The 576,716-nt window shown below is 38.2% G+C and overlaps 4 protein-coding genes and 1 long non-coding RNA gene across 10 annotated transcripts in view; 2 read left to right on the top strand and 3 right to left on the bottom strand.

The window, feature by feature from the left end:
* Window positions 1–162,623, top strand: part of b4galt2 (UDP-Gal:betaGlcNAc beta 1,4- galactosyltransferase, polypeptide 2) — a 623,387-nt gene extending 460,764 nt beyond the window's left edge. Inside the window, exons 4-7 of one of the 2 annotated variants that reach the window (XM_051933145.1) lie at window positions 21,505–21,692; window positions 66,818–66,940; window positions 136,425–136,529; window positions 161,799–162,623. In XM_051933145.1, coding sequence (XP_051789105.1) covers window positions 21,505–21,692; window positions 66,818–66,940; window positions 136,425–136,529; window positions 161,799–161,949 — 567 coding nt within the window. In that variant the 3' untranslated portion in view covers window positions 161,950–162,623. The remainder of the gene's footprint in view (window positions 1–21,504; window positions 21,693–66,817; window positions 66,941–136,424; window positions 136,530–161,798) is intronic. The other variant, XM_028811284.2, reaches the window with a different exon arrangement.
* A 1,270-nt stretch (window positions 162,624–163,893) lies between these two features.
* Window positions 163,894–166,828, bottom strand: LOC127529465 (uncharacterized). Its single transcript, XR_007936134.1, has 2 exons — window positions 165,652–166,828; window positions 163,894–165,614 (listed from the first exon to the last, which is right to left on the bottom strand). It is a non-coding gene; the product is annotated as an uncharacterized LOC127529465 (long non-coding RNA).
* Window positions 166,829–185,496: 18,668 nt separating this feature from the next.
* Window positions 185,497–238,547, bottom strand: zgc:113531 (uncharacterized protein LOC541359 homolog). Its single transcript, XM_051933149.1, has 4 exons — window positions 237,824–238,547; window positions 190,801–190,930; window positions 187,424–188,304; window positions 185,497–187,374 (listed from the first exon to the last, which is right to left on the bottom strand). Exons 1-3 carry the CDS (start codon window positions 238,154–238,156, stop codon window positions 188,117–188,119), a joined length of 651 nt encoding a protein of 216 aa, XP_051789109.1. The 5' UTR covers window positions 238,157–238,547; the 3' UTR covers window positions 185,497–187,374; window positions 187,424–188,116.
* A 38-nt stretch (window positions 238,548–238,585) lies between these two features.
* ccdc24 (coiled-coil domain containing 24) lies at window positions 238,586–351,063 on the top strand. Of its 3 annotated transcripts, none has more exons than XM_028811281.2 (9): window positions 238,586–238,716; window positions 241,775–241,958; window positions 261,856–262,028; window positions 295,790–295,957; window positions 312,047–312,151; window positions 315,998–316,052; window positions 344,928–344,997; window positions 349,087–349,201; window positions 350,112–351,063. In XM_028811281.2, exons 2-9 carry the CDS (start codon window positions 241,791–241,793, stop codon window positions 350,725–350,727), a joined length of 1,470 nt encoding a protein of 489 aa, XP_028667114.2. In that variant the 5' UTR covers window positions 238,586–238,716; window positions 241,775–241,790; the 3' UTR covers window positions 350,728–351,063. The 3 variants fall into 3 exon arrangements, with proteins under 3 accessions (XP_028667114.2, XP_028667113.2, XP_028667112.2); XM_028811280.2 differs by lacking the exon at window positions 238,586–238,716 and adding an exon at window positions 239,905–240,103 and having other exon boundaries at window positions 241,779–241,958; XM_028811279.2 differs by lacking the exon at window positions 238,586–238,716 and adding an exon at window positions 239,906–240,103.
* A 13,413-nt stretch (window positions 351,064–364,476) lies between these two features.
* slc6a9 (solute carrier family 6 member 9) lies at window positions 364,477–528,101 on the bottom strand. Of its 3 annotated transcripts, XM_028811277.2 has the most exons (14): window positions 527,937–528,101; window positions 477,401–477,591; window positions 392,589–392,745; window positions 391,439–391,570; window positions 390,543–390,810; window positions 390,215–390,347; window positions 389,638–389,772; window positions 382,105–382,208; window positions 380,687–380,924; window positions 377,927–378,061; window positions 375,665–375,764; window positions 375,320–375,420; window positions 373,115–373,285; window positions 364,477–371,719 (listed from the first exon to the last, which is right to left on the bottom strand). In XM_028811277.2, exons 2-14 carry the CDS (start codon window positions 477,428–477,430, stop codon window positions 371,513–371,515), a joined length of 1,911 nt encoding a protein of 636 aa, XP_028667110.2. In that variant the 5' UTR covers window positions 477,431–477,591; window positions 527,937–528,101; the 3' UTR covers window positions 364,477–371,512. The 3 variants fall into 3 exon arrangements, with proteins under 3 accessions (XP_028667110.2, XP_051789102.1, XP_051789103.1); XM_051933142.1 differs by lacking the exons at window positions 477,401–477,591; window positions 527,937–528,101 and adding an exon at window positions 427,034–427,411; XM_051933143.1 differs by lacking the exons at window positions 477,401–477,591; window positions 527,937–528,101 and adding an exon at window positions 426,177–426,479.
* Between the last annotated feature and the right edge of the window lie 48,615 nt (window positions 528,102–576,716).

The raw sequence follows: 576,716 nt of genomic DNA, 5'->3' as shown, positions 1-576,716 counted from the left end.
GTGATCTGCATCTCGTGTGGTGCTTCAAACATTGAAAAGCCTGTACAGCAGCTGTCCTACTCTATGTCTTTTATTTCCAGCCCCTGGCGTGGTTAAATCTGTTGGCACAAAGTTCTGTCTCGTGGGACGTGAGTTCTTGATATTTTTTAGCTTATAATATTATAAAAGGAATAAAAATCTGAAAATCTAACAACACATTAAAGTTCGACAAATTCTGAAAAGAATGATACCAAACATATATATGTAGGTTTTAAAATAAGCCTGATTTAAAGCGTGACAAAAAAACGCAACATAACAACGTCACATAAAATCGTTGCACAAAATCGTTGCACTTATAGACTTAGGATTTTATATATATAGAATAGATTAAACAAAAGTGGAAAAAGCATTCGAGAGATACTTATCTTACTAAGTGGTGCTTTGTGGGTTCTACCACACTTCTCCTTGAAAGTCAGCTGATACAATGAAATGGTCTGCTCTATGTGCACTTTTTGTTGACTCTTTCTTTGTCTCTTTATCTGTCTATTTTCCTATAATGACAATAAATGCTCTTTATGAGTTGTACTTGGCATAAGTTATTCCTGCAAGGTTGGGTTTCCACTGGAGGGTGTAGAATATCAGGTCAGCGGCTTAACATTTTAATGGCCTGTCTTTAAATAAGCAAATAATTGAATGGCCATCTACGGTGGCTGTGCGTGCTTGCGCAGCTGCGGGGGGTTAGTGAGGTAACTGAAGCAAAACGCACCTGCACATGAGGGTGCAGTCTGTCCCAATTGCTTTATCGGCTTTCACCGGTGCGCGATTGTGGCACAGGTTCCATGGAGACATATAAGGGGGAGCCAGTAGAAAGAAAAGGGGATCAAAAAGGAGAATGGAAAAGTAAAACAAATTATGGAAGTTAATGGACAGACAGAAGGAGGGCAGGAGTGCTAGAGGAAAGGAAGCAGGTGATTGGAGATGGAGCCCTGCGAGAGAAGCATTTGGCTGATGCTTGTGGGGAATTTGGGCTGCTTCTGCTGACTTACTCCAGAGGGCTCACTGAGTAAATCCGGGAAGGCAACAATATTCATGGAGCACCATGGGATTAGCGGCAGGGGCACAAGCATTACAAAAGGGTGTCTGCAACTGTTGATTTGACATCTCTCTGAGCTGCAACACCCAAGCTGGGTAAGCCGGGGAGACGTCCATTTTAAAGGGAAAGCACTGGGGAGTTGAGTTTAAAGGATAGACTCCTGCTTATGAGATTTTAACCTTGTTTTAATGGATTATTTAATTGTTTTAACCTCCACCTTCACTTCTTTTTATTGGATTATTTATTTATTATGGAACACTTACACTGCACTGTTGGACACTTTCTTTGGATTGTTTTAATAAATGTACTAAGGCACTAATGCACATGTCTGTGAGTTGTGCCCTCATCTGCTGGTTCATCCCTCGGGTATGTTATTGGCGATAATGGGTTCAAGAGGCTCCGCGGAAGGTAACACCGTCACAGAGGGAGAGAAAGACGAGAGTGAAAAGACATGGCAGTAGTATTTCTAGCAGGTGACTCCTCTCACTTTCATGTCTTAGCTACATGTGCCCCCATACCAAACCCATATGAGCACAAGCACATCGTCCATAGTACATGGGTCATTTGAATCCTTGGTAACTGACTTTCACAATTCTCTTGTATCAACTCTCTCCAGCTGTCTGGCTCTCCAGTCACTATATCACATCCTTATTGACTCCATCTTCCCACTTAATAAATCATCTGCAAGTTTTTCTGTTTCCTTCTGCAGTTCCTCAAAGTATTTAAATGCTGCTGCATGTCCATTTGTCAGGTACGCAGTGCCCAATCACACCATTAGACGTGCGTTCCCCATTAACATGTCCCTTCTCCTTCAGTCTCCTAGATGAAGAAGTGACAGTGTGAGGACAGTGAGAAAGTTGCCACCCTGTCAAGCTGGCAACCTTTAAGACCTGTTTTGAAAGGAGCCGTAATGAATTAGTAAAACAAAGCTTTAAAATGTTTAAGCTTTAAGCATCCTTATATATAATACGCTACCGTGGCTGTCCATTTGTCTGTCCAGGATTTTAAATCATCTGTATCTTGCAAACCGTTTGACCTATTGACCTGAAATTTGTTACACATATACTGCGTGATGTCTACTATCCACTTTCGGGGTGATGATTGACCTCCAAGGTTATTCCTCTTTTTATTTTTATTTTATTTTATTGTAGAACCAACTCTCGGCAGCAGCCAGCAGGGCAGCTGTGTGGTGCATGCGTACGGGCGCCGTTCTCATTCCCTACCACCTTCGCCGTCACTTCCTCTACCTCTCCATATCTTAAATCATTCTTGAGGCAGATTAAGTGAATAATTAAAGAAAACGTACTAAGAAATTGCAACACAAACACTAACTTAATCAGTTTTAACATGAAAAGGTGCCGATGAAAGAAGAGAAGAAGCGGGCCGCTAGGGTGGAGAAAAGAAGAGCTGCTCAGAAAGCAGCAAGCGCATCAAACTCTGAGCAAATGAATACTAAACATATAGAGAAGAGGATGAAAACTACAAATGCTCAAGTCAAGTGTATTCACTGCACGTTATTGTGCAGTGCGCCATTACTGGTTTTTAAACGAAAGTGATTTTACACATCCACAGTGAAGCAACTGAAAAAGCATATAATGTAAATATTTGCCTACACTGGGCATGTGTGCATCTGCAGAAAAATCCCTTAAAGGGGTGGTAACACAACCAGTAAGGGGTTTATCACAAAACTGTAGCGGCTGGCAAATTATTTTGCTTTTGTGCATGTATGCAGCATTTCAAACTATACAATATGTAATTTGGATGCATACAGGTAAGCAACACAACAAATGCCAAGGAAAGCAACTTTTCCATGTCTTCTATGGAGGAACGTGATTTTCTTCTGTGAAGAATGACCAATCAGGGAATGAGACAGAATCCAGTAAGAGAAGAGCTACAAAATAAGCACAAGCAAATCAGAGCACTATTAGAGTCTGTGTTTTTTTAAAGTCACCTATCCACATTGCAACACTAGGTTGGCGTTTTAAGATGTATATAGGGCTCTGGAGAACGTTTTCAAAATGTTGGGAAAGTGTGGACAAAAGGTGACAACAGAGACCAACGTACTAGTCTGAACATAGCCTAACGCATTTCAAAGACATGCATGCTAGGATAATATGTGGCACTGTTTAACTGAGTGTGGGTGTGAGTTCTTTAATGGACTTAAGGAACCCCGTGCTGCAAACCGGAATTGCACTAAGTAAGTTTAGAAATTCTAGTATCTAGCTGCAGATTAATTTATAAAAGACCCAGGTTTAAAAGCTATATGGTATCACTCTGATTCCTGTAAATCAAAACGTGAAATACTTGTACATGCATTCCTTAAAGAAACTTGTATTGCATAGTGTTATAGAATATTCAGTATTAGTGACACCACCCTTTCAGTATGATGCAAAATAATGAATCTGTAAGGCAGATCTGTAAGCACTACTTCTTCACAACCTCAGAATCGTTGGTTTGACTCCCACCCCGGTCCTTATCTGTGTGGCGTTTAGATGTTCTTCCAGTATCTTTATGGATTTTTTGCCAGGCATGCTGGCTTTCCTGAATTTTATAGAATTAGGTGTTAGGTTGGCAAGTCTCTGTTGGCCCAGTATAAGTGACTTTGATTGTGCATGTTGAGTGTTATTGTGATGGACTGGCACCCCTTCAAGGGCTGGAGCCCAGTTTTTCTGGGATAAGCACCAGATTACTGCCACCCCTAACTGGATAAGCGAGTTTGAAAATAAATGGAAGGATTTTAAAAGGCAAACCTTTAGTCCAAAGATGTAAAAATTTGAAATGCGTCAAATATCAGAAATGATTTTCTATTCTGTAACTCTAAAAATGGTAAACAAAAATTAAACAACCCTTTCAGAGTGAAAGGTTTCTGCTATTTTCTCTTTTCAACCAACTGGCATGGACTCAGTAGCCTTCTTTAAATTTTCATATCTAATTTCTAACCTTTTCAGAGTTATTTCAAAATTCAGGGACCATTCAACTTTAATGAACATCTCTTCTGATGGAGGGGAAAAAAGCTATTTCAGATATTTCTTCCCATATTACTGTATCGTTTTCTTGATAACACAGCCTATTAAAGCTGCTAAGAGCCAAATTTATTTCAGCTGAAAAATTCCTGCTTTATATAAGAAGCCAGAGAAAGAAGGCTCGTTTACCATCTTATTACTTTATTGCAGTGATAAAATATTCTGATCTAACTATGAAGAAGAGCTGAAAATAGGCTGAGTAATGCACGTTAGAGTTGTTACCAAGTTAATCATTTATATTTAATAAGGAAATTAAATAAAGCAAGATTAGATATACAGAAAGTTTGCCTGCTTTCAAGAATGGGGAGTCATCGCACCAGTTTTTTGATACCATACATTTCAATAGTATAATGGAAAAAGTCACTGCATTAATTGAGCACTTACATACAATTTAGTTGTTCCGTCTTTAATATATTGAGAGAATGTGAGGGAAGTTTATTTTGTTGTCAATGTATTTTCTTTCTTTATTGACTTTGATAATGAAATTCATTCTAAATTTGCATTGCAGGAAGACTATATTTTAAATAAAGCATAATCACCACATAACAGCAAACAAGTTATGTTGTTAAATTATATTTTATCTGAGATGCTGCTGTATTCATTTGAACATAAATATTTCTTATTTAAAGTGAATATAACTTATTTGGCGCAGTAAATTGCAAAAATGGAGAAGGAAATGTTGGTCAGACACGCAAATAAGAATTTCACTCTACTCTGTACATATGACACTTCTACTGCCATTGCTACTAAATACACAGATTGAAAAAAAGTGTGGTATTTTTAAATATATGTAAATATATTCAAATGTGATCATGACTTGAGTATATAGTTGAATATACCCTAATCTAAACTCAGAGTTATGCAGGTGGATAAGCCCATGGTGCCCTCGATAATGAACTATCTGTCGGGCAGACTGTAGTTTGCGAGACTCAAGGACAGCATTTCTGATACGGATGAGTAACACTGGAGCACCACAATGAACAGTCCTTTCCCCTTTTCTCTTCACTCTGTACACCTCTGACTGTAAATAAAACACCAGGGGCCTCAGGGATAACAGCGTGCGTAGAATTCACACTAAAACATGGCGTACGAACAAAAGTGGAAATGTTCGTACACACAAAAAAATCCAGATGCATAAATCTGTGCGTTCGCCAACTTTCACGTTCTTCTGCTCCATAAATCTCGGTCAGAGTGAAAAGTAACGCACATGCATGCGCCTGCTGCCACTCCCAAACTCCTCCCAGAATTACGCCTCTTTGAATGTGCAAATCAATATAAATATCCCTTAAGCTCAGCATTCTGTGAAAAGGCAATGGCAAAAGCACGGGGGGGAAACAGAAGAATTTCAGTGAATGCCAAGTGGAGGCAAGGAAAAACCTACTATTTGTTGGTTTAAACAGTGGTATAAACAACAAAAGGAAGCTGATCGAGTGACATAGAGTGTCAGAGAAGCTTGAAAGCTCAAGTTCACAAAGTCGCACAGTGCCCGAAATAAAAAAGAAGTTGTCAGATATGAAAGTCGGCGTGAAAAGGTGAGTCGTAGCCCACCGTCCAAGTGTCATAGGAAAGCTTATTAGGGTACAGAGAAAAGAAAAAAAAATAGGGACCCAGTGGGAAAAAGCACGAAGTGTCAACTTTAATCTCAAAATTTCCACTTTAATCACGTAGTTTATTTTGTCATTAAAGTAGAACATCATAAACTTCATCTTAAAATCATTTAATTTACTAGTTTCTCAAATCCCATCATAACTAAAGTAGCACGTTAAATGCTTTGTTTTTTTATGTGTTCTTCTATGTGCTCTATGTGTGTGAATCACTACGTGCTTCTTAAACGGGCTTTCTCTAACTCCGACAGGACACAGAATCCATTGCATTCATGATAGTGCAGCTTCCTGAATAATTTAAATACTGAGATGTATACTTGATATCATTTTCATGATGATAGGAATTAAAGCATGTATTAAACATGGGAACATGGTGGCGCAGTGATAGTGACGAGCTGGCACCCGGTCCAGAGATTGTTCCTGCCTCACGCAAAATGCTTGCTGTACTGTGTGCGACCTTCAATGAAATAATTTATTGCAGCAGTACTGTCTCTTTCCTGTCCTTCCTTTTCTTTCTCCAAATACCCAATCGCCACACAATCAGCTCTATAATAGACGTTAAGCCATCTGTAAGCTTAGAACGCTGATTCTTCAAAACGTTTAAGGAACATTGAAATATCTTCGTAGTATATGTTTAATTATTCTATCCATCTATCCTTCCAGTGTCGCACCAGCCCCAGCAAGAATACAGGTCGAGGCAGGAATAATCCCTGAATGGAGCGCCAGCTCCTTGCTAGCACTGCAACACCGTGTCCTCACATGTTTAATTATTAACCATATAGATTATTTAAATGAATTTAAAATTTTATCTGTATGATGTAATAAACATAATTTGCTGCATTTCATCTTAAAAATGATATTGTCATCATATGTAAATACGAGCTTTATAAAGTGGCTCAGGTTGTGCAATATTATAACTGTATCGCAAGTTAACAGTGAGGTAATTGTACTTATAAGTACAAACAGTTCTACAAGGAGCACTTGATGGACTGATTGAGTGTGTTTATAGTTCTTGGGATGAAACTGTTTTTGAACCACGATGTCCGTACAGGAAAGGCTCTGAAGCGTTCGTCGCATTATAGCAATTCAATAGACAGCATGACTGAGGTAGCGTGTGCTTGATGCTGTATACTGATAATTTTCTTTCCGATCAGCTGCTGTAGAGCTGTGATTCCACACTCAGACATAGTGATAAAAATACTCTGAGTGGTGCAGTGATATGGAAAAAGATGATATGCTGTGACAACCCCTAACAGGAGCAGCTGAAAGAAGAAGAAGAAGGTGCAGTGAGAGTAACAACGCTAAAGCAGCTATGGTATTTGGAAGTATATGTACTTGTATATGTAGTTATAGGACCCCCTTGAGGTAATAGAGAGGGAGAAAATGAAAACAAAACTGAGTGCCAGTATGAAAAATGCTGCAAGTCCTCTCTCTGGCACACTGACACTGAGGACTTTAGCCAATGAATTATTCAGAAAAACTTTGTCAAGAAACACTGCAGGGGCTCCTTTATACCAACAGCAATACATCTACATAATGCCTGACTGTGGTTGTGACAGTGAAGTTTTCTTTCTTTTTAATTTTCTTGTTTTATAGGGGTGTTGGTGGCAGGATTTGCACTCCAGCTACTCTAAAAAAAAACTCACATTGTTCCAGTGTGGTGCTGAGGTGTCACTCGCTGCACTTGGGTCCCGATCCAGGTGGAAGGTGCAGCAACACATTATCAGCATATGCTCACACGCTTAAAGAGTATAAGGATCCTTTGGACACACATGTACCTCCACCAAACTGTGGTCGCAGTTTTAGATATGGTCTGGTCTCAACTGTCACGCTTATTTACCATACTGACTTAAGATAAATGCATTAAAAGTGGTGTTGCTAAGTACCAGTAGATGCTGCTGGCTAATATGGTCAAGGTTAAAGAAATGAGCGAACATCAGTCATGATATTTTGCAATCTGAAGTCATTTATAGGCTTATTTGTTTGTAGGATCATTACGTTGACATATACAGAGTACAGTGAAATTCCTAGGTCACCACTCTCTAGCACCATGGATAGTAAGTAAAACTACCTTACTTTGAGACTTCCGTCTTCCATTCCTTCATCATGTGTTGGGTGTGGAAATTTGCCATAATCGGCGTATGCTTCCAATCCCATCATAGTCATTTTGGTGTTTGTTAAGACCAAAGTGTGTGTGTGTATATTTATTCATTTACCTGTCTATTTATGCATTTATTTATTAAGACAGCTTCTGTAAATAAAGTTCAAGACAAATAAAGTTCTATCTATCTATCTCTGTAACAAGTAACTCTTTAAAAAATTACACAAGTACTGGTTCAACAGAAATGTAGGTGCCCTGAGCTAAAACAAGCCTACCCCTGTCGGCCATTCCTAATGTCTCCTTAAGCAGAACTAACTTCATTTAGGCATTTCTATTAACTGTATGCCTTTTAAATTGACACTCAGAATTTTTTTCCACTTTACCAAACAGAACTTCTTCTGTGTGATTTTGATTGCATTCAAATCCCATTTTGAGTCACCCCAGCGCATTTCTATGGAATTTAGATGTGAATTTTGACCCAGTGATTCTAAAACACTCCATTTCTTCTTTTTTGAAGATTTCTACCGCTGATTTCATGTCTTCTTCTGTTGCTAGCCTATTTTCAGTTTGGATAACACAGTGTGAAAACAGTGGGCTGCTGAAATAAAGCTGCTGACTTACAGACAGTGTCTGGAGTTCAGATCCTACACTTGGAAGTTGTTTCTGTGGACATTCTCCCCATGTCTGTGTCGATTACCTCTTGATAATCCAGATTTCCACTCTAACACCTTTAGCACAACAAAAATATATTTTCTCAAGCAGTAGAGATGTCAAAAACCTTTCTTTTCAAAACTGGCAAAATATTCAACAATATCCTTTCCCATTGTTGGTACATTGTAATTGTTCTTTATCTTTCTCCGCTTATAGGGGCAAGTCCAAGCTTTTAGTGAAGAAATAAAGAAAATTCTTTATTTATCGGTTTATTTTTTGATGTCTCACACATAAATCTACTAGTTTAATTGAAGTTCAGTGCAGTTATGCTGATGTTACATGCCACACACATGAATATCATAAGCTTGCCTCATGTTGAGTCCATGGCCACAAAATGGTGGCACTCCTGGTATTTACCATAGAAAAAGCAGACTGCCATAGGATAGCCCAGACACAAAATGTCAATACAGTAACATCAGCAGGAAATACATAACAATCAAAACAATAAGAAAAAAATAACGGATCAAAACAAAAAGGTTTTAAAATCAATTTGTATGCATTCCTGATATGTCTAGATTCTCAAAGATGTTCAGGTCAAGGTAATTACTAAACTGGCTGTGGATTGGGGATTCTCCTTCGTTATGCTCTGGCCCCCAATGACCCTGAATTACATTAGGCAGGTTTGAGAATATCATGTTAAAAAACATTTTTGACAATGACTGCCCATTCTTTTCAAGTACTAACTAGTGCATTGCAGATTTCATTTTGTGAGTCATTGGCAACAAGCTATTCAAACCCCGATGCTTCAAATTGTAGGTTATAGTAAAATGCATTTTCATTTTTTTTTGTTCTTTATTTTGCCTTATACAATTTCTTGTATTAGGAATTTGTTAGTTTTCACATACCCCTTAGCGCCCCTGGAGCAATTACAGGTTAAGGGCCTTGCTCAAGGGCCCAGCAGATTAGGATCTCTTTTGGCAGTGATGGGGATTTGAACCGGCAACCTTTGGGATACCAGCGCAGATCCTTAGCCTCAGAGCCACCACTCTGCCCCCTTTTGGAGGATGCCTCTCTCTTCTTTTTTGTATTTTTTTTATTAATTGATAAAATTAAATCAATCCTTGATATTAATGTTAAAGTCTCAGCATAAATGGCAAATGTCAGGTGCTGCAGTAAAATTATATGTGTAAGCAATAAAAATGTAATTTCTAAATGACAAGATATATAAATATCATGTCTAAATGACATATATCTAGTGTAATTTGCAGATATTAAGGTTATATACTAATTTACCATTTATACTGAAATTTTAACATCAATATTATATTAACATTAACATTTTAGGGATGCTTATACTCCATGTGTTTCAAGAAGGTATGCCATCTTTCCTGAATTACATACGAGATACTGGTAAGCTAATTTAAAGTACTGAATGTTTAGTTATGGTATTGACACACGTGGAGAGTACAGTGAAATCTTATTTGTGTGTACTAGCAAATGCAACATGCCGCCACTCTCAGACACCATACTAAACTCATTTTATTTCAATGAAAACATGAATCACCTATCCTGATGTTCATTTATGTGAGCAGTTCCTAGTGTAAACTCTGTTTTATAGACAAAAGAGGAAAAACATATGGAATCACTGCTCAGGAAGTGTGATCTTCAATTAATGACACCCATATTTGGACCCCTTCTGCCATTCTGTAGTTAACCTCTTCTGGTAGCGTTAGATACAAGGCAGGAAAAAACGCTGTTTGCAGCGCTACGTCTCTGCAGTTTCTACATACTGAATGTGGTACACACGAATCCCTCATACCAAGTTGTTTTAGAGCCGCACCTGCTTTTTCACTATAGGAGCAGCGAGTGTTATAGACAGCTACAAGACGTTCTGCAGTCAAGTGATGAATAAAATTATATAGTGTGAGATTTGCCCGGACACCACCAGTCGGAAACCACATCTTTATAAATTGCACGCGTTTATTAATCATAAATAAACACAGTCCCAACACTACACACAATGCACTCAGCAATAATCACCCCAATAAGTCTGTTTCTCAGTCCTTGGCCGCCTCTATTCTCCTCCTGGGAGCTTTGTCCTGCTCCAACTCCCGACTCTGGCTCCCAGACTGTAGGAAGGCGGCGCCTTTTATCCCTTCCCTGATGTGCTCCAGGTGTCTGATGACGTTCATCTGGCAACACTTCCTGGTGTGGCGGAAGTGCTGCCCTTTGCACCAGAAGCACTCCGGGCATCCCTGGCAGGTTCCTCCGCCATCTTGCTGAGTGTGGCGGAAGTAACTACAGTAATCCCTCCTCCATCGCGGGGGTTGCGTTCCAGAGCCACCCGCGAAATAAGAAAATCCGCGAAGTAGAAACCATATATTTATATGGTTATTTTTATATTGTCATGCTTGGGTCACAGATTTGCGCAGAAACACAGGAGGTTGTAGAGAGATAGGAACGTTATTCAAACATTGCAAACAAACATTTGTCTCTTTTTCAAAAGTTTAAACTGTGCTCCATGACAAGACAGAGATGACAGTTCAGTCTCACAATTAAAAGAATGCAAACATATCTTCCTCTTCAAAGGAGCAAATAAATCAATAGGGCTGTTTGCTTTTAAGTATGCGAAGCACCGCGGCACAAAGCTGTTGAAGGCGGCAGCTCACACCCCCTCCGTCAGGAGCAGAGAGAGACAGATAAAAAAATCAATACGTGCCCTTTGAGCTTTTAAGTATGCGAAGCACCGTGCAGCATACTTAAAAGCTGCACACAGAAGGTAGCAACGTGAAGATAATCTTTCAACATTTTTAGACGAGCGTCCGTATCGTCTAGGTGTGCGAACAGCCCCCCTGCTCACACCCCCTACGTCAGGATCACAGATAGTCAGCGCAAGAGAGAGAGAAAGAAAAGTAAGCTGGGTAGCTACTCAGCCATCTGCCAATAGCGTCCCTTGTATGAAATCAACTGGGCAAACCAACTGAGGAAGCATGTACCAGAAATTAAAAGACCCATTGTCCTCAGAAACCCGCGAAGCAGCGAAAAATCCGCGATATATATTTAAATATGCTTACATATAAAATCCGCGATGGAGTGAAGCCGCGAAGGGCGAAGCGCGATATAGCGAGGGATTACTGTATTTCCACGTCCTACGAGGCTTGAGGCGCCCCCTGGCGGTGGCCACGGGTCCCAACAGGCCAGAAGCTCTTTGTTCTTCTCCCGTGATCCTCTCCTGCTCCTGGGTGGTTGCCCCCTCATGGCCCGGAAGCTATTCCTGCCACCTTCTGGTCCTTTCAGGCATCCCGGCCAGGTAATGACCCCGGCAATCTGCCACAATAGACAAATAGAAAGGAGTTCATCCTGAGTTAGTAAGCACTGACTTTATTAGTGAGATATCCAGTTTTGCCATGAAGGTAAATATAGTTTAACATTGGATTCCCTTAACATATTACAGTCATCTTCTGTTCATGTTGCTTTCCTTTTTAATTTTTTTTTATCTTTTCCCTTTTTTTAGTTTCAGGATTTCAATAAATGTATCTTAGAGTGTTTTCCTTTAAAACAGTGTCATTCATGTATATGATGTGTCTATCCACATCAATTTCTTGAATAGAAAATAATCCAAAAGGAAAATTTTTATATTTTGTGGATAAACACACACACACACAGGGAGCTAATTTAAATTTTTCTTTGAAAAATGCTTGTTTCCATTATGTTAACCATAACATTTTGAAATTCATTTCTATAAATAGATGGCAACTAGTACTTGATCTTCAGAGTGCAAAGAACTGATGGTGTTTTGTCTCTGAGTTTATGTAAAAGTAGATTGCCCTGGAAATCTATAGGTTAATTTTACTTGCTCTCAATTTTTTACATCTTGCTTTGATGAGTACAGGATAAAGGCAAGTCAGATAAGTAACTGACCAAGCCGTTTCAGGGCACACACATTTTCATTTATTTAAATTTCTCACTTTTAAACAACACTTTTAAAGCTATCACCTCACCTCTCAGCCTCTCGGTTTGGGTATATTTTCTGTCGCTCCTTTCTTTCTAATGTCATCATTTATAGCTGGGTGTACAAAATACACCTTAGGCTAAGAAAGAAAGAAAGAAAGAAAGAAAGAAAGAAAGAAAGAAAGAAAGAAAGAAAGAAAGAAAGAAAGAAAGAAAGAAAGAAAGAAAGAAAGAAAGAAAGAAAGAAAGAAAGAAAGAAAGAAAGAAAGAAAGAAAGAAAGAAAGAAAGAAAGAAAGAAAGAAAGAAAGAAAGAAAGAAAGAAAGAATGGTACAGCTTTTGGTTTGCTTTTCCTTGAAAAATGTGCATCTTGTTGTAAAAACAAAAACAAAAGTAAACTTGCACATGACATTTTCATTGAGATATTTAGTAAAAATCATATTCTGTATCCCAAGTTGATGTTAAGATTGCTGCACAGTTAATTTTTTTTCAGTGTGCTCTGTGCTCATTAATGAAGTGAGAGCCCTATGACTTTATTATGGTGTGCCAATTGGTTATGAAGGTGCAGATTAGAAATAAACAAGAAGTACTAAAGCAATATGTAAAAGTTTACACTGCTGATTTTGCCCGCCCATGGAGAATCAGTGGTGAGGTGGGTGACTAAAAGGATTTCTATTCATTTTCATCTATGTGTGCAACACACGGCTAATGTAAAGCTTTCCTGCTGGTACTGAAATAAAGTTAGTCTGGAGCCATCTGACTATTTATCTGAAGAAATCTGTAATTGTCGTTGCCACTCCATTTATGTCTCCACATGGGACATGTCCTCATTCGTTCCAGAACTCCTGCTACTTTTAATGGTAGAAGGTTATCTTGCACTATAATTTAGACAATTGGAATACAAATTGTATGCTTTCTGTTCACAATCTAAATGTCCTCTTTTGGCATTAGGCATTTTACGGTTTAGCATTGCAGCATTTGGTTTCATTAAATAAAAGACAGAAGGGACCACAAACTGCCATTATATATTTCTTCTTTACTCTGAAGAAAAAGCTGACTTTAGACTGTTTGCACATTAGCCTAAAAATGGAAATGTTTTTCTGTTTCTTTTTCAAATACTATAGTTAATAAAAACAGATTATTATATACTGTATCTGGATAATTTTTGCCATCCTGTGCACAGAAGTGCTGCTATTGAAAGAAAGTATCTTTGATGTGACATTCTTAAGGAAGCATTCATTTGAAAAAAACAGTTTGTACAATGCACATATATCTGGATGTTTGCAAGTGGATTTTTTTTAAATGCTGCTGAGTCTAAAAGGGACAGAGAGTTGGCTACATTGTTGTTTTCTTTGAATTATATTAAATACTATATATATTGTATCACCTTAGATTTTTCAGAAAGTATGGACTGGTGTGACTTCTGACTTCTTCAATATCTCTCTCTCTATCTCTCTCTTTCTATATATATATATATATATATATATATTTTCATGGCATTCGTAGTCTGAGTCCCGACCTGAATTGTGTGGGTGGTTACCTACCAGGTAACACATGTGGTTGGTCTGCCATTCGGCAGATCATGGAATGTTGCATAGTTTACTTTCAAATAATGCAGAGTATGCGACACGTGTTTCGCCCTTATTTTGGCTCATCAGGCGTACACACTCCACTGCTCCCCATGCGGGAATCGAACCTCGGACGTCAGCGTCAGAGACAAAGTCCCTTTACGCATATACATATATATATATATATATATATATATATATATATATATATATATATTTTCACGGCATTCGTAGTCTGAATCACAATCTGATTGTATGGGTGGTTACCTACCAGGTAACGCTTGTGGCTTGTCAGCAAGTCGGCTAACATCTGCCACGTGCCCTCTTTCAGTTGCGAGAAGCAGATCATAGAATGGTTGAAATAGTTTACTGTCAAATAATGCAAAGAGTACGCGACACGTGTTTCGCCCTAATTCTGGGCTCATCAGGCGTACACACTCACTGCACTCCCTTACGGGAATCGATCTACATTCTGTCAAATGAACGAACCACATGCCGTGGCGCAACGTTAGGGGCTTCGCCTCTAGCACTGCCGTCCGAGGTTCGATTCCCGTAAGGGAGTGCAGTGAGTGTGTACGCCTGATGAGCCCAGAATTAGGGCGAAACACGTGTCGCGTACTCTTTGCATTATTTGACAGTAAACTATTTCAATCATATATATATATATATATATATATATATATATATATATATATATATATAGTTGCCTGTATAGTGTGAAGACCTGTGTGTGCGCGCATGCCACTGTGCTGCGTCGTGTGTGCGAGCCTCGCGCTGCTGTGTCGGGTCACCACAAGAATTAAAATGCAGATATCCTGCCAACTATGCTACTTGTGGTCTGCAGGGGGTGCACCGCCTACCCAACCTGACACAGACTGACATGGGACACAAGTTCAAGGCACACAAGTTTTTTTTATTTTCTTTTTCCTCATGGGAAACACCTTCCCCCATTTCCCACAAACACAACACAGTCCAGCACAGACACAGCACAAAGCACAATATCAATCTCTTCTACTGTTTCTCTTTTTCCTCCTCCACTCCTCCATTCAAGCTTTGTCTTCTCCCACCCAACTCTGACTCCTGGAGTAGTGGTTGCTGGCTCCTTTAAGGCACCCAGGTGAGGCAGAAGAGCTGCCCATAAGGGCTCAACAGCTGCTTCAGCACCCCCTGGCAGTGCCCACTGATCCCAACAGGGCTGTATCCAACCAAGTCCCATGGAGCCCTACAGGAGTCTGAGGCACCAATGAAACCCAGGAGGGCTGCCACCTACCACTCTGGGGGAAGTAATGCTCTGGATATGCTCCCTCCCCCGGTTCTTTCAGCATGGAGGCGTCCCGGCCAGGCAAGGGCCCTGGTCTTCCACCACAATATGTATAAATACATATATATGTATATTTTTTTTAAAGTGTGCTTCAGAAATTTTTGTCTTAAATGAGCTGTAAATTATGTAGCCTTCTGCCATTCAATACAGTGTAGTTAAGAAAAGAGTGGGTTAAAAAAAAAGTAGAGAGTTAATATAGAAGCTAGCTATGGCCTGGAGACAGATGCCATGAGACAGAGGAAGAGACAGACAGAGCCTGAGATCTAAAAAAAGAGAAAAACAGCAAAAATTGAGAAAACAGAGGTGGAATTTCAGTCCTCTTTTGCCACCTACACAGCTTTCTGTAGTTTTGCCAATGCCAGCATTTTCACAAAATGTGAAATGAGCCTGACTTACTTTTTGTTGTGTAATGTACCATTATGTACTTAAAGTGCATTTGCCTCTTACACTTCACTCTGTCAAAATCTACTTTACTTTGCTTTCAGTAGGGAAGGTGCTATATATATTTTGGGAAGATAAAAGTTAGCAATAATAATTTTCAGATTGTCTAATTTACAACATAGACCAAGTTGCTCATGCCCAACTAATACTTTTAGTTGTTGTCTGTCAGAATGTATTGATTACTAAACATCTGTAAATTCAGCAACATGCATAAATGGTACTGAAAGCAAGAGGCCCAATGTTTACTTTCAGAAGTGCCGTATGTTTTTATTAGCCTTGTTGTCAGTGTGGCTAGAAATAGACCACACTGTCATGGAATTGAGAAGGATGTCAGCTGATGTCAGTTTTGGATATGAGATGAAAGTGTAATATGATGTGTTGCAAACCTTGTCATCCCAGTGGCAGCATTACTTGAATGCCTTGAGGAGAAATGTTCTGCGCTCCAGTGAATGCCTTAGATTCTTTCAGTAACACAGCTCAGTATTTATTTTTGCATTTACTGTACTGCCACCTTAAGTGACCTACATTCACTATCTTTACCCTCATATGCCTTAAATTTCAAGATACTCTGTTTTTAACTCCTGATGTTTTTGTCTGTACTGTATTTGAGTCCATCAGTTCAATCCTTTACCTTAGAACTCAAATTGCAAAAATTCAAAGAAGGTACAAAAGACAGTATTCTCAACGTTCAGTTTTTAAATTCTGGTTATTATTTAGAATTGTATAATTTACTCGTATAAATGACACACTAAAAAGAAAAGTTAAAGAAAAAATCGCTGGTCACTCTTACCATAAAGGATAAGAGGAAAACGTTTAAATTCAGTGATAACAGCAAAATGCCACCTGTGTAATATATTTCGGTAACATTTTAATTTAGGTACTGCAAAAATGCATCTATTACAATTTTACTATTATGTAACAAGACCTTAACAAACACTTCTTTCGAACCTCATAACACTTGCAAAGTATCAGTAAAGAAGCTGTCCGTCTCTGCAATGTGACTTACAAACAAAAACTTCACTTTGGAGTGGTCTAAGGTGGCTTATTTTAGACGCATTTCTCTTGATGTTACGTATTTATCGTATATACTAACGTATAAGTCGGGTCTTGAAACCTGAAAAATCGATCATAAAATCAGACCCTGACTTATACGCCCATTCAAAAATGCGACAATTAATTTTTTTTGTTTTTTTACATCTTCTTGCCTCCTCCAATCTCGCTGCAGTTTTCTCAGATGCATCGAATTGCAGCAGCGCAGTTACCAATTTCTTTCACTACTTCAAAGACATTTACAACAAGCTTCATATTTTCTTCTGATCGAACACTCTTTCATAGATAAGGGATGCTCTTACAATAAAGGTGTATGAGGGTGTGAGATACAAAAAATAGAAATCAGAGCAAACATTGCTTCAGAATAGTTCAGGTATTACTGTGTGGTCACGTAGGCACAAGACATAGAAAAAAAAGGCAGCGTGCTCCGTGGTTACTTTCTCAGGTGGGCATTAACATATCATAATGTCTTCAACCAATAGTGTAAGTTTTCCGCAAACAACTTATACGACCGACATTATAAAATACCAGAAATTATACAGTAAAATCACTTCCCCACTTATCCGTAAGAGAACTTAAACGCAGGTATATACGGTAATATAAGACCTATGAATCTATTATAAGAACAAATCATTTTACCATTATACCACACTGCACAGAGATGAATAACCAATGTACTGATATTTTACAAGTGTTATGAAGACCAAAAGAAGTCTTTGTTAAGGTCATGTTACATAAGAGTAAATGAGTTGTGTTTTTGGAGTCAGTCAGTCAGTCAGTCATCATCCAACCCACTATATCCTAACACAGGGTCACAGGGTTTTCTGGATCCAATCCCAGCCAGCACAGGGTGCAAAGCAAGAACAAATCCTGGGTGGGGTGCCAGCCCACCGCAGGGTACTCACACACACACACAAACCAAGCACACACACTAGGGACAATTTAGGATCGCCAATGCACTCTAACCTGCACGTCTTTGGGCCATGGGAGGAAACCGGAGCACCTGGAAGAAACCCATGCAGACATGGGGAGAACATGCAAACTCCACGCAGGGAAGACCCGGGAAGCAAACCCAGGTCTCCTTACTGCGAGGCAGCGGCGTTACCACTGCGCCACGGTGCCACCCCCTAAACTAAACTGCTGCCTGTATTTCTTGTTTCTGCTCATTACTACTGCAAATATATTGTATCAAGCCATCCATTGTATATATAGTTTATTAGAAGGTAGAGCAGCATATTTACATAAACTGCATGTCTTTAAGTTATATTTTATGACATTGTTTTTTTTTGTTTTTTTTTATAAGGGTGTTTCCTCAGTGTTACGTGTTAATTAACAAATGAAAAATACTTAATTGTTTTTGAGAATTTACTAAAGCAATTTCAGAACAGTTAAGAATTGGGAACTCCATATACTCAGTGTCCACAGTTCTACAGTATACATTCATTTGCCAGTGTCTACACATGGGGAATTGGGTGTCAAGCAGGCAGAGGGACAGTCCTTTGGAGGGCATATTCACACCCAAATATACTGCGTGAATTTAGATTTATCAGTTCCGTCAAGCCTTTAAATGTGTTCGTTTGATCTGTTTTGTTTAGACCGTCTATTAGATGAGTAAATCAAATTGAGTAAGTACATTTGTGTGTCTTATGATAGTGCCCCATCCCAGTTTGAAATCAGCCTATCTTCCTGTGACCCTCTGTGACAAGTAGACACCCCAAACCCCAGACACCACCACACAGACACAGGTCTCAGGTGCAAATACCAGGTTTACTGCAACCAAATAACTTACAAAAGGCTTCTTTCCCCAAAGTTCCAAAACACAATTCTTCATTCTTTCTTTCTCTCTCTCTCTCTCTGTCTCTCTCCTTCTTCTTCTTCTTCTTCCTCCTCCTCCTCCTTCTAGGCGAGTTTTGTCCATCTCCCACTCCCAACTCTAACTCGTCTGGATGAGGCAGAGCGGCTTCTTTTATCTAAGAACCAGGAGTTATTCTGATGCTAGGACATTGTCTGTCTGTAGGAAGCACTCCAGGTCATGTAGGATTCCCACAAAGTAAGGACTGCTAATCCCTGCAGCACCCATGGAACCCAGCAGGGCTGATCACGGAACTACAGTTCCAACCTTGTCTGTTGTTATTCATACAGGTACCAGTGACCAGGGATGCTGCCATTTTGCATCTTGGGGGAGTACTAGGTACAGAAAGGTTTGCTCTCCAATTTCTTCATTATACTGGTTTCCTGATTGGATAAGGATCTATTCCCATTGAGACACCAGTGCACCAGTTTTATATTGGAATCATCTGCCAACTTCTGGATAAAGCAAGGAGCATCCTGCCTTTCTTCCTGCCCTCACATTACTATGTCCTCCATGGCCAGAAAACGGACTGGAACCCATACCAACATGGACACCAATTCAAGTGTGCCGTCGATCACACCTGCTATAGAAAACACATGAATAGAGGAAGGACAAAATAAAAAAAAAACCAGAATGATTGTGAAATGGTTAGCACTGCTTCTTCACAGCATCATAAGGCTAGATTTAATCCCTGGTCTGGTTGCTCTCTGCCTTGGTTTTACACAGTCTCACCGTGTTCACATTCCATTCTATGGGCACTCTTGATCCTCACAGATCTCATAGTCCTGCATGTTTGATTAAATAAGAATACTAAATTGGAGTGGAACTGAGTGTGCCTGCGTGTGTGTGTGTGTGTGTGTGTGCGTGTGTGTGTGTGTGCGTGCGCGTGCACCCTGAGGGGTCTGATATCCCACCTCATGGTTTGTCCCTTCCGTGTGCTTAATGCTGCTGAGATAGGCTGTCTTAATGATAGTTTTGTGGCCAACATGCCAAGAAGCCTCAGAAAATACTGTTATTTTCTCAACTAATTTTTAAGTTAATAATATTATAATTATGTTATTAAACTTTATTGGCAAAGTTGTGAAAGTTTTGTTTTTTTTGTCCTAATTTATAATGTCATGTGGCCAGATATTGAAAGGTTGAGCAGTTTGTGTGAATGAGAATGAGAAAAAGCAACCTTTTATGTAATTTTACAAACAGTCATTCCACACTGAAAATATTTCAATGTCTTTGCACAGATTTTTACTTTAAATATGGAGGGTCAGAGACGAGGAACAAAACATTAAAACTACTTTTAAATAAAATTGAATTTAGCAGGATGAAAAGCAGATAACCATGTTAAATCTATCTATCTATCTATCTATCTATCTATCTATCTATCTATCTATCTATCTATCTATCTATCTATCTATCTATTTATCTAAATCTGACATTTGCAATTTTTACAAATTCAAAAATTCACTTTTTTTACTGAATAGCATTGTATATCGGTGTTAATTTATTTCTTTTCTTCATTATAACTGTTGTTGTGAGCTTAAATTAGATCCTAGTAATTAACTAAAAAAATGCAACTTTTACACTTAAATACAGTACTGGATCATATTTCCTCACATCAATATTTTCATTAAATAGAAATCCCTCTTGATTTAAGAATGACATTTTTTGAGAAAAAGCGAATACAGAAAATGGTAATATTCAATTTAAAAATATCATTAATTATACTTAAGAGTTGCAATAATTGTAAATTCTCTAAAATCAGCTTTTGTGTCTATTCAATGTCTTCTGCATCCAGCATTACAATTTGAGTGAATGAGTTCGTTTGAGTGTTGCTTGATGCCATATTGTACTTTCTTGGTTTTATTAAGCTTTGCATGCCTTTGTGTGTGTTCCATGGACAACTCAGCAGAAAGTGCGCATGATCTTTGTTCAGCACCAGTGATTATATTTTTTACATTTTGAAAACTGGAGATTGGAATTGCATTCTATGTTATACTTCAGTGGGCTGTTCTACTTGGTTGGTATTTAAACTGCTTATTACAGAATGACCTGTCTATGTAGTGGGGTCTGGTTAATTTTGAGATTAAAATAAAATGGGGTCATACATCAAGTTAGAAATGGGATACACTGTCAGTACCCCAGTATCCGGCCTAAGGAATCAGTTATATTAAAAGTATTAATGGGTCTGGAAATTGAAGACTTTAGGGAATTTGAAGTTATAGGATTCAAAATTGCACTAATACATCTACTGCATTTGATTATCAGGTAACCATTATCTTTGTCTTCATTGTTTACATCAAGGCAGCTGATTTGGTGTTTTTTTGCATCTACTGGCCATGTGGGGTAATGACGTGATGTAGGGCACTTGAATTTTTATGTTTTTGGGGTTGCGCTGGTGGGAATGTCTTAATTGTACTTGGATGGCACATGACACAGTAGACACCACTGCTGCCCAATACTCTTTCTTATCATCACAAGACTGGTCTGAATTGTGAGCTGGGCACTGGCCTTTGTAGAGTTGATACAGTCTTCCCATATCTGTATTAGTTTTTCTACATAAACTTTGAGTTTCCTCTCACTTTCCAGTGATGTGTATGTTAAGTTAAATTAAATTTGCCTGATGTGAACAAGTGTGGGTGTCTGAATGTACCCTCTAATGGTTTCTTTTCCTGTCCTCAGAGTCCATTTTTGCTAAACGAAATTTTATTCCCCAACAAATATAAGGGAAGCAGGTTTTAAAACATATGGATAGCTCTGTCCTATCAAACTTGGCAAAAGATACCTGATATCATAGAACTGAACTTTACTACAGCACTCCCTGCTATTAAGATCCTTAATTTTTAAAGTCAAATAACTTCTTTTTTTCTTTTTTAGCATGGGGAAGACACATTTAATCGAGCTAAACTTTTGAATATTGGATACAAAGAAGCATTGAAAGATGCAGAATATGACTGTTTCATATTCAGCGATGTGGATCTGATTCCTATGGATGACAGAAACCTGTATCACTGCTACGACCAGCCAAGGCATTTTGCCATTGCGATGGATAAATTTGGTTTCAGGTAGGCACCTTCTTGTAGAATGTTCTAGGTTTGGGTGAGTTGAATTTTTATTGGGTATATGTATAATGTTAACAATTATCCAAGCAGGTTTTTCTGAAAATAAAAACTTTGAGAATATTCTGGAACGGGTATCCATTGTGAAGGTTGGAATAGCAATGCTGTGGTAAACATTTTAAATAAAGTAGTAGGTGTATTCTATTGATGATTTCACTCATTACGGTTATTCTTGATTTAGCAGACCTCCTTACATTTGGCAACTAAAATATATCAATGTGCTTTTTGTATTTGATAATATTTATGAAACCTTAACTTTTTTAGATGTATAAAATAGTTATCATAACACACATTGAGGTGGGAGTAGGTCAGTCTGTGATTTTTTGAAATGTGGATTAGTGGCAAAGAAGATACACTGTAAAATGATAAATATTGATTTCAACTATCACTGCTGGCAGTACTCTAAAAATATATAACTAATTTTAGCTTTGGCATTTGTCAGTCTATTGATTGAAATGTCAGTTAAAATGTAAAATGTTCTAAACATTAGAAGAGCTGAAATCCTGCATGTGAGTGTTGACATGTCCTGCTCTTGGTTACATGATTAGCTGTGCCCACAAGTGTAGAAAGTCGGTGACAAGTGCTGTTGCACCTGCATAGGCAGTGAAGTGGAATGATGAAGGTGCTCCGTCCCTTTTTTCTGGGCATGATCACAGACTAGCAGTTAAGATTGTGGCTACTTTTTCTGCCTCCAAACTGGCCCAGTAGGACCATCACTAACATTTAAAATCAGCCCCTGAAATCATAAAGGAGGGTCTCGATGCTTGACAATAGAAAACCAACAATATCAGATTGATTGAACAGTCTTTTCATTCTATCAAGACACCATATAACCTGTATTCTAAGCTGTACCTCCAATTCTCATTAAAAGATGTACTCCTGTTTTTGAATGATGCCGGAACGAGTATACTGTAAATACCATAGAGGACAAACAGGCATCCCGACTAGGATGGAGGGTGATGTCTTGCCTGGCTGAGAGGCCGTAACAGAAGTTCTGTGGAGTTGTAGATACAACCTGGCCAGGACACCTAGCAATCATCATCACAGTAGGAATAATAGAACAATGAATGGACTTGACGAAGCTAGAAACCAGGAGTGGTTCATCCCCTGTATGACAGGTGGCAATGTATCTCTCAACCCCCATGTGGTTGCAATACACAGATACTACAAACAGACGCCGTGTCAGTATTTATTTAGATGTAGCTATATTTCCTAGAATTACACAGGTATTACTTCAAAAGTCCACATTTTTTTGAGATCATAACTACTGGTTATCAGGCTATAGCTTTGGATATGACAGAGAAGGAGTGTCAGTCAAGTTGTGATGGTGATTTAATAATAAGAGATTGTGCTTTTAATTATAAATTAAAATAAATACCTTTGGAGACCACATGGCCCAACCCAACGAAGCCTGCAGCTATGACAACAAAAGTGAGGGAAATACCTGATTAAAGAAAAAGCTCAGTGTAATGGGTGAAAATGAAACTTGGATTCTCTCATTGAAATGCACACTACAATTGTAATTTGCATGGCTTTCTTTTTCTGTTGATACGTCACACTGTAGTATTTCATGCCACACTGTCCCTCAGAAGGCAAGGCCAAGATTATTTTTCAAAGACTTGACTTACAGTATTTTGGAAGTATCTGTGTGCCAAACTTCAAGTCTGTGGCTTGAAAATCGAGGCTGTGCATTATAAACAAACAGAAACAGAATTGTGCTTTACAGATATAAAGATACATATCTTCCAATATTTAGACATTTCCCCGGTTTGCAGTGATTTCTGGAAAATTAGCTATTAAGGATAATACATGCAATCTCTACCTTTATTCCGGGATTTAATAAATTTTACTCAGTTTTGGTAGTTTGCTTGATTTCAACTTTTTTAATCCTAGTAGTATTTCCTTCCAAATCACTGAGAACCTCCTTAACACTAGAATCCCTGAAGTCTACGAAAAAACTTGTAATCCCGGCCCACCTTAAATCCCTTTGCACCTCTCCGTCAGTGTCTTTTGTGTTGTAAATGCATCGATCAGCACAAGCAACAAGCAGCCTACTGTCCCATCCCCCCTGCCCACCACAACAGCTCAATTCACAAAGAAGGTTCTCAGTGCTCAGTGTTTATTTTGTAGTGAAATTCCAGGAGTTGTAGAGGGTAAATAATATATTGTAATTTGGAATGCATACATTTCATGTGTGTTCCGTGTCTGCAACAATGTATGTAAACACATCGTTCAAACAGAAACATTTTTCATGTTTTAGTAATAAATGACAAAATGTAGACATGAAGTGTATAATGTGTGAAGCCTGAAGTCCAAATTTCAAATAAACACTTTCACAAAAGGTACAAGTACTGTATTACAAAACAAGTATCTGTTGCTACAGTACCTAGAGGTTATTAACTTCATCAGTTACATTTAGAAAACATTTAGAAAAATATCAATTTAGAGCATTTACAGTTTCTGTGTATTTTGTTTCAATCTTATTATTCGTAATACACTTGATCTCCTCCTTGACAATTTGTTTAATGCTAAATTACTGAAAAACCTTTGTTGGGTCAGCTTTTTCATTTTCTGCAGTATTTCTCTGTAACAGCCATTTAGTATTCCTAACAAATTTTTCACCACTGCCCTCATATCCTCAAACACCTTACAGTTAATGCTACAGTTAATTACGTTGTACAGCTGCTTTTTCTTTTGCAGTTTATTTCTTGGTTCCTTATTTATCCATTGTGGATTGATTTTAAATTTTGTAACATTTTCTAAATATGCGTCTCGACTGCTTCCATATTTTAATGTTTGTTCAGTTATCTATGACAGAGTTAGACATATTTGCCGGAAAATGGCCTTACTAAAATTAAAGCTTTGTTTTTACTATACATGCTCGGCATAAACACTGTGAAACTTTCATATTATTGTCATTGAATCCTAATACTTAACTTACCTATACTCCCCAAATCCCCAAATTCTATCCTTATTTTTACAGAGTAATAAAACTAGACAGGTTTCTCCTCTCATTGGTATTTTAACATACAGAGTTAAAAACAGTGATTATATATGAATTCCAGACTCCCTTTTTGTAAAGTGTTTCCAATTAATATCTTGGTAATAAAAAACCCTCATTTCTATAAACCTGCTTTTTTAAGAATACAAAACTGATGTCTCTTTTGAGGAGTGTATAACACAGTCTTCATTGTCATGCCTTTAACCTTGCTGCTTTCTAACTGAATCCACATGCCCTTACTATGACTTGGCTCATCTCCTGTTTGAAACATTTATCTGTTCATGTCATAATCATCCCCATCTCTAAGATTTAGTGCCATGTTTATGAGCAGTAACATATAAGTTAACTCTTATTGATTTAGTTTATTGAAAATACTTTTGACATTAGAATAAGCATAGATTTTTTAAATTTCACAGTTACTTCTTATATATTTTTGTTTAATCACACAGGGCCTGACCTAAAGTAATCCATTTCCTATCTTAAATAGTTTTCAGCTAATCAAAAACTCTTATGCCTTCCAAGTATATCATTGCCCCTCTGGTTTAAGTGTAGTTCCACCTATCCTGCTATCCTACACCATTATTGTAATCTTATCTGGACTGTTGTATGGCATTGGTAGAATTTCAGAAAAGAAAACCATTTCATTTGTATTATTCAGTTTACCACGTAGCTCTTCAAATTTGTCTCACAGAATTGGCAGACTATCCTTAGTTAGTGTAGTGACTTGATTTGTGAGGGAATAAGCAGATGAGACTCCACTGGAACAGGTGAAACTCCACAGGGGTGAGGGTAGAGCTGTGCTGGCTGAAGGAGCTTAAATGGAGGTGCGATGAACACCACAGCAAGTCAGACCTGGCAAAAGAAAAAATATGATCCGTGTGGCATGAAGGCAGCGATCCTCCCTGAAGATAAAGAGAGGAGTCTCACACAGCTAACAGCCTTAAAGAGAGAAGAAATGGTTCTTTCAAGAACCATTAGACAACTGCTTGTGTCAAAGTCCTTCCTCCAGCACACCTCAGGTTGTTACACTGGACGCAGATGTTGGGAGAAGAACCAACTAATGACCACGAGACAGAGGACTAGTTTAGCATTAGCACTGGTGGACCCCTCGATCATACTCACGCTTCAGTTAGGGTAGATCAGATAACCTCACATCCCTCTTAATGTCATGGTAGATGGACTTTGTGTTACCCTCGAGGTGAGGGTTCTGAGAAGAAAGCAGTGTAGCATCTCTGGCTCCAGACCTGAGTGTAACATGCTCCTCTGATCGCTGAGTCCTATCCGAATCGGCGATACTACCTGGAGGAGCTGTCATAAAAGCAGCACTGCTAGTGGTGTTTTAGGGGTGGGACATCTCCCAGATACTAAAGCTCACTGGTTCAGATGCATGGCCACCAGTGAGCCTCAAATGTGGACCAAGGTCTTTGACTGGCTCACTGAGCCGGGGGATAGTATGGCATATAGGTTGCCTCTGACCCCAGATAAGCAGAATGTTTTTTAGGAGTCAAATGCTGCAAATACCATAAAACTTTCACACAGATTACAAGAAGCAGAAGCATACTTAATCACCAGTAGAAGGATGGCTATACATACTGTATACATATTTTGTACAATAAAAATAGGTTCCAGTTAGGCAATATAGATGGCAACAGGTCATAAAAAAGATGAACTTGTATGTGAGCTACACTAGTGTACCTCAGCCACTCCCTGGTCCAGCTAGACAGCATTTTGGCTTTTCTTCTTCTAGAGACAGGAAGGAGTGGAATTTCAGGAAGGTCAGAGGCAGGTTTAACGGTATTGCTTTGGGTTTGTTTAGAATTGAGAGACCTTGTGAGAAATGTTTTGTTGCTTTACATACATTTTTTCTTTTCATTTGTTATATATATTTTGAGAAAAATCAATACTTAAAGAAATATATACATATTTTTTGTCTTAATTTAAGTACATCACACCTTCATTTTGTAGGTTGCTGCCTCCAAGGAAACACTACCTGACATGTCACAAAGGCTCCCCTATAAAACCCAGTGCATCGCTCAATCTCTTTGTCTGAGATTATGGATTGAATTATTAAACAACTTTAGTCTTGTGCTCTTATTGTCTGGGTTTCTGGTTATAGATTCAATGCATTCCATTCTCGGTTTGTTTCGGTATTACTGTTATGGCTGTAGTGTTAATTGTGTTCTTTTATTAACAACTCCTGGCAATTCTTGCATAGAATTCTTTCATGGTTTTACCCTCAGCCTATGATAATTGTGTTTCTTAACTTTCAGATACTGATTCTCATTGCAGTTTCTCAAAAATATGTATCTCCCAGTCCTATTAACACACCCGTGTGATTGTTCACATTTGCCAGCAGGCAATTCAGAGAGGCCAGCTAGAATTAAAAAAGCACGTGGTCCTAGTCTATGATGTGGTCCAGCTGAGCCATTTTGGATGCTTGCAACTGGCATAACAGGGTCAGAGTTGCAACTTTCAGTCTTCTTTCTTATCTCCCTTTATATCACCCACTGTAAACATCAGCAATATGCTCATTCTTTTGTCAGTGTATATACATTACTGTGGAGGTCTGAGGCCACTCAGGTATATAATTTTTAAAGTTAGATAGATAGATAGATAGATAGATAGATAGATAGATAGATAGATAGATAGATAGATAGATAGATAGATAGATAGATAGATAGATAGATAGATAGATAGATAGATAGATAGATAGATAGATAGATAGATAGATAGATAGATAGATAGATAGATAGATACTTCATTAATCCCAAGGGGAAATTCACATACTCCAGCAGCAGCATACTGATACAAAAACAATATTAAATTAAAGAGTAATAAAAATGCAGGTATAACAGACAATAACTTTGAATAATGTTAACGTTTACCCCCCCAGGTGGAATTAAAGAGTCGCATAGTGTGGGGGAGGAACGATCTCCTCAGTCTGACAGTGGAGCAGGACAGTGACAGCAGTCTGTCGCTGAAGCTGCTCCTCTGTCTAGAGATGACACTGTTTAGTGGATGCAGTGGATTCTCCATAATTGATAGGAGCCTTTTGAGCACCCGTCGCTCTGCCACGGATGTCAAACTATCCAGCTCCATGCCTACAATAGAGCCTGCTTTCCTCACCAGTTTGTCCAGGCATGAAATGTCCTTCCTCTTAATGCTGCCTCCCCAGCACACCACGGCGTAGAAGAGGGCACTCGCCAGAACCGTCTGATAGAACATCTGCAACATCTTATTGCAGATGTTGAAGGACGCCAGTCTTATGAGGAAGTATAGCCGGCTCTGTCCTCTCTTGCACAGAGAATCAGTATTGGCAGTCCAGTCCAATTTATCATCCAGCTGCACTCCCAGGTATTTATAGGTCTGTACCCTCTGCACACAGTCACTTCAATGTTTATTTCTATTTATTCTGATGTCTTATAGCTTTTTCAGGAGCAAATAAACACAAAATCACTCAGTGTATATGGGTACATGCGATCATTACTGCAATATATACCATGTAGATATATAGGTTTAGTTCTTGTTTGACCAAACATTACAATGTACAAGGTATGTGTATCTAAGCGCCTTTGACTATGGCATTGCTGCTCATGTCAGATATTGTGGTTCCAGCATCTCAGAGGCAGCTGAACGCATTATGTAGAGTTTACAGAGAAATGGTAAAGCAAACAAAATACATTCTCTGAGCGGCCATTCTCTGGGTGTAATGAGAGAACATTACTAAGACAGATCAGAGGATGACCAGATTCTTTCAAGCTAAGTGAAAGGCCACACATAATCATATAACAGCTGTTTATCACAGTGGTTTGGACTAACTGCACAAATTATTGCCAGCTAACAAATTGAAAATGAGGCTACAGTGCATGAATCAAGATGGGAAAAATGTCACCTGGTCTGATGAATCTCAGTTTTTGGTATGAAATGCCGTTGGTAGGAATGGAATTTGGCATAGAAAGCTTGAATTCATGGATTCATCCTGCCTTCTGTTAATGGTACAGTCTGGTTACAGTAGTGTAAAAATGTGGAGAATGTTTTCTTGATATTCATGAGGCCTATTGAAACCACATACCGTATATACTTATGGATAAGTTCTCCCACAGATAAGTCAGGACTTGGCCTTATCGTATAATTTCTGGTATTTTATAATGTCGGTCGTATAAGTCGAATGCGGTAAAAGAGATTATGATATGCTAACGCCCACCTGAGAGAGTAACCAAGGAGTACCATGCCTTTTTTTTCTATGTGGGTGCAGTAATGTGCTGTATCAGCACATGCTCCTAACCTCTCTTTCTCTCTATTGTGCCTACATGACCACACGGTAATACCCGATCTATTCCGAAGCAACGTTTGCACTGAGTTATGTTTTTTGTATCTCACACCCTCATACACCTTTATCGTAAGAGCATCCCTTATCTACGATAGAGTGTTCGATTAGAATAAAATATGAAGCTGGTTTTAAATTAAACATCGTTGAAGTAGTGAAAGAAATTGGTAGCTACACTGCTGCAACAAAATTTGATGTGTCTGAGAAACTGATGCGAGATCAGAGGAGGCAAGAAGATGTTAAAAAAAAAAAAATGTTTGAACGGGCGTATAAGTCGGGGTCTGATTTTATGATCGATTTTTCCGGTTTCAACTACCTGACTTACTGTATATGTGAGTATATACGGTAAGCATAATTTGACTGCCACAGCATCCCTAAGCATTTAGAGCTGGCTATGTGTATCCCTTTGTGGCCACACAGTCTACTCTTTTTGAAACTGATACTTCCAGCAGGGTAATGTACCATAACACAAAGCATGCATTATCTCAGGCTGGGTTGCAGCATTAAGGCAGTGACTTCAGTTTACTCCAGTGGCCTGCACAGCCCCAAGATTGTAATCCAGAATATCAGCTAATTTGGAAAGGAAAGTCTGCAACAAGTGCTTAGCTGTAAAATTTGCAGAAGAAATGTTATTAGCATCTTGGTGAATTCATGCCATGTGGAATCCAGGAAGATCTGGAAACAAAGTAAGATTTCTACCCATAACTGAATGCATATGCTCATTGGCCAATTTATTAGTTGTGCCCATCCAGATGTTGGTCCATGGGTCATTATTAGAATAATACCGTTCTTGAGAGTGCCTGCTTGGCGTATGTTTGGAGTTGAAGCTTTGGAGGAGCAGGATATTTGCATTTCCAAACAGTGTATTGTACAAACTGTTGTGTAAGTGCACCATCTTTACTTGTATTGTTTTTTAACAGCTTGTAGATTTTTAATCTTCTTGTGGTAACAGTGACTAGTCTCTCTTGTCGAACACAAACTTAGTTACATGTCTAGTTTTTTCTTTATTCCACTGTTTGTATAGAAGATAAACTCTATTTATTATGCAGAAAAAGAGTTCATTATTTTGCTTGTCATCCATGTGAGTGTGCTCCCATTTTTTCTTGATCCTAATTATTTTGCTAAAATTTCTTCTTAATGGCTGGCAATTACCAATGAAAAGGTTCAGGTGTACACAACAGTGTATTAGTTGCTCCTCCGCAGGACATGCATTGTTGTACTCACTTGTGCTTATTCATCATGGCTGGCCACCATTTAAGAGCCACTAAGCAAACAGACTGTGGTGTTAAAAGCTAAAAAATCTCTTTAACACTGCTCAGGTTATATGCAATTCTCCGCAGAGCACAAAGCACAGTAGGGTCATTTTAAATTCTCACTGGGAGTGCAGAAACAGGAAAATGAGAAGTGTAATTAAGCAAGAAGTTCAATAAAAGGAAGGAATTGAACTGTAATTGAAAATAAAATGGGAGAAATTAAAGCTGGCAAAGATGCAGCCATCCAGAACGAAGGCTGCCCACCCCTGGTTTTGGGTGGGTCTTTAATGCTGAATGCCTGATTGCCCAGTATTCTTTAGGCTACTTATTAATCATTAAGTGTTTTTTTTTTCTTTTATGGTTTGTTTGTTTGTTTTTGTTTAAGAGAAGTAGCTTAACAGGCTTTCGATTATGTATATATGCTTGTGTTTGTTATTATTTCATCTGGTTTATGCTTTCCGCTTAATTAGTTGGTCTTTTCTTTGGTATTCTCAACATTAATTGTGTTAAGTCTATAATTATACTTCTATTTATTTCTGGTATCTGTTATTTCTTACTTTATAATCTAAAATAATGTTATATATTTGCCGGTGTGATAAAGGTTTCCACTTGTCACATGAAATAATTAGATAACCCCTGAATTTTACAGGATATTTAATTTAGTCTTATAATTTGGTGTATTTAATAAATGAGATTCAAAATAAATTATCATCAGCTTCTTGGTTTCAGTATATTGTTGACAGCAGGGTGACCAAATTATGTTAACACTCTTGTGGTGCGTAAGCCATACCTCTATAAAATGCAGGATTATACCTGCATCATTAGGTACCTTGCATACATCATTTCTTTATTCTGTTCACTTCAGTGAAATAAGAGGGGGGAAAATGAAATATCCCAAGTCATGTATTGAATTTCACATTAATAGCATTTAACTTCTAGAGGAAAATAAATAAACTTTTAGAGTTTTGAGGTTTTCAGTCTGCACACTATTGTTGTGATGTGAAAGTTTTGCATACAAGTTGATAAATATTTTGTATATTTTGTCTTTTTTTGTAACTTAGACAAAGCAATGTAATATTAGTGTTATATTATTGATAATAACAGCAATGGTTTGATGGTTTAAGAACCCCTTCCCCCTTTTAGGACTGAGTCTCTTTGTAATTTTACGACAGGGTTGGGGGAAGTGCCTCAAACAAGTTTGGCTAATATTTCTTTGCAGGACTTCCAGTCAACCCCCACAGGACAGCCAGGCTGCCTAACTGCTAAGCGTTACCTTAACACATGGTTTGGAGGGCAGGTGTGAAGATGTTCTATTCCCCCATTGGTCTGAAGTATGGCTGTTTGGAATTAGCTTGTATCAGAAGCCTTTAAGTACCATGATGCCCTATTGGCTCTAGGGGTTGGACAGAAAACCTATAAATTTGCTTGCTTTACCTCGCTCTCTCTCTCTTACCCAACTGATGAAAGACCATCTCACACGCCATGAACTGAAAAGGACAACACAACACAATGAAGAGCACAGCTTGACAGCCAAATTGAGACAGGCATATGGCCTGTTCTGAAGAAAGCTGACCACAAATGATGCCTTAACTAGATACATTTTAAGTAATTAACAAGTCTGTGTGCCGCCTGAAACTATACATCAACATTTATCAGGTTGTATGGTTGCCATTATTTAAATGTGCTTTGCATATTGTTATTATTTATGATTATTATTATCAATAATACATTATTTAAAGTGTAACTTAACTCCTGCTTGTCTTTTACTACACCTAATTGCCTGAGGTTATAAATGTAGAAGGGAAGGTGGGGAGAAGTTATAAAGTACCACACCTTATAAACAGTGGTAAGTCTGTGAGATTTGAGGCATTTTCACAAAGGCTACATATAATAATACAAAAGGGGAAAGTAGAGTACTATATTACTCTACAAAGACAAAACAACTACGATATGCTTTGCTGTTTAAAATCAATACTTCAACTGTTATTCATTTTAAAGCTGATTAAATTGGTACAATTTTTTGCTTCTGGTTAGGTAGTACAGTTTTTTTCCTTTATGCTTCAGTGAATGTCATCAAAAACATGTTACCATTGTATGTTTGTCTCATCATGTGGATAAACAGAATAATAATACTGAATATAGTCTTGATCATTGAAGCAATAATTTTTTCAGCACATACCCCTTTGCTCATCACATTCAGTCCTACAGTATTTGCCCTTACATTGTCACTTGTGTGGCATTGTGGTTTTGTGCTGCTTTAGCTTATCTATTCATTTTATGAACCTGGTTAATCTAACCCCTCCTTTAACCGTCACCTTATCGTGGTGGAGGGGTTTGCGTGTCCCAATGATCCTAGGAGCTCTGTTGTCCGGGGCTTTATGCCCCTGGTAGGGCCACCCAAGGCAAACTGGTCCTAGGTGAGGGATGAGACAAAGAGCGGTTTAAACAAACCTCCTATGAAGAAAAACAATTTTGGACAGCGTTTTCCCTTGCCCGGACGCGGGTCACCGGGGCCCCACTCTGGAGCCAGGCCTGGAGGTGGGGCTCGATGGCGAGCGCCTGGTGGCCGGGCCTGCACCCATGGGGCTCGGCCGGGCACAGCCCGAAGAGGCAACGTGGGTCCCCCTTCCCATGGGCTCACCACCTATGGGAGGGGCCAAGGAGGTCGGGTACAGTGTGAGTTGGGTGGTAGCCGAAGGCGGGGACCTTGGCGGTCCGATCCTCGGCTACAGAAACTGGCTCTTGGGACGTGGAATGTCACCTCTCTGAAGGGGAAGGAGCCTGAGCTAGTGCGCGAAGTTGAGAGGTTCCGGCTAGATATAGTCGGACTCACCTCGACGCACAGCTTGGACTCTGGAACCAATCTCCTTGAGAGGGGCTGGACTCTCTACCACTCTGGAGTTGCCCCCGGTGAGAGGCGCCGAGCAGGTGTGGGTATACTTATTGCCCCCCAACTTGGAGCCTGTACATTGGGGTTTACCCCGGTGGACGAGAGGGTAGCCTCCCTTCGCCTTCGGGTGGGGGGGACGGGTCCTAACTGTTGCTTGTGCATATGCACCGAACAGCAGTTCGGAGTACCCACCCTTTTTGGAGTCCCTGGAGGGGATGCTAGAGGGCATACCTTCTGGGGACTCCCTCGTTCTGCTGGGAGACTTCAATGCTCACGTGGGCAATGACAGTGAGACCTGGAAGGGCGTGATTGGGAGGAATGGCCCCCCTGATCTGAACCCGAGCGGTGTTTTGTTATTGGACTTATGTGCTCGTCACGGATTGTCCACAACGAACACCATGTTCAAGCATAGGGGTGTTCATATGTGCACTTGGCACCAGGACACCCTAGGCCTCAGTTCGATGATCGACTTTGTGGTCGTGTCGTCGGACTTGCGGCCACATGTCTTGGACACTCGGGTGAAGAGAGGGGCGGAGCTGTCAACTGATCACCACCTGGTGGTGAGTTGGCTTCGATGGTGGGGGAGGATGCCGGTCAGGCGTGGTAGGCCCAAACGTGTTGTGAGGGTCTGCTGGGAACGTCTGGCAGAGCCCCCTGTCAGAAGTAGCTTCAACTCCCACCTCCGGCAGAACTTCGACCACATCCCGAGGGAGGTGGGGGACATTGAGTCCGAATGGGCCATGTTCCGTGCCTCTATTGTTGAGGCAGCTGACCGGAGCTGTGTCCGTAAGGTGGTCGGTGCCTGTCGTGGCGGCAATCCCCGAACCCGCTGGTGGACACCGGCGGTGAAGGATGCCGTCAAGCTGAAGAAGGAGTCCTACAGGACCCTTTTGTCCTGTGGGACCCCGGAGGCAGCTGATAGGTACCGGCAGGCCAAGCGGAATGCGGCTTTGGTGGTTGCTGAGGCAAAAACTCAGGCGTGGGAGGAGTTTGGGGAGGCCATGGAGAATGACTTTCGGACGGCTTCGAGGAGATTCTGGTCCACCATCCGGCGTCTCAGGAAGGGGAAGCAGTGCAGTGTCAACACTGTATATGGTGGGGATGGTGCGCTGCTGACCTCGACTCGGAATGTTGTGGGTCGGTGGGGGGAATACTTCGAAGACCTCCTCAATCCCATTAACATGCCTTCCAATGAGGAAGCAGAGCCTGGGGACTCAGAGGTGGGCTCCCCCATCTCTGGGACTGAGGTCACCGAGGTGGTCAAAAAACTCCTTGGTGGTAGGGCCCCGGGGGGTGGATGAGATACGCCCGGAGTTCCTCAAGGCTCTGGATGTTGTAGGACTGTCTTGGCTGACACGCCCTCTGCAACATCGCATGGACATCAGGGACAGTGCCTCTGGATTGGCAGACCGGGGTGGTGGTCCCCCTCTTTAAGAAGGGGGATCGGAGGGTGTGTTCCAACTACAGAGGGATCACACTCCTCAGCCTCCCTGGAAAAGTCTATTCAGGGGTCCTGGAGAGGAGGGTCCGTCGGATAGTCGAGCCTCGGATTCAGGAGGAACAGTGTGGTTTTCGTCCTGGTCGCGGAACAGTGGACCAGCTCTATACCCTTAGCAGGGTCCTGGAGGGTGCATGGGAGTTTGCCCAACCAGTCTACATGTGTTTTGTGGACTTGGAAAAGGCATTCGACCGTGTCCCTCGGGGAATCCTGTGGGGGGTACTCCGAGAGTATGGGGTACCGGCCCCCCTGATAAGGGCTGTTCAGTCCCTGTACGATCGGTGCCAGAGCTTGGTCCGCATTGCCGGCAGTAAGTCGAACCCATTTCCAGTGAGAGTTGGACTCCGCCAGGGCTGCCCTTTGTCACCGATTCTGTTCATAACTTTTATGGACAGAATTTCTAGGCGCAGCCAGGGCGTTGAGAGGGTCCGGTTTGGTGGGCTCAGGATTGGGTCACTGCTTTTTGCAGATGATGTTGTCCTGTTTGCTTCATCAGGCCGTGATCTTCAGCTCTCTCTGGATCGGTTCGCAGCCGAGTGTGAAGCGGCTGGGATGAGAATCAGCACCTCCAAATCCGAGACCATGGTCCTCAGCCGGAAAAGGGTGGAGTGCCCTCTCAGGGTTGGTAGCGAGATCCTGCCCCAAGTGGAGGAGTTCAAGTATCTCGGGGTCTTGTTCACGAGTGAGGGAAGAATGGAGCGTGAGATCGACAGGCGGATCGGCGCGGCATCCGCAGTAATGCGGGCGCTGCATCGGTCTGTCGTGGTGAAAAAGGAGCTGAGCCGCAAGGCGAAGCTCTCAATTTACCAGTCGATCTATGTTCCTACCCTCACCTATGGTCATGAGCTATGGGTAGTGACCGAAAGAACGAGATCGCGAATACAAGCGGCTGAAATGAGTTTCCTCCGCAGGGTGTCTGGGCTCTCCCTTAAAGATAGGGTGAGAAGCTCAGTCATCCGGGAGGGGCTCAGAGTAGAGCCGCTGCTCCTCCGCATCGAGAGGAGTCAGATGAGGTGGCTCGGGCATCTGATCAGGATGCCTCCTGGACGCCTCCCTGGTGAGGTGTTCCGGGCACGTCCAACCGGGAGGAGGCCCCGGGGAAGACCCAGGACACGCTGGAGGGACTATGTCTCTCGACTGGCCTGGGAACGCCTTGGGATTCTCCCGGAAGAGCTAGAAGAAGTGGCCGGGGAGAGGGAAGTCTGGGCATCTCTGCTCAAGCTGCTGCCCCCGCGACCCGACCTCGGATAAGCGGGAGACAATGGATGGATGGATGGATGGTTAATCTAAATTTAGGGATATAGCAGTGTTATCTCCATAAATGGACCAGGTTTGTTGTTGAGAAATGCACAGTTGCACTACTGGTTCTGCTTACAGTACCACCACAAAGTCATAATGGCGATAAAATAACAACAGCAAACAATATGACACAAATAAGAACGTCATACTTAGCTTGTATGACATAATCATTCAGCATACAGCCCATATCAGGTTCAGTTAGCAATACCTCGTATGGAATTCAGCAGGATCCATGCAGTCTCTTTCTGTCTCTTTGTGATAGCTGAGGTGCTATCAGTGCCCCTGCCATTATTATCTCCTTGCACTATTGGAGTATGCAGAATTTTGGAGAGTGGAAATTTACAGCGGAATGAAATACAAAATTCAGATGGCTTTGCAGGTGAGCATTTGAGGTTGTCCAGTTATTATGGGATTTGTATGTATCAGGGCAACTGTGTCAATCATAGCAGTTGATGATGGCATGGCAGCCTTGCAACTTTGAATAATTGAAAACAAAAATAAATACAAAGTGTAAAACACTGCAAAAAATAAAGTATTCTCCTCCATCTATCAAATCTTACAATATTATGCATTTTGTCCAGAACACCTCTGTATGCTACCTCAATACCGACAAAGAGCATGAAACAGCGCACTCTTTATCAAAAATGAATGAGTTATTCAAACAAAAAGTTGTGCAAAGGAGGGATGAGTATAGGGGAAGCAGTCGTCAAGGGGGGTTCTTTCTCAGTTATCCACTCTCTCAAAACACAGTGCCACAAACACAAGATGCTCTCCATTTTTCTTTTAAAGCACTGTCCTACTCTTACCTCAGACTGGCTATGCTTCTTCCCTGCCAGGTCAAATCTTTTCTCTCGTACTTCTGAATCCAAACTTGCAAGGCCACTGACAATAAGGTAGCTTAATATCTCACCCTGAGGCTATTTCTGAGGAAATCCCTGGTACTTCAGGGGTAAACAATCCCAGACAGACCTGATCTCTAGGGTCTATATCTGCATAACTGGGCTGACATACTTGTTTAAAGTGTCAGGTATATTTAATGTCTCAAGTACCTCCACTCCATGATAACAAGGCAGAATACTATGATTATTGCCCAAAGGAACCTTCTCTCACCTTGCAGTCTGAAGAGACTCTCTGTGTCTGTTTTCCTCGATCGATTAGTGCCTTCAGAGTAATCACTTCTTATGCACTTCATGAAGTTTTGCATCCCACAGCCCGCTAATGCCTCTCTGCCCTTAGTCCTCTCCCTCTGCCATTAAACCTCTCAGAGTAGAGAAACATCCTCCTAGTGGCTACCGACCCGCTTCACCATAACTATTTATCCTTCTTTCTGTGCATGTATGGAGAAATCCACTCCCTGGCTCCATTGCCATAACTGTGGCATCTCTAATGAAGTAAAGGATCATCCCTGGACCATCTTCACTTGACTCCTTGTATTCTGAAACCCTTCTCAGCAGGATCCACTAGAATCCACTAACACTTCACAGAAGGACCCTTCTACACTACATCCTGTCTCCTCTGATATTCTCTCTCTTCACTAATGACACTACAACTAAAATATCAAAATCAAAAAGTACACTGAAGATGCTATCTCCTCAAGCATGAAAGTAAAGTCAGTTAGTGTAAGAAAAATGATTTAATTCAAAATGATAAGAAGACCCAAGAGATCATTACAGTCTTCAGACAGAAAATGATAAACCAAGTTACTGCTTTGATATTGTTTCATTATTTCTTTTTTTTCCTGGGGGCATTTTCCTTATTTAACACAATGTCGCCATTTTCTTTTTGGTTTACATTAATTTTGTGATGGCTTTATTTATTTTTGCATTGTTTTTTACGACACCATCTTGGTTATTAAGGATGCCACCATTTTGTTACTTGGTTGACAATTGTTGTTAAGCAATTTCCATTAAGCGAGTGTCATCAATTAGACAAATTTATTTTCTGGGTCACCCGCAGTTTGTATAAACTCTGTTCCTCTACATGAACTATGTTCACTTTTGTGGCATTCCTGTTCTCAGATATCTTTGCTTGTTCTACTGACTTTGATTTAGGATTTTTGTATTGGTTTTGACAAAGAATTGGTTAGACCCTTTTGTTACAAACTCAGATTTTTCACACACATGATATCTTATGTTTTTTTCTCTCATTTTCTCCCAGCGGGTTAGAAAATGGATGGATGGATGGATATTCTCCTCTGCAAAACAGTTACCAGTCATAACCATTCCTGAAAATTTTTTTAACTTTTGTATCATGAATGATTTGTAGTGGGACACAGAGTATAAAGAACTCATAAAAAATGTTAAAAGATTATTTTTCATAAGAAGATAAAAATGAAGTGAAATTTGCTTCTTCAGTTCTATATAGTGTTAACAGTGATATTCATGTATATACAAACATGAGAACAGTAACAGGAAATATTATCCTAAAAGTGTTATGGTTTACTGACTACATCCTTTCTTCATTTCTCAGCTTCTTATATCACAAATAATGTATGTTATCACTAGAAAATGACATTAATTCTAGAGCCCTTCAGTTCATTCCCTTTTATAGCATTTTGCCTATCAGTTAATGCAAGGTTGTAGAGCTAACCATCTCTATTTGAGTCTTTACTCACAAGCTGTACAACTATAATTGCAACATAATCATAACTGTCACTGTTAGTTAATGTGTTTTTATGACTTTTTTCATTTTTATTTATGCATAATCCCATTATTAAACTGTACTGAATCAAACATGCCTAGCTGCCTTCTCTTATTCTTCTTTTTGGTGAGGGCTTAAAATGCCTTACAGTAATCCCTCGCTATATCGCGCTTCGACTTTCGCGGCTTCACTCTATCGCGGATTTTATATGTAAGCATATTTAAATATATATCGCAGATTTTTTGCTGGTTTGCGGATTTCTGCGGACAATGGGCCTTTTAATTTCTGGTACATGCTTCCTCAGTTGGTTTGCCCAGTTGATTTCATACAAGGAACGCTATTGGCAGATGGCTGAGAAGCTACCTAACCAGAGTGCATATTAAGTATTAAATAAAACTCCTCAAATATATTGTGAGCATGGGGGCTCTTCACACCCCTAGAGGATACGGCCGCTCCTCAAAAAACGCTGAAAGATTACCTTCACATTGCTGTCTTCTTTGCTGGACTTACATATGGCTGCTTTATCAAGCGATATGCTTCCTGCACGGTGCTTCGCATACTTAAAAGATCAAACAGCACGTATTGATTTTTGATTTTTACTTTTCTGTCTCTCTCTCTTGCTCTGACATTCTTTGCTGCTGACGGAGGGGGTGTGAGCAGGGAGGCTGTTCGCACACCTAGACGATACGGACGCTCGTCTAAAAATGCTGAAAGATTACCTTCACGTTGCTCCCTTCTGTGCAGCTGCTTCGTGAAGCGACATGCTGCACGGTGCTTCGCATACTTAAAAGCTCGAAAGGCACGTATTGATTTTTGATTGTTTGTTTTTATCTGTCTCTCTCTCTCTCTCTGACATTCTCTGCTCCTGACGGAGGGGGGTGTGAGCTGCTGCCTTCCTTGCAACTGCTTTGTGCAGCGGTGCTTCGCATACTTAAAAGCCAAACAGCCCTATTGATTTGTTTGCTTTTCTCTCTCTCTCTCTGACATTCTCTGCTCCTGACGCGCACTCCTTTGAAGAGGAAGATATGTTTGCATTCTTTTAATTGTGAGACGGAACTGTCATCTCTGTCTTGTCATGGAGCACAGTTTAAACTTTTGAAAAAGAGACAAATGTTTGTTTGCAGTGTTTAAATAAAGTTCCTGTCTCTCTACAACCTTCTGTGTTTCTGTGCAAATCTGTGACCCAAGCATGACAATATAAAAATAACCATATAAACATATGGTTTCTACTTCGCGGATTTTCACCTTTCGCGGGGGTTCTGGAACGCAACCCCCGCGATCGAGGAGGGATTACTGTACTTTCCCTCCCTTGCCCCATGACTTCCCTATCTCATGGTCTTCCATTTTTTTCTTCCCTCCACTTACAGCCTGTTTCTGCTTCACTTAGTACTCATTATCCTAACTGATACAATGATAGAGTCTGAAACATAACATAATGTGTGTGAGAACTCCTAAACAAACCATAAACACAGGGCAACAACCTAACCAGTCCACCCAAGGAGGCTCTTCCCAAATCCAGCTAGTCTCTCAAAAATGGGGAGCTTACAAAATAGCACAAACTGTCACAAGATATAGTAAAAAGCACCACAAAAGGGAGGATGACCATAAACCACAGGCTTCTGCATGAAAGAGTAAATAAAGAATCTTTATAAATAAAAGTTACATTGACAAAAAAAGAACGATATAAGGAAAAGCTCAAAGAACAAAAATAGGCAAAATGAGTTACCTAAAAGACAGTTTTACACTAAACAAGTCCCAGTACACAATCCTTAATCATAATCATTTATGCAGAAGCGAAAAAGACAGCAAAACCAGTAAAATACAAAGATAAACAGCAATATTTGCAGATTTCCAGCTAATACAATGATTTCCTGATCTGAACGTACTCTACTCTGGCCTTAAATAGCTAGAGAGGGGGTTCAGAAGTGGTGACATTAGAGTGGTCCTGTCTCTTGTGGCTCCACCCAAAAAACACAATGAATGGTGACACATATAAAAGAACAGTACTTAATAATTGACAAAATAGAAAATACACAAAACATGCAATAAATATTAACTCAAAAACAACAAAAATAGCAATTAAATACACAAATTTAGACTGATACACAACACTAAGGTATCAGGAAGTTATTTAAATCATGCTATGATGTTACTGGTTTATGGTTGCTATTAAGGTTTGTTCCTTGCCAGTCAAAACTGATGATGCATCTTTGTATCACCAGGTACAGTTAAATGTCCAGGTAGGCAGTGATGTTTCTCAGCATCTCCAATACAGGTTACTACAACTGCTCAGCAAGAACAATGAACATTTCCCATGGGTATCCATGCTGCACGCATGCTCATATCAAATAGTGAGATTAACGTCTTCGACAACTGTAGATTTTAGAAAGCTTACTTTTACAATTAAATTAACTTCAGGGTACTTGCTACAACAATGCATCCAGGCATCAGTTTTCCCTATCACCCGTGTTTTTCTAACCAGACACCTGAGCTTTTTCTTTTCTGAACTCTGAGCTACCAAACTGGAGAAGAGGAGCTCCCCCTAGTGGCTGCCCTACTCTTAGACAAGATCCTAGTGACATTCCTTCCCTATTTTGAGGTGTCTTTATGTAGATGCATTTAAATCTGAAAAGAATGCACCAGCATTGAAGTGCAAATGTGAAATTAGCACAAATTAAAGGACACCCTCATCTATGACTGAAACTGAAAGTGGGCCAAAAGATAGGCCTCATTTATTTCAGTTAATCTATGCACAAATTTAGAGGCACCTTTAGTATGTTATACTTACTGTAAATTGAGAGAGGACTAATAAAACATTTTGTCAGTGCATACATTTTTTAGCTTGTAAAAAGTGTAGCATTCATGCATTTAGTAGACAGAAAACTTTGCAAGTTTGTAAATACATTTGTTCATGTTATTTTTAGACACATGAAAAGAAATTTAAAAATATTTCATTTAATTGCAGCAATATATTAATACAGTTACTATCTTTTTAAAGAACATTTAGTTTCGACTACATTTTTGAACAGCCTCCAAATTAATAATATAATATTATGAGAAATATGTTCTGAGGTTTTTCAGGTAACAAAGACAGAAGCTTCCAGGTTAGGTGTTTATATTCATTAATCACAGTGCCAGAGAGTGTCCGTGTTGATTACTACATGTAAATAAGAATTTAGCTGTTATATGTTACATGTTATACATGTAACAATAATGACCCAATAAACCTGTACAGTTAGTGAGTGAAGGAAGTTTCAGCATGTTTATACTAATATATTACAAGCAAAAAAAATGACAAATCCCAATTATGTGTTATATAGAGATATCTATCTATCTATCTATCTATCTATCTATCTATCTATCTATCTATCTATCTATCTATCTATCTATCTATCTATCTATCTATCTATCTATCTATCTATCTATCTATCTATCTAGACTTGCAATAACCTTTTTGGCAATTCTCATCATACCATACTATACCATTTTCTAGCCCTGCTCAATCCTAATCAGGGCCCAAAACTGGAACAATCCTGGACAGGGTGCCAGACCGTAACAGGGTGCACATACACTCACCCACACAATACAAGCACGCTAAGGCCAATTTACCTTTACCTCTTTAAAATCATTTTTAGGTTATGTGTTACGTGTGTTAAACATGAGGAGGATGCTTTAAAAATACAGCATATGATAAGAGTATTTCAAAGAATATAAATCATACTAGTTGTGTAAGCCCGTGCTGTAAAAAGCCCGGGTCCTGGAAACTATTGAAATCGTCAGGAAAAAAATTGAAATGTAGAGATATCAGGTAATTGAAAGGAACTACTCTGGGCATCTCTGGGGTGGTTTCGTTTTGCTGACGTGCTGGCCTCGCTTGTGTTATTGGCGGCTAAGCGAGTTTTCTGTTTCCTTGGAGGCTGAGCCCTTACCCCGACTCCACCTCTCACTTCCGGGCTGGACAGACACACACACACTTCCACGCATAGACATTTACATATAAGATATAAACTTAGTTTTACCAGTGCTATAAATATGATTATTTCCAAATTAACTGCCACAAATGTCACAAAATTAATTGTTTTTTTCAAATGGTAAATGCAATGTAAAAAAAATGAGAGCATACAGTAGGAAACTCACAATCACACCTCCATTGCCAGGGTGTATTTACAGTATGTCAAATATTTTATAAACCATTTTAAAATGTACAAATACAGATGTGAAGAAGACTGTAGACAACAAAGAAAATAACTGCATGATATTTAACAGATATGATTACTTAAAGAAGGAGCACTTCAGTAATGCAATGTATTAATAGGATATAACAGCCAAACTGTGGTAACCCTTTTGATTCAGAATGCCAGTCACTCTGTATAAGTCACCAACTCAGCCTCAAGCAAAAGAACCCCAGACCATCACACTTCCTCCTCCATGTCTGACAGTTGGTGTCACACACTGACAAACCATCCGTTACCAACTTGATGGCGTACAAACACCCTGCGTGATGAACCAAAGATTTCATATTTTGATTCATCGGTCCATTTGAGTTTTATCCTGTCTGCAGTAGTCCACTGCCGGTATTTCAAGGCCCTATTTTGTCCTTTAAGGAATGGCTTTCTTACTGCAGCACAAAGTCTCCTCTTCAAAGTAAAAACTAAGAATTGCTTTTTTCGACCACTGCTAAGCTGTGTTTAAAGCTGTCGTGCTTTGAGGTGCCTATCACACAAGGTGGTGACCTTCAGATACTTGTCTTCTCATTGGGTTGTTTTTAACATCCATTCCTTCAGTGTCCTAATGGTAAGCTCCCTTAGCATACTTTAATTAGTCATGTATAAATGCTAATTGGATATTAGAGAAACCTTTGTAATGAAACCTGTCATTCTGTTCTTGGGTTACAAGGTACTGGCATTCCTAAAGTTCAGTTCTGGAAAGATGATTCCAGGATGCTGACTATAATACACTTCTCTAGTCATCTTCACTGTTCATTTTAACCTTTACTTTTTAGTTGCAGATGCAGTTTTTTCTTTTAAACTCTACCTCTTAGGCCAGGATCTCAGAGTTGTCTTTTCAGTGTGACAGATGACACTGGCATTTGGCGTGTATTGCAGGAAGCAGCCAAGTGAGAAACTTTAAGGCATGTGTTTCTCAATCTATACCCTCTGATGTTCTTATCTTGTGATGCAGTTCTGCATGTGGGCCTTCTTCTTCTTTTGTATCCTGGTAAGATTCCGCTTGCCCTTTTCTTTGAAAATAGTATCTTTAAATCCAAGTGATTAGCATAACACGTTTCATTGGTGCTAATGCAGTTGCATCATTTCTCAAATAGCCAATTAGCATTTAAAATGACTAATTAAGGATAAGCTAAGTGTCAGTGAAGGAATGGCTGCAGAAAATGGGGCTTTGCATTAAATTAATTAAATTAATAAACTAAAATCAGTCATTTCAAGCAGTGATATTGATAGAAATACTAGTAGTGTGTTGGCTGTATTTGTAAATTATTTAATGGAATAATTATAAAAAAGGGATACATTTTTATCAAAAACCTGATGGTTTCTTGGTGTGTTCAGACTTTTGAATGGTTATGTTTTGACTTATTTGACTTATTATTTTGATTGTTTCTTTTTTATTTTGAATGGGCTGTGTGGAGGAAAGTAGCCCTAAAGTAAGTGTAGTCTGTGAACAGATGAATTACATTTCGCACTTAAGTTTGAAAGGCCCCTTTCCCATGCTTGCTAAAGATTGTCCAGAGATGCACGTCCGTATTTTTTTTTTGTTTGTTTATTTAAAATAAGGAATCTGGTGATACTGTGATAGAGTCCTTAGTGTTGGTACCTAAGGTCCAGGTCCAGTGTCTCTCTCGGTGGAGTTTGTGCATCCTCCTTGCATTTTGTTATGGGTACTCCCAGATTCCAAAGATGTCTGTTTTAGGTTACTTTATCACTTTACATTGGCCCTGAGTGAGTGTGGGTGTGCATATGAGTGTGTCCTTTAATGGATTGGTGCCCAGATTTTGATAATTAATGATAGGAAAGTAAAGAGGTCTTCAGACACACACCACATTGTCATCTCACTGGTTACAGTTTCAGACACAGCCTCTTTACATTATACACATGAAAATATACACTTCTGTATTAATTCTCCAGTCAGATTATCTAAATTCCTTTCCATTTTGTATGCCTATTTTGTCCAATTCAGATAGGAACCAACTTTGGACAGGGGCCAGTTTATCACTAAACATCAATATGATGTATTTATTATGTTTATGGATTAGATAAGGATGAAATCACATTAAGATCAAATGTAAAGTGCCTACAAAATGTATTATGCATGTGTCCTAAATCAGATAGGGGAGCGCTGGATAATGTCTTTTTGACATGCATAATCAAGATTTGTAAATAACTGTAAATAATTTCCTCAAACAGTTACCCACATTCTTCTGATTTCTAGCCATTTTTAATTACTGTGCATTGTTCCCTTACAGTATTACGTAGGGATGAGTAATGTTAGTGATTTGATCAAATATTCATGGCCTCCTCACTTCTGAGTAGTAAAGGCAGATTCTTAACCACCATGCAGTGCCATAAGGGAGGCAATCCCTACTTCATTCTGCAACATGATGACCCCACACACATTGCCAATATCATAAAAAAACTATCTGCTGCAAAAAAAAAAAGAAAAGGGAGTCCTGCAACAGATGGAATGGGCCCTGCAGAATCCCAATCTCAACATCACAGTCTGAGAGAGAAACAAGTAAGTTAGCCAAAGTCTACAATGGAACTGTGCAAGTTCTCCAAGAGACTTGAAATAAGTACCATGCAAGTACCTTCAGAAAGTGCATGAAAGTTTCCTCTAAGAGACAATCTGCTGTTTTTAAGGCAAAGGGTGGTCACACCAAGAATTGATTTTATTTATTATGTTTTATTCTGCTTACTGCAATTTCTAAGACGTTCACTGATTAATAAAAAAAGCTTTTCATGGAATTATTTTTGAAAGCATTTTTACTTTCCCTCCTAAGGCTTTTGCACAGTACTGTTTATGTGTGTGTGATTTACTGACCTGCTAAAAGCTTGGGTTTGTTCCATTTCTTAAGGATTACCCTCACTTGGCCTGCACTAAAATCTCATTATGCTGTGCCCCTTGTATAAATGCCACTATATTCTTTAGTTATTCCAGGAAATCCTTGGGGTTTGCAGTACATTATAGCAATTGTTGTATAGGCATGAACATATGGACTGCATGCACACTTGTTTCATTAAAAACGTTCCATCCAGGGTTGGTTTCTGCCTTTTGCTTTAGGATAAAAATTGGACCCCCCACCACCCTAAACTAAGTTAGCAGTTTTAGTAACAGATGGATGGATATTAAACTGGTGTGCTGAATATATCCATTGATCCATTTACTGTAGGTGCTTCATTTAGTTAAGGTCAGAACAAAAACAGGACTCATCTCTGAACAAGATGCATGCCAAGGCCTACGGAGTACATTGTGTGCCTAATCTGCTTACAGAACATGGTTAAGCAGCTAAGTGTATAATGCTTTAAAAATCGCTCCTGTCTATGCAATATACTTAAGTGCTACCAGAATGAATTTTTATGAATAACTTGCCATGCTTCTAAGAATGATTCACAGTCACTCAGAGACCTGTGAAATGTGCAGAAATTTTATCACTAACTCTGTACACTTACCCTGGCATGAAGAAGACAGACATGTTTGGTGCTTCCAAAGTGCCTCACTAATTTTCAATTGATTTCACATAAAACACCATTCAGAATTCTTCCTAAAATGTATGCTGGGGTAGCATGAGGTGGAAAGATTGGTCTGATTCAGGCAATGCTTTTACTTGGCTTTTGCTGGCATACAGTATACAGTATATATTGCACAGTACAGTGGATAGCAGTCAAAGAGATATGGATTCATTTGTAAAAAGACAAGATGGAGAAAATTAAACCTAGGAACAATTAGTGGTATTGCATACAGTATAATTAGCATGCAGCCAAATGAGCAGTGGTTAACACTGTAGATTCACAGCTATGGAGATGTGTGTTCAAGTACCAGTTTAGAGAGGACCAGTTTTTGTCTGGCCAAGTCTCTGTGGATGTTGTAGTACTCTCATATCAAAAAGATGTGGAGGTTAGATTGAATGGTGGCTGTGAACTGGTCTGCTATGTAAAGTGAAACACCTTAGAAGGGAAAGGTGTCTATAAATTGGAAAGAGGCTGATAAAGACCAGGAGATGAGGATAAAAAAGGAAAAGACTCAAATGAATTCAAACCAAACAGGAGTCAGTGACCATGAAGACAAGAAAATAGTGTCAGAGCCAAACCAGAACTATAAAGGGAAGTCAAAAACATTGCCAAATGTCAATAATCTGAATTAAACTGACCTAACGAAAGCTATTTTTAAAAGTGCAAGAAGCATTCAAAAATTACCTCAAAGCTAGAATGTCTTTCTTAACTGTGCCAGTAGTACTAGGGTGTTGTACCGTGTTAGCCATTATGGATGTAGTGAGAAGAGAAGCAAGTCAAACAAATCAACAGCGTGCCTGTAGAAGTAGCCTGAGTTGCCTCGAAAACTTGCATATTGTAATCTTTCTAGTTAGCCAATAAAAGGTGTCATTTTGCTTGATGTTTCACTTAACTGTGCCACCAACTTAAGAAGGAACCATGTGAAGATGCCACAGTTGGCAGTTGTGTGATTTGCTAGCAACCATGCACAAATAAAACAAAATGGCAACACTCATAAGAAAAATCAACAGCAAAAATAGTGACACAATGACATCAGTGAAATATTGTAAAAAATATTAAGTAAGTGGCATTTCAAAGTCTTTGCTGGTGACATGTTCAAAAATGTATCATAAGATGTCAAAGCTGAAATTATTTCTCATTTTTGCCTTATAGCCAGTGCTGTCAGGACAGGCTCCAGTCCTCATGTCCATGAACTGGATTAATTGGATTTGATAATGTATAGATGAACATTCTGTTTAATGCCTAAAGAGTCCATGACCCTGCACTGGAAAATGGAGTTCAAAAAGGATAAATAGGCATTAGCTCAATCAGCTGGGTCTCAAGAGAGGAATATCCCGAGTTTGATAATCAATGATGGACAGACATACGCCTGTGTGACCACAGGGGGGCACCACTGAGGCCCTGACCCCAGACACTACTGGACCAAAGACAGTTCCAGTTTCAAGTACTGTTCTTTTTATTAATCACCATACATTTGCAAGCAGACACAGCTGCAACAACACAAGTGAAGATAATGTTCAGTCCTTTCCTTCTCCTTCTGTCCTCTCAGGTGAATGTTGTCCTCTGCCTCCTGACTCTGACTCCTGGAGTAAAGTGAGGGGCCTTCTTTTATGTTGGATCCAGGAGTACTACTTTTGCTACGGCTTTATGTGTCGAATGTGCTTCTGGGTCATGCGATAAACAGGTACATCCTCCCCCAGAAGCGTACTGTGGTGACACCCAAGGACCCTGACAGGGCTGCGCTTACAAACTTCAAGTCCCATGCAACCCTGCGGGTGTTCAATCTTGGACTAATCTAGAGGGGCACTGCCACCTCTTATATGGAATAATGAACTGCTCTACGTTTCCAACCTCGCCCTGTCCATCCAATATTTTTTACCCCTTACTGGGATAAAGACCACAAAACATCCAGGCCGGGTTGTCCCTCCATCCACGTTGTCCTTTCATTATGATGTCCCAGCAAGGTTAAGGCATCTCTCTCCATCCCAGTCGAGATTCCAGTCTGGTCATTAGGGTATTTACAGCCTTGACAATGCAGAATTTGTTTTTAGCGTCATCATTTTTGTTCAGGTAGTTATTTGCTACTCATAGTTGTTGGATGCTTTAATTTCTTTATTCATTACAGAGGTCTTTCAAGGCTTACCACATAACTTTATAAGAAAAGGCACAGGAGCTATTTCATTTTCACAATCAAGACAGGTACAGAGTTTAGTTGAACATTTTCTATAATGTTGAAGCTAGGAAAGTCAGAGCTTTTGTCAAGGACAAAGTCTTTTTTGTCCATTCTTTGTTATGCAGCTTAGCAGCACTTATACCCAAATACAATGAGTATTGTATTAAGGTTCTGCATTTTCACTGTGACAGTACTTCATACAATACACTTGAATAGATTCCATTTCTATCCACCATCCTTCCTTCTGCTGTGCCTTCTTCTTCCTTTTCAGATTCAAGGTAGAAACTAGCCCCAAATTGGCTGGCAGACCATTACATAGCACATTTATTCACCAGCCCACAGCCACTCACACTGAGTGAATTAACCCAGCATACATGTCTTTAGATTACATATATAGTAAGGCAAAACATATTTGCTTTTTTGAATACTGAATATTCAGTGGCCACAATAATGCACACTTTTTTCTTCTAATTAGAAGTAATAAACATGCTGTGAGGGACAGTCAGCATTCTTACCTAGCCAGGACACCTTCATGAAGGAGACCGCATCTACGGGGCATTGTCTCCTCTCAACTGCCAGATGGGAGTTGGAGTTCTTTTACTCAGCCCCTTTGGGTTCCGTGGATGCTGCCAGGGGGTGCTGCAGGGACTAGGAAGCCCTTCTTTTGTACCCAAAGAGCTCCTGGGCTAAGCCTGCAAAAACACTGGAAGTATTTCCAGAGACAATATAAAAGGAACAGCCTGCCTCAACATAGGGAGCCAGAGTCGGGAGGAAGGAGACAAAGTTTGCCGCGAGGAATGGAGGAGGTAGTGACCAGTGATGGAGAGAGAGAGAGAGAGAAGAAAACAGAAGACAAGTATTGCTGTGTGCTATAGCGGTTCTGTACCATGCATTTGGTACTGTGGGAAATGCTTATGAGAAGTGTTTTACACCAATGAATCATCTTGTTATTTTTCACATGTGTCTAAGTCTGTCTGTGTTGGGTACTAGGGGAGCTGGAGCTCCCCCTGCAGTCCACAATGCCTAATATAAAATAGTTTTGAAGCTAAACCTTTGCATTTTAGTCCTGTTTTATATTTTTCGATTCACAATATTTAAATTCACTGTACTGTATGACTGTTATTGATGCAGATTATTCAAAGGCTGATAGCACATAATTAATAATCAAATAACAGATTACAGTGAACCCTTGTTTATCACGGTTAATCCGTTCCAGACTCTACCACGATAAATGAATTTTCGCGAAGTAGGATTCTTTATTTATAAATCGAATATTTTCGCAGTTAGAGTATAGAAAACCTGTTTATGACCTTCTAAATACATTTTTTAACATTATTAGAGCCCTCTAGGCATGAAATAACACCCTTTAGTCACCATTACACTCGTATTACCCAATATATTAGACAAAATAAGAGAAAATAAGACATATTAGACGTTACAAATATCATATTATTATTATTGTACTGTACATTTAATTACACACACACACAGTTCTTACACACAACCACTAACCTATGAAGGCACGAGCTCAGTAGGAGAGTCTTCAGGTTGTAAGCTGGAGCGCTGATCGCACCCTCAGAGGACACAGACGCCCCTGGGAAAACCCCTGAAACAGCTGACAGTCTACCTTCACATTGCTCCTTACCCTTCTTACTTGCGCTATAACACGCGATAAACCTCTCACACGGTACTCCGCTTACTTGAAAGTATTGTGCAGCGCCTCTCAGCTTTGGAATTGGTTGTTTTGTTTCTCTCTCTCTCTTTCTCAGACATTTTCTGTTCCTGGCGGAACTGTCATCTCTGACTTGTCATGGAGCACGTTTAAACTTTTGAAAAGGGACAAATGTTTGTTTGCAGTGCTTTGAATAAAGTTCTTTTTTTCTACAACCTCCTGTGTCTCTGTGCAAATCTGTGACCCAAGCGTGACAAGGTGGTGCAGTATCTTCAGCAGGTGCGTCGTTGTTTTCTTCCGCTGAAGGAGTACTAGGAGTAGGCAGTGGGTGTCTGGGTGCGTGGCTGAAGAACATCTTGATAGGCAGTTGTTGGCGCTGTCTTTTCATATGTGTGAGGAGGCTTTTGTAGGGTATTGCCATCTTTGATCATATCCAAGAGTTTCACCTTCTCCTGGATGGTAAGCATCTTCCTCCGGCGCTTAGTTTCATTGTCAGAAGGCTTAGAAAAAGCAGCATGTTTAGGAGCCATCGTGGGGCTTAGATAAAAGTTCTCAGAAAGCGCATGCATAGTGACGTAAGCATGTATGAGAAAAAATCGCGATAGAGTGAAGCCGCGAAAGTCTAGCGTGATATAGCGAGGGATCACTGTAATGTATTTTTCCAGAAGTCCTTTCGAAACGTGCTCACTGGTAATATTTCATCTCTTTCCTAGAACTTGAACCTGACATTAGCTTTTAAAGCTCACTTTGGCATTTGACCTGGCCACAGGCACACAAGAAACTACCTACAGAAACCTTCAGTGCCTAAGAAATATTGGCTACATGTTAAGCTTTTAAGGAACTAGGGGGCTCCACCCCCTGCTCGCTTCGCTCACCAACCCCTGTGTTTGGTTAATCCATCCATCTATCATCCAATCTGCTATATCCTAACTCAGGGGTGGGCAAATTCATTCCTGGAGGGCCTCAGTGGCTGCGGGTTTTTGTTCCAACTCAGTTGCTTAATTAGAAAACAATCCTTTCCAATAATTACATTTCATGGCTTGCTAGTGCTTTAACTCTGCTATGTCAAGTCATTCTCATATCCCAGATTTTTTTTTCCATTCTAAGGATATCATCCAAAGACTTTGAAGTATAAAACGGATGGGTAATTCTCAGTCCTTCACTTTTTTCTCTTCTCTTTCCTTCCAAGTATTTAATTAAACCAAATATTGCACGATAAATACACACAGGTGTAAAGGGTAACAAGCAAAATGGATAACTGCTGGTTTCATTTGTCATTTGCATCTTATTGCTAATAAGGAGCAATTAAAAACCAAGAATGCAGCTGTTTAAGACTAAAATAAGCAATAAGGGTTCATAATCTTGACGAGGGAGATAACTAAAATGAAGCAGAAGTGTTTCTAGAGCAATAAGTGCTTCTTATTAAGCAATTGGGTTGGAACAAAAACCTGCAGCCACTGCGGCCCTCCAGGAATGAATTTGCCCACCCCTGTCCTAACTACATGGTCACTGGGGTCTACTGGAGCCAATCCCAGCCAATACAGGGCGCAAGGCAGGAAACAACCCCCGGGCAGGGCACTAGCCAATCGCAGGGCTTGCACACACACCAAGCACACACTAGGGACAATTTAGAATCGTCAGTCCACCCAACCTGCATGTTTTTGGACTGTGGGAAGAAGCACCTGGAGGAAAGCCACACAGACACGGGGAGAACATGCACACCCCACGCAGGGAGAACCAGGGAAGCAAACCCAGGACTCCTAACTGCGAGGCAGCAGCGCTACCCACTGCACCACCGTGCCGCTGTTTGGTTAATCAGATATACAATTTTAAAAGCTTTTTTTTTCTTTGGAATTGTTTCAATTTCATTAGTTGCACTTTTTACTTTAAGGGTTTATCAAAAACAATATATGGAATTACCTTTTCATCAAGATCGCATACATTGTGACAACGCAATGTATAATCGCCCATGAGTGAATATTGTTTCTGTTTCTCTAATAAATAATCCGATGTTTTCTAATGGTTGTCCCTTTGATTTGTTAATTGATTTGTTAACCCAATCCAGGTGGTTCATTGTGTGGTGGGTGTGGTAACATGCTATCAGCGCATGCTCCCAACCTCATATCTCCTTTACCCTTAACACTAGAATCCCTGAAGTCTATGAAAAAATTTGTAATACCAGGCCACCTTAAATTCATTTGCACATCTCCAGTAGTGTCTTTTGTTTTGTAACTGTGTCGATCAGCACAAGCAGCAAGCAGCCTGCTATCCCAACCCCCCACCGCTGCAGGCTCAACTCGGGCAAAAATTCCTTCCAGCTCAAGTCTTGTTTATCTAGGTGTGAGGTGCTTGGAGTTGTATAGGTAAATAATATGTTGTAATTTGGAACACATGCATTTCATGTATGTTCTGTGTCTACAGCGATCTGTGTAACTGTTGGATGACAGGAAATGCAAGAAATGTTGAACACATACCTAAAACAATCTTTTTTCATGTTATTGTACTAATGACAAAATTTTGACATGAAGTGTATAATGTGTGAAGACTGAAGTCCAAATATCAAATAAACACTTTCACAAAAGGTACACGTATGAAAAAAACAAGTGCGTTTTTACTCAAGAATATAACCAAAGAAAAAGAAATTGGGTTAGGGTACGACACTGACACGCTTGGGTGGTGCAACAGTAAAAACTGCTGACTCATAATCAAGAGGTTGCGTGTTCGATCCAGGCGCTTCTCAGAATTAGCATTTTGAATAGTGAGCTGCTCTTAAATGTTACTATTATACAATAAAAACATACATTTGATTTGAGTCTGTAACAGCTGGTGTAAATTTATGGTACTTCTAAAGGTTAGCGTTTTTTTTTTTATTCAGTTTCATTCTCTCAGTCACGATCACACTCCCCCCGATCTGACACTGCTGTTTTCAAATAAAGACATGCTATAACAGAGGTGAACTCAGATAAGGATGACGGTTCTACATCGGGGAATGAGAACAGAAGCCCTCCCCACAAGAAATGTCCACTCATACATAAGAACAACGCAGCTTCACCAGGCGTAAAGGTGAAAGATGCCACTGTTTGGATGCAACAAGAGGCCAGGTACCATCCTGCTAGTCAATCTGCCACATGCATGTCTTTCAACGAAACAGCAAGGCATGTCGAGCTCGCGATTATGTTTTGTGATGGACTTTATATGAAAAACATTTATATGTCACATCGAATATTATTTACCTATTTACTTTGATTTATTTACTTATTTTCTTACAGCCTAAAGTCACAAGTAGACTGCAGAGCTTCCTGTATTTGATTTGACACTTTGTCAGCATGTCCAAACATAAGACGCTAATGGAGAGGTGCGAAGGAATTTAAGGTGGCCCGGGATTACGAGTTTTTTCAAAGGCTTCAAGGATTCTAGTGCTAATTGTGTTCTGAGATTGCAGAGGAAGAGGGATTGAGGCTGTAGTTACTTGAGAAGTCTGTGTAGGACTCTTGCCTGTCACGGTAATTTGTTGTGGCATTAAATTGTTCAGTCTGCCTTGCTTTCGACTGCTCTTTTGTTCTTTTGTGATATTAAGGTTTTTCCTCAGTGCTTCAGACTTGCAAGACTTTTCATAATAGTTTATTCTGCTCTGTTTAGGAGACTTTTATATTTGATTTATTGTTGTCTTGATTAATAGCTTTTGCCATTTGGATAACATAATGTGATTTTACTCTTTTTTTTTCTTTTTTATTATGTTTTGTCATAGTGTTCTTTGTTTGTTTTTTGTGTTTATATGAATTACTCATGAACACTTTGAAATCACTTCAGTTTTTTATTTGTCAGACACCTCCTGACTCACCTGGTTGAAAAAGTCCCTACATACGATATACTGTTCAACTCATCATGATGTTTATTTGTACAAGATTTTGATATTTGGGGTTCCCTCTTATTTTTGGCTATCCTGGCATTACCCATTTCTCAGGACATTGATAGTCATGTGCCGTTGCACTAGTGTAATGAAGGCTCAAAACAACGAGAATAGTATGAAACAGTGATTTGTGCAGTTTATCATACAGGCAATGTCCAAATAAATAGTGCAGTGCAGTTAATATATCATCCAATAAATTATCCATAAAAACAAATGCTTTTAGTGGAAGTTAAATGCAGCCAGTAAATAAATAGATCCAAAATTAACATTAAAATGAAGAATAAAAACACAGAGTTAACATCAGTTCCTTTGCCTTCTCTCCTACAAGCATCAGTGCTTGTCTCACTCTCTCTGTATCTTGTCTCCCCCACTGCCCCATTGTGTCTTCTCAGTGAGGCTGTGGCACTGGTAAGTGTGGTCATCCATTAACTGGCTTTCATCCTAAGGACCTTAGCCAGTAACCCACTGGGACACCCAAACCGTGACTCCATCCTCCCACCACCATCCTTTGGCATCTTTAAGTTTTGTTTGCTCCCTCAGTGTTTAACAGGGGAAACCCACCCCTTGGAGTGCCCTTCTTCTCTCTCACTACAGGGCCACCAGACTGCCTTGCCTCCCATCCACTGCTTCGTCTCACTCTCCTGACACTCCTCTCAGTTCTTTTCAAACTCTCTGCCTTGATCTCCTCTTCCATTTCTCTTTGTCTTTATTATTTTTCTTTACTAATTCTTAGTCTTTTTTTTCCCTCAAAGATTATAATTAATTTCTTTTCCTGTTCTCTCATTCTTGATCATTTCTTTCTCTCTCTGTCCTACTCAAGACGTTTTATACCTTTGTGGGCGCAGGTGCTTTGCTCAACAATCCATGGAGAAAAACTGCAGAATGGCTATGCTGATTGTACTTGCATGTTAACTAGCAATCAACCAGTTTCCCGATTACACACTCCAGGGCTGTACAGTTCCTTGCCAGCAAGCCCCCACACCCACCAAGTCTGAGTCACCCTCTTTTTATTAGAAACCTTACACCACCATGGACCCATAACTCGCTTCATCACACATCACTTCCTTGGCTGATTTGCTTCAATACTTAACTTATGGGGCTGTAATATCAAAGTGTGTCACACTCTTTTGATGGTCCTAGGTTTGAAACATTTGACCCAATGACTCATGGGCAGTATTCACAGGGCACTGAAATCTCTTCAAGAGTTGGTATTGCTCTTTGAGTCTTTGTCAAGATGAATGGGAATTTTCACATAAGCTTCACCTTTTTGGTGATCTCACGCAATATTCTTGCAATGTGCTATTTTGTCTACCTTTCTGTCACAGCTATTAAGTTGTCCATTCTCTGCTGAAGACACATTTGTATAGGGTAAAACTGGCAGCACTTTGCTTATTGTAGGAATTGTATTAGTCATTTGTGCCATACACAACACTTTTCTTTGTGCCCCTAAAATTCTGCTTTGGACACATCTTACCACAAAACAGTTTTCTGTACCATTGCCTTTGAGTGATTTTGATCGCCTTTCTTGATATTATTCTTATACTAGGGGGCTTTGCCCCCTGCCAGTGTCCACCTTTCCGAAACCCCTATTAAACGGTGATACAATGGGAAACAAATACATTTTTTTTAACTTGCATCTAAAGGTTGTAAGTATGACGTGACTTGTCCATCTAGCGGGAAGTGAACATGTCTCTGTCTCTCTGTCTCTCTTCAAAAGATATCTCTTGAAAAGATAACTTCTTGTCCCTGGGAAAAAGTCTTGTCTCGTCGCAAGTTTTTTGTTTACAATAGAAAGACAATGTTCATGATACCATTAACCAGGCTCTGTTTCGTTAATGCATGCCATAGTTGTAATTGTTGATGCCATGTATGATAAGTGGCCCATGGCACTGTGCATGTTTTAAATAAGTAATCGCACCCTGCATGAGTGCAGGCTCTAATCAGACATGAGCGCGCTTTGCTTCAAGGACGGCAGGGAGTGTCTGGCTGATCACAAAGTCACATGTGAGTGAGAGTGTCAGGCAGTTGCCTTATTAATTCCTCAGAGGGTGTGGCACATTTGAATCTGTGCCCAGTTAGGAGCATTGGTATAAGAGGAGGAAAGGAAAACGAGACAGAGAGAGAGAGAGCCATGAGAATAGTATCGTGGAGAAAGGTAGGATGAGCCAGGCAGTGTGGGCACACTGCAGCGTGTTCGTAGGCTCACGAGAGAGCGATAGGCCTGAAATGGGAATGATCGAGGTAGTGTCCTATCCCAGGAATCCAAGGCATGCCAGGGATGCAAGAAGGAAGATGGGAAGACAACCATCCCTGAGCAGTCTGGCTGGCGCTGCTTGAAGGCAGCTAAGATGTGGGTCAGATGGTGAGGACTGCTTGTGTTTCCACCGGCTAAGCGAGCAATGAGCCGGGGAGACAAATTGGAGAGGTGCTGGGCTTGTCCAACAGAATTATGAAGGACCCAGTGGCTGTTGGTTTTATTCTCATTTTAATCTGGATTTTAAACTCATGGACCATCAATGTTTTATGGATTATTTATTTAAAGAAGAGAACACTGCTCTTTTGACCACAGATTGTTTTGATTGACCGTTTTAATTAAAAGCACCAAGTCACTCTTCCACCTACCCCTTGCTATGTTTGTGTGTTCGGTCCTCATACACTAGCTCATCCCTTGGGTACTTTATCAGCGGTAGGGAGTTTAAGAGGCTCCTTGGAAGGACCCGGTAGCATGATGCTGACCCACACCATCACACCATGTTGGCTTCACTCATTTAGTTGTTCATTCATTGGGTATGGAAAGTTGTTTTTTAATGGCATGACTTGGCTGATATGGTGCAGCTTCCCTTATTAGTAAACCAACAGTGCACACTTGGATGTGCAAACTGGATCAAGATGTTTGCTACCTTCTCCATAACTTGGGCAATTTCACCTCTAAATTTATTCACTAACCTTTTGTCTTAATTTTCTGTTTTTCCTTCAGTTTTTATTTGCACAGAGGAGATATGTCATCACTGTTAATAATCTGAACTCACTATGTGCTTTGGAAAGCCTTTGGTCTCACCTGCATTAGTGTAAATGTCTTTCATATCAACATATTTATATTTTGATTCTATTATGTATCTGTGCATGATTTCATTATTTCTATTTTGAAATATGAGAAGTATTTATGAGAAACATTTATTCCCAATTTAAATTTGTCATAAATGTGTCACATTTGCGACATGCAACAAATATACCACTGGCTCATCAATGGGATTCTCTGAACTAAGGGAGGTGCCGTACATTTCAGGACATGGATATGCAGCAAGGCTAGGGGATAAAAACATTACAAAATTATAAGACTGCATCTCTCCTTTCATCTACCCAACCCGCCTAATCCAGTATTAATGTAACATATACATGGTGTATTGGTGTCTATCCCAGCAGCATTGGACGCACCTCTTTATAGTATTAATAAATAGCAGGGTCCGCCACAAGAAATTAATAATTTAAAAAAAAAAAGATTGGCACTCAAGAATACAAACAGCTGATGTAAAAGGAGCAAATAAATACCCACAACTCCACATAAACGGGACCTGAGGTTTGTCCAGCTTTAATATGCACTTCAAATAAATCGAGGACAAGATTGTTAGCAAGGCTTGATTAGAGGAGTTGAAGGGCAGGGCCAAGAGGCAAACACTGACAAAATCCATTAATTTGCTGATCCCACTTAATCTAATTTTATGGTCACAGGAAGTCAGATTTAATTTAGGCAGCATTAATAACAAGGCAAGGGCCAATATTTCAATGGGGTGTCAATCCAACACAATGCACTCTCTCTCACTTTGGCATATTTAGAGCTGCTAATTCTGATTTGAGCAATGGTAGTTATTTCAGATAATGAAGAAAAGAAGTTCTGAGTTAAGTTAGCTATACTCACTAATCATGGCGCTGCAGAGTGGGGACTTTGCTTGTTGATTAGCACATGTAGGTAAGAATGTCCCGGTAGTCTGTAAATTGGACAATAATGACCCAATAGACCTTTAATTTAATGTCATTGTCTTTGTGATGTAAGAGAAAAGCTAGAATACTCCATTAGACAGACAGACAGACAGAATAGACATGGAGAGAATGTTTTAACTAAATACAAAGTGTGACTGACACAGGATTCGACCCTGAAGCTGTGAGGCTATAGCATTAAAATCTGTGCCACAGTGCTGCTCAATGCTGTCAAGGTAAAAACTTCAAAGGAGCAAAATCAAACAGCCTCTGTTCAATAAAGTGCTTTTCAAAAGTCAACACCATTCCAAGATCTTTTACAAGTACAGTATGATTGTCACTGGCAATTTAACTGAGGGTTTCACAGTTGAAGAAAGACATTGAAACTGACAACAATTAAAACATGATAGGCACAGAAGGTGAAAATTACGAGTGGGTCTGAACACTTTTTAAGAAACTCCCATCAATCCATCACCTCAGTTTATTTACTTAATGTATCTCATTTGGGGTGACAGATATAAGTGATATAAATTTGCTGTACCTATACAATAATGGAATAAATACTCTTAATATTTATAGTATTACTGTAATATGCCAGCAGCCATACCAAATGCACTTCAGAACAGGTAATCCACCTAAAGCTAAGCATGTTCAGGCCGGGCCAGTACTTGAATGCCAGACCATCTAGGAAAAGCTAGGGCTGCTGCTGGAAGAGGTCCTGGTGAGGCCATCAGGGGGTGCTTACCATGTGGTCTGTGTGTTGATCCCAATGCCCATCCTTCAAGTGAGACATAAAACCAAGGTCCTGACTCTCCATGGCCATTAAAAATCTCTGGAAATCCTTCGTAAATAGCAGGCTATAACCCGGTGTCCAGGCTAAATTGCCTTCCACGGCCTGGTCATTCTGGCACGCTAATCATCCCCTGTCTCTAACTGGCTATCTCTCTCATTCCTTGACCATCTAACTGCTAATGTGTAGTGAGTATACTGGCACAAAATGGCTGCCATTGCATCATCCAGGTGGATGCTGCACATTGGAGGTGGTTGAAGTGGCTCCCCACTCTCTATGTAAAGGCCTTTGAGTATTGAGTAAAGTGCTATATAAATGTACAGAATTATTATTATTATAATAAATATCAGGCAGATAACTTGCTTTATAGAGTTTGCCCATTGATTTTATTAGCCCTCTATACCAGACATATCCAGTCCTACTACTACAGGGCCATAACAACCAACTGATTTCCTAATTAGACATCAATTCTTGTTGCTAATGAGCCATATCATTTATTTAAACTTTATGCTCCTTGTTCCTATTGTCATATTGAGAGGTGAGAGAAAAAAATATGTGTGTATTTTAATGTCTGGGAAAATAATCAAAATGTGTTGTGGACTCAGTCTTTTATTAAAGGATGTTTTAAATGGTAAAACTGTTTGGGAGCAAAATAATACCAAGTCAGCTGCTGGCACCCTTATTTCTGTCTCATGATTATTAATATTTAAAAAAACAACTTAAAATTAATAAGACACAAGTGAATTAGATTAAGCAAAATGTGGAAACTGGGCAAACTCCAGTGCACCAAATGCCATGGCAGCATCTTTCTGAAAATGAATGTGAACCTCAAGTCCCAGTGTTGTTTTGTTCTAATACTGTAAGAGACAGGGCTGGGGCAAGATATCTGATTTAATGAGGAGCTGACTTAATAGAAAGGATGGATATCAAATTAGGCAGATGGTTGAAGCAAAAGCCCGTAGCCGCTTTTGCCCTCCAGCACTAAACTTTGGTCTGTGCCAAGGATGGCAAACTCCAGTCCCGCTTGCTAGATTTCATTAAAATTTGTTAATAAGAGGCTAGATTTTTTTACTTTGAGTTGAGCTCTTTGCTTTATTATTCCTCTACACAGATTTAATGAATATGTCGAAGTGTGTTTTTGCTAAATTGGCTGCTTGGAAATGATTACTGTTGTCCTTTTAGTATATTTGTTGTTGATGTTTTACTTGTATGAATGTCACAAATTCAAATTAAATTCAAATTCAATGCAGCTGAACTTGTCCTGACAATAAAGGAAAGGTTACTTTTCAATATATGCCATCAAAATATGGATTGACAAATTATTCACCCATTTCTTTATTTGTCATCTATCCTGCTTGTTTACTTCTAACTTATAAGTTGGTGCTAATGTGTTTCATCAAAGCAAACATGGAGGTAGTTTGACAATTAGGCTTTAGGGGGACAGACAAGCCATAAAAGATAATTGCATTTTTTAGAGTTACAGCTATACTGCTACATATAGTATTTACGAGGTGTGACAAATAATTCCCAGAACGGCTGTTTAGGGTCACCCATGCTACAAAGTGCTACTAAAACTTTGGAGCTTTTGAAAGTGGAATATGGTGAGGACTCAATGAAAAAATCAAGTGTCTTTGAGTGGCAAAAGAGGTTCAAGGAGGGGGCAAGAAGATGTGAATAACAATGTCATAAGTGGATCATCCATCAAGATAATGCCCCAAGCCATGATGTGCTCAGTGTTTGTGACTTCCTGGTGGAGAAATCAATTACCAACTTGGATCATCCACCCTATTCACCTGACTTAGCTCCTTATGATTTATGACTCTTCCCAAAAATAAAAACTGCCATGAAAGGAAAAAAGATTTTTAGACATTTCTGACATCCAACGTAAAAGACAAAGGAACTCAAGGGTGTTTCAGAAACTAAGTTCCAGGTACATTTCCAGTAATGGCAAAGTCATCTAACTAAACGCATAGCTACAGAAGGAGTTTACTTGGAAGATGAAAGCAGCTGCTAGTGTGCACATTCACACATTTAATCTATAGGTTCACTCCGAGAATTAAATTGTCACATTTCGTACTTCACATCCCATACCAAATATTGAAGTCTCTCTTAACATTAATACTTTAAAAACTTTAAAAATACAAATACTGTTAATGATATTTAAATGACAGAAAAAGCTGCATATTTAAGTTTGTTTGTCAACTCATTGTAACTGTGAAAATATGAGCACTCTCTTATTTTACCAAGTTAGAAAATGTATGTATGAAGTAATATTCCAATGTGTTTGATGACTCAGTTAACTTTTTTGTTTTTTAAATATTTTGTCACAATGGTATGTGTGACATGTGATAGAGGTTTTTTAGACCACGGGCCACTGTTTATACAGGTAGCTATAAGTACTCAGCATACACTTGCAACCATTTCAATTTCTTATGTTGATTGCTCAGGATATGTATTGCAGACAATAGCGGCTCTCAGATATATAAAAGAGAAAAATGCTGTATATAAAATATACAAGTTGAAATAACCTCTCTGAAGCTAAATCTGGTAACTAAGCTGTAATTTAAAGAATGTTTCCCTTACTGCTTTTAGGATAGGCAATATGTAAGAGAGTGAGTTGTTTAGAGCAAGATGGATGATAGCACTCATTGATCTATCCATTTTATAAACCCAATTACTAGGGCAGGGTCGTGAGACAGCTGGAATCTATCACAGCAAGCAATGGGTTTCAAGCAAGAACAACAATTGGAGAGGGTGCCTTACCATCACAGGGTGAACACAAACACATACGCAAACACAGACACATGGGCCAATTTAGAACCATTAATTCAACCTAACACTCATGTATTGGGACCATGAGAGGAAACCAAAGCAAACCTACATGGACCCACATGCAAACTCCACGCAAATAGCATTTGGGACACAATCCCCGGACTGCCAGGCAACTGCGCAAACTCAGCACTGCTGTGCTGTGTACTGGTTGATGATTAGCCTATTTACATTAACTGTGGCCTTTAAAAACATGATGTAAAAAACTGTATTTTAGACTTATTTTAGTAACATTGTGTATTTGTTTTCCGACCACCCTTTAAACTCCATCTTTGAAAGCAGGTAGTTTCAGTATACAAGCAAAGTTGGTCCCAAAACGAATGCTCCTCAGGGCAAACTCTTTTTGCACCTGGACTTATTCTTCAGAACAAATTCTCATTTTATAAATAATTTAGAGTGAGAGGGTACTTGCTTACCAAGCATATAGCAGATTCACAATTAGTTCTATTATTAATAAATATTTTAACTCGTACTCAAATATTAATAAGAGAGCAAAACTGTGGGGGAAGTCAGTGAGAGGTTAAGTAGGAAGATCAGCCTTCTACTGACAAATTGGGTTCTGATTAGCTTTTGGTCTCTGTGGCCCTCCAAGACCAGAGTTTGACATCCTTGCACCAAACAGTCAGAAATGGGAATAAGACAGGAACCCTCTTCCAGAATTCAGTGGTTGTAACAGTACACAGTACATGCTTTTACTATGAAATAAATCCTACATGTGGCACTATAGGAAATGTGAGACATTTATGCAGTTTACGAGGTGAGACACAAAAATAACCAGATTGGCAAAAAAAAAAAAATACTTATTGATGAATTACAGCATTCTAAACATTGCCACCTTCTATATACTCCCCCTCCTGGTCTCTACACCGCTCCATACGCATCTTCCATTGGTTGAAACAGTGTGGGAAGCCTTCTTGCTTGAGGCTCTTCAACAGGCTTGCCATTTTTGTCTTCACTTCATCCATTGAAGAAAAATGTGTTCCCTTCAGGTCACTTTTGATTTTCGGGAACAAGTAAAAATCATAGGGAGCTAAATCGGGCGAATAATGAGGATGATCGAGGACAGGAATGTTTTTGTCAGTCAAAAACTGCTTTACAGAAAAAGAGAAAATTCACGAGAAATTTGATGTTGATTTGCTGTTCGATTTTTTCACTCGACATTATCGCTGCAACTCGTGTAGCGATTGTTGTGCAAATACTGACTGGGCTATTCACAGGATATACCTAGCCAGTCAGCGGTTTGAGAGGGCATGTAGGAGGGGATATAGTTCTATGGTTCATGTCCGGCTGACCTCCAGACGGTTTTCCAGGAAAGCCCCAAGCCCAGTCCGGTTATTTTTGTGTCTCACCTCATATGAACAAGGTTCATAAGTCATCATTAAATTCCTTCTCTGATGTAGGTCGGAGGAGGTGATAGACTTACTTTTAACAAATATATATATACTATAGATGTATAAACTAAGGGCAATAACAAAAATACAAAATACAAAATTATGACAGCTTAGTTAAAATTCTTTCTGTTATAGAAAAAGGCACATAAACTATAAAGGCACATAAACTATGAATTCTGATCTTCAATCCATGTAGTCGAGATGGATATGTTCTTTAGCTAGTTGTTAAACGTTTAGTGCTTGTACCACGGTGCTCATTTGCTCACAGCTAGTCCATGCTGGATTAGCCCTCCGCGCCCCATAAATACAATTTCTGTGTGTGTGTGTGAGATGCTGTTGTGACTTTTCTATTGGATTTAGGAAGAAAAAACACATCCTTCACAAAGGTTATAATACATTACCTGGCTTTATTCTAACTATTACATTACAATTAATTGTACTTGTGATTTGGTGTTGGCAATGCTTTGTTCCTTTCCTTGTCAGGTTTCTCCATCATGTGGAAAGAACTTCATTGCTTTTTTCTTTCTTTGTTCAGGAGCTCTTTTCTTCAGTCAGCCTTGGTCACACCTTCTGGTTGCTGCCAGTGCTGCAGTTTTCTCTCTGAGGGTTTTACATGCAATGTCCTCAGTTGCTAGCAAAGTTACGCCTGTTATGCAACTGATGATCAGTCAGCTCCCATCATTAACAAAATGGGACTCTGAATTGGGTTGTCATGTTAATAATGAATGGATGAAACTGAACTCTCTGCAGTATTGCTATTCTGTAGGTTGCTCATCAAATAAAGTCCTATAAAATACTTGTGACCTTTTCAAGCTTGCTTCTTCACTGTTCCGAAGCATGTGGAATCTTTGACTCATATTTTTCTATGAAGCTCACTTTCAGTTCTATAGTAAAGACCCAACTCATTTTAAATGATTTCTGAAATTAACTTTTTTATATTCTGTTTTCTACTTATCCTTGGCTACTCGATCAATATTATTTTCTCTTTACGCTATTTTCTGTATTGGATGTTATGAAAAGCATATCTTTATTGGCCAATTTTGTCACTAATTACTCAAAATTGCTATGTATGATTTTTGCAAGAAATTAAATTCAGACCTGAAAATATTTAAAAATGAAAGTCAGATTCCAATTTTACTGTTATTTTCTGAAGTTTTTTTTCTAGCAACTCCAGGCTGTCTTAAATCTAAAACAAAAAAAATACTGCTTTCCAGAAGAAAAACAGTCTCATTCAGTGTTATATCTATCTATCTATCTATCTATCTATCTATCTATCTATCTATCTATCTATCTATCTATCTATCTATCTATCTATCTATCTATCTATTTTACTGTTTTGTTGACATACTGTAGAGTACTTTTCAGTTGTACTCCATCATCATTTTTCCTCATAGGAAAGATTACAGTATATAATATTAGTCCTTATTATACATGAAAGGATTAAGAAATGCATTACTGTTCAGAAATTTTTGAGAAAGGACTTAATGAATAATGTGAATTTGCCAAGAACATATGGAACAGAAAATGAGCAGTAAAGAGTGTTTGTACCAAAATAAATGATAGAACTCAGAAATGTTATTGTTACATGAGTGACTGAGTCTGCATGTTAATTGTTCCAGGCTAAAGAAGCGGAAGAGATTAAACTGGCATTAGTCATGGCTTCTTGCACAGATCTGCAATAGATGATAAAACAATGTGTCTGGTGCGAAGAGCAGTGACATCAGTCAGCAGAAGCTCTGAGTGTGGCTTATTTTAATGATGTCACTCATTAGTTTGTATTCTAAACAGGTATCTCCAGTATCAGGTTGCTTAAGGTAAATGTAAATGAAAAGTTAGGAGTCCAAAATGAAAATCTAGGCAGCATACATTTGGTAAGGGTGTCAAACTCAAATCCTGGAGGGCTGCAGTGGCTGCACATTTTCATTCCAGCCACTTTCTTCATTACTGAAGGGGTTCAGTAAGAATTCACTGAAATAAGAGTAAATCACAGACACTGTTATAATCAGTTGTCCAAAGCTAGGATTTAATTTGACACACACACAATGACCCTAGTTGTAATATTTGTGTGCATGTGAGACAGAACCCTTTCATTAGTTAGTACTAATGTTAATGGAAAGTACTAAGTTGCCTTGATTTTAATTATCTTCCATTTTAATTTTTTCATTTTTCTTTAACCAGCACCCAAACAACAACAAGATGGATAGCAAACCAACAGATGAGCATACTATCTTGATCTCATTTCCCGCTGTGTCCATTGTACAATATCTGTCTCAATTAAATATTTGAAAAACAAAAATGTGACGGTATGAGAAATATTGATCTGCTCCAGTCCACAGAATACTTGATGGTGCTCTCAGAAAAAAAGAAAATCAACAGTTTTGGAAAAGTCAGTTGTGACAGAATGAGAGTGATAACAAGCCATAGAAATAAATAAGCAAGTGTCATTAACAGCTTAGGAAGTTGGTTGGAGAGAAAATGGGGGCCCTCCAGTACTGTAGTTGCTTCTCATCTTTTGGCCTGCTTTGCATCAGTACCATTATTGATCTGTTACTGGTTAAAGAAAAAATAAACAATTAGGGGAGAAGCAAGTCAGTTAAAAACAAACGAAAAAGAAAGGATATTATATTCCATTAGCAGCAGTAACTGGTTGGCTCATTAAGGTGAGTTTATACTCCCAAATGGAACAGTCACAGACAGCTGTGAATGTGATCACAGACAAAGGATGTTTGCCTTTTCATGTATATAGTTGATCTGTGAGTGTGTGGCACTGTGCTCAGCTTCTCTTCAGACGTGTCCTTGTTTTATTGTCTAGCACATATACTGGTGAGGCACACAGTCGCGCTATGGGACTGCACAGACACAGTTAGGCACACAGTTATGGACCCGCATGTTTGCACAATATCACACAGACCCTCGTGACTGCACTTTAGGAAAGTGGCTGTAATGAAAACCTGCAGCAGGTGTGGTTTTCCGGGATCTGAGTTTGACAACTATGCCATTATGATCTCTGATTTTCAAAAATTTATTGTGCAAATTCTAGCAGAGTTTGGGACTAATTATATATCGAATATAGAGTTTTGACGCACGAAGATTGCAACTGTAAGGTTTGTTTTGGTGTTCTTTGCTCCTTAACAAAGTTTAAAATTTATTTATTTTTTACTGTGAAGCCATTTGGTCTTTTCACTCAGGTGCTGCCATTTTGTGGATCCCATTGCCATGATGTGACCTCCAGTTGCTTGGGGTGTGTTCACAGAGGTCATGACCATGAGAGGGTTTAAACGTTGGCTCGAGCAGCCATGTTTTATCTGAATTTTACAGATAAGCCTTGAATGACTGTGTGAAAGACTGCTGCTTTTGATGTTTTCTGGTTAGGAAATTCTTGCATTTTCCTTTCTGACTTTGAATTTTTGATCTCTTTTTAGTTTTGACGAAAGAAACTTTTTTATCTTCCTGGTTTCTGATCTCTTTTGATTTGTTCAAATTGTTCCCAGTTTGTTTGAAAGTCAGGATTGACTTTCATATTCCAACCTTGGATTGATTTAGACTTTGTGCTTCTCCTGGTTCTTACATAAAACATTTTACTATGTTCCTGTGGGGCAGTACAGATGCATTAGGATATTTGAAGTAATCCTTTATGATAAGTTTTATGTTTGCATAATTTTTGTTTTTATTTTTTTCTAGGTTGCCATATACTGGTTACTTTGGTGGAGTTTCTGGTCTCAGCAAGGTTCAGTTTCTCAAAATAAATGGCTTTCCAAATGAATACTGGGGCTGGGGTGGTGAAGATGATGATATCTATAACAGGTAAGTGTTTCCTTATTATTGGAAATGAGTTGTCCTACATTTTGGTATAACGTTTCATTTAGCTGGAGGTGGCTGTGACATACCTTTAAGGATAGCAGTCTGATTATAGTTTTGTGTTTTATTTTTTTCTGGTGAACGTATTACTTTTGCTCATTCTCCATTCATTTTTAATCTTTGCCTGGGTAATAAATCAAATAAAAGCAAGTCAAATAGCCTTTTATTGTTAATTCACTATCTGTAGAGAACATACAGAAGAATCAAAATGCTGTTTCTCTCTTATCTTCGGATAAATAAAATTAGAACTTGTAAAGTAACCTAAGTACAATGTACAATAATCAGTAGTGCAAAAGCCACTTACAGTAAAAAGTGTGAAGGTACATTATAGAGTAGCTTATGAGATGTACAAAAAGAGTCTTTATATAATACCAGCTGAGGTAGGGTACTTGGTAGATAGTGACTCTTGTTACGGTCCAGGGGCAGGGGGCAAGGGGGGAAGATAGTGGACAGAGTTCAACATCCTGACAGCTTGGTGGATGAAGCTGTTTGACAGTCTTGTGGAGCGGGCCAAGAGGCTCCGGTACCTTTTCCCTGAGGGGAGGAGGCTGAAGAGGGAATGTAAGGGGTGGGAAAGAGTCCCCAGCAATGCTAATGGCTCTACGGGTGAGGCAGGTGTGGAAAATGTCCTTGAAGGAGGGCTTTGGGGCACCAATGATCTTACTGGCCGCATCCACTATGCGTTGCAGGGACTTCCTACAGGAGGCAGTGCAGCCTCCATACCATACAGGAATGCAGCTAGTGAGGATGTTCTTGATTGTGCCCCAGTAGAAAGAGAACATGATGAGGGGAGGAACTTGTGCTCTCCTCAGTTTGCATAGGAAGTAGAGGCGGGTTTGAGCTTTCTTGCCCAGTGATGTGGTGTCATCTGACCAGGAGAGGTCCCCAGGAACATGGTGCTACTCACCCTTTCCATGGTTACACCATCGACGGTCAGTGAGGGGTGCTGTGGATGACCTCTCCTGAAATCGACCACAATTTCTTTGGTCTTACCCACGTTCAGAAAGAGATTGTTGTTGCCACTGGACCAACTGGCTCACCTCGTTTCAATAGATGGCTTCGTCATTATTGGTGATGAGGCCAACCATGGTTGTATTGTCCGCAAACTTGACAATGTGATTGGAACTGTAGATTGGTACACAGTTGTGGGTCTGCAGGGTAAAGAGCAACGGGCTGAGCACACACCATTGTGAGGCCCCTGTGCTCAACGTGATGGTCTTAGAGGTGTTATTGCCGACCTGCACATTTCGTGGCCTCCCTGTAAGAAAATACTTTAAGTTCTGTTTCACTTCCTGCATTTCATTGCAAATATGTTGTGCTTTTATGATGTTCAAATTTTCTTTTGTTTAGTCTTCCAAAATATATCTTCATATCTAAGGGTGATACTTTCTTTTTTCTGGTAAACTGCTTGGACAAATAACTGCATACAATGACTTATTGAGCACCAAAATATGCAGTGAGGAAGTGGGCATCAGGGTTAGATCACGACAGAGACTTTAACATCCAAAGTGGGTTTGCCTGCGGGGAATTAAACAATAGAAATGGAGTTCCGTTTGTATATTATCTTTCAAATGATTCTCAATGCTCTTCACTTTCACATCACAGGAAAATTAATCAGATTGTTAAGGATTTGAAAACTTGCAACAGACTACATAGCACTCAGCTATTTCTTTAATAAATATAATTGAAATACTTTAACTTTTATTTTTCTGTACAATTTCATTTTTTAAACAACTGTTAGAAAATGCGCAGTTGTTGTAAATTATATTTATATCAGGTTTAACTAACTGAAACCATTTTTGACATACAGTTTATGATATTATTTATACTTATTTTGTCTTACACTTTGGATATCACACACTACTAATGGAGATTTTCATAGTTTGATCTGGACTAGGAATTTGCTTGCATGGTTAAAACGGTAATGATAAAGTTGAGCTTAGCTTTCAGCATATTTTATAAATGTAAATATGAGTTCACCTGCTGCCAACCAAGGGCTTATATAGTGACTTTACAGAGTTAAATTATGGTTGACCGGAGAGAAAAATAAAAATGTACAGGAGGAAAAAAATACCAGCCAAGGAAGCACACAGTTTAAAAAAATCAATCCATCCATTTTCAGATGTTTTCAATCCAATCAGGCACAAGTCAGAAAAGAAGTGTGGATGAGTGGACAGTCTGTTGCCAACATTAAGAATAATATTCAGGTGTGTTTAGGGACTTAGCTAATTGTTTTGAAGGTTGTAGGATTTTGTAGTTTTGTTTATTTACTTCATCAAGAAGACATATATCACATTCCTGCTTATTAAATAAAGCAGTTATAGTAGATTATAATTACATGTGGTTAGTAGTGAGCGCCACTAAGCCCCAGAACCTCAGACACAATACAGCAATACAGTCACGGGTTCAAATAAAATTAATTTCTTTGTAAACAGTACCCTCACAGGTTTCATCTTCAAAATAGTTGGACACAATCCAACACAACTATATTCTTGATATTCCTGTCCTTCCACTCCTCCCAGGCAAGGAGGTCCACCTCCTCCCAAGTCTGACTCCTCTAGTGAGGTGAAACAGCTCCTTTTATGTTGGACCCGGAACTATTTCTGGTGCCATAGCATAGCATGCTGGGAGACATTGACAGTCATACGGAAGCTGAACAAAACAGGGAAGTCCTCTCCAGGCAGTGTCCTCTGGCAGCACCCAAGGAACCTGACAGGGCCATCTCGCAACTGTTTACGTGCCCCTAACTCTGACCAAGCCAGATGAGCACTGCCACCTCTTGCACTGGGGGATGAATTGCTCTTGATAAAGTATCTCATTCAGTCCATCCATTATCTTTTCATCCCAACAGGGATAAGAACTGAAAACCATTCATGGCGGGTTTGCATCTCCATCCATGTTGTCCTTCCATTACGGTCTCCCAGCCAAGCAATGAATTGCCATTCATCCCAGTCACGATGCCAATCCATATATTATGGGACCTACCAATGTATTAATAGAGTACATAAAATATGTTTGCTAATACAGTAATATCATGTAGGTAAAACAGCTTGTTATTGCTAAAGTAGCTTTCCTAGACACCAGATTCCAACTCTAGATTTGGAAGGTGTATGGCTAGTAGTGCTTCATATTTCTTAAACATAACATTTTGAAAGAAGGACCTGATTGAGACTTACAAATCTATGTTGAAGTCTCAAGCTAAAAATGCTGGCAGTGACGAACGATAATGAACAGCAGGACATTGAGGCACTTTGCTGCTAACTTTTAGTCAGTCAGTCATTGTCCAACCTGCTATATCCTAACACAGGGTCACGGGGGTCTGCTGGAGCCAATCCCAGGCAGCACAGGACGCAAGGCAGGAACTAATCCCGGGCAGGGTGTCAGCTCACCGCAGGGCACACACACACACACGCCAAGCACACACTAGGGACAATTTAGGATTGGACCGTGGGAGAAAACCAGAGCACTCGGAGGAAACCCATGCAGACACAGGGAGAACATGCAAACTCCACGCAGGGAGGACCCGGGAAGTGAACCCAAGTCTCCTTACTGCGAGGCAGCAGCGCTACCACTGCACCACCGTGTCTTCAGTAACTTTTATTGTTATAGAAATATTGAACCATTACAGTGTACAGATAATTTAGCAGTAATGTTGTTTTCAGTGTAACGCAAATGCTGAGAACACTTTTATTCACTGTGTATATAATTGCATATACAGCCATGCTTAGAGTGCTTCTTCTCTCTTCAAGTCATTTGTAGGTAAGTTAATTAACTTTTTTGCTTTCCTTGTTTTCATTTTTTACTTTTTGTTTATAAAGATCATTTAACTTACCTGATGCGGCTTCAATCAGTAGAAGTGGGTTGGTGTGGCAGAGGTTCACGCTACCGGTGACAAGGACATAACCACAATTATTGCAACCAGCTGAAGTCACAGCATATTCCTTGTCATGGGTGTCACTGTACTGATGCTTCAATTATAACTTGTGTTGGGGAATCTGTCTATAGAGGAAAAAATACAAAATAGCCATGCTGAAATTACCTCCATCAAGGCAAAATTAAAACTAAATTAATCAGTAATTGGGTTTGCACAGAATGTTGCTCTGTTTTAAGATGATTTTCAGAATTCACCAATGCTTTAAAATGGACATTTTTCAAAATTCTGAAATTTGTGGAACAAAATCTATTAAAAAAATCTCAGAAAAAAAATGTAACTTTTCTGATAATTTTCCTTGAAGAATAAGTGTACCATAATTCAACGAAATCCGACAGACATGACAATGTTAGTAGGTGATTTTCTAAGTTTATACAAACATGTCTGAGATATCACCTTTACTGATATCAATGTTAAATTTTAACTCTTTACTGAAAAGCCATTTTTAAATCACTGGGCTATCATTTAAGCTGATTCTCATCACTGACAATTTTAACTCCTTGCCACGCTTTCTGGCAATGTTTTCATAATAGCAACTTGAAACCAGTTCAATAAGCAAATCTGAAAACACTCCACGGAATTCAGTGGGCAGATTTAAAATGCCATTTGGATATTGTAATTTCTTTAGCATTATTTGATAATGAAAGTGTCAGTTTACTTTTATTTCACTTGTACTTTATTGACCCATGGGGTCTCTGACTTTTGTAATGTTCTTGCAAGCCAATGCACAGCAGAAAAGTTCCCATTTTTTAAGTAATTAAATCTTAAACTGATGTACTAAATGGGTATCTCTATCTAGCCTTATCACATGCTTATGGAGATTTTATTATCATCATAGGTTTTAATGTGAAAAATTGAACTATTTCATAGCCAGTGTTCTTTGCGGGACTTAGTGCTGTGTTGCATGTTGTTTGGTATAAATAATCGTGGCAAATATTAAGGCACTGTGTTCCACACAGTTCTAACAACTGATGAATACAATCGTCTCAGTAGTTAGGTTTTTTTTTTTTTTTTTTGCACCTAATTGCTCTGGAAGATAACTAATATTCACTCATATGCAGATCCCTGCGGAAAATATCATTAGCCTGCCATTAGCAGCCTGATGTAATGTTTCCAGTGGACATCCCTTGCATAAAGTATTCAGCAGGTTATTAATTAAATATCAGAGGAGCATGTATTCTACTGTGGATCTCTATTTTATAACTACCCTTTAACAATTATTGTATTATTTTCTTGAAGCATCCCACAGTCATTTCTTTTGGTTTAATCCATTGAGACTAGACAGCTACTATACTCATACTCTGTCTAATCAGTAGCAAGCTATTTTTAAATGACATTAATTACACTCTTGCGTAATGAACTGTTGGTATAATTGTATAGTTTTCAGTACAATTATTGGCTTATGAAAACTTCAATTTTGAAATTAGGGAATTATATTAAATAATTGCTTAACCACAGGTATCCAAAATGTGTGCAGATTCATCATTGCTAAACATGCATTTGGGTTTTCTAAAAATTACCTAGAAAATCCCTATACAGGTTTTAACTGCAGTGAAATTATATTAAGTGCTTAAAATACAAAAAGGGTGAAGTGGTCACAAAGTACTTTACAACCATCGAGGGGATAATACAGTCCTAAAATATTATGGCATCCAGTGTAAATTAGAAACAACAGGACTCACGGCTGATGGGGCTTACCATAATTTATTATTTTTTTCTGTACTAAAGGAAACCATTCATTAGCTTCACTATGTTGGAGTATGGAGCACACCTCCAAAATAAAAAAAATATTCACCCTCTATATACCTTTTGGCTTGTCTATAACAGCAACTACAAGTTCAGATGATTAGTTTTCACTATTGTTATCAGCACTGTCCATGCCCTTTTGTCTTCTCTTTTCTAACAACCCACACTCCATTCTTCTTTTATCACTTAATCCTTTTTCCTGTCAGTCATGCCCCTTTGTGGGTTTGTTTACCCCTTAAAGTCAGAATGCCTCCTCCCAGCCCTTTTCATTCCTTCACAGTTCACCAAGTGAATGCTTGTGCATCACAGTACTCTACATGTATTAAAGGAAGATATATAGTAGGCTGAAGCAGAGGAAAACCAGCTGAAGTTCACCCACTGCATTGAAACCCTACAGCACATTGCTGATTTAGAAGAACAATGGGAGCCATTCCAGATGACAGTGAATGAGATGGCAGAAGAAAAGGCAGGCTGATTAATCCAATGATACAAGACAGAACATTAAGGGTGATGGATGAGCATAAGGCAGTGAAGGCCATGTGAGAACAGCTCTTGTGAAATACAACTGTAGGAGAGGTGAAAGAGCATGAGTGTAGAAGCAGATAAAGTGTCCAAGAACAATGACCCCAGGTCACTGTATCAAATCATTAAAGACCTCACTGGTATAAGGACTACAGGGGAAAAATGCTGTTAACGGCAGAAGAGAAAGGGGCAAGCTGGATGTGAAGACTTCAAAGTATCTCTGAATCATCCAGCACCTACAGGGGCTTACAGGTTTGAGGATCTGATGCTACCATTACATAATGTTAGCGCAAGCAACATATCAATGGAGGAGATGATCAGAACAATCAAGGCTATGCACAAAACAGGAGTCCAGGTAGAGATGAGATCACAGCTGAATTGGTAAGGAACAGCATTCCAGAAATAGTATAATACTTTACCCGACTGTTTAATGCATGTAGGGAAAAAGACCAGTGAAAGACTGGGTGCTAAAGGGTGTGATTGTCAAGCTTCCTAGAAAGCAATCTGTCCGACTATAACAACTAGCAAGGCTTCACACTTCACTTGCTACTCATGCTGAAAGACATCGATTCACCTTCACAGTGAGCAAACAGTTAAAATGAAACTTTATTGACCAATTCTTTGTGCAGTGGAGTGTCCTTGACAAGACACTGGAATGTTGGAATGACCTGGCACTGAACTCATCTATTGCTTCCAAGGCCTTCAACAGCATCCATTGGGAGTCCCTCTGGAAGATGTGTGCAAACTGCAGTATAGAATAGAACTTTACCAGTATTATCAGGAGCCTATACAAGAACTCAAGGTGGTGTGTCAAGATGGAGAATGGCAAAACAGAGTACTTCAGCTTCATACAGGAGTGAAGTAGGAATGCGCCCTTAGTCTGTTCCTGTTATTCTTTGTTATGGCCTTTGTGATAAGAAAAGTGAGGACAGATAGTACTGTTGGAACCTCCAAGGATTGCAGACCTCTAAAGTTAACAGACCTGGACTACGTAAATGATGTAGTCTTTTTGGGAGAGTTCGTGAACAGACTAAGTCTCAGAACTATTCTAGAGACATAGTCAATGAAGATCATACTTAAGTAGAGACAAGACCATATGAATCAAAGGTGGGGTAGGTAATCAATGAGGAAAAGGACAATGAAAAAACACAGACTAATTTACTTACCTGGGAAGTATCATGGCCTCAGATAGTAACATCCAGTATGACATTGCTGTATGTTGATGCAAATCAGTAATCACTAGAAAGAGAGTGAGAAGGATACAAGGTGAATACTATATATACTAGTGTGGGGAATAGGGATTGCTAGGAGGTATTAGATGCTGTAAAGTATTGTGCCCCAAAAAGGCTACAAGAAGGACCAAATTCCATGATCCTTAGTCTTATTGCAAAATAAGTAATGTTCCTCCATGATACTTGAGGTCTTTCAAACCAGCAAATGGTATGGTTGCATGAACGTCTTCATTGAGAGGCTGTAGCATCTTGGCAGTTTGGTTGGTAGCAGAGAACACATGGATCTAAGTGGGAATGAATGAAATTATGGTAGTCCTTTAAGAGAGAGGGCAGCTGAGCAGTTGCTGTCAAGATCTTTAATCTTTGGGTTATTGAAAAGTTAGGTGTGCAGGAACACCAAAGTCCATTAGAGGGAGATGTAGACTTCCATCTCTGAAGGATAATTAGAGACATCGCAAAAGAAATTTTCAAAATTGATTCAAGAGCCACAGACAAGGTTGATTGAAGAGTTTAAAGGCAAGTAGAAGATAAAGGCTCAATGGTAAGAAGAATAGGCCAGTATTATGTCAGAAAGTGAGGAAAGATGAGAAATAGCAGTGCTTTGGAGGTGAATATGCAGGTGGCCCACCTGTTTGGGTTGACATAGGTTTAATGAGTTTAAACAGGCTCAGGGAGGTGGCAGCATTGTAGTTTAGTTTTGTTGTCTGTTTTGTGTATTTCTTATTTCCATATTTTACCAAATAAATGCACAATTGTGATTGATTTGACTTACATGGAATTATTCTGTGTGGGAAAAGTTGTAACCATGTATAAGGTGAAAAAATAATACCCATCTAATAGTAATTATTATAAATGTTACTTCTCAAATATCTATCTCTCTCTCTATCTCTATCTAGCCAACCAGCCTTTAGAGATATCTAAAAATACTATTTGTATATGTCTGCCTGTCTGTATCATGATTTGTAAATTATTAAGGCCAGTTATACATTATTTCAGCTGCCTTACTGTCTGAAAGAAAATCCAATTTTAAAAACATAAGCTTTTGAATGGGTGTTCATTTTTGGCAATATATGGGCCTGTCAGCCTGATTATTTATAGTCTGCATCCCTAAAGATAACTAATAGCCCTCAGCACCAAATCAGTTATTTGGTGCAAATATTTCTTTTTGTTTCATTGTTCATTTTAATTACTTCATTTCAGGGAATTTACTACACTTAGAACAAATCTTAAGAGAAAGCAACATCCAATTTATAATAATAAATAAGCTATCCCAAATACCTTCATTATTTTTAATAGGCAGCAAAATGGGAGTCTGTTTTTATTGAAGTTAACATATTGTGTAAACATACAAATCAAACAAAGGGCAAAAATTGTTTTTTCATTATTTACTGTATATCATGTTTTTTCCTTGTTTTTGCTAAGAAAAAAAAATTGGATTCCCCAGAGCATCCAAAAAATGGAATAATGTATGTAGTTGTCAATATTTTTCATTGTTACTGAAGTAACTTTTGATCGGGTGTTTAAAAAAAGATGTATTTATACCCTGGCAAGCAAAGAATACAAATTACTCTTAAAACATCAGAAAATATTGTTTTTTGTACAGAAGCATACACTTCTAGCCTATGGTGAACAGGGCCTGCTGTTCAGATTTCTGGGTAGCAGCAGCAGCAGTGGGCGGAATGGTGGCTCTAAGACTAGAGATCTGCACCAGCGATCAGAAGGTTGCTGGTTCGAACCCAATAAATGCCAGAAGTGAATTCACTCCGTTGGGCCTTTGAGTACGGCCCTTAACCTTCAATTGCTTTTTCCTTGGTATGACATTAACCTGCATCCAGTCCTGCAAGGAGGTCCTCCAACTTGTAGGGAAAACTTGGGGGTGTTGATGGCAGGATTGGCACTCCAACAACTGTAAAAACCCTCAAACAGTTTCATTCCATTTGAAATAGTGTGGTGCTGAGGTGTCACCTGCTGTACTTGATCCTAATTTGGGATCATGAGGTGGTTCATCATCTGGTGGGTGCGGCAGCGTAGTGTATCAGTGCATGTTCCCAGTCTATCTCTCCCTTAGCAGCAGTGGCCCACTAACTGAGAAACACCTTTGTATTTTGGATGTCATTTTGGTTTTGTTATACTAAATAATGTTCTATGAGACATTATGAATATGTAGTTCTGCATTAATGAATTGAAAATGTTACATTTTAGAAATTATTTTTTAATCAGTTTTATTTAGAAATTCTCTCTGTTCCTTTAGAGGAGCTATTGTCTCAATAGAAAATCAAATCCGAAAATGTGATTCAACCCAAGTGCACAAGTAGCACCCAGATGTATATTTTTCCTTCTTAAAATGTGGATGAGGTGTCGAAGATCAGCAAATCATTAGAGTGATACTTCAAGTGTCTACCTTTACATGAAAATGTCATCTAGTTTGGTCTTAACCATACAGGTAACACTCCCAGCAAAGATCTGTAGAGCTTCATAGGCCAAAGAAGAAAAACCTTCATTGCTCTTGTCTCTAGAGGAGGTTGCAAATGCTGTTTTTCCACTGATACTAGGAATCGGCACAAAAGGATCTATCTTTTGAATTAATTATATCAAATATAAGGGGTTAGTTTCGAAGGAAATTATTATGGGGTTCCTGCCTTGTGCCCTGTGTTGGCTGGGATTGGCTCCAGCAGACCCCCGTGACCCTGTGTTCGGATTCAGCGGGTTGGAAAATGGATGGATGGATTATTATGGGGCTTTTTTTTTTGTTTACTTTTTTTTGCTACTTATTTTGTGTGTGCTTGGCATAAAACTAAAACTGATGCTTTGCCTATATGAGCAGACCTCTATAGTGCAGAAGTTTATTATCAGAATGAGCTGCACCCCAAGATCTAGAAGCAGGCTTAGGCTTGCACATGGCCAACAAAAAGTGGGTAGGCTTTGCAAATTCCAGAAAAATCTTAAAGGAAGAAGTGAACTGTAATCCAGTGTTCCTTTGTTTAAGATTTTATTAAAAAAATCTTCAACGGCAAATACACAAACAAAAAGGAGGAAAAAAGGCTATATTATAAATAAAGACTGTTTAAACTTTTTTGTGACCATTCTGATGTTTTCCTTATACTTTTAATAACCATTTTGCATTATAAGTTATTTATGGAATTCAAATTTAGTATCATTTTTAATAAAATACTTAATGCAGGAAAAATATGTGTCTTTTCTTGATGCCATTTATTTTTTATTGGAGCCTCCATGGTTAGAAAGGTTGCTTGGACACTGCTAGGGAAACTCACCATAAATGAAGGTGAGACGGGCTAAAGGTCAGGGCTGGCATGTCTTTATCATCCAAGATTACAGGTAAATCCTTGATAGTGTGTAAGAAAAAAATTTTTCTGGGAATGAATTTAGGCTACTGTTTTAAAACTTTGAATTAGGGTTTTCATTTTGGGATTATCAGATGATTATTTTGAATCGCTGGTTTCAAACTTAGCTTTGTTTTAATGGTTAATGTTTCATCTTCTGGTCTTTTTTCCTTTCTCCTCTGCTAGTTGCATCTATCTAGCATAATAGGTTATGGCTAAAAGGCAAACCTGATCAAACAATCCAGACCATAATGAAAGAATGGAACACTGGCTGAAATATAACAAACACAGTACTCTAAAATCACGGTCCACACAAGAGTTGAAAGGCAGAGGTAGAAGTAATGTTGCAGCAGCCATCTTGTCTATTGGGCTCTTAAATTAACACTGTGGGTGATCTCTCAGCTGCAGCATCAGGTGGCCATGCCCCCCCCCCCCCCCCTTTTTTTTTTGTTCTTTATTTCGCCTTATACAATTTCTTGTATTAGGAATTTGTTAGTTTTCGCATACCCCTTGGGGTCAGAGTGCAGGGTCAGCCATTGTACAGCGCCCCTGGAGCAATTACAGGTTAAGGGTCTTGCTCAAGGGCCCAGCAGAGTAGGATCTCTTTTAGCAGTGACGGGGATTCGAACCGGCAACTTTTGGGATACCAGCACAGATCCTTAGCCTCAGAGCCACCACTTTTGTTTTGTTCCAGATTGAAACTTTTCAGGTTGCATCCAACAGTGGCTCTTCATCATTAGTTCAGTGTGTTTGGCAAATATTTGCCTAAACCAAAGAAAAACAAAAACTAAAGGAAGTCTTTTTTTATCTTATTAAAATCAAATAGCATTCCATAGAAATAACTCAATTTTAACAAAAAAAAGGTTAGAAACAAATCAACCCCCACCTCTGAGAAGGAAAGGTAGGCCAGCAGATTAAAACTTATAGCTAGTAAAAATAAGTAAATAGATTAATTAATACTGTAAGTGAATAAAGATAAGTGGAGTAAAAGAGGGGAGAGAACCTGCTTCCTCAGTTTAAATGCTTATTCTAAAATGATATTGATTAGATCCTGCCAGGTTTTGAAAAAGTTTTGTACAGATCCTCTAAGTGTGAATTTTATTTTTTCCAGTTTCAAATAGTATATAACATCCGTTATCCACTGACTTAGAATTAAAGGAAGTCTTTAAAAAAAAAAGCAACATGTAAAGGTGTTACATAGGGTAAAGTTTTCATCTGCACAATTACACACAAGATGAAATCATTCAGTGACTGCAGCAACAAAACACCAGTCACTGAGGCATTCCCAGGTCAGTATCTTCAGAGGGGAAACCACATTTGCTATGAAACCTGTTTGCTTCCAGGAACATATAAGAGAACATAGTTGAAACAAAGCCGGAATTGGCACTGGTTCCACTGACAATATCAATTTCAGAGGAATTTAAAATCAGTCATTACACAGAATGGTGGGTTACCTTCAAGTGGACTAAATGAACTCTTTCAGGGCGAATGTCGACTTTTGTCACAAGGAGGGGTTGACAGTGGTAACCAACTGTAAACGGTGACAGAACCCTCCATTATGTTTTAGTTGGACACTCTTTGCTAGAAGGAAAGTTAGTTTATTTGGTTTGACCAAGATTCCTTCTCTTGCATGAGTAGCGAGGAACAAAGAATGGCAAAAATGGCATCGCCATCAGATGAAAGATTGAAGCAAATGCATGAAGCAAAATACTCTGTGAACGATGTTTTGCATATTATCGTTGAATTGGACTCTGATTTTCATAGAAGTGATTGAAAATGAATGTTGGGTACCAGCATCAGCTGATCAGCCCCCAGCTGATCACGGTGTTGAACAGGTTCTTGTAGCTGAAGATCGCCTTGGAGTACCACCACTTGCAATGACAAAAGGTGCAAACCAGATTGCAATGCACTGCCACTGCAACTTCCGCCCACTACACAAAGACAGCCTGGCAGCCAGCCTGCTGCACATTCCTGGCAAACTGGCAGCCACAGAACACAGCAACAGACATTTTATGTTGATTTCTGTGTGAAACCATTGCATTGTGTGCTTTTGAGAGCTAAATATTTTTTCTGAAAGAGTGCAAAAACTGGCAGTCTGTACCAAGGGAAAGTTGTCCCGCCCTAGTCAGCTTACCTATTGACTGAAGGGTGCTCAAAGAAGTCTCTAAAAACCTTGGATTAAAATCCAAGCCTTTGACAGCATCATTCACCAATGATCAGGGTCAAATTACATCAGCATAATATTGGAAGGAGACCAAACAAACATGGCCTACGTGATGTCTAGGACTATAAGTAAATACTGTGGCTTCACTTTTGTTACGATTGGTATTTGTAATTAATTTCTGTGCTTTATCCTGAATTGATTCTGACTATCTGTGTCTTTTATGGGTTTTTGAAACTCGGGTATTTTGATTTTGAAGTCAAATTTGATGTTCAATGCATTTTTGAAGGGCAAATAATTTATTAGCATTTTGCTGTGAAGTCATTTTGTTTTTTGTAAATCCTGTCCTGGAGCATGGGTACAAAAGTCATCGCATCAAGAGGTCAGTTAGCTGAGGGGTTAAAAGGACATCTCGGCGGCCATTTTATTTCTGAGTTTGCGGATAAACCTTACATTGAAGATCTTCCTAAGCCTTTTGTTTTTGCCTTCCTGGTTTTTCATCTCTTGTTCCCGGTTTTGACATCTGGTTTTTGATTTTGTGTTCAGTTTGTTTGAAAGATAGGATTGAGTCTTGGATCTGACCTCAGCTTGCTTTTTTGGCTACATGTTTCTCCCTGTTCTTTACATAAAAATGTTACTGTCTCCATGCAGGGCAGTACAACTTTTGAGCTGTCTGCCCTGAGCCTGCTTTACTAGGTTTGTCAGTCTACATGAAGGTGATCTCTAGTGACCTTTAGCCATGTTGTTTTCGAGATCTCCTTTGTTGGGTATCGGTAATGTCTGGATAGTTTATATCATGCAATTCCTAGCACATTAAGCAGATTAATTCATGAAGGTATAGTTGTAGAGGAATTAAGATGTACTACTCAATTCTTAAAAAAATAACATTTTGACGGAACCTTTCATGTAGAGAACAGCCAAGAGAGGTTTCTCTGTCACAGAGCTACATGGTTGTACACTTTCTTACATGTTTTTTTTTTAAATTGGAATTCATGATAATGAAGGTAATTGGTGTAAGTATGCATGTAGGGAATGAACAAGCACTTCAGCCAATAGGCTACACTGCCTTCTGCCTTTAAATAAATTTGGATGACCCTGTTTTACCATTTTGTCTCGTAATGTGGAACAGCACAGTACATCCTATGTTGTGCAATCAGACATATTTAACACTGAATAATCTACTGTAACCCCACTTAGTATAATTTTCCATTTCATAGACCTAGACCACTGCTGTTAAAGCCTTCAAGTTAGGTCACCAGTCAGGAAAAGAAATAAGTGACATTTTTTCAGCAGTTTTTAACTGACTTCAAAGAATATTTTGTGCTGCTAACCTATAATCAAAATTTTGTCCTTGTACAGACATAAAGTAAAATGTTGGAGATGTGGCATCTTCATGGTGTGCAGCACAGCTCGATTCTCTGAAACAGAATAAAGTATGTTAAAAAATATACAGGAGGTGTCAGCTGTATGAAAATGTATTTTAATATCAAAACAACTCAAGGTCAGAATTTCAGCTGTGAGTTTAATCAGCCTTTTCACTTGTTGTAGGACAGTGTTCAGTAATTTGGGCCGCCATCTGTTGAACAGCTGTACAGCTGTAACACTGGGGGGCCTGGATCTCAAAACAGTGAGTCAGTAAGTTGTATGTCCCAAATCCTCGGAACTGCATGGTGGGCTCATCTGCTGCAGTTTGGGGAGAAGAGAACAATGCTCATTGAGATTTTTGACTAGTATGTCGCTATGCCTTTCAATGTTAAATGCCATACATGTATAAAAGACAACATTACTCACATTTCATTTGGTCAGTATCTTATTTGGTCCTCTAGCATCTTCCATACAGCATTTGTTATGGATGTCTCTATATTCTTTTTTTCACAAGGACACCAGTACAGCTCTCATCTATATACAATTATAGAAAGTACTAAAACATTTTCGCAGAGACTATGAACAACAAAGGAGAATGAGAAGGAATTCTTTTAGTAATTATTCCATTCCATGCTATTGGAATATGTTAAACAAGTTTGATTTTTTTTTTTTTTATCAACAGAGGCAAATAACAGCGTTGCTCAGGAGCAAAATTTGCAGTTGTATGCTAACCCACTTATCAGAGATAGATTCTGAATGTTGTGCTCAGTTCTCAAGCTTTTGCCCTAGTTATCATGCTAGTGGTATGCCTTTAGCCAAACTCAGACAGAGTCCTTTTGTTTTGCTAGCCAGACGTGAATCGGTTCACTTGAACCTTCTCTCTCTTTTCTAGTAAACCTTCTTTACGTAACCAGAAGTAGCATGTCAATCACTAACAGTGACCTCAAAAGGATGGCTTCTTCTCCTACAGTTTTCACCCGACTCCTACCTCATGTCTCAAGGGAAAACAAGGCCATCTGTGACAACATCTACAAGCATGTCATCTTTTCAGTATTTGATATATTTGTCTGCTTTTTGTTTTGCTGCTAGGTTAACAAATGTGTTTTGAGATTTTCAGGTAAGAAAGGCCAAAGTTTTGCAGTAAGATAGTTACACCAGAGAATGGTGATGTGTTGCATATTGATAAAGTTCTATCTATCTTTATCTCTGTCTCTCTCTGGTAGAATCTGCAAGTAAGAATTTCACTGTGCTCTGTACACATGGCAATAAAGTATGTAGGAATATTTTGGACTTAATTAAATGAATGTATATGCAAATAAATAAAATTACTGTGAAATGTTGCAATAAACAAATAACAACAATATGAAATATGAGTATAAGTAATTAAAGCTGTCTTGATTTTTTGTTGCTTATTTCCTCATGTATTTTATTCATTTCAATCATACACACTGTGGTGGACGATCGGCACCCTTACCCTGGAAGGACCAGGGGAGAGAGCATGCATGGGATCCCCTGGATCACTAGATGGCAGTCCTCCTGGTTTCCAGAGGTGCCTCAGATTCCCACAGAGCACCATGAGGTATGGAGTTCTGCAGCTCAACCCTGTTGGGCTCTGAGGGTACTGCTAGGGGGTGCTGCAGGGATTGCAAAGTCCTACTTTGGCAGGCTTCCACTTTACCCAGAAGTGCTTCTGGAACATGGTAACGGGCCACTGAAGTATTCCCGGGAGCAGCATAAAAGGAGCCAGCTGCCACAGCTCCAGGAGCCAGAGTTGGGAGGGAGAGGGACAAAGCTTTCTGAAGTAAGAGTGGAGGCAGACAGAAAGAGAGAGAGAGAAAGAAAGAAGACAAAGTGTTGCATTGGGCTGCTTTGTGCTCACTTTATTTTACTTATTTGTACTGTGTGCTTGTTAGTGGGAAACTCTTTGGGAAGAGTTTCACACGAATAAACCTGTGTGTTATACTGGGTTTGGGGATCTGGTGCGCCACCTGAAGGCCACAGCACCAAACCTAAAAAAGCCATGAATGAAAACTGTAATTTTCACTGGTTAAAGTTGAAAGGGCAGGTCCCAGCAAGTACTATTTTTTTTGATTGATGAGTTGTCAGTAGAGTGAACGTAAACAGGAATGCCAGGTCACTAAAAAAAGGTTTAGCCCAAGTGCAGCTAAAAAATAGTGAGTTTACCCCAAAAAATAGCCCAATGCTTGAGGTAGACAACATGACACACCAGGAAGAGGGGGGCAGTGTCAGAGTGAGAGGGTTAGTTACAGACCATCAAAGCCCTCGACAGGGATCAAAAATAATCCAACTGGGTGGGAAAACTGTGGACCTGACAATATTGAACGTATAACCACAATTACAATTGAGACTTCAGATGCAAACTCCTAAGGGTGAATTCAGAGTTTCTTGTTCAGGGCAACTTTTTCTTGCACTCGTTTCCAATGCACACAGTCACAGCTTTGTGCATACACAGAAACCATAGGATTCCCAGGTCAAGAAAAGCACATATCTCCACTCGGTGGACAATCCACCTATCAAAAAACAGTACTTGGTAGGTCCCACCCTCTCGACTTTAATGTTTTTATTTCAGGGCTTATTTCATGTTGCATGTGTGTTACTGAAATAAATAAATGAAAAGATTACTAAATACATAAAGAAATAAGTAACAAAAATATATATTTTGTGGCACATTTAATTGTTTCTACTCACATTTTATGCTATTTATTTATTGTCACATTTCACAGTACTTTTTTAGTGTAGATATTTATTTATTTATTTAATTTGAAGCATTCTTCCATAATAAAGACCTCATAAAATAATAAAATCTCACCACTACTTTTTTGGTAATGCTGTAGATGTATTATTGACCCCTAGAGGGCGATCTACACTTGATCATTTCCATGGCATTATTTCAAGCCAGAAGTAGCACAGCAGTGAATGTAGTGTTTAGAGTTGTTTGTCTCACAGCTCCAGGAGACAGCGTTTGAGTGCCTGTTTGTGTTAAGTCTGCACATCCTCCTTGTGCTTTTGTGTTGCTTTACAGCAGATACTCCATGTTTCCTCCTACATTCACAAAGATGTACGACTGAGGTTGATTGCAGACAATTAACAGCTTTTTCATGAATAGTTAAGAGTACAGGTGTGCTCATGAATGTCATCTACAGTGGATGGACATACCATCATCATCATTCCTGCTTTGTGGGCAGTGGTGCATGGATATGCTTTGGCGTGGCAGTTACACCAACCTAGACAAAAATTAGATGAATCCAAAAGATGCGTGTCTTAGATTAATCAAAGACTGATGTGAGGGTGGATATGTGTGTGATGCGATGGGCTATGTCTCAATGCAGGACTGATGCCTTTTACTATAGGTTGATTGCTGGTTATGGAGCCATAGTTCCTGATTATTCTTTTTCTGTGATCAGTTTTTATTATAAGTAAATTAAAATACAAATAGAGATCCTGTACAAAAATATTGTATTACTAAACAGCTTATCAAAAAGATTTTAACCCAACCCACTATGACCACCCAACCTGGAGTACCGTGGGTTATGAAAAAAAGAGGAAGGTTTAACGATAAATGGAATCAATCTTTGCTTTCAGAAGGATTTGCAAAGAATTCTACCTGTCAAGATGCCTCATGGAAGCATCATTAATTCTGGTGAGGTTAACTCTAAACCGGGGTGTCCTGGAGGTTGCTGCAGTGGCTGCAGGCTTTCGTTCCCACCAGTTTCTTAATTAGTAACCAATTACTGTTGCTAATTTAACATAACGCTGATACCTTAATTATGACTGGCTTGCTTAATTGTCTTTTTTTAATTGAACTTAATCAAGGACTTTGTTAAATGGTGCGACTCAAAACACCTACAGCTGAACACCAGCAAAACCAAGGAGCTGGTGGTGGATTTTAGGAGGACCAGGCCCCTGATGGACCCCGTGATCATCAGAGGTGACTGTGTGCAGAGGGTGCAGACCTATAAATACCTGGGAGTGCAGCTGGATGATAAACTGGACTGGACTGCCAACACTGATGCTCTGTGTAAGAAAGGACAGAGCCGACTATACTTCCTTAGAAGGCTGGCATCCTCCAACATCTGCAATAAGATGCTGCAGATGTTCTATCAGACGGTTGTGGCGAGCGCCCTCTTCTACGCAGTGGTGTGCTGGGGAAGCAGCATAAAGAAGAGGGACGCCTCACGCCTGGACAAACTGATGAGGAAGGCAGGCTCTATTGTAGGCATGGAGCTGGACAGTTTGACATCTGTGGCAGAGCGACGGGCGCTCAGCAGGCTCCTGTCAATAATGGAGAATCCACTGCATCCACTAAACAGTATCATCTCCAGACAGAGGAGCAGCTTCAGTGACAGACTGCTGTTAATGTCCTGCTCCACTGACAGACTGAGGAGATCGTTCCTCCCCCACACAATGCAACTCTTCAATTTCACCCGGGGGTGTAAATGTTAAAATTATACAAAGTTATTGTCTGTCTGTATACCTGCATTGTTATCACTCTTTAATTTAATATTGTTCTTTATCAGTATGCTGCTGCTGGAGTATGTGAATTTCCCCTTGGGATTAATAAAGTATCTGTCTATCTGTCTACCTAATAAACAGCCAAACAATAAAGAGCTGCCAAGTGAGCCAGCAAATCACCAGCTCGTTCAGCGGTGTCATACAGTCTTGAAGGATCACAATTTTCACTCCAACCAACCTCCTATTTAGCTGTTAATGAAGCACATATTTTCTTGTTCTGCCACAATACTCATTTCTAAATCTGATTTGTTTTTTCTGAGATCACTACCCAAATATTTTCTGGACCAGAACAGATTGGCATTTCTCTGACTTTTAATTGTTTTTTCTTTGTACATATTTTATTGAGACATATTGTATAAAAGACTTATACTAAGTAAGCAGATTTAAGTATATGGCTTAATTCATTAAAATTTCTATACAGAGTCTGCATGCTCCCCTCAAATGTCTTCTCGTTTTCTTCAGGCACTTCTGATTCTTTCCTCCATCCATCCATCCTCTTCCGCTTATCCGAGATCGGGTCGCGGGGGCAGCAGCTTGAGCAGAGATTCCCAGACTTCCCTCTCCCCGGCCACTTCTTCTAGCTCTTCCGGGAGAATCCCAAGGCGTTCCCAGGCCCGCCGAGAGACATAGTCCCTCCAGTGTGTCCTGGGTCTTCCCCGGGGCCTCCTCCCGATTAGATGTGCCCGGAACACCTCACCAGGGAGGCGTCCAGGAGGCATCCTGATCAGATGCCCAAGCCACCTCATCTGACTCCTCTCGATGCGGAGGAGCAGCGGCTCTACTCTGAGTCCCTCCCGGATGACTGAGCTTCTCACCCTTTCTTTAAGGGAAAGCCCAGACACCCGGCGGAGGAAACTCATTTCAGCCGCTTGTATTCACGATCTCGTTCTTTCGGTCACTACCCATAGCTCATGACCATAGGTGAGGGTAGGAACATAGATCGACTGGTAAATTGAGAGCTTCGCCTTGCGGCTCAACTCCTTTTTCACCACGACACACCGATGCAGAGTCCGCATTACTGCGGATGGACATACCACCATCATCATCATTCCTGCTTTGTGGGCAGTGGTGCATTCTTTCCTCCCATGCTTGTAAAACACAGAGGTTAGGCTGACCAATACCATCCTCCGACACTGTACCCAACCAAGGATGCTCAGAAAATGACCAAGCAAAGTAACATCTTGATAGTACACATTATTATATATTATTTTTTTGTGAATAAACTGACATTTTACCCAAATATTCCATTAATGATAAATTTTAGCACATGAGAGTCAACAATAGAAATGTCAGAATCAGAGGAGTATCACCCACAGGTAGTGGCCATGACCAGTCTGCAGCTTAAGCCTCAGTCTTGACACTTTGTGTGGTTTACATATATCCATGCACCCAATTCCCAGCTATTCATATTTCTTTCCATGTTCTTAAGATATGCAGGAGAGTTGATTTGTAACTCCTATTTCAGTGTCGCTTGAGTGCACCTTGCGATAGACTGGAATATATCCAGGGTGGACTTCTGCCATCAGTCTGAGGCTGCTAGAATAAGCCGTAATGCCTATTTTGGTGCAATGGAATGAGTAGGATCAGAAAATAAATAAATAAATAAATCTACATAATTTCATTGCATGAACATTTATCTATCTTAGAAATGAATTATGAATTAAAAGTTTCATAACTTCGTAAAACTATAACTGCTTGAATTTCTACCTTTACCATATTTGCTATTTTTATTCCTTAGGACAAACAGGAAGCATTTTCTATATGTTCTGGCTTTGGTAACCCCAAAGCTGTACTCTCCTTTTGGAACCTTATATCCCAGGCTCTCTTAATATAATTAACCAGAACCTTCCTTCTTCTCATCACATATTTTTACCTTGCTGGATAGCTCCTGACACACTCAAAACGCAAATATTTTTACTGGGCAAAGTTTATTGACAAGCTTCTCTTACTGTTTCTTTATGGAAGTCCCTGAATTTTCTGGTCAGCAGGCTGTGGTATGGCCAGATTTAAGAACTAGCTCATTTAGAACAGAAGTTTCCAACTCAGTTGCACTTTCTCCATTATTAAGCAATTCCTCATGCTAATAGTGCATACATACATTGGTGCCTTGATCTTAACAGACATCTATTTTAATCATTTCCTTTCATCTTTATCAAGCAGCCAAACGATAAAGAGATGCAAAGCAAGCCAAACAATAACCAGGCTAACTTAGATCATCCGGGAGGGGCTCAGAGTAGAGCCGCTGCTCCTCCGCATCGAGAGGAGTCAGATGAGGTGGCTTGGGCATCTGATCAGGATGCCTCCTGGACGCCTCCCTGGTGAGGTGTTTCGGGCACATCTAACTGGGAGGAGGCCCCGGGGAAGACCCAGGACACGCTGGAGGGACTATGTCTCTCGACTGGCCTGGGAACGCCTTGGGATTCTCCCGGAAGAGCTAGAAGAAGTGGCCGGGGAGAGGGGAAGTCTGGGTATCTCTGCTCAAGCTGCTGCCCCCCGCGACCCGATCTCGGATAAGCGGAAGAGGATGGATGGATGGAGGAAAGAATCAGAAGTGCCTGAAGAAAACAAGAAGACATTTGAGGGGAGCATGCAGACTCTGTATAGAAATGTTAATGAATTAAGCCATATACTTAAATCTGCTTACTTAGTATACCCTGTATCTTACAGTGTCCTGGTTATGTATTATTTATTTCCACTTTGCATTTTGAATGCAACAAGAAACTTCGGCAAGTTACCATTCTACATCACCTACTTTGAGCCCACAGCCAAGTCTCCTTGAGCTGCTGTTTAATTGAAGTTGTATATCAGAAATTAAGAGCAGGGGGACAAAAAACATTAGTAATAGCGCCGCACCTTTAAGATAATATATTCCAGAGACACCTTAATTAAGCGAGAAGCTGTTCATTTTGATTCTTTGCTGCAGGCTAAAGGTCTTTTCTCGTCTGCCTTATCTCACCAAATGAATGAGTGACAGACTAAGCTTGATTACTGGCAAATGCTAAAATTTGTATGTATAAAGGTGTCAGACTTTAGCTGAAATATAAAAAAAAATCTACTGTTGTTTGTCCTTTCCTCTGACAGTATTTTATCTTATTATCGTGTATTAAAAATTCAGTCATATATTCTACAGTATAGCTGGCACTGTAGGCGCCTTCGGTGATTATAATAACTTAGCTTCATGAAGTGTCCAATTATATTTGTATAATGTCCTCCAAAACAAGCTGAAGTTTATCATATAAAGACAACAGTTGAATGATAGACTACACTGTTTCTGAGCCAAGCAAATGGACAGATAAAATGAACCTGCATTTTTCAAAGAATACTTTTAATTTAAGCTCCAAAATAGCTGTTGCTTTCTTTTGGACCCAGTCTCACTAACTGCACACCTTAACACTCACACGTTTTAAATAAAGGGGTCTGCTTGACCTAGATGTTGTCGAGTAACCAATATTTCAACAAATGTATTATTTTCCAAAAGCATTTTTTTTACTACCAGGTAGTAGGAAACCGAGGGACCTCCAGTCCTCAAATAAAAGTGGCTTCTATAGAGCAAGCTGAACTTTTCCATTTTGGCAAGACAGTGCTTTGTGTTCACTTTAAAGCTTCACAGTGATCACATTGGTGATATAACTTTCCAAAGTAGTACTCGTTTGTCGACATACATGTTTGTTGTCCTCACTCTTCCATTCTGCATCCTGTGTTAAGCACCTTCCTTGATGCGTATGACACTCAGCAAATGTCGCTGCTCTTCTTTTTCCTCCTTCCTATTATGGAATTCTTTGTCATGGTCGATGATCAATAAATACAATGCTTACACTTGATTATGAAGTCAGAAGACGTATGTAGCGTATAATGGGGGGAATATCAACAGATTCGGTTGTGAGGATTGAGCTTTTATTACAATACATTTTTTTGCCCAACAGTAAGATGCTCAGCAAATGGCATCTCCTTTCTTTCTGCAATGTCATTTTCTTTATCACTTTACCTTTATGGAGTTTTCCATGGCCTCAAATGTTTTGACTTTCAACTTTATTAAAAGGCCAATCAATCCTCTGGAGACTTGTCCATAATAGAGGTTAGGAAAACAGCTATCGACGTGGGGGTCTCCTCTATCCATGTCTAACTTCTGGACACCACCTATTACACTGAGGAGTAGATGTCTCTGGTGATGGCCTTGTGTCACTGGCAATGTTTTTACTACCAGCACACTTACCATCTATTGGGGTCCATTGGGCCCTCTATCACAAAGAAAGGTTGAGTGCCACCGCATTATTGCTTGGGATTCATTTTATGGATTGTGCCATCATCACTTTTTTTTACCTGATTAGTAAGAATAATAGTTGGCTGGAACGAAAGAATACATTTGCACTCCTGGTCCAACATTTGTTGAATTCCAGTATCAGATGATATACATCAGTCTCCTGGGCATGTTCGTTTATTTCTGGGTGGTGCTGAACAAATACTGTTAGAGATTTTTCACAGCAGGTTAATCCCACCCAGAATGTCTTTAAATCTATTCCCACTTTAATTTATGGTAATCTTTTAAACTATTAATTGACTTGTACTATGAAAGTTATGCCATTCACTCTTGAGGAGTGCTTAATACAGAATATATCTCTAATAATTATGTTATCAGACTTGCTACAAACCTCCTCAGCAGACTTCTCATACACTACATAAAAAGATAAAAATATTTTTTTTGTTTCTTTTGAAAAAAGTTATTTAATGGTGTCCCTGCAAAGAACACGTTATGGTACAGTGGTAACAATTGTAGCTTCACAGTCTGATTCCTGATCCAGTCACTTTGTGTGACACAGTCTTGTTGTTTTCTCCGCCTACTCTGGTTTTCTTCCAATATCACAAAGAGTCTGAATTTTAGTTAGTTATACATTAATTTGAAATTGCTGTGTTTTGAACGAACATGTACTTGAGTTTGCCCTACTAAGCAATGGCGTCTTTTTAAGGAATGGTTCCAGCTTTGTACTTTACAAGATGGAAAGTTAAGCTCTGGCACTGTGCAAGCAAGTAATGGGAACAGTTTGTGCAGGAACGTGGTTGTAGATGCATGGATGTACAGTAGATGCTGGCAATATGACATGCATTGGAATTCATACATCTGGAAGTCATCTACTGTACATGCTGCTCTGACAGAAATGGGATCATGTGCAGAATTCACCATCAGGGAGTCCTGTACAACATGCTGATTGGTAAATTGCAGCTGGTCATTGCAGGCATGTTAAATTAAGGATAGGGGTGAACCAACAAAGAGGGAGACATAATGGTCGATAATAGGAGCCAGAGAGTGATGATGTGTTGCATGTTGGCATGCAAGTATGAAGTTCAATGCAAATTGTGCACATGACAATGCTAATACAGCAACTACTGCTTGTAAAAATGTTCTTTTAAACAAGTCCAAAATTCACAAACCGATCCACTAGGTAGGCAGGAGGTCATACACAGAAAGGACAATAAAAATGGCCAAACAGAAAAAGAGCTTAGTCAGAAAACAGGAAAGAGGTCATTCACCGGAAAGAGACCTAAGTTCTTCATTCATGTCCCCTTCATCATGTGACTGCTGTTTATTAATCCTTTCTTAGCAACTGGCAAGGATGGGAGGAGCCAGGAGCTTAAGACGAGCATGAGAAAGGACTAGGGGCGGAGCCTCAGCCTATTCCTTACAGGATTACTGCAGTAAAAGCAATGAGGAGAAGAAAGGACATGCAATAAAGACATCCGCAGATACCTCAGTACAATGCATGGATTAATTAACAGACTGGCAACAAAAGCAATTAAATTTCAGCTTAATTGAAGGTGTGACTATCTACTTTAAAAAACATTTGGCCTGTAGCATTTTGTTAATAAGCATTTCAGCGATAATCATTTCTTGAAAATAACGAGGCTGTAATAAAAATGCCATAGCAAGAAAAAAAGAATTGTAAAGAATCCTTGCTAGTACTGAGGCTTAGGAAAGAGAATTTATGCTGGGTTGTCACTTTAGGTTCCCTGTCACTGAAATATACCAAATTAAAAAACTATGCATTTTGCACCTGTACACTTTTTTTAAGTCTAATTTTATTTTTGTTAATGAACTGAAACTTAAAAAGGTGTATTCCGGTCAGGCTCTTGTGTGTTAATTCTATCATGTGCTAATTGAAAGAGTATTTTTTCACATTTGGTTTGTGTCACAGTGTGAAGAATGTTGGCATTTTAGTGTGGAAGTAACGTCAACTTCACTTTAAAATATGTTGTTGGTTGTGACAGGTGGGCTCCCTGGGCTCAGTTTTAATCAGTTTTAGACAGAGATAGTTAATTGTGTTAAAAAAAGAATTAAATGCTACATGTTCAGATGCTACAGAAAATGCGTACTTAAAAAAAAAAAAAGGTTCTAAACTCAGATTGGCAGCGTTTTGGTTTGTGTTTAAAATTTTAATTTACATTATTCTCTTTGTGGCACAGCAGTTGGTGTAGACTTTAGGTTTCCTGTCTGGACTTTGCGCCTCTTACCCTATGTCCAAATTGCATTGTTTTTTTTGATACATCAGTTTCCTCCTACCTCTTTAAGACATATGTGTTAGATTGATTGTGTGGTGACTCTGCATTCTCATGGTATGCGTGATTGTGCCCTGTAGTGGTCTGCTGCCTCACTCAGTGTGGCTTCCCCACTGTGACTTGTAATTTCTTTAAGCAGGTCCAGTGATAAATGGATGAATTCATTTCATTGTAGCACCTTGCTAGGATTAATATGAAAAAGAGCCATTTTTAAAAGCTGTAAAATTATTTTAGAATTAAAATAAGGTTTACATTCCCATGACCATAACCTGTATTAAATTTAAAAGGTACAGGAATGTACAGATGGAATGATAAGCTACTTTTTAATTGCTTTAGTTAGAAGAATGTATGACTGGCAAGATATTTCAAGGGGCAAGAGCACCACCTGTAATGATTACTGGGCTTTTTTTTTATACCCTTAACTTTTTCCACTATTATTTTGTTTTTCAATGTATTATTTTTTTACTTTATTTTAATGACATCACCATGCCTTCATTTCTTTTCAGACTCTTGCACTTCTGTTTTAGACTTTGCCATTTGGCTGCAGCTTTATGGTTTTTAATAATGGCATCCATATTCTTCAACATGTTTGTGGGATGAGTGATGTGATTGCCACAGATACGACACATCACATTATTGGGACACTATTTAAACCGCCATCATGCTGATCCTGGTATCTAAGCTTTTGGTTAAACAATAAAAGACAGATCATGGGTGTGTTGTTAGTGGTACTTAATGACATCAGGGCTTAGACTTTTGTGTGTTAAAGGAATACTCCAACCAAAAATTCTATATTTTCTTTACCATCTTAAATGCCTTCTCTATACTTCTCCATCAACACCCTCAGAGCAAACATCGTATCTGTAGTGCTCTGATGTTCTCAATCATATTCTTTAAGTTCCTCCTTTATTTTGTAGTTTATTTATAATATAATAGAGCTTGATTTGAATTGTATATTTCGATACCTGCTCCTTGTGGTATCTGCATTGTTATTATGTTCATTCTGTAAAAGGCATTATGGCACTATGTGAAATAAACATTGGGCAATTACAAAAGCAGTATTTCCTTCAGCAGAATTTGTGGTAGACTTTCTGTAAGAGTAAGAGTAATGCTTTCTGATGCCCTCTTCGGTTTCCTCCATGGCCTTTGATGTGCGTTTCTCTGGTGTGCTGAAAGAAATCTGTTGGATTCATCGTGTCACTGCCTTTTAAGATTTCTGTAAGACTTTATACACATGGATTCACACCTTTGGTCAGACCCTGGAGACCTGTAGATAATAGAATTTCTCATGTGCACCTAAATATGCCCATATGGATTGATCACTCCTAACAGGCTGTCATTATAAAGTATAGTGTACAAAACAGTCATCATAAAGTGCAATTCTTTAATGTTGTAACTCTAAATAAAACTTGAATCCAGATTAACATTTCTGAGTTGTGTGTGTGCTTCAGGTTACATGACTTTAATACAGTCAATGGCTTCTTGTGATGGATCAGCTCAGACGTTCCAGTTATTCACTGATGTTATGGGATGCCCCCAGTGCCATGTTGAATTAGAGTAAACATGCTGAAACAGGATTCTCTCTTTCATCTGAGCTTTATATTGAATTTTGACCAACATATGCAAACATTCTGAAATTTTTAACTCTGAGCCACTTGCCCCCATGCTCTTTCATTTCATTGCCTATAGTTAACTGATTGCACTTTTTAATTTTAGTGTTTTTGCATTTCTTCTTGAGATTGCTGTTTCTTTCCACATCCCAAAGGTATGTTGTAATAATGTGGATTGTTTTGCGTGATTAGGTATTAGTCTCCTAGCCAGGGTTCATTGCTCAGCACAGTGCTGTCAGCAACAGAAAGTGTAACAATTATAAAAACCCCTCACAAATCATCTATTTCTTTCTAACTTTGGTGAAAATGACCTTGTATTTCTGATTATAAACCTCATCATGTCTTCTCCCCAAAGCCAGCATACAGTATTAGGTTACTAAGTAAAGAAAACATTTCTACTATTAATAAACTGCTGTGAATAAAGTATGTGGTTCATCTAAACGAGATGGCTAATGCAGTGCCAAAATGTAATCAAGTCTAATCTCGGTTTTGGCAAAAGACATTTTCCAAGAAGCATCCATTTTTCAGTTTTTGTTTTATTTTTTTTTGGCCAGTATAACATTTAGGAATACATTTAGGAATGCTTCAGGGCTTTATCAGACTTGCCTGAATTATAATGAATTTCATAAACTTTTGTTTTTATCAGTTATTATTTTTAAAGTGTTTTTAGTTTGTCATGACATTTATTTTGTTACTTTTACCATTTCTTTGGACATTTGTCGATAACTTCTTCACCTGCACAATTTTACAATAGGTTGCTATGATGACACATTTGCACTAAATGTGTGTGCGCACATCATAGTGACAACCATTTTATATAAGAACAAGCTGCATACTCCATACTGCCTGCACTTTATTCCAAATAAAGCAATTTCTACGCTAATTTCATTTTTGGTTTTAAGTTTTGACTTTATTCCTACTTATTGATGTCAAGTTAAATTTGCCCTTTTGTTTTAGTTGCTGATTGTCTGTTCTGTGCTGAGCACCTTGCTAAATTTGACTTTTGTCTTTCCAATTATTTTAAAAATAAACCTCAGGCCTTGATCAACTTTTCTGTTTCTCTCCCCTTCTATTTATGAAAAGATGGAAACAATTCTCACACTAGTCAGCTTGACATAAAACATTTTGGTTAAATCTATGTAATCCAGTTTAAGGCTGAGCATGCTGAAGCCCCTCCTGGCAGGAACAGACAAAATGCAGGAACCAGCTCTAGACATGATGCCAGTCTATCACTGGACTTAAGTGTATATTAGAACATTAGAACAGTCATGACAAGAACAGACCATTCAGCCCAACAAAGCTCGCCAGTCCTAGCCATTTAAATCTTACAAAATAACATCAAAGTGAGTTTTGAAAGTCCCTAAAGTCCTTCTGTCTACCACACTACTTGGTAGCTTATTCCAGGTGTCTGTTGGTCTCATTGTAAAGAAACGCTGCCTAATGTTTATGCGAAATTTACTCTTAACACATTTCCTTGTGTTCTTGTTGAACTCATTTTAAAGTAACAGTCTCGATCCATTGGACTAATTCCCTCTATAACTTTAAACACTTTAATCGTGTCACCTCTTAATCTTCTTTCGCTTAAACTGAAAAGGCTCAGCTCTTTTAATCTTTCCTCATAACTCATCTCCCGCAGCCCCAAAGCCAGCCTAGTTCCTCTTCTCTGGACTTTTTCTAGCGCTGCTATGTCCATTTTGTAGGTCTGGAGACCAAAATGACATTCAGATAAGGTCTAACAATTACGTTATAATGCTTGATCATAACCACCTTGGACTTGTACTCTACACATCAGGACACAATATATTTTACTAATACGATGTACGACATAATTTAGAAAAACTGTCTGCCAGTGGATCATGGAGAAGATGCTAGTTGTGCAAGAACATTGTTAACAGTTGTTGTTACTGGACAACACACACAGTTCCCTTTTATTTTGAAATCATATTGTTTGTGTATTCACTAATTCATTTAGTTTCACCTGCGTTGCACACCAGGTAGGAACTGAAGAACAGCACTGGACTGAATGCCATTCCAAGTCAAAATGTACAATGGAACATATTCTAACACATACAATTGATGGCAATTTGGAAATGTCTTTGTGTGAATGTGCAAATTTATTTACATATGTGTGTTTATATTTATATGTAAGTGTGTGTGGAGAGGGTCCATACCATCCGGTTTCTCTGCGTCCTTATCTCTGCTGACATCTCCTGGACAGACAACATCACAGCAGTCATCAAGAAGGCACAGCAGTGGTTACACTTCCTGAGGGTCCTGTTACTGACCTTCTACCGCTTGTCCATCGAGAGTCTGCTGACGTACTATATCACAGTATGGTACGGCAGCTGCACCATGGCAGACAGGGAGAGGCTTCAGAGACTAGTAAAGGCAGCACAGAAGATCATCGGCTGCCCTCTCCCCTCCGTGATGGACATTTACACCTCCCGCTGCCTCAGCAGAGCAAAAAAAAAATCATCAAGGACAGCTCCCACCCTGGCTGTGATCTGTTTGACCTGTTGCCTTCAGGGAGGTGCTACAGATGCATCACAACAAGGACAAACAGACTGAACAGTTTTTTCCCAAAAGCCATAACCATTCTAAACTCACACGTGCACTAACTACACAGTCTAACCCCCCAACCCCTGGACTTCCTTCTATCCATCAACTGTGCAATATCCAATATCTAAATGGTACTGTGCAATATCTGTATACTGTACAATATCATTACTCTCGGTCCAACATCCACTACTCACTGCCATGATCATCATTATTGTGCAATATTCTTTTATATTATTTAAATAATTTGCAATTACTCAATAGTGCAATAGTTATTTATTCTTTCCATATGTAAATAGTGTTGCAGAACATTTTTTTGCAACTTTTTGCACCATATGTTTATTTGTTTGTTGTGTTCTACATATATGTCTAAACTGGAGGAGCTGCTTTTAATCTCATTGTACATGTATATAGTGACAATAAAAGGCATTCTATAAGTGTGTGTATAAAGCGCAATTTATTTTTGTTTGTTCTTTATACATATCTCTAAAATATGGCAAATAGGTATTTCTCAGTATATGTCAGAATTTTTACATAGTGTAATCTTTCACCATTACACCAACATTGTAACCGGCTCCACACTGTTATTCTGTTGTATTTATAGATGCAGTCAGGTTTTGAATTTAACTTTTAACCTGTCCGTCTAGATTCTTAGAGGCAGTGTGGTCGGTTCAGGCTTGGAGTGAGTGGTCATAACCCCACAGCTGACTCATAACAAATCGGCTGAAATAATTGTATTTAGCCTAAACAAAATATATTTTCCCACTTTAAATTTACAACAAAGTTTGGAATTAATACTACAACTGTCATAAGTATTGTAATGTGTCAGAAGACTCAGAATGCAGTGGTACGTCTGGTATTCGACCAACCAAGCCAGGCACGTCAGACCATTTTTTTTTTTTTTTAGATCATTACATTGGTTCCATATAGCAGACCACATTAAGTTCATATCCTTGATGCTACAGAGTATTTAGTGGTTCAGCACCTATATTTATGGAAAAAGAGCTCATTCTTGGTAACTCTGGTCAGCTGACACTTTTCACATTTAGCTCCTAGCTGGCAGAACAAGCTGCCCATTTCCATTTGAAATTCTCACTCCCTCAATGTGCCTAAGAAGTGTGAAGACTCTCTGGTTTTGTGAACTTCTGCCTAACTGATATCAGCTATTAGATTTTGAACCTAGGGCATTCACTTGTGATGATTACTTTTGTAATCTATCCTGTTCCTAAACAGTCCCCCCTGACTGATGTTTACTCGATTATCTTGGCCTCTTTTGTAAGTCACTTTGGATAAAACCATTTGCTGAGCAAAAAAATGTAATACCTGAGTAAAGCTGTCAGCTACTCTACACTTTGAAAATAGTGAGTGGTACAACAGAGAAAAACAGCATTGTGCAGATTATATAAAAGTGGTGTGATGGTTAATGTGCTTTTCTTTCAACCAATAAATCTGGGCTCGTTTCTGTCCTTTACTTTTAACTTTTTCTTTAGTGACATATTTGTCATGGCCCCAAGGTGCCCTGGTTTTTCAAATGGGCAGTGCATTTTTACTCAGCTGATTCATTCATTGTTTCTATGTATTATTATGTATGTGTGGGTGGGTGTATATCTAATAAATAAGCAAGAACGTTTGTCTATCCCAATGTTTGTCACAATACAATCACCAAGTGAGAGGAAGCGTAAATATCCAAAAGCTACAGTTTCGGTTATTAATAAAAAAAATTTAAATGCATGAACACAATTCCAAAAATTAAGGAAAACCCTCGAATAAATTATAATTTAATTCAGAAAAAATTATATATCAAGGTTGTGAGAAGTGTGGCAACACTGTCATTTCATCCACATGTAATTGAAGCTACTATTTTTAACAGGAATAAAAAAGGAAGAGGATTTTTTTTCATTTCACATATACCTATGATTTCTAATGTACTCCCTTTTGAATTTAAACGACTTCAGTTTCCAGGATGTCTTAGGTACATCTGGCTGCCTCCTCCTGGTAGTGCACCTCCTCCATCACCTGATGCTGCCGTTCCTTTGGTGTAGCCTTTTGCCACGTAGCTGTTGTTGGTCCCAAACCAAGTCCCCCTCTTCCATGTTGGCCTTGCCTTACAATGTTTCAGTGTCTGAGGGCGGCCTTTGCTTCCGCCACTTGCACAGCTGCATCCCATTTCCTCTCTGATGCTAAGATTGGTGCAGAATTTCTTATGAAGGGGTCATGGATCTCTTTGAGTGTCATATCCAGTCTTGCTTAGGCGCATTTATACTCCTCCACAAGGCTTGATATAGGCAGCAAGAGGGCTCCATTGTCATACAGGCCTATGCTGCTGAGGCATCTTTCTAGTCCAAGCCACGTCCTCACTTGTGAGCTCACCAGTCCCTCCAGCCATTTGGTTTTGGATAGTGTGATCTCATAGATCATAATTTGCCACATAAGACGGGGAAGAAAAGCAAACTGGAAGCACCACAGTTTCAAGTTTCCAAGGAGAGCAGTGTTGTTCATTTTCTTAAGGCTACTGACCTTCCAAGTGCGCTGTGTACCAACATCCAAGACTTTGGATGGGCTTCTCCTGGATCACTGGTTTTGGCTCATCAAAATTGTGTCACTGTCAAAATACATATGGACCTAATTGTGTGTGTGTGTGTGTGTGTGTGTATACAGTATATATATATATATATATATATATATATATATATATATATATATATATATATATATATATATATTACTAGCCATCCCCTACAGCTCCGCCTGTGTTTTAGTGAAAAATAACAGTGAAGAGGGCCCCGCCCAGCTCTCCACTCCTGATGTCAAGCTTCCCCTTCCCCTCGGCCCGCAACCTCTGTCTCGGATTAGCATGAATGTATCACTCCTGCAAGCAAACTGTGATTCTTAGCGTGATGAGAGAAGCCACAAGATCAACCAGAGTGCTCAAACAAATTATAGAAAAAACCTGATCTAAATCCATTAAGTAGTTCTCTCGTGAAAGCGGACAGACAGACAGAAAGATGTTGGATTTTATATATATATAGATTATGATAATAAATCACCTTGACACAGTTAAAGGTTTGGGAATTGGTAGTACAGTAGTGTACAGTTTGAGTTCAAAACAGAAACTGAGAACTGAAAGTGGATGTCTGGCTCTTAAAGCAGGTCGGTGGAAGTGATGTCTTCAGGGCCCGGAACCAGAAATGGTGTCTTCTGGGATGGAACCGGAAACGGCATCATTGGGCCCAGGTGGACTTTCCTGTATTTGGTCCGTAGGATAACAGAGAAAGGGTTACTGCACCCTCTTTCGGTCCTTCTATAACGTGTGTGACTATATACAGTACTGTGCAAAAGTTTTAGGCAGGTGTGAAAAGATGCTGTAAACAAAGAATGCTTTCAAAAATGGAAGTGTTAATCATTTATTTTCATCAATCAACAAAATGCAGTGAATGAACAAGAGAAATCTAAATCAAATCAATATTTGGTGTGACCACCCTTTGCCTTCAAAACAGCATCAATTCTTCTAGGTACACGTGCACACAGTTGTTGAAGGAACTCGGCTGGTAGGTTGTTCCAAACATCTTGGAGAACTAACCACAGATCTTCTGTGGATGTAGGCTTCCTCACATCCTTCTGTCTCTTCATGTAATCCCAGACACACTTGATGATGTTGAGATCAGGGCTCTGTGGGGGCCATACCATCACTTCCAGGACTTTTTGTTCTTCTTTACGCTGAAGATAGTTCTTAATGACTTTGGCAGTATGTTTGGGGTTGTTGTCCTGCTGCAGAATAAATTTGGGGTCAGTTATACGCCTCCCTGATGGTATTGCATGATGGATAAGTATCTGCCTGTATTTCTCAGCATTGAGACCACCACTAATCCTGACCAAATCTCCAACTCCATTTGCAGAAATGCAGCCCCAAACGTTCAAGGAACCTCCACCATGCTTCACTGTTGCCTGCAGACACTCATTATTGTACCGCTCTCCAGCCCTTCGACAAACAAACTGCCTTCTGCTACAGCCAAATATTTCAGATTTTGACTCATCAGTCCAGAGCACCTGCTGCCATTTTTCTGCACCCCAGTTCCTATGTTTTCGTGTATACTTGAGTCGCTTGGCCTTGTTTCCACGTTGGAGGTATGGCTTTTTGGCTGCAAGTCTTCCATGAAGACCACTTCTGGCCAGACTTCTCCGGACAGTAGATGGGTGTACCTGGGTCCCACTGGTTTCTACCAGTTCTGAGCTGATGGCACTGCTGGACATCTTCCGATTTCGAAGTGTAATAAGCTTGATGTGTCTTTCATCTGCTGCACTAAGTTTCCTTGGCTGACCACTGCGTCTACGATCCTCAATGTTGCCCGTTTCTTTGTGCTTCTTCAAAAGAGCTTGAACAGCACATCTTGAAACCCCAGTCTGCTTTGAAATCTTTGTCTGGGAGAGACCTTGCTGATGCAGTATAACTACCTTGTGTCTTGTTGCTGTGCTCAATCTTGCCATGACATGAAACTGTCTTCCACAACCTCACCTTGGTAGCAGAGTTTGGCTGTCCCTCACCAAGTTTTAAGCCTCCTACACAGCTGTTTCTGTTTCAGTTAATGACTGTTTTTCAACCTACGTGTGACATTGATGATCATTAGCACCTGTTTGGTATAAATGGTTGATCATACACCTGACTAGAATCCTACAAAATCCCTGACTTTGTGCAAGTGTACCTATAAGAATTGATGCTGGCAAAAGGTAGTAACACCAAATATTGATTTGATTTAGATTTTTCTTTTGTTCGCTCACTTTGCATTTTGTAAATTGATAACAATAAACAATCATTATTTATATTTCTGAAGCATTCTTTGTTTAAAGCATTTTTTCACACCTGCCTAAAACTTTTGCATAGTACTATATATATATATATATATATGGTTGAAATAGTTTACTGTCAAATAAATGCAAAGAGTACACGACACGTGTTTCGCCCTCATTCTGGGCTCATCAGGTGTACACACTCCACTGCACTCCCTCTCGGGAATCGAACCTCGGACGTCAGCGCCAGAGGCGATGCCCCTAACGTTGCGCCACGGCGTGTGGTTTGTTTATTTGACAGCATGTAGATCTGGGTAATTACATTCACGGCATTCGAAGTCTGTGTCACAATCTGATTGTATGGGTGGTTACCTACCAGGTAACGCTTGTGGTTCGCCAGGGCGAAACACGTGTCGTGTACTCTTTGCATTTATTTGACAGTAAACTATTTCAACCATTCTATGATCTGCTCTTCACAAACTGAGGGCACCATGGCGGATGTTAGCAGATTGCTGGCCAACCACAAGCGTTACCTGGTAGGTAACCACCCATACAATCAGATTGTGCCACAGACTTCAAATGCCGTGAATATATATATATATATATATATATATATATATATATATATATTGTATACACAGGGGGCGGCCCGGTGGTGCAGTGGTAGCGCTGCTGCCTCACAGTAAGGAGACCTGGGTTTGCTTCCTGGGCTTCCTCCAGGTGCTCCGGTTAGGTGCATTGGCAATCCTAAATTGTCCCTAGTGTGTGGATGTGTGTGTTTGTGCCCTGCGGTGGGCTGGCGCCCTGCCTGGGGTTTGTTTCCTGCCTTGCGCCCTTTGTTGGGATTGGCTCCAGCAGACCCTCGTGACCCTGTGTTAGGATATAGCGGGTTGGATGATGGATGGATGTATAAACAGTTTGTGCATATGTGTGTATAAAATTCTTCCTAGTCTATGTACAATGGATATCAAAAATCCTCTTGGACTCCCTGATAATCATTTGGCTTTGTCTTTTCTGTCATAACACAATTCAGTTCATGGGGTTGTTCAGAGTGTCCCATCTGATTTATAGTTTAATTTTTACAAAATAAGCATATGGGGATATGGCACTAATATAAAACATAATGTGAGGCAATGGGGTGTATGCATCATAATTTGATACAATGAGTAGGACATATGAAAGATTTATAAATTATTAAGTTCTATTTTCATGTGCTGCTGAGTGTGCTGCTCAAAATTGTGGTCATTTATCTTGAGAGGCCATATTATACTGAGATGTTTCCTACACTAGCTGAAGAAATATTTCTGGTGTTTTCATTATGCATTGCTAAGTACAAGTACAGTGTGTACCAGAACTGACAAGAGTTCACTTACGTGTTACCATCAGCTGTCTGACACCCACAAAACTATGGTGCATACTCTTTAAATATATAATTTAAACTGTCAACATCAGTCATCTATTGATAAGAATTAGATGTGAAATCCATATTCATATTTTGAGGTCTTTTTTACCAGTGTTGTAATTATTATATATTTTCACATTGTTCTCACAGTTTTAAAGGTGTTGCCTTTTCAAGGGATTTTTTTTTGTTTTTGTCATTTATGTGCTGAATTCATTAATTTTATTGAGTGTTGTCTTTTCAAATTTTCTGAAACTATGTGAATCTGAATACAATGGTTGCCCACTTCTTTTGAGTCAGCAGATTTGCTGCTGTTTTTGTCTCGAAGCTCACCAGTGAATTGGCAGCAAACTTTTGTTTGTGATTCTTCAGTCGAGCTCTTTGTCGACTGTTATTTTGTGTTGCGTGAACATAAGCAGCCATCTGATCCTCCTTCTTTGTCTTCTCTGCCCAGTCAGCCTGGTTCCCTGCCAATGGGCAGATGTCGCAGTCTGTCTGTTGTTTTTCCATTTCTCTGTGCAGTTGGCCTCTTCCCATTAACCTTTGCCTGCTCATTCTTGTTTGTCTTAACAGCTGGCCTGCCCAGTCAGGTGTCATTTGCTCAGGTGACAATCTCTTTTTGCTTACTATAAGCCTGGGCTAACACAATATCACCACAATTAAATTGGTCAAGAAAGGAATAAAAAAAACACGGAACAACGTGTCAAAGTAGGAAACCAGCATTTACAACACACACACGGAAGCAGGAGGTGGATGGATGTTTCAAGTAAAGGAGAATAACAATTCATTAGCAAACTAAAATGAAAGTTAGAAGATTCTAAATAAGTTAACTTGAAGAAAAGTGGCAGCAGCAAAATAATACCTTCCAGGTGCTAACTAAGCTTCATAAATTCTGTAAGTTCATTCATTAATTTGTTCTCTCAACTGGATTTCACCAACACAGACTAGGACTGAAATGTGTCACCTCAGAGTATATGTCATAAAAAGGCTTGAGCTCCAGCCCTAGTCTTTCCTTTACGTTTAGGATTGTTTGACACTCAGCCTTCAACTCTTCCCTTTATGCATTATTTGTCTTTGATCAGTCCTATCTGAGTCTGTTGTTTTTCCACTTTTATTACATGTTTCAAAAGATGTGGCCACAGGAGAACATAAATGGTGGAGCTTGAAAGGTACTGGGCTCAGGCATTGCACATAATGCACTTTACAAAAGCACATCCGTTGCACCCTCTTTCTTCAGTTTTTTTGCCAAGTTTTCCAGAGTCTAGAATGTTTGACCCTTGTCTCGCTCTTTTGATCTTTTCGAGTTTTGCTTAGTGATTATTGTGTTTCTGGACTCTCCTTCTATTTGGTTCCTTTGAATTTGGCTGCTCTACTTTTGCTATTCCATGCTAGTTTTTTGTATTGACCTGTTTGGATGACTGACTTGCTTAAATAAATACGTTTTTCTTTTAACCTTTTGGCCTTGTCTTCTTCATTTCTGGCTCACCCCCATCAGCTCAGTTTCTTTAGTACAAGTTGCCAGTTGTTCTCTGCAGATCAGTCTATCATCCTATAGACCTTCATGTCAGTTTTGTTTGCCAGAGAGCTGACGCCAGGGGGCTGTGCTGCACGCACTTCCATCTGTTGAGGTTCCTGTGTGCCAACAGATGAGGTACGCTCTTCAAAGAAAATGGGCATGACTTTCTGCTCAATAGACTCTGAACCTGTGCAATTTGTCATATAAAGATCCGACTCCTGAATTGGAAGAGTAAGTTTGAAAAGAGAAATGAGCTACAAGAGCTGAATGTTGTGAGATTAGAATAGTATGAGGTCAAAACAGAATGTGCCAGGTGTCTAAAAGGTTCAATGCCCAGAACCTCTCCTGTTTGTTCGCATTATTGACTGTCATGTTAAGTGTATGAAAGACTTCTGTAGATGTTGTATCGTTCATCGGATTTCTTAGCAACAGAACTTAGTTGTGCTCCTAATTCTCTAAGCACTTTTTAAAATAAAAACCTCAATCCTAGTGGATGTTCTGGGGTTGAAAAATCTAAATACCCCTGATTGACTGGTGTTCAACAAACACATCCATCCATTATTCAACCCGCTATATCCTAACTACAGGGTCACGGGGGTCTGCTGGAGCCAATCCCAGCCAACACAGGGCGCAAGGCAGGAAACAAACCCCAGGCAGAGTGCCAGCCCACCGCAGGGCACATCCACACATAAAGCACACACTAGGGACAATTTAGGATCGCCAATTCACCTAACCTGCATGTCATTGGACCGTGGGAGGAAACCCACGCAGACACGGGGAGAACATACAAACTCCATGCAGGGAGGACCCGGGAAGCGAACCTGGGTCTCCTAACTGCAAGGCAGCAGCGCTACCACTGCGCCACCATGCCAACAAACACCCTCAACAAACACAACCAAACTATAATATTGTGCTGCTTCAGTGTGGTTCACTTACATTACTGTTGGAATGTTATTAGACGGGAAGGATTCTTGTGTATTAGTAATGCATAACAAAAAGAGATATTTAAGAATGACTAAAGAGGTTTTACGGACAATAGGGCATCATTTAGTCCATCAAGCATGTTTGGTGAGCTAATAGCTAACCTGTCCCAGTATGCTCTTTCAGTAGTTTTCAATAGATGTCATGGGTCCCTGTTCAAATGTATTTCTGTTGAATGTTATTTCAAAATGTTTTTTCAGGCTAAGCCTTTTTTGTCGCATATAAGAACATAAAAGATACAAGAAGTTTTGCAAATGAGGGGAAACCATTTAGTCAATCTGATGTGACTGGGTAGCTAATAGCTGAGCAGTAATAATGTCTTTTACAGGTTATTTTTCCCCCAAAATGTTAGCATCTTTGTATTGAGATGGCAGGCCTGTCTCAATGTATGGGCACAATGGGCACTGGCGGGGGACGCAGTGTGTTTCTGATGCCTATGTATGTTTCTGTTTGCTATCAAAACAGGAGCCCCAGCACACTACTTTGTCTGGGGTCCTATGATGCTGGTAAGACAGCCCTGCTGAAAGAGACACCATAGCTATTAGCAAAACAAAGAAGCTTGATGGACTGAATGGTCTCCTCTCATTTGTGAAATTTCTAAGGCACTATACTAAAACAAAATACCTGCAGAACCACCACAGTGGACATGTAGAACAACCAGAAGAGCATGGAGAATACACAAACTCCGTGCAAACAGCAATTCAAACAGGAACTGAACACCAGTACCTGGAGCTATGAGGAAGATGTGCTAAGTGAACAATAACCCCAATATGTTTATATCTCTGCATCCGTCCGCTTTCCATGCCCACTGTTTCTATTATACGGAGCAGCAGTTAACCGTGAACAGAAGGAAGTCTGTTATTGGGTAAACTTGCCCTCACATCCACGCTGACTGATATATTTCTTTCCATATGTGCTGGATATACACAGAAATAAAGTTAGCTGAAAGAAATGGCAGTTAGGAGTACATCTGGTAAGCTGATGTGTGTTATCTATTAAATAAAATGGGGTCCTGTATTTTAATATGTTCATGGCACTAGAGACTGGTGACATATTGCACGTTAGTTAAACATGTTACTCTGAACACCTGACAATAGTACTACTAATGCTGCTACTACTGCTGCATGGCTTGCTACAAGTAAAGAAGTGCTTAATAACAAGAATGTTTTTGCTCTTAATTTCCACTTCAGTATGTTTATTTTTTACTTAATTGAAAGCATTCTGCTGAATCAACTTCAATGTTTTTTTGGAGAATTTTAAAGACCTTCATTAAGTCTAAATGTAGCCATTTTTGTTGCAGATTTCATTTCCTCAGACTTTAGTCCCAGGATTCTCTGCACAGCTTGTAGTAAGGTGAACAAAACTGCACACAGTTACCACTGTCTCACTAGCACATTATAAAGTGGCAGCATAACATCCCTTGATTTCTATTTATTTTCCATTTAATTGCTTCTGCACAAATGCGTGATTTATACCCCCTAATGTTAAGATTGCATTGAGATCTTTCTCTTGAGAGATCTAATAAATGAAAACAGTTATGATGGTAATAACCACAAAGACGACAACAGTTCAGGTGTCAGGCAGACAATATTAAGGTGATACACACACTGAATGTGCTACTATAAACAGCAAGCGGAATGGAAAAAGCAAGCATTCTATGTTTAAATACATACAGTAATCGGCGAGTGAAAAAACAGTTCAGTTTGTCAGGCAGGCTTTGCATTTTGTTTTTGTTCCCCGAGGACAGTGAGCCTCAGGTTTATTTTCTTAGGTATCCGTTTTGTCTGGAGTTTTCTGCTGTGAAATTGCCTTAGCTTAACTTATTTTATGTTGTTTTACATTACTTGAGTATTTTTGTTTTAATTCCGAATAATGATTGCCTAAAGGAAAAAAGTTCTATTTAATTAGCCTGATTTAGCTAATGAGGTCAGCAACACTTGCAAAGATAGACACAAAAGAGAAGTGAAGACAGTGTACTGAGGATCAGAATGGAAGTCCTGGGTGTAAAGTGTGTGAGGATACGGCAGTGAACACTGGATGAAGAGTGAGGTCTCTCTTTCATTAGCAACTTTTGGAATGGTCCTTTCTAAAAGTCCATGAGAGAAGGCAGTTCTACAAGAAACTGTCAGAGCTGTCTGTGCGCCACTGGGCTGACTCCATATTGGTGACTTCAGTGCTAAAAGGGAAGATGACAAATATGGAACCTGTCTGGCGTGTTCTGAAATTTTACATGTGCTCTTATTTAGTCAGTCCTATTGAGCTCAGTCGTGCTCTTGACACAATTTTTACATTTACAGTGAGCTTGTTATCTTTTTTATATATAGACTTACTGTTGCTATCAATCACATCATCAGTAAATTTAATAGTAGTAGCTGACAGTCTGTGCTTAGCATACTGGTGTGTAGAACACCCATGTTTAAAACCAGCATGGTGGAATTCTTTCAGTTAGTTTGTAATAAGGTATCCTGTTGTCAAAAATCTTTTTATATTCCACCATGTTTTCCTCCGTTTGCATTAGGTGTGCTTTTACGACACTGTATTATTTAAGAACCATTCATTGAAGGGTTTGAGTTAATGGTCTACACTCTTAAAAATAAAGGTGCCATAGTGGTTCTTCAGTGCGATGCCATAGGGGAACCATTTTTGGTTCCCAAAAGACCTGAGAATCTTTATTCATGTAGATTTGTAGCAGGCTGCATACAGTAAATAACCATGAATAGAATAGCTGGTAATAGTTTTGTGAAATGCCATTGGCTCATGATTTTAAAAGGATTCTTGCTGCAGACAATAACACAGACTAAGTTCACATTTTCTTAATCTGTGGATTCTAGGTAGCGTCCCATACATTGTCACAAACTCGCACAAGAACCTGTGACAATCAAGAGTTTAAGACATCATAAAGGTTTGGGGCAGCCACCCATATATTGTTTTTCCCAGCTGCAAAAGGGTTTGAAATGAGTAGCACGATGTGCATATCACAGAGTCCAAAACAGAACTGACTATAGGAGCCCAAGATGGAGGCTTTAAAGGCCTGTAGAGGAAGTGATGTCAACAAAATGGCTGGAACCAGAAGTGACGTCAGCAAAGGGGCCGGCTTCGGGAGTGACGTCAGCAAAGGGGCCGGCTCCGGAAGTGATGTCTTCTGAGGCACCGGAACCTTGCAGGATTTCCCGGGAAAGGTCTGTAGGAAACTGAGAAAGGCAGTCGGCCACTCCGCCGCCCCCTGGTCGGATGTTTTATTACACTTATTCAGACCCTTTAGCTGCCTCCTACTCGCACGTGTGTGACAAACCATAGCAAGGTTTGGGGCAGCCACCTGTATATTGTTTTCCTGGCTGCTAAATTGCAAAACAAATGATAGCACTGATGTACAAAAACCAGAGTCCAAAACAGAGCTGAGGGAACAGGGAAAAGGTGGAGGCTTTTAAAGGTCAGTATAGGGAGTGACGTCAAAGGGGCCGGGACCAGAAATGTCTTCAGCCATAGGCTCGGGCCCAGAGATGACATCAAGGGGGCCAGAACCGGAAAGGTTTTATCCACAGGTTCGGATCCAGAAGTGACGTCAACAGGGTCAGGCGGAATTTCCTGTGAATGGTCTGCAGGAAAGGGAGAAATACAGTCAGTGCACTGTGCCACATCCCGGTCTGATTCTGAATTCAAGCCCTTTAGCTGCCTCCCAAGCGCACGTGTGTGACAACATTAAAGATTTTGGGTTTATTTCTTCATATTAGGAAGTTTTTCAAGGGAAAAGAAACCTTCTCAGAATGAAATGGTGCTTTGTCAAGCAATAGTTCTATGAGGAACTACACAACCATAAAGTTCCATTAAAGAGCCATTATTTTTTAAGAGTGTAGTCATCAAAAAAATGGATAGGTATATGTTAATTAGGGTTCTTCCTCTGGCTTAAGTTTTAATCTCTTTTTCTGTTATTTTTGATTCATATATTACAATAATTCATTTTGTTATTTATTTTCATTATTTGTATAATGTATTTTTTTTATAATTTTGGTTACTTTTTTGGTTTCTATGTCTGAATGCTTGTTCTGCCATATCTTTTGCTTTTTGTGAATGATTCCCCAAGAGGCGACCTGTCAATCTTCATGAAGTCTCCATAAAGGTTCATGGGAATTGCAATCTTTCTGTTGTATATTGTATGCACTTGGGCGTTGGTGAGTTCTCATCTCCTCTTCTTGTTTATTGTTGGTCTCTGGATTTTTGAAATTTATTTTTGGCCTTTTTAAGTATTTTGACATTTATTTTATGTAGTGGAACTCAGTTACTATTACCCTTTACTCAACTCTTTTTTTGGATTTTTTGAGCATCTTGCTGTATTTGAGTCTTTTGTTTATAAAATCTTAATTTTACAAAGATTCCTGGTGAGATGTTTTTAAGCGTTTGAGACTATTTGTTGTTTTTGTTAATTTAAAATTAGTCAGGCCTTAAGTCTCCCATCAAGTCTGGATCATGCTTACCTTGGGTAAGATCTGTTCTGTGGGCCTTTTTGAAGTCCTCACTCCTTCGCTGTTCTTTAGAACCAGAGATTCATGACACAGTCACAGCTAAATGATAATTGATTACACTTGGTAGGAGGTGTTTTATAGTCATTTGTAGTTGTGTTTTTTTTAAATCAAATACTTTCTTTTTGTTTTTAATATCTAAAATTACTCAGGCAAAGGAATCTTCTGTAAATCCTTATTTTCTATAGTGTTTCACCCGTTTGTAACTAGTTATGGTGCACACAAAATTTCAAAAAGGGTGAGATGGCTTCCTAACGGCCCCACAAAGCAGCTCAGACGTAGGCTCAGCTGCAACCTACAAGGCTCAGAAAGGGGGCTTTAAAAGTTCAAAAATAGCTCAAATATTCAAGAAGTTTACAAAAATGTTCTTCAGGAGAGAGGAAATGTAAAACCTCTGACTTGTTAAGACCATCTTTATTAATAAAGAATTTATTGGAAATAATTTTAAAAAATGAAGAAAAAAATATCAAAAACCAAAACAGAAGCCAAAAGGATGTGCCTGAAAAGATAATCCAAGATGAAATCCAAATAGCAAAATTCAAAAACAGAAATGGAGAATCCAATAAACCAGAAATCAAAAGTAAAACCAGTTTTTTGATATTACCTCTGAGAATACTGTTGAGTCAACTACGCAGCCACATCTGTAAAGGTAAGAGGGAGTTCCTCAGCAGATGTTGTCAAGGTGGCCCCACTTCTTGGGATTCCACCCACAAAAACCAAGGAAGGAATGTAAGAACACTTAAAGACACAATACATAAATATTAAGTAATAAACAGAAATGAAATAATCACATGAAAAATAGTAATTCAAAAACAACAGTAAAAGGGAAATTACTCACAGGCCAGGGAATAACATTGGTTTGTAACAGTGCCGGTCAGACCATTAGGCAACACAGGTGGCTACCTAGGATGCCATTTTCTGGGGGTTTGGTGTTAGTTTAGCAAGCCAGTGTTGCTTTATCTCAGGCAGTGTGTGCTACACTTGATGTGCTTCTTGTGCCCTTAAAAATTCACAACTTTTTTAACCAAGATGTATGAAAAAATATTTGTTGTTTGTTTTTCAGAGAAATGTTCATACAGCTAGACTGGCAGATTCAGTCCTCTTGAACCCTTTCCCATTATCTCTGATATAACTTGTCCACTGCTAGTCATACACCATCATCCCAGAGTCTGTGTCTCCAGTGAACTGCAGATAGTGACAGAGAGAGGCTGTTGGGCAGCATTTGTGGCAGCAGGAGTGCTGATAATGAGCTGACAGAGTATCTATAAAAAAGCAGTCTGTCATGTTCTAAGAATGACAGCATTGTGGATTATCGTTCTAGTGAGTGCAAGCTTATGAAGGTGACGGTATTTTATAAAAACTAAACTCAATACATTTCTCATGAATGTGCATGGAGTGCAAAGAGCTTTGGGCAACTTTCAGACTCTCTTTGTTTTTGATATTTGACATGGCCTACTGTGCTCTTATGCCTATCAAGTAGAATTCAGAGCTTTGACATTGTATAGGCTGTCCTTTTCTCTATCACTCATAATCTCAGATGCTGTTTTTGTGGTTTTTGCTGCTATCCATAGACCTCTTACATATTCACATACTGCTTCCATTTGTAGTGTAGTGCCTATTCAAGTCTAGGTGACTCTTAAGCTTTGATATTACATAATCATTTTTCTGTAGTTCCCTCAGAACATGTATGGGGGACTTGAGTAATGGCTCAAACCCAGGGTGCCAATCTCTCCTTAGTCCACTTCTGTGCATAATGGTGCAATCTGGACGTTATAGACATCACCAGGTTTTGTAGTGGACAGAAAGGTTTTAAGGAAAAGATTGCAGATTCAGCTTGAATTTACTGTAAAATCATAAGAATTAACATGCAGGCTGTAATGAGGGTCAACCATGAGGGTGCTGGTCACATTTCATATGATGATTTCATTGACGACTTTGCAGAAAGAAAGGTAAAACTGAAAACACAAAAGTTCTGAATGTCAAGTCAATGTCAGCCCTTAAATTTTGTGAAATGTCAGTTGTGAATGCTGTGCAATGGTGTCAGGTTTAAGTGATAAAATGTGTAATTTACATAGTTCCAGAGATAAATGTGTTCTTTAATTTATTCTTACATTTACTGTATATACTTTGAGGCAACTGCACAATTTAAAGACTTTGTTTAAAGCAAGTATAATTTTTATTATTGCTTAAAATTAACTAAACACTTGGCACATGTTTAATTTACTTTGGTCTACTGTAGCATGACAACTGTTTTTATATACAGTATTTGCACATTCATTTACGCAGAATGTTTTTTTTTTGGAATGGGGGGTTGCAATGGAAACCTTTCTAAGGGCTTTACATGGACTTCTACCAGCAATGGGCAGTAATAAAACAGTATCAAGTTCATATTGTTGTCTAATTCTGAATATACAAACAGAAACACCATACCAAGTAGGATTTGTCATTATTTTTGGAAAGTGAGGTCAGCACACTACAATAATAATAATAATTCTTTAAATTTACATAGTGTCTTTCTCAGTACTCAAAGCACTTCAGTAAGTGGGGAACCACTTCAACCACCACTAATGACAGCCATTTTTTATTATTATTATTTTTTTTTTTTTCTGCCAGTACGCTTACCACACATTAGCTGTTAAGTGGTGAAGGTGTGAGAGAGATTGCCAATTAGAGACAGGGGATGAAATGGAGACCAGAATGACTAGGCCATGGTGGGCAATTTAGCCTGGATGTCAGGATACACCCTACTCTTTTCAAGGGATGCCCTCAGATCTTTTATGACCACAGAGAGTCAGGACCTCGGTTTTACGTCTCATCTGAAGGATGGTGCCATTTTTACAGCATCAGTTCATTGGGTCATTGGGGTCCACATTCAGACCACAAGGTAAGCACCCCCTGCTGTCCTCGCCAACACCTCTTCCAGCAGCAAACCCATGCTTTTCCTAGATGGTTTCCCATCCAAGTGCTGGACGGGCCTGAACATGCTTACCTTCAGGTGGAAGGATTATACGGAAGGACTGCAGTAAGCAGACCATTCATGTCTACTGCTGAGCAGGTGTTGATCATGGAAATCAGTCCTGATGAACAGTAGTTTCCCAGCTAGCGGGACAGAATCCTATTTATAAAAATATATCACACAGTATTGGCTCTCTTTATTTTCAGAAAATCTGATCAAAATGTGCTGGTGCTGAGACCAGAATCTCAGATTTGTATGGAAATGGTTTAATGTGAAACTGGACTAAGGTGAGAGTCAGCTGCAGAGCTGCCTCATGTTTATTGCTCTCTTGCCTGGCAGTAATATTTACCAGGAGCATTTCAGCATTTTTTTGCCCGATGTTATCTATCAAACAGGTTTCATTTTTACAGAATAGAGGAATTGGGAAGCAGATTTCATAAAAGTATATTGGTTTTCTAAATGTGTCAATGCTTAAATAAAAAATGAGTAATATTTCAACTGACAGGTGATAAAGGAATCTTATGTTATGCATAGCCTCACTTATATCTCTGTGCTGTCAAGTCAGTGAACAGCAGTAAGGCAGCAGGGTGATGATTTCATTTATTTCATCAAATCTATTCAATATAGATTTGATCACCACCTCTAATTTTAGCTGACACCAGTCAGCAAGGGTCTACATAGTTAGGATTTTGCCCCCATTGTCTTTCAACTTCACAAAACGTTTGCCTTTAAAGAATAAGTTGTACTATGGCGAAGTACTTGCTTAAGTGTAAAATAAAGTAAAACTCCAATGATAAGAAGTTAGAAGTTCAAACAAATCAATAACACGGAGTGGGATAATAAGCACTAGCTAACTTGGAACCTGTGTGACACTGAGCTGTGGGGTTATGAATAAGGCGACAAATCATATTTTTTATTAGCAAGTTTCTCTTCTGTCTGGTATGAGGTTTTGTACTACCAGATTTTAACTGAGCAGCTTCAGAAGGAAGGATGGCAGTAAGCAAGGCGTACGTGCCTACTGCTACGTGCATGCTGATCATGGACATACCCGTTCTGACGGACAGATCATGGCTGAATGCAAATTTTGCCGAGATTAAAATGTAATTGCCTATGTAGTAGATTGAAAGAGCCTTAGGCATTTCTAGGAAACTCGTTGGAAGATGTTATTCTTAACACTTCTGAGTGTTGAATAATGCACACTATCAAAAGATGATTTAAGTGGATGCTTTAGTCTCTGCTAGTACTGGGGCATAGAGGTGATTTTAAATAAAGTGCATTGACAGTCTGGATAATGTGAGAAATAGAAAGGAAGAATGAGTCCATCAAGAAATTAATGGAGTGCTTCAAGCTTCTTTGGTACACTATGTTTAATATGCAGTATCGCAGTCTTTCGATCATCTTTCTTCCAGTTTAACTATATGTTGTTGTAATCAAGTCATTCGGCCATTTTCAAACCCATTTTTTTTTCTTTTCCGTTATTTCAAGAACCAATTCTGGCAACTTCTGACAGAAGAAGTCGACCCCAGTTAGGCTCACTCATGCCAGGTCAATTTGGAGTCTGTATTTAATGTAACATGTACTTCTTAGGGGTTTAGGAGCACAACAGAGTAACTGGAGAAAACCGATGTGAAGACTTTTTAAACCCCATAGTATGCATCAGATTTAGATTTAGATTATTTTTTTTATAAAAGCACATTTAAAACAACAGAGGTTGCGCCAAAGTGCTGTACAAAAAAGCATTAAAATAAACACAATACAAACAATCATGCAAAAGCAGATTAATAAAACAACCAATTATATCATCCACCTCAATCCCATCATACACAGTGAAAGACAGAAGAAAACAAGTAGGTCTTGAGCCGACTGTTAAAAACCTCGATAGAGGATGAAGACCTGATGTGCAGAGGCAAGTCATTCCAAAGCCTAGGAGCAACAACTGAAAAAGCTCTGTCTCTCATCAACTTCAGCCGAGATCTTGGCACTACAAGGAGCAGTCGTCCAGATGACCTCAGTGCTCTTGGTGGCACATGGGGTGAAGGAGGTCACATATATATTTTGGAGCGAGACCATGCAAGGCTTTAAAAACAAACATCAGTGTAAAATCTAATATAATGTGTTTAAAATTAAATTGTATACTTGAAAGGGTGCTTGCTTTTATTTTTTAATGTCAGGAGACAATTCATTACTTTAATGGTACTCTTATTAATAGCTTTGATTATAACCTTTGATTAAATCTAAAACTTAAATAATAGCTAAATGGCTAAAAGGTATTTTAGTTATTTAGTTAGTGTGGCCAGTTGGATAAGGCTTTGATCTGCAAACCACTTGTCCCTAATTCTAGTCGTACCACCAACTCATTATCTGACCCTCAGCAAGTTTCTTGGCAAGGTCAAAACATGAAAGGCAATGATATAATCAACTAAAAATTTTAGTTGAATTATATTTTCTTAATCGACTAATAATCTCTGCTTCTCTGCTACATTACATACTGGAATCCTCTCTACTGTTTATTCAGTTTACTAATCTTGGCAGCAGTTTCACCACAATTAGCAGAAGAAGTTTTCTCCAAATATCAGGCAAAATTCTCCTCTGTGTGGGAGTATTTCGCCTGAAAATGAGAGAAAATGGCTGTTCATTGTGCGTAAAGAAACACATGATGTTATACAACAGCACTAGCTCAATGCACCTGAAGAGGAAGCACGCTGGAAGTATAGTACAGTATAGTACAGAACAAGCCAACAATACCGTACATAACCCACTTACGCTTGCTTACTTAGCTGTTTGATAATCGTTCTTTTAGTCTTGTGAAGCTAGTTAACTTTACAAATTCATGCTAGCCACTTGTGTCGGGATGAACGTTAGAGCCATGGTATTTCTTCAGACAGAACAGATAAATTATCTTCTAAATACATTTGTCAGTTGTCACCATTATTACTAACGAGTGCACTGAGGTAAAATAAATATTTCAGTACACAGGTCTGCTAAATACAGTAGACTAGTTTGTTAATTGCACTTGCCAGCTTTATTTTGGGAAGAGCCACATTTTCAAACTCTGCCAGACATTTATGCTGAGTCTGGCAACTTGTAACCCTTTAACTGTCATCTCAAGGATCTGAAAGAAGACTACAGGCAGTCCCCGGGTTGCATACGAGATAGGGACTGTAGGTTTGTACTTAAGTTGAATTTGTATGCAAGTCGGAACAGGTACATTATTTTACCAAATGCTATTGTTGACCGACTGTAACCAAGTGCTCTGCCAATAAATGATGGAGTTTCACCTCTCTCTGACCTTTTTATTATTTCTACATTATTTTCAATGGTGATGGTTTTTCTCTTCTTTTCTATGTCACCAGCACTTGCATCAGATTTGTGTTTCAGAGACATTGTTGAAGGGTGAAGACAAAAGGTTAACATGAGCTCTTCTGCACAGCTCTGTACAGCTATCACAGCAGGAAGGCACCAGTCATCAACACGTCTGATGTATAGGGTGGTCTAGATCTAATTATGCAATTTTCATTACGCTATAACTTATTAATTTTATTACATAGAAAATCACCCGAAAAATCCCAGACCATCGAGAAGTGTGCGAACTGACGACATGAAGAATCGTCTTTGCACTAAACTGGAATTGTCCCTGCATAAATCAAAGTCATCCAGACGATCTGGATCTGCATAATTAGATCTGGACCGCCCTGTACTAACAAGAGACAACTTCCTGCTATGTGCGTAATAGTACAAGCAGGCTTGCTATTGAGAATGAGTGGGGGCAGCGAGAGGCGGTTCATCACCAGCCCACCTCACAGTCACCTCCACTACAGTATGCTGCCTGCAGTGTCCGCAACACCACTGCCCCCATTCAACACGCAGCCACCCGAGGCACAGTACAGTGCTACCCCCCATTCAGCCACAACCGGATCACCACTTGCAGCATTACCAGCCGCGCACCTAGAATGAACGGGGCAGCCATGTGTGGTGGGTGGGCAATGAAACCGCTTGCCGCCAGGAGCCACCCGAGGGACACTACACTGCGCAAGCAGCAAAATCGCCCCCTCCAGCCTCCGTCCAGCCACCACTTGCAGTGTCCACAGGCCGAAGATGACGGAGCGGCAGTTACTGAGGCGTGTGCGTCGCAGCTGCGGCCCCGTTCGTATGTCGTAGGTCGGATGCCGTAACCTGGGGACTACCTGTACTTATCAGTTTCTACTTGAGTAGCAAAAACATTCTATAGAAACATACAGTAGGTCGGATTTATAATTATTTTAAGTATGTCCTTCAATCAATAAATTCTAAATAGATAGATAGATAGATAGATAGATAGATAGATAGATAGATAGATAGATAGATAGATAGATAGATAGATACTTTATTAATCCCAATGGGAAATTCACAAATAAGTCACGTTCAATAAATGATCAGGCTGATTTAGGAAGATGTATTTTTTTAATCTAATGCAGTTGACACAGTTTTTCAAGCTGAAAGAGAGTTTGCAGCATAGTAACCTGCAACTGTCCACTGGCACAGGAGATGGCTGCTGAGATGTTGGCTTTTTTGTAACAAAACACAGTTTCTACTGCAGTTTAGATTGGCAAACTTGCTCAGCAGAATCCTGGTTTTGACATTAACAGGTTACGCATGCCTGTAAGTAAAGTGGTTCTGAGCTCTTTCCATGTTCTCTCTTAAGTCGCTACAGCCAGACTGATAACCGTCATGCCGTCTTTGTGTCACTGGAAAGAAGTGCCATGAAAGAGCAATGTGTGCATTGTACTCAGTGCCACCGATGACGTGTTCTGTGGTGTAAAGGTTTTCTCCCACTTCTTCACTTTGCCTCCTACAGTATGTATGAAACAAAGAGTATTTTTTAACAGAACTGTTTTGAGTGAACTTATTTGTATGCTGTGCAGATTTTTGATGGATGGATTTTCTTTTTCATTAAGAAAAAATGTTATTACATGGAACAGAAACACATGAATACCTAGATGTCAACATACGTACTATATCTAGTGTCCACTTCTGTACTGATGCAGATTTAGTATACATCCTTCATATGTTAGGTTATGGGACAGTCACCAATGCACAGACTGATGTTGCAATTGGGACAGTAGAAGCAGATTTCATTGCAACTTGTCTTATATTTTTTGGGTTGCTTCATCCACTAGATGGCAGAAGAATACTGGCCAGAGAGTTATTCAGGCCTAACCCTATAAGGTGTGTGACAAGAAGAGACCCGAGACATTGTAAAGGTTTGGGGCAGCCACCCGTATAATGTGTTTCAGGCTGCAAAAAGTAAAAAGGATGGTAGCAAATAAAGTTTACAAGACAGAGTCCAAAACAGAACTGAATTCTAGAGGAAGGGAGTGAATCTTTATAGGAAATCTGGGGGAAGTGATGTCATCCTCGGGGCCAGGACCGGAAGTGATGTCGTCCTTGGGGCCGGGACCGGAAGTGGCGTATCCCAAGTTGAGGCAGTGGCTCCTGGTGGGATTTCCCAGGAAAGGTCTTCAGGGAACTTAGAAAGAGCGTTAGTGCACCCCGCCACCCCCGGGGCAGATGTGTAACCATTATTCTCCAAGCCCTTCAGCTGCCTTCTATTCACACGTGTGTGACAGGTATAATATTACATGTCACTCCAAACCTGACTAGGGTTTAACTCTAATTGCATACAATTCAAAATCTGAGTCACGCTTGGTGTTAACACCAAGGGAATTAAGATACGTAGTAGGTTGCTTTTGAAAAGTGTAAAATTGGTGATGAACATCAAAAATTTTAAATGAACAACTGTCTTTATGAGCATATTGTTAGCCTTGCTCATCATTTTTATAAATAAACGTTTAACTGTGATGATGGCAATAAAAACCAATGGGAATTAAAAAAAATATTCACTGTGCAGTTTTTGCCTCTTCGTAACCAACAATGAAGCTGCGCCAATGTCGTCAGTGCAAACATTAACTGTTACTGAACAGTTTAGTTTATAATTTAATGTTCTGCAGATGCAAAAGTGTATTGGTATTACCTCAGTCTCCTCTTCAAGAGATATGAGTTGCCCATCTCCTGCAATATGATTTTAGTTTGTACCATTTATATTTTACAAACATTATTAAGCCACTGTGTGCCAAATATGCCAAGCAGCTATATTCATGATGTCTATGAATAACATGTATTTCAATTTAAGATGGATTTTTTTTTAAATACATGTGAAATGAGGCTTAGAGTGGATGCATTGTAACATTGAGGTTTAAAACAGCTCAGAGGCCAAATTGTTACGTCTTGTTTCAAGTTGGACTGCTGACATCAAGTTACTGTTGTTGTTCTACCCTTTTATACAGCAGAGAGCTCAGGTGTGTTGCTCAAATAATGTTTAACAGAGGACATTCTGAATATTTATATCCCATCTGTGATCCCAGGACTAATTATAGAGAGAAGCTAAAAGTACCTTAAGAGTAGTTTAAGGACTACTCCATGCCAGAACCATTTGGAGTTAGAAGTTGATTGCCAATCCGGGGTGAGGTTCAGGGTCAAGGAGAAATAGTGAGAGAAGGAAAGGGAGGATCTCAGGAAAGTACTTTGGCAGTGTTGGCAGTTGGAGAAGCAAAGGTGGAGCAATGGAGTAATGGTTAATTCTGCGGATTCACTAATGTGTTTAAGAGTATATGCCTGGTAGTTGGTTTTATGATGTATTAATGTTCACCCCAGATTTAACTGAGTTTTTCTCCAAGTGCTCAGATTTTTCTGCCATGTCTCAAAGATTTGTAGTTTAGGTTAGTTGTTGATTCTAAGTGAGTACAGTACAGTACGGTACTTGCAAGACTGGGCTCAGCGAGAGTAAAGGGCTCTTCTTTGAGATGGTTGCTTCTAGAATAGGCTCCAGTCTCCTGCAACACTGAATTGGGATGTAAGTGAATTTCAGAATGTTTTGTGACTTTTTTGTTATTTTTTGGCTTGCTTATTCCAGAGTAGAGCAACCTCTGATGATGTAATCTTGTAGTAGACGTTTTGTGTTTACACTCAAAATACATTTTTGGGATAAAATTGGTTTATTTACTGCATCCTGACTGTATTGTCTTTCTCTGTAAAGTTCTTAGCTGTCTTGATGAAGCTTACTCTCCCATCCTCAGTATGACATTTGAAGTAAGATTATCTAGAGTTGCTTGTCAGTTATTCTGTGTGTTGAATCAATGCATGGACATCTTGGTCAAGGAGTTGTTTTTTGCCCTTACCAAGATCACCATAGCCGTTATTTGTCATGAAGCATAAGCAGCTTGAACAGCATTCACCACTGAAACTCCTGTGCAATGTGCACCAACAATCCGCTCACACACAATGTCATTGACATCTGTTTTTCTGAATTGTGAGAATCAGTGTATTGAGTAACCAGCATTTTTTATACATATGATAGGATATTAACTACATAATTATCTCAATTACCATATCTATGCTGAAGCACCTTCTCTCAATATCATTAACATGACTCATTTACTAAACTCAGAACATCCATCCATCCATCCATCCATTGTCTCCCGCTTATCCGAGGTCGGGTCGCAGGGGCAGCAGCTTGAGCAGAGATGCCCAGACTTCCCTCTCCCCGGCCACTTCTTCTAGCTCTTCCGGGAGAATCCCAAGGCGTTCCCAGGCCAGTCGAGAGACATAGTCCCTCCAGCGTGTCCTGGGTCTTCCCCGGGGCCTCCTCCCGGTTAGACGTGCCCGGAACACCTCACCAGGGAGGCGTCCAGGAGGCATCCTGATCAGATGCCCGAGCCACCTCATCTGACTCCTCTCGATGCGGAGGAGCAGCGGCTCTACTCTGAGCCCCTCCCGGATGACTGAGCTTTTCCCCCCTATCTTTAAGGGAAAGCCCAGACACCCTGCGGAGGAAACTCATTTCAGCCGCTTGTATTCGCGATCTCGTTCTTTCGGTCACTACCCATAGCTCATGACCATAGGTGAGGGTAGGAACATAGATCGACTGGTAAATTGAGAGCTTCGCCTTGCGGCTCAGCTCCTTTTTCACCACGACAGACCGATGCAGCGCCCGCATTACTGCGGATGCCGCACCGATCCGCCTGTCGATCTCACACTCCATTCTTCCCTCACTCATGAACAAGACCCCCGAGATACTTGAACTCCTCCACTTGGGGCAGGATCTCGCTACCAACCCTGAGAGGGCACTCCACCCTTTTCCAGCTGAGGACCATGGTCTCGGATTTGGAGGTGCTGATTCTCATCCCAGCCGCTTCACACTCGGCTGCGAACCGATCCAGAGAGAGCTGAAGATCACGGCCTGATGAAGCAAACAGGACAACATCATCTGCAAAAAGCAGTGACCCAATCCTGAGCCCACCAAACCGGACCCTCTCAACGCCCTGGCTGCGCCTAGAAATTCTGTCCATAAAAGTTATGAACAGAATCGGTGACAAAGGGCAGCCCTGGCGGAGTCCAACTCTCACTGGAAATGGGTTCGACTTACTGCCGGCAATGCGGACCAAGCTCTGGCACCGATCGTACAGGGACCGAACTGCCCTTATCAGGGGGGCCGGTACCCCATACTCTCGGAGTACCCCCCACAGGATTCCCCGAGGGACACGGTCGAATGCCTTTTCCAAGTCCACAAAACACATGTAGACTGGTTGGGCAAACTCCCATGCACCCTCCAGGACCCTGCTGAGGGTATAGAGCTGGTCACTGTTCCGCGACCAGGACGAAAACCACACTGTTCCTCCTGAATCCGAGGCTCGACTATCCGACGGACCCTCCTCTCCAGGACCCCTGAATAGACTTTTCCAGGGAGGCTGAGGAGTGTGATCCCTCTGTAGTTGGAACACACCCTTCGATCCCCCTTCTTAAAGAGGGGACCACCACCCCGGTCTGCCAATCCAGAGGCACTGTCCCCAATGTCCATGCGATGTTGCAGAGGCGTGTCAGCCAAGACAGTCCTACAACATCCAGAGCCTTGAGGAACTCCGGGCGTATCTCATCCACCCCTGGGGCCCTGCCACCAAGGAGTTTTTTGACCACCTCGGTGACCTCAGTCCCAGAGATGGGGGAGCCCACCTCTGAGTCCCCAGGCTCTGCTTCCTCATTGGAAGGCATGTTAATGGGATTGAGGAGGTCTTCGAAGTATTCCCCCCCACCGACCCACAACGTCCCGAGTCGAGGTCAGCAGCGCACCATCCCCACCATATACAGTGTTGACACTGCACTGCTTCCCCTTCCTGAGACGCCGGATGGTGGACCAGAATCTCCTCGAAGCCGTCCGAAAGTCGTTCTCCATGGCCTCCCCAAACTCCTCCCACGCCCGAGTTTTTGCCTCAGCAACCACCAAAGCCGCATTCCGCTTGGCCTGCCGGTACCTATCAGCTGCCTCCGGGGTCCCACAGGACAAAAGGGTCCTGTAGGACTCCTTCTTCAGCTTGACGGCATCCTTCACCGCCGGTGTCCACCAACGGGTTCGGGGATTGCCGCCACGACAGGCACCGACCCACCTTACGGCCACAGCTCCGGTCAGCTGCCTCAACAATAGAGGCACAGAACATGGCCCATTCGGACTCAATGTCCCCCACCTCCCTCGGGATGTGTCGAAGTTCTGCCGGAGGTGGGAGTTGAAGCTACTTCTGACAGGGGGCTCTGCCAGACGTTCCCAGCAGACCCTCACAACACGTTTGGGCCTACCACGCCTGACCGGCATCCTCCCCCACCATCGAAGCCAACTCACCACCAGGTGGTGATCAGTTGACAGCTCCGCCCCCTCTCTTCACCCGAGTGTCCAAGACATGTGGCCGCAAGTCCGACGACACGAGCACAAAGTCGATCATCGAACTGAGGCTTAGGGTGTCCTGGTGCCAAGTGCACATATGAACACCCCTATGCTTGAACATGGTGTTCGTTATGGACAATCCGTGACGAGCACAGAAGTCCAATAACAAAAACACCGCTCGGGTTCAGATTGGGGGGGGTCATTCCTCCCAATCACGCCCCTTCCAGGTCTCACTGTCATTGCCCAACGTGAGCATTGAAGTCTCCCAGCAGAACGAGGGAGTCCCCAGAAGGTATGCCCCTCTAGCACCCCCTCCCAGGGACTCCAAAAAGGGTGGGTACTCTGAACTGCTGTTCGGTGCATACGCACAAACAACAGTTAGGACCCGTCCCCCCCCACCCGAAGGCGAAGGGAGGCTATCCTCTCGTCCACCGGGGTAAACCCCAATGTACAGGCTCCAAGTTGGGGGGCAATAAGTATACCCACACCTGCTCGGCGCCTCTCACCGGGGCAACTCCAGAGTGGTACAGAGTCAGCCCCTCTCAAGGAGATTGGTTCCAGAGTCCAAGCTGTGCGTCGAGGTGAGTCCGACTATATCTAGCCGGAACCTCTCAACTTCGCGCACTAGCTCAGGCTCCTCCCCTTCAGAGAGGTGACATTCCACGTCCCAAGAGCCAGTTTCTATAGCCGAGGATCGGACCGCCAAGGTCCCCGCCTTCGGCCACCACCCAACTCACACTACACCCGACCTCCTTGGCCCCCTCCCATAGGTGGTGAGCCCATGGGAAGGGGGACCCACGTTGCCTCTTCGGGCTGTGCCCGGCCGAGCCCCATGGGTGCAGGCCCGGGCCACCAGGCGCTCGCCATCCGAGCCCCACCTCCAGAACATGGGAGTGAAAGTTTCTTTTATTTTGTCACTTAGTGGTATTTCCTTATAAAGAACTACCATGTCTTGTTTGATAGTGTAGATGAAAAGCTTAGTGTTATAATTAGGAGTCCCAAAGCATGCAAGTCCCAAAAATGCCCACTAAGTGGGATTTCCCATCAAACCTTGGGTAGACTTAAGACAAATGAAGGATCTTTATGAAATTTTATTCTCATAAAATGCCCGGTTACACTCAGAAGCTCTGAAGAGCACAAAAGGCAGAAAGGAGCTTCCAGAAAGGGCAAAGTCCCAATACAGTAATCCAAGGCAAGGTAAAAAAAAAAATGGGCAAAAGGTCAAAAATCCAGAAATAACAATAAGCATAAAGCACAGCAAAAAAACCTCACCACTCCATAGCGCATCCAAAATTAACTGGCAGAAAACTGCGGGAGACCCTCCAGTTTTATAAGGCGGAGGGCAGTTTCAAGCAGTGGTTGGCAGGTAGTCGCATTTCTTGGGGGACCACCAACAAAAAAACCTGGAACATAACAAAGGCAGTTTACATATATAGATAAAAAATCATAAATAAAGAATGATGAACATAATCAACATAAAGAATCGAGATATGAACAAAAGAGAATATAAAACATGAATCTTGAATGTGAATGAGGGGAGAAATCCTGGTTGAAACATAACACTTAGATCCAAATCAAATAAACCAGAGGCAAAGTCAAGGGTAACAATTCAACACCTGTCTATTAACCTTTCCTTAGCCTAAATCGTATATGAAAAGTCTTGTTTTTAATAGGTTTTTTCTATGAACGTGGAAGTACCTGCATCCCTTTTGTGCTTTAGAAACACTAAAATGGCATAAGGCCTTAATAGAAAAACAGAGCCCCAAAATCACTCCCAAAATATCCAATAGAGGGAGGGGAATACCATGAAACCCCAACTAGCCAATGAAAAGGGAAAATGTAGAATCCTTTATAAGTAAAAAGATTTATTTTTCAGAGAGCTCTATATAATCAAAGGGGTGTTTGGATTAGCACTAATGGCAAAGAAGGAGTTGCCGAAAACAGTGTCCCAAATCCAAAAAGAGTAGTTGAAAAAACAGAGCAAAAGGTTGAAATCCAGAAAAGTAAATCATAAACAAAGCAATAAACACTAGAACTCACTCAACCACCATGAGCGCATTCAAATGAACCACAAAGGACTCTGGGCTTTCCTCCGCCTTTAAGGGCAGAGAGCAGTCCCTTGACAATGATAGGCAGGTGACCTCACCTCTTGGGAAACCACCCAGAGAAATACAAGTAATGAAACCTCATATGATAAAAATAGAAGTATACACAACATTAAAGGAATAATGCACATAATTAATAAAAAGAACATTAACATAAACCATTGAACAAAGAAGACATAAAAGGACTTTGAATCCCCAGGTACACCCTATTTGAAATATGTGAGCCACTGTCATAAACTAGGAGGACCATGACTGACGAAATACATCACTGATTTGCATGTCACATGACCAGCAATGAGCATAATAGTACTTAAAGAAATGGCCATGGCTATCAAAACAATCGTAAAACTGACAAGAGACAGCAGAAAATAATTCTATAAACAAAATTATGTCACGATGATAAACAATACAATGTATTAAACATTAGAAAATACAAAAGTAAAAATAAACCTAGAATAAATCAGAATTAAATTATATGCCATCACAATTTAAATACATAAACATAAACACATAAAAAGTAAGTTGACATGATTCCAACAATGCAGTTTCTGATTTCATTTCATCTTGGACACTCATCAGTAAAGATGGAATCATGAAGCGAGGAATCTGCAGAAATTTTAATTGAAACGAATCTTTCAGTTTGTAGCCCTGCTCATTTATGAAGCTTAAACTTCAGGTGCTGTACAGAATGAAATCTGGTTTGTTCTCTCTTCCCATAGTTGCTACAATTTGTCACACTATTCATTTAGAGCATTTCACTTTTCCTTCATTCATCAAGTGGCTTGAAGCCTAACATAATGGTGTGTGTGGGTGTGTGTAGGGTTGTCTCCCCACCACACAACACTAAGAAACAACACCGAGGTCTAGTTGTCTTAATTCTGTACAAAATAAAACAAATGAATTGAGACATCAATAAATATTTTGGTGGTTTACAAATATTACTTTGATCTAAATAGAATTTACTTGCAGAAAGTCATCTTGTTATTTCAACAATATCAATTCTAAAGTGCCATATACCCTTTTTAAATTGAGGCAATGAATCCTGTATTTTCTGTGTATTGTATGCTAATCCTTCCCATGGGAAAACATTCTCACAGCTCTGTAAGTTTGGACTGATCCATAATAAGCAAACAGAAGTGAGTATGTACTTGGTAAAGAGCGTACAGAGGGGCTGGCATCAAGTCTGGTGTGGCAGCCCACAAGGCAATGCAGAAGGTTGGTAAGACATGAGCCCCAGTTCATCACTAGTGCATGCTGTAAGCCAGACAAACATACACACTTACAGCAACAGACTTTCCATCCATCCATTGTCCAACCCGCTGAATCCGAACACAGGGTCACGGGGGGTCTGCTGGAGCCAATCCAGCCAACACAGGGCACAAAGGCAGGAACCAATCCCGGGGCAGGGTGCCAACCCACCGCAGGACACCAACAGACTTTCCAAAATAATGATATCAGTAAGCAATATCAGAGTATCCTGGTGTGAAACCAGCAGACTCACAAGCAATTTTACTCCCTAGGCCATTGCTCTGCTAGTGCATACTTGTATTTCCTCATTTGCTTGACATAACTCAAAGACCCTTACTTTGAGGAGCATTTGGGTTGGCAATTTGTTTGCACCTCTAACTTAATCACACTTATATCACGTAGGTCCGCTGTTGTTTTCTTTTATTGACAATAATGCAAGCTAATTTTCTATCAGATGGTCCTTTACTGTTGGGAACTTTTGTAGTTTAGTATCTTAATTGTCATTGTTATCTTGAGTCATGTCTGCTACCCTGTGTTTTGACCCCTTGTACTACAACTCCAATTCCAAAAATGTTTGGACCAGTAAGGGAAATGCTATTATTATTAATAAAAAATTCTTTTAATGTTGTACTATATTGAAATGCTACAACAACACATTATTTGAAGTTTTACCTTGTGGAATGTAATTGTTTATTTTAAAACACTCATGTAAAATCTGATGACTGCAAACACACTCACAAAAACAGTTGAGAAACAGGACCATTTTTCTTTTAGTAACACTATCTAGGCATTTGGAAACTGAAGACGCGAGTTGGTTAAGTTAGCAAGCAGAATATTCCCCATTCATCAATTGTACAGTTCTTCAGCTGCACAATTCTATGGAGCCTCTGCTCTTCATAAAAGTGCCACACATTCTCAATCAAGGGACAGGTCGGGACTGACAGGCAGGCCATTCCAGTGTCTGGGCAGAATATCTTTTGGCGTTGTCCTGTTGGAATATGCAGTGACATTCTAAGAGAAGATAGCATCTGGGTGGCAGCATATGCTCCTCCAAAATTTGGACATATTTTTCTGCCTTGCTGGTGCCCTCACAAATGCCTTGGGCAATGTCACACCTCCATAACATTAGAGATGCTGGCTTTTGGACCTGATGTTGATATGGTAACTGCCTGGATGACCCTTTTCTCTTTGGCCCAGTGAATACAATGGTGGTCTTTCCCAAAAACGTTTTGAAATGTTGACTTGACAGTTCCACTGTGCTACTTTCCATCTCAGATGAGACCAAGCCCAGAGAAGTTGGTGGTACTTCTGGACCGTGTTGATATGTGCCTTGTGTTTTGCATACTAAAGGCTCAATTTGCATCTGTGGATGCCACAGTAAGTAATGTTCCATGAGTCCATTTCTTCATATCCATTACAAATGCATGGTAGTTTTTAAGACAATGATTTCTATGGCATTGGAGATCACACACATATAGGAGGAGTTTTGGGTTTTTCCCTTAATGCACCAAGAACTGACCAGATTCCTTGAATCATTTAATTATATTGTGCACTGTAGAGGGTGAACTGCCCAAATTCTACCACTTTGAATTTGGGAAATATTGTTCTTAAGTGTTGGATTATTCACTGATGCATGTAAGGGCAAATTGGCAAACCTTGATCCATCCTTCATCTTGAAGGACTAGGCCTGTTTATGGAGGTTCTTTAAACATTAGAATATGATTGCTTTACCTGTTGTTATTTCAACGTGTCACATCACTATTAGTCGTAGGCTACCCTGTCCCAACTTTTTTTGGAACATGTTGCAGGCATCAATTTCAGAATAAATGTACAGTATATCAAAAACACATTACAGTTGATTAGGTAAAACTTGAAGTACCTTGCCCTTATACTGTTGTAGTTTGAAGTTCGAGTTTTTCTACACAGGCAGACTAGCAACGAATTCTTCCATTTTACTGTTTTGTGTCGGGTAGTAGTAGGGTGTTTTACGATGTTAGCTATGATGGATGCAGCAAGAAGTCAAGCAAAATGACATTACAACCTAGGCCTCAGTTGCCTTGAAAGCTTGCATATTGTAATCTGTTCAGTTAGCCAATAAAAAGTGTCATTTTGCTTCACTTCTCACTGGATTGAGTCTTAATGATAATATATTTAATTGAACAATTATTGAAATATTTAAAATATAATATCATCAAGTCCCCTTTTTACAAATGTGTTTAATGATCCGACCAGATTTTCTTCCATCCTTTGCAATCAGTACGTCTCAGATTGGCAAGACCACCCACAACTCATCCCATGGCCCCTGTCTAATTAGAAAATGGATCAATGAATGTGAACCACTGTATAGTGCAGATTTCATTTCTTCTTGTCAGAAAAGCTCAAGTACTGTAATACTTGACCAAAATTTTAAATAAACAAGTGAATGAGGCTTCCAAAGGATGCTGTAGACATTAAAATGTGTACCATGTCGTTTTAGAAGCAAAAATGCCATTTCAGTCAGCATAAAAACAGTGCTTGTAAGGTGCTTCTTCCTTTCATCCATTCATACATTTTCCAAACCCACTAATTTTGTAGCTCATAGTGTTATGATTATAGTTCTGTGCTTTGAATGGTTTCTGAATGAGCTGTTTACAATGATGTTCAGTTTTACTTTATCAAACTGCTGAAAATATTGTAAATACATTTCTTTTGATAATATATTTTACTGTTTATTTTATAAGCTTATGTAAGTCAAATACATAACTCTGAAAATTACTACCCTGGTGCTTTGTTGGTATCAATTCATTGTACAAGTATTGTATCTAGTCTTCTTTTAAGAAAAAATATTTTTTTACAGAAATTAAAGAGCACATGTTAACAAAAATATCAATGTCACACATTAGACAGTGGCTCTGTCTCATAGCGTCAGAGTACTGATTTGATTCACAGCCACTGTCCATGCACTTTCTGTCTCCATTGGCGCATGCTCTTTCTAGGTCTATAGGTTCAATGCCAGGTGCATGATGGTCCTGTATAAGTAAACGATTATGTTATTATTTATTAATTATTAATTATTGATAAATTGTAATTAGGTTGCTCTCGAGAACAAGCTTAATTTCAGCCTGCCAGCATTATGGTTCAGCCAGGGTTTTTGCCTTGGCTTAAGTTCATTTTTGGTGTAGGTAATGTTTTTTTTTTTTGTATTTTTTTAATTTAACAATTTTTCTTGTTTCATTATTTCTGCTTTCTGTTTTCTTTCAGTATTTTTCTTTAATTATGTAATTTGTGAATATGTGTTCATGTGTGCATGTTCTCAAATGTTCTTTGTGCTTTGTCAATGGGCCACCCTAATATCTCCCTCCAATGCTGACACCCATCTGCCCCCTACCTCCTTCTAGCTATTTAAGCCCAGAGAAAGGGAGCTTGGGAGTTGTGCTCAAAAGTCTGCTGAAGTCACTGTGGGTGCTGTTTTTCTTGTTGGATTCACTGGTTTTGATCTTCCTTTTTTTTTGTGTCTTGGAAATCTAATTTAGAATACATTTTGGGACCTGTTCACTTAGGATTGCCTTTTGCGCAACTCCTTTTTCTTTCTTAATAAATATTAGCATTTACAAAGATTATTTGGTAAACTGTTTTCTATGTTTTTTTCTTTCCCTTTAAAGGCACTTTGAGGTTTTGGGACTTTTAAGTATCTTTGAAGCTAAAACATTTTTCAGACAAGTGTAGGCCGAAGCAGGTCAGTAGATTTCAGTGGTTTGCATTGAGGCTTCTTCTAGGCAGGTAGAGAAGGCCTGGACTGGCTCATGGAGAATGTTCACCCTCTTTACATTTCATGACAGCCAGGACCTCAGTAACAAAGCGGAAAAATAAAGTCCAAACCAAATAATAAGGGTTAAAGTCAAAATAAAAAGCCAGATGTCCCAGTAAAATGTCTAATACCCTTTCCATACCTAAACTGTTTACTAGAAGAGTTTTGTAAAGTTTTATCCATAGTACTTTTATAGGGGCTTAACAATGATGTCACAGGTCACACATTGTGTGGCTAACAATGGAGCCAGCTCCACAAACAACACCTTAGTGCTCAGATATAAGAAGTTCTCACAAATTGGAAGGATGCTGATGTCACTGTCATTACAATACAATTACAACAATCAAAAATAAACAATAATTATGAGGAACAATAGTTCAGAATAACTCTGAAGCCTAAAAACTGGATTCATGACACTTGACTAGGACTGGCTGTTAAGGTTTAAACAAGCCTTCATCCTGGTCTCCTACCTTCTACTTATGTTGTTCCACTCCCATGTTCTGAATTACCTTTAGATTATTTGTATATTTTCTTGGATTATTAGTTTGCAGAACTTTGTTCTTGTGTTTGGTTTTGAATATACAGTAGTCTGTCCTGGGAGATTTTTGGCATTGTTAGCTTTTTAGAATCATGGGGACACACCATTTTATTTTTTGCCAGTTTGAATCTTACCAAACATTTTTTAATAATATCAGTATGGCATCATTAATATGAAAACAAGCATATTTGTAGTGATTCCTACATTATATTGAAAGGATGTATACAGAGCCCTAATAACAGGTCTCGAGTAAAGTGAAGTCAAGGAACTCTGTATTTCTGTAGGGATTTCATCATTTGTTTCTTATTATTCCATCTTCCTTAAAAATGAACACTTTCAAGCCATTTGGACCATTTTCAAAATTGGTAATTAATTTGAGCCTCTAAAAGGGTATGAAGTTGTCAACCCTTTCTTATTGTTCCAGGCTACATTTATCATCTTGGCCTACTCTAGGGAGTGAACCACTACTTCTTGACTCTTAACTATTTAAAAACATAATGCAGCTGTATACTTAGTTATCTTCTGTTGGTTTGTGTGTCTTCAGTATATCCCCGTTATTTTTAAATAATGACACATTTTTCAACCCTGAAAGTTGATTGTATTTGGCTCGATTTATTTTTCCTGCTATCGTGACGATCATCCTAGTCTTTGCTGAAATGCGGCCTCATAACAGAAGACTCCACCATTAGTGCATAGGAGGTAAGCTGGGTCAGATTTACCTGGGCATTCAGGGTCGGTTTTATTATATGAAAGCAATGTTTACCATATGGCTTCATTGTCAGATGTGTGCCCCTCTTGCACAATCTCTGCATGTTTTACAGTATTTGAAGTTTTCTGAGAAGTGACTTTTGCCTAGACAATTGCCCTTGAAGGCTTACTTTGGTCTCTGCACTGGATCTGTAATTCTGTCTGTTATTCCAGGGTGGTATTTAGGTTTTTTTTATCATTTCTATTCACCTCCTGACTAATTTTAATTTTCTTATTTTCTTCTGTTTGTTGTAGAAGAATGATTATTTTTGCTTGATTATTTATATCATGTTTATCTCCTAATTGAAACAGTTTTACTGTGCTATCAGATCACCTGTGACATACACCTAACATGAAAAGTATTAACTAACCTCTGGAGCTCCTTTCTTCATGGAAGATAAGAAGTAATGTCAAAATCAGCTATGTTAGTGTTAACTGTAAACTCTTATTTGTCTCACTGTCCTTATTGAACCTGTATATTCTACTCTAGAGACCTTTATGACAGACTGCTTGCTGTCTGGGACTACCGTTTATCTTTATTCCTTTACTTCAACCCAGTTTACCACCAATAGAAGATTTCACAAAGCATCCCTTGCACCCTCAAGGGACTGCAGCTAGACCAACAATGAGTAGTCTACCACTCAACAGTTATAGTAATCAATAATCAAAGATAGACATTGACTGTATGCTTTTACTTATACATTATATTTATTTGCATAATAACCAGTAGCAGCACATATAAGCAATACAAACAATTATACAAATTGGGTGGATTTATGCAGTTTGCTTGCAGTCCAAGATGACATTTCCCAGATGGTTCAGTTTCTTAGTTACTTATTGCATCGTAAAGCGGAGAGAGAGTGGAGTGGAGACAGAGCTTCTTGGAAAGTGTCCAGAAGCTAAGCAGATAGCAAGTTCCATTTAAAAACTTTTGGCTCCCCTCAAAGTGTCAGAAAGGCAGCAACTGAATCAAATACTCTTTTTTACAACAAAGCACCATCTGAACTAAAAAGTAAATCAAAACTGAAATGAAAAGCTAACCTCTTTTTGGAAAACACCCTAATAAGCATCAAACAACCCCTCAAATTAAAACACACATGATGGCTTACTGTCCACTAGCAAAGGAACTAACATTTTTACAGTTTCCCAAAGCATAGGAAAGTTATTGCAAATGACAAGGTTGATTCCATTGAGAATCAAAAGATGTGCAGTAAGCAGACTTACTGCACTGACAGACTGGCTATTTGAAACATTCTAAGGTCCTGCTTTGCCTTTCAGCTTTCCCACAATACATTTCACTCCTGTCCAGCTTAACAAGCCTTTCAGGCCTCAGCCGTTTACTTGAAATCTGTCAGCTGAAAAGGTCACAGCATCCCCAACTTTGAGTACTTGTGAGAAAATTCCAACTATTTTATATTTTTAATGTTGCCTATCTGTTTGTTGGTAATGTTCCTATCCTGAAATTCACTACCAACTGTGGAAACACAGTTCTCTGAAATCATGTCTGCAAATGAAGTAGTCACAAATGAAGTTATTTCAGCTCTTTCAATGACTACAGAATGAAACCGGACACAAACGAACTATGATCTTAGGTATAATCCAAAAAAACTGAACAATTTGCAACAAATTAATTGTAAACTTATATGTAGCTTTCATTGCAGCTATGTTGTGAGAGTCTTGCATAAAACTACTTTAATCAGTGTGTATCACTCCAAACAATCGGAAAAATCCTGCTGTTCAGACAGCAAGAACTTTCTAAAGGCATTTTATATTGTATAAACATTCCTGTTTACTATAAACATATAACTGGATTTGTCTACAGTAACCTTCACTGTTCAAGGAAAAAACAGAAAGCATGATCCGAATCAAAGTTGTTGGATAATTAGATAGTAAATATGTGTAACAGAACATAGTGCAAATCCTAGCTCCCACTGGGAGTGCTAAACAGGCAGCAATCAAGTTAATGGAATGGGATTACTGTCTTTATACTGTATTTCTGTTTACGACCTGACACTTGTTTCCTTTTGTGGGCTTCTGTATTGTCTTAAAATTATCTCTCACTCTGCACTCATCCTCTGTAACTATGGATAAAACACATCCTTCTGAACTTTAATGAGACAGTTTTCCGGTCAGTGTATTTTTCCAGTTTTAGCACTGAATGATTAATTAAACAAGTCAAATACGAAATTCCTATGTGGTCATTTGAGTTCAAAAGTTTGTTTTTTTTCAAAAGTGTCTCCTCAAGTGTCTCATAAGTGTGTCCAATTGGAGTCATTTGAGAAAGAAAAAGGGGTACTTCAAAAATATTGAATTTAACCTTGAAATAAAAAATAATTTAACATAATGGGAAACAAGTACAGAAATTCAATTCCTATGTGGTCACTTGAGTGTAATTGTTTTCTTTTCCTTGTTTGTTTCTTCCCAGACATCATTTAACCTTGAAATTTATAACAAACAGAAGCCCAAAGTAGTGTTTGTGATTTCTAACAGGTCCCTTTTTCAATTTGTCAATGACAGTTTTAATTAATGCATTATTTATATTTCTTTAAAGCGTACTAGTTTCTGGAAGGTCACCAGGGATCAACTAATTCAGTATATATTAACTGAGCCCCTTGACCTTGAGCTGGATTAAGCTGGCTTGACAGTCGATGATTGGTTAAAAGAAACCTGGCTGTGATGAAACACTGACACACAGGACATTCTTGTCGACAAGCATTCTTCTGAACACAGTGGTATCATGGCGGTTAAATTGCATTACCAGCAACACACTGCAGATTTTAAATGTGTTATTTTGAATAAAAATTATAAAATACTGTCCACATTACTATTTTAGTGCATGAAATGAACACATCAGGTCAGGTCAGGCCACAGGGCACGACATGCAGTCCAGTCCCACCCCCTGGAAATTACCTTCTATCTGCTGCAGCCAGGTGTTACATGGGCGTCCTTTGGCCTGGTCCAGCCGCTCAGGTCCTCAGGAAAGAGGATCCTGCGAGCCAGATCACCCTCAGGGAATCGCGCCACATGACCGTAGTGCCATAACTGACACTCCCCTCACAATGCAGGTAATGTGTCATTTGGGACTCCATGATCAACCGCTCATTTGACACAAAGTCAAACCAGTGGTACCCAAGGATTCTCCAAAGAGACACAGTATTGAAGGAGTCAAGTCTTTGTCACCAGGTCAATGGATGATGTCCTTGTCTCGTAGTCATATAGCAAAACAAGAAGTACCGGGGACTCTAAAGAGTTGGACCTTCGTCTTTTTGCAAAGTTATTGGGAGCACCACATACTCATTTCGAGCAATGTCATGACCCCCAATGCTTTCCCAATCCATGTACTGACTTCATAGAAAGAGTCACCAGAGACATGAGCACTGCTGCGAGGTAAATAAACCTCTCAACAAGGTTGACATTCTCTCTGCAGACAGACACAATGCCAATGGCTGTGTCCAGGAGGTCATTAAAGTCCTGGATTTTGCTTTTTATCCAGGAAACTCACAAGCCCAGACACTCAGAATCCTCTCTTAGTCTCTCGAGAGTCCCGATCAGAACCCTCCATTGACTCTGCGAACATCATAGCATCATCAGCAAAGTCAAGAGCAGTGAATCTTTTTTCATCAACAGATACCCCACAGCCACTGGGCCCCATGACCCTGCCCAACACCTAATCCATGCAAGCATTGAACAGAGTAGGAGTAAGAACACAACCCTGACGAACCCCTTAATCAACTGGGAAAAACACCGAGGTTCTGACTTCACTCTGCACAGCACTCACGGTACCAAGTGTACAGGCCGGCCATGATATCCAGAATCTTCAGGGGGATCCCATGAAGTTTTAGGATGTCCCACAGGGCTGCTTGATCAAATTAGTCTAGTGTTTTATGAAAATCAACAAAAGCTGCAAAGAAACTCTGCTGATATTCGCATTTGTGCTCCCATAAGTGGCTGTCTGGCTGTCTGTCAATAGCTGCCCTGACTCACAATAAATTGATTTAGTAAAAAAGCAATTATCCATCTATGCATCCATGATTGTTTCATAAATCATCATTTAATAGTATACTTCAGTATGAACATAATATATAATTAATAATGTATCTACTTAGGGTTGCAGTAAAATAAATTTGGATAATATTATGAAACAGCAATCTTCCTTTACATAATAAATGTCATGGCTGAACACACCCCCACTGTTTCAAAATACATACAGACAGCCCTGTCTGTCTGTCTGTCTGTCTGTCTATGCTCCTTTTTTCAGTATAGAAAGAGCTTCTATCTGACTTTTTCCTAACAGTATCAATATCTATCAGTAGTAGTTTGGTGTTTGCATGTAGGAACAGGCATATTTATTTCCTAAATATTAAAATGTGCAATATGTTGCAACCTTCCTTTAAAAGTGGCACTAATTGTATTTCTAAACTCGTAAGTCCTTCTGCACTTTTTTTGCTCCATTTGAGTTGGACTTTCTGTCTTGATGATCTTTAAAGAGCATTATTTTTTAGTGGTTTACTTGCTTTTCAGGCTCCCCCAGAACATAAAGATTCTTGTCTCATACTCCTGTGCACCCAGCCATGCTGAGAGGAAATTCCTAATTGTAAGCCGGTTGTAAGTGAAACAATGCACTTTTGAGCAACACTGGCTATTGTCTTTTAACCTGGCAGACATACAACATCATTGTGTTGCTTCTCTACACTGAATAAAATTCAGCTAATACTGTGGTTTGATAAGTGTGTGAACAATAAAAACATCATTGGACATATGCCAACAGTCTCAACTGGATCACACATTATTTTTCCCACTGCACATTCTTCATTCTAAATTACAAACTGAAATGCTTAACCATTGTGCACACTGGCATGAGAAATATTCCTGTTTTGTCAATAGAAAGTGAGCACAGTATCTTTCTGGTATGCCATATTGACAATGTCTTTATTATTCTCCAAATACTCCAGACATGAAACTTTTTGATTACAAGCTGTCCTTGATTTTTAAAGCCCAGGATGCAGTTCAGACTGCCACGAGGGACATAACTGTTTAGGTTCTAAGTTATATAACTTCAGAAGAAGAAGTCATGTAGAGACAGTGTTAAATGGTGTGCCATTGCAAGTCAAACAAGTCTTAAAACAAAAACCAACTAGATTTGGTCACTTTAGCCAATTTCACCCTTCAGTGCTGATATAAAGGCAGCTGATGTACTGTATATTGTAGGTTAAGAGCACAAGATGTGAGATAAGGCCATTGCAGACTCCATCACTTTAGACCTGATTTGTTTTTTGGCAGAGAATCTACAGTAAGCTCCCATGACTAACTGGTAGTGTCCCCATTAAACTGCAAATAATGAAAATCCTAGGTTGCAGTTTCACAATGTATTATCAACATACATTCCTCCAAAAATAAGGGTGAAGAAGCATGGACAGTTGATCTGGTACTCTTCTACTTTTTCAGTGTTCAGTTTGTTTAAGCCAATTTCCATGTCATTTGAAATGCAATGTGATGATCAGCCTGCTCTGAAATTATTAAGTTGTATGCTTATGGATTTGATGTTTGATTTTAACAGAATTACACTAAATGGTATGAAGGTCTCACGTCCTGATGTGCGCATTGGTCGATACCGAATGATCAAGCATGAGCGAGACAAGCACAATGAACCCAACCCGCAGAGGTAAGCAGTGTGACGTCTCTTATATTATACAATGAAAATGAAGACCTTCTTTTCTAGATTTGTCTTTTTCATTTTTATGAACCTGAATTTCATTTAAAGCTTCATCTAATAAACCTGATCCACATGCACCATTAATTCCTTCCTTGCTCAATTAATGCTGGCTAAGGCTTTAGATGTAGTTGTCTCTGAATTAGATGGTCAGATGTAGTGGATGGAGGCTTCCAAGTGCTTAATCTGTAATCTGTTATCTTGACAACTGGTGTAAGACAAATATTTTCTTTATATATTAAGAGTGCTTCATGTGATCCAGAATTGGATTAAGCAAGCTTAAACATTTTATATTATGTTTTATTATTAGAGTTTATTGTGCAGGTTATACATGACATGGTTACAGAATAGTACTCACATTCTAACGTAGACCCCAGTTGTCTGGTATCAGAGTCAAGAGTAGGACTGTAGGGATCTTCAGATCTTGACTTGATGATATTTTAGAGGATCTAGGTGAATAGGGTGGATGAGTTTTAGGCTGAATATCCTGTTCTCTGCACAACCTTTCTAATGTACTCCTGCTCCCACTTGGGACCTTTTGCCTTTTTACCTGTTGCAGAAAACTTTAGATATCATTAAAACACTAAAGCTTTGTGGGCATCTAATCCAGGTATTCAAAATTCACAAAAACATAAAGTGAATCCAGCAGAATTTGTTTAAATAGCAAGTCATGTTGTTGAGAACAGTGGTGAACGTTAAAGGGAAGTGGATTTAAGACCGAAGCTTGGAAGCACTTCTTCACACAAAGAGTCATGAAAGTCTGAACAAACTACCAAGTCGTATAGTTGAAGTGGACACCTTAGAAACTTTTAAAAATGATGTTGATGAGACGTTATAATAATTTAGCTATTTGCTAACCAAATGAACTTAATGGGCTAAATCGTCTCCACTTGTCTTGTCCAATGTGTTACACACTTATTACTGTTTCAGGTAGGTTTGATTTTGTGTGACTTTTTTTTCTTAAACATATTAATCAGTATCCCTTCACTCTGTTTCAGGCAATCAGTTTTATTTTACATAATGCTATCATATGCTTCTGCATTATTATAACATCATAGAGCAAAATAAATGGATAGGTGCACTTTGAGCACTTTTTTGAAAATGTGCTATATAAATAAATGTTGTTGTTGTCGTCCTTGTCCTTAACAATGACAGTAGACCAGCACACTCTGAGATGTACCATTCCTTTCAAAAAGGGTTCATCCACTTAAACAGCAAACTTTCCAGTTCATTCTTTTCATCCTATGGCCTGTTAACCCAAACAAAATAAGAGACAAAGTCCGCTGAACAGCTCAAATACCCCCTAAGCAAATCACCCTGCCAATCTACTCCTTAGTTAGGCCAGTTTCTGCCTAGACATGAAGTGTGCCATCGTGTGGTAATCTGGCAGCCCATTTCCTCATGGTATCTGCTGTCTGGTGTTAGACACATCTAGGATGTCACTTGTGTTGGAACAGATGTTTAGAGATTTACATCTCAATGATATGATAGCCTATTGTAAAGCAGCTAGGATTCCACATTTTTTCCCAAGTTGTTACAGTTTTCTTATCACTATTTTTACAATTTCCCATTACAGAATTTTGGCATCATCCCAACCAATACTTCTCAGTGTTTAAGAAAAGGTCGCTCCATAAACAAACTAAAATACCCATTAGTCAGGTGGGCTGTCAAGTATGGCAGGTTCAGACCCTGCTTCTTTTGCGTGCTTTCGACTTGCCAGCTTCAGACCTTGATGTCTCTCCATCTTTGTTAGCACTAATTTGTGTCATTGTGATTTTATGGTGTCGTAAACATTGCAGGTTTGATTAATATTCTGCACAGCTCAGTGAGATACCAATGGGCAATGGAAATTGTCTAGCTGACAATGATTTATACTGAAACAGCACAACCTTGTGCAGCTCAAGAATAGCACAGATTTCTGAGCAAATACAGAAGTTTTTCTTGGTTGTTCCTGTATTTCTTTCCAATTACATTGTGTTATTAGATTACTAAATTCATTTAAAGCTGCAGGCAGTTGAATCTGTGGATTGATGGAATAATTTTGCATATTCAGGTCTATGAAGGTCTGTTTATGCTTTAGAAAACGTTGGCAGTTTTATTTATTTCTCACAAGTTTATCTTCTGATAGCTTGACAGTTTCCAGTTTAATTACATGTTTGCTTTTTTATTTCTTTATCAGATAAGTGTATTTTGAAAAGGTGTTGTGCTGGCAAGAAAATGCAGAGAAATAGAAAATATAAAGAGTCAGAACCGGAGTTTGGCCGAACCCATCAGGGAAAAGAACCCACATTGGCAAGCGATGTGAGTGATTTGTCCTGGTAGGACAGTAGACGGGGACACCATCAAAAACTAGTGACAGATGTGGCCCAGATGTAATATATACAGTAGTGTAACATCAGCAGTAGAATGCGAATAATAAAATATAAAAGAAAAACCCCCGCTTCACCTTTACTTGCCTATCATGTAACAGCTAATATTTATTTCAGAATTTCAAATGCACTAGGTCAATGTTTAATGTTTCCCTACTCACCTTTGCTTTCATTTAATTTTATTGAAATTGTGTGGAACAAAGCTGAGTTTAAAGTCATATTTCTTTGGTTAAACATGATACTGATGAACAAACTCCTTTCTTTGAAAAGATTCGAGACAGTTAATTGAGAAGCGAGTGCTAAAGATTTTACTTCTATGATACATCTGGAGTCATAGTCAAGTATTTTTTTTCTAGTGAATGATTTAAAAAATATAAAGAGGATATGAATTTTGTTGGACCTTCCTTTGCTACACTAATATTATTCAGCAAAATAAGCTTAAAAATGGGTCCAGAAAATTTCCCGATATCACTCTCTATTTTGTACTTTGAGTTGACTCAATAAAAGTAGTCTTCACACTAAGACAAATTATTTTAGTGGCAAATATGTCACTTTCTGAATTGAGACCTATAGAACCCACTCAGAGAACCACTTTCCTTTTAGAGAAAACTGCTGGGGCCTCAGGTATAATGCGTGGAATTCACACTAAAACATGGTGTATGGACAAAGCTAGAAATGCGCGTAGGCACATAAAAATTCAGATGCATAAAATTGCATGTAAGCAATGTTCTATGCACTTTCCCTTTATAAATCCCAATCAAAGTGAATTTTAACGTACATGCACACGTCTACATCACCACCCTGACTCCTCCCCAAATTTTACCTATTTGAATATGAAAATCAATATAAATAGCCCCTTCCATTCAGTGTTTTGGAGGCCTTTCTCAATGAAGTGGGGTCAACAAAAAATGTCACATTTGGTGGCTTAAGCAGTGCTATAAGCAACAAAAGGAAATTGATGGAGTGGCACAGTGTGGTATAGACATTCAAAGGTTCAAGTTCAGAAAATCGCACAGAGCCCGAAATAAAAAAGAACTGGTCAGATATCACAGTCGATGTGAAAAGATGAGTTGCAGTCCACTGGAGGAGGGGCCAGAATTCTGGGGCTCACACCGTTTAAGCAGTGAGCTGCTGCAATTAGTGGCAAGACAGTTATAACTGGCATTTAACTCATCACCAGCATTTTACATTCTGCTAATTACATTCAAATTAAGTTGTAACGCTGTCCGATTTGGCTAATCATTTGGTGGTTCAGGCCAGGTCAAGTTCATCTTATCACATCTCTTCAGGTACGGGTAATCCACGATTGTGTGCCACATTATGTGACACACTTTTTGTGGACTACAGAGCAGCACTCCACCATTCTTATCCAGACTGTGCCAGTGACCCTTAAGATGCCCTATAGCACATTCCATCAAATCCCAAGCCCAAGTGTGGAGGTCATTATAACGTCACTCTAGTTCAGTCAGTGGGTTGGTGAGCGGGATGAGAAACCACATCCTCAGTGGATACCCGCTGTCACCTAAGTAATCGTGTTATGTGGTTACATCATACAGATCACTTACAATTTTGACTAAAAGGGTTATATTAAATGTCTTATCTTACCAAGAAGCCAACCATCACACACAATACCATTTTCAAGTTCGTTCCCAACACTTCTATAGTATTTCTCAGTATGAATGAATCATGAGTTGAGCCAGGCCATTTTGCTATAGCACAACATTAATGAGATGCATTTTCACATCACAGATAATTTGCACATTAATAGAGTAGAAATGCTTTCTATTTATATAAGCAACTTCATTCTCTGAAGGCACTTTTATAGCAACGTGTGTGCAGTCAACCGCACTTTGATGTTTGCCTGTTCAATCACAACGTAAGGAAATCTTATATTTCTGGATGACAAGTGGGTAATACCTTCCCCATACAGCTGGCATGATGCGACTTAGTAATGACTGAGAAATACCTGATTGGTCAGCCAGTTCACACTGAAAAGCTTGTGTGGCTAAAAACTCCAGAGTGGACAAAACTTGCAAAGGAACAGGTAGAACACAATTCCTCAAAGTCTGACTTTGTAAAGTTGTCCCTATTTCAGCACACAGCTCCAAGTGGATAGTTATTGGAAGTCCAAATTGACTTAGAAGCCAGCCACCATTATGGGAGAAGAAATACCTATGACGTCTAAATATGCTCTCTCTTCTATTTGCGATGTCTTCTAACAATGCTGCAACACTCATGGTAGTTGGAATAGTTTGGCCATTTCTATGCACCATTATATTATTAAAGATATATCGTTATTTAGCATAAATCTCAAAAGACCTTTCATCTTCATAACCAATTTGTTATATTTAACATAATCTGCCTAAAGTATATGCAAAAAAAACATAATGAATTACATGCAATAAAAACACTGAATAAACTGCTAATCTGTCCTGAGAGTGCCATCACCTGAACTATAATGTACTTGGATAAAGTTGGAGGATATTACACTCTGTTATTTTCTAATGTACTTGCTAATACTTTGGTTTTGCTGGATAGTCAATGTACACTAAGTCCCAAATTTCTTTTTTTTTTTTTGTTATGTGAACAATATAAACTTAATCCTCACAGGTGGCACAGTGGTAGTGCTGCTGCTTTGCAGTAAGGAGATTGTGGGTTCGCTTCCCGGGTCCTCCCTGTGTGGAGAGTGCTTTGAGTAGTGAGAAAAGCACTATATAAATGTAAAGAATTATTATTATTAAGCCAAGCCATTATTTTTGTGCAGTTATTATTTTTAATGTATTTAGTCCTTTTGTTTTTTTATTACATAATGTGTGATGAAGAGTTTGACAAAGATCTCTGCTTAAAATGAGTGAAAAAGGTTTGGAAGGCAAAGCTAGTGCTGAAAATGGATGGATGGGTTAACTAAAATGGCAAAGCTGGCTGATGTTTTAATCAGTTTCACTAGACATAGTGGTGATAGTGTTAGGTTAAACGAGCTTCACTTATGGTTTTTGATTATATCAAAAAATAAATGTTACATTATAAAGTAGTAATTGAAAAATAATCTCTGGAAAGTTATAATGATTTTTAGTAATGGGCTTATATTTGAGGAGGTTATACAGATAAATATGTGAATCCACAGGGTGGCTATTAAAAAATCTTTAATGACATCCATTTACATCCCTTTTTTATATCCTGCCATTAACATTTAACATTTAGAAGATTAAAGTCACTGAGCAATGTCATTTTCTTCATGAATACATTATACAATAATAACTATGAATATATTTAGAATAAAAATACATAAGTGTAATGTTTGTAGTTGTATAATGATTCTTAAAGTATTTTGAAACATAATAGATTTAACACATTTTTCATAAAACAGCCTAATAGTAAAGGCAACTTAAGGAAGTGAGCTTCCATTTAGACAAATAGCAACTAAGTATTACCAAGGTAAATTATTAAAGTAGTAATTTGTAAAATTATTAAAGCATAAAACTGTAGCATGACGGATTATAACATTCTGTCTAAATTTACTCTTGAATTATTTATACTATATCTAGCCCTCAGATTGTATAGCCTCATACAAGAATTGCACAATATCTCTGGTTTAATCTGTTAGTACTTTAAAGTAAAAACTTGCTTGTCAGAAACTGAGTTCATTAAACAGGATAGATAGATAGATAGATAGATAGATAGATAGATAGATAGATAGATAGATAGATAGATAGATAGATAGATAGATAGATAGATAGATAGATAGATAGATAGATAGATAATGTGGCAGGCGGCCAAGTCTCATGCCCGGCCGGGAAACCCCTTCTACATATGTTCCGGGGGAGCAACCATAGGCATCTCAGTACCTCAGCATCTCAGTACCTCCCCCGGGACGCTTGGTGGCAGCCTCCCTGGCTGACGATGGTGCTTCAGTTTCCCGCAGGGTTCCATGGGAGATGGAGTTCTCCACAGCCCTGTTGGGATCTGGGGTGGCCACCAGAGGGTGCTGCATGGGTCCCTGAGCCGGCCTGGACAACTCTACAGCCCCGCATGGAATTGCAATCAGAAACTGGTGATCAACCACCTGGAGCACTTCCGGGTGGGCTATAAAAAGGTCCAGCAACCACCACTCAAGAGCCAGAATCAGGAGGAAGAGAATGAGGTTGTCAGGGAGGAGTGGTGGTTCAATAAGGGAGTGTGTGATGTGAGTGCTTTTTGGACTGTGTTGTTCCTGTTGGGTTCACGGGGAAGACGTGCCCCACGTATGAAAAAAATAAAAGTCTTTGTGTTTTTACACGTGCCTTCAAGTGAGTCTATATAGCGTCTTCTCACAATAGATAGATAGATAGACAGACAGAAGAGGTGCCAAAAGCAACCATTACAGAGGATGCATGCACTGGTACAGTGTGTTGCCACACCCACTTTCATGAAAGACCTCAGGATCCTGGTTGGCAGCCCCCCAGGCAGACATGCGGTCCAGTCCCAGCCTTTGGAAATGACCCTATATCTGCTGCAGCCAGGTGTTACATGGGCGTCCCCTTGCCCTGGTTCAGGCGCTCCGGTCCTCAACAATGATGATCCTGAAAGCTAGATCACCCTCGGGGGAATTGCGCCACATGGCCGTAGTGCTGTAACTGACGCTTCCTCACAATGCAGGTTATGTGCCTCATTTGGGACTCCATGATCAACTGCTCATTCGACACAAAGTCAAACCAGCGGTACCCAAGGATTCTCTGAAGAGACACTGTACCAAAGGAGTCCAGTCTTTGTCTCAGGTCACTGGATGGCATTCACAACCATATAGCAAGACAAGAAGGTCCAGGATTCTATATACTTGGTCCTTTGTCCTTTTGTCCAATCCATCTACTGACTTCATAGGAATGAATGTCACTGCTGAGGTAAGTAAACCTCTCAACAAGGTCAACACTCTCTCCACAGACAGACACACTGCTGATGGTTGTGCCTAAGCGGTCATTAAAGGCCTAGATCTTGGTTTTTATAAGGACACTCGCAAGCCCAGACACTCATACTCCTTGCTCAGTCTCTTGAGAGTCCCGATCAGAGCTTCCATTGACTCTGTGAAGATCACAGCATTGTCAACAAAGTCAAGATCAGTGAATCTTTCTTCACCAACAGATGCCCCACAGCCAGTGGACCCCATTACCCTGTCCAACACCCAGTCCATTCAAGTATTGAACAGAGTAGGTGCAAGAACACACCCCTGATGAACCCCAGAATCAATTGGGAAAAACACAGAGGTTTTGCCTCCACTCTGCACAGCACTCACAGTACCAGTGTACAGACCGGCCATGATTTTCAGCAACCTTGAGGGGATCTCACAAAGTCTCAGGAAGTCCAACATGGCAGCTCGATTTGAATGCTTTACGAAAATTGACAAAGGCTACAAAGAAACTCTGCCAATACTCATGTTTTCGCTTCATGAGAACCCTCAATGCCAGGATGCAGTTGATGGTAGACTTCTTAGGCGTAAAACCAGACTGTTCCGATTGCTGGTAGGTGAGCAAGTGATCACGGATCCTATTAAGGATGACCCTAGCAAGGACCTTACCCAGCACCGAGAGTGTTATTCCCCTGTAGTTGCCACAATCCAGGTGATCATCCTTTCTTTTCCAGATAGGAACAACAAGTCCCATTTTCCAGTCAGCTGGGATGACGCCCATCTCCTAAATGGAAGCAAAGATTGCTTGCAACGCCAGGAGGACAGCCTTACCACCAGCCTGGAGAAGTTCACCCCAGATACCACAGATACTTTAACCTTCCCTACCCTAAGCTGGTTCACCACCTGTGCAATCTCAGTGAGACTGAGTGGTTCACAGCTAATTGGAGGATCAGCTTCAAGAACCGTGTTCTCAGAGATATCCAGGGTCCTAGCCAGATAATCAGCTGTAAACTGCTGCTCAAAGTAGCCAGCCCAGCAGGTCAAAACTGCAGTGTCATCCGTATGGAGTGTTCCATCAGCCGCCCTGCTGTACAGGTCAAGTACAAAGGGTATGAGAAAAAAAAAACAGCCAAGTACCCAGCCATTGCAGAAGTTAACATAGCTAGGTACAATCCCAGTGCTCATTTTGACACCACTGACCTGATAATAAAAGGTACTGTGGTTAAGAACTAATTCTGCCAGTCTGATGATGATGTGTGTTGGGGGTCCTGGATTGGACATCTGTTAAATACTATCGGCAGTGAGGCTTTCATTATTGGGAATGACTGTGTAAAGTTGGTGATGTCGTTGATAACAATAAAGCAGGTAAGACTCTGAAACTGAAGGATGTCAAACAACTGGAGAACATTTTAAATGTGAAGAAAGAACTTTGACCTGTGCTCTCATTATGCTGTCAAGAAAAGCTGAAAGAACAGTTGTAATCTGCCAGAGCCATCTTTTTTCAGAAATGTAGGAAGACAAAAAAACTCAAAAAGAACAACAGCATCAAATTGTCCATTAAAAAGTTATTTTCTTTAGTCTGAACAGAAATCAGCATCATTTGATTCTAAGCACATAGGGCCAACTTGGCGACACTGCTCATTGTTCTTCTTCTGATTTTAGCACCTTACCTTTTCTTGTTTGTTTTTAATTTATATTTGTCACTTTATCTGCCATTTTCCAGTGCTAGGGGGTCCCATCTGTCAAACATGAATCAAAGACTACAAGACTTGAAGCTCCCTTTATAAATAAATCTCATTTCACATCAGAATCATTTTACATGAACAAACAGTGAATGGTAGCATTTCTCTGAATATCACAACTGTGTTTAATAAACAAATAATTAAATTTTTGAATTAACCTGAGGCAGATAAAAGGCAATTTTTGGTCTCCCTGTTTATTGCATGATTTAGAATAACATCCATTGTGCTTCACTCTGACAGGGAAAAGGAGGTCAGATTCAGAGAAGGATGTTGCAGTCCTTTTTGTCTCTCACCCCTCTGTTGATCTGTCTCATGTTTCAGAAAGTTTAATCATATCCCAGGTCATTTGCAGCACTTGTAATGTCCAAGGACCCCATTTCTCAAGGTTCACTAAATCTTGTATTCTCTAAAGAGAGATCAGTCAGTCAGTGGCTCCACTCGTGTTTGTGCCTTATTCAAATGTGTCCATCACAAAACCCTTTTCATCACTTACTACACAATATCAAGCAAACTGTTACCACCCTTGAACTTTTGAAGCACTTCTTCTCTGCCCTGAAAGTGCTTGCTCTGTAGGATGCTGCCTGTTATGGCTGCCTGATGTGCCCTGTGCCTACCTACTTAAGACTACATCCTCAACCTTACCCTAAAATGCATGTGTCATGTGTCAGCTCCTCGCTTTACTTCATCAGTCACAGTTAAACGCATGTTGTGTATTTTAAGCAGTCTTTCTTTGAGTCATATGTCTGCATTTTCTTGTAATTTCTTCTCATCGTGTCCTCCCATATTTCATGTGGACTTCTTAACTCAGTCCTAACAACCTCCTCAGCTGCACCCTGGCTTTTGTGTCTTAATAGGTTTAGTTGCTGACCCTTTCTTTCCAAAGTATGTCTTTCCAAGTTGTGCAATCCACATAAAAACAATGAAACCCAGTATTCTTGTCTCTCTTCACTGAATTTTTGCCACTTGGACCTGATCACTCAAAGAGAAGACAAAAATCAATGTGTAAGAGAAGTTAAAATCAGACACTCCTTGATGACAGGAATATAGCCATTGCAAGACTAGGACTTCCTTCAGAACCTGAGAGCAATCTTCAAGTTTAAAAGCAGTGAAGTTATGGAGCTTTTGCATGTGGGCATTATACCAGCATTAAAATGTTGTTCTTCTGTATTTCAAAGATTAGTTTTCAATGGAAGAGTTTTAGTTCATAGTCACCAATTGTTTCAGTGTACATTTTTTGGAACATTATATCATTTTAAATATAATCCTGAAGTGTAACCTTTGGAAAGATTTTTTTAATAGTTTTATTAGAAGAGAGTGACAACAAGTAATTTGTGAAAGGCTGCTAGCCTGCAAACAGTGTGAATGATTTTTGAAAGAGGTGGATTTTCTTTCATGTAGGTAGAGGTACTAGAGAGTCCATTTGCTCTACATTGCTGCGTTTCGAATGTTGAATTTATTCACTTATCTCATTGTTTTGAATACCTGTTATGTTCTTTTTGTTTTCAGAACATCATAAAGGTTATACCTTTTTGTTTGCATCTTGGGTTTTGGCTTGTGGGTCTATTGGAAGGGAATGAGCCTTCTGGGAAGACCACCAAGCTAAGAAAGGTTTACAAAAGAAAGCAGGTGAAATGTGAGGTTAGCTTCAGAATTAACAACCTTTGTCCTGTAAAATTTTTGTTATATTTCACCATGTTAACAGGACATAACTAAACAGAGAGTCACAGAGAAATGCTGTTTAAAGCCAGTAACTCAATGCATTAAAGGGCAAGCCAAACTCAAGAATTAAATAATATTCAAAGCGATTGATCTAACTCTGAATGAAGTTAAATTTTTTTTCCCCTTGAGTGCAAAGTCTCATGCTAAAGTCTTACTGCATAGTGTAGTCTAAGTTCAGACACTTCAGTGTGGACTGCCTTATTTTATAGTGGAACCGTGTTGAGGCTACACACCATACACAAGCCACATGATATTAATGCCCACTTTGGCTGGCATCCTTAGCTACAAGATTTGAATGTAGCATAATCATAGATAGGGTAAAACATTATAAGAATAACACAACAAGAATAATACAACATTGCGTGTTAATGTAATATTTTCACTACTATATTACTATGCTTGGTAAATACCACCATCCTTCCATTAGTAACCACTGCACTACAAAGTTTTTGCTTCTTGAACACTGTTGGGTGTTTCTTATAGATTTTTGGGTGCTGACCACGAATATCACATCAAAATTTACCCATCATGTACCATTTCAGTTTTGTCATGATTTTTTCATAAATTTGTATCCAAACATTTTCACTCCCGTAAGTGACTTATCAACAACGGTTTGTGCAGCCTGGGCATGTCCAGGCATGGAATCAGGCCAGGTTGGAAGCTGTTCTGTGGAAGTTGACATCCTGGGCGGGTCTGAACGAGCTTGACGCTGTCTCAGCATGCTATAAAGGTGGCTTGCATACACCGATCCTGCTCATTTGGTTAATATAGATAGTCAGTGTGTATGTATAGTATCAGTATAGTATGTGTAGCAATATAACAATAAGTAAGCTTGATGCTATAGATATTTTAGTGTCGGGAGATAAGTCTCGTCAATGTTGTAACAGCCGCGATACTTTCTGCTATATCTGTGGCGAATATATACTTGCGCCTCAGAGACGTTGGATGACTGCTCCTCTGAAGAAAGCTTATCATCTGTATTTCGGCTGCAAAATTGGTGATCAAGACAAGCGATGGGCACCTCACATTTGCTGTGGCACATGTGCTGTCAGTCTGAGAGCCTGGCTCAGAGGCACTCAAAAGACGATGCTGTTTGCTGTTCCGATGATATGGCGAGAACAGAAAGACCATGTGACGGACTGTTACTTCTTTTTGACTAATGTGTCTGGTTTCTCTGCCAAAAACAAGAAGTCAATTGAATAACCTAATCTGCCTTCAGCAATGAGACCTGTGCCACATGATGACAGTCTTCCAATTCCAAAACCACCAGAGGATTGGACCTTAGACGAACCAGATGAAGAAACTGCAATGCAGGTTACTGACAGTGACATTGACCTGGATTTTGAACCGTACTTATCAGCCGATCCACATCTGATAACAGTCTGAATTGAATGATTTGGTCAAAGATTTGGGTCTGTCAAAAGCAAAAGCCGAGTTGCTAGTTTTCGAGACTGCAGGAATGGTGTTTGCTGTCACCAGGTATGAAAATTTCTGTGTTTTGAGGCCAACATCATGGTATAACCAAATTTCTTGCACAAGTCGACAGTCTCTGTTTCTGTTGTGACATTGAAGGATTGTTCTCAGCCTTGGGTTGTGATCACAACCTGGAAGAGTGGCGTCTCTTCATTGATTTGTCAATGTTAAGCTTGAAAGCTGTTCTGCTACACAATGGCAACGTTTATCCTTCAGTACCTGTTGGCTATGCAGCACACATGAAAGAAACGTAAGAGAATATGGAACTGTGGCTGAAGCACGTCCAGTATAGCAGGTACAACTGGAAGATCTTAAAGTCGTTGCTCTATTACTAGGACTGCAGCTCAGCTATACAAAGTACTGTTGTTTCATCTGTGAATAGGACAGCCGTGTCAAAGAGTCGCACTATTCTCGACAGAACTGGCCACTCCGTAAAAAGTTAGTTCCAGGACAGAAAAATGTGGCACATGAATCGCTTGTCAACCCGGCAAAGATATTTTTGCCTCCTCTTCACATAAAACTGGGACTCATGAAGAATTTCGTGAAAGCACTGAACAAGGAAGGTGAAGGTTTTCGTTATTTAAGACAGATGTTCACAAGAATAACAGATGCCAAGATCAAAGAAGGCATTTTTGTTGGCCCCCAGATCAGACATGTTATAAGGGACAAGCGGTTTGAAGATCTGTTAGTTTGGCCGGAAAAAGTTGCCTGGAAAGCCTTCAAAGAAGTTGCTGACAATTTTCTGGGCAATTACAGAGCCCCAAACTACATTCAGCTGGTAGACAAACTTCTCAAACCATATAAGACAATGAAGTGCAACATGTCACTCAAGATTAATTTCTTCCACTCACACTTGGACTTCTTCCCCGCAAATCTCGGTGCTGTCAGTGACGAACACGGGGAAAGGTTTCACCAGGAAATTTGTAGCAACCGCAAAATACGGGAACGCAATTCCTACACTTCATAACCCGACAGGGGAGTGGATGATATATGAAGGTTATAATAGCATTACCATATTCGGTCCTCTGCCCCTTTTGTCCCTATGCACGCCCTTAAATAATTGGCAAAAAATAAAGCATAACAAAAAGTGGGACTGATAAATATATTGACATTTGCTGTTTACATTTACTTGCCCGGTGCCTGAGTGCTCATTAGTGAACCCCTTCCCCAGCACCCAAATCTTAACCCCTGGTTTGACACAGACAATAAAAAAAGTAAATAATAAAAAAAAAACTGTTCTTTGAGAACGCAAAAAGAAAGATTTAACTTAGTCCACATATAGGAAAACAATAAACCCTGCAGTTCAGTTCCTCCCGTATGGCAGGAGGAAACACAACAGTCCTCTGGCGAAACGGCTTCTCCGCAGACTATCACGAAGAAATGCAAACTCAGAGATCCGACTCACCAGACGGGAGCACCCAGAGAACACCAGTACTTGGCCTCTTCTCGGGGATTCGTCACCTGATTATTTCTTTGGGGTGGCTACCCACAAATAGCAGACGTCCCTGGGTGAAGTAAGATCCTAGATAGTCGCCGCGTTGCCATCAGCCTTTTCCTTCCTTTTCTTCTCTCCCTTTCCTTTAAAAAGAAAAAGTTTCCTGCCGAAACATCCTTGCCCCTCTCGATTGTTATGGAAACCTCACGCTGGCAACAGGCAGCTGGAATATTTACCGGGCGGGATCCTCCTAGCACTGGGATGTCACCAAAGATGCCTGAAGGGCTATTTACAAACACCCTCCCAGCCAACATTATAAAGTGACGGACAGTCCAGAAGGCCAACCCGACAGTCAAGTTATGTAGCCTTGCTACACGTTGCTATGATGGAGAAACGATACCAGGGCAACTGGAATCCGTCAGTGCTTGCTCACTACTGTTGGACACTGCAACGTGATGCTCCAGACATTGAATACAAAAGAAAATCAGGAGACAAACACTTTTACTTCTGTTGAATTTAATAGCTTATGCAAACATAAATTTGACTAAATACATTATTTCAGTAAATATATAAATGTCTATTTCTCAGAGTTCCTATGTGATGCAGTAAAACCAAAACTATTTTTGTGCATACCCAGTAGGTACCTGTCACAGTCAGCAAAACCTTTTCAGGAAGCAAGACTTTTCAAACTGCAAACTGCAACCACTGCTATTTCAAATTCTGCTGAAATTAAGCCCATACCGTTACAAATGATTTAGAGCTTCCCAAGCAAAAGGTCTTCTTGATTTTACACTTTGGAAGACAATACCAAAGCATCAAAGGTCAGACATGCTGGTTTTATCCCCAGGCTGCGTGAGTAGCAATTAACAATATGATTGCTATCCATTATACGGAAGAAGAGTCAATTGTGCCATAATACATGCTGCATTTATATTTGTTGTTTATTATCTTGTTCTTCTTCACTTTTTTCTCTTAATTTTTTTATTACTTTGAGACCTAAGCTGAAGTAAGAATTGCAATGATCTCGTTGCATTTGGGAATTTAACTGAAAAGCGATATGGAGTTGTCTTCTCGTATCTGTTTAGAATCACTAAGCTCATTTGTGTTTAGAAATAAGAAATGCCTACAAATGATTCGGTCATCTTTTTTTACTTTATTTGCCATTTTGAAATAATGCTGTGTTATGTGGGTGTCTCCTTTGTTAACTCTGTGCATCAGTGCCGTCTAAGGTTTACAAAAATCACATTGTTTGCATCAATCATCAGTTTATGTCAAAACCGGTTGTTTTTTGTAAGTCAGTTTCAAAAGTAAACTCATAATGGGCTTTTATTGTTAAACTGCTGAAGTGAGTGAGCAGAGCCAGCAGGCTGTCTAACAGGCTATGACTGATATCTCTGTTTCAGGTTTTTTGTTTTTATACTTTTTGGTTTTCTTTCTGAAATTAGCAGGTGAATTTTTGAAGTGAAACTTAAATGAATTCCTTTCAACAGGAGATCAGCTGTGACATTTTTTAACAAAAATGTGTTGTTATTGCTGGTAGCCATTGTCACACACGTGTGAATAGGAGGTAGCTGAAGGGCTTAGAGATGAATGGTAATACATCTGCCCAGGGGGTGGCGGGATGCACTGACGCTCTTTCTAAGTTCCCTGCAGGCCTCTCCCGGGAAATCCCACCAGGAGCCACCACCTCGACTCGGGACACCCCACTTCCGGTCCCGGCCCCAAGGATGACATCACTTCCCCCAGACTTCCTATAAAGCCTCACACCTTTTCCCTGGAACTCAGTTTTGTTTTGCACTCTGTCTTGTAAACTTGACTAAAACTAAGAAGCATTTACTTTTGCAGCCAGGATACTGAATTATACAGGTGGCTGTCCAAAACCTTGCCATGTCTCTTGTCCCTTCTTATCACACCATATAAATGTGCTAGGGATCCAAAGTCTTGCATTCATCCATCCATGTCCCTAACCTGCTTATCCAGGGCAGGGTCGTGAGGCAGCTACAGCCCATAACAGCAATCATAGACCGCAAGAGAGGAAGAGCACTTGGACAGGGTGCCAGTCTATCGCAGGGCAAACACACACACAATGCACAAAAGCTCACACTAGGGTTAATTTAGCAATGGCAATTCACCTAACCTGCATGTCGTTGGATTGTGGGAGGAAACCAGAGGACCTAGAACAAACCAAACTGGGATAACATTCACACTCCACAAAGGGACACACACCTCAATCTCTTTTCCTCAAGGTTGCAGTACTACCACAGTATGATTTAGCACCTGGCCCACTGAACAAAAAATCGCAATTTTATGAATATTCATTTGTGTTTCAGCTTCTGGTGTTGAGTAGTTGAAGTTGATATTGAGATATTTTAATACTGTCCCTTGGTAGTGTTACTGCACACCAAAATAACATGTAGATGGATGTTCATCTTGTGTGAATTTTATTTACCCTGGTTAAGGAGTCAACAGTCTCGGCAGAGATGCCCAGATGTCCTTTTTCCCTGCCACATCCTCCGTTCGTTGTGTATATTAGTCAGTAGTCTCATTTCCAATGGCTGCAGTCAGTGTGTATGTGAGTTTGTTGCTTTCCCATCAATTCTAAGATTTATGTCTGAACCAGAGAGCAGTTTATATTTCCACAAGTGAAGCTGTGATAGGCCATGAAAGGCAAGAGATGGTGGTAAAATAAAGGGCATAACATATTTAACTAGAAATTTAATTGGTGGAACCATTAATAATCTAAAGTAGTATTGACAAAGAAATAAAGAGCCTGAAAGAGGAACAGAAGACCATTTTTGAAGGCCATAATGTCAATATGGAAAAATCATTTAGAATTCAGCTATAGTGAAAAGTACTAGAAAGCAGGTGGGAGCACAGGTTTGTTTAGTCAACAGCCAGGTTGTCCCAATATCTCATCCAGCTATTTATGAAAAGTTGTCAGACGCTTTTCTTTAAATGCATAATTTGGTAGTTTACTTCAAATTACTGTGAACAAAGCTTCCCAATTTCCACTGTAAGCACAAGGAGAGAGAGAGAGAGTGCCAGAGAGTCCCAAACTACAGACCCAGCAATGCACCGCACATTAATAGAATAAAGTAAAGGATATTTATTCCTCAATGCACATTAACAGACTTCCTTCCAGCAGTGTGCCTCAGTTATACAATAAATACATACAATCAACAGCCAATTCTTCCTCCTTCTCTATCTCTGTTGAGTGTGGCCCGCTGCCTCCCAACTCTGACTCCACTACATATAGCAGTCGGCTTCTCTTTATGTCGGAACCAGGAGTGCTTCTGGTACCATGCCGTGTCTTCTGGGGAGCACTCCTGGGACATAAGTAAAGTAGGGAGTCCACCCCACCCACCGAGAGCACCCTCTCTCTACTCCCAGAGACTCCAATGAGTCTGCACTTCTGCACTCCCATCTCCCAAGCATCCCTGTGGGTGTCCCAACTGGGTTCCCATATGAGGATCACTTCAACCTGGCATATGGGGGATGGAATTACTCCTGACTCTCGGCTTCTTATGGTCTCGCTATTAACTTATACCAGCTGGGTACAAAGTTATTTATTTTTTCTGCTGGCCTATCCGTCTGCGTGATCATACTAGCCTTCCATCCGGGTAATGGCTTCTTCCCCATCTCATCACACCATTTTGAACGCATCTGCCCTTTACCTTCTACCAGTGTCTGTGATTCGGTGATTCATTATTTAATGAACAGATTTTTGCTGAATCAACTTTATCAGTGCCTTCAGAGTGAGAATTTTTCACACTTGGATTAGGACTCCATGTTGAAGACTAAGGAGGTTCAGTGCCTTTAGCCTGGCACGGTAGTACAGGCCCTTTACTCCAGAGATGTACTTGGTTGTGCTCTTCTCCACAAATTCTAGAGTCACTGTGCTTTTATTAATGTGAGCTTCAGACTTGCTTTCCTTTCTTAGAGTTTCAGAGTAACATTTATATTTAAAAGTTTTTATGAAATTACCTAATATTTAATTTGCCCGTTTAAATATTTTTATTTGGTGCCAGGAAAATAAGAGAACAGTGTCAATGTATTCCTGTAAATCCCCTTCAGATTTCAGTGATGCCAGTCTTGTACTTATAATTAATATTCATTTTGCCTGCTTGTTAATCTCCCAGGTGTTTTTTCCAGCTTTCAAGACAGTTGAAGGCTTTTTGAAAGGTTTTTGCTGACTCCCTTGCAAAAATATAGCCTACGATTCAGCTTTAGGAATTCTCAAGAAGTTTCTGTGATAGGCATATTTTGCTTTATTATTTTGAAAAATACATTGTGACATTTTCATGTTTTAATTTCTTTTGGCTTTTTCTTAGTGTGATGGATGGCACAGCACAGCCCTGCAGGGTACCGTGGGTGCCACCAGGGGACGCTGTGGGAAGTTGGTGGGAAAATAAATTCTCACCTTGCCCGGAAGGACTAATGAACTACGACAACGGAAACCCCAAAGTACATCCAGGCCGATTGGAAACTTGAATTCTCCAGCTTCTTTTCTTCCTCCCACATGACTCATTAGTGTGCTGCCGAACTCCAAGTACCATAGTGCCCTGCGGGCAACCGGGGCACTGCTGCAGTCCAGGGAAGCTGCCATCTATCGTCTTGGGGGAAGCAGTGTCCACAAGTCGCTGCCTTCCCCCATCCTTTTATTGCAGGGGCATCCCAGCCAGGTCGAGCGGCTGGCTGTCCATCACATTAGTTTATATATATTTTTTCTTGCTTTTATTTGTATCAGTATACGTCAAAGTATCTGCAATTTATTTATAAAAACAAATACAGGAAGAACACTGAGCTTACTTGACACCAGCTTCTAGGCTATTAACACAAGTCAGTCCAGAGCTTACAAGCCTGTTGGTCAGACGATGTCACAGGCACATTCAGTGTTGTCAGCAGTAGTGAATGTGGATGGGCAACCTGATTGTTCTTACTCTATAATGCTCATACAGTCATTCATGATTTTTTAAGTCCACTTCCTTGAGACAAAACATTGTTTCCATACTGCGCTGAATATTAATAATGAATCTATGCTCCTGATACACCTTCAACTCACAAAAAACAACAGAAAACTGCTCTTCTTTAGTGCATGCAGAAAGAGATCAGCCCTATTAACATAACCAAAAGATGCACAATGCCTGAACAAACTCATCTGGAAAACCTGCTGCATCACAGAGCTAACCCTGAACACATTGGAAGCTGCTGCAGAAAACAGCATGGTGACAAAATTGGATGCCATTATGAAATATCCCCTCTAGGAGGCGCAGTCTTGGAGCACTTCCAGCCACAGGCTCATTCCACTACAGTGTGCTAAGAAGCACTTCTCGGTTGTTTTTTTCTGCCAGCTGCTATCAAGCAATTCAGTTCTTCCTCCCGATGTTCCAAACTAAATACTGATACTCTTTAAGTTCATTTTGCAGTTTCTGCACAGGAATTATTATTTATTTAAATATTTGATTTATTGATTGATTGATTAGTTGATTGTATTATTTGTCCTGTGAGTCTGTATCCATCCATCCATTCTCCAACCCGCTGAATCCAAACACAGGGTCACGGGGGTCTGCTGGAGCCAATCTTTGTTTTTATTTCTCTGCTGTTGTATGCATCTAAATGTTCCCTTGGGTATAATAAAGTTGCTCTAATCTAATATCATCTAATCTAATCTAATCTAGCCAGATCTAATCTAATGTAAAAATTAACCGGAAAGTCTGAACCTGTGCGACAATAACTAAGACAGACTTAGCTCAAATACAGTACGCCTGAGTATCTATTGTCACTTCTAATAGTATAAAATGAGTTTAAACATTATTAAACCCTTTATCCCCATTAAATACTTTATATATACAGTATGGAATATAAATAGTCATGTGAACAATTTAAGTACACCTTTTAAGCAGGCAAACTGTAGATCAAGGTGATATATTTGAATAAAAACACAAGGACAATTTGACTATTCAATCATTTATTTACTCAAAAGAAATATTAATAGATGTAATGTCTTTTTGGGGAGAAAGTAAGCCCACCCTTGGTCTTGGAAGCTGGTATTGCCTCCTTTAGCAGAAGTGACTTCTTGTAGGCGTTTTGCATAAGTGCCCACCAATCTCTGTCATCAACTCAGTAAAGTTTTTGACCACTCCTCAATGAAAAGTTCCTTCAGTTGCAAGATGTCTGTGGGGTTTCTTGCATGTATTGCCTGTTTTTCCATTTCAATATGATTCAAATCAGGACTATGACTAGACCAATCCATAATTCTCAGTTTCTTCTTTTTTTTTAACCATTCCTTGGTAGATTTGCTATTTTGGTTCAGTACATTATCATATTGAAAGGTCCATTTCTGATTCAACTTCAGCTTTTGGACAGATGTCCTCATGTTCTTATCAGTCACACTTTCATATGATGTGGAATTCGTAGTTGATTTGCAGACTACAAGCTGTTCTGGCCCTGTAGGAGCAAAGCAACATCAAACCATAACATCTCCAAGACCATGCTTCACATTTAGCAAGAGGTTTTTCTCCTGAAATGTTATCTTTAGTTTATGTCAAGCAAGTCTATTGTTACTGGGGCCAAACAACTCTGTCTTTGATTTATCTGTCCAGAATTGTTCCAAACGCCCTGGTCTTTGCCTGTACGTTCAATGACAAACTGTAGTCTTACTCTAATGTTCTTTTTAGATGGCAATAGCTATTTTCTGAAAGACCTTGCATGCAATCTCTTATTGATTGTAGATGCATGTACTTTGGACACCATGCCACTATAATTTTATAGGGTTCTTGGGGACTTCCTTTAGTATCAGACAGCCAGCTTTTGAGCTGAATTTGCTGGGCTGGCCACTCCTAGACATATTACCAGTCATTTAAAATCTATGCCACTTATAGATGATTTTCCTTACAGTGGAATGATTGATTTTGAATAAGTTGATAATCTTTTTTAATCCCTTGCCAGATTCATAGGTATCTATATTTCTGAGGTCTTAGAGAGTTCTGATTTTGGCATGATGACACCACAAACGTCAATAGCAAAGAGAACCCCAGATTTTCGATATTTGTGGTTTAAGTAGGACAGGTTACACTTGTATACTCCCAAAGGAGCTTACTAATTAGTGTCACCTAGTGCGAAACACTTTTTTTTAATCTGGTGAATTTAGTGGTGAATGTTGAATTGTACTTTTCCACATGACATTTCAGCATTTTCACTGATTTAGATTATAAGAATGAAAACACCATGTCAGTTTAAGTGTCATTTGTATATCACCTTTATCTGTAAGCACTGTTTTCATGAAGGTGTAATGTTTCCCTGTTCAAATATGTTTGAAAAGTCTACAATATTCATGAGTTGAACTTATTTTTTCACATGACAGGACAATTAGGTATAGAAGGTCTAGGGCTCCAACCAGGAGTTCCCCAATCATTACAACATTTTGGCACCCTCCAGTGGTATCAGGCTGTAAATTATGAAGTGTAGCAAGAGAGTCCTTCTCACTCTCCTTCTTCTCGTCGAGTAACATCCTGTTGCGTGTTACATGGCTTATCCCAGCATAGCAGAAGTTGTAGAGATGGAGGCCAGATATCAACACTGTCTGATATGCTTACCTAAGTAGTCTCAAAAGGTGGGACTAACTGAGGAAGGGAGTGTGCTGGCTTTATATGTAGAGAGGAGGAAGAGGGGAGTGCACAGGAATAGAGCCAGAAGTGAGGTCAGGATCAGGGCGGGAACCGGAAGTAGCAACTGATTTGGGGTTGCCTTTATGTATGCTTTCCTTGTGGTGATCAGCAGAACAGTGAGAACAGACGTCAGTGTACTTAGTCAACTCTTGCTCCTACTCACTTTTAATTAAGCCCCTTGACTGTATACTCCCAAAGGAGCTTACTAATTAGTGTCACCTAGTGTGAAACACTTTTTTTTAATCTGGTGAATTTAGTGGTGAATGTTGAATTGTACTTTTCCACATGGAAAAGTACAACAATATATACAGTATATTACACACACACACACACTATTGGTCAAAAGTTATAGAACAAAGAATTTCAAATTTTGGTTCTTCGGACCACAACACATTCTTCTACTCTGCAGTAGTCCACAGCTGTTATTACAAGCCCCTAGTAGCCGCCGAAGTATAAGGCGAGGTCAAGCATGGGTAAAAAGCGTGTCAAATAAAATCTCTAAGTCCAAAGGTTCGTTTTAAAATTATTTAGTGAAAGTTAAAAGCAAATAATCCACGTTACACATATAGAATAAAAGGCAAAAATAAAGGAAAAAATGTATCTTCTCTAAACTTAGCTTTTCTTGAGAAACTTTAGTTATTTCTGTACTTAAAAGTTCTTAAATTCTTCTTCTGTACGCTTTAAGTGTACGGCTTTGTGCTTATATAAGCGCGTTATCTTTACGAGTTACTTCACACACTCAAAGATTCCATAGGCGTGGGCACAAGCACGGTTTAAAACCATATGCCCTCTATACCTTACACATGGCAAGGCTGTCACTAACTGAAGAATAATATTTAGTCAGAGCTATTAGAAATGGCAAGAATATGCCAATTCAATTCTACTTATGGGGGTTTTAGGAACCATCTATCCATCCTCTTCCGCTTATCCGAAGTCGGGTCACGGGGGCAGCAGCTTGAGCAGAGATGCCCAGACTTCCCTCTCCCTGGCCACTTCTTCTAGCTCTTCGGGGAGAATCACAAGGCGTTCCCAGGCCAGCCGAGAGACATAGTCCCTCCAGCGTGTCCTGGGTCTTCCCCGGGGCCTCCTCCCGGTTAGACGTGCCCAGAACAATTCACCAGGGAGGCATCCAGGAGGCATCCTGATCAGATGCCCGAGCCACCTCATCTGGCAGAGGAGCAGCGGCTCTACTCTGAGCCCCTCCCGGATGACTGAGCTTCTCACCCTATGGTTAAAAAAAAACTATAAAATATAATAATTTATAATATATAATATTATAATAATATATAATATTATATATAATATATAATAATTTATAAAATATAATAATTTATATATATAAAACTATGGTTTTAGGAACCTCCCATAGATTATGCTTTGTCATATAGTAAAATATTTATGAATCTTAAATAACTATGAAAATGGCTCTTACACCCCTTGTGGTGTAGCGGGTCCACAGCTCAAGTCAAAAAGGCCACTTTCTAAATAAGTAGTCGCCACACTCGCGGCTGAGAGAGGGGGCGTGGTAGTGTGGCAGGAGCGGTTCCTGGGTGAATTTGTGATGTGTGCGCATCCATAATTGATGCCGGGAGCTGCTAATTGCCACACCTGATCCACGTCCCTGTGATAAATATTAGAAGCGCGAGGTGGCTGGGGGAGAGAGAAAAAGGAGAATGAACGGAGGTTATAGGAGAAGAAGAAAAAGAAGAAGGCAGGAAGCAGGGAGGAGAAAGCCGGTGTATGAGCAAGCAAATGTGCTCTCTGTTGAGTGAGAAAGGCAGCTGGACAGTGAGCCCTTGTGGGGTGTTTGGCTGGCACCGCAGGAGCAGTCGGTAGTGGTCGCTCCCACTGAGCATTAGTGAGGAGCGGGAGTGACCGGAAGGAGGATGGCTTGCCACATAAGGCCGAGAAGGCAGCGGGAGTCGGGACTTGGGTAGTGAAGCCCCAGCATGAAAGACCTGGTTGCTGGGGAGCCCAAGTCACAGACTGGTGAAGCCCACCGGAGCCAGGGGTCGGCGAAGCGAACAGACCAGCAGAAGAAGACAGAAAGAAGGTCAGCTGCAGGTAGGGTGGCTCTCCTGGTGCATAGCCTGGACGGGAGAATCAGGGGAGTCACCAGTAGAAAGGCACCGGGATTTGTTTTAAAAGACTGCTTCTAGCCATTATTTTAACCTCGGGTTTTGAAAAGGATTTTTTTCAATTGTGTTTTTAACCTCCACTGTTAACTCGTTTTTATTTTACTAACTCTGAAGCACTGCAGTATTTATTTGGACACTTTGATTTTTGTTGTTTTTAATAAAAGCACTTTTTGCACCATCCCTTTTGCTTCATTGTTGTGCCTCACAGTCCAACTCATCGGTGACATTACCGACAGTGTTGGGTTCAAGAGTCTCCCAGAAGGAAGATGGGAGCATGGAGCGGAACCCACATCGTCACACCCCTATTTTGTCCTTTAAGGAATGGCTTTTTAACTACCTCTCGCCTTGTCTCCTCTTCATATTAGAAACCAAGACTTGAGCCAATCATGCAAGCTGGTGACCCTCAGAAACTTGTGTTCTGTTTAGATTGTAACTTTGGGTCTGCCAGATCTCTTCCTATCAAAGTTTATTCCAATTTCCAGTTGCCTTTGGATTGTGTTATACACCATACTCACTGACACTTTTGATATTTTTTGCAATTTCTCTAATCAAAAGGCCTGCACTTCTAAGGGTAATAATGCTCCATTTCATTTCATTTGTTAATTGCCATTTTCTTGCCATTATCACTGGAATATTGTCCATGTAGTACTTCAGAGGATGTAGCAACACAGTCTGTTCTCACTCTGCCTTAAGACACAGTGTTTCTAAGTAATCAACAGAAATTGGGACACCTGTTCAAATTGTTTGCTTCAGCCTGCAAGGCTTAATTTATTTTAATTGCGGTAAAACATCTGTAGGTTGTAACATAGGAGTTGTTCCGTGTAGAAGGCCCATTTGTAATATTCTTAAATTTCCTTTTTTTCAGTTTTTGCTAACCTAAAGTTTAAATTTTAACCTCTTGCAGTTTACTGCTCACCTTTTCGCCATTTAAGGCCATTTATTGCATTTCAGCTGATTAAATTTGAAGAAAAACTGGAAAAAGTGAAGTGTTTTAAAACTTTTGACTGGTAGTGCATATATGTGTGTATATATAATGCATAGTTATAACATTTAAAAGATGACTATTGTAATTGGATCAGGTTAGTTTTACAGAAGAATGGCTGGTTTATTGTTACAGTATGTGTATATATTTAACATCTATAGTTGTGTCCCACATCTTTGAATGATGTTATAACAGTGGATCTCCCATCATACCCGACTGCATACCTGGACAGCCAGCCTTAAATCCTAATTAATGTATTCAGTTTTGGGAGAGAGATGTTCTATCTACAGCACACATAATAATGAAAGATGTTAGTTTTGACTTCATGTGCATGCAATTTAACACAGTACAATGGAAAATTCTTAAAAGTGATGCCAAAAGAGTCAGTAAATGACAGAAAATTAAGTATAATTGAAATAAAGTGGCTGAATGCTGCCGGTAAGCGGCACAACTGAAAGCATTCAATGGAGACTTATCTAAATGGCAGGGTATTGTGCCATTCATGTTTAAAAAAGAAACTGAACACTGTTACACATTCAATAAAAAAAGGGAATAGAATAATTTTATTTCTTACAAAAAAAAAAAATGAAAACTAGACAACCAGTCTGTCAAGTGAAAAGAAAATAATTGGCGGCAGACAATTTGTTCTTCCAATGTTTCTTATACTAAATGTATTTATTTAAAATACTGCCTGCATTCTTAAAATTAAAGCAGTTGCTAAAGTACATAAAATTGAAATCTTTTTCTTGGACTTGAAAATATTACTTTGCTGCATTAGAGTCATTATTATAAGTGTGTCCTTTTTTTTCCTTTTCAGGTTTAACAAAATACAGAATACAAAGACAACAATGAAGCGGGATGGAATAAATTCACTTCAGTACCGCTTGCTACAGGTCACAAAGTACCCTTTGTACACAAATGTCACTGTGGACATCGGCAAACCTCCTCCAAGGTCACCCAGAGGATAGGACTACCCTCTGAAATCCAGGGACTAACTCCTCTGATTCTTCAATGGCAAGCAAACCAAGTACCCACTCCTGCAGTATTCCTCTCTTCCTGTCAATCAGGGGAGCAGTCGAAACAGGAAAGCCTTAACCAATGCCTGAAGTTCTGAGGTTTGATGCAGGAAGAGGGGGAACTATAGGCCCCAAGGGGACAGCACAAACCACGTGTTTTGTGCAGCGTATCAGAAGGCCATTTGCTTATCGACCTAGAGCTACTGTCCACCAGGAGCTAACTCTCATTGTAACTGCTATTTCTCGAGCTAATGTTCTTTGCAGTGATCACCACCCTGAAAACTGGAAGCATCTCGAAAAGCATATCTTACTACAAGTGCTTTACTTTTTTTCTGTTCTTTTTCTTATTTTACTGTGAAGTCTCTGCTGTACAGTAACTCCAAATAATATCACAGCAGGGTGTTCCACCTGAATTGTAACAAGTTCAATCTGTACAGATCTATTTTTTTTATTATTATTATTATTAAAGCCAGAACCTGTTATAATACAAAAAAATTCATTTCTATTCATTTGAAGAAAATGTTAGAATTTTTTTTTTGGTGTAACAGTTGAGCAGATTTTTTTTTATTGTTATAGATGAAAACTAAAATCTCATAACCACGGCCAGCCTATATTTCTTAATGGATCTGTTTAAAAATATTTTGTTTGCTTGGTTTCTTTTTATTAGTTTGCTTTATTATTATTATTATTATTATTATTATTATTATTATTATTATTATGACTGTATTCTTAATACTAAAATGAATGTGCATCAGTGGTTGATCTTTTTGATATTAGTATTATTTTCAGTATGTGAAGACAATGCTGACCATAATGAGGCGGAAAATAACTTTCAGCTAGTAAGGTATAGATAATTAAAAAGCAGTCCAGCATTTTCTGTCAAAAATGTACAGGTCACTAAGAACCGATGGGAGCAGCTGGCCAGCATTTAATGTACAGTAGATTACAATGAAGAAATTGGCACAATCGGCAGGAAGGGTGGCCAGAAAGAGATCACTTTTGACAGGTACCATTTCTCCTTTATTATTTTTTTCTTCAAAATGTACAGTAGATGAATTATCAGAGTAAAATATAATTGTCTCTTTTCACATTTAATACAGAGACTTTTATGTGAAAAATGATTGTGCTTCATTTAAAGTACTAGTTCTCGGTGGAATAACAATACAGTGTGGGTGTCTGGAATGATACAGTCAGTAAATTCTGGATTCTTTTCTTTTCCTTTGTCCACCTTTTTTTTTATCTTACTATGTTATTGATAATTGCTGACAAAAATATTTGTGCAGAATAATACATAGCATTTTTATAAATGAATCGACACTAAATAGGACAGAATTGCTTGAACATCTAAAATCCGCTTTTTCAGACTAATTCTTTTTCATTTTTTTTGGTTTTAATTTGTACTGCCTAAACACCAAACTGATGCCTTTGGAATTTTTACAAGGGGCATACAAGACTGGCAATGCTGCATTGTGGGAGATTTTTTCTAACTGTGTTCTTCTGTACAGTGATATGTTGTAAGACCTGTTTTTTTTTTGTATTGGCAAAACAACACTGTCTAAAATTCAAATAGTTGCAGCGTTTGACAGTTTATATTAAAACTGCTTTGGTTTTGAAGAATTTTTACCTGTAGATGGTTAATACTTCTTTTTCTTCTGTAATATTTCTGTATCTTTATTTCGGGACAGCTTCAGTAAATATATCAGAAATTCTGAACCAAATAACATTTATCCATACTTTAGAACACTGTTGTCATTCTGTTCAAATAATTTGGGTGTGGGCAAACTGTGCCATAATATGGAAGTCTAAAGTGGCTCGAACACTACAGTCTGGAGGTGATACTTTTATTATCTTCCGTGTAATGAGTTCTTTTGCAAGTACTCCTGTCTTTAATGTTTCTTTTCTGTGTTTTCTAGTGTGAGGCCTAAACTTATACAATCGCCTTTTGTGGTCAAAAGTAACCCAGCTTCAGTGGTGACTGCATTACAGTTACAGCAGCCCTATTTACACTACTGTAACCTTTTAAAAGAAACTGTAGCATTTAACTAACATTCCGTGCACCAGACAAGCGAAATACATTTTTTAGACCGTGTTTAATAATTCAGATATGAACTTAAAAAAATCTTAATAACAATTATAATATTTTAATACATAAAAGTACATTTTTTTTTGTTAGAAAGAAGAAAAGAGTGTAGTGCCTCATAACGTGTAAGGATTATGTAGCTCACTTGAAGTGTCGCAGTGAAGACAGGAGAGACAGTTCTTTGATTTGAGATCTGTTATATTTTAATTCTCAGTGGATCTGCTGACAAAAATAAACTACTTAGGGTTACCAAAGATTTCTTTGGACATGTCCTCTTTTTTTTTTTAAACAAAATTTCCAGATTGCCTGTGCTTTTCACACTGCGGCCCATCATTCCCAACCTAGTTTACTTTTTTCACTTTACTTCACTTCCTTTTTTTTATTTTAAATTTTATTCTTAACAAATATTAGATGACCCCACAAAGGTGATACAATAGATCAGTGGTTCTCAAACGATAAGCAGCAGCACCAAGTGCGCATTAGGGGAGTTAATAAGTAAATATCCTCGCCGGGGCATCCACACCCCCCTGTCCCCAGGCCTACATGGACATAAACTTCAAAATTATATGGAGAAAGACTTTTTTTTATTTCTGTATCCTCTTTTTTTGGCTCAGGAAATATGGTAATCCTATTAACCTTAACTTAAGCTGTATATAGCATCTTAAAATGATGGTAGCCTCATTTGAAATATGTGTGGCCATTTATTAGTGGAATAAGCAAAATAATTATAATTTTTTGTGTAATGGTGATATTTTCGTGTACCAGACTGGTGCATATAACCATTATTTATTTGTTTCAGATTTTTTATTTAAAAAAAAAATTCAGATATCAATTTTTGCTGCAGTTTGTTGGCACTTTATATGGCAGCTACTGGAAGGAGGTAACTAGAGGTGCTCAGAATGTAATCAGCTCTGTGCATGAGCATAAGCGGTTCAGGAATTTCTGAAGATGCAAACTTTCAGATAGACATGATTTTTTTTTCTCTGGCAGAATAGTGATGAGGAAAAAGTGGAAAAGTGTAAGAAGGATGGATAAACTTTTGAACCTTCTTTCGTGATTATAAGACTTTGGTCTTTCTTCAGCTGAAAAATGAAACAAGCAACATTAATATGATGCATACAGCATACTACCTGTGACTTTAGCCTCATTTGAATTATAGTTCGCCATTATATTTTATTCATGCAAAATAATGAACTTTAATTTTGTCAGATTGTGAGGGTATTTTCCATTTTGATGCATCAGACTGACTTACATTATGTGTACACTAGAGGGTGCTGCAGCTCCTCAAGCCCAAAACACAAGTGCAGTCACACAGTCAAGGCTTCAGTAAATGTGATGTTTTATTAATTCCGATACTTTATACAGGCTTCGGTCCTCCTCAGACAGACTTTTCTCAACAATAACTCCTCTGTCACTTCTCCAGGCGAGCTTTGTCCACGTCCTCCTGACTCAGCTCACCTGGATGAGGCTGGGTTGCTCCTTTCATCCCAGGACCCGGGAGTACTTCTGGGGCCAAATGACTACAGCCTGGAAGCATCTCCGGGTCAGATGGAGCATTCTTCCCAGGTATGCACCTTTCTTACAGTATCCCTCTACCGGCACCCACACACCCTGACAGGGTTGTTCCCTAACACTAAATGTCCCATGGTGCCCTGCAGGAGTATGAAGGGAGCTCTGCCCAAGGGAAGTTGCCACCTGGCATACTGGGTGAATTAACAGCCTACATAGACTCTCCTTCCCTGTCTTTCCATTTTATCCCGGCCAGGAAAGGCACTGTAAGCAATTTGGACAGTATGCCTGTCCACCCACCTGGGATCTTCTGTCCAGGTAAGAAACCCTCCTTTCTCATGGACGGGATGCCCTCCCATTTGGCATTCGCAGTTGTCATTTTGTCCGCTCCTGGACACTGGCTGAGGCCAAAGTCAATGACCCTTTCAGCAACGTAACAACAGAACTCGGTTTCTAAATGTTGTACTGAGTCATTCCCATCCTTACACACAGTATCTTGTGGTTTTAAATGTTATCTGTATCCTGTGGAGAACTTTGAAGGAGAGAAATGTGAAGTATTCTTTAGGTCAGTTAGTTCAATAAATGGTTTTGAACTTGTAATCCTTAAGTGTATAAAAATTTAGGATGTGTGCAGAAATGTTGTATTTACAAAATTATTTCAGCAGCTTCAATGCATTTTGTTAGGTTTGCGTAAAGGAATGCATTGTGCCGGCTTTTAGTGATATGTTACCAAGATATTTATATCCAAGGTACTTGTACGATGCTTTTGTGAAAATAAAATTAATCACTGTGCAATTTATTGCAACAATCCAGGTAAACCTCTCTGTTAACTATAAATATTTAAAATATGGTTATCTATTATATTAAAGTGGTATACTAGATCATAAACAAGTACTATAAATGCTCAACTAAATTAATTGCTATTATAAAAATCACATTTGCTCCTTTTTGCTTATTTTAACATTCTAGTTGCAGTGAAGTTTGCTGTTTTATAAACCCTCCAACTCAGACTCCCCATACATTTGTATGCCGCCTTCTTTGCTGTGTCACCCAGGTTAAACACCTGGAGTATTGCTTGCTGGATCTCCTGATACACCCTGGACATTGAGAGTTAGAAGAAATAAAACTTGATTTGTGGTTTTCACACTTTTTAACCTCCTTGGCATTAACATCATACATGGTTCGGGCTTGGAATTCTGTGTAAATTCAGTTAAGCCCGAGTCAGACCGAGTCAGAGTGTAGCAATCCACTTTACACAGTTATGCCCAAATAACTCTTGGTACAGTATTCTGCTGCCATCTACTTCTAAGAGTTATGCCACTTTATGATAACTCTATGGTACCTCCTCAATATTCATGAGTGTGTTGAAGCCTTCAACCAAAAATAAAATTAAAAACATAAAGCCAGTTTTAGAATAAGCCGATTCATTGCCCAAATGAAGCAATAGTGATGGCGATGTGAACCCGGTCATCAGACCTTGACACAGATTGTGAGACTGATGCATATGGCACTGTACGACTAAACCGCCATGATATACCTGTTGACTTCAGTAGTGCGAAGCTTCACAGTGGTGTGACAGTGGCAAAATGACTGCAATCAGGTACAAGGACAACAAAGATGTTAGCCCCCTAAGTACTGTTCACAATGTTGCAACCGTCAATGTTCATGTCAGGAAATTTTGAAGTCATTAAGCCTTGCACTGTGGTAGCCTACAGTAACACAAGGGGTATGTTGATTGTGCAGTTCAGGCACTGAAATTCTACCCTCTCATCTGCAAGCAACAGAAAAAATATTATTAGAAAAGTGCACAAAGGAGACACGGCTCTACTGTCCCTATTGCAACTTTGGGCCGTGCGTTGGTTACTGTTTCAATACAGAAGTGGACACTAGACTTAGCTTTCTACTGTATTTATTTTGACATTTTGGTCTTTATATTTTTCTGTTATACTTAATAACAATTTTTCTTGTTTAAAAAAATTTAACATTTTTGGCTTGTTTTTCTGGGGGTAAACATAAACAAGGTTTTTTTTGCTGTGGTAGAAGAAGTAGAAAACCTTTAAGTAGAACTCTGTGGATTGGAACTGGACTGTCACAGCGATATGGAAAGTTTAGATAATTGTGATTTTTGACATTGTAGAATCGTATTCTTGTTGAAAAATATTATTAGTCATCTTTTTTTCACTCAAAACCAGAACAGGGACTGATTTTTTTTACTTTTTATCCTTCTTATCTACTCTTTCCTTTGGTTCCTGCTTGTCTTATCTCAAGAGCAGGTCACCAGCCTGTGCCAGGTCTTTGTCTCTTCTTTGTTGTGATTTGAAACTACTTTTTAAAAAATATTCTTTGCGTTGGCTGAATGTACCTTCCTAATTTTTCCTTCGCTTTTTGGATTTTAGAATATGTAGAATTTGGCAATGTAGAGTTTGTCAATTTAAGGCCTTTTGAAAGTACCTTGTGGTAACACTGCTGTTATGCAATAATTTATTGCTTATTGGCACAATCATGGAAGTTGTGCCAGATAACGTCACTGACGCAAAGGTTTATAAGAATGTATTCACATTATCCGAGATTGTGGATTTTAATTTCACAAAACTTTTGTTGTGTTTGGAACTGATTTAGCAATTCAGGGCAAAGAATCTCTTTTTGACTACAAGTTAGGTTGTTATGCATTTAATCTGGTTAATAGGCATATAGCCACTTTTGGTGTTGACCTCAACTTATCTGATTATTAAAAACATTTTTCTTTCTATTGCCTTTTTTCACCTTGGCACTACATTCTTATGTTCACACTGTAGTTGTCCAGAGGAATATCTGGGATTTACTAGATAATCATAGTGAGGTGGCACCACAGTCAGCACTGTTGTCTTTATACCTGCAGAATCCTTTGTTCAGCTTCTAGGGTTTCACTGTCTGTGACTGTAATACACAGGGGTGACCTGCATCCTGATCTTGAAGTTGCTGTGGAAGAGGAATATGAGTTAGGCCTGTAAAGGCACCCATTCTAAATTACTGATCGAGAATATAACACAAAAGGATACTCAATCAGCAGGTTTTCAATCGTCATTTCTCCTTCCAGGGATAATAATCCATTGTGGAAGCCCCATGGTAACATTGATGGTCCTCGCTCATCTGGCTTTCAAAATTGTCCTGCACAAATTTTGCAAAGTGGGGAGGGTCTTGTCCCTGTCATGATTCAGGTTGCATGTGTGACTCACTTCAGTTTACATGTAGGGAAGCTTCAGAATTGCTGCTTAACTCGCATGCATCTGCCATTTACTAACATTATAATGTTGTTTACAACATGTGACTGGTTACTAGGTTGTTTTGAAAAATTCTCCTTGGGTAAATCATTGTTTGGCTAAACGTCTGTTGGTTCAGTCTTGTCGACCTTCAGGTGTACACAGGCACAATCAAGCAGCTCAGGCTATGACATGTTCTTTTAGCTTATCAGACCTTCCAAGGTTGAGATGGATGGCACTGTATCAAGGTGAACATTTTAGATGGAAAGTTACAAAGTCTTATGACCTCACACACAAGGCTTACCTGAATCAGCAATGCATGTATTGCCTTTATAGTTGCAACACTCATGTTAAAGTGAGCTTGCATTTTCTTTGTGTGTTTGTATCAGGTTTCTCCAGGTACTTTAAAGTCCTCTTTTCCCCAAAGGTTTGAGGTGTGTCCTATGAATTACTGGTAGCCCAGAGGCTGACTTTTCTGCCTGATGTTCTCAATGACTGATTTTAGCACAGTGTGCAAGGTAATACTTTATCGAGGGAGTGTTGGTGTTGTGCTTTTCAGTAACCATCTCATTTTTTTGTACTAAGGAGGTGTCTTTCAGTGGCATTGCTTATGGTTGTATAGTTTTTGAGAGCTGGTCATTCCAGAAGATCTCGGGCATCTTCCCTAGTATTGCTATTTGGATATTTATCTGGCTGTAGTGCAGGTATGGCATCACTGTGTCTCCCAACAGGAGAATGGGTTGAAAAGTCTTCAATGCCTTCTAAATAAGACTGATCTCAGTAGCCCCAAACCCCCACCAAAAAAGGGGGACATTCCCATTGGAAAGGAAACTATTATTGAAATGATGATTTCATGTTTTGGAAAGCAAGGGGAGGCTTATCCAAAAAAAAGGAAAGTATCAGCAGATATTTTAAACAAAATCCTTTTAAATAAGTATGTCCATGGAAATATGTCAAATGCATTGTCTATAGATTTGTGGTCATTTTCTTCTTTGTACTCCCCTGGAGAAGTCATTTCTGCTGAATTACAGTGTGCTGTACTGCAGCCCAGTGTTCGCTTGATTCACTTCTGTGAAGGTGTCTAAGTGGTGTCAGCTACTGGATTAGAGCTGATCAGTCCTTAGGCTCTGATTCTCTTTTTTCAGTTTAATACATTTATTTTTAACATGTTAATCCATAGTTTGCTTACAGTGCCTTGAAGTAGCATTCAGACCTGTTTTTTTCCACCTTTACAGCTTGGGTAGGATTTTGATGGATTAGACCGATAAATTCAATTTATGAGACACATGTTCTTTTTCATGACGCCTCTCCCAAAACATTTCTCTGACCTTGTTCATCGCAGTGAAGCAACATTTATGTGTTCCTTCTTACAAAATTGCTCCACCTGTGTCAGTTTATTTGGAACAGGTGGCAATTTTTAGATCTTCTATAGAGTCCTAACCATTAACCTCCTTAGCGTTAGGCCCAAGCATCACTCAGGCTGTAAAATCAGTGCTAAAAGTGTTAGTCTTGAGTGTCACTCGAGCAACGGCATAGACGCATCTCACCTAACACGTGAGGGTTACTTGGGCAGTAAAAATGCCAACAGCGTTAGTGGCGAACACGGGCAGCAGCGTAGATGTGTCTTCTCCTAGCTTCATAATGGTGTTTGGTAAGAAATGCCTCTCATCAGCAGTGATGACAAAGTGAACTTGTCTTCAGGGCACTGAAATTGAAATGGTTACTGTATCCGAAAGTGACACTCGCGTCACTTCGCACATGTGCAGTGTGTTCATGTTATTATTATATTATTATTATTCATTATTAGTATTTGTATCATTATATTTTCTACACTTCTGACTTTGTACTTTTAGTGTTTTGCATATTTTATGGTAGAAAGATGAGATTTAATAAAACTGCCAAAAAAATGCAATGCTTTTTACATGTTTTTTTGAGAAAAACTGTAACACTAAAGAGGTTATTCCATTCAAAATCGAACCTGATATTACCAGCAAGAAATCGCTTAAGGGTCCGGTTCACATCCTGACATGGCAAAGCTGGCTTTGAACGCAAGGGCCTCTGAGGTAATAACCCACAACTTATGTAATTGAGCTGAATAAAAACTCCTTCCACCCAAGTTCTAATGTAACTTGGGTGGAAATCATATTTAACAGTGGCAGGTTCTATTCCTCTCATCCTCACTATAAAAAAAAAACAAAACAACCCCCCAATCTTGGGAACTCAAATACTGTATATTTATTTTCTAAGTTTTTAATCTACTGAAGTTTTGCCATGGCAGCATGCTTTGAATCAGTTTCCTTTTGAAACACAGATTTGTCCTGCATTCACTGTCTTTTCATCCTGTTCATCCTTCTTTCAGTCCTGACAAGATAGCTAGTTGTTACTGCTGACCTGTATGGCAAATCTACCAACATCACCATACCATTTAATTTGCACCACAAATATTATACATTTTCTCCTGTGTGATATTTTAGAAAATGCAGCTCTCCCTGATAAGTTTAGAATTATAGGCCGATCTACGCGGTGTTTTCTTCATTTCTCCACATCTTTACAGTGGGCTGCACTGAGTGTCGAGAGACCTTGAATGTCTTTGAATTGTTCTTTATAGGGATGCTCTGATCAGACCTTTGTAGGGGTGATACTGATTTGTTTTCTTTATCCCCTAATTTTTTTTTTACACTAAGCTCCTACATAGCTAGCCATGTAGAAGCTTTATGTTTTATATTAAAGTGGTATTTTTATAATTAAATTGCAGACTGTCAGTGTTATCTTTTTATTTTTATTAACAAAATGAAATGCTGTTTGCTTATTGTTCAGTGACCATAAAAATACTAACCATAATACAGTGACCATAAATAAAATCCCATTAAAGCATATGTTTTTAAATTAATAAAACATGCACACAAAATATGTATCCATAATATAAGAAAATAAAATGCTTGTCATAAGTAGAAGCCCCAGTTCTAATAAAATGTTCATGTTTATAAAGAAGATGCAAAGCTAACATGCTTAACCAGTTTGCACATAAGATCCGCACATTTGCCTCTTAAGCTAACAGAGCAATTGTTTACTAAGCAGTGAGGGCAAATTCTTCTTTATTTTTTCTTTTTCTAATTAAAAATGTGAGCTGCAGTACTAAACACAAGCACACTCACCATCCATAGTCAGACAGTGAGTGTCCATTAACCAAAATGTCTGAACCCATTAAACAAAGTTCTCTTTTCATTTCTGCATGGGGCCTGAGTTGCCTCGAAAGCTTGCATATTGTAGTTTTTTTAATTATCCAATAAAAGGTGTCATTTTGCTTGACTTTTCACTACATTTCTGCAGAAGACGCACTTCTCTTTCCTTACAGTCTAAGTTCAGATGGGCAACGTGTACACGAATCAGCCAAACCATTAGAACCACAGAGAGCTGAAGTGAGTAACATTGATCATTTTGTTTCAGTGGGACCTGTCAAGGAGTTGGCAACAAGTGAACAGTCAGTTCTTGATGGTGATTTGTTGGGGTCAGGAAAAATGGGCAAGTGTAAGGATCTGAGCGACTTTGACAAGGGCCAAATTGTAATGACTAGACAATTAGGTCTGAGCATCTCCAAAACGGCAGGTCTTTTGTGGTGTTCCTAGTATGCAGTGCTTTGCACCTACTAAAAGTGGGCCAAGGAAGGACCACCAGCAAACCAGTGACAGGATCATGGGTGCCCAAGGCTCATTGATGCATATGCGGAGTGAAGGCTAGCTTGTCTGGTTCAATCGCACAGAATGGCTATTGTTGCACAAACTGCTAAAAAATGTAATGCTGGCCATGAGAGAAAAGAGTTGGAACACACAGTTTAATGTATATGGGTCGGCGCAGCCACAGACCAGTCAGAGCGCCCATGCTGACCCCTGTCCACTTCTGAAAGTACCTACAATGGGGACCTGAGTATCAGAACTACACCATGGAGCAATATAAGAAGGTGGTCTGTTCTGATAAATCTTGTTTTCTTCTAGATTGTGTGGTGGACAGCTGAGGGCGTGCACTTCATTAACCTGGGGAAGAGATGGCAGCAGGATGCTACATGGGGAGAAGGCAAGCTCTGGACAGTGTTCTGCTGTTAAACCTTAAGGTCATGCCATTAATGTGGATGGTACTTTGACATGTACCACCTACTTAAAGATTGTTACAGACCACATACACCCTTCATGTCATCAGTATTTCCTGATGGCAGTGGTCTCTTAATGAGCCATGTCACACTGGAAAAATTGTTTGGGAATGGTTTGACATACCTGACAAAGAGTTCAAAGCGTTGACTGGGCCACCATATCCCAATCCAATCGAGCATCTGTGGGATGTGCTGGAAAACAAGTCTAATTCATGGAAACCCTTTTCTTGACTTACAGAAGTTGAAGGATCTGCTGCTAATGTCTTGGTGCTGGGTACTACAAGACACCTTCAGAGGACTTGTGGAGTTAGAGCTGTTTTGGAGGCACGAGGGGGACCTACACAATATTAGGCAGGTAGTTTTAATGTTGTGGCTGATTGGTGTTATGTCTGCCATTCCAGTTTATGCACATTACGACTCTTCAGATTCAGTACTTTACTGTAAAAGCCAAAATTCCTGTCTTCACTCTCTCTTAAAGTCTGACTGGCTGTTCTCTGTTCACAGCACGTTCCAACAGCAAAATGACGCTGTTACCCCGTAATACTTCACGAAAAGACACACTACAACTAAATTGCCATAAAGCTTAGAAAAGTAGGTTCTGACAAAATCGTTTTTTGAGACTAGCTAATTTACTGGTCACTGATTGAGTCATTTGGGGTGAAATTTGGCTGAACGGCAGACAGTCATTTGGAGCATCAATAGTTTTCTACCCTTCCCCAGACTTGTGCTCCTCTTCAGTCAGAACTCTTGCGTGATTAGAAGACCCCTGAAGGTTTCTTTTCAAAGTTGGTACCGTACTGGATAAGGAAACTCTGAATTCAGCCTCGCCGACAGCTTTATGTGTATAGGCCCGTGATTCACTAGTTTCCCACATAGCTGGAGTACAGCTATAAATTTTGAAATTTGTTTAGGCAGTATATTGTATTTAAGCAAATTTGGGATTACTGTTACTGTTTTTTTAATCTGATACTGATATCATTCATTTTGTGTAGAGTATTGAAATTTCAATATTCTACGTTTTGTTAGAGACGGTGCACAAACGTGTGTTGATCACTGAGGAAAGAAGTGCAAATTTTATTTCATATTAAAAATAGAGAAAAGCGTGGTGGAAGAAACCTTTTTGAAGGCACTGTATGGGTGCTCTCTATGCAAAAGACAAGCGGCACTCAAGAAATAAAAATCACCACAACTTACAGTAAATACAGCATGTCTTGGAACAAAAATCTCCTGTTGTACTTCTGAACGGATAGAAAACATTTTGATTTCAGTTGGAGGGGTAGCTAGTGCCGTAAAAGCAGGGACTCCATATTTCTTCGGTAAATGAAAACAATCAACTGTCGAATAATCAGAGATATGTGGACAACAGGTTAGCATGAATGTTGGCTCGCAATTAGAAGTGGATTCTTCTTTTTTTTTTTATTATTATTGTTAAAAGCTTTATTGCAAATAAATCTCATAATAGATGATGTTAAGAAATAAATGGCCCACGTTGGTGTGACACTTCAAGGAACAAGTAAGCGCACCACAAGCTAAATAAACCTGTAGTAAAAATTGGTTGGTGCAAAGTATAACTAGTGATTTCAACCTGATTTTATTTCATTTTATTTTGTATGCTACATTATATACATGTTTTGGTGGTTGCTATGTTATCGTTATACGTATATCACAAAATATATTAGCAAAAAGAGCATTTGTAACATTATGTTGACCACTAATTATCTCAAGATGCTTTTTAATGACACATATAGTATGAGAGTGGAAATTGGTAGTTCAATACGTATATTTCTTTCTTTAAAAAAAACAAAACAATGCTAAAGCAGTATTTAGGATTCATACATTTTGCATCTCTAATCTAAAGACAAGTTTTAATTTCCAATTTCAATTTCTTATTTTTTCTGATAGCATAGCCCCTCCTAGTGGTACAATAGAATAACAAAATCTAAAAAATTTGTATTTATGTTTTCACTGACTGCACTGCAGTAAAGGCCTCCTCAATATCAACTGTTCAGACAGCATTTCTAACTTTTCAATGTTTTAAGAGCAAGAACATTTTGTAGTCTAACAAACTCTTCATTTTCAACTCAGTTATTCGACTAAATTAAAAAAATGGAAATCAAATAACCCCGTACACCAATACTGCTTTGCTATTTGCTATCATGTGAGTACGTTATTGGCTAGCAATGGTAGGTTTTGGTTTAACAAGATGACGCCGTTTTCGTTGCCTTGGACTGTTGTTGCACAAACATTTATGCTTTCATTTACGAGGCCGGCTGAATTTTGAAATGAACCTACAATAGTCTACTACACCACAAGTAAGTCGCTGTGAAAGTGAAGTCTACTAAAAGCCGTTTAATTTCATATTTTTTATATTGTGATTTTTCTCACAATAGGCATGGTGGGGATGAGTATACAAGTTCTAAGTGGTGTACATTCTGCACTGGATGTCCAAGCAAAACCCCTTACGTGTATTTATTACTTAAGAGAAAATAGCATGTCGTCACCCTCTAGGCATCACAGGGTGGATTGGAAAGGTAAATGTACTACTAACTGCCTTGGGCTTCAGAGTTTCTGAGCTTTCTGAAGAAGTTACCCTAATGTATCTTATTCGACATTTTGTACATTGAATGCATAAAAATGTAAACTCTTGTATAGAATGCATACTGTCATATCAAACCAACTTTTTGTATTTAATAAACAAATCAATAAATAAAGTGAAGGCTGTCTATGTCTTTTTGTATTTAAGAGCAATGTAGCCTGTTGTCTTAGAACATACAAACATAAGAAAGGACACACGAGAGGAGACCATTCAGGCCATCAAGCTTATGTGTTTAGCTAATAGCTAAGCTGTCCCAATATCTCATCCAGACACTTCTTAAAGGTTCTCAGGGTTTCTGCTTCAACTCCCATGTCTCTGTAGTTTGTTCCAGAGTCCCACAACTCTTTGAGTAAAGAAGTGCTTCCTGACTTCAGTTCCAAATGCACTTCCCCTTCATTTCCATTGATGTATGTGATTCACCATAACGTTCAAAGAATTCTGCTGCATCTGCTTTTGAGGATTTTGTAGACTTTGTTACTTTTCTGACAATATAAAGGTGAACATGTTATCACACTGCACACATTTCACTTACTTATTTTTCCAGGCGCTAAATCAAATGTTCTTCAAACAGAGAAGTACAGATATGTGGAATAAGCTACCAGGTAATGTGGCTAGCAGTACCAGTTTGGTGACCGTCAGATCTCAGAACAGGGATTGACAGGCTATGTTGGGGTGAAAGGCCTTCTTATACTGTATGGAATACACCATAACCTGTACTAATGTAAATCACCTGTAAATCAGGGGTGTCCCACTCCAGTCCTGGAGGGCTACAGTGGCTGCAGGTTTTCCTTCCTGCCACTTTCTTCATCGGTGACCAACGTCTGCTGTTATTTGACTCCTTTTTCTTCTTAAATGGCAGCCAAACAAAACTGAGATGTGAAAGGAGAAAAGAGATTACCAGCTAAGTCAGTTTCTTAATTAGAAGCCAATTCTTGTTGTTAATTAAACCTGTTATTTAATTCTGTTGCTTGTTGGTGCTCTCATTCTGCCACCTCAGACATTTCCAAAGCTGTCAATTTTCTTTGTTCCAAGAGTACCATCAAAACGTTTTGTGGACTTCAGCAAATTAACATTACTGGGACCTTCACCTCCCTTTATTATCAGATGGTGTATGTTGGGCACAGGTTAGCTGGTCATATGTTGCCTCTTTTTGTATCTCATTTGTGTTTGGCTGCTAATTAAAGAAAAACAAACCCTTGAGGGGGTCTTAGTCTTACATAGCAAGTCAATTAAAATTAAGGCAACAGACGTTCGGTAGCAGCAAAAACTGATCATCATGTATGAAAATGGTTAGAAAAAAAATCTGCAGCTACTGCAGCCATCCAGGATTGGAGATGGACACCCCACAAAATCCACTCCCCATAATGTTCAATATTACAAGTCTGATGCTCCCTGTTAATGTATCTTCTTTATCATGGCACTCTTTGGTGTAGAATATTATGTAGTGCGGTGGAGATTTGCTAAGTGATTTAGTGGTCGGTCAACAAGCAGTAAGGAGAAACACAGGAAACTGAGCTCCAGTAGCACTGCCTCCTGTGTAACTAGTATGTCGCTACTTTTATACTACACATTGCTCCACAGCCACAGATCTCTCTGGGATGGTGCAGATGTAGCTCTGCTGCCTCGCCCTAGAGGAGACCACATCCCAAATCCTCCCTGCATGGAGTTTGCTCCCATTTCCTCTTACAGTCCAAAGAAGTGTAGCTTAGGTGAGCTGGGGATGTTAAATTGTCCCCTGATGTATGTGTGTGTGTGTGTGTGTGTGTGTGTGTGTGTGTGTGTGTGTGTGCGTGTGTGTGTGTGTGTGTGTTCACGGTGCGATGGTGTTGTTCCATCCTGTCTACGGGTTATTCCTGCCTGCACCCATTGCTTGCTGGGATAGGCTCCAGCTGCCATCCTGCCGTGGATAAGTGAATTTGCAGGATTGCTGGATCAACAAATACTATAATCTGTCCTGCCTAAAGCAACTCTCACTTGCTTTAAAACGGATTGAGCAAAGCTCCATACAATTTCAATTACAGGTGAGTTCACTGCCTTACATTTAGATTGAGAGAGGTTAATTCAACTTGCATGAGCTGTATTAAGTATTTTCCTCATTTAGATGCCAGAAAGATGCAAAACAGCTAGTCAGTAGGCAGCCTGTGTGATTGGAACAGTACAGCATGTGGCCGAGGCTTACGCCTGCCTGTACAAACAATGGCGTGGTGGTCCAAACCATCGCACAGTGCACATAACCCCCAATAATCGCACATCACACGTAACCCTGTTTGCAATGTGATATCTGCCTCTTTCATGAAGCAAATAAATAACAGAAAATGCTCCAACTTTCAAATCAGTTACTATGTTGTACCCATAAGTTATGCTATACATACAATTTCTGACTTCTTAAAATAAGAAAGTGCTTATTTCACCACAACTAAAATAACATAAATAAACTGGACGACACAATGTTTTCTATGATTTAAACACCGTTAATGGCATTTGTGTCCTTTTTCGTGATGAGGACTGGCTTAGAAGTCAATTTAGCAATTTTGTGTGCTGAACTGCAGCCTTCATTACTGAAGCGGCCAAACGTTTTGGCCATGACACAAATGTGTTTTGCAAACTTTGCTGCTTTAGCATTTTCAGATTATTTTTTGTACATTTCTATGGTATACTGAAGAACAATTGTAAACATTTCATAAGTTTCAAAGGCTTTTATTGGCAAATACGTCAAATTTATGTAAAGAGTCTATATTTACAGTGTTGACCCTTCTACTTCATAACTTCTGCAATTCAATCTGGCATACTGGATATCAGCTTCTGAGTCAAACCCTGACTGATGATGATCCATTGTTGCCTTTGTAGTGTTTGGAGTTGATCACAATTTGTGGGCTTCTGCTTGTCCACCCGCTTTTGAGAATTGACCACAGGTTCTCAAATAGATTAAGATATGGGGAGTTTCCTGGCCACAGGTCCAAACTTTCAATGTTTTGATCTCTGGAAAACACACAGATCGTCACCAAATTTTGCCTGGATTGTTAGGATAAGTTGCTCTTGGAGGACGTTTTGATGCCATTTTTTTATTTATGGGAGTGTTGTTGAGCAGAATTGTGAATGGGCCCACTCCCTTGGATGAGAAGCAACCCACACAAAGATTATTTCAGGATGTTTCACTGTTGGCACAACACAGGACTCATGATAGTGTTCACCGTTTCCTCCTCCGGACGAATGATTTTCCAGATGTCCCAAACAGCTGGAAGGAGGATTCATCTGAAAAAATAACTTTACTACTCTACTGTTGTCCAGTCCTTGTACTTCCTGTAGAATTTCAGTCTGTTCCTGATGTTTTTCTTGGAAAGAATTGGCTTCTTTGCTGCCCTTCTTGACACAACGCCATTGGCCAAAAGTCTTCACCTTACTGTGTGTGCAGATGCACTCACACTCACCTGCTGCCAGTACTCAGCAAGCTCCCCACTGGTGGCAACACAAATCTGGAGCTGACTACTCAGAAGGAGACGGTCCTGATGCTTGCTGGACACTTTAAGCTGATCATTTTCTGCCAGGGCCAAAATGAGTGAAAATGGTAATAACACTCTTTGCAATGAATTAATATGCATCTGATCACTCTGCACAATAATAAAAAACAAAGTGAATTGCAACCACAAAAACTGAAACCGCATATTTTGCAAAACACAACATTTGTGCCAAAACTTTTGGCCACTACTGGACAGAGACCACCACGCAAAAATCAGCCAGTTTCTGTTCTGGTAAACGTTTAGTACAATTGGGCTTAGAAAATGGATGGATGGACCTCAGAATGTGACTGACATGTCATTGAAGTGTGTAACAAAGTGATTTTCTGTTCACTTTTTTGTCCTGTCACCTGGAGTCATTAAAACGCTAACTTACTAATGATTGAAACTTTCAGTAACTTTAAACCAATTTCCAGCCTATGTTTGTGTTTTATAAATCGGGACTTTTGCCTAAGAAGTGGCTTGGGCACATTTCCAAGTTTAAGCACACTTTATACATGAGGCCTCTGGTACTTACTGTATACCACCGAAACAGTGGAAATGATAATTGACTTTCATAGTTACAACCTCTCCCTCTAGACATGAACAATTGTTCGGTCAATATGGGGGAATCCTTCAAACTCTTGGGCACAGCTATCACAGGAACTCTGAGCTTGAACATTAACACCACTAAGAAAGCTCAACTGCACATTTATTTTCTATGCCAACTAAAGAAACGAAAATATTTCCTGGCACATCCTAGTACAGTTGTACAAAGAATGTGTGATCATATTCTCCACTTTTGTTTGGTCAGCAATGGTCCACTCCAGAAATAAATTACAGCATATCAAGAGGTCTGTCTTGAAAATAATTGGCTGTGCTCTTCCATCTATTGCAGACCAGTATGGATCTAGTGTCATAAATCGTGTGTATTATTGAGGGATGAGTGAGACTCGACACATTAGTTACTAGGTTGGTCTCCTCTCGCACCTCATGATGAACACACACACAGACCCTATCTACACAATTACGCATGAGTGATGCCTGACTGCCAGTCACTCTGTAATATTCCACATAGGGTCCCATCCACATAAGTACATAGGAGTGATGTCCAAAATGCCTGTCACTCCTTGGTGCTCATCGTAGGGACTCACCATCTCCGGCACTAAGAAACACTGAATCACAAGAAGGCTCATACACATTTTGTTTAAATGCCAATTACCAGTCAACAAAGCTCATTTTTCTAAGAATGGTGAACATAATGTAACGTATTTGCAAGTGAAGAACTTAAACGTGACCTAGTTCAGTTTTATGTGACATTCCAGATCTGGTTTATGTCCAGATTAAACGTTTTGCCTTACCCTGTAATGTAGGGGTGGAGACGAATCTGAATACTGTACGGTATTCGGATAAGCACAAACTGTGAATTTTTACGAATATTTATTTCGTACGAATTTTTAGTCATTTATTTGTTTTCGGAAAAAATAACATAAAATCAAATAGGCACTGTCTGTGTCCGCCTGCTTGTACTTAAGCTGCACCCCTACTGACATGAGCATGCGGTGAAGCTCCGCTTTCACTTTTAGGGAAACATTGTACTTCATGAGGTCACTTTATACCCTGTTGGACATGCAATATGTGTCACAAATTTTGACCGGCAGCGTAATAGGTTAGTTCACCTACACGCTGGTTCCACAGTCACCTTTTGTGTCACATGGTTGGAAATATTTATGTTAAAGCCACAAGTGGTACTTTGAAACATGTGACATTTCACACATTTGATGGGCTAGCTGTCCTGGTAATGGATGGCTCTACACAAAAGCTTTGATCCTGTATGTACCTGTACAGTCTCTTTTGCTGTGTCCATTTTCTTTTACCATTAACTTGCAAACTGACTGGCTGTCTTAAATTCCATGGATAACAAAACAAAGTTATAAATTGCTGGTACATTACAGAAATAATGTACAGATGTATTTATGTCATAAATTATTAGTCCACAAAAAATTATGTTTCCAGTGTGAATTGCCTCCATACATTAGTTAGTTCAGTTGAATTAAGGGCCGTGTAAATTCCTTTGTGAATGAATTCGTTTACAGTTCACCATGGTTTGTTTGAGCAAAATTAAAACTAGACAAAAGCAGTCTGCAGTTTCAAAAAAATGATTTTTATTCTCCAGGACACCATGTGTCACCACTGGCTTGTCTCGCCCAGGTCATGACTAGTTCCAAAAACTTCCCTGTGGTAAACGCTTCATGTCAATGAAAACTAATACTACTATGACACCTAAACAGTCACAGCCCTCAAAAAAACAGTAATGTAGTCTGTCCTCTCCACTTCTTCATGTGTTCTTTTATATATACGAACTAGCTGTGTAAGCCTGTGATTTAAAAAGCCTGGGCTCCTAGAAATCGTCAAAATGCAGAGTCGGCAGTTTCGTTTTGCAGACGTGCTCGCCCCCCTTGTCTATCAGCAGCTAAGTGAGTTCCACTCTCCTCTGAGGTTTCGTTTTGCCAATGTGCTTGTCCCGCTTGTGTATTAGCGGTTAAGCGAGTTTGTCTTTTGCCAGCAGTTTCACTTTGGCGATGGAGTCGCTTTCTTTCAGCTTCATGCTGTAGCCTTGTACTTCTTTCTTCTTCTGACTCGTTAACTTGGGGCCGCCTTGCCAGCTCTTTGAACTTCATGCTGTAGCCTCGAGCTTCTGGGCCAGACAGACACGTACACTTCCACATGGACACATTTTTATATAAGATGATGTGCTTATGTTTGAATGTGTACTCTGTAGACACACACATTCGTTTGCAAATCTTCTTTATAACTACACTATTCTGCAGTTGTTTATAATGTGAGTTGTTTATTTTTATGTTATTTGAATGTCATGTCATGTTATGTTATATAGTAAGCAGCTCCAAAGCTACCAAGTTAAATTCCTGTACATTAACTACTGGTGAATGAACATGACTCCGATTCTGATTCTGGCAGGGCGCTAGCCCATCACGGTTAAGTAGCTGATAAATGTTACCAAATGTATCTGCACTGCTGTATTGCAGAGCCCCCTTAGCAGAATTATGGCAGTAGATTAAGGAACACATGTATCCATCAAATATAAACACAAAGGCATGTGCACCTGGAGACATTATTTTTTGTGTTTTTTCTTGTAACTTTCATATCATAATATGTGCATATGAGGAATATATGTAGAAAGTTTTAGGTCAGACTATTAGACTATAAAATGTAATAAAAAAGTTAGTGCATAATCAATAAGGAGCACTTACTGTACACTTTACAGTCATAACCACATCTGCATGGAACTTGATTTGCTGAAGCTCATACAAATAAAACACCACTATAAATCCAGAGCATAAGGCCAGCATAATCATCATGCCCCCACAGCCCCCAACCAAACAGCAGTACAGTCAGACATGCTCATCAGAGTGAACAGAGAACATCAAGATATTAAGTTGTTTTGTGTCACACAGCTTGTGGGTAGATCACCAGTAGGAAATCACTCAGGACTAGACCCCTCTGCATTTCACGTCCTCACGCGAGCAGAACACACACAAAGTGGGCCTTGGAATCTGAAGTCAGCAACCTACCCAGATGAGCTAAAGGCAGCTGCCCCTTCAGGGGTTTCTGAGGGTGACACATTATGCAGCAGCTCTCACTCTCACTCTTTTTAGCTTTGCTTACTGTAAAGGGTACTAAGTACAGGGGGGCCATCCTGTCGAGGCTCTCCATGCAGTTCCATAGTTTGGAGGTTTCTGTTGCAGCAAGAACTGAAAAATTCATTATTTTGTTCTGACAAATAGGCATGTAGTTGAGACTACAATAAAATCCATTTTTAACACTATACACCTGCTTTTTCAAATTAACCTACTATTAGGAATGCAGCAGATGAATACTCTCCATCCTACTGCATCCAGTTCACAGTTGCAGGGTGCTGAAGCAGCATAAGATGCAAGGCAAGAACCACCCGTTAACAAGGTGCCAGGGTTTGCAAAGCCCACCCACTTGCATGAAGCCAGTGTAGAGTCACCACGTGTCCTTACACATGGCTTTGAGAATGAAGAAGGAAGACTCGAGTACCTGCAGAAATATAAAACACACCCAACACAAGCAGGCACCATGCAGACAGTGACTGGCTGTGAGATCCTGAAGGCAACCTGCCACCATGTTGTGCCAGTGATGACCGTTAGCGCATTCTGTAATTTAGTTTTGAAGAATGTGATGAATTCACTAGCATTCATCTGCTCACATGAGAAAACCTCAGTCATGCATCTGTTTTACCCAAGACTGGACTGAGATACTGCTAATCTAGTAAATGTAAAGTCTGTGCAATCACCGGCCTGAATTACTGGGGTTAAGGTGGGGTAACTTTACCATTTAGAGTCTCCAACCAAAATATTTTCAGAAAAGAAATCCACTCCAATCCAGACAGTCAGTCTTGTACAGTGTGGAAGATCAGCCCGGATCACAGACAGACACAGGACACACAGAAGTCTAAAAGCACACCCGTTTATTTTCTTCCTCCTTTTACAGCATGCAGTGAACAAATGACCAATAATAATGCCCACAGTGCTTTTCTTTTCTCTTGCTCGTCTCTCTTTCCTGCCGCCTTCACTGCTCTCCCTCAAGCTCTGTCCTCTGCCTCCCGATTCTGGCTCCTCGAATCGGGTGAGGTGGCCCCTTTTATGTTGCACCCGGATGTGCTCCAGGTGCACCCTGATGAACTTCCTGGTGTGGCGGAAGTGCTACATGGGCACCCGGAAACACTCCAGGTGCATTCAGTTTCTCTTCTGGCAGCACCTCCTGGTGTGGCAGAAGTGCTGCAGCCCAGGGCTCCAGGGTTGTCCAGGTGCCCCTTGGCAGCGGCCACAGACCCCAACAGGGTTGAGCTTCCAAGCTCCAAATCCGTGGCCCCGATGCAATCTAGGGGGGCTGCCCTCTTGTGCCCTGGGGAAGACACTGCCCATCTCCTGGTCCTTCCCTTTTCCAGGAGTCCTGGTGGGGCAAGGTCCCCGGTCATCTACCACACTAGTAAATACTAGGCACATGTCTTGTTCTACTTACTTATTTGAATCTTAAAATATGAATATTTCCTTTTAGAATTTACTTTTTTTTTTTTTATTTACGAAGTGGGCAGAGTAAGACAAGATACATTTTTTTATGAATATTATCTACTCTATATATATAAAATCCTAAGCCTAAAAGTACAATGATTTTATGCAACGATTTTATGTGACTTATTATGTCATGCTTTAAATCTGGCTTATTTTAAAACCTACATATATATGTGTGGTATTCTTTTCAAAATTTACCAAACTTCAATGTGATGATGTTAGATTTTCAGATTCTTATTCCATTTTAATATTATAACTAAAATATCAAGAACTCACGTCCCGCAAGACCAGACTTTGTGGAAACAGATTTCACCACGCCCGGGGCCAGAAATAAAAGACAAAGATTAGGACAGCTGCTGTACAGGCTTTTAAATGTTCGAAGCACCACGCAAGATGCAGATCACGTGGTACGGCAGCAGCAGCAAGCCAGCAGCTGATCGAGCGAAGAGGAGGTAAAAGAAAAAAACTGTATTTGTTTTCCATTGTATCACCATTTAAGAGGGGGTTTCAGAGTAGCGACTGCGTCTCCTTGGGGTGCGTTCAGTCCCCCTCTTCACAACACGAGTGGCAGAGACAATAAGTGGCTGATGCGTAGCGCAGGCCACGGGGGTTGGTGAGCGAAGCGAGCAGGGGGTAAGCCCCCTAGTCAGTATATAATTTTGAGAATTTAGTTTACTATTAAGGGTATGTAAAATATATATTTTTAAATTTTACTTACCCCATATAGTTTGTAGTGGTGGCCGAGAAAAATATTTAATGTCATGTTTTCATGCAGAATGGAGAAAGTATACGATATAATACAAGCGATTAGTGACTGTAAAATGGAAAATGATATGAAAAATGTCCCAGGAAAAAGGATAAAAAACAAATCTCATGTTATTCGTGTCACATAATCCATGTGTCATGTCATTTATCCAGTCATATACTGAAAACATATACTTTTTTTTTGCTGACATAAATACTTTCAGAAAAACAGGAAACTAAAGCCTTATGGTTGGCACGTGGATTATGTAACACGAATAAAGTGGGGTTTTTGTTGTCTTTTTTTCTTACATTTGCCCTTGTACAGCACGGGACATGATTGGCTTGTATTACATCATAAACATTTTTCTCTCCATTCTGCATGAAAACAAGTGACATGGGGCGAGAAACATATAAAAAAAATAATTTTCTGCCCCACGGTATTCCTTTATTTTAATAGAACAACACCCATCTACTGCTGCACATGAATGTTTTATTCCCTCTATGGCTCATGATACTGTATATATGAAGAAATGTGTTATTCATGGAAATACATTAGATCAGGCATTCACAATAATGTGGCAAAACATTGCTAAAAGTGATCTTTATTTTAAAGGTGGTTTATAGGGAGAAAAAAAGCAGTGACAAGCGATTCATAACATATATTAAAATTACAGATGTATTAGAAAATAAGTAGCACCTTCTCTCCCCAGAAGCCCATGCCGGCACAGCCTTCTGTACATTCATACGACAGGCGACCTCCTGAATTCACCACACTTACGCTACCACTAAGGAATAGCTGAGGCATTTTGGGAAGACTTTCTAATTGCTTTCAATTCTGTAGTTGTTTATATTTTATTGAATACAAACTGGGCCATTGTTATCATTCCTATAGGAAATACCCCTTGGATTTTATTGTTATACAATGCTGAATCACAGTGGATTTCATTTGTCTTTTTCTGACATTGATCAGCAGAAAAGACTCATTAATGTCAAATTGAAAACAGATCTCTGCAAAGTGGTCAAAAATAATTACAAATATAAAACACAAAATAATGAATCACATATGTATTCACCCCTGGTGCAGCCAACTGATTTTAGAGATCACATAATTAATTCACCCATCTGTGTTTTAATTAATTGCAGATTAAATATTTGCACCTTATCTGGAAAGTCTAACTTTTGGTGAGTCAGTATGATGGCCTAATCTACACAACAAAGACAAAAGAGTACTCCAGGGTACTCTGTGAAAAGGTGATTGAAAAGCACAAGTCAGGGTATGGAGACAAGAGAATACCCCTTGGAGCTCAGTGACATCAGACATTAAGAAATGGAAAGAGTATGGCAGAGTTGTAAATCTGCCTAGAGCAGGCCATCCTCAAAAACTGAGTGATCGGGCAAGAAGACAACTAGTGAGAGAGGCCACCAACAGACTTATGAGAACTCTGAAGTAGTTATAAGCAAAGTGGCTGAGACTGGAGGGACTGTTCAGACAACAACATTTGCCCGAGTGCTCCACCAGTTGTAGCTTAATGAGTGGCAAAGAGAAAGCCACTGTTAAAGAAGAAAAAGAAAACAGCACAGAGAGTTTGCCAGGAGACACATGAGAGACTGTGAAGTGGGCTGGAAGAAGGTTCTATAGTCTAATGAGACCAAAATTAAGCTTTTTGCCCATCAGACTAAGCACCATGATAGGTGTAAGCCAAACGCTGCACAAAAAACAGACCATCCCCACTGTGAAGCCGGGTGGTTGCAGGATCACAGCATGGGGATGCTTCTCTGCAGCATGCCCTAGAAAGCTTGTGATAGAAAAATGAATGCAGTAAAACACAGACGTTCTGGAGAAAAGGTGATGCAGTCAGCTTTTGGAAGAAGATGCGTTTTCAGCACCAAAGACAAAGCCACAAAATGGCTTAAAAACAACAATGTGAATGCCCAGGAGTGGCTGAGTCAGATTCCACAGCTCAATCTAATTGACGATTTGTACCTGGACTTGAAAAAGGCTGTTCACTCCTGATCACCGTGTGGCCTGAAAGTGCTGGAGCAGTTTTGAAAAGAAAAGTGAGGACAAATGGCAGCATACGTATGTGCAAAGCCGACAGAGACCTGAGCGCACAGACTGAAAGCTGTTATGGAGCTAGAGGTGCCTATACTGTACTAAACACTCACCTGGAGGGGTTAAATACATGTACGATTAATTATTTAGTGGTTAATATTTATAATTAATTTAGACTGGTCAGCACAGATCTGTTTTCACTTTGACATTAAGGACACTTTTTCTGTTGATCGGTGTCAGTAAGGGTTGTGAGCATGCACTGATAGCGTCTTGCCGCACCCACCATAAAACAAACCACCTGGATTGGGACCCGAGTTCAGCGGGTGACACCTCAGCACCACACTGGGAAGCCAAATTAAATTCACCAAGATTCAATGTTGAATAACAATAAAATGTGAAAACTGAATACTTTTTATAGGCACTATATAATCTCACCAAAAGAAGATGTACATAAAAGTGATAAGAATTTAAGAAGTCTTCTATCTATTGGTTTTCTGATCAAGTTCAGGGTCACAAGGAGGAAGTATCAGCATTGGGCACAAGTCCACTGCCAGGCTAACTCACTCATGTGGGACAATTTTGGGTCACCAAATAACTGCACATCTTTGGATGGTGGGAGGAAAACTGGAGTATTCAAGATGAAACACAAACAGGCATGGAAAGAACATGCAAAAGTCATATATGGAATGACCAGGCGCAGCATTCAAACCCCAGTAGGTGTGGATCTGCAAGTCAACTCTGCTAACCATCCACCTCACCTCATCCACCACTACTAACTCTAAGCAAAACCAATTCTTTCTGCCACCAAGGAAGTCATCTTAATGGTCTAAATCCTGCACTCTCTTCATAGATAGAGCCTCTGATGAAATTATACATGTAAGAAGGGATTATTCAGTGACAATTTATTTTTGGCATATTTTTCCAAAAGTATCAACTGACATTTCCCACTGAAAAAGGCACCTTTTCCCAAAATAGGCACACAGTACTGTCATTTGTACTGGTGAACTGCTGTGGTGTTTATAAGGAATTAATCGCCAATACAATAGCTTCTAGATCCAGGATAAAACAGAGACATTTCAGTTTGTTGTAATCTATAGTCATAACTCCAAAAAGGGAAATGGAAGTAAAAATATATAAAACATCTTAAGGTAGACTGTGCACATCTTCTGGTTCACAGTTTGGCATTTTCACACACTTGGCCACACGATTGCCTTCCCAGTAGCCAACATCCTGACCATCATGGCACTGGCATTTGGTACACGAATCAATCCACGTGGGTTCCCCTCCTGGGATCACTTGTGTTTGGGATGAGTCGGCATAACAGTTTGGACCTGAAATACAAAACAAGCAAAACATTGTTTTAATCCATGCTGCACAGAGATCAGTCAAGTGTTTGAATGTGTGATTGCAAATAAAGGAAAAATTCTGTAGATACAGTATATAGACTGTCAATATGGCTTTGCCTGACACATATCAACAGTTTAAAGTCATCCTACACTGGGCTAACCAATTCCATGTTCTCCAAACCACCTTACAGATGTATTACAGCACTTTGCAGATTAAGCAACAAGCTCCACGTTGACGAAAAGGCATGGTTGCAGGTGAAGTGGCCTGACAGAAAGAATGTCACCAGTACTGTGAGACGTCTCAGGCTGGAGAAGTGTCTTCTCCAGTAACTACCTGAATAAAAACCCAGTCTTAGCTCCATTCTGCATCCTTGTCCGAGTTGGGTACCTCAGAATGACTTCCAGCACTTTGTGAAATCAGTGACATAATTTCTACAATAACTTGGCCACTCAGGATTTTATGAGGCTTTTAACCCTAGAAGAGACCCCAAAAAAGGGATATAAGTGGTCTCATCCAGACAGAAGAAAATTGATTTGGAGCAAAGGCACAAAGTCTGGGGCATGAAAAATGTGGAGAAGCTGGTGACAAGCCAACATGCACTTTCTTTACCTGGACTTTAAGCCACAAGGCTAACAGTTCACACCTGCTTAGACAGCATTAGTCTGCTTGTGCTGCAGCTACAAAAAGGACAATTACAAAATTGCCACAGATGACACAGGCTGGCCAGAATCCCGGTAAGTCCTGTTCCGTGAAGTCTTTATGGAAGGATGTGGGTGGATGATCATCTCAGCCGGGTTGATTATTGGTGCCTTTCTCGGCTGGGAGTCCATAATCACAGAAGGACAGAGGGAGACTACTACCTGAGGACATGTATTCCCCCTATACACTGGGTGGCAGGATCCCTCTGGTGGAACTCCCATTTATACACCCGCAGTGCATATTGAGAGCTGTAGTCCTGATGGGCGGTCCTGTTGAAATAATTAGGTGCTTCCAGGGGGAGCTGTAGGGAAGGGCTGTCCCTGCTTTGGGAATTCCACCGGAAGTGCCTCTGTTGTGTAATGCTGTGGCACCGGAAGTACTTCTAGGTCAAACAAAAAAGTGTCAACTCACCTCAGTCTTGGAACTGGAGTTGAGAGGTAGAGGAATAAGGCTTGCCTGGAGGAGAATGGAGGACGATAAAAGGAAATGGAATTGTGACTGTGCTAATTGTGAGAAGTGCCTGTGACAAGGTGCTTCATTTAATAAAAATACCATCACTGAACCTGGGACTTTATTGTTCTAGTTGTGCCTGGGGTTTTGGGGCTTGATCACGTCCACTACAGGCCATAACATGTAATAGATGTAGTGAGGTTCTGCACTTGTAAAGAAACTTAAGCACAGGATAGACTTCCTATCAACTGAATGTATTAATTAACTTTTATTATTGATGCCAAGCAGGTGTGTTTATTATTATTATCATCATTAGTATTATTGCTTTAGTCTGGGCTTCCTCTCGTAAACTTTATGGGCAAGTTATCTCCATGTATTCTGGTTCCTAACAGCTTCTTTCTGTTGGTTCATGCACAACTTAGCGTCACGCTCGTCCAACTGACCATTCCCTGCATAAGTGACTATTGTAGTGACTAAATTATATCAGCCTTTGCCTGGCTATCTTGTCTTCAACGGATGAACCCCTTTTAATTCTATCTAGGACCTCCTTATTTGTGATTTTTGCTCTCCATGGCATTCATAGAAGCTTCGTCCAATACCACAGTTCAAATGCATTCAATTGTAGTCAGTCTGCTGCTTTCAATGATCATGTGGCTCCTTATGGGTGGTAACAGATTTATCATTCCAACCCATGACATGAAACAGGCACTATTATAGGGCGAACTTCCTCATAAGCTTGTAACAGTTATTTAACTCATATTTATAAAATTCACAATAAAAATCAGAGCTTTGGCTTTAATTACCCGAGCATAAGTAAATTTAAGTACAGTATATCTGTTGCCCTCACAATAGATGAATAATAAAAGGAACTAGATGAGACATAATGACGGAGCTTTCCTTTACAAGTGCCAGCAGGGTGTCCAAGATGGGGACTAAACACAGGTTCTAGAACTCCAAGCATGGAATGCCATTGCAACATTATTTATTTCTGATGATGTAGCATAATATATTGCAAATTACAAGGTTTGTAAATCATTTCAGCTTTAGTCAATGAACCTTGGAACACTTTCTTTGAACAATTTGCAGTCTGAATTTGTCCAGGCTGGTTAAGTACTGTAGTATGCTTATGAGCAAGCAGTGTTTCATCATTGGAAGAGAACTTTGGAACAGTCTGATTTCAAAGTCATCTTCTTGGTCATTAAGCCACACTCTGTGTTTTATCAGCTAATGCATTTCCAGTTTTAGTTGATTCTAATATTGTTTATTTTTGGTTTAGACTTTGCCTGTACACTTTCACATCCTTCAAAACATTTTAACTAGATTTTTTTTACCTTCTTTGCATTCTGGACAGCATTTCCCTTTCTCATAGACAGGGTTAACACAGGGAGGTGGAGCACAATCAGCCACTAAGCAGCGGGCAATGCCGTCTGAGTTGCATGTGCACTGCTCGCATTCTGAAGGCTGTGGGAAAGAAAAAAAACAGTTTTCGGTTTTACATCCATCCAGCAATATTTGTACATACTTTATTCGAGTCAGGGTACGTGGATTTGGGAAGAGGTAGAAACCAAACTTTGATGGGTAGCTGGTCCATCACAGATCACACTCACACATGTTGGGCCAACCCTGTAAATACTGTTCAATTTCTGTTTGGTTCATATGGCCACTCATGTTACTCACATTACATTCTACAGTATCTCATTCATATCTTGTAAAGCTGGTGGAGGACAACAAACACATGGCCTCTACCTGCTAATCCGTTTAATTCAACACCTTATACGTAAAATGCCACCCTGAAGCCCTGTGAAGATGGTGCATGGAGCTATTACCGTAAGTTTGTCCCAGTTTCCTCAAATTAAATTAAGAATTTGTGTTGTTTTAATTTAAATTATTAACATATATAAATTTTATTTTTTAGTAAGTGTCTGGCATCATTCAGCCACACTATGACAACACAGGGACATGAAAGCAGACTTTGCTTTCCATTACTTTTAGACATATTACAGTATTTGAGCTCTAATGTCAATCAACCTGAGTACAACAGCTCAAGGACTCCATGCTGGATTTGTCCATTTGGGTCATTTCAAGTCAAAATTTTTCCTTGCTCCCTATTTAACTTAACTTAGTGTTTGGACAGATTCCCATGGCACTAAAACTGGAAAAAGTAGATTTAGCGAATAGATTAATATATAAAAGTGTGCAAGGTAAGTTTTGTTGCAGATACAACACAGTACTATATAACATCAGACTTATATTAGTAGGTAAGTTTATTGGAGGCTTTTTACTTTTATCTGACTGGCTAAACATAGTTCAGAATTCACCGCTTCACATAAATGTAGCTGCAAGTGTATGCTTTTTGTACACCTCTGAGCCAGTTTTGCTATCATTCTTTACTTTAAAATTGATTTCAAAGGGTTTTCGCTCTAAAAAAGGTACTATTCAAAGTAAGACTGTGTGTTCTATTCCTGCGTGTAAGGCCCTGAGAGTTTTTTTCTAAATCATTTCATTTTTGTATAGTGGTCTTCACAGACGACCGGTATTCTGTCACATTTTGGTACTCATCAAATATTTGTGCATTTGTGTCTTCTGTCTGAATGATAGAGAGAGGTTAAGCATGTCAGGTTTGGACCTTTTACTTTAACTTTTGATTTCATCAGCATTTTCTTACATTAGTGTAATTTGAGGGATTTATTCAGCATATCCAGTGTATTTACTTGTAAATTTTATTTTGGACATTCTGAATTTTTACTTTTTTGATATACTTGATAATTGCTGCAGTTTATTGTTTTCTTATTCTTTCCTCCCCTTCATTAGTATTTAATATGTTTGTTTCCTCCAATTACTGAATATTCATTGTATGCTATGCCATATTTGACTTCTGCAATGTTTTTTTCATATATTTTTACAGTATTTTCCATTAATGTGATTCACTAGAGCTTCCAATTGTGGATTGCATGTTAACCTACCTTCCGTAAAAAAAGAATGTAATGAATTGAAGATTTATCATAATCTTCCGTGGGATTTGCAAAATTTTATACATGTGATTTTCAAATTTTGTGTTTTCTCCATTATGATTGTTGGTACATTTGTAGGTTTTAAAATATATGTAGCAGACATATGTGATTAGTGAAAAGTCCATTTGCAGAATTTACTTGTTATAACTTGCATTTCCTTTTCTTCAAGAGCTTCTGTTTCTGAAGTTAATAAAAAAAATTGGCACAATATTTAGTAATGTGATTAAAGTGTTTTATAGGTATAGTGTCCAGTTTGTTTCTTAAAGTCCTGCATAGTTTCTCATTTCACTTTAGTTTGAATCTCATTGGTCAGGCTTTGCACCACTTGAGTTCTTACAAATCCTTCTGACATGCAGATAACAGCTTCCTTGATTTTTATACATTTCAATATTAACACCAGTAGTTAAAAATAACTGAATGCTATTTATTTGTACACATTTGTAAGTGACCAGACTAAACTTATTTTAGACTTGAACCCTGACAAGCAAATCTGACACATTTAATCTGTTACTGTTGTCATACTTAAAGAAAAAAATGTTTAAATCATAGTTTACATGGTTCCCTAGTTTTTACCAGTATTATTATGAAACACCTGCGGTGGGCTGGCGCCCTGCCCGGGGTTTGTTTCCTGCCTTGTGCCCTGTGTTGGCTGGGATTGGCTCCAGCAGACCCCCGTGACCCTGTGGTTAGGATATAGCGGGTTGGATAATGGATGGATGGATTATGAAATATACAGTTCCAACCATTACATCCTTACTTTTCTATATTTTATTCTGTCCCCGTGTGTTTTTCTATTACTGTCTGTGAAGGCAGAAAAATCTGATATGGAAAGGCTCTATCTGCCACAAGCTGCTTCCCGTGCTTTTGACAACTACGGCAGCAAAATGTGATCAGGCAGTAAAAAATAGCAGAACACTGGCTCAGAGTGAAATGGCGTTCTATAAATAATCAAACCATACATTAGTTACATACACGAACACAGAAGTTAGGTTAAACACGCAGTAAAAGAGACAGTCAGTCATTTCCTAACCCGCTTATTCCTGAACAGGGTCATTGAGGGTGCTGGATCCTACCTCAGCTAGTATAGGGTGCAAGGCAGGAACAATCCCTTGGAAAGGGTGCCAGTCCATGGCAGGGTGAACACACACACCAGGGCCAACTTAATGTAGCGAGTCCACCCTACCTGCATGTCTTTGGATTGTGGTAGGAAACCCACAGAGACAACGGGAATAACATGCAAACTCCACGCTGGGAGGACCAGGGACGTGAATCTAAGTCTCTTTACTCTGAGGCATCAGCACTGCCACTGCACCGCCATGCCACCCACAGTAAAAGAGTGAAATTTCAATTTGATTAAGATAAACAATTCATGGCACTATAAGTCTATTAATATTATAATTGAGACAGACATTCCATTCAGCTGCATTCATGAAGAATTCTTTATTCTGTGGATATAGCAAACAGCTGTGGTGACCCACATCACTCTAATAAGATGATTAAATCATTTCATTCTTGAACTCAAAGAGCCCAATATCATTGGTGTCATTCTCCACAGTCAGGAGTAGCAGCTTGGTAAGATACAGAGAAAGGGGTCAGTATAAGTCCACAATGATTTGGAAAGCTTCTATTTTTGAGCAAAAGACTAACAACTAGAGCCACAATATTATCAGCAGCTCAAATCAGAGTTGGTCAGATTAAGTTAGTGAATCATCAGCCTGGAATTCAATACCAGGATTGACAGGGTATTTCTTACACAAGCAGGCAAGTCATTCTACAGCTTTGGTGCCTTATAGCTAAAAGTTCCTCTATTGTTTTATTCATTTTTAGAATATTTAATAGACTGAGGTTTTGTAATTGTAACATTCAGTCCTGCATGTTCTCAAGCATGCGTGTCCGAGGATTACCTTTTAGGCTCATCTGAGGTATGTAACACAACTCCAAGATGAGAGGAGGCACTGTTGCTGACTGTGTTGTCTTCCCTTCCCTTCAGTGCCGAGAAGACGCACAGTGAGGGAAACTAACCCTGGCCCTTCCAGTCCCACCGCTATAAAGCAAGGATGCCGCAGGAAGGTGGCACTACTTGTGGACTGAGCACCTCAACACAAAGAGATTTACAGCCGCTAAAAGACTACATCTAGTTATTTCCCAAAAATTTTTTTGTTTTGTGAGACGAGCACCTGGTTTTGTTTTATGTTGTTGAAAGGAATTAAAATGGGAAAACCCGGCTGGTGTCCCAACATTTCCCATACAAATGTTGGGAAATTAAGGCGCTTTCTAAATAAACAGGATTCTGAGAAATTAATTCATGCATTTATCTCTAGTAGGATTGACTACTGCAATGCAGTGTTCACTGGACGTTCAAACTGTTCTCTATGCAGCCTCCAGTTAATCCAAAATGCTGCTGCAAGAATTATTACAAAAACAAGAAAATACGAACACATAACTCCAGTTCTTAAATCCTTACACTGGTTCCCAGTTAAGTTTAGGGCAGATTTCAAAATCCTCCTTTTAACATATAAAGTGTTAAATGGCCAAAGTCCGGCTTACTTGTCGGAACTTATCATGACTTACAAACCTGAGTGCACATTACGATCTCAACATGCCGGTCTGCTTATGATTCCAAGGATTAATAAAATAACAGTGGGAGGTCGAGCTTTTAGTTACAGGGCCCCTAAACTGTGGAATGGTCTGCCTGCCACTATAAGAGATGCCCCTTCAGTCTCAGCTTTTAAATCCTAGCTGAAGACTCAGTACTTCAGTTTAGCACACCCTGACTAGAGCTGCTGATTAACTGTACAGACTGCATCTCTGTTGTTAGTCATTAGCACTAAAAATAAGTAACATGATAGTTATAATTTGTTACTAACCCTCACCTATTCTGCTTCTCTTCTCGGTATTCAAATGTGGCACTTGGTGCCACAGCCCACCTGCCAAGTTGTTTTGCCTGCCTAAGGTAAAGTCATCCCTGATGGAGGATCGCAGGAATTGTGGGGTAGAGGGGTCCTTAAATCAGTTTGGCTGCCCCAGCGCTGTTTCAGCTGTGGAATTGCCAAGTGGGGGAGGCAGCTTGATGGCTGAGGTCTCCAGGACTCTGAACAAATCCAAATCATATTATGTAATATCATCTACTGTTAAATTCTAGTCCATACTTGTAAAATTTTTATTTTTATACTTTATTGAGTATTTGTTCTGTTTTGTGTATTGTATTGTATTGACCCCCTTCTTTTTGACACCCACTGCACGCCCAACCTACTTGGAATGGGGTCTCTTTTTGAACTGCCTTTCCCAAGGTTTCTTCCATTTTTTTTTTCCTTAAAAGGGTTTTTTTGGGAGTTTTCCTTGTCTTCTTAGAGAGTCAAGGCTGGGCGGCTGTCAAGAGACAGGCCTGTTAAAGCCCATTGCGGCACGTCTTGTTTGATTTTGGGCTATACAAAAATGTATTATATTGTATTGTATTTCTTTTCTCTGCAGTGATTCCCTCAACCGACAAAACTGTAGTATATACAGTAGGCATACATTAAAATGAGGAAGCAGGGCCAAGGCCATTTAAAATTTATACCCTTTCTTGCTGTGTTACCCGTTGCTGGGAAATCTGCTTTAGTGCCATCAGTTAATCTAATGTATTCTATAACTATAATTTTCTGTATATATAATTTGCATTTCTGCGGTGGGTTGGCACCCTGCCCGGGATTGGTTCCTGCCTTGTGCCCTGTGTTGGCTGGGATTGGCTCCAGCAGACCCCCGTGACCCTGTGTTTGGATTCAGTGGGTTGGAAAATGGATGGATGGATGGATAATTTGTATTAAATATACACCAGGAACTACTATTATTAGTTCACTGGAGCTCCTTACTCTTGAACAGACTACATACAATTGGCCAGGAGTAAAACATTCATGACGTAGATTGATTCCTGCTTTTCTTAGTGACTGACCCTTGGCTTTTGTTGATAATCATTATAAATCACAATTTTATAGGAAATTGTATTGCTTTGAATTATAGGTGGTAATAAGTAGGAATAATGGGAATCTGGGGTATAAATATACTTTCACCTGTAAAAATGGTAGATTTAATTAGATCTGAATGTAATGCTTTGATCAGAAATCCTGAACTATTACATTGTTTTGGAGGGTTTAGATCAAAAGCAATGCATACAAACTGAAACAGGCCTAATGTATGGGAACAACAGTTTACCCTAGAGAAAGTGGGTAATTAAACATTGTAACCAATAAAAACTGAAATAAACTCCAAAAATGATGGAAAGTCAAATAAAAAGTACTGAAATGCAAACCACAAATCTAATCTTGTAATGTGCAAACGCCCTACTGTCACACAAAGGTGGGATGATGCCGAGTGAACTCAGCTTCAGATGTAGGCTTTTATTTTGTTCACTGAATAATTTGTTTTTATGTTTATCACCTGCTATACATTCATGGGGTTTGGTTACAGCAGTACTATAGTAGAGTATTAAAATTATTAGATGTTTATATCATTCACTCAAGCATTTGATTTTGTGATTTTCATCTATTTGTCTTTTCATTTAATTAATATGGTTTTACCGCAAAAGCCATCCTTAGAAAATAAAGTTCTAACACGGAATCGTGTTTTACTTTAACTTATTACAAACAGCAATGATGTTTACAGTCTGCACGTTTATGTGGCCCATGCAATGAATTGAATGTTTTTCATTCTGGGGCTGTTTTCTCCTGTTAAACATATTGTATGATCTCCTTGTGGACAGAGGAAAAAAGACATGCGAGTCTCTAATGTAGACCACCCAGGAAAGAAATTTTTATGAAGGGGTGAGGCTCAAATCAGGACAGAAGTAAGGATTGTACAGAAAAAACAAGGTGAAAAGAAATTAAACAGCATGTATTGTTAACAGTGTTAACCCCTCACTTTTCTGGCCGCAGGGGCCTCTTAACTGAGATGTGCTTAGATTTGAACTGACTAAGGGGTGTATTTGCTCCCAGCTTGTTTTGGACCCAAAGACACCACTTCCTGCTCTACTTCTCTCTCATACCCTTTTTGTTCGAAGTAAGTAACACCTTCACTCACAGACACATCAACTGGTGCCCAGAATTGAGCTTTACAGTGCCAAACTTCAGCTTTTGAATTAAATGGGAGATGGTGTTTTTGCTGATGAGTTAGCCCACCAATTTTACATTAGATAGATAGATAGATAGATAGATAGATAGATAGATAGATAGATAGATAGATAGATAGATAGATAGATAGATAGATAGATAGATAGATAGATAGATAGATAGATAGATAGATAGATAGATAGATAGGTGGTTTGAGTCGCACCATCTACAACTGAACACCCGCAAATCCAAGGAGCTGGTGGTGGATTTTAGGAGGACCAGGCCCCTCATGGACCTCGTGATCATCAGAGGTGACTGTGTGCAGAGGGTGCAGACCTATAAATACCTGGGAGTGCAACTGGATGATAAATTGGACTTTACTGCCAATACTGATGCTCTGTGCAAGAGAGGACAGAGCCAACTATACTTCCTTAGAACGCTGGCATCTTTAAACATCTGCAATAAGATGCTGCAGATGTTCTATCAGACGGTTGTGGCGAGTGCCTTCTTCTACGCGGTGGTGTGCTGGGGAGGCAGCATAAAGAAGAGGGACGCCTCACGCCTGGACAAACTGGTGAGGAAGGCAGGCTCTATTGTAGGCACGGAGCTGGACAGTTTGACATCCATGGCAGAGCGATGAGTGCTGAGCAGGCTCCTGTCAATAATGGAGAATCCACTGCATCCACTAAACAGTATCATCTCCAGACAGAGGAGCAGCTTCAGTAACAGACTGCTGTCAATGTCCTGCTCCACTGACAGACTAAGGAGATTGTTCCTCCCCCACACTATGCGACTCTTCAATTCCACCCGGGGGGGTAAACGTTAACATTATACAAAGATATTGTCTGACTGTATACCTGCATTGTTATCACTCTTTAATTTAATATTTTCTTTATCAGTATGCTGCTGCTGGAGTATTTGAATTTCCCCCTGGGATTAATAAAATATCTATCTATCTATCTATCTATCTATCTATCTATCTATCTATCTATCTATCTATCTATCTATCTATCTATCTATCTAGATAGATAGAAAGATAGAAAGATTTTGGTATCAGCAATAAACTCAAATGGAAACAAACCATTGTAAAGGTTAAATAAAAATAAAACAAGATTCAGTATGTAGCCGTACTTCTTAGTTCTAGTAATGCAGCATTTTAAATTATAGTAACTGAGCGCTACAAATAGAACAATATCAAACATCTTTGAATAATGCATCGCAGTCGTCAATTTTACTAGTAGTAAATTAATAAATTATCTTTTCTGTTTCCTCCATACTTAACATATTGGAGACAGTTCTAAACTGGAAGAAGCAGGTTTTAGACATAGTATTATAAAGTGTGTACTAAAAGACATATAGATAGGTGTTAAAAAAATGCAGAAATTGCATGTTGAGTCAGTAAAATTAATGCTTAGATCTATTAACTTCAGAAATGACAGGACCTTGTGGCAGACTGGCATTCAAACAAATTAATATAATTTCCTGTTTTCCTCCACTGAAAAACAAGTATAGTTTATTACTCATCAAATCCTTTTACTGGCTGACATAATTAAAGGCATAGCAGGAGAAATGCCATTTGGGCCAAAAGAAAAATACAGTTGATTATCATCTGCATACAAGTGAAAGATGATATGTTTTTTCAACTGAATCTCCCAGAGGCAGCATGGAAAGTGAAAACTACCTATTAAAGATGTTGTTATATATGGAATGACAACTATAGCAGCACTCACACTGTCCATTTTCCCAGGGGCAGCACAATGCCATGTTGTTCGAAGTAGGAACACGTACTCTCGATTGGCTCCCTTTGTACTTCTTTCTCTGTGTCCCTAATGCTCCTGCTGGTAGTCCCTTTCTGACACCTTGCATTTACATCACCCCCTGGCATTTCTCATGTAGCTGCACTGACATGACGACTTGCTGCCCTTGCTAGCACATGCATTATGAGAGTTCCATATGGCTGTGCCTTGTCCCTTACCAGATTGTCTTGATTGCTGGTCCGATCCCAACCAGGCTAGCAACAAGTAGGTGAATTCACTTTGAAGAAAAGCTTTGCTAATTATGAGACATACTGTACATCTGCTTGGTTGTTGTAAACCACACAATTTTCATTCAAAAACATAGTAACAAGTAAAGGTCAGAATGTAAGAGGCTAGATAACAAATAAACATGCTAGTGCCGAAAGACCAGACATAAAAATGCACTTACTGCTAAATATTATACCTTGAATTAATTCTGCAGACACACTCTGAGTACAGAGTACGAATTAGCCCCCAATTCACAGACTGGTTGTAATGAATACCATTAGTTGATATAGCCCTCTGCAGTGGAGTTTGACACTCCAGTACTAAAGAATACAGGATTTAAAAAAAAAAGAAGACATAACACAAAGTGAAGCAAAGAATCAAACAGATTGTCTCTGAATTAGCTGTTTGAGATGTTTAGCTGTTTTCATGTGACACACTTGATGCAGTCTGTTCAAATACTGATGTTATAGTCTACTTACTGCATAACTCACCTACTGAAAAGAATTTATCAATGCAGACACCTTCTTTTTTTAGACACTAAAAATGAATGAATAGATTTTGGTTTTAAATAAAGAAGAATGTAAAATGCATTTTTTGTGAGATAAGCTGCTGACGCACACAGCGACGTCTTCTTATCTCTATCCACAAGGCTTTTTAGCTTGTTGGTTGTCACTCCATACTTTCTTTTTTAAATTCTAAACTACAGAAAAACACTTTCTTATTCTCCAAAAGAAATCTGTTACAGATAACTATTTCAATTTCAGGACACACTACGTCATTTTGCAAACTGCAGCAATTTGAGGCAAACTATTGTAAAACAGCATGAATTTTGAAACGCTAAATCTAAAACTTATAATAAAACCTGGTTATATACAGTAGGTTTTTAGACTACATTATATAGGCTGTATGAGGTGGTGTTAAACTGAAATAATGTTGCCATAAGCAAAGGCATCACCATAATGACTCAAGGGAGGGCTTGGTCTTACATTGAGTCTCCCAGATAGAGAGATGGAGAGAGGCACTGTCATATTTGCATCAGGAAGGGTTCAGGGACCCAGTGGGTCATCACTTTAGACAGAGATTGGGTGCTAGAGGGTAGGCCATTCAGCAGCTAAAGAGGGAGAGGGATATTCAGAGAGGAAAATGCCAGAGGTGAGGTCATCTTCTGGTTGATAGACGGTTAAGGTATAAATAATATATAAAAAAAATGCCTTCTATCTAATACAGCAGGGGAAGCTGTCATGGAAGTCTGAATGCAGTGCTCAGAAGTAACTCAAGGATGGAAAGCTGCATCACCACCAGAAACTAATAAAAAGTGGAAGTATTAGGTGTGTCTGAGACAAATGGTCAACTGGTGGGAGAAAGATTGGCGCAGGAAGTGAAGAAAAAAGTTTGGTACTTTGGCACAATGCTTTGAGGTGGAAAAGTTGGAAAGAACCCACCAAGAAGATGCTGACCTGAATCTGTGAGGAAAGATCCACAGAAGCTATGTTTTATCCTCCATTTCCTTTGCACTTAAGTGTTTTCAGTTGGTCCATCCCTTGCTTTTCTATAAGAAATTTGATTTTTAAAATTATTTTTCTGGAGTTGGAGATGCTACAAGAGTGTGACCCTTATGTTGACAACTACTACTTGGATGGCTGAATAGCTAGCCTTCCGTTCCAATCATTGTCTCTGTGGAGGTTGTGTGTCATTCCTTAGTCTGTGTGCAGTTTTCTCAGAATACTCTAGTTTTATTTCTTAATCATAATGATGCACAAATTAGTGTGAGTCCCATGTGGGGCTCATAGTTGCCTCAAACAAGTGCCTCCCCAGGTGGTGAATTAGGGAATGCTTACCAAATATGGAGGTGGACCAAAAACTAGAAGGTAAATGAGGCTTGTCAAGACTGATCTGCAACTCATCTAAGAAATAGCACACCACAATTTTAAACCTCCGTTGCCTCGTAGCCATATCCATTCATCGGAAAGGCTTTGGGAGAACCCTAAAACCTAATCTTGGAGTTAGATTCCTGAAGATGGCTTGTCATTGTTCACTGCTATAACTATGTCTTGTGGGGAGGTTGACCTGCTGCATGGGCAATAACTGATTTTGCTTATCATTCTGCACAGATGTGCATTCTGGAGAGAGGTACAGGTGGGTGTTATGTATGTGAGAGCTGGAAACCAATGATCACTCACCTGTTAGTACAATGCTGCAATAAATACAACACATCCACAAGGAATAAGATACACAGGTGCTTTAGACCACAAAAACACAAGTGAAACCCATCTGCCCAATGTCTTGTGTTTATCATGTCATGACAGAATGGAAAAAGGAGAGAAAAAGATATTGCAACTGAACTCGCCATACCAGGATAGTCATTGTACAGGCACCAGCACTGTCTAGCAGAACATTAATTGGGAGCTTGCAATACTTTGAAAATCTGAAACTGTGCTAGAAAGTCATCACAAATTTATATAATTTGCCATCCCATGAGATTCCTAGCCTTGTAATCTGACATCGACAAGGTAGCAAGAGAAGCAAATGCAGTCGTGAAGTGCATTATCTTCTCTGACTACAACACATGTAGTGTTCCACTACCTTATGGCAGTTGCAAGACATATGTACACAGTAAAGAAAGCCTTTATCAATCTTACCAAGGCATTTGACTTTGTGAGCATGAAAAGGCCTCTTATAAATTCTGGCTAAGATTGGCTGCCCACCAACACTGCTTGGTATTGTAAAATCTTTTCATGTGGACATGAAGGAAACCATTTTGTTTGATGACTCTACACTAGAGCTATTTTACATCCAATGTGGAAAGAAGCAGAAGTACTGTATGTCAGAGGGCTCTCCCACGTTAACATTTTCTTTGCAACTGTATTCAAATGTGCCTTCAGAGCAATTACAGCAGGCATCTGCCTCCACACAAGATCTGAAGGATGCCTTTTTAAACCCTCCAGGCTTACGGCCAAGACTAAAAAGGTGCAGAAAAGATATCTCAGAGACTATCAATTTGTAGAGATTGCAGCTTTTATCACCCATACATAGTAGGACTTACAAGAATGTATGAATTGCTTTGTAGAGGCCTACTGTATAAAGACTTTGGGTTACCATTACCCAGAAAAAAACAGGTGCTGGGTCAGGGTGATGAGCAGCTCCTGTCTATCAGAATCATAGACCACAAGGTGGAAGTTGTGCATGAGTTTGTGTATTTGGACTCTGCAACTTTGACAAACTATCCATTGATAGTGAGGTCAATAAACAGATTGGTAAAAAGTCAAGAGCCACTACATTTTCATAATTGTCAAAAACAGTTTGGGCCAATAACAAACTTACAGAGCACACTAAAGTTCTAGTGTACAAGACCTGTGTACTGAGCACCCTATTTTGTGGCAGTGAATCATGGACCCTGCATTCAAAGCAAGAATGAAGAACTCAGATCCTTTTATATGTTCTGCCATAGGAACATTTTTGGCATCTCTTGGAAAGATAAAGTGCCCAACAACTTGGTGCTTAATACAGCGGTAATAATCTCCACATTCAGCCTCCTCAAGCTGTGGAGACTGCACTAGCTGGGTCATTATTTTCACATTATATATGGTTGTATTCCAAAAGACCTTCTCTACTGAGACATCATGTCTTGGATGAGGCCAGCTACATGGTAGATGCTAACATCTAGCAAATGCGCTAGGTGGCAGCAGATGCAGAGAAGACTCTGTAAATATGAGGCCAACTTGAAGCAGTACACTGACGAAAAGAGAGTCAGCAAGAACAACCAACCTCAAAAAACTACAACTGGTCCAACACTCCGCTGTCTGAAGTGCAGTACAAATTGCCATTATCACATCAGACTCCACAGCCACAGCACACACAGTTTCTTCATAGCTACTGATTTGTTCACCAACAATTCCATAATCCTTTGGAGATTAATGGGTGCCTACTTGTGAGTGTGTGTGTATGTATGTGTGAGAGTATACCCTGTAATGGGCTGGTTCCCTGTCCATATTTGATCACTGTGTTGCACCTGGCGTTGCCATTATAGGTATTGGTCCCTTGCAGCCCTTTAATCAGATTAAATGGGTTTGAAAATTCAAGGATACACCAAAGCTGCACTTAAATTCCACAAGACTACAAATATTTTGATTTTTAGATCTGCTCACACACTGCAATGTATGCCAGCTTAAGCATGAGATATCAGGTCAACTTGAACTGCATGACAAGTGCAATAAAGGTCATAACTGGAAAGTATCATGGTGTCTTTTTCTTAAACTTAAGGCTTTCACTTTTGATTGGCATTGCAAATATGATTACCTGCAACTCTTCTTAATTATGCCAACAAAAGTTTCTACAAATGCATTTTTATTACATTCATCTAGTTTTGCCAGCACAGAGGCACCTTATGCCTACCAAAGCACAAATTAACAAACCATCCATCCATCCATCCATTATCCAACCTGCTATATCCTAACTACATGGTCACGGGGGTCTGCTGGAGCCAATCGCAGCCAACACAGGGCGCAAGGCAGGAAACAAACCCCGGGCAAGGCGCCAGCCCACTGCAGGGCACTAGGGACAATTTAGAATCGCCAATGCACCTAACCTGCATGACTTTGGACTGTGGGAGGAGTACCCGGAGGAAACCCACACAGACACGGGGAGAACATGCAAACTCCGGGTCTCCTAACTGCGAGGCAGCAGAGCTACCCACTGCGCCACTGTGCCGCCCAAATTAACAAACCATCTCCTTAAAATATCAATTTTCATTCATTGTTGACAATCAGCTATTTACACATTGAACAGCTTAAGAAGAAAATCACTTAGTCAATCATTACAATTAAGATAGAGCTGGGATCACACTGTGGACCTCAATTCATATTTAAAGATCAGATTACATGCATAAGTCTGCTGTGCAGTCCTTATATGAATTGCTAATGCTAGGAAAACACAAGTGCTTGGCCATTGTGCTCCTGCTGTAATATATGTAGTGCTTTAGTTGAAGATTTATTGGGAAGCAGACACAGATGTTGGCTTATTGCTTAAAGTGGACATTTGTCACTAACAGGTTACTCATACCTTTCTTTCAAACTCTGTGACCGAATATAAGTACATGGCACTATAGACAGAGCTTTTATACCATCATGTGTAACATGAATGTGATTTTCAACCATGGCAGTGCCACGCAATGGACAGTCTTGGAACTTATTGACTGCGCATCATGAACAGAATTTAAAGTTTTTGCTGTAAGAGAAAACTCTCTTTTATATGCGTGTATAACACATGGGTACACGTAATATTTAAAATTATGCTTAGGTGGCATTATATTAGGTATAATTCTAACTGCAACCCTGCTCAGGATAAGCAGGTTTGAAAAAATGCTGGATGGATAGATAAAACAGGATTTTATTATCGGATGATTTTATCACTATAATATTTACTTCACTTCATTACTAAGCTAAAGAAGAAACCTCTATAGGATGGAGATTGTTCAAAGTGTAACCCACTTAACATACCAGATTGCTTAATGAGCAAAGGTATCATGAATTTTTACTAGTAAACAAGTGGTTACTGGCAATGTGTGAAAATATTATCCATAAATACAGCAGGCCTTTATGGCGAACAGTATTAGTATGGCCTACTACAACAACGTAGTTAAGATTTCTAACTACAGGCTAAGACCTGGCTTAGTTTTCCACCCAAAAATGATTCATTTTTTATATTTTACTTACCCTAACATTCTTACTCTCATATTGTCAAATAGACCATAAATAACAAAGATTCTGACAGAACAGGTGTCTATGGTAATTAATGCTGGACAACAGTGAATAACATCAAAAACATCCTGAAAAAATTTTGCGTTACTCGTGTTACATAATCCACATGTCATATCATCTAGCTATATGCTCACAACGTCCCAAACACATGGGACCACTTGTGGAAAACGCTCCCATGAAAGAGAAAAGAAAAAGAAACATGTTGAAACGGGACCGAACATTTGAATTAAAAACCACCCCATTCATTGGTCACAAGGCCATGCCAGTAACAGCTTCTTCATTGCCTAATATGATACCAATACAGTAATCCCTCCTCCATCGCGGGGGTTGCGTTCCAGAGCCACCCGCGAAATAAGAAAATCCGCGAAGTAGAAACCATATGTTTATATGGTTATTTTTATATTGTCATGCTTGGGTCACAGATTTGCGCAGAAACACAGGAGGTTGTAGAGAGACAGGAACGTTATTCAAACACTGCAAACAAACATTTGTCTCTTTTTCAAAAGTTTAAACTGTGCTCCATGACAAGACAGAGATGACAGTTCTGTCTCACAATTATAAGAATGTAAACATATCTTCCTCTTCAAAGAAAACAGAGAGGAAAGCAAACAAATCAATAGGGCTGTTTGTTTTTAAGTATGCGAAGCACCGCCAGTACAAAGCTGTTGAAGGCGGCAGCTCACACCCCCTCCGTCAGGAGCAGAGAGAGAGAGAGAGAGAAAAACAAACTGAAAAATCAATACGTGCCCTTTGAGCTTTTAAGTATGCGAAGCACCGTGCAGCATGTCGCTTCAGGAAGCAGCTGCACACAGAAGGTAGCAACGTGAAGATAATCTTTCAGCATTTTTAGACGAGCGTCCGTATCGTCTTGGTGTGCGAACAGCCCCCCTGCTCACACCCCCTACGTCAGGATCAGAGAAAGTCAACACAAGAGAGAGAAGAAAAGTAAGTTGGGTAGCTTCTCAGCCATCTGCCAATAGCGTCCCTTGTATGAAATCAACTGGGCAAACCAACTGAGGAAGCATGTACCAGAAATTAAAAGACCCATTGTCCTCAGAAATCCGCGAACCAGCAAAAAATCCGCGATATATATTTAAATATGCTTACATATAAAATCCGCGATAGAGTGAAGCCGCGAAAGGCGAAGCGCGATATAGCGAGGGATCACTGTACTGCAAAGTGCACTAAGAGTTTAGTAAAACTAAAGATTAAAAGTTAAAGAAAAAAAGTGAAAACATTATCAGAAACACAGTATAGTTTGCCTTGTACTTGTACATATCCAAGATACTTCACCAACCAGAAGGCCTGTTCATCCGTGTAGTTTTATAGTTTGCCGCTAAATAATCCCAAGGCAATCCACCTGTGGATGTGATTATTAATGTAATGATGAGAAAGGAAGGGGGTCTACAATTCAAGTGCTCATTGAACTTTTGTTTTCTACAAATGGATCACTTAACAGCATTTTAGTAAAAAATACATGTTTGTGTTTTTGTGAGGATGACTTGATGTAAGAATTACGAGATGAGAGTACTGTAAGATTTTTTCATGTATAGTTTTGATATTGTTTACTGTTGTCCAGAAACCTTTACAACCTTTTACGAAGGACATGGATGAGATATTTGGACAGCAAAATATATAAGCCTGATGAACTGAAATAGTCTCCTCTCATTTGTCAAACTTCTTATGTTATGCTGGTCACCATAGCAGCCTATTCTATAAGAGAGTTTTCTCACAGATTATCTTTCAGAACAAAGATAAAAGGAAAAGCTTTCTCGCTCATCACTACAAACTACATGGGATAAGTAAAATATCCATCCATCCATTATCCGACCTGCTATATCCTAACTACAGGGTCACGGGGGTCTGCTGGAGCCAATCCCAGCCAACACAGGGCGCAAGGCAGGAAACAAGCCCTGGGCAGGGCACCACCCCACCGCAGTAAGTAAAATATAAAAAAAATGTATAATTTTTGGATAGAGTATTCCTTTAAGGGTTAGGATCTCGCTGTATCTGGATTAGGCAAAGTTGCTTCTGCCTGTGAAATAGTGTGAGGCATACAGAAGAAACTTTAGATACATGTCATGGAAAATCTCATGGTCACCTCCAGAAAGACATACTGTAAGTTATGAGTGATGTAAATATTATGCAATGTACACATACAGAGGTTTATACTGTATGGGCAGCACATTAGCACAGTGATTAGCAATACTGCTTCATGCATTCAGTTTCCTAAGTTTGAATCTTGTGTCTGAATGTTCTCTCCTTGATCCTTAAGTTACTTCCGTGTAGATTAGGTTTATCAGCAATTCTAAATTGACCCCCTTTGAGTGAGTATGGGTGTGTGAGTGTTCCCTGAGATGGACTGGTGCTCTGTTCAGAGCTGTTTTCTGCCTTGTGCACTGTCCTGTCAGGATAGGCTCAGTCCTTTAAACTGCAGGTTCACCCCGGCCATCGTGTTGATTTAGGTCTCCACTGAAACAATAAAGCTATGATACTAAACCAATAAAGTGATAAAAGTGAAAAAAAAAGATTTATGCTTATGAATTCCTAAATCTGCTTACTGATTTTAAATACTAAATGCATTTTTCTCTTTTTCTGTAAATAAACAAATGTAGAGCCCCAATTAACTGGTTTGGACGGACACCAGGCACAACTGTGTGGTGCCTCCTTGGACCAGTAAATGCTATTCCTTCTTTAATTTTTTTTGTACATGGTGCTTCATTTCATTCCAGCAGTTCTCTACTTTTAGCCTGCTTTATCAGAAAATGTAAATGTTAACAATCAGTAACTGTGCAGATCACAGTCACAGTTCCCTCCACCCTTCCACTCCTATTGCAGTTCAAATTTCTTTCTTGTTATTCTAGGATTTAACTCTTTACAGATAACCATTTTTTCTAAATATACTGTTTCCTGCATCTGGGTTCCCCTAATAATCATTTGAAATTTGTAATATTATGCCAATAATATAAATGCTGTTTATCAGTCATGGTTTAATATACAAACATAGATATAATGAAATTGGATCTTTATAAACCTACTAAAAAAGAAACTAATACAGTGTTGTCCAACTGAGGCAATGGCCCAGTGTTTATCTCGCTAAAATGTGGTAAAAACCTAGGGGTTTTCATATTTATGTTTAATTGATTTTGCAGAAGCACTGCTGTAGTGCTCAAACTTCAACTTTCAAGCATAAAAGCCTTATTATTACATAAAATGAAAATACCAAAATAGCTAGATATTTAATCTAAGTAGTCAATGTGAATAACTCTGCATAAACACTCGAGGCAAACTGGCCACAGGCACACAGCCAACACAAATAGACACAAACCGTGGAACCAAAGCCAGACTCACATCTGCAGTGTCCCATTCCAAAAATGCCGTTTAAACAGCAATGTCTGGACTCAGTTGCATTTAGAAGAACTTTTAATTTCTGGCCTGCTGTCTACATTTTATATACTTAAACTAAATGTAAAATAGAAAGGTAAATCAAAATAAAGAAAAACTGCTGACCACACAGTAAATATGTTGAAGTATATCTAATTTTAATTAAGAGATGAAACTAGCTGCAGATGTTTTAATTTCCCTGATTCAAGCAAGATGTCAGAAGAATAGCTGACAACAAAAGTGAAAAAAGAAAATGATATTCATTGTCTTTAAGAACACTTGACAGGTAAAAAAAAAAAAAGGGCATTTATTATCCTCAAAATAAATATGTTCTGTGCCAACTTGTAGGAGAAAAAAAAGCATAGCATATCACTTTCAGGCAATAAAATGACACATAAAAGGTATCGACAAAAATAAATCCCAATAAAAAATTACAGGGGTTTAAATAAATACCCTGTGGTGGGCTGGCGCCCTGCCCGGTGTTTGTTTACTGCCTTACTCCCTGTGTTGGCTGGGATTGGCTCCAGCAGACCCCCGTGACCCTGTAGTTAGGATATAGCGGGTTGGATAATGGATGGATGGCTAAATAAAGACATTCACTATAAGTAAAATGCAATAACTTCTTATGATGCCATACAATTTCCTCTTAATATGCTGATACCAGCATAGGAGAGAGGTTCCCCCCACCCACAATTACAGCAGCCCAGGTAAGCAGAAAGCTGAGGAGATTTCATGCCAGCAAAGCAGTGGGTCCAGATGGAGTATCGCCACGACTGCTGAAGGCCTGTGTGTTGGAGCTGGGGAGTCCTCTACAGCGCATCTTCAACCTGAGCCTGGAACAGGGGAGAGTCCCGAGGCTTTGGAAAACATCTTGCATCACCCCAGTCCCAAAGGTATCACGTCCTGGTGAGCTGAATGACTTCAGGCCTGTCGCCCTGACGTCACATATGATAAAGACCATGGAGCGGCTGCTGCTTCACCACCTGAGGCCACAGGTCCGCCATGCCCCGACCCTCTGCAGTTCGCCTACCAGGAGAAAGTGGGAGCGGAGGATGCCATCATCTACATGCTACACCGATCCCTCTCCCACTTAGACAGAGGCAGTGGTGCAGTAAGAATTATGTTTCTGGACTTCTCTAGTGCCTTCAACACCATCCAACCTCTGCTCCTTAGGGACAAGCTGACAGAGATGGGAGTAGATTCATACCTTGTGGCATGGATCGTGGACTATCTTACAGACAGACCCCAGTATGTGCGTCTCGGGAACTGCAGGTCTGACATTATGGTCAGCAGCACAGGAGCGCCACAGGGGACTGTGCTTTCTCCGGTCCTGTTCAGCCTATATACATCGGACTTCCAATACAACTCGGTGTCCTGCCATGTGCAAAAGTTCACTGACGACACTGCTATCGTGGACTGCATCAGGAATGGGCAGGAAGAGGAGTATAGGAACCTAATCAAGGACTTTCTTAAATGGTGCGACTCAAACCACCTACAACTGAACACCAGCAAAACCAAAGAGCTGGTGGTGGATTTTAGGAGGCCCGGGCCCCTCACGGACCCCGTGATCATCAGAGGTGACTGTGTGCAGAGGGTGCTGACCTATAAATACCTGGGAGTGCAGCTGGATGATAAATTGGACTAGACTGCCAATACTGATGCTCTGTGCAAGAAAGGACAGAGCCGACTATACTTCCTTAGAAGGCTGGTGTCCTTCAACATCTGTAATAAGATGCTGTAGATGTTCTATCAGACGGTTATGACGAGCGCCCTCTTCTATGCGGTGGTGTGCTGGGGAGGCAGCATAAAGAAGAGGGACGCCTCATGCCTGGACAAACTGGTAAGGATGGCAGGCTCTATTATAGCCACGGAGCTGGACAGTTTTGACATCTGTGGCAGAGCAACGGGCACTGAGCAGGCTCCTGTCAATCATGGACAATCCACTGCATCCACTAAACAGTATCATCGCCAGACAGAGGAGCAGCTTCAGTGACAGACTGCTGTCACTGTCCTGCTCCACAGACAGACTGAGGAGATCGTTCCTCCCCCACACTATGCGACTCTTCAATTCCACCCGGGGGGGTAAACAGTAACATTATACAAAGATATTGTCTGTCTGTATACCTGTATACATTGTTATCACTCTTTAATTTAATATTTTCTTTATCAGTATGCTGCTGCTGGAGTATATGAATTTCCCCCTGGGATTAATAAAGTATCTATCTATCTAATAAACAATAGTCAACAACTTATGTCCAGGATAAGTAGGATGAAACAGATGACATCCTTTCACCACAACTGTATCTGCCACCCTAAAAATTACTTTTAGACCACCCCTTCTCCCCACCAAATTTAATTTCTTCAAGTAGCCATTTCTTCATTTCCGTATCACAGAATGTGTCTTGACTTCTTTTTGTTGTGCTACAAATGCTGTAATCAAAATTATAATAGGGTTACATTCCATACAATAGTCAAATTCTTATTTCAAAACACTATAAAGCAACAGATACTTATCTCTAGATCATCTTCTAATGCATAAAGCTGAATGTGTGTTTGTGTATTTAGTCAGTGAACAAATCGACACTGTTGATCCTATCAATGCCAAATTTCTCACTGAATCCCCATTTGTACAGAATAAAGGCCATAGGCTATGTTTCGTTCCAAATTCTTCCCCTTGGGAACTTTATTTAGTGACCATGCCTGTGCTTTATTAGGGAAGTGCCCCCATTAGGAAGTTTGTTTTTTGGAATTTGTCACAGGTATGCACAGTTGCTCCCCTAAGGGAGTTTAGTCAGTGAAATTTTGGTACGGGGCTACAATTATTGGGGAGAATTTATTTTGTGACTTCACCAAGTATCCCAGCTAGTTATACTGCATAAGTAAAAACAGTTTCCTAAAAGAACAATCTCAGTATGTTAACAAACATTTAAATATGCCATTAGGTTTTTCACAGGTATCAAAATGTCAAGGTATGTGCCTACTGTGCTTACTTTACAACTCCTCTTTGCAATGCCAGTGTTGCCATTTGTAGCAAGCTGACCTCCTGAATTTTTTTGCTTAAAGTTTTGTACTTATAAGTTTAGCAGTAATAATAGAGTACACTTTGAAGAAGTCATCAGTTTCTCTTAACTCTTTTTTAATTGTGTAATCAATTCCAATATATTCTCGGATTTTGTGACATATTAGAAAGCACTAGCAATGTTACCTGTTGAAGACAGATAATTTTGATATCTCTTACCTTACGTGTACCCTCAGCCCAGCACTTCCTCTCTCAATCACATTCCCATAAAGCCTGCTCTCAAACCCTGCCATTTTGAGGCACCCTGCTCTCCCTCATGTAAGTTTTTGACTACCACCAATGGTAGATGGGCCTACATTACCAACTGTGAAAATGCTATCCATATTCTTGAGAATACTTCCTGTCATATCAGACTGTCTTGCCCAGTGCTTCCTCAATTAATTGTGTTTGACTGAACCAAAGCAAAACGGACTAATCAGACCAAAGCCATAACTAACCAATCAGATTGCTCTAAGGCACATATTATGATTACGTAGACATGTATGTGTGTGTGTGCTCGTTTGTGTGGGTGCATTGTGGCAAAATCATTATATTGGACAGGGAGGATTCTAGTAAATGAGCAGACAAAAAGAGTGCTGGTGCATCTTGCCCACTGACAATGCAGATGTCTAATATCTGAGATTATTGGTCCATTGCTGGCTAGAAGGGATCTCACTCTGTACTATTAATGCCCACAATCAAAAAAACTGCATGGTTTTGGGTGCAGTTAAAGATGCTTTGTGCCACTGGGACATTGTAAGAGGACTGGCTATGGAAGTACCAGCATTTACTGGATGGGGCAGGCAGCCCAGAAGCCTTCCTAGGTGTCTCCCCATTTATGTGTGGCTGCTCCAGGAGGTTACTGTGACCCTCTGGTTCCAGCTCTTTCTAGGGTTTCTCAAGAGTAAAGTCCAAAGGAAGTTTGAGTTCAATTTCTGGGCTGAAACTAACTAAATTGATATTTTCGTTTTAGGTTTCTGTGGAATATACAGTAAAACTGAGAAAACTTTGTATTTATGCCAAAGAGGAGTCTTGGCTTCAGTTATGGCCAGAAATTCTGTTAATACTGTTACAGGGAAAAGCTGAAAACCATTAACATATACCCATATGTAATTTTTGCTGTGTGACTTCCTGACTGCACCTTCCTGCTGGAGTACCAGCCAGTAAATGTCATTTAAATCTATCTTGTTATGAAATATAGAATGAATTTTATTGGCAAATAATGTGGCAATTTATTTAAAACACATATTAGTGTTTATAGGGCTGTCTCATTGAACAACAAAAACAAAATACTTCCCTTCTCATCCTTTGCAGGATAATGGTTGGTGGCATGAAAAAGAGTCCACAGTACAGTGCTGTAATTTAGATGATAAACAAAGATTACATGAGAAAAGAAGAATGATGATTTGTGCTATAAAACTGCATTAAAGGGATATTTCACCCAAAAATAATATTTTTTGAAAATGTTACTTACCCCATGTAGTTTGTAGTGGTAGCTAAGAAAAAATTTTAATCTCATGTTTTCATGGAGAAGTTAAATACTGAATATTTAAACTCAATGGAGCCGATAGGGAGCCAATACTGGATGGTGCCAAACAAAGTGAAAAATGTCCATGGATAAAGAAAAAAAAAATCTTACTAACTTGTGTCACATAATCCACATGTCCAACATTTGTTTGTATGGTCAAAACGTGTGCATTTTTTGCTAAAATATTACTAACAATTACTTCCTGAAAACGGCCGCATTGAAAGTTGTCTCCAGCAGGGGGCCCTTGCTCCCAGAGAATGAGTTTGTTAGTGATTGCAACATGTTACTTAACCTGAATCTTTAAAGATATAAAATAAAATGGTGGTATCCCTCCGTACTGATACAGAAGTAATGTTAAGCTAAATAAATTGTGTAGAAGAATTATACTATCTATACACAGCTTTTGTTTAATGTCTGCTTACACTGCAAATAATAACTCAAAGGAAGCTCTTGACAGAGCCCAGTCGTGGAGTCGGGTCCCATCACATTGGGTTTCTCAACTTTGACAATACAGAAGGCATTGTTAGGAACAGGCAGCGACATCGTCTATTCCTCTGGAGATAAGCTTCAAATTCAGGACAATTGCCAGAGCTTTTTATACAGTTTCTATTGGTCAAATGTCACAAATGGTAAACATGTCACAACCAAACATGGAAACAGTCTTTTTTTAGGACAGCATAAATGAAACAGCCACACCAAAAGATGAGCATGCAACAACCAAACATGGACACAATCATGTACTGACATTGCATGAATAAACAATAGCACCCCAGTTGCTGTAAACCATAAAGTGTCCATGTGGTCCACTGGGCACACCTGTTCTCCTCAATAGCCTGCCCAAGTAATTCCCTCTTGTCCTTTTTCATTTCTTTGCTAAGCTGCTTTTATCGCAGTATTAGTTTTTTTCTCTGTCAGCTGGCATGCATAGTTTGGATGGTTTCAGCTATACCAGTGCATAGTTCTCCATTTGAGTAAAATCAGGTCTTACGAGATAAACTTCACACATCACGGTGGCATATTTCAAACCTTTGGTTCAAATGTAGACAGGGAAGATGTCATTCCCACAATGCTGTGAATTTGAATTGGAGTTCTACCTCTCACCCTTATTTATTGGTGAAGAAATGTGTCTTTAATTCAAACACAGACCATTGTGGCAATAATATCTTTCCTGTTTACAGTCAAGGCTGCTTTTAAGGAATTAAATGTTAATAACGGTTAATATTTTAGCAAAAAAATGCACACATTTTGCACGTTTTGACCATACAAATGGATATCAGACGACTTTAAATTATTGGTTCCAAACTGGGAATTATTTTAATATGATGAGGTCTTTCATAACAAAGCATACACAAATGTTTAGTTTTGTAGTTGATTTGCATGATGTGTGTGTTGTGGGTAACGCTCTCGATGGGAAAGTCACATTAGATGTTCAGAATATTCTTGCCAATTTCACAAAATGCCACCTCTCCAACTATAACACAGTAAAGTTGGACTGAACCTTGAAGTCTGTTAGACACATTTTAAACAGAAGAAATGAAGTGATCACACAGTCTTGAACATTTCAGGTTGTGCTACATTTTAAAAGAAGTTAACTTGGCAGAAAATATATCTTGACAGCATATGTTTAATTAAATTAAAGAACACTTGATTTTCTGTCAACAAAAAGGGCTAATCATCCAATGCAATAAATTTCATTCCACAGAGGACCCATTAACATGTGGGGGTCAGAGCGTAAAGGGCAGAAGGCTGCATGTAAACTGAGCACGCACTTCAAAACACCTCAATGAACTGCAGCATGCCGCTACACAGTTGTCATTTCTAAACTGCAATTACACAATACACAAGCGGGCAGACAGAAAGACAGATAGATGCCAGCTACATCTGAAACCTCTAAGCACAGGGGTGGCAAGGGCAATTGTACATTATGAGAGTGAGGCTAAATAGGTGAAATTTTACTCACCTTTTATTCACAGAACACAAACAATACATACTGAAAAACTAGTTTTTGTTTTACTTTTTACTTACTTATCCGGACACACTTTTAAGATTTTTTTTTCTTTGAATTGTTGCTATTTCATTAGTTTCACTTTTATTTCAGAACTTATGTAAAAACAATATTTGGAATCTTTCGAGTCCAAATATGCTGAATCTTTTAAATGAGGTCAGTGAGACATGTGTTTAATGACTTTGAAAGATAATGAAAACTGGAATTTAAAAGACCCCAAAAAAACGTAGGCACGAAACACATACAGAGCAAGATACAGAATATGAAAGCAGCAAAAAAACGAAAGTGTCAAAAAAAAAGTAAACATCGCATCAGCGCAAAAAAAGAGAAATTATTACTCGGAGAAATAACTAAAAGGCGAATAGAGATTGAATATATGGACATTGGTGATATGTCAGAAGTATGTAAATATTGTAAGGCTTTGAAGTTTAAGTCAGAGAATTTCAAAAACGTGTTTTACCTCACATGCATTTATTGGTTACTTTGCAAAAAAAATGATTAACTGATGATGATGTAGATCGCTTTGTCTGTGCTGAAATTCCAAACAGAGAAACCTATCCTGAATTATCTCTAACCTACTCTGCATGTGTTTGGCCCTTTTGTTTTGTAACCTCTTTATGATGTTTTACTTTGTTTTCTACTCTGTCTTTTATCTCTGACCTCGCTTTGTCCTGCTTTTTTTTCCCAATGACACCTAGTCCGTGGTGATTATTTTCCCTTTTTCGAGTAGTAATTTCCGTTTGTTTGCGCTACATGCGATCTTTACTTTCTTTTTCTATACTTTCTAATTTTCCTACTTTCATATTCTTCAACTTTCTCCACATTTGAATCGCGCATACGTTTTGTTCTTTTTTTAGAGCCATTCGAATTGCAGTGCTTTCATAATCTACTCTGCATGTGTATAGCGCCAACATTTGTGAACGTCTTTATGAAGTTCTACTTTGTCTTTTACTCTGTCTTTTAATTCTGAGCCCGATTGGACATGCTTTGTTTCAGTTCCACTTGTTACGGGCTGGTAATTACTTGCCTTATTTTCTGAATTTGCACCTAGATTATTTTTTCTTTCTAACACTTTTGAGTCTCTTTTCTCCACGCTGCTTTCTTCTTCGCTTATTCATCGACGTTTCATTTATAACGTATTGTCCTTATACGCTTTATATGCGCTGAGACCCTGGATCTGTATGTGCTCAAATCCTTCACAAGACTGAATGTTTTGCTGCCCCGTTGTCTTATTTGATAGATTGTAATTAGGGTGTGTCTTGCTAGAATCTCATGTTCTACGTCATCGCGAGACGGTCCTGGGTCAATCTCTTGGCACAATGTCTCATGTTTACGGTCCCCGCGAGACGCACCATGGCAAGTCTCTTTGGTCTTGTGGGTCTTTTAAATGTCTTCTGAGAAGATCACGTATCATAGCCTTGCTTTTGCTTTGCAGGATGGATTTTTTTTTTTATAATAGAGAGACCTTTTCTGGAGGGGGACTGAATACTTTAGGGATAGAACAGATGAGACATTATGTGTAGATTTAAATAATTTAAAATATCTATAGAGTACTATCTAGCCACCATAAGGTCCTCTCATAGTACCTGATTTTTTTTAATGATTTTCAGTTGTAGACATCATTTATGTAATCTTAGTGAGTCACATGCAAACTCTGCACGCTCTGGTGAGATTGTTAGTTGTGTAGTTTGACATCCACACCAAACAGTCCGAAACTTACCCTTATATAATGAAATTATGTTGATTTTGTCTTATTTTATTTTCTCTTAAGACATATGGGCAGGCTCTGTGTGTGTGACAGTTGACAACCAATGGGTGCTCATCAGGAAGTACAATGGTTACAATGCAGCTACAAGAAAATGGGAAGCACTTGTTTTGGACCTCAGAAACAAATGTCTAGTGTTTTACATGCCATGACAGAATTGAATAGAGAAAACAATGGCACAGATTGTGACTGAACATGCTGTACCTGGGAAGCTTTTGTATAGCTCTGAATTGGTCAGGCAGCACATTATTAATTATTAGAAAAGAGGCACACTCACAATGTTTTGGAAATGTGAAACTGTGCAGGACATCTGTTATGGAATTGTAGTTTGTCACTCCCTGTGATTCTTAGTTATGTAATGTAACACTCTCAGATGACGAGATCAGTAAGACTAGTCATCAAGCTTGACATCCCTTCTGACTAGGAGTCATGTTAATGTGACACTGGCTTTACATCAATCTGTAGAAGTACTGAGAAGCAGACAAATGTCAAAGACAGAGCAGTGCATTTTTACCATCAACCAGACATACACCATTGTCCCATGTATCAAAGATGGTTGGTGAAATTTTGAATCAAGAGGATGACTGTTTTGTAATTAGATAAAGATGGCCTTCTTATAGACCTGCCATAAATGCATCTCAGCAAGACAGAAAAATTTTGATAACTAATAATTTTACTGCCATTTTAAGTACATTGTTGTGCCAGTTTTTTTTCTTAGTACTGATGTTTCCAAACTAACATACCATACCATACCATACCATTTTTATTTGTTAAGCGCTTAAAAACACAGCATTACAACTGACCGAAGTGCTGTACAGTTAAAACAAGTTAAAACATATAAAGGCATGCACATTTATAGTGTCACTATTGCTACATGTACTACAACAACGGATTCAAAAAACAAGTCATCGTACTTCTGACTATTTTATAGCATTTCATTTTAAGAAGACAGATAATTCAGCCTCTTCTTGTTCATTTTATCCATATCCAGTTCAAAGGTCAAAAACAGAACCCAAATATTTAGAATTCTGAACCACTTTTTTAGTTTGTACTTTTGTTGTTGACAGAGGAGAAAGGAACATCGGAATTCTACAACCATATCCTCTTTAAAATAGAAACTTAGCTACCAAAAAATACTTCCACCATTTAGCAAGATCAACAAGAAAAGGTTTATGGCCATCTTCCTTATCTTGTAAAAGACTAGTAGTAACAGGATCATTCTCAAAATTCAGTATATGCCTGTCATTGTATGAACTCAGTACCCTACAGTGTTATATGAAATAAATAGAAGAGCAGTGTTAACTATGATTAACCTCACCAGTTAACTTTCAGAAATCGCATCAGATTTTCCAACACCGATGATACTATCAACTGAAGTGAACAATATGTTGCACTTGATGTTTTATCAAGAAAATAAGAGTAGTGATTTAGTTTTGATTTTATTTGTCTACTTATCAATTTATATGTCTACAAGAAGAAGAAGTAGACAACTGATATGAAAGGATGTAACATGAGCCTCTTCTCAGCCTAATGTGGACCACCTTTACAACTCCTTTGACAAAGGTAGCTTCACAAGTAAAGTGCATGAGTTTTGATTAACAGATCTAGAAACATGCACTGCTGAGGCTGAAAGGATGAACATCTGCTTAGCACACACTGCACTGAATACCTTTAAACACAAATATTCTCTTTTCCGCTCTTGAGAGAAGAGCAAAAAGTTCATGATGCTTAGCACACTTGAAAGTGTTGAGTAGCACATTACTCTATAAAAATAAAAATAAAAAACAGCAGGGGGCACTGTGAATCAACAGTTAGTGTCCATATTGTGGTAGTAAAAGAGTCTTGCAGTGAGCAGTGATTTAAAAGCAAATTACTTAATTTAAAACTGCAGGTAATTTACAGGCAAAGTGAAATGCAAATATGCAAGGTATATACACTATAAACAATAATGGCTCTCTTTGGTATTTATTTATATAAATATCCTTTTAATGGGGTCTGGCTACTGCAGGTCATGCATTTGATGTTAGTAATTTCTTTAATATGAAACAAAAATGGAATACGGAACGTTCATGCTGTGCCATTTTCCCCTTCATCTAATGAAAATTTTTCCAACAAACTACATGTTGCCATTATTCATATAACTAAAAACAGAACTGCCTACTTAATTAAATATGTGCCTTACAAACTAATGCAGCAGTAAATTGGATTTTGTAATGCCTGTTTACTGTATAGGTAGTAAATGATTTCTTTTAAGATCGCAAGTTAAAAAAATGTACCTTTTTAGAAATGATTACATTTTTAAACTTTTTTTGATTATTCACCTAAATTAAAAATATATATATGTTACCAAAAAAAAGTTCACTGCAGGAACACATTCAGAGGTTTCTACTTTAGTGTTCTGGAGTAGTTGTACCATTATAATAATCAGCATTTTAAGAACTTTTTTTTGCAGACATCACGGAAACACCATATACCTAGCAGTAGAAGAAAGTCTAATGATGTCAGAGCTGATTCTAGGATTTTTACTGCTCTAGGCGAAGTTGTAAATTGCACCCTACCAACCCCTTTTCTTTGAGAGGAAACATCACTGCCAGACCTGTACATTAAGACTTGGAGACAGGACTAGGGACAGCGAAGTATTTAGGACCTCAAATTCACAATTTGAGAATGTCAAGTTATAGCAACATTTGTTTACAAGACTATCTCAGCAAAACACGCTCTTGAGGGGTGCCATTTCAGAAAATAAGTAGGAATTGGACTGTATTAGTAGTCTTTATTTATTGCTTTTAATATTTCTCTAAAGAAAATTAAGAATGAAACAAGTTATTGCTAAAACTATGGTTTAATTTCTATAGTTATTGCAATAGGCAGTATTGTCACTCTAGAGATGGGCGGCTTCTGGACAGGTGATTGACAGCAGAGTATTCACAGGTGTGTTGATCGCTGCATTCTAGAAACCCCTGGAACTTTTTCGTTATAACTTTGAAGTCAGAGAAGGTTCAAGAAGGCAGTTGGGGACTCCCATAAGATTATAAATACAGACTTGCAGATGATAACGGAGTAACTGGGAAAGGGGACACAACACAAGATGCTGAATGACAATTGGGAACACTGCGAGAGTGGAATAGCCTAATTAATGAAGTGACTGTTATTTTAACAGGGCATTTCTGAGTTTGAGTCTGCTAGAAGATTGCTGTAAATTATTTGTTGTGGAATAAATGCACCCGTTATTGGGCTTAACTTCTCAGTCTTTCCATTTCAGTATTCATTATGTTATCAAACTTAGACTGATAACATTAAGTAAAATTAAGAATATAATGACTATCTACAAATATGTGTATGCAAATAATGCAATCTACCTATCCAAAAAAAATGCACAACTGCTTTAGTGTGCCCAGAGCGAATCTCACAAACGGTGGTAAGCAACAGAGGACAATAATTGCTAAGCTTTAACACAGGTTTTAATGTAAATTAATTTGGGAGACGATCATAGTTTGGGTTAAATCAACTTATAGAAATTCCCTCAAGAGCTACAGTCCTGTTGCCGTTTTGATTGTTTAAATTTTATTTCGCCATGTCTGTCTCTTCTATGCTATAGTTTGAGGATTATTATTATTATTGTTGTTGTTTGTGTTACGGATGGACTGTGTTGGTTGCCAGACATTAAGATCGAACATCTCTAGTATGCAAAAATAATATAAAAGAATAAAATGGGATATAGATAGATAGATAGATAGATAGATAGATAGATAGATAGATAGATAGATAGATAGATAGATAGATAGATAGATAGATAGATACGCTTTGAGTCCGAGTGTTCGTTGGTCTGCATTGTTTAAAAAAAAATGTTGTGTCGCCCTGGGCCATTTCTGGGTCAAAGATTGTGCTATGCATACTGCAGACAGTGCACGCGCTGCTGAAGTGCATGACATAAACATTTTTTTGTGTTCTGGTCCAGTCTGGACAAATTTTTCTAAACAAAATGAAGATAGCAATCTCTACAGTAGTGTTTGCATAGACTGCCTACACCCAGAAATGGCTCTGACTGATGTCATCACCCAGAGTGATTGAAAAAGAGCTCAGTTTCCTAAGTTGAGCTTTAGTGTCTATTAGTACGATATCGATTTTATCCATCCATCCATTTTCCAACCCACTGAATCCGAACACAGGGTCACGGGGGTCTGCTGGAGCCAATCCCAGATATCGGTTTTATTACAGCTTAATTGTAAAAAGTTATATCTTATCTGGGTTTAAATTTCACTGAGGAGAACCTTGAGCTGAGAAAACTCTGATGAACTTTCAGCTTCAGCACTACAACAGATCAGAGTGTCATAAGCATAAATTTGATTACCCAGTCCAAAGCTAAAAATAATATGGCCAAAGGGATATCAGTCAGTTAGTCATTTTCTAACCTGCTTGGTCCTGAACAGGTTTGTGGGGGCCTGCTGGGGCCTATTACAGCTAGCATAGGGTGCACGTCAGGAACAGACCCTGGACAATGCACCAGGCCATTGCAGGACAAACAAACACACACACTCCAATTGTGAACCATAGCCAATTTAGGATTGCCAGTTCACCTAAACTCCTTGTCTTTGGACTGTGGGAGGAAACCAGAGCACCCGGATGAAACTCATGCAGACATGAGGTGATAATACAAACTCCACGCACAGAGGACCCAGGACATGAACCCTGGTCTCCTTACTGTGAGGCAGCAGCGCTACCACAGCGCCACTGTGTTTCCCCCAAGGGGATATCTTTTGATCATAATCTTAGGCAAAGCTTTTTTTTTGGCACAATCATTGGCATGCTGAAAACTCTGCATATTTTTTCATTCTCGTATTATTGAACAACTACCTCTATATTTATTCTAAGATCAGAAGTGGCACAGGTTAAGGTATAAGCACAAAATGTCACTCAAAGAGAAATCTGTAATGATGATTGACGAGCTCCTCACCATATCATTATAGCAAGACATGGTTGCCCATAAGGACTGAGCCTTGTGGATTACAGAGGGTGCCCTAGAATACTATTCTCTACAGTCATTGGCCTAAGCAAGATGCCATAGAGGACTGGCAGATACTGATTTAATTACTGAAAGCAAATAGGAGTCACACAGGAGACATTACAGAGGATGGGTAGCTTCTGTGAAAGAAAATTTTAGTGTTTTTGCCTTAACTAGAGTGACACCATGCTTTAGCGTGGTGGAATACCCTGCTAAGAAACTGTAAGGTTAGAATGTCTTTGTAAATTGTATTATGCCAGATAAGAAACAGTAGAATGCTAAACATTGTTAAATTGCACATACACAGTCTAGACTCTAGACTAGACTCTTTAGAATAAAGAAGATAAAGTGGACAGCACATAATCAGCAAATAAGCAAATCAATGAAGTATTGTGCAGCAAGATTAAATCATACTTCTGAAAGAACCAATCAGTAAAATATCAACTTTATATCGTGATTTGTAAGCCTATTCTAATAACAAAGTGCTTATAAATAAGATTGTGTGTCTCAGCTCAGGAACCATCTCACCTGCTACACAGCTGGCCAAAGGGATACTCCCTTTTCATGAGAAGAAAATAAATGTGTGCTGACAAGCTCCCCCCTGCCTGTGTTTTTGTCTGATTTTCTTCCACACTTCCCATCTGAACGAGATGCCTGGGATGCAGTGGGTTCACGAGCCACCAGATGGTATGGCAGGGAGAAGGTAGGAAGATAAAGAAGCTGTAGGATACACAGAGAAAAAAAGAAAGAGATGGAGCAATAGAGAAGACAGGAAAATCTGGGAAATAGGGGGCAGGTTAGATAGTGAAGATAGTATGATACTCTGTACTATCACACTATTTTCACTATGATGATTGTATCGTACTAGCATCTCTTGTTGGTCAGCCAGTCCTATCTTTGTTACCCTATAACCTTGCTAAAAACTCCTTTGGAATCCTGTTCATATTAATACTTTTTTCTTCTCCATTTTATCATGCAATAGCTTAGTTGATTGCTTTAAATAAAATCATAATATTAAATGTTGTAAGATTTTGATATTTATGTTTGGAGTTAGGGTGGCATGTGAACATGCCCCCCATTTCATATGTACACACAAGGTTGAGATCAGAATGTCACTAAAGAGCTACTCTGAACACTACTTTATAGTTTATTCCATTCATCTATATTTCTCTGTGTGAATAAAAATGTAACATTTGTGTGAAATTTACCATAAATCAGCTTCCTTTTTGTTCATATCTTCTAATAGAATAACTCATATTAAAATAACAGTTGACATCTACAGTTCCAATCCCATTTGTATATTTAAACAATTCTATCATCCGATTATTTAAACATTTAAAAAAAAATCTGCATTGGAAGAAGGCCAACCCATTCAACAGTAAGGTTAACCTAGACTGTCAACAGGAAAACGAATCTCAAAATGTGTGAATGAATCATATAGAAAGTATGGGTGAGCCATACAACAGTACTGCCTTATTCAATTCGATTTAAGTTTTCAGTTTATTATGAGATTTAGAATATTAGAGTATTACAAAATTCTGCCCAACAAAACATGCCTATCCTAATGTCTCCAAAATAACATCAAGTCTAGTTTTGAAAGTCCCTAAAGTCCTATTACAGTACTTGGTGATACATTAAATGTGTCTATGGCTCTTTGTGCGAAATAAAACTTTCTAATGTGTGTGCAAAATTTACCTTTAACGAGTTTTCAACTGTGTACCCATTGTGGTATATGGCCGGCCATTCATCCCGGCCAATACCCCCACGCCGCCAGATGGAGCCCTCCCGGCAACATGGAGGTGCCCCAAATTCCAGTAGGGCATCATGGACCTTGGAGTTTTTCTTCACAACCCTGCTGGATACCATGGGGGGCGCCAGGGGATGCTGCAGGGAGGCCCAGTGACTTGTACTTTCCATATAGCCCGGAAGTACTTCACAATCACGGGAATGGAAGAAGATGATATACTTCCAGGCTGAAGAAAAGAAGAGTTTTGATCTGACCCGGAGGTGCAAAGAATTACATGGACTGGGAGGATCAGAAGCACTTCCGGGTCATGGACTGTAAAAGGACTGTGGGAGATCCCAGCAGTGAGCCGAGTTGGGAGGAAGGGTGACTGAGCTGCTGGGAGTGGAGGATTGTTGTAATTGATTGTTTATTGGAGAATTGTGGAGTGGAGGGTGCTTAGTGCACATTAGTATTATAAAACAAATAATTATTGTACTTTTATCTGGTGTCTGACGAGTGGTCTGAGGGTTCAAGGGGATGACAGCGACCCCTATCTGTCACACCATTTTCTTGCTGAACTTATATTAAAGTAAGAATCTCGATCCACTATACTAATTTTTTTACATAAATTCAAAAACTTCAATCATGTCACATCTTAATCACGGTTTTCTTAAACTGAAAAGACTGAACTCCTTTAATCAATTCTTAAAACTCATAACCTGCAGTCCTGGAATCAGCCTAGTTGCTCTTCTCTGGACTTTTTCCAGCACTGCTCTCTCATTTCTGCAGTCCAGAGATCAAAACGGCACATAGTACTCCAGGTGAGGCCTCACCAGCGCGTTATAAAACCTAAGCATAAGCTCCTCTGACTTGCACTGTACACATCGTGCTATGTAACTTAATACCCTGGTAGCCTTCTGTACACTGTCTAGATGTAGACAGTGACGGGTGCAGTATGACTCCTAAATCCTTCTCATAAGGTCTACTTTTAAGTTTTAGACTCCTATTCTGTATTCAAATTGAACATTTCTACTTCCTACATGTAATACTTTACTTTCATCTGCCACAAATCTGCCCATGCCTGTAGGCTGTCTAAGTCCCTCTGTAATGATCCAATGGATTCTAGATTATCTTCCAATCCTCCTAGTTTGTTATCATCTGCAAACTTAACCAGCTTGTTGCTTATATTTCTGTCCAGATCATTTATGTATGTTAAAAACAGCAGTGGCCACAACACTGACCCCTGAGGGACATGATTAAAACCTCACCTAAGTCTGATACAGTTCCTTGCAATATAACCCTTTGCTTCCTCTGTTTTTCCCAATTTTGCACTCATCTACACACTACATCCCAAACTCCCACTTCTTTTGTTTTGATGCCCAACCTCTCACATGGAAGCTTATTTTATTTGAAAACCAAGATAATTATTTCATTTCTATTTAATTGAAAAACAATTACTGACAGGGCACAAAGAAAATATATTTTCAAAAGGTAGCATGAGTAGGCTGCAATTATTTATTTTTCACTTTGTTAAAGAATTATTTATTAACAAAACCATTCATTTAATTTGTACATCTTTTGTACTATGTGTGATCATTTTTATCATTCATCAAGACTCGAATTTTTGCAATGTATACAATCAAATAAAGCAACAGCTCAAATTATTACCCAGAGAAAAAAAATGTAAATGGCAATGCCAGGTAGAGGTCAACTACAGAAGTACCTTATGATGTCTTTCCCATCATTATAACTTTAGCCTTTGGTCCCCATAAATGGTCAAGTGCCTTGTGATAAAAAAGTGGACTGGAAGAATAACTTCTATCTTTACTTCTATCTTTATTTTTACCAAATGGGATGGCACAGGTTGAATGGTACACTGTAATGGAAAAATATGGTGTCCTATAGTGGAGCAGCTTTATTCAATGCCATTTATATGATGGAATGTGTGAAAACACCAGAAATACATAATAGATAATTTACTTTCAAATAAACAGTATGTCAATAGAAAAAAGTGGGAAATATGACAAGAAAAATAACACATCATCACAGAAGATTCAGAGTGAACATGACATGAGTAATAGTTTTCACAAATTGTGGTGGTAATGTTGCAGTCACCATCTGATTTAATCCTGTGTCATCAAACAGACTAGGGGGCTCCGCCCCCTGCTCGCTTCGCTCGCCAACCCCTGGCGTTGGGGCATGACAAAGAGTGAGATGTATGAATTAGATATAGAATAGTGTGCAGGTTTTGATGATGCCTATAGAAAACAAATAGAGTGTTTGGCATAGAGTAATGTTTTATTGGAATATTTCTTTGTATACAACATTAGTAGTAAAGATGGTGTCTTGTCCTTGAATGAGTCTTCCTTGGCATGGATTATTTATAACTTTAACTTTAACGTCAGATGAACGTCGAACACGTGAGAAGGCAACATAAAGTTGTCCATGTCCAAAAACGGGTTCAGAGAGGTAGATGCCAACCTTGTCCATGGTTTGTCCTTGTGATTTGTTGATGGTCATGGCAAATGCAGGTTTAATGGGGAACTGTCGGCGTTTCAATGTAAAAGGTAATTCAAGGTCAGAACTCGAAAGGTCAATTCTAGGAATGAGAACAGTATTGTTAGCATGTGATCCTGTAAGAACTGTTGCTTGAATAACATTGTGTGTCATGGTGTTGACGACTAACCGTGTGCCATTGCATAAACCCTGTTTAGTGTTAAGGTTTCTTAATAGCATGATTATTGTTCCGTTTTTAAGGGTAAGGTTGTGTTGTGGTATTCCGGCCGGGTTAATAGTCTTCAAATATTCTAAGGGGAAATTCAGATTTAATTCATTCGCCTCCGCTTTGTGAAAAGTCCGTTTCAGTCTACGTCGTGCATTGTTTGTATCGAGCCTTGTCCGTTTTTGTATGTCGGTCAGTTGAGCTTTCTGCTTTTGGAGTCTTGCTTGCTTGTTTTCTGGCAGTTCATATGCGCGTTGTACACGTCTGCGTTCATTTATTCTGTCTCTTCGCTCCCTTTTTTGTATGTCTGAGACGCGAGCTCTTTCGGTTTGAAATCGTGCTTGTTTCGATGCAGCACTTTGAGACGCGCGCTGTATGCGTCTACGTTCATTGTGTCTGTCCATTTGGGCACGTCTCTGTAACGGGGTTACTTGAGTTATGCGTTTTTTGATCCGAGACATTTTTTCTCCCGGAGTTTCCGAAGCGCGTTGTATGCGCCGCCGTGTATTTTGTTGTTTCATTCGTGTTCGTGTGTTTGGTCCCGTTATCCGATCCGAATCGTTTTGTACCCGTGACCGTGTATTCATGACTTGTTTGTTCCTCAGCATGCGAAATATGGATAAGTAATAAGGAGGATCGCACTCACTCTTAATATGTAGCCTTTTCTGCAGTTGAACGGTTAATAGTGCTTTATTGTAAGGAGATCCACCTATGCTGACACCTATGCTGCCTAGTGTGAAGGTGTTGAGATGACGTATGTTTAATATGGACGTTTCCTTTAGAAATGTGGCTTTGGGTATAACTTCTTATTGATCTGTGGGGGGGGGGGGGGTTTGTTGGGATTCTTGTTGCACGAGCGTCTTCTTTCTTTTTGTGTTCCAGGGGCTTGTTGAATCCCCCTCTTTGTGTGTGTCCCGTCCGTTGCTTGTAGGGTGTGTGGGTTGTTTTTGTGTTCTTTTTTTTTGTGTTCCAGGGGCTTGTTGAATCCCCCTCTTGGTGTGTGTCCCGTCCGGTGCCTGAAGGGGGGGGGGGGGGGGTAGGGGGGGTGCCTTGCTGTTGTGCGCGAGCGTCTTCTTTTTTTTTGTGTGCTAGTTTCGTGTGCAATGGGTTTCGTGCGGCGCTGTGCGGCGCCTGCGTTTGACTACTTTTTTCTGTGCCTTTTCCTTTTTTCTGTGCTCGCGGCGCCTCATTTCTTTGACTCCTTTTTTCTGTGTCACTCCTTTTTTCTGTGGTCTTGTCCGCCTCTCGCGGCCCCTCATCCGCCTCTCGCGGCCCCTCATTTCTTGGGGCGCCTGCGCAGTACGTCTTTTTGCGGCTACGGCCCATGGCCGGATGTCCCTGCGTCCATCCGGTTTAGCATTCTCGGTTAGTAATATGGATGAGAAGCCTGGTTTTCAAGCATTATTGCTTTCTGTGGTTTTTAAGGACTTGCCTTAGTTGTTTGGATTTCTTGTATTTTGCACAGTCCTCGCTTTTTATAAATAATGTAATGACAAGTGTACTAGAATGAAGACAAAACACTTACTGACAGCATTAAACACAACTTTTAAACATTGATTCAATACTACAGCACAGCACAGCACAGCACATGTGGAAAATATCAAAGACGATGTCACAGAGGAGCATCCTGCACAGTGCAAAGAAAAAAAAACTCAAACTGGAGTATTAAAGCAGTGAAAACTACAACTTACACCTGAGTAATTTCTCTCATGTCTTACTATAAGGATTCATTTGTAATTATTCCTCATTTTTGTCTAATGTAAAAGTAATGTTTTAGAGTGCTTTAGAGTTCCTGCTTGTAATAGACGAACATCTGGCACCAGGCAATCAGTCCACAGTAGTCTGATTCTTTGCTTTACTTGAAAAGTGAACTTATCAACCACATTTCTGAAATTAACAACAGATTATATGAACTTCCTGTCACCCTGTACATTTGTTATTGCAAGCTGTTAACAATTCAGACACAATTAAAGATTATAGCTAGGTGGGCTGATTATTGACAGTTTAGGTATGATAGAGAATTTTCACAAACATTTCTACTCTATATTTTTTATCATTTTGGACAACGCCTGCATGTTTTGCAAGGTAACAGTAGCAGACTGAAGCATTACATTATAAAAACTGAAATACAGATCTTGTGCTAATATCAGATTGGTACTAAAATTTTTACTTTGTTATTGATACCAGCTTTCAGACCTCAGTACCAGTACCAAAACAGTTTCAAAGCAAATAGCGGAAAACTTCAAAAACCCTGTTCTTTCACCATCCTTTCTGGCACACTGCACACACAATAGCTTGCCTCCTTGGTGTGCTTTGCCATCCCAAGGGCATGTGTTTCCTGTCTGTCTCCACAAGTTACAGTGGCTGTAGCCACACCCATCTCGGCCACTGCACTGTACTACACAGCAGTTCCCTCTCGGTAGCCATGAAGTTCCAATTGTATTGAAACATGTAGTTTTGATTTGTGAAGTTTATGACACTGATATTTTTCCACAAATAACAATAGTGAATGTCAGGGGTAGTTTGTGGATTGGAAGGGTTTATTGGGAGGAAAGTTCATGTTTACTTTCAGGACTAAAATTCCAGAAATGCTGGTAACCATCCCATTTTAAAATATGGTTTATTTGGCACTTTTCCACTACTGGAATACCACACAACACTATCCTGTGCTCAGACTTTTAGAATGACACATAGACATCAATCAAGCCACCTGCTTCTGCATGTTCCAGGGCAGCTTATAAAACCACTTATACTGATCTTGTTGAAAGTGTATTTGTAAATGACAATTTACTCCTGCAGTGGCCAATTCAACCTCAACAGCCCATCTGTAAGTGCCAGTGAACTGTGACGTTTTCAGCTTGTCAACAAAAGGAAAGTCTAGATCCTCTGCAAATGTGTAAGAATTGAAAAAACGTCATCTGTTTCTGTCACTTTACTAGGGGGCTCCGCCCCCTGCTCGCTTCGCTCGCCAACCCCTGGTGTTGGGAATGACAAAGAGCGTGATGTATGAATGAGATATAGAATAGTGTGAAGGTGTAGATGATGCAAATATAAAGCAAACAATAAAGTGTGTGGCACAGTGTAAAGGTTTATTGGAAAATTTCTTTGTACACGCCGTTTAAGTGTAAAAGGTAATTCCAGGTCAGAACTTGTAATGTCAATGAAGATGGTTATTGTTGTGATCAGAGTCAAGTTTGTCAGAGCTTAGAAAGAGTTGTGTCTCTCCAGCAAGTAATGGAATGACTTGGGTATTTATGTTTTCCACATTAATATTTTTTGGACATAATATAGTGCGTTGTGTTAAAAGGGGCATTTGGTCTAATGAGATTGCTGTTCCAAATCTGTCTGTAACTAAGTTGTCGCAGATAAAGGCTTGAGGAATTGTAATAATATGTGGGTGAAGTCCATCTGTATTGGTGAGTGTACCATCTCCCAGTTGTAATAAGCAATTGTTATGATCTGGTTCTGGACATCGTATGTTTTTTACTAACTGTATCTTTTGAAAGCAATGCCAATTGTCTGCGTATTTTAAGGTGCACTGAACAATAGCTGAGCGCATGGCATGTGTAAGAATAGCTAAGCACTGTCTAAAATCTCCTCCTAATAAAAGTACCTTTCCTCCAAAGGGAATATTATTATTCATAAACGTTTGTAGAGGTTTATGAATGGTGTTGAGTAAGTGACTGGATGCCATTGTACATTCATCAATAATTAACATTTTTGCAAGACGGATGTCACGTGCAGTGCCACCGTTAATGTTCATAGTGGATGCCGATTTGTAGGATCTAATGCAGTTGATAAAGATTTCACTTTCAGGTACATCGTTAGTTAGAAGCTTCTGTAGATATTCAGGATATGAATGTAAAGGAGGCAGTCTAATTTGACCCTTTTGACAACAACGTGTAAATTCATTACTTGTATCGCCAGTTGTTTCTTCAGGGAAGTGAACTGAATGACAATGATTGCAAATGACATTCATTAATCCGAATGAATTTTCCTGGTGTATGTTTTGCTTGTGCCGTTTGAGAGGCGCGTTGTTGCATGTGTAGTATTTGGGACGTGTTGTTTTGGAGCTGTAATCGATTTGCCTGTGCTGTGTGAGAAGCCCGTTGTAGCCTTCGCTGCCATTAACGTATGTCTGAGACGGGAGGTGTTTCGTTTTGAATCCGTGCCTGTTGCGATGCAGCACTTTGATTGATAGATTGCGTCATGTGGATCTAGGATGTAGATTTGTGCATATTTGCGTTGTTGATTTGTTTCAGGGTGCACTGTTCCAATGCGATGCAGTATTTGTGCACATATGCGAAAGCAGTATGGGCCATTGCCTTTTGGTGGCCTGATATTTACTCCGGTAGATGCAAAAGCAAATGAACTATTGTAGGATCTAATGCAGTTCATAAAGTTTTTACTTTTAGGTACATCGTTAGTTAGAAGCTGTAGTTGAGCTTTGCGTTTTTGGAGCCGAGACATTTTTTCTTCTAGAAATATGGATAAGTAATAAGGAGTATTGCACTCACTGTTAATATGGAGCCTTTTCTGCGGTTGAACGGTTAATAGTGACTCATTGTAATGAGATCTACCTATGCTGCATATTGTGAACGTGTTGAGATGACGTATGTTTAATACGGACGGTTCATTTAGAAATGGGGCTTTGTGTGTCATTTGTTATTTATGTTACTGTGGTCGTGGGTCTGAATCGTCGTTTTTGTGTACGTTTCGTGTGCTATGTCCGATGTCTGTCCCGTTTCGTGTCCAATGGGCTTTGTGTGGTGCTCTTGGCTTCTTTTTTTTTGTGTGCTTGTGGCTTGTTGAATCCTCCTCTTTGTGTGCGTCCCGTTTCGTGTGCAATGGGATTAAATCCTCCTCTTTGTGTGTGTCCCGTCCGTTGCTTGTGTGTGTGTGTGTGTGTTTTGCGGGCTCTTTTTTTTGTGTGCCAGGGGCTTGTTGAATCGTCCTCTTTGTGTGTATCCCGTCCGTTGCTTGTGTGTGTGTGTGGGGGGGGGGGTGTTTTGCTCGTGCGGCACTGTGTCCGTCGCCTGCGTTTGACTCCTTTTTTCTGTGCTCACTCCTTTTTTCTGTGGTCTTGTCCGCCTCTCGTGGCACCTCATTTCTTTGGGCGCCTGCGCAGTACGTCTTTTTGCGGCTACGGCCCATGGCCGGATGTCCCTGCGTCCATCCGGTTTAGCATTCTCGGTTAGTAATATGGATACTATGCCCTTTCACTTATACTCTATGACATTAGCCTATCTTCTTTGGCAATGGTCTCTAACAATGGCAGTAGGTGATTCTACACAACTCATGTGGGAATGCTGGAAACATCTGGGTCAAAGAAGGTTAAAAAAAAATAATGTCTGATTTTTGCACTCAAATCAATGAAGCTAGTTTGGTGCTAATGACACTTTAAGGTATTGTTATAACTATTACTTTTATAAGATGCATCAAGACCACTGAACAGTGGTGGTTCCTCTGGATACAGTCGTCACTACAGAAATTTCCATGACAACACAGTACATCTTGTGTTGTGCAGCAGTCCACTCGTTTGAGGAAATGCAACAGATTTGTAGCATTGCTTTAATATTACAGATGCCAACATATTGCACGTGTAGACAAAGAGCAGGATGCACACCTGAATTAACTACTGATGAATATTAAAAGTCTCACAATTATTATTGTACCAGAGATTCAGTCAGGGAGGAAGCAGTGTCTGTTTGAGAAAACTGGGCAGCTCACCAGAGCAAATCAGTTTATCTAATCCTTTAGTCTCTTTTTTTTCCAGACACAAAAGAAAAATTAAATTAACGCAGGGTACTCTGCAGTTTTGAGATCAATCATTTTCTCTTTGTTAACAGAGATGTTTCTAGCCAAAGTTCAACCCTTTACTTTTTCTCTTTCTTTCATTGAGATTGAATTGAATGGCATTATGGCTAATGAGACCATTAAATAAAAATACTTTGAAAACATATTTAGAAGTCACAACATACAAAAACTGAATGTAGCTCCTCATTAGTTGGTTTATGGCTCCCAACACAGTGGGTATGATGGAGCTAAAGCTTGGCAGAGATATTCCTGACCTGATGACCAGTTCCATAAGAAGTGACAACAGAATATCCTGGTATCATTTGGGTTTAAGGTAGGAATTAGTCTGGTATTGGGTACCAGATCATTGCAAGAACTACTGACACACACACACGCACACACAAGACATAATTAAAAATTGACAATCAACATAACACATATATCTTTGGGCTGTGGGAGGAAAACCAGAGTACCTGATGAAAAATCCTGAGAGACAGTAAACTCCATAGGGACAATGACTGGATAAAACCAGAACATTAGTATGTGAGGCAGGGGTGGTAACACTGCACCACTGTCTTGCCGTGAATATGTTAGTTTAGAACAGTGGTTCCCAAACTCGGTACTGGGGACCCCCTGTGGCTGCACGTTTTTGTTCCAACCACATTCACAATAAGTGATAATAATTGATAATATTTGATCTCATTTAGTTAGCTGGTCTTATTTTCTCTTTTTGTATTCTGCATTTATTAAAGCACAACAGTATGATTTTTAAATTAGAAGACATGTAGAAATAATCGTATTTTTTGCTATAGCTTAAAATGCTTAATACTTTTTTGTTGTTCTTTTTATTATTTTTCCCTTAATTCTGTGTAGTCTGCTCCCTTCATAGTATCCTAATAGTGACAATTAAAAACAAGCAGACACCCAAGAAGAACAACACTAAATGATGAAAAGCTGCAGTTGCTTCAGCATCAGACCCACTAATTAATCAATAATGGAAAGGCAGAATGGAAATCAGGATGAGCATTAATAAAAAGTAAAAAAGAATACATTATGCACATATAACTGTTTAATTTTTATTAAAATGTATTAACACACTTATTTTGTTAAGTTCTTCATTAACCCTAAAACACAGAAGCTGGGAAATAACAGCTCACTTAAATTTGGCTAGGAGTCCAATTAAGTTTGTGAGAACAAAAACCTGCAGCCCCAGGGGGTCCCCAGGAATACGTTTGTGTTTTTCTAAGCCAATGGTTTCCAATGTTTAAATTGTCAGTCTCCAAAATTAACTTCACTTTTACTGTCCATGATGTGTTTTTTGATACCAATTTTTCTTCACTTTATCTGCAAAAACTTTGCTTGATAACACTGCAGCAGCAGCAAGATTCAGCAGCCAGCCAGACAACCTTGCATTTGGCTAACAGCAGATCACTTAATGCAGAAAAGTTAAAACGTTGGACTGTGGGCCACAAAGTTGTCTGTTCACACACCACCATTGATTCGCCATGTGACCCTGAAGTAATCACTCTGTACTCTGATGAGCAAAGAGCAACAGTATTCTATATATATATATATATCTTCTTATATAATATGCTATCATGGCTGTCATTTTGTCCAGGATTTTAAATCGCCTGTCGCTCACAAACCGTTTGACCTATTGACCTGAAATTTGGTACATATATACTGCGTGATGTCTATTATCCGCTTTCGAGGTGATGATTGACCTCCAAGGTTATCCATCCATCCATTTTCCAACCTGCTGAATCCGAACACAGGGTCACGGGGGTCTGCTGGAGCCAATCCCAGCCAACACAGGGCACAAGGCAGGAACCAATCCTGGGCAGGGTGCCAACCCACCGCAGGACACACACAAACACACCCACACACCAAGCACACACTAGGGCCAATTCAGAATCGCCAATCCACCTAACTCGCATGTCTTTGGACTGTGGGAGGAAACCGGAGCGCCCGGAGGAAACCCACGCAGACACGGGGAGAACATGCAAACTCCACGCAGGGAGGACCCGGGACGCGAACCCAGGTCCCCAGGTGTCCCAACTGCGAGGCAGCAGTGCTACTCACTGCGCCACCGTGCCGCCCCTCCAAGGTTATTCCTCTTTTTATTTTTATTTTATTGTAGAATGAACTTTTGGCAGTGGCCAGTAGGGTGGCTGTGTGGTGCATGCATACGGACGCCGTTCTCATTCCCTACCACCTTTGCCATCACTTCCCCTACCTCCTCATATCTTAAATCATTCTTGAGGCAGATTGAAGACTCAATTTCAGCTTAAGTGAAAAATTAAGGAAAAATTACTAAGTAATTGCAACACAAATTCAGAAAGAGGATGAAAACTATAATTGCTCAAGTCAAGTGTATTCACTGCACGTTACCGTACAGTGCACCTTTACTAGTATATATTCATATATATATATATATTATATACACACACACAATACTGTATATACATCCATTGTCCAACCCATTGAATCCGAACACAGGGTCACAGGGGTCTGCTGAAGCCAATCCCAGCCAACACAGGGCACAAGGCAGGAACCAATCCTGGGCAGGGTGCCAACCCACCGCAGGACACACACAAACACACCCACACACCAAGCACACACTAGGGTGTATATTACCATGCACGTGAGTCTGAGGAACATATTCAGGGCTCATCTAATGTATGCAATATTACGCCGGGCAAGGGGGGCGCTACCACTAACAGTCTCATGTTGTTTCTCTTCCTCAGCAGTGAGAAGATGCCCCTTGAGGCCAAATAAACCCTCCCCTTTGGGCTGGACAGCTTTAACAACCCAATTCCCCCAAATATCAGATTCTCATTTGGACCCCGACCACCTGGAAGATGTGGCTCCAAGATCCCTCCATGCTCGTAACAGTTATACTTTCTAAAAGCTAGAAATGTGATTTATGTTCTGTGCCGTCGAACACCTGTTTTTTTTTTTATCTGATACAAATTAAAAGGGGCAAACTGGCTGGCACCCCAGCACTTCATACAGGTGTCCTGAGTTCCTTCCATCTGTCCATATATGTATAATATAAATTATATACTGTATACTGTTCAAAATAATTAAAGGAACACTTTGAAAACACATCAGATCTCAATGGGAAAAAAATCCTTCTGGATATCTATACTGATATAGACTGGGTATGTGTTAGGAACAAAAGGATGCCACATCGTTTGATGGAAATGAAAATTATCAACCTACAGAGGGATGAATTCAAAGACACCCCGAAAATCAAAGTGAAAAAATGATGCGTCAGGCTAGTCCATTTTGCTGAAATTTCATTGCAGCAACTCCAAATCGTACTCAGTAGTTTGTATGGCCCACACATGCTGGTATGTGACGGGTGAGATGACGGATGGTGTCCTGGGAGATCTCCTCCCAGATCTGGACCAGGGCATCACTGAGCTCCTGCACAGTCTGAGGTGCAACCAGATGACATTGGATGGACTGAAACATAACGTCCCAGAGGTGTTCTATTGAATTTAGATCAGGCGAGCGTGGAAGCCTGTCAATGGTATCAATTCCTTCATCCTCCAGGAACTGCCTGCATACTCTCGCCACATGAGGCTGGGCATTGTCGTGCACCAGGAGGAACCCAGGACCCACAGAACCAGCATAGGGTCTCACAATGGGTCCAAGGATTTCATCCTGATACCTAATTGCAGTCAAGGTTCCGTTGTCTAGCCTGTAGAGGTCTGTGCGTCCCTCCATGGATATGCCTCCCCAGACCATCACTGACCCACCACCAAAACGGTCATGATGAATAATGTTACAGGCAGCATAACATTCTCCACAGCTTCTCCAGACCCATTCACGTCTCTCACATGTGCTCAGGGTGAACCAGCTCTAATCTGTGAAAAGCACAGGGTGCCAGTGGTGGACCTGCCAATTCTAGTATTCTTTGGCAAATGTCAATCGAGCTCCAAAGTGCCGGGCAGTGAACATAGGGCCCACTAGAGGATGTCGGGCCCTCAGGCCACCCTAATGAAGTGTGTTTCTGATTGTTTGGTCAGAGATATTCACACCAATGGCCTGCTGGAGGTCATTTTGTAGGGCTCTGGCAGTGCTCATCCTGTTCCTCCTTGCCCAAAAGTGCAGATACCAGTCCTGCTGATGGGTTAAGGGCCTTTTATGGCCCTGTTCAGCTCTCCAAGCGTAACTGCCTGTCTCCTGGAATCCTCTCCATGCCCTTGAGACTGTGTTGGGAGATACCGCAAACCTTCTGGCAATAGCACATATTGATGTGCCATCCTGGAGAAGCTGGACTACCTGTGCAACCTCTGTACGGTCCAGGTATCGCCTCATGTTACCAGCAGTGACACTGACCATAGCTAAATGCAAATCTAGTGAAAAAACAGTCAGAAAAGATGAGGAGGGAAAAATGTCAGTGGCCTCCACTTGTTAAACCATTCCTGTTTTGGTGGAATGATTGACTTAATGTTATTCTCTAAAAGTGTCCCTTTAATAGTTTGAGCAGTATATATATACACTGTATATATGTATGGTAATTTTGTAGTTGTAAAAATTGATTAGTGTTAGGGTGTGCAGGGATCTTACCCTTGAAGTTTTGAACGCTCCTGTTGTGGGGCTCCCCTTAAAGTTTTGCGTGCTAAGTACCACCTATGCCAAATCAAAAGCGGGGTTTGACTGGTCCCTGTTAAAGCCAGGACATATGGATAGGGTTTAAAGTATTTGTTGGTACGCATGGCCTGAAATCGGGACGGTACCAGTACGTCCGTTCACCCTAATTTGGATGGCAATCACGACTGAAATACGCCATACTGTATATTAACTGCGTGGGGTACTTTGGACACTACGAAGCTTTTCTCGGTCATTAAGTCAGAATCGTGAGTCAAATTCCAAAAGACAACTTTGATTTTTTTTTCTTTACTATTATCTAAAGTTTGATTATCTTGAGGAACTCTTCAGAAGTTGCACATTCACTTTACTGCAAGAAGATGGCGCTACCTGACACCTCTCTTAACCACAAACTTTAAAACACATACCGCAGAAAATACGGTGTATATGCTTTTGTTACCAAATTTCTTCGAGTCTGAAGTACATGTCTCAAAATGTTCAACAGAATAACTGGCAAAAATCAAGGCGTTAGCAATGGATAACGGCATATGCAGGAGGGTTTTTTTTATTGAGCTACTACAGCAACAATCAGAATTGTTAAACCCTTGCATGTTTTTTCTTCTTTCAGAAACATTTCAGCCAATTAAAAATGCACTTTACCCTGAACAAAAAATACCCCTACATAATAAGTTCACTTTCATAAAAAACACATCTAAGAACTGCAGAATTATTATAATTATTCCGTTTTATGCTGTAACATTTTCGACCACGTCAGGATGCTTTTATAATCTGATTGATCTTTTGAATTAATAAAGACACTGTATCAAGCAGCTGTCCGGCTCGCTGAAATCTGGAGCCTTTTAGACAGCTGTGGAGAGCATGCGCATTCACCTGGAATTGTTGCCCGAGCTCATAGACTTCGCCTCGGTGTTCACAGCCGATCTTCTCGCACCGCGGGCAGCAGTCTTTCGGGTAGTGGCTCACATGAATACACGCAGCGGGCAAGGCGGTACACTCCGTTTTGCCGCAGGCCGCTCCCTCGGCGGTACATTCGCACTGGGTGCAGGGGTCCGAATCCAGAAAGTACCACTCGCCCACGTAGTACACACTGCCGTTGGCATCGCAGGTGCTCACTTGTCCTGCCACGGAGAAGGCCAGTCCGCGTAGCGCACTGAGTTCGAGTAACAACAAGTAATAAAAGGCTATCGCCTTTCCCATGACCATCTCTTAATCTTATAGCGCCAGGTGCGTATGTCTTTTGGAGTTTAAAAAAATATTCCTTGTGCGTTTCAAAGTTACTTTTCCCGGAGACTAGGTTTTCGAAAAATAGAACATTTCAATTGGAGAACATCAAATGCTGGCGTGGGGAATTTTTGGAAGGGTTCAGTGCCCCCACTCTGCACTTTCCAGTTTCACTTGTATTTCGGAAACGCAAGAGGGACAATGGTATAGCGGAGATTGACGATGGGGGCAGTCCTTCGCTTCCTGCTCCTCTACTCCTGACAAAGGTAATGTCCGTTTGGCTGTCCTGCGCTTCGAAGACTCCGCTCATGCAGAAACGCAACTTGCAGCTCGAGCCCCTCGCTGTTCTTAATCCGAAAGCCGGAGTCGATCTTCTGTCTAATCTTCTAATCTACACGTGATTGGCTCCATCCAGACCCCCGCGGGGAACTGCAGTCTGTAGTCCAAATTCAGAACGGTGCCAACAGGTCCCATGCAGCTGCACCACACGTAGCTTCGATTTCCAGCAGGAGTGTAAAAGTTTATGGAGTGCGAAGAGATGGGTGATAAGCCAACACTTTACCTACAGATCGTTCTGACTTTTCTTCACCAGTTAAACTTTATTTTCATGTGCGTTTACGTTTTAAAAAGCTATTCGTTTAACTCCGTATAATATTCGTATAATATTATTAATGCGATTGTAAAACTGTTTTATACATCTTATAGCCCAAACCGATATTAAAGATTGGTACTTTTCTATTATCGTGACACAAATTGTGAATTTCCCATTGGGATTAATAAAGTATCTATCTATCTATCTATCTATCTATCTATCTATCTATCTATCTATCTATCTATCTATCTATCTATCTAACAAATGGTATTATCGTGACGTAAGACGGAAAATTTACGATTAGGTACCAAATAGGAATTTTAACATTAGCCACCCAAAAGGGACATTAACATTAGGGACCTATAGGTAACTATGCTCCACCCCCACTAACTTTAAGGTTAATATTTGTAGTTGGGGTAGGCTAGAAAAGTACCTAAAGATTTGACCTTGATAACACACAAATAAGTATATATTTGGTTGCATCGGTTTCAATGTGGAAATTCTTCGATATGTAGCAACACGCAAGAGCACAAAGAAGGCGAGGTAAAGATACTAAAGGATAAGAAGTGCAACATCAGCCGCCGTGCTGCAATCCGCCAGAGACGTGACATTTAAGAACATGTAATGATTAACTAAAGTAATAAATCGAGACGAGATAACCACATTTCTTTAAGGAATACTTTTTAGACAGATTCGCATATGTGGAGTGTGGACGGGAACTGTAGACATTGTCATGTGTTTTGTATGTATTGGTTCATACGGTTTTGATCACGGAGTTAATGAGAAGATCTGTCAAACTTGCCCATCTGATTACATTCATAGACGCCTGGGGTCTTTTATACACACTGAGCCGGAAAGCAACCCTAGACTCCCCATGCCTTTTGTTCGCAGATCATCTTGCACTTAGCCCTTTGATGTTTAGTGCATGCTGTTTTCAGGGTAGTATTAATTTTTACCGTTTTTAGATTTTTTTCTCCTACAGCAATCCACAAAGGCGTGGATCTCGTACTTTAACGAGTGAAAGTCAATGGAATGCAGCCATAAAACAAACTTTTAAAAATCACTTTACAGAAATGTGATCCTTAATGCATGCGTGATTCCCTACAAAACACTCTCTCCTGGTTTAATTTTTTTTGTAGTCTGGCTGCTTTCCGATCTAAGTGCACACCTTTGGTAGTAGCTTTTTTTTCAGGCTTTAATTTTACCATGTGTTGATGGAGTGTACCACGACAGACCTCGCGATACTTTGTTCTTGGAAACGAGAATGTTTGAAGTGGCTGCTTGGATACGGAATATTTCAGGAAACACTAGCGATTATTAGCGCGGCGCGGATGTTGGTAAGTGTGTTCTGAACCTACCAAGTAGACACTTTCTTAATCGCTGGTTTTACAACATAAGTCCGTATGATAAAATTACAGAAGTTATGAGCGAGTTGCGTGATGAAATGAGCCATCGGTTAAATGCAAAGGAATAGTTGTCGCGTTAAGGTCTTTTAAAGACCACTGGAATTTAAAAGTAAATATGAAGGTTGACTTACTAATCAATCTATATATCTGTCTATCTATCTAGTGTAAACGTTTCAACTATAAGTTAGCACACTTTTATATTTACATCATTAATGTCTCCTTAATGTAGAAACATTAACAGTTAAACATAAAGGAATTAAATAATATATTAGAAAAATTAATCAAATCAATAAAAACCTCGCCGTGTATGTGTTCAGTTTTAATGTGCAAATATTTATTACAGGCTATGATTTAAAGATAACTGCTTTTAACAGTTAACATCACATGTATTACATTTTAAGCCTAAATAGATTAAAAACAAGCTGCAGTACATGCATTTTTGCATAATTCTTTTACTAATTTTCCAATCCTGCTTATTCTGGTAGAGCATGTGGCAAGATTATGATAATTAGTAAAACGTTTGCTGCTGTTTCAAGTGGTGAAAATATATGGAGAGAGTCCGTTGTCTGTTTACTTTTAGAACATAAGAAATGTGAGAAACGAGAAGAGACCTTTCAGTCCAACAAGCCCTTTTGTTTAGCTAATAGCTAAGCTGTCACTATATCTCATTCAGATTCTTCTCAAAGGTTTCCAAGGTTTATGCTTCAACTACAGGTCTTGGTAGTTTGTTCCAGACTCCCACAACTCTTCTTAAAGAAGTGCTTCCTGGCTTCAGTTTTAAATGCATTTCACCTTAATTTCCACTGGTGTCCTTGATATCATGATTCACCCTTAAGACAAAATAATATTTCTGATTTTACTTTATCAATAAATGCCTCTGAGGATTTTAAATACCTGGATTAGGTCCCCACTCATTCTCCTCTGCTTGAGACTAAACAGGTTTAATTATCTGAGTCTGTCAGAGCAGAACATGGCCTTAAGTCCTGGGATAAACCTGCTTGCTCTGGTCTCCTCTACTTTGTATTGATATTATTAATTTCAAATGTTAATTTATGGGAATACTTTCCAAAAAGGTTCACAAATGCTATTATAACTGTGGGTGGATTTCACTTCTCAATATGCACATTTCACTCAACAGCAAGCTGTTTCCACCTAATGAAAATAATGTTGAAACTTACTCTTTTCCTTACTGCCAAAATAATTGATTGAATAGATGTTAGGAGCATAATCTAGGAACATCTTTTTAATAATATTAGTTTTGAAATGATGGTAAAAAAATACTTTTTAATAGTACAGTATGCTAGATGACACTGAGGTACAGTATTTAGGTCTTGGGTTTGAATGCTAGCCCAGTCCAGTCAGTGTCAATGAGAAGACTGCATATATTCTCCCCTGTGTGAGTGGGTTAATCTCCCAAACCCCCAGGACTGTTAACATGTGACTGAATGTGAATGGGTATGCAAATATGCTTTGCAGTTAATTTATGTTTTTTCTGGGTTAATTACCCAGCTTTCACTAATGCTAATTAGACATTGGATTTTATTATTTTAAAGTGCTTATTCATTGTTTTGTTATTTTTTCTTTCTCCATGTCTGTGAAAAGACAGTAGGTCACCTTTATGGCTCTAATACCAGAGGATGAAGATGGTGAATTCCTGGAGAACTATGAACCAACCCATTCACTTTGGAAACTTGTGGAGCAGTATGTGCCTGTGGCAGATCTTCCAGAGATCAAAAGGATTTTGGGGGAAGGCCTGGTTGATTTAAATTTAGAGATGCATAAAGAGGTAGGATTGCATGCTATGAATGCTGCTTTTAAGTTTCAAAAGGATTTGTGTTTTTGTATTTTTATACATTTTATTGTAATTGGTCATCATTCCTTGGCTTTTTTATTAAGTACTAAGACTATATAAACACTCTTATATCTTAAGCAAATCTTGAAAGTCATTGTTGTAATGATATTATAAAGGAGAGAGATATATTAAATAAAATGCATGTTATCAAGTAGGTTAAAATATTAAATGAACACATATCAGTTTTCCCCCGGAAAGATTTCATATCTTTAGTTCTGCAAATTTTCATTTTTTTACCCCTGTACTTTTCTATAGGTTTTTGTCTTCACTTTGCACCTTACTAATTCTTTCTGGGACAGAACTGTAACATACCAAATGTCCCTTTGTTTTACCGTGAAAAATAGTTCACAAAGGGCACTCTAACCTCCAAAGGATTTTTCTCAATGTTGGACAAGTTAATCCTGGAAATGTCTAAATTGATTATTCTTGGTTTACATTTATACCTCACAATACATTCCTCTTTAAGATTAACTTATCATTCACGTCCTTACAATGGGCTGACTGCCTTCTCCTTAGGAAGTTGACATTCTCTCTGCAGTACCTTAACAGCAGCTGATGGAGGCTACCTCAGTTTCCTCCACTGCAAAGACTGAGTCTCAAAGTACCATAGCAAATGGCTTGAGCCTCTGCAAGAGCTCTGTTCTAGCTAAGATTCACAGATATGTCAACCTGCTCCTGGATTGCTACCTTTGAGAGACTTATTTCTGAATCTAATGAATGAGTACAGCACAAACCTAAACAATCAACAACAATATTTATTTATATAGCACATTTTAATACAAATGATGTAGCTCAAAGTGCTTTTCAGGATGAAAAAAGAGAAAAAAGACAAAATATAAAAAATAAAATCAGGCAATACTAATTAACATAGAATTAAAGTAAGGTCCGATAGCCAGGGAGGACAGAAAAAACAACAAAAAAAACAAAATCTGCAGGGGTTCCAGGCCATGAGACCACCCAGCCCCCTCTAGGCATTCTACCTAACATAAATGATCTCAGTCAGTCCTCATGGTTTTCATGCTACTTTTATATCCTTGGGCTCTCAACTCACTACCTTTAAAAGCGATCATCCAAATGACTATGGCTCACTATATTAACACTTGCTACAAGACATATACAGTAACTTACTTTGGGGAGATAATGTCAGTAAACAAGTCAGTTTCGGTGAGATAATACCTAAACATTATTTTATTCTAAACTTGTTTGTTTTCAGAGAAACCAGGCATATCATATATTAAAGTTAGAATAACAGAACACATACAGCCTAAATAATTGAAATACATTTCCCAAGCTTTGATTCAGTAGAATCAGCTAAAGTGTTTTTCACAGTATACAACATTGTGCTGCTTTTCTCCACTTCTCCGTTGAAGTGCATTTTCATTTAGTATGTGGTGGTGTACTTTTGAAAGCACAATGTTTCTTTGCATCTTCTAAACAATTTCTCTCTCTCTCTCTCATACCAAACACCGCTTTTCACATCTCTCTTATCAAAAGCCGTGTGTCGTTTGTATCATGCCAGTAGAGGTACGTTCTCTTATACTGTGTGTTGATGGCTATTTTCAGTAAGGCTAAATCACTCCAGAATGTGCTCAGTGACCCCAAACTAGATAAGCAGGTTGAAAAGTGGATGGAGGGATTTCCTTTGTTTTCTCTGAGGATTCTTTTGTTTACACAAATATATCTTGTACACTTTAATTGTTCAACTCTTTAGTTTTCTCCTCTGCCAAAGCCTTAATACCGCTATTTAAATTCTACAGATTGCCACTGTTGTTCAAATGAGCATTAAAGCATCACTCACTGCTTTTTATGTGATGCATTTATTAGTTCAATCCATCAATCTATGTGAGGGTGACTTACTCTAATTTATCAAAATGGGGTAAAAATGATTTTAAAGTTCACAGCTAGTGCATTCATTGATATTTTTATAGTAGTTGTTGACATTTTATGTTGTATTTTACACTTGTTTTCTAAGCTGAGTTGTGTTTCTAAATTCAGACATTCCTGCATGTGTCAAAAAGTTCTATTCCATATGGACTCTGTTCTTGGACTTCTGTTTTATTCCTTGGCCTGTTTTGTTCTGCTGAACTAACCAGCTAGTCTATTGTACATTCTGTACAGTGGGAAGTGGGGCCTCATTTCAGTTGTATTTTTATAACATCAGATTACTTTTTAAAACTACCTCACTGTGTGGTTAAATATATTTGTCTTGTAAATTCAGCCACCGATGAATCCCAGCTTATGTTTACAACTGTGGACTGTTTGGTGCATTCCCTTCATGTTCGCCTCATGTCTGAGCAGATTTCCTTGCTCCAAGATGATTAACTAAGAATTCTTTTGCTTAAAATATTTTGAGTGATGAATGCTCCCTTTGGCAATTTAAAATCTTTAAGATAGTGTAGCTCTCTCAATTTTTATTGGCAGTGTTTACAAAAACAAAAAAACAAAAAAATACTTTGTAAAGTCAGGACCATTGTTAAAAATATTATTTTTGTTAGTATTTGATGAAATATACACATTATGTTTAGTATGTAGTCTTATACCATCATACAATGCCTCAGGAATGTGTTACTGGATATTACAAAAAGAACCCATATAATAAAATTGAGATTTTTTGTATTCTTTTTCAAAGCCATAATCTTGTTGCAGAGGATGTAGTGTTTATATAAATTTTATAGAAGATACCTTGTACTAGGCCATGAGTGTGCAAACACAAATCTGCACATAAAACTGATTTTGAATTTGATTTTTTACCTGATTGTCAATCACAATTCTGAAAGATGCTAAAACTGGCAAAATGTTTGGCATATTCATTCAACCATGAAGTCAGTAAATGGGTTAGAAATTAACAGATGGACGAACTTGTTTTTGACAAGACAAAAATCCCAAATTTTAAAGTTGTTTCAAATATATGACAAACTTAAAATCAATAATTTCATATTTTCTTTTTAACGCAGATACAGTAATAATGACTGTTACGAATACATTTTAAAGAGCAGCACAGTGACTCAGCACTATAGCTAGCAATTCTGCCTATAGTCTTGAATACTTCTTGCTCACTTCCTGTGTGCTATGTGTATATTCTCTGTGCCTGTGGGGGTCTCACTAATTATTCTGGTTTCCTCCTGCAACCCAAAAATATTTAAGTGACACTGATTTGCAATATTAAGTATACATCTTGTGTGTGAATTTGTCCAGTAATAGATTGGTGTGCCATCTAGCCCTTGTTACTACATTGTGCCCTGTTTTACCAGGATAGGGCATAAGTTCTGACTCCTTGTGACACAGAATTGGAGTTAATTGATGTAGCAAACTTGGAAGTTTACTTATTCAAATGCTACATTTTATATAGATATTGCTGTCTGTCCATTAAATAAAATCACAAAAGTCATTGAAATTCCTGTTCCTGTTTTAAGTGTCTTCAAATAACCTTGTTTGTATGTTTTTGACCTGGAGAAAGAAAACAAAATTTGTACCTTCTCATCATATAAAGTTCTTAAGTCCAAATAAAAATATAGAAGCCCAGCATTACGGAAAACATTGTTACTGAATGCGCCTTTTTACTGTGCCACCATTTTATGATTATTTATAGATGATTAAACTGTAATGGCTCCTTTTTACTCATAATATTAATGTCATGCTTTATAATTAAAACATAAGTTAAGTATTCTCATGCTTATAGACCTGCTTATTAGTCATTCTCTGTGTTAATAATTAATAGATTGTGTGGCACAGAAAACACTTCGGTGGCTTTCTGGTATTTTTCTTTTTCTATCTTTTTTATTTGTTCACCACAAGTATTAAGAATTTTTTTTTCTTAAAAAAGGTCTTTTTTTGAATTCCAGCACAGGATGTGAAAGCATTGATATCATGACTGTGTTGGTTGTTTGCCAAACCGAACAAAAAAAGATACACACTGTAATTAAATACTTCAAAGTCCGTATAGTACAGATTTATACAATGTGGCTATTCAGTTGTATTTAATTAAAAGGCTACAGTGACCCAGACTTTGCTGATTTTACTAACCAAACCTCTGAAAATAGAAGAATTTCTACTGTATATATGATTTTTGAAGTATTCTTTTTGGGAAGTGCTTATTTTTGGCCAATAATAATGGTGCTTTGCTTGTGCCTAACTGCAGTACAATGTTTTTCTAATCAGTGCTCAGAACTCCACCCGAGGATCTGCTACATTCATTCTAAATCAGATTTTAATTTTGTGTTATGCCTTGATGATGAGGAGAATTTCCTTCCTTATAACTGAAATGTCAGTGTTTCGTTCTGAATAGCATCAGTTTGTGAGGCACAGAGAGGGCAGAAATTTATTCTTGTACAGTAAAAATCAAATTCTTATAGGAACTCTTGTACGGAAAATGTTCGTCCTGATTGTAGATTGCAGTTACACCCAGATGATAAACCCAATTGTTGTAAATTTAACTGAGAAATTGAATTTTTAAACTGAAGTCTGTATACAAAGATATACTAAGATGTATACTTGTTTCATTTCAAAATTTGAATGGACCAGTAGTTAAGTGGAGCAGTGTTGTTTAACTTCTACCATATTAGATATTTAAATAAAGCTCTGAGCTGGGGTGCCCAATGCGTCGATCGTGATCGACCGGTAGATTGGAAAGGTAGTGCAGGTAGATCGTGTTGCATTCAAAGAAATTTTTTTTAAACTTTAGTCTATCATATATCCTCCCTATGGCATTTGCCACTTGATTGACATACAGGGCGGCCAGTCTGAGATCTCTTTTCTTCTAAAACACTGGTCATCCTGCACGCACAATCAAACACGCGATCTACTGCAAAACTCCGGCTGTGATCTAGTTAGCCTTCCAATTTATATCGAGTAAAGAAGAGATTTAAAAAAAAAATGTTTGGGGAGGGTATGGGCTGGATGTGGAATTGAAAGAGGATTTTTTTTCCTCACAATGTCACAATCGAAGCGCATTTGTGTGATCTGTCAATCTATCATTGCTATTCCAAAGAAGGAAAATGTGGAAAGGCACTTTCGAACTGTTCATAAAAACTACGAAACTGACTTCCTTCCGAAAAGCGATCTGAGAAAGAGAATGAGGGAACTAAAATCGCAGTTAATCGGATATCCGTCATTTTTCACCAAAACCTCGCATCAGAGCTGGAGACACAATGGAAGGCGTGTGCGCAATTTAACAGCATACGCTACACAGTGCAGATTGAAAATTGCCTGTCAGACTTTGACAGACGGTTTCAAGACTCAGCTTTACTTGAGCCAATCACTACAGTTAAGTGTTATCCATTTAAGGAAGATGTTGAGGGTGATTCACCCGCATCAAAAATTACAATACTGTTTCACCTAAAACTCCTCTACTGTGGAGGATGAGATTTTGACACTACAGGATGACATTCAGCTGAAGTATGGGGCTCTTGGACAGTTTTGGAACTTACTCACAGAGGACAAGTACCCAAATATGAGGAAATGTGCTACCTCCTTGACTGCATTATTCGGCTCTACTTATTTATGCGAGTCAGCCTTTTCCCACATGAAGATTATTAAATCCAAATACTGTAGTGACCATAAATGTATTCAATTGTTATTGTGCCATAAAGGTTATTCAGTTATGCAAGGTGAGACAACATATATTTTATGAATAAAGTATACTCAGTGTACATATATATATATATATATATATATATATATATATATATATACAGTATATATTGTGATAAGAAAAGACACGAGACATGGCAAAGGTATGGATAATTCTGTATCCAGGCTGCAAAATGTAAATGTTTAGGTTGATTCAAGTTTACAAGACAGAGTCCAAGACAGAACTGAATTCCAGGGGAAAGGAGTGAGGCTTTATAGGAAGTCCGGGGGAAGTAATGTCATCCTCGGGCCCGGGGCCGGACGTGATGTCGTCCTCGGGCCCGGGACCGGAAGTGATGTCGTCCTCGGGGACGGGACCGGAAGTGGTATGTCTTGAGTCGAGGCAGTGGTTCCTGGTGGGATTTCCCGGGAAAGGTCTGCAGGGAACTCAGAAAGAGCGTTAGTGCACCCCGCCAACCCCCGGGCAGATGTTTTACCATTCTTCTCCAGGCCCTTCAGCTGCCTCCTATTCACACGTGTGTGACAGTATATATGTACAGTTGCGCATGAAAGTTTGTGAACCCTTTAGAATTTTCTATATTTCTGCATAAATATGACCTAAAACATCATCAGATTTTCACTCAAGTCCTAAAAGTAGATAAAGAGAAACCAGTTAAACAAATGATACAAAAATATTATACTGGGTCATTTATTTATTAAGGAAAATGATTGAATCTATACTAATAAAAGGCAAAGCCCTCACTGACTGACTGACTCACTCACTCATCACTAATTCTCCAACTTCCTGTGTAGGTGGAAGGCTGAAATTTAGCAGGCTCATTCCTTACAGCTTACTTACAAAAGTTAGGCAGGTTTCATTTCGAAATTCTACGCGTAATGGTCATAACTGGAACCTCTTTTTTGTCCATATACTCTAATGGAGGAGGCGGAGTCACGTATCGCGTCATCACGCATCCTATGTAATCACGTGAACTGAAAACAAGGAAGAGATTTACAGCACGACTCAAATGCGGGAACGAAGGTAAATGACGTTAATTGTTGAGTGTCTTTTAATACTGTGTAAGCATACATATTAACACATGTGCAATTAAACGTGTGCATTTACGGGCTGATTTCTCAGGCTTAAAAGCTCGCCTTTTATCAAACGCAGGAACGAAGGTAAATGACGTTAATTGTTGAGTGTCTTTTAATACTGTGTAAGCATACATATTAACACATGTGCAATTAAACGTGTGCATTTACGGGGTGATTTCTCAGGCTTAAAAGCTCGCCTTTTATTAAAAAGGTAAATGCAAACTGTTTTCATTCTGAAGGGCACAAACCACGTTGGATTTCAGCCATTAAACGCGCAAAAATGTCGGTACACCAGATAAATAAGCGCAATATATTATCAGTTGTATTGTATGCTTACAATACATATAGAAATGTGTTAATCGTTAACTAATAGTATGGGATGGTGTTTTTCGACTCGCGCCTTGATTTAAACGATTCCATGTCTTGGTGGGTTTGCGTAGCTTATTGTCAATATCTTTACACCTGTTTTTAAGACTTATTGACTGAAACGAGCTTTCACGAAAAAACTTAGGGCTTTGCTACAGGATACACCCTCCACAAGTTAAGGAAGTAAAAATAAAGGTATATATTTCTGTTTTATTTAAACCTTTTAAGTTCGTATGCATAGCCCCATTTGGCTGTTTTAGTTTTTTTTTTCTTTCTTCAGTAATATTTAATCTCCTTAAAGAAAAACAACATATACATTTTACTTTTTTTGTATCTCTTTAGTAATATTTTAGTGTAAAAGGATAACCAGTATTTAAACCTTTTATGTTACTTTATAAAGTTATTTTACACAATGTTGAAAAATTAATAAGAAAGCTACATATTTTGGCAGCTGCTGCTTTAATTTTCAATGAATAATAATAATAATAATAATTCATTACATTTATATAGCGCTTTTCTCAGTACTCAAAGTGCTATCCACACAGGGAGGAACCGGGAAGTGAACCCACAATCTTCAACAGAGAAAACCCAAGAGAAAACCTCAATGAAGAAGAAACAGTTTGCACTATCTAAAAAGGAGAAACCCTCATTTATAAAGGTTTGCTGCAGAAGACTTAACTGAAAATAAATTAATAGTTCCTATGTGTATAATACATATTTATCTATTTGACTTATGCCTTTATTCCAGCAACTTGCAACATCTGAGGTACAATTTGTTACATTACTTTTGTTTTTTGCAGCACAGGCAGGTGAAGTGACTTCCTCAGGGTCACACAGTGGTGTCAGTACCAGGTTTTGAACTGACAAGCTCCGGGTTTGCTGAAATATTACTGAAGAAAGAAAAAAAACGAAAACAGGCAAATGGGGCTATGCATACAAATGTCCATCCATCCATTATCCAACCCGCTATATTCTAAATACAGGAGCCAATCCCTGCCAACACAGGGCACAAGGCAGGAAACAAACCCCGGGCAAGGTGCCAGCCCACCGCAGGGCGCACACACCCACACACACCCACACACCACGGACAATTTAGAATCGCCAATGCACCTAAACTGCATGTCTTTGGACTGTGGGAGGAAACCGGAGTACCCGGAGGAAACCCAGACAGACACGGGGAGAACATTCAAACTCCACGCAGGGAAGCGAACCCGGGTCTCCTAACTGGCACCTTTCACTGCGCCACCATACCGCCCACATACAAACTTAAAAGGTTTAAATTAAACAGAAATACAGTGATCCCTCGCTATATCGCGCTTCGCCTTTCGCGGCTTCACTCCATCGCGGATTTTATATGTAAGCATATTTAAATATATATCGCGGATTTTTCGCTGCTTCGCGGGTTTCTGCGGACAATAGGTCTTTTAATTTCTGGTACATGCTTCCTCAGTTGGTTTGCCCAGTTGATTTCATACAAGGGACGCTATTGGCAGATGGCTGAAAAGCTATCCAGCTAACTTTCTCTCTCTCTCTCTCTCTCTCTCTCTCTCTCTTGCGCTGACGTAGGGGGGTGTGAGCAGGGGGGCTGTGTGCAGCTGCTTCCTGAAGGACAGGCTGCACGGAGCTTCGCATACTTAAAAGCTCAAAGGGCACGTATTGATTTTTTTTATCTGTCTCTCGCTATCTCTCTCTCTCTCTCTCTCTTCCTGCTCCTGACAGAGGGGGTGTGAGCTGCCGCCTTCAACAGCTTTGTACCGGCGGTGCTTCGCATACTTAAAAGCCGTATTGATTTTTTTTTTGACTGCTTGCTTTGCACTCCTTTGAAAAGGAAGATATGTTTGCATTCTTTTAATTGTGAGACAGAACTGTCATCTCTGTCTTGTCATGGAGCACAGTTTAAACTTTTGAAAAAGAGACAAATGTTTGTTTGCAGTGTTTGAATAACGTTCCTGTCTCTCTACAACCTCCTGTGTTTCTGCGCAAATCTGTGACCCAAGCATGACATTCTAAAAATAACCATATAAACGTATGGTTTCTACTTCGCGGATTTTCCTACTTCGCGGGTGGCTCTGGAACGCAACCCCCGCGATGGAGGAGGGATTACTGTATATACCTTTATTTTTACTTCCTTAACTTGTGGAGGGTGTATCCTGTAGCAAAGCCCTAACTTTTTTCATGAAAGCCCCTTTCAGTCAATAAGCCTTAAAAACAGGTGTAAAGCTAAACTTGCAGCACCGCTATTCAATTACACTTGCCTAACGCCTCTCCTAAGGGGAGATACTGTGGGATCTGGGCATCCGTCAAAGCACCAATCACAGGCCCGATTAGAAAGCGGGAAGCTGTGATTTGTCGTCTCCCTCCCATGTAACAATCACAGCCCGTGTTACAATGCACTATGTATGTATGTGTATATGTATATATGTGTGTGTATGTATGTGTGTATATGTATGTGTATATATATGTTGATATGTGTGTATATATATAATATATATATATATATATATATATGTGGATGTGTATATGTATATATATATGTATATATATGTATATGTAGATATGTGTATATCTAGATATGTATATATATGTATATATGTATATGTATATATATGTTTACATAACCTCTTTAACACAATACTTCTCCGCTGCGAAGCGCGGGTATTTTGCTAGTATTACATATTTGTGAGTGGCAAAAGTATGTGAACCTTTGCTTTCAGTATCTGGTGTGACCCCCCTTTGCAGCAATAACTGCAACTAAACATTTCCGGTAACCGTTGATCAGTCCTGCACACCCGCTTGGAGGAATTTTGTCCCATTCCTCCGTATAGAACAGCTTCAACTCTGGGATGTTGGTGGGTTTCCTCACATTAACTGCTCGCTTCAGGTCCTTCCACAACATTTCGATTGGATTAAGGTCAGGACTTTGACTTGGCCATTCCAAAACATTAACTTTATTCTTCTTTAACCATTCTTTGGTAGAACGATTTGTGTGCTTAGGGTTGTTGTCTTGCTGCATGACCCACCTTCTCTTGAGATTCAGTTCATGGACAGATGTCCTGACATTTTCCTTTAGAATTCTCTGATATAATTCAGAATTCATTTTTCCATCAATGAAGGCAAGCCTTCCTGGCCCAGATGCAGCAAAACAGACCCAAACCATGATACTACCACCACCATGTTTCACAGATGGGATAAGGTTCTTATGCTGGAAAGCAGTGTTTTCTTTTCTCCAAACATAATGCTTTTCATTTAAACCAGAAAGTTCTATTTTGGTCTCATCTGTCCACAAAACATTCTTCCAATAGCCTTCTGGTTTGCCCACGTGATCTTTAGCAAACTACAGACGAGCAGCAATGTTTTTTTTGGAGAGCAGTGGCTTTCTCCTTGCAACCCTGCCATGCACACCATTGTTGTTCAGTGTTCTCTTGATGGTGGACTCATGAACTTGAACATTAGCCAAAGTGAGAGAGGCCTTCAGTTGCTGAGAAGTTACCCTGGGGTCCTATGTGACCTCGCCGACTATTACACGCCTTGCTCTTGGAGTAATTTTTGTTGGTCGACCATTTCTGGGGAGGGTAACAATGGTCTTGAATTTCCTCCATTTATACACAATCTGTCTGACTGTGGATTGGTGGAGTCCAAACTCTTTAGAGATGGTTTTGTAACCTTTTCCAACCTGATGAGCATCAACAACTCTTTTTCTGAGGTCCTCAGAAATCACCTTTGTTTGTGCCATGATACACTTCCACAAACATGTATTGTGAAGAGCAGACTTTGATAGATCCCTGTTCTTTAAATAACATAGGGTGCCCACTCGCACCTGATTGTCATCCCATTGATTCAAAACACCTGACTCTAATTTCGCCTTCAAACTAACTGCTAATCCTAGAGGTTCACATACTTTTGCCACTCACAAATATGTAATATTAGATCATTTTCCTTAATAAATAAATTACCAAGTATAAAATTTTTGTCTCATTTGTTTAACTGGTTTCTCTTTATCTACTTTTAGGACTTGAGTGAAAATCTGATGATGTTTTAGGTCATATTTATGAAGAAATATAGAAAATTCTAAAGGGTTCACAAACTTTCAAGCACAACTGTATATCATTTTTAATGTAGGTAGATCATTTCAACCTGGTCATTTTAAAAGTAGCTCGCAAGCCGAAAAAATGTGGGCACCCCTGCTCTAAAGTGTTATGGGCAGCACAGCAGCCATTGTGTTTAGTGCCATCACCTTACAGTTTCAAAGTTCTGGGTTCAGATCCCTACTTGGTCACATTTTTGTGGAGTTTAGACATTCTCCTATTTGTGTATCATATCTGGCTTCCTCCCGTAGCTTATTAGCAACTTTAACACACTATGAGTGACAGTAGGTCTCTTTAAACGTGTACTCAACAATAAACCGATACCCTGTCCAGGACTGGCTTCTATTTTGTTTCCAGAATAGGTTTTGGCCTCTGTGACCCACAACTGAATTAAGCGAGGTCAGAAGATAAATGTGTGTATGAAAAGCTTTACTTTTGCACCATGGCCATCATTGCGATGTACATTAATTTTGTTCATTCACATCTAAACAACTGGATTGTTTGAATGTCCAAGATGCAGTGATGATAATCTTAAAAGTTTCTAAAATGCCAAAGTGAATGACATAAACAAACTATTACTGGACTATTGTAGATTTTACATTTCAAAATTGTAATACCTCCAAAATAATGAAATGTGTATTGTGTGAGGTATATTCCATACTCAAATACAAACACCTAAGTTATCATTTCTGCTACTTCTGCTGTCCTTGAATATGTTCTAACCATCACATGCATGTTTCTGTGAAAGGAGAACACAAGGATTTCATTTCACCATGTAGAATGTACTTGTCTTCTTTTATGGTAAAAACAAACTCTCTGAATTCTTCTGTACTGAACCTCTTCTCCAGGAATGTACACTAGAAATGCCATTGGATATTTTAGATATACAAAACTTACAAATAAAAAGCACTTGTAGAAACATGCTCACTTTTTCTCAACTCTGAAAGACAAGCTTACCTTGGGGAGTAAATGATTTTGACACGTTGGAGACTGGTATTCAGTTCAGGATTCTCTCCTGCCTTATATCCTATACTATTGTGATAGGTTTTATCCTTTTGCAACACTCCATTCAACAAATCAACAATGAAAATCAACAATGTGAGACTGCCTGTCAGAGTTACTAGTACATTTTTGCCCCGTCTTACTTTGGTTAATATCATGTTACCTAAAATGTTTAAAAGTGTCCATTTAGGGACCTATATTCCCTCCTTCCTTTCAACCTAAACAGAGGTGGCCTTAGGGGCCTAGGGCTGACCAACCCCACACGGGGCTGCTTATGTCAAACTCTATTACTGGTATGTGTGGACTGTATAAACTTTTCCGTGAATTTAATAAAAATAATGTTAACATATACTGGATTTTCTCATTACAGTATTCAGCTAAATTTTTGCAAGATAACACGTGGACTTTATTAGAATATAATGATATAAACTATTAAAAAAGCGCAATTCATAATGCATGACAATACCACGGCAGTGCTAAATGCAATACGGTATCATGCGGAAATTAACAGGGCCTCTTCTGAAAAAAGTACCCAAATTGCAAGTATACTCTGAGTCTCAATATGCGATAAGGGTTCCTCTTAGAAGGATCTCAAGTATATATATATTCTTTAGAATATAACTTGACAAATCCACTTGAACGGGACATGAGGACCTCAAAAGCAGGGCCCTCTTAGGTGCGGGACCTGGGGCAGTTGTCCCACTTGCCACCACCAAACGCCACTCTTGAACCTCAATTATTGGGAAAATGAATTATGAGTTTTAAATTCAGCATCTTTAAATATAAGGAGACAAATAAACAAAAAGTGAATAGTGCTTGGAGGATTTTTAAATATTGTTTTCAATATAGGAACAATATTCAGACTTCTGACTTTTGCATCAGATACTTTAATCTGGTAAATTTGTAAGTCGTGATCTGTATGTTCAGGCCATTTGTGAGTCATATATTACTGTTAAACTATTCACATGTCTAATTATTCTGCTAAACACAAAAAGCCCAAAGGTGCTTTTCATTTCTGGAAACAAAGGTGAAAAAGGATGGCCTGAAAGATATGCTTCATTTCTTTTATGTTTATTGTTTAATGTGTTCACTCAGTCTTTTTAAGCAGCGTGATGTTACAGGTTCCTTTGCACCAGCCAACACCCATTTGCTCCCACAACAGGATATGAACTTTCAAGCTCAGCATTTCTCTGGCTTTTCTGCAAAATGCGGCAAAAACAAAGCATTATTCCTTTAAGTTAAAGACACAGTCCTTTAGCCTGAGAGTCTCCTGTTGCTGGTCATGGTGGGTCACGGTGGGTCTTTGGCATACTACTGCTCTGGTTGACATCAAGTCCCCATTACGCCTTGTGTGCTAGAGCTGTGAAATGAGCAAAACATTTAGATATGAATTCATATGCTAAAATATGCATATATTTTTGTAACATAACATTAGAACATTAGAACACTCTAGACAAGAACAGGCCATTCAGCCCAACTAAGCTCGCCAGTCCTATCCACTAATTTCTTCCAAAAAAACATCAAGTCAAGTTTTGAAAGTCCCCAACGTCTTACTGTCTACCACACTACTTGGTAGCTTATTCCAAGTGTCTATCGTTTTTTGTGTAAAGAAAAGCTTCCTAATGTTTGTGCGAAATTTACCCATAACAAGTTTCCAACTGTGTCCTCGTGTTCTGGATGAACTCATTTTAAAATAACAGTCTCGATCCACTGTACTAACACCCTTCATAATTGTAAACACTTCAATCATGTCACCTCTTAATCTTCTTTTGATTAAACTGTATAGGCTCAGCTCTTTTAATCTTTCCTCATAATTTAACCCCTGTAGCCCTGGAATCAGCCTAGTCACTCTTCTCTGGACCTTTTCTAGTGCTGCTATGTCCATTTTATAGCCTGGAGACCAAAACTGCACACAGTACTCAAGATGAGGCATCACCAGTGCATTATAAAGGTTGAGCATAACCTCCTTGGACTTGCACTCCACACACCGTGCTATATAACCTAACATTCTGTTAGCCTTCTTAATGGCTTCTGAACACTGTTGGGAAGTCGATAGCTTAGAGTCCACTATGACTCCTAAATCCTTCTCATAAGGTGTACTCTCGATTTTCTGACCACCCATTGTGTATTCAAACCTAACATTTTTACTTCCTATGTGTAATACTTTACATTTACTGACATTAAATTTCATCTGCCACAAATCTGCCCAAGTCTGTATGCTATCCAAGTCCTTCTGTAATGACGTAACGAATTCCAAATTATCTGCTAATCCACCTATCTTGGTATCATCTGCAAACTTAACCAGCTTGTTACTTATATTCCTATCTAAATCATTAATACATATTAAAAATAGCAGCAGACCTAGCACTGACCCCTGTGGAACACCACTCTTAACATCGGCCAATTCTGAAGAGGTTCCTCGCACCATCACCCTCTGCTTCCTGTGTGTGAGCCAATTCTGCACCCATCTAAAAACATCACCCTGAACTCCCACTACTTTTAATTTGATGCCTAAACTCTCATGTGGCACCTTATCAAATGCTTTCTGAAAGTCAAGATGAATAATATCATATGCTCCACTTTCATAGTATCCTTTTGTTGCCTCCTCATAGAATTCCAGCATGTTAGTAAAACGTGACCTCCCTCTTCTGAACCCATGCTGACTGTTCAGAATAACTCTTGTCCTTGCCAGGTGTTGCTCAATCTTATCCTTAATAATTCCTTCCATTAATTTTCCTGTGATGCATGTTAAGCTTACTGGCCTATAGTTGCTTGGATCTGTTCTGTCACCCTTTTTATATAATATGATATAATTTATTGTGAATGTTTTAAAATTTAGGTTAAATATTCTGGGCCCTACATATACAATGTATTTGTACCGTATGCACTATTTTTATATTTCCATTATCAAAGTTTATTTGCAAATGCATCTATAGCAGTGTACCTTAAAAGAAGCACAAGAAAACCACATCTTTCAAATCAGTGAGACACTTGAAAACACAACTTTACACAACAGCAGGTCACCCTGCGAGAAGAAAGTGATGTGCTCAGCTAGGCATTTTTTGGTATTCTACATAAAAAAACTCACACTAGATCTCCTGTGATTGCTCAAAACACACTAAATGTAGTCATTAATCTTTTTTTTTCCATGCTATGGCTTCTGTATACCCCTAGAGGTCAGAAGACATAATGCATGTCTCTTTTATATATGATAAATTAAGGCACTATGAGCCTTTTTCTACAGTAGTTCACAAATGAAAAAACAGAATGCAGTAAATGTTGCATTGTAATGAATTTTCTCCTCATTAATTTTCATTTATTTAGTAGATGTTTATTTGGCACAATTTATAAGCAATTTGTAAATGAGTTTTGAGTGTTTGTCAGGGAACTAATAACTTAATTGTATATCACAAAATGTGAAGCAGGTAAAGTATAATCAATAGTAACTTGTCTAGGTGGAAGGTTATAAAGAAACTGTGACTGGCTGACAATAGCTTGAGCGTTCTGAACACAAATTTAACACAGAACACCCATTAAGTGCAACAGGTTAGTGCAGGTGATTCATGACTGACAGTTCAGACTAAATAAATGGATTTTTCTTTTCTTCTACAGCTGAAAAATATAATAAAGGTGGCCTAATAATATTTTTTCATGCCTTATTATTTTAGTCAATGTGTGTCTAGTATACAGCCAAGTAAGGTGCTGTCTGTGTGTAAAATTTAAAGTTGGCTAAGGTAACTTAAATGTGCATTGCTGCTATTGAAAAGGCTCTTTCAAAAGGTGATTTTATAATAACAAAAGAAAAATGAGGAATATAGCAGCTATTTTCCATTGTCTTTAATGATAGAAGGAAGTTGGTGTTTGTTTGCTTCAATAGATGCTTAGTAGTTCTAGAATAAAGCTGCAGTAAGTTAGTGATTTTGTGTTCTAGATTGATTTACACAAAGCTGTTAAATCCAAGATCAGAGCCGACAGGGCAGGGAAATCTGTCCCAAAATGCACTTTGGGTGGGGCATGTTTAAGAGGCAGAAGGCTGTCTGTTTTACCATGTGTTGATTCAAGCTAACCATTCAGAAATATGAAGAGGTTGATCATGGAAGTGATCTGCAAAAACAGATCTGTAAAATATTGTAATGTTGCATGGGGCATCTGGAGTAATACTGTGGTATTAAGCATTGTTTTCTTTTAGTGAAATTATTCATTTTTATCGTAGAGGAGATAACTATTGGGGTTTGGAGTGTCTTTTTATTATTTTGACAACTTTTATTTTTTGTCTTTTGTTTATGTTTGTCACGTCTGTGTATCACCGTTAGTCAGATATGCAGTAAATATGGTGGTGGTTCTGGTCTGCGTAAATTAAACATAAAAACATTAACAAAGTTGGTTACTTTTTGAATTAGGCCAATTGCTGGGTTCTGTTTCAGTTTTGAACTTCTCCTGTCTCAGACTTTGATCTTTGGTTTCCCCTCATGTTTTGGTTGTTTGTTTATAATCCCTCCTAAGGTTTTGACCCAGCTTGTCCCTGACTAAACTCCACACATTGCTATCATCTTCTTGTCAAACCCCCTTTCCTTCTCATAATAAAACCTGGAGACTCAGTCTCACTAAAAATTTGATGTGGAAATGAAAGCAGGGACTGAATGTCAGTTTTTGCATGTGGAAAAAAAATGCAGTACTTACAAATTATATTCAGTTAGTGGCATTTCATCTAACAGTCCTATGGCTCTATCTGTTGCAGGTGGCTCACCAAGCTCATTGCCTTCTTCAGCCCGAATGTACCATTTAACCGTTCTCAAAATGTGTTTGCACCCTTTGCTTATGTAATATCTTAAAGCTCCCTAGAAGTCAAGCAGTGATAGTTTACAGAGCCACTTAAAATTTAGAGTGAATTATACTCCACTGAAAAAGAGATCTTCTTTACGAATTCTAACAAAATGGTCCTAAAAGTAGTTATATGAAAGTTTTCATTGCCTTGCCTATCACTTATTGATTACACCATGGCCTGTGCTGGAGATCAGATACTGTATGTTGAGAATTCCAGCTCTTTGTTTCTCTGAGGGTAATTTGTAGCAGTCAAATTTAGAATATCCTTGTACAGGTTTATCTTTGTCTTGTATTAGAATAAATCATCATTTCAGTCAGTGTATTTTCATTCAAGATACATGTATAATTTAGCAATATAATAATTAACAATTTTGTGTTTTACCACAAAAACAACCAAGAAGGTCAAGTTTCCATTGATTTTCCTTGTAACAAAGCAAGCTTATGTATGGTTCAGTGTGTATACTGTTTCTTCCCTAAAATAATTGACCACTCATCCATTGTAATACTTTGCCTGTGCTGCGCTTGTTCTGCTTTTACTTATAGGATGCTGTGGATAAAGAAAGTAAATCTCATGTTGTTGGGTGTTCACAGAAGGTCACATTGACGTAACTATTTTATTTACCATGTTGGAGTTGCATTGCATCTTTGTGGACCTGGAGAAAGCATATGACAGGGTGGTATTGTATGAGGAAGTCGGGAGTGACAAAGAAGTACGTAAGAGTTGTACAGGATATGTACGAGGGAAGTCAGTGGTGAAGTCTACGGTAGGAGTGATGGATGCATTCAAGTTGGAGGTGGGATTACATCAGGGATCGGCTCTGAACTCTTTCTTATTTGCAATGGTGATGGACAGGTTGAAAAACGAGATTAGACAGGAGTCTCTGTGGACTATGATGTTTGCTGATGACATTGTGATCTGAAGCGATAGTGGGGAGCAGGTTGAGGAGACCCTGGAGAGGTGGAGATATGCTCTAAAGAGGAGAGGAATGAAGGCCAGTAGGAACAAGACAGAATGCATGTGTGTAAATGAGAGGGAAGTCAGTGGAATGGCGAGGATGCAGGGAGTAGAGTTGGTGAAGGTGGATGAGTTTAAATACTTGGGATCAACAGTACAGAGTAATGGGGATTGTGGAAGAGAGGTGAAAAAGAGAGTGTAGGCAGGGTGGAATGGGTGGAGAAGAGTGTCAGGAGAAATTTGTGACAGCAAGAGTGAAAGGGAAGGTCTACAGGATGGTAGTGAGACCAGCTATGTTATATGGGTTGGAGACGGTGGCACTGACCAGAAAACAGGAGACAGAGCTGGAGGTGGCAGAGTTAAAGATGCTAAGATTCACACTGGGTGTGACAAGGATGGATAGGATTAGAAATAAGTACATTAGAGGGTCAGCTCAAGTTGGACAGTTGGGCGACAAAGTCAGAGAGGTGAGATTGCATTGGTTTGGACATGTGCAGAGGAGAGATGCTGAATATATTGGGAGAAGGATGCTAAGGATAGAGCTGCCAGGGAAAAGGAAAAGAGGAAGGCCTAAGCGAAGGTTTATGGATGTGGTGAGAGAGGACATGCAGGTGACGGGTGTAACAGAACAAGATGTAGAGGACAGAAAGATATGGAAGAAGATGATCCGCAGTGGCAACCCCTAACGGGAGCAGCCGAAAGAAGAAGAAGATTGTTAATGTAACCAGTGGTTTGCATATCCAGGCTAGACAAAGAGTGCTAATGTGCAAGAAAAGTCCACATTTTTGCCAAGAGAGGCAGATTTGCTAATGGAAGTTTTCTTTAGCAGAATGGTAGAGGTGGCTGCATTGATTCTTGTGAGCCATGTTCATATCATATCTCTGTAATCTGAAGGAGGATTGTGTGAGCATTGCCCTGAGTGATTCCTCATTGGTGACAGTTACTCTTTGACAGAACATACTGTTATTTTAAATTGGCAAAAGTCATTAATAATAAATAAAAATTAGAACTAGTTTGATATAATCCCCAGTGAGATGAAGTGCTTTACAGACTTGAGTCGAACCTTTTGTGATTGTAAACAATGTTATTTGTTTATAGAATAAGAATTAATTGACAGACTGATTATACATATTATGTTATTGCAAGTATGCTTCCATTCTTTTGTTTACCTAATCTGTTTATTCCAATAAAGGTCTGCACTGCTTATCTGGGCAGCATTTTGTGCAAAAAGGAATCTTCCTGAATAGGGTGCCAGATCACTACAGGGAGCTTTTATGTACACATTTTCAATATCGTAATGTTTTAGTTGCAAGGTCCCCATTAACCTGAAAAGTGTGACACTAAGATGAAAACAGAAACACATGTATCTAGAGAAAGCCCTCAGGCACATGGGTAGAATGTGCAAAGTCTACATAGCTAGTGACTAGGCTGGATGTCAAACCCAAATCCTGGACCTATCAGTTAAACACAAGACATCCACTTTATAGTTAATTTACTATCCTGCTCTGGAAATATTTGACATGACTGGGTGGGATGGAAGTGCACTTATTAGTGTTGTTGTTTCAGATTTCCAGAAGGTTGAAATTATAGTTCCCACTAATGTGCTTCATCATCTTCTGCTAAACCTTATAATCAGAATAAGAAAAATTGTTATACTAGACCGTCATACATATAAGTACTGGAAGATAAGCATTTGTGATGTTTTAAATTGTTATTGCTATCTGAGAAATTTTAAAAGCTAGCACTCCTTCATAATTAATGGTCACTTGGTTGACAAAGGTTAGATCACTAGTGATGTCAAGAATAACAAGGATAGTTTTTTTTTCTTTAGAGAGTGTCTCCTGTGATTTAAAATATTTGTAAAAAAGAAATGCTTCAAATCAAAAATAGTTATGGAGTAATTTTTAAAGAAGATGTGTAATTTTTTACAATGTAGGTTGAGACATGGCTTGATATGTGGAGGAGTATGATGTCAGAAAATTCTTCTCCTTCTGAAGAATGCATCTCTCATACCACGCTGACTGAGGCACCTGCCATAAAAGAGCTTCTGAAAGAGGAGATTCGACTTCTCCTTCTCAACATCCGTGAAAAAGCTGGCGAACAAGGCAGGTAATTATGGAAAGAAATCCTGTTATTGTTTGATTAGATTAGATAAATGGCAGACTTTTGCTGTAATAGATTCTGACTCTTCAGGACTCTGTAATGGAAAAAGAGGGGACAGAAATGAATCAAAAATGGATTTTCAAAACAATGAAGGGCAGCACTTCTTGGATATGGTTCAAGACTTAAAACCACAATGTGGCTGGTTCCATTCTAGTCCGAGAAATTGCTGCCATTGAAAAGAATACATGTAAACAGTTGCATAGAGTTTATTTATATAGCAGGGTACTTCAACTACTTTTTCTTGAGGGCAAGATTATCAAATGTTAAATGTAAGGAGGGCCAAGCATAATTTTTGGATCTTAGCACTCACATGTGAATGATAAGAACAACACTATACTATTATGTATCAAAGGATGTTTATTGACATTAATATTGATATTTAAATCGATTTGAATTACACAGAGACCAAAAAATAAATCTTAAAAATTTACAATGAAATGCTGTTTAACTGAATAACAATGGGCTGGACTATCAGTCCTTTAATAAACTGTATTACCTTTTGTTGCATTTGTTGTAATTACATTTTATACATTTGTTGAAATTACTTTTACTTTTAAGAAAACATAATACACCCACAAGATCACATGTTAAATAACAAAATGTCCCCATATCAGTTCATGCTAATTCTTTTTTTCTTTATGTCTTATTTATCTTATTTATATAAGGTACACATATAACAACTAGTACTGTATTTATTTTCTAATGACTAAAATTACTATAACTTGACTTTGCAAGGGTGGAGGCTCCTGTCAATCATGGAGAATCCACTGCATCCACTAAACAGTATCACCTCCAGACAGAGGAGCAGCTTTACTTCAGACTGCTGTCACTGTCCTGCTCCAGTGACAGACTGAGGAGATCGTTCCTCCCCCACACTATGCGACTCTTCAATTCCACCTGGGGGGGTAAACGTTAACATTATACAAAGTTACTGTCTGTATACCTGCATTGTTATCACTGTTTAATTTAATATTTTCTTTATCAGTATGCTGCTGCTGGAGTATGTGAATTTCCCCTTGGGATTAATAAAGTATCTATCTATCTATCTATCTATCTATCTATCTATCTATCTATCTATCTATCTATCTATCTATCTATCTATCTATCTATCTATCTATCTATCTATCTATCTATCTATCTATCTGTCTGTCTGTCTGTCTGTCTGTCTGTCTGTCTGTCTGTCTGTCTGTCTGTCTGTCTGTCTGTCTGTCTGTCTAAAGTTGGGCTTATAAGAAGTGAGAGCACTTTGCAAACATTGGTTGAGGTGGGTGCTTGTAAAGGAGGAGCAAATTTATGTTGCATTCATATTCAAAAAGCTTGACTTACTAGGATACATTAGAGCAAATGTTGCTAAAAGAAAAATAGCCAACCTTTTTTAGTCCAGTCCAGCACTGTACACATCCTATAGATGAAAACACCTCTTTTAATTCAGATGACTCTTACATGTCTATCAGTTCTAACTGCAGAGAACCTTCAACAAAAGATGTACAATAAGAACCTATTTGGCTCTTGATGCAGATGCTCCTCTCACATCAGTTATAAGCGGACACTTCAAAAATTGCATCACCTCAGTGGGAATGTCAAAGCTGTCAAAACCTCGCAGCAAAGTTCGCCCTTAACTCATTTAAAAATTCTCTTGTTGTTATGGTAATTTGTGCAGATGCCGAGTTATTTATTAAATTGCGCTGTGTTGGAAAATGCACCATTTTCCCAGAAGCCAAATTATTTGAAAACAAGCCAGTTTCTTTTGAAATCTGTTGTTTTTCCACAAGATTTCCAACTGTTTTATCCTTCTCCTTGTAAACCAAAATTAAGTCCATTTAAATGTTGGAAGATGTCATTCAGTCAGAACATTTCTTCCATGAACTTCTTGTCAAGCATTTTGGATATAAATGTCTTTGGAATTTTAAGAAGACAACTTTAGGGAAAAATGACAATCTCTTGCTTGAGTTTACAAACCCTTTTGAGTGCATTACTCTTATTTAACTACCTAACATTATGACCAAGTAAATTATTGTGCTCGGCTAACCTATCAGACAGGAGTTTGTGTAAGAAGCAGTGTTGCAGACTTGCAGTTGTTCTGATGAAACTGATCATAACCATTTCACAATCTGTTATGTTTTTTAACTCATCACTGAGTTTTGCACAAAGAATGCTTTGATGTTTCAGACAATGTAAAGATTTAATCTATGGCGCAAGTTCAGCCATGCAGACTGACAGACCCTGCACCCTTCCCTCCAAGGAACAGATGAAATCTGTTGCTTGCAGGTTTACTCATGGCAAATCTAAGCCTTTCTCATAGAAAGAGAAATAGAAGAGAAATAATTCTGAAAATTTATTTCTCTTGTTGTTTGTCCAATTGAAATAAACTGGGCAAGACCTCATGAAAGCACTCCACATCGAAAACTCTCATGTACAGACATAGTTGTGTAATGTCACTGTCATCTGTAAATTTATCTGCAGCCAGCAATATTACAACAGCCTTTTTCAAGTTAAGAGTTTTGAAAAGATCATTTGCAAGTGCTTCAACTCTTCTGATAGTTCTGGTATCCAACGTTGATATTTTATGAATGGAAATTATGCTGTTCCTTACTTTGTTATATGTCACTGCCTCCTCAATAACAGTGGTTGACCAGCACCGGTCCATAGAAAATTTTTCCGGTCAGCAAAATATTAGGCATGATCATTATATTAATGATGTTACTGTCTACTACCGGTCCACGAAAAGCTTTACAAGAAATGTTTCCAGTCTGTGGGTTTATTCAATAAAAACGCACACATGTTTATTAAGAAAACTGCTTGAAACTCCAAAGGGGACCTTCAAACAGGTCCTTTGTTTGTCATTAAGTTGAGCTGCTCAAAATTCCAGGGGGAAATGAACTTCGATTGAATGTCAATGAAACAAGTCATTTGAAATCTGCCTTTGGTCCACAAAAACAACACTTGTTAACAGAGCAAACCTCCTGGTTTTGTTGAAACATGGACACATAGAGATTTGTCAGTCCAATCATTATTAAACTGACCATTTTCATAGTCAGCTTTTTTCTTTTTAAAGATTGAGAAAGACATTTTTGGAGATATTTGGTAGCTGACAAACAGGAAAAATATTAGTGAAATCTTAGCACTTTGGAAAGTTTCAAAGCACGCACTTCAGAAGCATCTAAACATAATGTGATGGCAATAGATGAGGAAAAATGAAAAGCTGTTTTTTAGTCGATGAATAGTTTTATCTGCGGTGATAAATGTATTTAAATGGACCACACTTTTTTTTTTTACAGGCTAGTCATGGTCCACAGGCAACGTTGAAAAAGCCCTATTATATAGGGTCTACTAGGTGGTGTTCACTACAGAAATTCTAATATATATATATTAAATAAAAGTTGTTCTTATATAAAGTAGTTTTACTCATTTAACACAATACTATATGTATTTTCATGGTTTTGTTAAATGCAAAAAATAATATTTTTCAATAATGTTTGCTTATGATACTGTGATCTTTAGTGAGAGTAGGGAGCAGGTTGAGGAGACCCTGGAGAGGTAGAGATATGCTCTGGAGAGGAGAGGAATGAAGGTCAGTAGGAACAAGACAGAATACATATGTGTGAATGAGAAGAAGGTCAGTGGAATGGTGAGGATACAAGGAGTAGAGTTAGCAAAGGTGGATGAGTTTAAATACTTGGGACCAACGGTACAGAGTAATGGAATGTAATGTGGAAGAGAGGTGAAAAAGTGCAGGCAGGGTGAAATCGGTGGAGAAGAGAGTCAGGAGAAATTTGTGACAGATGGGCACCAGCAAGAGTGAAAGGGAAGGTCTACAGGATGGTAGTGAGACCAGCTATGTTATATGGGCTGGAGATGGTGGCACAGACTAAAAAACAGGAGACAGAGCTGGAGGTGGCAGAGTTAAAGAGTACATTAGAGGGTCAGCTCAGGTTGGACGGTTTGGAGACAAAGTCAACTGCTTAGGCCAGGTGTTTTATTATGTTATTAGATCACCTATGACTTGCACCTAACACAAATAGCACCAGTGTAATTTCTTAGGTTGTTTTCTTAATGGAGGATAGAAAGAAATGTTAAAACCAGCTATGTAACTGTTTTCAGTGACCTCTATTCCTTCTCATTGTCCTTACTGTACCCTGCATATCCAGTCATAAGGACCTGTAATGACAGGCTGCGGACTGACTGGGACTGTCTTTTATTTTCATTCCTTTACTTCAACCCTGTTTGCCACCAATTCAAGATTATACAAAGCCTCCTATGTGCCCTTAAGGGACTGCAGATAGACAGGAAATGATCAATCGGTACTCAGCTATGCTAGTCATCAATAATCAGACAGAGACATTGAGTTTAAGCTTTAACTTAAAACTATATTTATTCTCATAATAACCAATAGCAGTAAATATAAGCAATAAAAATGATTATACAGCCTGGTGGGGTGGGTTCATGCAGTCTTCATTCAGTCTCAGATGGCCCAGTTCGTTTGTCATTAATACTGTGTATATTCCAAAACAAAAGATGGAAATAGTTTAATTCTGGAGACACAGCTCCTTGGAAAGTATGCAGCAGCTACATAGAAAAAGCTCAATTTAAATGCCCATGCCTCCTCTCAAACTGTAAGAAAGGAACCAACCAAACGTCAGTTTTGCAACAAAGCACCAACAGAGGGTGAGCTGAGACTCTTTTAAAAAAAGTTATAATAAAAAGGCAGGTGCTGTCTCTCCCCATTCTTGCCCAAACTAAGTGCACACACCCATCTTACTGTTCGCTAGCAAAGCGGCTAGCACTTTTACTGTTTCTCAAAACACGGCAAAGGTATCATACAAGTGATGGGGATCAAAAGCTGCACTAATCTGCAAATAGACCAGCTATGCAAAATATTCTAAGGTCTTGCATTGTCTTTCAGCTTTCCCAGAATACCCAGAATCTATCACTTGAAATGGTTAAAGCACCCCCCATACACTAGAATTACTTGATTTCATGACAGTTCTTAACCTACAAGCTATGGGAGTTATGAACATCACATTTTGACTTGAACTTTTTTTATAGTAGTCTGAAGAATATGTGTACATGTGTCTGTTTGATTGGTTGTTTGGAGGCTATTGGGGAATAGTGATGATCATTGTTGTCTTTAATCAATATTTGTGTACTGAATTTTTATTTTTTTTGTTTCCTGTTTCTTCATTCTTAATTTATTTCCTTACCTTTATTGTTACAACAATGGTAATCTAGCAAAACATCTGTTTATTAAAACAGGCTTAATGGTACAATGGTAAGTTCATCTGTTTTGATCTCATTGTGCATTTATGAACCTCTGTTCAAAAGATATACCTTAAATCCATCTTTCTTTGTGTTTCTTGTTGCCTTTCTTCATCAGACATGCCATCCTTGTTGTGGACGCCAGATGACTTGACACCCAGATGCTCAGACATACACACAGCATTCACTATCTTATGCCATCACTTTCCATATAACATTCCAGCCCTCTTCTGGATGGCAGACAATATTACCTCTGGGCAGGGGTGTGGGCATTGGCCAGATGGATGACTTATCACTTTGTGTGTGTGTATATATATTTATATATATATACTAGGGGGCTTCGCCCCCTGCTCGCTTCGCTCGCCAACCCCTGTGCTTGGTTTTCACTTTTATTTCAGAACTTCTGTAAAAACAATATTTGTAATCTTGCGAGTCCCAATATGCTAAATCTTTTTAATGAGGTCTGGATAGGTTTCCCTGTTTGGAATTTCAGCATAGACAAAACGATCTACATCATCAACAGTTAATAATTTTTTTTTACAAAATAAAAAAGTGAGTAGAGTTCTGCATTGGACTCCTGTCTGTAAAGTCGTGCTATTTTCCTCTCACAGTTCTAAAAGTACATGGGGTTACCAAGGTGATACCCCAGCTTTTGTCTAGGTTTTTGTACAAGGGCTAGACAGAATGATTTTGACTCCTGGGGTAAATTTAGGTTTTTAAATAAGCAGACAGATAAATATATATACAGTAACAAAGTAACCAATAAATGCATGTGCGGTAAACTCCGTTTTTGAAATTCTCAAGATTCTTTATTTGTCACATGCATAGTTATACAGGACAACACGCAGTGAAATGCATCCTGATCCGCTTATCAAAAACTGTGCAAAGTTAGAAGAATATCAGTTAGATTAACAAAAAGTCATAGATTGAAAGATAACAGTTTAGTAGAACATAATAAATATGTAAAATTATGTGAATAAAGTAGAATTAAGTGTTAAGGTGCAATAGTGTAGTAATTATTGTGCAAAACCAAAGTTAGACTGGTGCATAGTTAAATGAGGCAGTTTGTTTGCGCTACTGTGATCTTTCTTTTTTTATATTTTCTAATTTTCTAATTTTCCTACTTTCATATCCTTTAACTTTCTCCACATGTATATAGCGCTGTTTATTTTTTTGGTTTGTTTTTTTTTTTGAGCCTTTCTAATTTCCCTGGTTTCATAGTCTCTAACCTGCTCTGCATGTGTTTAGCGCCAACGTTTGTAAACGAAGTTCTACTTTGTCTTTTACTCACTGTCATTTAATTCTGAGCCGGATTGGACGTGCTTTTTTTTCAATTCCACTTGTTCCGGGCTGATAATTACTTTCCTTATTTTCTGAATTTGCACCTCGATTATTCTTTTTTGCTCTTTTTTCTGTCCAATGCATTTCAGTCTCTTTTCTCCACGCTGCTTTCTTCTTCGCTTATATGTCAACATTTAATTTATAACGTACTGTCCTTATACGCTTTATGTGCTCAAATCCTTCACAAGACTAAATGTTTTGTAGCCTATTGTCCTATTTGATAGATTGTAAGTAGGGTGTGTCTTTGGTCTCACGGGTTTTTAAAATGTCTCCCGAGAAGATCACGCATCGTAGATTTGCTTTTTGCTTTCCAGGACAGGATTTCTGTCTATATAACAGGATATACTGTATATATATATATATATGTAGAGATATCATTGATATATTTGGTTATTTTCCTTATGAAAATTCTTTTTTTTTTCTCAAATGTTGCTAGCCACTTTGTTCTTCCCACCTTCTGTGGATACTTTCATGCTCACAAATGACTTGTAGAAGAATAGGAAGATATTTGTGGTTGCTGAAAAAGGGTTTGCAAAGGCCTTGTGAGCTGCAAGTGCAGTGGGATGGTTCCCTGCATATTTACAAAGTAAATAACCATGTACAGAACTTGAGATTGATGCATACAATTCTGAGATGAAATTAATAGTTACTTAAGACATAAAAGTGGTTGACTTTGCATATATAATCAATTAATTTTTGTAGGCATAACTAATTTTATATTTTAGCAACAGGTGCAATAGCAGCATCGCAGTCACCTCAAATCAAAATGATGAACATTATGCGAAAAACTAATAAAATGAGCACTTTTGAATTTATGATTTGTAGATGTAAAGGGTAGGTTCTGTGTTTTTGAAGTTATTTTTTACTACAATGGGGTATTTTGATTTGCCCCCAGAAATTTGATAATGTTAACTTAAATATAATTTGTAAGTTTAAAAAAGGCTTAGAATGGGTGACAGTTTTGTCAAACAGGGCCAGTACCACCTTTAAGGCGAATTAGGCATTCGCATAGGGCACAAATCATAAGGGGTGGGGGGACCCAGCTACACAGGTTAGTTATTTAACAGTCGGTTGCTGCACTAATAAGCTTGGCCTAGGGTGCAAAATAACCTAGCACCAGTACTGGGTACAAAACGATATATGAAGCAAGACAGTAGAAATTTAACAAATGCATGTCCATTTTGAAAGGTGCCAGTTTTGGAAAATATGCTTTCCATGCTTCTGAGGTACATTAAAGTCTAGAAGTTATTAATCACAGATTACTGACACCGTGTTTACTGGGAAAAGGATGCATAATTTCTTCATGACAGTTGGTGTGTACGGAGTTTGGCTGTATTCAACACGCAGTGTACTGGAAGCTATAGTGCAAATTAAGGGTGCTGGAAAATACTATCATAAAGTAAAGCACATGTTTGTCTGTTTAGCAAAAACCCACTTTTCAATTAAAATACTTAAAAAATTCACATAACCAGGAGAAGAACATAAAATGAAAAAATGGAATGTTTATAGTTGTTATTGACCCCCTTTAAGTAAACTGTAAAGCTATAGATTGTAGAAAAAACAATAAATATAAATAAATGCCAAAATTATTCTTTAAAAACTGCATATCACAAACTTCCATCTTCAGATATAAACACATAGTAGCTTTGAAATGTTTATTGCACAAATTCACTTTAGCCTGTGCTATAATTTAATATTTTGTAACATCCAACAATAGACTAACATCAATTATTAAAAACCAGAGGCATTGTATTAAATTTTTTCTCTTTGTTATGGTTGCCTAAGTTTCAAGAAGTATGTCATTGTTCAAAATAGCTGTTCTAATGCTAAATTAAAGTTATAAACTCTTAAAAGGAATGTCTTTGTTCTGTTGATAGTTTCTTTGTTGCAGTGATTTAGTGCTGTTCATGTGTGTGTTGAAAACAAAACGTTGGGTCCAGTTCACTTTCAGTTCATGCCTACATTTAAATTCTACAGTAAGACCATCCATTGTAAAGGCAGTTTGTTCGTTCGTTCTTTATTTCGCCTTATACAATTTCTTGTATTAAGAATTTGTTAGTTTTTGCATATCCCTTGGGGTCAGAGTGCAGGGTCAGCCATTGTACAGCGCCCCTGGAACAATTACAGGTTAAGGGTCTTGCTCAAGGGCCCAGCAGAGTAGGATCTGTTTTAACAGAGATGGGGATTCGAACCGGCAACCTTCTGGATATCAGCACAGATAAGTTGAAAACACTAAGAAGATTGAGAAAGAAACAGAGAAGTTGTAAATTCCACCACATTTTCCGCCTCGTCTTAATTTGAAGTGGTCTTATTAAAAATTTAGAGTAAAACTTTGCTTTCTTATTGTTATGACTTATAGTAAAAGAAAAACTCAAGGACTTGTAACTGTATGTAATTTGTATGTATTAGTCTGTTGCTCTGTTTTTTTTTCCACATCCTAAAGATATGAGTGTTCAAGTCGATTGGAAATTCTAAAATGGCCCTGGATGTGTGAGTGTGCATGGGTGGACTTGACCATGGCTGGTTTTTGTCTTGTGTTTGATGCTGCCAGGATAGGCTCCAGCCCCTGTTAACCTGACCTGAATAATCTGACACTGAAAATGGTTGAACGAATAATCAGAAAAAGGAAAAGTAATGCATCAAAGAAATTATGTTCTTTACCAGTATTCAATACATCATACAGTACACTTTTATATTTCTCCCCTAGGAATGCTACATAAACTTCATAACCATTTATGAAGTTGCATACCTGCAGGAGACTGGGACTTTCTGCTGCCTGTGTGCATCTTGCATCTTCTACATATGTTTGTATGGGATTTCACATGTGAAAGACATGTAGGTTGGGTTGATTGATTTGTTTTAGATGGTCACAGTCAGTTTGGATGCATTGAATAAACATTGTGATAAGCTTCTTCAACCCATGACCCAGCATTGTGATAACGAGTTCAGAAAATGATTTTGATTCCATGGTTTTGTTACATTTTGCCACAGTATGTTATAATTTTAATGGATATACTAATACTTCTGCTTTGCTCTTAATCAGGTCAGGTCAGGTTGGGGAGCATGCACTGGTACAGCACATTGTCGCACCCACCACACAATGTAACAGTCCTGGATCCCTGTTGGCAATCACTCAGGTAGACACATGGTCCAGTCCCATCCCTCAGAAATGACCCCTCATATATCTGCCACAGCCAGGTATTATGTGGACATCCCCTTGGCCTGGTCCAGCCATTCGGGTCCTCAATATTGAGGATGCTGCAAGCTGGATCAACCTCAGGGAATCGTTCCACATGGCCATAGTGCCATAACTGACACTCCCTCACAATGCAGGTAATGCGCCTCACTTGGGACTCCATGAGCAACCGGTACCCAGCGGTTGCTCAAGGATTGTCTGAAGAGACACGACACAGTATCAAAGGAGTCCAGTCTTCATCTCATGTCACTCAATAGCGTCCATGTCTTGCAACCATATAGCAAAACAGGAAGCACCAGGACTCTAAAGACTTTGACCTTTGTCCTTTTGCAAACATATCAGGGGCGCCACACACCCGTTTCGAGTAACCTCATGACCCCCCATGCTCTCTTAGTTCGTCTACGGACTTCATAGGAAGAGTCACAAGAGACATGAATGTCGCTGCCGAGGTAAGTAAACCTCTCGACAAGGTTAACATTCCCTCCGCAAATAGACACATCGTCTATGGCTGTGCCCAAGAGGTCATTAAAGGCCTGGATCTTGGTTTTTATCCAGGACACTCACAAGCCCAGACTCTCTGACTCCTTGCTCAGTCTCTTGAGAGCCCCGATCAGAGGCACCATTGACTATGCAAACATCACAGCATCGTCAGCAAAGTAAATATCAGTGAATCTTTCTTCACCAACAGATTCCTCACAGCTGCTGGACCCCACGACCCTGCCCAACACCCAGTCCATGCAAGCGTTGAACAGAGTAGGAGTAAGAACACACCCCTGACAAAGCCCAGAATCAACTGGGGAAAATGCAGAGGTTCTGCCTCCACTCTGCACAGCACTCACAGTACCAGTGTACAGGGTGTCCACGATGTCCAGCAACATTGGGGGGGATCCCGCAAAATCTCAGGATTTCCCACATAATCTCCTTTGTATGCAGAACAGTGGCATCATGTGTTATCTGGACAGTTGTGTTACTATAAATCGATCCATCCATTTTCTGAACCTACTTAGGGCTTTTCCAGCTCACAAGGGCTGATGCCTGTCTCAGCAGTACTCAACACAAAGAAGCAACTATTCCTGTATTGGATACTAGTGCATCACATGGTACAGTCATGTACACCCCCACGTTCACTTGCACGAGTGCATACAATTTTTTTGGAATGCTGGAGGAAATGAGAGTATCTTGGGAAAATCCACATGGCCAAGAAAGGGTCATGGATTCATCTGGCAGTAAACTGATAAAGGCATTCCTTAGCATTAATGGTAAAGCTATAAATATTTTTTCAATTAATTACTAACTTATGTTTGTCATTAAGTGCTTCTTTTACTGACATTTTCATCTAGATCTTCTGATTTTCTTAATTATCAAAGTAGGGATTAAAAGTGTGAAAGAAAAGCTTGCCTTAGGCAGGAGTATTCTGCAGAAGTAAAGTGGAAGTTAATCCTTATGGTAATAAAGTCCACTGTCTGAAAATAAGTCTTATGTTTACTACTTTTATCCTTTTACTTATTTTGTAAATTATCTTAGTATAGTGTAATATAGACTCTTTTCAGACAAGCAGCAATAATATTACTAACATTAAGGGGAAAAAAAACAGCTACATGGACTATACTTGCTTTAACCATGTATATTATGGAATAGTCAGTATAGAGCCGCATGCTTATATATTCATAAAATAAGCAACAAATTGTTTTCATTCCACAAATTACCCATCTTTAACACCAAAGAGTGTATCAATAGTACCAAAGTCAGACTTCTGTTGTTTTGCTTTTACTTTGATTACCGCCAAAGTCACAAGGCTTTATTTGCACAGAAACCTTTTCTTTTCACTTGGTGTGATGACATCTCGCCTGTAAAGACTGGTGTAATGTTCTTAGTGCTTGAATGTCTTGGTTTCCCATGTAGCAATTAGCCACTAAGTAGGGTTGTAAAGGTCATAGCTATTGGGTGAAAAGCATCCTCCACTAGCAGTGCATTGTGCCTCATGATAAAGCCTGTAAGTGATTTCCCTGAAGATCAGTCAGCTTACCAAGGGGTCACTTGGCTGCCCTCTATAACTCGTACAATAGGTCTCAGCGCCTATTTTGTCCCTGCTGAATGTAATGATTTCCAGGTGCAGTAACAGGGTGGCCATATCACAGCAACTTGCAGAGTGCTTCAAAATATTTTCATGTGTATCTTTGTTCCTTTTAGGTTTTTTGTATGTCTGCCTTTATGCCACATGTTAAGTCTGTTTTTCATCTATCTGATATAAACTTATTTATCTCTTTTTGCAGTACAAATTAAGTAGAATATTAGTGGATTATCCACTGCTAGGTCAGAAGGAGCCAGAGCACTGGCGATTGGTTAACTACCAACTCAGGACTGGACAGTAGTCCATTTAAGTGTTTCACACATGTTGTTACACACTCATAATGGGCCAGTTTACAGACACAAGCCAACCTAAGTGCTTGACTTTGTGGTACTGGAGTTTCACAAAACTCCTCAAGGGACATGAAAAGAATAAAACATACAATCAGTTTTTATTTGGATCCAAGCATTATGAGGCAGCAACACAGTTCTGGATACATGACAACCACTCTTACTGTCTTATGACTTTGGCAGACATGACCGCAAACCATTCATGAGTTACAATTTTTCAATTAGACTGAAATTATAATTTTAATTAAAAGAATATTAAAAAATATATTTAGTGCAACCAATACTTTTTTAGTCAGTCAGTCATTTTCTAACTCACTTAGTCTTGAACAGGGCTGCAGGGGTCTGCTGGAGCCTATCCCAGCTAGCACGAGGCACAAGGCGGGAACAAACCCTGAAAAGGGCATCAGGCCATCGTAGGGCAAACACATTGATTTTAGAATTTTTATAGCAATTAGTAAATTCTAAATACAATAGAATACAATACAATACTAAATCTCATTCAAATCAGATAAACATCCACTTCTCTTACCTGTACAGAGAGCAGAGGGAAAAAGATTTAATATGAAGTAATAATTCAAAAGTAATGAAATATGTAAGGGTTAACAGTATTTCAGCATGTTTAATCACTTTATGATGACATGAATAAATACCTGTCAGATCCGAAAAGATTTGTTAATTGTTCGAAATAGATTTTACAGTTTTTTTTTCTGATTTTAAGTAAAATGGGAAATGCTTTTCCCATTGTGTTATGGTAGAAGTTTTTCAGTTTAGCAAGCTAAGGTGACATTGCTAGCTATGTAGTAAGTTATAAAGGTAGACTTCACTACGCAGTGATCTTTCTTTGATGCTTTGGTCCACAGTCATTTACAAATCATTCTTGAATGAACAATTCTTGTTGAATTGTTCCCATTGTAACCGGAATGATCATCCCTGAGTCCCCAAAACGAAAGGATTTTATCACCAACATATTTCCAGTCGAGCACCAGACAAAATCAACACAAGAATATTACAAGTAAGCAATTTCTTCTCTCCTCGTTTCCTCCAAGTGAGTGTTGCTCGCTTCTGCCCGACTCTGACTCCTCGAGGTGATGCAGTGGGCTTCTTTTAAGCTGGACACAGAAATGCTTCTGGTGTCACAGCAGTGGTCATCCAGAGCACTTCCAGGTCATACAGAAACCATGACAGTTGTCTCCCATCAGCACTCTCTTGTGGCAGCAAAGGATCCCGACAGGGCTGCTCTTCTGCACAACAAACTCCTATGCAACCCTGCAGGTGTCCTAACTGGGACCAGCCTGGAGAAACACTGCCATCTATCATGCGGGGTAATGAACTGCCTCTGATATCCATGTTTGTCCAGTCCATTCATTATATACATGTTGTACAAAGGGTTAACAGGTAGGGCAGGTTCAGCCACAATCTCTGTAATTCTTTTCTCTTTTTTCCAGAGGCCAGTCTCTCTTCTGTTTGTGAGGTCCAGTATACCAGGAGCTCTTATTTTTCATCACTGCATTATATGAATTGTATTTCCAGATGAGTATTCATTGGTTGTCAGCTCTCATGCACACAGAGCTCACCCTACGACTAAAAACAACATCAAACCTGCTTGATTTTATCAGAGTTAGTTGTGGACTAGTTGGTGTGCGTCACTGAACATGTCACACTATGTGACTGGCTTCATGGACACGTTACTGCCTCTGACTTACTAAGATTATGCAAATGAAGGCTACAACTGAAAATCGCTGGAAAGGTTGTCTAATGTGACATGGCCTTTAGTCATACTAGCAACATGTAAAGTTGAACTGCCATATACAACAGGACTTTGTGGAGGCTACTAATGAGATGACACCACAAAAAAGAACATTGCTTTCCAGGATGAATTTTTAGGTTCCTTGTGTAGTCAAGCCTTGAATTATGTCATTTAATGCTTTAAAAAAATGAAACAAAAATTGTAATCTAGCTCTCATTAAATTGGTCATGGGAGAAGTAAGGACATAACATTTGTTTGTAAGTTTGTTGAAGTGCATATTCATACCAGCAAGGTACTGAAAAATGGTACTTGATCTTTCACTGTGAATTTAGAAGTGTCATTTGCTAGGAGAATGGCTGTTACCTTGTTCTAATTTGCTTTGAGTTACTAACAGTTGTATATACTGTAGTTTTGGAAAGTGATTTGTATAACATTATCTTGAGGAAAGTATGAGTGATATTATCTGTGGTGTTTCTGTTTGGTGGTTTAAGTTTGAATGTGGATGTTACTTTAAGCTAATTAAATAAGGAGGACATAATTTACAGTCTTTATTGATATAATGAAAGGACTGGTGGGAGACATCATTTGTGTTTATTCTGCTTGGAGTTGTATTTTGGGATTACTACATGTCTGCTTTTAGCAGAAAAATGGGTATAGACTGAGGCTAATTATGCATGCTAACATGCCAATATATAAAAAGCTGTGCGAACATAGGCACACTTTTAATAAAGTATTGGGAGAATTACACCTACTGTATAGGCAAAACAGCGAAGTGTCTCCTGTAAAGTGAGATTACATATTGATTAAGCAAATCAGAGTTACCTTTGCTTTTATGACTCCTGCATCACAGCAAAAATGATCAACAAGTAAACATATGGTATAAAAAGACTAGTAACCTTCCTAACATCAACTATTAATTTTAAAGATTTATGTTCCTTAGTGGAATTTCATTATATTCTGCCCAAGCCAAAGTACCCAGCATTGTGTGGGTATATTTTTATAATAAGTTAAAGTAAGAAAGCAACTATTTATGTGTATTTTAAATGATAACCCTTTTGTCATTGTTGGCTGTCTCATTCATCATCTATTCTACCTCTCCATCAATTTATCTGTTTGAGTTGAGAATTTGTTCACCATGTGCACTACTTTATATTTCTTGGTTTAGTATGGTTTCACAAATAGATGTTTAATCCTAATTTAATAAACAGGATGGCTTGTTGAATAACTGAGTCATTGATATGGCATAGAAAGTGGGATAAAGCTATCGGTTTTTGTGTTGTTCCCTCTACTGAACCCCAGTTCATGAGGAGAGTTTTGAATCTCCATGAACACTGTATTGTATATTAAGTTGGGTTTTAATAAATAAAATGCAAAATTTCATGAACATCCACTCTACTGTTTTGGAGAAATGCATCAGTTTTAGCCTTCCCATTACGACTCCCCAATGAAGTTCTTCAAACTCCATGTAGCCTATATTTTAAATTGCATGGACAATAATGTAAAAAAAAACCTGAGAGTGGCACAGCAGTTTTTGAGGGATTTGTGATTTTTGTTTTGCGATCCCCATCATACCACATCTCCCCCACACCCCACCATTGTTTTCATTAAATCTCTAATGTGGAATGTAACCGTCACTGTAAGTAATGCCAGACCTAAACAATATGCCAAGTTCTTCATCATCGACTGGACTGTTTTTTTTACATAATAATGCAGTATTGATTTTGTTGCAGAACGCATTACTAAACACTGTTTCACAATGGAACTTTTAAAAGGCCTCAAAGTCTAGATTTTAAGTTGTATCAACAGTAATATGCATGCAAAATTTCATGAACATCAATTCAGATGTTTTGGAATATTACACAGTTTTTGGATTACTCCACCATTACAACCTCTTTCACTGTTGAAATTTTTGAAACACAGTCTGTATTTTAAGTTGGACCAATGGCTACTTATGTACATAATCATTTTAAGCAATTTTTGCATAATTAACAAACAAACAGATGTACAAACAAACACAAGATGCTGTCTGAGAGCTGAAAGGAGGTCATTATTTTTGCAAAATAGATAAATAACATCAATCTATTCTCAGAACTTCTTCTTTAGTATCTCTTATGTTATGAAAGATTTCTTAGCTGGGCTTTCAGACAGCTAATCTAAGTTCTGTAGTAAATTAAAAAAAAACTCTACCAGCAGAATTGTTTTCTTTTGAAACCATTTGATTACATAACAGACTATGCGTGCTTGAGAATGTCATATTATGTTATGTGCTTGGTTGTAGTTTTATTCTAGATGAACACCTTTACCCCACTACAAGTATTCGTATCCTGTAGCTTTTGTGGCATTTGAGTACATTAGATGTAAACATACAGTAATTCAGGATATTTTTCTTTATTACAGTTCTTCATTATAAGGGGATTAAAACATGTTATTTGTTCTATCAAATCATGAAAATTTTCACACATTATAGCCATCCACATGTTTTGTGTATTGCCTTTCTGAACTGGGTAGTAGACAACCTGAAAAATTCATCTACTGCACTCCCATTATATAAAATCCAGACATTTGGTTTTTTGATTTCCCTTTTACATTCCAAGTTTGGCCGCATACGCTAGTAATATGCTATTTAAAGCTCAAATTGTAATATCAGGCATCACAGGGTAGTCTGGGTGCAGTGAGCAGTTTAATCATAAATATTACTGTGTATGGTATATGGTGACAGTATGATTTATAATAATAGATCTGCAATTCTTTAGTGTGTATGTGAGTACAGCAATAGTAATTTCTTGAACAGTGGGAGTGCCGTCATATGCCCACAAATAAGTGATGACAAAAAAACTAGGCCACCTTCAGGGAGTTAAATGAGACAGTAGTGAGGTAATTCTCTGCCGATATTATAACAACTAGCCTGTCCGCAGGCATTCTTCACAGACTAGGGATGTGCTTGTAAGCAGAGCTGTGCAAAGTAAAAAGAGAGATGAGAGAAGTTAAGGGAGCTGAGAAAAGTAATTTCAGTTTAGTTTAGTAAAGGAGAAAGACCTTAAATGATACAAGGCTCAAGACAGAGGTAGGATGAACAACAGGGACTGTGTATGGATCTGTGTGCCACAGTTTCTTGAGAACAGTCTAAAGCTAAAATTGCTGGATGGAAAAATACCAACTCAGAATTTAAGCCTATTATGAGATGATAATGTGCTAAATAGTTTATGAGCCAAAAATAAAGAGGCATTCTAGAGGAACCCTCAAATACTGTAATTATGTAATTAATTATGAACTCTTCTCGTCAATTGCAATGATATGATCAGAAAGATCAGTATCAGAGCGGTAAATAATTACTGAAATGTTATAGAAATATTTGGGTAAATTGGTTCCTAGGGTGCAAAACCTACTGATGCTCACGTCTGAATTTTGTCTTTGCTATATATTTGTTGACAGCTCAATTGTATTAATTTATAAGCTACAATTTTTTTTGGTAACACTTTAGTTAAGGTACTGCAAAAATGCTTCTGTTACTCATTTATGCTTATGTAACCAGACCTTAACAAAGGCTTCTTTTGGTCTTCAATAACACAGAACATCAGCAGATTGGTTGTTCATCTCTCTACTGTGTGGCATATTGACATGGTGGTAAATTACTTGTTAATATGAAGGATTAATGGGAGTTATACTAAATATGGAATGTCAAGAGAAATGTGTCTCAGTTTAGCCACCTCAGACCACACCAAAGTGAAGTTTTGTTAGTAGGTCACATTGCAGAGATGGATAGCCTCTTTACTGATGCTTTTTAAGTGTTGTGAAGACCCAAAGAAATGTTTGCTTGTTACATAATAATAAATGAGCAATAGATGCAGTTTTGCTGTACCTAAACTAAAGTGTTACCGATTTCTTAATTAAAGTGTTACAAATTACAGTGGTGTGAAAAACTATTTGCCCCCTTCCTGATTTCTTATTCTTTTGCATGTTTGTCACACAAAATGTTTCTGATCATCAAACACATTTAACCATTAGTCAAATATAACACAAGTAAACACAAAATGCAGTTTTTAAATGATGGTTTTTATTATTTAGGGAGAAAAAAAATCCAAACCTACATGGCCCTGTGTGAAAAAGTAATTGCCCCCTTGTTAAAAAATAACCTAACTGTGGTGTATCACACCTGAGTTCAATTTCCGTAGCCACCCCCAGGCCTGATTACTGCCACACCTGTTTCAATCAAGAAATCACTTAAATAGGAGCTGCCTGACACAGAGAAGTAGACCAAAAGCACCTCAAAAGCTAGACATCATGCCAAGATCCAAAGAAATTCAGGAACAAATGAGAACAGAAGTAATTGAGATCTATCAGTCTGGTAAAGGTTATAAAGCCATTTCTAAAGCTTTGGGACTCCAGCGAACCACAGTGACAGCCATTATCCACAAATGGCAAAAACATGGAACAGTGGTGAACCTTCCCAGGAGTGGCCGGCCGACCAAAATTACCCCAAGAGCGCAGAGACGACTCATCCGAGAGGTCACAAAAGACCCCAGGACAATGTCTAAAGAACTGCAGGCCTCACTTGCCTCAATTAAGGTCAGTGTTCACGACTCCACCATAAGAAAGAGACTGGGCAAAAACGGCCTGCATGGCAGATTTCCAAGACGCAAACCACTGTTAAGCAAAAAGAACATTAGGGCTCGTCTCAATTTTGCTAAGAAACATCTCAATGATTGCCAAGACTTTTGGGAAAATACCTTGTGGACTGATGAGACAAAAGTTGAACTTTTTGGAAGGCAAATGTCCCGTTACATCTGGCGTAAAAGGAACACAGCATTTCAGAAAAAGAACATCATACCAACAGTAAAATATGGTGGTGGTAGTGTGATGGTCTGGGGTTGTTTTGCTGCTTCAGGACCTGGAAGGCTTGCTGTGATAGATGGAACCATGAATTCTACTGTCTACCAAAAATCCTGAAGGAGAATGTCCGGCCATCTGTTCGTCAACTCAAGCTGAAGCTATCTTGGGTGCTGCAACAGGACAATGACCCAAAACACACCAGCAAATCCACCTCTGAATGGCTGAAGAAAAACAAAATGAAGACTTTGGAGTGGCCTAGTCAAAGTCCTGACCTGAATCCAATTGAGATGCTATGGCATGACCTTAAAAAGGCGGTTCATGCTAGAAAACCCTCAAATAAAGCTGAATTACAACAATTTTGCAAAGACGAGTGGGCCAAAATTCCTCCAGAGCGCTGTAAAAGACTCATTGCAAGTTATCGCAAACGCTTGATTGCAGTTATTGCTGCTAAGGGTGGCCCAACCAGTTATTAGGTTCAGGGGGCAATTACTTTTTCACACAGGGCCATGTAGGTTTGGATTTTTTTTTCTCCCTAAATAATAAAAACCACCATTTACAAACTGCATTTTGTGTTTACTTGTGTTATATTTGACTAATGGTTAAATGTGTTTGATGATCAGAAACATTTTGTGTGACAAACATGCAAAAGAATAAGAAATCAGGAAGGGGGCAAATAGTTTTTCACACCACTGTATTTATAAACGGCCATTAAAAGATGAGTCATGCATTTGTGCCATATAAAATTATGAATTTTTGTATATGACACATGTGTGGCAATGTGGCACAGCAGGGAGTGTGGTAACACTTCAGTGCTTATATCTTAATTCACTGACATGCTTGGGTGCTTTTTGTGTGAAGTTAGCACATTGTTTATACACGTGTGTTTTCGTGGTAGTTTCCTAGGGTAACCTTATTCTATTGTTTATATTCTTTATTATGTAGACCATAACAAAATGTCCTCAAATCCCTTCTATAATCCTTATGTGTTACACTACCTTTTATGTCTATGATCTAAGGCAACAAACATATCAGAACAGAGAGTAGAAAATCTACATTTATTAATTATGTATTCTAGCTAATATGCCCAAAATAATAAACTAAAAACACAGGTGAGTGTTGGTTTAAATTAATATAACCTGTGTGATAAAAAAATTTGGCAGCAGCCAGAAAAAGGCTTTGGGATGGCCTTCCTGTATACTGAAAATCAGCAAAGATAAGAAACACATCTTTACAGAAGCAGAGTTCACAACTGAACTGACTAACAAGTTGAGACTACTCTATAAATATGGTGGGTAGGAGGAAGAGGTGGAGTCAGAGCAGCCGGAACAGGAACTGATGTGACAGGAAGAGAAATTTTGGGTACCAGAAATGATGTCATCAGGGTTGGCCGGAAGTGATGTCAACAGTGGGTGGACCAGTGGTAATGCCCTTGAGATGTAGGGTCTTCAGCCGGGATGCAGAGGAACAAGAGGAGAGCGGATCAGGTGAGAGCGTCAATCCCCGATCTGGCTGATGAATAACACTGTTTGAGTCTGTAAACTGCCCCCCATACGTACCTATTAATAATCAGTTTATCTTGCTTAGTCTACCAGGTGGCATTTCTGTCTTAGTATCTGGTCCAACTTCGTCATTGTTCTGATGTGGTCCAGCATAGTCCTTTGGATGGAATGGCAGGCAGCTTGGCCTATCTGAATATGGCCGCAGGGCGAGAGAGAGAGAGACTGAACTTCTTTGTTGCCTCTGTCTTTGTCTTAGTCCAGCTGTCTTTATGTACATCCTGGTCCAATGAGATATCAAAGCACGAGGCAACTTTCTACTTCATTCCAATCCTGTTTCAGCTCGATTCAGCCCCATTCCATTGCCAGACAAACTGCCCTTTCATCTCAGGGAACCTGTACTTCACCAAGCTAGCCGATCAGTTATTTTCTGAGATTTTCTCATGTTTTTTACCTGTAGTAAGTTCTGAAGTGTTTCGATTTTTCTAAGTACCTCTTTTTTCATAATATTATTACGCCAGTTCATGTCAACATGTTGTTAGGTAATTAGCTGAGTTTAACTGACTCAGTGTGACTAAATGTGCATAAGTGTACACCAGTAAGAACAGTTGTCAGGTTATGGTCAGTTACTCCCTTTTTCCTGATGCTGCCAAGTTAGACTTCAACTCCATGGAATCAGTAAGGCAAGTTCAAAAAATGATGGAGGTGTGTAGTAGATGTGAGTATCATCATCAATAAATCTTACCATTTTTCACACTTGGTTATTCTAGTCAGAGCTCTGGAGGGCATTCTGGTAACACTGGGTACAAAGCAGGAACAAGAGGGGCCAATCCATTGTAGGTCATTCTTACAACACACACCCATTCATGTACGCCAGACCAATTTAAAATTGCCAGTGAATCCTAATGAACATGTCTAGGATATTCGAGGAAACTGACACAGGAAAAATGAATACAGTGATTAAGCCGAGATCCAAAGCCAGTCCCTTGGAGATGAGGGACAACAACCATATAAAACTAATCATTCTAAAGTATTTTAGCAGAGCATTATGCTAGCACTGTTGAAATTGTCAACAACATTTATAGCCAGTAAGCTGTTTTTAAATTCATACTAAAGTACAGGATGGGGCACGAAAAAGCATCCTATTACTAGTGTCAATGTTGTTTAAGGTTTTAGTTATAATGAAAGATTAACAAATGTTATATTAAACTTGAAAAGTTATTTCATTATTGTTGTCAGGATGTTACTGACCAATTTAAAGTTGGCACTGTAAATGGTCTTCACCAGCAGTAATTCAAAGTTCTGTGCACATAAAATGTTTATGCTGATATGGCCTTCTTCCTAAGTAATCTGGACAGAAGGGTTTCTTGGTTTTGGTATGTTGCTTATTGAACAGGTAGTATGCTACGTTTTCACCAATTGCTGAATTGTGCATTTTACAGGAGCACTTAAAATGGGAATTTGTTCTAAGAATCCCTCACATGTCAACTTTAAGGACCCTGCATGAAAATATAGCTCCATAATAAGAACACATCTGAATGATGAATATAGAGTGAATTCTCTCCGGGAAGCACACAGATGATATATCCAACAAAACAAAATGGGGATATGGGGATTCCCCTCTAGACTCTCCTCCTTATAATCAGTGTGACTGTTTTTTTGTGTGCCATTCCGTATTTAAAGCGACTTGTGCATCATATACCTAAGAGAATTTAAGTCTCATAACATATCCTAGTGTTTCCTGGGGTTACTGGTTTATATTTAAACAGTTGTCTTATTTTTGTCTGTATGCATAGTCTTTAATCTTCCCATTTTGTTTCTTGCGTATGATGAGGTTCAAAATAAATGACATATTTGACTCTGGATTCAGGATACCAAGTGAAAGTAAAGCCCACTATGGGATATAATAAGGTGCAAGTCCCTTTTATACTGGCACCTGATGTTGAGCTGAATTCACATATTCTTGATAAATAATAAAACAAATGTAAGGTTTAGCTGCCTGCCTCCTGACTCTGAATAAGTTGACATAGGTTCATTTAAAGTGGAGGCTTACTGTATCTGGGGCTAGTCACAACCCAGTCAAGTTCTTCTTCTAGGCATTGAAGGAATAGTGGTGCAGAGTGCTTTTAGCTTTGGTGTACTGGGCCTGCTAGGGCATGATGAGAGAAAGACATGTCATTTAAAAAAAAAAAAGCCCAAATTATATTATGTGATATCATCTACTGTAATATTTTTATTTTACTATTTTACTGTATTGAGGATTACTTGTGTCCTTTTCTGTGTATTGTATTGTATTGACCCCCTTCTTTTTGACACCCACTGCACATCCAACCTACCTGGAAAGGGGTCTCTCTTTGAACCACCTTTCCCAAGGTTTCTTCCATTTTTTTTTCCCTACTAGGGTTTTTTTTTTGAGTTATTCCTTGTCTTCTTAGAGAGTCAAGGCTGGGGGGCTGTCAAAAGACAGGCCTGTTAAAGCCCATTGCGGCACTTCTTGTGTGATTTTGGGCTATACAAAAATAAATTGAAGAACCTTTGTGCCAAGTATTGTTATATTAATGTGAAATAACAGAGAATGCAAAACACAGTCCAAGTGCAAGGATGTTTTAAGACCGTGTCTCCTTGCATGTTAAAGAAAGCAGAAAAAATGTCCCATCAGCTAATCGAGTGCAGGCCCGGTCTTAGGTATTATGGGGCCCTAGGCGAAAGGGGGGTCCAGGGGCCCCCTGGAAGCTCTGTGAAATGCGTGAAAATTAGACCAAGGAGTCGATCCGGGGCCCTAGGCGGTCGCCTACTTCGCCTATGCCTAAGGCCGGGCCTGATTGGGACAAATAATTCTGTAGTATATTTAAGTATATATGACAATTGCTCACTCGGACAATTTGTTTTGGGGGCCCCCAAGAAGGCGGGGCCCTAAGCTATAGCTTGTGTAGCTTATACGTAAATCCTGCACTGATCGAGTGCCCACTTAAATTGGGATCATCAAGGAGGAAAGGGCAATAAAAAATGTGCATTTGTCAAGAGGCAGTAGCTAATGTGCCCTCTGCACAATTAGGATGACCCTGGACACCCAAGTTATGTGACTAACCCTCTAGGAGATGCATAAAAGGTCATTCACAGGCAAAAACAGTGCTTTGGAGGAAGAAGTCAATAATTTCCTGGTGGTTGTAAGGTCTGGCCTTAGGAAAAGTATTTAGAAGGAAAATTAGTTTTAAAAGATTTTTGCTGTCAGAGGCTCCTCTGGCAGTTCTGAAGTGATCAAGGTATTTTTCTAGTTGTGCGCTTTGACATGTGATGACACATAAAGTATAAGTAGAATCTAGGAAATGAGAAAAATAGCTCAAGTTCAGATTTGGTTTTTTTTTCCAGAATAATAGGAATAATTCTAAATATGTTATAAACTGCAACATGATGATATCACAGGTAGAGTGCCTGTGCAGAGTTGGCTCATTCTCATATGTCAGTGTAGGTTTCCAATCCACTAGTCAAATGACTTCTGTCAGGTTAACTAGTGATGTGTCTGACTTGCCGTGAGTCTGTGTGTGCTGAGATAGACTGGCATTCCATCCCAGTTTGGTTCCTGCCTTGTACCTTTTCTTGACTGAGTAGATTCCTTTCCCCCAAAAGCATTGTAATGGAAAATAAGGCATGAATGAAAGTATTTAAAAATTACAGGTGACCTTTCTGGACTTTTATGATCAATCAAAATGATAAGTAGTTTCAATAACTATTTTGTACACCATCTATTTTTTATATATACATTTGTTTTCTGCATACCCAGGCAATATGCTTAATAATGAAATAATCTGTCAAAAGTAACATTTGCCTTTACTCTTCCATAGAGCCATTCCAGTCATCATTCATTTTAATTAAAATTTATTTTAGAGATGTTTATTCCCATGCCTTGGTTTCATATTGATTATTTGCTAGTCTGCAAATACTTTCAAGGCTTTTTTGTTACTCTATACAATATGTTATACTTGTTTTTGCTTTCCTAAGTGGTTTTAACAAAACAAAAACGACATACAGAAATTACTGAAGGAAAGGTTTTGAAGTTTATAGTATAATAGGAATTTATGATTGATTAATTGCATACATCACCACCCCTCCCTTGAAATACAGCCTAAGAAATCTACCCTAATATGTAACAGAGAGAGCTGAAGAACAAAGTTGGCAAGCAGGTATGTTTGGGTACATGGTTACATGTTAATTTAGAGTAAATTACACAGCCTGGAGAAAGCCTACACTAGGTGTTCAAACACACCAAAGAAAAATAATTGATGTCCTTTCATTGCTGTGTTTATTCACTGAGGTACCATACTCATCAAAACAGTAAGATGTCTAATTCTGGTTGGCCAAACAGTAGACATAATGATTTATAGGCTGGTTTACCTTAACAAATGACTGATAAAATGTGTTTGCTAGTTGATTTGGAGTTCTGTTATTTCAGCATGGTCAAGGATTCTTTCTTTGGTTACATTTTTGTGGGGTTAGTAACAGTGTCATAGGAAAAATATAACAAAGTTAATTACAATTAAACTGTCTATCTGTTTTCCAAATCTTCTTGCTTCAGTATAAGGTTGAATAAGGGAGGAACCATGGAGTGCTAAGATTCACAGTGTTTTCAACAGCGATTTGTCTCTTTTTTAATGGGGATGCCAGTTTATTACTCAGGTTATCAGCTTGGACAATGTGGGATGCAGTCTGAGATTAAAGCCCAAAAATTCATAATAAGTAAATTATTTATAAACACAAATATAAATCTAAAATGTTTGAATCAGCATAACCCGCCGTAATTCGGAATGTTCATAAGAAATGTAATGATTTACTTCATGAAGTAGATGTACAAAAGAAACAAGAATAGTTGCATGAAATATTTGAAATATTAAAATGTGTGCTTCTTTTTAAATGTTTAAAGTCTATATATTCTCGATTGTAATAGAAAAAAAAATGTATTTGTAACCACTGACCTGATACCCCCTCATACTTAAGTTTGAAATTTGTTGTTTTTAACCTTCTGGAAGTGACTGCTAGAGGGCTAGATCCACCAGTAAACAACCAGATATCAAAAATATTATCCTGTTCATGATCTGCAGCCTTGAAATATGCCTGTATTACCAATCCCCATCTTTTAAAAGTTCTGTGAAAAGGAGTAACTTTTGCCCCTCATATCCCATTAGGGGGTGAACCCTTGGAGTCAGTTGATGTGGCATGTACATCTTCAAGTCCTTCTGATCATTTTCACTGAAGAGACCTATTGGGTTACTCGTTGTCATAACGGTATAATTTCCTGCACAAAATATGGTCCAAAAGTGCCCTAAAAATTAGGGGGTTTCGGGGTTCTAGAGGACTAAAAATAGGAAGAAGCCCCAAAAAACTTGCATAACTAGACATCAAGAGGAGTTAACCAGTATATCAAATTTTGGGGTTTTCTTGTGCCAGTGACTCAGATGGCACCGGACAAAAACGTTGAAGTGATTTCAAAGCATTCTTAAGTAGTTCTTATGAAAGCAATAAATATACACTATTTTTCAAAATCCACCCCAATAATTCATGACAGTGACACAAAACAGACTCCTAACAAATACATACAGTCCAAAAACACAGCCTGGTTTGCAGGAAAATGGCAAATGAACAACCCTTTGGAAAGATATATACTTTGTCCTACTATATAATGTGAATGTCTGGTGATGAGTCTTAATGGAAAGAGAGTGCCCCATATGATGGATAATCCTACAAACAATCCAGAAGATGAACAAAACATACACAAATCTCAGAACAACTTTAAAATCTTTTTCAACAATAACATTGTAATCCACAAAAAAAGATGAAGGTGATTTGCAGTGAAAAGAAAATGAGAACTCTCTGCCCAAACTGGCATCAGTTTTAAATCTTGTGCCATCAAGTCTGTCCATCAAGACTGTCTCCTGCAGTCAGGAGGCGCAGTAATCCTGCTGAATCCTGGGAATTGTAGTGCCTCTCAAGTTGTGCTGCCACAACTGATTGGATTGGATTGGCCGGCAGTTCATCATAGCGTACACTAATGCATACAACTACGAATTCAACCTGCATGACTTTGGGAGGCAGATGGAAATAGGAGCACCAGGAGATGCCTTACACAACCACAGAGAGAACATGTAAACTCCATCAAGGTATTACCCAGAGTCAGAAATAAACCCATGTCTCTGGGGCAGCAGAAACTATGCTACCATTATGCCATGTTTATTAATTATTTGAAACCAGTGCCCTGGAATTCATACTTACTTTTTTTTTCAACATCAAACAAAAACACACAATGAACATAAGAATTAAAGAAAAAGAAGTCAGTAAAATGATAAGTTTTAATTATGTATCAACCAACACAATGTATGAAAAGGAAAGTCAACATATGACAAGGTACAAATATTTACAGTATGCAGTTCAAAATGTTGTGATGATCTTTAATGCAAAGCCCACCAGTTAAATCCCACTGTTGCTGCAATGAAACTGTGACTCTGAAAGGTGTATACTGTTACTCAGTCTGTTGCGACTTAGTAAGGGCTGCAGTATTTCAGTTTGGTAATGTATCCCGCAGTTTCCTCTCAATCCATCTGCTTTGATCTTTTTCTCGGCAGCCTATAATCCTCTCATGTGTTTTTTCACATTCTCTGCAATCTTCCAAGTACATTTTTATCTGTTAGATCTCTTAAACCTCATATTTACTAAGTCTCTTTTTATTTCACTGGATTGGAGCGCCATAAACGTCTACAATATTCAATCAATCTTGATTTAATACAGTGTCATTCATTGTGAGTACCATCACAAAGTGCTTTCAAAAGCAATTAACATGATAATTCAATATTAATCAAATGATACATTGAATGTGCATAAGAGCAGAGAAGCACTAAACTCAGCAGGATGGTGCAGCAGAAGGCAAGAGTGAATCAAAATGAAGTGTTGCTCATTAAATGTGAGAATGGTACTTTTCAAATTGCAATTCGGATAGTGGGCCTTCATCTGAAAACTGCAAATATAGAAGCATCATGGACAGATCTGGTAGAAAATTCTGGAAAGTGGATGTCTTAGAGCTGAATTGGCTATTACCTGAAGTTGTGTATTAAAGTTGAGTACAACAAGAAGACCAGCTCAAATGCAGAAGCACACACAACATAAGGGTCATAGAGTTCTTTGCTTATTAATTATATAGAGAGATTTATATGTTGACCACAAAACACTTTTAATCTGCAGTCAAAACATTTTAACTAAGTGCTATGCCGTGTTATAATTATTTCAGTCCAACAATCTAAAGAAACAAAAGCAACACTAATGAAACCCTTTAATTTAGTGACTTATAAACATGCCAGCCATCTTTAACAAATAAGATAGTACAGTGGAACCTCGGTTTGCGAGTAACTTGGTTTACGAGTGTTTTGCAAGACGAGCAAAAATTTTTAATAAATTTTGACTTGATAAACGAGCGTGGTCTTGCAGTACGAGTAGTCTCTGCCAAGCCTCACGTGATCACAACTTCTCTCTCACTCACTCACTGCGGGATTGTGGCTCACTCGTATAAGTCAACATCTGTGCTAGTATATAGCATTATTGTGTGTGTGGAAATGCCCCCCATGAAGAAAAAAGTTGAAAAGGAAGGTGGTAAGAAGAAGGAGATGATTACGGTGGAAATTAAGAAGGAAATCATAGAGAAGCATGAATGAGGTGTGCGAGTGGCCGACGTTGCAAGATTTTTATAAAAAGCCTACTTCTACGATTTGCACGATATTAAAGAAGAGAGAAGAAATAAGGGGGCTAGATGCAGCAAAAGGAGTCACGAGAGTATCAAAGCAACGGCCACATGTTCTGGAAGATGTAGAAAAGCTGCTTCTCGTGTGGATAAATGAGAAGCAACTAGCAGGTGATACCATGACCGAGAACTTGATCTGCGAGAAGGCAAAGGGCTTGTACGCCGACCTCGTAAGTAAACTGCCAGGTACGTCAACAGAAAATGAAGAAGGCTTCAAGGCCAGCAGGGGATGGTGTGATAACTTTAAAAAAAGAAGTGGCATCCATAGCATTGTGAGGCACGGAGAGGCTGCAAGTTCGGATGCTAAGGCAGCTGAGGCATTTGCTGCAGAGTTCCAGAGGCTCATTGTTTCCGAGCGTTACCTGCCACAGCAAGTTTTTAACTGTGATGAGACGGGGCTTTTTTGGAAAAAGATGCCAAAGAGGACTTACATTACAGCAGAGGAGAATGCATTGCCCGGTCACAAGCCTATGAAAGACCGTCTCACCCTCTTGTTGTGTGCTAATTCAAGCGGGGATTTCAAAGTCAAACCCTTGCTCGTGTATCATTCTGAGAATCCACGAGCCTTCAAGAAATGCAAGGTGCAAAAGAGCCAGTTAAATGTTATGTGGAGGTCCAACAGCAAGGCTTGGGTCACTCGTATCTTGTTCGTTGAGTGGATCAACGAGGTCTTCGGTCCTGCAGTGAAGAGATACCTTTTAGAAAATAATCTGCCACTCAAAGTCTTGCTGGTTATGGATAATGCTCCAGCTCATCCTCCACGTCTTGAGGACGACCTACTGGAGGAATTCGACTTCATTAAGGTCAAGTTCCTTCCTCCCAACACCACTCCCCTACTCCAGCCCATGGATCAGCAGGTTATTTCGAACTTTAAAAAGCTTTACACCAAAGCACTATTTCAGCGATGCTTCGAGGTGACTGAAGGAACAAACCATACACTCCGAGAGTTTTGGAAAAATCATTTCCACATCGTGAGCTGCCTCAAGATCATTGATAAAGCCTGGGAAGGAATCACCAAGAGAACCCTCAATTCTGCTTGGAGAAAACTGTGGCCCGATTGCATTTTTGGACATGACTCTGAGGGGTTTGCTCATGAACAGGAGCCGCCAGTTGTTGATGAAATTGTGTCCTTGGGCAAGACCATTGGACTGGAGGTAAATGAGGACGACATTCAAGAGCTGATGGAGGAACATGGCCAGGAGCTGACCACTGATGAACTGATGGCTCTGCATCGCGAGCAACAGCAAGAGGTTATGGAGGACATCTCATCTGAGGAGGAGGAGAAAAAGACGGAGGAATCCCTCACTTCAAATGAGATCAGGGAGATATGTAAAATGTGGGAAAAAGTGCAAAACTTTGTAGAAAATGACCACCCAAATAAGGTGGTAGCAGTGCGAGCGATGAATCTGTTTAATGACATCGCATTTCCACGAAATCCTCAAAAGGAGGCAAAAGCAGCTATCATTGGACGGTTTCCTTGTTAAAGTTGCACGAAAAGAAAAAAAAAGAGCCAACAGAGTGCAGTGATTCCGTGAGTAGTGAAAGTCATCCTGCACAATAACCCTCCTCCTGCTCCTTTTTTTGAAAGGTAAAGTGCAGGTTATTTTGTTGTATGTATTTTTACTTTATACAAGTATTTTGTATTAATCGTTATTATATAAATATTTGTGGGTTGTGAAACGAATCATCTTTGTTTCCATTATTTCTAATGGGGAAATTCGCTTTGATATACGAGTGCTTTGGACTACGAGCACGTTTCTGGAACGAATTATGCTCGCAAACCGAGGTTCCACTGTATTTTATTTAAGTCCGACCATTTCAAAATGCCTGCTATGACAATCTAAATATACAGTACATCAGATACTAGTTCACAATGTCCACTTCACACTTTAAGAAACTCACAGATTTAATATAGTGGTGCCTAACTTCCCCATGTTTTTCATGAACATAAATTAAAAATAAAAGGATAAATCCAATGCCTTGCTGTCTCTGTACAGTAAGACCGCCTTTCACCTTGGGTTGAGTTGCAGGTCTTCAAGTTTAAGAATATTATGTCATTAGGATAAGTTAAGAGATGCCGATAGAAAAGGCTCCACAATTTTGTAAACCTCCCCACATTGAATGAAGGACTTTCAAAATTGGAAATAAAGAACAATCTACTAGATTCACATCACTGCCCTTGTCATTTTTAAATAATAATTATTTGTCAGTCAAGAGCCTTTATTGTGACATTGTGACCAATGTACAGATCCTGGAGATTTTACAACATATCACAATCTATTTTTTGCATCCTTTTGATAATATTTCGACTGAAATGATACATCCCTATGAAACTTTTTTATCAAAATGTAAACAGCAGAGCCCCCTTTAAATATTTATTAAATATTTTTTAATTCTGGAAGAAAAGTCCTAAAGACCTAAATAAGCAATGAAAATCAGAATCACCACTACTGTACATGTAAATAAATTTAAAATTGAAAATGTTATGATTGAGGCATTTTTTCTAAACCCTTCATTAATATTTTAATCATTATTGGATTTATTGATTTAGTTACCAAATTATTTTCTTTGACTTTATTTTTATTATTATTATTAATGCCATTTTGAGATTCCCTGTTATCTAGACACATCTCCCAGTTGTTAGGGGGCAGGGTGTCATAAGTCGATGTATCAGACATCATCTACACTGTACAAACGCTTTTAGTACCAGCACAACAGTTCTTCCATCCGCAATTTTGGATAAGCTACTGTAAAACTCTTTCGGCATGATTGTTGTGAATTCTGGCGTTGAAACCTTAGTGATCCTTTTTTGACTTTGAGTTTGGCTAGCGGTTTGGCTTTAATAGCAGGTGTAATAGACTCTCTGGTTTTTAGACCCATTTTTCCTGACTGTCCATGTCTTATCCTTTCTCGGCTACTAGGCAGAACAGCATCATATTACAAACTTTACATTCAATGAGTTTTACATTGGAACAGTTCATAATACTTTCAGATTTGTAATAAAGTTTAGGAAATAGTTCTTTCTTCTGAAATGGTAATGAGACTTGGGTCCATTTATTATCAGTTTAAAATACAATTGATTATAGAAAATGGTCTACACTACAAATGCAGTGCCAAGAAAATTATTTATGGTTTCATCATTATTAGTTTTATTGGTGTTCGTATGTTACTACGTTTTCATTTTTACCAATGACTTGTTGCATTTGAAATGGTTGCTGCCATTTTCAGATCCCCATTACCTAGACACAGCTTCTCGTTGTTAGGGGGCATTTTGTCAGAATTCACATTTTCCTGGTTTTCTCTGTTATCCATATTACTAACCGAGAATGGTAAACCGGATGGCATGGACGCAGGTACACGCGATGGGACCATGAGACGTACTGTGCAGATGCTTACAGCACACGTCTCATACACCGCAAGCGAAGTCGTATCCACCGCGCACGAAGGAGTCACGGCCCAAAAATGAAAGAACTCAACTGACATGAATGAGAAATGAAGCAACAATGCGCCCATAGCTAACGACTACCGACACAACCACACAAAAAAGAGGATTCTGCGCTGCAGCCCAGATTCAAACGGAAGAGTCTACGGAGGCCCCACAGGTCCACAAAGATAGTACGGAAGGCGCGGGAAAGTACGAAAGGCAAAGGCGCCTTCACAGCATAGTGAAACCCGACATAGTACGGAAGGCGCAAGCGTCACTGCCATATTGTGAGTGGCACTACTGCGGAGTGAAGGCGCAGGCGTCACCGCCATATTGTGAGTGGCACTACTGCGGAGTGAAGTTAGGAATAATGTGCTGCTTGGGATTGTACAAACCGCTGAACGCTTTACACCAAATTCAAACACAATACAGCTCAACGATACAAACACGAGCCCACCTGGATAAGATCAATGTACGCAGGCGCCTAAAACGCGCATCTGAGACTGCGGAAGCAAAGCAGGCACGGGTTCAAAATGAACGCGGAAGCAAAGCAGGCACGGGTTCAAAACGAACGAGCTCGACTGATGGATATACAAACACGAGCCCGCCTGGATAAAATCAATGAACGCAGGCGCCTACAACGCGCGTCTGAAATGCCGCGGGCAAAGCGGGCACGGCTCCAAAACGAACGAGCTCGACTAATGTATTTTGGGATACCCAACGCCGGGGGTAGGCAAGCGAAGCAAGCAGGGGGCGGAGCCCCCTTGTTGCAAATATTTGACACTGAATATTTTTAGGTCTTTAACCATAAGTCAGTATTAGGTAAATGGAACTTGAGTGAGCAAATGCCACATGTTTTTTTTCTTCTTCATTTATTAAAATGAATTAAGTTATCCAACACCAACTGGCACTTTGTGAAAAAGTAATTGCCCCCAAAACAATTTAAGCAACCCAATTAAAAGGATACGTAGAGTAAAATGAGTAAGCAACAGACTTGATTACAGACAGCCCTGCCCAATTATAGTCGTCACTTACTTAGACCCTTACATTTAGAGTCAAGGTGATCAAAGGAGACTCCAAATGGATCAGAATAAAAGCTGTTGATATTTATCAGTTTTTAAAAGGCTACAAACATATTTTTTAAGGTTCTCAGACTTTCCCAAGTATAATCTCCAAATTGAGCAATAGTGAGCCTTCATAGGAGTAGGTAACCTGTCTAAATTACTGTAAGTCCACAATGTAAGATCATCCAGGAAGCCACGAAGAATCTTAAAAAATATTGAAAGAACTACAGACTTCAGTTGCCTTAGCAAACTAAAGGTCAGTGTTCAACTCTACAGTTACAAACGCACCAGTCAAAAATGTGATTCATTGGAGAGTATTAATGCAGAAACCATTGTTAACTAGAAAAAAAACACAACTGCTTGTCTATCATTTGCAAGCTAGGACCTGAATGATCTTTTGGAAGAATGTTAAATAGATATATGAACCAAGACTTGAACTCTTTGGATGACATAAAACAAACACATCATTTCACAGTAAGAACATTGGACAACAGTCAAACATGGTGGTGTGTGTGGGATGGTTAGAGAACCCAGATGACTGTCCACAACTGAGAAAACCATGAATTCTGCTCCGTATTTTCTAAAGGAAAATATCCAGTCATCAGTCAGTGAGTTGATGCTGAAGTATAGTTGCGTCATACAGGAAGATAATGATCCTACATCAGAATGGCTGAAAGTAGCAAAGTTAATTGAAACTTATTAAAGATGTTTTAGCAGAACCTCAAACAAGTAGTTCATGCTTGATAACCTACCAATGTTTCTGAACTAAAGGAGTTCTGCAAGGAAGAGTCTGCTAAGATTCCTCCACAGCAATTTGAGGCACTGAAGTTGAATTATAGGAAATATTTGGTTGCAGTCTTTTTAAATAATGGTGGTGCAATCAGTTATGAATGTAACAGGGGTGATTACTTTTTCATACTTCCAGTTGGTGTTTTTTTTTCGGGTCAAAACATGTAATTATTGAGGACATCAGGAATGGAGCCAAGACCTTTTACTGTATATCTGTGAATATGCGCATCAATATTTACTTTACAAGCATGAAATTAATACACATTGTTGGCTGTTCAAATCACCCTGACATTGATTGTATTTTCAGCTACAAAAAAGTGATGCTGGCAAAAGACTGAAATTTACATCTTCTCTTTGACTTTACAGAGATGAAAACAAAGTCTTCCAGAATTACAATCCCAATGTTGTGAATTTTGTGATGGAAAACAAGAAGCCTGTCAAGCACTCTAGAAGAATAAGCAGTGCGAGATGTTCCCCTGATGGTCTGCGGTTTCCTTCTAGGCCCCAATCAGCTTCTGAGAAAGAGGAGGAGAGGTTTGTACTACAAGGATAAGTCTTTGCCGTATCTCAATGTATAATCATTCTTTTTAGAAAATGTATGTGATTCTTAAATGAGGTTGAGAATGCCAGGAAATGTCTTGTTTTGGCAGGGGCATTGGAAGGTAAAGTTCAAGGCTGCTGGCTCAATCCCTGACTCTGATTCACTGTGTAAACTTGAGCAAGAAATACGTTAAAAAAACAGCACCAACAAAAATCAGTATATCTTGTTCTTGTAAATCTTAGGAAAAAATATATGCCAAATAATAACAGCACAGAAAAAATTGCTTTTACTTTACATTGCACATTCTACAATGAACGTCAGCCCAAGGTGCTTTGTCAGTACACAAATATTATCGAACTATGGTCAGTAATATGGATGACGGACCTACTTATTAGCAATGAGAGTTGTAAACCTTTATGGCTCGAAAGGTTTGAGAACAGGTCTAATGCAATGATCCAAAATCTCTAACAGGGCGTCACCTGACTTTTCTTAATTTATTCTTCTTAATTGCTCTGTAGAATAATTACAAATACATTGTAGTTTAACTATTACATAAGACAACATCGAAGAAGAAAATATTGTGTAATATATGCACACACACATATCTGTTTTTTATGGTATCAAATTTAATAGAATGTTATACATTTAATTCCAGTTTTCGTTGGACATCTGCCCGGGCCAACTATTGACATTCTGCAATGCACCACAAAGCAGGCAAATGATTCCAGCAGAATACCTGATAGTTTTGACAATAGTGCCATCATTAGCATTGACACTTCCACTACAGTATTAAGGTGGCAATGACAGCATAGAAGAAATGAAACAAAACAGAAGGACAACCTGGGTAGCCACGGCTGCACCTCCAACAAGAGGACACGATTTTGAATGCCCTCCAGAATTTGTGGATTTAAAATCTAAAGACCCAAATTCTACAGCAGTGTTATCTAACCAGGATATATTAAAGAGACTTACATCTTGAGATTGCAATGTATATTGTGTAGTGCAAGTGTTGGTAAGTTGTAAAGTTTGTGTATGGGGGTGATAAGCACCTTGAATTAATTCACTAGAAATATTTATTTAATTGTACCTGTCTTGACACTCAAGGACAAATTTTAAAGATAAAATCTTAAGATACGACAAATAAAATAATAAAATACACAACTGAGAGCCAGTGCAATGATTTAAGAACCAGAACCAGTGATTATGACCCAATTATATGATTGTAGTTATTGCTTCTAGTTATGTTCCTTGTTGTTGTATTTTAAATTAAGGAAGAATGACATTAGAACACTCTAGACGAGAACAGGCCATTCAGCCCAACAAAGCTCGCCAGTACTATTCACTTATTTCTTCCAAGAAAACATTAAGTCGAGTTTTGAAAGACCCTAACGTCTTACTGTCTACCACACTACTTGGTAGCTTATTCCAAGTTTCTATCGTTCTTTGTGTAAAGAAAAACTTCCTAATGTTTGTGCGAAATTTACCCTTAACAAGTTTCCAACTGTGTCCCCGTGTTCTTGATGAACTCATTTTAAAATAACAGCCTCGATCCACTGCACTAATTCCCTTCATAATTTTAAACACTTCAATCATGTCACCTCTTAATCTTCTTTTGCTTAAACTGTAAAGGCTCAGCTCTTTTAATCTTTCCTCATAATTCAACCCCTGTAGCCCTGGAATCAGCCTAGTCATTCTTCTCTGGACCTTTTCTAGCGCTGCTATGTCCTTTTTGTAGCCTGGAGACCAAAACTGCACACAGTACTCAAGATGAGGCCTCACCAGTGCATTATAAAGGTTGAGCATAACCTCCTTGGACTTGCACTCCACACACCGTGCTATATATCCTAACATTCTGTTAGCCTTCTTAATGGCTTCTGAACACTGTCGGGAAGTCGATAGCTTAGAGTCCACTATGACTCCTAAATCCTTCTCATAAGGTGTACTGTCGATTTTCCGACTGCCCATTGTGTATTCAAACCTAACATTTTTACTTCCAATGTGTAATACTTTACATTTACTGACATTAAATTTCATCTGCCACAAATCTGCCCAAGCCTGTATGCTATCCAAGTCCTTCTGTAATGACATAACAGATTCCAAATTATCTGCTAATCCACCTATCTTGGTATCATCTGCAAACTTAACCAGCGTGTTACTTATATTCCTATCTAAATCATTTATATATATTAAAAATAGCAGCGGCCCTAGCACTGACCCTGTGGAACACCACTCTTAACATCGGCCAGTTCTGATGAGGTTCCTCGCACCATCACCCTCTGCTTCCTTTGTCTGAGCCAATTCTGCACCCATCTAAAAACATCACCCTGAACTCCCACCTCTTTTAATTTGATGCCCAACCTCTCATGTGGCACCTTATCAAATGCTTTCTGAAAGTCCAGATAAATAATATCATAAGCTCCACTTTGATCGTAAGTGGCTGATAAAGTATTATGTTGGACCCTTCAGCTCAAAATTAATGAATGAATCAACACGTGAGAGATTTCAAGGGTGCATCAAGCAAAAACAGATTTTTCCAAGGATCAATACTGGGTCCTTTCCTGTTTTCCCTATACACCACCTCACCAGGCCACATCATTCAACGAGGCCCATGATTTCTTGTATCAGTACTATGCCAATGATACACAGCCCTACCTGACATTACCTCCAGAGGACAACACGGTATCAGTTAGGAACTTTGCATTTCTCACAGATATTACAACCTGGGTGAAGGAACATCATCTCTAGCTCATCCTGGGAAAGGTGGACCTCCTTGTTACAACACGGTATCAGTTAGGAACTTTGCATTTCTCACAGATATTACAACCTGGGTGAAGGAACATCATCTCTAGCTCATCCTGGGAAAGGTGGACCTCCTTGTTATTTCAGCTTATCCACTAATTCAACACCCTATCTCTGTTCAGCTCAGCTCACTGTCACTAACACAAGCCAAGTCAGTACACAGTCTTGGGGTGGTTATTGATAACCAGCTGTCTTTCACTGGCCTTGTTGCAGCTGTCTCTTAGTCATGCAGATTCACTCTATAGATATGTTAATTCAGACTCTACCTGAAATAGTATGCAGCACAACTTCTGGTACAGTCTTTGGTCTTATCATGTCTGGACTACTGCAACTCCAAGTCAATGCCGATGATTCAAAATACAGAAGCATGTCTAGTGATCAACCAGCCAAGTGTACTTACATCACTCCTCTTTTCAGATCTTTACTTTGTCTAGCTGTAGCAGGCTTTATAAGTTCAAATCCTTGATGCTTACCTATATAGTATTTAATGGGTCCTACTGTGTATATATGGAGCAACCTCTGAGGTCCTATGCATCTTCTCACTCACTCAGGTCTGCTGATGCCACCCTTTCTTGGCATCAAATCTCAATTCTGACTCTTTTCATGTGTAGCACCTATCTGGTGGAACAAGCTGCCCACCTCCGTTCAAACTGTTGACTCCGTCAATGTGTTTAAAAAGCCTTTAAAGACTGTTTTCTTTAAATTTCTGTCCAATTGATAATGGCTTTAATAGGTTCTTGTAACTAACAAAATGTAATTGGCTTGCATTTTGTTCCGCATTCTTCACTTGTGGTGATCAGTTTTGTAATGTTGTTCTGTAACACTTGTTCTAAAAACAGTCCTCCAGACAAATGCTTACTCGGTTATGTTCTAAAAGCATCTGCTAAGTGAATAATTGTAAATGCATATTAAGCACCAGTATAAATTTTTCAATATCTGTAATCTGGAGAAAACCAGATTAGAAAGTGTGGAAATGTGATAAAATAAGTGTTAAGTAAGTGCCAAAATATTGGCAAATTCTGCACAACTGAATGCCAGGACTTTTGAATTAAAAGTAGTTAGTGCTGCAGTTTCTACTTGCAAAATTACAACGCACTTAAATCACTTCTGTTTTTTCCGACTTTAAAGACAAATCTCTTTTCACCTTTTGACCTCAGTAATACAGGTAATTAATGGTGGAACTGAAAAGACTTTTTTTTTTTTTTGGAGTGTCTCCAGCATACAAATAATAATGTGCTTCTGAATGACAAATCTCCTAATGGCAATATAGACAAAAGGAACTGGTCCTAATAACAAACCCCAAGGGACACCATGTCTAACTGTAGACAGGAAAATGGCAACACTGTCTTCATACATCTGTACAGCCTGGAAACATTTTGATAAATGCGATGTAAACCAGCTAAGACAATCCTAATTACATGCTCAAGTCCATGTAGTAGAACGATAAGTTTAGTAGTAGCAAAGCTGTGCTTAAATCTGAAATCATAATGATGGAGACATTCCTTTTACTGAAGGAAACTAGACTATGAAATGCGTCCACTCTAATGGCTCTAAATTGCTTTCCGCCCACCGCATTCTTTTTTGTTGATGGGAAATACTTTTCCAAGCAGCATTTTGGAAAAACATAGTTTTATACAATCCATAAACAAAGACACGCACACAGAGTTGTAATTATCAACAAATTAAAATATCAAATCCATTTACTGAGAGTTTTATTGAAAAGTTCTCCTATTTTCTACTTCATGAGTGAAGCTGTACTTAGTCATTATAGTATTTACATGCTTCTGTATGTTTATTTTTGAGTTATTCTGTATTTTTATAGGTATAGAATTTAATTATGTAACTAGGTTTGCATTTCGAATTCAAATTCAGTTCATTTTAGTTATCTTCTTGATATTCATTATTTATGTGACGTGTCTTATAGGTCGCTACATCATTCGCATTGTGATGTTTGTACTTTCAGTTATCCCTCAGTGGATATAAAGTCTATCGTTCTTTTTAGCACTAGTTAGTTTTATTTCATGTAGCATTAGGTTCCTGGGTGTGCACATAGAGGAAGACCTGAAAGGGAGCACTGGCACCACAGTGCTGGTAAAGAAGGCACAGCAGAGACTTTACTTCTTGGGGATCCTCAGGAAGAACCATTTCACCCAAAAACTGCTCATATCCTTCTACTGTTGTTCTACAGAGAGCATATTGATGTATTGCATCTGTGTGTGGTTTGCCAGCTGCACAGCATCATAGAGGAAAGCACTCCAGAGGGTTGTCAACACTACCCAGAAGATCATCATCCTTGGAAGATCTTTACAGTTTCCATTGCCTGAAACAGGCCCGGAGCATAATTAAAGATCCATCCCACCCCAGTCACTCTCTGTTTGAACTGCTGCCCTCGGGCAGATGCTTCAAGTCAATAAAAACATGGACAAATAGATTAAAAAATAGTTTTTGCCCTAAGGTGGTGACTGCACTAAATGATGCTGATACTGTGAAATTTTAATAGGAAGAAATTCAGGTGAAAAATGTCTCATTGTGTAGTATGATGTTTGTTTTGATTTTGTACTTTTAGAATCCTTTTTATAAACTAGGGGGCTCTGCCCCCTGCTGCGCTTCGCTCGCCAACCCCTGTGTTTGGTTTACTGGATATACAATACAGTTTATTTTTTGTATAGCCCAAAATCACACAAGAAGTGCCGCAATGGGCTTTAACAGGCCCTGCCTCTTGACAGCCCCCCAGCCTTGACCCTCTAAGAAGACCAGAAAAAACTCCCAAAAAAAAAAACCTTGTAGGGAAAAAATGGAAGAAACCTTAGGAAAGGCAGTTCAAAGAGAGACCCCTTTCCAGGTAGGTTGGGCGTGCAGTGGGTGTCCAAAAGAAGGGGGTCAATACAATACAGTTCAATACATAGAACAGAATAAATCCTCAATACAGTATAAAAATAAAAATTCTAGAAGTACGGAGTAGAATTTCACATTAGATGATATCACATAATATGATTTGGATTTGTTTTAAGTCCTGGAGACCTCATTCATCAAGCTGCCTCCTCCATTTTGCCATTCCACATCTGAAATAGCGCTAATCCGATGAAAGGACTCCTCATTCCCACATCCCCATTCATCAGGGATGACTTTACCTTAGGCAGGCAATCTACATTTTAAAGAGATTGTTATTTCTTGTGAATTATTACATATGCATTATTTTCACTTTTACTTAAAAACTTTTGTAAAAACAATACTTGTTTCTTTATTTCCTGCCTCGCGCGTAGTTACATCTCTTTCTTCCCAGACGTATAATACTGCTCGTGTTGTGAAGGGTGTTGCAGCTGAACATACGCTAAGGATATGCCTTTGGATCATTTGCTGTCTCTTTGCTGCTTGCTAGCTACCTCTTCTGCCTGTCACATGTCATTGTTTTAAGAGCTCTGAGCACATGATGCTTGCCTGCCAAAAGCAATCCAACAACTGCTAGCTTAGAGGTCTGTTGACTTGTTTTAAATGATGGCTCACTGCCTGGTCTCACGTGACGTTGTAAAAGCAATACCTGTCTTTTATTTCTGGCCGCGGGCGTGGTTGAATTCTTTCTTGCAAGATGTATAACGCTGCTCGCGTTCGGTTGGGGTAGCTGCTGTCGCGCTGCCCTTCGATCTTTTTAAAGCCTGTACAGCTGCTGTCCTTTTTGCTACGGCCCTGGGACAATCTCTTGGCACCAAGTCTCATGTTTACGGTCCCCACGAGATGCACCGTGGCAAGTCTCCTTGGTCTTGCGGGTCTTTAAAATGTCTTTCAAGATTATCACGTATCGTAGCCTTGCATTTGCTTTCCATTCCAGGATTTTCTTTTATATATAGAGAGATCTTTATATTTATATATTTTTGTAGTTTTATAATTTCTTGCTGTTTAGCACTGATAGGATGGCATCCAATTTCGTTGCACTTGTTCAATGACAATGAAGATATTCATTCATTGATTTCTATGGTTTTGACTTACTCTACCTTTTTGAGTATGATTTATGCTCGTCTTCTGGCTACTCATTCTCATTTTACCTCCTGGTATTTTGATCCTCACTGTTCCTTTTCTCTTTGATTCTGTGTTGTTGATCATTTTCTTGGGCTTTACATTCACAATTATCCTCGGGCACTTATCGTGTTTTTAACAGTCATTAATATTGTTCAGGGTCTTGGGGAGTTGTTACTTATCCCAGTGGCACTTGGCACAAGGTGGGAGTCAACCCTGCCCAAGGCAACAGTCCATTTTAAGGTACATGTTCACACACACACAAACTCATCAATAACCACGCACACTGAGGCCAGTTTAGAATCAGCAATTAGCTTAACCTTGCACTCCTTTCACAATGTTCAAGGAAAACAGGAGTCCATGGAGAAACCCATGCATGCTCAGGAAGAATAAGCAAACTCCACACACGCAATGACCAAGCATGTGTTTAGAGCTGAGATGCTAGATCTGTGAGGCATTGATTCAGATCTTTCACCACTGTGCCAACATTCATAATATTACTATGTTCAGAGAATTAATTTCACTGTTCTTAAAGAGTCTACTATGGGGTTGAGTGAGAAATGGAAAACAGATCATGAAATAATGATGAGAAAGTCTTTACTTTATCACTTTATAAATGAATTCTCAGCTTGTGGTTTTCACACTGCCCCTCTGCTGTTCTGAAAATGTTTTTAGCATTTTACATAAATAAACTGCAGTTTGGTTCTGAACTGCAACAAATGACACTTTCACATTTAATTATTCAGTTTTAGGCTCCAGAGTGCTGATGTTACTTGATCAAGGCCTTTTTACTGCTTCATTCCCTCAGCCCTTGGGTTTACATGTCAACTTTCTGTTCCACAGAACCATTTTATTCTAATGTTTATCCTTTAATGTTTCCTTTGGCAAGAATGGACTAAAATCGAATGTGATTAGAGTGTTGTGTTGTTGTAGACCATAGATCACTATTAGCATTTCAGAAATGAATAATACATCTTTGTTAACGTCTGGTTGGGGTCTTTAATACAGATGTCCACTTCCCCAAAGCTTCAGTATACATTCATTTTCTTTTATGTTTGTTGATAATATGGACTGAACTGACATCATTTTCCAGAGCTGGCCTCCCTATTGCACCCATTGCTGCCAAGACGTGCTTTGGAGCAAATGACCTCTGCAGTGTGAGGCAGAATCTTTAATGGGTTTTACCTGTCTGTCTTTCACTTTCCTTCTAATGCCAGATACAAAAGTTTCTAAAGTCTTTCTTTTTCCATCTCACACAGGAATTCTAAAAAAGTGTTGTTTGTACAATGATTACATCACATATAAGTGATGGGTGTTTGTGTACCTAGCCATGCTGAATATACTGAGCAAATTACTGTGGTGCTAATTGATATTTTTGCTGTCTTTCACACTCTGTGTCAGATTTGTTTTTTTAGCACTGTTTTACTCTGTATCTAATTCTTCACCGAAGACGAAGCAACCTCTGATTCTACCTCTTCCTTTGAGATCCACTTATATAAGGTGTTTTATCGTCACAGGTTGAATTTTCATGTCACAAACACCATCATCAGCTGAAATACCACAACAAATTCTTGCACATAATCTGCACTCTAGTGCATATATGTAGTTATTTTATACAATAAACCAAGTAGTACATACAAAAAAATTTTTAAAAAAATAAGTGTCAAAAAATCAACAGTATTTCGATAATAGTTTTGCTTTCTGTATGATAAGTATGGGCTAACACCAATGATATCACTATAGTCTTCCTGAACATTTCCATCAAAGATGGTTATCCTGGTCGCTTTAGGGTTAACCACTGGGCCTGCTCCTAGAGGGGCTCAGGCTATACCCCCACACCAGACCAAAAACATTTTAAAAAGCTTTTTGTTTGTGTTTTTTTCTTCTCTCACAGAAACCAAAATCTACAACAATACTAATATAAAAAGTTATTTATCTTCTATTCTAGTAATCAGTTACATTTCAGTTACATCAGTTACTTCTTGACTGACATTAGTCTGTAATCCCCATGTCCTTTGTAACTCCCCTATCAGACAAAGAACAATAAAATAGTTTTGCTCACCCAGTTAATATGGAGCATTTCCACTTTTTACTTTTTTCAATATCAGTCACATAAGAAGTTTGGAGTTGGGGGGCAGTAGCAAATGTTTTTACCTGGCAGAAAAGTTCTGTGCATGTGACCCTTGGTTGCCATGGTATATGATCTTGGCATGAGACACTTGGCACAGAGGGATGCCTCAAGACTGCTGCTATACAGTAAATGCAGAAGAGTGTTCATTGCCTTCTAAAGTCAAAATAGCAGAGCCTTTGTTGTATTTTTTTTTACATTCCTTACATTTTTATTGCCAAATGTGTGTAAGAAATCAATCAGTGTCTTCTGAGTGGGAATAATTGTTTCTTTTAGCTTAAACAATACTGCAAGAGAGATAATATTTTGTAGATAATACAATCCAGTTAAAAATCCCAGTGGCTTGTTTTCAGGCTGTCACACTAAAGTTCACTATCACCAGCTACTATATCCAGTCCCAAGAGTAGCCATGTTACAGACAATGTTAATTTTCCCTCACTCACGTGCTGTTTTTATTCCTGAGTAGCATAATGGTCAACAGTTCCCATATTTTCTATCTATCTGTTGTGACCACCAGGGGGTGATGCAGCACCCTGAACCCCAGACCCCAACCACACAGACACAAGTCCCAGTTCAAACTTCAAGGTTTATTACAACCACGTACCTTACAAAGATGTGTCAATAGGGTGAACAAGCACAAGTATTCTCTACCCTCTTTCCTTCCTCCACTTCTCCCAGGCGACCTTTGTCCTCTTTCACCTGACTCCAACTTGCCTGGGTAAGCTCCTTTTATATACAACCCAGGAGTACTTCTGGTGTTAGGACACAGTCCTTCGGGTGAACTGCTGGGTCAAGAATCTCTGCAACATCCCCTGCTGTCCTCCATAGAACCCAGCATGGCTCCACCATGGGACTACAGCTCCCAACATGCATTGTGTATTTCCATGTGGGACTCCCAGCTCACGGATGCTGCCATCTAACATAACAAGAGTGAAAAGTCTGGGCAGATTAACTCTCCCTGTTCTACCATTCATTGTATTGGCCAGGTAATGAACTTGGACCTGTTCCAACAGGAACATCCATGTATCCAATTGTCTGCCTAATGCAGTGAACATCCAACCTTTCCCAGCAGGGATGCCAGCCCATGTGTACTGTACATTACATTATCTATCTATCTATCTATCTATCTATCTATCTATCTATCTATCTATCTATCTATCTATCTATCTGTCTGTCTGTCTGTCTGTCTGTCTGTCTGTCTGTCTGTCTGTCTGTCTGTCTGTCTGTCTGTCTGTCTGTCTGTGCTTCTTTTTTCAGTATAGAATGAGCTTCTATCTGACTTTTTCATAACAGTATGTAGGGTGTGGATTGAACATACAGTGGGCAGTGCAGTACCGTACAGTGATAAAGTTAATGTACACAGCACATATAACACAAGCAAACCAAACTTATTACATATTGGGTAAAAATAGGTTCCTTTGTGTCTCGTGTGGTTTGCGGTGGCAAATGGTGCTCTGTTGTGATATTCAGAATCTGGGAGGCAATCCAATGTAAATTTTGTCTGCATCCCAGCCCATACTCAATAAAATCAGTCTTTTTAGTAGGTAACTGTTCTGAATTCACTCAAGGGTGCTAACCAGCAAGCTCACTTAAGCCCCCTTCATCTATTGAGGCTCACTAGTGAGCCTCTGCCTCTTTTTCATTATGCTTGGAGACATTTGTAGCTCCCAGCGGCCCTTTATGGGTCTTTAGTTCCACATAACTTTAGCTTGATGTGTGATCATTTTGCAAGTAAAACCAGAAGTATGAAATTATTTATTTGCTTGTTTAAAGTCCTGGTAGCTCTTTGAGGATTTTTATTTCCCTCAGTATGTAGTCAAATACTAAAAAGACACTACAGATATGAAGTAGTCTGCTATTTTGCACTTTAAACTTTATTGTTGGTCTCATTCACCTTTTTCCTTAAAAGGTCAAGATCATCTGATTTCTTTGTGTAGTCTGAGTCGAGTTCCTTTGTGATCCAAGTAAAGTTTAACACCTCCTACTGTAGGCTAAGCAGCTGCACTTCTGCCAGACTATGCTGCTAAAGAGAGAACACGTAATTTTTTTTGTTCTTTTCTTTACAGATACGGCACTTTTTTCAAATCCCTTTCTCTCTCTGACTGTTAATCAGTCTCCATTTGTACTGATCCTGGCCTTTAAAATCTCTACAGATTTCTGTAATCAGTTAATCAGCCACCAAAGGGAGTTAATTTACAGCAAAAGACATACTACAAATGGCAAAACAATTAGTAAGCAGTGACATAAATTACAAATGACAAAGTAGGAAAAAGCAAAGCGTAAAGTATGTGGTATACAACATAATTATACAAACCAGAATCTCCAGGAAAACTATGCTATGACACTGAACGATGAATTCATGTGATTCACCTGCCCCCTGTTTAATCAAACCTAAGCACTAGTTACAATTTATAAATTCATTATCCTATAGTTTAAAATAAAGCTCACTTTCAAAATAACAACAGTATCAGTTGTTGTTTTCCGCTGTTTTTTCTGTATGTGATCACTGTATTCTGTCCTTGTTCATCCATCCATCCATCCATTATCCAACCCGCTGAATCTGAACACAGGGTCACGGGGGTCTGCTGGAGCCAATCCCAGCCAACACAGGGCACAAGGCAGGAACCAATCCCGGGCAGGGTGCCAACCCACCGCAGGACACACACAAACACACCCACACACCAAGCACACACTAGGGCCAATTTAGAATCGCCAATCCACCTAACCTGCATGTCTTTGGACTGTGGGAGGAAACCGGAGCGCCCGGAGGAAACCCACGCAGACACGGGGAGAACATGCAAACTCCACGCAGGGAGGACCCGGGAAGCGAACCCAGGTCCCCAGGTATCCCAACTGCGAGGCCATGCCGCCCGTCCTTGTTCATGAGAAACAAAAATATTTGATCTTAAGATGGGAGGTATGTGTGCATGTATAGGTAGATAAGCCTGTCTTCCTGAATTGCTTGATCTGATCTTTGCATTAGTTACACAGTCTTCTGACATATTGCTGTGTTAGTATCCATTATTTGTTAATAAGGTCAAGACTGGCTCAGAATAGCAGAAAGGATTCTTCCATTTCTATTACTTATTTGTTTATTTTTTTGTGTATCTTTGTATTAATTAATTAATTAATTAACTAATTAATTAATTAATTAATTAATGTGTGTATGTATGCATATTTCATATTTATTGTTTTTATTTTTATTATAATATCGTTTCCTTTAACATATTTTTAAGAACCTTGAGCTACATATTTTTTATTGAAATATGTTATACTAGAGAAAGAGCCCGTTTCGACAACGTAAGATGAAACGGGCACGAGTGGAATAGTAGATAGATAGATAGATAGATAGATAGATAGATAGATAGATAGATAGATAGATAGATAGATAGATAGATAGATAGATACTTAATAAGTATAAGCACCACAAACCTGATATAGGTGTATTGAATGAATGCGTAATTAGGCCTCGAGCTGTAGTCGAAATCGCCTTTCAGGCCTCTAGAGCTTTAATCAAAGTCACCTTTCTCTTTGAATTTTTACGGCCGTAAAATCCGCCGCCTGCCACGATGTTGGGGTTGGATGTCAGTCGAAGTCGCCTTTCTCTTTGAATTTTCGAGGCCGTAAATCCGCCGCCTGCCGCGATGTCGGTCTCGTAAGGTTTTTCAGGCAGCTGCGCAGAAGGCGACTGCGCATTCGGCTTCGGACAGATGTGAGTGAGTGAGTGAGTTAGTGAGTAGGCTGGGGAATTATAGAGGGTGTCCCAAAATTCACGCAAGAAGTAATTTTGATAGAGAACACAGGTTTTTTAAATTTTTAATTGATTCATAAAGTATACAGTATAGGGTTATGTATGGAATAGCATATTGAGTAAATGGCCTCCACGGCTTTGCTGGCACATACGCACTCTTTTGTCGATACGCTGTAGAGAGCTTCTGGAAATGTTCAATTCTTGACCACGGTGCCGAATTGATGTTCCTGGACTCTTATCAACACTCTCACGAACTGCTTCGATGTTTTGTGTTGAACGACTTGTTGAAGGATGGCCAGAGTGTCTAAGATCACTAATTGATCCAGTCTCCCTGAATTTTTTAATTAATCTCTTCACAGTTGATGAAGTTAAATCAATATTCCGACCATATTTTGTACGAAAATTGCGAACTGTAGATGGCGAACCTTTATTATTTTTAAAATATTGCTCAACAATGAAAACTCGTTGTTCTTTTGTGTAGCGTTCCATTTTTAATAACCCTGAACTGTGATCTGTCACGCTGTCTTTTTTTTTTCGTTGGCAACACTTTACCGCACAAATGGTGCCAAATGCAAATCTTGTGTGAATTTTGGGACACCCTTTATATAAGATATACTCATTGAGCAAATTATTAGGTCCACTATACTAATACTGGGCAGGGCCTCCATTTTCTCTCAAAGCAGCCACAATTTTGGATTCCATAAAATGTTGGAAACATTCCTTTGAGATTCTGGTCTATGTTGACATAATAGCATTGTGCGTTTTTTGTAGATTTGTCAAGCTGCCCATTGATGCTGTGAATCTCCCGTTCGACCACATCCCAAAGGTGTTCTATTGGATTAGACTGGGAAGGGCACTGAAAAGCATTGAACTCATTGCCAGTGTGAGACAATGTTTGCTTTGTGATATGGTGCATTATCATGCTGGATATACACATTATTGTGGTCATGAAGGGATGCACGTGGTGAATAACAATACCCAATTAGGCTGTGGCATTCAGACTCAAAAGTGTGTCAAGTAAACATTCCCCACACCATTATACGCATCACCCTGGACTGTTGACACAAGACAGGTGGTGTGCAAGGATTCATGCTGTTGGCATTAAAATCTGACTCTACCATCTGTGTGCCTCAGCAGAAACTGAGATTCATCAGAGCAGGCTATGTTTGTCAAGTTCAGTTTTGGTGACCTTCTGCATTCTCAGCTTTGAGTTCTTGGCTCAACGGAGTGAACCTTGATGTAGTCTTCTGCTGTTGTAACCTCGCGGTTCAATGTGTTGTACATTCTGAGATGCTTTTCTGCTCACCACAGTTGTACAGAGTGGTAATCTGAGTTAATGTAGCCTTTCTGTCAGTCTGGTCATTCTCCTCTGACCTCTCTCATCATAAACATGTTTCTGTCTGCTGGTTTACCATTAACTGGATTTCTTTTTGTTTTTCACACCTTTCTGAGTAAACCATAGAGACAGTTGTGTATGAAAATCCAAGGAAATTAACACTGAAATACTTAAACCAACCCATCTGGCACCAACAATCATGACACAAGTTTTCCCCATTGCAGTGTTTGATGTGAACATTAAAATTGTCACCCCTGATCTGTATCTGCTTGATTGTATGTATTGCGCTGCTGCTGCCACCTGATTGGATCATTAGATAATTGCATGGATAGGCAGGTGGATAGGTATTCCTACTATTTGCCCAGTCAGTGTCAAAACATTATTATACTGCCTGATACAGTCTATACAGTAGTGTGTAACAGTCTTAGTAATCTTGTTTTTCATCTTCTGCATTAATGTGTCAGTGGAAGAGAACTACCTTCATATTTCTAAATATTCGTTTTTCAAAAAAGAAAGTCACATAGTAGGTAAAATACCACTTTTTGGATTAAAATTTGATTACTGTATGGATTTCTAGCCAGTGCTTGATTAAACACAGATATGAAACAGATGCTAGTGATCAATGACATTATGAGTTAATTGAACCAAACTGATTAACTGAAACAGAAATGGGTGTAGAAGAAATCAAACTGAGAGAAGGACAAGCAAACTAGAGAGAGTGAGGGTTTGGCAGTTGTTAACAGTTTAACTTTCAAATCATCTTTTCTCACAACAATGGCAAGACTGAACACCAGCAACAAGAGACAATGTGGTTAGGCTGCAACAGCAAGGTCTCTCCCAAGCTGAAATTTCATGGCAGACAAAAGTTTTAAGATGTGGTGTCTGAGTTTTTATGAAGAAACACAAGGAACCTGGCAAGGTTGAAGACCAGAAAAAAAAAAAACTCCAGCACTGCTATCAGCTCTAAACTAACAGAAACTACTGGAACAATCTAGGTGACAATCTTGAAATATATGATGAATGATATGGACGAATGTTTTGGACTGAGTGGCCTGTTTTTGTCACAGTTGTTCTAATGTTCTAACAAGGACTGGGATGCTGAACAAGAGAATTAAATTTTGGCTCATAATAGGAGGCAGTTTGTCTATAGAAATGCTGAAGAGGTGCTGATGCACGGTGGAGGTTTCCTGCAGGTTTAGGGCTACATTTCTGCAAATGAAGTTTAGATGATCAGAATTAATGGAATACTCAATGTTGAGAAGTAAAAGCAGATTTCTATCAAGGAGGCTTCTGATCAGCCCCAGAGACATTTTGCAGCAGGACAATGTCACCAAACACATAGCCAAGGTCATAAAGAGTTAACTCAGAATAAAAGAAAAACATGGGGTTCTGCAACAGATGGTATAGCCTCCACTGAGCTCTGATCTCAAAATTATTGAAACTCCCTGGGATTACTTGGAGAGAAAGAAGCAGGCAAGATGGGCAATGTCTGCAGAAGAACTGGGGCAAGTTCTCCAAGATGGCTGAAACAAACTACCAGCTAATTTCCTTATAAAACATAACATTCACGCATGCCTGTTATTCTTTCTTCTTTACTACTATTAAATGTCCAGAAGTATTGTTTTTATATTCCTAAGTGTGTGGGTGGAGTGCATGGAGGTGTTATGCTGGCAAACTGTTTAGCACCTCACATCCCTAGAGTTCTGGGTTTAAAATCCCAGGCATGGTGACGGTGCAGCCAGAATGTTCAGATTCCCTCGTCTGTATGAGTTTAATCTGAGTAATCGGGGTTCCTCTCACAAACCCAAGAGGTGCACATTATGTGAATTTATAACTTTAAACTGGTCCCATATAAGACACTAAGCCCCGTGCTAGACTGGCACTACTGTATGTCTAGGTAGATTTCCATTTTTGTAGCAAATACTGTTTATATTGGTTTGAAAAACCAAGAACACAAAATAAATTAGGCTATAATCAACAAATTTTATTTGAATTGAAATGTTTCTTTTACAGCTATAATCATATAATCCTTCTAAATTTTTTTTTTTTTTACACAGACCGTTGTCAAGGATCTCAGCAAGCTTCATTTGTGAAGATGACACAGAAACCATAAAGGACAAGCTAAATGTCATACAGATTGATGATGTTGTGGCTCATATGAAGTAAGTTGTAAACTATGTTCTCTCTTTCAGACACTGTCTGACCTTATGTTACCACAAGTTTATTTTGAGAAGATGGAGATCACAGTCCAAAAAAAGCATTTTATTCTGCAGATTTCCATTTAACAAAGTGAGACTGCTTTTCAGGAATTACCCCAAATTACCTGTCTTGAAATCTGGACTTTTCCTAATTTCCATTAGATATTTATATTAGTGTATGTATTTTAAAAGTATCAGTTCTGTTTCAGACCCTTGGTAACTCCCCACTTCCATCTGTTAAAATTCTGACTGCTGATTATTTTTCTTGTGCGGCTTCCTGAATCGTGATTTTTCCACCTCGCTTCCTCAGTATGTTGGGTAATTAACTAAAGCTTCATTCAGACTTTGTTAGGAAACTTGCCACAGGAACTCCATTTTTTATTTCTGTTTTTTCAGTTAACATGCCATAGTTCAGTTTATGTACTGTGTCCCAGCTGTAGATCCTTACCATATGGAAGTAATTGCAAGGAGTGATCAGTAGAGAAGGGCATGGTGAGCTATTACATTCTCCACTCAAAAGGCTGTACAAAGTGTTGGCATATGTTTTAAGAGCAAAGTTTGCACTGTTGCAGTGCCAGAGACAGATAGTGTTACAGTTGCAATACATTTCTATGTTATATTAAAGGTGCAACAGTTAATTGGCCTTAGGATCCTTAAATTTCTACACCAAAAGAAAATTAACAGTACAAGCAGTACTAGATTTTCTTTTTAATATTCACGTCTATGCATTCAAGTAATACAAATATTTGCATTTCTGAAGGCATTTACATATGTATATAAACCTTGAAGATAAAATAGAAGGGATTTTCAGTACACAATTAATTCTAGTGATGATTATTTGCATGACTTGCCTTTCCTTTTTGAAGTTGGATTATTATCTGCAGTTGGTCTGCAAGCTGAAATTGGCACAGTGGTGCAATGATTAGAACTCTTGTCTCATATCTCCACAATCCTGGGTTTAAATCCAATGTCGTTGTCTATGCCAAGTTTGCATGTTATCCTCATGTTTGAGTGAGATCTGCTGTAGCTACGCTGGTTTTTCCACTCACATCTCAAGTGTGCACGTTAATGTGAAAAGTAATGTTAAATTGGCCCAGTGTGAAAGAGTTTGCCCTGTCATTGGTTGGTTTCTACAGTCTGCCTATTACTGCTGTAGCAAACGTTGACCTCCTCAACACTAAAATTGGGTTAAGTGGGTTTAGTGAACATTCACTTTCATTCATTCATTCATTCATCTCATATGCTTCCCACACTTATTTCTCATGAAAGTCTCCCATCACCACTTTTCATTGAACATCTATTAGGAGATTGTTCTTAAATAATGATGCATGTATTGCTTAAAGCTAAAACATGTATTATTTAAATGTATGTTGTATGATTGTTGTCTGTAGACTATGAATAACATGGAGAACTATATCATTCCACTTGGCAGTGGCTGCTGTTGCTACAGCTTTAATATCATCTTTACATTTTTACAATCTTACTAACTATATTAGAGTCAGTATTATTAATATAAATTTGCAACAGTAAGTGTCACAGAATCCTGAGGGACTCCACTAATGGCCTCAACCCATGTGGAGATCCGCTTCTTATCTATACCCTTGGCCTCCAGCTGAATAGACAACTTCACCTCAATCAATGTAACTTTCTTAAGGTTAACTCATCCTTATGTTAAATTAGATAGATAAATAGATACTTTATTAATTAAAACATTATTTGGAAATTCTGGTCCATCTTAATGACTCTTTATGCCATTTTTCTGCATTTATTGGTTAAGTACACTACAACATGCATGATGACTTTAAATCCTTTCACTCTAGGCCTCCAACATGGGTTGTTACATTGTAGAGTAAGAATGCGTACTGGTGTTGGGGTATGGTTAACCTTAGTGAGTCTGACTGAACCCAAGTTGATAATGCAAAAAGCCACACTAGGAAGTGCTGTATACCATGGCTTCTGAACCATCCAGGCACCCCCTGGCCCTAACAACCACCAGGGTGACTACCTCCTTATGTTCCAGGGGAGGTACTGCACCTTTCCCAGTCCTTCCATCCTCCAGATGTCCCGACTGGGCATGAGCCCCAGCTGTCCGCCACACTTTCTTACTACTTGGAGTGGTGGCTCAGTGGTCAGTTTTGTAGCCTCACAGCTCCAGATCCATAGGTTCAAATGCCAGCCTGGGCACTGGGTCTGTGTGAGTTTTTTCTCCACAATATAAACCATTCACCTTCAATTAAATGGTGGGTCTAAATAGACCCCATGTGCGTGAATGTAGATATGTGCATAAAAATGCCCAGTAATGAACAGACAATCGGTCCAGGGCTGCTGTCCACTTTGTGCCCAAAGCCTGTACCCAAACCAACTCTCGATGATGCTGAACTGGATAAGATAATTAGGAAATGGATGATGAATGGGCAGTTAACAGTGAAGCAATACTAATATAAGTAGGTAACAGATTTTTTTTTAATTATACATTTCTTTACCTAATATATTGCCTTTTTCATGAGAATATTTTCAGTACAACTTAAATTGGCTTTATATAGGTCAGTGTACCTGTATGCATAATTGTCCCTTCTCACGGTGCTACATCCAAAGTATATTTTCATTTATTTACTTATTTGGCCAATGCCTCTATCCAAAGCGACTTAACAACATTTGAGATACAATTGGTTACATTTCTTTTCTCAATTGCCAATGAAGTGACTTGCTCAGGATCACACAGTGTCAGTGGTGGAATCTGAACCCACAGCCTCAGGGTTTGAAGTCTAAAGCCTTAACTACTGCGCCACACTGCCTGCTCCATAGGCTCCGACATTAATCAGACATTAATCAGATGGTAACGTAACCTGGTGAGGTTTGTACCCTGGCTGGAATTGAGCCCAAAGGTGGGTTTGGCTGGACTTAATGATTACACTTAGGTGCTTTTTTGGCCTTCGGATTGTTAAAAGCTGCTCTATTTCATGATGTGTAAACTCCAAGGAGCAACATCTGGAACATTTGATCTTCACAGCCTAAGCACGGAATGCAAACTGCAGAAGAAATGGCCAACTCCGAAGGGAATATGCTGGAAAGGATGGAAAACAGTTCTTTCTTTTCATGAGAGAAAAAAAACCCTTATTGTAAGGAAATGGAAAGCAGGCTGAAAATCACTTGTAGCTAAATTCTACAAGGAATGTTTTGTTAATTTTGATTATTGCAGGATAAATATCTGACTTAGAGGTCAAACAAGAATAAAAAATGGCTTAAGAATTATATTATTGTCTAGATCTGAGCTTAATGTTGTTTTTCTTGTTTGAAACAAAACTCATTTATTCATTCAGCAAATTTTTGAGGGGCATACAGTAAAGCTGTTGTAACCCTCCTTTTAAACTCAGTGCTTAATAAATATGCAAGCTGCATTATAGAGAAAGCAGCGTCTCCAAACAAAGTCATGATAGAAGAACAAAAATCAAAAGCCTTCTGACTCTCTTGTGACCGGTGTGTCTTTCATTTAGCCTAGTATACCAGTGCACACCTCTTTTATACATTCCAGTTAATGTCAATCTCACAAAAGTAATTAGTTTATTTTTGTTCTCCAAACAGTATACAGTTTGAAGTATAATTACATAAAAATGTACAAGATTTCACCCCCACTGCCACCCACCCCCAGTAATTGCAGTAATTGTAGCAAATAATGAAAACATTAACTCGGACTTGTACTATGAATTTGAGTATGCACTCTTAAGTGTTTTTTTTTTTTTTGTGAAGAACACTTTTTAACGATAAAGTTAAATGAATTGAACGAACCTTTATTTTCTTTTTCAATTACAGGTCGGTATTACAAGAAGAATGCCACTCTTTGAAAAAGGACATCAGTATCTTACAGGTAAAGGAGATGGGAAGCATTTGTGCTGTAGTCAGATGAAATATCATTTCAGCACAGCATCTCACACACAGTGTCTTTGACTACCTACAGTAATTGTTTTTTCATTTTGCTCTAATATGTGGTCAGTAGTGTTCCATTTCACATTCTCATTTACTGTGGTGTATTCACATTATATGCAAATTGAACTAACCTCTGTCCCACTGACCTTTCTTCTGGTTTCAGCTGATAAGTTCACATCTGAGAGTCTTTGTCGTCGATTCTCCAGATCATGTTCTTTGTAGTGTGCTTGGCATACTGAGCTCACATCAGGAAAGCCTTGTACAATACAATTTCACTCCCATTACAAACACAGAATCTGCATTACACAATTGGTCAGTTATTTTGGACCTTTCACTTACTTAATATGGCTTGTATCCATGTACGGTATCAGACAACAAACAGAAATATACTTTCTAGTGGTGGTGAGACACAGAAAGCAGGGAGAGGAGTGAGAGGAGGATCTCAGCTGACGTCACCAGGTGGTGTTCGGATTGAAGCTCTTCAAGGTAGTCTCTGTGCAGCCAAGAATGGAAGGTCTTCTGTTGTTCTGTCTGCAGAGAGACTGCTTCTCAGGGCTTTTATAATTTAGACATCAGCTGTAATTTCTGTGAGCAGACAAGATACGAGAGTAGGCCAAGAGATTTACCTAAAGCCAGAAAATGGCTCAAAACAAGGAAATCAAAAAGAATATATGACTATTCCAAAACATGAGGCACAAATTGTGGTGAAAAAACTAGAGAAAAAGTCAAACTACCAGAGAAACAAAACAAGAAAGTAATTACATAGCAATTTGAGAGTGGGGTATTGAATCCACAGCTAGGATAAGGAAGTGTTTTTACGGATGTTCTTTTATCCTGTTGCATCATAATCAAAGGTCATAACCTCAGAGGACACACTTTTAACAGCCGGTGCATTAGTCCTAACAATGGGGAACCAAAATAGTAGCAACTATGAAACACAAAATAACCTACGAAAGGGTCCAAAAAATGTCAGGATCAAATCGAAAAGGAATAGTAAAAATTGAATATTACAATTATCCTCAGTGATCCCAAAAAAAACAAAAAAAAACAAAACAAACCAAACTGTAAAATTAACAGGATTTTCATACAACCCTATGAAAAAGCAGAAAAAGGAACCAGCTCTTAACAATCTCAGGTTTGTAGCTGGCCACAGCAGTTACAGCAGTTCAAAAAGTGCAACCTGGGGTGGATAATGGTGTGATACCACAAAAAACATTTGGCGTAGTCAGTAGGATTTCAACTTTGCGTGGGTATTATGTGTAGTGGTACTGCACAGAATGGTGGTGGCTGAGTAAAAGAGAGCGCTTACAGGCAGTCCCTGCATGGCCAAGAATGGAAGACCTTCTATTGTTCTCACTACTCCTGGTTCTGAGGACTTTTGTAATCCAGACATTACAGGCTCTCGGCTATCCACAGGCAGTTGCAGTTGCCACAGTGTAAAGTTTTCAACTTAGCATGGATTGTAGTGTGATCCTATGAATAAAACACTTGCCGTAATTGGCAGGATTTGTATTGTGGCCAGGAGGAATGTAGTGTAGTTGCAGTGCTGCGTAGAAAGTTGGGGGTTGAGTGAAACAGAGAGTGTTCAGCTGGCACCTCCAGGAAGCACTCTGCTTTGTAACATTTAGAGGTAGTCTCGATTCGGCCAAGAATGGAAGTTCTTCTATTGATTTGCTATAGTGAAACTGCTTCTGAGTGCTTTTGTAATCCAGACATTGGAGGATCACTGCTGGCAACAGTCAGATACCACATTGCAAAATATGTGACCTGGGATTGATTATGTTGTGATTCCATGATAATATGTACAGTAGTTTAATGCTTAATTAATGATTATTTTAAAAAGTAAAACTGTCTTGAGGCATTTACAAAACATGCATCTGCCCACTCCTTGGTTCCTTCTGATACAGCTCAGCCCATCTAGATAATATGTCATTAGGGATGAGTCCTTACAGGTGGCGCAGTGTTAGTGCTGCTGCTTTGCAGTAAGGAGACTGTGGAAGATTGTGGGTTCGCTTCCCGGTTCCTCCCTGTGTGGATAGCACTTTGAGTACTGAGAAAAGCGCTATATATCCATCCATCCATCCATTCTCTTCTGCTTATCCGAGGTCAGGTCGCAAGGGCAGCAGCTTGAGCAGAGATGCCCAGACTTCCTTCTCCCCGGCCACTTCTTCTAGCTCTTCCGGGAGAATCCCAAGGCGTTCCCAGGCCAGCCGAGAGACATAGTCCCTCCAGCGTGTCCTGGGTCTTCCCCGGGGCCTCCTCCCGGTTAGACGTGCCCGGAACACCTCACCAGGGAGGCGTCCAGGAGGCATCCTGATCAGATGCCCGAGTCACCTCATCTGACTCCTCTCGATGCGGAGGAGCAGTGGCTCTACTCTGAGCCCCTCCCGGATGACTGAGCTTCTCACCCTATCTTTAAGGGAAAGCCCAGACACCCTGCGGAGGAAACTCATTTCAGCCGCTTGTATTCGCGATCTCATTCTTTCGGTCACTACCCATAGCTCATGACCATAGGTGAGGGTAGGAACATAGATCGACTGGTAAATTGAGAGCTTCGCCTTGTGGCTCAGCTCCTTTTTCACCACGACAGACCGATGCAGCGCCCGCATTACTGCGGATGCCGCACCGATCCGCCTGTTGATCTCACGCTCCATTCTTCCCTCACTCATGAACAAGACCCCGAGATACTTGAACTCCTCCACTTGGGGCAGGATCTCGCTACCAACCCTGAGAGGGCACTCCACCCTTTTCCGAATGAGGACCATGGTCTCGGATTTGGAGGTGCTGATTCCCATCCCAGCCGCTTCACACTCGGCTGCAAACCGATCCAGAGAGAGCTGAAGATCAAGGCCTGATGAAGCAAACAGGACAACATCATCTGCAAAAAGCAGTGACCCAATCCTGAGTCCACCAAACCGGACCCCCTCAACGCCCTGGCTGTGCCTAGAAATTTTGTCCATAAAAGTTATGAACAGAATCGGTGACAAAGGGCAGCCCTGGCGGAGTCCAACTCTCACTGGAAACAGGTTCGTCTTACTGCCAGCAATGCGGACCAAGCTCTGGCACCGATCGTACAGGGACCGAACAGCCCTTATCAGGGGGTCCGGTACCCCATACTCTTGGAGTACCCCCCACAGGATTCCCCGAGGGACATGGTCAAATGCCTTTTCCAAGTCCACAAAACACATGTAGACTGGTTGGGCAAACTGCCATGCACCCTCCAGGACCCTGCTAAAGGTGTAGAGCTGGTCCACTGTTCCGCGACCAGGACGAAAACCACACTGTTCCTTCTGAATCCGAGGCTCGACTATCCGACGGACCCTCCTCTCAAGGACCCCTGAATAGACTTTTCCAGGGAGGCTGAGGAGTGTGATCCCTCTGTAGTTGGAACACACCCTCCGGTCCCCTTTCTTAAAGAGGGGGACCACCACCCCGGTCTGCTAATCCAGAGGCACTGTCCCTGATGTCCATGCGATGTTGCAGAGGCGTGTCAACCAAGACAGTCCTACAACATCCAGAGCCTTGAGGAACTCCAGGCGTATCTCATCCACCCCCGGGGCCCTGCCACCAAGGAGTTTTTTGACCACCTCTGTGACCTCAGTCCCAGAGATGGGGTAGTCCACCTCTGAGTCCCCAGGCTCAGCTTCCTCGTTGGAAGGCATGTTAGTGGGATTGAGGAGCTCTTCGAAGTACTCTCCCCACCGACCCACAACGTCCCGAGTCGAGGTTAGCTGTGCACCATCTCCACCATATACAGTGTTGACACTGCACTGCTTCCCCTTCCTGAGACGCCGGATGGTGGACCAGAATCTCCTCGAAGCCGTCCGAAAGTCATTCTCCATGGCCTCCCCAAACTCCTCCCACGCCCGAGTTTTTGCCTCAGCAACCACCAAAGCCACATTCCGCTTGGCGTGCTGGTACCTATCAGCTGCCTCCAGAGTCCCACAGGACATAAGGGTCCTGTAGGACTCCTTCTTCAGCTTGACAGCATCCCTCACCGCCGGTGTTCACCAACGGGTTCGGGGATTGCCGCCACGACAGGCACCGACCACCTTACGGCCACAGCTCCGGTTAGCTGCCTCAACAACAGAGGCACGGAACATGGCCCATTCAGACTCAATGTCCCCCACCTCCCTCGGGATGTGGTTGAAGTTCTGCCGGAGGTGGGAGTTGAATCTACTTCTGACAGGGGGCTCTGCCAGACGTTTCCAGCAGACCCTCACAACACGTTTGGGCCTACCAGGCCTGACCGGCATCCTCCCCCACCATCGAAGCCAACTCACCACCAGGTGGTGATCAGTTGACAGCTCCGCCCCTCTCTTCACCCGAGTGTCCAAGACATGTGGCCGCAAGTCCGACGACACGACCACAAAGTCAATCATTGAACTGAGGCCTAGGGTGTCCTGGTGCCAAGTGCACATATGAACACCCCTATGCTTGAACATGGTGTTCGTTATGGACAATCCGTGACGAGCACAGAAGTCCAATAACAAAACACAGCTCGGGTTCAGATCGGGGGGGCCATTCCTCCCAATCACGCCCTTCCAGGTCTCACTGTCATTGCCCACGTGAGCATTGAAGTCTCCCAGCAGAACGAGGGAGTCCCCAGAAGGTATGCAATATATGCGCTATATAAATGTAATGAATTATTATTATTATTAGATTGTATCCATTTTTGGTGTTCTACTGTTACGTCCTAAGGAAATTAATGAGTGCTACTCAAGATACACACTGCGGCCCATGATGAACTGGCTTTCTGTTCATGATTTGCTGCTGTCTTGTGCTCATTTCTAGCTTTTGTATATCTGTAACTGAAAAAGGTTTTTCTGAAAATACAGAAGCTGGAGGAATGTGCACTTGTCCAACACAACGTGCAATTTACTTCTAAAGAGTTGGTTTCCATGTCATAATATATAGAATATTTCCTATTTAATTCTTACAATTATTTTCATCTATTCAATTTTAGGTTTGTTTTTTTCCCCTAATAATACAGGTCTGCTTTTGTTTATATTTAGCACTTTTCTATCACAGTTATCAACAAAAGACATAAGTCAGTGTACTTATTGACTTAACTGGTTTTGATTTGCTGTGGTTTATGCTAAATGGTGTTTCGTTCCAAATCCTGATTGACAGAATATCTGTAAATTGAACTAATATTTGTTATCTTACCCATCCTGCTTGTTTTGGCTCATAGGTGATGGTAGCAGAGCATTAAATGAATCTTCAAATTTGAGGTTTGTGTTTAGATATTTAAAAAAACAGGCTTGTAAATTACACATTTCACCATGTGCACAATGCACTGAGACGTTTGTAAAATTCTACACATGGTATGAATGACCAGCTGATTTACAGCATGAACCAATGGTTTCTGAATAGAAGGTGCATTATGTCTCGTTTAAAATGTGACATCCTAGAGAAGCTGCAGAACTGGTGCGAATTTATATGCACAATTAATCTTCTGGAGTTCTCCTTTGGCAAACCACTCCAATGTCATCAAACTGTGCAAAAAAGAGTTAATTATCATCAGCAGCCACTGCGAAAATGTACAGCATGAAGCCTGTTATAATTTTCCTGTGATTTATAAATACATTTAGTCCTTAATGTGCTATAAAGTAAATAACATTCATTCCCCTTTTCCATCTCCAACCTGAGCCCCCAATGATTTGTAGTATGAATACTGCCCGCTGCACCACCAGATCACACTGTTTCAACATATCTATAGAAAAAAGCCGGATGAAAACTAAATTTGCACTTATTAATATTTTTCTGCTTCTGGATTGCACGTAGCACACTGTTTTCTGCTTGGCTATGCAATTGACCCCTGCAAAGGAGTGACTTACCATTTGCTTCTTGCCTTAAACCAAGTCCTGCTATGATAATAATAATGCTCCAATTAGATAAAAACTGCATTGAGTTACTCGTTACTTTAAACAGTATTTGGAGTCCACAGTGCATGTTACTTTTTTTTTAAAATTTTACTGATTTTATTGTCATTATTCCATACAAATAGTCAATTTTTACAAAAAATAGGATTGAAAACAAATCAACCCCCACCCCTGAGAAAGAGAGCATAGCCAACAGAGTAAAACTTAAAGCTAGTAGAAATAAATAAATTGATGAGTTTAATAGGCTGATAAAGATAAATGGAGAAGAAAAAGAAATGGGAAGAGAATCTACTTCCTCAGTGCTTTAAGAGCTTATTCTAAAATATTATTGATTAGATCCTGCCAGGTTTTGAAAAAGTTCTGCACAGATCCTCTAAGTGCGAATTGGATTTTTTCCAATTTCAAATAGTATGTAACATCAGTTACCCACTGACTTAAAAGAGGAGAGTTAGGATTCTTCCAGTTTAGCAAAATAAGTCTGTGTGCCAATAGTGTAGTAAAGGCAATCACAGTTTGTTTGTCCTTCTCCACTTTATTCCCATCTGGAAGAACACCAAACACAGCTGCTAATGGGTTAGGAGGGATTGTGACACCAAGGCTGTCTGAAAGGCATTTAAAAATTTTGGTCTAGAATGATGTTAATTTGGTGCAGGCCCAAAACATGTGACCCATAGAGGCTGGAACTTGATTGCAGCGTTCGCAAGTTGGATCTTGCCCTGGAAACATTTTGGACAATTTTAAGTGAGACAGATGTGCTCGATATATAATTTTGAGTTGCATAATTGTATGCCTTGCACATATGGAGCTCGAGTGAATTCTCTGCATTGCTCCCTTCCACTCCTTTTCTGATATGCTGAGTGAGAGATCCTTTTCCCATTGTCCTCTTGGATCTTTGAAAGAGAGGGACTGTAAAATGGTTTTATACAGTTAGGTCCATAAATATTTTGACAGAGACAACTTTTTTCTAATTTTGGTTCTGTACATTAACACAATGAATTTTAAATGGAACAACTCAGATGCAGTTGAAGTGTAGACTTTCAGCTTTAATTCAGTGGGGTGAACAAAACGATTACATAAAAATGTTAGGCAACTAAAGCATTTTTTAACACAATCCCTTCATTTCAGGGGCTCAAAAGTAATTGGACAATTGACTCAAAGGCTATTTCATGGGCAGGTGTGGGCAAGTCCATCGTTATGTCATTATCAATTAAGCAGATAAAAGGCCTGGAGTTGATTTGAGGTGTGGTGCTTGCATGTGGAAGATTTTGCTGTGAACAGACAACATGCGGTCAAAGGAGCTCTCCATGCAGGTTAACATTCGCCTTGGTTATCTTTCGCCTTGGTTTTGCCTTAAGCTGCGAAAACAGAAAAAACCCATCCGAGAAATTGCTACAATATTACGAGTGGCAAAATCTATAGTTTGGTACATCCTGAGAAAGAAAGCAAGCACTGGTGAACTCAGCAACGCAAAAAGACCTGGACGTCCACGGAAGACAACAGTGGTGGATGATCACAGAATCATTTCCATGGTGAAGAGAAACCCCTTCACAACAGCCAACCAAGTGAACAACACTCTCCAGGGGGTAGGCGTATCGATAACCAAGTCTACCATAAAGAGAAGACTGTATGAAAGTAAATACAGAGGGTGCACTGCAAGGTGCAAGCCACTCATAAGCCTCAAGAATAGAAAGGCTAGATTGGACTTTGCTAAAGAACATCTAAAAAAGCCAGCACAGTTCTGGAAAAACATTCTTTGGACAGATGAAATCAAGATCAACCTCTACCAGAATGATGGCAAGAAAAAAGTATGGAGAAGGCGTGGAACAGCTCATTATCCAAAGCATACCACATCATCTGTAAAACACGGTGGAGGCAGTGTGATGGCTTGGGCGTGCATGGCTGCCAATGGCACTGGGACACTAGTGTTTATTGATGATGTGATACAGGACAGCCGAATGAATTCTGAGGTGTTCAGAGACATACTGTCTGCTCAAATCCAGCTAAATGCAGTCAGATTGAATTTACGGCGTTTCATGATACAGATGGACAAACACCTAAAACATTCAGCCAAAGCAATCCAGGAGTTTATTAAAGCAAAGAAGTGGAAAATTCTTGAATGGCCAAGTCAGTCACCTGATCTTAACCCAATTGAGCATGCATTTCACTCGTTGAAGACTAAACTTCAGACAGAAAGGCCCACAAACAAACAGCAACTGAAAGCCGCTGCAGTAAAGGCCTGGCAGAGCATTAAAAAGGAGGAAACCCAGCATCTGGTGATGTCCATGAGTTCAAGACTTCAGGCTGTCATTGCCAGCAAAGGGTTTTCAACCAAGTATTAGAAATGAACATTTTATTTCCATTTATTTAATTTGTCCAATTACTTTTGAGCCCCTGAAATGAAGGGATTGTGTTAAAAAAATACTTTAGTTGCCTCACATTTTTATGCAATCGTTTTGTTCACCCCACTGAATTAAAGCTGAAAGTCTGCACTTCAACTGCATCTGAGTTGCTTAATTTAAAATTCATTGTGGTAATGTACAGAACCAAAATTAGAAAAAAGTTGTTTCTGTCCAAATATTTACGGACCCAACTGTATATTGCAGATGCTGTCTGAGTCCTCGAAACTGAGCAGTATTTTTTCTAGCGTAGAGGAAGGTGCGAGATGAGGAAAATCGTGTAGGTTCTGTTTAACAAAGTTTCTAATTTAAAGAAATGTGTTGCTGGAAAGTTAAATTTGGAATGTAATTATTCATAGGATGCAGAGATGTTGTCTATATAAAGATCTCTAAGCAATGTAATTTAAAAACTGCATATGTTTGCGAGGGTTGAAAAGTGCATGTTACTTTTAACGTGCTACCCCTTCTGCTCCCTGAATTGTGTTGCTGAGTTTAAACACTGTACGTTCGGTTCTTCAGTATAAATTTTGCAATTTCTGAAATCTTGAGACAGATAGTTTCAGCAAGGAGAAAGAATAATTTGAACGCCCAGGCGTTTACTTAAGAAAATTATCTTGTGGACACTTCTGCCTAAGGCTGATGAAAGACTGTCTTAGGCTAAGCAGGTGAACAGAGTGCAGTGGACAAGCACTGAATACAAAATCATTAACTGTAACCTGGTTAAGGGTTTACATGGCCACATAACTGGGCTCTTCACAGAGAAATCTACTTCTGTGTATCTGGATTCTCTAACCACAATAAGGGTTTACATGGCATTTTCAAAAACAGATTTCTGTGAAAAACCAAGTTGTTAAAGCACATATAAACACCCTGAGTAACAGCTGGAGCTCTGGCAGGGCACATGGTTCACAACGTAATGAACAGGCAGCCTTGGGGTTTATAGTACACTGCTTAGACTACTAAAATGGAGGGCAGGCTCAGTACTTCTTGTGCTGTGCCAAGTGCAGCATTTACGTTATGTTTTAATGCTTGTATAGTTTTAAGCACTGCCACCTTGGTGATGCTCGGCACAACAGCTCTCACTCAGATGGTAATTTACACACATTTACTTCCTCCTATAACCTTAATGTGTGGTACATGGCTATTGTTGCCATCACACAGTTGAAGAGGATTCATTAAAACAGTTACTATTAAACTGTTCTGCTTTTATTGTGGTGCAAGCCATTGTTTAATTCAATACATTTCATGGTAACATTAATCTGTATTTACCTTTGCATTAAGAAACATTATGCTGGAGATGATGGACGTTAAAGAGCAAATGAAATGCCAGGGTATCCTTTATAATCCCTGGCAGGCAAACACAAGCTCCAGTTTCTTTCATGGCAGGGGTAAACACCTCTGTTTTGATCAGTCCAGGGCTAGACTGCCATGGAATAACAGAGCCCGGCTTTTCAGATTGAAAGCATCTGGGAATGCAGCCCAGCATTTTGAAATTAAATGGTGCTCAGACGGTGTAAGAATACTTTGTAAACACTGACCCCTTTGAAAACCAAAGTCGGTTTAGTTTTGAAGTTATTTTTACTTACTGAATCCCATCCTATACCTGGGGGCTGACGCTGTATTGTTCAGTAGTTCATTTTCTGACAGGGAAACCGGATCCTATTGTAATTACTTGACACACCTTTGTAAATGTCAGGTAATCGCTCTACAGAGTGAAGATTACTTTCCAAGAGGTTTTTTTTAAAGACACACATTTAGACAGGGCAATTGACATTACTTTAAACAAGTACAATAGATGTTTTTTTAATTTGGAATTTTATCATTTTTTAAGTGTAACTTTTTGTATCACATTAAAGGATGTAGCTCCTCATCCTACAAAGGTGGGCAACACATTCATATTCTGTAGTCATTTTGTGCATCTAGACAGCAGGACTTGCGACTACTGATATTACAAACCATGAGCATGCCGAGTGGCAAGAACTCTTTATCCTGCAACCACACAATTTATGTTACTAATGAGTTCCCAGCCTTCATCAGCCACACATTATTACAGTGCTTCTTTTGAAAATAAAACAGAAGAAGCAAGTGAGGCTGGAAAGACCAAATGGACAATGTTCATGATTTGGTAAAGTTCAATATAATTATGGAGTCTGTACGTGTGTAGCTGTAAAAACACTGTTTTCAGCTCTTCCATATTTCTGGATTAGTTTAAGAGCAGGGTCTGTAGTGCATTAAATTCAGCAGTGCATTTATGACATGCAAACGCTGGTTTGGCACAACTGAATATAACGAAGAGCACGTTTATCAGAGTTCTTTATAGTATGTTTGATAATTGATCTTGTTTATCTTTAATGTGATGATGTGGTTAGTTACAGTGTGGCTTGAAAGATCTCTCTGGATTCCCAAAGCATATTCTGAAGTGTTCTGTTACACTATCGTATACAGTTGTTTATCAAAGTCTTGATATTCTCTGCAGATTCAGGCCCTGTCCACACTACTACAGTTTCATTTAAAAATTAGTCTCTTGTTTTCGCCTTTCATCTTCACTACTGTTGTGTTCCTAACCGCAAAAGCAGATACTTTTGAAAATGCTCTCCATAGTTATATACTTCTGGAAACAACAGCTTCAGCCATGTAATGTAGATGGGAGAAAATACCATTTTTCAAAAACACAAACTCTGATTGGTTCGTGCTTATTACATGGCCCTTCCCTGATTGGCTTCTGCTCATTACAATGTCTCATTACCCGACTGGTCACTTTTCACAGAAAAAAACCTTATTTCAACATAGCAGGCATAGAAGAGTTGATTTCCATTGCATCTGTTGTGTTGCTTACCTGTTTGCTTCTAAATTGCATTTTTTTTTACAGTTTGAATGCTGCATACATGCGCAAATGGCAAATCATTTACCGGTTTTACAATAAATTCCAAGGCCACTGGCATTATCTCGGATGTGCGTATATCGAGTGTAGATGAACATCTGTGTCATATGCATTTTTGTTTATTTCAGTGTAGACAGAGATGCAGAGATACTTTTGTAAATTATGTGAAAACACTCATGGAGGTATACAGATTTGGTTTTAAAATGAAAACTTGATACTGTGGGTGTAGCCTTTGAATTTTGAGATTATTAAAGGGTCTAATGAGAAGTATAAGCGCAGTTTTTTCATTTCGTTTTTTTCACCATAAGTGTCATGTTAATCAATTTTATGGTAAATAGCTACTTTCACGTGTTTTATTTCTCATGAATTTGTCATTGTCCTTCCTTCAGAACAGATGGTAACAAAATGTGGGATAACATTAATTGTTTAACTTCTTTTTGTTGTTATACTGAAATGCAGATGGTGTGTTTTATGGGACTGGGAGATTCTGAAGTGGGTTTGCTTGGGAATTTTAAGGCATTTATTTCACCTTTGGCCTAGTGCCTTTTGACCTCAATCGTAAGCCATTCTGTGGTACACTTTTTAATTTTTTTTGTTAAAATTAGTGTTTACATTTCCAAATTAATATAACAAAGTAAGTGTATGGGACAAATGCCAACATACCATAACTCTGAAAAAGCAATGAATACAAAACTTACCTTTGGACATTCAAAAACAACGTCTGTTACTATGTGAACAAGATTATAGTATAATCCAATGTAAACACTAATCCATACCATGAAAAATAAAAACAGCAAATAAAATAAAAAATTTCAAGATAAGCTGTGCAGCATTTTTGCCATTCCAGCAGAACTTTCTTCTGTTTGTTGCATTAGTAAAACAGCCATGTTTATCTACATAATTGCAATTACTGAACACATCAAAAAAATGTACCTTCACAGAATGGCTTGAGCATACAAGAACACAGTGTCTGATATAGAAAAGCAAAGAGCTGGCCTTGTGTTTCAGCAAATCAAAGGGGGAGTAGAGGGTGAGGTAAGGGTTATAGAAAGAACATACCGGAGCTTTTGAAGTGACACCTGAGACAAAACAGATGGTAGAACGTTAAGCCGGCATCTGCTGCAGCATATTGGGAGCATCTTCAGTTTTCCTGGGGTCTTGGCAGTATACAAGAATGAAATTGTTTTAGTTAGAGGATCAAACATAAGAATATGCTTAGAATATGTGCAGTATTAGAAAGGGGGGCACCTTCTTTTTATAAGGAGACTTTCATAATGAATTCCATCCCTAAGCTCATTGTATATGCATGTTCTTTAGGTGAAATGTTCACAACAGTTGCTCCGTAGTAAAGTCTCCATTTAGAAGACAAAAACACATTTACAGGTAAGCAGTGTGGCCATGTGGCTGAAAATTCGAACTGTTAACTGCACAACTGACTCACAAGGTGACCTCAAGCAAGAGACTTTACTCTGCAGTTTCACCTACTGTATAAAATATGGTGGCAGTTGTTCTGTGAACTTCTCTTTTGAAAGTCAGTTGTAAAAGATAAAGGTGTATTAAGAACCTTATGTGCTCAATGCCTCAACATTACTGCTTTTAATGGAAATGTTTTACGTCAAAAATATATTTGAATGTTTGAGTGCCACAGTGATTAGTGTTCCTGCCTCAGTGCTCCAGGGGATAGGCTGAAAATCCTAGACTGGTCACTGTTCCCATGTTCTCTTGTACTGTACTTGTATGTTGTTTTTCTCTGTGGTGTTTTAAATATCTTCTGACTTGCATGTTAGTTTGATTATTGATTCTAAACTGGCCCAGTGTGAGTGTGGGTGATAGACTGCCGCCCTGTCCAAATTTCATTACTCTCTTTCACCTGATGATTTAGCCTTTCAAGCCTTGTGGAGTACAGAAGATGGATGTATTTTTGGTTTCTTATTTGCTCCATGTCTTCTCCGCATTTATGCTGCTAATAGGTTAGTTCCACTGTAGCACACAGATGGCTGCACAAGTCTGAATGGCACTAACATGGGGCTGAGTCTTAAAACCGTACAGTAAAATCAAGAAATCCAAAGTGACACAATTATAAAAAAAGATTTTTAGACTGAAGGAGTCGCAGTTTCTCTTCCCAGTTACAGCCTTCTGTTAGTAAGTAACTTGCACTTGCAGTGCCCTCTGAAATTCTGTTTTACTGAACACTCCAATTAGAGTCATATTTTCCTAGAGAGACAGCCAAATATAAGAATGAAAATTATCTTCATTCCAACATTATAGGTACTTGTAAAGCTCTGTAGCCAATTCTATTCTCCAGACAAATATATGGACCACAAAAAAACATTTGCAGACCTTATAAGCTTCACTTGACTTTTTAAATGGAGATTGCTGGGGTTTACATTTGCCTGCCTGTTTAAATAATATAAAGGTACTGGATTAATACATTTTATTTTATCTAATCTTCTTCTTTCTTCTTCTTCTTTCAGCCACTCCTGTTAGGGTTTGCCAGAGCAGATCATCTTCTTCCATATCGTCCTGTCCTCTGCATCTTGTTCTGTTACACCCATCACCTGCATGTCCTCTCTCACCACATCCATAAACCTCCTCTTTGGCCTTCCTCTTTTCCTCTTCCCTGGCAGCTCTATCCTTAGCATCCTTCTCCCAATATACTCAGCATCTGTCCTCTGGACATGTCCAAACCAGCGCAGTCTCGCCTCTCTGACTTTGTCTCCCAATCTAATCTAATCTAATCTAATCTAAAATTCCTTGTTTAAATTAGCTTCGACATTACGACTCATCTCATTGCATGTTTGGGTTGTTTCAAGTGGTTCCCTTCTTCCTGTGCGGGCTTTGGTTGCCTCTAAGCTGACGTGTCGAGTGATGGCCTTGGGTTTGCATCTTCTGAAGAACTGCTATCCTGTTGATTTCCACTTTGCTCTTGTTGCCTCTCGACTTCATCTTTCCAGTCATTTTGAACATGAGCTGATTTTTTAACTTGGTTATTACTTCATATAACTGAGAAAGCCATCCTTTTTTTTTAATTTCTTACAGCTATTTTGCATATTGGTAGTACAGTGGAACCTCGGTTCATGAACGTCTCAGTACACGTACAACTCGGTTTACGACCAAAAAGTTCGCCAAACTTTTGGCTCGGTTCACGACCACACACTCGGTATACGAACAAGCCAGGTTCCCTTTCGTTTTGTACATGTTCAGTCTCTCCCTGTGCATTTCCTGTGCAGCGAGCAAGAGAGAGAGCGAGAGAGCCCGGCACACACACACAGAGGCAGCGCGAGAGACAGAGAGAGCCGCGCACACACACAGGAGCACGTGCGAGAGAGGCGCGGCACACACACAGGAGCGCTCTAGAGAGACACACACACAGGCGCTCTAGGCTCGCAAAAGAGAGACGCACACACACACAGGCGCGAGAGAGAGCGAGCGAGCAAGGGACGCATAAGGTAGAGAAGGCTTGTTTTTGTTTTTAGTTCTGTTTACAGTGATCGGTTCGTAGCCTGCATGTTTTTACATTTAGTTTACCATTACGCTGTGCATTCTATGGTGTAATTAACTATATTTGTGCCTAAAAACTAAAAAATATATATAAAATTATATATATATATATATATATATATATATATATATATACATACAGTTCGTACGGTCTGGAACGGATTAATTGTATTTACATACAATCCTATGGGAGAAATTGCTTCGGTTCATGACCAACTTGGTTTACGACCAGAGTTTTGGAACGAATTATGGTCGTGAACCGAGGTTCCACTGTACACATTAAATTGAGCTTTGTTCAGCACCCTGCTTAGGTAGTGTAGTGGGATGTGGGCATTCATTATAGACATGCAAACAAATACACCACACTTTTCACAGTCTCCTCCTGATCAGCAAATGCTGTTTAATGGCTTACAGCAGGAGTTCTGAAATATCCTGAGACTAAGTAATACCATCAGGACTTTCAGAGACACCATTATTGTAGACACTTTGTACTGTTTGGCAGAATGTTCCTCTAAACCTTTGATGGATGACTTTCGCTATAGTAGTAGTAATAGTATTGCCATGGTACCATGATTAATAGGAATGCATTAATCAGCATGTTCTGACTGAGTAAATGTCGGTGTGTGCCATGCAATGGATTGGCCCCCTAGCCAATGTTGGTTCTCACCTTGTGCTCAATGTTGATACATGTTGTCTTCATATAACCTTCTATTTGAATTAGTCTGTTCAGAAAAATGAATTATTAAACTGGATAATGCAGGTTTGATAATGCATCCACTAAACAGTGTCATCTCCAGACAGAGGAGCAGCTTCAGCGACAGACTGCTGTCACTGTCCTGCTCCACTGACAGACTGAGGAGATCGTTCCTCCCCCAAACTATGCGACTCTTCAATTCCACCCCAGGGGGGTAAACGTTAACATTATTCAAAGTTATTGTCTGTTTTTACCTGCATTTTTATTACTCTTTAATTTAATATTGTTTTTTGTATCAGTATGCTGCTGCTGAAGTATGTGAATTTCCCCTTGGGATTAATAAAGTATCTATCTATCTATCTATCTATCTATCTATCTATCTATCTATCTATCTATCTATCTATCTATCTATCTATCTATCTATCTATCTATCTATCTATCTATCTATCTATCTATCTATCTATCTATCTATCTATCTATCTATCTATCTATCTATCTGATAGTTGAATAGCTTAAACCATGAAATAAGCTCTGTAATTGACAATGTAAGGAAAAAAATAGCATGCAAACAATGCTGCTGTTGTAATTTGAAGGCAAAAAAAAAAACCTCAAAGGTGGCCAAAGGCCTAAGCACTCTAAAATGACTTAAGGGAAAGGCCACTAACATTAAAAGTAGCAGCGATTCTGGCACAAATAAGGACATGTCCCCTGTGGAGACAGAAATAAATTGGCAATGACGAAGGTACTCTAAAATGGCTCTCTTTCTGGAGTTATATTTATTTGTCAAGCCATATGCAAACTATGAAAACACTTCTCGGCCATTCTCTCGATCACAAAAACGGAATGCGTTCAGACACAAATGATTTGAAGATCTGTCTCCCCACCTCATTCATTGGCTAGGAATCCAGCACAGAAAGAGCTTTTTCCCATTGGCTAACGTTGCTCTTCATATGTTATTAACAAAATGCATGCACTGAGAGATGTGTAAAACTAAAGATTAAAAATTAAAGAGAAGCAACTGAAACATTATCAGCAGGAGAACATGCCTCGGACTTGTGCATATCTGGAATACTTCAACAAGCAGAAGGTCAACTCACTCATGCAGTTTCAAGGGCAGCCACTAAATAATCCTAACGTACTCAAGCTGTAGCTCACTGCTATGAATATAAATGTAACGATGGCAGGCAGATCTACTGTTCAAATGCACATTTGTACCTGAGTGCGCTCCATTTTCGTTCATGAGAGCTTTTTCCAGAAGTGGTTTATTTAACAATATTTTAGCTATGATATGCATGTCTGGGACATGGAATGAATGGAATGACAGCTTGATATCTGGATTATGCGACTTGATTAGCATTTTTTATGAACATATTTTGATGTTGTCCAGTGCTGGTCACCTGTTATATCTATTATAGTATATGAGAATAAAAATCAGTATAAACTACATGGGGTTAGTAATATATAAAAAATATCATTTTTAGGTGGAGTATTCTTTTAAGGTTCAACAACACAACAGAGAAGGTGGAAAAGTCAGTCCATCCAACCAGCCAATCAATGTATTTTCCACACCCGATTATTGCCCTACTTACATCCTGGCATCCCAAACAGGAACCATCTCTGGATGAGGTGTCAGTGGAATGATTTGTTAGTTATTGGTACATTCTTTCAGTTATTAACATTCAGCAATTATCTTTAAAAATTGTGTAGTGTGCCCTAATAGGCATTGGACTGTAGCCCACCAAGTGACACCTGTGACCCTCAGAAGGTCACGTAGCCTTTGTGCATTCCAACAGTGCACTCAATTGAGCTGTAATTTTGTGTTCACATGCTTTTGGACTATTTCAAGTTCACAATTTACACTTGTTTCACTTTTCCACTTCATCATGTTCACATGAATTTCTGGTTGGATTTTTGGAAGAAATGCAAGGTTTCTGTTAATTTGTGACTCAGTAAGCAATTCAAGATAAATTGTGTGTTTGTGAATTTGAGTGAGCAAACTAAATGCATTTAAAGTGAGTTACATCACTCAAAATACAATTCAAGCACAAAAATTCCATTTCTGATTGACCAGGTTATTCTTTTTTATCTTATATTACTGACCGAGGTGGATGATCAGCATCACATAATCAATTCCAGTACCATTGCTTGCTCAGAACTGTCTAATTAGGTGTTTCCACTTCCTGACTGTGGAGCTAACATTTGCCTGTCTGTCCTGTGGCACGTGAGCACAGCATACTTCTGCACTTTCAAGCATCTCGGGTCCATAGTAGAATGATGCTATACAAAAGAAAGATTGTTTGCTGATTGATTATTTATTTATTAAAGTGTAAATGTTTTATAGCATTGGTGTTCATTCTTTCTTTCTTCCAGAAGGCCACGTCACTGCTTGTTTTTATTGAAAGGTATTTCCTTCCCATAGGGCATTCTGCGTGTTTTATTGAACTTTGTCCTTAATTAGACTTCTTGTTTCTTTGAATCTATGAACAACTTTAAAGTCCCAGCAGGTTTCATTTTGATTTTAAAGAATACAATTAAACATGATTTATTTCTCAGAGCTGTTATTGTGACATTGCCTTTTTTGCATATAAACCCTTGTGGTTTGGTCAATTCTGATGAAGAGACAAATTACAGAGGTGCAAATTACAGAGCGTTTGACTTTGGAGTAAGGAATTCAATAACATTCACACTCTTACCTGCTAATCACTTGCTTTTTAAACCGTATGTAGAATATTCAGTTGGATTCAATTTTGTTTGACCTGATAGTGCAAGGGAGTGTCCTTTAGTTGTACAATAACATAACATTCTCAGACTCACTCAATTCAATTATGGGCCATTGGTTTAGTAAAGAGAATGCCATTCTCAGCTGATTCTGTCTCAGTTGTATTTGTGTTATTGGCTAAGCCCTTTGACAAAGGCAGCATTTGCTGAAATCAAATTATTATTTTGTGCTCAATCTGGCACTTTTATCTTGGGTTGGAGCACTTACTGAGAGGTGTACTCCGCAGGAGCACTAAGGCTTATCTGGAGAAAAGGAGGCCCCAGATTATCCAGAGTCAAATGACAAAAAGTGTTTTAAACAATGGAAATGGTTAACCCAAAATAAAGCAAGGCTGCTCCAGGTGTCATTGTGGAAGCTTATGAACAATGGAACGATGTTTTAAGATCATATGCTTGGATGGATTTGGCTTTTTCCTAAATCTGACAAGGTCTGAAAATACAGTACTGTAATTTAAAAGGTTCAACTAATGATAGAGATTAAGAAAACCCTGACTAAAGAGGTTTTATCCTTGCTGTGCGCTGTTATGGCTGACCTGTCTACCTCCTCCAATCAGGGCTGGCTTTAGCATTTTTGCTGCCCAGGGTGAAGCTGTAAAGAACACCCCAATCTAATTATATGACCCTTTTTGTGACATAAGAATTTTATAAATATGGGGTTATTTCCATTTAACCTTTTGATATAATGTTACCTAAATTACATTTTGTTTGTAATCTGGTAGTTAACTGATCTTTACACTGTCATTTATGTATGTATTTTACAGTATGTGGTTTAAAGGTAAATACAGTATTTGTTTTTAGAGAAGTTTAGAATTCTTGGTAAAGTGATGTCAAAGAAAACTACCAGCTATTAGGCAAAAGAAAATATATTTGCCTAAGCATTTTAAAACTGAGCATAATTTATGTATTGTATTTAAATACAGTGAAATACGTTTAACGCGAAAACGCTTAAGACGAAATATCGGTTAACACGAAATAATACAACAGTCCCGACAAACTACTATGTATTTTCATGCATTTTTTTCTCTTAACACGAAACGAAAATCGCTTAACACGAAAAGATTTCCCTTCTGGGAATGAACAAAATACGGAAAACACCAGCCGCGCAGGCGAGATTTAAGAGGGGTGTGAAATGAAAGAGAGGTGGTTTCACATGTTTCGTAGAAAGGAGGCTAACTTGGCTTTGAAATACCCTCAGAATAGCTTGTGACACGAGCCAATTTTGTTTATCTAAGCTACTTTCACCCTCCACCCCTACAAACGCCACACAAAAACATCTCATCTCTCATCAGTTAGCTTTGGAATTCGGTGACGAGTACATCGCAGTGTGAGTAAAAATCAGTGAGTTTGGTTCGTGTTTTTTTTTCTATTTTAGAAGAATTTTTTTACGAGCACAATGGCAAAGAGCTCAGGGGGAAAGCAAACTGCTATTTCGCTTAAAATGAAGATGGAGCTTCTTAAGGCTGTTGATCAAAAACAGAAGATGAAAACGGAAATCTGTAAAGATTTTGATATTGCTAACTCTACATTATCAACAATACAGTAATTAAAAAAGAGAGCAAATTACGGAAATGTTTGAACGGAGTAAGTTTGAGCCAGAGCGAAAACGGATGAGAACGGCCAAGCACGAGGATTTAGAGACGGCTTTCCTTGTTTGGTTCAAACAAGCGAGATCTCAGAATGCTCCCATTTTTATTAAATACATGCATATATACATATCTATGTAAATAAAATGTACTCTAATAAGCTTCATTTTGTTGAATATATTGTATGTTTTTTTTTGTAATATCCTTTAACACGAAATTCTTTTAACATGAAAAAATATTTCAGTCCCCTCAGTTTCGTGTTAAACGATTTTCACTGTATAATAAAAGGAAATAGGTCCATGGCTTGATGGGAGTTTCATTTTATAAACAGAAAAAGTACAGCTCTAAAAAGTAAATAGCAATAGTATGTTTTAATTAAAGTTATTTACAACTATAAAAAAGCAAAAAGTTCACAATTGATTTTTTCTTGACTTCATCTTTACAAATTTAGAAATCATTTCTATTAAATCTGTTGTTTGCACTTAGTTCCACTGTAGCACACAGATGGCTGCACAAGTCTGAATGGCAGTAACATGGGGCTGAGTCTTAAAACCGTACAGTAAAATCAAGAAATCCAAAGTGACACAATTATAAAAAAAGATTTTTAGACTGAAGGAGTCGCAGTTTCTCTTCCCAGTTACAGCCTTCTGTTAGTAAGTAACTTGCACTTGCAGTGCCCTCTGAAATTCTGTTTTACTGAACACTCCAATTAGAGTCATATTTTCCTAGAGAGACAGCCAAACATAAGAATGAAAATTATCTTCTTTCCAACATGTTAGGTACTTGAAAAGCTCTGAAGCAAATTCTATTCTCCAGACAAACATATGGACCACAAAAAAACATTTGCAGACCTTATAAGCTTCACTTGACTTTTTAAATGGAGATTGCTGGGGTTTACATTTGCCTGCCTGTTTAAATAATATAAAGGTACTGGATTAATGCATTTTATTTGATCTAATCTTCTTCTTTCTTCTTCTTCTTTCGGCTGCTCCCATTAGGGTTTGCCATAGCGGATCATCTTCTTCCATATCGTCCTGTCTTCTGCATCTTGCTCTGTTACACCCATCACCTGCATGTCCTCTCTCACCACATCTATAAACCTTCTCTTAGGCCTTCCTCTTTTCCTCTTCCCTGGCAGCTCTATCCTTAGCATCCTTCTCCCAATATACCCAGCATCTCTCCTCTGGACATGTCCAAACCAGCGCAGTCTCGCCTCTCTGACTTTGTCTCCCAATGGGATGTCAAAAGTGATGTCAAAGAAAACTACCAGCTATTAGGCAAAAGAAAATATATTTGACTAAGCATTTTAAGACTGAGTATAATTTATGTATTGTATTTAAATATAATAAAAGGAAATAGATCCATGGCTTGATGGGAGTTTCATTTTATAAACAGATAAAGTTCAGTTCTAAAAAGTAAATAGCAATACAATGCTTTAATTAATATTTTTTACAACTATTAAAAAGCAAAAAGTTCACAATTGATTTTTTCTTGACTTCATCTTTACAATTTTAGAAATCATTTCTATTAAATCTGTTGTTTGCACTCATTCAGTTTTCAGTGTGAAACATAAGGATATATGTATATAATACAGTAGTTATATAAGCCATATACTGTATATACTGTATGTATGTGATTTATATACATACAGTATAAACCACACAAATGACTGCTATGTTGTATGATAGGGATTTTCTGTAATTTTCTCTAATTTCACAAATTTTTCACATTAATACTAATACATAATAATAATAGTTAGAGTAATATAAAAGACATATTGTACATTATCTAATATTTAATTTAAGAAATGCCAGACCTTTAATGTGTATGCTGATCAGCTCATCCATTAGGCAGATCTCCATTCTTGGTGTATTTTTGTTCTTTAAATGTGACCAGGATTCATCACAGGCACATAAACCTTCCTGGAAACACTCCTTGTAATGCCAATGCACAGTCTTTGCGAAATAAAGGAACAAATAGAATATACTGTATGCAAAATCTGTATCAACTCAATGTTGAAATAAGGACTACAAATAAGATGAAAAACAACTTTGTTGAAGGGGAAGCAGTACTAAAGCAAAAGCAAAGTACAACCCTGCACCTGCAGAAAATAAAGAAATGAGGATGTTTAGTGTAAAGAATGCCTCTGTGACTTTGAGTATGGTGCACCATCTTGGGGCTTTGAACGACCACCCATTAAGGCCTTGTGTTGTGTAGGATGTCAGACGTTAGGACCAAACTCTGCTAGTATGTGAAGTATAATACAGTATTATACAGCCTGAAAACTGGAGCAGCTATCAATTGCATGGGGCCAAGTGCCTGCAGTTTTTACTGCAGTGAGACGGCACTTAAAGGCAATGTGGAGCCAGCCGCCTGATTGACAGCAACCTCCCTATGAACATCCCATCTCATCCATGGCTTTTCCTGTTCAGGGGGCTAAGCACCCCTGAGGAACAGGTTAAACAGTAGCATCACAAGAGTCAGGAAGTCTGGCCTTTCAAGAAGTATGTCCCTAGCTAGAGACTCCACCACTTCAGTGGAATTCCTACTCATTTTCCAAGCCAGATGAGAGATAAAATCCATTTAGTGTTTCCTAAATCTGTCACTGGGTCTTCATTCAATGTGATATGCCCGGGGCAGCTCCAGTGGGAGCTGATCAAGGGACATCCTTACAGCATGCCCAAACCACCTCAACTGGTGTTCTCCCAAATTGCTGAGCTGCCCACCCTATCATAGAGTATCAGCTCTGCCATCCTGAGATGAAACCTCATTTGTGCCACTTATACTCACTCAGAAAGTCTGACCTTGATTTTTGGATAGCCTAAGAATAAAAGCTTTACTTTTTTATAGACTAAGCTTTGATTGCTTCTCTCTGCTTGTGTTCTTCATGTGTGCTGGCTTCTCCAGGTTTGATCCTCAGTCCTTTAGTGCTTTGCCAGCACAAGAAGCTCATTGTTGTATGGAAATAATTAAAGAAGAGCATTTCAGTGCCAGAGGCCCAAGGCATACATTGAAGGTGCAAATATTTTTAATTGGCAGAAGAACACACAGCTGGAGGTGAACATATGAGCCAGCATTTGACTGCACAAGCAGTATGTATTAAATGAAATGAAACAGTTGAACTGCACTGTTGATCATCCAGTTCCCAGTTCTTTTACTGCTATTTGCTCAAACCAACATTGTCCTCATTCTGAAGTGTGGACACCTTATCTGCGTAGTGTAATGAATCAAACTGGAGAATCACAGAGTAAAAGGTGGTGCTAGTCATTAATGGCCTGGCACAACCACTCTACTCCAACTCACAGCTTCACTCAAAACCATCTTCCAGAGATAGTATTTCTTTTATTGTTGTACTTAAAATCATATTTTATTTCACGTGTTTACAGCAATGTCCAATGTACCTGCAAAACCCTAGAAAGGAAATGCTCCAGGGAGCTTTGATAGGTAATCCTCACATGTGACTAAGGACACAAGGGCCACCAATGGGCATACCATCTGTTAGTTACTGTGAACCTTCAGACATAGGAAGCCACTGGGGACTTAGGGACTGTATTCTGGGACCAGTTCACACTAGACAGGCAGACACTTACAGGGAAAAGATCTTGTCTTAAAGATGTACTATCAGAAGATCCTGAAGACCTTCAGTCTTTCTCGGGGCAAACAAGGACATCATACCATCAGATGGATTTGTGTTTGCCTGTTCAATTATATTTTGAATTTTTACTTTAACAATCCTTTGGGATCTTTTTCATCACAATCTGTCACTTAAATAGCACTGCACCCAAACCTCCATTTTTCGGATTTTGTAGAAGATTGTGATGGTGAAGTGGAAGCTATGTCCTCAGATGAAGAATTTGAGCTACCTGTGAGTGTGCTGTCCTTTCTCAACTGTGCTCACAAGCTCTGGGTAATGACAGAATAAAACAAGAGAGAAAGATTTGGGGTACATCAGTAGTAAACCCTGGTTAATGGTGGAATAATAAGTTTTTTAAAGAAAAGACCACACAAGGGTACAAAATAATGAAATCTGCCATGATCAAAAGGTTAGAAAAATGCCTCTTCCTCAGTCATGTGTCTACCCACTTCTAGTGGCCGTCAAGGTTTTATATTGGCTTCCCAGAAGGGTTTCCTGAGTGGGTGCGAATGTGGGATCACTGGCTGATGTCCCTCGGGACTCCAGGTGTTAAAGGAGATTGTGTTAATGACAGTGCCCCTTCTCAGCTCGGGGTGGAATTTCTTAACTGAAAATGTCCCCCAAAGCACACATGCTTGACAACCAAATTCATTTGCGAGTTCAAACAGCCCGAATGAGGTTCACTTCATTCTCTTTGAAAAGTCGAGGAGCTCTGCAAATATGAAGACCTCTGAGTTGAACCGCCTGTCCTGTGGAATGGGAGGAAGCAGTTGAAATGGTTTGGATGTCCATGAGCATCCCGCTGAGGGAAAACTCTGACATAGACCCAGGACACACTGGAGAGATTAAATCTTGCAGTTGACATGGTAATGCCTGGTTATTCATCAGAAGGAGCTGAATAGGGACAGAGTGGCATGGTCAGTCCAACTTGACATTAGCCACTGCAGGCCCCCACAAGAAATAAAGACTGAAAATGAAAATGTCCACTAATAAACGTACGGTATGCATATCAATCTATTAGACCTCGGTGTCTTCCCTTTGGTAGGGAAAGCAGGTTTCTGTTCTGGGCTTCTGATGTTTATGAGTCCTTCCTTCTGTTTGTGACTTGCAAATTCGCTTGAAAATTCGTTTTGATTTGCCATAGTCTGTTATTGGCGCCAACTGTACGTAAGTGTAAATACTGCAAATTAAAAACATTTTTTTCTCTTTTGAACAGTATTACATTTATCCTCAGTTTGATTATGGTCCTCCTGCAGATTCTGCATACTGTCCCCTTTTCCTTTAAGGATTCAGGTTTCCAAAGACATGCATACCAGCTAATTCTAGCAGGACATTAGCCCCATCACAGACTGGCATCCCACCTTGGTCTGCGTCCTGCCTTTGACCACTTGCTGTTATGATAGGCTCAGAGTGCCTAAACCAATGTAGGAAACAGAATATTTCAGGGTGCAAAGTTTCTTTAGATGTGTAACTGTCAAAAAGTTATATTTCTATTCTTGCATGGTTTTTTTATTTTTGCTCGTTTGTTTTTTTGTCTTTTGTTTTTTTTCCTGCTCATAGAACTTTACTACTTGCAAATGCATTCATGTCTGAACGGTGTAGTATAATTTCTGTATTATTTTTGTATCGCTAGAAAATCACCAGTGTTTTTTACTTCTAGAAAATGTGCTTGCCAAAGAGAGAATCTCCTCATATTCTTGTCATGTTGTTATTAACAAGTGACTTTCCATTTTTTAGCCTTTAAGAGAAGCTTTTGCAGAGTTCAGTGCCGCTCAACAATTTGTGACCTGTAGATCTGAAAGTCTTTGCTGCCACCTTCTGAGGACTGCAAGTAGTTGCACATCCATTTCACTGCACAGTGTAGTAAAGAGATACTGTGGAAGATGTTTTATTAATTCATCTATTTGTGACTTCTTTGTATTATGTTAGAGATATTCTGTTATAAAATATTGTCAGCTCAAAAGCAACCAATCTGCAATTTTTTTTCATCTGGTTTGTCAGGCACAATTCAAATTAATGTTAAGTCTTTATTAATTTTCTAATTACTTGTTCATCATTTCATAGTTCTTTAAAATTTGCATCTTACGTTTTGGATGAAGCTTACCTTGCTGTCAGAGATGTGGTAAACTTGGAAATTGTTTCATTATTCAGAATCTTGGCTGGATTAGTTCAGTGGTTCTCTCGGAGTATTGGAGTGCATTCAGAGAAGTAGCATCAAGGGGCCTGGTTTGGTTCAAATGAAATCTGCATACACATCTCACCTCAGCTAGGCCAGCTCCGCTGGTTCCCTTACCATTTTGAAATCATTTTCAAAACTCTGCTATTACATTTCAAATCAAACAATTCTAACACTCGAGTATTTCCAGGCTCTGCTTAGCTCATATAAAATTGTAGCGCTGTATAAATGCTGGGCTAAACATCTCTTAGCCCACCACACTGTGAAGCCATAGCTCTCCAGGCCTTGTGAACTCGTGTTGTTCTGTCTGTCATTCTTTAATCTGCACCCGTTCCTTATTTTAGCCGTCCATCTGTTTCCACTTTGCATTTTTCATATTTTGATGTTCACAATCCTTCATATAAACAGTTTTAATTTTATTCTTCTTCTGGGTTTGTCACTTTGATGCTCTGTTGCAGTTGTTTTTGGTCTGTAAAGACCCTTAATAATAATAATAATTCATTACATTTATATAGCGCTTTTCTCAGTACTCAAAGCGCTATCCACACAGGGAGGAACCGGGAAGCGAACCCACAACCTTCCACAGTCTCCTTACTGCAAAGCAGCAGCACTACCACTGCGCCACCTGTGAGGTTTAGGTGGTGTTATGTGAATGACATTGTTTAAAAGACTGATTGACTTTAAAGCTTTGTTTTAATAATAATTTTTTGCATTTATATAGCGCTTTTCTCACGGCACTCAGCAATTGCAGGTTAAGGGCCTTGCTCAAGGGCCCAACAGAGCAGGGTCTCTATTGGCATTTATGGGAATCGAACCAGCGACCTTCTGATTGCCAGTGCAGATCCGTAGCCTCAGAGCCACCACTCCACATTAAAAAATTTCTTTTCATTCTCCAATGGGAATACAGGCATGTCAAGTGACTTGCTTAGGGTCACACAGTGGGATATGAACCCACAACCTCAGGGTTTGAAGTCCAAAGCTTTAACCACTGCACCATTCTGCCTGCCTAAAGATTTAAAATCATCAGCAGAGGAGATATTGTTTTATGTACCAATTTCTATAATGATGGAAAAGAGTTAAGACAAAGCAACCCAACATCCAGCCCCTCCCTGCCACCACCAGCAATTAAGTGGCATCTTGTTAGTACAGATTGATTTATGCAATGAGGCAACATATTGGCAGACACTTACTATTATGGCCACTAGGGGGCAGTAAGCAAATACAAGTAAGTTCTGACACTACTCGGCAACCAGTGGACTGGGAGGGGGAAACCAAAGAAGAAGGTCTAGCATTTGTGGAGTGTCCTGATGTAATTGCAGGCTTTCTTGACGTTGATGTAGGTGACTTACTCTGGTAAGCAGAATTTGAGATATAATATTTGTTTATATTCTAAAATAATGAAGTAAAATATGACTTAATGCATTTAACTAACAAGTTGTTTAACTTTTGAAAAGACAGTAAGAGTCTGCAAGTCTGGAGTTAGCAAGATGTGTATTTTTTAATTACAAAGTAAACATATTTTAAATATTTAATTAGCAACCTGAAGGTTGAAATTACACCATATGAAAAGGACTTAAGAATCACAGTGGACTTGCTACCATCTATATCACATAGTGTACAGAAGCGTTTAAGACAGCTCTTTGGATGTTTGCAATGTATTGCACTGTGCCAAGTGCAAGTCAAAGGAGTGGTTAAACACGCTAGTGATGCCTCCTCTGGAGTATTGGCTGCAACTTTCAAAAAGATGGTCAAAATCCAGAGATGACCAATTAGACTTCCAGGATTTTTCCATTTAAATGAGAAGTTACCAACAACACGCTACCTGGTGAGGATGGTGTGTTGTTGTTAATGGGCAGAGTTCAAATATGGAGTTTAGTCTGATAGTCTGGTACATATTCTATTCTGTTACAGTTGCACACGGCTCAGATCTTATTTAAAATTGTAATGATTTGGATATACACTTTTTCTTTACTATTTTAATTTTGTTTTTAACTTAAATTTCTTCTTTATTTTTTAATTTAAATTTAATTTAATTATCTATTTGTTAACTTTATTGCACTGTTTCGGGGCCGATTCAGAAACATTTCACTACATGTTGAACTTGTATAACTGTGTATGTGACAAATTGAATGGTCCAGAAGCTCAATGTTTGTCTCTTCAGACCACAGAACCTTCTTCCAGCTGACGTCAGAGTCTCCCATGTGCCTTCTAGCAAACCCAGGCTGAGGTGTCATGTGTGTTTTTGTTAACCGCAGCTTTCTCTTTGCTACGGTCCCATAAAGGTGCTTAACAGGAAACAGTTGTCTGCACAGACTTGCCCATCTCAGTCACTGTGGATTGTAACTCCTTCAAAGTTCTCATAGGTCTCTTAGTGGTCTCCCTTGCTGGTCTTCTTCTTGCATGATCACTTAGTTTTCGTGTTCAGCCTGCTGTAATCACAATTTCAGTTGTGCCATACTCTTTCCATTTCTTAATAACTGATTTAACTCGAATCCAAGGGATATTCAGTGTCCTGGATATCTTGTTGTCTCCATCCCCTGACATGTGCATTTGAAGAACCTTTTTGTAGAAATGCCTGGGGTGTTCTTTTGTCATTATTGTTCTGGTTAGTCCAAATTACTGACTCACCACAAGATGGGCCTTCCAGACACAGGATAATTTATACTAAAAGACAATTGAAACCCTCGACAAGTGATCTCCATTGAACTAATTATGGGACTTCTGACACCCATTGGCTATACCAGTGATGATTTAGGTGTTTTCATACTAAAGGGGTGAGTCAATTATTTTGTATTTTATATTTGTGTTAAATTACGCCCCTTTTCAGAGATGTATTTTAATTTCCACATTAAAGAGTCTTTTTCTGTTGATCAGTGGGAAAAAGACAAATTCACTGAGATGTGTTGTTGTATAATAATCAAATGTGAAATCTTCCAAGGGGTTGAAGATTTGTTATAGACCCCGTATATAAAGTAACAAGACTGTGACATGAGAGGTGGCTGGCAGTAAGAATGTGCAGCAAGTAAAGCTCTGAGAAGAACTGGACTGAACTTTTATGTCGAAGCCTCCATTGCCATTCCAGACAGCTTAGCACAACCTGCTCTGCAACTTAGTTTGCATCTTTCAAACTTTTTTTCTTCTTCGTTAAACATTTCGTTAAACATTTCACAAGAGCTCGCTCATTTTGCAGGTTTCTTCCAATAGCAAAACTACACAGCGGCAGCATTTAAATGTTATTACTGAATCCCAAAAGGTCCACTAATTTAAACTGGAATTTTCTTTTTAAAGGAACACTTAGAAGATGCTCATCGCTCCAAGTGTCAGATCCGTGGGCCAAGACAAGAGCCGTCAATAGCAGGTATGCTACATTGATTATTAGTCTACCTCAGTGGTTCCAAAACTCTATCCCGGGGACCCACTGTGGCTGCAGGCTTTTGTTCCAACCAAGTTCCGTTTTTCATTGGACTCTTAGCCTAATTAAGTGAGTCATTATTTCCCAGTTTCTGTGTTTTGGAGTCAATGTAAAAATTACAAAATGAGTTATATTAAAATGTAATAAGCAGTTATATGGGGAACTTGTAGTTTTTTTAGGTCGTTAACAATATTTTCAACCAAATTTTCATTCTGCTTTTCCAGATGTTCTGGTTATTTAATTGATGATTTACTAATTAGGGGGTCTGACACTGAAGTCATGGCAACTTTCATCATCCTGGTTGCCTGCTGTGCTGGTGGTTAATTGTCACTATTAGGGTTAAATGAAGGGAGCAAACTACACAGGAAACGGGGAAATTAATAGGAAAACAACAAAAGGGAGTTAAGCATTGTGAAATGAACAACCTCGACACACACAAAAAGGTTTGGGGCAGCCAGCCATATATTGTACCTGACTGTAAAAGGGTTTTGACAGGACACTCGTGTGCATTGTTTTGAGTCCTGAACTAAACAGATGAGGTTAGGAGAAGATGGCGGCTTTATAAGCCGAAAAGTGGAAGTGATGTCATTTGGCTGGAACGGGAAGTGGCGCCAGAACCGGAAGTGACACCAGTCTGGGCGCTGGGACTGGAAATGACGTCAGTCTGGAAGTCAGAACCAGAAGTGATGTTGAATCAGGCAGGTTTTGCCATACTTGGCCTGCAGAGATAGCAGAGGTAGGTTTAGTGCACCCCGCCACCCCCTGTCCTGGCGGGTCATTACCTCCACTTGGTCCACTCAGCTCCCCCCTAGTCGCACGTGTGTGACAGCATTTATAGCTTTAGAAAAAAATAGAAATATTTCTAAATGTCTTATAAATGTAAATATCATACCATTGTGTTTTCCTGGATGCAGAATAAGAGAAGAGTAAAAAAGACCAGCTAATTAAATGAGATCAGTTTTTATCAATTATTATCACCAATTGTGAATATGGTTGGAACAAAAACCTGCAGCCCCAGGACCGAGTCTGGAAACCACTGACCTACCTTAATCTATTGTTTTCTCTCCTGTACAGTAAATATGTGTCCTGTTAAAAGTCTGTGATGGGGGTCAGCTGCTTCCAATGCCGAGCCCCAGGTACAGGATGTAAACAGAAGTAGTCTCTTGCATTACATAATACATAAGACTAAAAGTTAGACAACTGCTGAGAAATGTTTTCATGTTGATGAAGCGCAGGTGGGCCTTATTGTTAATGTATCCATCTGTCCATTGTTATAAGTTAATTTGGAGGGCTCACAGTTAAAGAGAGCTGGGCCTAATAAGGTATGTGGATGTGCTGTATTTTTTATTAATTTTCAAAAATAATCAAAAAGAAACTACTGATATTTTGACTTTTGACCTCATTCTATTTTATGATGTATTAGATCATGATTTTTGTTTAAATTGCTGTAAACAGTTTTGAAATTGAACCATTTAAGCCTGTTTGTAGAAGATTGTACTTAAAGTCTAGAAAATGAATTAATAATATTCTGGATTTCCCCAGACAGAAAGTCAGCGCTGGGTCTTTGGCACTGAATCACATGGTGATCTTTCTATCAGCATGCTGAAATAATGAATTGAAACTGCTTGTGATGTGCTATTAACATTTGTTCAGAGCGGCATAAAACTCTCACGTCTGAAATCACTGTAGCCCATCTAACTCAATTTATCACGGAAGTATTCGATCTTTTCCAACATTTTCTCACAAGTGATTAATTTAAAGCTGTTCAAAGCCGAAGACCTTAGTGCCAGCCTGTCAAAATTCATTTGATATTCAGATGTCAAGCACAAGGAGCATTGTTTCTCATTTTGAACAGATTACATCACACAATACACCCATTGTGATGAGGCATATAGATAGGCTGGTGACCCCACTGGGATTGGTGATGGCACTTTCCCCAAGTGGGAAGTCCAAATAATGGATGGGCTGTGAAGGATTACCTGCTGGGGCAGTGTGTTCTCCCAAAACGCTGAGTGGCAGCAAGGGGTTGGATCCCCACATGGCTGCACGGGAAGTGGGCAGCCTTGGTGGGGACCTCTAGAGCCGCTGGTGGGAGCTTTTGTGACCCAAGAGCCTTTAGCTGTTGTAACCAGAAGTACTTCCAAGGTTTTTTCTGTGATACGCCAGAAGTACGTCAGACTCAACCTTTAATAAGTGCCTTTCCTCCTCAGCTGGGTGAGTTTGAGTTTGGAGCGCACTGAGGTAACACTTACCTGGAGAGGAAGAAGGAAGTAGTCTATTGCGATTACTGTGTTTACTGGGCTGACATTATTCTGCTGTCATTTGAAGCCTTTTAAAATGATGTTGTACTGAAAAGGGGTCTTTTTGGTCTGAAAACTTGAGTATCTGAGTTGTTTTTCTTGTATTTCTCGCCTGTACCATTGTAACAGTCAAATATCACCAAGTTGAGGTACTACAGCAGCAAGGGTCAATTCTAGGATGCTGAAGGAAAAGAAATAATGATACCCCCTTTAATGTAACAAAGCCAGATGTGTTTAGAATTTATATTTAAGTCATAAACAAATAAAGGTTTAGGAATATATATATAAACAAAAGAAATAACGGTTAGAATAAACTAAAGAAACTTGAGTCTGTTATTTTCAAAAACTTCCACCTTGGAAGTGAATAGTCTCTGTTATCTTTATGAAATATGATTGATCTCATCCATCCAAAGGAACCTTTTATGCTTCATCCAGTGAGGACATCCAGTAAGCATAATCCATTAAATGAATTACCCGGAAGCTTCTTCATTCCATTTAGTATCCACAAGCATGTTGTAACCCTTAATACCAGTTCAGAGCGGTTTACTTTAAACGGCCGTTTCCCAAGATGGAGGATCTTCTTCTCCCAGTGGCTTCTTCTCTTTTTCTAGTTCTTTCCACAAGATGATGAACTTCCTGTCACAATTTCCTTCATTATAAAACTCCTCCCCGTCTTCACATTACTCTAGCCAGTCTTTTCAAAATAAAAGTTCATCCAAGAATTCTGGTTTCCGTAACACCCAAACCCTTCCAAGTGAAAAATCATAACTCACTGTGGCTTTGTCACACCGTAGCACTCCTACATTTGTGGCACATTGTACTGGCCTACCATATTGGAAATAATCAGGACATCAGAGCTGATACTGGTCATTTTGTTGATTGTTGACTTTATTGTCACCATTCCATTTTTCAACTATCCCTTGTATCAGTGGCTCATTTCATACTTTGGTTTAAAAATATTTATGTTTTGGTGAACAGTTTAGGTTAGATACTGCAAAAATGCATCTATTACACATTCACTCTTATGTAACAAGTCTTTTTTGGCCATCATTATGTTTCTTAAACATAAGTAGTTTGGTTGTTCATCTCTCTGCAGTGCGGCATATTGACATGATGGCAGAATTACTTGTTGTTATGAAGGATTCACATGTCGTATACTAAATATGTAACATGAAGAGAAATGGGTCTCAGTTCAGCCACCTTAGGCCACTCCAAAGTGAAGTTTTGTTAGCAGGTCACATTGCAAAGAAGAATAAACACTTTACTGACACTTAAGAAGTCTTTGTTAAGATCTTGTTACTTAATTGTAAATGAGTAATAGATGCATTTTTGAAGAACCTAAAGTGTTACCTCTGATTTTTGTGACTTGCGGAGGGTCACATAATGTGTCAAAGAGGGAACTTAAAAAGGCAAGATTGTGTTTTAATGTCTACACCCGCCTTTCTGGTAGATTTTTATAGTTATCACATCTGGGTGTGTCAACTTAGGTAGACTGGGAAGGTTACATATTAAGCATAAAGAATGAAAACAAATCCCCTGCTTTATGACAGCAATGCCACACTTTGTCACTTGGCTTTTTTGGGCTACATTTCCCCATTTAAAATTAAATTTACAACACAATAGTGTGTGCAGAAAGTGAGGGGGTCTAAATACTTTCTGAATCCGCTGTAGGCCATCTTTTGAACTGATTAACATAGTACTTCCATAATTGATTTTTTTTTTTTTAATTCCTCAGAATTAAAAGAAGAGAGGAAAATCATAAAACGTGACTTAGAGTCTCTTCTCTCGGCTCCATCAGTGGCATTACTCCATAAAGTACCTCATTGCAGGGCACCTCTGATGGTTGCAAGGTAAGAAGACCTGAAATGTATGTTGTACTCAGGGCTGTTTCACTTCCTGAAAGCATTCGATTTGGCAACACTTGTCTTATCTGAAAAGCACAAATGAGGCTGGAAGGGTCCTGATATCTGGTCGTGTCTGCTACTCGTCTCTTCCATTGTGCTGATAGGTTTGTATGTTCTCTTAACTGCACAAAATAATACAGGCATCTGATAATACAATCTATGACTACGTCCACACCACTATGTTTTTGTTTAAAAACACTCGCGTTAAGTCAATGTTTTTGCCTTTCCTCCACACTACCCTAGTGATTTTTGAAAAATGCCCTTCAGAACCAGATACTTCTGAAAATGCTGGCTCAGCATTATAGTGTGGATAGACGAAAACGCAGATTTTTGAAAACACAGACTCTGATTGGTTTAAGCTTATTACTTAGCCCATCCCTGATTGGATCCTGCTGTCTACAATGTCACACTCCCTGATTGCTCATTATGCACGAAAGAAAACCGCATTTTGTACAGTTTGGATGCAGCATATATGTGCAAAAGGCAAATAATTTACCTGTCACCACAGTGGCCATTAGCATAACCATCCCTTCAAGGAGAGCACTTCCTCTTCCTGTTTTCGCTGATGCATATGTGCCCAATACAGACGATCAGCCACATCATGTGCATTTTATTTTAAGGTGAACTAGATTGTATTAATTTAAAAATGCCATTGTTAAATTAATACATAGTAGTGTGGATGTAGCCTAAGACAGGTGAACACACTTCAGCTGAAATCACAGTGTGTCCCACTCACAGCCGACACAGATGGTCCTTCCTGTTTCCATTTAGATGTAACACTGCCTTTCAGGTTTGTTACTGGACATGTTTGATATATTCTACATAGAAATTAAAATTGTCTTTTTGTTTCTCCCAGATTTCCCACATCATTACAGCAGAGCCTTCCTCCGTCATCAGTACTTGGCCTCAGTCAGAATTCATTCCAGCTAAAATGCCCTTCTCCTGCTAGCACTTTGCACTTAACCAAGGACATCAGCCTTACTGGTGGTTCATTAAATTGTCTCTCTGGCCCATCTCAAAATAACTCCAAAAAGGAGGCAGACACCCATATGCCTATCTCTGAAGAACAGATCTTGTTTTCAGACAAACAGCCAATCAGTTCGGTTGCAAGCAGTATCCTGTCTGAAAAGCAATTACGCCAGCCTTGGGGGCAACCCATTTCAAAAAGCATGCAGTACCCTCATATCGACTCATTACTACCTGTAGAAGATCAGCTGGAACAAGAAGTGACCTCCAGTCTCACAAAAGCTATTGCAGGCACTGAAAATAAAGACGTGTCAAAAGCGGAGTGGAAGGTAAAGGCAGTCCCTGCCATATTCACCGTGACGCTTGACGCAGAAGCCGCTTCCAGTTTTTCAGGTAAAGCATGCGCACCTTCACCTCCGCTTGTGGAGAGGCCAGCCGACAGAGCTCAGCCTGGACCTCGAAGGACACGATTATTACAGACACATAGCCTTTCTAGCATCACTTAAACGTGGACGAACATACAAATGTCCTGAGAATGTTTAATCCCGACTTGCATTTCACTTGTGTATCAATCAGTTTTCTGCAGTCCTACACCTTGTGTTTCTTTTTATTTTATTTCTCTTGATATGTCCTTGTGTTTTTTATTTGATGAAATAAATCATTTAAAGTGCAAATAAACAGTGAGTCTACAGCATAGTAATTTGGTTGCATGAAGTGCTTACATTTTATAGGCATAATTTTATCAAAGTACTAGCTACATTAAATGTTGAAGATGAATAAATGTAAGAAAAGTTGGTATCTCTTGCCTTACAGGCACTATCAGCGTTCGTCCTGCCCCATTCTTCAATGTCCTCGTGTCTCACCCTCTTCTTGTTGGGCGCTTCCTCTCCCGATCGCATTTCCATTTTGCCTTCTTCTCAGACTCTGTCATTTTAGGGTGCGTTACTTGCCTTGGTGCACTTTTTGACGACCACCAATGGTAGATGGGCCCGCTGTGAAATTCTCATTCATATTCTTGCAGATTCAGTCTTGGTTACTTCCCATGTTTGAAGGCAGCTCCCTTATTCCTTTCCTTGATATCCTTGTGTGTCCGAGCCTCTATTGCTGTGCTGCTGCACTGGACTGTCTTTTGGACTGTGTCTTGGTCTTGACTGTTTGTTGTCTAGTGCCTGGTGTTTCGTTTGATTTCATTTGTGCAGCATTTGTAAGTAATTATCACCACCAGAGGAATTTGGGTGGGATTTTGCATACACGTTATTTTTTTTTTTTTGCTTTCTTCATTTAGTTAATATATTCTTTATCCATTCATTTTGAGCCTCTTGATTATGTGTCTCTGTGGGAGTGTGTGAGCCGGGTCAAGAATGGGTGTGTTCCTGGAGTCCCCAAAATAAAATCAACAAATCAAATCAAATTAAAAAGCAGTGAGAATGTGCGCGTCTTCACAACCACTACAATTTGTCATGTTAACTGATTTTGCACAACGTGTAGACAACGAATATTAGAAATTTGACAAAGGAGAGAAGACCATTTATTCCATAAAGCTTTTTTTGTTTAGATAATAATGATGCTGTTCCAATGTCTCATCCAGATATTCCTTAAAGGTTATCAAGCGTTTTACTTTAACTCCATGTCTCTGTGGTTTGTTCCAGATTCCCACAACTCTTTGTGTAAAGAAGTGCTTCCTGGCTTCAGAGAGTATTTTGTCAGCATAAAACTAAGTTCTTTTCAGAGGTTGTGTCATGTAGGGCCATGCCTTTGCCCAATATTAAAGATCTTCCATGCGCTTTTGAACTGTTTTTGCTGCTGTCTTAGTGTTTGCTGTCTCTCCAGTTTTGTTGTCTTCCTCTTCTTCTTCTTTCGGCTGCTTTCAATAGGGGTTGCCACAGTGGATCATCTTCTTCCATAAAGTCCTGTCTTTTGCATCTTGCTCTGTTACACCCATCACCTGCAGGTCCTCTCTCACCACATCCATAAACCTTCTCTTAGGCCTTCCTCTTTTCTTCTTGCTTGGCAGCTCTATCTTTAACATCCTTTCCCCAATATACCCCGCATCTCTCCTCTACACATGTCCAAACCAACGCAATCTCACCTCTCTGACTTTGTCTCCCAGTCCAACCTGAGCCTTGGTGTCATCTATGTATTTTGCTGGTTTGCATTAACTCTACATTAATAATATAAATTTAGAATGAGTGACAGTCAAAGTGATTTGAACTGGAGACATGGCAAATATTGATGTGAGGCCTCTAAAATACTACAGAAAATTAGGCTAGGACGTTCACAGGCCAGCCCTGAAGAGGCTCACACCAGTCCAGCTTACTCTTAACTGCTCACTTCAAACTTCGCACAAAGCAGACCTCAAAAATGGGAAGTGGGCTTAAAGATTTCATAAAATAATGGCCTACAAAAGAGGAGAAGTCTGTAACCCCCAGCTTGTGGACAAAAGGCCACCACACAATCCTTATTAAAAGAATATTTATCAAGATAGAAAAATATAATGAATGGTCAAAAGAGCAAACAGTTGTTGCCTAAAAGGCAATCCCTGGCAAACAAATCCCAAAATGCATTCCAAGAACAGAGCAGTAAATCCACAAGAATAGCAATACTTACAAATGACTCCAAACAATTTCAGTCATCGACTGCTGGCTCTCACTTCTGACTGGAAGTTAAAAGCCAGTAGGAGGACTCAGCAGCTGTGATGTCAGGGTGGCCCCGCCTCCTGAGGCACCACCCATAAAACACAGAGTATGGAGGCACAATTAACCAATATCTAATAATAAGTGAGACTAACAGAAACACTGACCGAAACCGAAAAATAATATCTCAAAAATGAACAAAAACAATAATGAAATATAAAACACACAGAAATTCAAACTAACACATAACACCAAGGACAGACCCCAGAGAAACTCCACTGATGTCCTCACATGCTGCAGTTATCTTGTCTCCAGCCATTTAACCAACTGAAAATCCAGTTTTCTACGTCATCCCTGATGCCAATGGCCTTTTCAAAAAGTCTTCCCACTCATGAAGCCACACTGGCTCTTACTTACTACATCATTTTCATTAAAACACTCTGTTATTATTCATAATTACAGTTTCCATAGTTCTACACCAGCTTACTGGTCTTTAATTATACTCAGATCCAATTTGTCTCCTTTAGAGTGGATTGGAGTCACATTTAGAACTTCTTGGTCATTGGGTGAAGTGATGAATTGAAAGTGTTTAACTTACATCTTCTCTTAGGTTGGAGCTTATCTTGTCCTTCTGCCTGAGGCACCCCATTCACTTTTTCCTTTCTAAATACTTTGCTGAAGAAAATATTTTGTTTGTTTGTTGTTTTCGATACCCTTTGTTTTAGTTACACTTCTACATCTATTTGTGTAGGTATCTCTCAACTTGGCACATATTGATTTTATCATTTTATGTCTACTCTGCACTGGATATCTGCTGCACAGATGAGATGAGACTTTCCATAAGACTGATGGCTAAACCGTGACTGGGCCCTTCCAGGAGCTGACCAACTTTTTGGCTGCTACCTGCTTTAGTAGGGTGTGTGGTTCAGACCTTTGTCATACTGAACGTGAAAATTGTTCTTTAACTTTGGCTTTCAGGAAGGGGATAGCAGAGTTACAATAAAACATCTTGCTATTTGGAACAATAGCAAAATTGTGACATGAACAGACATTTCTTCCCAGAAAACTCATCCATTGTATTTGTCTTGATTGCCCAAAGTAACATCAAGTTGAAATATGAAGGCCCATTGAATTCCTGGGGCCTCATGCATAGGGCCGTGTGCAGAACTCACACTAAACATGGCATATGGACAAAAGTAGAAATTCAGATGCACAAAACCGTGCATAAGCCAACTTCCACACACTGCAGCTCCATAAATCCTGGTTAGAGTGAAAAGTAACGCAAGTGCACGTGCCTGCTGTCCCACCCTGACTCCTCCCACAACTTTACATATTTTAATATGTAAATCAATATAAATATTAGGGCGGCACGGTGGTGCAGTGGGTAGCACTGCTGCCTCGCAGTTGGGAGATCTGGGGACCTGGGTTCGATTCCCAGGTCCTCCCTGCGTGGAGTTTGCATGTTCTCCCCGTGTCTGCGTGGGTTTCCTCCGGGCGCTCCGGTTTCTTCCCACATTCCAAAGACATGCAGGTTAGGTGGATTGGCGATTCTAAATTGGCCCTAGTGTGTGCTTGGTGTGTGGGTGTGTTTGTGTGTGTCCTGCGGTGGGTTGGCACCCTGCCCAGGATTGTTTCCTGCCTTGTGCCCTGTGTTGGCTGGGATTGGCTCCAGCAGACCCCCGTGACCCTGTGTTCGGATTCAGCGGGTTGGAAAATGGATGGATGGATATAAATATTACCTTCTCTGTTCAGTGTTTGGTTAAAATATGGCAAAAGCATGTAAAAAAAGGAATTTTCACAAATGTGAAGTGGAGATGAGGAAAAATGTACTATTTGTTGGCTTAAGCAGTGGTATAAAACAAAAAAAGGAAGTTGATCGAATGATACAGTGGCAAAGAAACTCAAAAGTTCAAATTCAGAAAGTTGCACAGTGCCCGAAATAAAAAAAGAAGTAGTCAGATATCAGTCACCGTGAAAAGGCGAGTCGTAGCCCACTATCTGAGTGTCATATGGAAGCTTATTAGTGTACAGAGAAAAGAAAAAAAATAGGGACACAGTGAGGAAAAAAGGTCGAAATGTCAACTTTCATCTCGTAGTTTATTTTGTCATTAAAGTAGAATGTCATAAACTTCACCTTAAAATCATTTAGTTTACTAGTTTCTTAGATTTCATCGTAACTAAAGTAGCAAGTTAAATGTTTTGTGTTCTATGTGTTCTTCTATGTGCTGTATGTGAGTGAATCACTATGTGCTTCTTAAATGGGCTTTCTCTTACGCCAACAGGACACAGAATACATTACGTTCATCATATTACAGCTCTCAGCTCTCTCTTTAGCAATTTAAATACTAAGATGTATACTTGATATAATTTTCATGATGATAGGAATTAAAGCATGTTATTAAACATGGGGGCACAGTGGTGCAGTGGTAGCGATGAGCTGGCATTCCATCCAGAGGTGATTCCTGCCACCTGCAAGATGCGTGCTCTTACATGCACAAACCTCAATGAAATAATTTAATGCAGCAGTACTGTCTCTTTCAAACATACCAACCGCCAATTCCTGTCCTTCCTTTTCTTTCTCCATGTAACCAATCGCCACACAATAAGCTCTTTAATAAATGTTAGACCATCTGTAAGCTTAGAACGCCAATTCTTCAAAACTTTTAAGGAACATTGAAATATCTTCATAGTACATGTTTAACTATTCCATCCATCTATCCATCCTGTGCCAGCAAGCATACAGCGCGAGGCAGGACCAATTCCTGGACGGGGCACCAGCTTATCGCTACCGCTGCGAAACCGTGCCCACACGTTTAATTATTAACAGTATACATTATTTAAATGAAGTTAAAAATGTAACTGTATAATGTAATATACATACTTTAATGCATTTCATCTTAAAAATGATATCAAGACAATAGCTCTTGGAAATTGAGATTGACTTATGAGCCAGTTATCATCATCTGTAAATAAGCGCTCTCTTCTATTGAATTGAATTGAATTCCTTTATTGTTATTATATGGTATAATGAGATTCAATATGCAAATTTTCCATAAATTTATTTTCTTATATAATAATAAAATAAAAATAATAATAATATGATAAAAATGATTAAAAATATACAATATGAAATCATAAGTACAATACACATGTACATATAGTACAGATAGTGCAAATGGTTCATAAAGTGGCTCAGGTTGTGCAACATTATAACAGAAGTTCAAGTTTACAGTGAGGTAATTGTACTTATAAGTACAGTTCTACAAGGAGCATTTGATTGACTGATTGAGTGCGTTTAGAGTTCTTGGGATGAAACTATTTCTGAACCGCACGGTCCATACAGGAAAGGCTCTGAAGCATTTGCCGAATGGGAGACGTTCAAATAGACTGTGTGCATGACCGAGGCAGCATGTGCTACATGCTGTATTCCGATAATCCTCTGCGCTCTCGACACAGTCTTTGTGGTTGAAATTTAACATCTTATTAAAGAAACAAATGTCGTCTAATGAGACAATTCAGTAATCAGGCAGGAGAAAAGCTGTTCATTGCATCTTTTAATTACTCTTCAGCAAAATGCCTTAGAGGGAGAATTCTTCAGAAGCAGTCCATTACAGCAGGGTCAGAATGGTCAGAATAACAAAGTATAGAGGTTCATTTTATAAACTGTTGAATTTACATACAGTGTCAATAAATGCATACATTTCACTCTGATTGGTTCATTGGTTTACACCCAAATGATTTATATAAAATAAAAGTCTATTATGTTATATTCTGGTTCTTCTTATACCTTTGAGTTGCGCCACTACCCTTAAAATTTCTGTGTATATAACAACTGTCCATTCTCGTTTATAGGACATCTGCTGATTTCTTAGTCATCTCTTAGTCATCCTTCAATACATTTTGTATTATATTACAGTAATCCCTCGCTATATCGCGCTTCGCCTTTTGCGGCTTCACTCCATCGCGGATTTTATATGTAAGCATATTTAAATATATATCACGGATTTTTCGCTGCTTCGCGGGTTTCTGAAGACAATGGGTCTTTTAATTTCTGGTACATGCTTCCTCAGTTGGTTTGCCCAGTTGATTTCATACAAGGGACGCTATTGGCAGATGGCTGAGAAGCTACCCAACTTACTTTTCTTTCTCTCTCTCTTGCGCTGACTATCTGTGATCCTGACGTAGGGGGTGTGAGCAGGGGGGCTGTTTGCACACCTAGACGATACGGACGCTCGTCTAAAAATGCTGAAAGATTATCTTCACGTTGCTACCTTCTGTGCAGCTGCTTCGTGAAGCGACATGCTGCACGGTGCTTCGCATACTTAAAAGCTCAAAGGGCACGTATTGATTTTTGCTTGTTTGTTTTTCTCTGTCTCTCTCTCTCTCTCTCTCTGCTCCTGACAGAGGGGGTGTGAGCTGCCGCCTTCAACAGCTTTGTGCCGCGGTGCTTTGCATACTTAAAAGCCAAACAGCCCTATTGATTTGTTTGCTTTTCTCTATCTCTCTGACATGCTCTGCTCCTGACGCGCACTCCTTTGAAGAGGAAGATATGTTTGCATTCTTTTAATTGTGAGACGGAACTGTCATCTCTGTCTTGTCATGGAGCACAGTTTAAACTTTTGAAAAAGAGACAAATGTTTGTTTGCAGTGTTTGAGTAACATTCCTGTCTCTCTACAACCTCCTGTGTTTCTGCGCAAATCTGTGACCCAAGCATGACAATATAAAAATAACCATATAAACATATGGTTTCTACTTCGCGGATTTTCTTATTTCATTGGGTGGCTCTGGAACGTGACCCCCGCGATGGAGGAGGGATTACTGTACATCAATCTTTCTTCTGGTACATTCTTTATTTGACCATCTCAGTATTTTTCCTAACCCATTCTTATATTTCAGTGTACATTTTGTTGTTCACTTGACTTTCATCAGGTTTCCTGGTGTGCCCACATTTATTAACCCTTTATGCTATTGCTTTAAGATGAATGCTATGTTACCCTACAATTATTCTTCCACACCTGCCATAGAGCTTTCTGATCAGCTTCTGTTCAGCTGTGATCCACACTTGGATACAATGGGTTAAAATATTCTGAGTGGTGCCCTGAGAGTAACAACGCTAAAGCAGCTATGGTATTTGGAATAGTTTGGCCATTCAGTGGACCATTATATTGTTACAGGTTGATTACAATCAGATGACTTAAATTTATAAACGATACGTGGTTAATTTCAGTATATTAGATAAAGCTGCGTCAGGGATGTGAATCTAAAAAAGAAAGGGAAACCACACAGGAACTGTAGCACTGCTTTGATGCTGAGTGCCGCCAGTTTGCAAAACCGCGTTGAAACTTGCATACACACTGAGTAAGGCTGGCATGAGAATGTGCATGGCTTTATGCCAAGCTTAGTTTTTATACATGTCAAAGTGAGCATGGATACAGGCGTATGCAACATTTTTGTGCGTATGCACCGTTTATACATGAGGCCCCTGCTCTCCACCACACTACTTGATAATATATTTCATGTGCTTCATCAACCTTCTCCATACAGCTTGGTCCTGCACCACTTACCCAGTGTACGAAAAGGGTGTTGAATTTATCCTTTAACTAATTATCAGTTCTGCGTTTAGCAATACTAGTATTTAATGAAAACAAGTAACAAGATGCCCACCCATGGGATGCCAAAATAATGTAGATTAGGTGAGGGATCTCTATTTCACTGAGATACCAGAAATATGAAGAGAATTATATCATTTATGAACAAGGTTCATAAAAAGGTGAAAATGTGCATTAAGCAGGTTTCACTTCTTCTGTTGTGGTTTGGACATGGTGATATTTTCTAACAAATAACTAAAACAATTCAGTTAGAATACAGAAATATGCAAATATTTATATAATATTTATATATATATATATATATAGAGAGAGAGAGACGAAGGAGAATAAAAACACAAAACATAATATTACGTTAGCTTAATTGAACTTTTTCTCTCCTTTAGAAAAAGGCATTTAACTTATGAATTGTGATCTTTCAATTCATGTGGTTATTAAGATGGTTAAATTTCTTGGCTATTTTTAAACTTCTATTGCCAACATTGTGGTGTTCATTTGCTCACAGCTCGTATAAACTGCTTTACCCTCCCACATTGTGTTTGTGTATATGTGTGTGAGTGATATTTCTCTGAACTTTTATACTGTATTTAGGAAGAAACTTCTAACAGCTAGAACTTACAATTCACAAGGTTGTTACCTTTCAGTTACAGTGACATCAACAGCATAATATATTAGCTGGCTTTAACAGGTATACTTATGGTTTGATGTAAGCAATGCTTTGCTCTTTTCCCTGTTGACTTTCTCCAGATACGTGGAAGAATCTTCAATGTGCTCAACACTGAACTTGATGTAGTCTGTGATACAGTGGCACAATCTGGCGTTGCCCTGGCCATGTGACTCACAAAGCATGCCCCAGTCAGTGTTTCCAAAGGCATCCTTCAGAGCGTCTTCAGTCTCCGCTGTCCATTCCTGTCTGGTCCTGGTGGCAAAGCAACTTTTTCTTCAGTTCTCTAGTCCATAAACTAGTAAAAATTTGTGTGGGTGGAGGAACGTGAAACATGATTAAAGTTCCAAGAAATTGTAATTGAAGACTGGGATGTTCAGTAATAAGTTTGTTAATTACAGAATATACTATGTGTGTTGCAATTGCCACGTTTGCTGAGTGGGGCAGGATGTAAGCTTCTAGCACAATGTAAGGTCATAAGCCCACCACGAGCAGCTCAGTATTCGGGTCACATACCTGTGCTTTAATAGTGATGTTTCCAGGGCGACACCATTCTTCATTCACAAAAACAGCAAGCCCACCTCCTTTCTTCTTGCTGCTTTCAGACCTGCTTTTGACTGCCTGCACAATTTTAAATCCATCCAGCACAACTATGGAGTCCGGTGTTTCTGCTCTAAGCCATGTTTCAGTGAAGCACATGAGACTGCTGAGTTTGTATTCACCCTGATCAGTGCTGACAGCTCATCCATTTTATTCACCAGTGATCTTACATTTCCCATGATAACTGACGGCAGATAAGGTCTGTACCTACTTCTTTTACTGCAAAGTCGGGCACCTGCTCTCTTTCCCCAACGTTTCCGCTGTAGCTCTGCTGGCAGCCTGCTGATTAACTCTAGTGCTCTGAGAGACAAAGGGACAAATCCAACAGCTGCTGCTGCGTGTGAGTGCTGGTCCTTCCTAACATTTTCTATTATCCATATTATCAAAAAAAAGTATCCTTTGATGAAGGAAATTCCACAATAATTTTGCTGTTAGATTTGAGCACAAAATATGACACCACTGACCATTCTGTGTTACTAAACAGGCTGAAAAATTAGATTGTGCTCACAGGTACTGGTTCAGTTCTTATTTTTTAAATCAATTTCAGTATGTACAGAAATGTGCTGACAGTACTCCATCATTATACTCAGACGTTAAATATAAATATACAGCGCCACCCTGCTACCTGCGCTTGGGAAAGCAGATCATAACCTGGTTCTGCTTCAGCCTCACTACAAACCAAGAGTGAGGGTCCTACCTACAACCACCCGCTCATTCAGGAAGTGGTCCCCTGAGGCACACAGGCTCTGAGAGACTGATTTGGAACTACGGACTGGGATATCCTGCAGGGATCACATAGTGAGAACATTGAGGAGGTTGTTGACTGCACTACTGACTACATCAACTTCTGTATGGACATTGTAGTTCCAGTAAGAGCAGTACGCTGCTATGCTAACAACAAGCCATGGATTACAAGTGACATCAAGGGCCTTTTGAACCAGAAAAAAAGGGCTTTTAAAGGCAGTGATCAGCATGAGCTCAGGCGCGTGCAGAAGGAACTCCGAGTCCAGCTCAGGGCGGTGAAGGAGCAGTACGGGAGAAAGCTGGAGCAGAAGTTACAGAATAACCACATGAAGGAAGTGTGGGATGGAATAAAGATCATCACTGGCTGCAGCTCGAAGCGGGGTGCCACCATCGAGAGAGACGTGGAGAGAGCAAACCTGATGAACAACTTCTTTAACAGGTTTGACCATCCTAACCCACTCTCACCTCAGAGTACTTCACTCTCCACCCATCCTTCTGCTGATACCAGCATAGGAGAGAGTTTCCCCCCACCCACAATTACTGCAGCCCAGGTAAGCAGACAGCAGAGGAGACTTCGTGCCAGCAAAGCAGTGGGTCCAGATGGAGTATCGCTGGGGAACTGGGGAGTCCTCTACAGCGTATCGTCAACCTGAGCCTGGAACAGGGGAGAGTCCCGAGGCTTTGGAAAACATCTTGCATCACCCCAATCCCAACGGTATCACATCCTAGTGAGCTGAGTGACTTCAGGCCTGTCGCCCTGACGTCATATGTGATGAAGACCATGGAGCGGCTACTGCTTCATCACCTGAGGCCACAGGTCCGCCATGCCCTCGACCCTCTGCAGTTCGCATACCAGGAGAAGGTGGGAGCGGAGGACGCCATCATCTACATGCTACACCGATCACTCTCCCACTTGGACAGAGGCAGTGGTGCAGTAAGAATTATGTTTCTCTAGTGCCTTCAACACCATCCAACCTCTGCTCCTTAGGAACAAGCTGACAGAGATAGGTGTAGATTCATACCTGGTAGCATGGATCGTGGACTATCTTACAGACAGACCTCAGTATGTGCGTCTCGGGAACTGCAGGTCTGACATTGTGGTCAGCATCACAGGAGGGCCGCAGGGGACTGTGCTTTCTCAGGTCCTGTTCTAATACAACTCAGAGTCCTGCCACGTGCAAAATTTCACTGATGGCACTGCTATCATGGGCTGCATCAGGAGTGGGCAGGAAGAGGTGTATAGGAACCTAATCAAGGACTTTGTTAAATGGTGCGACTCAAATCACCTACAACTGAACAGCAGCAAAACCAAGGAGCTGGTGGTGGATTTTAGGAGGACCAGGCCCCTCATGGACCCCGTGATCATCAGAGGTGACTGTGTGCAGACCTATAAATACCTGGGAGTGCAGCTGTATGATAAATTGGACTGGACTGCCAATACTGATGCTCTGTGCAAGAAAGGACAGAGCCGACTATACTTCCTTAGAAGACTGGTGTCCCTCAACATCTGCAATAAGATGCTGCAGATGTTCTATCAGATGGTTGTGGCGAGCGCCCTCTTCTACGCGGTGGTGTGCTAGGGAGGCAGCATAAAGAAGAGGGACGCCTCACGCCTGGACAAACTGGTGAGGAAGGCAGGCTCTATTGTTGGCATGGAGCTGGACAGTTTGACATCCGTGGCAGAGCGAGGGGCGCTCAGCAGGCTCCTATCAATTATGGAGAATCCACTGCATCCACTAAAAAGTATCATCTCCAGACAGAGAAGCAGCTTCAGCGACAGACTGCTGTCACTGTCCTGCTCCGCTGACAGACTGAGAAGATCGTTCCTCCCCCAAATTATGCGACTCTTCAATTCCACTTGGGGGGGTAAATGTTAACATTATTCAAAGTTACTGTCTGTTATACCTGCATTGTTATCACTCTTTAATATTGTTTTTTATCAGTATGCTGCTGCTGGAGAATGTAAATTTACCCTTGGGGATTAATAAAGTATCTATCTATCTATCTATCTATCTATGGTGTTCCGCAGGGCTTACTTTACATGCTTCCACTGGAAAGTAACAATAAAAAAACATAACGTTAACTTTCACTTGTATACAGATGACACCCAATTATACATTTCTTTCAACCAAAATGACGCTCTCAGATGTTGTCTTTAATTAATTGTGTCAGTGAGTTAAAGGGTAGATAGAGGAGAACTACTTGTCTCTGAATACAGAAAAGAACAGAAATGTTAGTTAATTGGGGGGAATGATGCTGACCGCAACAACATTCTGTGCGTCTTTAACTTGGTTGGAATCACCATTAGTTTCACTGAAACAGTGGACAGTTTAGGCGTTCCCTTTGATACTAGCATGTTATTTAAAACACAAATTACAACTATTCAAACCTGTTTTTCCATCTTAAAAATGTTTGGAGAAGTAAGACATTTTCTAAATATGCAGGATACTGAAGAATTCATTCATTTATTTCTAGTAGAACTGACTACTGCAATGCTTTATTCACTGGCTGTTCTATGTGTTTATGCAGCTTTCACTTAATTCAAAACAGTGCTGCAAGAATTACTACAAACCAGAAAATACAAAGACATAACTGCAGTTCTCAAGTCCTTACACTGGCTTCCAGTTAATCTTAGGGCAGATTTCAAAACCCTCCTTTTAACATATAAAGCCTTAAATGGCCAAGGCCTGGCTTACTTATCTGAACTTATAATTACTTACAGACCAGAGCGCACATAAAGTCTATATAGGACTCCAAAGATTAAGTTACAGGGCACCGTAACTGTGGAATGGTCTGCCTGCTAATATAAGAGATGTCCCTTCAGTCTCAGCTTTTAAATCCTGGCTGAAGACTCACTAGTTTAGTCTAGCATACCATGAATAGAGCTGCTGATTAGCTGTGCTACTGAATTTCTGTTTGTTAGCCATTTGTACAAAAATATAAGTAATACAATATTTATGAAACGTTACTGAACCTCCTATTCTGTTTCTCTTCTTGATATCTGGTTGTGACACTTGGTGCCACTGCTCTGTTGCCAAGCTGTTCTCCTGTGTATGAAAGTCAATATGGATAAAGGAGCACTGCAGTTATTGGATAGAAGAGTCCAGAAAGGGTAGATGGCTAGCTGGCCAAGGTCTCCGCGACTCTGACTCTTCATACAATTTCATCGTCCTCTGATGTCAATTCTTCATAGTTCTACAATTAATGAACAGTTAGTGTTGGTTTCAATTTGCTTTAATCAGTTTCTCCTTTGTTTTTTTGCGCATTTCTGTAGTTAGTTATATAATTTATTCTTGCATTTTGCCATGGGAACTGTCAAGCAACCTGCGTTTGCCCTTGGTGAACAGTGCAATGCAAAAACAAATTATATTGTATTTTTGAGGTGGTACTGATAGATTGGCCGTCTAGCTCTGAGAAGAGGGTGACTTGCATTCTGATTTGTGTGTTGTATTCATCCTGTTTTTTGACGCCCATCGCACGCCCAGCCTACCTGGAAGGAGGTCTCCCTCCCAAGATTTCTTCTCTCTCTTCCTGTAATGTTTTATGGGAGTTGTTTTCTTGTGCTCTTAGAGAGTCAATGCTGGGGTGCTGTCAATTAAACAGGTCCTGTTAAAGTCCATTCATTGTGTGATTCTGGGCTACACAAAAATAAACTATTATAACATTTACTGTATCTGTATAAAGGCTTTAAGGTTTAGTAACTGTCCAATATAGAAGTACTAAGTTTTTACTCAGTAAGAATGCTATTTTAAGATTGTTAGGACTTATTAAATAAATTAATATTGCTGCTTTTGCCCAAGTTTTAATGATTTGTATTAATCTTATATCTATATTTAGTTTCCCCATTTGCCTGAAAATGTTTGACCATAGCTGCAGAAACACAAAAGAAAAATAAACTAAACTCACATGCAAGTGTTTGTGATGACTCTAAATGTGGAAGACATTGTAATGTTTTATTGGGAAGACACAATAATCGCATTGTGAAACAACAACAATACGCTCAGTCATTTCTTGGTTAATAACTATTCTTTATTCACATATCTAAAAGACCTTGATAACAATACGGTATAGATGTACACATCATAGATATTTTTCTTTTTAAAGCTAGTATGGAGTCTCATTTTTTCTTCAAATGAAAAATACAAATTTACATCATGATATAGTGACACAGTACAAACACTGACATCCTCATGCTGTGTTATAAAGGACTACGTTCAAGGTAAACACCACAAGACAGACCACTGTTCTTTATGACGCTAAACGTCGACTCTGGGATAGCGGTGAGTCCATAATAAGAACCTCATGATGATACCTAATCACAAATTTCAAAATGGGAATTTTTCCACCACAAGCATAACTGTTACAGACAGCTAATAAAAAGGAGTTATGTCATCAATAAAAAAAAAAAATCCAGTTTCTTTCAGAACAATACCAGTTTGTTAATAAGATATATAACAATTTTTCAAACAAAAGAAAAAAAACAGCATTTTCATTCTGTTATATTTAAAAAGATAAAAGTATTGTTCCTTTGCAAACCTAGCATTTTCCTGATTGGAAGGTTCGACAGTGCAAACATTTAGGAACTTTAAATTCATTTTCGTTAAAACGTTGTGAGTGGAATCTTAAAAATTATTTTATTATATAAAAATAAACGCAGTACATTATTATTATTTATTTCATCACTTTTGTGAATACATGAAAATCAATTTTTTGTTTTAAGCAGCACTATTGGTTTGAATAACGTTGTCACACAACAGTTGTGCTCTCCTGATAATTACCGCATGAATATTTGTCGTATAAAATAGGCTTGGAATGTGACGGACATCCACTTGAAAAACCACAAAACTAAATGAGCTGCATCAGAATGCATTGCATAGGCTTAATCTGAAGAGGAAAGCTAAAACTAATACCAGTTCTCTTGCTGGAATTCTGCACGAATGACAAAACATTATTGCAAATTACGACCACAGGTGTACCCTGGTGCAGGCGCCGCTCACGACTTGGCCCACCGCTTAGCAAGTACTCATCGTCTCTGGTGGAGAATGCATCGTTTTGTTTCTTTATTTTGGTTGATCCACTAGCACAAACTGGACATTCTCGACATCTCTCTTTCCATTGGCTTCACCACCTTTTTGAATTGTACTGTACAAAGTTAGGGATGCAAAGGTCTTATTTGAAATGTACAAAGTACAGATGAAATATCCGTTTGTGCAGGATCAGCTAAACAACAGACGTTACAATAAACATCTAACAAGTTGATCCTTGATAAACGAGAAGAAGAAACACATCTGGGAGAGTCACACAGACAAATACAAACAACTATGGAACATGGAACTACGTTTGCACTGTAACCTTGTAAAATATACACAGACCAAAGTAATACTGTATACAAAATTGTTGCTTTTGAAAACAGCAAAAGAAAATGGTCATTACTGAGAAACACAAAGCAAATACAAGCATTAAATACAATAAATATATATGTATATATTGTGACCACCCCACTTTGCTTTACTGAATTGCTTCCCATTCCCATATACTGTGAGCTGAAACACCTCAAACTGTAACTGTAAACTTGGGCTGCACAAGAGTCACTATCAGGCTCTCTTTTGGTTTTTGATACCTTGCATCTTTATCTCCACCTTAAAACTAAATACTGTCCAACATGAAATAAGAGTTTGTTTGGGGGGGGGGGGTGCTATGAATATATACATTATATATACAGCAGGCACCAGTTTCAGGGAAACAAAAAGCACGATACTGCAGTGCTGTGCAGTGCTTGCTGTTAACAATACTTTACAGAGACATTTCCAGTTCTCTACACCGTAAAATATACACAGATATTTTTTCGTTTTAGTATTTTGCTACATCTTAAATATTGAAAGATTACAAAAGCGACAACTACATGCAACAAAGTCTGTACTAGACACAGTTAGCCAAGAGTTGAGTTAAAGGACAGTAGACATCAAAATGAAGCTACCAGAGCTTAAGAGGTAAATCAAGCCATTCCCAAGCATGGGTCCCTCCACTTGACTGGCCTGCCCTCCGAACTGACCACACACTATACATGAATGGCCTGTCAGCAGCTTTTGTCATCTCATGTGAACACAATGAGGCATTCAGATACATTTAAGGTAAGCTGGAATTAATCCCTGAATAACCGATATTTTATTAATGGAAAAAAAAAAGTTTTGGATAATTAAAAAAGATTTCTGGAACCAAACATGTGTAGCTATTTCGATAAGTGTGCTCTGTGACTTCTTTAAGATGTTTGTTACTATCATGCAACATTAACATTGCCGGTTCCTTTAATGAGAGACTGTGGGGCCATTGGGCAGTGGGCCTATTTTGCTGGTGACGGATCAGAACAAACAGATGCCCCTGATTTAATTCTTCTCCTAATTAAAGGTATAAAAATATAGTTAACATCTTTATGTTTGCATTGATAAACAAGGCAGCAGTTGAACAGTAGTTGGCACTAAAAATACCAATATCAGAAGATTTATAAATTCCGGCAGCGCACATTGGCAGTATTGTAAAAGTAAAGCACATGGTGCATAGAAGAGAATCACATTTGCCGTTTATTTTGAATGTTGAGTTACAAAGCTGTGCTATGACAAGACTACAAAAGGGTTCACTGATAAATTACAATTTCAGAGAAAGTGTTCAAGTTATTAGACTGCTGCCATTATGCTCAAGTTACACCTTTGTTAAATGGGCAAGCGTAATTCACTTTGAACTTGGTGCAGTTTTGTTTTACGTTGCATTTATTTGTTTCCAATAGACTTTGTCGAGAAGAGGCATCAGGTATTAAAACCAAAAATAGCCATTATTAGGAAAATGGTACTGTTTCTTAAAGATCTGAAAGAAGAAAAATGTATATTATACATTTATTATTACGCACACTGATCAATTGTATTAGCACATATATACTATAGAATTGCATAATTTCTGCAAAAGAATGTTACTTTATATTTACCTAATAAGGCACCTTTTGGGCAGTAATACCATGAAAGATGTTTAATGTTGTACAGTGTAACTGCCAAATAATGTAGTTAGTTTTCTAAAGTGTTACCCAGAATCTTCCATTTTTAAGAAAGACTGTTTATTGACTGTTATACCTGCCTCGCACTCTCCACCTTGCACTGTGTTTCTATTACTCTTTAATTAATATTGTTTTTTATCAGTATGCTGCTGCTGGAGTATGTGAATTTCCCCTTGGTGATTAATAATCTATCTATCTATCTATCTATCTATCTATCTATCTATCTATCTATCTATCTATCTATCTATCTATCTATCTATCTATCTATCTATCTATCTATCTATCTATCTATCTATCTATGTCCAATCCATGTACAACGTAATTTCTGAGTGTCTGCTTCTTGATGTATGAAATGACATTATGCAGGACAAGCTCATCAGCCTAGTGCTTAGCAAAGCTAGAGAGGGATTTAGAGACTACAGTTTTCAAATGTCTTCTCTCCTGTTGTAAATACTGCAGAACAGAAGAGAGTACTTCTTGTGCTCTACTTGAAGGCAGCAGTACAATTGAGGCCTTGCCTCACCTTCCTGAGTCCTCTCCTCAATAGATGTATGCATGTGCAAACTTTTTATGTTTTTACGGGGTTTATCTGGTTTTACTTTTTTTTCATTCCACTGTACCAAGCATCCCATTAACTTTGGAATTTTTCACTATGAGAAATCTACATTACAGTACAATTACATTTGTACATGTATGAGTGTTTTTAATGAAGCATGATTCCTAAAATACAGTATTATTTCACTATTTTACTGTTTTTAATACAGACTCAAGGTATTTTCCTATACCTTAGCACTACTGGTTCGTGAAAACATTGCTGATGAAATTGAGTATTTATATTGATATCACTTTTTTATTTTGCCATAGAACAAATGCAGATTATTGCAAAATTCTGCAATATTTTACATATTACTGTATTATATTGTGCATAAAACACAAATATCGTACCTTTTTTTAGCAATACTGTGCAATATTGTAAGCATTACCAATGTGTATTAAAGTAACCCTTTCAAATTATCAATGTTCAAATCCAAAATTGTGCATCATTTAATCTGCATGTAATGCTTAGAAACCCTAAAGTAGGCCTTGGCTAGCATAGCATTATATCTTTATAATGATATTTGAAGACCGTGTCCTACAAGGTATGCAATCTACAGTAGGAAAATATTACTAAAACTAAAGAGTTTTTCACCTTTACAGTAAACATGTTGCACACATGGCAGTACACTACTTACATGTTTTAAAAAATATAATGTTATTTTACCACAACTCTCAGTTATTGCTAGTTTTCATCAAGTTATTTAATTGTACAGTAACAACTCGAACTGGAAATATTTTAGGTGTTTGTCTTCACTTTAACAGTGTTCTTCTGAAGAAAACCTTAGAAGGGTTGCTTAGCACAGTGATGAATATGAACTGAACCTTTTTAACATTAATGCACATAAAAATGTTTGTTAATATACCAAATGATAGTGTCTGAATTATAACGCTGATGCACAAGACACACGTTTTTAGGTTTAATTATTATTGAATTGTGACTAGTAATTCATTGCAGAGAAATATGCTTTAAAGAAATAAAAGGAGCACATTAATTTTGGAAGCACTAATTAGTCTGCAAAGAGATTTAAAAAAATATGCCATGAAGGCTCCCAGTCTGCTGTAGAATTACTTTGCACACAGCAGACTTGTGTAATGAGCACTTCACTATTTGTGCAAATTTGTCAAAAGCACCTTTACAGTACTAAATACTGTACCATATGTCTGTCCATTAAAGCACAACAAACACAAGCCACATTCTGTCTGAGTTAAAGCTGAACTGGACCATATTGCTCTACACTTCTGCCTTAAAAGAGTTCAACAATCAAATAAATGCCATCATCCCCAGGTTACTTGAGTGCCAGTTGTTTCTTAGATATTGACAAATGTTATTGCTTAGTAAATCTGAAAATACATAGAGTATCATTATCAATCAAGAATAGGTAGAAAAATACACAGTACATATATATCTATAAACATAATTATAGAGATTCTTTTGAAATTCAAATTAGTTTTGTTAAATATCCCCATAACCATAAATCCGAAAATCAGAAAAAAAGCTGTTCTATCAATAACAGTATTTGTGCATAGCCTCATACTGTGCTGCGACTCAGTTACAGGAACACTGTAGCTGTCCATGTAGTGTTAAACGTCAGTTCCGTTTTCAGTCTTGTCATACAAGAAATCAGAAATGAACCGATATATATGGTTGAACAAGTAACTGAACATGCATGTGATATTCTAAGCCAGGGCTGGGTTAATAATGGTATTACCACCTAGAGAATAATGAAAGAGACTCGGCTACATTGGCAAAAAATCTTTTCTACTGTGTTGTTGTTTTAGTAGCTCTATCCTCCTGAAAATCCCAGTTTTGCTGTGTTTGGCCCCTTAAAACACATTCAAGCATTTGGCAACAAAATCCATACAGAAATAAACATCAGTCATAGCAGAATGTCATTTTCTGAAATCGGTCTACTTTTCATAATACTTTGTAATAGAACCAAAAATTATTGTTACTACATTACTACTAATAAAATCCATTCATATGAAAAATATAATAATCTGAGCATGCCTTTAGGTTAGAAATTCCTATGGAATTAAAATTTTCACATATGCCATCAAACAAATCAGCATGTTAACTTAATGAATGATTCATCAGAAAAGTTAACTTTTGCCTTTCCATAAAAACATTATAAGTATTTTCTTTTTTGTTCAATTGAATCAATATTCTTGTCTGACAGCAATTTTGAACACGAAATTATTCTAATGCATAATTTATCACCAGTAAAAAATACCTCTAATACTTTAAAGCACTGTCTCTAATAAACTATAACTTTTACAGCCTCAGTATGTCTTGAAAGAATTGTTAAAAATATCTAAAAAAAAAAATTAGAACTTTGATGATGATGATGATCAGAGGAGTACGAGACACTTCTGACCAGGACAATAGAGTGGCAGTGTTATTTTCTCTGTAACTTGACCTGGCATTGTTCTTAATGCAATAAAAACCCACAGTTCCAATATACCAAGGTAACAGTGACTTACTGGAAGACTACATTTTTTTTTTATTGTCCTGAGTCTTGCCTCCATTGTTTTTCGTTTTTATTTTTTTATATATCCTTTCGATCAATGTCAAAAATATTCTCTTCCCTGGAATTAGGGATTTGAAAAGAAGACTTTGCCCTGACACCCAAGACAAGATTTCAAAAAGTGCTTTAAACTATTTAATTTGCTATTTTGAAAGCCAGCATTGATACTGTATAAAAGTTGGTGTAAATATATATATATCCAAAACTGAACTGATACACAGGAATGTATAATTTCATTAAAATAATGATTTTTAGTCACTTTCAAGATTGTTTTATAATATCAAGCATTAAAAACCACTGGGGTTCAAAATAGCAAACAACAATATGCAACTTTATCATAATGGTAATATAATCTGTAAAACACAATTAGTTTACATTTACTTTGTGGGTAAGTTTTGCAAGATGGAAACAAAAAGTTATAAAATGTTTGTGATGCTAGCACTGAAATAATTTATTCAGATATTTACCAAAATTAAGATATCTTATCCATTCTCGTCTGAGTTAAGCTTCTGCTCTTAATCGGATATTCCTGCTCTCCAACTATCAAAATCCCTGACCCTACCACTGTACAAACTGCCATAGACGAGGCATGATACTGTAGTACATTTGGATTTTATACAAAGCAGAAAATAATGCAGCCCCACTTTTCATATTATGTACAGATAGTGTGGATATAATGCAATAGTTCCTCATGCATAAAAAAAAATTCTTTTTAAAGAACTGTGCAATATTAAATTATGCAGAAAACATTTAACTGACAACCAAATCTCTACAGATTAGAAATAATAGGCCTTTACAATATGTAAAGGGTTCATTTTCACCAAGAATGTCTCTATCCACTGTTCTGAGTGTAAAATGTTTTACATGAGCCACCTGGTTCTATGCATTGGCACCAGGATTATGCGCAGAGCCATTGCTTCCCTGGATGGTGAGGCTTATTTCCTCTGGCTTCTTTACAGGATGAATGGACTGATCCTCTTTGCTCAAGTCCAAATCGGTGTTCAACATTGGTGCATAGCGTCCACTCCGGTGCTCCCGAAGGGCAGGTCCCCAGTTGCTATCTGGCTTAGTAGCATTTTTTAAGCGCTGTAATTGCAATGAAGACAATGTTTTTGTGTCATTTAGGAAATCAATGCATGGACGGTAATTCAGGACAGTTTAATAACACAGGCAAGAGGACAGTATCTCATTGTCTCATTGTTTATGACTAAATTTAGCAGTCTCTTATATGACTTAGCTATAAATTAGTACTCTGCAGAGCTGATTTGAGATTTTAATAGCCAGAAAGATATGGAAACTGACACCTTTAGCTAAACTCAGATAATTAATCATACATTGGATCTAATAATAATTTATAAAATTGAAATTTGACATTTAGTATTAATATATTTAGTATTACTCCACCACATGAAATAAACTCTGATCACTAATTGACTATTACTGACTTAACCCTGCCATTACAGTATCAATATAATCACAACTCTAGATTGCAACTCTACTTCACAAATTCTGGATTTTATGAGAAACCCACACTTATTCATGAAGAACAATATAGGTCATCTGACATATAACTAATAATGTGACTTTGAAAGAGGCCCTAGATACAGCAGCCTTCCCAGAACACACAGATAGAGAGCAACAAATTACAGGTCCTCTGAATTACATGAACAGACAGTGTCAAAAGGAAAAAAAGCCCATTCTGGCTCATTTAGACTACTATTACAGATTAACAGATGATAAAAGAAATAATCTGTGTGTACTATATTTTTGCATAAATGGCAAATCTCAACTAAATTAAAATCCAATAAATGAAAAATAAAAATAAATAAAATAAAAATGAAATTATCAATGAAATCCAAATAAGCATTTGATCAAAATTCCAATCAGTTTTAATAACAGAGGAAAAACGTCAATTTATAAATTGTTGATAAAAAATGTACTATTTGATAAAATTAATCTGCACAAAACACCCAGTGACAGGCATCTTTTCCTTTCTACTACCTTTCCAGAAGTCAAACAAAGCGATAAGAACTAATATAATCACTAACCACTTTAGGTAACAAAATGCAAAAAAAAAAACAAGAAAAAAAAACAAACGTTTGTGAGCATGAACAGAGAACTATTAGATCTTTTTGCAATTTATACATTATAGCAACATCTCCTGGACTCTGGCTAGGAAGTGTATTATGCGTAGAATAATCATGGACACCAAAAATGTAAATGGGTTAAGTTAAGTAAAAGGCATATCAATAATCCAACAAAAGGTATATTCTCTGGATTTATGCTGTATTCCACATTTCAAGCATGCAAAATTGGTTTTCATATAACTTACACCTAAACATGCATTCAAGAAATGCACATTTTCTCTTTGAAAGTATCAGATTTATAGATAGTTATTAGTTCTTTGATTGCAACTTTAAAATCTTAACTGTGGTAGACTTTCACATGATAAATTTGAGGAAGTGGTTTATTTTTACTCACCTCCAAAAATGTTTCTCCTTCTGACGTACAGACTTTAAAAAGGGCATAGCCTGGAATGCATATGACTGAGGACAGAGCCATAAGGAATCCAATAGCCACAGCCCAGTTAGGGTAGGTATAGTCATTGTACGTAATAGGCTTATACTGCACAACTGTAAACACTAGAATGAACTGAAGAAAAGAGGAAAATTAGTTTTAAATACAAGTTGAACCATTCTGATGATGTTTATGGTGTAAGTAGAAATCAATTGACTATTTCCTTGTTGTATTATCTATTAACTTCTTATTTAAAAACAATTGCCACATTTACTGTATACTTAGGGTTTAGCGGGTTGGATAATGGATGGATGGATATCTTTATAAATTCTGTCTAACATCCATCCACTTTATGAACCTGCTTTCTCCATTACAAGGCCACAAGAAGACAAGGCCAGTAGTATAGAGTTCAAAGCAGGAGCCAACCCTGAATGGAACATACACACTAACTCACTCATACCAGATGAATGTGGGATGAATCTGAAGCTCTCAAAAAAGCCTGCTGAACACAGAAAACACCACACAAGATGTTAACTAGGCCAGAACTTGAACCCTGGTCTCTGGAGCCATGAGGTAGATGAGTTAACCACCATATAACCTTCAAATAACATGTTAAAATACATAATATGGCAAATATTTGATACATTTTCAAAAGCTAATACAGTAACATTTATCACATTTTATGCACGATTGCTGTAAATTATATATTTTTAGCAATTTCTTTCCTGATTCTCTTCCGCTCAGTGCCCTTAAGCATAAAAACAGACATTTCGCACATGACAAATTAGTAATGCATAAGTGATACTGGAAATGTGAAGCAGAAGCACTCTCATTAAAAGAGTTTATCATCAAAAAATGTCTGTTAGAAAATGCAAAAAAATGTCAAATAATAATGTAAATAATATATCTTTAAAAATAATCTCTAGGAGGAACTAGAGGATGACAGACTGGGATTTTTATTTTACGTCATAACCCTGTTCACAATGGTATAATGAGTATTCAAAGTAATCTCATCTCATGCTCTGAAACATTGCTAAAAACTTAATGATGTCATGATCTCCATCCTTTATCTTTTGAGTGTTTACGATATGTTTTCATCATTTGTTTTTTTGCTGTAATTTTATTTATATTTTACAATCTTTTTTTCATATCTGGTGAAACCAACCAGTTGTTGGCATTGCACTTGATGCTATAGGTGATGTTTCAACAGGTAGCTACGAGAGCACATGCATCAATTTAGCAACATACCAGACATCAAAGTAGTAGGGTATACAGAATTTTTTGTCTGAACTGTGCCTAAAAAAATTAAGGAATGCCCACCTCCCACATGAAAAAATTAAGATTTTGTTTAAAATTTTCTGATTCCTTATTAAAGTAAGAAATTTTGCCACAAGAAACTTCACACCTTTGACTGACTTGTCTTAAAAAAATACTCCATCCAAAAAATTATATTTTTTAATGCTTTTTGCTCCATGTAGCTTGTGGTGGTGTGTTTTCATGGAGAAAAGACATAACAAAGATGTAAATTGAGCAGGTCATAATGATGACTAACTCTAAAGAATGATAAACAATGTGAAAAAGGTCCATGGAAAAAGGAAAGAAATTCTCATATAACTAATGTTGGATAAGTCCAATGTCTGTTATCCATTAGTATTCTCAGAACATTTTAAATACATACATTCTTTGCTAAAATACTACTAAAACTTCCAAAAAACTCATTGTAAAAGGTAAACAGGAAAGGTACATTCCAATAATGCCCTGTGCTGACAGTGTAGGCTCTGGCCTCAAAACCCTGCAATGGAGTAATAGAGTTATTATAATGGAAGGATAAATTGACTTATGTGTCACAGCATTTGTAATTTTTGACTTAAATAGTTTAATATAAAACAAATGAATAATATGTAATACTCTTTACAGGAGTATTGGTCATAAAACTACACAACATACCCTAAACATCCATCCATTTTTTTAACCCAGCTAATACAGTTCAAAGTTGCATTTGTAAATCCTGAAACCTGTTTAAACTGTTGAGTACTTCATTTTAATTAGTACATCAAGCATGCATTCCTTCCTAATATAACAAACTACATGGTCTCTGTCCAAATGTAAGTCGCAAATAACAATATCTTGGGCTGAACTGGTCTGATAAAGAAGCAATGAAACACTTACAAAGATGATGACGGGAGAAACAAATCTCCAGCAGATTTGGAAAAAGATTGGAGGAGGAAAGCCCAGCATCATCTCAACATCTTTGAAGTAATTGCGATATCCTATCCACAGACAAACATGCATAAATAATACATTTTTAACAGTTTGGAGATATTTTAAATGAATTTGAACAATTTCTACAAAAATGCCTATGCCAAGTACTACAAATACTTGAAGACATGTGCAATGCAAGAATTTATAGTTTACGATTCTAATATTTTCAATAACACTATATAAAATACATACTGTATAGAAGAAAATACAAAAAAGAATGAAAATATGTTTAAATATACTAAATGTACCTACCATATATATACATAATGGCTACACACATAATGCAGGATATAACGACAAGAGAGAAACTGGCAGCATAGTTATCCATGAGTAATAACCAATAGATCCCAGCCTGGAAAATAAAAAAATCGCTGTCGTCAAAATTCTTCCTAGATGAATTGATCAGAAGGTTTGTTGTATTTTGACTCAACTTTTAGATTCCCAATCAAAATATATCAGGCAACAGCACATTCCTCACAACTCAAACTGAATGTCCAATAAACATGAAACACTTTCTTTGATATTATTTTCATTAGTAATTTTTCTGGTTGCTCCCTGCAAACAGGGAAGTCTCTCAGACTCTTACAAACCTGGAGTAAACACCAGTAAAGAACAAGCATGAGAAAACCTGCAGTCCCACATAAAAGTTCAAATGTGGAGCATCAGTGTACTACTAATGCATTTTTAATATGGAGTACTGTACTTTGTTGACATTATTCAGGGGACTACTGTGGATAAAATTACACTGGCATTCCTGCTTACACAGTGCATTACCCACCTTGTATACACTGCCTGGCCAAAAAAAAAGTCGCCGCCAAAAAAAAAAAGGTTGCACACTCTAATATTTCGTTGGACCGCCTTTAGCTTTGATTACGGCACGCATTCGCTGTGGCATTGTTTCGATAAGCTTCTGCAATGTCACAAGATTTAGTTCCATCCAGTGTTGCATTAATTTTTCACCAAGATCTTGCATTGATGATGGCAGGGTCTGACCGCTGCGCAAAGCCTTCTCCAGCACATCCCAAAGATTCTCAATGGGGTTAAGGTCTGGACTCTGTGGTGGCCAATCCATGTGTGAAAATGATGTCTCATGCTCTCTGAACCACTCTTTCACAATTTGAGCCCAATGAATCCTGGCATTGTCATCTTGGAATATGCCCGTGCCATCAGGGAAGAAAAAATCCATTGATGGAATAACTTGAGTTCCCTTCATTGTGCGTGTGGAAATGCTCTTACTTTCACTATTAAACATAGACCTGAGTACTACTGTTGTTTTTCTTCGATTTGATTTCACCAAACGTTTAAGTGATCGCCGATCACGATCATTCAGGATTTTTTTCCGGCCACATTTCTTCCTCGAAGACGATGGGTCCCCACTATCCTTCCAGTTTTTAATAATACATTGGACAGTTCTTAACCCAATTTTAGTAGTTTCTGCAATCTCCTTAGATGTTTTCTCTGCTTGATGCATGCCAATGATTTGACCCTTCTCAAACAGACTAACATCTTTTCCACGACCACGAGATGTGTCTTTCGACATGGTTGTTTAAGAAATGAGAAGCAACTCATTGCACCAGTTGGGGTTAAATAACTTGTTGCCAGCTGAAAGATAATCGCCCATGCAGTAATTATCCAATAGGAGGCTTGTACCTATTTGCTTAGTTAAATCCAGGTGGCAACTTTTTTTTTGGCCAGGCAGTGTATATTCAGCAAATTTTATGATAATAGACTAAACAAAGATATAATCAAGTATCATATTGAAATTCTAAAAAAAAAAGTTCTTACAGCAAATGCTTATTTGTAGCACAGTGGCTTAAGGCACTAGACTTTAAAACACAAGGTTACTGGTTAATTTTCTGCTTTCTGTTCAATGGGTGGACATGTGCAAGTTAATGATACCGCATTTGTAAAAATAAAAACATGTACTGTATATAAACAATTATATTTTTTCCTGAACTTATAAGTTGCCTTGGATAAAAGCATCAGGCAAAAATATATAATATTCTCATACCCATTTAAGTCAACTCAGGGTTGCAGGACACTTTTAGCCTATTCTGGCAGAATTGGGTGGAAGACAAGCACCAACTCTGGATGGGATGCCACTGCCTGGACTGATTAATGCACACATCCATTCTCATACTTATTTGGAGGTGAATAATGAACAAACAGTTAAACTAATATTTATGTTTGTTATGCAAGGGGGAGAAAACTGGAGTATCTTGGGTAAAAATGATCTTCATACATGGAGAACATTCGAATTCCACACAGAGAGCAACCCAGGAAGATGAATCTGTGAACCAGCAGCACTGCCAAGTACACAATAGTAATCGATAACAGTACTTAGAGGCAGCAGCAAAGTTGATTGTCGACAGTTTGTGACATTTTCTGATCAAACTTTCTGCCCACACAAGTCAAGTGTAACAGTGAGTCTTTGTTTGGTTCTATAAAAGTTTAACATCTAGTCATTACAGAGAAACTTGATCCAGTATTAAATTATAACAAGCATTTTCTCACCTGTGTAGTTAGTGGCACGCCAAGCAAGAAACCTATAATTGCAACTCCAAGGGTAACAAATGTTTTATTCTTGATTATCCAATCACTACCAATTTCATCCACAATGGCTGTAACCAGTGTTTCCAAAAGGCAAAACTGCAAAAAGAAGGATGATTTAAAATATATTACATTTTTGAGCATTTGCTTCCCTTTTATGGAACATTCTCATCTCTGTTACCATACCATGGTGTGGTATTATATTTATTTATCAAATTTTCTTCATTTCTAAAAATATGCATTACAAAATAATTATTATAATCAAACACAAATTGGCAAATAACTATGATATACAGTAGAAAAGAAGGAATATTGCCTAAATAGGTAGATAAATCTCTATGGGTGTGAGAGGTTATGATATTTCATAAAATGTAACATTATTGCATGAGGTTTTGGATAGTGCGGTGGCAGCTACTGTTGACCAATCTAAAACAGGGTCTAATACATAATTAGTTTCACAGGTCATAAGGTACAGTGTAAGTCTATAGAAATTTAATCATGTTTCCTACAATCGGAAACAATGACATTAAGTACCACATGGGATGGATGATTCCTTATCCAAATGGGAGACTCCAAGAGGACAGACGGGCATAACGGCCAAAGAAGAAAAAGGTGCAATACCCGAATGGGACTTCACAGGTGGATGGACGGACATCTCAAACAGAGCAGAAGCTTCCTTATGCCGATGGTAGCCCCCGGGCAAATGGACAGGCGTACTGACTGGACATGTTTCTAGTACCTTCCCTGACCGGGATAAAAGAAGAGAAGGACAAGGAAGGACTATCTCTGAGGGGTGTTTATTCCCCCCAGGCGCTAGATGGCAGTGGCCCTCAATATTTTTTTTTTTTTGTTCTTTATTTCGCCTTATACAATATCTTGTATTAGGAATTTGTTAGTTTTCGCATACCCCTTGGGGTCAGAGCGCAGGGTCAGCCATTGTACAGCGCACCTGGAGCAATTGCAGGTTAAAGGTCTTGCTCAAGGGCCCAGCAGAGTAGGATCTCCTTTGGCAGTGACGGGGATTTGAACCGGCAACCTTCTGGATACCAGCCCAGATCCTTAGCCTCAGAGCCACCACTCCACCCATTTGGGAACCAGCAGGGGAGTTCTAGTCTGGCATGGGTGCCGCAGGAGGGCACTGCAGGAAACTGTACTCCCTATTATGTGGAACTTCTGTGTGACCCAGAAGTACTTCCAGTGGACAGTGGCCCTGGCACCGGAAGTACTCCAGGGTCCTCAATAAAAGGGACTGCACTCCCTTGTCTAGGTGAGTTGGAGCTGGGAGGAAGGAAGGCAACACTTGAATGGAAGAGGACAGAGCGATAGAGAAAGGAGAGGGGATTGTGGAAGAAATAACTTGTGTTTTGGTATTTTATGGAAGTATTTATATAATAAACAACCCTTTGTTTGAACCCGGGACTATGTTCATAATGTTTGGGATTCACAGGCACCCCCATTCTATCACAAGATATAAAAGCAATTATACTTTATATATTTAACTGGCTCTTTATTTTATTTGTTCATATTTCAAATACACTATGGGTGTAGCATGTTTGTTAGTTTTCTGGAACCAAAACGGAAGTGCAAATGAAGAGTTCTATGCCTTTGTTTTGTGCCCCTCACACAAAGAAGCAGATATGACCCAGTGGCTTTAAATAATATTTAATAACAAATTTTATTTATAAGGCATCTTTCTTATTCACAGTTTACATGATAAGTAAAACTCTGTAGTTCTCATATCTTTTTAACTGTTCTCATATCTTTTTTTTTGGAACACATGCAACGGTCACACAGCAAGTGAAAGGTGGTATTAAATCAACAGTCTTGTAGGTTTAAAGTTTAATAGTTTTGTCATGCAATGCCACTGCCTATTTACAGTTGGTGATACAGTAGGGGCACAACTGAAATTGCTGATATACATTCTTTTGTTGAAAAAAAGGCAAAAACATTAATGAGTACACTGTGCCACATACGTTTAGTGAGATTCTAACATGAGTCAGTCTGACCTTTAAAAAAGAAACTAATAAAAGCCTGGTCATACTAACAACTGGATGAACATACCTGACATGCATTTTAAATATATATACATATATATATATATAGTTTTTTTTTTTTAAATTAAATTACAGGCACTGTTCTTGAGTTCAAATGCTCAAATTTTCTACTTTCTCTTATTGATGTTTCATTTGTTCTTTTAAATATTCTCAAAGAAACACAAGGCACATTTGTATTTCATTTGAAACACGGACCTAGCATACCTATTCACTTCTTTAATTCTCTAGGTTGTAAATTAGTTCTACTTATGGTGAAAGTAAAGATCACAAGGCAGCAGATTATTCACAGAGATCCATGTTAAGCATTGACATTCAAAGTTTACAAATAAAAAATGCAGTGACATTGTGAAGTTTAATGTGATGCAGACAGACAAAGGAGAGCATTGAGTCTTTGTGAAGTGCACAGATGCAGTAGGAGATTCTCCAAGGGATGTTTGAGACTCATTAAATACACTAAAACCTACCAGAAACATATAAAACTAATGCTTCACACAAACCAACCTGGTTATGGATTCACAGCACAAAAGTGGAGGAAAATGATAATTAAATGTATCTGTCTTAAAATTATTGACGTAAATATTATTTGAACCTCACCAGCCAAAGCATCTTTAATGGAACTTGCAGGTATAAAGTCAGTTCCATTAACTAGTAAGTGCTAAAAGAAACTCACCTGTGTTCCAAGTCCAAGAAGAATTAACATGAAGAAAAACAGAAGGGACCACAAAGGAGAGATGGGGAGCAGGGTCAAGGCTTCTGGATAAGCTACAAAGGCCAGCCCAGGCCCATGATCTGCCACTTGAGAAACATCAACCCCAAGATGGTGTGCCATGAAACCCAGGATGGAGAAGATGACAAAGCCTGCATAGACACTAGTTGCACAGTTTGTCACACTTATAATAATGCTGTCTCTATATGAAGACAAATGAAAGAAAAAATATTAATGGCATACAACTTCACTTGTTATTTTGAAAACTGACTTAAAGCAAAGAACTCTTTTATTTAATTTTGAATATAGCCATATTATAATGTTCTGCTTTATAACCTTTGCTGTTATTATATATTCTGAAAAAAGAGTTCAGAATAATGTTTATCAAACAATGTGCATAATGACATTTTACATTTGGTCAAAAATTATACTGTATTTGGGGCTAGGATAATATTAATATATTCTGAGACAATTATCTGTTTATGCATGATTTTATTTGTATTTCTCTCTGCTCTGTTCAAATTAACTCCCATAACTTTATGTTTCAATAGGATACAACTGTCAAAATGCTTCTTAAAAACGAGAGGCTACTCTCTGAATAAGGTGTCAGTTTCAGGGAATCCCCACTCATCTGGCATCATCAAGGGTTTTCAGTTGTTATAAAGAATCAATAGTTATTGAATCAAATATGTGCAAAACATTTATGGGGTAGCTGGGGGCAACACAGGCACTAGGCAGGCTGTGATGGAGTAACAGTTAAACAACACTATGAAACTAATAAATGAATGATTCTAATTATGCACTTTATGTACACAAATGACTAGCTGTACCAACAAACTAAAGAAACCTTTGTTTGTAATTTAATGTGTGTGTGTTATTTATCTATTTATAAGTTTAGTGCTTCTGTAAAAAGTCAAATCTTCCCCTGGGGACAAATAAAGTTCTATCTATCTATCTAAAATGTACAGTAGCACAAGAAGAGTTGCGTCTTTGACATTCCAGTAATGAAAGCATTTTGTCTCTAGGGGTCACTCTTGCAGTACAATCAATTTTCTATATTATTAAATTAAACATGTAATCACCCATCCAATTTTTAAACCCACTTAATACTGTCCTAATCCAATTACCCATTCATTTTTTAAAGCCTGATTTTCCCAGGAGAGAGTCATGGAGAGTCACAGTTTATCCTAGGAACATCCAACATAAGAATCTCAGCACATGAAATCCTTCAAACTTAAATTTCATATACTATTACCATTACTAATACAGCAGTTAGTTTGTGCATAATCAACATATAAAATACCTCGAATGCAGAATTACTTGCAAAAGATAATTAGGCTAGAACAGCCATAGAAGAATTCAAAAATAAAGATAAACTATACCTGTAGCAATTATTGTGGAATTTGTTATATGATGCCATGGTGATTAGTCCCCCCCAAGCACAGCCAAGAGAGTAGAAAATCTGGGAAGCAGCATCTCCCCACACCTACAGAAAAATATTTTTTGGTGATGTAATCTTTGAAAACTGTAACATTTAATTTAATTAGGCATTTATCAAAAATATAGCATTCAACAAAGAAAAAATACAATTCCCCCAAATGATGCCCACCACTCACCCTTTCTGTTTAAAACTAAAATTTAAATTCCTCCATTCTTCATATGGCCTTTTTATTCCTTACACTTAAAAAAAATATTGCTATAAGTGGGAGAACTCCTGGGGTCTTGCCCTAGACGGCATTTCCATACCCTAATTTTTACCTTTTACATTTTTATTAATTTTAATTAGAAACAGATAACATTCCATGCAGTCAAGTGAAATTTAATAAATCAAAGCAAAATTCAACCCCTACCTAAGAGAAAGAAAGATGAGCCAACAACAGAAACTACTTTATAAAAGGAGCAAGAAAAGTAGTGTATCCTTTTCCCCAAAATGGAAGCTTATTCTAGAATGTTATTTATTAGATCCTGACACATTTTTAAAAAGTTTTGAACAGATCTATAAGTGAGAATTTGATTTTTTCCAATTTCAAGTAGTATAGAGCATCATTTACCCACTGACGTAAGAGTGGTGGGGGTGGGATTCTTCCAGTTGAACAAGATAAGTCTACACGCTAGTACTATAGTAAAGGAAATGACAGTGTGTTTGTTCTTCTCCACTTTAAGGCCGTCTAGGAGTACACCAAACACAACTGTTAATTGGTTAGGAGTATTTGTCACACCAAGGCTGGCTGATCGGCATGCAAAGGTTTTTGTCCAAAATTTTGTTAATTTGGTGCACACCCAGAACATGTGGCCCAGTGAAGCTGGAGCTAGATTACAACTTTCACAGATTGAATCTTGCCCTGGAAACATTTTGGAAAATTTTAAACAAGATAAGAGATAAAAGTTTTTAAGTTGAATGACTGAATGCTCTGCACAAATGGAGCTCGAGTATATCCTGTGCATGGCTGCCTTCCACTCCTTTTCTGAAATATTAAGTGACAGATCCTTTACCCAATGTACTTTGGGGTCTTTGAAAGGAAGAGACTTTAAAATATTTTTATAAATTGTAGAGATGCTATCTGAGTCTTCAAGACTGATCAGTAATTCTTCTGGAATAGAACAAGATGGAAGGTGAGAAAAATTGGGAAGGTTCTGTTTAGCAAAATGTTTAGCTTGAAGGTAGTGGAGGAATTGTGTTGATGAGAAATTGCATTTGAAGCGTAATTGTTCGTAGGTTGCAAAGACATTACCTATGTACAAGTCTCTAAATGTTTTAATCCAAGACATTTTCCAGACATTGAAGAGTGTATATGTTTGAGAGGGTAGAAAAAGGTGGGTGTTATGTATAGGTGCAACAGATGAAAGCTTTTCTGTCTTAAAGTCCTTCCTACATTAGTTCCATATTCTGAGAGAATGAAGGGTAATTGGATTTTTAGTGTAATGATGGTAGTTTGTATTAATTGGGGCACAGAGCAAGGAATATAAAGAAGTACTGCAAGATTTTATTTCTATTGCAGATCTGGGGCCTCATGTATAACGCTGTGCGTAGAACTCACACTATAACATGGCATAAGCACAAAAGTGGAAATGTTCATACGCACAAAAAAATCCAGATGCATAAATCTGTGCAAACACCAACTTCCACGTTCTTCCGCTACATAAATCCCAGTCAGTGTGAAAAGTAACAGACGTGCACGCGCCTGCTGTCCCGCCCCAACTCCTCCCAGAATTATGCCTCTTTGAATATGCAAATCAATATAAATAGCCCTTAAGCTCAGTGTTCTGTGAAAAGGCAATGGCAAAAGCACAGGGGGAAATAGAAGAATTTCAGTGAATACGAAATGGAGTCAAGGAAAAACGTACTATTTGTTGGTTTAAACAGTGGTATAAACAACAAAAGGAAGTTGATCGAGCGACATAGAGGATCGGAGAAACTCAAAGGCTCAAGTTCACAAAGTCGCACAGTGCCCAAAATAAAAAAGAAGTTGTCAGATATCACAGTCGCCGTGAAAAGGCGAGTCGTAGCCCACTGTCTGAGTGACATATGAAAGCTTATTAGGGTACAGAGAAAAAAATATTGGCACACAGTGGGAAAAAAGCACGAAATGTCAACTTTGATCTTGAAATTTCCACTTTAATCACATAGTTTATTTTGTCATTAAAGTAGAACATCATAAACTTCATCTTAAAATCGTTTAATTTACTAGTTTCTCAAATCCCATCGTAACTAAAGTACCACGTTAAATGCTTTGTTTTGTATTTGATCTTTATTCTGCTCTATGTGTGTGAATCACTACGTGCTTCTTAAACCGGCTTTCTCTTCCTCCGACAAGACACAGAATCCATTACATTCATGATATTACAGCTCTCTGAATAATTAAAATACTGAGATGTATACTTGATATCATTTTCATGATGATAGGAGTTAAAACATGTTATTAAACATGGGAACACGGAGGTGTGGTGATTGTTCATGCCTCACGCAGGAGATTGGTCTGTATGATACACATTGTAGTAGGTCCTTGTTCTTCTTAGGAAAGATGGTAATTAATGCTTGGCGAAAAGTTTGAGGTAGAATTTTTTTCATTTTTAACCACTACAACATTGCCAATAATACTGCAGCTAACTTATTTGAGAATTTTTTTAATAAAATTCCACTGGGTAGCCATCAGGGATGGTTGCTTTCCCACTTTGAAGTGAGTTTACAGCATCTAGCAATTCTGAAAGTGTCAGAGGTTTATCCAGTTCCACAGCACAAAAAGTATTTAGCTGTGGTATCACTAATGAATGAATAAACTCATTAGATTGTGTCTTACCTTCTTTAAACTGAGTAGAATATAAGGACTTGCAGTACTCTCTAAATGTGTAAGTTATATTTTTATGGTCAATAATTTTATCTATATTTTTATGGTCAATAATTTTATCTCAGTTTGTGTTGTTAATTGCTGTTATTGAATTACAGACTTCCTGCTTGTGGATTTGTTGGGCTAAGATCTTATTGCCTTTTCTCCATGTTCATAATAATGATGTCACGATTTAAAGATAACTTGTTCTGTTTCTTTAGTAGTGAAGAGATTAAATTGTAATTGCAAAACCTGTCTTTTCCTATAGAGTGCCTTATGTGGAGACCTGGCATATTCTAGATCTATTCAGGTAATTTTGCTGATTTCACTCAGACACCTTCTTGGTTTCCAGTTTATTTTTGTAAGAAATATATGAAATAATCTGCTCTCTTTAAATGCCTTCTGAGCTTCCCAGACCTACTGAGACCTCTGAGGATGAATTTGTCAAGAAAATAATCAATTTGCTTGGATATGAATTCTGTACAATTCTTATCAGTTAATGACAGGGGGTTAAGACACCAGCTAAGAGATGTGTGCATAGGTCAAAGATAACAATAGTGTCATACTCACAAGATTTGATAGTGAGCAAAAAATCATTGTCTATGAGGAAACAATCAGTTCTTAAGTAACAATGATATATGGGTGAAAATTAGGTTAAGATTTAAGAACCTCCACAGGTCATATAAGTTATGATCCGTTACAAACTGTGTAATTATCTTTGCAGTATTAGATGTTATAGCCGTTGTATCTGAGGATCTGTCCAGGTCTGGATTTAAAACACAATTAAAGTCTCCGGCCATTATAATTTTATGAGTGTTCACATTAAGGATAGATGCAATTACATTTTGGAAGAAAACTATCATCTGCGTTAGGTGCATAGATATTAATCAAAATCATTTTAGTATTAGATAAATTGCCCGTCACCATGACAGAACGCCTTTCAGAATCACATATTGCATCTGACACTTCAAATGGGATAGTTCTGTGTATTAAGATTCCCACACCCCTGGTTTTCTTTGTATACAAGAGTGAAAAATGTGGCCAGACCACTCTCTTTGCAGCCGAAACTGGTGTTTGCTTAATATGCGAGTCTCCTGTAAAAATACTGTCTTGGCATTTAGACTTGTTAACTGCAAGAGTATTTTATTTCTCTTTAATTTATGATTGAGACCCTTGACATTCCAGCTCAAAAAGTGAACTATTTGGTCATAGAAATATTTCTTCCGAACTTTTGTTGACATTTTGTAGCCTTAGGTTAATGTAGTACATTGTACATACAATAGCTTTGACTTAGATTTCGTATTATCTGCTATGGTGCTTTATTTAATTAACCAGTCTTTTACAGTTTTTTTTCTTTAACCATTGGTCTATTATATTTGGACTGTTTAAGATAATAATACCATTAGTCTATTGTATTTAGACTGTATCTTCACAAGATATCTGTTTCAAATCTTCAAAATCCTGACCTCATGGTGAAATAAAAACACCATCACACACAAATTGTACATATATTCCATCCATCCATCCATCCATTGTCTCCCGCTTATCCGAGGTCGGGTCGCGGGGGCAGCAGCTTGAGCAGAGATGCCCAGACTTCCCTCTCCCCGGCCACTTCTTCTAGCTCTTCCGGGAGAATCCCAAGGCGTTCCCAGGCCAGTCGAGAGACATAGTCCCTCCAGCGTGTCCTGGGTCTTCCCCGGGGCCTCCTCCCGGTTGGACGTGCCCGAAACACCTCACCAGGGAGGCGTCCAGGAGGCATCCTGATCAGATGCCCGAGCCACCTCATCTGACTCCTCTCGATGCGGAGGAGCAGCGGCTCTACTCTGAGCCCCTCCCGGATGACTGAGCTTCTCACCCTATCTTTAAGGGAAAGCCCAGACACCCTGCGGAGGAAACTCATTTCAGCCGCTTGTATTCGCGATCTCGTTCTTTCGGTCACTACCCATAGCTCATGACCATAGGTGAGGGTAGGAACATAGATCGACTGGTAAATTGAGAGCTTCGCCTTGCGGCTCAGCTCCTTTTTCACCACGACAGACCGATGCAATGCACGCATTACTGCGGATGCCGCACCGATCCGCCTGTCGATCTCACGCTCCATTCTTCCCTCACTCGTGAACAAGACCCCGAGATACTTGAACTCCTCCACTTGGGGCAGGATCTCGCTACCAACCCTGAGAGGGCACTCCACCCTTTTCCGGTTGAGGACCATGGTCTCGGATTTGGAGGTGCTGATTCTCATCCCAGCCGCTTCACACTCGGCTGCGAACCGATCCAGAGAGAGCTGAAGATCACGGCCTGATGAAGCAAACAGGACAACATCATCTGCAAAAAGCAGTGACCCAATCCTGAGCCCACCAAACCGGACCCCCTCAACACCCTGGCTGCGCCTAGAAATTCTGTCCATAAAAGTTATGAACAGAATCGGTGACAAAGGGCAGCCCTGGCGGAGTCCAACTCTCATTGGAAACGGGTTCGACATACTGCCGGCAATGCGGACCAAGCTCTGGCACTGATCGTACAGGGACTGAACAGCCCTTATCAGGGGGGCCGGTACCCCATACTCTCGGAGTACCCCCCACAGGATTCCCCGAGGGACACGGTCGAATGCCTTTTCTAAGTCCACAAAACACATGTAGACTGGTTGGGCAAACTCCCATGCACCCTCCAGGACCCTGCTAAGGGTATAGAGCTGGTCCACTGTTCCGCAACCAGGACGAAAACCACACTGTTCCTCCTGAATCCGAGGCTCGACTATCCGACGGACCCTCCTCTCCAGGACCCCTGAATAGACTTTTCCAGGGAGGCTGAGGAGTGTGATCCCTCTGTAGTTGGAACACACCCTCCGATCCCCCTTCTTAAAGAGGGGGACCACCACCCCGGTCTGCCAATCCAGAGGCACTGTCCCTGATGTCCATGCGATGTTGCAGAGGCGTGTCAGCCAAGACAGTCCTACAACATCCAGAGCCTTGAGGAACTCCGGGCGTATCTCATCCACCCCCGGGGCCCTGCCACCAAGGAGTTTTTTGACCACCTCGGTGACCTCAGTCCCAGAGATGGGGGAGCCCACCTCTGAGTCCCCAGGCTCTGCTTCCTCATTGGAAGGCATGTTAATGGGATTGAGGAGGTCTTCGAAGTATTCCCCCCCACCGACCCACAACGTCCCGAGTCGAGGTCAGCAGCGCACCATCCCCACCATATACAGTGTTGACACTGCACTGCTTCCCCTTCCTGAGACGCCGGATGGTGGACCAGAATCTCCTCGAAGCCGTCCGAAAGTCATTCTCCATGGCCTCCCCAAACTCCTCCCACGCCCGAGTTTTTGCCTCAGCAACCACCAAAGCCGCATTCCGCTTGGCCTGCCGGTACCTATCAGCTGCCTCCGGGGTCCCACAGGACAAAAGGGTCCTGTAGGACTCCTTCTTCAGCTTGACGGCATCCTTCACCGCCGGTGTCCACCAGCGGGTTTGGGGATTGCCGCCACGACAGGCACCGACCACCTTACGGCCACAGCTCCGGTCAGCTGCCTCAACAATAGAGGCACGGAACATGGCCCATTCGGACTCAATGTCCCCCACCTCCCTCGGGATGTGGTCGAAGTTCTGCCGGAGGTGGGAGTTGAAGCTACTTCTGACAGGGGGCTCTGCCAGACGTTCCCAGCAGACCCTCACAACACGTTTGGGCCTACCACGCCTGACCGGCATCCTCCCCCACCATCGAAGCCAACTCACCACCAGGTGGTGATCAGTTGACAGCTCCGCCCCTCTCTTCACCCGAGTGTCCAAGACATGTGGCCGCAAGTCCGACGACACGACCACAAAGTCGATCATCGAACTGAGGCCTAGGGTGTCCTGGTGCCACGTGCACATATGAACACCCCTATGCTTGAACATGGTGTTCGTTATGGACAATCCGTGACGAGCACAGAAGTCCAATAACAAAACACCGCTCGGGTTCAGATCAGGGGGGCCATTCCTCCCAATCACGCCCTTCCAGGTCTCACTGTCATTGCCCACGTGAGCATTGAAGTTTCCCAGCAGAACGAGGGAGTCCCCAGAAGGTATGCCCTCTAGCACCCCCTCCAGGGACTCCAAAAAGGGTGGGTACTCCGAACTGCTGTTCGGTGCATACGCACAAACAACAGTTAGGACCCGTCCCCCCACCCGAAGGCGAAGGGAGGCTACCCTCTCGTCCACCGGGGTAAACCCCAATGTACAGGCTCCAAGTTGGGGGGCAATAAGTATACCCACACCTGCTCGGCGCCTCTCACCGGGGGCAACTCCAGAGTGGTAGAGAGTCCAGCCCCTCTCAAGGAGATTGGTTCCAGAGTCCAAGCTGTGCGTCAAGGTGAGCCCGACTATATCTAGCCGGAACCTCTCAACTTCGCGCACTAGCTCAGGCTCCTTCCCCTTCAGAGAGGTGACATTCCACGTCCCAAGAGCCAGTTTCTGTAGCCGAGGATCGGACCGCCAAGGTCCCCGCCTTCGGCCACCACCCAACTCACACTGCACCCGACCTCCTTGGCCCCTCCCATAGGTGGTGAGCCCATGGGAAGTGTACATATATTCCAGTTTACAAATATTCACTAACCTTGGCATCCAGGATTATGCTCCATTGAGGGGTCAAGTAGTACTTGATACCATTTATAGCTCCTTCCAGTGTGATGCCACGGACAAAAAGGATTGTAAGAACTACATAAGGGAACGTGGCTGTAAAGTAAACCACCTAGGTGATATAAACAGATGCTGTCATGAAGTGAGCAAATATGCAATTGCGAATTGATAATCAAAAATGTACATTAATTTTGCATGCTTGTTTGTCCCTATGGTATTGGCTTATAGAAACACTCCTGTCAAGCTAAAATCATTTATATACAATATTTTTTTTTCTTCTGTAAGGCATATACTCCATTAAAATGGAACATTAGCACCACCAGTTCGATTCTAGTTTAGATTTAATATACCCAATTACTTGATATTCTTTATCTGTTTATCTTTGTATCAGTTCCAAACACAGGGCTGTGTAAAGCCAGTGCCTTTCCTGTCAACATTACTAAAAACAAAATAACTATGGTGTAAGGTAGAAAACAACCCTAGATATAATGCAGGTTCACCACAGAGGCAAAGTATACAACAAATTTGTAAAATGAGAAAATATACAGACTTACCTTTCCAGAAGATTTGACTCCTCTGATAAGGCAGAGGAAGACAACAGTCCAAGAGCAAGCAAGACAGCCCAGAATAGGAAGCCTTACATTTCCAAAGTTTCCAATGTCATCAGAAATGTTAAGTACGTAGTATCTGATACCAAGAACACAAACAAAGGACCTTTACTTAAAGATATCATTATAGTTTCAATTCATCATTATAGTTTCATCAATTAACAAGTCTTTTTCTAAAACCCTTTACTATTGTTTTCCCCCTTTCCACTTCCATTCTTGTGTTAATACTGAGTATACCTTAATGTGGCTGAAAATTTTTTATTTATTAACTTACTTCCAATATTCCTCACTTGGACTTGTCCTCTTTGCTGTGTGGTTTATCATTGCAGACACATTAGCCATTAAAGTAGCAGAAGATCCATTGGAGTAATTTCCACCCCCCACCACCCCACTGCAGTCTGGTGTATTCCATGGATTATTACAGTATGTCCATGGCAGGAGGTTCGTCATGGACATGAAGAAGTAGTAGAAAGCAATGCAGATCACCACATTGTAATAAATACCAATATATGTGGAAACAACCATCATGCCATAGCCAACTCCTATTTGATAGAGGAAAAAAAATCAGTTAAAGAATGTATCTTCTTATAATGATTTTACAAAATAATGATTATTACTTAACATGAGTTCTCATAAGCTATTAAAAACTATATACTTCTTCCTTCATTTAACTTTCCATTGTCCTGATAAATGGATACTTGTTGCTGAATAAAGTTATGAGAACAGGAAAAAATATTTTAAATGTTCTATAAGCAATGGGCAAAGGCAAGGACCATCCCTGAACAAAACAGCAGTCCACCACAGCAAATAAATAACTGGACACACACACCTACTCACCTTGGCTTTATTTACATGTACTAAATAAAACCTAATAGCCTCGTTGCCAGGTTAAGCTTAGTCACTAAATTTGACAAGTGAAATGATTATTTATAAAATCTACTCTTTATAACTTAATTAAATATTTTAGAAAAGCCAATGGCTGTCTTGTGAAAAGATTCTATACTTGGTCCTTTATATGATTCTGACATTCAAAAATGAAATAGAAATTTTAAATGTAATTGTCAAGCAAACATCTTCAATAGCTGTTACAGTCTGTAAAGCTATTTTAAAGACATTGTAATGTCTAGAATATATTAAACATAAAATGACTTTTAAGGTGTTTGTTTTTACCTTTAAAAATAGGGCTGACCTTCCAGACCCCAAGACAGCCAAGACTGGCAAACTGACCAAAGGACAGCTCCAGAAAAAACAGAGGAATCCCACAGAACACCAACATGATGAAGTATGGGAACATAAATGCACCTATAAGAAAATACAGATATACTTGTCTGTGAGGTTTGGCACTCAAACTGTACAAACATTATTCTCCAGAGACCTAGTCAAAGTTCAAAATTGGATTTTTTTCAACAGGCAAAAAGAGGCTGAACAAAAATAGCAGTAGGCATATTGTTCATGAATTACCCCAATACAATCATAATAGTAATTGCAAAAATATTATGAAAAGTTGTTTGGCAGTTCAAATTCAGGCATTAATAATCTATAAGCATGTAAAACATGAACGAGAAGCAAATTTCCATAGCATTTTTAAATCTGATATTAACTGCAATTATATAGTCAGTCAACAATGTCTGTCGTAACCTAACTTAAGATATGCTTCATCGGTTATTTTAATAGGTACTTTTCTTGTGGCTGCTGTACTCTTCTGTCAGTTCTATTAAGGTGTATTTTTGGCCTAAGTTGTACTTGGAAACTTTTTTGGGTTCATTAACACTACAATTGTATGTTTGATGCACAACAATTCCCACATAAATGTACTCTTGTAATTCACTCTTGCAACTGCATGGAATTAATTTGTTGTTGTAGATAAAAAATAGGTCCAACACATTTTAAGCAGTGTTTTCTTTCAAAAAACTTTTTTTTTTAAAAATGCATATGGGTTTTATTACATAGTCTATCACAGGGCACAATCCCACACACAGATCACGACAGCTATTTTAATAATGGTATAATGCATCATCATTTTACAATATAACCAGGGTTAAATCAACTTCACGCTACTGTACTACCAGGTTGCCTAACATATACACCACACAATAAGCCAAATAACCGAAATACAATATAATAATTTATTCATAGTTTGCAGATATCATAAAATCTATTACGATAATCAGTTATAAACAAGTTAAGTTTCAACTGTTAATTACTGTATTAATATTTCAAGTAATCGTTGAAACCTCTAAAAAATTCATGTAAACATTTTAACTTATACCCAACCACATTCTTAGCTACTAAGTCCTGTAATTTACAGTAACAGACTAACCTCCTCCATTTCTATAGCAGAGGTACGGAAATCTCCAGACATTTCCGAGTCCAACCGCATAGCCAACACTTGTCAGAACAAATTCAATCTGGTTGCCCCAGTTTCCACGTCGTACATTTTCATCTTTCTTCATTTCTTCACCAGGAATAGCTCCATTCTGCAAGAGAATCAAAAACAAAGAACACTTTTGTAAGATAATGTAAGCATGTTTTTGGAAAAGCTAGGTTGATACTGATGCTACACTACACTCTCCAGTTCTAGCCTTTTGAATATATATGCCCTTATCTCTTGTTTCCTGTATTAAAGAAAAGCAGTGGTTTTTTTTCTTTAGACGACACTGTGCCACTACACTTAAGACCCAAAACTCTGTTCTTCTTCCAAAACAACAAGACAATCTAACACTAAACATGGGCTATATACACCTATTCTGAACAGTTTCCCAGAACATGCAAAATAAATAGTGAAACTACTATTAATCATTGACTGGAGCTTTTTGACCTATTCTTGATAAGAAACAAAAAATATACATATAATTATAAATTATCGGTGGTTTACAAATAACACAAATAATAATAGGTTAAATTGCTAATACATAAAATGTAAAAACCTATAAATATTTCATATTATTTTAGCACTAACATTAAAACACTAACCCCCTACTTAAATCACATACTGTGCTTGTTTGTTACTTTTGATCTTTAGTTTCATATTTTACTGTTCATTCCAAGACTTTTCTCTGGCCTCTTTCATCTCTTAAAACAAAAATATATTAAATTACTCAAAATAAAAAAACAATCTTTAATCAATTAACCTTTAGCTTAAATAGCATCCTTCACTGAGTACACCAATACAAGATGTTCCACTAAACAAATAAATACCATTCAAAGTAAGAATTAAATTCAAGATCATTCATTACATGATACATTACAAGGAAACAAATAGTATGTGATGGCTAAATGAGTAAAGATATGAGTAAATTTATATTATGAGAAGCCACTGGTATTTGTACATTCTAATCAAACAACATACCTAAAAGTATATTTTTTAAATATGGCTATAGCCATCTACAGCATTTTGTAATTAGAGTGTAAACTGATGCATCTCTAATGAGGGGCAAAAGGCAGATATTCACAGAACTGAATCTGTCTTTAGTAAACCTGACAAATGTTTTTCTACATACTACAACTTCATCAATGTCTCCCTTCTATACACTTGTAGGCTGACCACTTCTGACCACTCTTTTTAATTTAAATACATAACTGAAAGTTTAACTCCTTACTACATAAAATTGACAGTTTTACTAGCACACTTGGCTCTCCATTAGAGAATGGCAAAGTTAAAACTTTTTACAAGAAAGCTAGTAACAAACATAAAGGAGAATCCTGTTTGTGTGTTGTGTAGTTTCCACATTAAAAACACTTGTGGTTCACCTGGTGTTGTGGTAGTTTCTTCATTATAATTCAGTGTGTAGAACATTATGTGTGCAACTTACTGTAAATAAAACCTCAATTTCAAAAAATGCTCCCATGTTAAAATCTACAGTATCATTCTCTACTGAAAGATGTTTTGTTTTCTAATGATTAAAGAGCTGCTGATTGTTCCCTAACTATATTAGAATAAAGGCAATTTTATGACTGTTTTTGAATTTGGCATAGTAAACAATTTATGTAATTATAGCCAGCATTAAGATGATTATGTACTTTTGTTTTCAGTAGTTAAATAGTTTCTGTGGTCTTTGAAAAGATACATCTGTAAGAAAGAATGCAGTACAACAAATATTTATTTTCCATATATAGTCAGGTTACCCTGGATAAGCAGGTTAGATAGATAGATAGATAGATAGAGAAATGATTATTACTTGGCTGACATCTTTATTCAAGATGACTTACAACATCTGCAAGATACAATTGTGGTAAAGTGACATGCTAATGGATACATTGTGTCAGTAGCAGGATTTGAATCCATAACCTCAGGGTTTGAGGTTCAAAGTCTTAACCACTATACCACAACAATTTTAGTTACACCAACTTTTAATCTTTAAAAAGCATTCAGTAGCCAGAACACTAACATTTTCTGCACCTGATGCTACTGTTTCTGTATTTGTTCAGCTGGCTGCAACACAGCACTGGAGTCTCCGATGTGCTCCTAGCACATAGCTGTCATGCACAATGTTGGGTCAGGTGCAGGAAATTTAAAACTAGAGTTCCTCTGGTTAGCACCATATGAGGCTACACGGGTCCCAAGGCACAAGCTCTGTAAAGTAAAGGCTGGAATTGAAAGCACTCCTGGCACACATTTAACAGTTGCCTGTAGTTTTCCACATTTTGAGATTTTAAGAGCTTTATGTGCCATTTTAGTTAAATATACAGTGGCCTCACTCTCTAATATGTAGTGAAAATAGAAAGATATCTACATTTAAGTATGAAAGCTGAATAACAACAGGAGATAATATATTTAATGACTACAACTTCACTTAAATAGTCTTAAAGACTTTGAAGAACAATTCAGAGCAAAATGTTCAATATATTCCTTAGATGCCAATTCACTCCTTTTCTAAACAACTTGTCTTAATGAGGCTTCCAGTGCGGTTTGAAACACAGGCAGATGCAGTAATACATATAAAGTGGAAATCAGCCCTAGATTGGTCCCCTGAAATGGCGCATTCTTTCAGATTTGAATTGTCAATTAATTTTGTCTTTGAAATGTAAGAACACAGGAAGAACATGAATGCTCTGAAAAACAGGGAAGATTGGCAGAAGTCAAATCAGGAAAAATTGCAATGTGTAATACCAACACTATCTCACCTGCAAATAATTAAGTGATGCTATTTGGACTTCATCTACACCTGGAAAGTACTTGGAAACCCTCTGGTTTTCTTTTTTCTCCCTATTTATTTGTACATCTTTTATTCAAACAACTACCTAATTACAAAAATGCATAACCATAGTACTGCTGCCTTACATGTCCATCCTGGTCCAATCACTGATTTTGTGCAGTCTGAATGTTCTCTGGTTTGAGCCTGAAAACAGATATTATTCTCAAGGTTTTACCATTTTCTCCTACATGCTAAAGATTGTAGATTAGGTTGACAGGCTAAAAATAAATGTGTGTGAATATATACATGTTTGCCCTGAGAAGGACTGATGCTTCATCCTGGATTGATTTATGCATTTTTCCAAATCATGGTGAGAGAGAGTCTAGCTTTTCACAACACTAAACAGAAATATTTTGTTTCTGAAAGTGCTAAGTGAAAATATGCATACTTTGCATACTATGCATAATTTTAAAAACTGTATGTACATAAAAAATTAAGTAAGAGTAAATTACAAAATGCACAAGATGTTAGGTAATTTTAAATCTCTTGTGACCCTCTACCCCAGGATACATATAACACAAATATTGATTTCACTAAAAAAAGAACCATTAATACATGGTATACAATTTTTTAAATTAAGACTGAATTTGTTCCATAATATCTGAGTACTGAAAAAAAAATTCAAATAACTGAGGTGGTTCTGTGGAAGAACACCCAGCAGGTCAAAGTGAGAAATGACTAGCTGCGTGATTTTAGAAGGTTTTCATTACTGCTAGTGATGAGTGAGCTTCATGGTGATCACTTTGCCTCAAGTTCGGAGAAATCATGAAAGTGTTCGTGAGTATCGCCAAACTCAGCGAAATGCATTGAAGTCAATGTGGAAGGACTAATTGAACTAGATTTGACTGGATTATATTGGTGTAATCATCTTTAAAGTGTCTCCGAGGGCTAAGAAAATTTCTGCAAATAATACTGGACTGATTACTGTGGCCAAAAAGGTGACCTGAGCTGTGTGGCAACAGTGCCAGCCACTGCACCACCATGAGATCAAAGAAGAAAGAATGAAATCAGAGATGCCCAATGATATATTTTCTCAAAACAAAGTAGAAATGCAGAAATCATAGTCAAAAATCCAAAAAAAATATGTAGGTCTTTTAAAGGCAGAAAATTTTAAGTGGCATGCCATGACAGAAGCCGCTGGATTGTTCTATTTTTTGAAGTCGCTCTGAAGGCTCTCCAAACTGTCTGTGCTGATGCTTTGTACTTTTTCTTCTATCAAAAAGATAGAAATAGTAATAAATCTTTTGTTATTTTTATTATTTCATAGAGTCTTTTGTTTTGGGGGGGTGGACTTCAGGTTCCTTCAAGATTTGTTTTTTATCTCCACGTAGCTAATTATGCACGCATAGGGAGTGTGCCTTCTTCTCTTATATTGACGTGGAACTCTAAGATCAACCTACACATTTGGCAACAAGCAGAGATATCTCGTTACTTATGCTGTATATGTTTCATAAAAATTAAATTTGGAGAACTTACATTATTTACTTATTTGTTCTACCACTAATTAAATTCCACAAACCCTGGGGGGCAGTCCCTTACAATGCTGGCTATTACAGGCCTGGGAGATGTCACACTGGCCTAGCAAAGCATTATGGGGTGCTGGAGGAAAAAAATTCTCCTAAACCGGCTGAATTATCAGTAAATAATTTGACAAACAAAGGCGAACGCGAATGCAACAAATTTGCCTTGACAAAATTCGGTGATCAACACTAATTACAGCAAAACATTATCTAATGAAACAGACATATACAATACTTTTTGTAGCACACATATGATAAATCTATTTATCCATTTTCTAACCCACTTACTCAGTTTATTTTCACTGGTGCCTTCATACACTCACACACCTACAGTGTAATGATTTAGAATTGCCAATTGCCTTTGGGATGTACAATAAATTTTCTGAGTACGTGCAGAGAACCTACAAATAGCTGGATATCTTGCAGATTTCCATGGTGTAACAGTGGACTTGTAATTCCATCATTACTGATGACCAGAAATGTGCAATTTAAGTGACCATTAAATGCTTTTCCAGCTCTCCAGTGTTCAGAGTTTATGTTTTTTGGCTCACTGCAACTACATACTAAACTGATTACATAGTCATGCATGAAAACCCCAGCAAAGATTCCATTCTTCATCTACCAGTGCCTCTGCATCCACTGCCCACTACAATGTACTGTAATGCTCAAAGCCTGCATGGAGCCTATTCCAGCTAGAATAGGCCAAAAGACAGGTACAAACCCTATCCACCACAAGGCGTATGCAAACACACACACACACACACACGCACACACACACACACACACACACACACAACAAGCCTAATTTAGCATCACCATTTCACATAATATGCATTTGGACAGAGGGAGGAAACTGGAGCAAATAGAGGAAACCCAGCACTGCAAACTCCATGCAGACAGGACCTGGGACATGATCCCAGTTCTCCTTAATGCAAAGCAGCACCACCACAACTGTGCCACCATACCACCCCCTTTTAAAATGGTAAAAGAATCAATCAATCCCCAATAATATTTTGTGAGTACTGTGAAATGGACCTATCTATTTGCTCTTTGCCACATTCAACACTTGTCTTGGCTCACTATAAAATCCAGGCACATTTTCTAAAAGCATATCTACCAAATTTGATTGAGTTAAAAGCAGAGATATGGAAATGCCCAAGAAAAATAACATATTCAACAAAACATATTCCTAAAGCATATTAAAGTAAAGGCACAGGCAACATAGAGTCGTGCTTTCACCAAAAGTAACTATGGATCACACATGTAAATACATTTGTTTCCAATTTGCTTATTGTTGCTTTTTATTTAATACAACACTATAAATTTCCCCCAATAACCATTGATCCACTGTACATGATAAGTTATGTTGAACAAGGCACACAGAATGTAATGTTTCTTCCAATTTGGCCCACTACCTACACTCACATGATTTATTATGCCTCACCAAAACACACTTAGGCATATAGACATTCCAATTGTGTTTATGGAATTTTAACTTAATAACTCATTCTGCTTCACTGTGTAACCTTTGACCATGGTCCAGATGAGTTCATATAAGTAAAGCTATTTTGGGGCATCAACACAAGAAGAGACGTTGCCCACAGACTTAAGAAGTTAAGACTGGCTCTAGGCTGGGCACTACTAGCCTGGACCTGTGGAGACAGAAGGACATTGGCTGTCATGAACAATGTTTCACACTCTGCGCATGGCACCCTGGGCAACGTGTGAGGTACCTTCAGCACAAGGCTGACTGTATTATTTAGCTTCAGAAAGTGATATCATAGGTAATTTTTAATAGCTGTCATGTATTTCACAACATACCCTCTGGCTAGAGGGTACATTTTTTGGAAGATTTAAAATGTTCAGTTTCAATTACAATATTTTATATATGTATATTTGTCAAACTGTTTCATGTTGTGTGTAGTTTTGTGTGTTGGCCACTGTAACATAAAAACATTATTGACTCTAGAGGAAAAATTTCTAAGTATAAATGGGTTTGAAATGCACATGTAGGAATGTGTGAGGAAAAAAAATCAAACCTTGTTTTTTTACTGTATGCAAAATTAAATTTAACATGGAGTACATGTACAGTAAATGGCTCTTCTGTGCTTTTGCAAGTTTGCCCCATTGTACTCAAACACACACACACTTAAACAATTACTTTTAGAGTTGTGTTAGCTTACACTGCTCTCTCCTCAAAATGTTGACTGAAACAAAGCTTTGCACCATCAGAAAAACATTATGTATGTATCAAGCATGTCAAAATCGCATGTCCATTTTTACACAGGCATGACAGAAAGGAAGAGAATAAAATAAGAGCCTAAGCATAAAGTCCAGTGTGTGATATATGACACCATTTTTAAATGACTTCATTCCTCATGCCTGTTTTTAGTACCACATAGGATTTGTGCAATCTCTAGGAACAAATAGCACATTACACAAATTTTATAAAGTTGTGTATGCAATCAGCCTTTGTGTAGACAATAACAATGAACAGAGAGTTGAGTGAAAGGATCAGCATGGAGACAGCATGGCAAGAGGTTAGATGAAACAGGTATGTGCAGCAACACATACACTTACTGTAATGAGGAATTTGAAGGAGATTAAAGAAGATGTGAAAGGAAGATGACATGACAAAAATGTCTCTCACTAATAAAGATACCTAAGTGCTTGGCCAGTGCAAGAACAGGATTTTGAGGGACAAATAGCTACAATTGTTCAATCCAGTAATTTTATTCTAAACTGGATTGTTTTCTTGTTTGAGACATACAATGCTATTCATGATCCATAATATGTTCAATATCTGAATTGTACTTAGGTGCTTTAAAATAGAAGTGAGAAGTTTCTGTGCTACCCTCTAGCATTCAACATAAAACTATTCATTCATGGAAGGATTCTTGTCCTGCTAACAACTGAACCTCAAAAGCACACTTTTAAAATAATTTGTGTCCATGATGAACTCAACCTACCAGACTAAACTGCTTTCTACTTTTAATCAAGCACTGCATTACCATGTGGTTTAAACAGCGTAAGTAATCTACCAATTAGTCAATTATGTAGACAATACAAGTAATTGTAAAGTAGAATCCTGAAGCGTTTTACCTAATAAAGAACTGGGTTAAACAACGAAAACTGCAATAATGAAAGAATTCTTTGAAATGATATCAATTAAACACATCATTCTTCTCTCACATAAAACTGGAACAAAATTCACTGTCAAATTAGTAATGTAAAAAAACCTAATGAAAAGAGGATAAAGAATAAAATAGGCAATGCAGCCTTTTTTTTTAGTGTCTTCATTCTTTTCTATCGGATGTAGATGTGAACAGAGTGATCCAGAGAAGAAACACACAAACAACAAAAAATAAATAAATAATGAGGCATTATAGTGTCTTGCAATGAAATAAAGGACAGAATAGTTGTGGCCAATAACACCGAAATGAATGTGGAGACCAGAATTCAATTGCAAAGTAATGTAGCTTTGAGGGTAAAGCATTGGACTAGAAGCTAAAAGGTTGAAGATTCAATAGATCCTATGTCCTTATGTTCTTACGTATGTACCCAAGTGACTTAATCTGCCTGGGTTTATACTGAGAAAATCCAGCCTATTCTGTAACCTCCCTTGCTAATACAGGTTTGTGGAGATAGGATAGAAATATATACAATAAATGAATAGTGTACATGAAAATTCTTTTTGAAATGGCATTCACTTTGAGAGTTACTGAATAAACTGAATGTTTGCTCAGCAAAATTAATTAGATGATGACACATTTTAAAGGTCTGAACCAGTGCAAAGAGGGTCAGCAATACAGTAAATATGGGTTTATATTTATAGAAATTTTTCAAACTCAGTGTGAATATGTTAATTAGCAAAATAAGTATATCAGTAATTTTAGGATCAAGCATGAAATGAAAAAATAAAGAAGACCTCTTGCTCATTAAACACATTTAATGACATACAGATTGTAAAGCCCATTTTATATTTTAACTGGGACTGCAGCAACAATAAGGACATCTTCATGCATGCAGAAGCAGAAATCCTCACATCATGATTTTGATCTTGTTAACTGGGTTCTTATTTACGCTTTAAACCCAATGTTAGGATAAAAGTGTAGAGTCCACCAAACATGAAGTGCCTCTGTCCTCCAAGTTTTGAAGTATTAGATGCTGGTCCTTTGTTTCAATGACACTTTTATCAATCATAATATTTACTTAATTATTTTAATGCAATAACTGGCAACATTTAAAGGTACTTTATATTTTCCTAAATAAAACATTTATACCAGCACATGGAATCAACAGCTTACAATACAAACATAAAAATGCATTGTGTAGCTATGACAGTACAGTAAACATAGGCAGCACCTGAAGCAGAAAGCTTTAGATAAGGAATTGCCAGAAAGAATAATGTAACAGTGGATTAGTTTTAAATAATACCTTCTGTAATTACTTAAAGAATACATAAAGTGTCTTAAGATTTAATCAGACATTCATTTAAATCTATTAGATATTAATGACCCTAGCACTGCTCTGTTGTAGGGTCTGCCTGGATGTCACATTTTGCTTAACTCTTTAGCTTTTGAGATATTTTCCTTATTAAATATGATAAAGTTAAAACCAGAATTTCAACTTAAAAATGCTACTTGCACTACTAGAAAGTTCATCTATCCATTTTTTAAACTCACTTCTTAAATACAATCTAGGTTTTAGGTCTTGGAAACTGGAGCCTATCAGCACAAGGCATAAATCAACCTCGAATGGGATGCCACTGGGTCAGTTCGTCAAGGCACATTCACCCACACCCACACCCACTCTCACACCTGGCAAGTTTATAGTCAACAATTAACGTAAATACACATCTTTAGGATGCTGGAATAAAACAGATTATACAAATAAAACAACATGAAGACACTGGGAGAATGTGAAGCTGTGAGGCAGCACTGCAAATCACGGTACCACTGTACCATCTCTAGGAGAAACTAATCATTAATAATCCAAGACAATCTTATAGCTGTGTTAAAACGGTTGGTCTATACACTAGGAAACCAGGCTGTTTACAAGATACGAGTAACACTAGGAGACAGGAGTCATTTACAGTAGAACATGTTCTTCACATGACTTGATCTTATAAAAATAGTGATAAAAACTGTGAACCCTAGGATTAAACAAAAATTGCAGTAAGATTTCTACTCACAGATAAACAATCATAGTTATGTAGAAGAAAGTGTAATGGATGAACAAGTAAAAATTTGTTATCTTTTTTAACCTAGTGAGAAATTTATTGTAGAGTATTTTAACTTTTAGGAAATGTACCTGTTTAAAGAAAAAAGTATTAAAAAATATTAATAAAATGAAAAAAACAAACAATGTTGTGATTCTAACCTAACAAAAGGATAACCCCAGAGCAGTCTTCTTTTAAAAAGTACCAAGAATGCCAGAGATCCTACAAAAATAAGCTATGTTGTAGCAGTGGGGTCACTTTAGAAAAGGAAATGTTAGCATAGCTAAGACTTTTCCACATGGAGGCAGAGCAACAGAAAGAGCTGTGGGGCACACATATGGCTCTGCATTTATCAGCTCACAGCTGAGTTATGACTACATAACGCTTGGCTACAGGCACAATGCATTGGTCTAATACAAACACAATTAAACAAAGCAAAAATTACATACATGTGGGATTCATGCATAGACAACATTTTCTACAGGGACAAGAAAATAGCACCCTATGACAGGGGGGACCATCATTGATAATAGTTTAATGCACTCAAGAAGAGCAATACCTAAATTGTTTAGCATGGTTTTTGGTACTTATGAATGTCACGTGGCTCTGTAGAACCAATTTACTATGTGGTTCATATTTTAATCTGCCTTGTGTTTGACTAGTATCCGACCCAGTGTGGGTTCCTGTTTTACATTTGATATTCTCTGGATACCCTTGGGCACTCCAAGTCTTTTACTGGGTACAGTAGGTTAAAAAAATGTAGATATGACTGGATGAATGTGGTAATCTGTTCTACAAAAGGTGCAGACATAATGTCCAGAGGAGCTTCCAAAGATCATTTAAACATACAAGACTAAAACAGTGATAAAAATTAAAGTATTATATTTGTAAAAATTGTTAATGTACAGTATGTATTTTTTAAATGAATTTGGATCCTGTCATAAAATGGTAATATATCTCCATTGCATCTCCAATATAATATATCTCCCTTGCTTCAGTTATGTAGCCATAGAAGCTTTAACTTTTCTTAAATTAACTTTTTTCCTTCATTAGAGAAGTTACTTTTTGTATTTTTAGGGGAAAAAACTGCCACTATATATGTGTCTGTAAAAATAAAAAAATTACATATACTAATTTATTCAAACACATTTTTGTAACCCACGTAATATAGAGAAGTAATGCCCATTCAGGCACCTAGGTATAAGAAACTTTCAAATGGATGTAGATCCAATGAAGGGCACAAAGAAATATAGAAAGATAAACAGTCAGGCTGGGTTACATTTGTAGCATAAACCACCTTGACTACATATCCTTAGAATATGGAAAGACCAACACAAACATCACACAGAAGTCAGTCAAGTTGTGGGATGGCTAAAATACAGTGGCAATAAATATAATTCATTCATGCATTTATTTTCCTAATATACATATTCAATACAAGGTTGAGTGAAGTATATCCTAACATCATCAGATACAAAGCAAGGCCTAAAGCAGTCCACATTAAATAACACACCCTTACTCACTAATATAGGGTCACATGACCTAACCTGCATAATTTTTGGACACCAGAGTACCCAGGGGAAAATCCACATAGCCAAAGGGAGCAGTGGTGATGCTCTGCATATTGGTCAGATAAGAAAGCAAGAATTTCTCTGTACTTTGTAAATGTGACAATACTATTACTGCTTTTACTACTGCATGTGAGCTCCACACAGACAGTGACCGGGCAAGGATTTGAATCAAGAATTATGAAGCCGTGAGGCACCAGTGAAAGCCAATATACAATCATGGAATCCTATGAATTTTGTAGTTAAAAAAATAAAATTTCAAAGACCGCCTAATAATCCTGAGGCACACAAAAATATTTCTGTGCATAATCAACACTGTGGACTCATTTATTTGAAAATCAGATTATTTAAAGTTAAGAAAAATTAACATACATAAAATATTAGTTAGCCTCTTGGTTTCCCTTCACACAAAATTAGTAAAGGCAACTATCTTCTACATGTATATGTGCAACTTTATGCTCTTTCAAACCATAGCCACAGCTTATTTGGACCGATAAGCTACAGTTCTATCATCATATTCCAGGTGTAGCTTTGTAAATGAGCTATTAAGGAATACTTCTGCTCGTTCAACTAGCCGCAGGTGCAATATAGCATGCTCAGTGAAAATAGGTCACTGAAAACAAGTAACAGTCAAAGCAACATTGCTTTTTAATTTAAAACTTCTAACCAAACAAATGCTACATTGTTTTTTTATACTTTTCACCACTTGAAATATAATCAATGTGAAATATTGGATAGGTCACAGAGACCAGACTGGAGAGTCATCTATGAAGAATTTGCATGTTATCACCATGTTTGTATTGAATTGATCATGAGACTTTGGCTCCCTCTTACAGATCAAACATCTGTAATTAAGTATCAAAACTGGCTCTGTGCACAAATGTGACATTGTTTGGTGTACCATTCTGTCTCTGTTTTGGTTAGAGTTGTTCCCTACCTTACGCCTGTTGCTGCTGCATTAAGTTCCAAATGCTCCAGACAAAAAAGTGGACCAGATTAAACAGTTTCAAAAAATAAAAGGTCCCTTAAAAGCTGTTGAATTTCAGCAAGAGACCTACTTAAACTTGAGCATCAGAATGATAAAGAACTCAGAGGGACAAACTACCTATACAAATGTCATTCTATGGCAAAAAGGAACGTGGTTTTCATTCATCACTCCCAATGGCATACAACCCAATGGGAAAACAATCCCATTTCAGTAGTTTTAAATTAAGAGATATGGTTACCGACAATGACGTAAAACAAATTAGGGGAGTCTTGGTCATGAAGGATTTTGAGTATCTTGGAGAGGCTATGAACCCAGAGGAGGCTTACACCATTTTCCCTTTTACCAATGACACTGCATGAATGAACCTGCAGTCAAAACTAAATGTTTTCTCCAAATCATCCTGATGGGAATGATTTTGTCCTCATAGCGATGGATCTGCATTCAGAGTTTCCAAGATGGGTTTCAGCTCCTCCCTGACCCTGATATGAATAGAAGTGAAGCAGAAAATGAAGGGAAGGAGTATGTTTCAATTATTAAAACATATAATTTATTTAATAACGTTATCTGTAAAATTAGTTGATATACTGTATATATATAATATATAATAAAAATGCTGCAATTGTGTCAACTGGATTTAAGCAGACCTATGCCAAAAATGGACTAGAACCTAGCAAGGTCATCCTCAAAACTATCAAAGAGACTAAGAACTAGACAAGGACAGAATCAGAATTTTTAAGTGTGCTAAAATATAGGGCACATTTACTCAATGTTAGATTAAGCTGGGCTTCAGATAAAATACATGATTGGATTTGCAGCAGTGTAGTTTCTGCATTAAGTGCAAACAAGTGTTGTGCAAAATAAGAAATACATTTTCGTCCGTAATTTTATTTATTATTAAATGTCTATAACAATCCTCAACTTTGTCTTATTAAACAACTAGTTTCAAATGTTCCATTATATGGTTAATTGCTTTTTGTAGTATGTGAAATTGACTTTATGCTGGGCACTAAAAGCCTGTTTCTGCCTGATGGGCCTGGCTTTCTTAGCTCTGTAGTGTTCCAGGTTTAGACTTAGGCGTGTGTGCAGATGTGAATTCTTAACTTTCCTGTTTAGGCATGGGGCTTGAAGGCTACAGTCACTTGTTTATTGGTGTTTTGTCTTGGTAGAGATCTATATTACTCTACTTTCCCCTTTTGTATTCTTTAATGTGTAGCCTTGTCAGAATGCCTCAAATCCAATAGACTTTCCACTGTTTATAAGGTATTGTACTTTATAACTTCTCCCCCACCTTCCCTTCTACATCTATAACCTCAGTCAATTACATAGACTAAAAGACAAGCAGGAGTTAAATTACAACTTTAAATAATGTATTATTGATAATGGGCGGCACGGTGGCGCAGTGGGTAGCGCTGCTGCCTTGCAGTTGGGAGATCTGGGGACCTGGGTTCGCTTCCTGGGTCCTCCCTGCGTGGAGTTTGCATGTTCTCCCCGTGTCTGCGTGGGTTTCCTCCGGGCGCTCCGGTTTCCTCCCACAGTCCAAAGACATGCAGGTTAGGTGGATTGGTGATTCTAAATTGGCCCTAGTGTGTGCTTGGTGTGTGGGTGTGTTTGTGTGTGTCCTGCGGTGGGTTGGCACCCTGCCCGGGATTGGTTCCTGCCTTGTGCCCTGTGTTGGCTGGGATTGGCTCCAGCAGACCCCCGTGACCCTGTGTTCGGATTCAGCGGGTTGGAAAATGGATGGATGGATGGATGGATTAATAAATTAATAAAATCATTTTTAGTGAGCTTTCTTCAGAACAGACCGCATACCTTTCTCAATATGGCTGCCAAGTTGTGCTTCTCAGTGTGGTCTTCTTTTCAGACCATGGTATGTGAGATGCTCCTTCATCGTGATGGTGTGTGAGAGAGAGGAAGGGGTAAAGCAAGCAAATTTATACATTCTCTGTTCAAATTCTACAGCCAACACGGCATTGTGGTACTAAATGGCTTCTGATTCAAACCAATCCCAAACAGCCAACTTTAGACCAATGGAATTCTTGTGCAACACACCCCCCAGTTACTGGCTTATTTTCACACCTGCCCCCAAAAACCATTTCTTGAGTGAAGCTTGCCAGCCAGGTAGTTTGGCTTTCCTGTGGGGGTTGATTGAAAGAAAATGTCCTGCAAAGAATCCATTTGCCAAAGTGGTTTTAGGCACTTCCCCCAAACCTTGTCATAAAATTCCTCAATCAGTCCTAAAGACCAGGGAAGGGGGTACTTTAAACATGTAACCATCTCATAAATTAAACTATAATATTACATTGATTTACCTTAACTTACAAATAAAGACATACAAACTATTTATCAACTTATATAAAAAAATGCACACCACAACAACTGGCATTAAAATGAGGAGCATCTTTTTATTTCCAGTTTCAGCTTTTCCTAGTCAAGGTTATGTAGTGGAAGCTTGCAAAGAGGTACCCTTTTCACCGTTATACCATTTTCACCCTTAAAATGGCCAACATAATTAACAAAAGCAAGCAGATCAATATCAGGAGTGCATCAAGCACAACACATTACACTGATCAGAACTTGACTGAGTAATATCTTGATTTTCATCCATCACTGACACAAGACTACCTGATGGCACTGAATTTGAAAACGTGGCCAAGTAAAAGAAGCCAGTAGTATGATGCTACTATTTCACTGAAGTACAGAGTCATGGTGCAGAAAGAAAAAGTATGCAAAAAAATGTTTTTTCAATTTTTTACCAGCCTCACACTGTCTAACAAACACTTGGCCACACCTGTCCAATGTGTGTAGTCTGCATGTTCTTTCCATGTTATTAAGGCCCTCATTTTTCATTTCAAAGCTGTTTGATTCTAAACTTGGTATTGCTATCTCAATTTAAGCAGTTCATAGCCAATATATTTTCCTGGACAAAGATAATCTCAAGGCTTTCAATTTATTTTAGGTTTAATTCTACAATGCTATATTTCATCAGATGATGACAAACATCTGATACCAATCATGACAAACTAAACACCAGTATCCCACTGTTTGACTGCTTTTGTGTGATACAAATGGAATGTGAACTTGACCATCTCATCTGTCATTAGGTTAAGAAAGACACAGTATATTACAGTATTAGTTAGATAAGTTAATGTTAACTTCAGATAAGTATATGCACATAAAAGGAAAATCCTGGTACAGTCCACCAAAAATACCCCTGATCTGCAGTAACTCTGAATGAGCAAGATGCCCTCATTTAAAAAACACACTTTCATTTAATAATGTTATAATGGAACTGCCCTCACTAGAACCTAATGCATTAGCTACAGCTTGAAAATCTTTAAAATGTAGAAGAAAAGCCACAGGTCAATGAAAAGCACAGTCCCCTGGGAAGAGGCTTGCCTTCAATTTTGGAATATTGTTGCTCTACTAGCTGCACAGGAAAGCAGCAGATTGGAAAGAGAAATGGAACCTGGGGTGATTGTGGTTATATAAAACTAGTCAAGGTCTAAACCAGGAAAGGAAGAATCAACTAAACAGAGTCCAGAATATGAAACAATAATTGTGGTCAAGATTCGAAACAAGAATCAAGGCAAAGAATTTACATGCAAAATAAACCAAAGGGTCAAAGGGACATAAAAGAGGTTGTAAACAGAAATCAATTTTATATTCAAAGAAAATAACACTTGGATTTTTAAGTTTAACCCACAAACTTGAGCAACCAGGAACTATACGACAATGACCTTTATACCTTTGACCTGGTGTTCTCATGCACCTCATACTTCAGATGCAACGCCACAGAAACAATATATACAAAGTGCCTCAAAATGGCCACACCCATACAAAAATAAAATGATCCCATGGGAGAACATAATTCACTTTTAATAACATTAAACATCTACTGAAATAAAAAAATAAATGTGATCATTAGAATTTTTTGATCTCTAACATCCTCAAAATGATATATATACATTATTTTTAAAGACCCAGGTACTATATAGAAAAATTAAAAACACAGTTGTACTTTTTCAACCTTAGGATTATATCATTATGAAAGGTAAAGAAAACCATAATCAGAAAAAACACCTAATATTGCAAATAAATCAGAAACTAATATTAAAAAATTTGCAAAGTCACAGTAAACAACTTATTTACAATTAAATTAAAGTATACTGTACATATTTTCATAACTGGGAACACTAACCAAGTATTTAAACAAACCATGCTGATGCATTTAATCTACAGTTCCTTTCTCCACATACATTCTCCACATATGTTGAATCTTTCCTTTAAACTGAAACTAAGTAATCAGTGTTTGTGAAAATGCTACTCCTGCTCCTCCTATTAGTTTATTTCTTTATTGATGATATTACACCGATTTTCATATCCATCCATCCAACTGGTGAACCTGCTTAATTTCAGTTTAAGTACATGTAGTGCTCAAGCCCATCTTGGCAGTAGGAACCAGCCATATACACAGGTTCCATTCCATGGCAGGGCACAATTTTGCATATACTCACACTCACTACTAACTAACTCAACCTGAGCATATTTGATGTTTATTGTTCACTTAATCAGGTTTTTGTCTTTATTTTGAAGATATTGTATGGGAAGAATGTGTAAACTCCATGCAGACAGTTATACAGAATTTTTCACTTATATACTGTAGTTTATAATTTATGCCTTCTCCTAGTGCCATTAGGCATTAGTCTGTTTGATATCCAGTTTTATTTATTTATTTATTATTATTACCTGGTCTGAGGTATAACTTGCTCCATTGTTCTTATCAAAACACCTAATAAGTTTAATTTACTTAATTAATTATTGGAAATAGTTATAACAGATTTGGTTCATATTACTGTTTCAATTTTTTTCTACATATTCTTTGCTCAGCAGTGGACTCAGAAACCCTAGAAAAACTGCTGCAGTAGGATAAAATCACTTAATTATGGCCCACTATCTAGATATTAAACAACAGCTGCTAATATGCAAATAAAGTGTAAATGCATTATTTTAACTGTGATAAATTTTAAATTATTGTTTAATTATTAATTAAATTGTTGTTTTTAATTCCCCATTCTTTCCTAGAAAAATTGAAATGACCTATTACAATTCATTCCACTGAATTTTATATAACACGCTAGAAAACGCTGGACACCTTTCATGCATAAAATGTTCAATTTTTAAAGCATTTTATAAGAAGAATTATTTTCTTTAGGAAATAATAAAAGTACATTTTAAATAAATTTAACTGCCAATATTTTTTACTGTTTTTGATATAACTAGTAACAAAGGAAACAGACACTACTTTTCTTTAATTAATTTCTACTAAATAGGCTACTTAGGTAATTACAGTACCTTGGTTCATTTTTAGCACCTTACGGAAAAATAAAAAAATAGCTTCTTATATGTATTTTTGTAATTTTTCTTGAAAGATTATACAAATAAAAAATAGCATATACCATATGTTATTTAACTTCACTTCATGCGCTTTTCATATTATTCAGAGTTGCACTGACAGTTCAGGACATTGTAAGGTATAAAGATGGGCCCATCTGGCATTTATGTAAGCCAGTAAGCACGTGTTAAGAATGTCTCTACGGGAATGTCAAAGTCAATAAGTAAGTCACAGTTTGAAAAACAAAAATTGAGCAAAATGTTAAACAACAGCACACCACATAACATTTCATCAAAATTTTTATCTATAAATTAAATAAAAAAACAAAAATTAAACTGAAGCATCAAAGATTAAACGGCATTCAAATAAATTAGCAATATATTTTTATGTTATGGAAAGCCCATGCAGACATGGGGGGGATGTGATAACCGTACAATGACAATGACAACATGGAGAATTTGAACCTAGGACACTGGATTCAGCAGAACCACCCAATGCTGCATTGTGTGTGCCAAAAGAATATATAATAGTGCATGATAAGTAAAAGAGAAATATTAATATTGTAGATATAAACAACAATGGTATATTTTTTGAAATGGAGTAAAAAATCTAGTTTCACTGTTCTCTTTTTATGATTTGTTACTATAAAAAGGGCACTTGCCTTTAATATGTCTGCCTCTGTATTTTAGCATTACAATCAATTATTTGAAAAAATAAAGAAAAAAGTTTTGCAATCAACAGAGACTGTTTTTAGTGCTGGTTCATGCCTTATATCCAGTGCTGTCAGGATAGGTTCTACCTTTTCACAACCCTGAATTTGATTAAGAGGGTTTGAGAATGCTACAGTATTATGTTACTAATTGAATTAATATTAAAAATTACATTTATGGGTAGGCATTACTTACTTAAAAAAAATGATAAATTCTCTTTGCAACCTAGTTGTTATCAGGTTAAGCCAACAGAAACTCACAACTGTGTCTTGAGGTAAATTTTCACAACTACGGCTTAAGACTCCTTTGTTTCTCTTTAGTTGAGCAATTGTCACTAAATCTAGACTGTGTTTTGTTCCAACAGAGTCAGATAAAAGGTACAATTGGCTCGACTGAATATAGAAATCAAAACTATAAGATAACATATAGAGTTAAGTAATATCAAACAAACTATAACCATAACTATGGTCCATAAGAAATAAGCAAGAACATGGTTAATATTTAAAATATGAAAGTCAAAGTACATGAGAAGTAAAACTTATTGAAAGTGCAAAGCAAATCATTCTTGAAATGAAAGAGATAGGTAAAAATCATACAGAAAAATTAAACAGTTTGAGAAATAAGATGCTAAAATTCAAAATCAGTAAAAGATAGTGGATACTGGAAGTGTGCTAAAAAGTGAAATATGTGTAGCTGATGTGAAGTGTTGGCTCCAGCAGACCCCCGTGACCTTATGTTTGGATTCAGCGGGTTGGAAAATGGATGGATGGATGGATGATGTGAAGTGTTGGTAATTGTCATTAATTAACAATAGTTAAAAGAAAGTGGGAGGAGACATGACATATCAAAATTGCAAAATCTGGATGTTCCTACACACAAGGTTATAAGCCTCCATGGGAAATTCCACATCAAGTTTGCATAGATAATGGAAAAGACACATGGTTATAAAAAATATCCATTAGTTTCAGTCGTAACATTTAGGCTTTGAAAATACAAAAACTACAAAACAAGATAATGAAAACCAGTTTTGGGTAAATTTCTCAATTCCTTCATCCACCATCTAGTGAATTGCTGAAATGGAAAGACAGGGACCACTATATGGCTTTTATTTAAATCAATAAACCCTCTATTATTTTGTATACATTTTCTATCTCTGTTGAAAACTTAATTGCTATCTCACCAATTTCCTGTTGAACACAGAAGGAGATAAGGATCGCCCAAAATCATCACTGACTATAGTCATTCCTCTTTGGTCAAAAGAACAACATCCCAGGTAGAGCAACATTCATATCTTCTGTGCTGAAGTCTATATAAAGCTTTTACAAGTTTCCATAAATATTTGAATGTCAAGTACAGCTGCTGGACTTATTTTACTGTTTTAGTGAAAAACTTTCAATGATAATTTTAAAAATGTATTGAATTGTATAAATGCGTGCCTGGCAGGGAACATAGCTGAAAGGGCAAGGCCACAGTACAAGTCAGAGGCACCAACAATAAAATTGTTGTTAGTGATAACAGGACCAATGTCAATGTCCTGACTCTATGAATGATCTGAAATATTAACCAAAAGCAGGACCTTTCTGGGACCTAAAAGTCCCTTCTGGTCACCAGAAAAGCATACCTGGAGCTGTCTGGATTAGCATTGGTAATCATACAACTAGCAGGAGGAGCAAAGACCAGGGAACAAATAGAACAGGAGTTTGGATTGAGTAGGAAGATATATGGTTAGGTATAACATCATGGTTAAGTGCCATTGGGACGTCACACTTTAGACAGGGTTAAACCCATTATAGTAAGGCCCTGAGAGGCTGTAGGTTTGTTATTTACAGTTGTAATGTTTGTAATGTATCCCCAGTAACCTATGCCATTCTGTGTTTATTTCATAATATATTGCTTTCATTTTAATATTTTGCTCTAGGCTCATTTTTGGTTCAGGGATCAGTTCATGACCGCCCTCTATTGGTCACATTATATTCTAAAGTAAAATAATAAAGTACAGTATGTTTTAAAAAAAGAAACATGGTGTCAGCTATTTGACATATTACTTTACAAACAGAATTTCTAAAAATGCAAAATTTTAATGAGGACCACAACTGCTAAATCAATGACCTTGCCCAACTTAGTGAGTATTTTAAACTCATGTCTGCATGTGAGAAAAATCTGCTTACTTGAATGATTTCTAAACATATAACAAAGTGTCCCTCATTCTATTTTTCAATGAAATTAAAGATCATGGTTGCAGATAAAAGTGTAATTTATTATGATAACTGAAGGCACCTTTTCGCTATGGGGTGAAGTATATTATTAGATATAAAATTATTAAATGTTAAAGATTGTATTACAAAAATGCATCTACATAATCTCTGCTGCTTCCATTTTAACAGTTATTCTATGTGCTTATTTTTATACTGTTCCATGTCTGTAACAGTGCATATTGCATAGGGTATAATGACTCCATGGGAACACTGCATGAGTGTAACCGGTGATGGACTGGAACCCATCTAGGGATGTCTCTTGTCCAATACAGCCAAGACAAGCACTGACCGAAATATGGGCCTGCACTGGAAATGCATGAATGGGCAAATAGTCTTATTTCTGACAAGTGTAATATAAGGGAAACAACAAGACAATATGACATTTCTATCATACTTACAGTACATATCTGGGCCCAAGTTCATTCAAGATGGAGTGAGGATAAGTGGAAAACTGCACTGTGGTCTGATGAATAAAAATTTGAAATTCTTTTTGGAAACCATGAACACTAAACAGTAGAGGAACCACGCAGTTTGTTACCAGCACAAATTGCAAAAGTCAGCATCCGTGATGATATGGAGGTGAAATAGTGCACGTGGCATGGGTAGCTTGCACATCTGGGAAGGCACTATTAATGCTGAACGATATATACAGGTTTGGAGCAACATGTGATACCATCCTGATGACATCTTTTTCAGGGAAAACTTTGCTTACTTCAGCAAGACAACGCCAAACCGCATTTTGCACATTTCACAAGAGCATAGCTCCATGATAAAAGAGTCCAGGTGTTAAGCTAGCCTGCCTGCAGCCCAGACCTGCCAACCATTAAAAACATTTGGTGCAGTATGAAATGAAAAATATGATAAGGAGATCCTGAACAGCTGAAATTCTATATCAGGCAAGAATGGGGCAACATTTTACTGTCAAAAGTACAGCAGCTGGTCTCCCTGGTTTCCAAAGGTTTACAGAGTGTTGTTAAAAGAAGAAGGGATGCAACACAGTGATGAACATGTCTCATTCCCAGCTGTTTCAAAAAATGATGCTGGTGTCAAATTCAAAATAACCATGCATTTTTCAAAAAACAATTAAGTTTCTCAGTTTCAACATTTGATGTAATCTTTGTACTATTTTCAATTAAATATAGGGTTTACTTAGATTTGCAGTTATTGCATTCTGTTTTTATTTACATTTTATACAGTGTTCCAACTTTTTTGGAAATGGGGTTGTAAAAATGCGCATTTTTTAAAAGAAAAATGAGGTAGAATATATTCTGTATTTTACCTCAGAATTAAGTTTTTTACATTAAATTTTGAAAGAATTATTTAAAAGTTATTACAATATTTTATGTGGGAGCATTTGGGGTCTTATTTGTTCTGAACCTCTAACTATTGCACTGGAGATAAAATGTATCAAGATGAAAAAATTAATTATTTCTACTGAGGGCACTCTGTTTAACAAACAAATTAATCTGATATTATATTGTGCCTTACAGTAGACACCCTAAGGTCCTGTACTAGTACACTAGTACAGTATAGTTGTTAAAATGTATTTTTATAACAGGAGAAGAGGCAGGTTAATCGACTTGCTTAGGGTAATATAATGTGTCAAGTTGGAAAGTGAACTGGCATTTTTATGGTTTAAAATCCAGTGTCATAGTTACAAGGCCACACTTCTAGCATACTAAAGAAATGCAAGCTTACAAAAAAGAATTGTGTAAGAACTGTGCACAAAAATTTCAGTGTTCATTGTTTGAAATACTGTATGTGTATTTAACAAGGGGAAGTTGCATACAATTAAAAAGAAAAATGATCCTCCATTGTCCAGAGTATGCTTTTTATGTCTTGAACATGTAATTGTAGATATAAATGGAAAGAATGTAATATATTCATATTCATATACATTCAAAAAAGGTCTTCATGCTGATATTGAAAAAAAACTTCAAGGATGGATGGAAAATATTTAATAGGATTCATATAAACTGGGGATCCTCTAAAATTATGTGGATCCTGATCCTGACTTTATAGAAGACATTTTAAACTGAAATATTCTGAAGTACATCACACAAAACAGCACTGGCATTTTAAACTCTCAAACAACTCACCAGACATATGAAACACATGCATGTGTCCATTAGTTTCTCATGTGGAACAGTCCTGCTCATTCTTCCATGTCCTAGTGCTATAACGTATATGTAAGCCTAGTTTTTTTAATACCCACTTAGTAAATTATTCCGTTAGCGTCACACAAGTTTCACAAGGCATTCGATTTTTTCAACCGTATTCATCCTGCTAGTGACTTGGCACTTCCAGTTGCTACTGTGATATCTGAAAGGAAAGAAGTCTGACTGAGCATGTACTTTCATTTGGCTGTTTAAAAGGTAACACAAGGAAAGTCTACAACTAAACAACAAAATAATCTTCATTGGGAGATTGAAAGTGTAATAAGCAAATGTAATATTCAGTTTAAAAAGTGAAGTGCTACACTTGTATGCAGTTACCATTAGCTTAGATTCCTGATTTTCACAAAAGTCAATGCCAACAACAACCATTTTAGAGCCCATTTTAAAGTGGAGGCTGTCACATATGATTTGTGTAAGCACAATGAATTTCAGTATTTTGCATGCTGCGCATTTAACCAGAACATTTAATTATCACTGAGCAGGGAGGAAATGTGGTGGACAGTCTTTTGCTTATGAAACACTAAAGGTAACCCAAGCTGTTTTTTAATATATTTTAAGCCTCTCAGCAAACTCCCATCATTTTGAGTTAAATACATAAAGTATATGTGAGAAGCTGTCAGTTACAAGGCTAGCATGGTTTAAAAGAAGGTGGAAACTTCAGTACAAAATAGGAATAACCACATTATTTCTATTTGGCAAACACCAAAAGCCATTGTCATTGTTTGGGATAAGCTGGATAACTGTAAAAGTATATAAAACTAATTATGTTAATTTTACAATATAAAGAACACTGTAAAATGAATTGTATGGTATGGTGGTGCTATATTCACCATGGTTGCCTCACAGGTATAAAGAATTGGGATCAAATCCCAGCCTAGGAACTCTCTGTGTGGAGTTTAATATTCTGACCTGTTTTGCTTTTCTTCATATTCACTATGTATCTATCCACATTCTACAGACATGTGGATTTGGTTCACTGGACAGGTTAAATATCACAAGAGTACTATGTGATGTGCTAGCAACCTGTTTAGAGCATGATCCTCAAACTATGAACAACCAATAAAGACAAATGAGCAAAAAGAATACCATATTTTAAGAGATCAATATAAAATAATAATAATCAGAATTAAACTATATATATATATATATATGTGTGTGTGTGTGTTTGTGTGTGTGTGTGTGTGTGTGTGTGTTTAAAGAAATGTTTTAAGTTGCTCAAGTCAAGCCAAAACTATTAGTTACCATTGCATTACATTTCAAACTAACTAAAATGACAACTTTGTGAATGGTTATCATGGATTGTTTTGGCCATCCATAAACCATTATTTTATATGAAATTAGAATCATACTATTATTTATCTGATCTTTGCTTAAGGGATGTTTGTGTAACAGTATTTCTGTCTGTCCTGAGAGGGAGTGGTCATCCAGTCTGGTATTTGTTCATGCCTTTTGCACTCTAATTTTGGGACCCCAAAATCTAATTTGGATATGACTGTACTTTATAAATGGATTTTGTCCTTCGGGTATTTCTGTCTTTTCTAAAAAAAGAAAAAATAACAACAGAAGTTATAACAATAGACGCCATAGACTTTAATCTTATTAAAACAGACTGATGCGGTTGTATGATTTTGTCCTTATGGTATTGCATTAGTGTAAAAGAGTTTACATTCAAAAACAAGATAGTACTGCTTCTCAATATATTTCACAAGGCACATATCAATAAAGAGCAGCTTTGTCTGGACCCACAGAGAGATTTAACTGTGAATATGTTACATCATGGTTTTAGATCTAAAATGCTCCCATAAAGGCAAGTGAGACACATCTTCATGGCATCAAATAGGCAATAGCTTCTAATTTGAAAAATATAAAAGAAAAATGCAATACACGTTTTTGGATGAGTCACAATATCTAAATTATAGCATTAAATAAATATTCATTAAGCACATTTAGATACTGCATAAAATAAAAATTTTAAAAATCTATGTATTACAAGAACATTGGACAGTTCTGATGTATAAAAACAAGAAAAAAAATGAAGGATAAAAAGAGAGGTTAGGAGCAAGATGTTATATAATATGACAACTAATTAAAATATCAGTGACATATTTTAAGTAACATAGTAAAACATTGTCAATCCCAGTTAATGTAAATGACAATTTTTTTCGAGTTGTAAAAACATGTATACTAAACAAAACTTGAAGTACCTGTTTGACAAAGACACAGGAAGAACATGCAAACATCATACAAAAAATAATATGGTTTTAGATTCAGACCCAGGGCATTAGGTCTGCAAAGCAACAGCACTTAACCATGCACCACTGTAAATATATATTAAATACTATAGCACATACATTTTCTGAACCGATTTTTGTCGGTTGGGAGTAATATGAGTTACTTAAGGATTTCAATATTCGGTGAGCTTGGATTCTGTGAGGTGACTATGTTACCCAATTTTGCACTATTCATTACTGTAGTAATAACAAATAGGCAAATTGAGAATGTTATGTTAAACTATATTTAATCACCAAGTAATAGAATACAGAAACAGCGTTTACCAACTTGTCTTATGAATAGTAAGGTAATGGTATAAAAAAGCAACAAAAAGGCCACTAAAATATTACAGAAAATACTCTACAAACAGGTACAAGTTATTTTGTTATTTTTCTAAATTAACTGAAATATACCACAATTAAATAGGTCAGTTAATCTCCCAGCAGTTAAAATTCTAGTACAAGTATTAATATAATTTGGCTCCATTTTCTTTCCAATAAGGAAAAATTCTTAACTTACTGAGACAGTACAAATGCTAAACGAAACTTCACATAATTCTGATACGACAAGGTGTTGCATTGAAAACTAGATTACATTGTTACTTTTATCATTAGAAAAAAGCTCCCACGGCCCCTAGATCAAGAACTCTTTAGTCAGACAAGGGTGAAAATAGCTAAGCGTGATTAATCTTGGCACTTCCTTGACCTTTGTATTTTAAGGTTCATCAGCTTGAACCAGGAAAATGTCTGTTGTCAAAATTTGAAAAAGAAAGAAAGTCACCCTACATGCACAGATGTTGTCCATTGTTTTGGAAATTTACTTCATGACCTTAACCTAGGGGCATAAAGATATTTCATCACTAATTACTGAATTATATAAAATGATCATTAAAACATGATTGATCCATTTGAGTCCATATCATAAAAATGGATGTTAGAAATCTAAGGAAGAAAAAACTAGTGGATGCATTATGTAATTTAAATTTTCAACTTACTCAAATTATGTATTGTCACATCTTTTCTATTTAAACTACTACTTTTTACTAATCATGCAAAAAATCTGCACAAGTGTATGACTGCTGTTGGTAATAAACTACCACTGTTAATGTTGATAATAGACTAAATAATCAAACCAAACCCTTGCTTGAGAGGATTATGTTGAAACCATTACTCCACAGACACTCTAAAAGACTGATTATTAATTAATTCTAAATAAGCACTGTAAGTTACCCAACAATATATGAAGTGCAACATCAATGATATCCAAGCACAATCTTGAGTATATCATCAGTCCACTACAGGGCACAATTACTTCAGAATAATTTGATTTTGTCAATCATCCTTATTGCATGTCTCTGGATTTAGTAAACCACATGTAGAAGGCATGCCTGTGTAAAGTGTAATCCATATTTTGAGACAGCGTTTTAAACTGTAGAAATGTAGGCAATGATACATACAGTAAACTGATACCAAAAGCAACAACTGCTGGCAACTCATTGAATCATTACCATGAACCATTATGCCCATTCATAAGACATCATTTTGTACAGAAACAGAAACATATTATTATAAGAAATAAGAAAAAAGAAAATGATTCAAGGTTGAAGCATAATTAAATACTTTATATTTACTAACCAACTGACTAAAATACATTTGAATAAATGTAATCACAATGTGAATAAACCTAAAATATTTTTAATCTCAGGGCTAAGGTTAAATGGAATATAAGTGTCAAAAGAAAATAGTATCACATTAAATTTCACATGTTAAAAAAACCCACAGAATTCAAACCAGAAGACAGGTGGCCATAACTTCTGACAGTTGTGTACTTGCCTTAGTTTATGAAATGTTAACATGTACAGAGGCAGCATAAAGTGTGAGCTAATACATGACAAGAACTGGGTTTACATTTCAGAAAAATCAAAAATTGATGAAGTACACTTTGCATTGTTAATACAAAGTGGAAAAAGCAAATGCACACAATGTCTTTTAAAATGCACTGATTTTCTAGCCACTGTCAGGTATTTAGTATGTTCCACAAATAACATATTGTAAAGTGCAAAGGCAAAATTAAATAGTCATGAAACAATCATAGAAAGCTGAATGCAATGTTCTAATCTCTGCAAAAAAAGGTGAAACTGACTGCAAAAATATAAAACATTGTCTTCACCCATGAACAAATAACCAAGTGTAATAAAGTTACCACTAACATCTATATAATCCAAAAGTCACTTTTATATTGGGGATCATATTGCATCTTCAATTTGCTATGCTAACACACACATAAATAAATGAAAATGGCATAGAAGAGAAAAGAAGTAGATTAAAGAAGAAAAAGCTACTTTAAACACTGCGCAGTTATTCATACAAGTCTAATTATTTGTAATTAATTACATCATGTCTAGAGCTGCTGCATCACAGTCACAGATGTCTAGGTCTGACTACAACCTGGGTTCACAGTCTATATAAATTTTGCATTCTCCCTGTATATCATACTCCAACTTTCCTCTCATATCCCAAAAAAGTGTGTACAAATTTAAGTGGTCATTTTAAATTAAACCCCACAACAAGTGAGTGACATGTGTCCTATGATGGACAGATTCCCTATCCAGGCCTGATCCTCTACTTGGGCTTTGCCTCCCGCAAGTTTATGATGGATTAGGGGAGTACAAAAGTGGATACATGACACAGATATGCAGTGGTTAGAATAGCTGCCTCACAGTTTTGAGAAACTGTTCTTGAATTCTAGCCAGATCACTTTCACATGAATTTTGCATGTTTTACCTGTGTTTGCATGGATTTTTCCAAAGCAACACCATTTTTCATCTCAAAAGGTATGCATTTCACATAAACAAGTCTAGCTGTACCTAGGATTGCACCTAGTGCTGATAAGATCAATTATGACTCCCTTTAAGAGAAGTCTTTACCCTATAACCCAACAATAAGATTAAGAATCTTGAATAAATTAGTGTATTCTTACATTTTCAAGGATTAACAATGTGAAGTTATGTTTAAGGCAGTCAGATAATTTGGATGACTTATAGTACTGGTCAAAAGTATGTTTATCCTACCCATCAATAAAGCTGAGATCCCGAGAGCATTAAGAGTAATTAAGACTTCAGACTCACTAAGAGCACCAGGTCCTTTGCTAGACACTCTTGCGTACACATCCAGAACCACTCAAACTGAGCTAATTTGAGGTAGCTAAATAACTGCATGCTTTTGTTAGATTGAAGGAAAAACAAATACCACACAGAAAGTGACTGGGACAATATTTTATTCCAGGACACTGCAGCTACGATGCAGCAGCATTAACCACTGGACATCCATAGGAATGTTTACTTTTTCGAAATTTCAGAGTACAATATTTGTTGTATATATATTTATAACAATAAAACATTTGCACCTCAAATTAACAGGACATCATTGGCTTATGACATCTGATCATATATGTCTGGAGATTAACAGATGACTAAAAATGTATTAAGGATGCCAAGAGGCTATGGGTGTATCTTGTAATTCAAATGCATATTTTTGCCAATGCTAAATTATCCTCAGAAGCGTCTGTGCAGAAATATTTGTTCATGTACATGTGCCATGTGGTAGTATAACATTTTGTCAGTGGCTTAAATATAGCCAGCTTGCCAATATGCAGTTGAGGTAATTTAAAAACAGTGGAAACATGAAATTTGTAGAAATGTGCCAGTTCTCTCATCAGAAGTAAGCAACAGCAGAAGACCACATTGTACATGGTATGCCAGGTATTCTCAATACCAAACAGCCTTTTTATTGGTGATGCAGTGAAAAAGGTACAATCTAAAAGTTATTTTACATTAGAAAATCATTTGTTCTTATTTTCTTTTAAGGAAACTGAACTTTTTAAAGACATTTTTAAAGACCGTTTCAAATAGAGGGCTACTGAAAATATAGTGAAATTCTCAGAACAGAGTGCAGCTGATTGCATTCTGCAACTGGTGTTGAAAGACCAGAGAAATGTTTTAGTATGGCAATTATTGCAGGAAACACTCTTTCTAAAAAAAAAAAAGTATAAAAAAAACACACAACAACAACAACAACAACAAAAAACAGTGCAAAGGCCTCTGTATGATGGTGTAAGCCATGAAACTGTTAAAAGTTCATCACCATTATATTGTTTCATTCAGACAAAGGAAAATACCATGAGGCATCTGACCCAACACGTTTTTAAAATATTTTGCATTTTTATATCTGTCTTCTAACTCCTTCATTGGTCTCAGAAATTACAGTCAATATGAGACTGGCAAGCCAGTAGGTTAGTACCACTGCACGTGAGCTGACACATTAATTAGAATGACACCGAGTGCTGTTATAAAAATGTCACTAGCAACTTCCTTTTACAACTTTATAAAACTTAAGGGACAGGCTTGAATACCACTAAAAGAAAATTAATCAGTATTAGTAGTGTGAGGCCGTAAAAAGATTGGTAGCTCATAAAAGGTGTAATAAGAACTTCTGATATTTTAAGGCAGTACAGAACCCTGGCAAAGTAATGGAAAAAAAAATACACTACAGTGAACTGATTTTTTACAAAACAAAAATGCCAAAATTTCATCATTCCATGATAAATTTGATTGAAAACAAGCTCATCATACAAATGCTCATATCTGGACAATGCAAAAATTACCAAAAAAATATAAAACCCCTTGCTGTTGTTGCAGCAGTTATCACAACAGGTTTTTGAAAATCATTTTCACGTTTATAGTCACATTCTCCCTTCTAAGTTCAGGGACAGGGACATGGATGTCATGTGGAGAAATCTGCCAGTGGCACTCACAGGATTGGCTGCACAAATAGCCTCAAACCACCCATATGTTTCACTTAACAACCTCTCATTTAAACTTCATAATAAAGGAGTTCAGATGCCACTGGCATCTTTGACATCTTACCCCAGCAGGCAGAAAAAAAAACAGATTCGAAGGCAGAAAAAGGAGGCAGATTTTTTTAAACTTATCATATAAGAACAATATTGTTCAATGTGTCATGCTCCAAGAAAAAAGCAAACTCAAACAGACAGACAGACAGACAGACAGACAGACAGACAGACAGATAGATAGATAGATAGATAGATAGATAGATAGATAGATAGATAGATAGATAGATAGATAGATAGATAACTTTATTAATCCCAAGGGGAAATTCACATACTCCAGCAGCAGCATACTGATACAAAAAACAATATTAATTTTGTGCTACATCTATGTGACTGATATAATTTTTATAGTTATTGCTTAGTGTCTTGAATTAATGTAGCAAGATGCATTACTGTAAGAGTTGTGTATCAGTCATTCATTACACGTAAAGTACACTGAATACACTGGACACAGCAACCAATATTATAATTTAAAGATTTTCCAAATATCCTTATTATCTATCTATCTATTAATGGTACCCAATGATGACCACAGAAAAGAATAAGAATGGCTCCATTGAAGATATTCTTACCTTTATTCATATATTTAAAAGTTCTCTTTGCACTGAACACCTAATTTATAATAGAAATATCCATGCTTATTTTTAAAGTATTGTCTGTGGTTTGAAAAAGACTAAACTGAAATAAACTGAACTGTTAGCTGTCCTCAGGATAATAAAACAAATTGTATTGTTGCTTGAAATATAATTTTCAAAGAAATTATACTGATGAGGTAGATGGAATCATAACTTCATTACATTTCTCTGAAAGACAAATGTATTCCCTTTAAAACTTCTGTATTATTATTAGTAGTAGTAGTATTATTAGTATTATTTTGTATGTGTTTCAAACCACTTTTCATGTTAATGAAATGCATTAAAGTTAAACAAGACAAAAAGGTAAAGTAAAACCTAAGCGATAATGCATGATAATATGAAATAATTATATTTCTATACTGAGGGCTTGTCACTTGCTATGAGAAAATTCCTCCCTCTCTAATTATTCCAATTATTATCCAAGTATGTCCCAAGTCAGTGTCTTCTGAGACAGTAGATAATAGCCACACTGCTCTTAAAAACGCCAGTAAGACAAATACCCTACCATATTGATTATTGAAATTGGACTATAAAGAAGAATCAGAAAACATTCATGCTTAGAGACTTAATTCATTAAAATCTCGTTGGCCAAGTTTTCTTGAATATACATTGTCTCTGATATTTAATAAGAAAAGATCTACATAATATAACTGCTCTTTCATTTATTAGAACTGTAATTAAAACAGGCTTTGAAACACAAATTTAAATACACTGTATTCACTAAACCATGGTCACAAAAATGCCATCAGCATCACATTATGATTAGAAGTTTTACTTTTATCAGGCAATAAAAATGTGTGAAGTAGTCATTTATTTCAAACAAAAGAGGCAAAATTGTAAAATTAAGAATTTTAGCAAATTATCCCCGATTGTATTTTTTACTGATGCACAGCTCCTGAAGTTATATATTGAAAGAAGGTAGGAATTAGATTTGGAGAGGCAAGCAAGCAAGAGAGACACAGAGAGATTGAGAGACCTGTATTTTTCCCTCAAAGCTGTGCTGTATGTAGGAATGGGTAAGTGGACTGATACATACATTTTTTGCTTTCAGCTACTAAAAGTTGAGCAATTTTGGCTGTATCAGATGCAGGCACCCAATATAACTTACAAGATAGGGATCCATTAATGATGCTCACATAGATATTGTTTACAATGGCATAAAGGCCGGCTAAGTGACTTGCTCTGGGGCACAAAATATCAGAAGAGGAGTTTGCAGTGGTTTAATGTCCAATGCCTTAGTCATTAACCCTTAATACTTGCCACAAAATTAAGTCTCCCTTTACAGATTTGATAGATAGATAGATAGATAGATAGATAGATAGATAGATAGATAGATAGATAGATAGATAGATAGATAGATAGATAGATAGATAGATAGATAGATTTTAAAATAACAAGTAAACTATGTATGAAAAGTTATCATTGGCTTGCCCTCTGAAATAAGTTAACATTTACTGCATATTACATATCACCAAAAACACTTGCATCAAAAATATATTTAGGTAATTCACTTTAAACCATATGTTCAACAAGTTTTATAAAGTCTAAGCAATTCCCATATAAACTGTAATTGAAATTAAGACTACTGATGCATTTTCAAATCATTTATTTTATGAACAAATTATTTACAGGACTGAATTATAGGTTAGAAATGTACTATGTACAATGAAATATTTTATCAAGATAGTAATACTTTAAGAGTACCACAATATACAAATGCAAGGAGAATTTTGCAGTTATGAAACCTTGTTAATGCCTGTCTACCTATAATCGATTAAATGTTGAGAATTTTTTTTAAATTCCAGCAGAAATCCTCAATCCAGCAATTAAGAACCAAAATGAACCTAATTACAATTTAATCAAATATACAAGATAACTGTGATCTAAACCAAAGCGCAGTTTAATTATTCAAGTAATAGTATGCTAAGCTGCATCTATGAAGTGAAAGTAAAACCTTTCAAGACACCCAATAGCTTTTGATTTAAATGACTGTATGCTAAATAGTACAAGGAAGTTTAATTCCAAACCGTGATGTGAGCTGGACTACATGCTTTATGTGTATATATATCATTTTGGCACTAATTTTAAGCTAACTAGACTAATAAAAAAAATAAATTGTAAATGATGATAAAATTAAAACTGAACAACTAAGAAGGAAAACAGTAAAAAAAAAAATATTACAAAGGCATCAATTAGAATGTCACACAAAGACAAAATTATATTCTAATATGGCCTTCAGACTATAGCACCTAACGACTTCAACAGATGCAGTGTGAAATTTTCATTAAGCTGTAAGAGTCATCGTTAAGCTCAGATCAAATTTTGTTCAGGCATTTTGGAGTGGATAAAGCTTTTTAAAAGTTATATTTATCCTGCCATCAGAATGCATGCATGCAATGGCACTGTAACAGCAAAGTAGGAAAAGGATAAGCCTGCCTAAAACAAATAAACTAAAAATTAGAAATCAAAGTCAAATACACAGGTGCTAAACTGCATGCTAGACATTGCCCTATAATGGTAACCTATTAAAATCATACTAAAAGTTAAATATGATTGATTATATATAAATAAATTAGCCAGACTTAAAACTATATTGTTTTTTAAAAATGAAAGCTTCAATGCAATGAAATTAATTTTTAAAATTGCCTGCCCAGCTGTAACCCAAGAAATAACATTCTATAATCTTAGTATCGAATGATATGTGAAAGTCAAAACAAGCTCAGCATCATCTTACACTTCACTATCCACTTCGTGGAAAATGAGAAAAAAAGAAAATTAAAGACTGATTTCAATTATAGTGTTATTTATAATGCACAAAGGAGAAAGCCATCCCAGTAGCATATATCAGCACAATGATTCCAAGACAGAAAAACAAAAAGTAAGCTACATGTACCACATTTATGAACAAAAATGAGAAAAATTCACTTTCACACTGAAAAACACAGCACTATCATAATTAGTAACATAGAAATACTAAAATATAAAAGTTGTCATAGTTAAACAAAGCAAGCCACTAGGACAAAAACTATTAGTTAAAGTATCACTACACAGAATGATTATTCACCTACCGCAAGAAAACCCATTTCTTTCCTTGGCATGAAATTTTGATAGATCTTTTTTTAATGATTTTATGTATTTTGTTTTTCTTAAAAAAATGAACCTGCTATTTTACCAAAAGAAGACACCTCTGCTGTGACAGAAGCAAACGATAGGGTGTGACGGGACTTGGCTCTCGATATAAATCCGTGAGGGACAATATGCCATAACGGATATCTATGTATTTTTTTTAAACAAATCTTCCTTAGAATTGTTTAACTGTCAAGACCCCAAGGCATTAAAAGGAAAAGAGGAAGAACCCCCATAAATACAAGCCAAGACCACTTTTTCCCCCCAAGGAAAAAAATGAGAAAAGTTTCTCTCTTCTCCTGTCCCTTTCTCTCTCTCCTTTGCCATCACATACCCAGCCCACTTCCTAAAAAAAAGAAATATCTGTTTCTGCCCACCATCACAACCAGCACTACCCATTGCAATTAGTTATAAAAACTTTTCAACTTGGTCACACGTGGGCTGGTTTTTAAAGAGCTTTCCCCCTTCAGGTCACATGGTGAAGGGCCTATTGAGTCGTCACGGACACTCTGAATGATCGTGGAAAAATAAGGCATCCTTAACAATAGCTTGTCTTGATTAATTCAATTCTTTTGGGACCTTGCACCGTCGTCTGGGCAGCTTAGCACAATTGATGCTTTGATAGCTCCAAAAAACTCACTCTGCTCGCTCTCTTTGGTGCCTTTGGAATTTGAGAAAGTTTTTTCAACCATGTACAGCTTCGACACAAAAGAACAATAATAATACAACTAAAATGCACACGGAAAAAAAATCAGCTACAGATGGATTGGAAATATTTAAACTTGTTTTAAAGACTGACCTGGTCTGCCGAAAAAGCAATATTTCCATGAGACATTATTTGAAAAGCGTCGTTTTTTTTTTTTTGCCTCTATCTTGCAGTCACACGTTTTTCATTCACACCTTCTCTTTTCAGCTTCCGTAGGAAAAAAAGAAGAAAAAAAAAAGAAAAAACCCTCCTTTTCGTTCTCATTTGATTAATGCCTGAATTATTTTCACCTCATTTGATCTGATGGAGAGCTCTGTTTCCTCTCCGCCTCCCTCAATCATTCTGCGTGGAGGCACAGCTCCCCCCTTTCTGTGTGTCCCTGTTCGACTGCACTTCATGAAAACTATTTTTTTCTTTAATTGATTAAAAAAGACAAGCGGGAGAGAGATCCATAGCTTTTATTTGTGATTCTACCATGAATGGCCTTGTTGTCATCAGCTTGGTTCCCTGCATGTGGAAGGAATACTTGTTGTCCAAACTTAAAAAAAATCCTTGCCAAAACTGCTGCATGGATTACAAAAAAAAAAAAAAATAGCAAGGAGGCATACAATAGCACAAGATTGTGTTTTCTCCTTCTTGTTTTCGCAGCAATCACAGCCAGACCACCAACATTTCCACTCACAAATGCTTGACTCTCAAATAGTAATCCATTGACTTTGTTAGTTGCTTTTTGTTTTTTATCAAAATAAACCTCCTCATAGCAAAAAGCAACCTGAAAAATGCCTGCTTCTCTGTAAACTGAGTTTGTTTCTGACAATTTACACCCAATTCTTTCTCTGTAAATTCTGCAGGCTGAAACTAATAATGTGTACATTGTCTTTAATACCACTTAGCATTATGAAAAGGTTTTTAATCAGAAGGCAATTTATTTTTGAATGTGTTTTTAAGATACTAAAGTCAATAAATAAACACAATTCAAAAGCTCTGAAAACCACATAGAAAGTAGTTCTGTTATGAAGAGTCCCCACTGAGCTTCCTGAAAGTTGTACAAATTTGGCTCTAGACTTGGCAATAAGGTTAATGGAAATTAGATTGGGGATCCCAGCTGTGGGCCTGTGGGTTTTCTAAATAGATGCATGAAAACAGTGTGACATTTCTCAACAAATACCAGACATAACATCATGCACTTGTATCAGGGTTATGCTGGTCACTTAAAAAAAAAGCCTTACAATTTAGGGAGGAATGAAATTACCCCTGATTGGCTGCTTCACTGCTTTAAGATGCTGAGACATACTTTTTATTTCTGACTCACAAATACACTTTTATCTGGAGTTTCAAGGAGAAATTACAACCCTAAAGTGTAATAGATCTATTTAGGGATAATGCACTTCTCTTTTCTATTTTATTTTAATATTTTTATTGCTCAAGGTGAAGTTGCTTCCCAGCTCTATGACCCTGAGATCAAATCTCAGTTTTGTCAATTTCTGTGTGGAATATACATGTTTTCCCCATATCTGTATTGGTTTTCTTCAGATACTTTTAATTCTTTCTACATAAAAAAGAAAAATGCATAGCTTAACTCATACTCATAACTAATTTGGCACCATACTGTATATGTGATGAGGTGTGTGCAATTGTGTTTTGTGATGGATTAGAGTCCAATCTGAACTTGGTTCTTATCTTGTACCCTGTGCTGGTGCAATGATCTCCCACTCCCCAAAAATCTTGAACTGGAAAATGGGTGGAATGAAATTTTGTAAGTACATTTTATCATATAATATTATGACAAATACAGCTTTTTTGCTAAATCTTATTTTTCCAGTAAACTCTGATGGAAAGTATGATGAGTGCATATATTTTATCATTCAACCCTTTGTAGTGAAAAAACAGATTGAGAATAGATGACTTAAGCCAGGTAATTAAACCATTATTTAAATTATAAAGTTCATTTTACAAAAGACTCATCATTGTTCATAGGACAGCATAGAAAAGTGATTAGACAGACCAGCTGTTTTTGATGATAGGTCATATGTAGCATGCTGTTATGGTTAAGCGAAACAGCAAGGCTGTGATGCCACATCATGAAAACTGTCTGTAGACGAAGTCTTATTATAAAGGAACAAGAAAGCAGGGAAATTTTAAAGAAGATCTACTAGGCATATACCTAGACCGAAAGGTAAAACTTAAGCAGAGAAAGTGACTGATTTGAATCTACTCAATCTAAATAGAGATCAAGTGGAGGCATTTTAAAAGAGTCTAAAAATAAACAGCTGCCTTGGACTGATAGGCCCATTCTCAGAGGTTCTCAATAAATGGTTATTAAATAAACAGTATAAACTAGATTAATGTACATACTCTAACATGTAAAAAATGGAAAGAAAATGCCATTCAGTAAAACAAAACAAATGAATTACTATTTATTCAAAATGTCTATTAATAAAATTAGAACTATGTTCTATCCAGTTTTTCCCTCTACCATCTGTCACTCAAAATGAGAATGATGCACATTAAGATTAAATGTGTGACCCTGGTTAGCAGAGGTGCATTCCTCGGGCCACAGATGTTGGGACAATAGGAGTGGGAGATTCTTCTTGGAAACAGCTTCTGCAAATCTGGATTCTTCACTTTCTTCTTCTATAGCCACCTTGTGTTTGCCTCAGAGAGGCAGCCTATCTTAAAATTAACTGCCTCTTGATGATTCGTGTGATACCACACAGGATTAGGCTAGGGCCTTCAAGTTAGCAATAGCAATTGAGCCTTTTGTAGGCAATTGCTTCTATTAATCGACATATACGCAATACAAATGAAACTAACTAGCTTTTAATTAATGCTTTATGTTACAGTTTTAGCTATCTTCCACTCTTTGGAAATTTTCCCAATTTGTAATGATCTCTGAAAAACACACTGAATAACAGAATGCACTAAGTGGTATAACCTATAAGACATTAGAATATAAATGCCCAGAGATAAAAGACAACATTTTGTACCTTTGCTTCATATTCATCTTACTCTATATCAAATTCAGACAGCTTGAATATGCTGCAAAAACATCAACTCTTAGCAGCATTTCATATATGATCACTAAGTTCTTTGAAAACATTAGGATAAATTTAGTCTGTTTCTCAAACTCTTATTTCAGTTTACCCTTTTAAATTACAACAGCAGTACCTTATTTTCTACAAAGTATGCAACCTGATTATTTACTGTTGCAACTGCCGTGCTACTGATCACTTCAACTGCAAAATATTCACAAAATAAGAAGAGTATTTTCTCCTTCTGGTAGGTTTTATAACAGAAATGCTGTTCTTAAGAATGTGGCTCTTTTCAATCCTTTCTCTTTCTTCAAATATGCCATCAGAACAATTTAAGGGTGATGTCTGCATTATCAGCAATATTAAATTGCACAATGCAATTACAATTTTTTTCTTAACTGTTACCCTCTTGTTTTCATGGGACTTAACAGTTAAAGCTACCTAGTTTTTATCTATGTAGAATTTGATTATTCTACCTGTATTTGTGTAGGGTTCCCCTGTAGGTGCTCTAGTTTTCTCCACATTCTAAAGATATACTTGTTAAGTTAAAGGAAAAGTTTGGTATTTTTAAGTCAAAGCTTTTTCTTCAGTATCATGGTATATACTAATTTGCCTAATAAATTGCATTCTAAAGTGAAGCATATTTTATACATTTTAAAAAATAACCATCCTAAAAATTACTTGTGCTTTATGATACAGCTTATGGTTAGTGGGGTTCCATTGTGAAAACAAATGTAAACATTTTAAAGTGGCAGTCAGATACAAAAATGTAAATATCTTCAAATTGCCATTTTACAGCACATTGGATCTGGTTAATTTCTGGCCTGGTTGATTTCTACGGGATTTTTGCATGTTCTACACATGTTTGTATTGGCTTGATTTTTGATTCTAAATTGTCCCTGCTGCCGATGTCTGTTTGCCCAGTGATATTTGTGTTACATTTTCCCTCCTAGTTATCAGGTAATAAAAATGTCTGAACAAATGCTTTGCACATTTCTGTATTTATTGGATTACCAGCTGGTCTTAATGAAACCTGGCTTAGTAAATCTGACATGTTCCCTTAGGTGAGGCGTCACGAAAAGCATACACATTCCTTCATAAATCTAGGTATACTGGTCGAGGAGGTGGCCTTGGAATAATTCATTGTGGCAAAATGCACACCACTTCTAGAAATTTAGGCAAATTTACATCCTTTGAGTCACTCATTTTAAATGTTTAAATAGATTCTAGTAATGCTAGTCTACAGACCACCAGGACCATATTCATGGTTCATGACTGAATTTTACAGCCTTTTATCTGATTTAGCTTTAAGTCATGATCTTGTAGTGTTGATGATGGATTTTAATGTACACATTGATGTGGAAACTGACACTTTCAGCAAATATTTTACTTATTTGTTAAACTCACTACTGTCAATGGTCTAACTCATAATTATAACCATACATTAGATCTAATTATAACTTACAGAGCTGAAATTCAAAATTTAAATATTACTCAATAAGTTATTTCTGATCACAACTTAATTACATTTGATTTGGGTCTACTTTACCAATACATTCACAGATTAAAACAAAGATAGTGTGACATCTAGATTGTAACTCTGCTTCAAAGTTTGAAGATATATGTCAAGAGTAAACATGGAAAACAATTGAAATCAGCTAACATCAAATTATAGTGTGACATTGAGAGAAGCTCTGGGTACAGTAGCTCCCCTTAAAACAAAAGTGATTTAATCACATAGAAACTTGCTCTGGTTTAATGAGAGCACTTGAACTCTTAAATTAGAGTGTTGAAAACTGAAGCATAGATGGAGAGCAACAAAGCTACAGTTCTTTCAAACTGTAGAGTATCAAAGCCCAATCAGAATGCTATTCTAAAATTATAAACAACAACAATAATAATCCTAGTGTACTGTTTAGAATAGTGGCTAATCTAACAAATTAGAATTCAGAACAAGCATGCAAAATACCAACAGACATTAGCAGTACAGACTTTATGAATTTCGTTTATGAGAAAATCAAAAATATATGATCCCAGATCTCAGCATCACATTGAAAACCTAATACTAGCTTTACAAACGCCAGTTTAAAAATTGTAATCTTGTAACAGATCAGGAAGTCATAACTTTAATTTCTAAAATTAAACCTACTACTTGTTCCCTTAAACGATTAGCTTTATCAATAGCTCATTACTGAATGATGTAGTGCCTGATACACTGAAAGTGTTATCACTTACTTAAAAAGTCAAACATAGACCCACACTTAATAATTATAGACCAATTTCAAAGTTATAGACCAATTTCAAAGATATAATTTCTCTCTAAAATACTTGAAAATGCAGTTGCCAATCAGCTTCAGTCTCACCCTACATGTCTCAATTTATTTGAGAAATTCCAGTCTGGCTTCAATACCGGTTATATATATACTAACACATGTTGTAAATTACATTCTAATACCCTTCTGCCCGGGATTGGTTCCTGCCTTGTGCCCTGTGTTGGCTGGGATTGGCTCCAGCAGACCCCTGTGACCCTGTGTTCGGATTCAGCGGGTTGGATAATGGATGGATGGATGGATGGATGAATACCCTTCTATTCTAATATATATACAGTATATCAGTATGAGATATGCATATTCTGTATGAGTTTTTCTCTAAACACCTCAGTTCTCCTCCCATATCTATAATTTGTACAGGTTAGGTTGAATCATGACTGTAAAAAGGCCAAGAGTGAATGTATGAGTATGCCCTGGTTATTAGGCGTATTGCCTGATGGCCTTTTTAATCTGTTACATACACTATACTGATTAACAAGCATTAACATACATTGTACATTTTGGTGTGCAATGAATGCAATACCCAAGTTTTACCACTAAGCTACAAAGGTTTTGCAGGGTCTAACAATGACTGCACATTTCCAAGATCCAAAATAAAAAACAGTGAAACAATATCCATTAATCACCAAGTATAAATTAAACTAATCCTTGAGAGACAGTAAGCATCTCAGATTTTTCACAGAGTTATACTAAATGGTTTATCACAGGAATGTTCACAAAGTACAGAGCAGAATATTTTATAATGTTTCACATATGAGCAGAACAAGACAATGTGCAATGCAAACAGCTGTGAGCAGCATGCCTGGAATGTTTAAAGAGAGATGAAAACAAATAAGTTACACAAAGATGTCTAATCAAACAACGTCCATGAACTAATCCATATTACTCCCCATTTTTTAAGCCAGTCTACTAAAGTTTTTATGCTGTCTTAAAACATTTGGGCACCCGAAATATAATAATCTAAATTTATATTATATTTAGGCATTTCACTGCACACAGTTTTTTTCGTTCTTACTTCTTAGCTGTAATATTATACGATGCCATAGTCTAGCCTATAAAATAAAATAATTTCTATATTCAAAAAGCTTTAAAGAAATGTAACCAACACTCCAACTGAAGCAAGCTGAATTAGGCACCCACACTTCTAAAATTAAGATGAACACAGGTTATATTTGCCTTTATCCTTTTATCTACAGTCAGACAACTAAAGAGTGATTGAAATTGCATTTGTGTAAAAATAAAAATATTACTCGGGGAATCCACAGAATGAATTGTCTATATCTGGCAAACTGTCTAGGATTTTCAACAAAAACAAACACTAGGGCAATTACAGAATCCCTGCCAAGAGGGGATGATCTGCTCACTAATTGGCTCTTTAATTTTCATTAATTAGTTCCTATTAACTAGCAGAGCTGCCGCACTGCCCCTGGAAAAGTCTATGAAAGTCCCAGAGCTCATGTGATATGATTGTGCATGGTATGCACACTTAATAATTAACTATAGGAAGTTTAATAACGGACTTTGAAAATTCTGTCTTACATGACATGACATGACAGAAGCTGCGACACACTCATCATCAGAGACAATAGACCTTCCTCAAAAATAAACTATGAGCTTGATGTCAAATGTAGATTTCAAAATTCTTTTGAATTGTTTGGCATTAGAAATGTAACTAAAATGACAGTCAGTTTTTTTTTAATCTAAAATATTCATGCTATTATTCCTAAACACACAGAAAAGAAAATCAGAAAATGGATGCAAAACTTAAGAATAAACTGATGATATTTAAATTAAGACATAATGTTGTGCACAAATGCATCTAACCATCCACCCTGTGAAGTACATTTTTTGATTACAGGTTTATGGGGGAAGAGAACTAATTATCTATTTTTTATAATTTCCAATCAAATTAGAAGATACATTTTCATTGGTGATTTTCTGCAGCACTGCTGAAATGAAACACTAACTAACATGGGAGTATTTAAAAAGAACAGACCATTTAATCTAGCACAACCAGTCATAGTCTAGCTATTCTTTGACTATATACAGTACTGTACAAACTATTGATGAGTCAATATAATACTTGAAGGTTTCAAAATGCTACTACGAGGGACATTCAAAAAATTTCCACAATTTTAGATTTTCGTTGGAAATGGTGAAGGTGGGAGTAGTAGTAATTGGTCGTGTCTGAGAGTGTCATGTGACTAGGAAAATTGTATCACAAAGGAAGGTGACTATGTAGAAAATTAATATAATTTGTTTTTGAAATTCTTAATAAATAGAGTTAAAAAAAGTGTGGAAACTTTTTGAACTTTCTGAGAAATGCCAAGTGAAAGTATGAAGTAAGAAATAAAAGAAATAAATGCAACACATTAAGATCACTCCTTAGAACAAAGAAACCATACAAACCAAAATACAAACAAAATAATACAAATAGACTCATTAGTTAAGGTGTCCACCTAAAAGAGCTTTAAAATCTCATGATTAATCATGTAACTTTTCCAACTTCTGAAACTTGCTTTATAATCCTGGGGCAGTGAAAAAAGCTTTTCTTACTAAAAGTTATATATGCAAATTACATTTCTACGGTTATCTGATCGTAACAGCAAGGGTATGGGCAAGAATTTTGAATAGACAAAAAAGCCTTAATGGGCTTTTATATATAAAAATATATTTTTGTGTATACTGTATTTATATATATATATATATATATATATATATATATATATATATATATATATATATATATATATATATATATATATATATATATATATATATATATATATATGGCGGCACGGTGGCGCAGTGGGTAGCGCTGCTGTCTCGCAGTTGGGAGATCTGGGGACCTGGGTTCACTTCCTGGGTCTCTCCCTGCGTGGAGTTTGCATGTTCTCCCCGTGTCTGCGTGGGTTTTCTCCGGGCGCTCCGGTTTCCTCCCACAGTCCAAAGACATGCAGGTTAGGTGGATTGGCGATTCTAAATTGGCCCTAGTGTGTGGGTGTGTTTGTGTGTGTCCTGCGGTTGGTTGGCACCCTGCCCAGGATTGGTTCCCTGCCTCGTGCCCTGTGTTGGCTGGGATTGGCTCCAGCAGACCCCCGTGACCCTGTGTTCGGATTCAGCGGGTTGGAAAATGGATGGATGGATGGATATATATATATACTGTATATACATACATACACATATACTATATATATCTATATATATAAAATTGTTTTCGTGTTTGAAACGGAAATTACGTATGACCATGCGATATGGAAATTACGTATGACCACAGAACATATTATAATACAGGAACTAATCACTTCGTTTGTGGACGCCATTTTTATATCGTCTATATGAATTGCTATTATCTGTGTGAGAGTTATTTCACTGATATTGAAAAGAAGTAAACACAAACACGGTGATCTATCTCATAGAAGTGCGCCCCACGTCGCCCTCTCCCAGCCCTCCTGTCTGGACTGCAGTGCTGAGCCGTCCGCCGCTAGGCGCGTTCTGACAGAGAAGTTTTATTTATTCATCCACGTGACTGTCGCGGAAACTGCAATATTGTAACTTTTTTTAGTTGACAGTACTTGATAGTAGAAGAGTTGAGGAAAACAGCTTTGCATCTTTCTACTTTTTAACTGTGGTGAGCTGTAAACAATGTGAAGACGAGACCGCCTTCAGCGGCGAGGGGTCGTGAGAACAAAGTGGACGCTGGGAGGCGCAGAATGTCGGGCTGCTCTGCCGGGTCGAGAGCTCCCAGTTTCGGGCAGCGTTCTCTCTTCTCGCACTGTTTGTGACACTTCAAGTCCCCCGTCGGCTCCTGGGAGAGTGAAAATCTTTGCGAATGAGTGTAATCGGCGCCATTGAAGCAGGACTCTGTTTGTAAATTGCCCTGCACAACTACTTACTGTCCCTTAAGGTGAGTTTGGGTCACTAAAGGAACCGACATTCAAGGTTCCTTTTGTGATGAATTATTTTAAGAAGTAAATCACAGGCACATAGTGCAAGGTTGTCAGTCAGAAATTTAGACGATCACATTGAAAATGTAATTTCTATACCACAGCGGTCGTGTAGCGCCTTTCACAAGCGATCTACTACCGAGAAATGATCCAAATACATTTTAGCTGCTGTTAGTACTACTTACCTGTTGTGTTATAGCGCCTTTAAAATGTAGTTTACCTGAAACCACTCCAGTAGTGCTCAATGTATCTATACTTCTTAAATTTTAATGTTTTACTGTTTAATAACTTACAGACTACATTTTATTTTTTTCCCTTGCACTCAGTGAGCGAAGCCACTGGGTAATCATCTAGTATATATATATAAACACACATACTGTATATACACACACACACATATATTGTCATACACATACGCTTGGGAGACAGTCTAAGGGCTTAATTGGGAGTAAGACACAGAGACGGACTGTCAGAAGGAAAGCCTGCCTAAGACTCCTCCTATTTACTTTGTGAATTCGCCTCACTTCCGGCCATGATCCCACCCCTTCCTGTCTCTTCTGTATATAATCAGACTCATTAATCCTCTTGTTTAGTCTTTATTTGGACTCGGTCTTGAATGAATCCTTGCTCTGACTTACAGTATACAGGGCTGGAATCCCCTAAATCTTTATCCTGTTTGTTGTGCTTTCTTGATAGATAGATAGATAGATAGATAGATAGATAGATAGATAGATAGATAGATAGATAGATAGATAGATAGATAGATAGATAGATAGATAGATAGATAGATAGATAGATAGATAGATAGATAGATAGATAGATAGATAGATAGATAGATAGATAGATAGATAGATAGATAGATAGATAGATAGATAGATAGATAGATAGATAGATAGATAGAGTGACACATGAGTGCCTGGGAATCACCTTCCTGGCTCTGCTGCAATAGCACTCCAGAACAAGAAAGGGTGCTTTCACTAACTGTATCCTCTCTCCTACAATTCTCAGAAGGTGCCCAAGCCCACAGTGCCCAGATCAGGCTCCGCTTTTTCTGTTTCTGTTGCCATAAAAACAGGCAATATCAGGAAGGTGGCATTTCATGTCGTTTATAACCTTAACAAGCACAACGCTCTCACTGATTGAACCTTTTACATAGAGTATCAGGCTGATTAAAGTCGACTTTCTTTTGTGCCGTGTGCACCTATTTCTGTTATTCTTGTGCTAATTAAATGAGGTTACCTGGCTGGTGCCCCCAGTACTTCCTCTGGCTCCCTGCAGTCTGTTCACAACATATAAACACAGCTGTAAGAAGTAACAACTGCCAACATGGGCCTAGAAAGTATTGTACAAGGTAAGATAACTGACAACTACATGTAACCCTAACTGGAGGGTTATAAGAACGATTTGAAGTAAACAATCACTTTTCTGACAGTTAGTCGCTACAAATGGTTACTGTCTATCAGATTTTACTATGACTTAACCTGAGCTTATAAGGACAGGCCAAAGTTAGAATAAGTATAATATCTGACATTAATGTGACCTCACAATATATTTGCAAATTACATTACAACAAACTTCCAATGTCATGGTTCCCCATCAATTTTGCTAAAAATTATTTTAGATACATCAAGTGCACATTTTAAGGATTAAAAAGCATCAAAATCTGCCACTACGTTTGTTAAAACAAAATTGAAAAAGATTTAGTGCAGTGTTTTAATATCCAAGATAATTTCTAAATATAAAGAGGCACTCAAAAGAGGAGGTTATGCTGGTGAGAACACTATAGTGTGCATCTCAAATAAGCAGAAGTATCCTAACCTTTTTTATACTTTAAATATATAGCTCACTTTCAAATTTGTTGTTTGGCTGAAATCTTTTACAATTTAAATACAGCAATGCAATATTTTAAAGGTATCAGAATATATGATCTAAACCAAAGCAATGAGACCACTGACAAGATTATATAAATTGAAAGTCAACAAAGAAATGACAGAAATTCTCCTAACTATACTGTTTTATTCATTATTTCAGCTTTTTCTCTCTTTTTTTCTTAGTGTGTATTCTCTGGTGCCTTTACCAATTTATGACTATAAATAGCGTATACTTCTCCAACATATACTCATTCACAGAGACAGTTCACGTTGTGTTTAAATTCATTGCAGTTTTAATTTTGGCAAACTTTACTGTATTGCTTATATTTAAAAGATTTTTCTGAATATAGTCATTTTATGCATTTTGTCATTATTCAAACAGCTTGCTAATAAATGTTATTTGAAATATATCCAAAAAAAAACATAAGAAATTAACAGTTTAAAACTGCTGCCATTAAGTTTATAATGAACTATTTCAAAATCCAGCTGCTAAGCTGTTAATGAACAAGTACCATAATGATTACCACTGCTGCTTCATAGCTCCAGAATCCAGGGTTTGAATCAAAGTCTTGTCAGTGCCATGTTCTATTAATTTCTGCATGGGCTATATCTAAAAGGTATTCATGTTAAGTTAACTACTGCATATAAATTGGTTGATTGAGAGTGATTGATGGATGTGTGTAAGTGACCCCTTCAATGTGCTGGCACAATGTCATTGAATGTTTTATTCTTTGTTTTAAATATTACCAGGGGATAGGAATTGACTCTCTGTGAAACTGAACAAGATAAGCAGGTAAGAAAATGGTTGGAGTTGTAATGGTAAGTTTATTATACGAGTAACTACAATAGATAGATAGATAGATAGATAGATAGATAGATAGATAGATAGATAGATAGATAGATAGATAGATAGATAGATAGATAGATAGATAGATAGATAGATAGATAAACTTGAACTGATACAATCTTCAGACTCATCAGGCTATTTGTCAACTGTGTACAAAAAGTATGTCAAAATTAATTACTTAGTGTTCCTGATCTGGATAAAAATTTTACTTCTAAATTTCTAATGACATACTGCTGAAGCTGAAAGACATATTAGCCTTCATAACATATAAACATGAGAAGCATCTTTCTGGTACACTTCTCACATTCTTGTCATTTTCTTGTAGTATACTGTAAAGGTAGTTTTAGTGGCAGTAATAAATCATGTGTATACTGCTTTAATACTGCTTCCAAGCTAGAGATAGACATCTGCTAAAAAATATGTTTAGAAAGTTAAAAATAAAGATGAATAATTTTGCAGGAATGTCTGAAGAATGTCAGAGTGAGAACCATGAACTGAAACAAACTAAATGCAGTAGTATATATACGCTGCAGCTATACATAACTGTAACTTCACATCAGAAATATTTTCTTCCATAAACTAAGGAACTGCAGCATTTTATAAAACTGAAAATGATACAAATATGTAGGACTGTAATCCAGTTAAGGAATTTGTTACTTTCTATTATAAATAAATGTAAAAAATAAAGGATTAAAAAATGGAATAAAACAGAAGAATTTATTTCAGTAGTAGGATTATCCATACATCCATATTCTTAACTTAATTTTATTATTACATTACTGAAGAAAGCAAAGTTTACATCAGCATGATAAGGGAGAACAAAATTCTGAATAGGTCACCAGTCTATCACGAGAAATTTATACAAGGAGCTATACAAATTTACAGATGCCAATTAACCTAATGCTTAATATATGTCTATGAGATGTAATTGAAAATCCAAACAGAAAACACTGTGCCTGCAGTTTTAACAGCACTCACAGAATTTCAAAAGATATCTGGTCTCAGAATTAATCTGAATAAAAGTATACTATTTCCAGTAAATTCACAAGCATATAATATTAGATTGGACACCCTACCTTTTACCATAGCAGATCAGTTTAAATACCTTGGGGTAAATATCACAAGTAAACATAAAGCTCTTTATCAACAAAATTTTGCCATCTGTATGGAAAAAATTAAGCAAGACTTGCATAGATGGTCAACCCTTCATTTCACTCTAGCCGGAAGAATTAACATTGTTAAGATGAATATCCTTCCTAAACTTCTTTTTTTATTTCAAAACATTCCAATATATATCAATAAATCATTTTTTAAGCAATTAGATTCAACTATAGCCTCATTTATTTGGAACTCAAAACACTCACGTATCTGAAGAGCGACCCTACAAAGACCTCAGCCAGAAGGTGGCATGGCTTTACCTAATTTCCAGTTTTATTACTGGGCAGCAAACATACAAGCCATAAAAACCTGGACACAAAAAAATGAACATACACAGGCTTGGCCCGCAATAGAATTAAAATCTTGTAGTACTTCTTTATAGTCCCTGCTCTGCGCTCCAATAAATGCAAGTTATCGCAAATATACTAATAACCCAATTGTGCTTTACTCACTCAGAATATGGAACCAATTTATAAAGCATTTTAAGATGGAAAATCTTTTATCTGTGGCACCTCTGCAAGAGAACCACCTCTTTCAACCCTCGCAAACATATCCAGTTTTTAATACCTGGAAAAGATTTGGGATTAAATTGCTCAGAGATCTTTATATAGACAACATATTTGCATCTTTTGAACAATTACGTTCCAAATTCAACCTCCCAGCTACACATTTCTTTCACTATCTTCAAATTAGAAACTTTGTTAAACAGAAACTGCCCGATTTTCCTCATCTTGTACTCTCCACCATGCTGGAAAAAATACTGCTCAATTTCAAGGAATTAGACACCATTTCTGCATTTTATAAAATCTTATTAGAATCCCTTCCTTTCAAAGATCCAAGAGGACATTGGGAAAAAGATCTCTTAATCAATATATCAGAAAAGGAGTGGAAGGTAGCATTGCAGAGAATTCACTCGAGCTCCATATACGCAAAGCATAGAATTATTCAACTAAAAATTATATATCGAGCTCATCTGTCTCGCTTAAAACTGTCCAAAATGTTTCCAGGGCAAGATCCAACCTGCGAACGCTGCAACCAAGCTCCTGCCTCACTGGGTCACATGTTTTGGGCCTGCACCAAATGAACATCATTTTGGACCAATATTTTTAAGTGCCTTTCAGACAGCCTTGGTGTCACAATCCCTCCTAACCCATTAACAGCTGTGTTCGGTGTTCTTCCAGACGGACTTGAAGTGGAGAAGGACAAGCAAACGGTGATTGCATTCACTACACTTTTGGCACGCAGACTTATTTTGTTAAATTAGAAGAATCCTAACTCTCCTCTGATAAGTCAGTGGGAAACTGATGCTTTATATTATTTGAAATTGGAAGAAATCAAATTCTCAGTTAGAGGATCTGTACAGAATGTTTTCAAAACCTGGCAGGATCTAATCAATAATATTTTAGAATAAGAAGAAATAATTATTTCCGCATTTCTTTCCCTTCTCCATTTTTTATTTACCTATATATATTTTTTCCTTTCTTTTGTTTATTTTTGCCCTATTAAAAAGCCCTAAGCAATTCTCCTTTGGCCATGCTCTCCTTCTCAAGGGTGGGGTTTGATTTGTCTTCAATTCTTTTTTGTATAAATTGATCTATTTGTATGGAATGATTACAATAAAATTAATAAATAAAATTTAAAAAAAAAAAAAAAGAAAATCCAAACATCAGGAACAAAGCCATGCACAGAACTCCATACAGACAGTTAAAAGGATTGAAATCAAACCCCCATTACCTGTAGTTATGTGGCAGCAATGCTAATCGCTGTGCCAATTTACTAAATCCTTGCGAGTTATCTCTGTGTAAGTACAGTTCAGTAATGGAGAGTATTTTGGCCATACTCGCATCAAGGATAACAGTAATTATTCAGTCACATATAGATTAAGGACTAGAAATTTGATCTTACGTATACAACACGTCTTTTACATAGTAAGTATATGGCAACCATGCATAATTGCATTATACTTATACCGGAAGTTAGGGAGAAGTTACCATGAAAGTACATTTACATTAGAGATGTGTAAAATATAGTGTTCATTGATTTGAAAATCATTTATATTTATTTAGTATAAAATGTCAATGAAGATCATTTTCAGACTAATCATTAAGAAGTACTCAAATACCTTATAGAAGAATCCTTACTTAGTATAATGGTGACTGATGGATAAATCACATTAAACCAAGTAAATATTATTTCTAAGTAATTAGTAGATATCTTAGTTTAGGTACTATCATATTTCTCTTTAACAGTACAAAACTAGCTCAACTTTAATAGTAACTAAAGAGGTTTTAGAGTGCTTAACCTTTTCATAAGCACACATTCACTTTTTTCTAAACCCATTTATTCCAACTTAGGATTGCTTCGTTCAGGTGGAGCCTATCCCAGCAGTATCTGGTGCAGAACAGGAAATATACCACCAGTCTAATGTGAGGTACACTAATGCACACAGCTATACTCAGTTGGCCAGTTTACACTAATCATTCTAATGTATACATCTCTGGGATTTATAAGGAAACCCCAAATGCCGACAAAACCCCACACAAACATGAACAACACATGCAAACTCCACGCAATGTCTAGGGACAGGATTTGAATCCAGGACTATGGAAATGAAAGACAGTAGCATTAATCACTGAGCCATCATGCAGTCTTAAAGCACTAATTCTATTTGTCAAAATATTCAAAATGTTTTAATATAATAAGATATCATGAATAAAAAAAATCAATTTATCCATTTTCTAAACTACACAAGCAATTTAAATGTCTTTGAGATAACAGCCTAAATTGGCAATATATGGTATAAGGCAAGGGCAAAATACCAAGATCATGCAAACAGCCACCCTCACCCTGGACTAATTTAAAATTGTATTATTTAATGATAATTAGCCTAAATTGTAGACAGGGCTATGGGAATCTATGCTAAAATCCTATGCATGCATGAGGAAAACATGCAAACTTCACACAGACAGAACCCAAGCTGGAATTCATGTCTAACACTCTTGGATCTGCAAGGTAAAACTAACCATTGTGCCACCAGACAAACTGACTTTAATTTTCCCAGGTTAAATTCTTACATCACTGTGACTAATCTTGTGAGAAAACCAAACTTAGGGTGTATTATGGGTCACATTGATTTAAACAAACTTGTAATCTAACATGACTTGTGAACAATACCAGACAAAGGGGACATTTTCTTGGGTCTTGTATAATTCAGGAGGTTGCTTGTTAATTATCACTAATTTTAGACCAAGTCTTAAAATACTTTTCAGTCTGTTCTTTGCTTTCGCACATGTAAATAACTATAATTATGGAGGACAGTCTGCTTAAACAAGTCATCACGATACTAAAGGCTTCATCTGTATTCGGATGAGCATTACACTGGCTTGGGGGAGGTATACAATGGAAAACAAAAAAGTGCATTGTATTGTTTTCCACAAATCAACATGTTGGAATACATTCAACCATAAATGCATGATTAGCATAAATATCTGAAATTCACACTTGCAGAAAAACTCATTGAATCAGTTTAGAAAGCCATTCTGCATATGGCATTTGTCAATTTGAGCTCAATTCCCACATATAAATTTGCTTCTCACAATGTTATACCAGAATGTGACATTCTCCTACTGTTAAAAGCTAGAATACTGACTACTTTCTTTTTGCACCATTTAGCCATTGAACATTAGAAGCATAATATTGACAATCTTCATGTATTTGGTGTTTAATCTAATGACTGAAAAGATTTATCTGCAATTACAGGAAAGTTTATACTGTATTTGATAATATTCTTTGTATCTTTGGGTGCATTTGTCTATATAATGAACTGTGGCAACTTTTACAAACTTTAATGAAAACATCCCTATTGTCTCTTCATTTTTAGGTGAAAAATAGCAAAGATAGGTGTAGTTAAAAAAAGAAGCCAGATCTTTATATTGTAAACTCTTTGAAGCATGCACATCTGCTCACACTAAGCCAAAACTGATTAATTACTTGATCTGATATGTACATTTTTGTACATATGTACATACACTCATGCAAACCATCCAAACAACCAAGCCTACATTTGGGAGAAAATCACAATATCTGCATAGTGCCCACATAATAACTGGGATAGCATGGGATAGCATGCATGCCAAACAATCATGGCAAGAATTCAGATTCAGTCTTTTGTCTTTTGAAGATATGAGGCAACAGGGCTAACTACTGTTTCATTGTACCAGCAAATCACACAACTACAAAATATATCAATTTCAAACCCGGTTAATGCAGGGTCATGAGGGTTCACAGCCTATCCTGGAAGCACTGGGTGAAAAGCAGGAACCCTCCTAAACAGGCCACCAGTCACATGTACAGCCTGTTCATATATACACCCAAGCTCACAGTCATACCAATTTGAAATTCTCAATTAACCTAAGCTAATGTGGTCTATGGGAAAAACCAACACAGACAAGGAGACAATGTGCAAAACCCATGAACAATGATGAGTAGATTTAGAATTTGAACACAAGGTGCTGGATCCGTTAGGCATTAATGATACCCACTGCATCACTGTGCCACTCCAACAAATAAACTAGAAAAACATATATTTTTAAAATTCTATTAAAGAATATCTTTATGTTGACAAACTCTGTATGTGGATGTCAGACTTACTTGAAATACATGCTTATCTCATATTATTGTGCTTTCCTTATGATACTTTATAATTTAATTTTGCCAATAGAATTCTAATCATATATTTTGTGACCAGAACTGTACAGGAATAAATAGCATTGAACTAGTAAGTAACAAACAATATAAGGATAAAAAGTAGCAAAATAAAATCTTTGCTTTGAGACAATTTTATATGTTTAAAAGTAGATTACAAAATGCATTGCTTCATATACAATATTTTGAAAGTAGTAAAATGTACCCTGAGAAAAATAAAGAAGCTTTTCAGGAGTTTTTTATTATAAAATCATTTTATATTTTAATTTCTTTAAAAAGCATGGAACAAAGTTGCATTTAGTGAAAAACAGTTATCTTGCTTTCCTTTGAAGAGAAATAAATAGCAATGATATATTTAAAATAAAAAGTGGAACTAAGCAACGCAGCTGCCCCTAATACGATTTCCAATAAGCTGCATTAACAAGGTCTTTTCTATTCGGTACACACCACTCCATTTACAAGCTAAACAAGGGCCTTCAGTGTGGCTAAATTACTACTAGTGACCAAATGTCACTTTTACAACTTATTGCCACTTGGTTAGCATTTGTCTTCTGAATCCACAAACCATGTCAACACAGAATCTACCAGGAACATAAGAAAGTAGTAGATTTAGTACATCACAGTTGAATTCAATTAAGTTTGCATGCATTTACCAAATATAAATATATAGTCACAAAATATCTTGAAACACCAGATCCATGTAATTTAATTCAACGAGCATATAAACATGGTATGTAGATTAGAACAACATTAAAAAGGTTATATCTCAAAATTAGCAAGATAAAAGGCAAAAAGAATATACTTTATATATATATATATATATATATATATATATATATATATATATATATATATATATATATATATATATAGTATATATATATAGTATATATATATATAGTATATATATAGAATCAAGAATTGAACTATCATACAGGACAAAAAGCGAATAATTGGAACTAATCCAAAAGGAAAAACAGGAATAAACTTGCATATGTATTAAAAACATTACAAAATAAATCATTTAATGGGAGACCAAGATCATACATTTCTCGAAATATAATTAGACACAACCCATATTTATGGAATAAAGTTTAGTTGTATCAGTTTCAGTTTCACTTAATAACTGCAACCTGATACCAGGCACTACACAGCAGAACACAAGCCCCATGAGAAACCTGTAGCAGAACTTCAGGTCTCAGTAGGGAGCTAAATTCTCCATGGATGCCATCAGTGATTAATCACTCTTCATTGGAAATGCAAAAGGAAACACATTCAGAAACATTAAACCTAGCAAGTTGGCAACCTATTTCTGTGTATTTTGAAATCATTTTAAAAAAATAAAAAAGAAACTGGACAGCTGAAAAGTATAAGCAAGTAGGACTGGGGGTCAATGAACACAAAAGAATAAACAGGGTCAGGGTATTTTTTTTTTTTTGACTAATGGGAAATTTATAACTTTAGATTTGATCTCATGCCTGACCAAACATTTCACCATAAACAGAAGTTTCATAAAATGTATAAATATAATAATTAAGGTTTCAGAACAGCAGACTTTCAGTAGGGTTTTTAATTTTTGCCATGTTTTACACTTCTCAAAAATATGCTAATGCTATCATTTTGAAATATGCAAAATAAATTCAGTAATGTACAAGTGCACAAATTATGCTGACTACAATAAAAATTAACAGAGGTCTATTGCAGTATCCTGTGTATTACTGGTCTGGATTTGATGATAACAGAGTGTTATAAAGTGGAATATTTGTTTGTATTGAATTCCTCCTCAAAAGTCTTTTTTTTTTAATCTGAGCCTGCTTTTTTAATTATAGTGCTACAGGGAGTCAGACACTGTCTCAGAAGTAGTCCGGACTTAGGGAACACTTAGCTATATACCAAGACTTACTCATAATGAAAGGTTCTCATTAACCTAATGTGGGATGCAAGAGTTACCTTAAGCACTATAGTATGAGCTATAGTATGTTCAAACATACACACTGAAAGGAAATTAAACCCAGGTTTTCTAAAATTTTAAGGCAACATTGCTAATGACAGCATTACTGTGCTTACAAAAATTATTAGCTATTTTTTAATTTTTGATATAATGTATGCCATTAAGATGATTTTAATGTCAGTAGACTTTACAAAGACAAGCAGATATTTTCCACTGAAAGGAAATTAAACCCAGGTTTTCTAAAATTTTAAGGCAACATTGCTAATGACAGCATTACTGTGCTTACAAAAATTATTAGGTATTTTTTAATTTTTGATATACTGTATGCCATTAAGATGATTTTAATGTCAGTGGACTTTACAAAGACAAGCAGATATTTTCCATGCAAACAAATTATTAATAACCAACAGCACTGGCATTATCTTTAATTTAAATTTTATAAACAGATTAGGATTATTCTGGGAGATGCAGTTATAATATTGTACTGTATGCTGTATTGCAGGTATCTCAGACAGAAAAATACTACTTCATTTTATAAAACAATGCTAAGATTTTTGGAGTTATTTTGCTTACATGTGATTTTGTGTAACCACTGTAAATTATTACAAGTATCTTATTCAGGGTGGCACAGCTGGTCCAAAGCTTCTGGAGGTAGACTTTGAATATTGGTGTGGTCACTGTTTGTATGAATTTGCACATAGTACCCTATCTTTGTGTTTTTTTTGGTTTTGTTTTTCTCAGGGTGAAGTTGTTTTTTTTCCACATGCCAGACAGGTGCAGATTAGGTTGACTGGCAGCTTTGAATTAGTCTAGTGTGAGAGGTTATGCCAGATGAAGTACTGGCACCCTTGGCAACCAACAACATTATAATTGTAGATAAATAATTTCTTACAGAACACCAAATTATTGTGGGAAATTACTTCTAAAATGAAATAAAATATCATTTTGTTAATTTTTTAAATAGTACTGTAATCTATTAAATGTACCAAAAATGAATAAAGAATATTATTCAGAGTGCAATAAGACTTCATGTTAAGAGTTCTTTGTCATTTTATCCAGTGCTTGCAATACCTGTTCATCAATTTTAAATTGGCAGTGGAATGAAATTCTTATGGTTGGACAAATCACATATTTCCATAGTAAATTCGACCCTTCATAATTTTTGCTCCAAGGGCCCCAGCTGTTAATGCGTTATAAATAGCATGTGGCTCTGATTCCCCCTTCAGGGAGAATGGAGCTCAGTGGAGAAAGTTAAACTCAAATCAAGCTGCAAAATGTGCGCAATGTACATATTACAGTAGGCTGAACATATGGGGCCATTGACAAGGTTCAAGGGTAGGCACATGTGACTCTTGTACATCTCACGTGTTTTAAGCATTTACAATAAAGCAAACATATAAAATGAAAGCAGAAAAAACACAATAGTTTTAAAAGCCTATCAAAAATGTAAGTGAATAAAGAATTTTTCACACTGACATTTATTTTGAGTGTGCATATACTGTACAACATTTTATATTTCTCATTATTTTTTTGATAAAGTTATTTAAATAAAAAAGATAAAACAACAGGCACAATAACTTTATTTATTATTGTTAATAACAATCCAGTATGAACTTAAACTGAAGTTAGACTACTCTGCTAGTTCCATCTGAATGCTGCACTGAAAAGACCTTTTTTAATTTAGCCAGCACAAGTAAAATAATTTTAGAGTACTGGAGGGCTGCAAACTATACAAATAACATTAGGCACAAGGCAGGATCCCTTAATATGATACTAGTCTATGCAGGATATACTCATGTGATCTATACACACTCAAATGAACAGTTTAGAGTCCTCAGTTAAATGTATAGTCATGTCCTTAGATTGTGGGAATAATGGAGTAATGCTCACAGATACATGAGGAGAATATGCAAACTGCAGACAGAAAGTGAAAGGGACAGGACTCAAATACAGTCTACTAGATCTATGAAGTAGCAGCATTAACTACAGCATCATTCCTGAAAAGAACCAAAACATACTATATTAACTTATTACTTATTAATTTACTTTTATCAGTTTGGCGAGTCGCATACTAGAAATTTAATATGTTATACTTGTTTACTTTTTATTAATCACATTTACACAGACCATAAATTCATTTGCACCGACTCTGCTGATGCTGGCCGTGTTTTCCTTTATATCAGTTTCTTCCTTAATCAGCACCTATGTATATTAAATCAATTCATTCATCCTTTTGTTAACCATTTTTCTTAGGGAGCCACAGCCTATCCAAGAATCATCAGCCACAAGCCAATAACTAGCCTTTAATGTGACTGCAGCCCAAGGGATGGCATATTTCAACATACAGCTGCTCTAATTATTGCATTGTACATTGTGTTTTAAGTTTGTTTTTTTTTCCACCATATGTTGTTGTCACTGTGAATACATTGTTATGTGATGTATTTATGCCACCCTTTTAATTACTGTTTATACTCTTCCGGTTGTATGCATTGCATTTGTTTTTTTAATATATGTACAAATGTGAGGAAGAAATACCATAGAGATTGTTTTTATTACAAAGCAATCAATTAATCCATCTTCATTGTTATAGAGAACTATTCAGAGCACAACACATCATAGGGTATTATACAAGAACAGTATTGTTCCATATAAAAAAGATATGAGCACTATAAAAAAATAAAACTACTAATATTTTCAAAAACATAATGCAGCATTAAGAAACACTATGGCAAATTTGGAAAAGAAATATTAAGAAGAGTGAATACTGCTCCACAGTAACACTGGATTAGTTAAACATAGAAATTCTGCTCCAATAAAAAATATTGCATATTATATATATATATATATATATATATACAGGTGCTGGTCATAAAATTAAAATATCATGACAAAGTTGATTTATTTCAGTAATTCCATTCAAAAAGTGAAACTTGTATATTAGATTCATTCATTACACACAGACTGATGTATTTCAAATGTTTATTTCTTTTAATTTTGATGATTATAACTGACAACTAATGAAAGTCCCAAATTCAGTATCTCGGAAAATTAGAATATCAATTAAGACCAATGCAAAAAAAGGATTTTTGAAATGTTGGCCAACTGAAAGGTATGAACATGAAAAGTATGAGCATGTACAGCACTCAGTATTTAGTTGGGGCTCCTTTGGCTTGGATTACTGCAGCAATGCGGCGTGGCATGGAGTCGATCAGTCTGTGGCACTGCTCAGGTGTTATGAGAGCCCATGTTGCTCTGATAGTGGTCTTCAGCTCTTCTGAATTGTTGGGTCTGGCGTATTGCATCTTCCTCTTCACAATACCCCATAGATTTTCTATGGGGTTAAGGTCAGGCGAGTTTGCTGGCCAATCAAGAACAGGGATACTATGGTCCTTAAACCAGGTACTGGTAGCTTTGGCACTGTGTGCAGGTGCCAGGTCCTGTTGGAAAACGAAATCTGCATCTCCATAAAGTTCGTCAGCAGCAGGAAGCATGAAGTGCTCTAAAACTTCCTGGTAGATGGCTGCGTTGACCTTGGACCTCAGAAAACACAATGGACCAACACCAGCAGATGACATGGCACCCCAAACCATCACTGACTGTGGAAACTTTACACTGGACCTCAGGCAACATGGATTCTGTGCCTCTCCTCTCTTCCTCCAGACTCTGGGACCTTGATTTCCAAAGGAAATGCAAAATTTACTTTCATCAGAGAACATAACTTTGGACCACTCAGCAGCAGTCCAAAGGCGAGACGCTTCTGATGCTGTCTCTTGTTCAAGAGTGGCTTGACACAAGGAATGCGACAGCTGAAACCCATGTCTTGCATACATCTGTGCGTGGTGGTTCTTGAAGCACTGACTCCAACTGCAGTCCACTCTTTGTGAATCTCCCCCACATTTTTGAATGGGTTTTGTTTCACAATCCACTCCAGGGTGCGGTTATCCCTACTGCTTGTACACTTTTTTCTACCACATCTTGTCCTTCCCTTCGCCTCTCTACTAATGTGCTTGGACACAGAGCTCTGTGAACAGCCAGCCTCTTTAGCAATGACCTTTTTTGTCTTGCCCTCCTTGTGCAAGGTGTCAATGGTTGTCTTTTGGACAACTGTCAAGTCAGCAGTCTTCCCCATGATTGTGTAGCCTATAGAACTAGACTGAGAGACCATTTAAAGGCTTTTGCAGGTGTTTTGAGTTAATTAGCTGATTAGAGTGTGGCACCAGGTGTCTTCAATATTGAACCTTTTCACAATATTCTAATTTTCCGAGATACTGAATTTGGGACTTTCATTAATTGTCAGTTATAATCATCAAAATTAAAAGGAATAAACATTTGAAATACATCAGTCTGTGTGTAATGAATGAATCTAATATACAAGTTTCACTTTTTGAATGGAATTACTGAAATAAATCAACTTTGTCATGATATTCTAATTTTATGACCAGCACCTGTATATATATATTGTGGGACATGGCCGGCCTTTTATCCCGGCCAATACCCCCAGGTGGAGCCCTTCATCACAGCCCTGCTGGATACCAGGGGAACCTCCAGGGGACGCAAAAGGAAGGTCCAGAGACTATTATGTGCCCTATAACCCGGAAGTACGTCGTAGTCATAGCGACAGGAAGAATGACGTGCTTCCGGAGTGAAGAAGAAGAGTTTTTATATGACTCGGAAGTGTTCCTAGTCACGTGGACAAAGAGGGCAAAACACTTCCGGGTCAAGAACTATAAAAGGACCATGGGAAATCCCAGACGTCGAGCTGAGCTGGGTGGAAGGGTGGCAACGCATCTGGGAGTGTGGAGGATTGTATTGATTGATTATTTGTTTATTATATGAGTATTGTGGAGAGGAGGGTGCTTTGTGCACTGTATTGTCCGAATAAATAAAACTATTGGACTTTTACCTGGTGTCTGGAGTCAAGTCAGAGGGTTCAAGAGGACGACAGAGCCCTCTATCTGTCACAATATATATATACACATTGTAGATGTATTATGTTTTTATCATGATTTTCACAAAAGAAAAGCAGGAGAACATTCTCTGAGCTGCTAAATCCAATTCATAGTGTTAAAGTCTGTAGCCTTTCCCACAAGACAAAAACTCATCCTAAATATATATCACTTCAGTGCTGGGAGGGTCCACTCATACAGGGAGGAAAACCATAGTACTTGGAGGAAAAACACACGTAGACATGGGGAGAACATGTTAGCTATACATTTTCGATGACAGATTCAAATTTTGGGATGTGGGATTTAAAAAGTTATAATTTAATGTGTTCCAAAGAAAGACCTTGGTAGAGACGTTCACAGTGCATCTCAGGGTACAGTGTGGTTTCCAGAAAAATATAAAAAACATTCACCAAATGAACCATTTTAGATTTTTGTTGTCTCACATTTTGGGATAGGATAAGCAGTACATACAGGTATACTAAGGTACATATTTTGACAATGTTATAGGTTGATAATTGAATTTTGTCATGTATTCTGTATCATACATACAGCAGTTGAGGAGAAATAACATGTGTATAATAGTTCCAACTTAGGGCTCTACTAGCAACTGCACTTATGATAGCCAAATCATTCTAGGGAATGAAATACTATTAACCCGATATTTACAGCAATCCTGATGTAACATGATAAAGGACAAAGAACTTGACTATCAGTGACTGAGAGGAGTGGTGGATTCTGGTCATAGCAAATTAAGTGTTAAATGCATCAGAGATACACAATTGCAAAAACAGAAGAACACAAGGACATTTTAAAGGCAGTAACAGGATTATTGACAGGATCATTATTCAACAGCTAGCTAGCACAGTACACCACAAATCGTAAAAAAGTATACTTTTTAGCAGTAAGTTGAAAAAAGTGCATGGAAATTCTAATGTGTACCCAATATACTGTAGATTTTAAAGTAGAACTGTGTCTCATCAATGTGCAAGTGGAACTTGAAGATATTATCTAGTGGATACATCTAGGCAGAGAAGAATATCAGCCCAAACAGAAAACTTTGAGAAACACAGAAAATCACAGGCAGAAGAGAACTGTCTACACTCTTAAAGAAGAAAGTCTCTTGCACTAAATAATCTAGAAGTTTGTAATTAGTCCAGCATTGCTTAACAAGCAATTCAAAAGCAATAAGAGCAGTGAGAGAAGTAGTGCAGAAGGACAACAACAACCTGTCATCTTAAGGAGGTCATTCACAATTTCCATGCTGTGTTTGTCTCAAAATAAACACCAGAAAGATTCACAGAAATGCCTAACAGATTCTGAATGAGCTGGAAAGAAACAATGTACTCAGTGAATAAGCTTGGAAGAAGCAATGTTTACAAGAATTTTGGATAGGAAAGGAAAATTAGGTGGGATGAATTCTTGACAGAAATAATAGGTCAAGGTTTTTTTTTCAATATATGGACAACCCGTGTATGTTCTTATAATAATAATAATACATTTAATTTATATAGTGCTTTTCTAACTTCTCAAAGCACTTTACTGAGACAGAGGGGAACCACATGAACCACCACAAATGTGCAGCACCCACCAGGATGATGCAACAGCAGTCATTGCGCCAGCATGTTCCCCAAACATTAGCTATTAGTTGGTAAAGAGGTGAGAGAGATTAGCCAATTAGAAACAGAAAATGAATAGGGGGTGACAAAATGACATGATAGGCAATTTGGCTAGGACATCAGAATACACCTTAATGTTTTTGAAAGATGCCCAGGCATCTTTAAAAACCACAGAGAGGCAGGACCACAGTTTTACATTTCATCAGAAGAATAATGTCATATTTACAGCACAGTGCCCCCACTGGGGCATTGGGATTCACACACAGACCGCAGGGTAAGTGCCCCTTGCTTGCCTCACCAACACCTCTTCCAGCAGCAACCCTAGCTTATCCTTGATGGTCTCCCATCCAAGTAGTGGCTGGACCCAAACTTGAATAGTTTTAGGTAGATGACTTGCTAAGAAGCACAGGCAGTGTGTGCAGGAGCTGAACCTAACAGGAAGAGAGACTGACAGTCTGAATAATGAAAGTGATAACATCAGCAAAGCACAATGAGAGGGGAAGAGTATGCAGTGAATCTAGGGTACATGCATGGGCCTGGAATGAGAAGAAAAGACCAGCAGCATGAGGCAAACTTAAGAGGAGGAGGGAGAACAGTGATTTTTGTTTGAAAGAGGCAATGTTAAGGTAGGTTAGCAAAAAAGTTTTTTTTTTGCCCAAGGCATTGAATATGATTGATAGTTTTAAATATGACATTTTAATTGCTTTGCCCTAAATCTCTTGGCAGCTAGAGCTTTCCAATAATCTCATGTATGGGAAGATGAGATCTTTTTGAGTACAGTGAGAACAGACAGTCTCCATTTTCACTTACTACATGTTTGTATCCTGTAGTCTTGGCTAATTAGTGTATTATGAGCAAGAATGACTTTCTGGGAGTTTTCTGTTTTGGTTTATTGCAAAACAGGTCTGTGATATTATACAAAGTTAATTTGTAAAGTTGGATACCCACAATAGTTGATGGGAAGGAAGATAATAAAGATGCTACAAGTTTGAAGACACATTAAGTAAACATAAAATCTTTTGGTTAGTAGGTGATGGTAGTGTGAGGGAAGGAAGTAAGGAAGATGACGCATGACATTCTAAAAAAATGTCAAAAGTCTACTAGAGATCAGGTATTCCAACTGTGATCCACAGCCAGCAATAGGGAACAAACAGATAAGAGCAAAACAAACAGACAGAAAGAAAATCTACAGTTAAAGCAGCCAAGGAGTAGCAGTTGCAGAAATAAAACTGACTTGAATAGGTATACTATTTGTACTGGTGCACTGCAGAGATACAAAATAATAAATGTAAAATGAAAGCTAGGTTGTAAAAAAAAGAATGATAGAATACATAAAAGAAGAACAGTGGAGAAGAAATCTTGGTATCAACATTCTCATCAAATCTGTATTTGAGAAAATGGGCTGTAGCATCTGGTAGTAATATAATAAAGATATCAGCAATACTCTCACACAGGTCAGTCAGACATGGTTTACTGAGACATAGTGAAGGGAATGAAGGTTCTGGAAATGATTTTACAAAATAAATCAATTCAAGTTTTAAATTAATTAGTGGGTAATATGGGAAAAGAAAGTGAGAGACAACTAAGAAAGGAAAGCCAAAGAAGGCAACATTACAAAATAAATACCAGAATGACCAAAACATTTTGCAAAAAAACTAAAAACAAAAATTCATGTTGTGAGTGAGTGCAGTACAAATTAATTAAATGAATTATATATTAGCCTTGTGCCCTATGTTGGCTGGGATTGGCTCCAGCAGACCCCCGTGACCCTGTGTTCAGATTCAGGGGTTGGAAAATGGATGGATGGATGGAATTATATATTAAGTTATTTAGGGGAAGAAAACATGAGAAGAGTCATGTACTTGATGCAGGTGTATAATTCTTAGGATAACAAAAACATTTTGCTAATAAATTGTTTAATTTGTTTAATTATACCGTAATGCTGCTTATTTCATGTTGATTCATGAAAAAAGCAGCCATCAAACCAAACACCTGCTCCCTACCAGCACCACTACCATAAATTGAGAAAGAAACCTTTTGGAGGGCCTCAGAAGAGATGAATTGCCAGAGGCGCACCTCTTAGAAGAGGCCAGGCAATTCAAAGTTACTTTAATAGCAGGAAAATCCTCAGATTCACTTAATTCACAATAAAAAAGGAAATTAAACAAATTGAATTTCAATGGGCTAGGGGCTGCACTAATGCAGGCTTAAACAACATGCTACTAATTTCCTGTCTTCCTACCCAAGAAGGGAGTTGGGGGGGAGGAGATGAGGCTGTTGTTGGCAAACGAGCTAAGAACAGAGAAAAAAAAAATCCAAAAATTTTCAGCATGAGTTGCTTCCAAAAATACAACCTAAATGCAAAGACTAGAAGAGGCCCACTACTGAATGCTGGGAAACACAGTAGTGAACGTGTTTGCCATTTGTTAGCTCTTCTCCTCCTCCTAATGTACATTTTCCACCATAAAAGTATTTGTGATTTTTGATCTGTATTGCGTGGGTTGAAAATAAGCAGAAACTTAAGTATGGCTACTCCTTTGGGTTACAGCATCTTCTTCTCTACCCCAATGCATTATGTCCAGATACTGGTTCAGATATTTAAACAAAGGTTTTAAATTAAGTGAGTGACAGCTTAAAATGGTATTTATGTAAATACTACAATACCACTGAAAAAATGAATGCATCTAAAATATCAAGGAATTTATGTTAAAAAAGAAGAGGGGTCATAAATAAAGAAAGATGAAAAGGCATTTCAGTACAGTAATCCAATGAAGGGTAAGGCTTCAAATTGAGCCACTTTGTCAACTTATATATTTAAGTCATTTGCTTTAGTATTTTTCAGGGAGACCAATTCCACTATTAAATCTGGTTTATGCCTTTATTGTTGTTTTACTTGTTTTCTTATCTACTAGTTTCAACACTTTAGGATATTGTATAAGATGGTCATATTGGCAGCATAGCTTAACAACAAACAATATTTAATCAAACCAAACACTTTTCTGGCAGTTTTTGTATACAAACTTAAACAAATATGGCAATATAAAAATAGGTATTATCTTGTCTCTTGTTATGGGATACTGTAATGTGTCTTCTCACCTGTTTCTTGAATAATGATCAATATTTCTTATCAGAGTAACATTTAAAAAGCAGGTACAGTAATCTACTATGAATGAAAACAAATACCTCCACTGGTTCAGCAAAATTAATTTACCCTTTAGTTACTATTTTAATAGAAAGACAGTCCTAATTCTTCTACAAACAAATTATCATGAACATGTATCATTTTCAACAGAGACTTGTAGGAATGCAAATAGCATACTGTGCGTAGAATGTAGGTTATTAAACCAGGAGCTAATTTTAAAGACACAAACCAGACTTAAGAATTTAATTTGTTAGTTGCAATAATAAGATGCTGTGCCTTTGCAGCGCCCTAGGACCATAACTGAGCAGCACTACTAAAAACCATCCAGCTACTGTATTTGTAACTAGCAAACTAATGAGCATGCGAAATAGTGGAACTTTTGCATGGGATAACCTATACTAAAGAATTAAAATATTGCAAGTGCAGAGCAACAAATTGTGGCAATGTATTTTTTACTGTTTGGCAAAAAACAATGCAATGCAATAAATGAAAACTTAAAAATGGAACAAAGAGATGCAGAAATGCAATATTATCACTGCATTAGTATTTTCATTTAACATAACAGTACACTTGCAATTCTCCTAAGGATAAGTGTGTTTGAAAAAGAATAGAAGAAAGGGATAAAGATTTGGCAAGAATATATTATCAGTAAATTTTTTGTAACAACTAGCGACAATATTTTAAGTAGGAAATATTAAGAAGTCCTGATATAATAAAGGGGAATTACTATTAGATGCCCTGTTCTGCCAGAAGTATGGACAATTTGATTAGTCATGGATTCCCACGGATTTTTCCCTCTTCATTCACATTTGCACTTGCTTTCTCCAGTACCACCGTTAAACAACCAGTGAGTGTTTTGAATGTGACAACAATGTGAAAGATTAAGCTTGGCTAGGCAGAATGGCTTTTATGTTTCATAGCTTTTTTATGCTTTATCTAAACACATAAATAGACATTTAATCATTTGAGGTGGATTGTAACAATTGGATTCTTGACTTGAAGTGGCCTGTTGGGTTTTACACAACAGAAATTCCCACGCTGGCACTGTTAAATGCTCCTGATTGGGAGCTTTCACTTACTGTTACTTTACTGAACCATTATACCCACCAGTCTTCTCTATTAAACTGCAGTTCTCACCACTGATTTATCAGATACTTTCTACACTTTGACACATCCATGTACTTGTTAAATAACAGCTTTCCTTACAATAATAACTTAATAACTTTTAGTACTAGGGTGTTGTACCGTGTTAGCCATTATGAATGTAGAGAAAAGCCAAGCAAAATGACACCTTTTATTGGCTAACTAAAAAGATTACAATATGCAAGCTTTCGAGGCAACTCACTGAAGAAGGGGCCGGAGTTGCCTCGAAAGCTTGCATATTGTAATCTTTTTAGTTAGTTAATAACTTTTAGAAAATAAAAATTAAATTACATTTGTTAGTGGTATTTTCATTGAATGTACCTGACTGGTAAATATATTAATCACCATTATCCATAAAATTGTAAATGAGTTAAAATACTGCCCCTGGTACTTTCTGTATGGGGTTTGAATGTTTTCTCCAATTTGCATAAGTTTCCTTCTACATTTTGAGATAACGAGCAACTCTAAATTAATCCTGTGTGATTAACTGTGGGTGTCTTTTTTGAGTGTGCCATGCTATGGCTGTACATGTTCATGACTTGGTTTCTGTCTTGTTCAAAATGCTGCTGGGATAAGCACCTGATTTCCAAAAACTACAGCTAAACCAACAGTATACCACTAAAATAATTGGCACAAATAAGCAGAAATGCTACAAATAAATATTTGGTAATCAAAGGACATTTTGTGTAAATATCAACCCCACAATGTCTACCCAATTACCAGACAAATGAATCATCATAAGGTCAGTAATCATTTACAGGTGTTTCTTTGCTGTTCAAGGTCCAAGTGACTGAGTAACTTAGAAGCCTGAGGATAATTATAATTCAGTTAACAGTTTCTTTTTATTTAGACAGTATTACTTTCTTTCAGAACATCAGACAGTGATAACAGAAAAAGTCTAAAGAGAAATTCCAATAGATAAAAATACATATATTGAAATGCATGAACAGGAAAAACTATAAAATATATGCCTCTGTTACTAAAAGAAACCAATTATGGTAGTTATCTGTACTATTAAAATATATAAATAAAAAAACTGCAAGGAAATATAGAATAAAAAGACAAACTGTTTGTAACAAGTGCTTAAAAGGTTGAGGACATAATGTATATTTTTATTTAAGTATGTACACTACTTGGTGAAAAGGATGTCTTAAAATTTAAAATGCATTTTATATTTAAATTATGTATATTATACTGCAGATAGCAGAACGTTTATTTCCTGCTTCAAAATATTTAAATCTTCATATAGAGAGTCACCCATATTTATTCAAAACAACAGTGGAAACCAAATTATGTACCAATTTATGTCAAGTTGTTTTTGTGCTGGTCATTTGACTTCTGTATGGTCTTCATCCTATAAGTTCCTTGTCATGTTATGTGTGTCCTATACTACACATTATTCTCATACAATCAAATAATTTTTTGGTGACTGTCTCAAAACCTGAAAAATAAGGGATATTTGTGGCTTGTTAGTTTTATTAACTTATTTATAAGGAGGTCTCCCGCCAAATGTAATAAGTTAATGTTTTTTTAACTTTTTATATTCATCTGTCTTTAAAAGTTAACTACACCAATAGTTTTGGAGCTAAATCACTAATTACAGCCAGTGATAGAATATTAAAACCATGACAATCATTTTTGTCGGTCATCGCTTATGTGCTATTTTCATATTCATATAGTGTGCTCCAGTTACACATGTCAATCTATTTAGACTCTGTTTTACACTGCATTAATGCTAACACAGAATAACATGTACAATGACTGAATGATATTAAAAGAAAAAACTACAAACAAAAAAAACTTGTAAAAGTTGTCATATAGAATAACTACTTATTGTCTGTTGCTTTCTTGCAACATTTATGAACTTACTTGATGGCACCCCATTTCTTGTGCACTTTAATTTTCCTCATTGTGCCAATTGCCCACCAATAAGCACTTTTGTTTTGCAAATGTGTCAATTAGCAACACACAACCTGCACTCACCCACTGGAGCAGTGGGATGATACTATAAATTTATCCCAAATCGCAGGCACTCCTGACCAACTTAGAAGGATAGGAATGCTATAGAAATAGTATGCAGAAATAGTACTGTATGTGAATAAGCTACAAACAAATTAAAATGTGCTTTAATATTTTCATTCATTCTAGCACAGGAAGACCCAATTCTCATGGACCAAGTTCAACTGGTTGTAAGCAATATTGGACAGAGATGTGTGTGATTCAGGAAAAGCAGGTATGGCATGGGTGATAGTATAGGCCTCTAGGAGTCTGCATAGTGCTGATAATAATTATTAAAAATGTCTAGCTGTGGTATGGGATATAACAAAGTATGTAATACCCAGAGGGTGTGACATATACTGTAAGATTTATACTGGCCATAATGCTTTAACCTCTGTATTCAAAAGCTTAAATACCTCCTTTAGGCTAGTCAGGTGCATTATAAAAAGTTATTCAACATTTTAGTCAAATTAACTTCCCTTTTCCAGTAAAGATGAGACAAAAATCACAAAATTGTTAAAATAATCATATATTTAAAGTATTAATTACTTTAGTTAATAGTCATTGCTAAAATAATTACAATAACTCAACACTTCTTACTGCCTCCACAAATGCATAATTGAGTGTGAAGAAGCCTCCTCAGACATTCTTTTGAGGGGTCTGCTTATACTTACTATACCCAGCTGTAGTTCTTTGAGGTGGTACTTTAAGTCAAACTTATCCTGATTTTCCTATTCACCACATGTGCCTGCTGCTGTTGCATGCTTTGTGTTGCATGCTGTCTTCCTACAGTACTAGAGAATACTTCATAATATAGTTGAGGCTGTATGACTTCAAAATTATCTTTAAAATAACCAATGGGTACAAGTTAAGAGTGTATGATTTTAATTTAAGTAAGAAAAGAAATGTAAAGTAGTATCTCTGGTAGTTCCTTGCCATGCCACTGCTAGCTGTAACTTAATTGCTTCAGTATTATTCAGTATTATTGTTGAAAATCCAAACTAGTGATCATTTAACATAAATGATAATTCTGTTACAACAGTTGAAATAAATGATTTATCCCCAATATGTTGGCATCTCTTATTTGTATGTGTCTATTAATTAGATTGGTTCAGCTGATTTTTCCAAACAATTGCCCTGAGCTCAGCTTTACTGGGATAGGCACTGGCTACCCCACACCCTGAACTGTATTAAGTGGGTTTGAGAAAGAATGACTGAACTTTCAATGTATTATAAAATATATTTTGGAATTTCTCCTGATATAAGGAATTATCAAAAAGTACTAAAGCAATAAGGTTACTTTAAACTACATAATGCTTGTTGAAATAACTAGTGAGCAAAAAAAATGAAACATGGCACAACTACACAATTTTGAATGGTTCTACAACCAACAGAAATAATCAGTGTGATTAAGCAAAAATTTGAGTCAATTCAATAGAAACATAGTTGAATAAATAAATATTCTAATGATAAAACAACAAAGGGTAATGTTGCTTCAACAAAACAAGATTAACTGAATCTATAATATTAAATTTAACATAATAGTAAAAAAAATTTCAACCTTTTGTTAAGTGCAATATCCATCCATCCATTATCCAACCCGCTACATCCTAACTACACGGTCATGGGGGTCTGCTGGAGCTAATCCCAGCCAACACAGAGCGCAAGGCAGGGAACAAACCCCGGGCAGGGTGCCAGCCCACCGCATAAGTGCAATATCCATCTTTGAAATACCCATAAATTTTCAAGCAACCAAGTTTTTTGTTTTTTTTTAATGAAACAACAAACTACTAGGTCTGGCAATATTTTCCCTGATGCCTTATCCAAGATTGAAGAAACCATGGAGGTGTGAATATGGCTATCATACAATACCAATGGATGGACCTACCTTTCAGTCAGTTGCTCATACTTGCCTGTCAGGAGATCAGAGCAGATTTGGAGGCAAGTGGACCTGGCAGTGTTTAATTTGGGGAACAACAGGGAATTCTTTATCGTTACGTTTTAACCAAGGTTGGGGCAAGACGTTTCAACTGCTGCTCCTGAATTCCTTGCATACTGAATTACTACAATAGCCCTTATAGAGGGAATTTGGACCAAATAAAAACTTTAATGTGGATCCTTAAAGTTGACTATTGGTCTTCAGTTAGGAAAGATATCTGGAACTAAGGGCCAGCGAGTTTCAACAACGTAAAATCCCACATGATAAACTATCTGGACACGTACAGTCTAACATCACTACAATAGCCCTTCTGGTGGGAATTTGGACCAAATAAAAACTCTGATGTGGATTCTTAAAGTTGTCTAATGGTTTTTAATGTGCAAAAATATCTGGAACTCAGTAAGGGCATGCAAGGTGTTTCAACAACTTAAAAGCCCACATGGTAAACCATCTGGACATGTAAAGTCTAACTGAGGATGAGGAAATTCTTGGAATTGATCTTACGGGACACTTACTACTGGTGAAGACCAAGATAATCATCTTATTTGTGGTTATTGATTATTGTGCTAAGTGGGTGGATATGTTAACTCTTTGAGTAAGAAAACCTATACAAAGCTTGAGGTGTCACACAGAAGCTAACCATAGCTTATGTCTTACATGCAAATCTAAATGAATGAGTGAAAACAAATCTTTAAGACAGTGATAACTTCAATGTAAGTTCCCACCTTCAGAAATGGGCATGTGACTGCATGAGCACCTTCTATTTCAATCTTAAACTGCTGCATTCAGTGTTTTAATTGCTCCTTATTAGCAATAAGATGTAAAAGACAAAGCAGCCAGCAGTTCTCCAGCTAGCTTTTTTCCAATTACATCTGTGTGTGTTCATCATGCACTGTTTGATTTAATAAAACACTTAATAGAAAAATGTGACAGACTGAAAATGATCTGTTTTAGGCTTCAAATCATGTGGATGATATCCTTGGAAAGGAAAAAAATCTACGATATAAGAGCCTTACATTGCACAGACTAACAAGCCATAAAATTAAATAAGGTCTGAGATTGGCAATGATTGGTTTCTAATTAAGCAATTGGGTTGGAATGAAAACCTGTAGCCACTGCGTCTCACCAGGACCGACATTGCCTACCCCTGTTCTAGCCAATGATATTGCTGTGCATGAGGTAGTTTAGGTAATCCTTGCTTTACTTACTTTAAGACAGAAATTACAAGGCCCTTTAGGCTAACTTCTTCATCTGCTCTTACAGATTCTGCATCATACTCTACAATTTATAGGCAGGAAAAACTTAAAAATAGATTTAGAGTAGGGTGGTGATTTAAAAGTGCAGAGAGGTCAGGTATCATGGCAACAAACTTAAAGCTGTCCAGTTTTTACAAGGTAAGCTGCTCTGGACTAAGGCTCATCATCTCACCAGAGAGGTGACCATTTTATATTAAATCTTGCATCCAGCACTCTAAACTACAAATGAGAGTACATTTGGAAGATGGGACAGATGTTTTGATTGATATTGTACTTGTTGCTATCATGAAACCCTATAACTATCTACAGTCAATCAGTAAGGGTGGTAAGGAATAATATGTGTTTGATACGTTAAACATTTCTTTTATTAAAATTTTTCTTTGATTTATTTTGTTAAGGTGTATGTTATTAGAGGTAATTTCTTTTGTAACTGCTGCCATGGACTGTAAAGTTGGTTTTATCATGAAGGAAATGTTTCTGGCCTTGTGCATTTCAGGACTTGCTATTAATACTCTTAGCATAACGGTCACGAAAGAGGCATTCCTTTTAAAAGTGAAAAAATAAGCAAGTGGGGTAAGTAATGAAAAAAGGGAAAGAAAAGAAAAACAAAGCTAATTGTAGGTCATTATCATCATTAAAACTCTTGCCAAGTGGACATGAATCAATAAGGATGGGATTTTGTAGAAGGAAATGATCACGAAGGATCTTCATGGAAGATTTCAAACATCTGACCAGCTCTTTCATTTCAGATTACAGTACCTGGCCAGCATTTAAATAATCCAGTTCTGGTGAAATACACTTGTTTGTTTTTAATGAGACAACTTTTTCTTCCCAATGATATCTATTTCATTATCAGTCTAGGATTAGAAGTGCAGTCAAACTGTCTGGACTGAAAGTAAGATGAGGGCTTTATATAGTATATAATGTGAGCTAAGGATTTGTTTATAGTTTGCATATTTAATTTTCTGAATTTTATTTTTGTTTTCCTCGATTGTGTAGGGTTTGTTAGGAAGGGGAGATGAGATGAAGCTATAAACATATACACTAATTTTTACAGCAGGGCTAGTTGTTTATAGAGTTGATTAGTAACTTAAAATATACAATATCTGATTAAAATTACAACTGAATCATGCTTTTGATGTCTTAATTATAGCCACATTGATTGAGGAGACAGACTGAAGAAGAGCTTTGTAGGTGACTTCAAGATAAATTATTTCAAATAATACATAGCTTTCTTAGCTTGTTTCTTCCAGCTTTTTTACCTCCTACTTTGCTTATAGTGCTAGTTTGACAGTGTTAGACTTCACACTTTACATATGGAATAATGAACACAATTTTTATAATAATATACTCATATGTCTTTTTTTAAAATCTGAGGAATTACACTGATTTTATTTGAAATGATATATTTTGACTGTGAATAGCACAGTAGCAGTATAATTAATCATTTGCAACAGCAACGGTTTAGTGTGTCTTAGCATGTTAACTCATATGATACAACCTCATATGATATGATTCTCATATGTTTTAGGAAATGCTTAATATTTTCATAATATAGTAGAAAACACACAAGTTCAATAACACAAATTACCTGAATCAAATGTAAAGCACAAATTCAATTTTTGGAAATGACATGTTTTATTTGCATATTAAGTTGAAAAATGTGGTTAAAAACCTTCTTATTTAAAGGGTGTCAGGATTTGGCTAGCATCTGCAAATTGCTCTTGGCCCCTCCTATGAGTGTCTCGGTGCTGTGTAACATTAATCAGGCAGCAGTCATGTAATGTGAAGAGCAAAGGAAATAAAAGAGGTAGCATGGCAGCAGCAATTTCCTCTACACTTTACATTCTCCCTCTGCAAAAGCCTCTTGTCAAACTCCCCTTAAGAATTTTCTGTGATTCTAATGACTCTTGATCTTTGCCTGGTGTTTGCTTTTTTTGCTTTTGACTTTGCCTCATACACCTAGCAGGATATCTTTGGCTGTTCTGTGTAGCCTATTAGTCTACAACTTCTTGCCTTCCTATTTTGACTACTGTTCTGGATCACAGTCTTAAACAGTGATTTTTCTATTCACAGTATGCCTAAAAACACATTTTCATATATCCTCTATGTTCAGGTTTAACAAGCTGAAACAAAAGTTCTTTAATGACTATGCACCAAGGGGTACTGTGATTAAAAAATTGAGAGAGGCAGCATTCAGCAGTTTATTCCTTTTTAACAGTAGACTCCTCCAATTTTCTAAATATTGTCACAGCAGACTAGTGATCACTGCTTATGATGCAGCTTCGTGCACAAGATAACAGCATAGATTTTTCTATTAACATTTAGATGGTATGGTGTGCAATCTGCTATTTCATTAACAGTCGAACACTAAATGAGAGAGAGGTGCCTCATTTTCGTATGGAATAACTCAAACACCTTTCTTCTTTTGTATACATGGCAGTCTGCAGTACTGAAAACAATTATTTTACCCAAAAATACATCAATCAAAGCAGGGTATGAAAGACATCATTACTGAAGAAAAGGTGGCTAAACCTACAATTTCCAACTAGGGTTAGTTTTCATGTTTATTTTTCCTTTCCTCTGCTTCTTTGTTATTTGGCCTTCTCTCAATTATTATATCAGTGATATTTTAGGGTGCCAGTACCTGTTTACGTTAATCATTGAGATTCATTTCTATTCTACTGTTTGATGAATCTAATTTGTGTGTTTATGTATAAGAATGTTGTTGTCATGAATTTAGCATTTTGTTATGCACAGAATCCATTTCTGTACTCTCAGAATGCTTTTGGTTTCATTTTAGTAATGTTATTATTTCTTTATGTTATTATTGGGTAGTATCATTTTGAGATTTATTGATACCTCATGACAAACAAAAATTATAATGTGTAACATCATCACGACTGCATAAAGGTTAGGCTCAATGACTTGTCCAAGTTTGTGGATATTTTGGTGAATCATTTTTCTAGTTAAAACTTTTTTGCAAGCTCTTTTAACATGAGTTTTGGATAGAATTTTGGGTTTTGATGGTAGGATTTTCATGACTTCTGGCAAAAATGTTCATTCTGTATTTTGACTTTGTTTTTCTTTTAACATTTCCTTAACCATTCTCTTTTTCCTTTTTTTTCTACGCTCCAATAACAGGTTTATAATTTACTAATGTACCATTATTGCATTGTAAATAATTGTAAATATATGTAAGCACACTAAACCCACACTCACTGAGGTGGGCAATATAAGAATAAACTGATATGAATGGATTAGATTCCTTTGAATAAAGCTGATAAAGCATTTCACTTGTATCATTTGTTTAAATTGATGCTGCAAGCCCCCTTCACCAAAACCTTCTGGAAAGACATTTACTTATGTACTTTACCCTAGACTCTGAAATTTTCGCCATTTTATGCCTCATAATTATTGTGATGAAAGAGCATGTGAATTTTACTTCATTAAAATACACCATAATTCACTACAGTCTACCAGTAAAATTGTAAATAAATACAGATTGTAAATAAATGTAACTATTAAAATGCAGTCATCACAAAATAATATTCTTTTGCTGTACCTGTATAATTTATAATCTCTGATGTTGGAAATGACACCAATTACTAGACATAATCCATAAACATAAATATGTTTGTATTACTTGTATAAGACAGGTTGCAGTGCAATAGAGGAGCTTCAGAACTGCTTTGTCTATACAATCCAGGAGTGCCTTCAAAACTGCCACCTCCAACATACATGATATACACTGATGCTGTAACTTCATGTATTAGTTTTCTGAAGATGTTTGCATTCCAACAAAAATAATTGTTAAGTTTAACAATGATAAGCCTTGGCTCACTCCAGAGCTCAGACTACTGCGCCAGGACAAAGAGTGTACTTTCATATCTGGCAATTGAGAGAAATACAGGAAAGGCAACCATATCTTGGAGAAAGGGATCAAAGGAGTGAAAAGAAAGTACTCACGATACTGCAGGAACAATGGTCTGCAGCACATCAGTCTGGAGAGGCCTTAAACAAGTCACTAACTACAAGAAACAAACATCAAACAGTTCTGCCAGTCCAAGTCTGGCTAATCAGTTAAATCACTTTTACAGACTTTGAAAGACAATGGGACATAAATCTACCTGATGGTCCACCTGATACTACTCTACACTCAACATATTAAAAAAGCTGCAGGCCCTGACTTTATTTCCTCTTCCACACTGTGTAGACCAGTTGTCTACAGTATTTGCAGACATTTTCAACCAATCTCTGGATCTCTGCACTGTTCCTTCCTGCTTCAAGATCTCTACCATCATTCCAGCAACAAAAAAATCAAAGGTCACAGGCCTAAATGACTACAGACCAGTAGCTTCAACCTCTGTGGTAATGAAGACCTTTGAATGTCTTATTCCGATTTACATCAAGAATGCTACAAAAGACTTCCTGGACTCATTTCAGCTTGCATACAGAACTAACCGGTTTGTGGATAATGCAGTGATTTTACATCTGAGATTATTTACCAACACCTTGATAAACCAGGGGTTGTCACACTCGCATGTATAGGAGACAACTAAAGGGCCTGAATAGATGTAATTCCACGCCGGGCCAGGGGGTGGCGAAGTGTACTAATTCTCTCTCTCAATCCCTTGCAGACCATTCTCAGGAAATCCCACCTGTTTCTGGGGCAGCCAACGATGTCACTTCCGGTTCTGGACCTGATGACATCACTTCCTTTACTGGCCTTTAAAGCCGCCATCTTGCTTCCAGTATATCAGTTCTGTTTTGGACTCAGTTGTATGAACATGTCTGTTCTTGCTAATCATTTTTGCAGCCAGGAAATATTATACGGGTGGCTGCCCCAAACCTTCGCAATGTCTTTTTGTCATTCTTGTGACAGGGTATATGCAAGGATTTTGTTTCTGGACTTTAGCTAAGGTTTCAATACAATCATCCCAGAGATCCTAGTTAAGAAACTCACCCAGTTCAATCAGCCTAGTTCAATCTGCCATTGGATCACAGGCTGTCCTACAGATAGGAAACCGTATGTGCAGTTGGGCACACACAAGTCTGACCCATTAACCCTTAGTACTGGTGCACCGCAGGGACGTGTCCTTTCCCCACTACTCTTCTTACTTTATACAAATGACTGTACCTCTGGAGATTCATCTGTTAACCGTCTTAAATTTTCAGATGACATAACACTAATAAGCCTTGTTTCAAACAATGATGAATACATAAAAAGACAGGTGGAAATTCAGACATTGTGATGTAGCCATTATAATTTGGACCTTAACATTCGAAAAACACAGGAGATGATAATAGATTTCAGGAAACAGTCACCTGCTCACCTATCACTTGCTATAAATGGCTCAGTCGTTGTGAACACAGAATCACTTAAGTTTTTGGGCACTGTGCTGTCACAAAACCTTAAATGGCACAATAACATTGCATGCAATATTAAGAAAGTCCATCAGAGAATGTTATTTTTGTGTCAGCTGAGGAAATGTAATCATCCTCAATCAACATTGGTCCAATTCTACACAGCCATCAGCAAATCAATTCTAACCTCATCTTTAACTGACTGGTTTGGTGCTGCTTCTGTTCAGGCTAAGGCCAATCTGCAATACATCATCAAAGCCTGTGAAAGGATCATTGGCTATCACCACATACTGAAGTTCTATATGAGTCCAGCGCAGAGGCATGACCACGGGGGGGCTGGGGTGGGCACTGCCCCCCCAGAGACAAGCCGTGCCCACCCTGTGAAATGCTCTGTCTGTCCAGTGAAAACCCAGGAGAAGAATAACATTTGATTTTCAAAACTGAGTTGCTTTCCAATCGACCCGTTTGAATTTGGGGCATATCCGTCAGTGTCTCCTCCACTAGACAGGCACCGTGAGGCTCACAGTTCACTTCGCTGCACATTTTGCAGCACGTTTTGAACCTGTTGACCGCATTCTTTAATTAAAACAGCGTATATGTTCCATTCTCCTTTTATTTTCTGGTTGGTAACACCAAAGGCTATGCATAGGTGGCTTATTAAAAAGCAGACATCTTCAACCTCTGTCCCTCCGCAAACTGCTGGCTCCATGGTTGAGCCCAGCACCGCTGCTACCAACACGGACCACAGCGCACCCACGTTGGGAACTGAAACTACAAAAGATGTAGATAAGCCTACACAATCCTCCAGCTCTGTGCCTGTGTCGGGTACTCCAAACCTCTGCCTTCAACAAAATATACAGTCCGGTCTGCCTGACTTAAATATGGATAGCCCATCCCAGCCCATTTTAATTAATTATCCCAAGCGCGCATTTATTACCATGGCTTGAATAATCTGTTGTCCGTGATGGCAGCTTTTGCTTTGCCTCCCACAAATATAGTGTTTCCAATTCGGACCGCGAGGACATATTCACCAAACACGGCTACACTAATTGGAAAAAAGCTCTAGAAAAAGACGGTGGCGGCTTCCACAAACACGTGTCTAGTATCCCACATGTCAGAGCCATGTCTGCATCACAGCACTCATCATTGGTGTGTCTTCAGCTGCATGCAAAAGCTCTTTCTCTACTTTGAACCGCATTCTCACTCCACTCCGCCGAACAATGCTGCATTCAAGGAAGAGAAATTTAGTCATTCTGGCACATGAGAAAAACATCACAGAAAATCTAGACATGAATGAATTTATTTCAGAATTTGCAAAGAGTAACCGCAGACTGGTCCTGTATCCAGATTAAACGCTGGAAACTGATGTCCTATAGCCTCCCATGACTACAATAAGCCACGTTTCTGTTCTTGCTCTCATATGTTGTATACATTTGACTTTATTGATATTTACCTTGCAGATGTAGTTCTATATTTGTTCACAAAAAATAATGATACAAGTTCCATTGCCTCTGTTAATTTTATTGAACAATAGGTTATGATTTATGCCACAATGATTTATTGCTTTTATATGTTATATAAAACTACAAAAATGGGGATGGATGGATGGATGGATATTTTTTGCCCCCCCAAGACAAGCCAAATGCCCACCCACGCATGATGTTCTGGTCACACCTCTGGTCCAGCGTAAGAAAGAGGGTTGCAAATATCATTGCTGATCCGAATCACCCAGGGGATCACCTGTTCCAAATACATCCCTCTGACAAACATCTTCATGCAGTGAAAGCTAAAACAACTTGTCACCTAAACAGTTTTTTTTCCATGTGCAGTCATTCTTACTAATCAAACCAGCCACAGGGGATGCGAAAACCAGTGTGGTTCTTCCCAAGCCCAGATAAATGGGGAGGGTTACATCAGGAAGGGCATCCAGTGTAAAATTTTGCCAGATCATCATGCAGACAACAATACAGATTTCTATACCGGATTGATCGAGTCCCGGGTTAACAATGACCGCCAACCAGTATCATAAGCCAAAAGGGTGCTGGCGGGAATTGGGCTACTGTTAGCCAAAGAAGGAGAAGAAGAGGGGGGAGATGAGGAGAGGAGGAAGGTAAAGAGAGTGGAACTGAGGGTAAGAATGTTGAATGTTGGCAGTATGACTGGTAAGGGGACAGAGTTAGCCAATATGATGGAGAGAAGGAAGGTTGATATATTGTGCGTGCAAGAGACTAAGTGGCAGGGGAATAAGGCCAGGTGGATTGGAAGTGGATTCAAATTGTTCTATCACGGTGTGGATAGGAGGAGAAATGGGGTTGGGATTTTTCTGAAGGAATAGTATGTCAATAGTGTTTTGGAGGTGAAAAGAGTGTCAGACAGAGTAATGATTATGAAGCTGGAAATTGGAGGTGTGATGATGAATGTTGTTAGTGCAAATACCCCTTAAATTGGGTGTGCGATGGATGAGAAAGAAAATTTCTGGAGTGAGTTGGATGAAGTGATGGACAGTGTACCCAAGGGACAGAAAGTGGTGATTGGAGCAGATTTCAGTGGATATGTTGGTGAAGGGAACAGAGGAGACAAAGAGGTGATGGGTAGGTATGGTGTCAAGGAGAGGAATGAAGAAGGTCAGATGATACTGGATTTTGTAAAAAGGATGGGCATGGCTGAAATTAATACATATTTTAAGAAGAGGGAGGAATATAGGGTGACGTACAAGAGTGAAGGAAGATGCACACAGGTAGATTATATCCTATGCAGAAGAGTCAATCTGAAGGAGATTAAAGACTGCAAAGTGGTAGCATGGGAAAGTGTAGTTAGACAGCATAGGATGGTGGTCTGTAGGATGACGTTGAAGATCAAGAAGAGGAGAAGAGTGAGGGCAGAGCCAAGGATCAAATGGTAGAAGTGTGACAGTGGTGAGGTCTGCGGTAGGAGGTGGGATTACATCAGGAATCGTCTCTGAGCCCTTTCTTATTTGCAATAGTGATGGACAGGTTGACAGATGAGATTAAACAGGTGTCCCCTTGGACTATGATGTTTGCTGATGACATTATGATCTGTAGCAAGAGTACGGAGTAGGTTGAGGAGACCCTGCAGAGGTGGAGATATGCTCTAGAGAGGAGAGGAAAGAAGGTCAGTAGGAACAAGACAGAATACATGTGTGTGAATGAGAGGAAGGTCAATGGAATGGTGAGGATGCAGGGAGTAGAGCTGGCGAAGGTGGATGAGTTTAAATACTTGAGATCAACTGTATAGAGTAATGGGGATTGTGGAAGAGAGGTGAAAAAGAGAGTGCAGGCGGGGTGGAATGGGTGGAGAAGGGTGTCAGGAGAAATCTGTGACAGACTGTTATCAGCAACAGTGAAAGGGAAGATCTACAGGTCGTTAGTGACACCAGCTTTGTTATATGGGTTGAAGACAGTGGCACTGACCAGAAAACAGGAGACAAAGAGCTGGAGGTGGCAGTGTTAAAGATGCTAAGATTTACATTGGGTGTGACGAGGATGGACAAGATTAGAAATGAGTACATTAAAGGGTCGGCTCAAGTTGGACAGTTGGCAGACAAAGTCAGAGAGGCGAGATTGTGTTGGTTTGGACATGTGCAGAAGAGAGATGCTGGGTATATTGGGAAAAGGATGTTAAAGATAGAGCTGCCAGGCAAGAGGAAAAGAGGAAGGCCTAAGAGATGATTTATGGATATGGTGAGAGAGGACATGCGGGTGATGGGTATGACAGAGCAAGATGCAGAAGACAGGAAGATATGGAAGAAGATGATCTGCTGTGCCAACCCCTAATGAGAGCAGCCAAAAGAAGAAGAAGAATAAGTTATTCTTACTAATGAGGTCTGAGCTCCTACTCAGTATTATGTACCCGTATACCTGCACACTAGACTGCCTGGACATTTTAATCTTAGTATCTCATCTTATTTTTTGCATTGCCCTTGTATGATGCATCATAGTTTATCACTTTATATTTTATCTTCATATATTTATCTTTTGTATTCTGTGTTGTCCTTGTATGTTGCACCAATACTATCAAGATAAATTCCTAGTGAACATTAATGTACCTGGCCAATAAATTGAATTCTGATTCTGATTAGCTGTTGAGATGTAAATAAAAGCTGTTGAATTGTATAGCTAATTTGAAAATAAAAACTGTTAGTACTAAAGCCACAACCCCTCCTGTTCCCTACCTTTAATCACAATGCACTTTATAGAGAAAACAAGATGTCAGTATAGCTTCCTTGCCATGTTAATCCGATGAATAAAATTTGGACAAAGGAATCAAATGAATTATAACAAAGCAACCTCTGACAGACCAATTAAAAAGGTTTGTGTAATACTTCCTCTACTGTCATCTTGTTTTATTCTAAAAATGAACATGATGAGAAGCAATATAACAAGTGTTCCCACACAGGCACGTTTAATAGTACAAGCATGGAAGGAGGAGTAAGATTATTGTCAAGTAGAAAGCAAAGAAAGCAGAGATAAAGAATACATTAGTGAGACGAAGATAATGGAGTGTATAGTATGGGCATTTTAAGAAAAGAGGTGTCAGAACTTTATTGAATTTGGGTGACAATATGATGAGCACAATAAACAATGTTTATTATTATATAAAACAGTTGTCTGTGTCAGTGATCTCTATCTGTTTCAATCATTAAGTCCATTTATGTTATTGCTTACAGCTGGGCTGCTTTTTCTGCTTACATGTTGTGGTGTGCAGAGTTGTGTGCTGTTCACCTTGTTAGTTTTTGAAAAAAAAAGTGAGTTTTTAAAGCTTTATTTTTAAAACCAAAGCATTTGTGCATTTACAGTTTTCTCTCTGGCTTCCTACTAGAACACAACAAAAGTGCAATGATGAAAGAAAAAGGCATCCTAGTAGCAAACAGGAATACACATTCGGTACATACAAAAACCCACCTCCTAATATTTAACCACCAATCAGCTATATAAACATACGTCTGTTGCTAGCAGATATCCAAAAGCTCGGTACAGCTCATGTGACCTTCCACTGCTCGATAGAACATGTAAAACTTGGCTGAAAATGAAATCTGCCAATTTTGACCTGCTGTTATCTGACACTAAGTTCACAAGTCCATGTACATGTTTCTAATTGTTTATATAAACATTTTTTACCAAATTTCTAGGATTTTAACATGCCCAGCTGTTTTAAAAATAAAACATTGACATAACTTGTTTTAGTTCATACCTGAGATGCAAAATATGATGATGTTTAAGGCAAATACTGATAAAAAAATAAAAGCCACTAATACTGTAAATATAAGATTTAGAATATAGAAATAAGCAAGTTTGGAAATATGGAATATTGTTACACAAATCCATCTGGATTTTGTATTAAAATGCATTAATGCTTCATTTTAGTTGTCAGTTTCATAAATAATATATCACAAAAAATAACTGAAGCATATGTGAATATAAATATATTTCATTATTTTAGCAAAAGTTAAGTACATACTTTCTTTGCCAATAAGATTTTTTTTCCTGATACTACTTTTTTGATTGCATTTCTCCTTGAAAAAAACACATATTTAGCTGATTTATCTGGAGAAAAAGTGAATGAAAGGGTAACTATTTTGATCAATGATACATTATATACAAACTAGAAAAACGTGCATTTATGCCACTTCTCACAAAATTGACAAGAAGACCTTTAAGTTAAAAGGTCATCTGTTCAATGAATAGGAAAGAAAAGAAACAAATGAAACATGGGTCATAGCACCCTGGTTATTCATCTTGTGCCTATATAATGATGATATACATGATTATTTATATAGACTCTGAAATGCACTGAAAGAAAATACATTTTAAAAAGTATTCAAGGTCAAAAAAAGTATAAATAAACAGTTATTATTATCAGTTCAGGCCGTATTATTATACAGCACAAGTTATGATGAGTTGAAATCACCACAAGGAAGATTTGGAAACTTTGATACACTTAACTCCTATAGCCTCCTAAAGTTTGGAGCTATATCTTGTTACCTTAAGAGGGCCACATTCCAGAAAAAGGACAACAGCAGCCCCTGTAGCTGAAAAGTTTTTTTGCAGGCTCCACTTGCTTTGCATAGCAAGACAGCAGATGGTTCAGGTCATGGTCAGAACAATAGTTACCCAATTATTGTCACAACTCCTTTGCAAGCATTACTCCTCCATTAGAACTAAGAAAACGTTAAGATGGGTCAATTTCTGTGAGTCATTACAATGAGTGTAAAACAAAGGAAAAGGCATGCAGCATTTATTGAAACACTTTATAATGAGTCCATGGACATTGAATATAAATTTATATTCAATTAAATAACTTAAAATTCATCATACCTCATATTTCTTATTGATACCAATAACACTGACCCACACTTGCAAGATTCTACATTGAACTGAATTGTATTCACAGCCACAGTGATAAAAGAATTTTGAAAAAGGAAGTGGTGAAATATACTCTATTAAACTTTTGATTTTAAATATCTGACTATTTAAGATGTGCTCCTATACTGATGAACTGTTTAATACTTATGAATCATGCAGATGAACTTTAGTGTTAAAATAACAGACAGCCAAAGGGCTTGGCAGCTTCACAAGACTTTCTCATCCTTATAACTGTTCATTAATCTGACATCAATATGTCAATGAGCATTTAAACTACTAAGTCATCTTTCTTTGTAGGACCAATGACATATCTCTTCTTAAAAATTCTCATCTTAAACCAAGCATGCTTTATGACTAAGGTCAGGTGTTGGTCAAAGAAAATAATCTAAACAGTCACATTAATAATCTTCCAGAAGAAAATCCGGACAACTAAGGAAATAATGACATTACAGGACACTGTCAGCAACTAGGTTGCATTAAATAATGTCTTATACACTTAATTACAGGACTTTATATCTTCACCATATTTAAGAATACTACAATATACTGTATATTAAAATATTACTGAGAATGATTTCACATACAGTAATTTGATTTTGCCAAAAAATTTAGAAGATTTGAAATTGCCAACACAAATTTGGGCTGGATAGAGTCATTTCAACTACAACCCAAAAGAAAGAGAATCTGTCAGTCACCTTATGATCAGTAAAACCAAGCACATGATATAGATGCATATTGCCTTATGGACCTCATTGTTTCATAAGTTTTATGATTACTACAAAATGACAACTTGTTTTCTATTTAAGCATACCAAAAACATAACATAATATTCTCAAATTTGGTTGATCCAATTCAGGGTCACAAAGGTGCCAAATATCAATTTGTTAGAAGGAAACAGTCACCCAGTCTATTGTAGATTCTGGTCCATTGCACCCACTCTCACACAGACTCAGTCTAGGGTTTCCAGTCAACCTGACCAGCATGTTTTGAGAATGTGGGAGAAAAATCTGATGCAGACATAGGGAGACATTGCAAAATACACATAGAAAATAATTAGTTAGGGGGACTGCAACCAGAACACTGGTTCTGCAGGGTGTCACCCACTGTGCCACCCACCTGGCTATCTAAATATAATGTGATAAAATGTCAACATCTCTCATCTGAAGATACTTAATGGTGATAACACGTTAATTAACTTGCAAGAAAACACAACCATGCAAAATACACATAAATATAAACTACTGGCATAATAAAAGACTTTAGTGGGCAACACAACAAATTTTTGTGGTGAGTGCCAGTGTACAAATGGAATGGTCAAAATCACATCAAAAGCAGGGCAGCAGAGAATCACACTGAGGAAGCAGCAAAGTGTGACATAAAAGACTTATCAGCGAGTCCTGACTTTTCTGATGTTGATAAATTTTTCACATTGTGAATGTAAATGTAATTGTGATGATCATAGGCAGATAACATACATTATGTGTGACAAGAATAAATGTCAAAAATGGTCATATATATCCCTTCTTGACATTCTAAACTGACCTGCACAACACTAGGTGAAAGGTACATAGGCAATTTGATGTATACATTTTCTAAAGAAAAAAATACCTGAATTAAGGATCCATTCATCCATTTCTATAGTTTTTTTTTTCTCAAGGAGAGGGATATTCTTGTAAATTTCTTAATTCTTATGCAATAGCCAATGATCTCCAAAACATTGGAAAACTAACATTTTAATCACTAGTAAGTAATCTTCTTCTACCACTACAGGAGCTGAGTGAACCAACAGAGTCTGACACAACTTAAGAATCACAGGGTTTCACAGGGAACACTTATGCACACAATCTCACTTAGGTATCAGACCTAGTTCAAGTTTTAATCCTCTAAATTAATGCAACCTGGGCAATTTTGGGATGTGTGAAACAACTGAACCACTCCAAAAATCCACATACACACACATAGAAAACTTCATACTGATACTTCCTGGGTTGAAAATACTGTAGAATTTAGGTCTATGGAGCAAAGAGAAGGCAGCCCTAGTCACAATACCAATACAAAACAGAAGCATTATTTTAAAAAAAAATAAAAGCACATATGACAGTCAGACGTGGTTATGATACATAAGTATTGCACAACTACAGTATGTCAGTCTGTCTAAAAGATAATAGAAGTCATAAGTGTCTCAACAGGTAAGTATAAAAATGCAAGTAATAATAAATTAGATTATGGGATTTTTTTTTCTTCTTTCATTGTTAAAAATTGACAATGAGCAGAATCATTGCTAAAAACATTTCTAATAACATGAATTACTTTAGCCAAACATAAAATGGTGAACATTATGTCCCATTTACCCAATGTGAAATTGTACATTTACAAATGACTTTCACAAAGATTACGTTGGGGAGTCTACGCCAATGAGTACATTCAGACAAGGGAAGGGGTACAGCCTAGTGGTTAAACTGAGATTCAGCAGCTTTGACATGCTAATTGAACTTATTGAAGAAGTCTTCAAAGCAATAAGCAGAATGAATACTAACAACATTTCGATTAATGTGACTTTCTCCAACCAACCTTAAAATTGTGAACAATGTTTATATATTAAATATATACATTACCATGGAAAAATTGCAAAATAAAAATATTTTTATGATCCCATTCAGACTCATTAGCATAAGGCCACTGCATGTGACCCTAGATTAATTTATGAATATTCAAAATCTTGCATCAGTTAACCCTAAACTTCCACAGTGATGTATAAGGCCTTTAGTCTGAGGATGAAGAGTTAATGGTGAGCAAAAAGGGATCTAATATGAGAATAAAATGTGCTTACCTGTAAAGCTTCACACTCTTTTTCCCCCATTGCCTTAGCGGGGAAGCGTATGAGTTACCAAAAATTGTTTTCTTTGGATGCAATGGTTTTGATAAATCTTGCAGCGATCCTCTTCAGCGTTGCTTTTGTCACTTCCTCAAATGAAGTTGGTTCTATCCTTCATAATAAAATTCTTCAAAGTCACAGTATTTCTGAATAGTGGAGAAAAGAATAGGTACAAAAATAAATAAAAACAAAGAATAAGGTTAAACCCCGTAGAAAAATACTAAATACCAACTGCCAGCATACCAAATTAGTAAGTGATATGTGTCTGTTGTAGGCTTCCATTGTTCACGTATTGTTAGTTTACAATTACTGAAATGACTAGCACAGGTAATATTAATTGTATATGCCACCTTCCTATAGTGCATACAACTACAATTGCACAGTTCCTTGCAAGTACAGAGGTACCTTGGAACATAAACTTGATCCATTCCAGAAGGCTAGTCGAGTTTTGATTTGCTTGAATTTCGAATTGAATTTTCCCATAAGAAATGTAAATAGGATTGATCTGTTCTAGACCCCAAATAATTAGTTATGTACATATATAGGTATAATAAGCAATGATAAATATTTTAAAACCATTGAAATCAATGCACAGAAGAGATCAAACACATAAAACAAATAGAAATGTATCAAACTTCATATATCAACCTTACTTTTTTGTAAGTGATTACTGTCTCCTGCTTTTTGTTTCTGGTGGATCCACACTAACTGTAACTTTTCTACTTCAGTTTTGATAATGTTTTGACACCTTTTGCAACAATAGCACCTTTAGTTGCATCTTTATTTTATCAAAAATGGCCATCCAATAATCTTCCGCAAGAGCTGACACACGTGACCACTTTCATGTTTCATTATTATTTCCTTTTTTTAGCTCAATTGTAACACATACAAGCTTCCTCTTCGCTTTGATACTCTCACTGCTAACGTTTTTAGGGCCATGGTAATTACTGTCAATAGGAAAAATGCCAAAAAAAAAGCAAAAAAATAACAAGATCACATAGACAGCTTCAGAACGTATTTACAACAAGAGATCTGTGGCAATACTGAGGCTGTGTCATAGGCATATACAGCATACATAGGCATGTTTGGCTTTCTCTCATGTTCTGAATTATATGAGTCTGTAGACGTTAGTGTTCCAAGGTCCTACTGTATAGACCTATACTAAAACTGTTCATTTGTACACACACACACATTACCAATTAAAAGTTTTAGAACACCCCCATTTTTCCAGAAGGTCAGTGGTCAAAGTAAGCAACTGCTACTTTGAGCTGTAAAGAGGAGACTGAGCTGCGGGTCTGACAGGTCGAGTGGCAGTAATGAATGCCATTACTAAAACTGCAAAAAAAAAAAAAGAAAAAGAGGCTTGCCTGGACCATGATCCACCACCAATCTCAATGTTCTCAGAAATTAAAGCATAAATCAAATAAACAATTGGAGATATGGATACTGCATAACTGTTAAGCTGTGAGTGAAGTTGTGGTCCTATACAAAAAACTGTTGACTACCAGAACATTTTCTCCTGATTCTGTTGTGGCTTTAGAACTGCGAGACCTGTCCCTATAAGAGTTTGCTCCAGTTTTGAAGTTCCTTTTGATGGTGTAGTAAGCTGTACACACTGACACCTTGTCGTTCTTTGCAGTTTCTTTAAAGGAAAGTCCTACACTTTCAAGGGTTATAAAGGTCTGTCTACCTTCCATTGTTATATTGCCTTTTGCGCTTATGGTAGCAACATGCAGTGCAATATTGTACAAATAATGTTTCAGAGGGTGTAACAACACATTGTGTTCCAGAACTGCTTTCAGACAGGCAGAGGGTTTGTAAGTAATCAACCAAAGTTAGAACACCTATAGGAAATGTTTGTATCAACTTCAAGGCTTAATTGCTTCAGTAAAGAAATCTTCTGTTAGCCCATTGCCTGTTTCCCGAAACAGGCATTTTTGTATAATTTTGAAATTGATATTATTTTTCAGTTCTTGGTAACTAAAACTTGTTTTAATGTCTGACAGTTTACTACTTACATTTGTACAATTTCAGGCCATTCACTGGACTATACATTTTAATAAAAAATATACAGGTGCTGGTCATAAAATTAGAATATCATGACAAAGTTGATTTATTTCAGTAATTCCGTTCAAAAAGTGAAACTTGTATATTAGATTCATTCATTACACACAGACTGATGTATTTCAAATGTTTATTTCTTTTAACTTTGATGATTATAACTGACAACTAATGAAAGTCCCAAATTCAGTATCTCGGAAAATTAGAATATTGTGAAAAGGTTCAATATTGAAGGCACCTGGTGCCACACTCTAATCAGCTAATTAACTCAAAACACCTGCAAAAGCCTTTAAATTGTCTCTCAGTCTAGTTCTGTAGGCTACACAATCATGGGGAAGACTGCTGACTTGACAGTTGTCCAAAAGACGACCACTGACACCTTGCACAAGGAGTGCAAGACAAAAAAGGTCATTGCTAAAGAGGCTGGCTGTTCACAGAGGTCTGTGTCCAAGCATATTAATAGAGAGGCGAAGGGAAGGACAAGATGTGGTAGAAAAAAGTGTACAAGCAATAGGGATAACCGCACCCTGGAGAGGATTGTGAAACAAAACCCATTCAAAAATGTGGGGGAGATTCACAAAGAGTGGACTGCATCTGGAATCAGTGCTTCAAGAACCACCACGCACAGACGTATGCAAGACATGGGTTTCAGCTGTCGCATTCCTTGTGTCAAGCCACTCTTGAACAAGAGACAGCGTCAGAAGCGTCTCGCCTTTGGACTGCTGCTGAGTGGTCCAAAGTTATGTTCTCTGATGAAAGTAAATTTTGCATTTCCTTTGGAAATCAAGGTCCCAGAGTCTGGAGGAAGAGAGGAGAGGCACAGAATCCACATTGCGTGAGGTCCAGTGTAAAATTTCCACAGTCAGTGATGGTTTGGGGTGCCATGTCATCTGCTGGTGTTGGTCCATTGTGTTTTCTGAGGTCCAAGGTCAACGCAACTGTCTACCAGGAAGTTTTAGAGCACTTCATGCTTCCTGCTGCTGACGAACTTTATGGAGATGCAGATTTAATTTTCCAACAGGACCTGGCCCTGCACACAGTGCCAAAGCTACCAGTACCTGGTTTAAGGACCATGGTATCCCTGTTCTTAATTGGCCAGCAAATACGCCAGACCCAACAATTCAGAAGAGCTGAAGGCCACTATCAGAGCAACATGGGCTCCCATAACACCTGAGCAGTGCCACAGACTGATCGACTCCATGCCACACCGCATTGCTGCAGTAATCCAGGCCAAAGGAGCCCCAACTAAATATTGAGTGCTGTACATGCTCATAATTTTCATGTTCATACCTTTCAGTTGGCCAACATTTCTAAAAATCCTTTTTTTGCATTGGTCTTAATTGATATTCTAATTTTCCGAGATACTGAATTTGGGACTTTCATTAGTTGTCAGTTATAATCATCAACATTAAAAGAAATAAACATTTGAAATACATCGGTCTGTGTGTAATGAATGAATCTAATATACAAGTTTCACTTTTTGAATGGAATTACTGAAATAAATCAACTTTGTCATGATATTCTAATTTTATGACCAGCACCTGTATATTGTCCTGCACACAAGCATGGGGAGTGTCTCATGGGTTGTGGTGAAATGAAACACGGGGAAGATTAATGAAGTTGTACATTTCAGCTTGAGGAGAAGTCCCTGGAAGAATTTTGACATCTATTTCACCTCATCGCCACTAGCCCTGCCCCTTCCAGTTGAGTTGGTAAATCGGAGGACAGGACAGGGCTTAATCATACAAAGCTTAAGGGCTTTTAACCCTGGCAATCAGACCATTATTTTGCATAGAGTCCCAAGCCTTTTGGAGTTTCTTTGTGAATTCTTTACTATATATATTTTCTTTCCTTTTAATATATCACTTTAACTATGGTGATGTACAGTGCTGTGGAAGTGCTTGCCCCTTCCTTTCATCCACTGTTTTGCATATGAATAGTCTTAGACCTTTAGACAAAATACAATAATAGAAAAACCCTGATTCCAGTTTGGAGTTGGCCCTAGTGGATCATCTTTTTCCATAATTGACTTGTCGGCCTATAGAATATTATTCCAAAAAACTTGGGAATCATTGGCCATTTCTTTGAAAACGCAAGACTGGCACTGATACTACTCTGGGATAGCAGAGGTTTCCTCTGGCTACTATTTGATGAATCACATTTTTACTCTGTCTTATTGTGGAGATATGAACTATACATTTAGCTGAGGCTAGAGAGGACTGCAATCTTTTGTAAGTTCTCCTGGGATCCTCTTTAATTCCTTGAATGAGCCATCACAGTTTCCTTGGAATACTTTTTATTAAAAGATTCACTACTGTTCCAAACCTTCACCATCTGCCAATAATGACTCTCACTATGATATAGTGAAATCCTAGAGTTGCTATGTGAATTTCCCCTTGGGATTAATAAAGTATCTATCTATCTATCTATCTATCTATCTATCTATCTATCTATCTATCTATCTATCTATCTATCTATCTATCTATCTGTCTGTCTGTCTGTCTGTCTGTCTGTCTGTCTGTCTGTCTGTCTGTCTGTCTGTCTGTCTGAAGAGTTCTAGAGTTGTAGAAATGGCTTTACCAGACTTTCCCAATTGGTAAGTTTAAAAAAATTTTTTACTCATCTCTTCTGGAATTTCCTTTGATCAAGGAATACTGTTCTCCTAGAAACCTTGTGGTGACTAACCACTCTTATGGCAAGGGTAATGTATGATGAGGTTTAGATACATAAGGGCTGGCTAAAATCAGGGATGCCTGTGTTTAGTCGGTTTGACGTCTGTCAGCTGCATCAGTGAGTGACTATGAGGCAATTACCTTTTCACGCAGACAACACAGGTGTTGGATAAAATTATTAGATTAGACAAACTTTATTAATCCCATAGGGAAATTCAGGTGCATACAGCAGAAAAAAACATTAAAAACAAGGATACAGATTCACAGGGCAAATACAGCCAATCAATTGCCTGGCTGCTTTTATTGAATGTTTATTTAGATTCCATGCATAATTACATTTCAGCAACAAAACTTACTAATCAAATAGAATCCAGAAGCAGAAAGGCACTTTCTTCTTTAGTGAAATTAAAGAAAAAAAAGGACTTAATAAAAATAAGTGTTTAAACTAAATATCTAAATTAAATAGAGAAGTTACAGGATATTAGTTAAAGTTTGTGATTAGCAATACATAAGGTTAACGAATATGTTTAAGGTAAAGTTAAGTCATTTGCTTAGTTGTTTAGTGATATATGCAGTGTTGTTCAGCAGAATGTATACTACTAAGATTAATAAAAGTCAATTTCAATTATGACATTATCAAATAATTGAATTTTTTGTTTGGTCATTTACTAAGAGTACAACGTTAATCGGCAGAAAATATATTTTTAAGGTTAGTGAAGGGCATTAGAAATTGGTGTAATAGTTAGCAATGATCACTAAAAAAAGTGTTCTTACCAGATTGGTTACATATGGAAGGAAAAAAAAAGTGTATAAAATACAGTCGCTTCCTCTTAATTGGGACACATTAGAACTAGGACATTTTGTCCTAATTAAGCGGCTGCCCCAATTAAGCGAATTCCACATAAAATTAAACAATTAATAATTTTCTTTCAATATTTTAATACAATTATTGAACCCAAATATACATTATAAGAAAATAATATAAGTTGTGAAGAAAAAATAATAATAAATTCTAAAGTAAAATAATTAGGTATGTACATACAATTTAATGCTGCAAAAATGCATCAAGTGTAATCTGTCTTTTCTTTTAGTAAATTTGTACTTTGTCCTTTGCAGTTCATCTTTTCTGTAATGCCCATTCCTCACGCAGTTGATTTTCTTCTTGTATGAGATGCACTATGGTATATTTTGGTACACCAGTTATCTCAGCGAGCCTACGATGGCTTGTATTAAATGGCTGGCTTTTAATTTTATCCAGCAAAGCAATTTTACTTGAAAGTGGAAAATAATTTCTTGACATCTTGGCAAGGGTTATAATTTTATAAATAAAAATACAAAAAAAAGTTTACTTATACATTATACGTACACGCGAGGTGGTGTAGGGGTAACTGAATACGGTTCGGTAGTGGTGACGGTAGACTATTAAGCAGACATGTGCTACTCCACTCTAAGATTGTACTATCTAAACTTACCAGTGCTTCTTCGACGGGCGACGATAGATGACTGACTTGCAGCACGCGTCTGCTACTGTCCCAATTAAGCGGAATGTTGTCCCAATTAAGTGTTTAAATTATGTATTAGTTTATTATTTTGGTTTTCATTCCTTGAGATTTGGCCCAAATAAGCGGCTGCCCCAATTAACCGGTGGCCCAATTAAGCGGAATCGGCTGTATATGAAATTTGAAGCTCGCCTACAGACAGGCTGAAGATATGCCACCTGATGGATACACGATTTACGAAGAACAAACTGAAACATTGTAAGATAACTTTAGGTCCTTATGGGTGTTGTGAGTCTGAGTTTTTAGACATCCAGAATTCATTTTTATTTGTTTTGGTACCAATTTGATCTGGTTTGTTTTTTTGTTGAGACTGTATTTATTATTATTGCTTAGAGGTTGGGGTGTGCCAGTAGGTGATTTATTTTAATAGAATATATAAGAAAAATATTGATGGCAGAAAGTTATACTTGCAGATCACTTCATTTCCAGGAGTAGCCTATAGAATATACATAAGTGTAATGTACTTTTATCCGTTTAAACAAATGATGCAAATTTATATAAATAAACACTTTACTGCAAGCAATAGCCTATAAATAACAAATAAGTAAAAAACTACAAAGTTGTAACTGTCTATAAAAAATTAATTAGAACAAAATTACAATCAGACATTTTAAAAAACCTGTGGCATCTGAATAGTCAGGCCAAAGACACAGGAGCTATGGTCATCAACGGAAGAAAAGTTTCAGTATGACTGCAAGTTGCTCATATTTGAAAAATTTTACCACTACTATTTCAAAGTAATGCCAGCAAATAAAATCTTTTAAGGTTTCTGGCTCTCTTTTACCTTCTGTTTTGAAACTACAATGAGTCTAATCTGCAGAAGTTCCATTGCCTTTGAAATAATATCCATTTTGTTTTTTATTATTCCTACATAAGGCCTCTAAAATGGACAGCATCATTTTCCAAGGCAATTGTGCCAAAAGTCTGTAACCATAACTAAAGGCAGAAGAATGTTATCCATTGAAATATGGATGTACCAAAATATTCACAGAAAAGAATAAATAAATAATTTAAAATGGCATAATCGGTATTTGAGCAAATTAAGAAAAGTACAGAATGTTTTGGCTAAATATCTGACAATGTTTCCATTGCAGTGGTGTTTTGGTTATGAATGAGACTTTCAAGTAACACTTCCCATTCTGTAGGCAACAATGGAAACATCAAACAACATTGTATTGTGGGGTGTGGACGCCAAGTTTAGAGGATTCTACTGGTTTGCTTGGGAGGAACAACAGTATCACTTAAAACCAAAATGCTTTTACAAAAGCAAAAGTAAATGAACAAAGGAAATACTGGGACAAACTGAATCTTGATGCAAAGCAAAACTATTAAACAAGTTGAGCTTATTAAACAAAGTTTACACATTGAATTCAGTGCATACAGTTTTAAAAATTATAAATCACATGAACCACACGAGCAATTTATTAATGGCTAGGTGCAAGATGTTCAGATTTAAAAGCCAATAAACTGCGACCACACAGTCATTCTAGCCAAGGTAAGATGGACAAGCTGCTGGTACTTCTTCATCTACCCATCATCAATTTAAGGGGCATGTCACAGCAGTGAGCTGGTTAACAGTCTACTGACATAAGCCTGCCAGGCAGTGACACCATCACATCACTATTATGATAATGTTTTTGTTGCTGTCCCAGCTATTTTGTTTGTTTTTTAGTTTGAATGTGGCCATGTTGTTTGTGGTAACAGTACAAGTTGCTAATTATGTGATCATCACACCATTACACATTTAACATCATGGCACACACAATTAAAAGCTGGTGGCATCCAGAGCTCCATGTCCAAGCTTTGGATTCTTTTTATTCTAACATGTCTTTCATTAGCATTAGTGAAAGCTAAAAGGTGCTTCTGTGAAGACTTTAATGTCTTAGGACTTCTTGCTCTGTTAGCTTCGCCGTCTGTATTTTGTGGTACTGCCATTGGCAATTGGTTTACTTTCTGACGTCACAGTATTCCAGACCCTCGCCTGCTTCTTGGCTAAAAATCAGACTATCCTTTTATTATTTTCTTTTGGTCACACTTGTTCAGTATGATATATCTAACCTATGGCACTTCTTGTCATAACTACAGGCTTCCTCCAAATGTTTGTGAGAGCGAAAGACACATTAACAGGGATGGTTTTAGTATTTTTAATTTGGATGCAATTCTGGAAGAACACACTCAAAGGGAGTGTGAGCACCACGCCTGTTGCAGTCAAACACACATATAGACACACACACATACACACAATGTCAATCTAAAAAAAAAAATTGAAATATGATAGAAGCGATCATGTAAAATTGGCATATTGCCAATTCTTTTTTTCTAGAATTTCTGAAGGATTTTATAGTAATTAAATGGATGGTGTTAAGTAACAAAGCTGAAGCTCCATCTCAAACGAATGGCACAATGCAACCTATTGGCACTTATGACACGGCAAGTACATCAGTTTCCACTTAAAAAAAAAATATTCTACTATAGAGTGAGCTAACTGACTTGAAAAGAGGATTCCTGTAACCTCAGTGGATATACAACTGATATAACCTAAGAGCTTGGCATGACATTATTAGGCAAAAATTCTTCAACAGTCTAGTTTCTCTCTGATCATTCATAAACATACATACAAATATTTAACAAGAACAACAAAAGTGACTTGTTAGAAAAGAACAACAACTCTGTATTTGTGATGTATTCTTACAGGATATTTCTAAAACTGTACTTATTACAATAAATGTAGAGGAGACATTTTCGTTATCTACATGTTGCAAGGCTACATTCTTTTAGATGTGATAAAATCTCAGGACAGCAAAACAATTTGAAAACTGAGTTAAAGGTTATTTTAACCTGTATACTCAGGTAAATTTCTTAAAGGTATTAGTATTAACCAATGCTATTTTAAGAATAGTCATGGGCAAAAATGGTTGGTTCTGACATGCCCCTTGTTGGCATCTGATTCAAACAGATGACAATTTTTATTGTTTTTGCTTTCAAACTGATTAGTAACAGAAAAAAAACTTACATGGACCACATATTACAGTTACAGGTATCTAATGTAGCCAATTCTGAAATAGTGTTTCTTGGACCAAAAATCTCGCCTTGACCGTAGCACCAGGACACACTGTAAATATTTTAAAAGTGTAAATATTTTAAAAGAGAGATCATGCTTCTGATAAAATTTTATCTCAAAGCTGGCAACATTTTTGGCAGCACCAGCTATAAAGGGTGAATGACATGGACATAATGTTTCCACACATACACACCACTATGCCTATTTCATCATCATTTTCTAGGGTCAATTAAATACAAATTACCATATGTACAAAATAAACAAAAATAAAAAATCAGAATTCATCTTTCTAATACAGATTCAACATTGAAATTAAAAGCAATCACAAATTAGCTTTTAAAATAGCTAATGACAAATAAAGCTTATAAGCATGTTCACATTAAAGTGAAGGAACAATATTTTCATGATACCGGTAAACTGATGAATGTAGAAAATTTTCTATGTTTATTAAACTCAGTTAAACTGCAATGCAACATAGAAACCAGTATTAGTAATGAACAGATGATTACTAAAAGAAAGCACATAATATACAGAAACTTATGTTAAATAAAAGTTTTGGAAATTGCATTAGGCAATGTTTTCCATAATTTTTGAAGCCTAACAAATATTTGGCAATGCTTTTATAAAGAAATATACACTATTAATGTCAGAGAAGGAAATACACACAAAGTCCTGATCCACTAAAGATAACTTCTGAGTTAAATTTTTTTGTTAAGACTTTGCTTGTTTTAGCATTATGAAGACACCAAATGTTTAGTTTTCTTTTTTCTTTGTTAAAAATACACTGTACAGTATATAACTTTCCAAAGTGAGCAGCATGGTGGCACAGTGGTTTGTTCATGTAAGGCTGATAATTGTCTACATGTGTACCTGTGGGCGAATGCTTGAAAAGTGAGTACTGTGATGGTTGGTCTCCTATCCAAATTGGTACTTATCGTATATGAAATACTTCTAAAGCGGTGCTGGTTTTCTGTGACCATATACAGGTTTGGAAAATGGATGCACAAATGAATAGTATTATAGTATTCTCTTTCTAGAATATGTATTTATATTTGTCTGCACTAGCAATGTTCTGATGAGGTATTTCAAGGAGAACATTGATCACTGATTCCAAGTTACTAGAATTCACCTATTTCCATTTGTTTTCTTTATCCTTTTAATTTTTATTTTTTTATACCAAGCTTTGTCATAGCCAGCTGTGTATAAGTCTTATGTTCTATATCAAAGTGACATTTTTACAATTAAACTGCAGACCACAGGGGCTATTTGTTAATTTTTTAGTAACATTAAATTTGATAGGCTGATTGTTCAGTATCCATAAATTATACTAAAATTAATAAAATCACCTTAAGACATACTTTTTTAAATAATAAAACATGTAAACAATATTTAGATGTCAGAGGGGGACTTTTTTGTGCACTGGGTGGTTCCATTAGGCACCCATTGTTGGGACTGGGGGGTGAGAAGTTAAAAGGCTGTCTGCAGGATGTAGGTATTCGCCGTATTGCAAAGGAGTCACTTTGGCTGGTTGAGATTACAAACAATACCAAGTTGTGATAACAGAACTGTTCCTTCCTTGGAGGATGTCTGTATTTACCTGAAATTAACATGTTTGACAATATTGGTTTCTAATCAGCAGATCTGTATTCATTAATGGTTGGTAACAATACATTTTGTTAACTTGTGTTTTCATTAATTGTTAAACCCAGGAAATTTAGTTGTGCCATTGTTTAATCCGATTGACCAGAACTGATAATGGTAGGGACTGAAGGAGATTTAAACTTCTGGGCAGGAGATGGCAAGAGGGAGGAGCAAGGACAGTCCACAGAGAACGCTGCCAAGACACTCGGACAGAGCACAGGGGCTCGCAGGCAGACAAGGGTACGTGGTTGGCACGACGTGAGGCACAAGGACGGCAACACTTCCAGGGAGGAAGAGACAGCTCCACAAGGAGACGCCGGTTGTGGGTCCAGTGAGAGAGGGAAGCCGCATGAAAGGACCAAGCAAAGCTGACAGACGAAAAATGAGGCGTGCCTAGGTCACAGCAACACAAGGAGCCCAGAGTGGAAAAAAAAAGGAACGACGAAGAGACGCTGACAGGGATTCAACAATTTGACACAACTTCTGTTGGGAAACGAGTGTCCGGTGAACAGAGTGCATCCATGGACAGTTGAACGATTAAGTGTTGCGGTAACACAGTGCGCAAACTGGACTCTGCACCACTAAAGGTTGTATCTTCCAATTCTTGCTTTTAACGGACTTTTAGAGTGTGGACTGTGTGTTTTCCTTTTAAAAAAGGGAAATTCGTTCCTGATATGTTTAGATTTTGTTAGGATCGTTTATCTTTCTAATGTACTTTTTATTGTCTTGTGTAATAGAACTTACTATTGCTTTTTTCTGAAATTACTGTTGTGTCTTTCATTGTGTGTTAACTCACCGCCCAATTTAAAGAAACCTGTGTGCTATTATCAGTAAATTTCATGAGTTCCCAGTCTCTTAATAAAACTGGGTGGCGTAGTCGGATATTTTAATGGTGTCTAAGTTAGATTACCTGTAAGTGTGACCAGACACATGTCACATATACATAACACGTGTCACAAAAGAAAATATAATACTTGTCACAGTTACAGCCATAATTCTAATAAAATGCAAGACTAACATGCAACATAGAAGACTAACATGTTTAAACAAATAATTCAACCAAAATATATATATTTTTATGTTACTTCCCACTTTAGTTTGTAGTGTTGACTGATAATAATGTTAATCACATGTCTTCTTGGAGAAAGTACAGTACATGAAAAAGATTGTGACTGAATGGGACCAAACAGTGACTAATACTAGACAATGGTAAAAAATGTGAAAAACATCCATGGCAGAAAGAAAAAAAAATTGTCATACTACTTGCATTACATAACCCACATGTCCATTATCCATTCAAATGCTGAAGATCTACCTCTCCCCTCCTTCACAGGTCAAGAATCCTGTCTTCAATTCAAAAGTATAGTTATTATCTGAGTACATCTTTCCTGTTTATCTTGTATGTATAATAATATTTTAGCAAAAAACGCATGCATTGTGTGACACAACTTGCATGAGAATTTTTTTTCTTTTTTCCATGGACATTTTACATATTGTTTGCCATTGACCAGCATTGGTCACTGTTGGGTCCCGTTCAAACACAATCTTTGTCATTTACATTTACTTAATCCAAGAAAAATTAAAATTATTTTTTTTCTCAAAAAGTTTTAAACTCAAAGGAACATTTCTTAATGTCTGCTAAAAACTTGCCTCTTTCCTTCCACTCCAAGTTCAACTAGGCAATCTACAAAAACTCTCCATGCACAAAATCACTCCTCAGATTCCTTTTCTTAGTTTATTGCTCCACTTTCTTTAATGTAAAAGCCAAGATGTATTTAATCTCTCTTACAGTTTAACTGTGTTTACAGGAAGTTACAGCACCAAAATGACACTCTGCTTAAAATTGTAATACTTTTTAATCAACGAGTACTACAACTAAATTACCATGAGGCTAAAAAGGCAGATTATAAAAATACAGTTTTATGAGATCAGCTAATTCACCATGACTGATCAAGTTCTTGGGGTGAAAATCAGACACTCTTGACTGATGGCGTTGTATTTCAGCCAGAGTTTCTCTTATGGCTGGGTTCAAACTCTTGATTTTAGACTTTTTTGTTCATTGTTGACTCTTCGTATTCTTTATTCCTTATGCGTGTGTTATGTTCCTTGTATTTTGTGGATGATTCCCCAAGCACCTGGCTATCACTGCAAGGGACTGCCCTCAGCCCTATAAAGGTGGGGTCAACCCAAAATTCCTTGCAGTTCATTTGAATGAACTTGGAAGTGGTGAGTTGTTGGATTTGTGATATTTTCTGTGTTTATATTTTGTGTATTGCTGGATTTGTGACCTTTATGCTATGTTTTTTGACCACTGGAATACTGTATTGAATCTTTGTTTGCTATTGGATTGCCTTTATTGTTTAGGCAACTCCTTTTGCCTTTGTGCTCCTCTAAGTTGATTTTTGTTTTACAGAGCATTTTTGCATTAATAAATTATTTTATTCATAAAGATTCTACATGGCACTCTGTGTTACTTGCCGGGATTTTTTGTATTTCCTTCTCTAGTGGGCATTTCCAGAACTGTTTGGGCTTGTGTGCTTTGGGACTCTTGAGTATGTAACACATGGGCAGTCAATTGGATCATCACTAAACTACACATTTAATACGTCAATATAGAAAAAATTTAGTTTAATTGTAGATTTATACAGATAATGTAGAAGATGAAAGGGGAAAGTATAAACACAAATAATCAAAATAGTTTTCCTACAATAAAGCCTACCTAATACATAAAAAAAGATACTGCCAATGCTAAGGTATCTAACCCATTTACTTCATTTTTTCATTGTTTGTCTCATTTATTACCACTACTTTCTACTACTACATCTGCAACTACTAGTATACTACAAGGACTTGGAAAAACTAACATTCATACAAATAAACAAAATACATGAATATACCTAGCCAAGAAGTTAGAAACCAAATGTATATCTTCAAACTTGGACATTTTCTGACATTTGGAACTGGTTTAAATAGTGTTACGCAGATAACATTACACAGTACAACTTCTAGGAGAAACAGCATGACAGTGGACACCTACATCTTAGACACTAAACCACAACATGGCATCATGTATAATGAAAACAAGATGGTGTTAAGATAACAATAAAAAAAAACTACAAAACCTTGGGAAAAATAGATCTCTGGAAAAACTAACATGACAATAACACTGAGTGTGCACTTGCAATGGCAACTTTTGAACCCTTGCTTCATACCGAGTACCCTTGGAAGGATATAGAGAGAGAGGTCTATAAAAGATCCTACAGGGAGAAGGTATATGTAACTCCTGGATGCCAAGGGGCAGTCAATCCTGTATGTAACAGGGATGGCTTAACCACCATCCCACCAGGGTACAGTAGCAGACGTCTCACAGGTACTGCAGGAGTGTACGAGAATATAGATGTAATAGATGTTCTTCAAACTGATAAATTTCACCTGGGAGGAGTTATACATGACATCCCGAGTATCACTTACATTTGACAGGCCTATTACTACAGAGCTGGTGTCCACTCAAGCACTCCTACTTGCAAGTGCTTTAGAGTAACCTGTGGCATGGGGAGAATGTGGTAACTGCACAGAGACAGTGTACAGTATATGATTCAAACCCAGAACTCTGGAGCTGTGAATCCAAGGCACTAACCACTCTGATGGTTAGTAGTGTGTTCATAGTTTAATATTTGCATGGTATCATAGTAGGATAAAGTGGTGAGAAAACACAAATCATACTATACTTTTTCAAGGATGTTTTGCGGGAAGAAAACATGTAACATAACAAAACATTCTAAAACTTGCTTAAGCCAAAGAGCCTATTAAAACAGAATCAGGTGTAATATTTGGAAAAAAAATTTAAAAACTTGGACAGAATGGCATTCCATTGCAGAGTGCATCGTTGAACACACCAATTGCCACAATCATTCAAAATGGGTCAATTTAGAGTTACCAAGAAACCTAACACATACTTATACATCTTTGGGATACTGGAGGGAAAACCTCCAATACCTTCAGAAAAGCCAATGTAGACATGGTAAGAATATGAGACTGTACTGTGGTACAGTACTGAGACTGGATTTTCAGTTTGTTTTGAATATTGAAAACAGTAGTTTTAAGTATGTTGTAATTTTTTCATTCAACAAAACACTTCCAATTTCTTTTATCTCCTAATCAGTGCATTGAGAAAGAAGATTATGTGGTGGCTAATGGCTGTCCCTAAAAGAAAATACGACCAGTTTATAAAGCCTAGAATTGGACTTCCATACATGTTAAGTGGATTAGTCAAATCTGCACACAGTACAACAGCAATTCACTGTGCTCATTGTTCATATTCTCAGGAACAAAGCTATTGAACAACACATTCAGGATTAATGTGTCGTTTATTAATGGCCAGATCACCTATCAAGTAGCAACACTGTTGCATTATTTCAAGTTTAAAAAGTAAATGCTCTCTAATCATTCTACACATTTGATAAAATAGGGCTGCAATATTGGTCATACTGTAATGGAATTATAGACTGAGATAATCAGCTAACTGCAGGGGATTAAATGTTAGATCAGAGTCAGGTCACATTTTATGGACTATACAGCACAATCTAGACTGCTGAAAATCAATGGAAAACATTACCAAATATTCATAGAAATTATTTATAAAACCTAAGTATTTTAGTATTGAAAACTGTTAGTCAGTTATTTTATATTATAATTAATTCAATTATCTATAAAGAAGAGGAAAGTAAGTCATCCCCATAGTAATAAATAACAAAGTAATATTCCCATGAGTGGTGTGCAAAAATTCTATGTAAGGCCACCCATTTTAATACTTGGCATTACCTTGTGTCTTACTGTATATCAGAAACATGTGTACTTTAAAATAGTGTTTTGTATATTTCTATCAATTCCTGCTGAGCAAAATCACCAGTATTAAATTTGCTCTTGACCAGTATAGTAAATAGTTAATGTAACATTGCTAAACCAAAGAACAGCCATTTACCTAACCTCAAAAAATGACAACACTCTCAGTGGCATAGCAAAATATCTTAAGAAAAAACCTAGTTAAAGCTATAACATCCTCCAGAATCTTAAAGGTTGTTAAATCCTTACAAAGATGAAAAGCTGTAGGCCCACATAGATATCCATCTTAATTTTACATAAAAAATGTATAACCACGTATTAAAAGGTTTATTCTTTTACATGCAAATTAAAGACTTTGCAAAAATATACATTCTTACCTTGAAGAGTTTGAAGTTAACCTGCTCTAGAAATACTACTGTCAAAAAGCAACAGAGACAGAGGTAGCATTTTAATTTTAGTGTTTTCATAATTATTTACCACTCGAAAATTTGAGAAGGCATTGGGAACAGTATCTTAAAATTAGAATTTCAGAAAATGAAGAAACTCATTTCTAAATAAAATATACTATTCCTCAATATGTGTGACACATGGCCTAGATCACTTTTTTATTGTACATATGGTCTTTCTTTTGACTCAACAGTTAAAAAATACATTCAGAACAAGATTCTACTTGAGAGAGGTAGCATCAAGCACCTGTTTCCCTGGGTCACTTGGTTTTAGAAATGACTAAAAAAAGTAAAGCCTTCACTTCTCTATTAGACAGTCTTGGCATCACAATAACCTTAAGTCCTTTAAAATCTGTGTTTAGAGTAACACCGGATAAGGTGTTACTGTTTAACTGAACAATCTATTGTGATATCAGCACAATATAAATATATCATCTCATTTTCCTCAATTACAAAATTCCTAATACAGCACCCACAATGTGAAAATGATGTGTTAAATACAATGTGTTATCAGGAACACTTACAATTTTTTTTACGCTGGTAGTGATTCATGTATGGTTTACTCAACTAACTGAACATGCTGAAACCATTGATATTTTTATGTATCAGCATCTTTGATTAATCAATTTATATTTATCTCTTTTTAGTTTAAATTCAAACTTACTATTGCATGATCATTAAAGAATTAAATTCTTTACTTGTTGACTTGTGACGGTAGTGTAATACCAGCAACAAACAATGAATACACAACTATATGATAAATGCAACATCAGATTTTTTTGTTTGATATACTTTATTATTCCCCAAGATGAAATTGTCTTTTCACACAACCTTTGGGGATGATATATATAAAGATCACTCGTGTATCTATCTCCATAGTCACAAGCTGGGTAAGTGCTCTACCAGGATGTATCCGAACTTTCCAAAGAGGAGGTAAAGGTGGTGCTGAGCCATCCTTATAAAAGCCGAGATGTGTTGTGAGTAAAGTGTAATACTATTTGTTGTACTGATCAATAATACATGTCATTTTTAAGTCATTAATATTAAAAAATGTGTAGAATCCAGCTTTCCCAAGTAAACAGATACTTTTCCAGTATATCTGCACTTGAGGGACTTCCACATATCAATTAAATGATGTGCTCAATTAAGAAACCAAGGCATTGAAAGTTTTTATTCTTAAATATTTTTTCAAAAATTACACCATTGTTTTTTATTGAAATGGTGTTAGTTACAAAATTCTTTAAAATGTTAATTAAAGGTCTGACAGGATTGATTGACTTTGACCTTTAAATAAGGGTGGTGGAATATGCCATAGATATACTGGTAGAACTGCATACACATTCTTGCAGTTGAACATTTAAGTGGAAATGACCCTTTTGCCATTTTTTTTCATATTCAGTAATTTACTTAAAAATTAGTGTTTGCCGGAAAGTCAGTTGTCAATATTTTTATAAACATTTCTATAGAGCACTAAAGTAAGTTACATGGAAAGCTGTCAGTTAGTTAAAAGTACATTGTATTCATAACGTAAGTGTCACACTGGGTTAAAATCTGATGAAAATTAATTGTGCACCAGCATGTGTTTACAGCTTCCATGGCTTGTTATTGTACCTTTTATAGACCCATGAAGGATGAAATAAATGATCCGACAAAACAGAAAGATGATTGCTATGACAGCTAAAATTAGTCACTCAGGAGTGGGATCAGAGATAAAAATTGCAAGGGAAGAGTGCAGGAACCATCCCCAAGATAATTTACAGCTTTATGCTGAATTGTTTAGTGTCTTTTAAAGGTGCAATGTTTCTCATACGTTGTTTTCATTTTATGTACAGCTGCCCTTTAAAAATCTTTCTTACCTTTAAAAAATGATGCACACACCTGCATCAGAATCTCCATTGTACAGTACATATATGCCAACATATGCTAAGAAGAAATAATTTATACTTTAAGAAATATTATTGAAATACAGTATATTGCCCATCATGTTGTTTGCTGTGATAGGAGCCAGCTTTCTTGCAATTCTGCAGGTTGGAAGTACCTTCATGCCAGTAGATGGTGCTCTTTTCTCCTAGGACTTTAATTCTTTTAGGTTCTTTTCTTGTTCTGCCTTCTGCTGTTGTTGTTTTTTGGTATGGAGCAGGGGTGCCCACACTTTTTCGGCTTGCAAGCTACTTTTAAAATGACCAGGTCGAAATGATCTACATACATTAAAAATTATATATATATATATATATATATATATATATATATATATATATATATATATATATATATATATATATACACAGTATATATATATATATATAGTATACTTTATACATAAAATATATGTTATCGTACCTTGCATAACTGAATAACCTTTATGGCACAATAACAATTGAATACATTTATGGTCACTACAGTATTTGGATTTAATAATCTTCATGTGGGAGAAGGCTGACTCGCATAAATAAGTAGAGCCGAATAATGCAGTCAATGAGGTAGCACATTTCCTCATATTTGGGTACTTTTCCTCTTTGAGTAAGTTCCAAAACTGTCCAAGAGCCCCAGACTTCAGCTGAATGTCATCCTATAGTGTCAAAATCTCATCCTCCACTGTAGAGGAGTTTTAGGTGAAACAGTGTTGCAGTTTTTGATGCGAATGAATCACCCTCAACTTCTTCCCTAAATGGATAGCACTTAAATGTACCGATTGGCTCAAGTAAAGCTGAGTCTTAAAACCGTCTGTCAAAGTCTGACAGGCAATTTTCAATCTGCTCTGTAGCGTATGCTGTCAAGTTGCGCACACACCTTCCATTGCGTCTCCAGTTCTGACGCGAAGTTTTGAATGTTCCCTAATAAAGGTGCTGCAGCTTTGAGGACAGATGTTGCATTTTTCATTTGAAAGCATTAACTGAGCTAATCATATTGACCATGGAGTTCTCTTTTCCTTGCAGCTGTAAGTTAAGCTCATTCAACATGTTGGTCAGATCAGAAAAAAAATGCCAAGTCTAGCGGCCATTGATCATTATTAAGCTGCTTGTATTCTGCATGTTTAATGACAAGGAGAAACTCATTTTGCTCTGGCCAGGGGTCTTGAAATCTCAGCAGGAATTTCTCCCTAGCCATCTGTCTCAACGAAGGCCTCTTTTATCATCTCTCCATCTTGGAAGGACTTCTTATGCTTAATGATTGAGTGACTCACCCAGAACGATGCTTCGGTGTGTCTGCCTTTGCTTTTGAATTCAGCCAAGTGAAAAATGACGGCTGTTCGATTAACTGCGATTTTAGTTCCCTCTCCTTTCTCTTTCTCAGATCGCTTTTCGGAAGGAAGTCAATTTCGTAGTTTATATGAACAGTTTGAAAGTGCCTTTCCACATTTTCCTTCTTTGGAATAGCAATGATAGAGTGACAGATCAGACAAACGAACTTCGATTGTGAGATTGTGATAAAAAAAAATCCTCTTCCAATTCTACATCCAGCCCATACCCTCCCCAAACAATTTTTTTTAAAATCTCTACTTTAGTCAATATAAATTGAAAGGCTAACTAGATCACAGCTGGAGTTTTGCAGTAGCTCGGGCGTTTGATCGTGCATGCGGGATGACCAGTGTGTTAGAAGAAAAGAGATCTCAGACTGGCCGCCCTGTATGTCAATCAAGTGGCAAATGCCATAGGGAGGACATATGATAGACTAATGTTTAAAAAAATTTTTTTTGAATACAACGCAATCTACTGTACCTGCACTACCTTTCCGATCTACTGGTCAATCGCGATTGACGCATTGGGCACCCCTGGTGTGGAGTATGGAGAATATAACATCAAAAAAAAGTGATTTCTCAAGGCATTGATCTTATTAAGTCTTCATTTCAATACACACTAGTAACAATGAAGAACACCCTGATGTAGAGCTACCAAGGAAGATGTGGGTTTAGGTTTAGATAACTTTTATTTATTCCACTCCAATAACCCTGAATTAGACAAAGGCTTTCTATAGTTTGAGAGCTGAGGACAGAATTTACTTTGGAAAGATATAAAAGTTATTATACTTTTCATATTCAACATCATAGTATTCATCTTTTTTTAGCATTTAATGATGCATGAAACATAATTTCCAGTTTAAATATGCATGAACAGACTACTGTCCTCTCTTAATGCTACATGAAAAAGACAGAAAGTGAACTTGGCTATATAGTAATTTGCTATGGTAAAATTATTATCAAACCTCCACTTTGACAAACAACTATATTATAATGATAACCTGCCCATAACAAAATGTGTACTATACTGGCATATATGCAAAATCAGAATGTATTTCAATTAAATGTTGCTATCTATTTTTTATATAATTAAAGCCACTCTTGATATCACTTTGAAGAACAGCTACTTAAAGAAAAGCTATACTTAAGGGTATGTACTATCCACAATGGAAATGGTCCGAGACACTGACAGTCATATGATGTTCGGAAGGAAATTTTGTTCTCTGGGGCAAAGTAAAGGTTTGAAAAAAGGATTCACAGAAGCAATAAATCAAAAAAGCACAGCACAACCCACCATATGTGAAACATTAAATAAAATAAAGAAATTCTGTACATGCAGACACTTAGTATAAAATAATACCAAATTAGAAAATGTATGCATTATCTAACATTCATATACAGCCAGGACTTAAAGCCTATTCTGAAGGGATTAGTTTTACACCAGAAGGTGGGATAAAATCAGGGATTTACCAGCATTGTTTTTTTCTGAAACCACATTTCCCCATTCCCTTTAGTTAATGTAAGTGTACTGTCAGTTTGGACCACATTAGTAACCCTTATGTATAAAAACAATGTGGCCATTCGCACCTCCAAGGGGGACCGCCCCACACCCACTCAATTCTCTATATACAGTGTGTATCTAAGCATTCCAACAGATCTCGGAGAAACATGCCCATTCTCATGGGACTAGTTTAACCTGGAATTATTTTTTACGGACTTTTTATAGAAGTCTCTGTAATATTTACTGAGACGTGAACATGCAACATACTGTATATTTGTTGGCTGCTTTACACCATGATGGAGAGCGGGTCTGAAGCTTTACTGACAAATTATAATGTCAGAGAAATACTTAATCATTATAAAGTGTGGATAATGTAGCCGTGATGTTGTTTTTAGTGTAATGTAAATACTGAAGACATATGAGTCCACTCTGTGTTTCCTTTCCTCTTACAACAATTTCTAGATACTGTAATAGGCTTTTTGCCTTTCCCATCCTTTATGATTGCCTTACCTCAAGCAATAAGAGAAGTAACATGGTGCACAAATGGCTGCAAGAGCACCTCTCCAGACATTTCACCAACTTGTATTTAGGCTCTATTGTGCCGTTAGGAGCTGCTGCTGGATGAGGGCAAGAGGACAATTCACACAATACACAAGTTCAAATAACCTATCTCAAGGTAAAATTGGAAGTTTAAACTAACCTGTAATAAGAGTATGCACAAAATGATTCTCTGTTTAAAGATAAACAAGTTCATTAATTTGCCAATATATGGGAGTCCAAAGCTCACTGATGTGTGTGGGGAGCGAAAGCTAGTTCATCTGCTCTGATCCCAAAAAAGACTTACTGTAGCACATATTACTGAAAAACTTCATGCTGGCCATTGAGAAATTAGAGAAAGGTGTCATAACACACAGTACATCAGAGCTTGCTGTATATGGGGCTGCATAGCCACAAACAGGTCAGACTGCCCATGCTAAACCCTGTCCACTGCAGAACACACCTACAGTGGGCATGTGAGCATCAGAACTGGGCCATGGAGCAACGGAACAAGGTAGCCTGGTCTGATGAATCATGTTTTCTTTTAGATCATGTGGACAGCTGGGAGTGTGTACATTGTTTACCTGGGGAAGAGAGCACAACAGGATACACTATGGGAAAAAGGCAAGCCAATGGAGGTAGTGTGATGCTCTTGGCAATGTTCTGTTGGGAAACCATGGGTTTTGGCATTCATGTGGATGCTACTTTGACATGTACCACCTACCTAAAGATAGTTGAAGATCACCTGCACTCCTTCATGTCAATTGTATTTCTTGACGGCCATGTTCTTTTTTAGCACAATAATGCTCCCTGCCACACTCCAAAAATTGTTCAGGAATGGTTTGAGGAACATGAAAAAGAGTTCAAGGTGTTAAATTGGCCTCTGAATTCTCCAGATCTCAATCTGAGCGAGACTTAGGTCCAGGGTTTTCTTAGATTGGAGGACACCACTTCTCCTCTACTTCTCTCTCCCTCCCTTTTGCTTCTAGCAGATCAACATCTACACTCACAGCCACAGCGGCTAACACCCTTAATGGAGCTTTATAGCACTTACTAACCAACAAACGTGATCAAATATAACATGCTAGAAAGTTGTAAAAGAATTTGAATGGGGGTGCATCTTGAGAAACCATAAATATAATTACATATAATTACAACATCAAAATGGATCCTAATAGGTATAATTTTTGCACTGTTTTTAATTTCTACAGTGCAATTGCATTCATTAAGAAGTCAGAACAGATGAGTCTGATTATGTGCAACAGCATTAGAAAGCATTTTGAATTAATTTCACAGAGAGAAAAATAGATTACAGACAGTGAGATGAATTAGTACAGTAGAGTGCACATTAAACTAACAACAGATCCACAACTTTGCATAAAAGTATTTGTGCATTTTTGCAGCAAATGCTCCTTCAGAAAAGGCACTCAGCACTTGTGGAAATAATGTCACATGCCAGAGATCATCCCTCAGTTTAAACAGGCTAATCTTCTTGGGTAATAATTCCTGATTTAATCTAACTAATAGGACCTTTCACATCTACCTATCTATCTATTGTATTTTAAGTTTATTAGACTTTTGAGTATTGGAGAGATTATTGTTTTACCACTGGTTTAGACTCTGAATTTTTTGTAATTGACTAATAGTGATTAGCTTAATAAGATGTTCTTTCTGTTTTTTCATAAATATTCAAAAAACATCCACAATATTCTAACTCACAATGTAGCTTTCTTTGCTTTTTGATAGGGTTTTTCAGCTAAGGCATTTCTTTATTTCTGTTTTTCCTAAAGAGGTTATATACCTGTTAAATTACATACAAGTTTCCGATAGAAAATAAGAGTTTAAAATAGCAAAATATGTTCTGTATATTTTGACATGTACAAAAATTCAGAAACAATTCTTCCATATCCCACATCTCTATTTATATGTCTAGTCCCTCCTTATATATACAGTTATGTTATTTTTTAGAAGTACAATGGAATTATATGAATACAATTTTTCATGTATTGTTTTGAACTAACTAATCCTTACATTTTACATAAAAAAGTATTAATTCTTTAAGTGTCCTGCATTGCACATAGTCAAGTTTACTTATACAGTTCTAGTTTTATTAGGTACAACAAAGTATATGTCAAAGATTATTTTTTCAAGAATGTAAGGTAATAACAAATAGTTTTATACAGTGGTGTGAAAAACTATTTGCCCCCTTCCTGATTTCTTATTCTTTTGCATGTTTGTCACACAAAATGTTTCTGATCATCAAACACATTTAACCATTAGTCAAATATAACACAAGTAAACACAAAATGCAGTTTTTAAATGATGGTTTTTATTATTTAGGGAGAAAAAAAATCCAAACCTACATGGCCCTGTGTGAAAAAGTAATTGCCCCCTTGTTAAAAAATAACCTAACTGTGGTGTATCACACCTGAGTTCAATTTCCGTAGCCACCCCCAGGCCTGATTACTGCCACACCTGTTTCAATCAAGAAATCACTTAAATAGGAGCTGCCTGACACAGAGAAGTAGACCAAAAGCACCTCAAAAGCTAGACATCGTGCCAAGATCCAAAGAAATTCAGGAACAAATGAGAACAGAAGTAATTGAGATCTATCAGTCTGGTAAAGGTTATAAAGCCATTTCTAAAGCTTTGGGACTCCAGCGAACCACAGTGAGAGCCATTATCCACAAATGGCAAAAACATGGAACAGTGGTGAACCTTTCCAGGAGTGGCCGGCCGACCAAAATTACCCCAAGAGCGCAGAGACGACTCATCCGAGAGGTCACAAAAGACCCCAGGACAACGTCTAAAGAACTGCAGGCCTCACTTGCCTCAATTAAGGTCAGTTTTCACGACTCCACCATAAGAAAGAGACTGGGCAAAAACGGCCTGCATGGCAGATTTCCAAGACGCAAACCACTGTTAAGCAAAAAGAACATTAGGGCTCGTCTCAATTTTGCTAAGAAACATCTCAATGATTGCCAAGACTTTTGGGAAAATACCTTGTGGACTGATGAGTCAAAAGTTGAACTTTTTGGAAGGCAAATGTCCCGTTACATCTGGCGTAAAAGGAACACAGCATTTCAGAAAAAGAACATCATACCAACAGTAAAATATGGTGGTGGTAGTGTGATGGTCTGGGGTTGTTTTGCTGCTTCAGGACCTGGAAGGCTTGCTGTGATAGATGGAACCATGAATTCTACTGTCTACCAAAAAATCCTGAAGGAGAATGTCCGGCCATCTGTTCGTCAACTCAAGCTGAAGCGATCATGGGTGCTGCAACAGGACAATGACCCAAAACACACCAGCAAATCCACCTCTGAATGGCTGAAGAAAAACAAAATGAAGACTTTGGAGTGGCCTAGTCAAAGTCCTGACCTGAATCCAATTGAGATGCTATGGCATGACCTTAAAAAGGCGGTTCATGCTAGAAAACCCTCAAATAAAGCTGAATTACAACAATTTTGCAAAGATGAGTGGGCCAAAATTCCTCCAGAGCGCTGTAAAAGACTCATTGCAAGTTATCGCAAACGCTTGATTGCAGTTATTGCTGCTAAGGGTGGCCCAACCAGTTATTAGGTTCAGGGGGCAATTACTTTTTCACACAGGGCCATGTAGGTTTGGATTTTTTTTTCTCCCTAAATAATAAAAACCACCATTTACAAACTGCATTTTGTGTTTACTTGTGTTATATTTGACTAATGGTTAAATGTGTTTGATGATCAGAAACATTTTGTGTGACAAACATGCAAAAGAATAAGAAATCAGGAAGGGGGCAAATAGTTTTTCACACCACTGTATGTGCTTTATGGCCACTTAACGGAAACAAAGTAGCATCTCATATAATTATAACACATTTTACGTCATTGGCTTGAAAATAATTTATAAAGTACAGTAGATAGAAACTAAGCCCAAGTTACAAAAATTTCCTTGGAAATAGAAGGACAAAGAAAATTGAAGTATTTGTCCTATAGCTATTGTACTATGAAAAAAACAGATCAAAGATGAAGCCATACTAAAAATAAATAAATTTAACAAATAGTACTAATAGCAGTATTGTCACATGTACAGGATACAGTGAAATTATTATTTACATGTATGAACAACATGCCACACATTGGCACTCTATGGCCCCAGATTAAACAACAATGTATGCAAAATATGTAACTTAATTTAATAAAAAACACAGATCTGCTACCCACAGTAGCATTAATATTTCACATTCAATCACTTTAGATTTTAGGTGAAAGTAGCACTGGACCCACACGGGATAGGCATACAAATGGTCAGAAGTAGTGCAAGTCCCCTTTCATAGGGTCCTTTCTTACCACCTCTGACATCTGTCAGACAATCTAACAATTCAAAATACCTTGCACTATATTAAATAGAAATAAATACTTAGCAAGGAACCACAATTAATCTAAATCTAACTCTCAGATGATGGCAGTTCTTACAGTCTTTTTCCACAGATGGCAACTCTTGAACTACTCTGAGTAATAGAAAATGATGCTCTTATCTTGCGCATCTTTTAACTTTAGCGTATTTTTTATGCAGCTCAAACTGATTCACGAACGGTTCACAAACGTCTCGGTACACGTACAAATCGGTTTACAACCAAAAAGTTAGCCAAACTTTTGCCTCGGTTTACGACCATACACTCGATATTGCAGTGTTAGTTTTCTCTGTTGTTCAAGGTTTTCTCAGTGTTATTCAATGTTTTTACATTTAGTTTACTATTATGCTGTGCATTCTATGGTTTAATTAACAATATTTGTGCTTAAAAACTTAAAAAATATAGATATTTACATACAATTTGTATGGTCTGGAACGGATTAATTGTATTTACATACAATCCTATGTGGGAAATTGCTTCGGTTCACGACCAAATCGGTTTTGGAACGAATTATGGTCGTGAACCGAGGTTCCACTGTATCGGCAAAAATAACACAAGTACAAGAAAGTTTTGCAGAGAAGATGAATCTATAGGAAAGAAAATAGGATGGTATAAACAGGCAGTTAGCAGAATAAATGTGTTCTTGAAACATTTTACTATGCAGAATAGAGCATAAAACATTTTATATTCATGTCAGCAACTGTTGCAAAATAAGCTGCAGAGTTGACAAAAAAATTACTGAAAAAGACAAGTGGCAATAATAGTGGGCAGTGTGTGTCACTGTCTCTCCATAATGTAACTCCTCATGCTTATGCATTATCATTTTCATACTGCAAAACGCTATTCATGTCACAGACACCTGGAATACATTTTATGGGTATTTTGCTCTTTATCAGATAAGAACATACTAGTCAATTTTCTCTGCCCAAATGGATTAGTAATGAGCTGGAGTGGACACTTCTTTAAATGAGTTTAGTAGTTTAAGTATTTATGCAGCAACACCTACTGACATACAATGCAATTATAAACTGCCTGTAGACAAATAACATAGAGAGTCTATAAAATAGATAAGAAAACAGAATGGTTTATGATTGGAAAAAAAAAAGTATGATTTTTAAACCAGATGTTAAAAGACAAATATTTACTATTTTTGAGTTCTGTTGAAAATGTAGCAAAAGAACAAAAGGCCAAAAAAAGCCATAAAAGGAAGATGTGGTGTACATTTGTAATAGAACATTTGAAGAATTTTGACGAGAATAGGCCATTCAGCCCAACAAGCTCACTAATCTCATTCTCCGTAGATTCCCTAAAATAGCATGTATGGTAAAAGTTATTCCAGTATTGATTAGAAACCAGCTTGTAAATGACTCTTTAAAGGAAAAAGAAACACAAACATATTTTCTCTTCAGCTTTAAAAAAAAGCTGAATAAATGATGTAAGTAATAAGAACCTAAAACTCTTGCCTAAAGGATGCAACTGGAGCTACACAGTCCATATATTTAGCACAGCCGGTATTGCAATTCACTCTTCCTTTCACTTGTCAGCTAAAATAAATTCCTTTTACGGTGTTAAGTGTTGTGTGAAGCTAATCCCTAATATTAAGAACTTGCACTAGTCTGATCAATTCATGCACGCTGAATGCCTTTCCCTCTTGCTCGAATGACACATTAAATTACGTAAACTGAACTTGGTGGAAAGGATTTTCCATCCGCGATTATGCTGTAAATGAAATGTGAAAGCAGTATTAGGCCCATACTGATGCCTTAATATTACTAGGCATTACTCCATCTTTGAACAAGGGCATTCAACAGGTATTATTTTCCTCTGTGACTAAACATGCAAATGTGAATTTCTGAAATGTAAGCAAGCTAACAGGTGCAGGTGATCAACCAAAAAAAAAGTCAAAGAGCCATTAATTTAGCATATTCAATAATTATCATCAAAGGCATGATTGTCCAATTGAGCCCAGCAAGACTGTTCCAACAGTATCACAGAGGAAGGTTTTAGAAGAGGTCATAATGGTCATTTACCTGCCTATTTCCTGCTCACTTCCACAGTCATCGACCCAAAAGAAGACCAGTTACACCCCCTAATCCCACCTCCCAAATTCTGTTTAGCTTTCTGCTCTCTGGCACATCAGGTTCTGGACTCTATAAAAAGGATCATAATAGTAAATGCTTCCCAACTGTTATGACACATGAAAAAAAAAAATTGTGTATCTCTGTCATTACGTTTAAGTGCTTTGCGTCTTTGTACCCCTTACTAAATTCTATGTACATGGATTAATGCTTAAAACACAGTATTTCCTCATACTTTTTCAGTTCTCTTTCTATTTTATCATTACATTAGAAATTCAGTTTCATAGCTCCCAGAAAAAAACAAAAATTATATACCATGAATTCACTCAGTAAAAAAAAAAATAACAGTAAATAATAAGAATAAAGCCAGTAACTATGCTCATTATCATAATGTGCACAAAAAATTAATGAAGTTTCCATTTATTTTTTTAACACATTTAAAATATTAGAATCTAATGAAAATCAAGTAATTAAAACTCTTTCAAAATAAGCATTTTAGAATCATGAAATACAGAATTGATGTGAAAATAAAATATTCTTTATCACATTATAACCATTGTGAGGGATGCCAGGCCGCCAGATGGAGCCCTCCCAGCAGCATGGAAGTTCCCCGAATTCCAGCAGGGCCTTATGGACATTGTAGTTTTTATAAACAACCCTGCTGGATGCCATGGGGACCACCAGGAGCCACTGTAGGGAGGCTAGCAGAGTGCTACGTGCCCTATAACCCGGAAGTGCGTCCTGATCGCATGCCCGGAAGGAACGATGTGCTTCCGGGTTGAAGAAAAGGACTTTTAATCTGACCCGGAAGTGGTTCCAGCCCTGCAATCCATGAGTCCTCATCACTTCAGGGTCAGGAACTATAAAGGACTCTGGGAAACCCCAGATGAGTGAGCTGAGCTGGGTGGAAGGGTGGCAACGCGTCTGGGAGAGGAGGATTGGTTATTGATTATTAAGTATTGTGTTATATGAGTAATGTAGAGTGGAGGGTGCTTTGTGCACATTATTATTATAAAATAAATAATAATTGTACTTTTACCCGGTGTTTGGAGTGGTACCTGAGGGTTCAAGAGGTCGATAGGGGCCTCTACTGCTACACCATATATATAAAAAAAACAGTAAAATGTAAACTGGCAATTCTGACAGGTCTGTGACCATGATTACATGATACAAAGGCAAAAGATGTCCTTAAGAATTGAACATCTTACATCATACTATACATGCTTGGCATAGTTGGCCTTTAACTGTTAATTATTTCTCTAGGAAAAAAAACTGTGCATTTAAAGTTGAACTGTGGTCTTCAACATGTGCTTTAAAATGTTATTTAGATATGTTTTAAAGCGTTATTCAGGGTTAGTAATTCAGAGCCATGAACATTAAAATAAATCTTATACTACTATTAAGGCATTTGTTTCACAAAAATACATATTTTACATCTTTCTGAAAAGAGATTACAGAACATTGCATTGCCAACAGGTGCATTACAAAATATATTGCCCTCACTGATGCTTTGCAATAGAGGCTAATGGAGAATGACGCATCATCCATTGTAAAGTGCCAGTGACAGCAAGATATATATTTAAATGTATATAGAAAATACTTACCTTTAGGACACAATTTTATGTGAAAAAAAGCATATATACATACTATGTTTATGAAGAAATCACATCAGCTTGAAAAATACCAAACCTATTATTTAAGTGGGCACATAAAACAAAGTTATACTAACATATGGAGAGTATGTGCAGACTGTGGCAGAGTCAGAATCTGAAAGTTGAACATTGGAGCTTTGGGACAGTAGTCCTCTCTACCTCTATGCCATTTGCATTAAACTTGAAACAAAAAAATAAATAAAAATCAGACTTAGTTACAATGTGATTGGTGATATCCTGCTTTTCACTAGCAATTCTATTACATGGCCACAAACAACTTAGCTCCAATGTATTGAAAAATAAATTTAGCATTTTGTGTATGAGGGGCACTAAATGATGCACCTTCAGTTATCTTTTGCACATTTCATGTCAAATACATTTTTTGGATGTCACAGACTTTTACACAACAAATGACAAATGAGAAAACAAAGTATTAAAGAAAACATTGTTTGATCACAGACTGATCTTGAGGCTTGGAAACAAGATATGCATCAAAGCCAGGATGTCACAGTTGGTAAAATAGTTGGAGTGAGAAGTTAAGTAAAATGACACCTAAAATAGTTGAGAAATAGTTGGGCTATCCCTGTTGAGTAAATCTGATGAAAAGCTATCAGTGTAGCAAAGAAAAAAATATGTCTAGTAGAGTGGGACATGAGGAAAAACCCCAAAATAAGTGTACTGATCCATGCCTATCTTTTATTGAAGTGGAATATATACTTCGTAGTGGGTTTCCACTCATTATCTTCATTTTGATTGTTAAATCTTATTGCTGTTTTGGTTTTAGGGAAACTAACGGTCTGAATCTGCTTAAAATATTCTTTACTACGTTTAAACTTTACAGTTTTATCTTTTGAACATTGCATACCCTCTGTCAATACACTGTGCAATGCATTATAATATGCTCATTAGACCATAATAGTTAAATCACATCTATCCTCTAAACTCTATCCTGATAATTAAAAAATAATAAATCTAGACAGGGTTTCTACTATTTACGTAATTATAATACTCCATGACTATAATGTCCCCCTACAAACTTGTTTTTTGTAATATTTTGAGAAGGACATGTTACAAGTTATGTACATTATATCTCAAATTTCATTAAACAGGTACTTAACATTAATTGTATGCTGCTTGTTTCTCACTTTATAATGGTTGGTCCAAGTAGGTCTCCTTTAAGATAATCATTATCCAGCAGCTATGTTCAGTAAGCAGCACCTGAGCATTGCCACACCCAAAAGACATACAAACATTTTAATTGATATAAACATAGCATTACAATGAGTAAATCACAGATTAGTAAGACATATAGTGCTACATTTTACAATAAATCAGATTAAATACCTCAACATATGTGGGGAAACAGAAAAATAAAACTATATATATATATATATATATATATATATATATATATATATATATATATATATATAAAGTAGCCACTTAAACATACTGAAAATATTAAAAAGTTTAGCAAAGTTAAAGCATGCTTAATTAACTGAGAACAAAATTAATAAATGTCTTCCATATTCTAAAAAACTTTAACGGTGTTCCTCGTAAAATTAATTTAATTTTTCTAATTTTAAGTAAAATAAAACATCTTTTTCTTACTGTATTATGACAGGTATGTTAGTGGGCGATGATTCTTCTAGGAGACCAAGATCAGAACGTATGTTTGCAATACTATTTAAGTTATCACAATAAATCTTTCACTAAGTGGTAGTGTCCCATGCGGTGTTACTCCAGATAACGCTGTTAGAGGGTTAGGGATTTTTCTGACTCCAAAACCATTTAATAAATTAGCAAATAATTTGTTCCAACAGGCTCTAAGCAGGGGGTCTTTCCAAAACATGTAACCCAGTAAAGCATGTGCCTGATTGACATTTCCCATAATTAAGGTCTTTACTTAGCATATTTTACATACTTAGTATATTTTACATAGTCTGAGCTGAAAAAAATTTTGATCTGAGTTAGACGACATTTGCACAAACAGAGGAAGATTGTATTATATTAAGGGCTAACAATCATTCATTCTCAAATTATCTATTGAAGATCATGCAGCTCCCTAGCTATAATGTCGGTACAGAGATCAGACTGGATATGATATCTAATATTAAATAATATTTGATATACTCAAATTTGTTTAATATTATTGGATATTGTACTGTATATAAACCAGTAATTTATTTAACACACTGAAAAATGTAAATGTATTTTAAATTGCTTCACCAGAAAATTATGACATGATTCTGCAATGTACTAGTACCTTATCTGGGGCTAGTTTCCACCAGTGTGCAATACTGCAATAAAATGCTCTTGCAGCAATAGATCCGCACTGGATAAATGGGATAGAAAATGAATGAACAGATGATTATAGTGTTTTGATATACATGTTTTAAAAAACTGGAAATTTTTTTGATATTTATAATAAAACTTCTTAAGGAATATTCTTTTAACTTAACAGAACACACTAACAGAATTTCATCCACAAGTGAAGCTGAACTGCTGCAGAACTCCGATGATCAAATCCTGGATGACATGCATACAACAACTTTTGCAGCTTAGGAACATCAAGGAGTGTATTTCCAAACAATTTTACGAACTAGCAGCTATGTAATTAAAGTGGACACTAACAAAGTTTTCCTTTTTAAAATAAGTGCTTACTAAACTTTCAAAAAGTCTAGTTTGTCAAGGAGTGCCAATTCATTCTCTTTCTCACATTTTACACTTTATTTATACAAGATATACTTTATTTATCAACAAATTATATTGTATTGGTAAAATTTGTATAAATAAACTGTATTTCAGCAATATTCCAATTTAAAATTTGACTAATAAAAGTGAATATTGCAGTTAATCATAAATATGATAAACAATGTAATTCTTTAAAATACAAAAACTATACCAATGCCTAAAAAATTGATTCATCATTTTTTTATAAATTAAATAGAATTTTTAACTAAGAAAATCATCATTCATTTTAAGTAACGAAGCATACTGGACAACTTCATTGTAACAATTTTTGTCTGCAGTCCTGCACAGTGCATGCCAAAAAAAACAGACAGTTATCAGCATCCCGCCATGCAAGATTAAATGCTGTTTGAGCACCTGGAACAGTGGCAGTACAAAAACAGATATTTATGTTGTGTGTGGTAACAGTGCAGTAAAGTGAATTTTTGCCTCAACTGTTTTTCTCAAGCATTTTCTAAACAATGCCTTAAAAAAGGGTAAATGTATTTATGTGTGGGACTGAGCAAAAGCAAAAAACATTGCATTTCATTTTCATCACAAATAGGCAGCATTTTTGTTTCAATATGAATATTGATTTGATGTGTACCTTAAATACAGTACTCATGTATCAATTTAAATAAACATGTCTCCAGTCACGTTTATTAAGGGTTACAACACACCAATGCAATTGTTGTAAATTAACACAAATTTAAATTGATTGAATAATCAATATAATTACTCAGTTTAAACTATTTGAATCTATGGACACCATATTTCCTGTCCAAAAGTATACAGTCTAATTTTTCCCACTGGAAGATTTGAATTTCTACTTGAGAAGTAGAGATACAGTAAATGGAAGGATATGATTATGCCTATATGATCTGAATCAGAGTAGTGAATTGTTAGCATATTTCTGTCCACAACAAACACTATGTTTGAACACTATGTTGCGCATGAGTGAAACTGGACTATTGGACTAAAGGTCACCATAGTAATGTCACCTAATCTGAGGATGTAGGTTCTGAACATTTACATAAAGAAAGGTGTTGAGCTATTAGCAGGCTAAGCAGATGGGATGTTCACTAAACGAGAACTGAAAGTTCCAAACATTGTTAATAATAACTAGCACAGAACTCCATTTAAAACATACACTCCCTGAAGAACTTCTGCAGCATCTCAGGAAAGCTTAGAGAAGAGTGGAGCCTAAATGGACCCTGTTGAAGACTTGAGTACTTTGGGCAGCTACAGAGGTTGTAGGCAATAAGTTATTGGAATGGTAGCAATCCTAGGACTAGGACAACAGCATTAAAAGAAGTTGTCAAACTGAAGAAAGAAGAAACAGAAAATTAGACTGAGAAGTACCAACAGGCCAAAAAGGTGCAGCTGTGGCAGTGGGAAGAACACAAGGCCCATGAAAGTGTTGGGTGTGGACATTGAAAATCACTTTAGACAGCTTTAGTGAGATTCTGGCAAAACTTTCAACCATTTAACAAAGACTAGGCCTAGGCTGTCATCATGTTCTTGGAGGAGGCAGTGATAAAAGCATTGGTTGGGGTTGGGCTCATCTGTGAAGTGCAAGGCCAAAGTAGTGGACAGTCCCACTGGAAATAGCACTGGATACTATGGGGGGTGTTAGGGCTTACATGGAAGGCAGAGACTATGACTTGGTACTGGAAGACTAGGATGATGGACCTCATTTATTTAACAAAGGGGGTGGGGGGTGCAAGAAGGTGTGTTTTAATTACCAAAGGATCACACTCCTTGCCCTCCTTGAAAAATCAGACTGTGATTTCTTCTGGGTACTAAATAATTCATGGCTAAGTATGACACAGTGCAAAGAAGAATCATCATCTCTAAATCCATGGTCATGGTCCTCTCCTGAAAAAGCACTGATTGTTTCCTGCAAGTAATGAGTGACCTGAGTTCATATACATCTGGATTTTTTCAAAAGACTGTTTACTTTTTTGAGACTGAACAACAAATTAGTGCAGCATCAGTTTTTCACACAACGTATCAGAACTATGTTGGTTAAAGATGGATCTAGGTTGTCAGACAAAGCGGTCTGTTAATTGCTCAGTCTGTTGCATGCCGATCCACGCTTAAGTTCATGAGCACTTGGTAGTGACTGAAAGAGTGACTTCATGAGCACAAACAAACAAAAACAAGGCTACTGAGCAGGGTTACTGGATTAACTCTTTGTAACAGGGCAATAAGAGAGGGCCTTGCAGTTAAACTAATGTTTCTTATATGAACAGGACCCAGTTGAAGTAGTTTGAGCAGGTAATTAGAATGTCCCTGGCTGCCACCAACGCAAAGTACACCATGCACAGCCTACCAGGACAAGACTGAGGGACAGACCCAGGTAACACTGGATGGTATATTTCTCTCAACTGTTCTGTGCTCTGCTCACTGACGAACAAAAGCTGAAAGAGAACAGGACTTAAATGATCAATTTTAAACTGTACAAAAATGAACATTTATCTAATATATAAAGCTGAATGTGGGTTAGTGTGTGAGCGTGTGTGTGTGTTTGTGTATAACTGTTCAGAATCCAAATCCACACCATTGAACCTCTCGCTCCCAAAGTTTGCACAGATTCCCTATTTGTAAAGGGGGAAGGACTATGTTTTGTTACGAAATTTAGTTGGTGTCATCACCCAGGGCAAGGCCAGGAACCCCTGCTAATACTTTATTGCTTTTTAGGCTTCAAATAGGTACATACAGAACAGAGTTGGATGCACAAGTTATATTAGAGAGTAAATCTTTTTTTATTTTTCTTTGTGCAGATGAAACGATTACATGCAAGGATATTAAACAAGGCTCTCTTTTCTAATATTACACAATAAAAACAATAGTTTATTTAAGTAGAACTAATTATATTGCCCGAATATAATGCTGAGATTTTAAAGCCATGTTCTTAATTTTAGGATGTAAATTAATCCTGCATAGTTTATTTCTCCCTTTCCAGCCAGGAAGTTCATGTTTTACAACAGATGACCAGCATCCACAGCTGCAAAAAGATTCACACAGAGCTGAAAACGAAACACTGTTCAATATGTCTTTGTACTCACAGCAGGGTGCTAAATGCCAGGGGCCACTGGCTTGGGAAAATACAGTCAAAGCCACTCAAATAAACAACACCATAGTTATATTCAGCAGCTATCTAAGCAATGAAAAGACATAACTGGCAGATACAGAAACCTAGTTATCCAAACAGCTTATTCAGCAATGCAAATGATGTCATTCTAGATTTAATTATACCTAATTATTCATGTGACCCACCCAATAATGTGTTGTGCAGTTCTGAAACTGATTGAACTACAGGTTGAAAATTGTCCCGCAAAATTAAAAAATGTCACTCTTACTAGAATAACTATAGTAGACCATGTTGAAACTTTAGAAAGAAATTCATGTTTTCAAAACTGTCATTTTTTTGGATAACACTTTAGACAAGTGTAAACCATGTTGACTGATGGGACACATTACTGTAACAAAATACAACAGAACTGTTCTAACTCTGTATATTTAAGATTCTCTAATTTAATAAGCATTTAATGAGAAAATACATAAAAATGACAGCAATCTCGCTTCAACGTACAGACAATATAATCAGACCTAGGTAATGAATCACTTACGAACAAAATGATTACATCTTGCCTGAAGAAGGGGCCTGAGTTGCCTCGAAAGCTTGCATATTGTAATCTTTCTAGTTAGCCAATAAAAGGTGTCATTTTGCTTGGCTTTTCTCTACATTCATAATGGCTAACACGGTACAACACCCTAGTAGAACAAAATGATAATATTCATCTTTTCATTCTCTACTGTATGTGGCCACCAGGGGACGCTCTAGCTCCCCAAACTCAACACAAACAGATGCCAAGCACAAGTCCAGCAACACACAGGCTTTATTTACATGGGAAACAATCCCCAAATCATTTCCCACCAATGTTCAGAACAATTCAAAAGCACAATAAGCAGCACACAGAAATGCCTTTTCTTCTTTCTTTCTCTCTCTTTCTCTTACTCTCTCTTCCACCTGCACTCCTCACCCAGCAATCTTTGTCTCCCTTCCATCTGACTCTGGCTCCCGGAGCAGTGGCAGGCTCCTTTTGTTCTGCACCAGGGAATACTTCTGGTTACCTGTTAGCGTGGTCGGGCTCCACAGTCCCTGCAACACCCCTGGTGGCCACATCTAACAAAAATAATCCAGATACAAAAAGTGTTTTGGTAGCTGAAGCCTATTGTGGCCACACTGAACACAAGACAGGAACCAACCTGGGGCAGAAATAATATGGTAAACACTTAGTATTTTAAAAAGGCCTTATTAAAGGCATCCCACATGTCTGAGATGGAAACCATATTTAAAGACTTTGTGTTTCGGTTGGCTGAGTAGCTCCAAAGGGTCACAGTATATATGCATTTGTTTAGTAAGCACTGATACTTCTTTGGAGCTAAAACTGTAATTCACTGGAGCAATTATATATGCTGCTAAAGCAGGAGGTTTTTTAGCTTTTATATGTAAGATTGGTATGAATTAGCTTTACACACAGCCATGAAGATAAATAAGCATTTGGTAATACTAATAAAAAAGTGCCCGGAACTAATGAAAATGTTTGAGAAAATTTTACTATCTTCATGGGTTTACACAAGGAATATTAATAATTCTTTAATAATTCTTTACATTTATATAGCGCTTTTCTCACTACTCAAAGCGCTCTCCACACAGGGAGGACCAGGGAAGCGAACCCACAATCTCCTTACTGCAAAGCAGCAGCACTACCACTGTGCCGATATTATTAATATTAATATTAATATTGGTACCATTGTTTATTTGAGCTCAGTGTTTTAAATATGAACATTGAAAATACAGCAAATATAATGAGAGGGTCGCATGGTCATGAGTGACCATCAAGCCAAGTTGGAGAAAAGAAGAAAACAGTCCAAACTGCAGTTAACCAAAAGTTAACAAACACCTACACTTGACATGGAAGGGCACTGAAAGTAAGCCTTCAACAGTGCAGAAGTCTAAGAGTCTAAAGCATGCAGCCTGAATATGGATACAGTCAGTGAAGTCTCACCTGACATTTCAGCTACATTGTTTCATATGCTCTGAAGGCAAATAGTGCTCTAGCCAAATTCATCAATTTCGCCTTACTAGAAAACTTCTGAACAAACAGCTATTCGCTATAGTCCTCTACCCTTATCAACTATACAGAAGAACTCCTATCTAAACCTGATCTAAACTATAGAACTCATATAATTACATACTTTAATTAATTATATCAATCACTGCTTTTTGGATAATTAATAAGAAAGATAACAGAGAATTGATAACAAGAGGTCCAACACAAAGTAGCATTTTAATGAGCATGAATTGCGAACTTCTAATATGTGAAAAAGAAAGAATATACTGTTTCAGTGCTATAATTTTACTTTCCAGAACCTGACTAACATTTTTGTACTTCCCACCTTGTCCTACAGTAAATCTAACCTCACATAAACAAAACATAATAGCTTTTATTTTGTCATTTTAATTCATTAGAAAATAAGCCAATATGAATACAGGTGCTGGTCATAAAATTAGAATATCATGACAAAGTTGATTTATTTCAGTAATTCCATTCAAAAAGTGAAACTTATATATTAGATTCATTCATTACACACAGACTGAGGTATTTCAAATGTTTATTTCTTTTAATGTTGATGATTATAACTGACAACTAATGAAAGTCCCAAATTCAGTATCTCGGAAAATTAGAATATCAATTAAGACCAATGCAAAAAAAGGATTTTTAGAAATGTTGGCCAACTGAAAGGTATGAACATGAAAAGTATGAGCATGTACAGCACTCAATATTTAGTTGGGGCTCCTTTGGCTTGGATTACTGCAGCAATGCGGCGTGGCATGGAGTTGATCAGTCTGTGGCACTGCTCAGGTGTTATGAGAGCCCATGTTGCTTTGATAGTGGCCTTCAGCTCTTCTGAATTGTTGGGTCTGGCGTATTGCATCTTCCTCTTCACAATACCCCATAGATTTTGTATGGGGTTAAGGTCAGGAGAGTTTGCTGGCCAATCAAGAACAGGGATACCATGGTCCTTAAACCAGGTACTGGTAGCTTTGGCACTGTGTGCAGGTGCCAGGTCCTGTTGGAAAATGAAATCTGCATCTCCATAAAGTTCGTCAGCAGCAGGAAGCATGAAGTGCTCTAAAACTTCCTGGTAGACAGTTGCGTTGACCTTGGACCTCAGAAAACACAATGGACCAACACCAGCAGATGACATGGCACCCCAAACCATCACTGACTGTGGAAACTTTACACTGGACCTCACGCAACGTGGATTCTGTGCCTCTCCTCTCTTCCTCCAGACTCTGGAACCTTGATTTCCAAAGGAAATGCAAAATTTACTTTCATCAGAGAACTTAACTTTGGACCACTCAGCAGCAGTCCAGTCCTTTTTGTCTTTAGCCCAGGCGAGACGCTTCTGACGCTGTCTCTTGTTCAAGAGTGGCTTGACACAAGGAATGCGACAGCTGAAATCCATGTCTTGCATACGTATGTGCGTGGTGGTTCTTGAAGCACTGACTCCAGCTGCAGTCCACTCTTTGTGAATCTCCCCCACATTTTTGAATGGGTTTTGTTTCACAATCCACTCCAGGGTGCGGTTATCCCTATTGCTTGTACACTTTTTTCTACCACATCTTGTCCTTCCCTTCGCCTCTCTATTAATGTGCTTGGACACAGAGCTCTGTGAACAGCCAGCCTCTTTAGCAATGACCTTTTGTGTCTTGCCCTCCTTGTGCAAGGTGTCAACGGTCGTCTTTTGGACAACTGTCAAGTCAGCAGTCTTCCCCATGATTGTGTAGCCTACAGAACTAGACTGAGAGACCATTTAAAGGCTTTTGCAGGTGTTTTGAGTTAATTAGCTGTCTTCAATATTGAACCTTTTCACAATATTCTAATTTTCCGAGATACTGAATTTGGGACTTTCATTAGTTGTCAGTTATAATCATCAAAATTAAAAGAAATAAACATTTGAAATACATCAGTCTGTGTGTAATGAATGAATCTAATATACAAGTTTCACTTTTTGAATGGAATTACTGAAATAAATCAACTTTCTAATTTTATGACCAGCACCTGTACAACAGGTGTGACAAGACTACCTGGTTTATGTTTATTTCCTTTTTGACATTTTCTGGTTTCCTGAAAACAACTAAGAAATCAGGTTATCTTGCATTATTATACATAAAGTATGTATAATAACATTAATGTGGCAATGATGATGATATTGTAAACTGATTGAGTTCAGCTAGTCTTTTTATGCAGATGAAACTCTATAGCAGAAGTATTTTTTTACAGTTGAAAGCGTTCAACATGACTTGGAAACCTATACCCATAATGAAGTAATGTTTAATTTGAAGCTGGCAATGGGCATTCTGAGTAGCGTAAAATGTCTAAGAAAAGAAAAAAAACCTCAGACAACAGCAAAAAAATACATGTATAACGAGCAAACAGGACATTATTTGGTGTCCACTATAGAAGAAGTATCCAAACCTAAATCTCTCATACTTGACATAATCAATGTAGAAATGTTGCCATCAGTTTCATTCCGGTTTTTGTCAACTTCATGTGTTTCTGAAAGATGCTACACTAAATTCATAGACTAGATGTTTATGTTTTGTTTATGTTTGTATGTTTGCATTATTATGTTTGTACATTAAGATTTTCTTTGTCCAGCTTGAAAATTTTGTAATTTATTTTTATTTGTATGCTGGATACAGAAAACCTACCTCATTCATTTGTACAGGTGGGTCTCAGGTCACGGCAGTCTTTGGTTATGGCAGTTCTGCAGATATGAACAAGAACTAGCAACTTCAGTTTTTTTTGTTTTTTTTTACTCATGAAAAAGCTACAATAGCTTTGACACCGGATGAATATATAGCAGCCATCACTAATGGTGAAGACTAGTACAGGCAACTACAAACTTTTCATCATCTTGTGCTTTTGCACATGTGTCACTGAATGTAGCTGGCAGCACATGCATTAAGCTCAGTCAAAGGTGAGCAGCTAATTAGGCAACTGGCTATTTAGATGGAACAGCAGAACGCGTGGCTCTTAACTTCCAGCATTCTAAATAAGTGTTTCAACTGTGTCATCTTAGGGAGTAAGGTCGTAACACTTGGTGATCCCTCAGCATAGACAGCACATGTCACTAAATGCAACCACCAGTACGTGGAGCCAAGCAAAGAGCTCAGTCATAGATAAGCAGCTGTGTGTTAAAATAAAGAGAGGTAGAATCTGTCATTTGTAATTCCCAGCATCCTACGGAAGCTCTGAACCGCACAGTGAAAAAAAAATTTGGGACAACCCATATCTGGTACGTACGTGAAAATATCTTGTACGTACGAGCTCCTTTCACGTTCATACAAGATACTTTCATGTACGTACGTACGAGATGTTTTCACGTACGTACGACATACTTTCACGTACGTACATGTTTTCACGTGCGTACGAAATACTTTCACGTATGTACGACATGTTTTCACGTACATACGAGATAAAGTTACATTAAAATATTACAAAAGTGCACTTCGGGGCTACTTAATTATGCCTTTACTAAGGCTTTGGCGCTTCAGTTTGACGTCACTTTCAGCTCTTGTAGCGCGGTGATATAAAAAAGCAGACGGCTGTGCTTTTATTTATTAAAGGAGTGTGGGATGGTAGGAGATGGGTTTAACTGCAGCTTGCAATAACTGTGACGTATGTCAGGTACTGCCCAGAACGTCAGTCACGAAATGCCCATCGTATACCCCGTTACACTATGGTTAAGATTAGGCTTGTGGGGGGGGTAAGGGTTTGGGTACGTGCTTTGTTTACAGATATTCGTCTGCTCACTCGCACGGAGCACCTGAGGAGATATGGTGTTTTTTTCTTCCTGGGAAACAATTTAGTGCGTACAACTTACTATCTCATGCCCACCATGTATATATATCGTGCCCACCACTTACCACAGCTTGTGCACCAGGTGCTTTAAGGTCGCACCGGCCAATACTGCGTGTGCTCCTCATACATTCAGACAAGCACCAAATGCCATCGCGTGCTACTGTACATCATTTTCTGGAAACAGGACATATCACTGAACAGTCTGATGTTTTCCTCACACAGTTACAGTCCACAGAAATGGATATTGGCAAGTTTATAAAAGCAGGTTATGCATTCAAGCCCAGATCGTTAAATCCGCGAAGCAGCACCGCTAACCACTGCACTAATTTATAGTAAAAGGAAATGACATTAGTTAGCCATCTACTTACTAGCTTGCAGCTTCTTATTCACACAAGTTACGAAAGGAATTCATATTTCACGTATTGAGCACATGTGAAGTTTATGCAGTCCAATGTGGGTTCACTATTTTAATGTACTGGTAAACCTGGCACACTCGATCGCTTATCTACACCAATGAACTGTGGGATTTAACGTGCATCTAAAGAGTTAAATCCAAAATCGGGCCACTTTAACTCTCGCTGTTTTCAGACAAGAAATATACCCTTGTTAAAATGACAAACTGAAGCGCCAAAGCCTTGGTAAAGGCATAATTAGGTAGCCCCGAAGCGCACTTCTGTAATATTTTAATGAAACTTTATCTCGTACGTGAAAACATGTCATACGTACGTGAAAGTATTTCGTACGTACGTGAAAACATGTCGTACATACGTGAAAGTTTCTCGTAAGTATGTGAAAACATCTCGTACGTACATGAAAGTATCTTGTACGAACGTGAAAGTATCTCGTACGTACAAGATATTTTCACGTACGTACGAGATAAGGGTTGTCCCAAATTTTTTTTCACTGTGCGGTTCAGAGCTTCCATAGCATCCTAATTACATGTCCAACCATATTAACAGGGGGAGTACAGCTGCTGGGAGGAGAGAGTGGCACTCTTAGGCCAGGTTTATACTTCATGAGACGCGATGCATGCTCCAGCGGACACTCATGCTATGCAAGCATTTTACTGTTTATACTTGCGCACATACTTTACGTAAATCTGAAAGAATCCACCAGGTGGCAGTGTGAGATATTATCATGGTGAGAACAGGTTCAGCTTCGCTGTGTTGTGATTTGTCTGGAGCACCCGTTAAATTCCAATGACACCTTACCGCAATATCTCTGAAAAGGGTGTTTAATGATTGAATCCATCAATCCAGGGATGTGTCCATTCCAGCAAGCATTGGGCAATATCATACATTTAATGTGTTCTGTGTGGCGATTCCTGCTGTCAGGTCAGGAGGAAGCCCCAGAAAAAAAGATGGCACAGAAGATGGTACGTGAGACTTTTAAAATGTATCGTGTCATTACGATAATATGCGACGCTTGAATATAAAAGCACCACGAATGCATCTGTATGTCGGCATTTTGCTTCAGCACATCGAACCATTCATCAAACATCAAAGTGTGCACATAGATTCCCAGGGTTCCTCAAAGCAGCTTTCTGTCACATGTAGATAGTAAACAGAGACTCTGATGTCACATTCCAACTTTTATCACACTGCGCCCACCTGACTTTTTGCTGGTACTGCAACTTGTGCACACGTTGCGTTAATTTCTGAGGGCCTGCTCAGAGGACCCATCAAATGAACACTGGCAATGTGTGGCAGCCATGATGCGTGCGCGTACGCATCTGAGCGTGAAGTATAAACGAGCCCTTAGCGATCCCTCAGCAAAGACAGTAAGTCTCTACTGTGGGATCCATCATTAGATTTCGTGTCATCATGCCTTTTCCAACTGTATGAAGTACTGCTTCATTATCAAAAACTGTAGGGTTTAAAAGCTTAAGGTCAACATACTATGCATTCCCATGGTTCATTTTAATTAACATTATTTGTGTTTAGTTATTAAAAAGTGCCTGAGGTGGGCTGGCGCCCTGCCCGGGGTTTGTTTCCTGCCTTACGCCCTGTGTTGGCTGGGATTGGCTTCAGCAGACCCCTGTGACCCTATAGTTAGGATATAGCGGGTTGGATAATGGATGGATGGATTAAAAAGTGCAGTAATGTTGCTTCACTTCATTTTACTAATTACATTTGAAAACTTTTTCTGTATTATAAATAATAAAACATTATTCACTAATGCCAATATTTCTATTAATGGACATTTTAATTGCAAGTTCTGTCTTACACACAAAATCAGATTACAAACATTGCCAGGAATGAAATTTGTTCATAACCCAGGAGCTACCTGTAATAAAATGTATAGATTACGGTAATGATTTAATCTCAGGTTGCTAAAATCAGTTTATTATTACTCTATAAGTAATTCAAAATGCTACAGCAAGATTCATAACTAGAAATAGGCAATATAACCTTTAATTCCATTTCAAATCTCTACATTCATTTTCTATTGCGTTTAGATGGAACTTCAAAGCAAAGTTGTAAATTGATTTGGGTTCCTGTTTATCTTAGAAAATGTATTAATGATTGTACACTAGAGAAAATTTTGCAGTCTCAAGATGCATGCCTTCTTATACATCCATAGATAAATAAAACTAATACAAGAAACAGAAGTTTTGGTTACAGGCCTTCAAAATCTGGAATGATCTGTTCATTGATGCAAGAGACAACACACCATTCTCTTGACTTAATTTAAGGCTATAGATGCATTACTGACCACAGTACAAATGTTTAGAGCCATTGGTGTCACTTTTTATGTAATAAAATATGCAATAATTATGTTGATCACTTTGATTAGTTATTATAAATTATTTCCACTCCCTTTCTTGTCTCAGGACATTGAGGTGCCATTTGGTGTTTCTGACAGTTTGATGATGTTGTATTCATTTGTTTTAGTAGAGACATTTACAGTGAGAAAACAGTATTAGTTAAAAAAAACATAGTGGCATACCTTTGTATCGTCTATGGACACTAAACTGCACCACAGCACAGTGCAGAATGCTTAAGGATAATCAATATGGACATTGGCTTAAGAGAACCAGGTTTTAACTTTAGCTTTACACCAGGATCTATGGATACATACTGTACATTTTGTTTTGTTTTTTTTTTCTAAATGGCCAACTGATTACAGCTACAGTCAAATAATGTAAAAACTTAAACAAGATGAACTGATAAATTTACACAAAATTGCACAGTATATGTATATGTATATACATATATTTTTTATCCATCCATTTTCTTTATCTGCTTTTTCCATTACAGGGAAACAGGGAGACCAATCCCACCCAATTAATATCAAGAGCAAGGTTGACCCCAAACCTGCACTGCACATCAGTCAACCAAAGGGCATTCCCATATAATTTACACATGCATCTTTGGATTGTTGGAACTACATATATATTATGTAATGAGTTATATGAGGAATAGAAATAATATCTACCTAGTAAGTTGGAGCATGGACCAATATTGGAAATGCCATTTATTTCATTAACAGCAGTCTATACCAAGTACCATGCCAAGCCACTGTAAATATATACAGCTATAATACAATTGATATATATTAATTCTGCAACCTTGCAGTTTAAAATCCAGTGTCTGAGCCAGACGGCATCATTGGCTACCTAAAACACACACAGCCCCAGTGACAAACTAGGCTTTAAACGCAACCGAATTCCTTGGTGCTATGATGCAAGAGCACCAATCACTGTAATGTGAGATATACTGTAGTTAACAGAATTTATCTGTACATGTACAGTATATACTTATGCTATATTTAAAGCACTCTGAACATCATCATTGTACTCTTGTTTTAGTAGAGCACAAACTACATAAAAATACTTAAATTGAACAAAACCTTTTTTTACAAAGTAATGGATAGAACACTATTCTAAGAATGTATTTAAAATTATATTATAAAAACACAGTAAATACTAGTAGGTGCAAGAAATAAATTTATTTTGATTTTCCAGAACTGTTTATTTCAATAAAAAGTCACAAAGACTTAGAATCTTTCAAGAAAGCATCTGACAGAAGGACCATAACATGTCCTGGACAAGGTGCCAGCCACAGAGAATATTAAGGCTGTAACACACACATCTATTCATATAGAGCAAATTTATAGTTGTCAACCTTATGTGACATTTTGTACTTGTGAATTTGTGCAAGCTCTCTGGGTGTGTCTCCACTGATTATCATCAATTAAGAATAAACTAAAATTAATATCAATTTCACAAAGACGTAGGGATAATGTGCAAACTCCACACAGTTCTGTTCCCAGAATTAAAACTATAAAGACTCTGCAGCCGGGAGGCAACTGTGCTAATCACCACACCACCAACCTTCAGAATACAGAAAAATAATTAATTTTAGTTTCTATTTCATGCCACAGAACAATATGGGATCCTGAGTGGTTACTTTTGTATTATCATTTTAGACTTTTAATGAAATACAGGCAATCATGGAAGTTGCAGCCAAATTTTAGTAAGCTTTGACTTGTAGATGAGGATTTTTTGGAATGTCAGCCTTAATACAGCTAAATTATACTGTAGTGTTAGATGGGCCATATTTTGTTTCTGATTAAACAAATACATATATTTAGAAGTCAACCATACTGTTTTAATTTTAGGGCATTCTATTTTTTGTATGTTGTTTTTGAAATGATTTACTCTAAGTACTTAGTATTATTGCTCCACAACAATCAAGCAAAGTGCACTGGACAGAGCAGGCCCTATGCTACCTGCAACTGAAAATAATGTTACATCTTCAAATGTTACCCCCTGCATTACATTGCTGAACCTAGGGGGATTACTTAAATGGAAGCGCATAGACATGTTGCTCATTACCTGCTCAGCATTTCTGAAGCTTGGATTTTCAAAGTTCAAATGAAATCATTCCTGAGCCGCAGTGCCTGAGAAAAAAATTCTGATCTTTAACTGGAATTATGCTTGCTTCACTCCAGATAAAGCTAATATAAATCCCTGAACAAAGACCCCTACTGCTTTGGTTTAAAGTTATTTCAGTAGACAGAAGCAGCCAACATTAATGAGCTACAAGAAGAAATTATGTCTCGGTGTAAAGATGGCTGGGTTACAATTACTCCAAGACTGCAGTGGTTGATGATACATTAGAAGTGACAGGTGGATTTTAGTCAAGCAGAGGATAATAGCACAAGTTCTTTCATGCTGAAAGTGAATGTAGTATCTTGAGTGAAAATGAAGTGGTCAGTTTTCAAAATAGTATAATTAAGTGTACTTCATGAGCAGAATCCTGAGAATAGAACTTTACAAAACAAGAAGTTAAGCCCTGAAATAGGCAGTAGTCCAAGAATCACAAAAAATAAATGACTGTATCTGACAGTATTTTATATTTTTTAACTTCACTTTCGTCATGCTCATGTCATTTGTTACTGCTGCTGAGGCTAGGGATCTATACCAGCAATCTGAAAGTTTAATTCTCGTAAACTCCAGAAGTAACTCTACTTCATTGGGCCCTTGAGCAAGGCCCTTAACCTGCAAATGTTTTGTCCTGGATATAACATTAACCTACATCCATCCCTGCAAGCAGGTCCTCCAACCTGCAGGGAAAACTTTGAGGTTATTGGCAGGACTAGCACTCCAGGTACTGTAAAAAACCTCACACTGTTCCAAGTGTGGTGCTGAGGTGTCACCCGTTGCATGACTGCACTTGGGACCCAGTCCGGGTGGTTTGTCATGTGGTGTGACCCATTTTTAAATGCCTTATTCATCAGTAGCAACAGAACTCTTGGTTATAATATTTCTTGCAATGTTACTACTCAAATGCTGTTATAAAAGCAGTGAAACAAAGTAGTGCCAACAGATTTGTTTAATGAGCTCTGAGATATAACCAGTTAAAATTTATAATAATGTGATGGCACCCTAACCTCTTAAAATTAAATACAGAAACTGAAGTGAGTTTATTCATTTGTGATGATTTATTTTAGGACATATTTTTAGAACTTTCCAATTATTATACTTCATTGACATATCAATTACAGTAAATAGCTATAAATGTACTATGAATAAATTATCCCAATCTTGATTCCAGTATAGGAGCAGTGAACTTTGAAAACAAAAACTAATTCCTAACATTTTAAAAAGTAAAATGTCACAATCTCTAGTTTCACAAAAATATTACAAATTCTCTTCTCTTTTGCATTTTAAATCATCTATACTTGTAATTTTATTCACTATATCTTCTAACAAAGTATTTACTCCCACATGCTATAATGTCTTGTTTGCTTCAATAAACCATTCAAAACAGTATTGTTACATATGATTGATTGTGTATTCATATTGTATTTTCTTGTACACTTATCAGTTTAGTTTGGAATCTATGCAATCTTTGTTTTGTGCTATTTAAAAAGAAGACTGAATTGAAGGGTCATCTAAAAAATTTATAGCAGGGACCATCTTCACAGAACTGAAATGTAAGGAAATGTAAGGAATCATTTGAGCCTGCGTTTCTGTAAATATCTTGTAAAGAATTCTTCCATGATATATTTTGTAATAATTTTTAAATACATGTATTGAGAATGCAATTATCTAAAATAAAGTGCTAAAATGGAAATCATTTTCAAACATCTGATGGTTTTCTATCAAAACAAATAGTCTTCAGTAATTTCTCTACATTTCTGTGGATATTGTAAGATGCAGGGTGAAAGTAAAATTTCAATATATTTCACTGGAAAATAACACTATCATCTTTGCTTGTCAAGAAGAAAGCTTTAGGCTGAGGTGCACCCCAAACTGTGGATGTGCACTCCTAGTAAGAAAAGGTGCCTAATTAAGTAAAAAGAAATATTCCCAAAATCTCTTAAGGCAAGCTAGTCAAAAAAGGCACAAGATCTACAGTGCCATATTTCAATCTAAGCCAGCAAATAGTAGAGTGAACAAACTAAAGTGTACAATAAAATAATATGCTTGACATATGAGAGTATACATTTCCATCCGTCAGGATCCTTTAGTTTGTAACATTGTATATTAAAACTTTAAAAAGCTTATTTCAAATGCATGGATCAACAGATCACTAGAAATGTCTAATATGCAAGTGGAACGCATTCGGACCATGAAGAAAAAGTGAAGCAAACACAACAATGTGCACATTTTCATTGAAGATAAAAAGAAAGCAATCCATATGATAAGATAAATTCAGGAGGAGTAAAGGGGTGTGTGGCGCAAATTGACTTTCTTTTCCTTTAACAAGAAACGCCCAGCAAGTTCCTAGAACGATCGCTGTTAAACAGAAGTTTCACATAAAAATAAGCAACATTTAAGAGGCTTTAACAATGATCTGAATGCAAAGCCGCGGCGATCGGAGAAAGGCACAGTGTTCACGAGTTAATTTGTCAAAAAAAACTCCAACAGTGTTGCTTTTATTTTCGACTTGATGCAGTTGCAGTTCTTTCATGAATGCTTCAGACGGCTCAACTCGACAGCACAACTTTTTCTGCCACGTGTGCGCCAAGCTGCATCTGCTCGACATACAAGCAAGGCTAAGAGCAGCTTCGTGTCCACCTCTACCGCTCCATATATATATATGAGTGTGTGTGTACTATAACGGGTGCAAGAAACATAAGCAAAACCAGCGACACAACACATACGACGTCTCCACAGAAAAGAACTATAAAGTGACAAAACATATCAACAAAATTAAAATAAGTTTAACTTAACTAAACACATAAGGTTACGATACAACTCCACTCACGAGTTTCGCAATTTTTCTGCGAATGCTTCTTTTAAATGTCCACAACACCGAGTTACAATTATTATACATCAAAAGAAGTTTAGTTTTGTAAGTTGCAGACTATACCATTTAAACCACGCTATTCAGAAATACTGACGACACCAAGAAAGGTTTAACGCAAGAGTTTCAGCACTACAAAAACTTCCTTCTACTATCAGTACTTTCACGCCCCCTTTTATTTAAAGTAGCTTCAGTAATGTATTAATACCGTTGAATCAGTTGAAAAGTGAAGTGCAAAAAATTAATCCGCAAGTGTCTCCATGTCTCGGGTATAGTGGTGCCTAGATGTTAAAGAGTCTAAATGAATCCTTCTAATCTATGCTGAAACTACTGTACTTGAGTATATTTAAACCAATTGTTTCTTAGGGTTTCTAAACAAAAAAGATTTATGAAGCGGCTGTCGATTCTCCAAGTTAGAAACCACGACAAGTCCACAGCTTCACACTGACGCTAAAAGTCTCCTAAATGAACAGCAACATAATTTTCTTCGTTTTTCTTACATAACATGCCTTCTACTTTAGAAAAAATTAAACAAGGAATGAACTGATAATGTTCATTAAAACTAAAAGTACATTTGATGTTACTTAATAGTTTGATACAAAATACTTAAAACACTCAGTACATGAGTACATTTATACAGGAAGCTCACCTTTGTTCATTAATTAATCATTGGTAGTCCCCACAAGTAATATGTTCTCTACGTATGTATACGTGTGTACATAATTATTTACTGTATGCCTCGTCTACGCATTGACTAACCTATTTCAACTACAGTACAAATGGCAATATTCCACATCCTTGCACACATAACGTGGCTAATACTGAAGAAAAAGATTAAGGGTAATATTCCAAATACAGTACATTTAAACATATTCTTGCTGTAAAACATATACTGTATATCGGATACTGGATATCATTTAAGCATCGAATATCACCCACCTCATTTGCAAAGACTGTGTTTTAAAAATAACTCGACAAAAATCAAAACTAGAAAATCCTAAACACATTATATTATATACACTAATATACTATTCGCAGGCACGCTAAGGATTTCAAACAATTGTGTAGTGGATGGGTTTCATTAAAAATATCGATATCACCGGTATACAGATTCGGATTTTTGAGAAACGGTTAAGTTTTTTTGAATGACAGTGCTTCCTAAACACTTAATTTAAGAAGAAAGCCACTATCACATTTTGAATCAGACACTTGCGTAAGATGACACACTACACCACCTACAGCAGACGATTTCTCTATAAGCCGGTGGATCAAGAGTGCACAAGGCAGGCAGGTAGCAGCTTAGCATTCCATTTAGCTTTATTAAATTAGTAAGTAAAATAATAATAATAGTCACACCGTCATCACCGATTCCTACCTGCTGTCTCCTGCTCCCCGAAAAGAGCCCTCTTGTCCAGGGAAGCACAAAGCGTGCAGAGCGTGAGTCTCTGAGTGTTCCGCGTGCTGATTTATTTTGAACCGTCTCTGTCAACCCAGGTTGGAAGTTGCATCAGCGGGAAGTTCTGCCCTTTTTTAAACAGCTTGTTAGGTCCCCAGTTACAAGATGCTCCGCCCTCTACACATAAAGAAAGAAGTCAAATTTGTGGGCTGGCAAATGAAAATGTAAAAATAAATAACTACACCGATTAACCCCACCTTCTTTCGGGTTCCGCCTACTTTAAGAGTGTACAGGCACGCGGATAGGTCTCTGCGAAACAGAATCCACTTACGCGGGAAAAGAGGCTCGGTGAAATGCCTTACACGCCCGCTGTCAGTGTGGAGTGCCAAAACGAGAATGGTAGTCACCGGCCGCAGTCCCAGATGTGTATTTTGTATATTTTTGTTATTTTATTTATTTTTAATAAATAAATGTATCCATCATGTATCCATCAGACAAAAGCGTTTAGGATGTGCGATGCTTGTATACTGTGCTTCTTTATCGCCGCACTCCTAATCCTAGTCTTCCTTGGATACAGCGATATAGGCGTTTCCAAGGTAACTTCCGATGAATTATGGGATTTGTATTTTTATTCTTCCAGCTACTGGATCAAGGCTCTGCTCCGCAATACCTCTTTAATATTTCTAATCATTATTTTAAAAAGTAATAAATTCTTACTTACAAAATATGTTTACATTTTCCATTGAGATGTAGGCAGACTGTTTCTAGTGCAGCGTAGAATACTGAATTTCTTTTTGCATTGGTATAATCTTCTTGGGACGATACGGTGGCGAAACGGTTATAATGGTCACAGTTTCATGGTCCTGGGTATAAATCCCAGAGTTGACATTGTCAGTGGAGAATTCGCATGTTCACCATGCGAGTTTTATTCTGCTGTTTCGGTTTCTGTCCCTTTGACTTAAATGTAAATTTAATTGGTCACTTTATTCTAGTGTAGGTCTGCGTGGAAATATTGCAGCGTGATAGTAGGACTTCACAGCCTAAGTTTGGCCATTGTGTTCCATACAACCACTTTACTGTGTACTTTACTTTAAATCCGTGTTGAAACATCCGTGAAAGTGCCCTGTATCTAACGTTAGTACCAGCTTTTGCATATGATGATTTTTTATTTAACCCATGGCTTGCTGTTGCATTTAGATGAAGTGGTAAGTGCCTCCCACCTCCAAAAATCATATGATCATTTCTCTGACATAAATTTCCTAAATAAGTTACCCTTTGATACAGTATTAGCTATGTAACGTTTTGTTTAAATAATAATAATAAAAATAATAATTCTTTACATTTTTATATGGATTATGAAAATGATTTTTATGTATATTCACTTTCATGTATGCATTTTATGTGGACTATAGGTATGTATTTGTTTTAATTAATTTCAAAATTCTAAGAAAACTAGCATTTTACTACAGATATTATGTGAATGCAAATAAATTTGACTTTTCAAATTTTAAAATTGAACATTTTAAATTTTTTTCAAAATGTGTAATTATATTTATAAACACAACAATAATAAAGTAGTTAATTGGTTGATGGTAGATGTATTTAACAAATAAAATATTAGTTTTGAAAAATAAATAATAATAATAATATCTTTAAAGTTCTTTACAATTATAAAAATACAAATCATTGGAAATCATTGCCTGCAAAATAAAGGAAGACACAGAAAGAAAAATACATGTACAGTATGTCAAAAATAGGATGGAAAATAAGATAAGAATAAACTTGCAAAGAGTGCAACAGTGGTAAAACAGAGCACTCAACATAAAGAAAGCCTCAGAGAAGCCAAGTGTGGTACATCCTGGGCTCATGTAACTCATCAGATGTTAAGACCAAACATTGTGAGTATGCAAAAATAATCCAAAACAATAAAATAGATTAGTAAGAGTTAAATAGTTGTCTTGCATCTGACTTTTCGTAAGTCAGGGTTAGTAAAAAAAAAGTTATGTTGTAGAAAGGAGGAAACGGAGTGAGAAGATTGTGATTATTTTTATGTAACTGTTTTTAATCACTTTGTGAAAACAGGACTTTGTGTTGAACGTTTACCACATTCTAGATTCAGGGATCACATGGTAGTCAGAGCCAAGACAGTGATGAACCCTAGACGGTCCGTTGCAAGGAAAGCTCACACATGCACACACACTGCCATCCCAACACAGATGCAATTTAAAGTCATCAAAACCTTGTACAGGGGTCTCTAGGATATAGAAGACAGTGTCTGTATTGGCATTCAAACCTGGCCCTTTGAAACTGTGAGGAAGAAACACATCCACTATTATGCATGTTAGGTTGACTGGCTATTTCACAATCCTCTGTTCTGTTACATTACATTACATTATGTATGTAGGTATAGTATTGTAATGGCACTAACAAGTTGCATCAGCCTGGGGACGAGTCACCAGCACTATGACAATTATATCATTTAAAAGAGCAGCTACAGAGCCAGCTGCAGGAGACCCAATAAAAATGGCAAGCCTGACAAAATTTGCTCATGAGTTCCAACTATTTTGACAAAAGCAAGAGGACCTTTTAAGGACCTTGAGCTACCTAAATGAGTTATTTATAAAGCATATTACTGTCAGGAGAGGGACAAAAAGAAGACCTACAGTCCAACTTAGCAAGGCACCCAGTGCTATGAAGATTTAAAAAGGACTTGCTGGGCTCTACCATAGTATTGCTATAGACTTTCAAACCTGAGATCCGAAATCTGGAATGCCATTTACAGCACCAGTATAAGAGGAGAAACAGCTAGAAGACTGTTGCCTCCACTACTCCATTGCTTCTCTATCTGTTAAGGTCCATTGGCCTGGGTGCATGGCTGACAATGGAGCTTTGGGTTCATGGAGCTGGGGAAAAGTGTTTGAAATTGAGTTACCACTGACCTCAGGTGAGATGTGTGAGGTATAACGGGACTGTGTACGGAAATGATATGGCAGATTGCAGAGGCAATACATAGCAGCCATGGAGACAGAGTTTCAAAGCTGGGATCTGGACATAGAACTTCATTTGCTGTATCAGTTTAGTGAAGAATAACACCTAAAATACCATTATATCTATAGCTCTACAGAAAGAGGTTCACTTGTCCACATATAATGTACAGATTACTGCACAGAAGTGCACCATTTAATATCTTTGCTGCACTACATCATAGTACAACACTCAACATCCCTGCTGCATCACCCAACCGCAAAGTGCTGAAGACCCCAGCTGATGTGTCTTTGTCACCATTAGCACAAACGCAGCAGAAGCAAAGACTACTCCAAGTTCTGAAAAGGTTGTTTGTTATTTGACTTGATTGCTGTGGTACATCCTGGACCTTGTTTGTTAGATTCTTTGACTTCCACTTACGACCATGGCTTGTTTACCTTAACCTCATTCTGTCTCCAGTTCCTTAAATCAGCTGCCATCCTGTGTAGTTCAGTACATTAAAAAAGTGAGGATCCTAGAAATACACATGGTCACCTGATCTTACAAATAAAACCAGAAGGAATTTAAGCATTTTTATTATGGTATCAATTCTAAACTTCAATGCACATTTTAACCATAATACTAAGATTTTTTCATTTAAGAAATTACAGGTAGCCTTAGACTACTTATAACATCTTAAGATGCCTTTAAATGTATATACGATTTTGTAGCACAGTCAGTTTTCCAACTCCTCCCTTCTGACAAACGGTGCAGGGCCCTTGGTACTCACACCAGTAGTTTCAAGAATAGTTTTTACCCACAAGATGTAAGGCTGTTGAACAGTTAATCATCCATCCATCCATTTTCCAACCCGCTGAAAATGAACACAGGGTCACGGGGGTCTGAACAGTTAATCATAAGAATTGAAATTAAGTAACAAAACAAACTGCGTGTATAAATATATAATTCTTGCAAATACATGTCATATGTTTATGTACATATGTGTATGCAATTGTATATAAAGATATATTGAATGCTAGGTATCTTTTAACTATTTACTTATTAATTTTGTATTGTATTATTGTCGACTGTTCCAAGGAGATGTGCAAGTATAATTGTTTTTTATACTGTGTACCCATTGTAATAAACTTGACTTGACGTGTCTTGTTTTGGCCAAGCAGATTTTTGTAATGCACACTAACAAGAAGTCATAAGAAAGATACTAGTTTAGAATGCAGCAGCAAGAATCTTAAACCAATAAAAAACATCTGAGTACATCTCACCGTTCTTAGCTGCCCGTGTCCTTCAGAGTTGATTTTAAAATACTCTTATTAATATATACTATAAGCCTCTGAACACTCTTGCTCCTTCTTATATTTTGGAGTGCCTGTCCCTTTATATTACGTCGTAATCTTTGATTCTGAAATACTGGTTTTCGTATTATTTAGAGAGCCAAGCATAACAAAATAGCAAGTCAGTGTTTTGCTTGTGTACACCAAAAATATGTAATGTTTTACTGATAGAGATACACTGGGCTAATACTGTGAAACATTTTGATTTGGTTTTGTCATAACTACTTTATTGTACTGGTACTGATAGATTATAATATCCATCCATCCATCAATTATCCAACCCGCTATATCCTAGCACAGGGTCATGGGGGTCTGCTGGAGCCAATCCCAGCTAACACAGGGCGCAAGGCAGGAACAAATCCCGGGCAGGGCGCCAGCCCACCGCAGTAGATTGTAATATGCACTACAATATCATATACTTTAAAGATTGGTGTTCATTTCTAACCTCTACTATTCTGTTTTCTTTTCTGTTTTTTTGTTATAGCATCTTGCATAACTGACATCTGACCAAGTGCTCTGCAGCCACTTTTAATGTTGGAAGGAATGTGAATACTCCAGCTTTTAACAAGACCCACTTCATCTAATCTCCTTGGATGGTACATCATAACAATAATGAAGTACTTTAAAACTGTATGTTCTCTAGGATGTCAAGTGGGAATTGAATGGTCTTTTGGCCTTGGCACCAATGGAGGTTTATTTACCTACGATCTTTTTGGCTGGAGTTTTTTTCTCCTCTCATCTCCCTGGCCAGCTGACTGTGGTAATGGGCTTTGCCAGTTAACACTATAACCATCAGAGGCTTAAGAACAGAGCTTAGTTGTATAATAATTTAAATCATCTATTTTTATTAATTGTTTTAATTGTAGTGGGTGAATTAATATTTATTATTTGATTTATATTTATTATATTATTTTTATTTTCCCTTTGTTATTGTAATTATCTTATACTCCTTTTAAAGCACTTTGAGCTACACTTTTTTTTGAAAACATGCTATTTAAATAAGCACTGCTGTTCTTGTTGTTGTTATCTCTAAATTGGTCCAAATGAATGTGGCTGCATTCATGTACTGTATGTCTTGCCATGTTCATGAGTGGGTACTATGATATACTGATACGCCATCCAAGACAGGTACCTGTCTTGCTCCTGATGCTGCCAGGATAGGCTTTGTATCTCTATAGCCCTAGAGAAATAAAGTGGGTATCTGATTGTTATGTTGAATAAATATGAATGTTCCGTCCTTTAAACAGCCTGAATTTAAAATGCTTAATGGGATTTATTGTGGATTTGATGTAGACAACGTGGCCTGATGTGTAGCAGATCTTTCATTCTGAATTACTTAGAATCGTAGAATAGTATTTTAAATTTATTGACAATAGGGTCAATAAAAGAGTTCCCAATAATAACAATATCAAACTCACTTAATCCAGTTCAGGGTTGTGAGCGGATCCCAAAAATCCACATAAGTTTTTTTACTAAAGAAAAAGATGAGCTACAGCATGTTTTGCTCATTAATAATGAGGTGTAGTGTGGTGTAAGAAAGCCATTAAGTGGAACGGATAGATTTCTTAAGGGTATTTTTTGAATGCTTGTTGTCCATCACAACACTACTTCACAAGGCTTTTAAATTGTCTTTTAAGCAAATGTTAAATGTGCAATACAATTATACAACTGAACAATGTGTTCTGAGTTAAATTAGTGTTCTCCTTATCTGAAATTGCCACATTTAAACACATGCAGTTCATATATTTTCTAAAGAGTCAGCAGCACCATTGCCTGAAATGCCCCAGCATTCCTTTGACTCTGAACATGTGCTAACTGAAGTACAGATTAGATTAGATTAGATTAGATTAGATTTTATTTCTTCCCAAGGGAAAATTCAATAAATAACTAAATAAACAAATATGGTAAAAACAAAGATTATGCATGCATAAAAACTTTTGGCTTGGGTAACAAAGAACTGCTACTGTTAATACAGGCTTGTAGGTTGCAGTATGATGAGGTCAGACCAGCTTGAATTATGCCACAGGTTTATATTTAAAGCATTAAAACTTGGATAGAGCCGTGTCCATGAAAGGGACAAGCTTAATAAATATGACTTTCAAATTGTGTTAGATTGACCTTGACAAATTAAATTCTACTAAAAATTATATTACAAAGAGTACTTAATAATGTATACATAAAATGATAATGTGGATGAAACCTAATTTTTCTCAGTTTTTGGTAGAGAAGAATACTGTATCTGTTTGAGTAGAGGAGACTTACCTGAAACCATCTCATAAAGCCAGGGAACATTCATCCTTCGCACCATCAGTCCATATCATCTACAACTGGCCATGGTCACAGTGAAAGTCAGTTGTGTAGATTGCACTGGCAGCTTTGTGGTTCCTAAGACAATGTCTTAATCACTCCCTTTACAATCACTTTCCCCACACAGATTATAATTAATGGGATCTTAAGGGTAGCCATATGTGTGTATATTTTGATCATTTGAAATCTTATATTGATAACTTTCTGGTTATGCTCCAAATGTAGCCGGATGGTTCAGAGTTGTACTTACAAATGTTTTTGTAGGTGAGTTTTGAAGCCATGATGCCTCTCCAGCTTCCACCCTTGCATGAAGGAAAAATAAGCACCTACTGTAAGTACACCTAAAGTTCAAGTAGCCTCTACTTCTTATGTCTGCAAGGGAGCTTGATCTATTACCCACCAATTTTTTTAGTTTTCTGTCCCACCTTGATAATGTCTTAAGCTGTACATTGAGAAAAAAGCAAAAGAGGAGAAAGATAAAATAAAAGGGAAGTGTATTTAAGATTGAAGCCAAGAAACATTTCTTCACACACGGAGTTATAGAAATCCGGAACAAACTATCAGGTCATTTAGTTGAAGCAGACACCTTTAAAACCTTAAAAAAGAAACTGGATGTTTTACTAGGACAATATGGCTATTAGCTAACCAAATGAGTTTGATGTAGTGAATGGTTCACTCTTGTTTGTCATGTTCTAAAAGAAAAAGAAAAAAAAAATCAGGATGTGGGATCCTGGTAGGTAAAGAACTTTTTCTTCATTGTCTAACCACATCTCATCCTAGGTAGAGATGCAGTCTCGATGTATTTGGCCTTTAGTGTTGATCAGCAACATACACCAAAGCATTTTTAGCAGCAAATATGCTGTACTCTACAAAAGCTTCCTCCAGCCACCCAAAAAAAAAAGTTCTTACATTATTACACAGTGTAGTCAGTATAATCCTGCACTCATATGCTACAGACTTCCTGCCAGTGAGGGATAGGTAGGGCTGGCGCCACCATTAAGTTGAATTAGGCATTTGCCTAGGGTGCAGATCATAATGGGGGGTGGGGGACCCAGCTGTACGTGTTAGCTACCTAACATTTGGTTGGCACACTAATAAGCTTGGCCTAGGGCGCAAAATAATCAAGCACCGGTACTGAGGATAGGGATGTGCTTATGTGCAATAAAGTGACAAGAACTGAACAATAATCATAGGTATATATTTAACCCTGCATGTGCATCATCACAGCAGCACTGTCTGTAAGCCAATAAGCAACCTGTCTCTACTGGAATCATCAAGCATGCTCATGGTGAGAGAGGTGAAGTAATCATGTAACTTCCAATCTAGGGAGACTAAATGTTATAGACATACATTTAATTTTAATCAGATTAAAGTTTAGTAAGTTTGGTAAAGATGTTTTAACATGGGCAGAGAAGTAGTGCAAAGCTGTCTTTCCTGAATATCACGGTGCCAGGGTATGCATAGGTATAAGGTAAGAAGTAATTGTGGTGGACGATATGCCTGTCCTTTGCAGGGCTTAGTCACACATCCAAGCAGAAAAGAATGTGCTGCATACAATTCACAAACAGTAACCTATAAATCAAGGATCTGTTTAGTTTTAAACTAGTTATTTAGTACAGATATTTTGAAACAGTGTGATCTGGTGGTGTAGTGGGTGGTTGCTCTGTCAGCAAACTGTAACATAAACTTTTGAGCATGTTAAAAAAAACAAAAAAATAATAATGAAAGATATAAAATTAAAGCAAAGCCCAATACGAGAGCCAGTGATCATAATTGAGAGAACAAGAGGGTCAAAACCTAAAGTACACGTGAGAATAGAGCACAAAGATGAACTATAAATACTTCAGGGATTTGGTATCCACAGATTATACAAGGATTTGCATGCATAGCCATCATTTAATCATGTCGAGTCAATTATGCATGGGTCCTTACCTCAGAGGCCATACCCCTAACAACGCTGGAGGTGGACCTAACAATGGAAGTAAACACTGGTGGTCTTTGAGGACCCAAAATCATGACATAACCCATCAACAAACCCCCCCATACCCCCCCCCCCCGATTTATAACATGTTCTCCGGATGCATCCATCAGGTTTGAAAACAAGCCCAGAGGTGACAGGCATGAAGGGCATGAAAATGAACCCAGCAACAAGTACTTATATCCGGAGCCCTTCCAATGGGCAAGATACTCCACTGTAGATCCTCGTAGCCTAGAATCAACGATATATTGAACCTCATACTCCTCTGCTGCCTCTACTGAAAGCATCAGCACACGTGGCAGCCCTCGTGTGCAGCCCTTCTAGAGTGAAGACCTAATTGTGTAAAGACCGGTAAGACCCCGAGTCAACCTGAGCAAGACCGAGCAAGGACAACGGACATGGCAACAGATACTCCCACTTGACTAAGGTACCTTTTTATTTCCTTTCAATATCTTAAGCATTCCTATCCTTAACACAAGATGTTTTTCTCACCCCTTTAACAGGAGAGGGAGAAACCTAGACAACCTTCGTTCGCTGTATCAAGCCACCAATTCAGGCACATCTTTTCTTTAGGCTTGTGAAACTGCCAATCTGTGGTCAACAAATCAGACTTTATTCCAGCTTTTGCCACTCTAAAGAGTCTCCAAGTGCTGGCTCTGACAAAGATATGGATTCAGCCAGAAAGCACAGTAAGACCTACAGCAATTTCATCTTCCTTCAACTTCTGTCACTCCTGCCGCTCCACTGGTAGGGGTGGTGGAACAGATATTCTTACATTAAATTGCTGCAAATTCACCCCTCTGGGTAATGTGTGCAATTTCACTACCTTTGAATTCCAAGCTATTACTGTCTCCTCTCCAATTAACATGACCATTGTTGTTGTTTATCAGACTCTAGGTTTGCTCAGGGATATTTCTTGACGAGCTGGATGGACTGCTTTCTTCCCTCCCAGATGATCACAGTCCATTTCTAATTCTTGGGGACCTGAACATCCACCTGGGTAGCCCTCCGGCTGCTGACTTCTTTGCTCTTCTTTCCTCATTCACTATCACACAGTTTTACATCCCCCCATTCACAAGGTTGGTAATCTGCTTGACATTGTTCTGTCATGTACAGTAACTGTACTCCCACAAATGCAACTGTCACTCCTCTACATATGTCTGAATACTTTTTCATTCAGTTCTCTCTGTTGATTTCCTCTTCCCATTCTTCTCCTCCCGCACTGTGTCCTTCCACTGACACCTTCAATCTATCTCTCTCTCTCCCACCCATTTCTCTTCCATAGTTTCCTCTACTCTCCCTCCTCCTGACTACTTCTCCTCACTTGACACCAACACTTCCACAGACACCTTATGCTCGACTCTGTCTTGACAACTTTTGTCCTCTCACTTTCAGGCCTGCATGCGAAAGACCCACCTGTTCATTTGAATTTACAGTACATCGAAGGAATTTTCCAAGATCCTGGTTGACTCGTGTAGATAGGCCCATTCGTTTCAGGGTTGTATTTGTAGCCTTTCACAAAATGACTTCCAGATCATACAAGTAAATTGTGCACCTCGGTCCAATATTATGCTGGAGACATACTACCTTCTGCAGGAAAATGTCTGTTGAATACTTTTGCTGATGGTAGCCCTTTAAGGGAAACAAAGTGGTCACTTTTAGAAAACCAGTCCACCATAACTATAATGGTGGTGTTACTCTTGAAGGGTGGCAGATCTGTGATAAAATCCATAGAAATATGTTCTCAAGGGTAAAAAGGCATTGAAAGGGTTTGGAGCAATCCAGTATGGCACCCTGTCTGATTTTTGCAAGCTGCAATATAGCATTGTTAGTCACACATTTCCACCTTAAGTTTGTTTTTATAAGATTCAAAGTTTCTGGCACTCCAGAGTGGCCAAATATTAATGACGTATAATATAAATCCAGCACTTGGGCTCAAATGTCATCAGGTACAAATACCTTTCCAGGCACAAATTTTACTCATAATTTTCTCCATATCCAGTATAGTAAGCATACCAATACTTTTAGTCTCAGGTATAATAAATACAGGATTCTCCCTACTTTCATTGGGCTCAAAAAACACAAGAAAGGGCATCAGCTCTTCCATTCTTATTACCTGGGCAATAAGTTCCAGAAAAGTAATAATGACTGAAGAGCAAAGCCAACTTGGCATGGCGTGCATTTAACCTCTTTGCGGACTTCCAATACATTAGACTCTTATGAGAGTAAACTGTGAGTGAAATGCAGGTTATCATAAATGTTAGTCTAGACATTATTCTAGTCTGCAATTTTTTTCATACAATACCTTGTGTTAGGATATAGTGGGTTGGAAAATGACTGACTGACTGACAATATAATACAATTTATTTTTGTATAGCCCAAAATCACACAAGTGTCGCAGTGGCCTTTAATAGCCCTGCCTTTTGACAGCCCCCCTGCCTTGACTCTCTAAGAAGACAAGGAAAAACTCCCAAAAATAACCCTAGGAGGGAAGAAATGGAAGGAACCTTGAGAAAGGCAGTTCAAAGAGAACCCCCTTTAAAGGTAGGGCATGCAGTGGGTGTCAAAAAGAAGGGAGTCAATACAATACAATACAGAGAACAAAACACAAGTAATCCTCAATACAGTATAACAGTAAAATAAAAAATATTATAAATACAGAGCAGAATTCAACAGTAGATGATATCACATAATATGATTTGGATTTGTTTATTCATGCCATATTGAATTGGGGCACAGGTCAGTATTCTCCTTATGATCAGAAACTGCCACTTCTGAGCCCATTATAGTTAGGCACCTGTAAGTTGCAGTGCATAGATCATGGCAAGCACCACCATACCCCAACAGTGTGAGATTAACAACACTCCCTGGTGCCAATTCAGGCATTGAAAATGGTTGCCTTAGTTTCCTTGAGCCTTGCCAGTTGGATCTGGATGGCATTGCTGTAACTTGGACATTGACCATAGCTAATAATGGATCCACTATTTACTACAAGTAGTCCCACAGTACTGCAATAAAATATGGAGTTGGGACAATTCAGTCAAATATCAGAGAATTAAGCAATTCTAGATTCAGTCACATTGTACCTCACCATCATCCACACTGCCATTTGATATTACATGTGGAAACCACTCACATGCCCAGTTGTCCCAGCTGAACAATTTGCTCTTGTCTTATAGAGACATATTCAGTAAGCGCCCCACAGATTTTGATTATCAAACATAAAATCACAACAGATTCCACCATGCATATTCAGAAATGTGCCTATCACATCACCCCATGAATGCAAGAGGTGATTCAGTCTCATGTTAAAGTCTCTGGGCTGGACCTGTTGTCATGGTGAGAAAGCAAGACCGTATCTAGCAGTTCTGTGTCAATTACAGAGGCCTAAACTCCATTACTATTAAAGATGCACATCCATTACCCAGGACTGATGATACATTGCTCTCAGTGGTTCTTCTGTGTTCAGTACTAAGGACCTATGGTACTGGCACATGCAACTTGATGAGCAGAACAAAGTAAACACAGCATTTGCCACTGGCAGTTTGCTATACCAGTTCTGGGTAATATGAATGGGACTGGGTAATGCTCCTTCAACTTTTCAGCTTTTAATGCAGCTTGTGTCATAAGGACTGTTATGCAAAACAAGTCATATATATCTAGATGATATAATCGTGTTTAGCAGGAACTTCACCAACCATCCGCAGCATTTGCAGGGAGTGTTTGAATGCCTAAGAGCAGCCAATTTGAAATTAAACCCACAAAATGAAACTTTGCAGAAGAGCATATTTTTGAGACACATTGTATCAGCAGCTGGACTTTAGCCATTGAAAAAATTAGGAATTGGCCTATATCTACAAACCAGACTAATGTCAGAGCTTTTTAGGTCTATGTTCCTATTACAGACACTTCATTTGCTAGTTTGTTTAAATGTTACATCCACTCCATGTTCCTACTCAAACGGGGAAACTTTTTGTTTGGACTCTGGTGGAGCAAGAACCATTTGATTGCATCCGTCATGCACTTACCAATTCTCTTATTCTTGCTGATCCAGATTTCACTCAGGAGTTCATTCTTTCTGTGCTATTGGCTGGGGGGTGTCCCAAGTGAATAATGACCACATGGAAAATTGCTTACTGTAGTCACATATTAAAAATGGCAGAGACATGGTGGTCAACGTCTGACAGAGAGTTACGGCCTGTAATGTAGTCCGTTTTTGTCAGTTTCTTCAATATCTCACAAGCCATCCATTTCATGGCCTGAGATAGACTAAAGCTCATATAAATGACCTAATATCGAAAACCATAATTGAATGGGTTTTGGAGGAAAGTACACCCTGACAGATCAAGATTAAACGTAAAACATCTGATATTCATCATTTTTGGAAAGAGATTCTTAGACTCACATCATTTGTTTCCATTATGGGTCGGAAAGCCAGGCCACCCCCAGGTGACCCTCTGTTTCAGGTGGTAGTGCCCAGAAGCTTACAACTTAAGGTATTTGAGATGTTACATGGATGTTCACTTGCTGGTCATTTAATTGCATCTAGGACTCTACATCATGCACTGTTAAGATGCTATCGGCCACATATGTTAAAAGACATTACACAATGGTGTCAGCAGTGCATTACGTGTGAAGTGCGGAGACCACAGATTTCCCACCAGTAAGCACAAATAAAAACATTATTTCTACCCTGCCTTTTGAAAAAATAGCAGCTGACTTAACTGAGCTGCCAGTCACACAGAAAGGTAATCAATATGTACTTGTTGTGATGGATTACTCTACAAAATATCTGAACATGTATGCCCTTCCAGATGAGTGAGCTGCAACTGTGGCAAAATGTTTGTTTGAAGATTATATCAGTAGCCATGGTGTGCCACAAAGCCTGCATACAGACCAAGGATGCCAGTTCAACACTGATTTGGTCAATGATGTATGTTTAAGACTGGGAATAAACAAACCACACACTTCTGCCTGTCATGCTGTGTCCAAAAGAATGGTGGAATGTCCAAATAGTTCTATTAAAGACCATCTAACAAAGTACCTTTACTCAAAACAATGGCAAATGGAATGATCACTCAAATTAGGTTCAGTTTGCATATAACACCAGTGGACACAAAATACACCCATTTCTTCTTGGCACATGGTAGAGAAGTCCGTCTCTCAATAGAATTCCTTTTTAGGGACGGCCACCCCTGGTACCCCCAGTAAGTATGCTAATTCTGTGTGCAGGAGATTTTCTTATACTTTCCTTTATGTTACAGATAACTTTGCCAAAGCAGCTTGCTTGACAAAGGCGTTACTGTAATTGTCAGATGAACCAGATGATCTTATATGGGTTGATCTCCCAGCTTTGTCTAGGAACAAACTCTCTCCAAAATGAACTGGCCCATACAAGGTGTTACAAGGGAAGAATTCACCTTCTGGTGGCACTGAAGTGCACTACAAGCTACCTGATCAAGTGAATTTATATGCTAAGGTGAAAGTGATACACTACCTGACTGTGCTTCTGGTTCCAGGGCATAGACCAAAGGAAGAACTTCTGGGTCAAGCAGAAGTCCCAAAAAGTAGAGATTGTGAATCCCTGCAGAACCACCTAGTGGCTCTCATTTGACCCAGCAGGGCTAATTCTTGGCACAAAAATTCCAATCATGCTCCGCAGGATTCCACATGATTACTGCGGTCCTGGGATGGTTCCATCTAGGGGATGGGGGGTGAAAATATCCAAATTTAGGAGCTTTCCCCCACTGGTCCCTTAACTTGTCCTCCCATCTGGGTAAGGGTCCCATACTCATAACAGCTGGGATGTGCAATAATCCTGCTTGGCACTTATACACTGTACTAATGTGCAGTACAGAAGTTCAGATGATTTTTTATACATTTTACTCTTCTGTGTTATTGATTAGATTATGTCTTTGGTATTTAAATTCTAAAGTCAATATTTTAGTTGTAGAAATAAGTGAAAGGAGGACATTTCTTATCACAAAGAGGAAGTAGTGTAAAAGTGAAAAAGAAAATTATGCTATTCAGTTTGGATTTTATAGCATGGTTTTTGTCTTGACATGCAGTGTGAATTGTGAGACCTTCAGGGTCAGGTCCATGGGGCTAGGCCTCTCCTATTCAGACAAATTTGCCCCCCCCCCCCCCCCCCCCTCCAAAAATGAAATTTTAAAATAATTGTTTAAATACAGTATGTTAACGAGTGTTTCTATTGAAAGACAGGGTTATGGAAGGCAGCGAAAATCTAGTGCCCTCCTGCTAAATTTGGCGCCAACCTTAGGGACTTTATATACACAGCTACACATGTGCCTTTCTAAATGATGGCCAATCAGTTCAGTTTGCCAATCAGGTTGTAGACATATCTTCTTCTTCTTCTTTCAGCTGCTCCCGTTAGGGGTTGTCACTGTGGATCATCTTCTTCCATATCTTTCTGTCCTCTGCATCTTGTTCTGTTACACCCATCACCTGCATGTCCTCTCTCACCACATCCATAAACCTTCTCTTAGACCTTCTTCTTTTCCTCTTCCCTGGCAGCTCTATCCTTAGCATCCTTCTCCCAATATACCCAGCATCTCTCCTCTGCACATGTCCAAACCAACGCAATCTCGCCTCTCTGACTTTGTCTCCCAACCATCCAACTCGAGCTGACCCTCTAATGTACTCATTTCTAATCCTATCCATCCTCGTCACACCCAATGCAAATTTTAGCATTTTTAACTCTGCCACCTCCAGCTCTGTCTACTGCTTTCTGGTCAGTGCCACCGTCTCCAACCCATATAACATAGCTGGTCTCACTACCATCCTGTAGACCTTCCTTTTCACTCTTGCTGATACCCGTCTGTCACATTACTCCTGACACTCTTCTCCACCCATTCCACCCTGCCTACACTCTCTTTTTCACCTCTCTTCCACAATCCCCATTACTCTGTACTGTTGATCCCAAGTATTTAAACTCATCCATCTTCGCCAACTCTACTCCCTGCATCCTCACCATTCCACTGACCTCCCTCCCATTTACACACTTGTATTCTGTCTTGTTCCTACTGACCTTCATTCTTCTCCTCTCTAGAGCATATCTCCCCCTCTCCAGGGTCTCCTCAACCTGCTCCCTACTATCATCAGCAAACCTGCTCCCTACTGTCATCAGCAAACATCATAGTCCACGGGGACTCCTGTCTAATCTCATCTGTCAACCTGTCCATCACCATTGCAAATAAGAAAGGGCTCAGAGCTGATTCCTGATGTAATCCCACCTCCACGTTGAATGCATCCGTCGCTCCTACCACAGACCTCACCACTGTCACAGTTTCCTCGTACATATCCTATAAAACTCTTACGTACTTTTCTGCCACTCCTGACTTCCTCATACAATACCACAGCTCCTCTCAAGGCACCCTGATATATGCTTTCTCCAGGTCCACAAAGATGCAATGCAACTCCTTCTGGCCTTCTCTAAACTTCTCCATCAACATCCTCAGAGCAAACATTGCATCTGTGGTGCTCTTTATTGGCATGAAACTGTACTGCTGATCACTAATCATCACCTCACTTCTTAACCTAGCTTCCACTACTCTTTCCCATAACTTCATGCTGTGGCTCATCAATTTTATTCCCCTGTAGTTAGTGAAGTCCTGCACATCCCTCTTATTCTTAAAAATCGGCACCAGTACACTTCTTCTCCACTCCTCAGGCATCCTCTCACTTTTCAAGATTAATTAAACAATCTGGTTAAAAACTCCACTGCCATCTCTCCTAAACACCTTCATGCTTCCATAGGTATGTCATCTGGACCTTTCCATTTTTCATCCTCTTCATAGCTGTCCTTATTTCCTCCTTGCTAATCTGTTGCACTTCCTGATTCACTATCTCCACATCATCCAACCTTTTCTCTCTCGTTCTCTTCATTCATCAGCCTCTCAAAGTACTCTTTCCATCTGCTCAACACACTCTCCTCTCTTGTGAGTACGTTTCCATCTTTATCCTTTATCACCCTAACCTACTGCACATCTTTCCCAGCTCGGTCCCTCTGTCTAGCCAAACGTTACAGGTCCTTTTCTCCCTCCTTAGTGTCCAACCTCTCATACAACTCATCATATGCCTTTTCTTTAGCCTTCGCCACTTCTCTCTTCACCTTGTGACTTATCTCCTTGTACTCTTGTCTACTTTCTGCATCTCTCTGTCTATCCCATTTCTTCTTTGCCATCCTCTTCCTCTGTATACTCTCCTGTATTTCCTCATTCCACCACCAGGTTTTCTTTTCCTCCTTCCTCTTTCCAGATGTCACGCCAAGCACCCTTCTTGCTGTCACCCTTATTCCATCTGCTGTAGTTTCCCAGCTGTCTGGTAACTCTTCACTGCCACCCAGTGCCTGTCTCACCTTCTCCCTAAACGCAATCTTCCAGTCTTCCTTTTTCAACATCCACCATTTGATCCTTGGCTCTGCCCTCACTCTTCATTCCTTTCCTTGACACCATACCTACCCATCACCTCCTTGTCTCCACTGTTTCCTTCACCAACATGCCCATTGAAATCTGCTCCAATCACCACTTTCTGTCCCTTGGGTACACTGTTCATCACTTCATCCAACTCACTCTAGAAATCTTCTTTCTTATACATCGCACACCCAACTTGTGGGGCATATGCACTAACAACATTCATCATCACACCTCCAATTTCCAGCTTCATAATCATTACTCTGCCTGATACTCTTTTCAACTCCAAAACACTCTTGACATACTGTACCTTCAGAATAACCCCTACCCCATTTCTCCTCCTATTCACACCATGATAGAACAATTTGAATCCACCTCCAATCCACCTGGCCTTACTCCCCTTCCATTTAGTCTCTTGCACACACAATATATCAACCTTCGCTTCTCTCCATCATATCTGCTAACTCTCACCTTTCCAGTCATACTGCCAACATTCAAAGTTCCTACCCTCAGTTCCACTCTCTTTACCTTCCTCCTCTCCTCCTGCCTCCGGACACATCTCTCCCCTCTTCTTCTCCTTCTTCTTCTTCTTTGGCCAACAGTAGCCCAATTTCCTCCAGCACCCTGTTGGCTAACAGTACTGGTGGCGGTCGTTGTTAACATCAACCGATCCGGTATGGAAATTTGTATTGTTGTCCGCACATTGATTTGGCAAAATTTTACACCGGATGCCCTTCCTGACGTAACCCTCCCTATTTATCCGGGCTTGGATAAACACACTGGTATGTGCATCCCCTGTGGCTGGGTTAGGTTGTAGACATATATCAAGAATAATTAAAATAAACAGGATGCACCTGACCACAGTTTGGTGTGCCACAAAAAATGGTTTGAATACTTGTATAAATGAGAGATTTCAGTTTTTGATTTTCTAATAAGTTTACTAACCTTTCTGAAAACATGTTTTCACATTGTCATTATATATTTCTGAGTTATTGATGGGCAAAAATTACATTTTTATCAATTTTTATCAATTTAAAGTGAAATCTACAAAAAATAAAGTGTGCAGAAAGTGAAGGGGTCTGAATACTTTCTGAATCCACTGTATACAGTATATGTGTGAATGCTTATATGTATCCTGGAGAGTATGTGTATAGGGAGGAAGAGCTATTCCACGCAAGAGAGCTCCCAAGTTCTCTAAGGTTTGTTTTTGTCCATGAACAAGTCATAAGTCTAAAGCGTGACCTGTTAGATTCCTCACCTTGGTTAGAAAAAGACTAACTATGCCCTCTCCTTTGACCCTGTCCTTCCCTCCTTCCCACCCTTTTCTTCTGCCCCATCACTCTCAACCTAGGGCTTCATTGCCCTTTGTCTTTTTAAGCATTTCTTTTAAATGCCAGCTTGCTCAGCTGCATATACTTTGATGTTAATGTGATCTAGCTGCAAACTTTTCTCCTTCTTGTGGCCAATTCAAGGCACTCTAGGCTATAAGCAACCAAGATGGTGGCAGCCTTAATTTTGTCATATACAATGAATGGCCACTTTATTGTGTAGTCATGTCGTTCCTAAGTAATTAACTTTCAAATTACTATCAACATCATATATGGAAATAGTGCCATTTAAAACTCTGTTATGCTTAATACAAATGGAAAGCATGTGACCAAATTAAATTACAAATAGGTAGACTTAATCTTTGATTTTTGTCACCAGCATGGGAACCCAGCTTCTAGCCGAAAAGTTGTTCTGTGGTTTTGAGGAAAGAAATAAACAGAGTACAGTCAGTTGCCTAACATTTTGAGTAAAACAAATTTGTCATAATAGGCAGATCAGAAGCTAAAGAACACAAACACTGAAGAGTAAAACAACTCTAACAGCAACTAATTGATGGAGCTTGGATGAAGGGAAAAACCAAAGGGTCAGCTGTGGAATACGATATGACCACAGGTATTCACACCATATTAAGGCAAGACTAAGCAGTATGCTACTATGAGGAGACCATCCTAAGATCTGAGTGCAATTGGAATGAACAACTAAATGGAATTCGGACTAAGCTGACCTAGTCTGTAGCTATCATGTTGTAATGCAATTAGAAGTAATTAGCAAAAAGCTACAATTCCCACCAAGTTTTATTGGAAGGAAGCAATCTATTTAATATTTGCATGTCTTCGTCCTCATGGAACATCCTTAGAAACAATATAAACTAAATATAATAAACTGTAAATGAGGATGCTCCTGTGAGGGCCATTGACACATGTAACATAGAACTAAATTTACTTCAGGATTTGCATAAAACTTTAAAATTCTGATTTATAGCTGCAAAAATATTTTTGTCTAAAATGAATGTATTGAGATTATCATATCCTTATTTTAGTTATATGAGAGCTAGAGTGTGAATGTTATATTTTTTGTCACTAGCTGGAGAAAGTGGTGGTATGGTGGCACAACACTCACTGCTATTACTTCACAGTATCTAGTGTCCAAGATTCCATTCTCTGTCTGTGTGGAGCTTGCATGCTGTCACAGAGTGTTTGAGGGTTTTTTCCCTGGTATTACAGTTTCTGTTCTAACTAAAAGATAGGTTTGTAAGGCCAATTGGTGACTCTTCATTGGTCTAGAGTTTATGTGTACATAAGTGTGCTCCACAATGTATAAGTGCCATATCTACAGTATGTACTTGCCTTGCACACAATGTTTACAGAATGAGCACCAGACATCTGGGACATTGAATTAGGTCTGAGAATAGTTGAAAAGATCACCTAAACAGTATTGCCTGCGGGGTACTACTTTTGACATTTCCAAATTTACAAAAAATATTTTTGCACCATAACCCTTTGTTTTCTGTGTTTAAGTCAGTCCCACAGCCACTGCACACAACAGATTGAATCCATGACCCTTGTCTTCTAATGATAAATGTCATTTATTAATTACCACAAACTTTTTAGGTGTAATGTTGGTTTCCATCTTGTCCCCTTGCTGCATGAATGGCTTCTGGGATGGACTGATACCCAGTCCTAGGTTGGTTCTTGCCTTTTGCCCTATGCTGCCAGGGCACACACCAGATTCATATGACCTTGAATAAAATAAAACTTCCTTGTATATACTCTGTCATGAATGGGTCAAACATATTGGGAATCTGTCTTTAACAAATAGGAACTAAAGAAAATGTTTCAGTTGAAGGCTCTACTTTGTTATACCATGCAGTACATTAGAATTGATCAAAATTAAATTTAAAACATATAATTAAAAAAAAAAACATTTAGGGTACATATGACTGAAATATACTATTCTCCCCTTAAAGTGAATATAATGTCAGATGCTACATGAATTACACATTTTGTAATGATTCATCTTTAACATTGGCAAAATGCTTATTTTCATGACAATAAGAATTTGTGTACTATGGTTTAAAAAATACCATTCTATGTTTGTTAAGACTGATGCCATGGCAAGTTAAGCTAGTATGCACTTTTAGTAGCCTCTAAATTATAAGTTCTTAAACCAAGGGTTGCAACGTAGTCGTGTGTTGTCTGCTTTTGGGTCATACAGAGTTATGAATCACAATAATACTGAAGAGGAAAGGGATGCAAATGATTTGCATAAAGGCTTGTGATGGGTTGCTGCAGGCATTTAATGCCAATGTCACTGGCGTCAGAGATTTTCTAAGGGACACTGCACAGGGCTGACAATCAGCAGCAATTCACCAAGGGGGAACTCCACCCAGGGCTGATGATTAGTGTTGATTTCCAAGGGGGAAAAACAAGAGAGGATGCTTCATATCGAAAGTGAGTCATGAAAACATAAAAATGACCAGATTTGGTGGCGAGAAAAAATATTTAAGAACCACTGCTTTAGAGAGAGCACGCCAGTTCTGAGATGCATACCACAATAGAACTTTGTCTTAATTCTTTGAAGGCTGAATATTTTTTCCAAAAAACTCAGTTTTCTGAAAAGCACACAAAGCAATGTTTTCACACATAAACAAGCAGAAAATGTCTGTCGCTGCGTTCTATGGCTGCTGTTCCCACCTATTTGTGGTTTCTGGCAGCTGCGCTGGGGCAACTCAACGGCCAGCAGGAATGCACAGCAGGCCAGCTACCTGGCTGTCTTCTTTTGGTGGTTGGAAGGCGGTGTGAGTCACAGTGTGACGCAAACTGGTTTATACCTCTTGTCATTGTAAGTGGCGGTCCACCCAGGCGAACACTGCTGTAAGCGCATCAGCTACACAAACGTGTTCAGCAAAATGATTAGCTGGGGACCAATCAGCTGATGCCAGTACCTCATCTTTGCTTTCGAACTTCATCTCCAGATCACTTGCATCAAAATCAGAGTCTGACAAGTCTGATTCAGCAATAATATGCAAAATGTCATCGTAGTATTTTGTTTTGCACATTCGCTTTGATCTCTCGCCAGATGTCAATGCCATTTTAGAGGTTGTTTGCTCTTCACTACTCATGCATGTGCAGGAAATCGAGGTCAGATGAACAAAGCTAACTTTCATTCTAGCAAAGAGAGTTAAACTAAAATGGAAATGTGAGTTTTGTCACTGTTTATAGCTGATTATCGTCCTCTATCTCTGAAATTGGACAAAAGTTAACATACACCCTATACGTCTAATCTTCATGTGCTACTAATACACAGCTAAAGTGCACACTGCAATGGGTCTAAGTCTAATGTCCAGTTACAGAAAATACACACTAACACAAAATCATCTCATAACTAATATATATACTGCAAATGACTCCTTGAAGCTATGGAACAGTTCACTCAAGTGCCAATAATGTATTGTGGTGCTGTTGCCAATGTGTTTTCAGTCTTGTTTTTGTGACATATACAGGAACTCCTCAACTTTTTAAATCTGGATAATGTTTTCTACCACAAAGCTTGGAATGTGCAAGATTTTTTCCAGATATACTACAGTAAAATTTTGTTTTTTAGAGTGCCATGCTCCTACCAGCACCACTAGATCTTATTTAGTTGCTCTGCTTGGATGAAATTAGGCAAACAAAAAAAAGAAGGACCAGAATGTACTGTACTTCAAAGGTCAAAAACAAGATAATGTCTTAATCAAAAGATGAATCTTACTAAAAATGCCAAATTCCAATACACAAACCAAACTCCTTGTCAAAAGCATGGAAAGGCTTTACTACCGGATGAGATTTGCTGTGCTAACTTTATGTCCCTAGAGTAGATGAAGGAGGTGGCAGGGAAAGAAGATGTCTGGGATTCCTTGCCTAGAGTTCTGCCTCTGCAACACAGACCCGAATAAGTGTCAGAAAATGAATGGATGGATGAATAACATAGTGTTCAGCACTACTATCACATGAACCCTGGCTTCAAATCCTCTGGCAGACTATGTTCTATGTAGAGTTTGCATGTACTTCACGCATCTACAATGTTTTTTTCTCTGAGTGCTATTACCACATCACCAGATTTATGAGTACTGATACATATATACTGATTGATAACTTTGAACTGGCAGTTGTGCTCTGCAATGGACTGGCACCGTGTTCAGGGTTAGTTCCTGCCTTGTGCCTGATTCTGCTGTTATAGGCTCTGACCCCCAGTGACTGTATAGTTTGATCAGATAGGATTGTAAATAGATGAGGGCTGTGTAATTAAGAGTCCTCCGTGTTGGACAGTTTGTATCCATCTATGGTCAATTCCTGCCTTTTCCCTATTACTTTGGCATAAGCATGAACTGATATTGTTAAAGTATTGTAATACTGTAAATGAAACAGACAGAATATCATAAAGTGCTGAGGACAAGCTGGGTTGTGATGCCTGGGTTACCTGTAGTTGGGATACTGTCCTTGATCTCGGGTCATTAATAGTCATGTACCAAGCATGGACTAGTGCAAGGAGGACCAAAAGAAACAAAGGTTGCTCCATCAGTGTATTTATTTCAACAATGTCCAACTCTAAACAAAAAAATAAATTCACATTAAAAACCAGCAATCTTCTCATTGGCATCTTGAAATCAGCAATGCATTAAAAAATCCACTATGGGAAGGAAAAAAATGGAAATAAAATCATATGAATTAAATTGGGACTTCTCTCTTTGTCTTATTTGAGACTTGGTGCCTTTCTATGTTCTCTTAACCCCAGCTCACCCATTAGGTTTACTCAGCTGGTCACTGAGACACTGAAAAGCACGGTCAACCTTTTAAAAATGGCTTGTGCTCCAGCCTCTTCAGTTGGTTACCATTCATGCCTCGTCTCACCATCATCACTCATAGGTATCCCCAGAACATTCCTTAGAGTCCATCATTTGCTCCTGCTCCTAGATGATTAGCAGAAGTGACCCTACCCCATCAGCATTATTCGCTCACCACATGGCCAGCTCCTGATGGCCAAGCTTCACCTCATCTCACCAGCTTTCTCGCACTTGTCTTTTCTCTACCTACTGTCCTTGTTCACTTCATCTTTCTCTCTTTCTGTTTCACTTCCATCTATTTTTTATTCTGCCCCATCATTTGCCTCAGGCTCTCATTAGACTCCTGTAGTTGTGGTGCTCTAATTATGACCTGCAAAGCACCAATGTGGAACAGCTGAACTGATCATGCCTGCACATTAACAAGCAATCAGGTTGCATCTGAAACCGAACACCCCGTGACTGCACAGCCCCACAGCACCACACACCCGAAACCACAGAGGCCAAGCAGCTCCATTTTTATTTTAAGACTTTGTGAAATAGTGCGGCCCGGACACAGACAGGCAGACACATTTCCAGCCATCACCATACGTTTATTTACACGAATATTATATACAAAGTCTTAAGTGCACCGCCACACACAAACCCCCACAGTCTCTCAAAGTCCATGCTTCACTTAGCCACCTCTCTTTCTCTCTTCTCACTCTTTTCTCACACTCCAGGCCTCTCCTCGCTGCCTCCTCTCCGACCTCGTCCACCTCCTCACCCGACTCCAGCCTTGATTGAAGGGAGGCGGCCCCTTAAATAGGCAGGCGGCTGATGACCACACCTGGCCACCTGCCACAACTTATACTGCCTTGGACCCCTAACTCACTTCACCACATGGGCACCCCATTTAATAATGAAACTGGAAGTAGTACTGAAAGAAAACAAGAATAGTAGGACCCTCAGATGTTTATAGGGTTTTTGGCAAAAGACTATCTCATTCATGGAGTTCTGCTTTTCAGGCGAGCATAATTCAGATGGTAGTGACTTCATGCAGCACAGTTGTTTAACTAGCTCTGTAGTGGCAGAGGTGGGTCCACTGGCAGCATACTGGAAGTGACGTTCCTCTTTTCTGTGGGGAAGACAAAATCCACAAATCGTTCTTGCCCTTCCCTGCAGTCGATATTCTTATCTCAATTGGGCTGTTTAGATTCTCCCCAAGCACTTTACCATGACACTATATATTAAAATCATATTAATAGAATACATAGGACCTAATTTTTCTTCTTGTATTTTTCGCTGTGATACATTATTCATTTCTCTTCTACCCCTCATATTACCAGAACTCTTCTGATATAAAATTAGAGCACTGAATGTTTTTTGTGCATAAAAATAATAATAAAAGCAGAGCAAGTGAAATACATTCAAACTTGAAACCAAAACACACTTACTTTTGTTGCCTGATCAAAAAAAACATCAATTAGATCTGCCGAATTGCTTTATGTAGTAAATTCAAAAAGAGCACATTCAAGTTTGTGAAGCTATTTTAATTACATGTTTATTTCTATGTTCTAAATATATTTTTTCAACAGTTTAAAATATGAAAGTAATAAATTGAGCAGGGAAATAAATTAAGTTTCCACAATTTCCACATGCAACATCTATACATACACAATTTTGCAGTCATTTATTTTGAAAACAATGTAAAATGTACAGAAAGATTTGTTAACAAATAAAACTGCAAAGACAGGTAGGCAAATTTGGCAGCTATAACACATACACTTCAGGAACATGTAATTTGCCTGAAGCTAAGCATGCTCCAGCCTGGCAAGTACTTGGATGGGAGACAACCTGGCGTCACACACGTGCAAGTAGGAGTCAACTAAAGGGCCTGAAAAATGGCAGTGGCGGGGTGCACTAATTGTTTTTCTCGATTCCTTGCAGACCATTCTCGGGAAATCCTGCAGGGTTCTGATGCCTTTGATGACATCACTTCTGGTGCCGCCACCTGTGATGATGTCACTTCTGCCCCCGGCCCTAACAATGTCAGTTCCAGTTCCCTCCTCTGATGACGTCACTTCCGGTCCCCATCTCCAATGATGTCACTTATGCTTCTGGCCCCAATGACATGACTTCCTACACTGGCCTTTAAAGCTGCCATCTTGATTCAATACCGCAGTTCTGTTTTGGACTCAGTCTTGTGAACCACTCACTATCTTTAAATATATTTTTGCACCCAAAGCACATTTTGTCTATTTGAATATGCAAATCAATATAAATAGCCCCTTCCATTTAGTGTTTTGTTAAAAGACAATGGCAAAAGCACATATAAAAAAGAAGAATTTCCACGAATGTAAAATGAAGGTACTGCTCAGTGAAGTGGAGGCAAGGAAAAACATACTCTTCGGTGGCTTATGCAGTGGTATAAGCAACAAAAGGAAATTGATAGAGTGGCGCAGTGTGGCCAAGGCACTCGAAACTTCAAGTCCAGAAAGTCACGCAGTGCCCAAAATAAAAAAGAAGTGATCAGATATCAAAGTCGACATGGAAAGGTGAGTCACAGCCCACCGCCTGAGTGTCAACACCACTGAAGGAGGTAGTGGAACTCTGGGGCTCACACCATTTGAGCATCTTGCTGCTGCAATTATTGGTGAGACACTTATAACCAGCATTTTGCCACTTCCTGAGCTTGAGAGTAGAGGTAATTATAATGTCACTTTTAATTTTGGTGTATTTGATAAAGCCCACGTCATGGATGTGAATCTAAAAAAGAAAGAGAAACCACACAGAAACAGTAGCACTGCTTTGACTCTGGGTGCCACCTGTTTACAAACTGAGCAGAAACTTGCGTGTACATGGTGTGAGGCTGCTGTGAAAATGTACATGGCTTTACACCAAGTTTAGTTTTTATAAATCTCGATGTGAGTGTGGAAACAGCTATACACAAAATTTTTGTGCGGTAGATAGATAGATAGATAGATAGATAGATAGATAGATAGATAGATAGATAGATAGATAGATAGATAGATAGATAGATACTTTATTAATATGCTGCTGCTGGAGTATGTGAATTTCCCCTTGGGATTAATAAAGAACAATATTAAATTAAAGAGTGACAAAAATGCAGGTATAACAGACAATAACTATATAAAATGTTAACATTTACCCCCCTGAATGGAACTGAAGAGTCGCATAGTGTGGGGGAGGAACGATCTCCTCAGTCTGTCAGTGGAGCAGGACAGTAACAGCAGTCTGTCACTGAAGCTGCTCCTCTGTCTGAAGATCATGCTGTTCAGTGGATACAGTGGATTCTCCATGATTGATAGGAGCCTGCTCAGCACCCGTCGCTCCACCACAGATGTCAAACTGTCCAGCTCCATGGCTATAATAGAGCCTGCCTTCCTCATCAGTTTGTCCAGGCGTGAGGTGTCCCACTTCTTTATGCTGCCTCCCCAGCACACCACCGCATAGAAGAGGGCGCTCGCCACAACCGTCTGATAGAACATCTGCAGCATCTTATTGCAGATGTTGAAGGACGCCAGCCTTCGAAGGAAGTATAGTCGGCTCTGTCCTTTCTTGCACAGAGCATCAGTATTGGCAGTCTAGTCCAATTTATCATCCAGCTGCACTCCCAGGTATTTATAGGTCTGCACCCTCTGCACACAGTCACCTCTGATGATCACACCATTATACGGTACTCACCATTTATACATGATGTCCCTGCTCAGTTTCTTTAACTGGTAGCACAATAAACGTCTTGATTCCCGTAACTCTTTGTGTGAAGAAATGCTTCTTGGCTTCATTCTTAAAAACAATCCCCGTCAATTTTCACTGGTTTCCTCAAGTATCTAATTCACTATTCAATTGAAAGAATTTTGCTGGATCAGCTTTATTGGTGTTTTTAAGAATTTTGAAGACCAAGAATAGATCTTCTATGATTGAGACTAAAGAGGTTTAACTTTCTATATCCCTACATTAATTTTGCTATATTTTATAATTTTCTATATCCCATTATACCCTGTATTCTATATGATAGGTGTCAAACTCAGTTCTTTGACGGCCACAGTAACTATAGGTTTTTATTCCAGACACTTTCTTAGTAAGTTACTTATTATTGCTTCTGATGATGTTCCTCAATTTTAAATGACTTGCTTTGTAAGAATCAGTGCCTTTAACTGTTTCATTTTTCTTTAACCAGCTACCAGACAATATAAAGAAATGCTAAGTAAGCCAACAGATGACCCATTAATGTTATCCCATTTCCAACTGAGTGTCCATCATGCAATATCAGTTTCATTAAAATATTTGAAAAGAAAAATCTGAAGGTCAGAGAAATATTAATCTGTTCTGCTCCTCAAAATATGTGGAAGGTGTTCTCACAAAAAAGCAAAATTAACAGTTTTGGAAATGACTGGTGTGGCAGAATGAGGGCACTGAGGAATCACAGAATTAAACAACAAGTTTCATTAATAGCAAAGATTGGTTTCTAATTATGAAATTAGGAAAAGAGATATATCAAAATGCAATAATGTGTAGATATATTCCAATTTCATTTGTCATAAAGTTACACCCAAACTCAGATGAAATCATCCCCAAACCACAGCTTCCTTATATCAACAAGGGCATACAGTATATTAAAATGAGTAGCTCTTCCTTGAAAATGTTTGCTAAACAATGTGTTAGAAGGTTCAAGACCTAAACACAGGCCAAATGTCAAATCTCCAGCTCCACCCCTGCACCAAAGCAACTCTTTTCTAAATTCAACTCTAGGATCTGCAATGATTTGTGCTGAGAAAGGTTTGCTGGAGGTGAATCTAGAACTTCTGAATGGCAGAGGTAGTTGACAGCAATGGGTGAAATGGCCAAAAAATAATTATTTTCAAGACTTCTTAACATAATGAAATCATGAGATTAAAACAATGTAACAGTGTATGAAAGAAAAATGCCAAGTTAGTTCTTTTCCAAGCAAGTTTTATGATGCCGACTTCAGCAAAGTACTGTCAGAAACATAATATACAGTTAGGTCCATAAATATTTGGACAGAGTCAACTTTTTTCTAATTTTGGTTCTGTACATTACCACAATGAATTTTAAATGAAACAACTCAGATGCAGTTGAAGTGCAGACTTTCAGCTTTAATTCAGTGGGGTGAACAAAACGATTGCATAAAAATGTGAGGCAACTAAAGCATTTTTTTAACACAATCCCTTCATTTCAGGGGCTCAAAAGTAATTGGACAATTGACTCAAAGGCTATTTCATGGGCAGGTGTGGGCAAGTCCGTCGTTATGTCATTATCAATTAAGCAGATAAAAGGCCTGGAGTTGATTTGAGGTGTGGTGCTTGCATGTGGAAGATTTTGCTGTGAACAGACAACATGCGGGCAAAGGAGCTCTCCATGCAGGTGAAAGAAGCCATCCTTAAACAGAAAAAAACCCATTCAAGAAATTGCTACAATATTACGAGTGGCAAAACCTACAGTTTGGTACATCCTGAGAAAGAAAGCAAGCACTGGTGAACTCAGCAACGCAAAAAGACCTGGACGTCCATGGAAGACAACAGTGGTGGATGATCGCAGAATCAATTCCATGGTGAAGAGAAAACCCTTCACAACAGCCAACCAAGTGAACAACACTCTCCAGGGGGTAGGCATATCGATATCCAAGTCTACCATAAAGAGAAGACTGCATGAAAGTAAATACAGAGTGTGCACTGCAAGGTGCAAGCCACTCATAAGCCTCAAGAATAGAAAGGCTAGATTGGAGTTTGCTAAAGAACATCTAAAAAAGCCAGCACAGTTCTGGAAAAATATTCTTTGGACAGATGAAACCAAGATCAACCTCTACCAGAATGATGGCAAGAAAACAGCATGGAGAAGGCGTGGAACAGCTCATTATCCAAAGCATACCACATCATCTGTAAAACACGGTGGAGGCAGTGTGATGGCTTGGGCGTGCATGGCTGCCAGTGGCACTGGGACACTAGTGTTTATTGATGATGTGACACAGGACAGAAGCAGCCGAATGAATTCTGAGGTATTCAGAGACGTACTGTCTGCTCAAATCCAGCTAAATGCAGTCAAATTGATTGGGTGACGTTTCATGATACAGATGGACAATGACCCAAAACATACAGCCAAAGCAACCCAGGAGTTTATTAAAGCAAAGAAGTGGAAAATCCTTGAATGGCCATGTCAGTCACCTGATCTTAACTCAATTGAGCATGCATTTCACTTGTTGAAGACTAAACTTCAGACGGAAAGGCCCACAAACAAACAGCAACTGAAAGATGCTGCAGTAAAGGCCTGGCAGAGCATTAAAAAGGAGGAAACCCAGCATCTGGTGATGTCCATGAGTTCAAGACTGCAGGCTGTCATTGCCAGCAAAGGGTTTTCAACCAAGTATTAGAAATGAACATTTTATTTCCAGTTATTTAATTTGTCCAATTACTTTTGAGCCCCTGAAATGAAGGGATTGTGTTAAAAAATGCTTTAGTTGCCTCACATTTTTATGCAATCTTTTTGTTCACCCCACTGAATTAAAGCTGAAAGTCTGCATTTCAACTGCATCTGAGTTGTTTCATTTAAAATTCATTGAGGTAATGTACAGAACCAAAATTAGAAAAAAGTTGTCTCTGTCCAAATATTTATGGACCTAACTGTACATGTCTCAAGAATCAAACAGCTTAGTTGATATTCATCAGTTTTATTAATGCATAATATGATGCAGCAGGTCATTTGTCACTTCACAAGCTGTCTACTCCAAGGATGCAGTGCCTTATGTTAGGTTTCATTGTTGACCAATGGTTAGTTTCACAGTTCTTGCCAATACTGCATGATTTCTCAGAAGGAAAAAAAGGAAAAATGAATGTTTTCTAGCTAAGCAGCTTCTTGGAAGTCTACATGAAGCACTTTCCGTGACTCAATATAAATTGTGTCATTGCCTGTCTCTAAAAAACTAAATGACTTTTTAACTTTTATTTTGATTGCTTCTTTAAAAGAAAGGCCTGGTGATGCTGATTCAGCTTTTTTAAAATAACTTGCAAACCTTTTCATGAATTTTTTGCTGGTGGAGAGTCTATTGTGTATGCCCCCCTGGCACTCCAGCTCTGTCATAGTCCTCACAGAGAAAACTGCAATTTTTCTTTTCACTTAAAACATTTTTTTGATTAAGCTAAAATTATATAGTAAGTAAATCACATTTCATGCTGCAGATGCAATTCAGTTCTTGCTTTTGTACTGCACTTGCCTGATGTCACTATATCTTGTGACAATGGCACAGTTCAGCTATTTCAGAGGGAAAACACTCAGACAGTGTTCCAGTGCTAAAGAAACACACTGTCAGAATGGACAGCTATCTGTTCAGCAGCTGCTTTACCACATAAAGCACTCATTGCATGTTATTACAAGTCTTTAAAAGCTGTTCATTCACCTGTTGTCCTGTGCACACTGCCTCTAACCCAGTCCCTGCCTCTGCTGCACCCCTTTCTCCCTAGTTGAGTCATCTTGAGGAAGACATCTACAAGTTCTTTAAAACTCAAGAATTCAAGTTTCTATAACAGAGACAACTAAGAAGTTGTTCACTTTGCTGTGAAGTTGAATCAAGCTACCGTTGCTGAATAAAGGTTAACTGCAGTTCCTGCAACTGACAAAATAAAAATTTTCTTTGCTCAGTCCTCTCCGGCCTGGCTTTTGTGCAACTCAGCAGCCCAGATGTGACAAGGGGTACCAGGAATGGGGTGATGCACAGATGGATTCTCGTCAGCAAGTTGCTCAACAGCATTCTGCTCCACAGTCACAGGGTGTTCTTTTACCTTCAGGGCCAGATGATGCGGCTCTAGCTGCGGCCTCAGACTGACCTCCCATTCCGAATAATACCAGGGACATGCTACAGAAAATGACTCCTTCTGATGATCCCGAATGCTTCCTGTATTGCTTTAATGTTTTGAAGTGCTGGGACAATTAGAGTGGGCAGCTATCCTGGCTCCTCTTTCGAATGGCAATGTTCTACAAGCTGTCCGAAATGTCCCTTTTGGTTTTTCTCTTGCTTTTTGATCCTACCCTTGTATTTGTATTTTAACCCAATACAAAGAACTCTTTGCTCTTCAGCTCAAAGATTATGTGAATTTCAGCTTCACACAAAAGGTAAATATTGTAATGATTTTCCCAAACAGTAAGGCAAAATCAATTAAAAAAAAGGAAAACTGAGTGTTAAGAAATTTGTTTAATAAATAAAAAGTCAATATTCAAAAAAGAAAACCTAATATATTAATACTGTCAGCCATGGGTGCTGAGGATTGCCTTCACGGATCAAACCAAGCAGGTAATACCTCTCTGTCACTAACAGTTCTGCATCTTCATCCTGAAGCTCTAAGAAGACTCCCAATGATTAGATATGACGCACACAGTGGAGGCCCACCCCCTTCCGGTCACAGTCTGATAAAAGCCATCCAGCCCCACAAAGAGGCATCATTTCTTGGACCCGAGCCTACCAGGACAGAGTCCCCAAAACTGACTCGCTCTTGAAATGAGCTGTATTAAGGGTTGCCCAAGAAGACCCTTTGAAAGAGCTGATAATCTGATTTTTTTTTGTGTTTATGCAGTGCCATCGTGCACTTGTTTATTTGAGTATTCATATCAAATGGGGTTGCCCAGTTGGCTCCCCAATTATTCCCTGGGACTTTGTTAAATCACTTGGGTGATTTAATTACAAATAAGCTACATACATATTCAAAATAACTATAATAAATTAAACCAAAAACTCAATTATTCTTCTTTGTATAATGCATTCCTTATTTGGCTGTTCCTTTGAATATACTGTACATTTCAAATTGAATATACTGTATATTTAACATTATTGGTGCATTTCATTGTGCTTGTCAATAAAAAAAGAACCAAGAAAGCTAGTATAGGTCCTTTCCTGGGCAGTTTTCCCAAGAAAACAGTCTTCAAAAATAATTAAGCAGCTTTTTTGTTTAAGAATCACAGACTCCCATCTAAGTACAGAGATTACAATATCTGGTTTGCCCCTTCAATAAAAGTTCGCTCAACTGACCTTTGCTTGACAAATTTTTCTGTTTAGAGCCTTTCAAATCTCCGCCACTCCAGAGAGAAATAACTATTTATCCCATGGAAGAGCACTCTCACTGGTCACAGGGTACACTTCACATCACTTTAGCCCAGGTTATTACACAAATTATGATAGTTTGTCCTTGTTTAATTTCTTCAAGGAGAAGTTATTCCAGAGACAAAGTACAGTATGTATCTTGTAAAGCCTTTTGGTCTCCCTGTTAGTAACAATGATCAGAGTTTGAAATATGATGCTATAATCTAAAATGTTACTAAAGCTTTTTGAAAGTAATATATGATTTTCATTCTAGTAAACTAAATATAAAATTAATTTCAATTTTTAAAATCTGTTAGAAGGTTAGAATAATATGACAAGAACAGGCCATTTAGCTCAGTACATTCATCCAGCCTATTCACCTGGAGTCTCCAAAATAACATCCATTTTAGATTTGGAGATTCCTAAAGTCCTACTCTCTACCACGCATGACACACTCTAGCTCAAGGAGAGGTTGCACAAGCTTTAACATTGCCAGTTAAATAGTGTATTTAAGAGTCATTTCTTTTACAGTAAGACAAGGGTGGAGGCAAAAGTTCAGAATTAATTGAGTTGCACTTGCCAACTTTTTATATTACCATGAAGTTTCTCAGACATTATGTTGTTAGTTTACTTAACTGATTGAATAACAACATATCCTAGATGTGAAGATGAAAAAAATGAACAGAAGATTTAATGGAAGAAAGTGTAACTGTATTGGCAATAATTGCCAGATGCTGCATTAAATTAGTTAAATACCTTTGCTAAATAAATGATTCCAGTGACAAATGCAGCATGATGTCGTGCATTCTGAATGAGATCCATAAGTTCTGTCATTGGCTAATGTTAACGAAACACACTAAAAGTTAAAATGATAAATAAGACTCATAGAACTGGGTTACAGTAATCCCTCGCTATATCGCGCTTCGCCTTTCGCGGCTTCACTCCATCGCGGAATTTATATGTAAGCATATTTAAATATATATCGCAGATTTTTCGCTGCTTCGCGGGTTTCTGCGGACAATGGGTCTTTTAATTTCTGGTACATGCTTCCTCATTGGTTTGCCCAGTTGATTTCATACAAGGGACGCTATTGGCAGATGGCTGAGAAGCTGCCCAACTTACTTTTCTCTCTCTCTCTCTTGCGCTTTCTCTGATCCTGACGTAGGGGGATTGAGCAGGGGGGCTGTTCGCACACCTAGACGTCTACAAATGCTGAAAGATTATCTTCACATTGCTATCTTTTGTGCAGCTGCTTCCTGAAACGACATGCTGCACAGTGCTTCGCATACTTAAAAGCTTGAAGGGCACGTATTGATTTTTGCTTGCTTGTTTTTCTCTGTCTCTCTCTCTCTCTCTGCTCCTGACGGAGGGGGTGTGAGCTGCTTCCTTCAACAGCTTTGTGCCGCGGTGCTTCGCATACTTAAAAGCCAAACAGCCCTATTGATTTTCCTCTGCCTTTATGACAGTCTCTGCTCCTGACTCCTTTGAAGAGGAAGATATGTTTGCATTCTTTTAATTGTGAGACGGAACTGTCATCTCTGTCTTGTCATGGAGCACAGTTTAAACTTTTGAAAAAGAGACAAATGTTTGTTTGCAGTGTTTGAATAACGTTCCTGTCTCTCTACAACCTCCTGTGTTTCTGCGCAAATCTGTGACCCAAGCATGACAATATAAAAATAACCATATAAACATATGGTTTCTACTTCGCGGATTTTCTTATTTCGCGGGTGGCTCTGGAACGCAACCCCCGCGATGGAGGAGGGATTACTGTATACAAAATGAAAAGGAGAGCCACATGTCAAGTTGAAACCTCATTTGTGTGTGAGTGATACAATTACCTCTAAGCTGGAAATTATATTGGGTAGAAAGGGCATGGCTGAAGAAAAATATCATGGCCTAGACCTAAATGAACAGCATATGAGGAAACGAAAGCTGTAGGAGTGTTTTTAAAGACAGATTTCATGTTGTTGGGCTGGTGCCCTGCCCGGGGTTTGTTTTCTGCCTTGCGCCCTGTGTTGGCTGGGATTGGCTCCAGCAGACCCCCATGACCCTGTAGTTAAGATATAGTGGGTTGGATAATGGATGGATGGATGGATTTCATATTGTGAGATAAACTACAAGAGGATGCATAGAAATTCTCATGTAAGCAAAATATTCAGTAAAATAAATACAAAACTACCTGAAGAGAATGCCAAGTTTATAGTCAGAAACATTCAAAATGTGGTATTATACACAACTATCAAAGATACAAAATGACCAGGGGCCTCATGTATAACGGCGTGCGTAGAACTCACACTATAACATGGCGTAAGCACAAAAGTGGGAATGTGCGTATGCACAGAAAAATCCAGATGCAGGAATCTGTGCGCACGCAAACTTTCACATTCTTCCACTATGTAAATCCCGATCAGTGTGAAAAGTAACGCACGTGCACGTGCCTTCTGTCCCGCCCCAACTCCTCCCAGAATTATGCCTCTTTGAATAAGCAAATCAATATAAATTGCCTTCTGTGAAAAGACAATGGGAAAAGCACGTTGGAAAATATAAGAATTTCCAAGTGGAGGCAAAGGAAAAACTTACTATTTGTTGGTTTAAACAGTGGTGTAATCAACAAAAGAAAGTTGATCGAGTGACATAGTGTCGGAGAAACTCGAAAGCTCAAGTTCACAAAGTCGCACAGTGCCCGAAATAAAAAAGAAGTTGTCACATATCAAAGTCGGCGTGAAAAGGCAACTTGTAGCGGACCGTCTGAGTGTAATATGAAAGCTTATTAGGGTACAGAGAAAAAAAATAGGCGCACAGTGGGAAAAAAGCACGAAATGTCAACTTTAATCTCGAAATTTCCACTTTAATCACGTAGTTTATTTTGTCATTAAAGTAGAACATCATAAACTTCATCTTAAAATCGTTTATTTTACTAGTTTCTCAAGTAGCACGTTAAATGCTTTGTTCTGTATTTGATCTTCTATGTGCTCTATGTGTGTGAATCACTACGTGCTTCCGTTCTTTCTCTTTCTCCGACGGGACACAGAATCCATTACATTCGTGATATTACAGCTCTCTGAATAATTAAAATATTGAGATGTATACGTGATATCTTTTTCATGATGATAGGAATGAAAGCATGTTATTAAACATGGGAACACGGTGGCGCAGTGATTGTTCATATCTCACGCAAGAGGCTTGCTGCTCCATGTGCGACCTTCGATGGAATAATTTATTACAGAAGTACTGTCTCTTTCAAACGTACTAACCTCCAATTCCTGTCCTTACTTTTCTTTCTCCAAATACCCAATCGCCACACAATCAGCTCTGTAATAGACGTTAAGCCATCTGTAAGCTTAGAACGCCGATTCTTCAAAACTTTTAAGGAACATTGAAATATCTTCGTAGTACGTTTAATTATTCTATCCGTCTATCCTTCCAGTGTCGCGTCAGCACCAGCAATAACACAGCGCAAGGCAGGAGCTATCCGTGAACTAGCTAGCACTGCGGCACCGTGTCCTCACATGTTTAATTATTAACAATACAAATTATTTAAATGAAGTTAAAGTTTTATCTGTATACTATAAGCAACATATTTTGCTGCATTTCATCTTAAAAATGATATTGTCATCATACGCGCTTTATAAAGTGGCTCAGGTTGTGCAATATTATAACTGTAGTGCAAGTTTACAGTAGAGTAATTGTACTAATAAGTACAAACAGTTCTACAAGGAGCACTTGATGGACTGATTGAGCGTGTTTATAGTTCTTGGGATGAAACTGTTTCTGAAATGCGAGGTCCGTACCGGAAAGGCTTTGACGCTTTTTGCCGTGGTTGAGGTAGTGTGTATTTGAAACTGTATACCGATAATTCTCTTTCCGATCAGCTGCTGCTGTGATTCCCCACTCAGATACAGTGATATAAATACTCCGAGTGGTGCAGTGAGAGTAATATGGAAAAAGATGATCCGCTGTGGCAACCCTTAACGGGAGCAGCTGAAAGAAGAAGAAGATGCAGTGAGCGTAACAACGCTAAAGCAGTTATGGTATTTGGAATACTATGGCTATTCCCTGGACCATTATATTGCTACAGGCTAATTACAATCAGATGCATTACACTAATAAACAATATGCAGTTAATTTTAGTGTATTTATAAAGCCGCGTCAGGAACGTGGGTCTAAGAAAGAAAGGGTGACCACACAGGAACAGTAGCACTGCTTTGACGCTGGGTGCAGCCAGTCTGCAAAACTGAGCGGAGAAATTGCGTATGCCAAGGTATGAGGTACCGTGGAAATGTGCGTGGCTTTACGCCAAGTTTAGGTTTTATACATCGCGATTTGAGCATGGAAACGTTTGTACACAACATTTCTGTGCGTACGCACCGTTTATACATGAGGCCCCAGGCAACTTCAGGATCAATGAAATAAACAAAAAAGTCAACAACACAGACAGTAAGAGTTCGGAACCTGTTCAGTGAATAAATGTCTAAAGAGTCTGTTTAAAATTCTTTGCAAAAGAATCTGGCAGCTGCAGTCAAGATCAGCAGCAAAACTAAGGTATGGTTAAGGGCTTGGTAAGATATGAAAAAGATGCACGTTTGACATTTTTGAAAGCATTTTTATCCCATGGTTAATTGTAATTTACATCATCAACAACAACATTTATTTCTATATCACATTTTCATGCAAGGAATGTAGCTTAATCAAATGTTGCAAGAAAAAATGAAACAAATTAGAAATAGATAAGTGTTTTGGAGACAACTTCAGGGCTCGTTAAATGGTAATTTCAGCCCAAGTCGAGGGTTGGTGCTGTTCTCTAATGTCTCTCCTCTTCTTTTGTTGACATGACCTGCAGATCGATGGCGTGAAGAAGCATGATGTCGCTTCTGGTTGATGGCCATTTGAACTTGCCACTTCCACCAATCAAACTATATAACCACCTCCAAAACCATTTTGCCTTAGTCACTGTTTAGATTCTCATCTGCAAAGATATTATAACAATGGACTGCCAAAGTCTTTATATTGCTACTGCCATCGACTTTTGAAATATACAGGGATCACCTCCAAATTCCCCAACCCTTAATGATCTCTTTTTTTTTATTATTACATAAGAATAACAATTAATAAAATATATACCAAAATAGTAGATAAGAATAAATCAATACACAGTTACATAACACTGATATACAATTAATAGAAGAAGCAGAATCCTTATTTCTTGATTCATTTTTAAGTATATAATGATAAGTCCAAAGAAATAGTGACATGACTGGGGAGGACAGAAAGAAAAAAAAAAACTTCCGGGGCAAGATGTTGGGAAAGCACCCAAAATCTGCAGGGGTTCCAAAGCCAAAAGACTCCCCAGCTCCCAAAATGTATAGTTTCTCCACTAATTATTTTGGATACGTTTCCTTTCAGTGTTTTTATGTACTTGTATTTTCTCTGCCCAAGTTTTGACTGTCATCCCAGTGAGTACTGATGGAGAGCAGTCATTTACACCTCCCAGTGTGTTCCCTTGACTAGAGGTTACAGGTTAAGCTAAAAGTGGCAGGTGCCATGCTGCCGGCTTCTAGAAACCTGAGGTTTCATTGTAACTCTAACCTCTAAAATCTTTTTGAAATGACAGAGTAGACTCTGCTCTATCCTGCTGTCATTAATCATCTTAGTTTGCATAGCTGTGCACACCAGTAGGTAAAGCATTTCTAGCCTCTCTATATCAGGCAAGAAGTCAAAAACCCTGTTATAGAACTCTCCAGGCTCTCTTTCCTAAAAATGTAATCACATTGACTTCAACACTCATACCCTGAGTTCCTCTAGAGACCTCAGTAAAGGTACAAAAAATATTGATCAGTCTTGAGGACTCAGAAAGCATTTCTGCAATATATAAAAACCTTTTAACGTCCCTCCCTTTCAAAGATCCCAGAGTACAGTGGGAAAAGGATCTCTTATTCAACATTTCAGAAAAGGAGTGGAAGGAAGCCATGAACAGAATTCACTCGAGCTCCATATGTGCAAAGCATACAATTATTCAACTTAAAATTATATATCGAGCGCATCTGTCCTGTTTAAAATTGCCCAAAATGTTTACAGGGCAAGATCCAACCTGTGAACACTGCAATCAAGCTCTGGTCTCACTGGGCCACATGTTTTGGGCCTGCACCAAATTAACATCATTCTAGACCAAAATCTTTAAGTACCTTTCAGACAGCCTCGGTGTCACAATCCCCCCATACCCATTAACAGCTGTGTTTCGGGTACTACCAGATGCGCATAAAGCGGAGAAGGACAAACAAACCGTAACTGCCATTACTACATGTAGACTTATTTTGCTCAACTAGAAGAATCCTAATTCACCTCTTTTAATTCAGTGAATAACTGATGTTATATATTATCTGAAATTGGAAAAAATCAAACTTTCACTTAGAGGATCTGTTCATAACTTCTTCAAAACCTGGCAGGATCTAATCAATAACATTTTAGAATAAGCATTTAATTTGAGGAAGCGGATTCTCATCCCTTTGTTTATTCTATCTATCTATCTATCTATCTATCTATCTATCTATCTATCTATCTATCTATCTATCTATCTATCTATCTATCTATCTATCTATCTATCTATCTATCTATCTATTTTTCCTACTATTAAAGTTTTATTCTGTAGGCCTAGCTCTCTTTCTCAGGGGTGGGGGTTGATTTGTTTTGAACCTAGTTTTGTAAAACTTGACATGCTTTTATGGAATGTTATTTGATTTTAATAAATTCAATAAAATTTAAAAAAAACAAACGTATTTGTCCTCAAGGGGAAAATTACATTCTGTATTTTGACCTCTAAAGGTTTTTGGAAAATGGAGGCTCAACACCACAGAATCAGACATCTGAGTTGTTTTTATTTCACCTTCGACATGGCAGAGTGCAGCTCCTCTTGCTAGAGGTGCCATGAAGACAGCTTAATATTCATTTTGGAGACATGGGGTCTGCCAACTGCACAGCCATCTCGTTTCTCTGGACTGCTGTTATATTTCCACAGAACAGCTGGAAGTGGGGTTGCCTATGTCTAACCTTCCTGGGCTGTGCCAACTGCGCTGTCCATGAAGTATTTTCTTGTATTGTGTCCTCTTGATGCTTTTCCCATTCTTTCTTGTAGAGATAGAAAAACAGATACTCAGGCAACACCATATTTCATCCAAGGTAGGAATGCAAACTGTGACAATGCTCAGTCTTCATGTCCTGTCATGTAAGCAGTGCTGGAACTACATTTTTAGGGCCCTAAAGCTTGACCTGTTATGAGGCCACCAGCAACAAGGTCTGGGTAACCACTGTTAGCTTCTTCAGTAGGGTTGTTTCACGACAAATCCAAACAATTTTTTAATACTTGAATAACCTTTATTTGTATTGAATTACATTATATTATTAATATTATTATTTGTTAAAAATCCCTTCTCATACAGGAGACATCCAAAGTTTTTAAGCAATGTGGAATAAAGTCGCTTCTTTGGCCCCTCCAGGATTAGAGGCACTGAAGCTTGAGTTTCATTATTTTCATAGTAGATCTGCCACTGCATGGAGGTGACACAAAATAAAGAGGTTTGCTGCCCAAATTGTCATTAATTCACTTGTTACTGCTTTATAATATGTTTTATGTCTAATGGGAAATGAGCAAAAGTGTGTGCTGCCTGGAAGACTCTGGTTAATTGGGCCATAATCGTCTAGTGGTGGATATGGTTACAAACTAAATGACCATGAAGAATTTTTCCTTTTTAGGTGAGACAATGGCTGAAGACTTAGGTAATTTCTAAAATCATTCAGGTACTCACGGGCAGAAGCATAAAATCATCAGACATTGAATGGCAAGATGCCTGTGATTTGACATGGAAGCTGATTTTTAAACTCCTTTGCTTTCAGAGAATCTCAACAGGAATCTGAGTAGAGTGCAATCATCAGCATCAGTAGAGGCAGCAAGCTGGTTTGAAGACAGGGAGGTGACCATAGAATTAGATTGGAGATATTTTGTAAACAATTCAAGCCAGCTTTATCTGTCATATCACCATATAGAGAGTACACAGAGAGACAAAATGACATGTTTCTAGGGCTGCAGTGATACACAATGCAAACAGAACAAAAAAATCAAAGGTCAGACATTCAGTGCAGGCATACGGTATTCAGTGTTTGCTGTTTAAGACTTGTAGCAGCAAGAAATAACAAATGTAAAAGTAGGGAATTGCAACAGGAAGTTAACAGCTTATTGGCAAACAAAAAGCATCTGTGCATATGCCATAATGTAGATTCAAACAGACAGACTATATAACAAGACGTCTATGAGGATTACACAGTTTAATAAAGTGCAGAAGTGCTCACCTAGTTATTCAGAGAGGGTTCTCCACAGTGCATATACATCAGCATTCCTTGGTCCAAGGATTTGTTCCTCTCCTTCAACCCTGTTGATGGCACATATATAAAGTACAGTAACACAAGATCAGTGCAGAATTTAGGTAGCTACATGTGTAGAAGTGCTGGAAAATAGAAAATGTAATTTAAAGTGCATTATGTGCATGTTTTTGTGTGTGATCTCTATGGTGAACAGACATCATGATCACCACTGTTGTGGGGACAGGAGGGTGTTGAGGAGCCTCTCAGCCAGTAGAAAGAAATTGCTACACAGTTTGGCAGAGTGGTCAGAAATGCAGTGTCACTTGTCAGAAGGTAAAAAGACAAACAGTCCATGGCAGAGTTGAGTGAGGGTCACCCATGATGTTGAAAGCCTTCCAGTTACAGTGTTTTTGGTGAGTGTAAGAATGTAAGAACATAAGAAATTTGACAGAGAAGATTAGACCATCTGTGGTGGGCTGGCGTCCTGCCCGGGGTTTGTTTCCCGCCTTGCACCCTGTGTTGGCTGAGATTAGTTCCAGCAGACCCCCATGACCCTGTAGTTAGGATATAGCGGGTTGGATAATGGATGGATGGATGGATGGATGGATTAGACCATTCAGTCTATGATGCTTTTTTGTTTAGCTAATAGCTAAGTGGTCCCAAAATCTTATCCAGATACTTCTTTAAGGCTGTTAAGGTTTCTGCTTCAACTGCATGGCTCAGTAGTTTGTTTCATACTCTCACAGCTTTTTGTGTAAAGAAGTGCTTTCTGACTTCAGTCAAGTGTTGCCAAGTCTGAGGTTTTCTCTCCCAAATAGGCTAGGTCTGCAATAAAAAATGGGCTTTCATGGGCTACTTTTTTGGGCTACTTTTTAAAAAAACAACATGGTATTTTGGACTGTTTTTCACCCCCACCACATTTATACTGTGTTTTCATCCATCTGGCACCCCAAGGGAGACCCTCCTCATTGTGTGATGGTATATACCCATTCTATCACTCTGAAATATATCTGATGGGACCATCCTCTCAGGCTTTGATGGTATGTACCTAACCCTTTCACTCTTACATCACCCCGCTTTCCAGTGTGTCCTTTTGGGCTGTTTTTTTGGGTAAATTTGCTATTTTTATATTGCCCTTGGGTATAAATCTTTTAGGAACCAACCCTGCTTCGGTCCTAAATGTACTTCCCCTTAATTTCCACTGGTATTCTTGACTCTGTGATTCACCATTAAGTTTAAAGAAATTCTGTCAGAAATAAATGTCTTAGAGAAAAGGAAGAGACACCCTGCTCATGTTTTCTGCTGTTTTCACTTTTCACACGCTAGATGGCTGCAAGGTTTTGCGTTCTGAGGTACTGCAGTTCTCCATACTAAATAATGACGGAGCTGGTCAGGGTGTGCTCTATAGTGCCCCTGGAGAACATGGAGACAATGGTAGAGAGGGGTCCTGCTCTTTTTAACCTTTGAAGAAAGTAGAGATGCAGTGTCACTTTTTTGCTATTTTGACAAAATTAAAGGCACAGTAGAGGTCTTCAACAATATGTACTCCAAGAAACTTTGCAGTCTTGACAAGCTCACCAGAGAAGCCGTTGATGCACAGAGGTGTGTGGGCAGCCATTGTTTTTCTGAATTTCACAGCAATCTCCTTCGTTTTGTCAGTGTTAGAAAACAGATTGTTTTTTCTACACCAGATCTCCAGCTGTTCAACCTCTTGCCTTTATGCCTTAATGTTTCATATATGGATGCAGCTACATATTAGATGTTTTGGAAATAAAGACTTTGCCAACTGGTATAAATTGCCTGTTCACTCTGTATGTTGCATTGTATTGAATACTGAATTGAAAATTGAAAACTCTGTAATATTTAGCTGGTCTTGGATATATGATTATGCTTATGGTGTTCACTATTGTCAAATTGAAAAAACAAGCTGGACAATAAACATAATCTATCTCCACATGTCCTTAAACTTCTTCGTGGAAGACTGGCTTTCTCCCATGTTTTAAAGACTTCCTTTTAGGTACCACCATAAATTGCATTGGTGGAAATTTATATGCTTTTGTGTTATGGATTGATGTGCCATTTAGGGAAAAAAAACTTAATTGGTTAAAATATGTGCACTAAATGGAGCATTAAACAGGATCAAAAATATTTCTGTATAAAATGATATACTATCTGCAGTGGGTTGGCACCCTGCCCGGGATTGGTTCCTGCCTTGTGCCCTGTGTTGGCTGGGATTGGCTCCAGCAGACCCCCGTGACCCTGTGTTCGGATTCAGCGGGTTGGAAAATGGATGGATGGATGGATGATCTACTATATAAATAATGTTTTCTGCTTCAGGTTGTATTTAGTATTAGAAAATACTTTTAAGATTCTTCTGCATACATACAAATAAAAATTCTACAAAAAACAAATTATTCAGTAATTGAAATCTCATTTATTAATGCAACTGCAGAAAAACATCAATACACAGACTAAGCGAGAAATCTGAATAAAGAGCTAGCAGTGTGTAAGATGTTTTGTCATTATTCTAAAAACAATTTTTGAGTCTTGTTTTACTCTACGAGTTTTTACATTCAGTTAAGACTACAAAATGTAAATACAGCATACCAACAAATACAAGCATACATGCACTTTTTTGATGAAGTCCCATTAAAGGGTTACACTGTACTAATGGTACTAAAATTATCATTTTGAAAAGGGCAGCACAGATGAGCCTCATAAAATCCTTGAAGCATTGTTTGTTTATAACGTGGAAAAATCCAATGTGGTCTTTTATTCAGCCTTCTGTTGCTTAGTCTAAGACTTAGAACGATATCAAGGAAACAATATTTTGTTCCTGTTTGAGTCAAATGTAGACTATTTATTAAATTAGCATTTTTGTTGGTTTTGTCAGTATATAAGTTTTGAAAATCTTAAGTTATAACAATGATAGACAAAATGTTTAGGTTATGTTAGGTAGATTTAATTAACCCAAAGGGAAATTTGCTATTAAGGTTTAATTAGCTTTACTAAGACAAATGGCATTGACATTTTCAAAATTAGCAAAAAACCTTTACTGAAAGTGGTACTGTAAAACTGGCCTCTGATGCCATAAAAAGGTGCCTTAGACTTAAACCTCCCATGCTTGTATCACTCACACTGGCTGTTACAAAAGGCCAGCTACAGAACATTAAGTGTGCATGTTTGCATGGATTTGCTTTGGTAGCCCCCATCCCTGCGATGGACTGATATTCCATTCAGTATTTTTTCCTTTAGTAGGCTGTGACTGCTCACTAATCTCTACTGGAAAAACAGGTTCAGAAAATGGATGAGTTAATGCTTGATGACATCATGCCATATACAGTAAATATAAACTAAATGTACAGAATTAATCTGAAGATTTAATGTTAGAATTAAACTTCCATCCATCCATCCATTTTCCAACCCGCTGAATCCGAACACAGGGTCACGGGGGTCTGCTGGAGCCAATCCCAGCCAACACAGGGCACAAGGCAGGAACCAATCCTGGGCAGGGTGCCAACCCACCGCAGAGAATTAAACTTGGAGGACTTAATTAAAGGTGGCACGGTGGCGAAGTGGGTAGCACTGCTGCCTCGCAGTTAGGAGACCCGGGTTCGCTTCCCGGGTCCTGTCTGCGTGGGTTTCCTCCGGGTACTCCGGTTTCCTCCCACAGTCCAAAGACATGCAGGTTAGGTGCATTGGCAATCCTAAATTGTCCCTAGTGTGTGCTTGGTGTGTGTGTGTGTGCGCCCTGCCCGGGGTTTGTTTCCTGCCTTGCGCCCTGGGATTGGCACCAGCAGACCCCCGTTACCTTGTAGTTAGGATATAGCGGGTTGGATAATGGATGGATAGATTTAATGAAAATTTGGCAAAATTTAATGTGTTTTTATTCTTTTCATGTTTAAAAGCACAATCTTGAAAAATTTTCAGCAACTTTACTGTTCTTCCTTATAGTTGTGATGGACGGCTGGCAGCGCAACCCATACGAAACCCCCAGGACGCTAGATGGCGACTTCCCTGCAGCTTAGCGGTGCCCCAGATTCCCGCAGGGCACTATGGGAGATGGAGTTCGGCTTCAAAGCCCTGCTGAGTACCTTGGGTGTCGCCAGGGGATGCTGCAGGGAGACACAGAGACTTCTATTTCCAATATAACCCAGAAGTACTCCCAAGTCATGGGGACGGAAAGACAGAAGTACTTCCGGGCTGAAGAAAATACAAGTCTCCATCTGACCCGGAAGTGCTGGTGAATCACATGGATGGAAGGACAGAAGCACGTCCGGGTCAAGGACTATATAAAGGACTAGTGGAGACCCAGCAAGAGAACCAGAGTTGAGAGAAGTGTAACAGAGCTTGCTGGGAGGTGTAGTGAAGAGGAGAATTGTATTATTGTGTCTATTTAGTGTTATATTGCCTGTTTAATGTGGCTGTGATGCTTTGAAGGTACATTACAAGGAGGAAAAAAGAAATTAAATTACTTCTTGGTGCTTTCACATGGTGTCTTGGGCATTTGTCTATTGGGTTTGAGGAGCGACAGTGCCCTCTAGTGTCACATAGTGTATATTACTGTTTATTGTGAAAGATGTAACATACCCACAGTGGACTGCAGGGGTTGACCCAGAGCCCTAACCACCAGACACAAATTGGCTGAACACAATCTCAAGGGTAAAATGAAATAATGTTTACTTTATAATCGTACCTTAACACAGTAAAGGGCAGTCTAACACAATATCATTGAAAGAACAAGCACATCTGTCTCCTTCCACTACACCCTCTGTGAGCTTCAACCACCTCCTCCCGATTCTGACCCTGAGGTAGCTGATGCGTTATCTTTTATTCTAGACTCGGTAGTACTACTGGTACTATGACATTGCGAGCACTACTTGGTCATACAGAAATTCCCTATAACAGGGATATCCAGTCTTCACGGCAACCCCTTGTGGCATCCAGAGACCCCGACAGGGTTGCCCTTTTGCACTACAAGCCCTAGGCAACCCTGTCCAAACTGTGGGTGCCTATACTGGAGCACTCTCACCTCTTGCAGAGGTGGACAAATTGCTCATAAAATTCCTTCCCTCCATTATTAGTTCCTCCGTACTGTGAAAGAAATTGGGGATCCTCACAGCTAGGTTGCACCTCTCTTCTTGTTGTACTTTCATTACAGCCTCCCGGCTGGGTAGGAATTTGTCCTCAATCCCAGTCGAGATGCCAGTCCATCTGTTTGCACACTACATAACTGAAGCCTTGCACAGCAACAACAAGTATGATTTGTTTTGAAAAATCGCAAAGTTAGAAAAATGACCTCGCTACACCGCCATCTGTTATAGGCAGGCCTGATCACACAATATATCAAATGACTTTTGCATTATATAACTGGCAATGGGTGTAGCAACTGTAAATAATATGGCAGCAGCTATACAAAATGGCATCTCTTGCTAACTAGTCTAGTCTAATAAATTTATACACGAAATACAAAAAATGCTGAAAAATTAAATTCATGATACAGTAAGTGAATTGCCAAATGAATGAAAGACTCAAACAATGGACCAAAATGCCATGAGTGACTGGGAAATCTTCAGACACAACTGCATAATGTTATCAGGTCATGTCAAACCTATGTAAACTGGTGAGAACCATATGATGGTGCCATGGGGATGGTTGACATAAGTCACAGCAACTTTGATTGTTTATCTCAATGGAATACAGAAAACTCCCATACACCACATACAAAGTTCTCTGATAACTCTGTCAACTCAAGGTTTCTTTCACATTCCTCGTTTGGCAACTACTGCATCCTCTGTTACCTCAGTCTCCAGTAAATTAAAAAAATATACCGGTATTTATTAAATTTTGCTTTCTAATTTCCACTTCTAGTAACGGGCAGCACAGTGGTGCAGTGGTAGTACTGCTGCCTCGCAGTAAGGAGACCTGGGTTCGCTTCCCAGGTCCTCCCTGCGTAGAGTTTGCATGTTCTCCCCGTGTCTGCGTGGGTTTCCTACCAGAGTCCAAAGACATGCAGCTTAGGTGCATTGGTGATCCTAAAGTGTCCCTAGTGTGTGCTGGGTGTGTGGGCTGGCGCCCTGCCTGGGATTTGTTCCTGCTTTGTGCCCTGTGCTGGCTGGGATTGGCTCCAGCAGACCCCCGTGACCCTGTGTTAGGATATAGCGGGTTGGATAATGGATGGATGACTGACTGACTGACTGACTTCTAGTAACAGTTTTTACAATACATGTACATTTAGTTTAGTGTGTTGCTGTATTTTAAATAGATATGTGGGTTTAGTATTTTTAGGAGTGGTCACATAAAAAGCAAGGAGCATCTCTTATCATTGTTATGGCTCTTTGTCTGTCTGTCTGCATGAAACAACCTTGGCTTACAATTCACTGAAATGTAACACTTGTTTCTCAAGAAAATCTATCAGGAAAACTTAAAATTCTGAAATTTGAAAACCTATTTAAAAATCAATGATGAGTTTACTAAACTGTCTTAAAACTGAGGAACATTGTGTGTGATCTCAATAACTGATGAACTTACTCTTTCATATTTATCTTATTGAATACTGAATTTCAACTTATATATTTTTCTGTTTTACCCATCTGATTGCCACTCGTGATGGCAAAACAATCCCCCAATATCAGTTATTGAAATAGTTGCATATGTGGCAGCAAACACACAGTCACATCTGCAGCTTGCGTAAACCTCTACAATAATTTACTTTTCCAGCTGCTTGAAGTTATCCCAGGTAAGTTAAATGATCTTTGTTACCATAAAAGTAAAACATGGAACAAGGGGATAAAAGTCACGTAACTAGCTATGACTGAATGAGGAAAGAAGCTACCGAAGTGTGGCCCTGTAAGCTGTTATCCTTACAATGAATAAATACATGCTCAGTATTAACATTGCTCTACAAACAATACCACAGTGGCATTATCTATAGATTATAATACACAAACACACCTACATAGAGAATACAGAACTACAAAATTATGGGAACAGCAGCTTTACAGAGCAACACACAACAGATATTTTGGTAAATTAACATGCAGAATTTTGTAATTTTTAACTTGAAATGGGTACAGTAAATTGAAATAAATTCTTGCAGTCTCTGTAAACTGTTTAATTCTGACTGCTTTTGTTTACATTTTAAAAATCAGTTTTAGGCTTTATTCTCTGCCAATTCAATCTTTGGTTACCAAATCTCTGGGACTAGGAGTTTGCCTTCTCCCTACAATAATTTTTCTTTACATATCCTTATCCTTTGCTTCAGTAATAATTTAATTTAGACTTTAGAATTTTTCATAATCAACATTCATATTGTGCATATTCTGAGAATAGACTGTGTTTAAAAGTTTGGAAGTTTTTTTTCTGTGTTTTTGGCTTTTACCATTTCAGAGAATCAAAACACTGAGCAGGAGAAAAGGCCAGAGAGTTTGACTGCTATGATAATGAACATTGTAAATGAATTTATTTTCAAGCTCAGACAGAAGTCATTTCGTCAATACTGTAGATGATAAACTAAGCCACAGTGCCTACGTGGCCTTGCACCAAGGTCTTACTACTGTTCATTTATGCAGGTGCTTTGGTCACTAAGCTAAAGCAAAATGACCACATCTCAGTAAGCAACTAATCAATGCAGCAGATAATTCAAGCAACTCAGATTTTTACTCTCTTGTCTTTAATTATAGTCAATTCAATTTGATTGCTTGCAGACAAAACTGATGGTAGCTCTAAAGAAGAGAACAAGAATAATTATTGTCAGAGACTGAAAGCTGTATCAAAGGACTATAAACATTATCATGTCGCTTTCAGTACCCTGCATCCCCTTTAAATGTACTCCTTCACACAGCGCTCCAGTGATGAGATAAAGTGAGCTGCATATATTGTATAAAATGTGCATAGCAAGGTTTGACCTTGCAGCTGCTGTGCTCCCATTAATATCAAAATGCGTAACTAGTTTCCAAATAATGCTTTGAAAATGATCACCCTCTGCCAAAACAGGCCCTTGCCCTTGTAAAGAACAAAAAAACAACAAAAAAGTGAAAATGGCTGAATTGAGAAGAGGACTGAAGGGAATCATCCCAAGCCTGCATATGTTGTTGCTGTTGCTAATTGAATGAAACAGAAATATTAATTCAGGGCCA

This window comes from Erpetoichthys calabaricus, chromosome 10 (genome assembly GCF_900747795.2).
Source record: "Erpetoichthys calabaricus chromosome 10, fErpCal1.3, whole genome shotgun sequence".
Lineage (NCBI taxonomy): Eukaryota > Metazoa > Chordata > Cladistia > Polypteriformes > Polypteridae > Erpetoichthys > Erpetoichthys calabaricus.
The sequence above is the reverse complement of the archived record's forward strand: the minus strand, read 5'-3'. Positions and strand labels throughout refer to the sequence as shown.

Bases quoted from the DNA above. Each gene is read 5' to 3' on its own strand.
- zgc:113531 (XM_051933149.1), bottom strand. From the start codon at position 238,156: ATGGTCATGGGAAAGGCGATAGCCTTTTATTACTTGTTGTTACTCGAA. The intron at 190,931-237,823 runs GTGAATGCGCAT...TCTTTCCCACAG, and splicing joins AGCTCGGGCAACAATTCCAG to CCTTCAGAATGCGAGCAGTG. The intron at 188,305-190,800 runs GTAAAAAAAATC...TTTGTATTTCAG, and splicing joins CTGTCCAGAATGCAAAGAAG to GTCCAAACTGTTATGCCGAC.
- ccdc24 (XM_028811281.2), top strand. From the start codon at position 241,791: ATGGCTCTAATACCAGAGGATGAAGATGGTGAATTCCTGGAGAACTAT. The intron at 241,959-261,855 runs GTAGGATTGCAT...TTTACAATGTAG, and splicing joins ATTTAGAGATGCATAAAGAG to GTTGAGACATGGCTTGATAT. The intron at 344,998-349,086 runs GTATGCTACATT...TTAATTCCTCAG, and splicing joins ACAAGAGCCGTCAATAGCAG to AATTAAAAGAAGAGAGGAAA.
- slc6a9 (XM_051933142.1), bottom strand. From the start codon at position 427,069: ATGTCTCATGGAAATATTGCTTTTTCGGCAGACCAG. The intron at 375,765-377,926 runs GTGAGAAAATGC...TTTATTTTCCAG, and splicing joins GCGTGCCACTAACTACACAG to GCTGGGATCTATTGGTTATT. The intron at 373,286-375,319 runs GTAAGTGTTTCA...TCTTTTCTTCAG, and splicing joins TTTCTCCCGTCATCATCTTT to TTCATTCTAGTGTTTACAGT.